Source organism: Rhinolophus ferrumequinum, chromosome 9 (assembly GCF_004115265.2).
Source record: "Rhinolophus ferrumequinum isolate MPI-CBG mRhiFer1 chromosome 9, mRhiFer1_v1.p, whole genome shotgun sequence".
NCBI classification, from domain to species: Eukaryota; Metazoa; Chordata; class Mammalia; order Chiroptera; family Rhinolophidae; genus Rhinolophus; species Rhinolophus ferrumequinum.
In genome coordinates, this window is record NC_046292.1 from 46,593,281 (window position 1) to 47,169,996 (window position 576,716).

At 41.5% G+C, this 576,716-nt stretch overlaps 2 protein-coding genes and 1 pseudogene across 4 annotated transcripts; 2 read left to right on the top strand and 1 right to left on the bottom strand.

The window, feature by feature from the left end:
• The first annotated feature begins 95,550 nt into the window (after positions 1–95,550).
• On the top strand, positions 95,551–466,625 carry ROR1 (receptor tyrosine kinase like orphan receptor 1). Its single transcript, XM_033115986.1, has 9 exons — positions 95,551–96,061; positions 307,421–307,492; positions 349,846–350,133; positions 350,778–350,808; positions 428,847–428,974; positions 431,133–431,450; positions 433,081–433,326; positions 447,440–447,651; positions 462,139–466,625. Exons 1-9 carry the CDS (start codon positions 95,971–95,973, stop codon positions 463,564–463,566), a joined length of 2,814 nt encoding a protein of 937 aa, XP_032971877.1. The 5' UTR covers positions 95,551–95,970; the 3' UTR covers positions 463,567–466,625.
• Positions 112,000–163,722, bottom strand: LOC117026704 (14-3-3 protein theta-like; annotated as a pseudogene).
• A 7,655-nt stretch (positions 466,626–474,280) lies between the features above and the next one.
• Positions 474,281–525,187, top strand: UBE2U (ubiquitin conjugating enzyme E2 U). 3 transcript variants are annotated; one of them, XM_033115013.1, is made up of 10 exons: positions 474,281–474,732; positions 476,282–476,363; positions 477,397–477,489; positions 480,052–480,149; positions 485,063–485,183; positions 492,208–492,259; positions 501,745–501,835; positions 508,521–508,602; positions 519,388–519,482; positions 524,075–525,187. In XM_033115013.1, the coding sequence occupies exons 1-10, from the start codon at positions 474,667–474,669 to the stop codon at positions 524,225–524,227; spliced, it is 933 nt and encodes a 310-aa protein (XP_032970904.1). In that variant the 5' UTR covers positions 474,281–474,666; the 3' UTR covers positions 524,228–525,187. The 3 variants fall into 3 exon arrangements, with proteins under 3 accessions (XP_032970904.1, XP_032970903.1, XP_032970905.1); XM_033115012.1 differs by having other exon boundaries at positions 501,745–501,830; XM_033115014.1 differs by lacking the exons at positions 476,282–476,363; positions 477,397–477,489; positions 480,052–480,149 and having other exon boundaries at positions 501,745–501,830.
• The last annotated feature ends 51,529 nt before the right edge of the window (positions 525,188–576,716 follow it).

A 576,716-nucleotide genomic window follows, 5' to 3' on the forward strand; every position in this document is an offset into this window, starting at 1 on the left:
AATGCCTGGCATTGTTCTAAGTGCTTTCCACACACTATTTGAATGTCCCAATAACTCTGTGAGGTAGGCTCTGAATATTCCCATACTGCAGATGAAGTCCAGTTACTTGCCCACGGTTATGCCACTAGAGAGTGGTGGCATGACGCCAGGCAGTGCAGCTCAGCTCTGCATGGTTTACCAGTACTTGGTATTGCCTCTTCTACTGACTGGCTACTTCTCGTAGGTGGAAGGAAGGTGTGCAAATGCCCCTGCATTTATTTTACTTATTAAAGGGTGATACTATATTCCTTGGGTACCAGAGACTCTGTTAGTTTTGGCATTGTTGTCTCTACAAACCCCCACCGGCCTGTCAAGATCTTGATATCTGGGCATATCAGTCAGCCAGGAAGCATGTATTGACCCACATTAAGTGTGAGATGCCACGGGAAGGAAAGAATGTGTAACACACAGTTGCTGCCCTCCAGCTGCCTGTAAGACTAGCTGGGGGAATGAAGTCCAGCAGAAATAGGAGACTGTATAGGATAAGTACCTTATGATGTATGGGCAATACCTGTAGTTAGAATCCACATTTCTCTGGCACCTATTCTGTTTTAGCTGTTGGGCCAGATGCTTTCCAGTATCCCTCTAAGTGAGGTATTATTATTCTCATTTTAGAGTTGAGGCAACTGAAGCACAACCGAATGAAGTGATTTGCCCCAGGTTCCCAGCTGTGGTGGAAGTAGAATTTTGACCTGAATCTCACTCACCTCCCACGACCCTTTTCTGCCTCCCCATCTGTTGAATCAGCTGCAGACACTCCCAGGTCTGTGGTCTCTGGAATGGCTTCACAAATTTCCTCCTCCTCCTTGATCATAATTCAGCTGCTTTTCCTGATCCCACTTGCTACAGGTTTGGGAGCTAAAAGCTTGGGGTAAGAAGAGGGAGGTGGCTGGGGCATGGAGTGGGGGGGGGTGGGCATGGGTAAGGGCCACCTTCCCCCCCTTTGTGGCTTCCAGAGAGACACTCCGATACATGTGCCCCCCAGGAGTGCTGGGAGATGGAATACTGAGAGGCTGGCCAACAGTGCACAGCAAGCTCCCCGCCTTGCAGGACTGATGTGGTCTGTGAGTCAGGCCTGTTTCCTTTGAGCTGTGGTGAGGATTACAGTGAGAAAATTGGGTTGCAATTGTTGGGGATCCAACTCTAAAATTTCACTTTTCTCCTCCCTCTTGACATTCAGCTCTCATTTCAGAGAAGCAGATTCCTGTACAGAGATGTTCCCCAGGCCCAGAAAATGGTGAGGCTTTCTGGGGCTGGGCCCTGAGTCAGAGAAGGAAAGCAAAGGCTGAACTTGCTGCAGTGTGGGGGAGGTCAGGCTTTGGGGCTTGGGTCGCTCTGCCTCCTCGGCCCCCGAGTTCATCCATGCTGCTTTCTGCTGCATTTCTGGTTGACTCACTAGACAGAAATTGGCCTTACTATAGAAGAATCCTCCAGGAAACATTACCATGTGTAAGAGACACACCCCTTATGTTTTCACGTTCCGAATCCCCAGCAGAAGGGGCTGGACCTGCGTGATAGAAGCCATTGTGCACAGAGCCACTTCGTCTTACCTGGCTTAGAGCAGAGGACTCCTCATGGCCTGTGGCCTTCAATCTTGCCCCCTCTCATCCATTCTCCACATCATCTGCTAAGTGCTCTTTCAAATGCTGAAGTCCAGATGGCTTTGAGTAGCCTACACGGCCATGCAGCCTGCCTGCCGCCTCCCGCAGCGACTCCCCTCCCTGTCTCTGCCTATAGTCAGTGCTTCGGCCATGTGGAACCATCTGCAGTTCTCTGTGAATCCTGTGCTCTCTCGTCTCCAGGGCTTCGTTCCTGCTCTTCTGTCTGCCTGCATCACCTTTCCCCTGCACCCTACCCTCCACCATATTTCTCAACTCTTACTTGTCCCTCGGGTCTCAACCTAAACATCGTTTTCTCTAAGCAGCTTTTCCTGAGCACCCTCTTCATGGCACTTGCACACTCTATGTCAATAGCCTGTTTACCCATTTCTCTTAGTGCCCTAGGAACTCAGAGAAAGCATTGAGGCCTTTTTCATCAGTGTTTACCCCGGATCTAGGTCCATGCCCGGCACATAGTAAAAGTTCAATAAACAAATTTTTTTTTTTTTAAGATTTTATTGGGGAAGGGGAGCAGGACTTTATTGGGGAAATTTATTGGTGTACTTCCAGGCCTTTTTTTTTTTTTTCAAGTCAAGTTGTTCTTTCAATTTTAGTTGTGGAGGGTGCCGTTCAGCTTTAAGTTGTTGTCCTTTCAGTTTTTTAGTTGTGGAGGGCGCAGCTCAGCTCCAGGTCCAGTTGCCGTTTTCTAGTTGCAGGGGGTGCAGCCCACCATCCCCTGTGGGAGTCGAACCGGCAACCTTGTGGTTGAGAGGATGTGTTCCAACCAACTGAGCCATCCGGGAGGCAGCTCAGCTCAAGGTGCCGTATTCAGTCTTAGTTGCAGGGGGCGGAGCCCACCATCCCTTGCGGGACTCGAGGAATTGAACCAGCAACCTTGTGTTTGAGAGCCCACTGGCCCATGTGGGAATCGAACCGGCAGCCTTCGGAGTTAGGAGCATGAAGCTCTAACTGCCTGAGCCACCGGGCCGGCCCCATCAATAAACAATTTTTGAAAAGAGTAAATGAAATCTACTAGTTCCGTGGCAGAATGTTTCCTTATACTCTGACCACCCCCCCTCCCCGTCCAACCTATGAGGTGTGATTATTTTCATGTTATAGGTGACAGGTGAGTTGACCAACTTTCACGGCTAGTGAATACCTAACCAAGAATTTTTTTTCATAAAGCTTTAGAGGTTGAAGATGAAAAAATACCCAGCAGAGAGGATTAGGGTGGATACGGGCAGCCGGCGGGGGCTAAGTATCATGGTCACTTTGAATAAAACTTGACCTGAAGATTAAAAAGTATTTAATCCCCATGCTGCAAAAGTTAATTGGAGAAGTTATTTTTCTTCTGGGAATAGAATCAGCAAAGCCAGGCCCAAACCCGAAGTGCCCACTCTGAACAGATTCACGGAAGAGAAGCCATGGTGGGCCAGGTTGGGACACCAGTTCTGGGCCTCATACAGGCGGGGCACACAGCACATACTTCTGGGAGGCTGAGAGCATTTAGGTTTCTATTATCAGCATGAAGCATTCCCCCAACTTGGTATATCATTACACCAAAGAGGTGAGGTCACTGCCAGCCAGAGCATGTCTCCCATCTGTCTGCTTGTCCTATGGGAACTTTTGGAGGCTTTGGTTTGGTTTGCACCAAATGTGAAAGCTCTACCTAGATCCATTAAGTCGGATTTGTGGGTGTGGGCTAATAACTGTTTTCCTAAAAGCATGTCTTCTGTGATTCAGAGTGCTGCTCTCCAGGGGACAGAAAGGTTAGTCAGGAGTAGCAGTCTAGTTGCTTTTCGTGACAGTGTTGTTTCATGAAAATTATGTCTCCATAGGTTTCTGACTTCATTTTTGGGCTGAAATAGGAGGGCTTGAGTTTCTCACAGCATGGTGCTAGCTTCTAAGAGCAAGTGTGCCAAGAGAGCCAGGCAGAAGCTATATTTTTCTTTCCAACCTGACTTCAGCTGTCATGTAGCATCACTTCTGCTATATCTAATTGGTTATGACCAATTAGACTCAGTCAGACCAACCCAGAGTCAATGGGAGGGGTATTAAACTCTAACTCCCCTTGGGTGGGGGTAGGAGTGCCAAGGTCACATTGCAGAAAAGCATGTGAGACGGGAGCTCCTGTAGCCATCTTTGGAAAATACAATCTGTCCTATTTCTCAAATTCGTGTTTTCCCCAGTAAAGGTACCATTCTGAGTTATGTGGACATGAGAAGGAATTTAATTAGGAAATTCTTTTCACCAAGAGCATCCATTTGCCAATTATATAGGTATCAATATTTGCTATCATCTCACATTCCCATGCCCATGACAGAAATAAATATTCAACTGCTGCACTATTGCTCTTAAGCTCAGAAACCACTGGACAGGAATATTAATGTAGTGGGGATGTAAATGAAATCTGATTTGCTACATCTGTGGGATATTCCTACTTTCTTACTTTCACAAATGTTTAACTAATATTTATGGGTGTGAAAGCCTATCTGAAAATAGACCAGTTTGTAAATTGATGAAAAAATATGTGCCCAATATGGGGAGAATTAGTAGTTACTGTTAAATGAATCACAATTGATTTCAGAAGTAGTACAAAGCATACAAATAACATCATTTTAATGGTATTTTTAAACTCAGGAGTGAATTCATTATTTTAAGGTCATGGTCCCAGCTTTTTTCTACACTTTGGCTCTTTCCGTCTGCTACTTTGTAGCCTCGGCTGTAACAATCCCCCTTATCTGACTTCCTAAAGCTTGTAAAGCACTTTTGAAAACACTTCAACTCTCATTCTTTTATTTAATCTTCGCACCTATACTGTGAAATAGATAGATTGGCAGTAAACACATGACATTTAGCAGTCAGATTATTTGCCCCAAATCACATAAGTCACTAATAATAATGTATACTGAGCACCTTTGGGGTACCAGATACCATTTAATCACTTTACATACACTGTCCTTTAATCCTTATCACAGCCCTAAGGGTGGTTATTATTAGTTCTATCTTACAGACGAAATGGACAGTGTAAGAGATTAAGTCATTTGCCTAAAGGTTGAAATTACCAAGTGGTGGAACTGAGATTGGAAACTGAGTCGATCAGACTATAAAGTGTAAGTAAAATCTAGAACTAGACCAAGGATTCAGTTACCTCCTTTGCAAAGGAAATATAATTTTATTCACATCTAATTTTTAAAAATGATTTTAGCTAGATGAACTAATAAAATATTTTTATGTAAAATTTAATAGTATAATATGTTTTCGACTGATGGGTGGTGGTGGCAGGAAGATTATTTACACAACTGATACTTGGGGAGAGGTCAAGTCTAATTTAAAACAGAAGCTCAAGTTCAGGAGTCCCAAGTCATCAGTAGATAACCCCTTGCAATGTGGCTGATTTATGGAAGGGAGGAGAGACTTGGGGGTCTGCCCCATTTGTGCAGTTTCCCTGAACCAGTCTGGTCCTGGTGGTTCTTCTGGGTAAGTGCTTGGCATCCTAAGAACAGTCGGATTTGTGGGTGTGGGCTAATAACTGTTTTCCTAAAAGCATGTCTTCTGTGATTCAGAGTGCTGCTCTCCAGGGGACAGAAAGGTTAGTCAGGAGTAGCAGTCTAGTTGCTTTTCGTGACAGTGTTGTTTCATGAAAATTATGTCTCCATTGGTTTCTGACTTCATTTTTGGGCTGACCCCTAAATTCATGTTTATGTTTCCGTTTTCTGCTATATAGTAATTTCCAGAGAATGAAAGATTACCTTCAAAATGTCTCTTTTGAGGTACAGGTGGGAAGGGGACCTCTGATAACAGTGACCAGGGATCCCCATTCCAGTTCCCAGTATGGTCCTAACTCAGACTGGGCCCACAGGGAGCATTTGTGGGGCAGTGACTCTTGCCATCATCACTCCTGCCCTAAAATGAAAGAATGTCCTGATTTCCAGAGCAAGGGGACAATGGCCACCCTAACTGGCTCCTCCCCAACCTCCTTTTCCAGCTTATCTCCAATCACAACCCAACTTCTCCACCCACTACCCCCACCGTTCCCCAATATCACGTACTTTTCTGCATTAGCCTGACTTTGCATATGCTGTTACATCTGTTGGAAATTTTTTCCCTTCTGTACTAATGTCATGTTGTCTGCTCCACCCAGTTCCCCTTCAGAGGGAAACTAGGTCCTGCCAGGGCATTGGGAGGGTATGGACATGCTTTGTACCACAAGCCACCATCACATTTCCTGGTCCAGCTGGTTGGACCAGGGGTGAGCACCTGACTCAAGAGCAGCCAATCCACTGGCCAGTCAACAACCTACTACTATGACCTGTGTCTTGGTTCAAAAAGATGAGCTAGATTAATCAGGCCCTCTCTTGATATGAGAGGTGGGAGGTAAGACAAGAACAAATTTGCTTGATCTACCTAGCCAAGAGTAAGACGGTCTCCTCTGGAAGACCACAACACTTCATACCTCCTTACAGTAGTCACTGGAGGAGAAAAATATCGACCAATATTAATTTTAGACTGTAATAAGGAATAAAAATATTTATTTGAGCAAAAGGAGCTGCAGCCTGGGAGACACTGACTCTTGTAGCAATCTAAATTGTGCTCTGCTGGGACACTTTTCTTTTATAGAGAAACTTCCCACCCACAGTTCCCATTTTGGTCCATTTCATGCAAATGAGGCTTCCAAATTGTGTGGTTCTGATTGGCTGGGGCAGGTCACAGTCTATTGGCTGGATGGTGGTACGGCAACCAAGCTAGCATGGCTACTGGCCAAGGAGGAACTTCCCTGCATTGGGCAACTCAGAGGTCCACTCAGTTGCCATTAAGAGGTAGGATTGTGCAGCAGGTTAGAAATTCAGTTTGTGGTTCTTGGGGTGCAAGGTTGGTGAAAGGCCCCTATCAGCAAATGGCAGCTAGGCTCTAGTTTAAATTTAGGCTCATTTAACCACAGGATGTCTTTTTTTTTTTTTAATTCAAGTTTATTGGGGTGACAATTGTTAGTAATGTTACATAGATTTCAGGTGAACGATTCTATATTACATCATATATAAATCCCATTGTGTGTTCACCGCCCAGAGTCAGTTCTCCTTCCATCACCATATATGTGATCCCCTTTACCATCATCTACCACCCCCTCCCCCCCTTATTTTTTTTAATTTTTTGACATCAATACTATATTAATTTCAGGTGTACAGCATAGTAGTTAGACATTTATATAATTTAAGAAGTGATCCCCCTGACTAGTCTAGTACTCACCTGGCAATATACATAGTTATTACCATGTCATTGACTATATTCCCTATGCTTTACTTTACATCCCAATGACTATTTTGTAACTACCAATTTGTACTTCTTAATCCCTTCACCTTTTTAACCCTGCCCTCCAGCTTCCCTCCTATCTATCACCGTGATAAATCTAGTACCCATCTGATACCATACATGGTTATTACAATATTATTGACTGTATTCCTTATACTATACCCTACATTTCCACGACTACTGTGTAACAACTAATTTGTACTTCTTAATCCCTTCCCGCTTTTCAGAGACCAACCCACCCAGCCCCCCTCCCATCTGGCAATCGTCAAAATGATTTCTGTATCTATGAGTTTGTTTCTGTTTTATTTGTTTATTTTGTTCTTTAGATTCCACACGTAAGCAAAATCACATTGCATCTGTCATTCTCTGTCTTACACTCCACTCAGCACAGTACCCTCCAGGTCCATCCATGCTGCCATAGATGGCAAGAACTCATTGCCTTCCATGGCTGAGCAATATTCCATTGTATATATGTACCACCTCCTCTTTATCTATTCATCTATCGATGGGCACCCCAACTGTCTCCACATCTTGGCCATTATAAACAGTGCTGCAATGAACATATGGATTATACATCCCCTCAAAGTAGCATTTTGGGTTTCTTTGAGTAAATGCCCAGAAGTGGGATTGCTGGGTCCTTCTTTTTCTCTTGTTATAGCCTTTGTTTTAAAGTCTCTTTTGTCTGGTATAAGTATTGCTACCCAGGTGTTTTTTTTTTTTTTCCCCATGAAATATCTTTTAACATCCCTTTACTGTGTTTCTTTTTCAATCTGAAGTGGTATGTGGGAGAGGACACTGTGAACTGAGGATGGCTGCCACCAGTACTGGGCCTGGGGTAGCTCTGGAAAAAGCTGAGGCCTGCTGCTCCCTGATGGCTCCCTTAAGATCCAGCCACTGATAAATCCTCATGTGGTACACGAGTTGAGTGAGGGGTGTCAGGGAGTCAGCCGAGTTGAGCAGCAGAGCTCACCAGGCCAATCAGATTCAGATTTGTCCGTAAGGGGGAGGGCTTAAGATAGAAAAGATGGCGCCTGCCTGCCAGCTGCAAGGGAGGACTCCTCCCAGGGAAAATGGTGACTGCCTCTCCAGTCCTCGCCCAGAAGGCACACAACTCAGTCTCTCCCCATATGTCTCCAACCGTCTCCAGGTCACTGTCCTACCACCAGAGCCCAGGGTAAGTGCCTGCAGGCAAGTGAGTCTGTGTGCGTGGACCCTTTAAGAGGATGCCTGGGTTTCCCACAGCCTTCTGTCCCACCATAGCGGTCAGAATCCCCACTGTTTTTCACAGCCAGATGCTGTTGGGCTCCTCTTTCTGGCACTGGTGCTCTGGGCTGGGAAGTCTGGTGTGGGGGTGAGGTTTCTTGCTTCTTGGCGGAACTTCCATGGCCAATGTATCCCTCTTGAGTCTCAACCACCACACACAGGTGTGGGACCAGCTCGTTCCGCTCTCCGCCCCTCCTACCAGTGGACATGGTTTCTTCTTTACATCCTTGGTTATAAAACTTCTGTTCAGCTAGCATTCAGGTGATTCTCCAGATTGATGGTTCTCCAGGTAATATGTTCATGGTAGCAGGCAAACACAGCGTTTATGTATTTTGCCATCTTGTATCTCTCCCCACAAAGAGCCTGTCTTGATGAATAAATTCATTCTCGGTATTCACAGATATTTTGCATTGTATTCCTAGGGTCTAATTCAATGGCTGGCCCATGGTAGAGGCTTGGTAAATGTGTCGTGAGTCCATAAACTCAGGCAAGAAAAATACACCTTTTTTTAAGGAAATTTAAATCTGGCCCTGACTCCCTTTCCACTAAGCTGTCAGGATTTTTTTTTTAATTGGATGCTTTACATTACTCATTTAATGCTTATAACAGTAGAGGCAGTATTGTTTTTATTCCTATTTTCTTGATGAAAAAGCAGAGGCTCAGAAAGTTTCAGTAACTTGCTTGAGGTCACAGTGGTAATAAATGACAGGTTTCAGAAAAAATGTAGAAAATCAAGTCCTTGCTTTTCATCAGTACCTCTCAGATTTCATCTCAGTCATTGAGATGCACTAATGAGTGAATGAGATGCTCTTCTGACCCACGACTCTTTTCTACCTTCGGTTGGTCCTTCTCTTTCTCATTCGTTAGCCCTTCTTTTATTCATATTTAATTTACCCACATCTTTGACAGTGAACTTCCTGGAGAGTGATAATTCAAGCTAACAATGCCAGGTACTGTTCCAGGGAATGTGGGAAAAAATTAACTAAATGTGGTTGAAAATTATATATTTTGAAATATTAATTCAAGTTGCTGTAGTTCAAGAAGGGATTCATTTTTAAAACCCAGCTGCTTCCCTCCTTTTGAAAAAATTTAACTTCGGAGTAAAATTTTCCAGATCATTGAGTCAAGCCCTTGCATGCTTTCCTTTGGAAGTTAGAGTTTAAGTCATGGGTTGGTATAGCTTCCAAATTATCTGGATATTTTCTGTAGATCCTGTGAAGTGTGATGTGATAAAACCTAAACAGTATGTTTATAAAAGGTTTTTTTTTTTTTAATGGATCTTACTCTTTAACAGGCCTGCCTGGCTATTTGGAATTATTTTGTGACACTGCAAATTAAAATCACACTAGTAAAGTCAGCATATTGAGTGAGCTGTTTTCCTCAGTGCTCCATGAGATGATGGTTATTATTTCCATTTTACTGATGAAACTGAGACCCAGAGAAAGTGTAAACTATCCAAAGTCACGTAGTTGTAAGTGGCAGTTAGACTCTAGAGTCTTGTTTTTTTAATTGAGATATAACTCACATATCAAGAAATATGTGAGTTATTCACCCTTTTAAAGTATACAATTCCTTGGTTTCTGGTGTATTCACAAGGTTGTACAACCGTCACCCCTATCCAATTCTAGAACATCTCCTTTGCCCCCCAAAAACCTGGTACCTGTTAGCGGTCACTCCCTGTTCCCCGCCTCTCCAGCCCCTGGTAGCCACAAATCTTTCTATCTCTATGGAATTGCTGATCTGGACATTTCATAAATGGAATTGTAGGATGTGTGGCCTTTTGTGTTGGTCGAGCTCTTACTTTAACACAAAGCCAATGCCCCTAGACTGTGAGCTCCTCTAGCGTGAAAACTCTTCTGTTCATCTTTGTCTTCACAGTGCTCTGAATCCACTGTGCTTATTAAATGAATGACTGAATACACAGGTGAATGATGAAGCAAATGTGTATAGTCAGCAAACTACGAGTCTGATGTTTGCTGAGCCCCCACTACGGGCCTGGCATGGTGCTAAGTGCTTTGCAAAGGTGACCTCACTCCACCATCATAATACCCTCATTAGATGAGCACTGTAATATATGCCCATTTTACAGATGAGAAACACAGGAAGTTTAAATAACTTGCTACACGTCCTAGACAGTGAGTGGTAGAACCAGACTTTGAACTCCGTTCCTGCTCTCTGAGTCTGCACTTCTAAATTGCATGCAAAGGAAAGTCCTTGAGCAATAAGGCCCAACCTCTTCTGTCTGCAGGAAGAAGGTGGAGGTCCCTAATGCCCATACTATTTATATTTATTGAGCCCATACCACGTGCCAGCCACTGCTCTATGTTGGAGGCCACGCTCTCGTCAAGAACAAAAGTAATTAAACCATCAATGGCAATTCCCTGAGACAGGCACTAGTGTGGAGGCATGTGTGCATCCAGAGCTGTGGGAATGGTGGTTCCAAGGCACTTGCCCAGGGCACACGGGCCAGAGCCTGAGCCAATCTTTCTATTCCTCTGCTGTTAGCAAAACACATCTCGATGTGTGAGCTCATAGAGCTCATTGTCACCCTCCTCAGCACCCTGAGGGGCTGCCTGGGAAAGATGCCTGGACTTGGTTGTTTTCCTGGCCTGTCAGGGCACAGGTACAGGACCCTGCCCAGGCTAAGGCTGTCGGGATCCTGCCTTTGTCTCTCAAGAAAGCAGGCGGGAAGGCTGGCCTTTCCTTCTCTGCTGCAGGGCAGGGCAGAGCTGCCAACCAACTCCCTTAGTGTTTCTTCTGGCCTGCTCGTGGCTTTTCTCTTCTCACAAAGACTACTGTGTTGGATCTGTTTTTCTAAGTCAGATAGTTATTTGATTTTCACCTCAGAACTCAGTGCCAGCATTCCGTGCTGCCAGCCTTACCACACAGGGCTTGGTGTGTGAAGGAATCGGGTTTCTAGAGCACAGTCGGAGACTGCACTCCTCCATGCAGGTGGGTGGAGTTAGGAGAGGCTTCCCACACCCACTGTCCAACGTGTGCCGGACTTGGGCCTGCTCAGCAAGAGGGCAGAGGGACTCTAGTGTGAGGAGGGTCCCAGGCTCCACTGAGCCACACGACCCCCACGAGGTGCCACAGATTGGGATGGTGACCAAACCAGAGCATGCTCCTGATTCCCTCCTCCTTTTCCCCGTTCCCTGTCTCTTGGTCCAGTGTGCAGGGTCAGGGCAAACTGAGAGGAAATCCTGTGTGTGCGGTTACACCAGGATGTAAGATCCCAAGGCCAGGCTGGGCATAAGAGATGGAGAGAAATTGTCACTGGGGGCAGCCAGAGGTCTCATAACTAAAGGAAATCCCAGACTAAGTTGAGAGTGACAGAAGTCCCAAGCCAGAGAAGTGATGCAAATATCAGAGCTCTAGATAGCTCAGTTCTAGCCACAGGCAGGAAGAAGAATCATGAGGGCAGAAAGCAGGAAGGTCAGAAACAGGTTTGGAAGGGGTCAGGGATGCCCCAGTGGCCAGTAGCCCCTTAAAGGTTCATGTGGTCATCACAGGGGAAGAGAGGTGGCTAGAAACTTCAGCACAGGATTGTGAACATATGCTCGGTGGATTTTTCTCAGAGTGTATCCTAGATTGAGGGTCTCCAGAAAAGTTTGGTGTTGGTACCCCCAGCATATAACTAGCTGAAACCCCTTTTAAAGTTGAAGATTTCAGGACCATGCAAGTGGAATGAATTTCAACCCCAAACCCATGAGAAGTCTCAAAGGAGAGGTTTTTTTTTCCACCAAGAGCTCACACCAAGTCATAAATGCTTCCTTATTATCTCTCCATGGTAATGGGTATCTTTTTTTTCTGGTCCATTATTTCTCCATTCACGGAAGTGCCCAGCTTTATGTGGGGTGTGGGTGGGGGAGAAAGGTCTTTTGATCTAATACCCATCTCATTTAGGCCTAATACCGCTCCATTTTTCACACAGCTATTAAAATGTAAGTCTCTTGGTTACCTAAGATCAGAAGAACTTTGCAAGGGAACTGAAGCTTCAGCTACTCATTTGACCTTCTGTTTTTCCATTTCCTACCTGTCTTTGCCCCATGAGGATTTCTCATACTTTTTTAGAAGTTCTACTGTACATTTAAAAAGATCTTTCCTATGTTTTATTGAGCATTTCTAAATGTTTTTTACGTAGTCGGGAGGTCTTTCAGTTTGCCTAGAATCTGAAGTCCTTTTTGCTTCCACTCTTGCCCCTTCTGTTCTAGTCTTACAAGAGCTAGCGTCATCTTTTTTAAAACACTAAACCTTGTTTTTCAGTTGCACACAACCATTCAGTATCTCGTAGCTCTGCTAATTATGATACTGTTTTGTCAATGTTTTTGTATAACCCCCAATCTTTTCCATTTCTCTTTTATAATCATCACCACTTTTCCTTGGGGGGAACTCCTCCCACATTCCATGTGGCCCTGGAGCTGTCAGTAATGTCAGCGCCTCTTTTTTCTTCACCCTCCATCCCCATTCTAGCTACAGCAGTAGGAACATGGCCCAGGTTAGGCTAATCATTGTACCACATCCTATGGACATAGTGATTGGTTTAATGAGTAGTCATGTGACTCAGGGTGGGCCAATCAGTATTTCCCTGATTTTGTTTCTAAATAGAGCTAGAGGGGTAACTTTCTCTTCCTTTCAGATCATAGGTTGTAAAGATGTAGGTCTGGTGAATATCAGTTACTGTTTTCCTACAGGATTGATAGAATCTGTCAGTGCAGGAGAAAATTGGGCTGACTAATAAGAGAAATGCAGAAATAAGTGGAGACAACTAATTAGTGGAAAAGAAAATCTGAATGATACTATTTGAGCTCCTGGATCCAGCCATACCTGAAGACTTCAAAATTATATGAACAAATAAATTGGTTTTTCACCGAAACTAATTTGCATTAGGTCTTTTTTGTCCTATGTAACAAAAAGAGACTTGACCAATATAGGGCCTTAACATGGCATTCTAAGGCCTCCTGGGATGTGGTTGCCACCTATTTCTCCACCTCACACCACTCTCTTTTAATAGCCCCCACATACAGAACTTAGTTCAGTTCTTCAAATGTGCCAGGCTCCTTCCTATCTCAGGGCCTTCATACGAGTTGTTCTCCTAAATCACTTTGCTTGGCTAATTCCTATACGTCCTTCGGGTATCTGCATATATGAGTATATCACATCCTTAGGGAAATCTTTCCTGATTGACTAATAATGCTGAGTCCTTCTGCATTATGTACTCCTGCAGCACCCTGTGCTTTTCCTTCTGAACAGTCCTCACAGCAATAATGAACAACTTCCTTGTTTACAATGAGACAATTCCTTGTTTATAGTCCATCTTCTCTGCTGACCTATAAACTTCACGAAATCAGGAGACATTTGTCTTTTTTTTCCTGTTTTTTATTAGTTTCAGGTGTACAAAACAACATAGTGAGTAGACATTTATATACGTCATAAAGTAATAACCCCAATAAGTCAATTATCGATCTGACACTGTACCTAGCTATTAGAATATTATTGACTATATTCCCTATGCTGTATTATATATCCCCAGGACTATTTTTTAAAATTATGATTGACATTCAATATTATTTTATATTAGTTTCAGGTGTACAGCATAGCGGTTAGACATTTATATAAATTATGAAGTGATCCGGGACCATTTGTTTTGCTCATCATCATGTATTCAGTGCCTAGCCTAGGGCTTGCCACAAAATAGGTGCTCAGTAAATATTTGCCAAATGAAAAAAAAAAAGGTTCAGTGTTTGATTTGGAAGCCCACGGTTTTGATCTCCATGGGCTTTGTTAACTAATAAACACCTCCAGTCCTGATTCATGTGACTACAGAAGGCTCCCTGGGGGAAGCAGAGAACCTAACATGTAATTCAGTCAGGTATTCTGAGCTAGATTTCTGCATGGTCAGGCCAGACGGGGCCTTGCTCCCAGGAGATGGCAGTGTTGTACAGTCTCTGACTCTCCAAGGCTCCCACACTCACTTCTCTGAGGCCCTGGAAGCTACCTGGCTGGACCTTGACCCCTCCCGTCCCGGAAGCCAAAGTCCATGGGCCTTTGAAAGGGCTGTGTGTTCAGAGCAGCTCAGAAGCAGAGCCTTTGTGTCAGAGACTGGCAGTCCCACAATCCCAGATAAACAAACCCCTGATTGATCGGTTGATCTGGTTTGTCCTCTGTTTCAGAACTCCATCTTCTCAGGGTGGCTCCAAGGCTGCCTGTCAGCCTTTCTGCTCTACAGTCTCCTAAGAGATAAGACTTATGGCCATTGCGTCGGTACCTCCTGGAGCTGTGAAAGATTCTCCCCACTCATAATTAGTTCTCTCAGATCCAGAGGCTGCTACTGAAAGTACAAAAGAGCACAACTCCCACCATGGGCCCACAGAGGGATAGTCCTCTCTTCAAATCCTGGCTTTACCACTTACCTGGGTGACCAAAGATAAATACCTTACTTTCCCTCAATCAAAGAATAGTAATACAGACTTTTCAGGATTGTTCTTTGTGACAGAGCCAACAGTATGGAGACCACCTGTTGTCCTGCCTGGAGCATAGTATGTGCTTAGTAAACATCAATTCCCTTCCCTCGCCCTCCCGTTCCCCCTCCCTTCCCCACCACTGTGGGGCCACATGCGCAGGGAGAAAACGTGAGAAAGCCTGCTCAGTAGGTTTTTACTGGCAGATGTCTAAAAACAACAACTTCCTTCCCTTCCCCCAAGCAGCTTCCTATCCCCAGTGTGACTGTAAAGCCAGATTTAAAAGGGCCCATAGTCATTGGCACACGCCCCAGTCAGATAATCCACATCACCAGTGCCATCAGGTGAGCCTTGCTCCTGCTGCTCTCCACGGTGGGGAACCAGGTGCTCCTGGGAATCCTGAGATCTACCCTGGCCCAGAGGCCTTGGCTGCTTTTCAGTTCATTTCTTTCTTTTGTGGTGGAGCATCTGGGCCATAGCGCTGAAAGTGTTTTGGCCCTGGTGCGGGGGCCCTTATCTCCGGGCTGTGTGAGCCCCGTTCCTGCCGTGTCAGAACCCATTAGAGGCCACTCTGCTGAGGCTTTTGAAGGAGTAATCGGTTTGTAGAGGGAAGGGGCCGTGCCAAGCCAGGCCAGATGGAGTAAGTAATGAAGGCCCCAGATTAATCTCACTTGTCTCTTTTTTCCAATATGAAGGCTCAACCCAAGGGCTTGGCAGTCTCAAGACAAATTATACTTGTCAGCTTCAAAGCACAAGTTCCCTTCCAAGTCAGCATGTTTGTGCTTTCTCTTTCTCTCTCCCTGTCTCCTTCTCCCTCTCTTGAAATTTAAAAAAAAAAAAAATCTGGAGTAAAAAATGGGGTGCATATGACATGTTGTGACAGTTTTGCATCATTGTAATAATAAGAGCTTCCATCAGGCATTTACTATGTACTGGGAAACATACTGAGTCCTCTACATGCGTTCAGCTCATTTATTTCTCACCATAACTCTGCGACAGGAATATGCTAGGGCACCCATTTTACAGATTAGGAAACGGAGGTAAAGAGAGGATGACTGACTCAAGGTCACACAGTCAGTCAATTGGGGAGCAAGGACTGAAACTAGATTTATGTTACTCCGACCACACATTTCACACATCCTTTAATGTTCAGAGCTGTTGATCTCTCTGACTTAAGTCTTGGCCTAAAGAAAGAAGCCCACGCTGAAGCCAAGAACAGTTTCCCTGCTCTTTCCCATTGTTAAAAACTCCCCCTGGAGTCTTGGATTGAAAGCAAGGAATAAGGATTGGGTTCCCAGAGAAACATTTCCTGAGGTATACTTTATAAAATCCTAGCCTTTGAGATACATGGGACCAAAGATCCTGCGGTTAAATAAATTTGGGAAGTACTATATGTAATTGATCCCTCTAGAGTCGCGAGGGACGTGAGCAGGCAAGAAGTCCCGGAAGTAAAGAAACCCAAGAAGCTTTGTTTTACCCCCTGTTTTCCCACATTACTTGACCCAGTTATGTTTTTCAAGGCACACCTAGCAAAAGGGAGCTCAGTCCTCAGAAATCAGTCTGCTCCAGAGCCTTGCCACTTAGAGTACTGTTCTCAGACCAGTAAAGCAGCATCGCCCAGGTGCAAACTGGAAATGCAGACCTTAGGCCATGCCCCACAGCCACTGAATTTCCAGGTGGTATGAAGGTTCTAACATCTGGGAAGCCCTGCTCTGGCTTAGAGTCGAGCCAAGCCAAGGTCACTGGACAGGCCTCATCCAGCCGCCCAATTTTTGAATGACATTGACATGAGTGTTGTACGTTTGGAAAACTAAATTAGAAAGAAGGCCTAGTTTCTCCAAACAGCCCCAGTCCCACAACGAAACAGAAACATGACGTAGAGAAAGAGTGCTATAAAGCACCGGCCCACCTTTAAGTTTTTGGTAATTCTTCCTTAAGAAGAGTTAACTCTATAAATATTTGTTTTCTCCGTCATGTCATACTTGTTGCCTCAGAACTGAGTTCCTATCATTTTGGTTAAAAATTTCCAGACGTTTGTGCTGAGCCAGATCTGGCAACCCCACCATCTGCCATGCTCAGAGCCCTGCCCAAGTGAAAGTGCTCTGCCCATAACCCCCCCAGGGAGAGACGGTCCCGTGGGCCACAGCAACCCGTTGTCCATTCCTCCTAAAGCTTAGTCGTGCCAAGGGCAACTGAACCACAGATGGGCACAGTCAAGCAAACTGATGTGCCCTGGGGCAAAATGGGAGTTCTGAAAGGCAGTGGGGAAAAGCAAAGGCTACCTAAGCTAACAGTTCCAATGCAGAGAGAAGCAACACAGGACATGGACAAGCAAAGTGTAAGCCAGCATTACGATGAAGCAGAAACAACAAGCCGGGGCTCTGAGGTAGAGAGAAGATAGAGCAAAAGATGGGAACAAGAGTGAGAGAACAGAGTAGATGTGTGCCTGCTTGAGGGAGAGCAGTGGGCAACGAGTCATGCCCTGTATTGGTTGCCTGTGGCTGCTGTAACAAATGACAACAACTTAGCTTAAAACAACAGAAATTTATTCTCTCACAGTCCTGGAGGGCAGAAGTCTGAAATCATGGTATCTTCAGGCCACACTCCCTCTAGAGCAGGGGTGTCCAAACTGCCGCCTGCGGGCTAATTGTGGCCCACGATCCATTGTTAATTGGCCCGCAGCAAATTCCAAAAATATATTTAGTTTACTTAAATAAACCAGGTGAGGGAATACGTACTTCACCTCGAGTGAGTGGCCCGGCTGTTTGTGTATTTTACCGCACATGGCCCTTGGTGAAAAACATTGAAAAAAGTTTGGACACCCCTGCTCTAGAGGCTCTAGGGAAGAATCCTTTCTAGCCTCTCCCATCTTCTGGTGGCTTCTGGCTTTCCTTAGCTTGTGGTTGCATCACTAATCTGTGCCTCTGTGGTCACGTTGCCTTCTCTGTGTCAAACATCCTTCTGTCTGTCTCGTAAAAGACACTTGTAATGGCATTTAGGTGCCAATTGGAGAGTCCAGGGTAATCTTCCCATCTGAACAGCCTTCATTTAGTGATATCTGCAAAGGCCTTGGACCAAATAAGGGAACAGCTACGAACTGACTTTGTGTCCCTCCCCATCCCATTTCCCCATTCCTATGCTGAAGCCCTAACATTCACTGTGACTATATTTGGAGATACAGCTTTTAGGAGGTTATTAAGGTTAAATGACGTCATATGGGTAGGGTCCTAATCCAATAGGATCGATGGCCTTAGAAGAAGAGCGATTACTCTCCGCATGCATGCTCTGAGAAAAGGCCATGAGAGGACACAGAGAGAAGGTGTCTGTCTGCAAGCAGGAAAAGGGCTCTCCAGGAACCACACTGACCAGCTCCTTGATCTTGGCCTCCTCAGCCTGCAGAACTATGAGAAATTTCTATTGTTCAAGCCACCCAGTGTGTGGTCTTTTGTTAAGGCAGCCTGAGCTGACTAATACAGTAATGCTTACAGGTTCCATTAGGACCTGATATTTTGGGGTCGGGGGGATCTTTAGCAGCCTACTACTTACGTCGAGCCCAGGATCCTTGCCCCAGGTCTTTCCAGTGTTTGTTCATGCTGGAGTCTGCGGTCAGCAATCCTTGTTTTCTTTTCGAGTTCTGACATGGGCATCATTTAGAGCACGTCTCTCTTCTTTGTGATGCAAAGTCCAGCTGACCCAAAAGACTTACACATACGTCCACGATGTGTTACAAGGGACCAGCCGTCCTAAATCTCACCTCGACTCTGAAGTAAAATTCCAATATTTCACTCCTCTGTGATACACGTTGCCCTCAGCCTACATTTTTCTTTTAAAATGATCATACCCCTGGGAAAGATAATAGATTAAGCCTATATTAGTCAGAGTCCAGTCAGGAAATAGAACTCAGAAGAGGGGATTTAATTCAGGGAATTTGTTACAGAGGTGTCTGAAGGGCTGAAAGTGCAACCAGAGGAAAGCGAGGTGACTCGGAAAGGAACGAATTTAGGAGGAGAAGGGATTACCAGAGCCGGGACCGGAGCTGCTGGGGGAGGGGGTGAATCTTGGAGGAGGGGCTGTGAGGGGCCGCAGGGCCTGGGTCATCAGGTAAGAGTCCACAGCAGGGCTGTCGGACAAATGCCAAGACCATTGAGAGAAGGGTGCTCAGTGGGAAGTAGAATCACAGAGGAGATGCAGCTCGGGCTGGAGATGCCGCCTGGAGCTGAGAGAAAGGGAGGGAAACCCCCTGGCTTCTCCCCAGTCTATGCCCTCCATGTCCCACGGTGCCTGCCTTTGGCTGGCCCTGGCCAGAATCCTGTGGACAAAGGGGTCCAAGAAACGTTAGCAAGGATGGCCATGAGATTCAGGATAGAGCAGGAGAAGGGTGGGAATGGATCAGAGAGCAGCAGGCAAATCCCTGGCGCAAAGCCCTAGACACGCATGTGAATGGAGGCACCAGATGTTTCTTTCCTTGAGAATGCAGGCTGCCACAGGGAACAAAGGGAACTCGGTGGGGAGAGGACTAGAGAGGAACCACAGGTGAAGTGGGCAGCACCTGCTCTCCAGCGCTGCCTGGAGTTCAGCCTGACTCTTTTTTCTCTGACCTTTACATGCTTCCAGCATATCCAACTACTGCACTGCCAGAAGCACAGGTAAGCCCTGCTGTGGGCAGTCCCCACTCTCACTCAGACCACCTCGCTGCACTCACGTTGACCCAGCCCAGCTCTTGACATCCACTGCAGGCCACTCTCGTCGGGGAGCTGAGAACACCCTCTTTGGTCCTGGCCCCCGGCCCTCTCCTGGACCTGGTTCCGTTCCTCATTTCCCCAAAACCTGATGCAGAGATTCTGCCGAAAGGAGCATCACAATGGTTGATTCCCTGCAGGAAGACCTGTAAATTCATCCTAACTGGCAGGATGAAGTAACTAGTAATTATCGAGCGGCTACTGTATACTCTGCTGCATTTGGGTTTGGGAATGCATGCTTGTCCCATTTTCTAATTTTTTCTCAAAGATCACTGAGAAATTACCTCACTCCTTTCCTCTCTCCCTCCCCTCCATCCCTTTCTTTGTTTTTTCTGTACATCATCAAATATTTATGTGCCAACCAGGAATGCAATGGTGAGCAAGGAAGGATATCATCTCTGTCCTTAAGGAATCTCCATTTGGTGAAGTAGAAGAAAGTACAATTATAGTTTCATGAAAGAAGCCTGGGGGAAGGAGAAAGGGACTGTCAAGAAAAGAAGGAATGGAGGAATGGATTCCTGGGAGAGTTTAGTGCAAAAGCAAGAATTGTCAAGGTTCTAATAAGGTTGCCAGATTTAGCAAATAAAAATAGAGGATGGCCAGTTAAACTTGAATTTTGAATTTTAGATAAGCAACACATTTTTCCCCCAGTATAATTATGTTCCAGATATCACATGGGACACACTTGTACTAAAAATGTATTCATTGTTTATCTGAAATTCAAATTCCACTGGGTGTCCTGCATGTAACATTCCCCCACTCCCAGAACTGTTTAGAGAAGCAGGCAAGGACTTCCAGGCAGAGGAGGAGGTTGTTAAATAACCAGGAGGTAAGAAAATTGTAGTGTGCCTTGGAACGCGTCAGTGTTGGGGAAGAGCTGCTTCTGCTCCTAACCTCGCACGAAGGGACCTAACAGCCTCAGCACAGAGCTCGAGCCTGGCTTTTTGTGAATGTCTTCTTACAGCATCTCAGTGGATACGCGAGGACATAGGGAATCCTGCCCAGGTCCGCTGCTCTCGTCTTCTTCAGGCCCTGCTCTGCCCCTATCTCCCAGCTCCTCACTGGGCACCCACTTCCTGTCACAGAGGCTGAAGCTTCCAGAGTCATCGTATCACTGAAAACTAGCATGGGATGGCCTTGTGTATCTTAAAGATGAGGCAAGAATGGTTCGAGAAAAGGAAGTAGATTGTGACCCTGTGAGTTAGTGACAGAGCTCACCCCTGTGACTCCATCCAGGGGTCTTTCTCCTGCACCCCCTCACCGCTATTCCTAATGTCTTGCTTTGCCAACTTCGTCTAAATCTTTGTTCTTTCTTCATTGTCTCAGGAGACATTAGACCATCCATCCAAACCTTATCCTATTAACTTTTTATTTTAGCTTCTTTTTTACTGAGGTATCATTTACAGACATTAAATTGCACAGATATCAAATATTTGGTTCAACTTGTTTTGAAAAATGTTATGCAATTGGCTAATAACTGCTCCAAAGAAAATATAAGATGTTATCATCAACCTGGAAAATTTCCGGATACCCCCTTTGAGTGAATACCCCGCACCTCAAATCAACCATTTTCTATCTTGTATCACCGTAGGTTAACTTTGCCTTTTCTTGTACTTTATAAACATGCAATCACACAGTATATCTGTGTCTGTGTGTGTGTGTGTGTGTGTGTGTGTGTGTGTGTGGTGGGGAGGTTCTTTTGCGCAACCTGTAGTGTCTGTAGTGTTGTCCATGTTGTTTATATCAGTCGTTTGTCCTTTTTTATTGCTAAATAGTACTTCACTGTATCCATTCATGTTACCTACTGATGATTGTGTTTTCTCACTGTGGGTAGATTGCTAACTCTGGTATGTTAGCAAATTTTGTATATTTGATGCTTGACTCTTTACCCTTCTCATGAAAGCTTGGGAAGACTGGATGAGCGGGTGTCAAGCCTTGGGCCCCAGAGTTCAGAGTTCGGCACAGGATCCTCACCACAATGGTCAAGAGGACAAGTCAGCAGCAGAAGGGCTGATCCAGAGTTCTGGGAGTTATCCAAGCCCCTAAATGCAGAAACCACCTCAAGTGTGCCCTGAATAGGAGCAGGTGGGGTTAGAATCTGGGCTGAAGTGGAACATAATGGGGCAAGACCAGAGCCAAGAGGTGAGGAAGCAGGGAGAGAATGGTATCATGGGTTGAACTGGGTCCCCCGACACCCTCCCCAAAAAGTTGAGGACCTAACCCCCAATGCCTCAGAATGCAACCTTATTCGGAAGTAGGATCTTGATGGAAATAACCACATAAGAGGAGATTGTGAGCCCTAATCCCGCATGACTAGTGTCCTTGTGAAAAGGACTATGTGGACACGACACACACCCAGGGACAATGCCGTGTGAACGTGAAGGCACCCATCAGGGCGCTGCATGTACCAGCCAGAGAATGCCAGCAATTTCCAACGAGCCACCAGCAGCGAGGAGAGAGGCGTGGGACAGATTCTCCTTCAGCTCTCAGGAGGAACCAACTCTTTTGACACTTTCATCTCAGACTTCTGGCCTCCAGACTGAGACAACACACTCTTGTTCTAAGCCACCGAGTCTTTGGTGCCTCGTTACAATAGCCCTAGGAAACTAACGTACGTACGTGGCATATGTTGCAGTGCCCCAGGGCTCTGTCATGGACCCCTGCTCTTCTCTAACTAGGTGGCATCACCCAGTGCCTCGGCTTCAAACTTTCTATAAGCCAATAAATTCCAAATGTCCGTCTTCTGGCCTCTCCCCAGAACTTTGAGCTTCTATTTCCCACTGTCGATTTGTCATTTATTTGGATGTCTTTCAGGCATCTCAAATTAATGTGGTTTAAACAGAAGTCTTGAACCTCTGCACCAGTGTGACCATCTCGTTTCTTCCCTTGTGTGAGGGTCAATTTTATGTGTCAACTTGACTGGTGCCCCGATATTTCATCAAACCTTAATTCTGGGTGTGTCTGTGAGAGTGTTTCTGGATGAGATGAACGTTTGAATCAGGAGGCTGAGTAAAGCCAATTGCACTTCCCAGTGTGGATATAGAAGGCCTGAATAGAATAAAAATCTGAGTAAAATAGAATTATTTTTCTTTTGCTTTGTTGCGTCCTTGAAGGCAAGATGGGTCACCCATGGCTCTACTGGTGTCACCTGAGAAACCTCAGCTAGTGTTCTTGTTCTTGTCGTTTCTGCCCAAACTGACATGGTCAGATCCAAACACCCTTGTAGTAAATCTCTTGATATATATATATATCTCTGTATATACATCCTATTGGTTCTGTTTCTCTGGAGAACCCCGACTACTACACTTGCTTTCCCTACCTCAATAAATAATCCCCAAGCATCCAGATGCTCAAGTCAAAAATCTAGGAGTTATCTTTCAATTCTCCCTATCCAGTGCATCAGAGTGGTAGCAACGTAACCTCAGAAAAATATCCTAACCTCTCCACTTTTCTCTTCTCCTGTTACCACCACAATCCAAGGCACCACCTTACCCAGACTGTAGCAGAGGCTTCCGTTTAATGGTGCTGCGACCTCTATTCCTGCCTGCCTCACCCCAATTCTCCACATAGCAGCCAAAGTGAACTCTTAAAAACAGAAGCACTATACGCTATTCCCCTGTTTAAGACCTTCAATGGCTTCACAACACACTTAGAATAAACTTCAGACATCTAGTCCGAGCTCATAAACCCCACGTGATCTCAACCTTGACTCTTCTTCAATTCCCCACCCTGGCCTCTTTCTGTGCCTTATACAGTCCAACCTCCTTTCTGATGGACTCTTTGCACTCGCTGTTTCCTCTTTCCAGAATGCCCTTCATCCCCAGCCCCCCTGCCAATATTCTCCTGAGGCTAATGCCTCCTCCTCAGAGAAGCTTTCCCTGACGGATCATTCTGAGGTAGCTACTTAGTCATTATCGCATCATCATATTGCAATCGTCAGCATTAATAGCATTTATTACTAGTAAAAGCGTTTCACTGTTTGTTTTTTTGTTCATTTGTTTCTTTCTTTGTTGTTTTCCCCTCACCAGAGATTGCTACTCTGTATCTAATTCCTAAAACAATACTGGGCCATCGTGGGCACGCAGCCGCATTTGTTGAATGGCTGATATGTGGCTTTGAGATGTTTGTTCATGCCTCTTCGGAGCATGTGGGTGGGTGGATGGATGGATGGATGGATGGATGGATGGATCAGGCCTGATTTCAAATATATTGGGTTAGACAGACATTGGTTCCTGATACATAGTTGATACTGTAACAAGCACTTTTCAGTACGTGGTGCCACATCCCCTTAGCCCACTTCTGATTTCAGCTGCAGCTGTGGTGGGCAGTTCTGTCATGCTGATCACTAAGCTTTTCTTAGGGCTTTTGCAAAGAACAGGAAAGGAAAGGGAAGGGAAGGGTAGAAAAGGAAAAGAAAGGGGAGGAGAGGAGAAGAGAGAAAAAGGAGAAAGGTTCAGGCAGAGCCCAGAAGAGCTAGACATTTTATGCCCCTGGTGCAAACTGCAACACATGGGAAACAGGAGCTGATGGATAAAAAGGCTCCCACGGCTGTTCTGAGGAATATTATCTACTCTTCCACAGGAAGTCCCCAGCAGAAGGGAACTATAGCTGCTCGCAGTAGCAACTAGCTCACACCCACTGTGGCTTTTCTTTCTCCTCTATCTTATTCCCCACCTTTCCCACTGCTTCCTGCTTCCTTTCTCGCCTCCAGATACTAATAAATGACCTGCATCTAAATCCTTGTGCTGGGCTCTGCTTTCAGGGACACCCAAACTAAGAGAGTGCTTCATAGTTCTTGAGTGCATGAATGTCTCAACTGTGATAGACAGTTTCAAGGCAACTAAGACCTACTCCTTACCAGGTTCTTAGACAACGTTATTACACGCTATTCTCAACTGCCTGCATAGGCTATAGATTTATATGTTTTTGTTATGCTTCCCATCCCTTTTTGAAAAATAGATTCTCATTTGTATGGAAAATATCCATTTATAAAAGGATAACTTAGATTTGCCTACTTCAGTTTCCACGATGCTTTCTCTCTCATGGAGCTAATTTGACTGTCAGATGACTCATTATTCCAGTCTGTGTGACCTTGACCAAAACACTTTAATTTTGGTCTCCCTGCATGTAAAATGAATAGGCTAGATAGACACTTTCTGATGTATCTTCTCTAAGTCTATATGCAAGACTAGATAGTATTTGCTGAGGATTAAAAAAAAAAAAAAAAGGAGTCAGGAAGCTGCCCAGAAGTCCCCTAAGACCCTGCTGTGGGCTGGGCCCCCACATGCCTGCTTGCTCCGAAGCCCCAGCAAGACTGTTCATGTCCTGGGCTTCTCTCCATCACTGTGGCTCTTGCCAGATTGTTCTGGCCGCAGTATAGCTCCCACCCAGGGCCTGGGGAAGGGGTCAGGGTAGGATGAAGAGGAAAGCAGCCGCAGAAGCCATGTCCTAAGTCTGAGGGACATGCAGGGCTCACCTTGGCATTGCCCTAGAGCCTCAAAGCTCTTGCGGATCAGGCTGTCTTCATGCCACAGGTAGGGACACTGAAGGGGAGACAGTGCAGACTGAGCACCAGGGGGCAGGTGGAAGTGAATTAAGGGGCAGGCCAGGCAGTGGCTTGCCAGGATGGTGATCTATACAAGGGACTAAGGTATCACTGGACTGAACGGGCAAAACATTAATTGCTCCTGCTCCTGCTGAGAGAGATGACACCTTTCACTGGGAATGAAAAATGCTCCTTGCTAGCCCTGGCCCATCTCTGTTGAGTGTTTATGAAACTCACAGTTGGTCACGATCAGATGAAGTACTGAAACCCATAGGACAATCGCAGGGTTAGTACCGCTACCTGGGAACTTAGGACTTATTTCATCACCTAAACTTTAAAATCCTTTTAAAGTGCCTTCTTCAGAAATCCACTTCAGGAAGTCAGCAAAGAAAACGGAAGAGAGAACGAGAAATTCTGAAAGGGGGGGATACTCTGTCAAATTTTTCAGAACGTTGATTCTGCTTTAGCAGGTAGACAAGACCTAGTAGTTGTTTCTGTAAATAGTATTTATTCATAGGAAATCATCACTTATTCATAATATTTATCCACAGCAAATCCCAACCCCCACTTCATAACTGTTGAATAAATAATCAGAGCATAGTGATTTGAAGGTACAGCAAATGACTGCTGCCTGAGTGTGCCCCCAAGGGCAGAGGTGCTTGTGCACAGCTTGCCATCATGGGGTTCCCCCAGAGGCCGACTCCAAGATGAGGAAAGTGAAGACAGTTTATTCGGGAGGTGATCCCAGTACCAGTAGGGGAGTTGGGGAGATGAGACCGGGAAGGGAAGGCAGCAAAGGAAGGATGTGTTTTCAATCACCTTATCACGGTGGGAAACAGGAGCTTGGCCTCACGGGGGCACTCTGGGAGCCAGCGTACAAGACCTGCCTTAGAGTTAGCCTACACGAGGAGCCCAGGAGCTGGAGAATTTTATACCAACTCCCACAAATCACAGGGAAACGACTGCCCCAGGGGGCATTGATTCTAGGACTTGTCTGTCCTGTCTTGTATGCAAGCAGAGCAGGTTCCCTCCTTTATACAAAGAAAGAAAAAATCCCCTGAGGCAAAGAGGTGCAGATGTTGAGTGTCTGTTGGGCCAAGCTCACCCTGAAATAGGAAGAAGGCATGAAGGAACATAGGTGGGGACCAGCAGTATCTGCTCCCCTGTGGTATTGCCAGCCCCTAGCACAGTGCCTGGCCACAGCGGCCACTCAGTATTTTTCCACTAAGTGAATTAATCCATGACTGGAAGCATTTTTGAAAGGCCACAGTAGAGGCTGAAGAGGTAAACATAGGTGCAACATGCAATGGCAGTGCACCCCAATGCAGTCATTATTCCATGTCCCAGGCTTTTGGATACAACTATAAGACAATTTTGACTAGGGGGTCTTAGAACTCCCTTCTGATGGAGATGAATAAAGGACTTGGAAATCGTAAAACCAGCTGAAGCTAGAGAGGCAAAAAGAGTCTCGCCAAGATTCACCCCGCTTTCCACAGATCTCCAGGAAATGCACCAGCCCGATGCTATGTTTGAGTCCAACACCTGGAATGGTAAGTCGTCCCTGATGTAGGTACCTAGGCATGTGGTGTGGGAGGCAATATTCCATCAAATGAGAATCGGATATCAGACGAGGGGAGGTGAGGGAGGGGCTAAGAGAGGCAAGGAGATTGAGAAAGAGGAGGACCTGAAAGCTCTTGTGGCCCTAAGGAAAGCTTGCAGTCCGCCGTGTTGACATAGCGTGGCAGTTGATCACTCTGGTTAACTCACCTTTTCTGAATTCTAAATCTAGTTTCATCATTGACTGGCTGTTGCCTTTGGATACTTAACTCGTAGCCTTAGTTCTCTCATTTAGACTTGGAGCTAAATTCCACCTCATGGTTTTGTGAGAATGAAACGAGAGGATGTGTGTAAGTGGCTTTCCACTGTGTCTGTATGTGACAGAGCTGAATATGTGGCTGACGTTATTCTCTCCCAGGGACCCTGTTTGTGAGGCTCTTCTCAGCGTCCCAGCATCCAGCACAGTGACTGGCACAGAGCAGGTCAACTTGAAATAATCGTTTGGATTCTCCCTATGTCAGTTAACTGATCACCCTATTCCCTAATGTCCAAGAATTATTGGAGTTTATATCCAATAATTGTGTGTGACACTGAAATTGAAAGAAGTCTGCTAGAACTTAGACTGGGGACAGATTTATTGATCGTACCTTGTGCCAAGTGGTAAACACTTCCTATGGATAATTTCATTTAATCCTAAAATCAAGTATTAGGCTGTACCGCATGGAATTGTTATTTCTAGAGGTCAAAATGGTTAAATAGCAAAAATTTCATATGCTTCTATCCTACGCATTAAGTTTGCTCTGATTATTGTTATTCTCATTATACAGATGAAAAAGCTGAGACTTGAGAAGGCAAGTATGTTAACGGGGGGATCATAGAGCCATGCTTCTCAAACTGCATTGCACAAAGGAATCACTGGGACCTTATGAAAGCGCAGGTTCTGATTCAGTAGGTCTGGAGAGGGGCTGAGTCTCTGCATTTCTACAAGTCTCCGGCTGATTCCTGCTGGTCTGTGGACTACACACTTGGAGTAGCAAGGAATAGTTAATAGCTGATTTGAGTGTACCTGACCCCTAGAGGACCCCTAGAGCTGAAATGCAGGTCGTGTAAGAAGACTACCAAGCAAGCTTGTACTGTATTAATTTTTCATAAAGGGACTTTCCTTTCATTCAACTTTATTGAGTGCCTACTATGCACTGAGCATATGCTAGGGACCCATTTGCCAACGAGAAGTGGACACTCCTCTCCCCTCCTTCCCCCTTCCCTTCTTCCTTCCTTCCTTCTTTCTTTCTTCCTTCCTTTTTTGCTTTTGCTTTCTCTCTCTCTCTCTCCTCCTCCTCCTTCTTCTCTTTTCTCTTCAGCTGCTAATTGTATTAGTTAATTTTTTTTTAATTTATCGGGGTGACAATTGTTAGTGAAATTACATAGATTTCAGGTGTACAATTCTGTATTACATCATCTATGTATCCCATTGTGGGTTCACCTTCCATCACTCAGATGCAAGTAACAGAAACTGACTCTGGGTTTGATGAGCCAAAGGGGAATTGCTTGTAAGACTCTGAGGGCTCACAGAATGTCAAGAAAGTATAGAGGACCATGCTCAGAACAGACGCTAGAACCAAGACAGTTCCAGAAGGCCAAGAAGCCAGAACCCCAACCCCTGTTGTCTACAGGGAGCTGTGGCTGAGACACTGCCTCCTGAGGCAAACATGGCCACTCCAGCCAAGATACCCCTCTTCCCTTCCCAAATAGCTGCTACTGTAAAATAATTTTTATCACTGTTCACTATTCTGCCATCCCATCAGGAGTCCAAGTCCAGGGTGAGGGTGTTCAATTGTCTGATTATGGGGACAGAGTCCCAGAGAGCAGTTTCCACGCTCTCGGCCTCACGTAGAAAGGTGCTGGCTTGGTTATTAGATGGCCATCAGCTTTAATCAGATGGCCAGGCGCTGTGTCTGGGTGGCCATCAGCTGTTACCGGTTAGCCATTGGCCACTAATATAACTGCCGTGGCTACGCTAGGGGGTGGGTTGATTGGTTGGCAGAGAAGTGTGGGTTGCAGCTAGCAAGTGGGGTTTGTTGGTTGGCAGAGAAGCAGATGGCGAATTGTACATCGTGTGGCTCCTGCTTCCTGTGTCTCCAACCCAGCCGCCAGCGAGAATATAGTGGCTCCATGGGTGTTCCTTTTTGGCCTCACCATACCCTGCTGGTTCTGGTGCGGGGAGCGGGACCAGAGACCCCGCATGACACTGACCTTGGGTTACGTGCCAGGACCGTGGCTGCCAGGGGACCAAGAGGTGGCAGGTCACTGCTGTTCTCAGGCTACCCATAGGGAGCATTCCCTAATAGAAAGGGGAATTGATGCTGGACAACCTGACCTACAGATGTTCACCACAGCTATGCTAGGCTCCTTTACTCAGCCTTCCAGAAAAGAGAAAATACCTCAGCTGCCCTATAATTACTGAGAACCTCAAGGGGGGGAAAAAAAAGAAAAGCACAGCCTGTGCAGCTGAGAGCTTAATGACCACAATTTAAACAGCACCAGGCTTTTATCTGCTCAGCTACAGGAGAAAGGGAGAAAGGAAAAAAAGTGTTGACCCTGATTTTAGAATCTGCTGATGAAAGTTCCGAAGTACTTGTTGACTAAACGGTTCTGTAAACCAAATGTGGCCCTCTGTAGTTTGCCATGGGCTGAGGGGCTCACACAGAAAATATCTGTCCTCCCTCCTTCTCTTCCTTCCTTCCTCCCTCCCTCCCTTCTTTTCATGTTTTCATTAATTTATGCATGTATGTATTTAACAAACTTTTATTGAGTACCTACTGTGTGTCAAGACCTGTGCTAGGTGCAGAGGAAACAAATATGAACAAAATATAATTCCTTAGGAGGAGCTCTGAGAGAATGAGACTGTAAGATGTTTTAAAATGAAACGGAGAGCTATTGTACAGTTAGTCCTAGACTCTTGAAATTGCGGAAAATTTTTTATTTAGGTGAGTAAAACACATCTACCTCTGGTTGGCAGTTTTGCTACTGAAAACAAAATGTCCTTAACTGCAAAAGCATCAGGATATTTTCAAGGCAAGAAGCTCTCAGCCTTAATTTTACAGAGCAAGTCACCCTCCATTTGTCACCAGTAGGGGACGACAACATGATGGATTAAAGCTGGTCCTTGGAGAAGAAAACATACAGGAAACATCTAACCCCCTCATGTGGGAACTGGGAAAATAAACTCTGGCTGTAAAAAATATATGTATCTTTTCTAAGAGAAAACTGTTACAAAACTTTACAGTCTCAGAGAGTAGATCCTTGTGTTAGTGAGGGAGGAAATTCACATAAAGAAATCAAGTCCAGGATAAAATCAGTGGGATTTAGACTATTATTACAAGAGTCTAGAGGACCAAAAACCTAACAAAAATATTCCTCAGCATTAAGATATAATGTGTCTTTATGGACCAATTGATCCACAGAGCAACTATGTTTATAGAGCAACTGTGTGGTGGTGTTCTAGGGACAGGGGTGGCATTCAGAGAAGGCAACTACCCTCAAGAGAAATATAAATTTAAAAAAAGTTTTGAACTGAACACATGACAATAAGATTAACATTTTTGTTCTGGGATCTACTTTATAAGGTACGAAAAACAAATGGAATCTTCAATGTAACTTTGGGTTGCTGGCTTCCACAAACCTCCCCATACTCAAGAAAGTGCAAGATCATTTTCATCATTGAGTTGTCTCATTAATCAATCAATTAGTCAATAGTGCATAAGCACCCATGTGTTTGTGGCACTTTATTGGGGTCCCCAGTGATACTGAGATCTCAAAAGCATGTTCTCTGTCCAGAAGGCACTTGCAATCCAGCTAGAGAAGTAAAACACGGGAAAAAACAAGCTATTTAATAACAATAGAAAGCCAAGTGGCTGGTTTGGATGAACAAGGTGATGGAAGACTATCTAGTACAGGGGACCAAGTGTGGACTTGCAGGTCAGCTGACACCCTGGCTCTCCCTGTGGTGGAGGTGACCCTGGGAAAGTCCTCACTCTTACTAGGAAGCTAGTGGGACTCTAGAGAAAGAATACTGGGTTTGATCTGGGAACCAGCCCCTCATCTCTGTGGGAACTTGGGCAAGTTCAACTCTCAGAGCCTCGGTTTTCTTGTCAGTCAAGTGAAAATTACAGTAAGAGCACCAATGTAATGGGGTTGTGGTACAGATAATATAGGTAACGCATGCAAAGTGTTTAGCCCACTGTCTGGTGCATTATCAGATTTTATTAGATTGATGGTGCCTCAGTTTCCTTTTCTGTACACAAGGGATAACAATGGCCTACATTTCATAGGGCTGTTGTAAGGATTAAGTGTAGTGAAGGTTATAATTTGCCCAACACAGTTCTTGGCACATAATATTCAAGAACTCCTGTGAGTGAAAGAGAAAATCACTTTATTCCAGGGGAGTCAGGGAAAGCTTCTGGAGGAAAAGAGCCTTGAAGGATGGATAGTCTTTGGAAAGAATATGGAAGGAGGCATTCTAAGCAAGTCATGGCTGTGGAAAGATGAAAGGCATGTTCCATAGGGGTAGGGATTCTGAGTGGAGCACTTGATCAAATCAGAAACTTAGAAAGGCCATTAGCTCCAAGGATTAGATTCTTTTTCGGCCGCCGCCAAAACTGTGGCTGGGTCTTGAGACAAATAACTTCAACAAGCCACTTCCCTCTCTGGGCCTCAGCTTCTAGGCTGGAATGGTCGGCCAGGAATGATTCCTCATCAGGGACTCCTCCAGTGCTAACATTCTCTACCTAAATCCAAGTTTGTTCCACAGTGGATTAAAATAAATATGTGAGCATACATGTTTACACCACTCCAGAGGACTTTGAAATTCACGTGTGAATGTCTCAGTATTTACACCAGGAGACAAAGTTTCCTTGAAGTTTTTCACTCATTCTCTCATTCCTCCGTCCATCTATTCATCCATCACACGTTTACTGAGCACCTACTATGTGCAAAACACTGCTGTAGGTGCCAGGGCTTTCTTTCTAAAACCAAGATCTGACCACGTCACAGCACTTCTTCAATGACTTCTCATTGCCAGGTGCAAACTCCAGCTCACACGCACCCTGTACTTGCCTGCATACTTTTGTTTATGCAATTTCCACTTTCTGGATGGTCCCTCCTAGTGATGAAATGCTTTTGAGATGTCCCTTCCTCTCTGAAGTTGTCAGTAAGCCTGCCTTGTTTCCCATCCCTACCCCACGCTGCCACAATGCTCTCTCCTCTGTTCTCACACTGCACTTTGTATCACTTCTGTTACAGCACCTGGCACTTTGATTTTAGTTCACTGTTTGTATGGCTCTCTCTCCCACTGGATTTTTAATTCCGTGAGCCAGGAACAGTGTTTTATGCAGCTTAGTAACCTCGGCACCTAGCATCTTGCTCAACACATGAGAGACAATTAAATAGCTGATGAATTCATTTGTTGAAACTTTGGAAGCGGATGAGAATGGTAATGTGAATAACAGTGGCAATAAGAGTACTTTATAGCACGTATTTCTTATATGCTGAACTCTGAGCCAAGAAGTTTGTATTTGTGATCCCTTTATTTTTAAACCTCATGACCCCCTGGGCCCAGAGGACTGGGGAGGGGCACAGCGTTTCTGGAGTCAGACAGCTAGGTTTGAATTCAGCTGCACAAGTAGGTTGTACGCACCTGCATTTTGTGCCCTTCATACGAGGCTTTAACGTAGAGGGCAAGGATGGTGAAATGCTCCCTCTGCTTGCCAAGCCAATAGTGCTAGACCTGCCTAAGGGAAGGGGCGCCTTTTCCAAATGTGGGGGAAAGGCACCCTATGGGCAAGCGCTGGCCTCATCTAGCTCCACCCCTTGCCAACTGTGGTCTGGCACTAGTTCCTTAACTACTTTTTGCCTTGACTTCTTCACCTGTAGAATGGGGTTATAACACCACCACCTTCCAAGGGTTCTTGTTAGTGTGATATGCTTGACCCTCTCTACCCTATGTACTCAGTAAATGTTAGCTCTCGTTAGTAGGAATAGTAATAGCCCTATTTGCCAAACAAGAGAATTTCAAGAGAAAAGACTTGGCAGAAAGCAGAACATCGGGGACGTTCCTCCATTTAGGGGCATCAGAAGGAATCAGGAGAAGAAAGGCTGAAAATGTGGAGCGAGAATGAGTTCGAGGAGAGGTTGGTCAGGTGTCCAGTGCTTCTGAGAGCTTAAGGTGGGAGAAGCTGAGAAAAATCCCCCGGGCTTGACAGTTAGAGGTCACTAATGACCTTCGCATGAAAAATATCAGGAAAGCAGTAGGAGAGGAAACCAGATTGGAATGGATTGAGGAATCAATGAGTGATAAGGTAGTAACAGTAACTCGTCCATTCATCAGAAATTAGGTGGTGAAGGGTCCGAGGCAAACATGTCAGTCGCTTTAGGGAGATGCAGGATGGGTGAACAGCCCACTCCACGTACTTTATTTAAGGAGATACGTATGCCATCCAAAGGGCCAGATCAATAGCTCTCTCAAGGGACGTGGACACCCCCTCGCCCTCCTGAACCCTAAATGTATTGGAGAATCAGACAATCTCTCCAGGATCCTGGGGTGACAAGGAGAACGACTTGCCTCAACGACTCAGCTTTTAGATGGGACTCTGTAATTTGAAAAGAGAGAAGAGTTGATTGTATTTTATTTATTTATTTATTTATTTGTTTCTAGGCAGAGGACAGTCAACAGAATGTAAGAACAAAACGGATAAAGGGATGGGATCAAGCACCCAGGTGGATGGATTAGTCCCGGGGTGGGTGGGGAGGGAGTAAAGAAAGCAAGTCAAGGAAGTAGCAGAAGGAAGTTGGAGGAGTCTGGATGGCCTTTCTTAGAACAGGAAGAGGCGAGTTCTGCTTAGAATGCGAGGAAAAGGGGAAGGGCCTTTGAATGACAATGTTGTCTTGCACACATCCTCATTAGTCAGGATAAGTGAAATGCTGCAACGAACCACCCCTGACTTTCAGTGGTTTAGCACAACTTATGTTTATTTCTCCTCACTTCAAGTCTGGTCAGCAGGTATCAGGGACTGAGGCTCCCTACATTTCACGGCTCCTGGAGGATCTCAGGGTCCTGTTCTGGACCTTCTGCATCTGCTAGCAAAGAGGAAAAGAGAAGGACTGGGGAGGATTGTGCAGGAGACTTTATAGGCCACTCTTGTGAGTGCTGCCCATTTTTGCCCATGTTCCATTGGCCAAACCTCAGTCACCTGGTCACTCCTAACTGTGAGAGCAGCTGGGAAATATCAGCAAGCGGTGTGTACAATACTGTCGTGTCTGCATCCTCAGTGCCTGGCACAGCGTCTGGAGCAGAGTGGCTGCTCAGGAAGCGTCACCGAATAAAGGCATAGATGCACACCATCTCGTTTGCTCCTCACCACTATGCCCTCTCCCTGCGCTCTACTTGAGGTTCAAAGATAATATAAGACCTAATGTCCTGGATATGAGCTGAAGGTTGGGCTTGCACTTGAGCTGTTCTTCCTGCGATGCTGATGTGCTGCAGGGATCCAGTCATTCTCTCTGCACCGGGGGTTGTCCTGACCTCTGTGGTGAGTGAAGCTGGTGGAGGGATACTGACTTGCTGTCAGGGAGATAAAGATCAGAGTCTTTCTTCCAAAGCCCAGTGTTATAACAAATCGAACTAATCAGCCAGAAAAATACATTAACCAACCCCTGAGTTGTAATTGCCAATCCACCTATAAGCTAACCAGCCCACTATTTTGCTAACCATATTTCACTTGAACTATCCAGCCCCTTGCTAAACTAGCCAGTCCCGAGATGGATAGACGAGTCACTGAGGAGCTAATCGTCCCTCAGTTAAGCTAACTAGTTCGAATCAAACTAATTGGCCACAAGTTACCACTGATCCAACTGTGTCCTACAGAGAATGATTAAAAGCCAGGACTGGGATTAATCTTCCCCATGACCTTTATAATGGCCCTTTTTATGGGTAACATGAACTCTAGAAAAGGAAAGAAAGCTGGTGATGTGAGTTATAACTTCCCTGCAGGGCTCCTTATCAGGCTGGCAAAGCTCGCCTGCAAGCAGAGCATGATGCGGAACCATGTCGGGCAGAGAATGCCAGGGATATTTTTATAAACAACTCCAGAGATACCAACAATGTGGGGCTGGTGCAGAGATTCCCATATTTGTAGATGCTATTTCATGAACAAGGGTGCCCATGAATGAGAGTGAGTGCCAACAAGCCCAAGAAGGAAGAAGGAAGCCGAGGCAGATGGTTATACAACAAGTCACTGTTTCAGACTGGGGGAGACACGGAGGCTGGGGCTGACATCTCTGTGTCAGCCAGCTTGGTGAGGGCAGCAGAGGCGGGTCTGGGTAGCTGGGTGCTGGGGGGATGTGAAGGGGGACAGAGTGGTCAGGGCCAGAAGCCCCACCCAGATCAAAGGGACCACAAAGATGAGGGCCCCGCTGGTGAGGAGATGGACAGACCCTTCAAAGGGTCAGATCAGACCCTTTCAAAGGGGAACACGGATCCCTCTCCCCAACCTGGATCCCAAATGCGTCTTGAGAATTTGGCTATCTCTCCAGACTCCTGAGCTGACCAGGAGGGTGACTTACCTCACGACCAACTGCACGCAGGACTGCGTCGAGCTGCTCGTGATACAGTAACTCATTTCAAAGCAGTAGTTGCGATGTCGTGGAAAGAGTCCAGGTTTGTTCACTGAAATCTAATCCCTCCAATTACTTCTTAAGAACTAGGTGGACTTGGGCAATTTGTCCAGCTTCTCTGGGCCTCAGTTTCTCTTCATTACAACAGTAATTATTTTGCAGGTTAGTGAGGCTTGAATGAGGTTGTGTATGAAAAAAGCCTGGCCTACTGCCTAGAAAGCGGGAGGTACTAACATAAATGTTCCCTTCTCTACACGCCCTCCTCAGTGTTCTCCTGGCCAGGCATCAACCTGTCCTCATCACAGTGGACTGGCCTCTCCCCCCATTCCCACAGTGCCCACTGGACTGGCCTGGCCTGGCCCACGTGGGCCTGTGATGACTCCAGCCTGCCTCGCAGAACTTCCGACTACTCCCAGGCTATGATCAAGACCCAGGTCCAACATACTCCTTCTTCTCTGATTCTTAACAAGTACAGGTAGGCAAGGTACTGACGTGTAAGGAATCAAGGGCTCAAGGCTAGGAAGCACTGCCAGATTTCCCATAAAGAACCACAACCCGCCTCATGAATAAAGGGGTAGTGTGGCTGGGCTGCCCGGTCCTTTATATCTATATCTAACAATGTCCAAGTCAATGTCCGGTTCTGTAGATAAAATATTCTGAAACACAGTAGCTTGACCTATAGAAGGGCTAAAATTCAGGCATATTTATACCATGTCATTTACAGGAGCTGAGCTGGTATGAATGAGAACCTGTTCGTGGGCAACCAGGGAGTGTTCTGCATTCTTGAGTCGGGTTGGGAGGGTGTTGCTGGCTAGAGAACCCGTTGTGCATGCAAGACTCCAAGCTGGTGCTTATTACAAGGGGGGAGGATCTCTGGATCACCTTTCCCGGCTCCTCCGGGGATGCGCGTTAAATTTTGGGAAGCCCATCCTTTCTCCTTGACCCCTTCACCTACCCTTCTCGGCTCTCTCATTCTGCTCCGGCCATCCCTGCGCTTCCTACTTGAACTCTCCGAGCATTACCACCTGGAACCTCGTTCCCATTCCTCCTCCTGCCTGGGGCTCTTCTCTCACCTCCTTCAGGACTCACCTTATCAGAGAGCCTCTGATTAACCACTCTTTATAAAATGGCAGCCCACTCGCATCATCCTCTTATTTCCTGATCATGATGGTTTTTCTTCTTAGAACATAGCATGAGACCTATTATTTATGTTGTGTTTATCATCTGTCTGCCCTTGACTGGAACGCAAGCTACAGGAGGACAGGATTTCCTTTTGTTCACTGCTGTCTTCTTGGTTCCTAGAACAGCCAGGTCCCTAGTAGGCCTTTCATAAATCCTTGGTGGGTAGATATTGGACTTGACCTTCAATTTGGCCTGTTGTCAATATAGTGAATTACGTAGAAAGTTATCATTAGTCACATTACACAGAGGAGGAAACTGAAGTTCAGAGAGGTTAAGTGACTTGCTCAAGGTCACCAACTATTTCGAGACAAGGTTAGAACCAGCAGCCAGATACCCTGAGTCTCCGCCTGAGGGACATGTTGAGAGCCACTTGTGTCTCCTTAATGTTTTAACCCATTTCCCAAAGGTGAGTAGATTGCATTGCCTTAAAGGCCACCCTTAAATGGAGCACTGATTCCATTTAAACTTGACTGATTTTTCTCACAGACTTCTCAGAAATTGGAATCTAAAGGTAATAGGCACACTAGGATTTTAAGTAAAAACCACTTTTCAGTTCACCCAGCCTTTACTCTGAACTCTGTTTATTCCAGGTCTCATGCAGAAAATATACGCACTAAAAAACAAATTTAAAATAAACGATAAGTGAGTTAGAAACTGCCCAGGGCTGTCACGAACTTATGCTCCATGCTTTGTGGCTTTTAAGTAAATATTTGCTTTGCAAGCCAAGAAGCAAAATGTATTTACCGAGGCAATCTCTGGCTGAAAGGCACATATGCTACTTCTGGGATTTGGCTCAGTTTCTCCAGGGAAGTATGCACACAGGCTGACGTGCCATGGAGTTCTGAAAAGAAGAGGCAACTTGGCGTTGGGAGACCTGGGTTCTGGTTTGAGTTCTGCCCCATCCGGTTGGGTCAATTGGGGCAACTTGTTGCCTTCTCTGGACCCTTAACAGCATCCTGTGACTTCAAGAGGGAATATCAATGGTTTTCTGATCAGCAAAGGACTCGGATGAGAGAGACATGTGTAATTTAGCTGTCTCTATTTCTGTCTTTTCTACTGAGTCAACTCTCAAGCATCTCTTTTTTCAAGACCCTGTAACCAATGCTAGAACCTTCTGAGAGCTTCTGCTCTGTTCTTCAACAAGAGCTAGTTCCCAGGACCGTGGAGTAAAATGGTTGACTATGTGGCTCCTCTGTCTAAAAACATCAATCATCAAATCCCACAATGGGAAAGACGTTCACTGAACACACTCAGCGACTATTTACTGACCTTCTGCCACAGGGACACACTGGGGGACAAAGCTCAGTCTCCACTCTCACATGAAGCTTGAGGTCTGGTGATGGAGAGATAGTCAAGGAATCAGGCACGTTTCAGACACAACCACAGGGCGCTGTAGCCCTAGGAAGCCTAACTAACTCGTTCCTGTTCCTCGGTCTCAAGGAGGAAGGAAGTTTCAGACAAACCTTCCCAAATTAAATGAGATCTAAACCAAGACGTGAAATTGGGAGAGCAGAAGTTATTCAGGCAATAGTGAGAAGAAAGAAAGTGTTTAAGGCGGATGGTGTAAAAGCATGTGAATGCAGAGTCTGGGGTGAATGCGGGTGTGTGTGTGTGTGTGTGTGTGTGTGGTGGGGGGAGTTGTATTCAAATAAGGCAGAAAGCCCAGTGGCTGGAGTATAGAGTGTGAGAGGAAGCGGCAGGAGATGAGGGCTGAGAGGAAGTGGGAGGAGGTAGGTCTTGCCTCACGCCTGTGAGTCCCTTGAAAGAGTTTGGATTTTGTGCCCAGAGCAGTGGGGAGTTTGTGGAGCTAAGCAATGTCCACTCAGATTTGTCTTTCAGCAAGACCGCTGTCACTGCAGTGTGGCGCCCTTCGGGAGGGAGGCAAAGCTGCAGGACCAGAGACTGCGTGACTGGGTCAGAGGAGTAATAGTACCGAAGACTCTTTCGACGCGAAGAGCAGGAACAGGCTTTGGAACGTCGAGAACAAGTTTTGACCGCTGTCCTTTCTCGTATCCCTATTGTTCTCTTTCTCCGTGCATCATACAATTCTCAGATTTTATTTCAATGAGTTCTGAGGCTTTTGTCACATTAGAACAAGGGGCTCCAAACCCTTTGAACACGAGGACCCTTTATTAATATAAAAGACTTCACCCCCATGGCACAGACCTTGTGCTTTCAGTATCTGTTAATTTAGAAAATACCTAAAGAACAAAGCCTCTCGTCGATGTAAGCACACTTGGAAATTATGCCTACGTATATGTGGGAGCCAGTATTTAGCCAGTCTATTGACATGGTTGTTGTAACATATGGCTCCCCAGAGCCATCTGAAAGAAGTCTGCATCCCCCAAGGGGTTGGGAACCACTGCCCTGGAACATGTGTGGTAAGAAGCCACAGAGACATCTGTCCCCAGAGTGTAGTACATAGCTGCCTTCTCCATAAACCAAGGGGTGCATAAACTCAGCTGGTTCTAATTGCACGGGGCATGCCATATTGTTGCCCGATGCAATGTCAATTTTTATTTATTTGTGTTTGTGAAAAGCAGGGCTGATTAGACCACTTAAAACTACACAGGCTAGTTAGAGCCAGGCTGGCGTTAGTGATTTCAGCTGCCCTCCCTACAGTCGTCAGTGCTCCCAGCTCTCGGCCTCCCTCTGAGAATGTAAACTTGGGGCCTTGTGCTATCATGATTTCTATTTCATCCTGACTCTTATAAACTACCATATAAAAAGCAGCCGCGGAAGGTTTTTTTCTTTTTTCAATTTCATTTTGAGGCTTGGAAAATCACAAAATAAAAATAGCCCTGAGAGTGGAAAGTTTGGGGGAGTTTGTTTAGCTTTCTTTGAAATGCGCTTTGTGAAGGAGTAAGTAAGTCATAAGATCCCTCTTTGTGGAGTGCTTTACAGGGTACGTAATTTTTTTCACATCCCTTTTCTCCTGTTTCATCCTCACAGAGACCCTGTGAGGTGTGGGTTATTACTATTCTCATTTTACAAATGAGACAGAAGTGCTGGGAGAGTAAGACTGGCCTGGGCCAAGATCACATGACCAGGTAATGGCCGAGTCAGTGCAGGTACAGCCTTAGCCCAAATCATGGCCTTCCCCTGCACTCCTCGGTCTCTCCTAGAGTCCCCTCACCCAGGCCAACTCTTGCCTTCCCTTTTCCTCAGGGTCATTCTCATGAAGGGAAGTGTCCAGGCCATGTCTGGCTCCATGCTGCTCACCCAGGGTCTCCCTCGCTATCAAGAAACTTACTTGGGCAGCCCGATGGCTCAGTTGGTTAGAGTGCAGGCTCTCAACAACAAGGTTGCTGGTTCAATTCCCACATGGGATGGTGGGCTGCACCCCCTGCAACTAAGATTGAAAACGGCAACTAGACTTGGAGCTCAGCTGCGCCCTCCACAACTAGATTGAAGGACAACGATTTGGAGCTGGTGGGTTGGAGAAACACACTGTTCCCTAATATTCCCCAATAAAATTTTTTAAAAATGCAGAAAAAAAAAGAAGAAACGTACTAATCAGTATAATATTGACTTACAGACCTGTCCGAGTCCCGGTACAAGCTGCAACTCCTGGAGAGGAAGGCCTTTTTGCTTTGTCATCTCTGTGTCCTTAGGGCCTAGAACAGCGGCTAGTACATACTAGACACTCTGTAATTGTTTTCCAAATTGAAACATCATTGAATAAGAAAGTTGATTTTTTTAAAAAATCATCCTTTGTTTCACTCCGTTTCTGTCCTGATTTATGAATTGGCCATTGGAAGACTGATGACAGTCTCGAGATTATTATCTGACTCATCATTTCCCAAAGTGTGTTTTGAGGAGTATTCTGAGACATCGCAATAGATATTCCAGAAAAACTTAAAGTTCCATGGTCATATAAGTTTGGGAAATACTGATTCAATAACTTCAACAGATTTTTTTTTTAAGATTAACACACTTTATTTATTTTTATTTTTTCATTTATTTTTAAGGAGAGTGCAGCTCACAGTGACCCATGTGGAGATCAAACAGGCAACCTTGGTGTTATTAGCACCACGCTCTAACCAACTGAGCTAACCAGCCACCCCCTTCAACAGATGGTTTTTAATCACAAATTTTCTCAAAGCATAGATTCTCTTCCAGGTCTGGTTCTCTTCTAGATCTCCCCATCTGTGGAGTTGCAGGCATACCTCTCCATTCTCACGATGCTTAATGAGTCACGTTTAAGCATATACATCTGCACTCTTACACGGAACTATTTTCCGGAATGGTCCAGAGTTTTCAGGGCTGCTTCTCTCATGGTGTCATCATTTTTTAGCAAAGGAAGAGGAGTACATGATCTTCTCCTTTTTAATCTTCTGTGCATTTTACCCATAGACTTCCTGATGGTTGAAAAACTCCCTTTCCTCCATATCCTTTCCTTTAGCCTAAAAAATGCTAATGTCTCTCACGTAAAGAAACCTTTCCTTGACCATAGCATATCCTCAAGCTGTGCTTCCATTTCTCTCCTTCTCCTTGACTTGAACCTTTGTGAACAGTTGCTCTCATCCAAGGTCATACCTCCTTCTCGAGGGCAGTCTGCATCCAGTGAGTAGGGAATGCATAGGAATCAAGTGAGCCTCCTTTTCTCAATTCAGCATTACTCTGCAGGTCCATCCAAGCTCTATAGCTATACCTGGAAATGGCTGAGAACTTTGTTGTTGGTGCTTCAATACCCTAACTTCCTCCTCTGTTCAATTCTGTTCTTTCAAGGTGTTTATTCTGAGAGTATTCCCCAATAAGTTTCCTATATGCTAATGTCTATCCCAGAATCTGCTCCCTGGGGAATCTGACCTGCAGCATTTGGAGTGTTCATGAAGTGTTCGAGGATGCATGTGTTAATATGAAATTTTTGAGTTGGGCACTCATGATAAGAATGCCATCCCTAGTGACAGATGAAACACAGATGGAGTCTGGCACAAGGTAACATTGCAGTTGTTGAGATTTTCACCATGGTGAACTAGAAAGATATACAAGTTCTATATTTCTATACAGTTGTGGGTCAGGTGTTTGGGTAAATTGGAGGAAATAAGCTATAAAGAGAATAGAATTGAATGGATGTGGGTGGGAGCAATTGATGTTTTGGAGAGAGATAATGAAAGTCTGAGTGTCAATATTTAGCAGTGTACACAGAGAGTCTCACCTCCTGAAGCCTAGAAGAGAAAGAACTGAGGATCAGGCCCAGGATTTAATTATAAGAGTAGCAGAGATTCCAAACCCTGGCAAGGTTACTTCACCAATGCTGAGCCCTGATTGGGAAGTAATGGGACCCTGAGATGTGGCAGGAGGACATCTGGGTTGATGCACTTGAAAATCTTGAGTCTCCAGATTTCCCTGAATCTTGTGAGTCTCCAGAAGTAGCCTCTATCACTTCCTGTTAAAGGCTAGTGCTTCCCCACTTGCAGACAATGCAGAGGACTTTGCCTTGAAAGATAAAACATGACACCCCTATTGGGCACCAGACCGAAAAAAAAAATGATTAAATCATAATATAACCTAGTTAGGGAAGTACCAGGCCTGGAAAAGAAAGAAAGAAACTATCTCCCAGAGGAGCAGCAGAAGAAAGCTAACATGTACCAACAGAAGCTGGGAGGGTGTTTGTGGAATTGGATTCTGAGAGTGCTCGATCAAGTGGGAGTTGGGGGAAAGTCTATAAAATTGGAGAAGGGAAAGTTTATAGGTATGATAGTACTTTCCCCTGATGAGGACCCCAGGAGACAGCGCTAACACCTTTCCAGGACAACTCTTAAAAAGTTGAAGAGGGCTATAACCCACAGTAAGTGATGTTGAAATATAGTTGCTACAGAAGATGTTGGAAGGAAAGATCAAATGGCTCAGAGAAGTGTGCAAACTAGAATGAATAAACTATGGAAGGCTGGGAAATCCACCAGAAGACTACAGTGTTTCCCTGAAAATAAGACCTAGCCGGACAATCAGCTGTAACGCATCTTTTGGAGCAAAAATTAATATAAGACCTGGTCTTATTTTACTATAATATAATATAATATAATATAATATAATATAATATAATATAATATAATATAATATAATATAATATAATATGATATAATATAATCAACAGAATAGAATAGAAAATATCGGGTCTTACATAAATTTTTGCTCCAAAAGACGCATTAGAGCTGATTGTCCGGCTAGGACTTACCGTCAGGGAAACACGGTATGTTGCACAGGTAAGCCCAGAAGACACTCCACTTGCCAAAGCAATAAGGAATACACTGACAAAAGGAAGACCAGCATCACCCAGAAGCTCAGTAACACTTTCCCTGTAGGCCAGAGCTGGGCTTCTATTATAATAATACTACTATTAAAGATGATATCCCAAAAATCGAGGCCAGATTTCAACATTTAACTGTCAGAATCCAGGTAGTTGCAATTAGCATAAGGAGTGGCAAGACAGATGAGCCCAATTTGCAGAAAGTTATGGAGATGGTGTGGTATCCCCAATAGGTTGGATGCATGGATCTGGAAACTAAAGTTTTATGTAGCAGTAGCCTCTTTACCATCATTCTCAATTACTTACTCAGGGAATTTGTGCTTTATCCCACCACTCTGGGCTCTATAGTTTTAAAGGTCTTAGCTTACAGAAGGGGAAATGATTCTACCAAGGGTACAGCAAGAATCCCATTAAAAGTTCAGCTACATCTTGCTCTCTCATCCCTTCAGGTTCCTGGCAGGGGTAATTGATCCTGATTATCAGGAAGAAGTAGAGCTGATGTTACACAAGAGGGGAGAGGAAGAATATGTTTGGCATCAAGGTGATTCATTTGAGTGTTTCTTGGTACCTGTTTACCTAGTTTTGATGGTGAATCGATAAGTGCAGCAACCATTGTCTGAGATGGGCAGGGTGACCAAGAGTTGAGATCTCTCAGAGATAAGAGTCTGGGTCACCCACCAGGTAAGCCACCTAAACCTGCAGAGGTGCTAGCTGAGGATGACAGGTCTGGATAGTAGAGGAAGATGATGAGTATCTGCTTTGTCCTTGAGACCAGACCAAGTGCAGCAGTCAGTGCAGTAGTTTATATGATTATCATTCTTATTTTTAAGTTTCTTCAAAAAAAAGAGGTCACTAGAATCCTGAAAGATCTGCTTCCAGGACATATACCAACAAGTTTATCTGGGCAACATGAGGATGGACGGTAGTGGACGCCATGGTATACCAGCCAAATTCTGTTCTCTATCACTGTCAGAATCAATCATTCCCTCAACCACAAAGAGCATTGGCAATTGCCAGGGTACAACTGTTGACCCCCAGAGATTGCCCTCAGCTGAAAAGAATTGCTTTGCTCACTGTCACACACTTTGCTTTAGGGCAGCCCTGTCCGATAAGTCATTGCTATGCGGTAATAAAGACTCTACCCCATTTTTCCAATTTGGGACAATGCTTCAGAGCCAACCAAGTGCCAGAGTTCCTGATGGGAAGGCTGAGGCCATTTTTGTGACTACATCACAACTCAGCTTCACCCTGTGCCCAATTCTATTCCTTCACTTTGTCCACAGGTCTTGATCCTGAAAGCCCTCCTCAAGGGGCTTTATGCATGCTATTCTTTTCCTCAGAGCCTATTTTCCAGAGAACAAGGCTTACAGCAGAAACCAATCCTCAGAACCAAAACAACAATAAACTTCAAGCTGGATATATACATCTTCTGTATCTCCAGCTTGAAGAAAAACTTCAGAAAATCAAAATTTCAGAAAATCAAAACTTCAGAAAATCAAAAATATATATGGAGGTAGGAAGAAAGAGTAGATAAGTCAAAAAATATATAAGACTTTTCACAAAGATCAGCAAAATGTCTCACGGCTGACTTCTCTAGAGAAAATATTGAAGCCAGAAAATAGTGAAAAGATATCTTCAATTGCTAAAATAAAATAACCTGTAATTCCTTATCCAGGAAAACTATCAGTGAAGAATAAGGATAAAATATGGAGTTTTTCAGAAAAACAAAAACTGAGAAAGTTTACTAACAGCTGACATTTATCAAGAAAAATTTTAAAGAATGTACTTGAGGCAGAATGGCTGGAATGTGCAAGGAGATATGGTAAGTAAAAATTTTGGTAAATTTATAGATAAAACTAAGAAGTTTAATTTCTAAAATAATGATAATATCTAATGCCTGTTTGGTACAAAGAGCCTAGAACTAAAATATGGACAAAAATAGCATGTAAGTTTAGAGGAGACGGTAATCAGATTTGAAGCACCCTAAGGTCATGGTGTTCTTTTGGAAAAAAGGTTAAGATACTATTTAGACTTTGTTAAAAAGAATAAACATGAAGCATCTAATTTTTAACAAGTAGATTTAATGAAGCATTTAATTTTAAACAAGTAGAGGGAGAAATGGGATGGGTAAGAGCAGTCAATCCAAAGGTAAGAAGGGAAGGTGTGAAACAGTGAAGATTGTATGAGCAGAAAAGACAAAAAGAAATAAATCCAAATCAATCAGTGAACAAAATAAATGTAAATGGATTAAACTCTCCTGTTAAAACACAAAGACTCTTAGGCTATGTAAAAACAAAATTTAACTAGGTGATTTCTGTAAGAGACTCAACTCTAACATATGAACATGGAAAATTTTAAAGTCAAGGGCTAGAAAAAAATGTACCAAGAAAATAGTAACCAAAAGGAAGCAGGTATAGTTAAATCAATGCAAAACAAAATAGATTTTAAGGGAAAAAAGCTTTAAAAAAAAGAGAATCACTGCATCATGCCAAGAGGTTCAGTTTATCAGGAAGATAACTATTGAAAATTTAAATTCACCTAATAGCATAGCTTCAAAATATATACACATTTTGTTAGATCTACAAAGACTTATTAAGCTCTTCATTACTTTAATACAGCTTTCTTGGTTATTGATACATCAAGTAGGAAACATTGGCAAGGGTAACTGAGATTTGAACAGCACAGTTTAAATGCTTGTGAGAAATTGCCTTGGTTTACCATCACCCTCCTTCTGCCCCACAGTTCTCTGCTTCAGCCCACATACACTCCATTGCTCTTATTCCTGACTTTTTCATTTGCACATCTCAGGGAAACTCTTGATTTGTGTTCTGTGCCTCAGTTTGAATATTTGCCTCTGGTTTGCGGCTCTTCTTCTACCCTCAGTTTTTCTTCCCAGTTTCTTCAGCAAGATTTCTCTCTTCCAGTTTCTCATTTGAGAGAAGCCCCCAGTAGGCGGGGCCGGACTTTAACCCCTTATCTTCACATTACAAAGTAAATGGGGGATAGGTTCAGACACCACATAAATATCAGTGGTTGGCACATGTTAGGTAAGTGCTCATAAATGTATGTATAATAAAAACTATAAATATTAACTTATTTGAAGGGCTTTCTCCCAGCATTCTTTACCTCTAGACCAGGGGTGTCCAAACTTTTTTCAACGTTTTTCACCAAGGGCCATATGCGGTAAAATACACAAACAGCCGGGCCACTCACTCGAGGTGAAGTACGTATTGCCTCACCTGGTTTATTTAAGTAAACTAAACATATTTTTGAAATTTGCTGTGGGCCAATTAACAATGGATTGTGGGCCGCAGGTGGCCTGCGGGCCGCAGTTTGGACACGCCTGCAATAGACCAAAGTGCTTAATCATATCATAACTTAATCCCTAAATGCAGAGAGCTTTATCAACCTTCACTGTCCCCGCGCTGTAGCCCTATCCTGTCCAGGTCTCTTTATTTCTTCTCTATTCAGTCCATATTTCCTACCACTTAGTGCCAATTGCAGGATGAGAGTCTGGGAATAGTTTCTCCAGTTGGGCTTGTGACGGGAACAGCAGTGGCAGACGGAAACCGCCCATAATATCTACCACATATGTCGGGCTCTCCCAGCTGACAGCCTTCTGAGAAAATGAGAATCCATCTGACAATAAATAACAAGGGCTACAAAGCTGTTCCTACTCTTTGGCTCAGTAATTCTTCTTCTGGGAATTTACTCCAAGGAAATGACTTGAGGGGGGAAAAAGTCATCTGTCTGAAGATGTTCATAGCAGTCCAATTCATAAGAAAGGAAAACTGGAAACAATCCAAATTCTCAACACTGGGGAAATGGCAGAGAAAATCACGATATTTTCACCATGGAACATTCTATAGCTATTACAAATGACAAATGTACACACTAGGCCGATTCTTAGCAATGTACTTGTGAAGCAACATTCAGTGAAAAGCAGCAAACCAGGAAACATTTGTTGAGTGTCTATTGCATGTAAGACCCTCCAAATTGTGAAAAATGACAGGATCTTCTGGTTCTAAGGATGAAGAAACTGAGGCTCAAGGGCTTTAGTGCCCTGCCTCAAGAAGAACTGGAATTCAAGCCTTGATAACTCCGATCTCAAGGTCCACATCCTCCTATGATGCAGCTCCCAGCTGTGTCTAATTTTCTAGAAAAGATGTAGAGATTAGAGTTTATTTTTAATTGTCTTGTTAATGAAAAATTGTTTAAATTTAAGTTAGGGAAAAAAAGAGACGAATAAAATGAGATCTGTCCCACGAAGACCAGGCCTGACCATAGCTTGACTGGCAGCCCCCATTAGGATCCTTGTAGTGTAGAAACCCACAGTAATTATCTTCCCATGATGGATCCAAATTATCCAAGGGGCTTGTTCAGGCTACGCATGCCCTCTTCCCTCTGCCCCCACCCTGCACTGAAATTCTATGTCTATCCCCTAGTGAGCTACTTCTCTTGGTGGAAGCATGAATATTTCTTTTTGGTTTGTTTGGAGCCAGAAACAAAGACAGTAAATCCCTGGTTGGAGCACTATCTTCAAAAGGTTTCTATAAAATCCCAGGAGCTTGTATCTCAGATGGGAAAACAAGCATTTTCTTATGTTAAACATATCACCCATGCAGCTGACATTTATAAAATGGAGGATGTGTGGTGTTTGTGTAGATCTTGGAATAAGAGTGATTTGGGTTCAAGTCTTGGCCCAACTGTCATTGTAGGTAAAACCTATTTTAAACTCTCTCTCTCTCTCTCTTTCTCTCTCTCTCTCTCTCTCTCTCTCTCTCTCTTTCTCTCCCCTGGCTTATGCTTAGGAACTCTTTGAATGGCATGTTTGTCTTGCCCTTTATTCTAACAAAGTTGAATTTTGTAACCAAGAAAATGTCCTGGTTCTTGGGCTACAGATGTCTGAGCAAAAGATGAGGATTAGAGATACTTTATTCCTAAAAATCTTCTGTTCCTTAGCTGCTATACACTGAATATTTGTGTCCCTTCAAAATTCTTATGCTGAAACCTAATCCCCAATGTGATGGTAGTTAGAGGTGGGGCCTTTGGGAAGTGATTAGGTCGTGAGGGCTCTGAATGGGATTAGTGCCCTTAGACAAGAGATTACAGAGAGCTCCTTTTCCCCCCTTCATCCATATGAGGACACAGTAAGAAGATGGCCATCTATGAGCCTGAAGTGAGCTCTCATCAGGCACTGAATCTGCCGGTACCTGTATCTTGGACTTCCCAGCCTCCAGAATTCTGAGAAATAAAACTTTGTTGTTATAAGCCACCCAGTCTCTGGTACTCAGTAACAGCACCCCAAATGGACTAAGATGTTGCCTGATGCTTGTGTTTTGACTCCTTAGCTTCCCTTGATGCACCCTCCAACCAAAGCTGCAGTGGCAGCAGTCCTTTTGACTTTTCCTGAGGCTACCTTGTATGTGCAGTCAAATGGGCTGACGTTACCACGTCCTCCTTAATTGCTCCTGACTGGCGGAGCAATTGGACCACATGCTTGAAGCAACTGGACCAACGCATACAGCGCAAGGGGACCTTTTTTTTTTTTTTTTTTTTTTTTTTTTTTTAAAATTTTTTTTGGGGAAGGGGAACAGGACTTTATTGGGGAACAGTGTGTACTTCCAGGACTTTTTTCCAAGTCAAGTTGTTGTCCTTCAATCTTAGTTGTGGAGGGTGCCGTTCAGCTTCAAGTTGTCCTTTCAGTCTTAGTTGTGGAGGGCGCAGCTCAGCTCTAGGCCCAGTTGCCGTTGCTAGTTGCAGGGGGCACAGCCCACCATCCCTTGCGGGAGTCGAACCGGCAACCTTGTGGTTGAGAGGATGCGCTACAACCAACTGAGCCGTCCAGGAGGCAGCTCAGCTCAAGGTGCCGTGTTCAATCTTAGTTGCAGGGGGCGAAGCCCACCATCCCTTGATTGACTCGAGGAATCGAACTGGCAACCTTGTGGTTGAGAGCCTACTGGCCCATGTGGGAATCGAACCTGCAGCCTTCGGAGTTAGGAGCATGGAGCTCTAACCGCCTGAGCCACCGGGCCGGCCCCAAGGGGACCTTTTGAAGTAGAAACCTCCTGGTCCTAAAGAAACTATAAAACCAATCCAAGTAATAGGCCCAGAGGACACCTTGCCCTCAGAGCATAGGCTTCTGAATTGTTTTTCTTGGATGCCCTGCAGAGCCAGAGACTATTCTCTTACTCACTTTGCAGAAGTAGCAAGACAAGATTGGTGGGAGAAGACAAGAGACATGGGTTGGTGAGACTCTTGCAATCAGCTGATTTACCTGCTCGGCTTGCTTCCTGCTGCCATGACCACATCCTTTTAGTTAAAAGTAACATTTTTCTTTTTATTAAGTGGCAGGTGGTTGGGATTTTTACTTTGCTATTACAAACACACAGGAAGGAAATAATAACTGTCAGGGTGAGGAGCAGGCAGAATATCTCAGACATTAAAACCAGGAACTTGGTCACAGGATAGGAATTAGAAGAGGAGGCCTGTGCTCTACAGACCTCTAAGAGCCATCGGCAGATACAATGACTTACTCGCAGTGTGACTTTGGGCCAGGTACTGTTGACACCGAGAAGGAATGTGTCTGCCATAAAGGACTCCTTGTCGGTAACTGGGCCCAAATTCATAATCAGAGTCTAGCAGCCATTGTATATGGAGGTCTCTCACACATACTACATATCAGGGAAAAGCCACAGACTGAGCTGCCAAGAACCCTGCACTGTGTTTGAACCTTGTAAAGGAGTTCCTGGAATCGTGTTTTTACCCATGGGCTGAGACCTGCACCATCCAATTGGAGTTGTGCACCTATATCCTCATTTACGTCTTTACGGACCAAATCAGAGTGACTCTATAAGGACCAACCAGAATTAGCAATTCTGACCAAACACGACAGTGCTATGCGGACCAATCAAACTGTGCAAATTTGGATTAACCATTTGCATACAAGTTAACCAATCAGGGACCAAATGGTCATTTTTCTCTATATAAGGACCTCCCATTTGTCTTGGTGAAGCACACATTCAGTTTCCACCAGAGGCTGCATTTCCCATGTTGCAAACTGTTTGTCTGAGTAAAGTTTCTGCTTTTCCCACATCCTGGACTGGGGACTCCTGTTGGCATTGGATTGGTGACAATGACCTTTTGTTGACATTGTTTAACATCTCTGATAGAGAGAAGTTTGATTTCACCCTACTGGAGAAACCATTCCCAGGCTCATCCCACAATTGGCACTAAGTAGTAGGAAATACGGACTAAATAGAGAAGAAAGATAAAGACCTGAAATACGTAGGGATGCAGGACTGGGAGAGGGTTGATAATGCCCTCTCTGATCTTGAGGCTCCTTAGCTGTAGACTGGGGCTAATTCTTCCCAGTTGCAGAATGTTTATAAAGAATAGAATGTGTTTAACATGCCTGGATATCCATAGTCAGTAAATGAATGAGATTTAATTTCATTGTTGTTGCGCATTTGTCTACTAGATTCTCTTTCTGTCTTTTTTGCTTCCAAAAGTGAACTGGCTGTGAATTAATGGGAAAACAGGCAGGACAAGTGTCACCAACTGTGATGGGTAATTTCATGTGTCAACTTGACTAAACCACATGGTGCCCAGACATTTAGTCAATTATTATTCTTGGTTTTTCTATGAAGGTGTTTCTAGATGAAGATTAACATTGAATAATTAGTAGACTGAGTAAAGCAGATTTTCCTCCCTCATGTGGGGGCGGGGGGAGCTTCATCCAATAGAACCAAAAGGCTGAGTAAGGGGAAACTTCTGCTTGGCTACCTTGAGCTGGGACATCAGTCTTTTCTTGACCTTGGACTTGAACTGAAACATTTGCTCTTCTTGGGTCTCAAGCCTGCGGACTTTCAGACTGGACTTTACACCATTGTCTCTTCTGATTCTTAGGCTTTTGGACTCAGACTAGAACGACACCATTGGTGATCTTGGGTCTCCAACTTCTTGATTGCAGGTGTTAGCCTTCTCAGCCTCCATAATCACGTGAGCCAATTCCAATGAACAAACAAACAAACAGACAGACAAGAGCACAGGCCTAGGGGTGGACCTGCAGAGCTAGGGGCAGCCTTCCACCCTGGGAAAGAGGAGTCAGCTTGCAGGAGTTAAGAGCAGGCGTGATAAGTAAAGAAGGGCAACTTTGTTCCCTTTCCTTGGTTGCCCGCTTTCACTGTCAGACAGTCTGACCTAGTTTGGCTCCTGTCAGTATTCTAGGAGCAACCCCTGTTTGGCTGAGCCTAGAGCGACCTTAATATGGAAAACAGGCAGAATAAAGTGTTCCACCCTCTGTGTGCCCTGAGCACTTTGTACCTATTAGAACTATGAACATGTACTATCCCAGTGTATTTTAATAACATGCCTGGCTCACTCACTGGTTTGTGAGCTCTGTGAGGTGAGAGACTGAGTCAGATTCATTCCTATTCCCTGAGGGCCTAGCTCAGGACCTGACACCACGCCTACTCAGAGTGGACACTTTTATACTTTGAAATTATAGATTAGTATTTGAGTGATAGAAACAGCTCGTTCTTTCCCTTCTTTCCTGCCCATTTGCATTTCTCAGATGTAAAAGGAATTTGAACTAAATAGGCTTTTTTTTTTGATCAGGTCGGGCTAGGCTGTGTTACAATAATAGCCCACTCCAAAATCTCAGTGACTTAATGCGAGTTTATTTCTGAGTCATGCAAAGTCCCCTGTGGTTATGGGCATCTCTCCAGGGCAGATGTTCTCCATACAGTGGCTCAGCAACCCCAGACTCCTTTGATTTGGTATCTCCATCATCTCAGCACAAGCAGGGCAAGAGCTTGTGGAGAAAACACACCCTCTCGGCTGTGCTTCAGCCCAGAAATGCCATTCATCACTGCCCTTCAGAGCCCGTTGGCCAGATCTACTATAGTGGCCACACCTCACTATAAGATGGTCGGGATGAATAGTTTTCCGTGTTCTCTGGAAAGAAGGGAGGACTGGATATTGGGGTATACTAATCATGCCTCCCACGAGGGTCCAAGCTGAAATGTAGAACAGCCCAAATTAAAAGTGGGAAAACTGCCAAAATGTGTTGTTCTTGTTATGATACGTACATTTATGTGCTCATTAAAAATATTTACTGAATACTTACTAAGTGGCGAGCAGTATTCTAGGGACTAGGACATAGTAGTGAATAAAACAAAGTCTCTGATATATGAGCTTACATACCATTGGGGAGAGACATATAATAAATAGGTGTATAAACTCTCAGAGGATTATTTGTGCTATGAAGGAAAATGAACGAGGGTAAAGGATGTACAGGGATAGAGGAAGTTGCTATTTTGGTGGTAGAAGAAGTCCTTGCTGATAAGATTTGGTGAAGGGAGGGAGATGTATCAATACGTAGGGGGAGGGGAGGCAATATTGCAGGCAAAAGGAAGACTCAGTGTAATGGTCAATTCGTTTAGTTCATTCATTCAGCAAACATTTATTGCACTCTTATCACTACGCCAGGCCACCTTTGTAAAGCTAGTCATACAAATATGGATGAAACCCAGACAGTGGCCTCCCACAGTCCACATTCCAGAGGAGAGACGGATGTGCAAACAAATATGTACAACGAGAAGCAAGGGGTCAGAGGGGAGAAAAGAGAACTGCGGTTTTGATTTGGGTGGAGAAGAGTCAAGGAAGATCTTCTACAAGAGGTGACTTGATGGCCTAAAGTGGAAATCAGGAAAATCAGCTATTAAAAAAAAGGTGTTACGTGCATTAGCCACTCCTATGTAACAAAATAACCCCACATTATGGCTTAAAATCACAATTTATTGTTTCTCATGATTCTGTGACTTGACTGGGCTCGGTTGGACAGTCCTTCTGATGCCTGTGGTGCTGACCAGGTCACGCACGTGGATGCACTCAGCTGGGAAGGCTGGCATGTGCCGTGGAGCCGTGATGGCTTCATTCTATGTCTGGTGCTTCCCTGAGGTGGCTGGAACGCCTGGGGCGGACTGAACCCCCTCTCCCCCGGGATCCCTCATTCAGTGTAACCTTAACTTTGTTATGTGGTGGCTGGATCCCAAGAGGGTAAACTGAGGCTGCAAGGCCTCTTAAGGCCTAGAAGCCACAGTGTCATTTCCACTGCAATCTATTGGTCAAAACCAGTCAACAAGTCAGCGCAGATTCAAGGGGAAGGGAAAGAGACTCAACCTGCATGCCTCTCCAGGGCTGGGAGGAGTTGGTAGGGGCCATGTTTTCAGATACACAAGCATTGACAATGTAGTAAAGCAAATATGTCTGTGTTCCTACACTGCCCTGTCTCCACAACACGAGTGTGGGGACAGAGCCAGGAGAGCAGTTTCCAGGCTCTCAGCCTCACATGGAAAGGTGCTGGCTTGGGGAGTAGATGGCCATCAGCTGTAACTAGTCGGCCATCAGCTGCGGCCAGTTAGCCATTGGCCACTGATATAACTGCCGTGGCTACACTACGGGGTTGGTTGGTGGGTTGGCAGAGAAGCGGAACGCAGATTGTGGCTCCTGCTTCCTGTGTCTCCAACCCAGTCGCCAGAGAGAATATAGTGGTATGAACCCCCTATCCAAGGTTCCATGGGTGTTCCTTTTGGCCTCATCATATCCTGTGTTCTTGTGTGGGGAACGGGACCAGAGTCCCTGCATGACAATGAGTCTGTGGCAAAAATCACCAGTTGCTCCCAGCACGCTTACCTGCTGAGCCTAGGATCTTCTCAAGTCAGCACCTAGGCAGGTTGGCCAGAGTCAGGGCAAGAGATGAGACCCATTTGCCATCCCAGCCATAAAGCAATATAGCAACTGCCAAAATTGTATCTATGATATGGTTATACTAACTCTATAGCTATTTTGTCTGCAAATGAACGAGGAACGGGGACAAGTGGTAGGACTGTGGGTGGTGCTTTTTGTCATATTTTTGTGATAAACAGACAGTTTTAAATGCCCAAGGGATGTAAAAATTAAAAAAGACTTATACTACAGACAAAAATTTAAAAAGAAGAAGTAAAGGATCTTGGGCTAAGAACACGCATGGCTGGCATGGAGAGTGGAATTCAGAGGGGCTCAGGAAAGGAGGCAGGTGACAGACATTTCAAGGGGTTCTGGAGAGAAAAATTTTGGTCTGAACCCGAAAGACCAACTTGGTTTCCAGCCAGAATGAACTTGGCACTCCCTAGCATGGGGGCTTGTGGAAATCGTCTAGCTGGGTTTAGAGGTATAACAGGTTGGAATGCAAAGGCAGCTTTATGTGTTCAACTCTGCTAGTTGAATTCTACAACAAAGCTTGGTACCTGTATTTGACCTGCTTCCATGGGGTTTGGATCAATTCCCAAATGCACCATAATGTGTTAAAATCAGTCTTGTGCTCTAAACTGCTGAGAATGTTATATTTCAGGCACCTCGTCATAAAAGGTTGCAGAACAACAGGTCTGCTTTCATAAGGATAGAGCAAGAGAGGAGAAATGTATGTTATTGCCTTTGGTGGTGATGGCAGCTGAATTAACTAGGCACCAAAGTGAGGGGCCAAGGGGTTTCCCAAGAGATTATGTATTTCTGGTGTCTCCTGACCCTTTAATTATAAATATTTTAGCCCTATCCCTTTAGTAAAGCCAGAGCCTGGTGGGGGGCTCTGTGTGTAATTGAAGGCGAGAGTATCTTTCCCCTTCCCCCAGGCAGTGGTGATATGGTGGGAAGCATGTCGAATCTGGAGTCAGGAAGGTTATTACCTGAGGGGTATCTGTAGTGCACAGTGGGTTTTCATCATCTGCACTTGGACTTGAAAACTGACCCTGCCATTTCCCAGCTGACTGGCTGGCATAGCTCAGTTGATGAGTTTCTAAGGTGGTAACTGTGATGTCTGCTTTTCAGATTTGTTGTGAAGATATAAATATCTTCAAAGTACCCAGGGTAAACGAGTACTGTCTGCAGAGTGCTTGTTATCTACAAGCTCTCATCATTTTATTAGTGTTTATCAGCCTGCAGGCCTTCGAATGAATGAATTTCATGCTTAGCCAAAGAATTTGAATTCTGCTGCAACTTAGTTGGATGGAGCTAGTCCAGTTGCTGAGTGGTCCCAGATGTAGTGGTCCAGGACCCCCTCCCTAAGCATAAGGAGATCCTTTTGTGTTGAGGTTTCAAATTGACTATCTATGAGGGCAGATTACTATAGGTTCTGGAATTCAAGGAAAGACTTTTCCCCAGATAAAATAGAAAATTGCCTTTCCTGACATCTCAGCCACTGTCTGAGTTTCCTTCAACATCCGGTGTCATATTTTGGCTACCGTATCCTGTTAAAACATTTACCATAAGCTCTCCCCCAGGGTATTTCAAGGCCCTCGCCATAAAACTTCCTAGGCAGAAATATCCTTTGGGAATACAAGGGATGGTCATGGATTAGGACAAGGATTGAAACACTTCAATTCATCACATAGAAAACCTTCAGAAGGGTATTTTATTGAGGGATTTCTTCTTTTGTTTTATTATAAGTGTGATGTCATTTAAGTCCAAAATATTTCCGTGTTACCATCTGCTGTATCGTCAGGTCTGTCTGGCTGAGAGAGGCTCAAGGCTGAGTTCAGATTCTCTCCTAGACATTTTAGAAATGCTCCCTTTTTTTCTGGTTTCAAGACATTCGCACTAATTTTCAGTCTTGTGTCCATTCACTGTGTTCTGGTGGCAAGGAGGACCTGGGAAGCTATCTGTTCATCAAACACATATTGAGTGTGTACTGTGAGCCAAGCACTCTGCTAGACATAGATGCAGAGAGCAGGGACATGGGTCTCAGCCTTCAAGGTGCTCACAATCTAGTGAAGGTGGTGTCTCTGACCAAGGGCCTTTCTTATCCTCAGAAAGGCTGATTAACCTATATGTACTTTATGGATTTATCGACTACCTGCAACGTAGGATGAATTATGTCCCACAACAACTCAGAGCCTGGCACTTTGGCCTCATATACCATATTTAGTTAAGGCAATGCTAGATGCTATAACAAATAATGCCGCTCCCCTCCAATGTGTAATGGACCAAATAGCGTAGAAATTTGTTTCTTGTTCACATCAAGCTCAAGTGTTTGTCTCTATTTACCAGGCTCTTGTCCTAGCAGGGATGCAGGGACACAGTGTCCTCAGATTACCCTGCTTTCCACTAGTCGATGGGAAAAGTGGGAGTAGAGAAGGCACGCCCACCCACTTCTTAAACACTCTGACCCAAAAGCAACATACATTACTTCTGTTCATATTCCATTGGTGGGAATGGATCATGTGACCATTTCAAGATGCGAGGGGAAAGAGAGACCCTGGCTCGGCAGTCACTTTTCAGCAATATTTCTACACTATGGAAGGTGACATGACACTTTGTGGGACAATTAGGTGTCAGTCACTTCTGCCTTCCGTTGATATGTTAAATAAAATTTTAATTACTGTCCCAGTGGCTTGCCTCTCTCACTTCTTTCTATATGTTTGCTTTGTTCTTCCCTGACTTCTACTCCAGGATTTTGTAATTCCCTTTCTAGTGTGATGGGATTAAAAGAACTCTGAACTGGAACTCAAAAGATCTGGGTTCTAGAATTTCGAATGCTATCTCACATCCTGATCTTGATAAATTTTTATCAGCCTTTTTTTTTTTATGTGCCACTAACTTAACAGGGCTGAGTGGCAGAGTGGAAAGAGCATGGGCTTTGCAGTTCAACAGCTCTGGCTTCAAATCTGGGCTTGGCAGGGAAGCTTTAGGCACCTTATTCAACCCTCCCCAGCCTCAATTACCTCATCTGCAAAATGGGAAGGATAATCTTTCTACACTCCTTCCCTGTCTCCTTCCCTCACAGGGTTGTTGAGAGGCAGATTACTATAAAGGTTGGGAGGTTAGACTCTAGAGGCAGACTCCCTGGGCTTGTGTGACTGTTTGCAAGTTTATCCAACCTTTGTGTGATTCAGTTTTCCCATGTGTAAAATGAAGACAACAATACTTCCTACCATATATGCTTATTGTGAGGATTAACTGAGTTAATTTATATAAAATGTGTAAAGCAGTGCCTGGCACAAAATAAGCCAACTGCAATAAGTAATAATTATTATTATCACTGTTATCAAGATAATTAAATTAATTTGGATTTGTTTGATAATTCTAAAGCCACAAATGTTAGGTTCCATTACTAAAACAATAGGCCTTCCCTTGTCCCCAGCTAGGTCTATTTTCTGGCCTCTGGAATCATGGGTAATTTCTCAGCCTAGAAGGGGGCACTTGCTTGACGTTCCTACTTCTGTTTCCTGTGGCCAAGGGCTGTTGGGCTTCTTCCAGGCAGAGCCGGTATCCCGGTGCTTTTGCCTGTTGTATTTGGAATACACATTCCCTTCAGGGCAAGCCCTAATTGTATTAACCAAAGCATTTCCCACCGTGTGTTTACACTGTCCCTGGAGTGGAGGGAACTGGCTCCCGTCCAGCACCCCAGACTACAGATGTGGTGCTGGGGTGCCAGGACGGACCTCTCTTAGTGTGAGCCGTCTTCTGATACTCCACCCTAAGGTGGGACATGGAGCGAGTGGAGAGAAAGACCATACACCCGGAGGCTGACAGTGTCGGACTTGTGGCCTGACCAACCTGTGTTTGAATCTTCGTAGTTTTCCATTTCCACAGCTGTGTTACCTTGGTTCATTGACTTCGCTTACTTGAGACTCAGTATGTTCATTTTAAACTGGAGACAACAATATCTACTCCATAGAGTTGTGGTGAGCCCTGGAGGTGATGGTTCAATGTCTGGCACACAGAAAGCATTCAAAAGATGTAAACTAAAGCCAGCAGGCTAGGGGTCAGCAAAACTGGGTCCTGATAAAGCATCTGCTACAAATGTTCTGCAAGGCATTTAATTTCTCTGGGTCTTAATTTTCTTCATCTGTAAAGTGGGTGTGGTGACTTTATACCTTGTCAACTTAGCTAAGCTGGAATCACATTTCCCAGAATTCACTCCCCTGCGTGGGTCCCATTTAGAGTTGGCTACAAGACAAATCTGTGCTAGATTTGGAATGTGGAAATAAAGCAGGAACCTTTTTACACCAGAGGGCCCACAGCTCCCTCAGATCTGCCTGTAGCTTTTTCAAGTCGTAAGCCAGAGTCTGGGCAGCTACATGTGTAGGGCATGGCTTTTCCTGTAGGTCATCCATGACACTGAGGTTGGAGTGGGTCGGAGACGGACCCAGGTGCCAGGTTATCTTCATGGGGTCCATATTTTCTATGCGGGTTCCAGTTGGTCTTTTTTGTCACTGCACATCTAGCTTTCCTTTCTGACTTCTAGTGCAGCTGGCCTGTGTCAACTTTAGACACAACACCCAACACAGACAGTTCTCCAACAGCTCACATATCGCAGAAGGCCTATTTTCTATAATAAACTCCTGATTCTGTATCAACTGTAGTGATTCCACTTCTCAAATCCTAACTGACACAGTAGGGATAGGAGCTGTGACCTCACAAGGCTTCTTGAAGGAGCAAATGAAATAACAGATGAGGCATTGCTTTGAGAAGTACAATGTATATCTTCTTTTTTTTTTTTTAAATCATTACGGAAAAATTTCTTTAAAAAACTGGCAAGTACAATTCTTTCAAAATTTTTTTAAAGCAGAGCTCCTGGTCTCCCCAAAACCTGTTCCCCTGCCTTCTTTCCAGTGATTCAGGCCCAAATCTTGGATGATCCTTGACGTCATTCTCTCCTACACGTCCTTTCTTATATCCAAAGCTCAGTCCTTCTCTCACCTCCACCAGTAACTCCCTGGTCGAAGCCACCATGCCTCTTGTCAGCTTATGGTCTCCTTGCTGACCTCCCTGCTTCCACTCTTGCCCTGAAATGATCCAGGTAGAATCTGAGTTAGATTATATTATTCTAGCCAGCCCTTCCACGGCTTTCCCTCTCAGGGCCTGAGAAGTCTGTCTCTTACTGCTCATTTCTTACCACTTTTGCCCTCCCTTGCTCACTCTGTTCTAGCCATACTGGCTTCCTTGCCACTCTTCAAACATACCGAGTGTGTGCCAGTTTTAAAACAGGACAAAGTTTTTCAGAGAGAAGGAATCAAATACAGGAAGATGGCTCTCCGGTGTTATTGTTACCTTAGTACAGCTGGGGACGTTTCTTGCCACCCGTGCACAGGTACTTGCTAGTCACTCTGTGACCACAGTCCGAAGCTGGAGGTCATTCTGGAAAGTGCTTTTCACCACGGAGTTAAACAAAAACTGAGGTTACTGTCAGTACGGTGGAGTAAAATGACAGCTTCGATTTTCGTTATTACAATCCACAGTATCTCATGTCTCAGTGGCTATCTGGGGTGTTCAGAGTGCTGTTATTTAGGCCTCACAGCAACAGCACTAGCCATTGGTTATTATACCCTTTTTACAGAAAGGAAAACAGGCTCAGAGGAATCAACTGACTCGCCCAGAATCAAAGAGCTTGCAGTTGACAAAGCGAAGTCTCAAAGGCAGTTCTGCCCATGCTAGGCCCGGTTCTCTTCTCTTTGTACTACCATTAGGAGCTGCTTGTAAGGCCAACCTGGTGTATCTGTAGGGTCAGGTGGGAGTGAAAAACACTGTTTTCCATTGCTACCATCTGTAATTCAAAATGTATATCCAAACTTTCCAAAAGTTTACACTTACTTTTTAATGCCAGTATCCCTGGCATTTGAGTAGAGAGTATTTCCACAGAGAGAAAGGCCTCTTTTTTTGGTTGTTTTGTAGACATTAGGAAGAGAGAACACGGAGTAGTGTTGGGAAGCATATTGTTTAGGTAAATTGAATAAGTATATTATGATCCTCAATTTAGGAAAGGGCAATATGACTCAACGTGCTCAAAGTAGCAAGTGGGCAAGGAGAAAACCATAGCGTATCGTGTCTCCCTTGTAAACGAGGGGTGTTGGGTTAAATATCGCTCAATTCTCTTCTAACACACCAGGGGCCCCACTTGCTGAACGTTTGCCGTCAAGTTGTGACAAGAGGGCTACAAAGAAGTGGGTTCTTCCTGAAAAATTAGGAAGGGTGCAAATTTCTCAGCACTGCAAGGATGCCCCGTAAAAGCAAACAAGTGTTTTAAAAAAAACGATTTTCTGTCACTGAAGCAAGAACCTTGATTACACTGCTGGAACACTTGTCATGGCTCTGGAAGTGCCACGTTCTTGGCACAATGGAAAAGGCTCTGGCATTTGGAGCCAAGAAGCCCTCAGAGCGTATCATCATTCTGATATTAATACTTATCATTTATTACTAATACATGTCGCCATTTACTGGACGCTGGCACCAGGTATTGTGTTTTACCTGCATTACCTCACTCTACTCTACAACCCCATTAGGCCGGTCTTAACACAAAGCTGCTATGTGGAAGAACTGAGATTAGAGCAGAGGTTTATCTCACTCTAAAATCTGTGTTATTTGCAATATGGCACGTTAAGGCGGAAAGGAAAGGGCACAAAACCAGAGGCGATGGTCTTCATTGAATTTAAAAGACTGTAGACAAAGTCTATCTGACTCTGGAAGGTTACTTACTACTACGAGATACAGCCTCTCTCATGGCGTTGTTTTGGGATTAAAGAAACCGGTATAAAGGCCCCAGTACAATGCCAGGCACATAGTAGGTCTGAGTAAATGGCATGAGATGTGGTGTAGAACAGTGGCTAGGAGCCTTGCTCTAGAGTGAGACTCCCTAAATCCTACCTCCTCCTCTTAGTAACTATGTGACCTTGGGCAAGTCACATAACCTCTGCAAGCCTAAATTTCTTCATGTATAAAGTAGAGATAATAACTAACTTATATTATTCCAAGTATTAAAGGAGGTGATCCACATAAAGGATCTAGTACAACACAAACGACCTGGCTTATTGTCATCATCAAGAAATTTTGACTGACGTTATTATTCATATGATTATTTTTTCAGTCCTCCCAAGTGCTGCTTTTGCTCCAAGCACGGGAACCATGATAGGAATTGAGGTAAGAAACGAATGGGGAAGGAGGTAAATCCCCTCATTTCCTCGGGTCCCGTGACGTTCAGTAAGCCCTTATGCAATATGAGGAGGCCTCCAAGAAGTCTGCTGGACCCACCATGTCCCCGTATTCTATCAGCTCACGTTTCCGCGTGTGGTTTTGGTGAGGTGAGCTGAGGGATGCGTGGGAAGAGCCCCGTAAGGCCCTGAAGTGAGGACAGGGCGATGATGAGGAGGGAGGCAGGAAGAGAGTGTTGGGTTCTTGTGAAGTCGGGTGGAGACAGAGGCACCCAACATGGGTGGCAAGAAGATCGGTGGCTTCTGCATTTACATTCCCTTGTGGGAGGCACCGGGAGCCCAGGTCTGGGAGGGAGTGCCGCTCCAGGTGTCTGTGATGGAGGGCCAGAGAGGCAAGCTGGGGACTGCCATCCTGTTTCACCCAGGGACCTGAGGGGCAGAACAGACTCTGAGAGGTTTTGTGCTTTTTCCTCGGGACAGAGCGTCCAAGGTGTCTGGGTTGCCCAAGCCCCAGGTTAGCAGAGGTGAGAAGGTGTGGGAGGTATGGAGTGGAAAGGTCTGCTCCTGTTAGGGAGGACATTTCTCCTTCCCTGTGAAGGATGCATGGGTGACAAGGGCAGAGGGGCCTGCCCAGAGATAAACGCTCGAAGAAGCTAAGGCAGCTCTCCCCTTCCACCTCCCAACCTTACCTCCCTCCCCCACCCCGGCACAAATAAGTCAGAAACAACCAGACTTCAGACCCCAAGTTACTTCTTACTCTGAGGGTATCCCCAGGACGCTCCTGGTATATCACCTCAGGCTTCAAGGATGGAGTTTAATTATGAAGGTTTTTATGTTGCCTTTTTCTTTTCTAAAGCTAGAAATATAAGCTGTTTAATACTGGTCAATGAAAATGAGGGAAAAGATAATGTTTACCACAACCACTACAACAACAGAAAAGAATATAGCGTCCAATGCATAGTATTAATAGTTGCTCAATAAATATTTCTTGAATGCATGAATGAAGCTCATACAGAGGGAAAAAAGACTTGCAGAAAAAAAAAACCCAAAAAAACCCAAACCTCTAAAATGTTGTTATTGGTTGGTAATAGGATTAGTGGTGATTTTTATATTTTCTCTATCCTCTGGAGTTTTGTATTGCGGTAATAAGATTATTATAATAACAGGTAATTATGACCAAAGGAAATTAGAGCCAAAATTAAGGGGTCATTTTCATATGAAGCAGAAGGCTGCTTGTAGATTCTGTAGTTCAGCAGTAGAACCAAGGCTTGTTGAGGAGGGATACATTTCTATGTCTAATTCAGCTCTGCTCTTTCTCTTCAAGAAGAACTAAACTTCTCCCTACTTCAGGTGAATATGTGCCAATCCCCTTCTCCCCCAAATTAGTTAGGACCCAATCTAAAATCCTGCCAAGATTCTAAAAGATTTTGTAGTAGTTGATTAAAACGTAAGGCTTTAGAATAGACGAATCATTTGAGTGTTTTACAATGTACTGTTAATTCTGAAAAGAAATGTCCTTGTGGTATATGTTTTTCTCAAAAAGTATATCTCTTGATTTTAACATTGGGTTGAGAACTAGATAAAGTTTACAGTAAACAGTTAAATTTTTACTGTGAACTGACATGGTCCTGAAGATTGACTGTTGTCCAACCAGAGATAGATTAGATTTGGGGAAAATCCTCTCCCAGGCCTCCCTGTTCTTTTATGAGGAGTTGGTTCTGAAATATTTACCCATTATCTTCTAACCCCATAACCCTCCAGGCTAAAATAAAGCCTGCCAAGGGAGCTGTGGCCATTTTAGGATTAGGCCAGAAGAGCCTGGCTCCTTTGCTATCTGGTGTCAAGACTCATAGACAAGATGGCTTCACCCTCTTTGTGTCCTAAGACCTGGTCCTCTATGGGAGGTACGGTTCCTATGGTGATAGGCTGACATCGGCACACCAGGAATAAAAGCGACATTTAAAAAAGAACTTCACCTTTCCTTAAAGAACTCAGAAACCCTCTTAGTCACAGGGTCATGTTGAATATTTGAATTTGGGGGCAAAGAACAGATCTGAGAATTCCTAATACAGGAGATTTCTGGAATGCATCTTCCATACCACAGAATTCCCATTTCATCTTTATTGGGCAAATTGCCATGGGATCTGGGTTTTACTCCTGGCTCTGCCAAGAACTGATTGGGTGACTCTCCTCAAGTCACTGTGCTTCTTAGGGCTTCAGTTTCCTCATCTGTACAATGGGAACAATCCTCAGCTCCTAGGGATGTTGTACAGATGAAATGAGATAAGGTAGGTGAAAAGACCTAACGGATCAGGGTACTCAGTCATTTTGATTCCCTTCCCTCCTCTTCACAACGAAGAATCAGGACAGTGCAGAGTGCACTCAAGGTTGTCAACTGCTGCACCAGCCTATGCTAAGTCCGTCCACGTAGCCCACCTGAGTCAGAGCTTTTAATCAATGCCAGGTGAATTCTCGCTCTCACAGTCCAGGAGCTCTGAGTCATGTTTCCTCCAGGATTTGCTGCAGAAGCACTTTGGGAAGGACTCGTGCAGCTCTGAGTGACCAGGGCCACACCCTGGTGCTTGGGAGTTGGTGGTGGTGGTTGCATTTTGTTGTTGGTTTGTTTGTTTTAAAATATCCACATCCTGTCCCACAGCTGGGACATAAAGTCAAGCTTTAGTTGTGGGATTTTTGTTTACTTTATTCACTAGATGGGCTGGTCAGGAGTTTAACCAAGGTCAATGCCTTTGCTTGGATTCTGCAAAGAGACTGGCAGTTTCTGGCTACTACATTTGCTGGTGTAACAGAAAGGGACTTAACAAAATGTTGAACCAAACAGTCTGGTTGCTTTTAGTATACATTCATTTTTGTTTTGCTTAAAAAATAACATAATAATAACCAACTTCTAAATATATGTTTTTATTTTGCACAGGCAGCTTTGGCAATGGGGATCTTTGTTAGAAAAAATAATTAAAGAAATAAAAGTGGCAGCTCTCACAGCTGCAAATCATTGATTCAGCTTTACTTACGGGGCCAGGGGTGGGGGGGGGGGAGAGAGAGAGAGGAAAAAGAGAGAGAGAGAAAGAGAAGAAAAAAGTTATTAGCCTTATTGCCAGAGGATGGCTCCCTGTCAGTTCCCATAAAGTCTTCCTCATGTCTGTTCTCTCAGAACATTTCAGAGGTCTGGAAAGTATTTGATTTGCAAAGGCTGAAAGTAGACAAAATAGAGTTTCTCAAAGATATTTTTCAAAATTTAATAATATTGTATGCTGTTTCCGTGATAAACATAATACATGTTCATTAAAGAAAAAGGAGAAAATATTGAAAAGAAGAAAGGGAAGGAATTCCTGGCCATCCCAACATAACTATTATTGATGTTTCATGTACTTCCTAGCGGTCTTTTTACTTTACATGTGTTTCCTCATTTGTTTCTCATAGATATAATGACGGGGTGTGTATGTTTTTGCACTCTACGTCTCTCACATAACAGATAATAGCATTTATGGAAACCTTGCTATGTGCCAGGTACTGTCTTTCATTACTCAGTATCTCTAAGCCAGCCTGACATTCTCACACGTCCATCATCATCATCAGCTGCATAAATGCGATTGAGTTCCTGTCTGTTTCTTTGGCATCACGTTGTGTAAGAACAGCTGGATGAAGTTTCACCCAGTGTGAAGGGTATGTGAGGATGGTCTTCAGCTTTGAGCTTACACGACATGAAATTTTTACTATAGGAATCCTCGGGTGGCGGGACCTCAGCTTTCTGACTTCCACCCCGAGGGAATGCTGTGACGCTTTATTCTGAAGATTTCACTGAGTTCAGACATTTGTACTTTTTAAAATTTTGCTATAATTTTATGGATGGATTCAACACATTTTAAAATAATCGTAATTTTTCCCAGTGGATACATATAAGAAATTATATCAGACCTAATGCCCTCTGACGGCATTAATTCAATGTCAGGAAGAATTTTTTAAAAAGAGAATTTTAAAAGAGTCTAACATGTCAGTCAGAATGGGATCGATGTTTGAAATCCAAAGAGGGCACTTCTTGGCAGTTGGTCAAGAGAGACACAATTTTCCAAGGACATCTGGAACAGATGCCCAACCTGTGAACGTTGAAATACCCACGTCGATAGGTTCATCCTTCAGAATGATGTAACTGAGGTACAAAGAGAGGCACCTATAATGGCAGTTGGGAGAGACAGGCCATCGGATTAAGCTGGCATGAACATATAAAACCGACAGTGGCTTTAAATATGAAACTTAACCCCAAATCCTGTGGACAGATACTCCAAGATATAACACTGAAGCACGGTATCATTTGTATATATATATGTGTATATATATATATATATATATATATATATGTGTGTGTGTGTATATATATATATATATATAAACTTGTATATAAACTTGTATATAAAAATGTATATAAACTTGATGATTTGGGGTGAGACATAAAGATGTATTTGCATATATCTCAATCTATAGGACAAGAAATGTTCGTATAAAAACATTTTTTAAACCAAGTTGAAAATTATTAGAGGTTTATTACAACTCTAAACATTAATTTTAAAATAGGTCCTATTAAACTTCATAATTCTCCTGAGCAATTTCATATAATACAGCTTGAAATGATAATAAGGACTACACTTAAGTTAAAACACTCACTAATACTCAATAAAAAATATTCTACATGGCATGCTTAGCATTGCATGCTTCATTTCAAATAATCCCTCCAGCAATCTCACGGGATAGATCTCATCATTATCCCTATTTTATAGATCTGGGTCAGGACTAGGGTGAGGCAAGTAAGTTTCCCAGGGTACAAAATTTAAGGAGGCACTCGCTCTCAGGTGCCTTACATTTTGCCCACCCTACGAGCAAGTGCCCCCTTAAATTGTGCACCTGAGTGCCTCACTTGCCTCCCCTTCCTCCTATAGATGAAGGAACGGAGGCTCTAAGAGGTTAAGTAATTGTCCAAAGTCCTCAGCTAATAAGTGGCAGAGTGAGAACTCCAGTCTGGCCTTGATCAGCACCAGGTGATTTCAGTTCTTCATATACTAAGTATTGACTGAAGATCTTTTACGTTGGGCAGTGTGGAAACACCACCTCTACCCTTAAGGAATTGATAGACACAGGGTGCGGGGGGCAGACACATGGGCAATAAGATGGCATGTGTAGTGTAGTATCTTAACAGTAGGTGTCAACTGGCATTCTTTTAGGGAATGAACGGTCTTTGTTTGCAAAAATGTCTTGATCAACCATGGAGACGAAGATGCAACTGTGTTGGCAGAAAAACAAAGAACAGGGAAAATGGTTAAGTTGTCCATGGGAAAATGAGAGAGGAGGAAAAAGGAAAAAGAGAGGAGGAAGAGGGGATAGGGGAGAACAGGAAGGGGAGGGGAGGGGAGGAAAGGGGAGGAAGGAGGAATAGAGCAGAGATGGGAAAGATGAGAGGATCTAGTGAATGGGTGTGAGGTTGGGGACTACATAGCAAGAAGTGGCACTAAATTTCCTTGGTGAAGAGGACACTAAACAATATTTTAAGAACAGAACTGCCACTGCCTCCATCTCCCCCAACACACATCCCGGGATTTGAGTATTCTTCTGTGTCACAAAAGCTTGCTGCAAGGAGGGGTTTGTATTGAAAACGTAGGAAGGGCACAGACCACTGCGACCCCATGTTGTAGATTTGTGCAAATTAGTAAAAGGAGCACCTTCTGGGTGGATGAAGAAGGTGAACAGGGCACAGGCTGGTTGTCAGAGCTCTTTGCCCCATTAGCTTGGTGCCCTTGAGCAGGGCACAATCTACACAGCCGTCCCTGATGGCCCTGGTCACACCTGAGTCAACATTGTGCAGATTACAGGCAGCAGGAGTGACAGACAGGGTACACGGAAAATACACAGCCCTGGAAAGTTACAGAAGCCATGGGAAAGGCTTTGGATTTCCACAGGTTTGGAATTCAGTGGACCTCATCCAGCTGCATGGGACTAAAATCTGGATTGCCTACACAGGCACACAACTAACTACACTTTAATGTGATGAGTGTGTTGGAGGAAGTAGATACTAAGTGCTGTAGAGTCCAACAATGAGCCCTACTTGGGAGAGCTGGGAAGCTTCCTGGAGGAGGTGATACTTAAGATGCTATTCAAAAACTGAGCTTGCTGGGAAGAGAGGTGGGGAGGAGACATTTCACAGAAAGAACATGGTGTATTAGGCGTATGAGGAGGGGTTCGATTTGGTTGCGGCATGGCTTGTATATGGGGAAGTAGCATGGCATGGGAATGGAGGATAGCCACAGGTGAAGTTCTAAGGGTCGAGAATATGAGATTTTGACTATCCTGAATGAAGCAGGGAGAGAATATTTGCCATGTTTCAGGAGACTCAGGATGAGTCCAGAACTAAGGTAACAGCAGTAGGGATCGGGGAGAGTGTACTACTTTGAGCAACTATCACTTACTTAGGGTTGCCAGGACTTGCGAGGGGGATCTAAAAGGAATGAGTCAGAGCAGAATTGAACATTCTACTTTGGGCAATGGGGCATGTTGTTAGTTTCCAGGCCTCAAACCAAAGTGCATTTTGCTGTGTTTTGAGGGCCTCACCCTCTTCCATGTTGCCTGTTCCTGAGGATAGCACAGTTGTTTCTCACTGTCCTCGGGCCCAGAGTCAAAGAAAGGGGGACATCGGGAGGGAAAGACTCCCAGGGCAGAAAAACCATGCACGGCTTGGCTTTTTCTTACATAATTAAGGGCAGAGTGGTGGCAGGTCAACTGGGGTAGATGTCCTGTCTTTTCCAATGGTGGCTTTTGGAGCAGGGAGTGGGCAAGGAATGAGGAGTCCCTCCATGCATGTCCACCAGCCTCCCTAAAACAGAGCAAATTAGCTGAGCTAGCACCTAGCATGAACACGGAAGAGCATGGCTAGCACGGAATCCATGAGATGGATAATGAAATAAACCAACATTAGTAGAAGAATGACTGAATCCTTCTCTTCTCTTCCAAGTACCGTATCTCAGATGCAGGAAAGCTCCTCTGAGGTCTGAGGTCGAAGGATACAGTAAGGGGAGAGCTGTAGGTTTGACAGGTAAGATTGCACCTGTTTTATAGATGATGCTAGTCAGGCTCAGAGAGGTTAAGTTACTTGCTCAAGGTCCTGTAGGCGACAACGGTTAAGAGACAGTAATGACAGGCAACTCTCTGGTGGTGGGTACTCTGTGCAGGCCCCACAGTTTTATTGAAATATAACTGACATATAACATTGTCAGTCCAAGGTGTACAACATAATGATTTGATATGTGCATATATTGAGAAATGATTATCACAATAAGCTTAGTTAATATCAATTACCTCACACAGTTACAATATTTTTTTCTTGTGATGAAAACTTTTAAGCTCTATTCTCTTGGTAACTTTCAAATACACGTATACAATACAGTATTATTATCTACAGTTACCTATTGTACATTAGAGCCCCAGGACTTATTTATCTTATAACTGGAAGTTTGTGCCTTTTGACGACCTTCACCCACCTTCTCCCGCCCTCCCGGCTTCTGGCAACCACCAATCTGTTCTTTGTATGTATGAGTTTGGTTTTTTCAGATTCCACATGTAAGTGGAACCATACTGTATTTGTCTTTCTCTGGCTGACTTATCTCACTTAGCACAATGCCCTCAAGGTCCATCCCTGTTGTCACAAACGGTAGAATTTCCTTCTTTTTTATGGCTGACGCATATTCCGTTGTATGTATATGTATCACATTTTCTTTATCCATTCATCCATTGATGGACACTTACGTGGTTTCCATGTCTTGGTGATTGTATATAATGCTGCAATGAACATAGGGGTGCATATGTCTTTTTATTATAAGTGATTTTGTTTTCTTGCTCCTAGCATCTTATTTGAATGATGCCATCCCTGTGAGCTTTGTACTTGTATTATCCCCATTTTATAGACAGGGGAACTGAAATGCAGGGAGCTTAAGTAACCTGCCCAAGGCTCTAAAGCAAGTAGGATGGAGCTAAAATTCACTTCCGGGCAATCTGACATGAGAAGGGCTGCCTGACCATGATGCTCATTTGACTTCAGCACCAGCCAGGTCTTCCGATTCCACGCCCACTGCTCTTTCCAATACATCGTAACAGGCAGTTCTTGGCATACAAATGTCTACTATGCAAATGCTTTCATATGTAAGGGATTTCAAAGGTCTACCTCTGGGGAGCCTATGATCTCAGCCACATTGTGAGAAATAAACTGCTGGAGTTTCGTGTCTGAAATTCAGCTCACATACACAGTATTAGCAGTGGGGTAGAAATATTAGTAAAACTTCATCTTAGTAAATGAACATCTGCTCTCTGGAATTTCACGGCATTCCCGTACACGTATGGCTAGGCTGGGATGGCTCCCTGAGAAAGTTTACGTATACTTTCTACTGCTACTTTCTTAATTATAAAAACAAGAGAGAGGAAGTCAGTGGGTAAGCAGGCTGAATTTTAGTACCCCTGAAAAAGAGAAGGCATTCTTTTATCAGCCCAGTTCTAGAATCATTGTATCTCTCTCCCCGGTCTAGTGCTAATAAGACAGAGAAAGATTGGGCAAGGAAATGGCATTTCGTGGGCATAAGGCAGGAAAGTGCGCATCGTCCAGAATATTGGAGAATGCCACTCCCTTCCATCTACTTTTGGAATTGGGATTGAATCCTGTGGCAGACAGCATAAAAAATAAAATAAAATAAAATGTATGCAATCTGCAAGCACTTTGCAATGTGACTTTCCCAGCTATCAGGAGATGGAGTCCATTTCCCTACCCCTTCAATCGGAGCTGTCTTGTGACTCATTTGCCAGTAGAATGTGGCAGGAAAGATGGTGAGTCTAAGGTCTAGAACACTTCTACTCTGTCTCTTGTTCCTCTGCCTTTACCGTGAGAACAATCCTGAACTAGCCTGCTGGGAAACGAGACACGGTGTGGAGCAAAGCTGTCATCCCAGCGGAGGCCATCCAAGATCAGCCAGCCCCAGCAGACCTTCTACCTGGTGGCAGACGCATGAGCAAGCCCAGCGCACATCATCTGAGCCCATGCCAGATTAGCACAGTTGCTCAGCCAGCCTCTAAATGCATGAGAAATAATCAATGGTTGTAGTTTTAAGCCACTACATATCAGGATGGTTTGCTGCACACATTATAACGGCAATAGATAACTGATAAAAGTACCCAATGCAAATCTCATCAGTGACAGGAAGTCCGTTCCCCTCCATCATGCCCTCTCTCCTATGTCCCTGCTTGCTTCTTTTGCATTTTCTTCCAATAGTGATTGCAGCTCCACCTTTACCCATCCCTGTAGAAAAGCTGAAGTCAGGCCATGGGTTACATACTTGGTAAAAGTAGCTAACTCTTACATTACAAATATGCAGAGGAAACCACACTCATGTTCCGCCAGCCTAGAAAAATAAGTCACCGACATGGAAGAAATCCAGACCTTCCTCCCTGGTTCCCATCGTGTTTGTACTTTAATCTGTTTCCATTTAATTCCTAACCATGCCACCACTTCCCATTTTGAGAAGGGTAGAGCAGAGAGCTCAGAATCAAGAAATCTGGAGTTGCACAAATCTGGATTCAAACTCCGGCTCTGACACTAGCTGTGTGCCTTGGAAAAGTCCCTTAACTCTTTGAGCCTCAGTTTCTTTGTACATAAAATGGGGATGCTCTCTCTCTGTAGGGTTATTGTGAGGAGTAAGTGAAGTGTGCACTTAGGACATCATAACTGATCGATAAATTGTAGTTATGACTTACTGGTTGATTATCTGACCGCATTCTCTCTGGTTCCAAACTCTGGGGCTCCCTTTCGGAACTCTGGTTCGGATGCAGACGGCCTGCTCCACCCCCAGCCGTGCTCCATGGAACCTGGTCTCTTAGGACCCGAGTCCAATCTCTAGGACCTGCGAGCACCCAGACAGGTGTACTAGAGTGCCCCATGCAGATTCACTTTGGAATGACACAGAACAGAAGTGGGTCAGTGGGCAAGCCCACCTCCCCAAACCCCCAAGCTCTGCTGACCGCTTGTGATTAATTTTCACATGATGCAATGCTCTCTCTCCCCTTTGGAGGAGTATTAAGTTTCCTTCTGTTCCCATACATTTCAGAGACTGCTGCCCCTCTCACATTTCAGACGCTGACCCGCTCCTTTGCACTTTTCCCCTCTGCTTGTCTGGAGCCCTGCATAATGAAATTCAGACGGTGGTGACTGCTGCGCTGTGTCTCACTTCCCCTCAGAATGGTGACGAGGACCCCGGGGCTCAGCCTTGCAGCGAGCGTGCTTCTCTCATGGCCTCCACGTAAAACTGGGCGAGACCAAGCCTGGTGACTTCATTGCTTTTTGTCAGATCAGAGGTTCCTCACTCTGAAGAGAAAGGCAAACACGTTTGATCTGAAGACGGAGGGGAGAGATGGTGGGGTGGAGACTACATGTGACATGTAAAATGAAACAAGCTTTCCAAAAACAACAAGGCTGAACCATAATAACTTACATTTGTGGAATGCTGTCCTTTCAAAAGCTTTTTTTTCACACATGTTGTCTCATTTGCTTCTCACAGCAGCCCCGGGCTGCAGACGGGACAAGAATGAACATCCCTGTTTGACCATGAGGTCACACAGTGAGTAGGTGACAGAGTCCTGGCCCGCACGCAGGTCGCTGGACCCCACAGCCAGCACTCTGTCCCCTGTATGCTGTCTTCTCTCTTGCATTTCACGCCATGACTTAGACCTCACATTTGTAAAACTTTCCCGTAGAAACATCCCTTACGGCAGTCGGGGGTGGGGGGCGGGGGGAGGGATGAACATCCTGGAAATGCAAAATTACTAACAGAGCTTGTGTTTTATCTAAAAAAAAAGTCATTCAGAATATGAGTTCTGATTCACTAATTGTGTCATATTTATATTAAATATATAGTTGATCCTTAAAACATGCGGGCATTATGGGGGCCTACCTGCACGGTAGAAAATCCTTTATAATTTTGACCCTAACATCGGCCCTTCACGTCTGCAGATTCAGCCAACCAGGATGGAAAACAATATTTTCGAATCCTGGTTGGGAATCTGCGATTGGGAATGTGAAAATACTGTTTTCTATCCGCAGTTTGTTGAATGTGCGGATGTGAAACCGATGGATGGGAAGGTCTGACCGTACTTATTGAAAAAATATCAGCATATAAGTAGACTTACATAGTTTAAACCCTTGTTGTTTAAGGGTCAACTTTATTTTATCTTCTTACTACAAAAGTAAGTTTTTTATTTGAGCTTCCTTCAGATAAAAATAGATGTTTCAGGAAGGTGGTTTTGCTTAACCCCTCCTAACTTCAGGGGTTTGTGGCACCAGGTTCTAGATGCTTCCAACCAGTGTACAAGATGAGTGTGCAACACACATGCATAGAACTACAGTAAGCACCTGAAGAAATGCTTTATTTAGCACCCTACTTTGGTAAGGATGTTATTTTCTAATTGATCTTGTTGACTGAGGCTTCCTTTAAACCACATGCTCCAAACTTTCCGTCCTGTGTTTTTTGACAATGGAAAGACACATGTTTGTAAGGTATGTTTTGTGTCTGAGAGGCTGAAGGAATGAGCTGTTGGGCGTTCCCAGATGCGCTGAGTGCATTTGCAGAGCAGAAAACATGCGCTCTAAGCAGGAACCAAAAACAGGGAGCAAGAGGAGGAGCCCAAGGACGAGCTGTGGGGGCTCAGTCAGAGGGGCTGAACGGGAGAGTCGGGTCCTCGGATTGTTGGAACTCTGCAGTACCTTATACCACCCTCTGCGCTGCTCTCTCCTGGCGGAGCCTAAAAGAGGAGCAGTATCACTGGAGCATTGTCCTCTCCACTCCCTGCAGCAGCACAAGGACCTCGAATTCGTAATTCGAGTCCAAAGGGCCCTGCTAGCTCAGGCTAGCCTTGCCAGCCTTTGCTGTCCATCCCAGAGCCCTTGCTGGTGGGCTGTTTGCTCCAGAGAGTCCAGCTGGTGCCAGCAACCTGCACAGGTGGTAGGGACAATTGCAGCAAGCTCATCAGAACAGATGGGATCTAAACTCAAGCCCTGGTGGGGAGATCATCCTGAGAGCTGGCTCCTTTGGTGTGGATTTCAAACAAATGGTAATATGTTCCAAAGTGGTCTGGCAATTGGTTGCAACCATGGAGTTGAGATTTGCTGAAAGAAAGGAAGAGGGATGATCTCAACAGTTAGCAAGTACAAGAGCTTCCTACATGCCAAGCACCGATTTAAGCATCTTAAATGCATTCGCTTGTTCCTACAAGGTAGGTGCTTTTAAGATCATCCCCTTTTACAAAGGCACAAAAGCACACAGAGGGTAAGCAACTTGCCCAAGGAAAACAGCGAATATGCATTAGAGCTGGAATTTGAACCCTGGGACTCCAAACTTTTAGCCATGATGTTATGCTGCTTCTCACTGCCTGCACAGCACATCTGAAAGTAACAATAACACAGTCTTCTTTAGCCTTATTTATGCCAGGCACTGTACTAAATGCTTGACCTGCACTGTTTCCCACAATCCTCACAACATTCCTGGAGAGAAAGTACTGTCATTACTTCCATTTTCTAAATGAGGAAACTGAGGCTCGGAGATATTAACTTGCCTGAGGTTACATAGCTAACAAATGACTGGAAAGCCTATGCTCTTAATCATTCTGTTTTGGGGCCGCCCATGTAAACCACATAAAGTACAAAAAGCACAAAACAAATGAAAAAGTTTTGCAGGGAGCCTCCGGCTATTCTGCACAGTAAATAGGTACAAATTCATTTCCAAGAAAATTTTACAAGATATGAGACCTGGGAGGTCGGCAGTGTGGTGACAAGCAAAGAACCCTGAGCTTGTGATCAGAAGAACGAGGTTCGAGTCCCGTCTTTGGCACTCACATTCCAGCCTTAGTTTCCTCATGTGTAAAATGGAGGAACAACAAAGCCCTCCTGCGGGACTCGAATGAAAAGACATACGTAGGGCTGATATTATTTAACATATGTAAGGTGGGGGGGGGTTGTTTGTTGTTTTGTTTCATTTTTTACATTAGAGTTCACTCTTGGTGTTGTACATTCTAAGGATTTTGACAAATATATAATGACATGTACCTACCATTGTAGTAGCACACAAAATGGTTTCACTGCCCTGAAAATCCCCTGTACTCTCCTATTCATCCCTCCCTCCTGCTTCCCCTCTGGCAACCACTGACTTTTTTTTTTTTTTTTTTACAGTCTCCATAGTTTTGCCTTTTCCAAAATGTCCTATCATTAGAATCATACAGCATGTAACCTTTTTAGACTGTCTTCTTTCACTTGGTATTATGTGTTTAAATTTCCTCTATGTCTTTTCATGGCTTGATAGCTCATTTCTTTTGGGCGCTAAGTAATATTCCATTATCTGGATGTACACCAGTTTATTTATCAAAGGATTATTATTATCATTAATTTTTAGCCCGCGTCTCTTCATTTTATAGATAAGAAAATTGAATCCTAGAGACATTTAAAAAAACTTGCTCAAGTCCCACAGCTAGTTTGTGACAGAGTCAGAAAGCAGCTTGTCCACCTCTAGTTAAGCACTTTTACTACTTTCCTGGGCTAATATTCTCGACAGCTTGTGTTTGAGGATTCTCCTTTCATTACGTGCATCCATTTGCTAAACTGCTACTTCTTTGGTATCTGTGGAATTAGGGATTGAAAAGAGTTAGGATGGAAACATTCTCTACAACCACCTACTGGGTGAACAGTTTCCATTTCTTTTCTCTTGTAGGAGTTTTAAAAGAGCAGCTATGGCAGACAGATTTGATTTCCATCTCCCCTACTTCCTGCTCCTCTTTGGAGGAACTGCCATCAAATAATGACGTGAACCAGGAGACAAGGAAGGCATAGCAGAGTGCTTTAGGCTACTCTTGTCAGTTGTCTGCTGTAAATGAAGATGTGGTGTCGTGGGAAGAAGGAATTGCTAAATAAGAGATAGAACAGGGACCAATAGAAAGTCTTACATTTAGGCTCAAAAAGTCAAATGTACCCAATGCAGGGTATGGTAGAATAGCCCGCACAAAAATGACCTTGGCGTTTAGCTGTAGAAGGTCAGTAAGAAACAATATTAAAAAAAATTAGTAAGAAACAAACATTGCTATGAGGTTGCCTAAAACGTGATTACATTCTTAGAGTGCTTTAATTGAGTTGCTCTCTAGTTCTGGCCCTGTCACAAATGGATTGAGAGACGCATGCAAAGGATTTAACCATCTCAGAGTGAGGAATCCCTCTGTATTCTGTTTTTAAGTACAGGTGTGTAGGGAGGCCCATTTATGGACGTCCTATCTAAACCTTATTATGTGTTTAAATTTCCTCCATGTCTTTTCATGGCTTGATAGCTCATTTCTTTTCAGTGCTAAATAATATTCCATTATCTGGATGTACCCCAGTTTATTTATTAAAGCATTATTATTATTTATTATTATTATTTATTATTGTTGTTGTTATTATTATTATTATTATTATTATTATTATTATTATTATTATTGTATTGATAAGCTGGGGCACAATCACAGGCTGCTAAGCAGGCACTGGAAAGGAACTTACCTTTGTGGGGATCTTCCAGTGTACCAGACACTGGGTTCAGACTTTACCTACAGTTACCTACAATCTCAGTTAATCATCATACCAATCCTGACATGTAGTTTTTATTAATATTCCTTAGAGGAAGAACCTTGCCCAAGTCCACTCACCTTGAAAGTGACGGGGCTGGCTCCTAACGCTATGTTTTTCCTATTACCAGGGTAGTGAAAGATCTAAAAGCCGTATCATAAGAGGACGGCTGTAGAAACCAGGCACGCACAGCTATCCAAAAATATCTGAAGGACTGTCAAATGGAACAGGGAATTCGATTTATTCCTCTTTGGTCCCAAGGAAAACTAGAGCTATAGGGTGAGTGTTACAGGGAAGCACACGGGAAGTTGATGTCAGGAAGAACTTTCTGTTGGAGGAAGGTTCAACAAATGACGTAGCTGCCTTAACTTACCCTGGGTGCCTCCTTACTGAAAGAGCATTCAAGGAGAAGCAGATTGGCCAAGGGTCAGCCATGGTATTCATGCATCGAACCCATATTTAACAAGTAGCTATGATGTGTCATCACTATTTTAGGTCTTAAGGATTCCGTATGAACAAAATAGACTAAAAAAAAATGTCTTGCCTTAATGGGGTTTCCATTGCAATGGAATATGCTGGTAGATGGAATTCCACCATTCTCTGGTACATTAGACTAGTGGACCACGACACCAGTCACAGATACTCTCTGTGCCTGCCAGTGTCTTTGTTTATACCACTGATGGCCATGCTAGCTCAATCTCCAGTTACCAAATCCTGTGCCTCTTTGCCTCAGGCCATTCTCTGGTCACTGGAGCCCATTCTACCTGAATGCTGGAAGTGATGGGGGAATTGACACTCGCCCCCAGCAGCTGTCACCCAATGATTAATGGGATAACCACCCCCGCCCCCCAGTGGAATAACTCATGATCTATGCTGTTTCCCAGAGCTCCCCGGCAGGATGACACTCTAGCTGTCCATGATAGAAACTTACTTGATCGATTCCTTCCCGTTCCTGACTTCCCACTGCCCAACCCGTGGTCTCTGGAATTACTTCCCAAATACACCACCTGCACTTGAATCTTTACCTCAGAGTCTGTTTCTGGAGGATCCCAAAGTAAGGCAATCCCTGTGATTCATGAACACTGGCTGAATGTCAAAGGGATTTGTGTTTTCATCATGTCTCTTGGCTGTGTGTTCTTAGGCAAGTCACTAACCCTCTCTGGCTCCTTATAGTCTTAAAATATAAGCATTGTAAAATAAGAACATTGGACTAGATAAAATATATCTATGCCATCTATATTCATATACATAAGGATACCTAGTACTTAACTTTGTAGGCTCCTTTACCTGCTTTTGAAAGACCACATTCATGTCTCTTTGATCCTCAAAAATACCTCTGTGTATTTGGCTGGGTATAGATAACTTTGCCCATTTAAGAGACTACACAATTGTGCACCCTAAAGACTTAGTTTCCTTTTTTTCTCTTCTAAACATTTTAATTAACATTGTCCTGGAGTTCGAGTGATTCGCATCCTTATTCTCCTCATCTTCATCTCTAATCCTGATGTATAGAACAAGTTTCCTGTTTCTTGATTCTCTGAATAGGTAGGTTATGACCAGGAAACAGCTAGAAGTGTAGCTAAAATAAGAAGGGGTGCAGCGCCTTTGGGATTCTAAAAGAGCCCCTTCGACAGCGCACCCTGGTTCGGTGCTGTGTGAGACAAGACAATGGTGGGGAGACACAGACCCAGATGGCTTTGTGAATTGTGTGCTCACACTCTGATAAAAGCAGCATGAGATACATTTTTATATTTCTCTACGGTTTAGAGAAGCACTTTCGTATCTTTGATCTCACTTGATTCCCACTAACCCTGTGAGATATGATTTTTATTATTCCCGTTTTGATGAGAAGAAAGAGGCTGAGAGAGGTTGAGTGGATGTGATAAGTGTGAAATATTCTTTAAAATGTTCAGACAGATGTAAATGGACGTTTCGTGATCAGGACTGTTCAATGGAAAGCCATCATTATGAGTTCTCTTGCAACTGTGTAGATTTAGTCAGAGGATGCCTTCCAGAAGAAACCAGGAAAACTCAGTCATAAAGAAGGGAAGAGTAGGGGGCAGCCTGGTAGCTCAGTTGGTTAGAGCGTGAGCTCTCAACAAGGTTGCCGGTTCAATTCCCGCATGGGATGGTGGGCTGCGTCCCCCTGCAACTAAAGATTGAAAACGGCAACTGGACTTGGAGCTGAGCTGCGCCCTCCATAACTAGGTTGAAGGACAACGACTTGGAGCTGATGGACCCTGGAGAAACACACTGTTCTCCAATATTCCCCAATAAAATTAAAAAAGAAAAAAAGAAGGGAAGAGTCAAGACAGTGACACTACAGATCCTTGAGTTATTAACAGAGAGATGACTCCATGTCAATATGCAGAGTGGGAAATCAGATTTTAGCCCTCCACTGAACCTTAGAGATCATTCTCGTCCAAGGGGAGATACTTTCTTTAAGGTTATACAACTTGTAGAGTGAGCTGCCATCCCAATTTGCAATGAAATTCCTGCCTCCCAGGAAACCCCTAAGTCTCAAGCAAACTAGGACAGTTGGTCACTCTGCAACTGGTAAATGTTTCTGAGACTCCCAAGTCTGTCTGATTCCAAAAGGTGACTTGTTTAATGACATTGGTACTGAATGTAATCATGAATGAGTTACTTTGCCCCTTGGAGCTTCATTTTTCTCATCTGCAAAATGGAAGCAATATTATCTAACTTAAAAGAATTGTTGTGTGGATAAATCAGAAAATGCATGTAAAGTGCTCACTAACTGATAGATAGTATGACTATTCTTATTACTGACCAAGACTAGAAATGGGATATCCTCGCTTTCTACCTACTTCTCTTTCTATTATTCTTGGTTTCCTCCAGCAGGATTAATAAATCACTATTAAGAGGTTTTTTCTTTTTACTGCACATGAAATAAAGTCTCCATATTACAGCTGGAAATTTTCATAAACTTACATGCCCAGGAAGCATACCTTGTTTAGCTTTTGCTTTCTGTATTAAAAGTCACATCTTCCAAGAGGAAGTTTGGTATATAGTTCAACTGTGCCCAAATGCTTTCTTTTTTTAGATTATGAGAACAAGCTACAATCAAATACAGAACAGAATAGAAGGATTTCAATGTATCTGGCACCAAGGTTTTAACTATTTGTGGCAGGAGAGAATGACTGTATTACTTAAATTACATCCAATTATGTAGAACAAGACTACATTGGATATTGCTATCATTTGATCACATTTTTCTTTTGTTGCTGCTTCTGTCCATGCAAATATGAGCTACTGCATTATATATAGAGAAAAACAAAATCCAGCGTTTCATGCTAGATTTAGAAGACTGTCTGTGCTCCTGTTATAGTGTTGTGAGTGGGCGTTTGAACTCTGAAACCCTGAAGCCTGAGCCCCTCAAACAGGCTCTTTCTGTGTCTCAGTGGGAAACTCTTTGCTTCTCTTCTTCAGTTTCTTCAGCTGTACAACAGAAATCCAAATAACTCCCTCTAGCCCAGGGATTCTCTGAACTAGTCTGTAAAATTACGCAGAGATTAAAAACCCTGTCTTGACAATACACGCCTAACATTGTTACGAGCCTAGAGCTCAGAGTTGAATGAGATTAGGAAAAAAAAAAAAAAAAAGGATCGAAGATCCAAGAGGAAAAACCCAGTGTGCTCTCTGCTCAAACTGGGGTACCTTGTGCATAGCTTTTGGGGATCTATATCTGTGCACCTTCCTGGGGTGACCTTGGCAATATTTTTCTACTCCTTTCTCTAAAGGAAGCTCACGCTATCGTAGTTTTATAAAACTCCCCATCCCCCTTCTTCTTCTTTTTTTTTTTAAACTGTACTAAAGAAAAAAAAATTGAGTGCAGCTTCCTTGCTGATTGTGGAGAACAAATCTGTATTTCTTTGGAAGCTTGTTGATCAAAAGATTCGTGTCATCTGTGTGTAGTCCGTTTCTCTGCGGGGAAAAGGCAGAGTAATCAAGAACGCTTCTCTTCTGAGAGCAAAACAGATGCACTGCGTGTGTAATGGGACTGTGCTGAAAAAAGACTGTTGCTCTCCCTGCAAATGTGTGGAGATAATGGTGGCTCGAAAAGAGACCCCACATTCCAGAGCTTTTGGTGTCTATGGCAAGAAGCAGATGAAATGTGTCAATAAAATCTGGCATTTATTAGAGAGATAAGGACGTCTGGAGTCGATGGTATACTCTCAGTAAGACAAGAGAAGGGAAACGGGAACATTTCTGTATCATGATACCAAGTTTTGTCTTGGGTCTGGTGGTACCTGGGTTTATTATGCAGAATTTTTAACCTATTCTCTTAAAATGATTGTTAGTTTTTGGAGTGCTCTCTTCTTGGCCTGATGGGGTTTACAATGCACACCAAACAATGGATTTTTAATTGTATTATTAAAAAATAAAAATAGAAGATGGGTTGTGTGCAGTGCATTTTTCTCTAGGGGAATAAAATCCACAAAAATATTAACCACAAGCATTTCACTGTTCGGAAAAGCAAAACAAAACAAACCATAGACATACAGAGAGTCAGCTGAGTCTCCTCCCACGGGTGGCTTTTCCATAGCTGTATCTAACTGTCTAAGGCAATTATCCTCATAGTGACCTATGTTTCACAGTGACAAAACCCTGTACAGTCAGAATACTTAAAACTTCCAGTTATTCTTTGTATTTTGGAGTTATGAGGAGAGACAAATTAGAAGATGTATCTGTTTCTAGACTTTGGTTTTCAAAAATGTTTTTACGTTGGCTAGTACTATATAGTTCATTACAGGCTTCTTGATTCAGTGTTTAGGTTGAAAGAGGAAAAATATTTTGTATTGACAGAAGATCAAGAGCAGATGTATGCCGAGGTCTTAAGCATACGTTTTAACTTAGGTTTGTGTGCTGTGAGGAACTATCTCAGAGCCAAAAAGTGATTTGTAGTCACTAATTGTAGGCAGTTTGGTAGTTTTTGCATATAAAAATAACTTTTTATCTGTTATCTGTTGGGTTTCCCCTCTCTCATCCTAAATATGTTTTGTGTTTTTACTTCATGGGCTGATTGAAGGTTTAATGAGGAGCTATCTCAATGTCCTAGGCAGTGCTGGGTTTTACACCCATCAGTTTCCTTAGGAAATTCAATGTGGTTATGAAATCACTTAAAGTTGTGGCTATTGGAGCACAGGTCTATGGAAACAGGGCAGGTAAATTTGATCAAGGTAGGATGTCAAGTTGGATCATTTGCGAATCAGGACCCCTAAAATATATTGACTTTGGTGTCCAAAATAATCCAGATTGAATATCTACATTGCTCAAATATGCTGGAAGATTGCCAGATCTCTGCTCCAACTGGTGTGTATGTGTGGAAACTGCTTACACATGCAGCCTAGAGGGAGTCAATTCTGTTGAACGGCTGTCCGAATGTCAACATAGTTCATCATCATTTCTAGACGACAAATCATAAACATGGTTGGACCTCCGGAAATGATGGTTAACTGTGTGAGGCAGATGGTGGAAAACATGAGTTGCACATATAAATGCCGAGTGAGGTAGGACTGGTGTCATGGTGTGAGAAAAGGTGGGAACCGTGAGGATCTGAAGGGACCCACCCCATCCAAGGGGCACCTGCTCCTCACCTCTTGCTCTCCATGGTGCTTCCTCAATGGAGGCCCAAGGTTGCCTGATCTGCTAATTTTTCATTTTTTCAAAACAAGCAGAAATTCATATTTTTATGTGAAATCTCTCAAACTTTAAATGTTGACTTAAATGTTAAAAAAACAGACTCAGAGTCGAAATACTTCAGAAGGTCAAAGATGGCCACCAGGCTGCCATTTTGAGACCTTGGAATTAAATGACTCTCTGGGAAGAGAACCTCCCTACTCTCTATGTAGAGACTGTTTTTCCAGTAACCTTGGTGGGTGTCGTTTTTTTTTTTTTTTTTTTTTACAAAAGAACACTGGACTGGGAGCTGAGAGACTAGCTAAGCCAACTGTCCCTTTCCTGACTGTAAGATCAGGGGCATACCCTTAACTGCACTGCACTCATCCTCAGCTTTCCACCATGTTTCCCTGAAAATAAGACCGGGTCTTATATTAATTTTTCCTCCAGAAGACATATTAGGGCTTATGTTCAGGGGATGTCATCCTGAAAAATCATGCTAGGGCTTATTTTCTGGTTAGGTCTTATGTTCAGGGAAACACGGTAGTATATCAATTCATAACACATGTCCTACCCATCTATCTCACACATTAAGTTCACCGAACTAATATTTATTCAAAACTTATTTGAGCATATCCTATTTTATTTAATCCTCAAGAAGGCCTTATGAGGTAGATATTCTTAACATGTGTAGAGATGAAGAAACTGAGATTCTGCAAATTTTCAGGAACCTGCTGAAGGCCATAGGGCTAATTAGTGATGGAGTGGAGGTTCAGACCAGGTCTTCTGATTTTAAGCTTTGCTTTTCATTGTGAAAGCAATTCTTAAAATAGATAAGGATCTGTAATTGATTTAAATCATAATTCTCATCAAAAACATCATTTTGGCCTTTTCTTTTCTAGCACCCAGATACAGAGTTCGTAAATAGACTATTACCTGGGCAAGTTACTACATTTCTCTGAGTCTCCGTTTTCTCAACTCTTAAATGGGAGGAGTAAGACTTGAGCAGGGAAGGCAAACTGGCATTTCAAGGGATGTAGTTAGCTAGGAGATGTCTTTGTCTGGGACTAAATAAGTTTTTTCTGTTTTTCAAAAAACAAGTTATTGAGGTGTAGCTGACACAAAATAAAATGCACATATTTTAAGTGTACGATTGGATAAGTTTTGACCTAAGAACATACCCACGTACACCATCCCCACAATCAAGATAACAAACTTAATCCATCGCTCTCAATGCCCTTTTGTAATCCATCCCTTATCTCTCCACGCCTTGTCACAGGTAAGAACTGATCTGCTTTCTTTTACTGTACATTTGTTTGCATTCCCTACAATTTTCTATAAATGGAATCAGATATGTACCTCGATGTACTTTTTTGGGGTCTGGCTTCTTTCACTCAGCTTAACTATTTTGACATCTATCCATGTTGTGGTGTGTATCCTTAGTGCATTCCTTTTGATAGCTGACCAGTTTCCATTATATGGACGTACCATAGTTTATTTATTGACTCACCTGTTGATGGACGTTTGAGTTGTTCCAGGTTGGGGCTATTGCAAATAGAGCTGCCATGACCATTGTATAAGTCTTTGTATGGACATATGCTTTCATTTCTCTGGGTTAAAAGCATAGGCGTGGTATGGCTGGGTCATATGGAAGGTACATGTTTAACTTTTTAAAGTTGTACCGTTGTGTATTCCCACCAGCAGAGTCTGAGTTTCCGTTTCTCCTCATCCTTGTCAACACTTCAGTGAGCAGTCATTTAATTTTCCATCCTAATATGTAGGTAGTGGTACCTTAATGTGGATTTAATTTGAAGTTCCTTAATGACTAATGATGTTGAGCCCCTTGTCATGTGCTTATGTACCATCTGTACATAAGCATCTTGGGTGATGTGTCTGTGTCTTTTGCTCATTTATATCATGTTTGTTTCCTTATTATTGAGTTTTGAGTGTCATTTTTAAGTTCTGCATACACGTCCTTTATCCAATATGTGACTTGTAAATATTCTCTCTCAGTCTGCGGCCTGTCTTTTCATTCTCTTAACAGTGTCCTTGGAAGAGCAGGAGCATTTTGAAAAAGTCACATTTATCAATTTATTTTCTGTATTGTGCTTTTAATTATTAATTAATAAATATTTGCCTACTCCAAGATCACAAAGCTTTTCTCCTAAATTTTCTACATGATTTTTACGCATAATTCTGTATAATTTAAAAATTACTTCCCAACATTTAAAAGTTGGAATTTTATATAAGAAATTTAAGTTTCCGTTTTCTCTTAGAAATGGGAGAGCCGAGTGTGCTGGCTTGCATTCCCACAGGATGGTGCTCCACTGGACCTAAATGGCGCTCCAGTCGGCCACGGTCTCACTGGATTGGCCTTACTCATTTCCATTCCCACACTTGCTGCTGTGTGTGCATAGATCTACAATCCCACAGCCTGATGCCCTTCATAACCTTTGAAGTTCTAAGCTTTGATGATGCTACAAAATTTCCATTTATTATTCTATATGAGCCTTCCTTAGTAGGCTAAGAGACTGAGATACCCTGCAGAGAACCTGGAATCAAGCTGGAGATTCTGGAAGGACCACCGTAGTAAGTATCTTCCCTTCTGCCATAAGGGTGGAATTGAACAATCTGGGGAAATTTTTGAAGTAGTTTAAATCTGAAAGTGATGATTTGATGTAGCTCTGAGCACCTGCCTGCTCCCTAAGTCTTTCTTATTTACTTTCTGCTGTAAATTAAAAAAAAAATTTTTTTGAAGTGTAAATATATACCATGAAATGCACATATTTGTACATATCAAACTGATATGTACAGTTTGATCAGTTTGATGAGGAATCAAAAATATAGTTATCACCTCAGTTATGATTTATAGTCTTCCCATCAGTAGAGAAATTTCCCTCCTGTCCGTCTCTACTATATCCATGGCGGTGGAGGGGAGAAGGTAGAGATAGAGAGAGATGCTAGCTGCCCCTCTAGAGTCAACCATTAATATATTATCCAACTATAACTGAGATTTATCTGTTCTTGAAATTCATAAAAACTGGATCATAGAGTAAGCACTGTTTATGTCTTGCTTCTTCCTCTGAGCATGATATTTTTGAGATTCATCCATGTTGCTACATCCACCAGTAGTTTGTTCGTTTTATTAATGAGTGACATTCCATAAGATGAATATACCACATTTTATTCATTCATTCTCCTGTTGACAGACATTTGGTTTGTTCCCAATGTTTTGCTATTATGAATAAAGCTGCAATGAACATTGGTGCACAAATATTTGTACACATAGTTTTATTTTCTTTTGGGTAAATATCTCAGAATGAAATAATTGGATCCATGAGGTAGGTGTATATTTCGCTTTATAAGAAACTTTTAAAAAGTTTGCCACAGTGGTTCCAATATTTTTCACTCTCTCCAGCAACGTATGACGAACCCAATGGCTCTCCATCCTCTCAACATTTTGTATTTTAGTTTCTTTAATTTTAGTCATTCTAGTGGATATGTAATGGTGGCTCATTGTGATTTTACTTAGGCTTTCCCTGATGACTAATTATGTTGAGTATTTTTCCATGAGTTTATTGACCATTCACTTAAAGGTGTCTTTTGATGAGCACATGCTTTTAATTTTGTTGAATTCTAATCTATCAATTTTCCCTTTTCAATTACTTCTTTCTGTGTCTTAAGAAATCTTTGCTTAGCCCCAGTTTACAAAGAATTCATATATATTTTGTTCTAGGAGCTTATAGTTTTAACATTTACATTTAAGCCCTAATTCATCTCAAATTAATTTTTCTTTATGGTATAAAGTATGGATCAAGTTTCACTTTTTTCCCAGTTGGCACAGCAACATTTTAGACTTTCTTTAGACTTTCTTTTTCTCATTGAATTACATTGCTGCCTTTATAAAAAGAAAAAATCAGTTAATATATATTTTCTGCCCTTATGACATAGTTACAGTATTGAGTTTTTCAATCCATGAGCATGATATAGGTCTCCATTTATTTAGGTCTTTAATTTCTCTCAATAGCATTTTGTAGTTTTTCAGTGCAGAGGTCTTTTTATTTCTTTCACTAAATTTATTCATAGGTTCTTTCTATATTTGGTGCTATTATAAGTGGAATTCATTTTAAAATTTCATTTCCAATTGTTTGTTGTTAATATATAGACATACATTGCATTTTTGTATATTGCTTATGTATACTGAGACCTTGCTAAACTTATCAAATTTAGTAGTAGAGTTTTTTAAAAATTATTGTTGATTCTTTTGGGTTTTCTGTCCATCATCATGTTATTTCCAAATAAAGACAATTTTATTTATTTCCCTCCCAATATTTATGCCTTTTATTTCTCTTTCTTGCCTCATGACATTGGCAAGTACCGTAAGATGAATAGAAATGGTAAAAGTGTATATTTTTGCCTTGTCCCCCACATAAAAAGAAATATGTTTAATATTTCATCATTGATAATGATGTGAGCTGTAGGTTTTCCTTAGATGTCGTTTATCAGATTGAGGAAGTTCTCTTTTATTCCTAAATTGGTAAGGTCTTTCTTTTAAAATCATAAATAGGTGTTGGATTTTTTCCAGTGCGTTTTCTTTAACTGTCAAGCTCATTAGATAATTTTATCTTTAACTCTGTTAATTACATTGATTAGATTTGTGAATTATTTTAGAATGTCAAAGCAACCTCGCATTACTAGAATAAGTCAAACTTGCTCACAATATATTATTCTTTTTATATTACTGAATTTAATTTGCGAATATTTTGTTAATGCATTTTGTATCTAGTTGATTTGAATATTTATTTTCTTGAGATGTTTTTTATTAGGTTTTGTTATTAAGGTCATGGTAGCTTATAAAATGAATTAGTGTTTTCTCCTCCTATGTTTTAAAAGAGTTTGTCTAATATTGGTATTATTTCTTCCTTAAATATTTAATAGAATTCACGTGTACAGTCATCTAGGCTAGGGGTTTTTTTTGTAGAGAGACTTTAAACTAAGAATTCAATTTTCTTTCATAGGTACATAGCTATTTAAGTCTTCTATCAGTTGGATAAGCTGTGAGTTTCAAGGAACTTGTCTATTTCATTTAAATCATTTAATGTCTTGGCATGAAGTTATTTATAATAGACCCTTATTAACCTTAACTATCTGTAGGACCTGTGGTTATAGTCTCACTTTCATTCTTGATGTTCGTAATTTGTAGGTTTTTTCTTCTCATTTATATCGATCAGTATTACTAGGGGTTTATCAATTGTGCTGATATTTTCAAAGAACTAACTTTTGGCTTTGTTGGTTTGTTTCTATTATTTGTCTTCTATTTAATTAAACTCTCTTCTTATCCTAGTTACTTTCTTCTGCTTACTTTGGGCCTATTTTGCTCTTCTTTTTCTAACTTCCTAATGTAGAATCTTAGATCATATTTAGGTTTGTCTTGTTTTCTAACATAAACATTTAAAGTTATGAATTTCTTTTTATACTACTTTACCTGTATTCCCCAAATTTTAATATGTTGTGTTTTCCTTATCATTTAGTTTAGCATATTTTCTAATTTTCCTTGGGAATTGTTCTTTGATACCAAGGTTATTAAAAATGTTAATTAATTCTCAAATTTCTATGGATTTTTTTTATTGTTGATTTTTAATTTACTCGACTTACGTTCAGAAAATATACTCTATATGATTTCAATCATTTGAAATTTACTTACGGTCAGAAAATAAACTGTATGATTTCAATCATTTGAAATTTAGTAAGACATTTTATTTGCTCAGCATATGGTCTTTCTTAATGAATGTTCTGTAAGTGCTTGAAAAGAATGTGTATTCTTTAGTTAGATACAGTGTTCCATAAACATTTCCTATTTCAAATTGGTTGATAGTGTTTAAATTTTTTATATCCTTATGGATTATTTATACTCCTTTTCTATCAATTTCTAAGAGAGAAGTTTTCAAATCTCCACATATGATTTTTCATTTTCTAGTCTCCCTTTAGTTTTTTTCAATTTTTGCTCTCCATATGCTTTTAAGCTCTATTATTAGGAACATACACATTTAGGAACACATACACATAAGCATACAAAAATTTAGGATTTTTATGTGTTCTTGATGAATTGATTCTTTTATCATTATGAAATATTCCTTATCTGTAGCAATACTCTTTGTTTTGAAGAACATTTTCTCTGATGATAGTAAAGCCACACCAGGTTTTTTATAATTACTATTTGTGTAACATATCTTTTTTTTATGCATTTGCTTTCAATCCGTGTTTTTATATTTCAACTGTATGTATCTCTTGAATACAAGCAAATAGGGAATTCGTGTTTCCCTTCCTCCTAACCTTGGACTTTGCCCCCATAGACAGAATTCTTACACTAGTCTCACAATAAGAGTCCCATTAAAATTTAAGCTGCTGTCTAGTTACTTTGGATTCCTCGTATCAAGAGACCAGTAGGCAGGTAAAATGGTTATCATCCTGGCAGAAGTACTGGCCCTGATGATCAGGAAGAGGATGCTGGTTTCTGAACAGTGTGTAATTCTTTACTACACATGGATGGTCACACAGAACTTCTGTACAGACATACAACATCTTTCCTCAACACAGACACCCTCCAATAAATAAGGCCTTCTGGGTCATGTGGGCCCAAGCAGGAGGGCCACTTGCACCCCACTTGGTTCTGCTGAAGAGCTCTGTCTTTTATATATTTGCTGCACTGTTTGTAGGGACTTTCTTCCTGAGGATTGAGTGTTCCTTTTAGTCAATTGAGTTCTGGTCAGAAAACTGGTCCTGGCTTGCAACCTCGGTAAGGTACCGTGATTTTTTACTGGGGGAGCTGTCTTCCACCTCCTCCTCATCCATCTTTGATTTCTTTTGAGCAATTGAAATTCCCTTGTTGGCTGCCCATATATCTTGCCCCTGCGGATACTGTGTTCTATTAAACATCATAACTCTGTGAACCAGGCTTCCCTGACTGCCCCTCTAACCTCACTGCTCATCACAGTAATTGTGTCCATGTTGCGTCCTCAGTTAAGCACTTCCACCTGGTCTTTATTTGGGGATATTATCATTCCTATTACTATCAACAATCCCAGTTTTATAACAGCATCTCTTACCATCAGCTCTGGCCTGCAGAGGAGTGCCACTACTGAGCTTCTCAGTGATGCTCGTGTCCTCCCATCATCTACCCAGCCCCCTTTCCACACCTACGTTTTGATTTCAATTCTTTCACTTCTTTCTTTAAGTATTTATCTTCATGATCTTAAATAACATATAGCTATATTTGATATTTCAGTTTTAGTCATTATCTATTGACTTTCCACTATGTCATATGAGCTTTCTTTCACAATCAGCACCACCATCACCACCGTACACTTCCCATCCTCTTGCTCTCCCATCATAATCAATTATAATTTTGGTTAGATTCAATGTTTGCAATATTATGTCTATGCAATCTCTAGCTATGGCTAAACCATGTAACATACTATCTTTCTGTCTTTCTTTCTCTTTTCTTTTTTGCACAACTTTTCGTATTCCATGGAGTTAATTTTTTTTTTTATGTTTGTTACTTTTCTATATGCTCACCACCAATTTATCCCAAAATTCTTCCTCAAAAGCAAAAGTTTCTTTCAGGCCTAAATCCAACTGAGAGTATATCAGGTGATGATTTTTCTCCCAGAGTCTTCAGACTTGTTCCAATCTTGGCTAATTCTCTCTAATCAGTTTTTCAGTTTTCTTCCTGGAACATGCTTTCATTATCATCCTGGAAATTCTTTCTCTTCTCTTTTTTTCTAGATACTACATGTTCTTTTTTTCTTGGTTTACTTTCTGAATAGCTTGTGTATATCCTCTGGTATCTTCCTTAGAGATGATGCATGGTGGACTGAGTAATGGCTGCCCACATTTCCACCTCCTAATCGCCAGAAGCTGTGGATGTGTCCGTTTACATAGCAAAAGGGACTTTACAGATGTGATTAGGTTAAGGATTTTGTGATGAGGAGATTATTTTAGATTATCCAAGTGGGTCCTATATAACCACAAGGGTCTTTATAAGGGAGAAAGAGATGTGAAGATGGAAGCAGAGAGATTTGAAGATGCTGCACTGACTGCGGCTTTGAAGATGGAAGAAGAGGCCATGAATGAAGGAATGCAAGGAATGTAGCTTTCTAGAAGCTGGAAAAAACATATTCTTCCCTAGAGCCTCCAGAAGGAAACAGTCCTGTGGACTCCTTGACTTTAGCCCAATAAAATTGAGTTTGGACTTTGGCTTACGAAACTAAGAGAATAAATTTGTATTATAAAACCACCAAGTTTGTGATAATTTGTTACAGAGGCCACCAGGTGTATACAGGAGATGCTTTGGAGACTTTGCATGTCAGCCGATTTTCTTCTTTCACTCTGAGTGATAGTTTAGCTGAGTATAGAATTCTAAGTAGAAAATAAATTTCCTTCAGAATTTTGGAAGCATTTACCCAAGGCTTTTTATTCTCATTTCAACCATAACAATTATTTTTAATTTCCAAGATTATTGCTATTCACTGCATTTTCCTCCCCCTCCCTACCCCCTGCATCTTGTTCTTATTTCATAAAAGCAATGTCTTGACTTATCTCTCTGAATGTATAAATGATAGAATGTGTGTATGTGTGTGAGTTTGTGAGTTTTTTTTTACCTAAACAATCTATTCCTTCCAAGTTGCTTTTTTGTTGTTTATTTTTATCTCTGTCTTTTGTGTTTAAAACCTTTCCTCAGATGCTTTACTTTGACTGTCAGGATGTACTGCTTTGAAGTTGATTGAGGTATAACTGACATACAGTAAACTGAATATATTTAAAGTGCATATTTTGATGAGCATGTCAATTATTAATTTATTGCTGTCATTTCTGAGTGCACCCTTCATTATATGCTCTATGGTAAATAGAATTTCTTTAAGCATTTCTCCTTTAAAGTGAGCTTTTTCAGTAGTAGGCTGTGAAGGGACATTGCAGGAAGAAGAGACTCCTTGCAGTTTCCAGCATGTGCCAAGTGGTATGCGTATGAGAACTTTGGTGGAGTCTACCATAGCACACGTCCAGAACCTGATCTCTCTGCCACTTTCTAGCCTGGTGATAATCTTTTTTGCAGCTTTCTCAACATGGAAACCAAAGACAGTGTAGCTTGCATACAATCACCTGTGGCTCAGAGAGTCACAGACTGAGTAGCAGCTCCTCTGTCTCCAGAGCTCACCTGTGGCTGTGGGGTTTGGAGAGGTACACACAGAGCTGCTGCTCCCTCTGTAAGCCTCACACTGCCCACATGTTCCATCCACACCAGTGCCGAGATTCCCACTGCATACCCATGCCATTAGTTGCTCTCTCCTGCCTGCACTCCAGGGGTGGGGTGGGGTGGGAGGCTATTGCTTTCTTTAGACTGGCCAAGCCAGCAAACTTCTCTGCTATCTGGTGGGCTGAACCACACCTTCTCCAATGAGGCCTGAACCCCTTCTTGGAGTACTCTCCCTCAGTCCTAGGGTACTATATTTTTCCTTATATCTTCTAGTTACTCTTTTATCATCATTAATAATTCTATTAAACTTTTTCTGTTTAGCCTGTTATATGGTTTCTATCTCTTGATTGGACCCAAATTGCTACAGTGAGTTTTGACATATGTATACACCTGTAAGACCATCACCACAATCAATATAATAAACATATCTATTACTCCCATAAGCGTTCTGATGTCTGTTTGTCATCCATTCTGACATTTCTCTATCTCCAGGTAAGCAATGATCTGCTTTTTGTAACTATAGATTAGTTTGAATTTTCTAGAATTTCATAGAAATAGAATCAATTGTGTATATTCTTCTTAAGAATTCTAGCTTCTTTCATGCAGCATAATTATTTTTATATTCATCCATGTTGTACGTATTAATAATGTATTCCTTTTTATTAATGAGTAGTATCTCATTGCATGGATAAACCAGAGTTTATCCATTCACCTGTTGGTAGACATTTAGGTTGTTTCTAATTTTTGGCCATTACAAATAAAGTTGCTATAAATTTTCATGTGAAAAAGTCTTTGTATGGACTTAATGTTTTTGTTTGTCTTGGGCAAATACCTAGAAGTGGAATGGCTAGATCATATGTTATATGTAGGTTTAACTTTTAACTGCAGAACTATTTTCTAAAGTGGTTGTATTATTTTACATTCCCTTCAGCAACATACTCGTATGAGAGTTCTAGTTGCCCCAAAGCCTTGCCAACATTTGATATGGTTTATCTTTTTAACTTTAGACACTCTAGTAGCTATGTAGTTATGTCTCATTATGGTTTTAGTTTGCATTTACATGATTGTTAATGATGTGGAACATCTTTTCATGTGTTTTTGTGCCATCTGTATATCTTCTTTGGTGGTGTTTATTCAAATATTTTGCCCATTAAAAAAATTAGGTATTTTGTCTTCTCATCATTGAGTTGTAAGAGTTCTTGGTATATTATAAATGCAGGTCCTTAGTCAGATGTATGTTTTGCAAATATACCCTAGTCTGTGGCTTACCTTTTTATTTTCATAACAATGTCTTTTGAAAATCAAAAGCTTTTAATTTTAAAGAAGTCTGATTTATCAACTTTTTCTTTTACAGTTTATGGCTTTTGTCTCTTTTTTAATAAATCCTTGTCAAACCTAAGATTTTTCTCCTATATTTTCTTTCAGAAGTTTTATAGACTATACTATCTTGATATTATTAATAGTTTTACTAACAATCCCTTACTGTTCTTGAATTTCTTGTTAGTGAACTTCTAATGATGATACGAGATTGAAGAGATGTTACACCACACACACGCGCACACACACACACACACACACACACACTACTAATACAGAGATATAGCATGGACAAGAACAGCTATTGGGAAGCAACAGGGAAGCCAATTTGTCTTTTTATCATCTTTTTTACCCACTATACAAATGGACTAGTGAATCTAATGGAACAAAATACATGAAATCGAGACTATGCTAGAAATCCAGGCTGTATAATCACCAAATTTATGTCCTCTCCTACCCCATAATGTAGAGGTTTGGAGAAAAAAGAATAATAATAAACAATTTATTGAATAGGTACCATGCCAAACACTGTGTTGAGACTTTTATATTTAAGGTATAAAGTATAATTATTTTATACTCAAATGACTTTATATGATTGGCTTCATTATTACATCTTTTTTTTCCCACATGAGAAGATTATATCACAAAGAAGTTAAACAACTTGTTCTTATCATCTGGCCAGGTCTGTCTATTGCTAGAGCCCATGTTCTTAATCACTAATAATAGTAGCTAATAAGCATTGCCTGCTTACTGTGTGACAGGCACTGTGCTAAACCCTTTACAAATATTAACTAGTTTGATCTTCAGAACAAAGCTAGATGGTAGGTATCACTATTATGCCTCTTTGAAAATGAGGAAAGTGAAGTACAGAAACCCAAGTTCTCAGCTATTAAGAGCAAGGCCAGGATTTGAATCCATGAAATCTGGCTCCCGAGCCCCCCTCACGTGTAACCATCATGCTACGTGGTTTCTCCAAGAATAACAAATGGCTGTATTTTTTGGGTAAATCAAGCAAATGACCCAGATGAGTCTTTCCCTCCAACAACTTTTTGAAATGTAAGGTAGCTTTGTTTTTTATATTCTCCTTGGCACCGGATTCTATTGACTTGTCACTATCCCGTTCCTTCTCAATCTTCCTACTATGACTTACCTGTGTCTGTGCCTTGTAAGTCCCTGGTGATAATAAAGCCATGTGTGTGCGCTAATAGGACAGGCCAGGGGAGGTGGCTGCCTCCCTAGGCAGCAAGGAGCCTCTGTGGGTACCTCATAGCTTGAGCCAGGAACCTCTGAAGGGAGTGTCTCCTCCTGGATTCTCTAATCCAGTTGTACCAATTATTGGCTTGGTTAAGGGAGATGGCAGGACCATAAGAGGCCTGCAAAAGGAACATTTCAATTACTTGTAGCTTTTCCCACATCCCACCACTTAGGTGTGAGACAGGAGTATACAGCGCAGAAAGAGATTTGACTTGGGCTCGAGTCCTACCTTTTGGCCTCATTGTTTTTACTTTGGGCTAGTTTCTTAACTTCATTTCACTTTAGTTTCTTCCTCTGTAAAAAATGGAGACATAACTGACCTCACAGGAATTTTGGTGGTCTAAGAAAGCTCACGTATGTAGATAATAATATAATGCTGTCTGACACTTATTAAGTGCCTACTCTGTACCAGATACTCACAAAAGCTCTTTATATGAGGAATTAACTCATTGAACATTTACAACAGTCCTGAATAGGTACTTTTACTATCATCATCACCATTTTACAGCTGAGAAACTGAAGCACAGAGGGACTAAGAAAATTGTCCACGGTCATTCAACAGAGACCAGAGAAGCTGGACTATGAGCCCAGGCAGCCAGATCCCAAGCGTGTGCTCCTAAGCGCTGGCATTTACTGAACTTGCATAAATGTTTCCTTTATCTTTTTTTTTTTTTTTTTTTTTAAACAGAGCCTTTTCTAACCTGTCCTTTGGGAATAGTATGTTATAGTTAAACTTCAAGGGATCTGGGACGACTGAGAGAGTGCTCTCCCAGGTCTAGACTGCTTGATGTAGGTTCCAGTGCTGGCTCTGGTCAGCTGTGTGAAACTCCTTGGACAAGGCGTTTTCACCTCCCTGAGTCCCATGTTTCTCTCTATAAAATGTTGAGGGGAATATTCTAGTTAATTTCCAAGGCCCTTTCCGGTTGTCACATTCCTCACATCTGTGATTAAGTTCCTGAAAGGTTTAAGTACTGATAAAAGTGCCATTAAGTTGTGTATACTCAGCCCTGGCAGCCTTCTGTTACCTAAGATACCTGGGGTGGAGGTTGAGGCCAGGGTGGGTGGAAGGGAAAGCCTCCTTGTCTGGCAACTGTGTGTTGTCCTGTAGATGACGGAAGACTGTTCAGCAATGTGCAGTGTCAGTGAGTTTCCTCTGATTTCTGGACCATGGTATATTGCAGCCGACCATCAAAGACAGTTTTCTAACAAGAGAACCTTGTGCAGTAAGTTCCTCAGGCTAGTGACTGGAGATAATTGAGACAGGATTGAATGGGTCACAGGCAGAGAAACTTGGAGGACAGACCTATTTGAGAGATGAACTGGTTGACCCAAGGCCTCTCTGTCTATCATTCCTTGACCTCAGGTCAGAGTGATAGAAAGGGGGGAAGCTATCAAGGCAGCTAGGGATTCTCCTGCCATGGAATTTTGGAGAAGCATAAATGACTGTTTGTCCCAGATGGGGTAGGCATTCACCTGCCTGTAGGCAGAAGGCTGTGAGTCTATGACCTGCTGGGACATACTTTTGGCTACAAAGTCTTGCCTTCAATGAGGTGACTGCTCTTTATAAAATCCTATAGCTGGGTTCTTAGAGGCTGTTGCTGCAGCAGTAATGGCCACCACCACTGACTGAGTGCTTCTTATATGCAAGGCTCTGGCCAGAACTTTCTCATGGATGGGAAAGAGACTGAGTTTTGACTTGGCTGCCCACTGGCTGCGTGACTGCGAGCAAGTCACTCTCTTTTTTGCATTTCAGTTTCTAAAACTGAACATGGGGATAATCTACATAACAATGCAAGGTGGTATACAATTCCAATGACTTTCTTTTAGTGTCAGTAGAAGATTTATGAACAAATGGATACAAAGCACTAGGCAAACAGAAGACATTCAATAAGTGATCCATAGATTGTGGATCCCCTAGGGCAAGACTGACTGGTGTCTCTGTTACTCTGGCATCCTCAGAGCCAAGAGCAGGGCCTGGAACACCACAGGTACTCACCACTTTATATGATCAAGGGCCCTCTCCACAGGGAAAGTCAAACTGTCATGAGTATTTATGCATCACAAAATTTGTAAACCTCAACCACAAGAAACAGACAAAAACATACTGTTAGTAGGAGACTTTAATGTCCCTTTTAGTCCATAGCAAGGAAACTGGACCCTTCCCCCCAAAAAATATGCAAAGATATTGAAGGCCTAAAAATATAATAAATATAAAGAAGATCAAATTGAGATCGTTCTCTATCTTCACATTCTGAACATAGAAAAACACCTTCTTTAAAGAGAATGTTGGGACATTGACAAAAACTGACCACAGAGAAATCCTCAATAAATCTCCGAAGGGAAGTAGTACAGATGACATTGATTTCAAGGCAATGGAACTAGAAATCAAAGACAAAATGGGAAAACATAAATCACTTGGGTCAAAGAGGAAATCAAAAGGGAAATTGTATGATATCAATAAATATTCTATTACCCAGGTCACACAGCTAACATTGGCAGAGCTGGGATTGCTGGAATCTGGGTCTCCTAACTCCTGAATCTCCTAAGCGATTCAGCCACGAACTGGTTTGCGAGCCGGGAAAAGTCTCCTTGAGCCTTTGTTTCTCCTTCTATCAAATGGCCTCGAGGGCTCGCAGGGCTCAGGTCCCCCCGCAGGTTTGAGGCGTGGTGGGGGAGGGGAGGTGGGCGTGCGGGAGACGCTGGAGCAACAACTTTCTGGGACGTCGGAGGGTGTGGGTGTGGAGAGGTGGCAGCAGAGGGCGCTGGGTCGCCGGCCTGGGCCGGTGTCTGCCATTGGTCGGGGCTCGGGCGCTGGGCTGGAGAGTTGGTGGAAAGTGACAAGTTGAGGGAGGCTGAGAGCAAGAGAGGGAGCGCGAGCAGCGGGAGGAGTCGCCGCAGCCGCCCGGGAAGGAGCCCGGGACGACAGCCCGCGGGCGCAGGGCGCGCTCTTCGGAATCCGAGCTGGGGAGACGCGCCCTCCGCTAGTGCGAAACGGACAGCTCAGGACTGACCGGCTCGGCTCGGCGAGGCTGCCGCCGGACGGCTCGGGAGGGACCGCCCTTACGGGGTCCTGAGGCGGCCGGGCGGAGGCGAGGGAGCAGGTTAGAGGGACAAAGAACTTTGCAGACGCCCCCGGCATCCTGCGGGGAGAGCGGCCGGGACGAGGTGGCCGGGACCCCGGGCAGAGCCCGTGGATGTTCTGCGCGCGGCCTGGGAGCCGCCGCCGCCGCCGCCGCCGCGAGAGGAGGAATGCACCGGCCGCGCCGCCGCGGGGCGCGCCCGCCGCTGCTGGCGTTGCTGGCCACGATGCTGCTGGCGGCGCGTGGGGCTGCTGCCCAAGGTAAGAGACGCATCCGCGGGTTCCCCAGCCCACCCAGCCCTCCGCCAGCCTCCTGTCGGCCAGCCCGGCACTGGGCAGACAGGAAGCGCCGCGCTCGCCTCGGGGGCGGCCGCGACCTGTCCCGGGTCTCGCAAACGCGACTCCTGGCGCAGGGGGAGGCAGGCGCGGATTTGCCCTGAAGCCCGTTGCGGGCCGGGGCTACGTCCGAACACCCCTTCTGTGCCCAGCATCAGTTGTCAGCGCTGACAGCGTGGCGGGGTTGGGGATCGTGGGGTGATTAGGGACACTTCCGTGCTATTCATCCCGGCATCTCTCGCTGGACCCTTATCGCGCCCCAACCGGCGTTCAGGCAAGTCCGTCCTGCCCCCAAGTAGCAACCGTCCCGTCCCGAAGGCGCGGTCCGAGAGGGAGTTTGTATTTTTAGTGATGCCTGCGAGAGCCCAGGCTGTCCGCAGACCCGCCCAAACAAAAGCCCTGTCCTCCTGGGGCTCGGGCGGCCTCGCCTCTTCACCGCCCCCGGCTCTGCAGCCTTCTGGAGGGTCACGATGGAGGCCACAACATGTGAGCTGCCTCCGCCGCCGCCACTTTGTGCAAAATACGCTGTCAGAGGCGGCCTGCTGCTCCAAAGTGCTCTGATTGTGCACGTGTGTGTGTGTGTGTGTGTGTGTGTGTGTGTGTGTTACAAACAAGGGCGGAAAAGCCATCTAATGCATACTTGATTTTGGTAATCTCCAAAGACAATTGCAACAGTTAGAGAAAGACTCCACCGAAAGCCCGAGCGTCTTAGTTCGCTGCGGGAAGCTTGGATCCTTGCTGCGTCTGAGCCCCTACACAATGAGAGGGAAGAGCCCGGCTGCGCCTGTGGAGACAACCGATTCATTCTGTGGAGGTTGGAGGGGGAAAGTTGATTAAAGTCCCCAGGGCCTTGGGCCTCACTTTTAACATGTATCCCTTGAGGGGGTACCGGAGCCCCTGGATTCTTTCCTCCCCTACTCCCAGCCCAAACCCGTGCAGATAAATCGGTCTCTGCTCTTTTATCATGCATCTTTCATTTTTAACTTAGCGCTGTGCTTAGGAAAAGAAAAGGCTGTGGGTTATTTAGCAGCTGAGGGGAAAAGATCTGTTCACTCCATAGACTAGGACAACAGAATTAGTTTTTATTAATATCTACCTATAATTTTCGTGGTAGAAAACACGTTCTGGAAGGAACTTGTGTGTGCATGTTGATTTCTTAGAGATGATTTTGGGGACGTGGAAACCACATTTTCTGAGGATGATTCTGAAATTGATCTTGTATTGAGGTTATACTAATCTGGAGGCTCCTGGGGTAAATACAACTCCTAATTGTAATTAAGATGTACATCAGCTAGGAGGGCACCTTCCTGGTGAAAATTCCTAATGAAATGTAAACAGCTTAGTCACATGGATGTTTGCTTCGGTGATGCCAAACATCTGGTCCCATGCCACAACACCTGGGTGAAAAGTAAAAAATGGGCCACGCTGCCTAAACAATGTAAACATCCTTCTGATTTCAGGTTGCCCAGCAGATTGAGGCGGAGACGACCAGGTGATTCTAGCTAACGTCCGGGTCCTAGCTTGGGACTTTGATTAATCCAGTTATATGCTCTGTTCTCTTTTACTTCTACATAATCTTTCAACAATGGTTGCTTTTAGATCATGGCGGGTGGGGTAGGGAACACACCTTTCTTTGGTCAGCTGCCTTTAAATAAATGTCCTATAATGATTTTGCTGAGGGTAAGACAATTCCGTTATCAGCAGTCACCCAAATTCTGTATTCCAGACTCTCAAATAATGAGCTAAAATCTGTTATCATTGTTTTATTTGTCGTCTTAAAAACCTCTTTCCATTTCTGTGCCTCGTTGATCTTTTCTCTGGGGACAAAACTTCTAGTGGAACTCAGATTTACTTTCTTGTCTGATCCAAGATCCTTAAGGTAACTCAGCCAGTGGCTCAGGAAAATCAGCTGAAAGGGGAGATATGTTTCATTTATTCATTAAAAAAAAAGCTCAGGATTTCTTCCATCACTTTGCTATTTTGTTAGCCAGGAGGAACAAACCTTTAAATTTGTTTTTTTCTGGTCTATTCATTGTTGATCTCCTCACCTACTTCCTACCTACCCAGAGCCAAACTTCTAGGAAGCTGAAGCCGTTATAATGTCTCCAAAGTTTAGGGCCTTCAGAACCTGCTGGTTCTTTCTCAGAATCCTGTAGTTTCTGTGGTTTGGCTACTTGAACTCAGAGGGAGGTGGCCTGCTACTGTGTTTGCTGTCACTTGTTCACCTTCCAACGCCATTTTAATAGGTGTCTGTCCTGTCTGCCTTCAGAATAGGAGTCTCTTGAGGACAGTAAGACTGTCAGCTTTCCCAGTGAAAACACTGAGGGCTAAGTCAGCCAGCTCCAACTTTATTGGAGACTCCTGAAAACCCTCCCTAGACAGAGCCACACAGAGAGAGGCCCAGTAGACAAAGGGTGTGGTCGAACCGTGTCTGGCGGTGTGTGGGAAATACTTAATAATTTCCAATATCACTTCAGCATACCTGGTAGGCTGTTACCCTGAGGCCTTGGATTATCTTTCTGGTACTTAATTACAAGTCCTTTTAAAAACTCAACCATAGTCTATATTTTCTTCTCTCCACCTCCTGCATGGTGAGCATAGGCCTCAAATTAGACTTGAAAGTTTCTAAATGGTGTGTCACTTGCATCCATTAGTGCCCAGTTGGGCTGTGGTTTGATGGTGACCACATACCCCATTTTAAATATTTTTGAAAATTTTACATAGCATCCTATGGAGAAGGGAATGCTTTGTAGACTATATGTATATTGATGTAAATGTATCTCTACATATAAATGGCATATGTGTATGCACATATATAGGAAATGGTCCATAGATTTTTGACGAATGAATGGAGAATAACTTTTTTTGTCTTATGTAAAATTGTGGTGTATTTGCTTTCTTAGTAAAAATGCAACATGGCATGTTTTCAAGGATTTTTTGTCTTTTCTTGCCCCATCTTCTAGTATGAAGGGAGTGCAGTAGAACTTAACAGTAGTAGAGCTTAATGGTTATGAGCACAGGATTTGGAGTTTAACAAGTCTTTTCTCTGCCACATACTGTGTGTGTCAATTAGTTTTTCTGAGCCTTACCAGAGTTTTATGAGTTTTATGTGAAACCATATATGTCAGTACTGGAGAAGAGGACTCAGCCTAGAGGGTCTTAACTTGGGGTACCTGAAATTGAGGATGTGCGGACCCCCAGAAATAGTATACAAAATTTCATGTGCATTTTTGTGGTTGTGTGTTTCTAGCTGTAATCTGATTTTCTGAGAAAATTGCAACCCCAAAAGATAGCAACCATTGATTTGGAGTATTTGATGCCTGGGGCAATGAGTTGCCTTCCTGGGTAGGTTGAGAGGGGTTTAGTGTTGGTGGTGGGTCCTGGGCCTTCGCCCAGATCTGTATAATCCGTGGAACCTCTACTCTCCTCACTTTCCAGTTTCCCTCCCACTAGGCCAGCTGTTATTGGGCCAGGAAGAAGCTGAAGAATGATGCCAAGTCCTTTGACCTCAATGTATTTCCCTGAACTCAAGCGTTCTGCGATACCTCTGTTAGTACAATTTATTTAACAAAAACTTGTGTAATCCTTACAGTGGGATTCTAAGCATTTTGCAAGTATTATCTCACCGAATTCTCACAACAACTCTACGAGGAGATGGCATAAATCACTCATGTTAATTTAGGCACAGAGAGGTTAAGTTACTTTCTTAAGGTCACACAGCCAGGAAATGGCATTGCTGGGCTTACAAACCCTGAGAATTCATCGCTCTTAACTGCTGCCTGGACAGTCTTTCCTGGGTTAAGTCTTAAAATGGGCCAAAGGTGCCATTTCCTCAGGTTTTCCAAGAGCAGCAAAGGGAGGTTTTCTTAGCCATTATCTAGGGGTAATAAGAAATGATTGGGGATAGCCAATTTCAAGTTTCCTTCCTGTGCTGGAGTTCCCTGAGCCAGTCTTGCTGTAACACAGATATAGACCAGAAGGGCCTCCAATGGTCTGCACCTCTGATCAGCAGGAATTACATTGTTGTAATGAACTGCAATTTTGATGAGGTTTGAGGAGTGTGTCTGGCGGTTCCTTCCAACCAGCGATGAGATATAGTTTGATGAAGTGCCTTTGTATTTGCATCTTGGTTGTGGACTGAGGAGGGGTGATTTATTAGTGTGCTCTCCAGTGGGAGAGCAGGCTTGCCAGCTCCGAAGTCCCGATGTGGACCAGACCCTGGCAAATTCAGCCCGCGCTGGGAAACTCTCAAGTCTCTGAGGCCTCTTTCTCCAACAGAAGGGCCTCAGCCTGGCCTTACCTATTCCCTGCGGGGTGACAGGAGAGACTGTTCTGCAGACACACGAAGAGAAAGGAATAGTCTTCTATGAGTCTGAGAAAGTTCTCTGGAGTTGAGGGGGAGGGGATGGCAGGAGTCGTGCAGGGAGGGGGAGCTCTTGGAAATCCTTAACTAAATGCAGCTGCTTGTTACACGGAGCCTGACTTGCATGCCAGGAATATCTAAAAAGCTAACGAATACAAAATAAAAATAAACAGCAGTAAAAAGGCTCTCTCTTTGTTGCAGTAAGCTCGGTTGGGGTTTTCAGTTTGTTTAGGAATGGGATAATTGTGGCATCCACTTTATTTTGGTAAGGCAGTGAAACGTGGATGGCTGTTACTGTCATTGGGATGCTACCACCACCTGAACTTTTTCCTTCACACCTCCCCCTTTGGAAAGCCCACGCATGGCCATCCACAGGGCCTGAGTCTCAGACTGTGGCCCCTGCATGAATTACATTGGAATAGGCCAGATAATTTAATGGGATAATCTTGGCAGGGCCAGCAAATTTCACACCCCATCTCTCACTAATAGAAAGACAGTAGAAGGCTACAACATCCTCAGATGAAAAGGTTATATAAAAAGGCTCTGCTTAACAGTAACTGTCTGTCCATAAATAAGGTTCTGTAGAGTTTTGATCCCAAAGCTGTTATTAAATACTGATAAGCCAAGCCTCGTAATGTTTGGCCTCCTTACATTTCCTTTATTTTTTTCTTCTCTCCCTAGAACCATAGCTTTTTTTTTTTTAAAAGAGGGGAAAGGGACCTAAAAGAACAACCAGTCCAAACTGTTTATTTTCTCAAGTATTTCTATACAGAAAGGACCTTCTTTTATAGCCATTTAAAGAGGCAGTGTGGAGTAACAGAAATGGAATGGGATTTGAACCTGATAGGCTAGGGTTTGAATTGGGGCTTTGCGGCTTACTGGCTGTGTGACCTTGGGCAAAGTCCTTTGACCTTCTGAGCCTCAGTTTCTTTCTCTGAAAAATGGGGATGACAGTGATATTTGACTTGCAGGGTTTTGTGATAAGTAAAGGGGATAATGGACACAGTACCATGAGCCTCTTAAACATGTAGTGTGTTAACCACTGTCATTATCAGGGACTTGCTGGAAAAATCAGCACACTTGGCTCCAATGCAGTGATCCTTATGCTGTGAGACATGAACCAAGACTCAGAGAGCAGCAATTTTTACAATATTTTCAGACTCTTAGATGTTTTGTTTCACAGGGAGCATATAGATACTTCAGATTTGAACCCAGGCCAGTGCTTGGGGACCGGGACGGGAAGAGATTCCACAGTACAGTTTTGCAAAGCCTTAAAACAAAGGCTTTTTTCAGAACAGCGAGCTTTTTGGGGAAGAGCAATCCCTCCCTGGTGCTTGGTGTAATTCCAGAATCCTGCAATGGGGAATGTTACATTTCAGGGACCTCCACTTGTAATCTGACCGTTTTTAGCTCCAATATCCAAATAATCTTGTTGAGCACAACTTGAAAGAAAAGGATAATGGCAGGAGGAAGGAATCCTGAGATGTTCTGTTAGCCATTTAAAATTTCTGAGTACAAAAAAAAAGTTCATGTTACCCAAAGAAAGAAGAGTAATGAAGTGTGTGAGAAGAGACAGGGGAGATAAAAAGAACTTCTAAAGTGCAAGGCAGGGTTTGTGTTGTCTATTTTTGTTTTTCAACAGTTAAAGCTTGTCATTCAATGCATTTCAACTAATATTTATTATACATTTATTATATGCAAGATTATGGTGTTAGTGCCGAGAAAGAAAACATCCCTGCCCTCAAGGAGAGACGGAGAAGGGAAATTTTTACTTTTAAAGAACCTACTATGTACCAGACATAATTCTTTACACTAGATGTTAAGCTTATATTTCCCAGCAGCCCTTTGAGGTTGGGCTTCTGATCCCATTTTACAGATAAGGAATTCGAGGCTCGGGGAGGTCAGTGTTTTGGCCAGCTTCACACAACAATTATGTTGGGATTTGGCATTTGGTATTCTGACTCTCAATTCAAAATTACACTGTCCTTGAAGTGTAGCTGGAGAGACAGGATGAACACACATGCACTTCCACATGCAAAGTAGCTTTCCCACAAGTGAATTATGGAAAGGGTTGTGAAAAAAGGGCTGTTGGGAACACAGGGGTGGAAGACATGAATTCTCACTGGGGGAATTGGAGAGTCAGAGGGAGAACATTAGTGTCCTTCATCGGCTTATTGTGAGGATGCATTGAGACAAGGTGGAAAATGCTCAGCACCGTCCACACACGTAGTGGGTGTGCAGCGAGTGTTCTGCTGTAGCGACGCAGCTAGAGAGGAGCCTGGTCAGGATTTAGCCGCCTTCAAAGTCCTGTGCGCTTACTTGTTCGGCTGTGCTCCTTTTTAACAGGCATGTGCTTGTTGGAAGAGTAAGTGGCTGTACCATCTCCTGATGGAAGGGGAGACACCAAGGCAGTTTCTCTGGTACCCTCCCCACCTGCTCTACTCCAGATTGTTGGATATAGCTCTGCTTTGGGTGGGGGAGGGGCGTTGCACAGGTGTGAATTTGGAGCGAATCACAGTGCCTGGTCAGAAACTATACCACTCCTGGAACTCTGGCCAGAATCTACCATGTTCCCTATTCACTGAGCATACGTTTTCTCTGCACTGAACTGTGAGCCAAATATTTTTCGAGTCGCTGGAGATGTGAAGGTGAATAAGGCTAGGTTCTTGCTTTGGAGGCCTTTTCACATGGCAGATCTGTGGAAGAGATGGCTAGTGGATCACCAGATCTGTTCCCCTCTCTGGCACATGGCTAGACTGCATTTCCCAGTTCCCTTGCAGTTAAGTGAGGCCATGTGACTAGCTATTAGCCGTTGGAATGAGATTGGAAGCAGTGAGTATCACATGTAGGCTTAACCCATGAAAAACTTCCCAAGCAGCAGGGCTGTGGTTCTGAACGCGGCAACCCTAGATGTTGCGTTGAAGACACTGCAGTTGGGGAACGGCCTGGAACTTCCCGTAATCACTGCATAGTGGAAACCACCTGCCAGTTCACACTTGTTTAGGTTTTGTGTGAGCTAGAAATACACGTCTCTTGTAGTGAAGGCTGAGATGGTGGGCTTTATCAGTTACAGCTGCTAATGTTACCTTAACTAACATTATTTATATAACTAACATTTTATATATATAGTTGTCAATCATCGTGCACCACGAGGTCGGTCAGCTTTGGGGGTCAGGATTAGCATGTTTAGATAGAATATACTAGGAAATACCAGAGTGCATTACATTAATAAGGTGAATATTGTTGGGGAAACTTTATCCTCAGTTCTGTATTGCTGATTTGGGTTATTACTGGGCTCTCATGATCGAAAGTGTGAAAGCCACTGGTCTTGTGGAGGCAGACAAGCTCTGTATGGGGGTGTGTGTGGTAGTTAGGCCGGTAGTAGCTAAGTCCCAGGGCAATGGAGACTCGGTTAAGGAAGTGCCTAGTAAGCAGAGATGGCAAGCAGTGTTCATTTTTCCAGTTAATTGGTATTGGCTGTCCTCAGTGCAGTGTTAAGAAGGATTCTGAGGTTCTTTCAGGATCTCCGGGAAGGAATATTGTGGTCTGATAGCATCTGCCATGGGCTTAGGTAGGAGAAGTGGAGGCTCAGACTCGTTTGCATCTGACCACTTCACATGGAGTCTGGGCTCCTTTTAGTGAATCAACCCACTTTCCAAATTTCTGGCACACATTCCGTATCTGTAGCGCCATGCTAAGCACTGTGGAGAATCTAGAAGAGCTGTCACTAGCCCTTGGGGAATTTACCTTTTAGGGGCAATAAAATAGGCACTTGTAAACTAATGATACAGCCAGTGAGTACAGAGTTGGCAATTATAGATGCAGAACGCTGAGAAGGGGGAGGTCTTTGGGGAGGAAATGGGACATGAGGCAAGCCTTGAACGGTGAGATGGGGAAAGGAGGAAGGGAGCTGGACATTCTTCGGCTGCCCTGGTGTCCGTGGACTTGCCTAAGCTGTCCTGGGTTCTTAAACTTGGCCTTCATTCTGGAATGAAGCTGGCCTTTAGAGGATGGGAGAGTAATGAAGAAGAAAGAGGGCTTTGTGGGTGCCTGTTACGTTTTTTGCATATGAAGGGGGTGGGGGAAGGGAGGAGGAAGCAGGATTTTACGTCCTGGGAGTATGATGACTTATCTCTCCCTCCAAGAGAGTGCCCCAGAGAGTTAGAAATGCTTCAGGGCTGCTTGTGAAAGGTATATTCTGCCTTATTCCCTCGGCGGGCAGCGGTTTTGTTTTGTGGTGTAGGTTACTGAATCCCAGTCCACCTCTTGCCTGTTTGATGCAAATCACAGGAGTATAGTAATGATTAACACATCAAGCGTTTTGTGTACCACGTGAAGTGTTTTTAACTCACAGTCTTCAGGACAACCCAATGAGGTCGCCACTAACAGTATCCCCATTTTCTAGCTAAGGAAACTGGGATACAGAGAAATAATCTGCTCAAGGCTACACATTGGGAGGACCAGGATTTGAACCTAGTCATATTGAGTCCATGGCTTTGTCCTTGATCGCTATGCCACTGCAGCTCATGGGTGTTTTTTTTGTTTTTTTTTTTTAACTCTATCTGATGATTCAGATTTTCTGTAAGATCCCAGCCAATAGCTGAGTCAAATAATTATAATTAAATCCTCCATTTGTATAGGGCTTTGCAGCTTACAAAACTATTTCATATGTAACATTACCATTAATTTTTCCAAACAATCCAATGAAAAAAATAGGATTTCTGTCTTTCTCTTTCTCCCTTTTAAAATTAGGTATGTGAGTGAGGTTGGCGGCTGATGTCAGGTCGCTGTAGCTGGTGAAGCCCGTCGGAAACCCAGTCTCTTTGACTCCAGACCCATAGTGCTTTCTGCTCTAAAAGATTACCTGTGTTTAGAAGTCATGACTCTAAGATACGGATATTTGTCTATTTTCACTGTCGTTTCATCAGCAAATGAATTTGCCTGATTCCCCTCAAATCAGCTCTTGTTTTCAGAAATATTTGTGAGGCATTTGTGGGTGGGGCCCGGGGCGAGGATTCTTGTAACCTAAGAAAGTTTACTTGCAAATAGACAGAGGAGAAGTTACTTAAAAAGAAGCAGCTTCCTAAGAGGTTGGTGATTGCGGCAGGTAAGAGGAGCCCTTGATAGAAAGCCTTTGGCCTCCGAAGGTCTTGGTGTGAGACTGGGCTCACTGTTTTCCTGCCAGGTCAGCAAATTACTTGACCTTTCTGAGACTCGCTTTCCTCACCTGTAAAACAGGAAGCGGAATGGTGCTTGCCCTGACAGGGTGGGGAGTGCTTGTACAGTGCTTGTACAGTGCCTGGATTGTATTCAGGGCGTGCTCTCAGCTATTCTGTGAATTAAACTGAGAGCAGCAGGAGTGTACTTCCTCCTCTGAGGTTTTCCCAGGATGTGACGGCAAAATTTCTCAACCTCAGCACCTTGTTACCCTTTATTTCACAATATAGTCATCGTCGGGGTAGACCTTCCTGGTCCCTGGAACTTTTAGGTTATAGTGACATTAATATTTCTCAAGGACAGGGGCTTTCTTATGCTCTATGAAGGTTAAACATCCTAAGGTAAAAACAGATCTTGCCTCCTGCAATCCTAGCTACCCTCACAAAGGTTCCCAGGAAATTGACACCATTTCCTGATGGGTTTCCGGCATATATCAAAGCAACTTGTTCTACTTTTCCTCCATAAGAGAGATTATATCCTCACCTCTTGGATTTCACTGTGAGTCAGGTATTTCGTAGTTTTTACATAATGTTCACATTCCCGGCAGGGTATTGGTTGTTTTTCTTTTCCCCACTTGAACTTTCAGCGTGATGAAAGTGAGCCCTTCATGTGGACTCCTGAGAGGTGTGCCTTAAGAAAGTGGTGACTAGCTTAGTGGTGGCTGTTTCCCTCCTCCCTTCAGAGAATCCTTGTAGTTGAATAGGAACGTCCAGTCCCAAGAGATGGCCTGTTTGAGATAAGCTGCGTAGACCGCTTACAATAAGCAGCAACGATTTGTGATGATGTTCTTACTTCTACTGGTGAGTTACCCACTTTTTCTCTATGCTGCTCCCAGCGCTCTGCTCTGCTCGCTCATTCGTATCCGCGGTTCCTAAACGAAGGAATCGAAATGCTTTGCCTGTGGCCAGATCATCTTCAGAGAGTCAGAACCTGCTGTGGGAGTCTCCGAGGGGACACCTGATAAAGGGCATTCCTTTTCCCCACGGAGCAAGGGAGGAGCTGAGCTGAGCTGAGCATGCTCAGTCTGTTCCACCCACATCACTGTCTAATGCTGTGTCCCAAGCCCCTGCGAGGAGTACTTAGAAAAGGGGCAGAGAGAGTCCAGCCACTTAACACTAATGTGTTTCCCTCCCCAAGATGAAAGCCCTGCGTGTAGGGACTAAAGCATTCCTCCCTTACACTGGTTGCCACATGATTTTTTTTTAAAAAGGAGCAATTGACGGATTTCATGGTTATGTTGGGGTTAAGATATATATATATATATCTGAGCCTCAGTGTTCTCTTGGGGATAAGTGACATCCTTTTATAAATACACATGTATGGAAAACATTACCAGAGGTTATGTCTGAGTGGTAGGATTGTGGGTGATTTTTGTTTTCATATTAGGTCTCCGATTTTGGTTTTAATGGGTGTATATTTTGTATCCTGTAGTGGAATCCTATTATTTTGTCTCCAGAATTATTGTCCCTAATTCAATCTCCCTCCCCTCACTTCCTCCTCCTACCTCTTCATCGGTTGGGAGAAGAAACTGCTTTGGCCCGCACTCCAAGCTTGTTATGGGGAGACTGCCAATCATAACCCCGGCCCCCAGCCTCACTATGAAGAGCTAATTAGAATCTTTCCCTGGGATTTAGGGGAAGCCCCTCTGGGGTGGGGACACAAGAGGTGCCCTTCGCCTTGTCTCTGCCCCCGAAAGAAGTTGGTGAGTAGGAGAGAATGACTGATATTCCCAGCAGGCTCTGTTGAGAGCCCTGAGGGTGGTCCAGTCTCTCCTCCGAGATTCTCTGCCCAGAGCCTGCAGACTGTGCTTTGCATGAGGTCATTGTGTCCTGACCATGTACATGCCTTACCTCACCAATCCTCAGCACAAAATAAAGTGGTGTTATTATTATTTAACCTAAAAGAAAGCAGTTTTAATGCTCTTTCTCACGAGAAAATATGCATCCATTAAAACCAAAATCAGAGACCTAATACGAAAACAAAAATCACCCACCATCCTACCACTCAGACAGAACCTCTGATAATGTTTTCTGTACATGTGTATTTATATAAAAGGATGTCACGTATCCCCAAGAGAACACTGAAGCTCAGAGATGTTCAGCAACTTCCTCAGTGTCATCTAACCAGCGCACTTCTTTATGAGCAGGGATCAGATCTTATGTTCGTTAACTGCTGTCTGGTCCAGCACATTTTGCTCGGTAGGAAATCACCAAGTGTGTGTTGAGTGAATGCTAACTTCGGAGTAATTAAGTGCCACAAGGAAGGTACATACAGTTAGTTTGTAGCTCAAGGAGGAGACAGGTGTGCATTGTTCAGAATTACTGGGATGGTTTTCTGAAGGAGGTGGAACTGGAGTTGGAGACAGATATTCATTTGTTTCCCTCCAGTATGCAGTGTCCTGAGTGGTCAGAGTCAGTGCATGGGGATACCTGAGCGTGTCCTGCTGTCAGGGCCGTGTACTGCCCAAGACTCAATGATTACGTTTTTCTGAAAATGCAAAAGATCCAAGTGAACATGTGTCCACGTGGACATGGCAGAGAGGGCCAGAGAAAGAGATAATATGTTATCCAGAAGGAAATTCACAGCTGTTGAGGCAATAGGAAATTAAGACCTAAAGAAATAAAGTGGTGGAGTGAAAGAATGGGGGCACAACCAAAATGTTATCAAGGCTCTACTGACAGGCCTTTCAGGCAGGCTTTCCCAGTCTGTCTGCTCTCACCTGGCACCTCTGCACACAGTGCTTTCCCCGGGGCTAGCCCCTCCCACAGGAACATCCTTCTAACCCGTCAGCTACCAGTGCTGCTTCGGTGTAAATGTCAGTTCCCCGACTGGCCCGACTAGATTGGGTTCCCACCTACTGGCTTTCCTTTGAGGTACCCTGTATTTTTAAGTATTCTTCATTGTAATTTGTAATTAAATATTGACTTGTGAGATTATTACTTTTGTGCTACCTTCTCTATCACTGGCCTGGACGCTCCTTAGAGAAGGGCCTGAGTCTGGGTTAGGACCAGGACCGTGTCAGGTGGCCAATTGAATCGACTCTCCTTCCTTTTACTAATCTCTGTTCTTGCTTCCTAGGGGCTGGGAATCCCAGTTTGCTTTGCTATGACTATCTAGCAGTTTTAAAATGCAGCTTTGAACACCTGAAAATCTCAAGCTTATCTCTTCCAAAAGGTGAGGACTCCATCCCTGTAAAAAGTCAATTTCGACTCAATTAAACCTCCTGTGGGGTTTATTTGGAGGGCAGCAGTGGGTAGCTCAAGAGCTAAGCTGTTTTCCCACGATGGAAAATCTTTGATAGCTCTGGGTTCTGCTCGTATAAATTAGGGTTACTTTGCCCTTAATTGGCAACAAATTAAAATTCTTCCTCACAGCCCTCCTCTTGCTCTTCTTCCAGGTTTGTGATGTTTGAGAGGAGGTGTGGAAAGTACTGACACCCTCCCTCAGGGGAGAGGGCCCCAGGCTTGAACTTACAGGCAGGTTTGGGTTGTGAGGGCCCCCTGAGAATAGGGGTGGTGAGTGATTCCACCCTGCTCTGAGCACCCTTCTCCTTCCCCGATCCTTCTGCTCTTTCCTCTCTTTCTTCTGGAATTTTGAAAGGTCTAATTATTAAGGAAATATCCTCTCTGGAGCTCTTCCTCTCTCTTCTTTCTCTTAATAAGTGGAAGGAAAAAAAAATCTCTAAGTTTTGAATTTGCAAGCAATCTGGATGCAGATATGGCCAGAAAGGCCTGTGAGAACCATCTGCTTTGGACGGGGCCACCTTTCCTTCATGCAGGAGAGAGACATGGGAGCTTAACAATCTTCAGTTGGGTTTCTTGGGGATGAGGCAGTCATGGGGGAGAAGAAAGGCCTGGGCTGTTGTATTTCTTGTCCTGCTGGTGTCCTTCAGGAGGGTAATTGGTCGGCATGCACCATGAGGCCTGTTGGGTGCCAGGTACTGGGCTATATATAGGCCTTGTGGTGAGCATGGAAAAGGTAATGGCTGTGTGGGAAGGGCATGGGCACAGGTGAGGTCCCGGAGCAGTTAAGCAAGGCCCTGGTTGGACTGGCATAGAAGGAATCAAGCAAGGTGTCTCAGGGAGGTGTCACAGGAAAGCATGTATCTGGGAGGCCCTAAAGCAATAACCCATAATGTTGTTTTCATCCTATGGATGATAATGGATAGGTTTATTTTTGCAAATGAGTTCTCAAAAATTTGCTGTCTGTAATGTTTGGTTGTTCGACTAAGTGGTTAAACCATTTTCCAGGCCTCTCTGTGTAAACCAGCCCTTCTTGGGGAACCTCAGCGGTTCCACCAGGGCACCAGGGCCAAAGCATCTCAGGATGGCCGAGACCCCTGCATCTTAGTGCCAGGTGAGGATAGGGTCCTCTGCCTCTCCAGAAAGCTGTTCTGAGGTCTGGGATCTCAGTTTCTTCACCTCTGCAGTGGGATTATAATTCCTTCCCTGAAGATTAAAGGAAGATTGAAGGATGTAAAAGTACCTTGTAAACTTGAAAGTTTTATCTGAGACTGAAGGGTCAGATAGCAAGCAGCAGTCTGCCTCCTCTTGCTGAAAGGACCCGTGAGGCTTCTTTTAGTCACTCAGCAAATATTTATGTGGCTGGCTTTGTTCTCCATTCAGGGGGTGAAGCAGCGAGCAAAACAGAGACCCTACACATGGAAGAGTCCGAAATTAAAGAAACAGATGCCCTATCAGGTGTTAGTAAGTGCTAAGAAAAATGAAGCAGAGTAAAAGAACTTGCGATGGGGGTGGGCTGAGCGCTATTGTGTAGGGTGGCAGGGAAGGCTCTACAACAAAGTGACTCTTGAGCAGAGACCTGCATGAAATGAAGGAGTGAGCACTGTGGCTGGGGGCTGTGTGTGGGGTTGGGGACTCTTCCAGGATGGGAGCCAGCAGGCACCAAAGCGTTGAAGTGGGAGTGTGTTCTCAGTTGGTACAACAGCAGTTGAATCCATTACGAGTAACATTTGCAGAGCACTTACTGTGTGCCAGGCGATATTCGAGCATCACTTAATACTCACCACAACCTCATTAGGTAGGCCCTATTATTATCATACCCATTTCATAGATAAGGAAACTAAGGCATCCTCAGCAACACGCCAAGCATTCAGATCACAGGCGAAGAGGAGATAGTTCTCATTTACAGAGGGTGCAGCCCTGCACAGAGGAAAGAATGCATGGTTTGGAGAGAAGAAATGTCTTGGTTTGGGCCTGGCCTGCCACTCATCTGCTGTGTAATCTTGGGCAAGATGCTTAACCTCACTGGACCCCAGTTGCCTGATTTGTAAGATGAGCTAATAAAATCTCAGAGATTTGTTCTGTATAGTAAGTGAGAAATCCAGGTGAAAGGATGTTGCAAATTGCAGAACATCATACAAATGTTACTTTATTATTTACTACTGCTACTACACCAATTCTCCATCCTAGCTTCTTGAAAAGAGAGTGAATGAGAGAAGTGGAAGTTTGCAATTTGTTAATTTCCTCTGTTCTTTCTCTGAAATTTTATTTTATGCTACTATCTCTGAGGGTGAATTACTACAGTATCCGGTTGAATTGGTAAGCATTTTTCTGAAAGATTAAAGAAGTATGAGATAAAGTTGGTGGTGAGGCTTCTGCCATTTCTAAAGAAATCACTCAAGGTCCTAGAATTCCCAATCCACTCTCATCCATAATACCAGGCTACCTGTATGTAATCCCCAAACCTAGAATTTTATGGCAGCTTTCTCTGATTTTGCAGAGAAAAATCAGAATAATTTTTCTGTAAGTGGCCCTAAGTAATTGTACCCTTTTAAATTGTTCTGTGCATTTATTCCAGCGCCCTGTGGGATGAATGGGTAAACCCCAGGGGATCTGGAGAGCTTGGGTATTATTATTTTGGGCTACAGAATGGGAAAACTGAAGTGAAGGGACTTATCCCAAACTGAATGATTGATGGCGAGCCTGGGTACCCATTCTCGTTTCTGGAGAGGAACACTTTGCTTCCACCACCACGGCAGTGGGTCAGGAAGTTCCTTTGTGAACCAACTGAACACCTACCTGCGCACAGTGCTTGGTGCTGGGAAGGCCACGGTGCTTGCTCTTGGGATTTCCCGTAGGAGATGCTCATGGATTTAGTCTTTCATTTGAATGCCTGCTGCTGCCCTTCCTGGCACCTCCAGAAAAATGCAGAGGTGGTGGTTGCTTCATTGTCACTTGCTGATGAGTGGCAGGCGTGTAGCCATCGAGCTGGCACTACCTCTGGTGCTTCTGGTGATCAGGCCCGAGTCATGCAGTCTGCGTCATGCAGTCTGCGTTTTGTTTTCCCCGGCGCAGCAGTGGCTTCCTGCGATAAGCTCCATCTTGGCTGTGATGCCATTCTTCCCTGGGGTTGGGATAATAGCCTCCTGGGGACTGTGGTTAATCTAGGGAGAAGCGGGAGCCCCCAGGGAAAGAATCCTGTCTCTCCGTGTGTGCACCTGGGATTAGGCAGAGCTGCCGCTAATGCGATTAGGTGAAGGCGAGGGCCGATTGCTGGGAACAGGAAACCTGGGGGAGAGTCTCCTGTTTGTCCCTACTGGGGCCTTCCTCCTGTCACTGCTTCTTAAAGCTGAAGGGGGCCCCCTGAGAAAGCGGAGTTAGACTGAAGTCCAACTATTGGCTCTGGGAGTCGGCGAAACCCATTCAGCTAACTGTGACCTTGGGCAAACCTCAAAGCCCCAGGCTCCCCAAGCTGTACAACTTGGGGTACTAATCCTGTGTACCGCATTACCTTTCGGTGAGGATGAGCTAAGATAATGGCACACACCGAGTGCCCACAGTTAAGCATCACTGACTGAGCTGAGACGACCATTTTACAGGGGAGGAACCTGAGGCCCACCTCCTGTGGTGTTGATCAGAATTAACCCCCCAGAATTCCTCAGTGCTGGAGCCTGGAGTAGAACCCGGCTCTTCCGGCCTCTAGCACTAGGCCGTGAGTTAACTCACTTCTTTCTCTCCAAGGTGGTGGCCCTGCTGCCCGACCTGGACACAGAAAATGAGGGGGACGGGGATAGCTCAGCAACAGATGTCAGGGTCCAGGGAGTTTCTTTCCCGCCAGACCACTCACTGAACCACCACATCGCTGGAAGGTCCTACTTAGTTTCCTCACCTATAGTGGGAAGTGGCTTGACTGCTCCTTCTGGCCCCATTTTTTTTTTTTCTTCTTAAGAAGCCTACTGGAGGACGCAGAGAGCCAGAAGGGAGAAGTAATTGGAGAGAACATATCAACATTACATAATAAAAATAGCTTGCATTTTGTAAATCCTGATTATATGCCAAGGCCTGTGCTGGGCGCCAGGATATACCTGGATCAGATCATCGTCTGGTTTCCTAGGGGCTCCTGGACTAGTAGACCAGGGTGTGTGTGTGTGTGTGTGTGTGTGTGTGTGTGTGTGTGTGTGTGTGTGTGTGGTGGGTAGTGAGGATGGGGAGAGACATAGAACAGAGGACTTAGAATTCGTTTTGATATGTGCCTTAAGAGCAATGTGAGCGGAGAGTTGTGGCCCCAGATGGGGCTGTCCGTTGGTGCCGCACGGCAGCCTGTGTGTGCAGAACCATCCGCACACGTGGAATGAGCGCGAATGGTGTACAGAAGGGAAGCCCGAGTCCTCAGTGCTGACGCAGGGGAGTTGGCGGTTGTAAGGGCAGGTTTCCGAGGGTTCCAGAGGGAGGGTTGGCAGCCAGGCTGCTCGCTGCTCCAGGGGGCTGATGGATTACATTCCTCCGGTTAGAAACCATCCGAAGCCCCACCGAGAGGGTGCCTGTGGCTTTGGAGCTTTGCTGGTTGTTTCCTCTTGTGAGGGGAAAAATTAGTTTTGCCTTTAAGTGTTACCTTTCTGTCCTCTTGGTTTCCTACGTGTGGCAAGACCCAAACCCAAAGTATTTGCACTCAACTTGTTAATGTGAATAAAGCAGTAGTAGTAGAATAAGAATGGGAAACAGCCACCATGCTGCCAGTGTTTCTTCCCTTTGAGGTTGTTTTCTGACCTTTTCAAGAAAGTTCTGTTGAAAACCTAGTAAGCTTGTGACTCTAGATGGTGAATGTGACACTTGGTCAGGGACGTATTGTGCACCTACTCTGTACTTGGGCCTGAGCTAACTGATGTCATGGCACAAGCTTTCTCGAACTCCTTTTTATTTTTATTTTTTTAATTGGGGAACGTTGGGGAACAGTGTGTTTCTCCAGGGCCCATCAGCTCCAAGTCATTGTCCTTCAATCTAGTTGTGGAGGGCGCAGCTCAGCTCCAAGTCCAGTCTCCGTTTTCAATCCCTTAGTTGCAGGGGGCGCAGCCCACCATCCCAGGCGGGAATTGAACCAGCAACCTTGTTGTGGAGAGCCTGCGCTCTAACCCGCTGAGCCATCCAGTGGCCCTCAAACTCTTCAGATTGTTAAAATACATTTCAAAGCCACAGAAGCTCTTGGGAGTGATCTGAAGGGTGTGTGGCTGAGGGAGGCTTTGAAGCCACGCTGTTTGAACACTTAGACTGCTAAGTGCCACTCTTCAAACACTTCGCAGGCTTTAAATGGTCTCGTGCAAAGGATTTTAAGGAACAAACTCTCTTGCTGATACTGGGATAAAAACCCCTTATCTGCTCCCTAAATATTGATTTAGAATAATAGCTTGTTTTGAACTCGCTCCCGATAAATTAATTTTTAATTAGAAAAATACCTCTGGGAAAAGTTTTGGAAACATGGGGTAGCCGATCAGGAGAGCATCTTTAATGAGAGGAAAAGGGGGAGAAAAAGGTCAAGGCATTACTTTTAACTGGAATACTCCCCTTCCCCCATCAGATTAATCCACTGACATATTATTTTGTATAATTTTTGTTTGCAAGACGGCTGAACACTGAGAAAGAGACTATGATTTAGCCCTGCGTTTGTGTGTTTGTTCATGTGTGTGTATGTATTATCTTTGATGGGAAAAGAAAATGAGGCTATTTTCAGAAACTGTTTTTTGTTTGTTTTCGGGAGAAAGGATGGCAGAGCAGAAAGAGCTCTGGACGAAAGGTCAACAAACTTGAATTTATCTCCTAGCCCTGTCTCTACCTAGCTGTGTGACCCCAGACGAGACATTTGCCTTCTCTGAGCCTCAGGTTCTCTTCTGCAAAGCAATGAGGCTGGACCCAGTAGCATGGACATCACCTGGGAGCTTGCTAGAAATGCAGAGACTAGGGCTCCTCTCCAGACCTATTGGGTCAGAATCTGCATTTTAACAAGATCCCCAGGTGATCTGTATGCAAATTAAAGGTGACTAAACATTGCTTTAAAGAATGATTCCTGCTATAATATTCTAGTATTTTGTTTTTTTTCCCCCCTAATATGTAATAAAATCCAGTTATGAAGAATTTATCCAGTAATAAGGCAGGCATTCTTACCCTCCCAAAGTTTGTACTATGTGAGAAAAAAGATTTAAAGGCAGAGACATGCACAAATAGTGACACATTTCGTTCCAAATGCTATAAGTACATTTCTACTTTTGAGTATGGCTAGGGCAGCTGTGAGAGAGGGGAGGAGGAGTTGGGAAGTCAAGGTGATTGAAGGTGGAGATGGCAGTGGACCTTCTGAGAGGGCAGGTGGCACAGTAGTGGGCCTTCGCCCGGGTCCTCAGAGGGCCTCAAGGGTGCTGAGGATCAAGTGTCAGCAGTGATTGCAAAGTTGTGTTTCATGTTTTTTCAAGTATATCTGAATGTTGATTTGAATTAACTGAATACAAATTCATAGTGTCTTTTGCATATTCTATAGTTTTCTAATTAATTGATACTAAATGTGATGCCTATTAGATGGGAGGGGAAGTCCATATCATTTTTTGCATTACATGGAGTCTTCTCACTTGAAACAATTGGGGACCAGTGGAATAGGGGATGATGATAGTGCTATTGATAATAACAAAGAACCTTGAGAACTTTCTAGATACCAGGCACTGTGCCTTACAAGGAAGGACCTTAGGTATCTGCTAATGAATGTGTGGGTAAGGAAATTGAAGGTCAGAGCAGTGAAATGACTCGTTCCAAGCCACACCTTGAGGGAGTGCCCTGTGGATACAAGACTAGACCCCAGGTATCCGGCCTGTTGGCCAGCTTCATACCTGCTGTGCAAGACTTTCTGGGTTGTCCACCTGGTGCTCTGGGGTAGCAACGTGGGAACGTTCAACGGAGAGGAGGCACTTTCCTGGGTTCCTGCTGTGGGAGTCACAGACTGTCGTCGTTGGGAGGACCTCAGGAGCGTCTGGGCCACTCACTGTATTTACGAGTGTGCATACCTGGCCCAGCAATGGAAAGGGACTTGTCCAAGGTCAAACAAACTGGCTTTGTTTGCATGTATTGGTCTTCCTCTACCTGAAATCCAGCTGTTTATAGATCGATATGCTTTTTCACAAGAGAAGCAGGTAAGTGAAGCAAGCCCTTCTATGAAAGCAAATGAGCATGGTTTCTAATATTGCATAGTCACTGGTAATTTTAAGAACTCACATTCTTGTAATAATAATTACTAGTTAGTTATTGTTGTTATTTGACCAAGCGTGACATATTAAATTTAGGAACAGTTTTGTTTTTTTAAAATGTGGGACTGATTTGCAGCCTTGACTCCCTGCCCCAATGTTCTCTATCTTAAAGATAACCTTTGAGGGGTCAGATCACCGACTTCCTTTTCACTGAATACAGTACCACATAATCATTGGAAATCATACAATGGAAGGGAGACAGTGAGTTAGTGTCGGTCATTGGGGCAGCTTCATCTATTTTATGAGCCCACAGCTTACCGACTCTAATTGAACTGAGAAGCTGTCTGCTAGACAGTAGACGTCCTGATACTCAGAAAATAAGAAGCAGCAACACTCTGCTGGAAGCAGTCAGGCTCCTTTCTCTGCCAGGTGAAGCTGTTACTAATTCAGAGAAGGAGGAGCCTGGGTAGAGTCAGGGCAGGCTTCATGGGTGTGCAACGTGTGCAACTGATCCCTTTTGGGCTCCGCAGTAGATTGAATGCTCTGCTGTTGCTGTTCTGAAATTCTTAATATTATTTTGGATCAGGGGATCTGCATTTTTATTTGGCAGTGGGCCCTGCAGATTATGTAGCTGGTCTTGGTTAGAATAATTCCGAATCAGGACCTGGAGCTCCTGAGAAGCCAGTCAGTGGGGACTGTATCCTTTTTGGGGGTGAGGAGGAGGAGGTGGGAGGAGGAGGTGGAAGGAGGAGGTGGGAGGAGGAGGTGACCACAGGCCTGACCCCTTGTGGTGGTTTCCAGTATTGCGTGTGGGCTTGAGACTGGCAGCAAGCGGTCAGCTGCCATAGACAGGAGGGAGCGCAGGGCGGATCTCTCACTGTCCCATCACTTTGCCTTGTGATTATAGACAAGTCACTAGCCTCTCTGCATGTCTTCTTTGCATCCCTAGCCCCAGTTGAACATAGTACCCACCACATAGTAGGTCCTTAACACATTGTGGTTGTTTACTTTTGTTGCTGCCCCGTAGTGTACCTGCTAGATAACTTTGAAAAAGTGGATGAAGCTCTTTGTGTGACTTGCATTATAAACTTTTCTGTTTTCAGTGTCATTGCCATACCTCATATCGGAACTATCCAGGGGCCTTACAGTAACTTTCCTGCCAGTAACTTCTTATATTAATCCTACTAGCCGTATTAACTTTCCCAGAACCATCACTTATTAGCCACATGACCTTAGGCACACTTACTGTTTCTGAGTCTCAGTTGCCTTATCTCTAGAAAGGAGATGATCTTGTCTATCTGGAAGAGCTGTTAGGAAACTTAGAGATAGTGCATGGAAAGCCCTGGGTATAATAGTGACTGGCACATAATAGGTGGTCAATAAAGAATAGTTTTTCTTCTTATAAAATTGTAAGATTATATATGTGTATATATATATATATATATATATATATATATATATATATATATATATATAAATGATATACAAACAGCTTTCATCATGTCATTTCCTCTCCTCGAAAATATCTTCAGTGGCTCCCCAGGATCCATGGCCAGGCAGGGTCAAGGATTTTCATGATCTACAATGTAGCTGTGGTCTACATTGCCTAACTTCTCCTGCTAGTATTTTAGAAATTTCTAGAATGCTAGTTGGGATTGTTGTTTTTACTTTTTCTGTCTCTTGACTACCAAGGGCATTGGGAATTCCTTGGCCCTGGCATTCTATGTCATCCCTTGTGTGCCCAGCAGAGTGCCTGGCATACAGTGTTGGTGTGGTTGTTGATTGCGAACCACATGTATGTCAGGAATATAGTGCAACTTTGCTTCTTTTGCATCTGTTTATACTGCTTAGCTCCTTCAAATTGGAAATGGATCATGATTTGGCATATGAATCAGGAGGAGGAGAAAAACACCCATCCTTCCTCTCTTCTCTCTCTCTCTCTCTCTCTCTCTCTCTCTCTCATTTTTTTTTTGTTGTTGTTGAGCACCTACTACATTCCAGGTATGTTCCAGGTGCTTTACAGACATTTTCTTTTTCTTTCTTTTTTCAATTTATTTTATTTTTTATTATTGGGGAATATTGGGGAACGGTGTGTTTCTCCAGGGCCCATCAGCTCCAAGTTGTTGTCCTTCAATCTACTTGTGGAGGGCGCAGCTCTGCTCCAAGTCCAGTTGCTGTTTTCAATCTTTAGTTATAGGACAGCCCACCATCCCATGCGGGAATTGAACTGGCAACCTTGTTGAGAGCTCATGCTCTAACCAACTGAGCCATCCGGCCACCCCTCCGGAAGCTCAGCGGCAGCTCATTGGTTTCAATCTAGTTGTGGAGGGTGCAGCTCACTGGCCCATGTGGGAATCGAACCGGCAACCCTGTTGTTCAGAGCACACGCTCTAACCAACTGAACCATTCGGCCGCCCCCTCTGTGTTTTAAACAGGCACTGTCACTCTCCTTTGGGGTTGTCGTCTACATGTTTGTCTCCCCTTCTGGACTGTGAACTCTGGGTGGGGAGGAATGGTGTTTAATTCTCCTTTATATCTTCAGCGTCCAACATATTGAACCTGGTACAAATGAAAAAGGCATTCATTCAGTGTTTGTCAAGTCAATGAATATTGGAAAGCTCAAATTTTTATGGCAGACAATGGAGACAGTGGGAGCTGCCTTTTTACTGGAAAAACATTGTTTATTAGATCTGTATGGATCATTTAGAAAATATGCAGTTGGATATCTTTTATGGTCAAAGAAGAAAATCAGTATAAAATGCTTAATTAAAAGCAGAAGCTCACATTTCCCCTCGTAATGAAGGCAGGATCATGAATATTTTCCTTTCCTCAGCCCAGGAGATGGGCAAGCAGCCAGGCTCAAAGCCAGGGATGCTGTGCCGACAGATAAGAAGCTTTAACATTGGGAGGACGGGGTCCTACAGTTACCCTGGCTCCATCTTTCTTTCAGTGTTTCTCCTCATGGATGTTGAAAATATGAACAGCGTTAACTCCTTTAAGATATTCTGACAACCTTGTCAGCTCCTTTAAGGTGTTTTGCTCTGTTACCTATGAAATTACCACTTGTTAGTGAACTTACTGGCATATTTTCAGGAGTAGGTTCAGAATTTGAGGTGAAAGGCCCCAAGCGGTGTGGGTCTTGTTCTCGGTGCTCCTGGGCCTGGCCCTTACGAAAGGGGGATGCCTGGAGCTCTGACCCACACAGCATCTGCAGGGTCGGCCCTGGCCTGGGTGTAGGAAGCTGGGGAGAAGCAGGAGTTAGGGAGGCAGAGAGGGCGATGAGGTTCTGAATGACTTCTGTCCCCAGGAGGAAATCGGGCCTTCTGAGAAGGGTAATGAGTGGATGTGTCTGGGACAGAACCTGGCTACTCAAAGTGTGGTCTGAGCATCAGCAGTCTCAGCATTACCTGGGAGCTTGATAGAAATCCAGAATCTCAGATGCACTCCAGACTCACTGACTCAGACTCTGCATTCATTGTACCAAGATTCCCAGGTGATGCACGTGCATATTCATGTTTGAGAAGCGCTGCTGAGAAAGTCTTTTTCATCCTCGCAACTTGATAGTCTGGATTTTTGTGATTCTAGGATGTAGCGTGATCCTTGATTCCAGAACTACCACCATAAATGTATTACTCAACGCTTTTAAATCTTAAGATTTTTCATCTATAAAATGTATATGTTGTAAGTTTTGCTCTGTGTATGGGTGTGTGTGAATGTATTAAATGAAATGTAATGTTCTCAGCATGTAGTAGGAACTTAATAAATAAATATTACTCGTTGCTATTATTATTGTTATTATTTTATGTGAGCCTTAGTGCTGGCAGTTCAGCTATTTCTTATGATGGGAGAATTGCTATGCTATCATTACTAAAATGCTGTAATTTTGCATGTACTTGATGTCTTTTGTATGAAGCAATGAGTGGCCTTAAAAAAGTCAGCTTCTGAACCCTCCTCTTTTTTTTTTTTAACCTGTTTTTTAAAATTTTCTAACTCTTAATGTGGACATAAGTGTTATGTGGCTCTGTTTATGGACATCGTCCATTTTTAAAACATGACTGAATCATTTCTGTTTTCTTCTTGAGGTTTCTTCCGCCCCCCTCCTTCCCGCCCCCTTCATTGATGATGATGATTAGGCAGAAACCTTCTTATCCAGCAGTAGTTAGTTCATGAACAAGGTCAGTTAAAGCAGGGAGTGAACAAATAGTGAAGAAGTCAAATCAAACATTTTATTTCACTTTAAATGCCTAGATGTCCATTATTTTTATCCCCATAGTTTAGGGCCCAGGCTTTTCCTTTGAGCCTGGGTCTATTGTTTGGAGGTCCTTATCTTTTTTTTACATCCACACCTTAGTAATAGTACATCTTCTGTGACATCCACTCTGGGTTTCTCTAAAGTGGATTAGAAATTTAAAGACAGGTACAAAGCAATGCAAATGGAGAGTTCTTTTAGATATTTACCATCTTTCCAACTTTTTATCCTTATCTTACAGTTAATACAGTGGCAAATTTTATTTTATTTTTTTTGGGGGGGGCGGTGGGCTGGAGTTATTTTTATTTCACCTTTACAAAGAATGTGACTTAGTTTTCCTAAAAGTCACAACTCTCTCTCCTCACTCTTGTTTCATCAATTTACATTCTGTACAGTTAAAGTCATAAAAAATATAACTGTGTAATGAGCTTTGAGACCAAACTCTATTGATTCTTATTAGAATAAAACTCAAGACATGGGAATAGAAGTGCGTGGCTTGTCCAGAAGCAGGCATAGGCAGGTGCTTTCTAGAGAGAATGGACCAATCGAGTGAGTCAGTGTGTGGAGGTTGGTTAAAAAACTTCTACATTTCTACTCAAGTTCATGCTACTTTATAGTTACTGAAGCAGTTTCATCTGGATTATCCCATTTAATTTTCACAACACTCCTGTGAAATAGGCAAGGCAAGAATTTAGGGATGAGAAGATGGAGGTTTGAATTGTGTGAACGTGAATAAATAGTATTAAGTCGGTGCCAAAGTAATTGCAGTTAAAAGGTTAAAAATAAGTGCAAAAACCACAATTACTTTTGTATCAACCTAATAATTTCATTGAGGATGAGTTGGAAATAGAATTCTGATTTTTTGGAGTTGTATTTCAGATCTTTATCTGTTCTTGTCTTGTTTTGTGCAGTTTTGAAAGCAGTGATGAGATTTTGGCTTCATTCAGATAATTACCATTTTCTTACAGCATTATGTTAATGCTATAAAGCATATCAGTAATAGTAGCATACCGTGTATCTCAATGTTAGACAATAATCACCTCTAGCAACCTAGATACAAGCATATAAACAGACAAACAAAACCCCTCTGGACCAGGGCTGTCCAATAGAATAAGAACCTTAGCCATACATATAATTTTAAATTTGTAGTAGCCACATTAAAAAAGTAAAAAGAAACAAATGAAATTACTTTTATAGTATATTTTCTTTAACCCAGTATGTCCAAAATATCATTTCAGCGTGCAATCAATATAAAAATTATTAAAGAGCTGTTTTGCATTCTTCTTTTTGTACCAAGTCTTCGAAATCAGGTGTGTATTTTACATTTTTTATGCCACAGCTCAGTTTGGACTAGCCACACTTCAGGGGCTCAATAGCTACATATATGAGCATTACATCTCTAAACTTTGAGGAAAATAATTGTAACAAATGCAAGAATGGGAGCACTTTGAGATCAAAACCTTTGACACTTTGAGGCCATTTAATTTAATGACAAATAGTTCTGTAGATTTCAATGGCTCATAATAGTGGCCCCAAATAATTAAAAATAAGATTAAATAATTTACATTGCACTGTAATTCAGAGGGCGGAGTAGTATGTGAAATACATATTTTTAGAAAACTCCATCAAAAATTTTTTGAAAAAAGGTTTGACATAGGAGCGCTGGCTCCTATTGTACTCCTGTACATTGTCTGCAGAGATAGGAAACTTATGTCCCCACAAACGCCTGACAGCTTTATTTGTAATAGCCCCAAATTGGAAACAATCCAAATGTCCTTTAATGGGTGAATGGTTAAACAAAGTGTAGTACATCTGTATCATGGACTACCACTCAGCAGGAAGAATAAATGAACGATTGTTATATGCAACAACTTGGAGGGATCTCAAGGGAATTATGCTGTATGAACAAAAACTAATCTCAAAAAATACATTTATATAACATTCTCAAAATTGTAGAGCTGGAGACCAGATTGATGGTTGCCAGGGTGAGAGGTACTGGGAGGGGGATGGCAGCATGCGGGACCTCGTAGTGATGGACCAGTTCTGTATCTTGATCATGATGGTGGTTCCCCAAATCTTCACGTGATCAAATGGCATGGACTGTATATGCACACACACAAATGAGCGCCTGTAAAAGTGGGAAAATCAGAGAAAGGTTTGTGGGTGTACCAAGTACATTTCCTGATGGTTCTGTTGCATTTTAGTTAGATAAGATGTCACCCCTGGGGAAACTGGGGGAAGCATCTGTGAGACCTCTGTACTATTTTGGCAACTTCTTTTGAATCTATGATTATTTAAAATAAAAAGTTTGGTCCTTGAACGGATGTTCTATTGTTTGGAAAGCCTCCTGCCTACAACTCCTAGTGAAGAACACTTGAGAAGCTGAATGATGAAGATGAAGTACACAGACCCTTGTTTAGGACTGCCTTTTCTGTGTGCTTGGGGCTGGACTCACCCCAGAGCAGGGGAGAATGGTCATGACCCAGCTGCACACTCATCCCACGTCAGGAGGCACCCCTATTGATCACTCCTAGGGGTATTCTTGTTCTGGCTGCCTCTTGACGTCACTGCAGTGGACAGTGAGTGCTTATCCTAAGTCATCTTAACTGGGCCCCTGAACATGAATGTCCCCTGAAGTACCATTCTGCTGTTCGACGCCACCTTGCGAATGCTGGAGAGACCATCTTTAGGCAGCCGGAGATCTTGGTCTCAGCTGAGCTCGCTCTTCGTGTTTTCATATGAACGTGTGACTGGCTTTCAGCAGTTGTCTCTCAGTAATGCGTTTAGTCCCTGGCGAGCATTCCACAGCCAGATGAACTTTAATCTCTGAATGCTCTGAAAGGGAGGGTTCCTTTTCCTCTTTTGAAGATTCTGCTCCCCTATAAGAAAAGTGCATGATTTAATTAATGGATGAAAGAAAAGGACCCAAACTGAGCCAGAGAGGAGTCAGCAGCATTGCCACCCACCTGCAGGCGCACAGTAAGATAAAAGCAGCACCTGATCAGGAAGGGGAAAGACTCAGGAAGGAGAGGGACTTGCTTTGCCACAGTTGTAGTCGAGTCGGGAAGCCTGTGCTCTAGGACCAGCTCTGCCATTGACTAACTTGACCTTGAAGCTCAGTTTCAGTGGGTTTCTTTTTTTCATCCTTTTAAAATGGCGATGAGAACATAGGTCCTTTCTACCTCCAGAAAGGTGCAGCTTACAGAAAGAGGAAGGGGGAAGTCCATTGCAAAGTCTAAAATGCTGTATAGTGTAATCTTTTATGATTGCTAATAATGCATTACCTAGAATGAAACAAGCAACCCAAATTAAGAAAGGAAAGCTGGGAAGATGCAGAACCTTGCTCTTGTTTCCTTAAAGAAAAGCAAAAAAGATGACCTTTTGGTAAAGAGTAGTAGTCTGATTTGTCTTCCAATGATGATAATAAAATTATAGTAGCGATTGTCCATTCACCTGTAGGGGCATTTCCCAAAATGTAAGACGCTCCATTAAACAAGTGCTCCTTGGATAACTATTATAAGTAAGACACATTGTACTGCCCTTTGGAGATTTATAATACGCATATCAAAGGTTCTGCAGTGCCCTGCAACAAAGAAATCTATTTGACTTTGTTTAGCCTGGTATTCCTTTGTTTATTATGCACCCGCCTGCCTCCTGCTCCTGACTTTCTCTTAACTTTTTAAATACCCATGTTAAGTTCCCTGGAACTAGTGTACACAGCTCAGAAAAACTTTGAATTGCATTCTCGGAGATTTTGTTGTTAGCTTGTTTGTGCCTTTCATATGGTATAAATTCCATAAATAGTTTTTCTTCTTTTGCTTTGGCTTCAAAGAAGCTCAGAGAAAATTTGTGACTCAGAGTTATCTTCCATTTTAGGATATTGTGAACTTCCTATCTTTGTGTTTTCCCAGTTTTCTTCCCTTAGTGATAGATTTACTGGCTCCGACTTAAAAATGTTTGTTATATTGTATCATTGTATCATCAGCCACTTTAAATTCTCCCTGGGTTTCGGTGGGCTATGAATATAAAAGAAGCAACAAAGTAATAATTACATAAGTAATCTAAAAATGACAATAGCAAGTCCTCACTGAGGGACTGTTTGTCAGGCACAGTACGGTGTCCTCTGCACAAATGATTTCTTTTTCATTTGATCAAGGCGTTCCTCACTTTTATCCTAGAAGGTTTCAGATCTCAGGATTCCAACTTAGATTCTCAGAATCCTACAACTGGGAGGGGTTTTTGAGAGCATCTGACCTTAAGAAATAAGCCTGAGGGGAGGTGAAAGTCTAAACCATTGCGGACAGATGGTCTGCTAAGGCTCTTCATGGCAACCTGTAGCTAATCTCTGCCCTTCTGCCACTTAGGGGAAAATTGCTTTAGGGAAATGCTGTTTTCACTGGAACCATGAAAGCATTAATGATGGGCAAGGTGGGGGTTTGGGTGGCTTGTGTTTGGAATATAGAGATTCAATTCCTGTTTCTCTGGGAGGAGCAGCAGCTGTGTGCTGGGATTGTCTAGGACGATTCCTGCCAGATGAAAGAAGAGGGCAGTCCTTTCTGCCACCCGACTGGGCTTAGTGGGCTCTCTTGCCTGCTGAGCTGGTGCCAACACTGATCATCTAGTTACCCCACCTTCACCTATCCCAACATGTCATCTAAGGTGTGTTCTGCTGGCATGAGTCAGCTGAGGCCATCCTTCCTCATCCAGAGCCATTTCTGGCTTCAGAGAGCTTTCCCTCATTTGACACTGGGCTTCGCAAAACCTTACTACATCATCTTTCTGTGCATATGTTCCCTGTCGTGTCCTAGACTAGACTGGGCCCTCCTGAGGGCAGATGATGCTGTGTCTACAGTTGTTTCCCAAGTCCCAGTTCAGTACTGGTCACATTATTGTATTAGTCCTGGCGGGTTGGAGGGGGTGGGGGGGTGGGTGGTATATACTGTTCCTACTGATTGGCATCAACAAATATTTGCTGAACATCGATAGAGTGCAGGGCTCTGATCTGGTCTTTGGTGATACAAAGGTGCATGGACACTTTTGAGTTTCTAGTAATAACTGAGCTCTTTGAGGGGAAGGACTAGGATTTATTCATTTCTGTCCTGAGTACCCAGCACTGAGCCTGGCATATAGAAGTGTGGCAGAGGCTGCTACTTGTCCCTCCTGTTGTTTGTTGCTGTTACTCTCCTCCTCCTTCTATAGCAATAGGAGCTTTCAATGGGCACATTTCTTAGCCTTTCTGTCAGCTGAATATGGTCATGTGACCAGGTTCTGGCCAAAGGGATGTGAACCAGGTAATATGTTCAACTTCCGAGTTGTGTTCTTACCGTGTTTCCCCAAAAATAAGACTTAGTCGGACAATCAGCACTAACGCATCTTTTGGAGCAAAAATTAATATAAGATCTGGTCTTACTGTTCTATAAGACCGGGTATAATATAATATAATATAATATAATATAATATAATATAATATAATATAATAATATAATATAATGTAATACCGGGTCTTATATATTAATTTTTGTTCCAAAAGATGCATTAGAGCTTATTGTCCGGCTAGGTCTTATTTTCGAGGAAACAGGGTAGAAAGAAAGGAGTGGGCCATCTCTTTCCTTTTTTTCACCTTCTTGGCTGCAATACATGTGGGGCACCTTCAACGATAGGAATAAAGGAAACATTTTCAGAATGGCAGAGCAATGAGATGGAAGGATCCTGGGTCCTCCCCGCACTAAGCTGTCATCCTAGCCCTGGACTGAATACCTGTACTTTATATCTGGAAATGCATGTGTACATGAGAGACAGATGAAGTTCTATCTTGTCTAAGCTTTTGTAACTTTGGGTTTGTTGTTGCAGCATCCTACTGTGTATTCTAGTTAAATCAGTAATTAATAGTTTGTATTCTAATTAATTCAGTAATTAGTGTTTAGTAAATGTCTGTTGAATGAATGAATACCTGCCTGCCTTACCTTATCTTATTACAGTTCTAACAGTAGTCAGTGCACACATTTATTTTGGGAAAGAAAGTCTCTCAAGTGACTATCACCTATAATTCATTGGCCAGGACTGTGTCAGATGCCTCTCTCCTGCTGCACAGGAGGCTGTGAATTTGAGTTTCATTTTCTAGTTTCTATAGTTGAAAAAGGCAGAAAAGGGCATAGGAAAGGGGAGGAATGAGTGAATCAATCTATATTGCTTGTCAGTCACAAAAGGCAAAATGAACTTTGACTTACATTGTTTAGAATTATAGGGCGTTACATTTTTTTTTTAAATTAAAAGAATATAAGACACCAAATTTGCGTATTGCCAAGAAGAGATATAGTTTTTATCCCCTATGAACCAGAATCTGGGAAGATAAGATGTCTTCAAAAGAACACAGGTAATTATCGGAAGGGACCCTGGGGCTGGATGTAGTCATCTTGTCATACAACTTGATCCATGACCACCTGGGACTCACTACAAAGGGGTATTGATGCTGAGGCCACCTGTTGTACTCAGTGTCCTGAATGCTTTCTTCGGGGCCATAGCCAGTCCCAGGTCAGGTATGGCCATCCCAGAGTCTGCAGGTGAGCTGGAAAAGGTAGTGTCAGGGTATTCAGAAACATTCAGTTGATATTTATTAAGCACTTCTCTGTACCAGCCTAGCTAGGTACTGGGGATCCAGAAATAGATTCTCTACAGTGTGACAAATACCACATAGAGTGTCTATGATAAATATTGGGCACAAAGGGGAAAATAAGATAGAAAAGCTTCCAGGAAGAGCAGCAGGAAGTGCCTGGAGCTGAAATCTCTCTATTTCAGTGCAAAAGAGACTCAAGAACAGTGGGTCTTAGATACCTGGTCTGTTTCCAAATTGTGTTTGAATTAGCATCCCGTGTGTCACATCTGCATTGTATTTGTTACTCTGTGGTGAATGGGACGTTTCAAAGAAGTTTAGAATTGAGCCACTGTTCTCCTCTGTGTCTAGACAGGCACCACAGAAAACCTGAGTTCACTTCCAGTACTGTAGAATGTCAGAGTAGGGGGACCACAGAAGGGCCAGGTTTCATCAAATGAGTTTTTCTCCTCTTGACTAGAGAAAGAAAGTTGCTCAAGAGTATACTTCACTTCAGGCCATGGGTATGGAATCCTGAAAATATCTGTGTAAGAAAATCTTGGTAAAACTAAAATTACCTGCTACACCTGTCCCAAGTCCAGAAGACATTGGACAGTCAACTTTTTAGATTTTGGGTTTTCTGAAAGCAAGACACAGAAGAAGATCAAAGAAGGTGCTCTGAGATGCTGATGAAGAAGATACCCAGAGTTCAATTCTGGTTAACTTACCAGGAGAAATTTCATATAACAAAGAAAACTCATCAGTGGTTGAACTTACCAGCCCTTGGATTCCAGTTCTACAAACAGGCTGGATGCAGGCAACTTGCCCGGGTTCAATTGATTTTAAAGGCCAGGTGTTTGTGTAGGGGGAGGAAAAACATTCAAAATGTATTCAGGAAAAATGTATTCAGTTAAGAAAAGAGAAATCCATTTTGTGAATTTAGTGCCTATGTTCATTTTATAGGCGTGTAGGGAAATTACCAGCAGGTGAATGGATTTGGTAACAAAGCCTGTGGGTTGATTTGGGGAAAGAATATTGCTTCTTGGGAAATGGCCAAAAGGAGTCAAGAGATATTCTGGGAACATTCGAAAGTATTCTCTTTTCTCCCTTTTGTCAATGCCTTCCCAGCTGTCTAGCCCAGAATCTTTTATGTGCAGTAAGAAATCAGGGAGAAGCAGAAGGCATGGTTCATTTCTCTACCTAACCATGTATCCTGACCCAGTGCTGAGTTCTGGAGAGGAAAAGACACAGTTCCAGCCTTTAAAGAACTCAGAGATGGAATGGGGACACACATATAATCTAAATAATGTAATGTAGTGTGATAAGTGGTACAAAGTGCTGCGGTTTTGGAGAAGAACCGATTAATTGTCTTGAGGACATTCGAGAAGGCTTCACAGGAAAGATGGAATTTGAGCTGGATGTTGAAGAGTCTTGAAAGTGAATGCCAGGAAAAAGAGGAGAAAAGGGTAGACCAGGTGGAAGGATATAGGTATGAAACACGTGGTACCCCTGGGAGAATGGGTTGGCAGTTCATTTAGCTGGAGCAAGGATTTTGGGAGGCCCATGGAGGGTATCTGGGGAAATAATGCCAGACTACAAATGGCTTGATAGCCTAGCCCAGGGAATCTAAACTTAATCCTTTAGGAAGTAAATAACTTCTGTGGAGAAATATAACTATAAATGATAGAGAAATCCATTGTGTTTGCCGCAAAAGCCAGAACTGTGGAGTGCGGACCTCAGGGCCTCACATGTACTGTCTGCTCTCTTTTTGGTTCCAGTAAGATGTCAGAAACCTGAGTTGTGTCTGAAAACTGACCTTAAGGAAGACAGGAAGTGCTCACAGGCTACAGAACCATCTGACGGTGCAAAACGATGGGATTGAGGTTAATCTGTAATGTGCTTTAACTTGGGTGAAGGTAGTTTAGGGAGATTGGCAAGAAGGTACGTTCATGCTTATATGACTGTCGTTGTGTTGCTCTGAGCATCTTTTCCTTTAAAGTGGGCTGGACATGGAAAGAAATGAACATCCCTTCATATAGGGCAGTGCCTGAAAAGCCCACATTAGGAGTGGCCAGGAGCTGGGCTGGGAGATCCCCTAAATGGACAGAAGTTAATGATCAGTGCTCCTAACTTGCCAGGTAGGCAATTAATTGTGAGAAATTGGTCCAGGTATTTAGGTCACTTAAAATTTTTTTTTTTTAATTGGGGAATGTTGGGGAGCAGTGTGTTTCCAGGACCCATCACCTCCAAGTTGTTGTCCTTCAATCTAGTTGTGGAGGGCACAGCTCAGCCCCAAGTCCAGTCGCCGTTTTCAATCTTTAGTTGCAGGGGGCGCAGCCCACCATCTCATGCGGGAATTGAACTGGCAACCTTGTTGTGGAGAGCTCGTACTCTAACCAACTGAGCCCCTAGGTTACTTTTTAAATCAAGATTTTTGTGTCTCCTCAGAGAGTCAGTTGTCATAAAACCCCATTTAGCCAAAGAGAGACTTGTGGCATGTCCTTTTTGCCAAAATCCCACAGGCTTCTGTGGGCAGCTGCTTTTGGTAGACTTTACAGGGGAACCCCTGCCTCCATCTTTCTTTTTTCCTTCTGGAAAGGGACACTGAGGTACCGCAGAAAGGATTCTGGCTCTTTGGACTGGAGGCTTGGTTCTAACTCTAGGTTCTGTTACTTACGTCATGATTACGGTCACGAAATGGCACTTCTTGTCTCTTCATCTATGCTGGGAGGGTGTTAGAGAGTCAAGGTTTTTTTTAATGACTCTGGCAAGCTAAAGTTCTGTCCACCTCCACTGCCTGCTTTGGGTTCTCGCTCTGTACTCACTGAGTGACATAGGATTTAGAAGGGTCTGGGTGGCTCCGGCAGTTGGTGTGGAATGGAGAACTGCCTTACCTTTGGCTCTGCCTCCTCAGGTCCCTTGGAATCAATTCCAATAAATAAAGAAGACTTTTCGGAAATAAAACCAGACTCTTTTAGATTAGGAGCTGGCAAACTAAGGCCTCCAGGCCAAATCTGGCCTGTGGCTTGTTTGTAAAAATAAAGTTTTGTTGGAACACACCCACACACATTCATGTACACAATGGTTATGAGGGCTTCTGTGCTACACTGCCAGAGTTCAGTAGCTGCATCAGAGACTGCATGGCTTGAAAAGGTTAAAATATTTACTATTTGGCCCTTTATTGAAACATTTTTCTTATTCCTATTCTAAAGCCTATGCTCTAGGAGGGCTGGGGGCATAGCGGGTGTTCAGTAAGTTTTGGTTAAATGAATGGATGAATGGGTGAATGGACAGAAAAATCTGAATTTCTTGAATAACTACACAACTTGACAATTAACTCTTTGTGACATACTTCAGGTCCCAATTTCCCTTTAAGTAAAATAAAGACAGTAGTACTTATAAAATATGCAGTACTTAGAGTTATTTCCCATAATGTAATTTCAAGTGTTTAAATACTATTAAAATATAACTACCAACTATTAAGCTTTATATGTGTCAAGCACTCCATTCAGGACTTCATTTTTATTACCTCATTTAATCCTCATGACCACTCACTGTGAGGGAGTAGTTACTGACCCCAATTTATAGATGAAAGAACTGAGCCCAGAGAGGCTAAGTCACTTGCCAAGGTCACACAGCTGATCAGGGATTGAACTGGGAGTCCAACTCCAGTGTGTCTGGGTCCAAAGCCTTTCCATCATGCCCCACTGCCTCTGAGTACTGTTAAGTGCTCCCACTCACCTTTTAAATAAGAGAAGCAGATATTGGTCTTGGAGGTCTCAAAATATGGAATAGTAAAATGAAAAAGAAAAAAGTTGGCTTTCAATTTTTTTTAACCGTTTAAATAATCTAGAAAGCCATGAGGTTACTCATCATTAAAAGCACACTTTAGAAAAAATCCTCAAAATTCAACTCAGTTATGTTTAATGGAAAAAGCTAAATCAGAGACCAGGTTTTTCCCTTGGAACGTCAAATTGTAGTTAGTTTTAGGAAATTGGACAATTTTCATTTGTTCAGCAATATTGTATGTAATGGTAATATGCATTTGAAAGCTCTGTAGAGAGGACCTCGCTCAGAACTGTGTGCCCAGCACATAGCAGACATTCAATAATGTTGGTTGAATGAATGATGGAATGAATGTCTTCTAGCACTTCATGATACTGTCTTCCAGTATAATTGGGTATGTGTACGAGAGTGCTCTTACCTACTATTTAGTAAGCTCCATTGCCCTCGCCACATCTTTGTATCCCCTACAGAGCCTACCTACCACCGTGCCTGGCACTGAGTAGATGCTTAATAAATATTTGTGCCATTAAAGTGATGGCTAGTCTGTGGCCCCCAAAACTGTTTGGACTGTGTGAATGCCATGTCAGAAACTAGGGTGAATAAAAGATGGACTTCTCCATGTATCAGGGGAAATGATTTAAAACCTACAATTATATTGAGGGTGAAAAGTCCAATAAAAACAAAGAAAAAAAAACCGTATGTGTTGCTTTAGATAGAAAGCGTATTTGTTTCTTTTATTCTGGAAAATATATTCACAAAAGGTCATTGAGCTTGTTTTTTCTTTTTCCTACTTAGTTGCCAGTTCGTGGTTTGTTTAATGCATGTACTTAATTTTTTGTTGAAACTTTCATAGTATATGCGGCCCTGAATGAGGATTTTCCCCCATCAGCCTCTTCTGTTGCCAATTAGTTGTTTATCTTTTTTTGTGTTTTACAGATGACCTATTATTTTGCATGCTGGTTTGTATCGCTGTGAACATTTTAGCTTTTGGGAGTCAGGCAGCTGCTCAGGGGCCTACTTGAGTCAGGCCAGGGTCAGAAATGCTCATCTGCTTTTGTTTCCATGGAAGAAGTTGGCCTGGAGCTCTGGACAGACACCTGCACCTTCCGTGCCCTTTGGCAAATAGGACAAGCAAGCAAAGTCAGACATTGAAATCTTCACCTGGGTGACTCCTTAAAAACACATTCCCCAGCTTTTTCAGTCTCTTCTCTCTCTTTTTTTTTGATTTGTTGCACTTGTATATATAATTTTAGGTAAGTCATTTAAAACGCAAATGCAGCTATTCAGGCTGCTTAAGGGATCAGAGTAGCGGCCAGTGTCTTTTTGCAGCCTCTTAGTACTTCTGTAGTTTATTGGAATGTTTCTATTCCACTCAGCTAGGAGTTTGGATCTACTCTGCCCAATTCCCCTCTCCACCAGTCTTTTCCTCTCACTTAATTTACTTCCGCTTACAACTTTGATCCCTTTGGGGGAAAAAAAAAAGCACCAGAGCACTGGAATATTATTATTGGCCTCTGTTTGTTTATTTTTGCAAATGCACTGTAATTGGTGGTTGGTCTTTGGGCCAGCCTGATACTACCTGACCCTCAGCAACCCGAGTTTCTCCGGGTCACGCTATGGGAGAAAAACAGTTTGGCTCATTTGTTTCATTGATGTTGGTGAGACTCCTAGTGACGAAGACTTTGTGGACATGGAGAAAAGCAGAGTCAGGAGGATACCAGTAATTATGCTAATCTGAACATTAAATCTTCAAATATTGTACATTTTTGGATAAGCAATTATGCCGTATTTGAAGTTTGGTTGTCTTTTTGTTTCTTGGGTGGTGGCCTGTAATTTTGTATGAAGGAAAAATGCCTAACCCTTCCATGTTGACTTGCTGTATTTGTTTTTTCTTTTTTTCTTTTTGAGTGTTCATGAAAGGAGACCAGGAGGATGTGTGGATCTAATAATATACTACTTTGCGTACGAAGATGAAATTAATAATAATACTAATAATGATACCGTCTTCTGTGGTGAAATGCTTTTAACTTTCAAAGCATAGTTCCTTTTTTTCAGGTTTGTTTACTTTATTATTTTTTTTAATTATTAGTTTTAGGTGTACAAAACAACATAATGATTAGACATTTATACACTTCATAAAGTGACAACCCCAACAAGTCTTCTACCCATTTGACACCATACATAGCTATTAGAATACCATTGACTATATTCCCTGTACTTTACATCCTGTGACTACATATATATATATGTGTGTGTATATATATATATATATATATATGTATATATATATATATAAATTATAGTTGACATTCAGTATTATATTTTATTAGTTTCAGGTGTACAGTATAGTGGTTAAGCATTATATAATTTATGAAGTGATCCGCCCAATAAGTCTAGTACCCATCTGACACTATACATAATTTTAACATTATTATTGACTCTATCCCCCACACTGTACTTCACATCCCCTTGACTATTTTGTAACTACCAATTTGTACTTCATAAAGCCTTCACCTTTCTCACTCAGCCCCCTAAATCCCCTCCCATCTAGCAACCATCCGGTTGTTCTCTGTATCTATGAGTCTATTTCTGTTTTATTTGTTCATTTAGGTTCTACATATAAGTGAGATCATATGGTATTTGTCTTTCTCAGTCAGTATTTGTCTTTCTTTTTTCACTTAGCATAATACCCTCTAGGTCCATCCATGTTGTTGCAGATGTAAGATTTCCTTTTTTATGGCAGAGTAATACTCCATTGTATAAATATACCACAATTTCTTTACCCAATTGTCTGTTGATGGGCATTTCGTTGTTTCCATATCTTGGCTATTGTGAATAGTGCTGCAATAAACATTGGGGTGAATATATCTTTTCAAATTAGTGTTTTGATTTCTTTGGATAAATTCCCAGGAGTGGAATTGCTGAGTCATAAGGTAGTTCTATTTTTAATTTTTTGAGGAACCACCACACTGTTTTCCATAGTGGCTGCACCACTTTGCAATCCCACCAGTAGTGCACAAGGGGTCCTGTTTTTCACATCTTCGCCAACACTTGTTTGTTGATTTATTGATGATGGTCATTCCGCCAGGTGTGAGGTGATATCTCATTGTGGTTTTAATTTGCATTTCTCTGATAAGTGGTGATGTTGAGCATATTTTCATATGTTTATTGGCCACCTATATGTCCTCTTTGGAAAAATGTCTATTCAGGTCCTCTGCCTATTTTTTAATTGGATTGTTTGTTTTTTTGGTGTTGAGTTGTAGGAAGTTTTTTTTTTTTTAAATAAATTTTGCATATTAACCTTTTATCAGATGTATCACTGGCAAATATTCTCTCTCATTCAGTAGTATGTCTTTCCATCTTGCTGATGGTTTCCTTTGCTGTATAAAAATTTATTGTTTGATGTAGCCCCATTTGTTTATTTTTTCTTTTGTTTCCCTTGCCTGAGGAGATATATCAGTGAAAATATTACTAAGGGTAATGTGTGAGACTTTACTTCCTATATTTTCTTTTAGGAGTTTCATTGTTTTGGGTCTTACGTTTAAGTCTTTAATCCCTTTAGAGTCTATTCTTGTATATGGAGTAAGAAGGTGGTCCATTTTCATTTTTTTGCATGTATCTGTCCAGTTTTCCCAGCACCACTTATTGAATAGACTGTCTGTACCCCAATGTATAGTCTTGCTTCCTTTGTCATAGATTAAATAACTATATAGGCATAGATTTTATTCTCTGCTCTCTATTCTGTTCCATTGATCTATGTGTCTGTTTTTATGTCGGTATCATGCTGTTTTGATTATTATGGCCTTGTAGTGTAGTTTGATTATCAGGTAGTGTGATTCCTCAAACTTTGTTCTTCTATCTCAGGATTGCTATGGCTATTCAGGGTTTTTTATCATTTCATGTAAATTTTAGGATTATTTGTTCTAGTTCTGTAAAAAATGCCATTGGTATTTTGATAGAGATTGCACTGAATCTATAGATTGCTTTGAGTAGTACGGACATTTTAACAATGTTAATTATTCCTATCTATGAGCATGGTATATATTTCCATTTATTTGTATCTCCTTTAATTTCTCTCTTCAATGTCTTGTAATTTTCTTAGTACAGGTCTTTTACTTCCTTGGTTAAACTTATTCCTAGGTTTATTATTATTACTATTATTATTTGATGTAATTGTAAATGGGATTGTTTTCTTAATTTCTCTTTCTGATAGTTTGTTATTGGTATATAAAAATGCAATGATTTCTGAATACTAATTTTGTATCCTGCTACTTTACTAAATTTATTTATGAATTCTAATAGTTTTTTAGTGGAATCTGTGGGGATTCTCTCTCTATATGTATCATGGCATCAGCAAATAATGACAGTTTTACTGCTTCCCATCCAATTTGGATGCCTTTTATTTCTTCTTCTTGTCTCATTGCTGTGGCTAGGACTTCCAGTACTATGTTGAATAGAAGTTGTGAAAGTGGACATCTTTGTCTTGTTCCTGATCTTAAGGAGAATGCTTTTATCTTTTTCCTATTGAATATGATATTAGCTGTGGGTCTGTCATATATGGCCTTTATTATGTTGAGATATGTTCCCTCTATTTCCACTTTGCTGAGAGTTTTTTTTTGTCATAAATGGATTCTGGATATTGTCAAATGCCTTTTCTGCATCTATTGATATTATCATATAATTTTTATTTTTCATTTTGTTTATGTGGTGTATCACAATAATTCATTTGTGGATATTGAACCAATCTTGTATACCAGGAATGAATCCCACTTGACGTGGTATATGATCCTTTTAATGTATTGCTGAATTCAGTTTGCTAATATTTTTTTGAGTATTTCTGCATCTATGATCATTAGATATGTCTGTTTATAGTTTTCTTTTTTGTAATTTCTTTTTCTGGTTTTGGAATCAGGGTAATGGTGGCTTCATAAAATGAGGTTGGGAGCCTTCCTACCTCTTGAATTTTTTGGAATAGTTTGAAAAGAATAGGCTTTAATTCTTTTTTGAATGTTTGATAAAATTTACCTGTGAAGCCATCTGGGCTAGAACTTTTGTTTCTTTGGAACACGTTGATTACTGATTTGATTTCAGTAATTGGTCAGTTCAGATTTTCTGTTTCTTCTTAGTTCAACCTTAGAAGATTGTATGCTTCTAGGAATTTATCCGTTTCTTCCAGATTGTCCAATTTGTTGGCATATACTTACTCACAGTATTTTCTTAATTTTTTTTTTTTTTGGTATTTCTATGATGTTCATTAGCATTTCTCTTTCATTTCTGATTTTATTTGGGTCCTCTCTTTTTCTTAATGAGTCTGGTTATTAAAGGTTTGTCAATTTTGTTTATCTTTTTAAAAAACCAGCTCTTGGTTTCCTTGATTTTCTTCCCCCCTCCATTTCATTTATTTCTGCTTTGATCTTAATTATTTCCTTCCTTGTACTCACTGTGGGCTTTGTTTGCTGTTCTTTTCCCAGTTCCCATAGGTGTAAAGTTAGACTATTCATTTAGATTTTTCTTGTTTCTTGAGTTAGGCCTTCCTCGCTATGAATTTCCCTCTTAGGACTGCTTTTGTTGTGTTCCCTTAGATTTTGGGTTATTGTATTTTCATTTTTATTTGTCTCAAGGTATCTTTTGATTTCTTCCTTGATCCCATTGTTGACCCATTCATTATTTAGTAGTATGTTATTTAGCCTCCGTGTTTGTGTATTTTTCAATTTTTTTCTTGTAATTGATGTCTAGTTTCATACCATTGTGGTCAGAGAAAACGCTTGATATGATTTCAATCTTCTTAAATTTATTCAGATTTGTTTTGTAGCTTAACATGTGGTCTATCTTGGAAAAAGTTCCATGTGCACTTGAGAAGAATGTATATTCTGTTGCTTGGGGGTGAAATGGTCTAAAAATATCAATTAAATCCATCTGGTCTAGTGTGTCATGTAAGGCTGCTGTTTCCTTGTTGATTTTTTTGTCTGGATGTCTGATAGATTTGTCCATTGGTGTTAATCGGGTGTTACGGTCCCCTGATATGATTGTGCTACTGTCGATCTCTCCATTTATGTCGGTCAATATTTGTTTTATATATTTAGGTGTTCCTGTGTTGGGTGCATAAATGTTTACTAGGGTTATGTCCCCTTTGATTGATCCCTTTATCTTTATGTAATGTCCTTCTTTGTCTGTTATAGTTTTTGTTTTACAGTATATTTTGTCTAATATAACTATTGCTACCCCAGCTTTTTTCTCATTTCCATTTGTGTGCAGTATCTTTTTCCATCCTTTTACTTTCAGTCTATGTGTATCTTTCTATCTGAGGTGGGTCTCTTGTAGTAGACAGCTTATGTATGGGTCTTGTTTTCTTATCCTTTCAGCTTCCCTAAGTCTTTTGATTGGAGCATTTAATCCATTTACATTTAAAGTGATTATTGTTAGGTACATAGTTATTGACATTTTATTATTCATATTTTTTATCATCTTTTGCTTGTTTGTTTTCCCTCCTCTTCTTAAAGAAGTCCCTTTAACATTTCTTGTAATTTTGACTTGGTGGTAATGAATTCCTGTAGCTTTGTCTAGTCTGAGAAACTCTTTATTGCTCCTTCAATTTTAAGCAATAGCCTTGCTGGGTAGAGTAGTCATAGTTGCAGGCCCTAGCTTTTCATCACTTTGAATATTTCCTGCCAGTCCCTTCTGGCCTGCAAAGTTTCTGTTGATAAATCAGTTGATAATCTTATGGGAGCTCCCATGTAGGTAACTCGTTGTCTTTCTCTTGCTGCTTTTAGGATTCTCTCTTTGTCTTTAACCTTTGCTATTGTAATTATAATGTGTCTTTGTGTGGGCCTCTCTGTTTGGGGCTCTCAGCATTTCCTGGGCTTGTATGTCTGTTTCCTTTGCCAGGTTAGGGAAGTTTTCAGTCATTATTTCTTTGAATAGGTCCTCAATCCCTTGCTCCCTCTCTTCTGGTCTTCCTATGATGTGAATGTTGTCACATTTGATGTTGTCCCAGAGGTGCTTTAAACTTTCTTTTTTTTTTTTTTTTTTTAAATTCTTTTTGTTGTTGCGTTTGGGTTGTGGGGACAGAGTCCCAGAGAGCAGTTTCCAGGTTTTTGGCCTTGTGTAGGGAGGTGCTGGCTTGGGTAGTGAATGACCATCAACTGTGATTGGTTTGCCATTAGCTGTAACTGGTTAGCCAATTGGCTACTGATGTAACTGCGGGGCTGCATTGATTGGTTGGTTGGCAGGCAGAGAAGTGAATGGTGGACTGCGGATCGTGTGGCTACTACTGCGTGTGTCTCATCTGGCCGCCAGAGAGAATATAGTGGTATGACTCCCCTATCTGTGGCTCCGTGGGTGTTCCTTTTTGGCCTAGCCATATCCTGCATTCTTATGTGGGGAGCGGGACTAGAGGTCCTGCAAGCCACCCCGCACCACAAATGGCACAGCGTGCAGGGTCTCCTGCACGACAGGGTGTTTTCTGCTACCTTGCCTTCTAAATTGCTGATTCGATCCTCTGTGTCATCTACTGTGCTTGTGATTCTTCTAGTGTATTGTTCATTTCAGTTTTTGTATTCTTTATTTCTGATGGTTCTTTTTTATGGTTTCTATGTCCTTTATGCTTACTATCTTTTTGTTGAAGTTTTCACTAAGTTCCTTAAACAATCTTATAACCCCAGTGTTTTAAACTGTCTCTGGTAGGTTGGTTGCTTCCATTTCATCTAGTTATTTTTCTGGCGTTTTCTCCTGTTCTTTTATTTGGGACGTATTTCTTTGTTTCCTCTTTCTGGTTGCGTTTATGCATTGGATAGATCTCCTGTGTCTCTCAGTCTTTGCTGGGTGGCCTTATGTAGTAGGTATTCTGTGTGGTCCAATGGCATAATCTCCCTGATCACCTGTGTGTTCTGGGAATGTCTCTTGTGTGTGTTTTATGTATTCTCCTGTTGTAGTTGAGCCTTGCTTGCTTTTGGCACATCAGTGGGTAGAAATTACGCTCAGGCTGACTGGCTGTGAGGATTGTCTACACCCATAGTGTAGGAGCTGCTGTGTGGGGGCTGACCCCTCATAGGGGGATTCATCTCAGCAGGCTCTTGTGCCTGTTGAAACCACCCTTTTTGTGTGTTGCATGTGGGCTAATTGGATAATGCTCTGAAGCCAGTCTTTGGGTGTGTGTTTTCTGGTGTCTTTTGGGAGGGACTCCCTAGCAGGCCAATTTCAGTCTTGCCACCTGTGATCAGCCTGGGGCTACCTGGTAGGAGCTACAAAGCTATATGTGGTTGGTTGCTGCCTGTGCTGGAACTGGAGGTGTGTGGGAATGGCCTTGCTGTGAATCGAAGCTGGCTGCCACCAGTATTAGGTTTGGAACAGCCCATGGCCCCCCCGGTCTGTTGCCACCTGCCAGCTGCCCATAAGGCTCAGCCATTGAAAGAGCCTCCTTAGTTGTGCTGGCCGGGTTTGTTGACCCATGTTGAGAGTGTACCCAGAGAGGCAGCACGAGGTGGGTGGGGTGGGGGTCCCAGAGAGTCACAAGGTGTGGCCAATGTTTTTTACAAAGTTAATGCAGATTCAGTCCTTGCACCAGTGCTAGGCCTGTGACCACTTTGCAAAACACCCTGAGAACACCACAGCCAGCCACTGCTTTCCTCAGGCCCGCAAATCCCTGAAAGCTACCCAAGAGAGGGTACAGCATAAGTTGTGGGTGACTCTGCCACTGAAAGTTCCCCAGGCTGCTGTGGGCCATCTGCTGCTGTAAAAGGCTTCCTCAGCTTGTGGGGTGGGGCTGGTCCCCCAGGAGCTGAGAGTGCCCCTAGTGATGCAGCACTGGCTGGATGGGGCAGGAGGGCCCCAGGGTGTCACCAAAGTGGTGTGCATGCGTAGATTTTACCAGACCAATGCGATCTCAGATTTGGCCCTTTGGGGGAGGGTTAAACATAGGAAAGATGGTGCCCCCTGTAGGCTACATGTGAACTGGGCTCTGCGCAGGAACAGTGGCAGCTGTCCCTCCAGCCCTTGCCTCGAAGCCACACAACTCAGTCTTTTTTCATATGTCTCTGGCATCTCTCGCGTTGCTGCCCCTCTGTGGGAGCCCAGGTAAGTATTTGCAAGTGAGTGAACCTGTGTGCGGGCCTTTTAAGAGGCTGTCTGTGTTTCCAGCTGCCTTCTGTCTCACCCAGACATATAGATAGTCTTCACTGCCAGATGCTGTGGGCACTTCTCTTGGCATAGAATCCCTGGGCTGGGGAGCCCGGTGTGGGGCTGGGACCCATCCCTCTTCAGGGGGGACCTCCACCACTGAGGTGTTCCTTCCGGTGTTCAACCACTGTCTGTGGGTTTGGGGTCAGCCTGTTTCATGTTTCTGCCCCTCCTACCAGTTTTGATGTGGCCTCTTCTTTATATCCTTAGTTAGAGAGGTTCTGCTCAGCTAGTCTTCAGATGATTCTTGAGGTTGATTGTTCTGTAATTTAGTTGTAATTTTAATGTGATCCTGGGAGACAGCACACATAGTATTTACCTAATCCACCATCTTGGCTTTCCGCATAGTTCCTTTTATGAACTTTACCGGTCAGAAAGGTGATTTCAGTTACTTTCCCCCAAAGTGATGATAGGTCTGTGGGAGCTTGTCTGACGGTATAGGTGAGTTTAAGAGACTTCATCCCAGTGGTTCTTTATCAGAGTCATTTAGGGAGCTCCTGTGAATTATACTTGCACAGATCCTGCCCAGGAACTACAGATAGTTTTACAGATAGATATACAGATAGTTGTATATCCTGCCCAGGAAATACAGATAGAATTATACTTGCACAGTTTTCCCCCAGGAAAAACAGAGGGAGGGGGACCTGCCCCTTTGGAAAAAGCTTCCTGGGTAATTCTATTGTATGCTGCTGATTAAGAACCAATGCATCAGTCTACTCCCTCTACTGCATGCCTCCAGGGCTGTCAGTCATCTGGCTGGGAGGGATGCTATGCTATCTGTGACTGGAACCCACGGTGAGTGATTACTGATCTGGGGACTGTGTAGAACCCACAGTGGCAGTCACTCTTGGAAGTTGGCCACAGGTAGAACTTTATTAACTATTTTAACATTCGAACATTGGCACTGTGCCCAGTGACTGTCCATAGAAGGTCCTTGCATATATTATCTCATGTAACCATTTAAACCAATTCCATCACCAAAGAAATGCGTTACCAGCCCCTTGAAAGAAAACAGGCCTTCAGCTGGATTTAGGAGGTGTGATCTGAGGAGAATTGATTTAATGGATTTTCACTAACATGGATTTCTTTAACCTCACTTTTGTTGTCTGTGGTATGGGGCTAATGATATGCACCTTACAGGACTTGGGGAGAGTTAGGAGAAATAAAAGCTCATGTGGTGCAGTGCCTCTGTTTCATTAAACCTCACTTAGACTCCCTCAGTATCCATACCTTCATTTGCAAGGCGAGGTTAAGAATAGCTACCTTATGGACTTATTATACAGACTGCATATGGTACAGTAAGAAGAACACCTTGCGTTCTGCTTGGTACATTGCTTTGTGTTATTATAGGACGGTGTAGAAGGTAGGGATGTGTTTTGTAGGAAGCTGTCATCCTGGAAGGGTCTTCCTAATGCCCTGCATTCCTGGTATTTGTGAAGGACATGATAGTTATAATGACAGTAGAAGGAGTTCCCTTTTATTGAGTACCAGGCACTGTACTAGGGACTGGGGATAAAATGAGGAGAAAGAGATGAACATGGGCTGATCTCATTGAGCTTAACAATGAGTAGCCCTAAAGAGAAAGTTTTTAAAGCATTATTCTTCTCTAGTATATAAGAGGAAAGCTTTCATATAATAGGGTGGCTTCTAAATGTGTATTTCATAATGTAGTGGGTAGAGTGTGGAACGTGGCTTCTGGGAGGAAACTGGAGTTTTGCATTTCCTGCCTGCTTGTGCTTTTGAATTTGTGGCTGTAATGCTGCCCTGCCTGAGGTTTCAGCAGTTAATATTTCCCAGGGCAGCCTGATGGAAACGCCCTGTGGTCTGGTCTCTGTGTACTAGAAGGATCTACCCAGGGTAGAGGGGGAAAAGGACCATTTTTAAAATCTCTCTTGAAGATTTTGTTGAGTTTTAACTTGAATTTCTCCCCATCTCCTTCCTCAAATGTTCCTATTGCTTGATACGCATGCAACTTGCCAACGTTTTGGAAGATTCAGGTTTGACCACCGTAAATTGGTTCATATTTCCAGCAGGGCAGTTATTTAATTTCCTGTTGGAAGTCTACAAATGTTGGCACTGTTTGCTCTTTGGCAAAGGACCAACACCCAGTACAGTATCATTAGCATGTTCTGGGAGATAGATTAAAGCATGATTGTCTTTAATAAGAGGCCATCCCTGTTTAGGATGGGGCTCGGGGGGCTACAAGGGGACAGGGAAGCACAACTGAGCTTTCTAATCAAAACCAAAGCGCAGTAACTGGGACTCACTCAAGAGAAGGGTTAGAAGGAGGGCAGAACTCGGTTTTCTCGTCTCAGTTTCATTTGTTTGGGTTCTTTTTTCTCTAGACCCTGGGAGCGTTGTTGAGTCTGAGGCTGGCCTGGTCTGTGGAATGTTCTCTTTGAGGCCTGTGCTTCTCCCCGCCTGCTCCCTTTCTCCCGGCAGTACAACTCACGGGAGCCACTTACCGCCAATAGGCTCCCGGGAAAAACACGGAGTGTCTCTACAGGGCCCATTGTTAATAACCGAAAGATGATAAAGCGGGCATTTATTGAGGCTCTGATGTGGGCGAGGCGCTTTACATAGGTTCTTTCCAATCTTCACAGTGGCCTTATGAGGTAGGAATTATTATTGCTGTATTGGGGATGAGATGACCGAGGTGCGAAGAGATGAAATTCTCTGCAGCCAGTGAGTACTGGAGCTGGGGTTTGAACCCAGTTCTGTCTCTTTGAAAGGTTCTTAACTCTTTCCATGTGCTGTGTCTATACCCTAGTAGGGTTCTGGGGAAAGAACGGGTTTGAGTTTTTGGAGGGAAGGGTGAGAAGTTTGAAAATGTGCCCAGGGACAAGACCTACCTCCCCTCAGGATCCTTGTTAGACTATCTCCAGGGCGGGGCAGAAGTTCTGCTCTCCTCAGAGTGTCACAGCAAGTTTCGGGAGTCTTCGGAGTTTCTTAGGAATGACTCAAATCTTCCTTTCATATGGGGGGAAAAAAATCCAAACCCTCATCTTTGGGTCATCAGTTAATTTTTTTATGGTGGGATCACTTATGGCTTCCTCAGATTTACACACAGGACCTCTTCCCATCCTGGGAAAGATGGCATTTGTAGGCACTGATTCATGCACACAGGTACAAGTGTGTGTGTCTTTTATAAGGGACCGTGCCTGAAAGATAACTGGTGCTTTTTGGCATATTTATGCTTGAATCTGCTTCACTGCTGATTGGATGTGACCTTGAGCAATTCGGGTAAGCTTCTTATACTCTGGGACTCCGTGCAACAGTAATGATTGTCAGGGGACTAGAGAAAAGGTACCAACAGAGTTCCTTCCATCAGAAAATTTAATTTTCTTAAGGAGCAAAGACATATACCAATAAAGAAGATGCTGCTGAAGACTGAGGAATTGCTGTAGAAAAGCAGCAGTGAGAAAAAATAACTGTTGGTTGGAATAGTTGAGGGGAGGAATAGAAATTACCTGGGGCTTAAAGTTAGGTTCAAATCCCAGTGCTGTCACGTAATAGCCGCATAATTTAGACTCTTTGATCCTCAAGTTTTCATCGTAAAATGGGGTTAATAATAATAATGCCTGCTTCGTAGTATCATTGTGAGGAAGAAGTTTACAGAACACATGCAAAGTTCCTCACATCATAGTTCATAGTAGTTGGCAATAAGAGCTATCCCTTACAAGTAGGAAATGGGAAAATTGGGGAGCTTCTTGAAGTCTGAATAGGATTCGGATATGTGAAATGACCCAGCTCTGAAAGGGTCTTACAAATATCACCACAGAATATTATGCAGGCATGGTTGAAACCCAAAAGTCTTCTTAATAAGGCAAAGGTAGTTAGTGTATTAAGCCAAAATTCCAACTCGTTTGGTAAAATGTCATTGGTAAGATGTCAAACTGTCAGGTGTCATTTTGGTTGAAGCTTAAGCAAGGTGGACCTGCTCAGCTGGGTGACATATTTGAAAGCTGTTTTAATGTTTGAGCAATCTCTACAAGGCACCTAATGAAGTTGGTGTTTCTCCCCGCTCCCCGCAATCCCTTTTAATCGGCTGTATTTTTCTACACACCTGTTTGGTTATTTAATGAAATCTATCCCCCTGTACTGCCACAGGCACAAAGAACCAGTGTTCAGTAAGATGGGCTTTGGAAATTGAGGCTGTCATGGCACTTTGGAAGATTTTATTTATTTAGTTTTTGTTTTTGTTTTCAGGTTTTTGGTTGGGAGGTCAAGAGAAGGGAAATTGACGCAGAAGAACTGAAATCCTAGGCTAGCACCTTGAGGGAGTGATTTTTTGCCTTCTCTTTGTTCCCTCCATGCAGTCATTTTTGCTGCGTGCAGATTAAGGTTCGATGTGAATTTTAATTTCAGCTGGAATTAGTTCTCTTAAGGTCTTGAGGAGTGTGTAGATTAAGAACTTAAAACATACTTGGGCTTGACAGTAAAATTCAAAGGTCAGATGATGTTTGGGATGTGTCACTTGCTTGGAGTGGTTCTATAGTGATAGTATTAAGACTTTCTAAGCATTTTTTCACATAATTCTTGTTAACAACCCTTGTTACCAGACAGGTCTTTTTCTCAGTGGATATGAAGTCATTTGTTTATTTCTCGATAGGTATTGTTTTTTATTGGTCTTATACAGATGGGGACAGAGATGAGGGAATGGGGAGTTCGATAACTTGTGTGAGGTGGTGCAGCTAGGACGTAGCTGGGACTGAACCCAGATGTCTGACACGTAGGCCTTCCTTGGAATTCGCTCTCTCCATTACAGGCTTCTCCCGTAGCACGCTGTGCCATCCGGTGCTTTGTAAGGAGCCCCTGGGAAGAAAGGAAGGAGAATGAGAACTTTGTGTTCGCTTTTCAACTAACAGGCCTTTTTATGCTCAAGATTATGATGAGGAGAGAAGCACTGGAACTACCATGTGTTAAGTACTCATGTTATATACCTGGGTCAGAGCAAGGTGCTTTGCATAATTCTCACCTTGAACCATGACATCATTATCCTTATTTTATTGATGAGCTTAAAAAAAACACACACACACACACAAAAAAACCCAGAGAGAATGTGCTGTTCTTAAGATTTGAATGCAGGCATTGAGTACATCATCTTGCTTCCCGATTCCGTTTTTAATGACCTCTAGCTGACAATCATATTATGATGTCTATGGCTTTAATTTCAAAGACCTTTAAAATTATTGCATGGTTGATATATTTGGTATCCATTGGAAACTGCTGAAACTTCTCACTGCTACATTTGAAAAAAAAATAGTGAGTTGACATGTTAGTGATTCAGGACTTCTGGGAAACTGAAAGCACCCGTGTGTACTTATTTTGAGTCAATACGTTACAAACGACTCTGGCCCAAAAGGAGAAATATCTGTCTTCTGAAATTGAGTGCAGGTCTCTTAGCGGCTTACCTCAGCAGGGAGCCAGTTATTACATAAGCTGAATACCAGGTCCGTGGGTTTCCCTAGCCTGAAAAAGAAGCAGTGTCTGCAGTTATGAGGAAAACAGAAAGACCCATTTCTCTGTGGAGTGATACTGAACAGGCAGCTTCAGCCTTGTAGATATTCTGGCCAGAGGAAAATGTAGCTTAAGAAAAGCCCCAGCTGGTTCAAGTAACTTAAGCCCAGCTATTCATGAAATATTATCTGACAGCTTCCCCCTCCACAAGTGGCTGGGGACTGAGTCAGAATTGCTCCAGGAACCTGTGTTCTCATTTTGGCATTATGGGTTTACCCCACTTTGCACACTAGACAGTTTCGTGAAAAGCTGTATTTAAATCAGACTTGTATGTGTGTGTGTGTGAATATAAAAGCATTTCATAAATGTACTGGGAAGCTTGCTGTGATGAAGCCTGTTGTTAAGAGATGAACCATTCAGACAGAAAAAGCAGAGAACCATATGATTTCACTGACATGTGGTACATAAACCAAAAACAACAAAAGAACAAGACAAACAAATGAGAAACAAAAACTCATAGACACAGATAATAGTTTAGTGGTTACCAGAGGGTAAGGGGGTTGGGGGGTGGGAGATGAGGGTAAGAGGGATCAAATATATGGTGATGGAAGAAGAACTGACTCTGGGTGATGAACACACAATGGGATTTATAGATGATGTAATACGGAATTGTACACCTGAAATCTATGTAATTTTACTAACAATTGTCACCCCAATAAATTAAAAAAAAAAAGATGAACCAACGCTGATTTCTAAATGAGGACTTTCATGTGTCCAGCCCTGTGTGTGCTGATACAGAGATACGAGACGTGTAAAACACTAGAATGGAAACTCCATGAGAGCAGGGATTGGTCCATTTTGTTTACTAATGAAACCATAGTATTTGTAACAGTGTCTGGCACTTAGCAGATGCTATATAGATATTCATGGAATGAGTGAGTCTAGGACTCTGCCCATAAGAGCGTCCAGCCTAGTTTGCTTGCATTATAATTAATATTAATTAATTAGGGATTTTATTCCTTTATTCCCCTTGTGTGAGTATCCAGGAGTCCTCAGTTTTACTAGGTCTTTAATCCCTTTTATTAATTTAATTTAATATTTAAAAATTAAACCAGTGATGTGTTTGTTATAGAAAATGAGAAAAAAGCAGATAAGCAGAAAGAAAAATAATTAACATATAGTAATTATTTTCATTTAAGCTTATATTCTTCAAAACTCTTTCTACGTAAATATACATTTTTAAAAAATGGGCTCATCCCCTTGCAAATGGATTTTGTGTCTTGCTTCCCCCCCCACACACTTATCAGTATGATTGTGAACAAGTTTCTGTATCAAAATAGATAACTCTCAAATAATAAGTTGCTAATCATTTGGGAAATTTAGTATTATGTGTGTTTGTATTACAATTTTCTTAATGCCCATTGTTCGATGTTAGGGTTTTTTCCCTCTCTCTCTCATAAACAATGCTGTGATTGTCTATAACTTTTCCACATATCCATGATTATTTTCTTGGTAATCATTCTTAGAAGTCGAATTACTGGGTCAAAGATCAAAGGCTTTTGATACATTGCCTACCATAAAGACTGGGAAAATGCATACCTTTCTCTGTATTCTATTGAAAGAAAGTGTTTTTTTCCTTTACCTATATGGACACTGTATTGTCATGTTTTAAAAATAGTTGATTGTCTTCTAAGTTAAAAAAAGTAAATATTATTATTGTTGATGCTTGTATACTTTTGATTTACTGGTGATGGGAAACATCCCTTTCATTGTTTTTGGTCATTTGTATTTCTTGTTTTGAGAGTTACCAATTCATATCCATTGTCTTGCTCAGAGATTCACGAGGACCTTTACTTGGTCTTTTCCAACCCACAACGGAACTTGCTATGGCATTTATCCCAGTTAGCCCTCAGTAACTGTTGATTCCATCCATCCATCTTTCCATCCATCCACCCACCCACCCACCCACCCATCCGTTAACCATCTATTCATTTATTTGTTGATTTGTTTAACAAGTATTAAGGACTTACTAGGTGCCTGGCAGAAAAAAACAGGCTTATAACTTACAATAGTGCTTTGAAAGTTTTTGATGTTGCTGCTGTCAACTACAAATCTTACATTTTTAGAAAAGATATATTAATATGAATTAATACAAAGAGTGGTTAACCCCAATTTTTCCCCCTAATGAATTTTCTTTAGGATAATAGCACTGAGCTTATTTTTTCTGAGCACCCAACAAACTTTTTTCTGTGAAGGGCCAGAGAGTAAATGTTTGAGGCTTTGCAGGCCATGCAGTCTCTGTAGCAGCTACTCAACTCAGCTCTCATAATGCAAAAGCAGCCACAGACAAATCAGCCTGGCTACGTTCCAATAAAAGTTTATTTATAGACACTGAAATTTGAATTTCATAGAACTGTCTCATATCATAAAATGTTATTCTTTTGATGTTTTTTCCCCCAATCATTTAAAAATGTAAAACCTTTCCTAGCTTCTTCTTGTTACATGCTGTTGAGTCAGCTGACTCCTGGTGACTATGAATGAGTGACGTCCACAATGCCCTGTCCTCAACAGCCCTGCTCAGCTCTTATAGACTCACGCCTATGGCTTCTTTTACGCAGTCAATCCATCTCATATTTTTCTTTCCCTTTTCCTGCTGCCTGCTATTTTTCCCAACATTATTGTCTTTTCCAAAGAATCCTGCCTTCTCATGATGTCCCCTAAGTAGGACAGCTTCAGTTTTTGTCATTTTTGCCTCCAGTGATATTTTAAGCTTAATTTGTTATAGGACCCACTTATTTTTCTTTCTGGTGGTCCTGGTATCCATAGAGCTCTCCTCCACCATATTTCAAATGAATCATTTTTTTTTCGTATCAGTCTTCTTCTCTGTCCAACTTTCACATCAGTACATGACCATGTACTGAGGATATGGCTGATCTTAGCTCAGAGGTTGTGCAAAAACAGGTTGTAAACTGGATTTGGCCTTGGGTTTGTAGTTTGCCAACCTCTGGAGCAGCATCTCAGAATCATAGTACTTTGAGGCAGAAGCCAACCTGGTTTTGCAGATTTGCTATAAACAATCCCCAGAATGGATAACTCATAAAGGGATAAAAGAGTTGAGTTTAGCCGAGGCTTGTGTATATTTTGACTCTTATAATTTGCAGTGCATAGTTCTTAGTGTTTTAGCAACATTTTTAGTTTCTAAAATATATTTTTATTATATATTTACTCATACAAAAATTTCACAGTTCAGTGTAACGAAAAAAAATGCTGTCCTGTCCTTTTTCAAAGATAGGAGAGGTATTTTTGATGTGTTTCTTTTTAGTCTTCATATATGTGTAGGGCTCACATATGTGTGAGGTCTTTCTAGATAAACAATTTTGAATCCTGCTTTGTTTCCCTTAATATTATATGGAAATATTTTTTTAGTGTGGTTAAATATTCGAATGTAAACTAAAACCACAATTAGATACCACTACATACCTACAGGATAGGTATAATTAAAAAAAAAAACAAAAACCCAAACTAGCATCCAAGAAAAATGAAAACATGTGTCTACACAAACACATACATGCAAATGTTCAAAGCAGTGTCATTTATAATAGCCCCAAAGTGGAAACAACACAAATGTTCATCAACTGGTGAATGGGTAAACAAAATGTGGTATAGCCATATAATAGAATACTATTCAGCAATAAAGAGTAAAATATTCCTACAAGATACAATGTGGATAAACCTGAAGAACATTATACTAAGTGAAAGAAGCCAGACATAAAAGACCATGTATGATTCTGTTTATACGATACTTCCAGAAAAGGCAAAAAACTAGGCTGAAAGCAGGTTAGTGTTTGCATGGGGCTGGGGTGGGTGTATGAATTGGCTGCTAATTGGAACATAAGAACTGTTTTGGGGTGATGGAAATGTTCTAAACGTGGAATGTGGTGATGACTGCATAATTAGACACAGTTATTAAAAACCACTGGACTGTACGCTTACAATGGGTGAATCTTATGGTACGTAAATTATACCTCAATAAAACTGTTCTGTGAAAACTGAATTTTTAATAGTATCATATTCTACTGTGTGAATGTTCCATTTCTTTATCCCGTGTGACTTAGGAGAAATGTCTCTGTTTTCCCTTTTTAGCCCAAATCTGTGTTCAGTAGGTTACGTTGGAGCCATTGGACTTAAAGAAGAATGATTTGGTGGAGTGAATGTTAATCCAGTGGTCAGGGAACCTAGGATGGTTTCAGCTCTGCCTCCAGCTGGGTGGACCTCAGTTTCTTCCCCTGCAAAATGTGGAAGAAAAATGGACACACTGAAGTACTGGACCTCAGGGGACAGAGGCACAGAATAGAAAACATAGTGGTGACAGTAAAAAAGACTGATTTGCCCAGAAATATGAGGCGAGTGACTGATTACTTATCCCACTGTCTCTACCTTCCCTTGTCCCCTGCTTTCTTGTGCTGGTTAGAAAACAGTGGGGACTGTGTGCAGGGTTGTGAGGCGATCATTTCCAAGGAGAAGATAAGACATTGAGTGGGATCTGCTCTATAAACGGCAAGCTTTCTGTTTGGCCGTGGCTCTTGTTATGGGGCTGCAACACCATTTGGGTGATTGTTTACCAGGAATCAGGTTTTGTGCTCCCAAGTAAAAGTGTAGAGCTCATTATAGGAAGACGGAGGTTGGCAATACTTTCAGAGTTAAGAGTTTAGAAATGTCGCCATGAAAATAATAGGTCATCAAGTTTGCCTTCCAAATGAGAGTTTAAACTGGGGGAGATTGAATTGGTCTCAGATTCCTTGTGTTCTGTTTCCAGCCGAGTCCCAGTCTTTCCTAGAGTACAGCCAGCAGCATCTGTACCCAGAAAACACAAAAGAAAAGCTGGGGAAACCTAACTTATAAACATTTTTTACATTAGCTCCAGGCTCCCAGCCACCAATAAACTCTATGCTTTTAAAAATCCTTTATTATTTTGTGAGTTACAGAAATGTGCTGCTTCCCCTTACTCATATGCTTGGGATTTTCTTAAAATGTTATTTTTCAAGCATTTATATATTTCGTCCCTCCAAAAGGTAACAGCATTCTAAGTTTTGCTTAAAAGATTTTTTTTTTTTTTTAAAAGCAACCCATTTAATAAACTCTCTGTAACTTGAGCCTGTTGGTGGTCTTGGAAGAAACCCAAATCCAGGTTTGGTTGATACTGTGTAATGTGAATGCAATTAGTAGTGGTTTTTCTAAAGTAGAAAGAAATGTTGAAAAATAATGCACAGCAAATTTAGGTCGGCGCTGGGAAGCTTATAAATCCTTATTTTTGTTTTCATTACCTGAAGTAATAGGGAAACTTTTGTCTTTGGTATGTAATTCCCCTAGCAATAATACATTTTAAAACATTTTTGTGTTAATTTCCTATGTTTGATCCGAAAGCCACAACTCACAAAGCCCTGTGATGTGGCTACTGGCACTGTTTAGGTACCGAAGATGTCTTGTTCTTCCCTAGGAAGCCAACACGAAAATTACTGATGGGGCCAACTTGCACCACCTCTTGCTTCATTCCGTGGAAGGTCTGACAAAGCAGTTTTCCAGGGCTCATCCTCCTTCTGCTAGGCTAAGGAGTGAATTGCTCTGTATGTTGATGTTGTATTTCAGAGGGTGTGATTTGATTTTAGCATTTGACAAGATTGTAAATTCTTTAAGGACAGGGGATCTGTTTTTCTTGTTCATTGTAAGTGCTCAGGAAATAAGAGCTGTTAGTATTCTCACCTTCCAGATTGGAGATGTAGTTCTCTCCACCTAGCTGCACCATCTTCCGTGCTTTTCCTTGAACTTGCCAGGCCTACTCCTACTTCAGTACCTTGGCAGTTTTTATTGCCTCTGCCTGGAGGCCAGCTATCAGCCTGGACCACTCTCTCACCTCTTCCAGGTCTTTGTTCCAAGGATAACGTATCATTTCAGGGAGGCCCTACCTGTCTCCTTTCCTTGCTTTATTTTTTTCATGGTATCATCACCAGCTGATAAACTGATAGACTGATGTACCGTATATCATATTTATTTATTTGGTTTATTGTTTGGCATTCCACCACTAGAATGTGAGCCCCAGAAAGATGGGGTTTCTGTCTGATTTGGTCATTGCTACGTATCCAGTGCCTAGAACATAATAGTTGCTACAACTTGGTTGAATGAATGGATGAATGAATGAATGTTTCACCTTTTACTAGTTATGTGGCAATGGCTAGTGCATTTGCTCTCTTTGATCCTAGGCTTGATTCCCCATTTAGTTCATAAAATGGCATGTGTGGGTCACATGAGATGATGCATATGAAAGCTCTTTCATGTTATGTTATGTAAATGCGTGCATTCATTTTTTTTTTCCCCATTTAACAAGCTAGATGCTATCCCTGCCTTTACAGAGCTTTATCTTATGGGGGAATTGGACAAATATATGAGTAATTCTAGTAAAGTGGGCTAGCAGTGGTGATAGGGAAGGTGCAGTGAGCTATGGCAGCACCTGTGAGAGACTCCTCCTAATCCAGATATGGGGGCAGTACCACGGAAGGCTTCCAGGAGGAAGGAGCATTGCAGCTGAAATTTGGAAATGGAATAGGCATTGAACAGATGGACTCAGGGTGGTTGATGGGTGATGTGAAGAGGATTCTAGGCAGGAAGACTAATGTGTACAGCCTGGAAGTGAGGAAACTGAAAGTAATTTGTTCTCTCCAGAGCATCCAGTGTGGGATGGGCAAGCAGTCAGAGGTGTGGCTTGAGATGTAATCTGGGGACAGATCAGGGAGAGCCTTAGCAGGACAGCCAGGGAGCTTGGATTTGATCCGAAGGGTAGTGAGGAACCACGGGAAGGACAGGAGTGACTTGGTCAGACTTTCATTTACAACAGTCATTTTATGGAGTAAGACAGTTTTTTTCTCCCTCAATGATGAACTTGAACACAAACTCCCCAGATGGGAGATTGTTAAAATGGTAAAAGGGGCTTCCAGAAAGTGAACCTATAGGCTCCATGAAATCTGCTAAAATCCCCTTGAATCTGACTGGTGAGTTTCACAGCGGTAAGTTTAGAGATTCACCCCCACCCCCACCCCCACCTCAATGCTTAAGAGGCTTAATTATCTTTGAGTGCATGGCTCGTTGCTTGAGTTAAGGGCCATGATGTTGCTATGGACATACATATTCCCATGGAACTTCACTTCTCTGTAGGGCACACAAATACAGCAGGAGTAGAGGAGGCAGAGAATTTGCTTTTAGACCTAGGAGGAGTAAAGATACCTCCTACAGGTTTTGCACTCCAAATTCACCCTTTTGCAAATCAGATTCACCCTTTTGCAAATTAAATTCACCCTTTTGCAGATCAAATTTTTCCACAAAAATGTTTTCTTAATCTTAATAAAATAAAATCCAATGTTAAGTTATTGTTAAAATTAAACATTTTATTGCATGTATTTAATAATAAACATAAAATACTTACATTTAACACCAGAAATACTTATTTGCTTATAGCTTCATTTATAACGGTTCTCCTGCCGCTGGTCATGGTAATTTCATATACATAGTCATAAAATAATTATGACAATCTGTAGGCGTAATAGTTGCAATGGAATGATTAATAACATCTACTACATGTTCATGGTTTGGATCAGCCAAAATATTTCTTGTGCAAAACTTAATTTTTGAAAAAACTTCTTCAATGGGGTTCATCATTGGAGAGTATGGTGGTAGAAATAATAAAGTGTGTCTTGTCTGACTAACAAGATCACATACTTCCTGGGTTTTGTGGAGGCTTACATTGTCCAAAACAAACCATACTTCCTCCAGATTATCTTCATCCTATTTCTGCAATAATCCCTGAAGAAATTCGCAAAAAATATTTGAAGTAAACGTAGAATGTGCAATTACTTCATGCCACACCATTCCCTGGATGTTTGTTGCTGCAATTAGAGAAACATTTCATCCTCTAACCATTGGCATGGGCACACGAGCTGGTGTATTAACTTTCGATCATGCCTTCATTTTTCAAAAATTAAGTTCTGCGCTAGAAATATTTTGGCTGATCCATCAAACCATGAACAGGTAGTAGATGTTATTAATCATTCCGTTGCAACTATTACTCCTCCAGAGTAATAGTTTTCTGGGAAGTAGAGTTAATGATATGTATCTTTCCGCGTTTTTAGGGTTCTATGAGATAAAGTACAGTCATTTCTGCTACAACACTTGTATTAAAAATACAAGTTTCTTTCAGCCTGATCGCTATATGAGGGAATAACGTGAGGAAGACACAAATTTTGCATTTGCTTATGATCGATGTTATCCATGAGAAATGCTAGGTGAACTCAGAAAACTGCACCAGCTGAAGTGAGCGACAGGGGAATATACAGAGCACACACGCCTCAGGCACCTACCCACTACCACAGTTTGCCATGTGTGTTACAGCGACACACATCCACATCAGGTGTTACAGTTTTCTGCCTGATTTCCCGTAGACCTCCTCCCACAACTCAGTAACACACACACTGCAACCCTCCGACACCCACTCTACACGCCAACTTCAGATTCTTTTCAAGGTAAAGCACCCCATTTATTATGTACGTGTGTTTTAACCATTTAACATACGAGTATGTAAAACCATGCTACCATTTTTATTCGATTCCTGTCTTTCATTTTGTGTCACTGATGAAGTTTTTTGTTTTTTCTTAGTTTCAGGTATACAAAACTATGTAGTGATTAGACATTTATGTACCTCACAAAATGATCCCCCCAATAAGTCTATTACCCATCTGACACTGTATGTAGTTATTACAGTATTATTGACTACATTCCCTATGCTTTACTTTACATCTGGTGACTATTTTTCAAATTATAATTGACATTCAATATTATTTTTTATTAGTTACTAAAGAAGTTTTTGATTGATATGCCTCAATCCCATTTGCTCATAAGCCCTATGGTTTTTTATTGCATGGTTTTGCACAGCATAGATTTTTTTTTGGGAACTTGTATTTTCTGTTATGGCAAAACAGACTGCATTTAAAGCACCGAATGCAGCTCTGGGCAGACAGGAGGCTCTTAATAAAAGATAGCTGTTCTATTATTAATCCACTTAAATATGATGTTGGGTGGAGGCAGGGATAATTAGTGAAAGCGTTTAATTGCTTCGATTCCAAGCATAAATGAAATGGAACACTGGAGTACAAGGCTTTTTGCTGCTGCTGTCTTTTCTGAGTGTGTGCTAGCCAGACCACTCTTGGGGTTTTATTGGTGACAAACCAGATATGTCCAGAAACAAGCAAGCCAAGAAGAGAGAAGGCAAGAGAATGGTCTTTAAACATTTTTTTGTCTAACACCCTGTATAGCTTTTGTCCTCACCACTCTGCTCAGGCTGTTAAGCGCTTGTCACCCTAACATACTGACGTATCAGATTGTGGGTTTTTATTGGATGTTACTATGAAGACTAGAAGATCTTTCAAACATCTTTGATTTCATTAAATTAGTTTTCCCTCTAATCGTAGATGGGTACTACTGTTCACATGCTGAATCTTAACAAGACTGAAAAACTTCAAATGATGTATTTTTTTTATGGCAACTCTCTTGCTCTTAGGCCTTAAAATGAATGTTATCTTTTTTTGTTTGTTTGTTTCTATGAAGAGCACAGTGATTTAGGCTTGCTCCTGAGTTGATTTTTCCAAAACCAAGGGACATTAAATTTCTTTCTCCAAGATCTGTTCTCCTCCCTTCCAGCTCTCTGGAAAATGTGGATAGTCTTTCCACGTGTGAGTTCTTGAGCTATGTGTATGGTCTCTAAGAGCACATGGGAGATGGACCGCTGGCTCTGGAATCCTAGGCCGAGGCCTTTTGATGGGCTGGGCTGAACTCGTACATACTGAAGAGAAGGAATCGGGCCGGCATTGCCATTTGCCACAGCCACTAGCCTAGGTAGATGTTCCTGTTTGGAACTCAACTCTGATCACGTTTCTTTCTTTCTGGACATTTTTCTGCTGGACATGGTGCAGACAGCAAGTACGTGGGTCAATCACTGAGGCAGGTGGCCCCAACTGGTTAGTCTCTCTCCATAAGCCTGACCCATCAGTTGATTTCACCTTCTTTCTTCGCTGAATCCATATAACTTCACATAAACCAGTCCCATGTATTTTGGTGCTTTTCCCTCCTAGCCTTGCATAATGGAAAGAGTCTCCAGGAGCCTGAGTTTGATTCACAACTCTGTTATTTATTGGCTTTGTAATTTTGGGCAAGTGACTTAATCTCTCTGAGCCGTTGCTTATTTATTTTAAAAATGATGTCGATCATCTCTCACTACCAGGGCTTTTGAGAAAACATAATCTCAAGTATCTACTACAGTGCCAGGCACAAAGAAGGCCTTGTGAAACTGGAATACACACGCAGCCACCAATTACTTTTTTTCGAATAGGCCAATTGTTTTAATCCCAGTTGACATGTCTCCAGAGCAAAAAGATTCGTTGATCCTGCTTTCTTGTCCGTGCCAGGCTCTCTCCTAGGCCCAGGGGCTTCAGAGATGAGTAAGAAGTCCTGCCTACGAAGGCACTCCTAGTTTTACTCAAATCCATTCATTCAACAAACATATTTTGATACCTACTATGTACAAAAGCCCTATGCCTGTGGGTGTTTACTAAGATGATTCAGTCACTAATTCATTCCACAGTTTTAGGTCACGTGTTATGTGCCAGACATTGTCATGAGCACCCTGGGTAGAAAGCACATAAGACAGCCCCCCCCTTTGAGGAACTCACAGTGTAGTAAAATGTACCTAAAGTGGGACAAGGAGATGGAAAGAGAATATGATTTGGTTGTGAAAAGGCACCTGCTTTGCTTAGTAAGATAGGCTGTGTATGGCAGTTAGGATTGCGCTTTTCTAAGGACGTATTCAGATCTTGAAACTGAGGGCTTCATGGAGGCCGTGCTCTCATTTTATCGCTGAGGAAATACACGCAGCCTAGGAGTGGCTAATCCATCACATACTTTAGGTAAAAGCAAAGCTGATACTAGCCCCATAGCAACTGTTGTTTGTGAGTGACTGAAGTAGAAAACACTTTTTGTGTCTTCTTTTGTCATCGTTAGCAGATCTGCGTTTTGCAAATTATCACATTCCATCCTCCCAACAACTCCATTGGGAGCAGGACCATCGTGGTGGGCTTAAGGAACTTACTCAAGGTCACACAGCTTGACGGACAATGTCAGGATGTGGACTCAGGTCTGAGTTCCAAGCCTTCAGACTGTACACCACACCCCATCCATGAGTGATCCTCGTTGTCGTATCTGAAGGCTGTTTTAAGCCTTTGAGACAGTTTGCAGAAAAGATACGTCCTGAATGGTTTTTAGGACCTTCTTATCTGAACCAGTGGGCAAGCCAAATTTATGAACGACAAAAAGAGTCGATTGATGTTGGAAAGCTATGTGATCAAGATACAAGGAGGGAAGAAAAGCTACGATCAAAACAATTTTCCTACACCCAGTTTCTTAGGATTTCGTAATCAGGGGTAACTTCGAGTAAATGAGTATAAAAAGACCTCTAAGACAATCCAAGGTATGCTACCCAAGTCCAGAGATCACAAAATAGGAAAGAACAGGCACTGTAGGTTCTCCTCAGCTCCATGATGTCTTACTGCAGAATTTCTGCAGTTGGAACAGATCACATCTGAAATTAATGTCTTAAAATCACCGATGCTTTGTTTAAAGAGTTTAAAATTCTGAAGGTGGCTGCTCCACAGCCAAACAAAAACACCCCCGTGTTCCTTAGTGATCACTGACACAATTGACTTTCCACCTTTTAAAATGCCTCCCTCCTATTTCTCCTGTTTGTCTCCCAATTCATTCGTGTTTATTTTATGAAAAGCTTGTGGGCCTGTTGAGTTGATATTGCTAAAGGCTGACAACTATGTAGAGGTACCTCTTACAGCGATGAAGTGTGTGAGCGTGTTTGAATTTTTTGTTATCCAGCATCAAGGCCCTGGAGCTCTATCCTGGGTGAGTGGCAGGCCAAACCAGGCTTCTCTTGGCCAAAGCAGCAGAGAACTAATAGAATGTTTCTGCTCCGCTCAAAGAAAGGGAGTCAAGCATTTGTACTTCCCACTGAACTCCAATTTCCATTCTGCTTTGAAATGCTCCTTGCTCTGTCAGTGAGAGCCATATGACAAATGTTCAGTATGTCAGATTTGTTTTCCTTTTAAACTGCACATGAATTTGACCGCCAGAGAGGGCTGCATTAATTTCCCAAAGTTCTTCCAATAATTGTGTTCTTTAAAAAAAAAAAAAAGGTGCATACTATTATTCTTTTTTGGGTTGTGTTATGACTGGTGTTTTGAAAGTGGTTAGAGGATTACATATGTGGTAATGTGTACGTGATGCCCTTTTCCAGGTGTAAACAGCCGCGAAAGTTCATTATGTAGTTTGTATAGCTATGCTACTCATGTCATCAGACTCCACTCAGTAATTTCCGGCCAGCAGGGTAAGTTTTTCTTTTCTTCCCCTCAACAAAGTTAAATTTGGATAAGCTTTTCTGAAAAGCAGCATTCGTTGTATCGTATTGATATTTATGTGGATAATTAATTGTTGTGGCTGCTAGAAGACAGTGCGCATGCACAGAAGGTGCTCTCCTGTCACGTTTGTATGGTGACTAGGTCATACGTTAATCAATTACCTGAACCATCCATTTGGAGTTTCAAAGGTCGAATCTGTATGTCTAGGGTGCTTGTGGTTGAGTTCCCCTTACTGGTTTAAAAACGGTTGATTAGAGGAGAGAGCCGATGTGGAAAGGGAAGCCAAGTCTTGACTCTGTTTCTAAGAGGAGCTATTCTGGAATGTTTTTGGGAAGAGACTGTCTGTCAATCTCTTTCTATCTTTCTATCTGTCTGTCTATCATCTATCTGTCCAACACATATTCCAAACATTTAAGAAATATAAGAAGTATAGGTTGGCAGTAGTTTCCAGCAGACTCTGCCCAGCCAACCCTCCTCTTACTTTCATAAATCTTCTCTATTTCTAAAAAACAAACCAAAAAAGAAGTATAGGTCTTGGAAGAGATTAATACTTTCAGCAAAGAGCTCTGAAAGGGTCGTGTAGAGACAGAGTATTAGGTGGCCTCCATGACCTCTTCTTCTGGTCTCCATCTCGCCATTACTCCCTCTTTTGTTTTTGTTGTCATTTTTAAGTTAGTTTACTGCACTAAAAAGTGTACAAATAATACATATCCATCAAAGAAAATAGAGGAATATTGAGAAAGTGAAAAACTATTTAATCTTCCTTAGGCTCATATTACAAACATAAAGAATCACTTTCAACATTTTGGTATATTACCTTTCAGCCTCTTTTGCCCTCTGCATACATTCTTTTAAATTCCATAAATGTATATACCATTTTGTATCAAACTTTTTTTGCTTAACAGGAAGATATTATTTTTTCCAAGTCTTTATAAATATTGTCTTTTATAACTGTGTGATGTTATACTGGGTAATATCCTACATAGTTTATTTAGCTATCATTCAGTGCTTGGATATCTAGGGTATTTCACCTCCACTGTCTTTGAAAAGGAAACAACAACACAAGAACAAAAAACTTGGTTGAAGTTCAAGATGACCCAACACAGTGGCTGTGCATCTTAGCAATCTGTTACCTTATTCGCATGGAAATGGGGTGGGGCGAATGCTGAGCATCTGTGAGGAGTGTATATTCAACTCTAAGGAAGTGTTTATGAACAGCCAACAGATCAGTAAGAAGGGAGGGCTAGTCAATGGAGTCATTTTATTTCATAAAGGTACCTCAGAGCTTAAAGCCCCACACCCCTCAATTTTGAGTCAGTTTGGATTTCATTGGTCAGTCCGTGATGCACTGTGATTTTTGCCTTACAGGGTGTGCAATATGAGACATTAAATCTTCCTTCTCAATTTGCAGAATCTATGAAATAGGATCCCAGCCAACCTAGAAACGTCTACTTGTCTGTTTAGATATTTATGAATAATGTTTCAGTACAGATAGAAGAGTAGTTGTAGGTTGAAGGTAAATTCTGCCAAAGATCCCATTTTTTTTTCCCTTTAAAAATATAAATCATAAAAAAATGCATTCTTTTTCTCCTTGAGGAAGCAGTTTGGCATCGATTCTGAAGCCAAACATCCCGGGTTTACTTCCTGCTCCATCACTTTCTGCTGGGGACCTTGGGCAAATTATTCACTTGTCTGGGTGTCAGTTTTCTCATCTGGAAAATGGAAATAATACTACTTAACTTATCTATAGGTTTGTTGGGATGGTTTAAATAAGTTAAAACACAGTAGGGGTTCAGTAGTGTAAACTATTAGTGTTTTCCCCAGGCTTCTAAAGTTCTGTATTTCTAGTGCTTTAGACCACTTCAGTGGCATTTATACTGTTCTTCAGTGTCCCTCAGTGAGTGACTTTCCCTTGAGTACTTCTTCCCCAACTGGCTCATGATAATGGTAATAATACTTTTGAAGGGAGTGCTTATATGCCTGGCGCTCTACAAGTATTACACAATGTAATTCTCATCACCACTTATGAGATACATGTTTTTATTATCCCTCTTCCATAGTTGAGGAAACTAAAGGTTATAAAGGTGAAGTAACTTGCTTAAGGTCATAAAATTGCTAAATGTTGATCTAGGAACTAAATTCTGGCCTCGCTTCTTTGTACCCACTCTGCTTTTGTAAATTCCTTTAAAGTGGGAATTTTATACTTTTTAGGTCCCTTACAGCTTTCAGTGCAGTTCTTTGAACATAGTAGGTCCTCAGTGAGTATTTTTTTCAAACGAATGAATGAAGACGTGATCCCTTGGGTAAAAGAAGGTGGAACTTTGCTCCAATAAGAAAAGCAACAGTACTGCTTTTAATGAACATGAAGTTACGAGTCGTAGAAATGTGTTCTGCTTCTGCACAGAACACTGCCCATGAGAGAATGATAGATTTGTAATTGTTTGCATATGAAACTGGTTGTATTTCACGTCAAACAAATTTAGACACTGTATTTGAGAACATCTAGATTAGCATTACATAGGTAATTGTTGAAGCAACTTTAAACAAAGGCTATAACTAATTCTAGGTCTGGTTTTAGCCTTTTGTTTTTTTGGTTTTGTTTTGGTTTATAAAATGTAATTGTATTTTATGTTACTCTGCTGGTACACAAGGCATAACATTTTCACAAGGCTTCTTTTTGGGGACTACAGCCAGTGATTAGCAACAGAGTAGTCGTCCAAATCTCCAAATAACGATCACTAGGCAAAGTGGACACCCTCTGCATGGGTGTGCACAAATCTGCATGGAAAAGTGCTTAAGTTTTAGACCTGGACTGGCATACTTTAACTTATTTGCCCTTTCTATTATAGTAGATTAAGAAGTGACGTGCACTTTAATTTGCCAAAAAGCAATGCTTGTATTCTGGCAGCAACATACCATTGCTATTACCTAGTAAAGTGAATAACAGAACTACAAAGGAAGGAGGTGTAAGTGAATTTGTATTGGGAAGAGAAGTTGTCAACTGAAACAGCAGCAAATGAAGAGTGAGTGAAGAGAATCCCTGTTGTCATGGACACACATGACGTCCATCCTATATGACACAGGAAGTGTTTCAATTTGTGACTCCCAGCCTAGAAATGTCAAATGCTTTTCCGTTCAATCAAATGCTCCCGGTTTCCTACCAAAACGGAATACATTAAGAATATGGAAAAGTTGCTTCCTGAAAGGAAACCCCCAAAGAAGAGTAAGGGAGGGAATGCAGAAATTAAGAAGTTACGTAGAACACTTTTTAAAATTGTGATGAACTGCATTTTCCTATCTTCACAGTAATACGAAACACAGTTACCTGCAGAACTGGTTCAGATTACTTAAATACCAGATACATTTTTAGTTCTCTACATAAGTATTTGGAAATTACTTATGTTTGTATGAAATGACGCTATTAATACGTTTCTACAGCAGTAACTGCACACCAGGAAGGCCAAGACAAACACAAATCAAGAAATGGAGTTTTCCCAAAGCTTCAGTGTGAAAAGACTATAAACAGTTGATTCCATACACATGAATGGATTTCTTTGCTATAGGCAATCCAAATGGAACAAGGAATGGAGATGTGTAAAACGGTTTCTTGAGGGGAAGAAAGATGACGTCCCGTGTGCCGTGAGTTTTCTGCCCCTTTTCCCGCATCACATTCTTCTGCACTGTCTCATGTCCATAATGTTAGGTTGTGTCTAAGGAAGGAACTGCCTAATGAGAGTGCTGTCTGTAAGTCTTCGTTCAGTGTATCAAGTTCTGCGATGGCCTCATCAAAAGCTGTTTTAGCCAGTGTGCAGACAAGCGCTGGGTCATTAAGGATCTCATGGTAAAACACAGACAAGTTAAGAGCCAGCCCCCGATGAAATGGGTGTGTGGATTGCATCTCTTTCTTGCTTCTATCAGCAGTCTCTTGGTCAGCTCCTTGGGAATTATCTCTGGTTTGTTTAAGATCATCACCACATGCAGCTTCAGCAAGTTACCGGAAGTAATGTCCCTTCATTTTCAGATAGCAGACTTGACTCTCTGGATTAGTGGCATTGGCTATTAAATCCTTATCCAACACTTCCAGGATGGTGCTGCAGATGGACCTCAGTTCCGACTGCACTCTCTCCCAATCTGCTGCAACTTCTTGTCTGCCGTGTCGGTGTTTGGCTCCATGCTCTATATGACCCCCCAGGAAGACCTGTGGTCCCCTACCACGTTCTTGCAGGCCACCGAGAGCAGGTGGGATAGCTCGGTGCCCTGCTCTGTCACGGACTTCATGCAGGTGACCATGGGGTTGTAGCTCTCGACCTGCTCAGCGGGCTTCACCTTCTGGATCAGCTCGGTCTTCTCCATGAGGATGGGAGGAGGGCGAGACCCAGCACCCACCTGGATAGGGAGGAGGCGTGTGGAGGGCCTTCATGTCTCAGCAGCCATGTGGCCTTGGCCATTCATTTAACAGACATTTATTTAGCGTGTCAAGCCCTTTGCTCGGCACTAAGTGTTTAAGGATAGTTCCTTTGAATGCTCTGCCCTTGGCTCACTGAGGGTCCAACAGTCTTTTTATATGTTTGACAGAGGATTTTACGCACTCTCATGGTTTCAGCTACCCCCTGATGCTACTGACCCCATGTCTATATCTTTAACCCTTTTGACTCCAGTATTTAGCTCTTTGCTGGATAGGTCCACATGGATGACTCTGAAGCCTCTCAAATGAATGTATCGTATAATCCCCAGGACCTCCTATGTCCCAACCTTGTACCTATTACATATTTTATCTTAGTTGGTGACTCTACTGTGCTCTCTCCTTCATCCAAGCTAAGACACCAGAAATAATCATTGATTCCTTTTTCTTTCTTTCCTTCTACATTTAGCCACTCACCACTGCTGCTGGTTTTCCCTCCTAAATAAATCCTTAGAACTGGGAGGGACTTGAGATTTTACTCTGCGTGCAAATAAATTAGTTAGCCTGCCACAGTTTCATGGATGCTGGCAAAAGACATGAGACTCCTAGGTTAGAGACAAAGGAATTCATTACTCACAGCAATCGCAGTAGCCAGAGTGCGCCAGTTCCCTTAGGGTGTCATGAAGAGAGCCAGATGGTACCTATGCATGCAGTGCATTGTGTTACAGGAGAGGAACCCTGAGCTTAGGAAACCCAAATCTTTTATATTGGTCTTAAGCATGGTTTCCCTTTGCTCTAGAGGAAAACAATATCTTCCAAGGCTGCTTTTCATATACATACCTTTGAAAAGATAAACTGGAACCAAGGGCAGCCAGTGGTTTGCTCACAATATGTATAGAAACTCAAGAGACCCACAGAGAATTGTCTCCCAACAAATATATCTTGCATCTGTTCTCTGTACTCCTTCCTTACACCATTAGATCAGGCACCTGCAGTACTCAGCGGAATATTGCAATAGCTTCCTAACTGGTCTCCCTAACAATGCAAATCAGTCCCCCACACCGGGCTGGAATAACTTCCTGAGATGATGCTGACTGTGTCACTCCCTTGCTTAAAATCTCCTCATTGTCTATGGGAAAAGCCCAAGCTCCTTAGCATGGCACTAATGAGGTTCTCAGAACAGCCCCTGCTCACCCTTCCAGCCTCAGGGAAAAGCAGCCTATCAGAGTGGTTACCTCCCTTCCTGCCCGAGTTACTTAGCCTCTGTGACCTCCGTCTCCTCACCTGTAACATTAGGATGATGGAAGCTACCTCAGCAGGTTACCGTGAACATGAAGTTGACCTCACACGTAGTAAGCCCTCGGTCCATGTTGCCTGTTCTGGTTGTGTCTTTCCACTCTGACTTGTACTGAAAGGTCTGGCCACACGGTTTTCTGTTCCCTCTGTGTTGCTTTTCACCTCAGGTCGTGCCTTTGTCCCTGTCACCGCCAACCCCCAAGGCCTGGGTTCAGGCTGGTCAGACACATCCTTGCTTTCTTGCTCTTGGATACGCTGTGCATGTCTCAGCCATTGAGCTGGAGGTATTTGTAAATGAGTGAGTGATTGCCACTAGACTATGATGTCTGGGAGGGTGGGGCTGCATGATTTATCTTTGTGTTGTGGGCACATGGCACGTGTTGAAAAATTTTGATGGCCTCATGAAAGAAGAAAAGGAATTCACGGTCTTCTGGGGTGCTTGGAGGCTGGGGACGAGAGATGGAAAGCAGTTAAGTTGCTTGATAACAGTGAAGGGAATCTGAGGAAGTGTGGGGCCGAGGTGAAAATTAGGCTCCTAGGAGTCCAGCACGAGGAGTGTGCTTGTTCAGTGTGGTTCGTGTGGTTTGAAGTCTGGTTAAAGTTATCTATTGAATGAAAGCAAGCAGCCCTTCTGTGTGATTCTAATTATTCCCTTTTCTAAAAGAAGCTATTGCAAATGAATGGTCATGCAATCTGCCTTCTGGTGAGATTTTCAATTCCTCCGAATACAATGAATTCTCTGTTACCTGGCGGAGTGGGTAGAATGGAACTTCTTTTTAATTAAATCGTCTCTGCAATAGAAAGTGACTTTATCCCTCTTTCTGAAGTTCCCCAGGTCTCCAAGGCCTGGCTCAAATCACCCTCCTTGCATTTACTGTCCTATTGGTGGCACCCAACATTCTGAGTTATAATTTCGCGTGAGCATGTCTAGTTCCCTAATGAGACTGAGGCTTTTGGGAACTTTTTTTCCCCTGAAATGTTCAATGTTGTGCTTTTGAATTAAGTAAGCCCTCTGCATACAGTTCTTGACCCACTGGGATTCTCCGTGTAGGTGATAACAACTTTTGAATAATTAGAACACAGCCCTAGTTTCAGAATGCCAACGAGCTTCCACAGGACTTCAGGTTTCCCAGTATAACAGCGTCTCGATGCATGTTATTAAATGTTTAATCTACATTTTTTATTACGTTTAAAATCAGAAAAACTGAAATTTCTCTATATATTAAAAACTATTTGGAAAATACACGTATTGATAAAACAACAGACAAAAAAAAAAACACAAAAAACCCTCAAATAACCTAGAATTGAGACCTAGTGATAATAACTACTTTTAGTATTTCGAATATGCCTCTCGTCTCTCTTTGTTTTATGTTATTTCTTCTCTCTCTGCTTCTTTCTCAACATAAATGGGGTCCTATTTTACCATTCAACTGGCAATCTGCTTTCCCCCCCTTAACATCAATAGATATTGATTAAAAGTGGTGGTGCTAAAGAATTTCTTGTAGCCTGCGATTTCAGCCCTTGACCCGCCATGTTTTCTTGTTTGTCATTGCCTGTCCTTTCTTGATTTCTGTGTGTCCCTCTGGAGTCACCCATCACTGTGTTCTGATCTCTGATGCCTGCACACATCTTGATAGGTTCCAGTTTTTTTGGAGTGTCTGCTGTAGCCCCCATACTTGTGTATGTTTTACACACTTTAAAAATGTGTTTCCTGATGATTTGAAATGCCCTGGTATTTGTCATATCCATTTTAAAGATGAGGAATTTGGTCTAGGGGCTTAATAACTGCACAAGGTCATGAAGGTGGAACTTGGTCTTACAGTCTTCATGCACAGACCCCCCTCCAGTGTGTAAAATTGCCACCCCCACCTTCACACTATTCCTCAGCTCCAAGCTCCATCTGGAATACTGGCTTTTAGGGGCTGTGTCTAGTCCGCTTTTGGCTGTACAGTGTCGCTCTAAGGGCACCACAGTCCACACCCCTGGGCCAACACAGTGAATTTCACATGCTTTCTGAGAGAGAGAGAGAGAGAGAGAGAGAGAGTTGTGGCTCTCGCTTTCGTTTCTCATGGTGCTGAGTGGACTGCCCCCACATCTGTTTTCAACCCCCTCCCTCAATGCCAGAGTTCTATTCTATTAACTCAATGCACCTTTTCTTTGTAATTCATGTCAGTTTTCCTTCCAGCCACCTGCACAGTCTCTGGCTCTCTTTCTGGCTTGCGCTCAAGCCTGTGAGTAAGTTCTTTGTGTGTTTGCTGTTTTTGATAACCTCAGCCCAAGATGTAATGTCAAGGTGGAGGCCCTATTAAAGATGCTGTTAATCATCCCGTCTTTGTTTGAAGATTTCCGCGTTGGCAAGCGGCTGGATAGAAGTAGCTGTGTGTTTCCCCACCAGATGTGCTGGTAGCTGGGATGGGGGCACTCAGCTGAAGCTCATTCCTATCGTTATTTGGCAAAGAAAAGGCCACTGAGATGAATAGAATAATCCTTGCTTGTGATCTGGATTCATCAGCTGAATCATAGAGCCTCAGTGTTGGAAAGGACCCTGAAAACCATCTACTCCCAACAGCATGATTTTATGCTTGAGGAAACTGAGGCAACAGATAAAGGAAGTCATTAAAAATGATAGAATGCCAAGGCTGCAAGAGACTCTTGACATGGCCTAGCCCTGCCCTCTTATTTTATGCGGAAGGTTAGTGAGGCCTCGAGAAGTTAAGTCAGACTCCTAATGTCACATACCTTGTTACTGTAGAGCAAGGCCCAGGAGGGGCGACCTGAAGATGAGACCTGCACCTAGCAGTCTCTAGGGTGCACCTGTGGGGTTTGGCTGGTATGGGAGTGGCCTATCTCTCGCTCCTTCTGCTGTGGTGCACGTTTAGTTCTGGTTGGAGAAAAGGAAGCTTCTTTTGGTAAGTCTATGGACTGGCTGAGTTCCCTGATGTCCCCTTCAACGGACTCTCAAGGTCTCTGGTTGAACCCTCCTCAGTCCATTGCTCTTGCCTCTGTCCTCTTAGCCCTGCAGAGGTCTTTTTCTACTTTGGTAGGTGGGACTGCCTTCTCCAGTGTGGCAGGAGGGAGGAAATCATAAGGGGAACCCCAGGAGAGAAGAAACAAGGCAGTAGGGCAAGAGGTGCTGCTGGGTGCCTGCTTGCTTTCGGGTTATGTGTCCTTAGAGAATTTCAACTTTGCAGTGAAGACGGTACTTGCAGAAACCCCTCTGTGGTGGGGAACAAGTGATTTCCACATCCTTTACAAAGGATTCGACCCCAGAACTGCTCAGCCTTCGTGACCTAGCGCAGTGTTTTCGCTGTTTTTCAGGCCTCAAACCGATGGACTGAGTTAGGAGAAAGATGAGGTTTGTAAGGAGATCTTTCTGGTCCTTCCAGTACTAAAGACCCTTGGACAAGAGCCAGGGAGATTTATCTCCCAGAGATTCCTGTGCTGTAGGTGGCGGTGGAGGCTTCTTGCCAGAAGGATCTGAGGCAGGGGACGCAGATACTGCCATGCTGGTGTCTCCATGCGTCTGGCGGCTCAACAAAGAACTTCTGTCTGCCCTTCAAGGTTGGGTCGGTAAAACCCACTTCAACTGAAAGCCACCATAATTTAGCAACTTGATAATTAAAATTCTAATGTATGAATTAAGGGAAACATGGGGGCTACAGTACTGAAATATTAAAATACAGCTGCATTGGTTCTATCATTGTTTCTTCCTGCAGATCTGTGGCTTCCCCACACCCTTTGTTTCAGGCCTTGATTCAGACATAATCACTGTAGGAAATAAGTCCCATGTGTCTCCTCATTGGTTAGATGGCGTGTATGATGATTCTTTTGTGATGGGGAAAAATAAAAAATAGTGTCTTCAAATTAAGTGAGATGGTGACTGGCATCTCATCAATAGCAGAGGGAAAGAAAACTCATGGGAAGGGGACTTTCGGAGTTCCCACTTTGTTTACCTCGCTGTCGAAACCATGAAGGCGACAGAGAAAACTTAAGAGGCGATCTTGCTGAGGGTGGACCATCAACTTGAACTTATGGATTGATTTATTTCCTTGCTTGCTCTGAGAAAATGCCACTTGTCGCTTTCTGTTATTAATAAAGAGGTCACTTTATCATTAGGCCTTTGAATCTGCATTTAATGGCTAAAGCAGATGGTTATAATTTCTGGCTTAGTGTGGCCACCTTATTAATAAAAAAGAACTGATGGAAAGGAAAAGGCTTCTTCATTTTTAACTCCAGAAGCATAACGCAAATGTTTTCCAGCTTTTCTTTGTGTGGAGAGCAGACCTAGTGACTGTAGTAAGATCCTGTTACACGTTCGCAAAAAGACTTTTGCAGAGGGAAGGTGCAGTTGAATTCTTCTTTTGTTAAACTTTAAAGGGACACTATAAATATATACCTCCTTCTCCCCCTCTTTGTGGAGAGGGTATTTTGAAGGAAGCTCCAGGATTATATTTAAAAATAAATTAATATTTTAAGAACATAAGAAAGTAAAAAACACTCAACCTCATTTCAGGTAGTGGAGGTTTGTGGTACTTTCTAAAATGATTCTCTTTGCTTACACTATTTTAAACTGCTTTTTTGAATTTTGATTACTTGGCTTGGATGAAGGTATCACGTATCTTATTTTTGGTTCTTTTTAAATTCACTTGAATTTTTGTGGAAAAAAGGCAAAAATATATGGTAGTGGATTTCTGCTCGATTTCATTGAGTCTGTTCACTCCTTATAATGGTCAGGAATTTGAAATCTTGAGGATCACACTATAATAATTTTTTGTTACATTCTAGAGTTTTGAAGAGAGTTTAGAAACAATTTCCATTCGACTTCCATTGGTGAAGACAGAATGATTTAGAATCCTAATGCACCTGGTAAACAAGGTGGAGAAACGCTGAGAATTCTTCAGATAATGCTCAGAAGAGCACTTTAGTTGACTTACCCTAAGACTTACTTGTATTTCAGACTATTGTCCATATCCTGGCCTTCGTGATGGCAATGAACTCCTGCTCCTTTAGAGGAATAGAATGTGATGAGTGTCCTGGGCCTGCCTGCCTCTGAAATAAGAAAAAAACACTGTATTTGAGGGATAGGAAAATCTTTAAAAGTTACTTTGTTTGCTTATTTTCAATTTCTTTTTGTCTACTAAGAGTTCCCCATGGACTGATACTTAGAAAGAGTTGGAATTTCAAATTATTAACAATATTTATTTGTTTTCTCCATTTTTATTAATCAAAGGCACGTGTAACCACCTATTCAGTTCATTTGGTCATTTATTTGTTTGTTTGTTAGTTTATTCATTTTTCCAACATTTAGCCTGTATTTACTTTTGCCGTGACACTGTATTGGGGAATGGGTGTGATGGACGTTGGGCTTGTTACAATGTCCAAAATGGTGGGTGGGTCATTTGTTATTGCTACCTTTTCAGACTTCTGGATATCCATACCAACCGCTAAGCCATCATACTTTTTTTTTTCCAATTTTCAAATATCTTAAGTATACGAAAAAAAAAAAAGAGGCAAATTTCTTTTCAGATACAGATACAAATATTTTGCCATATTTGTTTCAGAATTTTATTTATTTATTTATTTATTTATTTATTTATTTATTTATTTATTTAATTGAGGAATTTGGGGAACAGTGTGTTTCTCCAGGGCCCATCAGCTCCAAGTTGTTGTCCTTCAGTCTAGTTGTGGAGGGCGCAGCTCAGCTCCAAGTCCAGTCCCCGTTTTCAATCTTTAGTTGCAGGGTGCACAGCCCACCATCCCATCCGGGAATTGAACCGGCAACCTTGTTGTTGAGAGCTCGCGCTCTAACTAACTGAGCCATCCGGCTCCCCCTTGCTTCAGCTTTTTTAAAGAAATAAAACATTACAAATAAAATTGAAGCCTCCCCTGGCATGTATCTGTCCTAAATGCTATTTCTTTCTTCTCCAGAGACAATCTCTCAGCTACGTTTAATGTCTTTCATTCCCATGCATGCTTTTTTACTTTTGCTATGTATGTATAAATCCACTAATGATATGATAAAGCTTTGCTGATTTTTACACTTTATGTAAGTGGCAACAACTTACTATACTTGAGCTCCCACAGCTTGCTCTTTTTGCTCAACATTATGCTTTTGATATTTAACCTTGTAAATTTAGGAACTGCACGTTAACCTAGGAAGTTATTTTAGCTGCCACACAGTAACGATTTTATGATGTGACCATTTAACAGTTAATGTCTGTATTCTGCAGTTTTTTTTTTTTTCTGTATTATACTAAAAACAATGCTGCTGTGAAAACATCTGACCTGTCCTTTGTGAGCATGTGGGAAAATTGTTCTGGGGTCTGCACCGCGGGATATGACAGAGCATGCGTGTGGTCGGCTTAACCTAGATGGGGCTGACTCACACTCCTGATGCCTCGTGCCAGTGTGAACTCCTGCTTCCCATATCTGAGTTCCTGTTGCTCCTCACCCTTTGTGCTTCTCAGTATTAGGAATATTTTTAGTTTTTGCTGATTCAATGGGTATGAAATAAACTATCATAATTTGGATGTATAAAGATATGTCACAAGTTGAGTAAAGATGTCAAGCAAAGGCAGGAGATTTCTCCTGCTCCTGTCCTAGTGATACCATAGGGCAGGTTGAATAGGGTCACCCGCATCAAAGCCTCAAGTAGTTTGCTATGCGTCCGTTGGACACAGAACATGTTCTTAGGGACCTTTGTAGGGAAGGGGAAGGTACAAAAGCCAAACTCCCAGGACATGTGTTGGGGGTGAGTATCAGTGGAGAGAGACTACGGCTTGACTCATAGTGGCCTCTGTTCTAGCAGAGACCGCTGCGGGCTTGTCTCTTTGGGCTTTAGAGTCCTCGTCTATAAAACAAGGGGTTGTCTGACCCGTTCTTCCTTCAAGTGCCGATTTTTTTTTCTTTTGTTTAAAAATTTCATGTTTCTCAATAGTAATATCCCATGGGACTTTAAAATGTTTCCGAATCTCGGTTTTCAAACATAATCCGTTCCGGAAGACCGTTCGAGTTCTGAAAGGTTCGAAAACCTAGGCGTGGTTTCCCCATAGAAAGTAATGCAAAATGGATTAATCTGTTCCAGACCTTTAAAATCAACCCCTAACACTGCAAATTTAGCATGAATTTTATTATCTAATGATACCATAGATCCATAAAATTTACGGCATTCGTAAACTGAAATGTTCGTCAGTGGAAACGTTCGAAAACCGAGGTACCACTGTACTCAGTTTGTCTTGAGAACAGAGGAACTTAATGGAGGAGCCATCACGAAGCGAAAAGCAGTTAAAAATGCTAAAACGTCACCTTGGAAATTGCAGTCTAAATTAAAATTATGTAGAAAGAGATCACTGTCACTCAGGCACAAAGGCAACAGGGAAGAAACAATGATGTAAAGACTGAGAGTGATTACTCCCCCTCATTGCCCCATTTTCCTGTTTTCCAAACTTTCTTTAATGGTGATAGAGTAAAATTCTTGGAATACAATAATAAACATATGCAAACAATTATAAGCTCATTTGGTATGAAAAAAGAATGTGATTTACACAAAACATGTGTTGGGCAAAGGGGGGCAGCACACCTGTACATGAAATATGATTTGTGATAATTTTGTAGGTAATTCCTATAATCCTTTCCTGAGTTACAGTTGGTGGTGATAAGTGTCTCTCTTTATATGTTGTTGGAAAGATCCAGGGAAGGTAGAAAACAACTAGCCTGGCGTCTTACATCAAAGCACTGGCCGAGCTGAGTGTAGACCAACCTGACCTTCTCAGTAGGTTTGAAGACCAAAAGAGAAGCTAGAAAGCAGAACTAGAGAGATCTGAACCATTAGGTCATGCAGATGATCCTGTTCCAGAGGCATGTGATAAACCCCTACTGTTTGTCAGAGGTAAGAGTAAGGGTGGAAATAGTCATAATGCCTACCCCATATTGAGTGTCAAATATTTCTTTTTTCTTTCAGTGCTGCGATAATCATGGAATGGAGGAATAACTGTTCGGATTGATCATTGAGGGCTTAGCTGGGTGAAACTCTCCCCATGTGAGGAGCTCATCAAGGGGGAACTGTTTCACCCTTCTGAGGCATACATGTGCGTGCCCCTAGCCCTGGGAACTTTCCTTATATAGAGCTGAAAGCTCCCCTCCACCCCCAACCCCTGCAACTTTTCCACACGTGTGTCCTCATTCTGCCCTCCTGAGCATTCAGCATCAGCAGTCTGCTCCCTCTTTCACATGACAGCCCTTCAGACCATTGAAGAGGGTTATCGTGTTCATTTTCCTACCACCCCCTGCTCCCCCCACCATCCCCTACCTCAGTCTGTCATTTCTGAAAAGCTTGGAGAGGTGTTTTTTATTCACAGATGCCTTGGGAAATTTCACGGTTTTTAGACTCATGCTGAGTTTGTCCAGATGTGCCAATATTTGTCTTATATGATATAAATTAATTGTCCAGAAGAGGAAGAAACCTTTGTAGGCACTTACTCACTAATGCAAACCAGTTCCTTTGGGTATTGATGGAAGGGGAAAAATTCAAAAATGAACCAGATCATTTTCACTGGGAGAGAGTAGTTGTTGAATTCACATCCTACTTTTAGGACAAATCTGGAGCATGACAGTTCGGTATTAGCACATACTTTAACCAGGGGAAACTCAGGCTGACACTTGTAATAGAGCCCAGCTTTTATGTGAGGACATTGCAGAGATGGAGAACGTGTGATACTCTTACATTTTATTACCAAGCTCTCTATGGCCCAGTGTTTATAGCATAAGGTGGCAAAGAAGTTAGCACTTCTCAGACTTAAAAGAGTAACTATTATTATTATGAGATACATAATTGTGACAATGTCAAGTTAGGTTTAAATATATGGAAAAGCACAAACTTTCAAGGAGAGAAATTCTAAGAATGAAATGTTGTAATGTCGTCAGTGCCTGGCGTATATGCACCTGAGTTCTCACCAGAATGGAAAAAGATGTCCAGTGTGGATATTAACCTCAAGATATTAATAATAGTAACAACTGCTCTATCCCCACCATCCGTCACCAGCTGTGGCCAAAACTGCTCCTAGTGTTTTGTTTTGTTTTTTTCCCAACTCCTCTCATGTGCCTGGCAATGTGCTTTTGCAGTCAGTTATCTCACTGGATTCTCAAAACTTAGGAAGTAGGTCCTATTGTTGGCTTCATTGTACAGATGAGAAACCGAGAGGTTAAATATCCTGCCCAACATCATATATCTCGTGTGTGGCAGACTGAGAGTCCTAGCTCATACCTTACTCCTATACTTATTTTGTTTTCTCAGCAAAATAGACTATAAATTGAATATTGAACAACGCACTGGGGATACATTAAGGAATCTTTCATTGTCAATGGAACACGAAGGAAAATTGTGGGATTTTCTTAGTGAGCCACTCACTCTTAGTAAGTCTATTAAACCAAGGCTTATTATAAAGCATCCGTTTCCACATCCAATTGATTAGCATAGTTTTCTATATTAGCATAGTTCTCTATTAAAATCACAGGACAGATTAGTTCACTCTAAGAAATAGATAGAGGCAACATGATTTAATGTAAAGATCACCAACTTCCCAGAGGTGGGATGACACGATTTTCATTAGCACTGTCCCTGGTCCTCTCTGTGGCCTTGGTCCAGCCTCTTACTCTCGGGGGTCAGTTGTAAAATGTGACTGTTGGATTCCATTCTCATGAAATTTCCCTCTAGCTTCGCATAGGACTACTAGCTACAGGAAAAATACAATGTCCTTGTTCTTTCATGAAAATATCAGGTAACCAATCTCACGCCAGTCTCGTGCTTTGAATCTTGTCCTCACTGAGGCTTTATTCTAAGAATATATGGTGTACCACTGTCCTGCCGCCCATCTATTTAAGTCATTTTCCTACAAACTTGTCAGGGCTTATCTAAATCTTAGCATAATTTATGTGTGCCTGATTGTCTGGAGAAAGGAGGTTCCTGACTTCTTCCTCACATGATAAGTGAATTAAAAATCCAGCGAAAAGCTGCTTGCTTCCTGCTTCTTTCCTTGGTGGACTTTCCCACTTACATCCAGCCGCTCTTTGTGGCAGCCAAATCTGGAAGCTGAACAGGATGGAGATTTTAGGTAGGTGACAGTTGTCTATCCTGTGAATTTCTTCTGTTTCCTTTCCCTAGCAGAGTTAGCTGCCCCTTCTCACAACACTTGAACACACATTGAGTGTGTCTTGCAGGGCGGCCAATAAGTCATTTCTTACTTTTGCCTTCTCTGGATTATAAATCCATTGGGGTACAAACAGAACATGTCTGTACTTAGCTAGTATCTGACAGGTAAATGCTACTCAATAAATGGTGAATGAATGAATAAGGGAGAGAAAAAGTAACATTTCTAGATATATCCTAATGAATAATGCTTTGTTACATGAAAATATCCGTTTATAAAAAAGACAATTCAAATGTTTCCTCTTTGACCATTCTTAACTATATCTCCCCAGCCTGACATAATCTTTTCCTTTCCTTTAAACAGTTGTGTATATTTTTTTCGTAATTAATTAGGTAGTGCCTCATGACATTCTTTTCTGTTTTATATTTTCTGTTTTTCAAATATTTTATAACCTTATTTCTTTTTTATCACAATTTGTTTCCACTAAAGGTTGTAAATTACTTGAGGACAGAGATAAATATTAATATTTAATACAGTATTTTATTAATGACATAATTAAATATTAATATTTTATTTTTTAAAATTATATTTTCTCTGTTTCATTTTGGTTGGCTTTGATTTTTGTGTTTTCAAGTTCAGTAATCTTCTTCTTCTGCAATATCAAATCTGAGGTTAGTCTAATCCACTGTATTTTTTATATCATACATTGTAGATTTCACCTCTAGAAGTTTGATTTGGGCCTTTTTTTATATCTTTGTCACAATTTGTTGACAATTTGTGATTGTCTTATTTGAACATATGGAATATGGTTATAAGAACTGCCTGGATGTCCTTATATGTTGATTCTGACCTCTGTGTCAATTCTGATTGGTTGATTTTTCTCCTCATCAGGGGTCACATTTTCCTGCTTTTTGCGAACCTGGTAATTTTTGATCGGAAACCAGATGTTGTGAATTTTACCTTGTTGGATGCCGGATATTTTTGTATCTCTGTAAATATTCTTTGTTTTGGGATGTGATTAAGATACTTTGATTCTTTTGGGTCTGGCTTTTAAGATTTGTTACACAGGACAGGTCCCGTGCTCAATCTAGGGCTAATCGCTCCCCATGACAGAGACAAATGCCATCTATGCATTCTGGCCTGTGCTTGAGGAGGAACCGTGATTTTTTTCCCCACAGCTTTCGCTGTTGGCCTTGCACACATGCACTGATTAGTATTCCACCAAATGTTGAGGAGGACTCCCTGTGTGTTTCTGTGCAGCTCTCCCTTCTCTGATATTCTGATTTTATTTATTTTTTGACCAATTCACACTTTTATCTATGGGTAGAATATAAAAATCCAGGTCTCTCAAATCTATACAGTCTCTCCGAAGCTTTGACTCTGGTACTCTGTCTTGCAAACTCCACTTCCTTGGTCTCTCTGGACTTTGGCTCATTTACTGAACACAGGAAGTCCATTCCCCCGCTCCCACAGACCTCGACCTGGAAACTTGGAGGTAGTAAGATGGGGGACTCCTAGGACTCACTTCACGTGTTTCCCTTCCATTTCTGGAAATCATTGCCCATCTTTGCCTCTTATCCAGATCTTAACAACTGTCCCTGTTACTCCATCTTGGCCAGAAGTGGAAGTGGTCCATTTTATTCTATCTAGAATTATCCTCCACCCCCAACTCCCAAACTTGTCATCCCTGGTTCTGTCTGAGACTGGGTGAGGGGCACGCCCCCTGTTTCCCACCACACGTGCTCATCAGCCCAGCACCATCTCCATGCATTCTTATTGCAGATTTCTTTTTTTTACCTTGTCTTCACTCATGAGATTTTATTTTCTTGAGGGCAGGAGGTATTTTTTTATCTCTGTATTTTGAACATCTAAAGTAGTTCCAGGCATTTAACAGTTGCTCAGTAAGCATTTGTTGAATGAATGACTGCATGAAGAAATAGGATTCAGTTTTCCAAGTGTCAGTTTATGAACAACTTTCGGAAGCTTTTTTTTTGTTTTTGTTTTAACAGGAAAGAGTGTGTTTTTATATATGTAGTTGAAGTCCGTTTTAAATGTCTAGATAATCGATTGTTTTTGATGGCTTAGACCTAGTTTTTATGTTTGTTTTTCTGTAGCCTCTCATTTGCAGAATAATAAATAGAAGCAACCTAACTAATGCTTGAATAAAACGTGAAAGTAAAGGAACTAAGAATAGCATAATCATGCTATAGATAAAGACTAACTTTAGGTGACTCGTTTTATGATTGAGCCTCAGGTGTGGTGATTCCCAAGTCTGAAATTTGCTGAGGTGGTGTTCTTATCTCAAGTGTCTTTTCCATGTTGGATGTACTTGGATATCTGTTATCCTAGTAGACTGTGGCTGGTCTGCAAATAGCTGTGAGTCTGTTCATTCTTATCAACTGGAGACAATTGACAGTGGATATGTGCCATGGAGGCCACGATCAAGTGCAAAGACCATACTATATTTGGGTCTTTTAGAGTCTGTCGAGTGAGCCATATTTGGTAAGCCTCTTAAGGCTATCTTGTTCTGCTTCCTCAGCCGCTCTTGGTTACCAAAGGTGCCTCTGGAGTCTCTCTCCACCCCCACCCCATCCCCATTGCACAGTTGGCATCGATAGAAGTGGCTTGATGCTTATGTTCTTCTAGACTCTTTTATTCTTCTTCACTGTGTAGTAGGGACAATGAGATCTAAATTGGCAGGGTGCTGTGAGGATTAAATAAAGTAATAAATGTTGAGTTGCCTGTCATAGTTCTAGGCACACAGGACCTTCCTCGCGTTCCTCCTCAACCTAATTTAACAGTCTGCCACTGAAGTTGAACTTACTGACTGGCTACCAGGGTACAGACATGTGGAGACCTACTCTGTCTGTTAGCTCTCACATACCAGCTTTTCCTTTAAGGTTTAACGTGTCTTCCCGCGCTTTTAGGTCAAATGCTTATTTCTCTAAAACGGTGTTCTCTTGACTTAAAGTATGACTTAAAACCATGCTTTTCATGGTTTTTTACTGCTCTTGCCTGGTGATCTAGTTGTTTTAAGCCATCTCTGTCCTCTCTCTAATGCATGGCCAAGGCAGGGGGTGGCTTTAATTCACAGGAACACTCTGCGTTAGATACGTGTGATTTCTCATTCCACCTCTCCATCATTGATGAAAACGCTTCCTGTTGTATATACGAAGACTGGGTATATTTTGCATATTTTCCTAGAATGGTACAGCGATTCTGTGGCTAAACCAAGATTAGACCTTGCTAGTTCTAAAAATCTGACTTTTTGCTTTAAAGAGTAAACTGTGTTGCCTCCGAAACTACTAGTTGAGTTTAAACTTTCAAGTGTACTTTGTATTTAAATTTGATGATAGTGTTGTTTTTCCTTTTGTCTTATTTAGATGAGGGTATCGACTTTTTTTCCCTTCGCTGGACTGGTACAGCTGCCCTGACTGTGACCTGGCAACCTGTTTCTTGATGCTGTCAAGAATGCTCGTTAACATATTTACTCTCTGTGGCTGTGCTGTTTATGATACTTGTAATTATGTCTATTAAATGGGAAGCTCTGTTATCTCCCCCTGTAACGAGTGCAGCATCCTGTACTTAAGGAAATGTATGAATGTGGGAGTGTATGAGTGAATAAGTCAACGATGTACATTTATATATATATATGGTTCCTGGTGTAAAAGTCTCCAGGTTACTGGTCTAAATGCGTGCAGTCTGGGGATGTGAAATGAGGTAACTGGAGAAGAAGTTAGGCTGTGTTGGTTAGGCCAGCCCAAGGCCTGTGACGCCTTGGTGCAAATTAGAAAAGGTACGTGTTTGCCCTTCCATTGCACGGCTGCCATCCCAGGCCATGCTGCTCAGTGTGGCTGGTGGACTCCTGGATGGAATTGTGTCCTCACTCGCTCCCATCACGCTCCCTGGGCGTGATGCCCTTTGGCGGGGCGCAGCCAGCACAGTTGTAGGAGGACCCTCTGACTTTTGTTTTCTGACTGGCCAGGAGTTTTGGTATCAAGCAGTCTTAAGAAGGGCGGTTGCCTTTATCTGAGTCCATGTTTCCTTGAAGAGCAGGCCCCATCAAGATGAGGCTCCCCATACTCTGTCTTTGGGACTCTTTCGTGGTACTTCTGTCTGCCTCCCCAACTTCAAGTTTATTTTCTCTGTGACATTTGTCTGTTGTCTGGAAGACTGGATACCGAATGCTGTGTGCCTTCCTGCTATCAGCAGCTTCGTGAGCTTCTCCCATTTTGGTGGAATCCAGGCCAATCACCTCCTCATCCCGGTGTTTGGGGGCCCACTTGCCCTGGCCTTACTCTAGCTTTCTAATTGCGTTTGTTTATATTCCCCCCAATACATCCTCTGAGCTGGTCCAGCTCTTCTCCTCAGGCCTTTGATGACAACAGGCTGGCTCATCACTCACACCTCTTAGCCATTGCTCACGTGGGTCCCTTTGTCCAAAAGCCCCCCACCCCCCACACATATCCTGTAGAATCCTTTCTGTCTTTAAAGCCCACCTGAAGTAGCTGCTCTTCGCTGAGGATATGCCATTCCTTCCCCTTTGACCTCTTGAATCATTCTACAGAACCTATTTGATTTTTTAAATATTAAAATCGATGTTTGTACATGTCGATTCCTTTGAATGATGCCCAGCACATAGTTATAATCGGTGCTTAGAGTACTTAGCTATTATTAGTACTTTATTTGAGTCTCTTTAGTCATTCATTCATTCAACAAACGTCCACTCTGCACGCGCTGCTCCAGGTCTGGAGGTTCAGAAATGTGTAAGGTGTGAGGACTCTGGGGGCACAGAAGGGTTAAGAGAACAGCCTAGGAGGGCTCTGAACAGAACCCAGGCTGTGAGAGAGCAGAAGCCACATTTCTCCTCATCACGTAGTATCATGCTATGTCATGTGTCCAAACATGTTAAGATCCCTGGCATACAAGGTCAGAGTAAATAGCTATTAGTAGTATTGTTCAAAAATTCAGGCCTAACTGAGTAATACACAGCACAGCTGTTCAATGAAACTTTATTGGATTTAATTGGTCATGGATTTTGTGTGTGGCAAGGTGGGTAACTGCCATCTCTAAAGGGAAATCCTTCATAGAATAATATCTTAAAATGGGAGCAGTTACGATAACATAAAATAGCAGCCAGAGAGACAAATTAGTTAATGAGATTCTGTCTTGGAAAATTGGAAAGAAGTTAAAAAGAATTCAAAGGTTTGACCTGGTCGTTGTCAACATTTGAAAATATTCTGGTTAGCAGATAGTGTTTTTGAGCAAAGGAAATTGAGATGACAAATTACCCAGTTACGTGGGCTTCCCTTATAATAATGATGAACAGATAGGAGGGTGTGCAATCTTTAAAGTTTTAAAAAGAATTTGTCCTATTACCATCTCTTTCTTTACTTTGACACTAACTTGGTTATGACCAAAAGGTTCTCTTTTGCCTGATGAAGTTTTGAGAGACATAAGTTTAGGTTGTCTTGAAAACAGCTGCATAAGAAAATAACAGATTTTCTCTCTTTGGAAAAGAGCTTTACTTCGGGGAGGAGCACTGCTCCCTAGGAGGAATTTCCATCCTTTCACCAGCAGAATAAGGATGTTATTAAAATTTTGTGATGAAACAAAGCTGCACAGTGAGATGTGGCTGCCAGAACTTTTATCTCTACGGTCCTCTTGAGTTTGGGGCAGAAATAATTAACTGCTTCATATGCAAATTGAGAGTAACATTTTCCATTTTGCTAATCATCAGTCCTTTGGTGTGCTTTTGGATTTCCTGTCTTTCTGTCTGCTTTTGGATATTGCTCTGTTCCAGCCTGCGTGAGTATTGAATCTTCAGGAGGGCCAGAAAGGCCAGGTTTGAACGTTACATAGCCAAGAACGTTCTGCAACAATGCCAGTTACCACTAGGAGACAGCTCTAGAGAAAAGACCACTGCTCGCTGTCCAGTATACTGAACCGACTGTTCTCAGGACGAAGATACCAGAAACCCCACCTGAGCCCTCTTCACCATTAGACTTGCTGGAAGATTGTCTTCTAGAAGGTAGTAGTTTCTGCCTTACTTGACTACTTTTTCAGTGTCCATGTTTTGCACAGTGGCTTCTGATCCCCTTGCTGTAGGAAACCGGGGAAATATAGTTTGGAATTCTACTTTGAGATGATGGCCCCCATCAATAAAGCAGAAAACTATCAGGATGTCGAGAGGATGTCCAAACGATTCTGGGGACATCTTGAAAGACAGGTGTCTGTTTCAGGTAGCCAGGAGGTCAGTCTTGGGCTTTCTGTGATGAGATTGGGCTTTGGAGGTGGAGTGGCCCTTCCTGACAAGTGTGGTGTTGATTTTATGTACTTGCTGAGGTGTACTAAAATTAAATTTTTAAGTAGCATATTCTGTAAAGAACGTGGATATTAATGACATTTTAATTCAGCTTAAGCAATAAATAGTATCACCTAATTTTCATTCATTATCATGTTTCCCATTTCAACATCTTTCATCCTGTGAAGTGTCAATGAAGTGCTTAGAAATACATTTTGCTTTATACTACGCCCGATACATTTCAAGAGGCTTTCTTCTCCGTGTCTGATCCATCTGCCGTAAAGTGTCTTGACTTTATATCTCCCATAGCCCATCTGGTCTTCCTGTGGCGGTGGGAGAGGCATATCTTTGAAAGTGGAATTTTGAGTAAAGAAAGTTGGCAGTGAGGGAGCGACGGCCAGGCTCCTGGCTCCTTGTTAATTCCAGCTTGCAGCTACGTGCTGCCTCTTCTTGGGTCCTTGATCTGCCATAGAGCATATCTTTTTCTTTCTTAGTGTGAATTCTGCCCCTTGGTACAGGTGGTATTTGTCATTTAACTTGGATATAAAACATGTGGCCCCTCTGTGCCGGACTGGAGTCGTCTGTAAAACAGGGCTGTATTTCCTGATCTACTTCAAGGTTATCATGAGGATTCAGTGATAATGTACAAAGAAGCCTTTTAAGAATTATCTCGTGTAATATAAACATGAAGCAACACACAGTTAACTACAGCATTTATTCTTTTAATTCTGTTTTGTGACCTCATAAAATCTGACTCCTTTTTGCGCTATCAAGGATAGCATCTTATCTCTGTATCTTCTTCTTTTAGAAAAATTGAATGCTGTCCAGTGTCACAAAGCAAGTTAGGGTAGAAATAGGGCGAGAGCGCGGTCTCCTGATTCGCAGACCAACAGATGCTTGGGTTTCCTGTCTGCTTTTCTTTCTTATTTGCATCATCTTTTCAGTGAAGGAGATAACTATCTCCTTTTTAGAGTTAAAATAGGATCTTAGAAGAAACAAAGAACACTGCGTTGCTTTGGTTCTTTTTAACCCTCATTTATTGTTGTCTTCCGTGTCGATGTGCTGGGCTGGTGTGAAGGTAGGAAGACACACATGACGAATTCCTGGCCTCCCCGGGTTGACAGTCGAGTAGAGGGAGGCAGATGAGCAAACAAACACCCAAACCTCTGGCTTCTTGGCTCCGCTACTTTGTCACAGGTTCCATGTGGGCAAGTCATGCACAGCTTTGGGTTTAGCTTTCCCAGCTGCCCAGTGAGAGGACCGGACTAGATGTACAGGCTCATGGTCCCTGAGGCCTCTTCTAGTTTGTCACGACCTATGGGTGCTGGCCAAGCCTTCACAACCTTAAAAATAAGGAAGGCTATTAATCTAATGGCATAGTTTTCTTAATCATTATTTGTGATAAATTTCACAGGCTAACTATATTTTCTAATTCCCGACACTACCGTTGTATGGAAACATAGATGGTTGGTGGTATGGGTTCTGTTAACCAGTCAACTTTGCAAAGATAGCTGAAATGAACATCTGATGATGGTTTAATATGGAGCATAAAATTAATGCCAGGATGAGCTACTGTTCTCTGCAGACCTGTAGTGCTTTTCTGATATGAACCTTTATTTGGTCATCTTGCTCTTTTCCTAAGAAGGCCCATAGCGTAATAATAGCTGACATTTAGTTAGTGTTTGCTTATGTGCTACATAGGTGTTATTCTAAGTGCTTTCCATGTAAAGACTGATTTAATCTTTACAACATTTTTGAAGTAGTGTTATTATCAATCCCTACCTTTCCTAGCGATAAGGAAACTGAGGTACAGAGGAATAAGTAAAACTTATTCAAGATTACACAGCAATTAAGAGACAGAGGCAGGATTGGGACTCAGGCAGTCAGCCCCTGGCAGCCACACTTTGCATGGCTGGACCATCGACTACATGGAAACTGCTCATTCTCAGCTCCTGTCTGAGAAACTGAAGGGACTTGCCTGTTACGAAGCCACAAAATAAGAAAGCAGTTCAATCATTTTCCCTGCGGCTCTAAACTTGGCCAGATCCCCCAATGTAAGGGTTCTTACTATGTGCCAGGGCTCGCAGTCTGGATTCCATGTCTCCAGTGACTCATGAAATCTTGGAAATTGTGTGCCAGTTGTATTTACGTGTCCATGTGTGTTGTTTTGTTGTGAGTGTAGGCCGCTTGATGGTTTCCTGCATATGTTATCATACCCCCTTTCCCGTGCCCCCGTCATTAACAGAATTCTAGCTGTGCTGGTCCCTGTCAGCCATAAATCTGGATTACTATTACTATTACTATATCTGGATTACTATTACATAACTGCCCATTGAACAATTGAGTGTCTGTGGGAACCTAGAAGAACTAGACTTCCAAATGTCTCTCCACCCCTCAGAACTTTGCTGTCGAGGAGCAGTTGGACAATGCCTTTTTCTTTTCTTGAAGCTTTCCAAAACTGTCAATCATTGTTTTCTTCTCAAAATTTGGGAACCTCAAGGTTTTGAGATTTTTTTGGTTTTGTTTCATTTTACCTCTTCCTTATTGGTTTTGTTTGGAAATCAGATGTTCATAAGCTTTTTATTACCCAGTCAATCCATGAGTTCAGTTTCCCATTTAACTTTTATGAATGTTTTCTTTGTTAAAATGGGTCCTTTAAAAACCTTGTAAAGAATGTTTTACCATACACTAACATAAGAATGGAGTGTTAAAACTAGAAAATCCAACAGGAAATACATACATACATACATACATACATACATACAACCTTATAGACAATTTAGCTTCATTTAACAGAAATTGAATGTATTTGCTAAGGAAAAAATTTTAAGGATGCTATCATCTTGATAGCTGTGTTGTTTTGTATCACCCGTTCTGTCCTCATCTCTATTGAATACTCTAGGTCACTCTTTTTGGGAGTGAAAATGAGTCACACATATTATGCTGGTCCAGATATTAGAGAGATGACAAAATTCTATGATGAAGTAACTTTGTTATAATTTTGATTCGTATGAGTAATATAACTCAGCTGTCTCTTTGTTGTAATCTGGAAAACTATACCATCTACTTCATCCTTTTGCACTGTGACAAACTTGATGTTATTTCAGTGTGATCTCCTTTCATGATGTTAAGGCATTGCCTCTGGAAACAGGCTTGGGTTCAGATCCCAGCGGTGTTAGTTACAAGCTGTGTGACTTTGGGTAAGCTGATTTAATCTCTTGGAATCTTCTTTTGCTCCTCTATAAAAGGGGAAAGTAATAATTATATGTTGCTCAAAGGGTTGTAAAGAGTGATATCAGGCATGCTTATACATTTACCATAGACTTTTTCACACAGTAAGCACTTGCTAAATGATTGTTGTTGATTGTTGTTATTATTGTTGTTTTGTTTTCATTATAATAATATAAGATAATATTATCATCATTGGTTGTTATCACCATCATCATTAAATTAATATATGTTGTATACCTGGTAGAGTGGCACATAATAGGCATCAAACAAATATTTCATTGGATTTGACTATCCGTAGTTAGCTTTTGTGACTGAATCAGAGGTTGCCACTGGTAACTTTTTATTTATTAGATTAGCAAGGATGAAATTGTGAAATGGAACAAATGATGGGTCTACTTTTAAGTCAACAAGCTTTATAGCGAGGTGCTCTTGCAAGCAAACAATAAAATATGGTAAGTCTGGTGGAGTAAAAAAAAAAAAAGCCTTGAAGCAGTTTTAGGGAGCCGTGGTTGCTTCCGTGTAAGGAGCAGTTGCTGAAATTTTGCTTTTCTCCCTTAAATGAGGAGAGTAGAGAGGGGCAGAAAGGTTACTGGTCATGTTCATTAATTTTCTTTCAAGAACTGCCACATGTCACCTGATTGCCTCCCGGCACCAGTGCTGTTTGGCTGTCTTCTCTTTGCCCACGAGAAGCCAAAATGTTAAATTGGTGGAGCTTACTAGACCTGACAGAGAAATTCTTCACGTCTGGCCTGGATGTCTAAGTAAATTTGGTGTACTCCTTGTGGTCTGGGGCACATGCTGGAAGCTATTAGAATTCTGAACAAAACCCTCCATTCAAAGACTGCTCGTTTCCTGCTGGGGTAATCCAAGTATCAAACACGAAGAAATATGGGCCGGGAGAATGTGGCTGCTCCATGCGCAACCCACCAAGGTGTCTACGACATCTCCCCAAATGACTTAGAATGTTACTTCCACTTGATCATCTTGAATAAGTGGTTTCTTTTGAAAATAAGAGCACCACTCTTCTTACATTCAAGTACAGGTGAGAACTGGTTGAATTTCCTCTTGTCAGGCGAATTTAGGACAGGGAACTTGCTCCTTCCCTTAAAGTGCTAAAGACGTCAGTTTTTGTTTTTGATTTTTGTTTTCTAGTCATTTCCTTATAAGTTTCCTTCCAAAAACAGAAAGGGCCTTTTTATTAGCTATGGAGTCTACTGTTTTAGACTAGGCCTGTTTGTTCAGTGGCCGAAAACTATTTTATTAAGAAACCTTTATGGAGAAGCTATGGCTTATCTCATGAAATATCTGAGTTCGTCATAAACTGTTTCCTTTCTGTACCAGAATTTATTCTCTGTGAAATTCCAGGTGTTCTTTTACATAGAGTTGAAAGGAATAGGCTTGATAGTTCAGGTTTTTTCCTAAGAAGAATATTTTCTTGTGATGGATTAATTGAGGATGAAATCAGATAACATAGGTAAAATCACCGGGTATGCATAGTGAAAACCATTATTTTAATTAATTTTTGTTACACTGTGTTGTGCAGCCAGTTATACAGTTGAATGGTGCAACATTGTAGCTGGAATACTGTTCTGCCACTGCACTTATCGCACTGTATGGGATCTCTTGGACAACCCCACTTCTGCTCAACTGTAAACTTCTGGAGAACAGGGACAAAGCCTTATTCATCATAGTATCCCTCGTTCATAGCACCACATTAGACACACAATTAATGCTTTTTAAAAAATGAATGGATGAATAAGACATTTGACAAAACTTGAATGTTAGACCAGGTGGTTTCACAAAATAAAGCAACTGGAGTGGGTTTACTGGACTTCCTCTTATGTTTTAAACCTCTCCTTTGGCTTCCATCTGTGCTTTGCTTCCTTCTAGGAGATAGTTTATGCAGGGAGTCCAGTTTTCTTTCATCGTTACGGAATTCAGCTACAGTACTTAATCGTCCCGGTCATGTTCCTTTCGCGATGGAATCTGTCTGTATGAGATGTGAAATACGTGAAATGACAACGCTTGAATGGGAAAAATTAACCTATTTTGATGACTTTTGAGGAGTTGTAACTGCGGGCGATAACGAGTGGGTCGCTTGACAGTTGACAGCAGTCCTGTGTTATATCAGGGGTGAGGTGGTGGTTCCCTTTCAGAGACTTTTTTTGTCTTTTCCTCCAAGTTATGCTGACCTCTCAGACGAAAATATTCCCCATCTCATAAAAGTCAGAGCAAATTTATGGACCTGCTCTTCACCATTTGTCCTTTATGCTTTAAAAGAAAAAAGTAAATCTAGAGTAAGATGCGTAGGTTACTGCTGGACCATGGAAAAGGTGAGCGGGGGCCAAATACCTTTCTTGGTTTACTTATCTTTTCCTGATTCTAGCTGTTTGGGGGACCCTGAAGCTTGTGGAGTGAAGGTTGCTGCCGGGAATGGTCATGTAGTTAGTTCTCTTTAGAAATACAGGCTGTTGCTCTGCTTGCCTGGAGAGCCTCATGCTTTGGCACCGCACAGGAGGCCCCAGGCGGGGCTGAGGTGAGGCTGCTAATGAAAAAGTAGCCGTGGCTCGTCAGGATGAATCAACGTGGGCTGAGTGAAAAGGAAGGCTTTCTGTAATTAAAGGCCCAGAAAAATTGCAGTGCTATCTTTTATTGGCAACGCTATGACAATTGCCCTGTCTATCTGTTCCCATGGGTTTTCTGTCATTTTATCATTCATTCAACAAGTATTTATTAAAGATCTACTCTGTGCTCCATTCACCATGTACGTCAGGGATTACTTAAGACAGCTCATAAATGACTGTGTGATGACGCAGATGTGGATCTGGCCTTCAAGGATCTAGTCACCTCGTAAGAGAGAGAGCTATGAGGCCGAGAGTGGCCGGTCCGTGGGATACGGCAAGATGCAAAGCAAAGGGCTTTGGAATCTGATCGACTTGGGTTCAAATTCAGGGTCTTCACTTTTTAAGCTCTTTCGGCTTCAGGAAATGGACTCATTCTCCTTCAAGTTTGGTTTCTCAATCTTGACGTTGTCGATTCCGTTCCCGGAATGGTTGCTTTCCAGATTTGAAAAAAGCTGTGAAAAGGGCCTGGCGCAGCTAAATGGCCGATCTTATGATCTTATTATAATTGGCCAGCTGCAGGTAAACTCCTGTGCGAGTTCAGAGGAGGCAGTCACCACCCACAGGGTGGTGGGCACAGAAGCGACAGTGTCAGAGAGAGACCCTGGAGGGCCAGGAGAGACGCATATCTGAGCTGAGTGTGGGAAGATGAGTAGAATTCGGGAATGTGGTGATGGGAACAGAGAAGACATTGTATTCAAGACTTGTTATATACTTTTACGCCTTTTTGTTGTTAGCAAATAAGCACTCATTTTGCATCAGTTTTATTTGCAGTATATGAGTCAAATGACCGTGCTACTTAAACCTTAGTATGAATCCAAATGGCCAAGAATTGTGTGTTTCTTACGTTTTCTTTTGTCGTCCCCCACAACCCTCTCTAAAGCAGCATCACTTGCGTGATTGCAGAGGCACATGATCTGGCTGCGTTGAAGTCTACGCATTAATGGAAATGTCCCTCTGAATCCACTGTATGATCACAGGTGTTTTGGAAAAGCTGCCCACATCCTAGTTCTAGTTGTTTCTCAGAACAATGAAAACCTGGAGACATTAGAGCAGGATCACAACCTGTGGGTTTGTGCCTGGCAAGCCCTTGACTACGATAATGATGGTTGTGATTATTATGGATTATTTGGAACGTCCAATAACCCAGAATTTTAATTTGTCAAAGATACCTCACTCCTTGGGGAGCCTGGGAACACTGGCACGTGCCCAGTATTCTTGCAGCTCACTTTGCCTGGGCTAACTTTGGCCCTCGTGCCCAGCCTGTGTGCCTCTATGCCAGCCTGTCAGGTCCTTGAGATAGGGTACACCGTATTGTCTCTTGTCAGGCTTGCTAAGAAGCGGCTTGCGTGTTCCAGAACAAGTATAAAAAGGAAGCTCTCGCCACACATCTGACTCACACTGCTCTTTCCTCTTTCCACTGTCTGAGCTGAATCTTGCTCTTCCCCACATTTTGTTGTTGTTGTTGTTGTTGTTTGTTTTCCAGTACAGAAATTAGCTCTGTGGAGTTGGGTTGTTAGGAACCTAACTTGTATTCACTGTAGCTGTAATTTTGCTGGTCTCTCTCTGAATAAGAAAACAGCCCTTGTGGAAGACCTCATTGCATTATCCTAGAACATTTGTTAGATTCCTGAAGAGGTAGTGTGCTGTCCATAAGATTTGGACCATGATCAGAAGGAATGTTGCAACTGGACGTAGTTCCTTTTGAGGGAGAGAGGTAAGTGAGCAACCCCCGGTAGGCATCCTAACTCAGAATTTTCTAAATGGTTAATGCTTGGCTGACATGTTATAAAGCTAATTTGTTTATACTTGTATCACATAATTATACACTCTGCATATAATATGCTTTTGAAATTATTATTTATTGCACAAATATTATAACAGAAACTGAACTCAAAACACAAGGAAAAATGTGTGTGGGCTCACCAATCGTACAAATCAAACTTTTAATATATTTTTTTGGGATCATTAATAATCCCTATCCATTATCCTTAATGGGATGGTTGAAACTGGACTGCAGATATCATTTGGTATTCTGCTCTGCCCAGTTCTCCTCTCTACACACATCATTGTATTATTCACATATGCTTCCAAAACTAATTCTATCTGCATGTAGGCATTTGGCTATTCTTATAGAACTGTGGTTTAAACTCCGAGCATCGAGAGGAAGCTGCCACTCTCACCTAACCCAGGCACTTTCTTTTCTCTTCCTGGTGAGAGGAAGAATGAAGGCTGGTAGCGAGAGGGAACTGCCCAGAGTTCATTGTCCAAGGCTGTCTTGGTGCTTCCATCAGAAACCTAGAGGCATTTTCTATCAGAGTGAAGTCTCCTTGCCTTGCAAGTTCAAAGAAGAGAATGTAGAAGGAAATATTTGAGGGGCTCTGGGACATCCAGGAGTTAGATCCCTACATTATTACTTTGAGCGGAAGAAGTTAGGTACAAGTAAATGGTGACCGAAAGAGCCAGCACCTTTGTTCATTGGGGAATGCTTTTGCACTTGCGTTTGAATGCTTCTGATGTAGCTAGCTAGTGTGCTAGCTCCCTCTCCCTCTCTTCCCCTCTCCTATAATATAAGAATGAGCAGTATCGTGGTGTAGACTGAGGATAGGGGCTGTTGAGGGCGTAAGATGATAACATGGAGCTTTCCGAAAGTTTCCCAAGTAGGTACAAAGCATATGCCATTTTCCAAAGGGAAAGGGGAGGACGAAGAAATGGAGGTACCTAGAGCGAGAGGCAGGGGAAACAGTGGAGTGGAGAAGAGCAGTGGCTTTGAAGCCAGACGGTGGGGGGTTCAAATTTTTGCTCTGGTGCTAGTTTGGTGGCCCTGGGCAAATAACTTTTCTGAATCTTCCTGTGAGGAAGATAATTTCGGAGCCCACCTCTCAAGGTTGTGGTGGGGATCAAATTGGATACTGTAAATAATGCACTTAGCACAATGCCTGGCATCAATAGTAAGCACTCGATAAACGTGATGCATCATCACTATTATTATTGCTTCCTGTTTCACATAATCTAATTGTTTTCCAAACTGATGTCTCTGGACTAAAGTAGACCTGGGGTCTGTGCACTGTGTTTAGTATTTCAAACTCTAAGAGAAGTTGATAGTTCTGGGCATTGTAATAAGCCATGGGAGCCTTGAAACATGGCACCCATGGTAAAATAACAGACGGGGTTCTGGTAGAAAAAGTTGGGGCTTCAGACTTAGGAAGTTAATGAGGTCTTCAGTAAAAGCGTGTGGGTTTCTAGTACTGATGGGAATAAATAGAGGATCCTATGAGCAAAGGACTTCATTAATTGGTATAAATGATGATTTCCGGCGGACCACTGGGAGCTGATGTACTCCCAGGGTTCAGTCGGTCATGTTAACTGCCTTGTTGAGCATTCTGTCACTGCCAAGTGCCTTCTTGGAAACTGCGAGCAGTGTGAAAACTGCTAGGCAAATGGAAACCGGTTCCTCTACCCAACTTGGTAGAAAATTTGCTCTAGGCAACCAGACAGGCTCCATTTATCTTTATGGTGCCTTTTTTTTTCTTTTTTCTTTTAGCTGTAATTTAAACTGACATCACTCGAGTTTGACATTGCAACAAGGTCTCTGTGGACTTAATATTATGTTCATTTTCCCATGCACATCCTCACTGGAGATTGATGGATTTACACCAACATGGAAACTGGTTGGAATGGAAACCATCCAGAAAATGATTAGGGAGCTTGAAGCTTTCTGAAACTGGGCACAGCCTGTATTAAGTCATTGTTTCATTGTTTTAATGAAACTTGTCTTAGCTGGGGTCTCTTAACAGCTTGTTTTCTAGTTTTAATACTGAGTCACTAATTTACACTAATGAGACGCTGTCAAGATTAGACACCGGTCTTACACTGTGTTTGGCAAAGTGTAAGATCTAACCTGAAATGTGGCTTTGCAAAATCCTCTGTATTAAACTTGGGGGAGAAATAGAAACAAACTGCCTGGTTTCAACAGAAACTGTCAACGTACACATCTGGGAAGAAATTCACGGTAAATATGTTTTATATTATACCAAGGTGGTCTATATCCGGTCCCATCAGTACACAGCTAAATATCCCCCTTTTCTGGTAAATTTGCATACTTATGTGTCTAGTGTGAAATGCTGTACACATCGGCTTTTGATGCTCTTCTTTGTGGGTTATCCACTATGAGAATTGTCTCTTAAAAATGGGAAGCATCAAAGCATAGTGGAAAGAATATAGGTGCTGGAGCCATACACATCAGGCCCAAGTCTCAGCTCCCTGCTTTTCCAAATGTTTGGCCAGGTAAGTACTGTAACATCCTTTGTCTCAATTTTTCTTATCCGTAACACGGGAGTGGTAATATTTAAAGGGCAATGCTGTTGAAAGGTTTAGCAGGGCTAATGCAAGTGGATAATGTAGCGCCTCACGTATAGTTGATGCTCACTGGAGGGTATATTTATAGGCACACACATCACCCCATCGAATTCATCCCAGATTTGTCCAAGGCCACCCAGCCTTTCTTGGTCTTCTCTCCCATTACCAGTTAGTGTGTGTTCTTGAAGACAGTCTAATTGTCTCATTGGATTGTCCATTATTTATCTTTCTCTTCCCTTCATTAGTGGTGCGAATGGGGACATATTGTCTTCTTACTTTGCTAGTCATAATCCCTTGGCCTCTTCAAATCCTACAGTAGTAAAAATATGTTGTGTTCTTGTATCTCCTTTGGCTTCCCGAACCCAAAGAGAGCTAGTGAAAGGGTGGGAGAAGATGATCTGAGAAGTCACTTACATTCCCAAGGTTCTCAGGGTATATTTATGATTTTAGTTTTATGGAGACAGTATTCCTATAGAGAAGTATTCTCTCTCAGTCTCTCTCAATTGGAATTGGAGATAATGGTAAGTGATGGGAGAGGCACACGGAGCTGGCTTCACCAAATCCTGCTGCCATTTCTCTTTGCGCTTTGTTCTGAAGTCATCAGTGCTGCATGGCGACTTCTGCCCTTCACTGGTAGCTTTGCTCCTAGATTCACGGTGGAGTTTGGATGCCTCTGTTTGAGTGATTCCAGCTACTGCTAAATGGGGCTTCTCTTTCAAATAGTATTGTGAACAGTAGAGTAAGATACTTTTTGTTGGGAGATCTTGTTTCTCTTCTTACTCTATTCCCCACTCTCACTCCTCCAAACCATTCTTTTAACAAAACAAAAACACCTGTATTGAGAAACCATCAGAGGCAGTGAGCAGACCCAGGTCAGAGCCTTTTCCGGATATATGGTAGAATCCTGTTATCATCCTTTCTGTTGGCGAATTTCAGTTGTTTTAGACTGATTCATGCAAATCTCTCAGTCCTATTGATGGAGACAAAAAGTATTAAAAAGTCTCAGAATTGGTTCAGGAAAAATATTCTTTAATCTGTGGGGAAATTAATTATCCTATCTAGAAGAATGCCTTGAAATAGCATAAGATTTTTATTATGTCTTTTACCAAATAATACATTATTCAAATAAATAAATACACTTTTAAAAAAATCTCACTAATAGTAATACTAAAAATACGCATGCGTCTTCATTTTAACAAAGAATGTAGTTGTACATGGGAAGTATTGTCTTAAATTTAAAACCATTGCCGTGGTTTTGATTTTTTTTTTTCCCACTTGGAAGTGCTCATATTCTGGAATGTGTTTGTAAATCTTGACCTCAGAAACTTCTCCTTAGAAATTGGAAAACATTTTGCTGGAGGGACCAACGGTGAGTTCCTGCTGCTGCTGCAAACTGGGTCCAGGGCTGATGTGTTAGGAGCTGGTTCTGTGATTCAGGGGGTTCCAGGATGCTAACGCCAGTTTCTTGCTCAGTGTAAAAACCATAAAAAAACAGATGACACATACCCTAGGCACAAAATAATTGTTAATGAGATATGCTAATAAATTTATCAACAAAAGAAGAATTTGAGGAGAAGGAAGTAGAGGAGAGAAATTGCATTTTCCCTTCATAATTACTCTCTTGTTTTAGAACACAACTAGTCCTTTGGCTTATTTTCAAAGTGTGATATGTTTACTTTTGTTCACACTTGTCAGAGTCTCAATGTAAGCCCACTGAAAACATTCTTCTTCTTTTTGGGGGGGCTGCTTCATTTGGTCTCTTAAAGATGATTGAGATGTGTAATTTGTGAGGACTTTTATGGAATATTTTGATATTGGTAGTGCAAGACAGGATAAATGGATCAGAGCAGAGTCTCAGAGGGCATGTGTCCAGTGTCCCCCCTAGGGCAGAAATCATCTCTGCTCTCTGTTCTTCTTGCCTCTGCTGGATCTTACTGTGGAGTGAGCAGAGCAGATCTTCCACTTCCGAAATATAAGAGTTACTAGGCTAGGGAGCATTTCCTTCATTTGACGCATACTAGCTACTCAGTAAAATTGATGAACAAGTGAATGATGAACTGCTTCGATCCTAGGGCTGCTCCCACATCTTCTTAGGGTGGCTAGAATCCTCTTGACATTTTAGGGGGATGGTACATGTGTGCTCTCGAAATGTTCTTTCCATGCCAAATAGCCCCAAAGCCCCAATTACTCCATGCTCTTAGGACATCATTGTTCCCCTATTTTCTCCCCTTCTTGCTCTTTGCTGGACAAGTTCCAATTTGTCAGTGTTTTTCTTAAAATATTGTAAAAATACCTGAAGGAAATGCCCCAGGTATAGTCAGATGAGCACGAAGTAGAGTGGAACATTTCTCTTACGATTCTGAACTCTGTTATTATCCTATTAATGGAACCAGAATTTGTTGGCTATCTTCGGGTCACCATGCTTAGGTAGATGGACAGTAGAGTAGCCAAGAGAATAGTCTGGAGCTAACTGCCTGGGTTTGAGTTCAGACTCCGCTACTTATGAAGGGTGTGACCCTGGGCTAGAAGCTCAACCTCTCTGTGCCTCAGTTTCCTCACCTATAAAATTGGGGATAATCATAGTACTTACATTACAGGTTATTATAAACAGCAAATGAATGAATTTATTTGCCAGGGACTTACAACTGTGCCTAGAACAAATTAAGCTCTCTGTGTTGGCTTTTGTTGAACTTACCGTGGAAAGCCTACAGGTCTTACTATCTGAAGTGTGGTTAAGTTTCTCAGGGAGGCTTTGGAATTAGACAGGCTATGTGTCAGTCCTAGCTCTGCCACTCTCTGGCATTCTTGGGCAAGTTACTTCACCTTTCTAGCTTCGGTTTCCTCACTGTAAAAAGGCAAAAAAGAATACAAATAGTATCTTCCGTATGGGATTGTTGGGAAGATTAAATGAGATGATATGCACAGTGCTTGGCACGTTGTGAGTGCTCTGGAAATGTTTGCTAATATTATCGTGTGAATTTTTGAGCCCTAATTAAGATGCTGGAGGGCAGTGGCCATGGTTTATGTTGTTTCGACTTTTTTTTTTTTTTAAATGAAACTCTACCTGGTATGCCATGTATAAGTGCTGCTAAATTAAAAGAGTAAACATTTAAATTGAGTTTTCCTTTGGGGTCTTACCTTAGGTAAGTGGAAAAATGAAATTCTTCTAAGTTACTTAAAACTGTGTGCTCATACGTTTATCGTGGTATTTGGCCTGGTTGTTCGGAAGAATGTGTTCGGCTTGCCACCGGGCTCTAATTGACTCGGGCTTCAGGATAAATAGGCTGGCTTGATCACTTCTCTCCTCATTAATTGCTGTCGAGAATTTCTAGGGACTATTTAGGCTGGTGACTGCACTACCCACCAGCTGGAGACCTCTCTTCCCTTTCAAATGGCCCGTGTGGTGGGTAAGTAATCAGGTGAGTGACAAAGGTTATAGCCAGTTTTCTAGGGACTCTGGGATTCATTTTTCTTGTGTTATAGAAGCTTTAAGCAAGTGAGTTTTAGAGTCGTTGAGAAAGTGGGAGACCGTTTTTTAAAAAAAAATGGTTTATAGTTATTAATGTTTTCAAATCTTGGTTGGATTTTAAAGGTGGGTTAAACTGCTAAAGTGAATATAAATTAAAACCAGTTAAACAGAAGAGTCCCTCGTCCATTCTGTCTTTGGTGTGCTTAGAATTCCATAAATTTTATGGGTTTCAAAATACTTGCCTTGTTTTGAATGTTTCTAATAAGATGGAGTGAAGTGGCTCACACCTCATGAGATATGGGACTGTTACCCAGGAATGCTGTTTGGCGCACACATAAAGAAAGCACTGGTCTCTTGATTTATAAAAAATGTGTGGCTCATTTCCCTGGGACATGTGCATTATTTTCACAGAGGAATTTCATTTTTCACTCTCTCCCACCCTGTGTATCATTTGCACACGTTTGCAGTTCATCCACTGTGATTTCCAAAATTTCTTCCCCTCCTCTCTCAAGCCACCTCCATCCAACTGCCCAAAGAGAAAGAGATTCTGTGGGGAGGAGGGAAATTTTCTTAAATGCCTCATTTTCCTGTGTGGAAGGGGCTTGGTGAATTTGAGAAATGGTCTGAGTGTTAGCCCAGATGACTCAATGCAATGATGAAACAAATTGGAAACGGTTTCCACGAGAGAGAAGGGTGGCGGTTGAGGGGGGAAACGACATGTGTTTATTTCGGCTCTTTCTTTTGTTTCTCTCTCTTTTTCTTTCGTCCTCCCTTTCGCACTCTCAAGGCTTTATTTTAGGTTGGCTGTACAGAAATGAGGTCACGTTGCAACAGCCTCACCCATTAAACCAAAATACAGCAAGTGAAGGACTACGTAGCTCATCCAGTGAGAATCTTGTGTATTTCACTCTTACTTGTCAATGAGGCTGCCAGAAAAAAGTAAATAGCTAACTTTGGCGAAGAAAGCAATGCCTCTTTTCTGCAATGAAAATAGCATTGTTTTTTCTTCTGAAAAAATTTGCTTAGAAAATGAGTGCATGCAAGGATTCGTGCTGACTTCTCTAGTTCAGGCCTCCAGCTTTTGATTTTTTAGTGAAGCAGGATCATTTTCCTTTGGGTGCTGGATGTCGGGAAAAGAGCAATGACTTCTAGTCCTGTTCTTATTCCGCCACCAACACCTAAAGAGTAAGTAGGTTTGCCCAGAGTTAAAAAAATAAAAAATAAAAAAAATTTCCCCTGGGAGGAGAGTTACATTCCTCTGGGTGGAATTTAAATGGTTGAAAATTTGGCCTCTGGAACAAGATGAGCGTGGATTCAAATTCTGGCTCTGCCACTCAGTGTGTGAGTAGGGCAGATTGCTTCATCTAAATCTCAGTTTCCTCATCACTAGGATGGGGATAACAATACACACTACCTGATGTTATTGTTATGATTTAGTGGCAATGTGTATGAGGCAGGAGTGTACAGTCTGGCATGTGGAAAGAGTAAATGACGTGGTAACTTGTAATTTTTTTTTCCTTCCTTCTTTTGTGAAGTTAATGCCGAGAGAACTGGCCTTGGAGGGAGTTAGGGTGAGGAGCGACTACTCACCCTAAATGTGGGGTGGGAGTGTGTGGAAGACACCAGAATTCCTGATATGGCATGGCTGGAGACTCAGGAAATAGCATTTTCTCTTAGTGCAGGCCAGAGGAGACCGCTATATTTTTCTTTAGTATTTCTAGAGAAAACATAGAGTCTATTTATTTTTAGGGAAGATATAGACTTCCAAGTCAAAGAGGAAAATTTATCAGCTCTTATATTCAGGAGAATTTTATGAGAAACTTTGCAGGGGTGGGGGCAGGGAAACAGTAAAAGAATGAGAGTGGGACCCTTGGATGTGTGCTGTCAAAGTCTGTAAACTCTCGGATGAATTTAGTAAGAAGATGTCAGTCAAAGACTGTCCTTGTGGAGGTGCAGGAGGACTGTTCACGGGTGTGGCTTTCCAGGCTGCCTTTGGGCGAGTGCAAAGCCTTTCTTAACTTTGAGCCTGGATTTTCACCACAGAACCATCCCTCCTGAGTTGCAGAGTGCTTCCCTGCTGCTCGCCTCCAAGGACCTTTCTGGCCTCTCGCTAAAGTCCCTGCCACCCGTTTCCCCTTTGCCTCTGCTTCCTTACCCTGCTTTGGCCCAGAGAGCATAGGCTCAGGGACTCACAAATGCCCTCTCTGTCTTCCCCTGCTGACATGGACTACAGAGCAGAGACTACCTGTGGGGAACCAGGGAGAGGAAGGGATCGTCACAGGACTTTATAGGATGCATGTAGCAGGCTTGCAAGTGCTTGATTTCCAAACATACCTGCACATTCTCAAGCTGCTTGTGTGCCCGCATTTCCCTTTGACTTTGCAGACACCATCACAGTACCATTCCTTGGCAAAAGGAGCTGATTAGAAATGTTATTTATCTAACAGTTTCAAGCCATGCAGCTTGTAGCAGCCGTGTCACTGTCTCTGTACGTTTTCTCTGCCCTCTTCTAATCTGTTCTCTACATTGTAGCTGGAATGATACACACACACACACACACACACACACACACACACACACACACACATATATTTTTTCAAAAACAGAAATCTGATCATGAGCCTTCATTGTTTAAAATTCGTTAATGGCTGCCATTTGCTTATAGGCTGAGGACTGAAATCTTTCCTGTGGCTTGGCTGAGGGGACTCTGTGGCCCTGGCCGAGGGGCCTCTGTGGGCCTGGCCTCTGCCTGCTTTGTTTGTCAGCACTAGCCTTCTTCACCCTTCATCCTTCTGTCATGCCGTCTAAAGGTAGAGCCCTCCCACCCCCACTCGCCATTCTCATTGGCCCACTCTCTCTCTCATTCAGTATTTCTCACCATTTGTTACTATTCATAGTCATGGGTTTATTTCTCATCCGTCTCCCCCACCAGCTGCAGAAACTCCACGAGGGCGGACACTACCGTTTGCCTAATCCCCACTGGATGTGAAACCTGAAACATCTCAGGTCCCGACATTCATTTGGTAGATAACTTCATTTGTGATTTCATTCATTCCTTCTAAAGAGGTTGACAATCTAAAATATTAAAACTTACATTGAAAGGACAATTTAATTTAAAAGGAAATAAACCGTCAGAGGGAGAAATCAAAGCCACAAATTTAGAATGAGTCAGGCCTTACAGTTGAGCAGGAACATAAGCTTGCTTGCATTATTTATTTTATATATATCTATATCTATATCTATATCTATCTATATCTATATATGTATTTCATTCATTCATTCATTCATTCATTCATTCATTCATTCATTCATTCATTCAATTTCCTCTTGGTAATAAGGAAGGCAAGAAAGGAAACCCAAACAGATTACTGAGTTTTTATTATCTGGTGAAAGGAATCTCGTCTGGAGTGGTGACTATTTCTTGGAATTAAAATTGCCCAGAAAATTATAACATGAATACATAAAGGAAAAAAAAAAGAAAAAGAAAAAAAGGAACTCTTGCTCCCATCATGGGTGATGTGCTTTATTGTGGTGAGACTGAAGGGGTAAGGTTTGTGAGAGGGAGTGAGGCTCTGAGATAGAAATTGAAGCCTGTGTATAATTTAGAGAGAACTTGAGGCAACTAGGGAGATGACCTGTGGTCTGAGATGAGAGCTAAGACCACAGACATGGGGACCTCCTCCCTTTGTGTGTCTATTCTGTGGTACCTCCAGGTAGTCTGGGCGGGGAGAAAAGGTTCTCTAGTCAGATACGTTTACAGAACACTACATATGATATCTTGGCCTGAAGCTGTATGATGCACATCAATAAATAATGACCTTGAGAAGTCTCACAGCAAAGAAGTGTTGTTTAGTTGTTTAAGTCAACCTTTTTAAAACTTAATTCACCACAGAACCACCCTTGGAACAGACTTGGGGGAATGTTAACTGAGGAGCTGTGGGGAGAAAGAATACGAGATCAGCATAGGTAGTCAAGGTAGTGTTATCTACTTTGTTGACAGGAAAGTTGAAGTAGAATTTTTTTTTTTAATTGCAGTAGTGGGGTGGGGTAGGGATGCCCAACAGTTAGGGTTAGGGGAGTGAGGATTTCCTTTATGGAGCTAGTATGGACCATACTCCTTTCACAGAGGTCTCTGGTCATTGGGAAGACATGGTGCTGCGTGTGAATTCAGAATCTATCACGTCTCCTGGATGACCCAAAAAATTACCTAACCTCTTGATGCCTATTTTCTCATTGCTGAAATGTGGGTAATAATGGTAATGACAACAAAAGTTCTTCTAAGGGTTAATTGTGATGATGCTTGTGTAACACTGAGAACGGTCCCTAGTCCGAAGTAAGAGCTTCATAAAGTTTGGCTATTATTAGTATTGCTGATTAAATAATGCCAAGAAATTAGTAAGCAGGAAAATATTAGAGCTCTTTACTCAGAAGAAAATCTAGTAAGTTCTAATAGCCAAATTATGTTTCTCCTGGGTTCTTCTCTAGCTTCAGATGAGTGGTAATATTTTTAGAAGCTAATGGGATAACAGTTTCCCAGGTGGGAAAACCCTGGGCTCCCCACTGAGCAGAGAGGACTGCACTGTGTGGTCCTATGTACTTCTGTGGAAGTCCCGCTATGTGCAAGTATGTCCAAGTCAGTAACCGTAATGAGACCTGATGGCTAAATCCAAGTCTTCCTTGATAATCTTTTAAATTGTGTCTTTAGAAGATACCTTCCCTGTAAAGAATTTGAGCCCAGTAAATGTACTGATGATTTAATTTGAGCTTTGTTTGAGGTGTCTGTTCTCTTGTTGGTTATGCTAGGTTCTTTCTGGTTTCTAGGAAGTTGAATCAAGAAATAGTATGCCTGGTTTTCTAGCTACTCCGTAAACAAAGTTGCACACCACCTCTTCTCCCTCCCTCCTATCCAATAAACATTTATTGATCCCTCACCTTTAGCCAAGTACTACTAACCACTTCCAATTTACAAAGCACCTTCTACAAAATCCCAGAATGTGGTTTGAATATGGTCCTAGGATTTCTAAAGAGGTCTCTGAAAGGTATTCATGAAAAGCAAGGCAACTTTGATTGATCTGAACTTTCTTCCCCTCCTCGTTTACAAGTTTTGTTCTGTGCGCATTGTGACTCTGCAAGAGTAACATTGCAGATTAGATGAAATTTAAGATCTGAGATATCTATTCTGCAGGTAGAGATGCACAAAGAAGGGCTAATTACTAAATGATTAATAATCGCCGGTGATGATGCCGGCCCTAAGTTGACCTTTACCTAAGTATAGCTGCCCCAGACTTGTCCCAGGGGCTATCCTTAACAACACTGGAGTGTGATAATAAATGAGTCTCTGTAGGAATTTTTCCTTTTGGTTGAAGTGACTGTCTCTGAAGAGTGTTCCATGCGGAAGCAATCTTCGTAATACAGATTTCTTGTAGATAAAACTTTGGCAGACCCATTTTCAACCCTGGCATTCAGACCTCCTAAAATTACTATCAGCTAATGGATGTGTAGGATGCATAAGGCTGGGAAGGCAATCAAATTGGTTCCAGGCCTAGTATGTGTATCAAATAAGGGCTATGAATACCGAGACCAGTCAGGCCAGCCTTCTCAGGGACCTCTATTCAGAATAAGGTGGGGAAAGTTCTTAAGTAGTGATCAGTTACTATTATCCTCTAATGTTAGTCACAATTAATGCAAAGGACCAGCCCTTGCCCCTACCAGAATGATTTTGTGTATGGGGATCTTAGACATACATGGGAAAATTCATTTTCTCGGGGCTAGATCTCTGGTAAACAAGTCATTCATCCAACAGACATTATTGCATCTATTTTATGCCAGATACTTTGCTATAAACCTAGCAATACAAAGATAAATGAGGCATAGTTTCTTCCCTTAAGGAAATTATAAAATAGTACAAGGTTTTCACTTTAGTGTCAGATCTCATCAATTATTTGGTATCTTGAGGTTTAGGTGTTGGGAAGAATTTGGAGGCTTCATCTGGACTTGGACTGATTAGCACAGTGTTCCATGAGGGTAGGAGAGGGTAGCACACCACAGGCAACGTGCTTACTACCTGTTGGTGGCCCCTGGTCTTTTGGTGACAGGCAGTTGCAACTCAGTATGTTGGGTACTGTAGTTGAGGTTGCTCTGGGAACACATAATTCTGCCTATGGAGCAGAGAACGGCTTCGTGGGTAGGTGAAATTTGGAGCTGAGACTTGATAACTATCTCCAGCCAGTGTTCACCTATTATCTGCATTGTTACCTCTGGGAGAGGAAACTTACTGTTAATATTTGCCCTTTCCACTTTGGAGAAGAGCTTATCATTGGAGGCTCCACCCAGAAACTGAGCTGAAGTTTGCTTTTTAGAAATGTCTGCCCATTTTTCATTAGTCTTTATGACATAAACCAAATTGTTGTGTCACCAATAACCTTCCAAATTTTTGAGGACGGTTCTTATATTTTCTCTTTCCAGGTTGAGCAACCCCAAAATGATCAAACAACAGACCTCCTCATCCTGGTGGTTTTCCTCTGGACACATGCCCGCTGATGTTTATCTTTAAATTCTTTACAAAAATGAACATTGCTCTGTGGTGTGAACATGATAGAAGAGAACAAGACGATTACGCCTCTTGCTGAACATTCTATGCCCATCGTTACTCTTTTCTCAGTGTGGCCACCTCACACTGTGGACCAGTGATGTTTGCCACCCAAATCTGACCCTTTTTACATAGAGTATTGCCAGGCCAAGCATTCCTCCATCCTGTTCTTGTACAACTTACTTATTTCCCTATTGTGTTACCTCTTGTTAGAGTCATTCAAGCTGTTTGAGGCATCTGGCTTCAGATTAAGACATCCACACGTTGTGTCTTCTACTAATTTTATCACCATGTATGTCATCTTTGTCTAATCAAGTCAGTAATATGAAAGTTGAACAGAACAGGCTAAAGGCCAGAGCTCTAAAGGGTGCCACACTAGAGCCTTCTTTCCAGATTCATATTTATCAAGGAATCTTTATGCTTTGGAGCTGTCTCATTGTCCTCCGGTACTTGAACGTCCAAACTACTCCGTGTGATCTGGCCTTTGCAAAGCTGTTCATTCTTTCTGTTGCACGGAACAGTTTGCCCTTCCTCAGGCACACCCTACTACCCCTTGCCTCCACATTTTAACTTGGCCTCCTGTGTCTAGACTGTCCTTTTTCTGCTTGTTCACCTACTAGTGAGCTCCTGGTGAAAAACCAGCTGGCATGTGTCCAGAGGAACACAGCTAGGATGGGGAGGGCTTTTGTATGATAATTTCGGGATTGCTAAACCTGGAAAGGGAAAACACAAGAACCGTCCTCAGAAATTTTTTGAAGATTATCGGTGACCTAAGAAGTAGCAGGTTTATGTCATGTGGAATGATGAAAAATGGGTAGACGTTTCTGAAAAGCAAATTGCAGCCCAGTTTCTGGGTGGAGCCTCCAATGATAAGATCTTCTCCCGAGTGGAAAGGGCAGGTAATAAGTTTCCTTTCCCAGAAGGGATGGTGCAGATAATGGGTTAACACTTGGCTGGAGATATTGTAGAAGGGCGTTTGACATTAGATACGCATTTGGGCTCATATGCCCTTCCAACTCCGAGATTTTTTTTATTCTAGAGAAAAATTGTCCCAACACTGTATTGTCTCTTCTGACGCTGGAAAATGAACATCTGTAAATTCTAGCCCAACCTTTGAGTCTCTTGATTGAGTTGACTTCTTGGAGCAGGTGTCTTGATCTGCTGTGATGACAGGTAGAACCTATCTGCCCCTCATCTGGCCCTTCCCCGTTCCGTTCTTAGAATCCCCAGCCTCTTTTAAAACGAAATCTCCTCCTCCCCTTGCTTTCTGGGCCACTCACGTCAAAAACACCCCATAAAAATATTTGCCCAGAAAAAAGCCTCTTCCCATAAAAATACCTACAGTCTGGAGGACAAGACATAAAAAGCCCCATTTCCCAGCTCTGGTCTTTTTTGTTAAAACCTGTGTTATGACTGGGTGAAATGAGCTGTCCTCAGAGAAAAGGCCCGACGACACGAGGAAGTGCGATGCTGAAGGGGGTTCTCTGCCATTTGCACCTCTACGTGACCCATGTGGTCTCCGGCCGCCAGTGCCCCGTCAGATGTTTTGCCAGCTCCAGTTCTGAGTCTGATTTCTCATGCCAGGTTCATCTTGTTGTTGCTGAATAAACGAGGTTCCCACCATCATCATGATCCTCGGCCTCCTCCTCTAGGGGAAGTCTTTATCCGAGGGGATCACAGCGTTGTGGATGAGAGGCGAAAGTGGATGTGCTGTCCCTGTGACAGCGCTCGGGGGAGGGGAGGGGAGGAAGCTGCAGCTGGGCACAGTGTGCACCCATCCCGCTCCTGCTCCCAGGTTCTTCCAAAACCTGCTTGTTAATCACCTGTTTATGTTGCCAAGAATGTTTGACTGGCTAATGATAGCAGGGGGAAAGCAGTGAAAGGCACATCACAGGTTTTTGCTCAAGTGGAGTAATCCCTTCCTGAGTTTACAGGCGTTTCGGAGGCTTTGGTGCAGACAGAGTGGCTGGCCTCATTCATTACGCACGAACGGCCAGCAGCCCCCAGAAGGAGCGGGACTCCTTGTACCCCTTGGCTGTCCCCTCTCTGGTGTTCCCCACGCGGAGGGTGGTGATGCTACTGGGCTTGGTGCAGTCTTCTGCCTCACCCCTTCCCAGTTAGAATCCCGGCCTACGGTTCCTGGTGACTATTTGTGAAGTCAGGCTGGTGGAGTCACACTTCTGGGTGTGATGTGAGGGACACACGAAGATCAGCTTGTCTCCAGTCTCTTCTCTCACTGGCCTGCCCTGATGCTACAGTCCTAGGATGAAAGGGCACTCAGGGGTCATCAAGCCCAACCCCTTCACTTTGGCAGTGAGGAAAATGAAGACCAGAGAGGTCAAGGAAGCTGCTCAAGGTCCCACAGCTAGTTAGTGACAGGATCTGAAACCTTGGCCTTTTGACTCACATTCCAGGGGTCTTTTTTTCCCTTTAACATTTTTTTTGTTTGTTTTACTTTATATGTGTGTATATATATATATATATATATATACACACACACACATACATATATATATATATATATTTCCAGTTTTATTGAGATATAATTGACATACATCACTGTATAAGTTTAAGGTATACAGTATAATGGTTTGATTTATATACATTATGAAATAATTGCAATAAATTCAGTTAACATTCATCATCTCATATAAAGACAATAAAAGGAAAAAGCAAACAAAAGTATATTTTTTCTCCTTGTGAGGAGAACTCTTTGGATTTACTCCCCTAACAGCTTTCCCGTATATCATACAGCAGTGTCAGCTACAGCCATCGTGTTGTACATTACATCCCCAGTCCTTACCTCATACCTGAAGTTTGTACCTTTTCACCACCTTCCCTCAACTCCTCCCACCTCGGGTAAGCACACATCTGATCTCTTTTTTTTTTATGAGTTTAGAGCTTCCTTCCAGAGGTGGAGACAAATGTTCCCGCAGATGCTGTGACCTGGAGAGGAGCCGCCCAAGGCACAGGGGAAGAGACAGGGAAGCAGCACCTTAGGATGTTGGCATTTGCTTCCCGTTCCTGTTCGTCCCTCTCCTTAGCAGCTCCACCCTATTTGTTTGCTGCCTAAGAACATTTTCCTCCCAGGAGTAGATACACAAGATGCCTGTGGATATAGAATCAGTGCAACAGAGCAGACGTGATTCTTCTGGGTGTGAAGAATCCTGCTGTGTGTTAGAAAGCCTGTCTTTTTTGAGGGATGCATTCTCTTGGACAATGAGAGGTGGATGGGTTCTGAGGTTCCTTCTAGCTCTGACAGTTCTTGGGCCTTGGTGTTCTGGGTTTTACGTACACTGTTTTCACTACTCCTTGCCTGGAATCTGGGAAGGTCTAGGACACGTTGGAATTTGTGATTCTGCTGAGGCAGGTGTTTAACAAGAACGAGTCATGCAGCTCTTGAGGCAACCTAGCTGACCACCCAATCTCCACACTCCAGTTCATGGCACTCATGAACCTGGGGTGGGGAGTTTGAGGGGTGGGTGGGGTGTGTATGTGGATCTCTGGGTCTTCTCCTGCAGCATGTTGAAGGCCAACTCCATTTCCCCTTAGATTTAGAGAAGGAAACTGTTTTTCTTCTAGGGCCCATATTTCTCTCTTCTCCAAAAGAGAATTAAAATTAGGAAAAAAATGTCACATACTCAACCACTCACTTCCACATGGGCATAGATCTAGCTGAAATGTGGAATCTGGGCTACCCCTAACACCAGGCAAGTGGGATGGGAGCCTGAGTTGAAGTTTGAGCAAATTTGAATTATTACGGTTACCAGAGGGTAAGGGGGGAGAGGGGTGGAAGATGAGGGTAAGGGGGATCAAATATATGGTAATGGAAGGAGAACTGACTCTGGGTGGTGAACACGCAATGGGATTTATAGATGATGTAATATAGAATTGTACACCTGAAATCTATGTAATTTTACTAACAATTGTCACCCTAATAAATTTTTTTAAAAATTTGAATTATTACGGTTACCTGTATATATGATGTTTTCCTTCTCTGTATAAAGAAGGATGGAACGAACCTGACCCTTTCATACTCCCTCCTCCTCCCTCCAAATGAATTTCCTGTTTGTTCCAGGGGCTAGACTGACAGCGCAGGAGACTGAGGCCTTCTGTCTCCACCTGGGTAGGTTGGCAACTGCCCAGGTGAGTGGCTTGGAGCCTGTCTCTGGAGAGTGGGCACAGACCACCTCTGAAGGAGAGAGAAGAGGTTGTCTGAGGACCCCTTGAGGACTTCACCTTCCTTTGCCCTATTGTTTCCTGCTTGATTTGGGTTTTTCTTTTCGTTGGGGTGGGGGGAGCAGTGTGGATAGCAGGCTGTGCCTGTCTACTCTTGAGTTGCTGTCCTTTTTTTCCATGAAGACTATTTGGAAGGAGGAAGAGAAGAGTGTGGGACATGACAGGGGACCAAAGCTTTGTTTGAATACATAAGTTTTTGTTTTTTTTAAGTTTTTTAAATTTTATTAATCATTTTTATTGATGTATAATTAGCATAGATGAATTTAAGTGTTCAGTTCCATCTGTTTGAGCAGTTGTGTCCATTTGTGACACTATAACCCGAAGCAAGTGATAGAACATTTTCATCATCCCAGAAAGTTCCTTGGGCTTCTTTCCAGTCAGTCCTATCCCCCGTCCCTACTCTCATCCTCCCACCCAGCAGCAATCACTGTCTGACTTCTATTGCCATAGATTATACACCGGGCCATGAAAAACAAAACAAACCATGTATTCACTGAAACCTGTACAAATCCAACAAGGGTGACATTTTATTCAGGACTGTGCTTTCAAAATTCAGAAACCTGGAGATAGGAGCAGATTTCCCTCTTACCTTGAGCAAACCCTTTGACATGCTGCGCCTCGATGACCTCATCTCTAAAATGAGTGTAATAATGATAATTCCTACCACAAAGCAGAAAATGGAGAGAATAATAGCACCCCTTTATCGACCACTTACTATGTGCCAGGTCCTCTTCTAAACACTTTACTTCATTGTTTAATCCTCAGAACAATACCCTGAGATAAGTATTGTTTTCCCTCTTTTACACATGGCAAAACTGAAGCTCCAAGAGGTGAAGTAACTTGCTTAAGGCCACAGAGCCCGTCAGTCATGATTCCAAGTCAAAAGCCTCTGTGTGTCTAAGAGTTTAACCCCAAACATCTCTGAGTGAAGGACTCTTGTTGACTGATGTTAACAGCTAAGCAGAGGTCATGCTAAGATTAAGATGGTGCTCGTGACAGGAAATAAGAAAAGAAGTCTGGCATTAAGATCAGTGACCCTTCTACTAGCTTCTTTCCCATTGAAAAGCGTTGTATTAATCTACGATAATATATTTATTGCTATTACAGTATTTTATAACACACAAGAAACCAGACAACAATTACTAATAATGTAATTTGAATTTTCATAGCTACCATTTCAGTGCCTAACATGTACCAAGCATATGCTTAGCATTTGACACATATTGTTTATATGTAATAAAGGAATCCCAAAGTTTAGCGATTTTGAACAACAAACATTTATTATCTCACACATTTTCTAGTGATCAGGAATCCGTGAGAGGCTTAGCTTAGTGGTTTATGAGACTGTATTCAAGTCGTTGGCTGGGTCTGCAGCCATTGAAGGCTTGACTGGAGCTGGGAGTTCCGCTTCTGGGTTCTCTCAGCGACACACGAACGTGTCCGTGGGGCTGCTCACAGCCTGGCTTCCCCAAGCGTGAGAGAGGAGAGAGAGCGTGCACACGGTGTGAGCCACAGTGTCTAATCACCTCTCAGAAGTGACACCCATTGCTTCTGCCGCGGCCCATTGATCATAGAGATGGACCCTGGTAAGATGGTAAAACGTGGGAGGGGATTATACCCGGGCGTGAAAACCGGGACATGGCGCCATCCTTGGGCCCATCTTGGAGGCTGCCTGTTATAGGCATTATTCGCCCCGTTTTATTGACAAGAGATGGATGCTCAGGGAGTTACAGTAAATTACCAAAGTTATGTGTGTAAGAGATGAGTAAGCTAAGATTTGAACTCTGTTCTGGTTGACGGCATTGCTTGTGTGCTTTCCAGAATGGCCAGTGCAGGGCAGCCTGAAAGAAGAATGAGGCACATGCAGACCTGGTCTTGGGTATTCTAGCATGTTTCTGAGGGCACCTGTTTGCTTATAGACAGCTACTTTTAGATAGTTAGTATATTCCTGAAGAGCTTGGCATACACCAGATTTGCAAAATTCAATATTATTTAAAATGTATTATGGGAGTTCAATTTAAAAGGCTTGTGCGCACAGCTTTCTGTATTACTTTATTGGTAATTTGTAACCTATTTTAAAATAAATATTCAGATATTGGAGTAGACCAGCAGTATTCTTAGTTGCGTGTGAATGAAACTACCCCGAGAGAAAGATTTTGCTTTTCTCTTCTAGGGTAAGTGTGGTATTAAATCCCATTTAAAAATATTTTGAGATCCATGGACAACACTAATAAACCATGTGAAAGTCTAGTCATGTTTAAAATTCTAGGGGCTTGGTGTGTAGATGGTGTTTTCCCAGACCATCCCAAGCCACCCTGGCTTACCACATCCAGAAAAGGACATTTTTATAGTTGCCTCCAATGCAAGAGGACCTGACCACTGAGATAAATCTCCCTGTCATGACCTACTTAAGGGAATTTCATTTTATGGAAAGAATTCAGGGAGATTATATGGTCTCTACCTGGCCCATTAAAAATGTAAACATTTATCCACTCTTTAATGTCCATACCAAGCAAATAATAAAAGTTACACATACTTCTCAAGCTCCTTTTCCTTGGAGATTTTAGAATATTTTAGAGAAATAGGAAAATGTCACCTCCGTAGTCCTGTTCACGAATTCCTTCTTTTTGTTATTAATTTGCCAATTGGTCCTACTTACATCAAGGGAACGCTTTTCATTCCACTCAGTCTTTCACTTACCATTTATTTTATACTACTCGGTGCTAGAAGTAGTAGGTATAAAATTCTACCATAGATACTGAGGATAAAAAGATGAAAAGGATAAATTGCCTGCCCTCAGGAAGCTCACAGTCTGATGGGAAAGTCTGACAAAGAGAAAGATGATTAAACGCAAGGTAATTTTTGATTTACTGTAAATCGTAGGAGAAAGAGTAGTTTCTTTTGGATAGGAGGTGCTGGAAGATTTCCCAGAGGTGATGAGGAGGCGTTTGCTAAAAGAAGCACCAAGGAGGGGAAAACGGAGCCTTTAGGATGGTGGTGGAGGAATTCCAGGCAGAGGGAATCATTCACAAAGTTGCAAAAAGTGAGAGGCAGCGTGGCCCATTTGGGAACAAGTGGTGTGGGCCCTAATTGATGTCTGTCTCTCTACCTTCCATAGTGTCAGCAACCAGAATGCTGTATTTCTCTAGGACTATTTCAAATACAAATGTTACGTCATTTTCCCCGAAAGATACAGTATATACTAAAGAGCTCAGAAGATGACACCTTTTATTATTCTCATCACCGTGACTAATAATATTTTAAAACTACATGTTCTGCTTACTGCTCATCATGACTCTTGAGGACAGACACACACATGTAGGACACATCACATGGGTTCACCATGAGTCAGATCTGGGAGCATGTTTTATATCCCACTGCTTCCTTACTATTCATCAAACTCACCAAATGCTGGTTCTTCAGATTTTCAGCCGTCCCAAGTTCCAGCTTGGTAAGAAATTCTACTGTGCTCGATTTATAAAACACAGATTCTCATCTCTGAGCACCAGGAGGGCCCTGTTAAAAATAGCAAAATAAAGATCTTTGTCCTTTTTTTGGGGTGAGTTAGAAATACCTCAGAGACTGTCAAAGAGTGATATATGTGAAAATATTTTGGAAACATTATTTCAAGTGGTGGTGAAGAGTCCGTTGTCTGAGGCATTCAGAGCTGATGGAGGTGGTATTACCTGGAAACACTCCTCAGAGGAAGACTTGCAGGCCTGAGTGGTTGCCCAGGAATTTTATTTCATGATATACAAGTCAAAGGAAGAATGTTTGGTCACCTTTAGTTTTAGTCCTGACTTACCTTTCCCCTTAGTGATTTTGTTCTTTTTCTTATTTTTAAATAATAAATGAATTCACTTCTTATGAATTTTGCCTTATGAATTTGGTCCTTGAAAAGGACCCATTTAATTATGGGTCAAGAATTATGCTGTGTTAAAGACTCAAAGATTATTAAGACATAGTTTATTTTCTTAAGACTGTCACAGTCAAATGGGGAGAAAGGCACAAAGAATCATAATATAGGGACAGAGATAGAATCATGCAGGGGTGCTGTGCCCCTCATACACCTGAGAGGGCAGGGGAGGCTCTGGAGGAGATGATAGCGAGTTGAATCTGAAAAGATAAGTAAGAATCCATCTGACCCCGAGGCCTGATGGGTTTTTAAATAAATGAAAGAAACTTGCTGTGGTTTATGAAGAATCATTTGTAACAAGAGCCGTAACATTTTATATTCCAGTAAGCACTTCTAAATATATTATCAGAGTTGAACACTTACCTTACGGTCAATTAAGTTCGTGAACTTTCCACTGTATAAGTGCCCTGTGAAAAGTTCGCGAACTTAACTGTCTGACCTTCGTATTTATTATCTATTTTACAGACAAGAAAGCCTGAGAAGGCATAGGTAGGGAAACGTTATTTCTCCAAGGTCACCAACCAGTGAGCAGCAATTCTAGGACTGAAACCCAGCATTCTTTTTCTTACTGTAAATCCCATGCTTGTGCTCGTCTATATTGGACTAGGACCAGCAGTCCTGGGTTTGGCCCAGTTCTGCCACCACTAATGAGCCTTGTGAACTTGGACAAGTTGCCAAACTTCTCTAAACTTTCGTTTTTCTCATCCGCAGAATGGAGACAGTAGGGCATGAGGCCCTCCCGGCTATGCAGCCTGTGATTCCTAGAAACAGAACCAGGAAGGGCAGTGCAGGTGGGTGGGGGATGAGCGATGAGACCAGTGGCTGCAGTCACAGAGACCGCCTTTGTGGGAAGCCTGGTTTCCCAAAGGCACCGTTCCTCCACCCCAGGAGCTATGAAACTGGATGTGTTTGGGTTCATCAGGTACCTTTGCCAAGGCCCAACTGGCAGAAGAAAGCAAAAAGCAGCGTGGCGTATTTCGAGATGGATTTCATTTTTATGGTGCCAGCCATAGAAGATACAGTTATCCTCTCTTAACAGTTGCGGACACAGTGTGCAGCAGGAAGAGTGTGTTTTTGAGGGGTGATTGACTGCGTTTAGGCAGTAAATATCTTCTGGGCACAGTGTCGCTGGGAGGATTTTGTATTGAGAGGGCAGTGAGGCGTAAAACCTCACATTTCTGTGGTACTTGTTGCTACCAAGTGATGTCAGAGGCTTGCTGTTCAGAGTTCTCAGATCTGGTCCCTATTTCTCAAGCTCTGCTTCCATGGTATGGGAAGAGGAGCAGGAGGCATGTAAAACCTAATTCCTGGAAGGGCACGCAGAAAAGGTGGGGGTGGTGGGGGAAGGATGCATGAAATTTGCCTTGAAGATAATTATTCACTTGTTTGCCTGTTACTGCTACATGTCAGGCAAATGGAAAAGAGACTGATTTTTGCATTTATTTCAAATGTATCTCTCTGATGTCTAGAGGAGAGTTGGTTTTTGTAGATTTCTTTTTTCTTTTTCTTTTGCTTTTTTTTTTTTTTTTTTTTTTTACTGAGTACAGATTCCTTTTTTTGGAGTGGGGGGAGTCTTTGCTAGATTTATAGGATTCAATGTTTCTAGGCAATAAGGGAGACAACAGTCTTTTTATTTAATTAATGACATCAAAAGTATTGGTAATTGCTGGGTGGTACTATTCAAGTGAGTCAACAGATGTGGTCCAAAAGTTTATAATATAAGAGAAAGCAATTTGGTGGTAGTGGTGATGCCATTGTATTGTTCTCTGCAGTAACTTCATTCATTCATTCATTCATTCATTCATTCATGTACATATAACCCTTCCCACTCCCTTCACACATCACACGCATCTTGCATTGTACAATTGATTTTTGTGAACCTGATGTGTATTCCTATTATGTATAGGCTTGGGCTTCTGTAGCACAGGAGATATTTCTGGGCTTAGAGGGTAAAATGGGGAAAACAAGGAAGGAAGAGCGAAGAGGATCTGATTCTTCATTGTTTATACAAAGAAACCACTGCCCTGTATATAATCCCACCTTCAAGGCCATGGATTATGAGTTGGCAAAGTGAGAAAGATGGAAATAGTCGTTGCAAATTTTCTAAAAATTGTAGAATAAAAGCAGGTTTTCATAGGAGTTGGCCATTAGGTTGGATTCTGGGTGGCCAGAAAGTCAAAACCCTTTCCCTGGGAAGAATGATACATCTTGAATGTATTTTCTTTATTTTGCCAAGTAGACTAAGGTCCTTCAAATCTTTGACGGTAGTGTGGGAAATCCTACAGTACTTGCTTTCCCTTGGTCCAGGAAACACTTTAGTTACATTATTTAAGCCAGCTTCGAATACATTTTATAAAACATATTTGGAGGACACATAACACTGACAAAGTCTTGTGGCATGATTGTATTTTATATAAGCATGTGATTTGACTGGGGTTTGAGAAAAGTTATAAAGCATTTTAGATAAAATCTCATAATCTCTCAAGGTAGAGATGGCAAGCAACAACTTGGTAGTTGGCTGATGAAGATTCTTAGAATTACCATGTTTCCCCGAAAATAAGACTGGGTCTTATATTAAGTTGTGCTCCAAAAGACGCATTAAGGCTTATGTTCAGGGGGTGGCATTCTGAAAAATCATGCTAGGGCTTATTTTCTGGTTAGGTCTTATTTTTGGGGACACACAGTAACAGTGTTGCATTCTTGTAATATGTTCATGTTCTTCTTTGGACACAGGCCGATCACTCAGATTTCGAAATACAAATAAGAGTTATCCACATTTTTCTTCCTTGTTTCTAGGTAAGTAGCAGGATATAATCTTGTCTTTAAGTTGGCTGCATTTTGGGACTTGAAACTTTGGGTAAAGGGTAACTCTCACCATCCACTCAGGAAAATAAACCTGGTATCTCGATCTCATTCAAAGGATGGTTAGATCTTAGAAAGAGGACCACTTCGCTTTACCAAGTTGGAGTTTGAAGTTGAGGCAGGATGGGAGTCAAGCTGAGATTCTGGCATGTGGAGTCTCCCAGGTAGAAAAGGTGAAGACCAAGAATTGATAATCCACTCATCTCATTAGGCACCCAGTGCACCCTTAGTCTCTTCTTGAAGGTGTCGAATCAGACTGTTACAGCTGATAGAGAATTTTGAGGTGCTCTGTCAGTCTCTTCTCTCTTTCGTTTTACCGTAGGGATCCAAGGCTCAGGGAGTTGAAATTATTGGCCCTGAACTCTTAGTCAGCTGTCAAATAGACTTGATCTTTTGACCATTGTTGAAAAATTTCAGATGTTTTTCTTTTTATCTCAATTCTAGACACACTATGATTTTCTTTCTATTTTATCTTCCTTTAAAAATTTTGTTTGATACTGGGTATGTTTTCTGCTCAAAAAGTGATACCCAACGATTGCCTTGGAGATGGCATCCATGAGACAAGCAATGTGACTCCTCTGGGATCTGGATGGCCTCTGTTCGGTAAAGATGCTCACAAGGTCACTCAGTGGACTTAGAGGTCATCATACCCAACCCCCTATGAGGCTGTAATGCCTACTTCCATCCACCATGTCCCTAATAGGTTGAATCGTTCATGGTGCACTTCCTCTTTAACCAAGGCAGCCAATCGCATTATGAAACAGAATTCATATTACATCATGTTCAGTCAACAACTTCTACCATGTTCTTAAAAGAACCACACAAATAAATAACACATGCATACTTTCCAAAGTTGTTTTGATAGCAGGTGGAATTTTAAAATGACTTCTTTTGTGCCTGGATCGCCGGGGCTGTGCTCAGATTGTGGTGGCGTTTCTGAAGATATGAGTGTGAATCCTCCAGTGTTGTATAATTTTATGTTCAATAACTTGAACTCCATGCTCTCTGAAGCCTTCCAATATATACTGGGTCCCTCCTGTACTCTGAAAGATTTCCTTAACACTCGGTAGGTACTAAAGAATGCTTCCTCCCCTTTACCCTTCATTGTATATTGATTTGTTGAACTTAAGTGTTCCTTTCTCATCTAATCAAGGAGCTGGATTCCATTTCCTAATAATGTATCAGGGTAAGATGGTGATGTTGGTGAAGCCCAAGAAGTGACTGGCAGTTTGCTGGGAGAACACTGACTAGTCCCTCCGTGGTTCCTTTATGAGACAACCTGAAATTTCCGTTCGTCGGTAATGCTGAGTGTTAAACCCTCTGCTCCAGGGGTGCTGCTCTCTGCAAAGCCCCTCAAGTGTGCCTTGCACATTTGCACCTCACCTTGGAGCCTTATTCCATATGCAGAATAAAAGGACCAGAGTTCGAGTTCTGACTATTAATTATTAGCTGTTGAGCTTGGGTAAATCTCTTAATCTCCTTGAGGTTAATAATAACTACCCCAAAGTGCTATTAAATATGTCGAATGAAGTAACAGGTGTGGAAATATTTTGTAAACTCTACAAGGTCTTAAGAAGACGAGCTGTTATTATCAATGGAATGTTCTATAAAATTGTCCTGGCTACTTCAGCTCTCAGGAGTTCGCCTTTCTCTGCATTTTCTATCGGTATTGCCACTTGTCCCTTTCATGTGCCCGTCTGTGATGCTGGTTGACCCTTCCTCTGGGTAAATCTGCTCTCTAGCAAGTCTGTAGTTTTAATATTTTTAATTAATTTTGTACTGTTTTAGAAAATGTAAAATATCCTTTGATGAAATGAAATGGTATGCATAACATAAATTTGAAAGCAGAAGACTATGTCTTATCCGACAATTAGGTGCTTATGAAATGCTTGCTATTGTACTAGGTCCTGGGGATATCCCGATATATAAGACGGTACCTGTTATGAGATAACTGCCTATCTGGGGATGAAGGGCAGAGGGCAGTATTCACACCGAATGAACAGGGAAAGGGGCAAAGAGGCTTTTCTACTTGGTGAAATTGAGGCTGCATTCTAAAAATATTCTTATTCTAGATTTTTAAGTCACTCACTATTTTAAATTAATATTAGTTTTTATTTGTTTCTCTGTTTCCCCACTGTTTTTTCTGAAATGTAAGCTCAATGAGTTTTACCTTCAGTAAATATTTTTGAGTGCCTGCAATAGACAGACACTTAGCTCCAGAAGGGCAGAGATCTTTGTTTCTCTTGGTCACTGAGGTAGCCCTCGAATAGCATCTGGCATCTAAAATACTTAACAAATATTTGTCCAATGAACTGTCACATTTGTTAATTAAGATAATACTAGCTGCCATAACTGAGAATCCTCAAAAACTCAGGGGCTTAATACAATAAAAATGTATTTCTTGCTCATGTACTCATAGAGACCAATTTGCAATGGGTTGGGGGACCCTGTTCCACACAGTCATTCAAGGACCCAGGCTGATGGAGGTTCTGCTATCCTCAACCTGGGGCTTTAATGGTTACTTAAATGTACCATGTACCATCAATCCCCAGCAGACGAGAGAGAGGGAGAAAGTCGAGGGTTCCAAGGAGGGTACTTTGGGCCAGAGCTTACTCTATTACCTAACCACATTTAGACAAATGGCATGGGGTTGGGTAAGAAATGGAGATCCATGCTGGCTACTTTCCAGCCGTAACTCTGCATCTTGAAAGGGACACACAGCTGGCCATCTCTGCGTTATAGGCCAAATGCCATTGGTTTTTTTGTTCACATGTGGGTCTCCCATAACCTATGAGCTCCTTGGGGGCAAAAGCTGTACCTTATTCAATTTTGTATCTCTAGTTCCCAGCATACTAGAGCAGTTCAACAAATGTTTTTTGAATTAAAATAAAGAAATAGTTTTTTTTTTGTTGTTGTTGTTGTTGTTGAATTGAGTACCTGGCACCATAATAGATGCTTAAAATTTCTGTTGAAAGAATTAAGGAAGGAAGGAAGGAAGGAAGGAAAAGAAAAAGAATAAGGGGATAAGAAACCAACTGCTGCAATAGAGGTGTGCCAAGTATGGGACGTGGTGCTAATATGGTAGATATTCAATAGATAATTATTGAAAAAAAAGAAAAAGAGAGAAAAGAAAGACAAAAAGAGAGAAGACAGAAAAAGAGGGAAGGAGTAGAAGGAAGGAAGGAAGGAGAAAGGGAGAGTAGAAAGGAGAGAGAAGAAAGGAGGGGGTAAAAGAGGAGGGAAGGAGAGAGGAAAGAGAGTGAGAAAAGGAGGAAAAGAGAAGGAGCTGGAGTGAGTGGGAGAAGAAGGGAGACAGAAAAAGTGAGGGAGGGAGAAAGAGAAGAAGAGAAAGGGAGGAAGGAAGTAAAGAGAAAGAAAAGAAGAAAGAAGCGAAAAGCACACAGGAGGTTTCTGAGAGGTAAATTCTGTGGCCTCATCCTCACTTAGGAGGAGGGTTTCCCCTGCTAGGAGGCCAGGGGCGGCTTCTCAGAGCCATCTTGCTCTTTGGCTTCAGCCTCTCCTGATCCCTCTGCCTAACTGCTGTGACTTTATGATCTTCCCACCCTAATACAGGACAAAAATATCTCCCTGTCCTCTGCTGGGGAAATGAAGTTAATAAATCTCCTGGAAAGTTTGTGCTTCTCTATGGAAACGGTCCATAAATTACTCCTGCCACCCATGGAGAAGCGCCAGGAGGGGCACAGCACTCAGTCACACGCGACCTGCTCCTTCCAGCACACTTTTCCTCAGGTCAGGTTGTTAACACACAGATCTGGGGTGTGGACCCGGTGGCCTCCAAGGGCTGGAGACCACTGTGTTTATTTTGCCTCTCTAATCAGTCTCTCTCGCTTCTGGCTCATTGAGTTTCTCCAAAAGATCCACATTCAGAAGTTTTTCAGGGCTGTGATTAATGGCAGCTGCACATACAGGCGTGGGTATACCGCGCTCAGATGCCTCCTAGAATCCCCGACCACAAACCCAGCACTGATGGTTGCAGCGTTGCCGTCCACACTCACTGGAATTGTTAGCCTTTTGTTTCCTTTTGTGCCTTTAACTCATTTCTCCCTTTGTGCCTCTGAACTTTGCACATTTATGGAGTGCAATACATTTTACCAAGTGCTTTCACACCAGCGTTTGCAGCAGTTCTTCAAAGGTGATATCCATATGCCTGTTGTATGGATGAGGGAACTGAGGCTCAGATAACGGAAGGTTCAATGTCTTGTTCAGGGTGCCCGGCTGCCATCCACATTGTTAGGAGCCTTACACCCAAGCGTCTTTTCAACAATTCTATGACTTTGCTGTCAAAGACATAACCACGAGTTCTGAAGGGCACTCTTGCAGGTGGGTGACCTTGGTACCAGGAAACCTGGCTGCGTGTGGATGACCGGAGTCTAATAGTGAATTTAACACCAAGAGGAGGACAGGAAATGTTCTTTCTCTTTTGTACAGATGCTGTCTTCTGCTTGCTTGGGTTTCACAAAATTCCTCTAATTTCTATGTAAGATCGAACAAAGCAGTTTTGGTACTGCTGTAAAATTGCTAAAACCATAAAGTGTTCCTCTTGGTTTTGAATATTAAATGAGGTGAAGGGGTGGAGGAACCTCTCAGTGTTAGAGAAGGGAAAAAATCACTTAAATGGCAGAACAGACAGCATATGGCAGTTGTTGTTGCTTTTAATTTAAAGAGAGTGTGTTATTTCTTCCCTTTAGATTCCAGAAACTGTCCCACATAATCCAGGGCTGGGAGAAGTATTGAATTTAGGATGGTATGGCTGAAATTAACTTTGTAAAACATGTCTGTTTACTCTTTATATTAATACTAATTTTAATGCTTACCATTGATTGATTTGGTTTGAAGAAAGGTATTTCTAAGAGGCGATACTTACCATTGTGGAAAGGAAAAGTAACTGCATGTGACTTAATTTTCTTTGGTTGAGAATCTGATAACTATATCGGAGGGCAAAGTTGTGGACAGTGAGAGCCTTGGGGCATCTTAGAGAGGCAGGGATGTCCCCATCCCATGGATTAAGGAACTGTGGCCTGTGTTATTAATACTAATGAAATTGTTGTTTCTCTTATGGTAAAAATTATAGAGAAAACTCTAGAGAGAAAGCAATCTGTAATCCCACATCTAAGAGGAAACCACTGTATTATCTACCACCAGTCTATTTTTATTCATATACGTTATATATTAATTGACACCTTACTGTAGATATCCATTTTGAAATGTAATTTAAAAATTAAATATATCATGAATATTTGCTCATGTTATCATTTCTTCATTCATTTAACAAATAATGACAATAGCTAACATTGTCCATGAAATGGAAGTTAAGGGTGTGAATTCTAAATCTGACTCTGTCACTAGCCTCAACTGTCAGAATCTGCATTCATCTGTGTTACAGAGACCTGAAAAACTTGTCGTTACAAGGTGGCTGTTCACCTTCTGCCCCATGTGCAGGTTCTTGCCCTGTTATTTTCAAGTTCATCTCCTTGGCCAAACTATGTCACATGGTCACCCTGCAGCTGCAAAGGAGACTGGAAAAAGATTTTCAGCTGAGCACATTGCTGCCCTCAATCAAATCAGGATTCTGATGCAAAATGGGAAAAGGGAAAATGGATATTGGTAGAAATTTAACAATCTCCATCACATGAACTATGAAATAAGTGAATTAAATCAGTGGTTAGCTAACTTTTTTTTAATGCACTGTCCTCTGCTTTTCTTCATTAAGTCTCCACAGGTCCAGTTACCGGATCCAGGTAAAAGTGTATTTTCTTTGGTTGATGCCAGAGTTGGGACTCCAAGGTTATTTTCCCCTTTGTTTCTCCCTCTTGGTCATGTCATTCATTTGAATTTTGATTGCATTCACTTGTTTAGTTTGTATTTAATTTTAGCTTTATTTGTACTCGTCCTTCTTGATTTTACTAATTTGTTTACCTACTTATGTGTGTAGGGGTGAAACATTAATATGACTTTAAAAGTCTGAACTCTACAGAAAGGAATACGCAGAGACGTGTCCCTCCTCACTGTCCTGCTCCCCAAGTCCCACTCTCCCATCATTTCTACTTCATTCCCACTCACCCCACCCCATAGGCAATCCATCTCGATTAGTTTCGGGTTTAAACTTCCCGTATTCTTTTTTGCACCAAGGTACAGACTTGTGTGTTTTCTTGTTTCACCCCTATTTAGAAAAGGTAGTGTACTATCATTCTCTTTTGCACTTGAGGACCTGTGTAGATAGTTGTAAGAAATGAGCTAATGGTGAGGGTAGGGAGAATGACAAGTGAAGAGGAGGAGCGGGAAAGTGAAACAATGCAGGGAGAGACCACAGCTGCTTAGGACAGGTTTTATGGAGGAGGCTGCATGTGAGCAGGGTCTTAAGAGTGGGTAGCATTGCAGAGAAGGGAAGGGTTTTCCCGACACTGACAGGGGAGAGGAGGGGAATAGCCAGTAGACTAGTGGGATGGCAGTGAAGAGGGGCCAGTTCGGGGGCCTCAGTTCAGGGGAGCCCGCAGTGGCGGGCTTGAATGTCCAGCTAAAGAATGTGAATCTTTGGGGAGGAGCGTGATAGGTCTGTGATTATGCAGGAAGTAAAACCCGAGTGTCGTGTGCTTTTCCTGGTTTATGAGGTTCCTAGAGAATTTAGAGATCGTCTGGCAATTCATTTTAAATGGACCCTGTGCTCACATGTTCTAGAGGAGAAAACTGAGACCTAGAGAAACACAGGGATTTACCCAAAGGCTCAGAGTCAGGTGGTGGCAGAGTTGGAAGTAGCCATGCTCTTGATTCACTGTCCCATGCCCGGAGCTTCTCAGACCTGGCAGTGAGTGTCCTCTGCCATCTTGGGTTTGGACCTTTCAGTTCATTTAATCCCCAATCCCAAAATTCAGCCAGACCAACTTTATCCCAGAGTGTGATGGGCTGAATTGTGTCCCCTCTCAAAATTCATATATTGAATTCCTTACCCCCGGCACCTCAGAATATGACTGTATTTGGAGATAGGGCCTTTGAAGAGGAAAGTAAATTAAAATGAGGTCGTTAGGGAGATTATAATCCCATATGACCGGTGCCCTTGTAAGAGGAGAAGATTGGGATGGATATAGACATGCACAGGGAAAGGACTATGTGAAGACACAGTGGAGAGACAGCCACCTGCAAGCCAAGGAGAAAGGCCGCAAAGCAAGCAACCCTGTGGATACCTTGGTCTCGGACATCTAGCCTCCAGAATTGGGAGAAAATCAATTTCTGTTGTTTAAGCGCCCCCGTCGTTGGTACTTGACTATAGCAGCCTGAGACAAGTAAGACATGGCCTCATCCGCTCCTCTGTGTGGCTGGTGGGATCTCACACCCAGCCTGGCATCTTTTCTCCTGTTTGTTGCACATCTCAGCCTTCCTGTTGCCAAGAGCCCTTGCTGGGCCTGATGGTTACTTCAGAGGCAAATGAATGGTGGAGGAGCGGGGGTCTGTCACAGTGCAGAGAAGAGCAGAGGGCAGCTCAGGAACCTGATGGAAGCCATTCGCTGGCCACAAATGCTTAACCCTCAGGGCTCCAAGAGTGCAGTTCAACTAGGTTTCTTTAAAGCCATTTCCAAGTGTTAGATTCTAGAAGTAATATGGAAAGAAACTATTCCTAAATACCTTTAGGAATTTAAAGGTATTTTTTTAAATTACATGTTTTTTAATTTTTTTTTTCCCAAATGCTCTGCCTCACTAAAGACTTTAATGTACCATGGGATTAAGATTTTAAAATTAGGTGGTGAGATTTAGTTTTAATATTCCTCTTTTTAAATATTCTCCCTTCTATAGTTTCAAAGTTTTCTTTAATAAACGTACGTGACTTTTATGGGCAAGGTTGAGAAATACGGATCATAAAGGTGAAAAAAAATTCCAATCATGTGTTAGAGGCAAACAATGGTGAATAAAAAAAAACTTAATTTCAAGGAGTTCTAAAGCAGACTGCATTTTTAAATGAATGGGTAATAGGAATAGTTGTAGGACAGGGTGTATAAAGCTTTTGAAGTCATGCATGTTTAATATTTTTAAAGGTTCCTCTGGATGTAGACAAAACTAGTCTTTCTAATGCAAATGGTAATGAAACAGGGTGTACAATTTTGTAGTAATTGACATATAGTGTATAGAAGTGAATGTAGATCTAAAAATAATAAAATGCGAAAATCCTAGTTCAATTGAAGATGCAGAAAGCTGTCACAAGATGTCTGTTTATGGTTTGTTAGTTGGGCCTTGGCAAAGCATCCGTGATAATAGACTCCCACCGTCATGGAGAAGCTGTTGACGTTACGACTTGGCTTCAATTACACTCAGGAAGAAGAGGGTGGAGACGAGAGTGTAACTTAAAATTAGAAAAAAGGAACTGGATTCAGAATTTGTAGCAATAGCCAAAGAGTCTCATAAGAAAAATGAGAACATTTTACCATAATTTATAGCCCAATTCCCCAAGTAATGAAGCTATTGTTATTTCAGTCACTAATAATCAAAATAAGATAATGCACTTGAGAACACTGGGACTATGTAGATAAGAGAATATTATAATTATTACTGATTACTAGCCACATGTAATCAAACCTTCCCAGTTAGAATACCTTTCCATAATTTGGATTCTTGTTGTCATTTCCTATAGACCCTTTCCAAGCACAGGTAAAATACAATACCCTCGTAAGATGGGGGAAGAACAGATCTTGGCACATTGGCTTGCTTCCAGGCCTTTTTCTAGGTCCCTAACCAAAACAAACTGGTGATGAGAATCCATCCACCTCTGTGCGCGTTTCAGAATCAACTACCTGTCTGTCCCCGCGCTCAGCCTCGGAGATGCAGGTCCTGATAACCGGAGACCTACTCTTTAGTATTGATTAGAGGAGTGATCACTCTTCCTGCGTTGTGTCCTCTTTTATAGAAAGCCAGGATCATTCTGGAGACATATGGTTTCACCTCAGGAGCACATATGCTATCAAGATTTGTGTGTGTGTGTGTGTGTGTGTGTGTGTGTGAAAGACATTTTATGTATGCCTTGAGTGGCCTTTCCAAGAATCTCACACAGCTTGTGGATATTCAAGCCTGTTCCATGGATTTCTCTTAAATACAAACCCAGCTGTGTCAGTTCCCTTAACCCCTCCTGTGCCTGCCCAAGGCTAAGGTTGCAGTCAGTTCTTTCGTAAGTGCCCAGAGGGTAATTACCCAGATGCACCTGGGTGGGGTTTAACCCTTTGCACTCCCACCCTCTCTGCCAGAGTCACGGGGGAGATTCAGATGTTCAAGAAAGGCACAGTTAGTGAAATCACTTCCCTCTCCTGAGGTAACTTGATCTTGTCAAACAATGCTTTTTATAGAACATATGTGCTTTAGTTTTATTTTAAGGTTCTGAAATAACATTCTCCATTTTGCTCACCACGGAGGCATATGCACAAAGAAGAAAACCCTCTTTGGGTTACACATGAAACTTTATTATCATTATTATATGTCCAAAGAAAAGCCACAAAATTTCCTACATCAACATAAAAGCAAATACTGCAATGTCACTTGATGCAGAGCCAAAGGCAAAAGAGAAAATTTGCAAAAATTGAATTCAGGGAAGATCAGGAGGCAACCAAAATGACTCCCCCAGAAATGAGTATTTAGCTGTTGTTTCTTGGCTGGAATTTGGGAGGAGAAAAAATAAGAGTTATTTAAAACGAAAACGAAAACAAAATGAAACATCAAACTGCTGAGATTATGAACATCTCTCTCCATAACACTCACCCTCAGGTGCTCTAGGTCTCATTTATGCTGGAAATGAGGTAATGTCTCATCGGGGTGAGACTTTCTAGGTGGGGGGTGGTTGGTACCTCTCCCAGTACCTTGGTGTAGTAGCAGCACGTTGGACAGGGGCTTGGGGATGCCCCTGGAGGTAGAGTCCAGCAGGTGAAAGCATGGACTTCGATGACCAGCTGTTGGCTGTGTTGTACAACTTCAAACAAGTTGCTTAAGCTTCCTGAGTCTGCTTCCCTCTCTGAAAATGGGGCCATTGATTCTCACCTCAAAGAGTTGTTTTAAAAATGAATTGAAACCAGCTAATATGCCAGGCACGTTGCAAACATTCACGTGATAGCTGTTATTTTATGATTACAAAAGAGCTCTGCCACAAACAGATAGGTGACCTTACTTACTTGGGTAAGTCATGCTGTGTAGGTGGCTGAGCTTTTGTTTGTTTGTTTTTTTAATCTACAAAATGTGAATTTTTAAGCTGTAGCCCTTTCATGTTCTGAAGTTCAGTGAGTCTGTGAAGCCCCTCTTAAATCTTGGTAAACTCCAAGAGTATTTCTGTGCCTACCGAGCATTGGGCAGAGTTGCCAAAGTTCAAGTTAAGTTCTTGCCAGGAGATTACTAGCGCTTGTCTGAAGTCTCAGGCAGTTCTCTTCATGTTAGTACCAAAGCAAGAGAAAGAAATCTGTTTTTATGGCTCCTTAGTCTTATAATGAACCAAAAAATCCTCCCAAATCCGAAATCCATATTCTCCTGCATCTCATACTCGTCTGATCTTACTATTTTAAGACAATATCTGATGCATGGCAATGTGTTGTTGCTTTTAGACTGTTTTGATTTATAGTATGATACTGGCTTCTCAGAACAATGGGGCAGGTCTGTTATATCCCACAGTTTACAGATGAGGAAACCGAGGGCTGGACTTGCTGAGATCGCATAGCCAAGAATTGACAGATACGCGGTTCATACTCAGGTTTTTTGCTGCAAAAACATAGGTTTCTCCCACTGAAATAGGCTCCTTTATAAAGTGCTGGAGCCCTTTGTTTATAAGTGTGGAGGAGAGACAAAGAAAGGGATGAGGTCACAATTGGAAATAGGATACAGAAATGCTGATTTCTTCATGACTCACGAGCTTAGGCTTGTGATTCCCAGCGTCGTTTTCTATGAGGACCGATTTTCCTTTTGTAAGCAGACGTTTATTATTGTATTACATAGGTTAAATACAGATGAGCAACAAAGAGGATAATAAAAAGTAGTGATACTTCAGTGATCACCACTGTTAACATTTTGATGTAATAACTTTCTAGAATTATTTTCACATTTATATATTGATGGGTGTATGAATGTATATTCAACAAAACGTCCTTAATTTGCACATAGTATATAAGATCTCATCTTTAGAAACAAAAAAACCCGATATAACAATAGAGGTTTCCCATAGATAGGTGTATGGGAAAGACCCAGATTATGGACCTTCCCAGAATGGCTCACCTGCCTGCCTCTGTGCGGTGAGCTAGCTGTCATTGCTACCCCCTCATTCCCCAGGGCAAGCCCACAGCTCAGCTTCATAGCTCATGCTGCAGTGTCCTCACCCAGGCCTGATCCAGCCCGTACCACAGAATCCCTGGCTTCTCTCAGCATGCCAGGATTCAGAGGAAGCTGTGTGCCGGGGGTGGGCACTGCCTTCTCCGGGAGCTCTCCCCAGGAGCTGGCTAATACAGCCCAGAAAGGCAGGGGATTTAAGGCTCACAGATCAACCTCAGCCAAGGGGAGGCAGGAGAGGGGGAGGTCGTGCTGAACATCCTTCGGTTCAGCTACCTGTCGGTTCTCTACATCCTTGTCCTGGTGACACAGCTGCCCCCAGTTTCTCGTGAGGTTGGGACAGCTTGATAACTAACGTGTCACCTTGTATCTGCTTTATCTCCTTCCTACCTGACCTGCCTTTCTCCCTCCTGCTTTCCATTCTGGGATTGCACCCTCTTCCCAACACGCTCCCCCCCCCCCAAAAAAAAAAGCTCTAGCATATATATTTTTTTCCTCAGATTCTTTTTTTTTTCTACCTAGGAAATTGAGTTGAAATGATGGCCATTACATGTATAATAGCACTCTGTTCAGTAAGTGCATATGAAAAAAAATACCAAAATTCAGTCACATTTAGTGAATGTGGATTTTATTAATGACAACAGCATCTGTATGTACTTGAAGAAAAGTAGCACTATATTGAAGTTGTCTTCGGATACCATTTGGTGATAGGTGGATTAAAGGACCCCTTGAAGCCACTCCATGCCTCTCTCTACCCCATTATTCCCGCGAAGGTCTGAAAGCCACGGCTGGGTTATTCAGGTGCAATACAGGTTATCATAGCCCTTTTCACCTTAACTTGACCTTGCTGCAGTTAAACTCTCAGACGCAAACCTCCGCCCATCCAGCCTCTTTCTTCTGCTTCCTTTCAAGTGTGTGAAGTCTTGAAGTCTGTGCACATTTTCCCAGAGCGAGGCGCTGTACACATCTGGGTCAACTTTATTCCAGTTTTCTTTTCTTTCCTTTTTCTTGATTCAACCAGTGTGAGGAACTGCTGCATGAAACCGGGAAGAAAATGGAATAAATATGTTGGAAATGCTAGAAAGTGATCTGTAGTTGTTTATTCTCTAAAGTCTCACTTCCTGGGCTTATTTTTAAGCATTCAAAGAGTTTCAACAATCTTGAAGAGTGTTTGCCATGCTGCAAAAAAAAAAAAAAAAAAAGAGAGAGAGAGAGAGAGAGAGAGAAAAGAAAAAAAAAGAAAGAAAAAAAAGTCTGTTCTCTAATATGAAAGAACTTTCACACTGTGCTTCCTGGTTTGAAAGTGTGTGGGAGAGTGAGGGGGACACGGCCTCTTGTGTGCTGATTCAAGTTCTCTTAATAAGACACTTACTCTTTTACATAATTTAGTGCACTTAATCTGTTAAGCAGTGTTCACTCCTTTTTTTTTTCTCGAGGGCCGGGATTCTGTCTTGTATGTCTTTGTGTTCTCCAACAGTGCTGACATCTAATTGGTACTGCCCAAACTGCTTGAATGATGAGGTGGATGGTGAATTTTTCAGTTGTATGAGTAAATCATGGCGAATTGCACAAGATGTCCATATTTCAAAGGGCAAAATGCTAGCAACACAATTTATATATGAACAACTGGTGAACAAGACAGTGTGTTTGTTTACACAGTGTATTATTTTCAGACAGAGCTCATTGCCTGGATTCACAGAAAGGGCTCTTTGGCTCAGTTAGGCAGGAACGGAGGAGAGAGAGCAGTGAAGGCAGGAGTCAGGAAGGGAGGCTTGTGTCCCTGGGTCTCAGGGGCGTGGAAGGAGATGAGGCAGTGGACTGTGGACTCAGAATTCTGAGTTCCAGTCTTGCTTCTTGAAATCTGGTCCAGCCTTTGGGGCCTGTCCTCTCCATGAAGCTTTTCCTGATTCCTGAACAGATCACTAACCTCTTGTGGTCTCATAGCCTTGCATTGGGACTTTTCTCCTGGCTCTGCTCCTGGATGGCCATTTGTGTTCATGTCTGATACCTTCCATTAGATTCCTAATGAAGGTCTAGACTCTTTCTGACTCGTCCATATACCCCCCAGAGTGTTTAGTATAGTGCCTTCTACTCAGGCTACTGCACAAATGCTTGTAGAAGCAGACTTACCCAGAATTTCAGAACGATAAGGGCATTCATCCTGTGCAAGGCTTTTATAGTGTAGTGGCTTGAATAGTGGCCCCTAAAAAAGATGTGTTCACATCCTGGAATATGTGAATGGGACTTTACTTAGAAAAAGGATCTTGCAAGCGTGAGTTGCGTGGTTGTGCCTTTGGACTTTTCCCTATGGTAGTTATCCTTCATAATGCATAATCATAGGTTTAATAATACTTATTTTGAATAAAATAATTAATTACACTTAGTATCCATAGCGATTATGAATGATGGTGCTTAATGACAGCTGGATACCACAGTAGACAATGATTTTAATCTATTAGCTTACTAATAGATTAGTTATAATGGGTCGAATGGTGGCTTTCTTTGTCCTAACCTAGAACCTGTGAATGTGATCTTATTTGGAAAAAGGGTCTTTGCAGATATAATTAAGTTAAAGGTCACAAGATGAGATCATCTTGAATTACCTGGGTGGGCCCCAAAAAATCATTAACAAGTGTCCTTATGAGAGACAGAAGAGGAGAAGACAGAGGCAGAGATTGGAGTATTGCAGCCATAAGCCAAGGAATGACTGGGGCTACCCAGTGCTGGAACAGGCAAGGAAGGATTCTCCTTCTGAACCGTGGGAAGAAGTGTGGACCAGCTGACGCCTTGACTTTAGACTTATGGCATCCAGAATTGTGAGAGAATAAATTTCTGTTGTATTAAGCCACCAAGTTTATGATGATTTATTATGGCAGCCCTAGGAAACCAATGCACATAGGTTGGGTTGTAATTTCTCTTATACCCCTTACCTAGCTATGAACTGCCTAAGGCCAGGGACTATGTCTGTCTTGTTCCCAGTGCGTCCCCAAGTGTCTAGTAGAGTGACAGACACATGGTAGGCTTCTGTTAAATGTTAATTCACCTTCCCTTCTTTCCTCCCCTATTGTCCAAGGTCACACCTCTGCTGGTAAGAGGAGAGGTAGTTCCAGAACACACTTCTGCTCTTCCTTAATTTCCTATTTGTGGCAAAGGTTGTTAGTTCTCTCCCAATATTTGTTCTTTTCTTTCAGGGATGAGAGAGCACCTGATTTTGACTGGCCTCCCTTTGCAGCTGGGTATGGCTGTGCATCTATGTTCTAGCCAGTGGGTTGTAAGTGGAATTGTTATGAGGTAATTTCTGGGAGCTTTCTTGAAAGACAGTTAGTAGATTTTCTTTGCACCATCTTCTCTGTCTTTCTTTCTTCTGTCTGCCTTGGATGCAGGGGCTGCCTTTTTGGTCCAAGAGAGCAAGAGCCCCATCTAGGAATGGGGAGCAGTGAGTTGGGGATCCCTATGTGGAGCCGAGCCATCACACCAGCTCTGGCTGCATGCTTCTAGGTTTTCATGTCAGGGGAAAATAAAGCTCTTGTGTAAGCCATTCTTACTGTGTGTGTGTGTGTGTGTGTGTGTGTGTCTTATAACTTTGGGACTATAGGGGGATTATTTGCTCATTACATGCACTGGTGCCTTTAGATGTCTGAGGAGACAGAAATCAAATGAGAGATACTTTGAGCCTCTCTTTCACTATGATGTTTCAAAACCTGTGGCCTCCTTTTTTTTTTTTTTTTTTTTTTTTTTTTTAACTGAGGAAGCCTATGGTATGACCTCTAGAGTTACACAGACCTGGGTTTGAACTTTGACTTGATTGCTCTCTCCTGTGCTGTGGCCTACCTACCCTCCCTGACTTTTCTCATCTATACAATGGAGATAACAGTAACTACCTTGTAGGATTGTTCTTTTAGGTGTACAAATGATACGTCTTTAAGTAGCTATTGTTAATTGTAGTATTGTATCTTTATTTTGTTTGGAGTAGTGAAATCACTAGTCTGCTGCTATTCTTAGGGAAAGAAGAAAAAGGAAAAGTGAATGAATAAAAAGTTTAAGCCATAAAAATTAAAAGGAGCACTTTGAAACAAGAAAAATCTCAAACAACCTAACAGTACACCTTAAGGGACTAGAAAAAGAAGAACAAACAAAACCCAAAGTTAGTAGAAGAAAGGAAATAACAAAGAACAGAGTGGAAATAAATGGAATAGATACTAAGAAGACAGTAGAAAAGATCAATAAAACTAAGAGCTGGTTCTCTGAAAATACAAACAAAATTAGATAAAGTCCAACCTTTAGCTAGAATCACCAAGAAAAAAAGAAATCAGAAATGAAAGAGTAGATGGTACAACTGATGCCACACAAATACTAAGGATTGTAAGAGATTACTATGAACAATTATATGCCAACAAATATGAGACACTGTAAGAAATGAATAAATTCTCAGAAACATACAACCTACCAAGATTGCATCATGAAGAAATAGAAAATCTGAACAGACCAATTACTTGTAAGGTGATTGAATTAGTAATCAGAAACCTGCCAACAAACAAAAGTCTGAGCAGGCAGCCTCCCTGGTGAATTCTACCAAATATTCAAAGAATTAATACCACTCCTTTTCAAACTTTCAAAAAATAGAAGAGTGGAGAGCACTTCCAAATTCATTTTATGAGGCCAGCATTCCCTGATACCGAAACCAAATAAAGATACCACAAAAAAAATTTACAGGCCAATATCTCTGACGAACATAGATGGAAAGATTTTCAACAAATATTAGCAAACTGGATTCAACAGTCCATTAAAAGGTCATACACCATGATCAAGTGGGATTTGTTCCTGGGATGCAGATGGTTCAACATCTAAAAATCGTTCAATGTGATATATATCCCATTAATAAAATGAAGGATAAAAATCATACGATCATCTCAGTAGATGCAGAAAAAGCATTTGACAAAATTCAGCATCCATTTATGTTATCCAAACTCTCTCAACAAAGTGGGGATAGAGGGAACATAACGTCAAAATAGTAAAAGCATTTTGACCTGTAGAAGGGGTATGCTGAGGGGCCTGGGTGAGGAATTCCTGTTCAAGCTGAGGATGAGATGGAATATTTTTAAACTCATTCAGCAAACATTTGTTGAACTCCTGCTCTATATCCTGTACGTGGGGGTACTGTGGGAGTCTCCAGAGGTGAATTAAAACGTGGTCCTGATCGCTACCCCGAGGAATTCAGCATCTAGTCGAGAAGATAAAGATTATAATGTAAGGAGAAACTCCTCTACATACAGCACTCACAAAGTGCTATGGGAGCCCAGGGGTCTGTGTGGGAATTGGAGAAAGCCAGGCCTGTTGCCATTTAGGCTGGGTCTTGAAGCATGATGAGCAGGAGTTCGGCAAGAGACAAACCATCTAGGAAGGGCCGATCACATCTACAAAGGCAGAGAGACCAAGAGAACAATGACATGACGTTGTTTGGGGCTGGCATATTCCATTTCAAGGGGTGGGACAGGAGGGTGAGTGGGACATGAGGCTGGAGATGCATCCTTCACGCTACTGCTTATGGGGCTGGATTGCCTCTTTTTAGTTTGGGGAAGGCCATTGACCGTTACAAGGCAGGGAATGATGTGGGTAGTTCTCCTCTGATGCTCATACTTCTCTCTCTGTTCTTTTGGGTTGGAATGCCGCCACCACGGGCAGAGGAGGAGAAATCTCTGGCAGTCATGGGGATACACAGATATCCTTTATCTTAGTTCTGAGATTAACAAAACAAATTAACCTCAGGGGTGAGGAGAAGCCCTTCAGATAAGAAATGGGCAAACTCTGCTGAGGTTGCCAATAGTAACACCAAATCTTCCTTATTTTTACTTGGCTGGGCCATTTATTTTCATTTCTTTCCCCTCTCTTTTAAAACTGTTGTATTTCTAGTAAAAAAAGGAAAAAAAAAAAGTCTTCACCTTCAGGAATGCAGTGTGGTTTTACTTCTGGTAAGAAGTGAAGAAAATTTCGTTTCTGGATTTTTCTATGCTTGATAAAGGGCACAGTGTGTAAATGTAGGTTATAAGGCTGTATCTCCATCATGATCTCATTTATAAAAGAAAAACTGTGTATGTGCATACAATATACATTCCCCTTTGGGTTATAGGAGTTTTCTCCTGTATTGCAACTTTTTATTTTTTTTCAGAGAGCAAATCTTAAATATATTTTACAGATGTTCTCAGTGTAATCCCTGTACTCAATGTCAGAAGTAAAACACATTTCTTGGGAGGAGGAGGAATGGAATTAGGGGTACACTGTGTGTTTTGGAAAGTTTGGCTCCTGTCTTGTTGATACCTTTTACTGGGCTGTGGGTGAAGATTTCGATGGTTCTTTCATTATTCATTCGGTGTGTATTTATTGAGCAACTACTCAGCAAGCAGACAGATGCACCTTTCTGGGCAGGCTTGTTTTAGACTGAAAGCCAATTCCTGGCCTGTTTCACTGCCTCCCCCTGAGATTTTCTTAGCTGGCCTCAGTGTGGCCACAACACCCTGTGATTCTGTCATCGCCTTTCTTCCTGCGAGGGGCCGCTCCAGAGCCCTTCATAAACAAGCTGTCTGGGCTGTTTGGATAAGAGCGGGTAAAAGACAATAATAAACTCAGGAGGATGGCACGGCCAAGGTGGTTCATATGGACACGTTTTAATGGTGTTTCACACACGATGAGCACTTTATTGTCTGTACTTCAAAACGCTGTCCTCACAGGGCCACCCTGTAAATACCAGCCTCTCCCCGGGAGCCTTCTGTAACCGAGCAGCCTCAAGTTCAAGGGAAGGCTCTGGTTGTTTGTTCTGAGAATAAATAAGTATCAGAGGCCCCTCTGCTTAGTGTAAGTTAGGTGTGCAGAAGTAATGGCTAGGTTTTAAAAGCTATGGTAGGTGTTTCAGATATTTTGAAACAAGCTTTAAGATATATATATATAAAAAAATGATTAGACATCAGTAGCTCTCACTGTTTCCTTTTCAGTTGCGGATGAATAGCCAGAACCCTGAAATGGACCAGAGTATTCAGGAAGGTGAAGTATAGTGGGGATATGTTTTATTATTAGAAATAGGCTTTTCAGTTGTGACACATATGTGAAATTTCAGGTACAGATCCACAAGGCTGTGATGACTTCAAGCACTCAATGTCAAGTACAGCTGGAAGGAAAAACCTGCCCTGGTTTATTGTGTGGTTTTGCTTCCTGGAAGAGAGGGTGGGCAGGAGGAGAGAGAGGAAGCATGTTCCCGGGTACTGCTGAGTTCAGGCTGTGGCCATCCCCAATATCCCAGCTCATGGACCTTTCAGAGGAGGGAGGGGAGAGAAAAAGGAGGGAGAGGAAGAGGGAGAAGAGTGAGCACCCTAGTGTGAGGCAAAGCTGAGAACATGTAAGTTGAGGTAAGAAGACAGCCCAGAATCCCTTTGGTAACTCTCAAGGCTTTTTATAGTCTGATCCTTTCCACATTGTTCTATTCACCTGTCTAAGCACCAAATGTTTCTGTGCGCACTGACCCTCAGACCTCTCTTCTCTGCTTGGCAAACTCCAAATCCTCCTTCAAGAATGAGTTCAGAAGTGATTAGTAAAGCATGAGCCTTGTAAAAAAAAATTGGTTGAAATCTGCCCGGCTCCTTTTTCTTTATCCCTGCTCCATACTTTCTCAAGGCAGAATCCATCCCTCTTCTATGTTGCTTCCATGTGACTTGGCTCATGAGCACTCGCAGAATTGCCAGTCACAGCATGGGGGAGCAGATGGAGAGCCTCTGGAGGAAACTGGCACAGGATCACATGAGATAACATCTGCAGGGGTTATCTGTTGACTGTAAAGCCTGTGCTGGTGTCGTCATCGCTACCCTTTATTGCATGTGTCGTGTTTGGCATTTTCTCATTAAATCCTCACAACAGGATTAGGTAGGTGTTATGGTCATCTTCTTTTTAACAATGAGGAAACTGAGTCTCAGAGAGGAGAGGCCTACCCAAGGCCACTTAAATAGTAAGTGTCGAAGTTGGAATTGAAACCTAGTTCTGTCTCTGTGTGGTCTTGCTTGACCCATGGCTGCATATTTGCTGGGCCTGCGAGGGAACTCAGACATGAGGAGACGTGGTCTTTGCCACCAAAGCTTCCAGTTTGGGGGTTCTAGATAGGTGCATGTAAAGTGTTTGGATAGCTGACTTACTCTTCAGGGAGAAAAAGGGGCTTTGTGGAGAGGGTTCATCTTACCTGCACCTTGAGGAATGGGTAGAGTTTTTATAGCAGAGGTAAGAGAGTAGAGAATGGAAGAAACTACATCAATAAGGCTTGGGGGAGTGGAAAGTGTGTGTGTGTGGGGGCATAAGAATGAAATTCTTAGTCACTTCTTCTTATTATTGAGGACTTAGAGCTCATAACACCCCCTCCAAACCCCTACACCCCCCGGTCTTACATGATAGAAGATGGTTGCTAGCCAGCAAGTAGGGATAGCTACTCGTAACAGTGCTTCTCATCCAGTGGTACTGCTTCCCTGAGCTTAGAAACATGTTTGTCACAATGATTGGCAGGGGGTGGGGTGTGTTGGCTGTACGTGAAGGGATGTGCTACTATTGGCAATTAGTGCCACCTAAACCAAATATGCTAAATATTTTGCAATGTATGGGTCAGTCCTGCCCAAGGAAGAATCCTGCCTCCCCCCAAAGGCCCGTATGTCATGCTAAGTAACAGTGTGGGATTTCTCTCTAGGAGTCCACATGTAGACTAATCCCTGGGCCACTGGAGTGCCCTCTGGGAAGCGTTATTCTGTTCCTGGCATCCCTCCCTTATTAGACACTCTAGAATGGTCTAGTTGTTTTATCCCCAATGCATACCTAAACTCCAGAACTGGCTAGTTATGCTGCCTCCAAAGCTTACAACTGAAAGTTAAATTTCTAGCCTATTTTTCTTCCCCTGCAGTATTGTCTGCACCTGAGGCTATTTAAAGAAAAGACTGCCCTGGTAGGTTTTCATAATCTTCCTCTTAGCGTGAACAATAACTGCAAAATGATCCTTCTGATCTGGCTACCATTGTGGTAGGGAAGAGGAGAAAAAGAGCATTCCCTGGGCCAGGCACTTCTCAACAAGGGCTCATCACGGTGGAAAACCAAGGGGCACATACTTGTGGAGAAAATATGAAAGAAGTGGGGGTAGGGGCATGATAGGGATTGAGGAAAAGCCTAATAACATGGTAATAAGAGACAACAGACTACAAAACCCTAGCGAAGTCGGGAATAAAAGGCCCAGTGCCTCACAAATACAGGATTGAATGAGTTTCATGTTTAATGTAAATATACCTGCCATTTGTTCTCTGAAGCACTGGTTACAGGTTTTAAGATAAAATAGAGTTTTGAACATTGTGCCAGTGTAATTTGCCTTTACCCGTGTACTGACTGTACGCTTTGTTCCCAAACAGTCTCTAGAGACAAAATGATTGCTCTGGCCAGTGCAAAGATCGCCCCTCCTGCAGTTTCCCTCAGCCAGCTCTGCTTCTACCGTGTCTTCAGCTTAGACTCCTTGACTGCTGACAGAGGAAAGAGACGGGAGACAGTTGGCCAGGAGTGCCTTTGTCCCTTCAGTTCTTTCCATAGATCAGCATTTTGTAGCACTTCTTTAGGGATGCTTTCCCTGAGTCCACCCCCACACCGGAAGAGACCAGTTCCCCCATTACATTTGGTCTTGGTGCCCTATACTTTTCCTTCGTGGCTCTTGTCCCAGTTTATAATTATATATTTGTGTGATTACTTGATTAATGTCTCCCTTCACTGGACTGTGTGTTCCCTGAAGGTAAATCTGCTTTGTTCTTCACAGTAATTCTGGCAGCCAGCACCAGCCTGACATGTGGTAGGTACTCAATCAGTATTTGTTTAATGAACGAATTATTGAATGTATTATAGATATATTAGAAAATACAAATAAGCAAAAAGAAAGAAACATATAGAAGGCTGTTATAATCCTACAATCAAAGAAAAAACACTTTAAAATTTTTGGTGTATACCTTTCCTGATTTTTTTCTCTGTCCTGTAAAATAATATACTTTCACATAATGTTATAAACAGGATTGAATATTCATTAAATTTATTTAATTTACCATTTTATTTAAGTGTTGTTAGATCCATATTTGATTATATGGTCTATGCTTCATGGAAACTGATGGGAAATAATAAAAAATTGTATCATGTTTACTTATCCAATCAACATTTTACCTTATCCAAAGGAGTATATAATGTGAAATTGGGACTGGCTATCCAGAAAAATAGAGATGTGGCAGATGGAACTCCAGACCACATGGGGAGAGCCCTGGCCACGGGAAATGGCTGTGGTTGGTGTAGGGGAAAGTGGTGGGGCTGTTAAAGAGTTGCCACCTGCTCCTGGTGGCAGCAGCGTTGTTGTGTGGAAAGCCACAGGGCATAATGGCAGGATCTTTGGTGGCTCAGTGATGTGGGCAAGCAAAATGGCTGTTTGGGGATTATCTGGGAGTTTCTAGGCCTGATGGGGTGGTGACTCAGGGTGAGGAGAAAATCCCTTCGTGCTGCTTTCCCAGCCTACTGCTGGGCAAAGAGGATGAGAAAGCTGGCCCCAGGGAGAAGGCTATTGCTCCAAAGCCAGGAATCACCACCATTCTTGGCTCTCTGACTGTTGTTTGTGCCCCCTTGTGGCTGACCTGTTGTTAACCTTGACTCGGTTGCCTAGGCACCTGCGGTAAGCCAAGCCAGACTCAGGTTGAATTCGGGAAACTGAAGCAGGAAAGAGGTTTTAAAAATTTGTGTTACAGATTCACCATTTTGTACTTTCTGTCGAAGGGTCCCTCCATGAGTCAGGATAATGGAAGGCTGGCTACCTGTCAATAACCACCACTACACATAGAATGCTTATTATGAGAGATGCATTATATTATACTACATCACTCTGACAACAGTCTAATGAGGTAGTTTACCACTATTAACCCCAATTTGTGTGTAGACTAAGTGCCTCAGACTTGAGAGTATCAAAACCAGAATTTGAACACAAGTCTGTCCGACTCCAGACCTTGTGCTTTTTTAACCACTATTTTAAAGGAATCTCAGTCGCTTCTTAAGAACGAGGCAGGCTACTCTCTTGAACATTTGTGACCCAACAGTATGAATTGAAACAAGGCAAGCTCTGTGCTCCCATTTGGGGAAAGTTAATATTTCACATGCTCTCGAGAATTTAGGAGCTTGGTAAAAACTTACTATTAAACAGGGATTTTCTGTAATTCCTTTTGTTTAAAGATTTTCATGTGAAACACTCTATGTACTGTGCCTCCCTCTGAGACGTCAGTGGTGCCAGAGACCGTTAGGGAATTTGTGTAAATAGAGAGCGGGCCAAATGCTGCCCACACAAGTAGTGAGGCTCAAGGCTGAGTGTGTGGAACAGTTTCACAGTGAGCGCAGGGCTCCGTGGAGGATCCTGAGACCTCCTCCTGGTCTGCAGAGCTGTTAACAAACGGTGCCATCAAAGGCCAACTTGGCTTTGTTCCGTAGGTGCCCCAACCTCTATCCAGACAGGAGTCGACAGAGGCCAGCATGAAGAAGTATCTTTAACCATTCATGTTAAAACAGATAACTTTGCCAAGGAAATAAAACCAGTTGGTCCTGGAAGGTCAATATTAACTAATGTTAATGCATATGTTGATGATTTTTTTTGAAACTGACACTTCCTACAAAAGACAGAAATATCTAGAGAGTAAATAACAGGACAAAAATGCTTTGAAATATCTTGGAAATGATGGTTCAGTGCACAGGGTCAAAGGGTAGCACTGGTTCTCTTCAAGCGTTTTTTTCAATGCCTCATTTTAATTTAACATTGTTTTGGGAAGGACTGCATTCTATTGACACATTGAGAAAAAATTACTTTTTGTTTTTCTAAAACTAATAGGAGCTTAGGCATTATGATTAAGGACCAAAAAGAGCCAACACTGATGAATGCCCCCTTTCTTCAGCTGTAAAATTTAATAGCTGCCACAGAGAGTTTTTTCTTTTAATCAGCAAAAAATTTATTTTGTCCTTGACATTTTGTGCCAAAAATCAGCTTGGAGAGTGTGTTTTATAGCCTGAGCTGAACTGCACTATAGGTAGAATTTTCCTGTGAGCAGCGTTCATTGAATTGGCTTTTTTTTTTTGTACATTAGATAACAAACCAGTATCAATTTATTAAATAACCTTTTCAGTGTTTCTGAAAGATAAAGCAAACTTAAGCGGACAGAGAAGAGCATTATGGGTAAGTGCCTAAGTGCTTATGGAAGACAAGATATGGGTTCCATAGGCCCCGCTACTTCTTAGCTCTGTGACCTTGAGTAAATGACCCTCCCAGAGTTGGTTTCTTCTTTCAATTGAGGCTTATAATAGTGCCACATCATTGTGTTGTTGTGATGATTAATGCACCTAAAGCCATTTAGCATAGCCTTGGCACTTACTGAGTGTTCACCAAATATTAGCAATGCACAGCTATAGATAATTTAAAGCTTTGCCTTGGACAAGGCCGTCTTATGTTCTAAAGATAATAGGAATGAGCAGAAAAGAAGATAGTTCACCTATCTAGAAAACTACCCAATATAAGTGTAGCAGAGGCAAAATAAATGCAGCTTAAAAGATGGAAAGCTGATTTTATTAAATGTTATAGACATGCAATTATTTTATTACAATCGATGGGAAATCCATCTGAAGTCTCTTGTCTTTCTTTTATCTGTGTGTAAAAAGAGTTGGGTTGATCCATAAACAGTGAGCACCTGCTCAGTGCAAGGGACAATGGTAGGCATTGCGGGAGAGCTCAAAGAAGTGTAAGGAGCAGTCACTGTCCTGGTGGAAGTTTTAGTGTAACTGGGGAAGTTAAGAAGAAAAATTAAATGGAGGGATGGATTTGAGCAGATTTTTAAAGGATGAGAAGTAGAGAGAAGTGGGAAAGCCTCTTATAAGTAAGGGTTAATGACAAGAGCAAAGTCAGTATAGCGGGAAAGAACAAGGTGCAAGGGAGGAGACTTGGTTAGCCAGTGAAGGCTCATTAACATGTGAGGCTACCTTTGAACCAGAAGTGTCAGTCTGACTGGATCGAGTATTGCTGTCCATCAAGCCATTCTCCACCACTCTGACCCATTACCTCAGAGGCTCTTATCTTCATATCAAAAGTAAGACTAGAGGCAGATTCAGATATGAGGAAGTACTTTGCTTTTCACTACTATGCCAAACATAGTTTACATACCAACACTGATAATCTGTCAGCCCACCTCTCCTGGACACTTAATCATTTTCCTGGAATCCACTGGAATAATTTTTCTCTGTATTACAAAGTATGCTTCAGAGGGTCTGTTTCTTAAGATGCATTTGTAGTCCTTTAAGTGGCATTCCCAGCGAGCTCCAAGGTGGTCCGTGTTATGTATTTCTTCTCAAAGCCAAGGTAGCCAGTTATGAACGCCCCTACGTCATGGTCGGCTGATAACACTGTTTGACACTTGACCACTTTCTGTGTGACAGGCACTGTTCTAAGTCCTTCACATGTACTAATTTATTTAATTCTCCAGAATAGAGGAACAGTAGGGGAAAAGGAAGATGGGCAGACATTTTATGCACTAACTGATGAAAGAATTAATCATCAATTAGTTCTACAAATATTTACTTAGTGACTATTATGTTCTAGGCACCATGATTAAATAGTGGTGAAATTAATGAACAATTGAAGGTTGAAGGTTGAAGCAACTCAGTAATAACATCCTAACTGCCAGTATGGGAATCATATTAGCCTCCCACATTTTACATTAACTGTTTATTGAATACATTTTGTGTTTTTGAGAGCAGTGCTTATTTAAATTTTATTGTGCATCGAACCACCCAGGAATCGTGTTAAAATGCACATGTAGACTTGGAAGCTCTGTGGTAGGACCTGCGATTCTGCATTTCTAACAAGCTCCTAGGGGATAGTGATGCTACCCATCCAAGTGACCTCTTTAGAAAGATTTTAGAGACCGGAGTAAATGGCAGAGGAAATGCAAGAGATGTGAAGGCAGGAACGTATTTGTGACTTTCACACCAGAAGAGGCAGCAGGCCTGGGTTTGGCCCCAGACCCCAACAGAGCACTTAGCATGACTATACTGTCGTCGTCATTACCACATGCACCTGCAGGAATCTAAGAGATTGGACCCTTAAGGCTCAAGAGCTCAGTTCCTAACTTTTGAAACACATTAAAGTTAAAGGAGCAAAACAAGTTGTCCTTTTAGGGACATGATTTACAGGGTGTGGTGGAGAAGGTGGTGCACTGGAGGCCAGGAAGTCTGCGTTCTCCTCAGAGCTTCCTTACAGACTCACTGTGTGACCCTATTTAACATCACTTAGCCTTTCTGGTTCTTGCTTTTCTCACCTATAAAACAGACTGACAACATCTGCCCTGCCCATCCCGGGGCTGTGGACATTTGTAGATGAGGTAGGATGTGCAAAAGCTCCTGGAAAAACCAACGGAGCACTACAAACATGCAGTTTTACAATTAAAACTTACAGAGTCCTCAGAAGTAGTCAGCCAAGACAGTGTGGCTCATGAGCGCCTACTGTGGTTTATATCCCTTTGGGTTTTTGGTTTTGTTTCGTTTTTAATGACTCTCAGCCTATGCTGTATTGATGAGACGTGTAGACCTTCTGATTCGACAGCAGACCATCTCAGCCTCTACTTGACTATCACTCCCGACTCACTGCTTCTCCTTCCCTGCCGTGAGCTGGGCAGAGGGGGAAGCGGAGGGGAGGTAACATTTATTGAGCATTTTATGTGAGTTGTTTTACTTAATCTTCCCAACACTCCTAGGAGAAGGTACTATTTCAGTTTCCCAGATGAGCTCATTTGCCTGGGGTTTCGTTACGTTCCTTGTAGGGAAAGAGAAACCTTTTCAAGTTCGTAACTCTAAAGATGTGATTACTTCGCTTTCACAACTCTATCAAGTTAGCCAGCTCTGGTGTCTCGTTAGCAGTTAACCTTGTGCGTCTTATTCCAGAGGTAGATATCCTGAGTTTCGAATGAAGCCAAGCATTTTGTGCTTAAACATCTATCTCTTTGCCACAGAATCGGAGAACGGTTGCAGAATTCTCTGAATTTTAAATGCTCAGACTTTCATACATAGTTCTATCGCTCACCTCTCCTAGGAATACAGGAGGGCTGCAACTGAAGGCAATGGCTTGTTCTTTTTAGTATGTGAGGAGGAGGAGGATGATAGGGCTTTTGTTGAGAAGTTTTCATGTGCTCTGCAGTACAGATCATCCATATAATCCTTTCCACAGCCCTGTGAAGTTGGTGGTTTTGTTATCCATGTTGTAGAGAAGACGCTGGAGACTTACGAAAATCTTGCAAAGCCTAGCGCCCCCCAAGGGGGTCAGCCTAGACTTCAGTCCTGGTCTTTCAGGCTCCAACACTCAGGCCCTTTTTCCATATACCACCACATCCAATGGATTAACCACTGTCGTTGACCATCCGGGTTTTGAAATGGGCAATGGCTCTCCGTGGAAAAGAGCTACTTGAAACTAATGACGATGATGACAGCGATGATGAAAACAAGTGCCAGCTTGCTCTGCTGCTGGTAGGGTCTCTTCAGTTGGCCCCAACACACCCTGTCATATCACTGGGCATGTGAGATCACAGGGCTGAAATAACCCTGATTATTTCAACTGATGTAAAACAGATTGCACGTGACACTGCCCTTGGATTTCCCATCATGGGGCTTTCGTCCCGCTTAGTTCCCAGAGTGCTTAATTTACTCCCAGACTGTTTGGATCCCTGAAAGGGCTTCCTGCAGCTTCCACTGGAACAGGATCCCAGACCCTGGGGAGTCTTGAACAGCACGAATCATTAGCGGAGGCACAAAGTCTTGTTCGTTTGAGCTAGTTACTTAATCTCGCTGAACCTCAATTTTTTCATCTTTTAAGTGGGGATAATGATAAGTACCACCCCATCAACGTTGTAAGGGTCAACTGAGCCAGTGGTGCCAGATCCATGATTGATAACACAATCAAAGAGGACTGTTGTAGCTTACTTTCTTCTGGATTACGTCATCTTTGACTTTTTTCTTCTCTCACAATCCATCAACACATTCTGTCACTTTATCTTTAAATATGCCTTGAGTGTGATTTTCCTGCCCAACTATCACCTTAGGTCAAACCAGCCTTAGCTCTAGCCTAAGTTACTTCAATAGCCTCTTACCTGGTCTGCTTTATATGCCTCGTTGAGCATCCAGAGCGATTTTATTAAAATGCAAACAGGATCATTCATTCGCTTCCTTCAAACCCTCAGTGGTTACCCATTGCATGTAGAATCAATCTGTACCCCTTACGCTACACGTTGTTACCTGATCTGGTCCCTGCCCACTGCCCCACCTTCATCACACGCTCCTTGTCCCCTCGCAAACTGTACTTCCATCATGGTGACCTTTCTGTTCCATGGATGTGCCAAGCCCGGTGGCCTGTGGACCTTTGCACTTGCTATTTGCCCCTACTACCCGGAATGCTGTTCCCCAAGATCTTTGTATGGCTGGAAATGTCTTATCATTTGGAGAGGACTCCTCACTTCTCAATAGAAAGTCACAATGTCCCCTCCTCCAATTACTTCCTAACGCACTACTCTTTTAATTTCCTTCATGTACTCGTTGCTACCTGAAAACTTCTTGTTCATTTGTTTAATTGTTTGTAGTTTATCTCCCCCTGTGAGAAGGTAAAGTCCACGACTCTGCTCATGATTCCATATCTAGTTCCTAGAAAAAAATGCCTGGCACATATGAAGCACTCAGCAAACATTTATTGATGGAACGAATAAATGTTACCTGTATTATAAATTTAAAATAAATATAAACAAGTTAAAAAAAGAAGAGGAAATCTTTCAATACTTGTCTTTAACTTAAGGCTTGGGATCCAGTGGTCATACATAGGTCCAATGCGCGCCAACGAATGGAGGAGTCAGCCCCTCTTCAGAACATTCGGGGAATGGTAAGAGGCCACCTTCCTCAGCCCACTGCCTCCATAGGTTTCCATGTGTTTATGCAGTTGTTCAGCAAGAGTTTGCTGTGCGCTGGACTTTCGGCTGACAGCAGCTAACATGAGGCCTAGGCGCTACCTTCACCAAGCTTACACTTTAATAGGGAAAACTGGTATAGCGTGCAAACATTTTCAGATGAAACACGTATTTGAGAAGAACTGTACAGGGGAACAAAAGCATTTTCATAGGACGGCCTGTCCTGGAGGATCAGGGGGGCCTCCCCACGGGACTGATGCTTAAACCAAATGTGAAGGATGCCTAACTTTGCCCCCATTGTCTCGTGAATTTCTTATAAGCAGCCGATGAGGAGGGTGCAAATTTGTGCAGGCGGGGCCAGCAAAGGAATGCTTTATTTGGAACCCCTCCACCTAGAGGGCATGGTTTTCTCACTTCTATTTATAAAGTAGCCCCTATGTACTAGCAGTGGTCTTAGAGGGATGTTAACGTCTTCACTGTAGGTGACGAAGTGGCGGCTCAGTGAAGTAGGGTTATTTGTCCGGTTCATGTCTCTCATAAGGGGTAGACTAGGCCCACGTCGTCATGACTTCCAAGCCCCACACGCATTTAGACAATTTTAGTTGTACTTACTTCTTTGTGATCATGAGGAAATTCAGGTTCAGCACGTTCATCTTATTGATTTTGTTCCCTCAACCACTTGGCCCGTTCTGGGTTTTTAGGAGTTAAACAGTTGACTGATGGCACTTTCCGTCCTAACAAAATGTCTCAACATCCATAGTCCTTTGAGATCTCCTGGCAAGTGAGAAACGAAAATCCAAGTAGGTCTTTTTTTTTGCCAGCCAGCCCAGTGATTTGGCACGCTGGAGCAGAGTGGTTTTGAACCTTGAGGCTGCCTCCGAGTACCTGCATCCCCACCCTCGTGCAAGTCACCAAAACTCTCTGTAAAATGGCCAACACAATCTTATAGAGCCAGTCGAGGACATGCTCATGAAATTGATCTTGAAGTACTTGGCAATTGCAAACTTCGTAAGAATCGCTGGTAAGAATAATTAACTTACTTTGGAGGATGGATTTACTTAGGAAAGCTCCATCTGCAATGAGGGTGGGCCCCTCTTTTCCTGTTGCTCCTGGCACGTGCTCTTTTCCAAGTAACATTTGCAGCAGTCTGGGTGGTTTGTCTGCTTAGAGCCATCCAGAAAAGTCGATGGGAAAATCCAACAGGCCATTGGCACTTAGAGACTGGGGTTGGCACCAGTCACAGTGAGAGGCATTGCTTTTATTAGCAACTTAGCCGTTTTGCAGCAGGCAAGGCAGAAGTGTCTAATCTACAGATGCGAAAAGCTAATGTGGCTCTTCGAGGAAGAAGAGCAGATACACCCACAGAAATCCCAAATTATCCACATGGCACACCTTTCACTAACGTGGTGGTAAGACTTGACTTACATGCTCGCTCCTAGAAAGACTTGCTGCTCATCGCTCCCAGGTCACGTGGTGTGGTGGTTGAATACTAGTTGTACCACTTACTAGCTATGTGACTTTGTGATTGCATGACTCACCTCCCCATTCTCATCTGTAAAATAGCGGTTCGAATGGCTTTCACCTCATAGACTTGTTTTAAGGAATAAGCAGGTTAATGCAGGTAGAGCATTTGGAACAGTGTCTGGCACTTAGTAAGTGCACAGTGACGATTCAACTGCAGTTGGATCTCCATATTGTCCCTCTCGTTCTCTCCTCAGAGACCTTTGAGAGACGCCTTGGGACGACACTCAAAAAAGTGTCTGGAATCCGAGCTGTGCAGTCCACTGCGCTAACAATGAAAGGACACAGTGTGCCTGAGATTGGCCCCTGTTAGATGCTGAAGCTCATAAAAGTCAGAGGGAAGGGTTTGGAAATTTAACACAGCTGGGGCATCCCAGATGAAAAGGATACTTTTTAAAAGACCCATTACAGTTTGTACCCGCAAACACACAAATAGGCGGGATTGACACTTCCTGCCTCAGGGATGTAGGGTTTCCACCCTCTCCTGCCATCCCTCCCCCGCGCCCCCCACCCCCCCATGCCTCACCATGTGTTTTCTCTTTCTTTCTCTTTCTTGTTTAATATAATTTGTGCCTCCTAAGTCTGCCAGTAAGCACTCAATATTGGGCATCTATCCTGTGGAGGATTGGGATTGCTGGTGTGATACGAGAGAGTCATGGGTCCCAACCTGGAGAAATGTGTCCACATCAGAAGCAAGCTGAGAAATATACACCTATATGTGAGCGTCTTTACCCTGGCCGGATCCCATTCTTTCTTTAAAACCCATCTCAAATGTCACCTCCTCTAGAAAGCCTTCCCAGAATTCTCCTTGCAGAGTTAGTGGTTTTCTGTTCTTTTCGTTGGGTCCATGACACCTTATGGAGATTGTGATTGTCTGCTTGTCTCACTCACATATGAGACTGGGAGTTCCTTGACGGAAGAGACCATGGGAAGCAGTCTGTGGGGATATTGTGTTGTTCTTATTTAGAGCTCTAACCTGTAGAACTTGAGCACTCAGTATATGTTTGTTAAACGAAGTGAGAAATACATGTAAATGGTAAATAATAAAATGAGAGCTAACACTGCGTGCCTTGAAAAGCCATTCTCAGTCCGCCCCTCACCCCACCAATGATAGCTAATGTTCACTGAGGGTTTCCTTTAGTCCTGGGTGCCTTTTCTTCAGTAGCTCACGTGATCATCCTAACTGCCTTATGAGGAAGTGTAATGAGTGTTGCAATTTTACACGTGAGGAGACAAGATGCACAAAGAAGTTTGGGAACTCATCCTGGAATTCAAACCCAGCCACCTGATCCAAAACCTGGCCTCTTTAACAGCCACGCTCAACTTACTCTCCCCGTAAGACTTCAGAGAGAGCTTTCGAATTTTTCATGGGTCCTCCTCCTTTCTCTTGAAAGGCAGGGATTCTGGCATATTGGACACTGCTGCAGACTGACCTAACTCAGTATATCCATTCAACAAGGGTCAGGTTCTTTTGGTGGGTTTGGGACGTGTGTCTCCTTTCCAGAAACTTATGTGAGTTACAATGAAAACACGTCATGGGCTAATTTTTCACAAGGAACAGCATTTATTAGCCAGCAAGCATCAACATCGTCATAAATCTCTTTCCTTTAGGCTCTGGGAAATCCCTTCTCTCTGTCCCACAGGCTCACTGAGCATCCTTGCATAAACAGTTGAAGATGAGGCAAGCACAATAATATTCCGATGTCCGAGCTGGCCAGTTTTCTAGTTGCATTGGGTGATAGCCTCCCTGTGTCGGGGACACAAGACCTTATGGAATTCTGGATCTAGGTGCTACCTCCACGTCCTCTTCATGCTGGAATAGAGTAAGGCAATCCTATTTTTATTTTCAGTTGTTTTCAAACCTATTTCTTGAACGTTGCTTATTTTACCAATGAAGCATTCTTTCTCATGCCCCTTATTAATGAATTAGTGTTCCTTAGTGACGTCTGCTCAGATGTATACGACCATATTTGAATAGCATTTCTACTTTTCATACTTTAACCACCCCTCAGTGTGCATTCCTAATGAGGGTACTTGAGATATTAACTGTTCCCCCTAGAATATCGGTCCCTGGTCAGGCTGTGTAAATGTTATCATCCATCCCTCAGGGGCAGATTAAATTTAACTTAGAAACATATGTGTACATCTCACTATCAGTACTGCAGGGCTTTAAAGTAAATCACAAGCAATATGACAGCCGTGCTCAGAGGTTGTGGAGAAGAGTGGAGAGAGGTGGGTCTGGAGGTCAGGCAGGATTTGCCCCTGTGTCCCGCTGACTCTGTGGCTCTGGCAGTGGAGGAAGGGCCGTGCATGGGTGTGTTCCAGATGCTGCTGGGAAGTCTGTCCATCTGTTGGGTACTCGTTCCTTTGACTTCTACCTGAAGCTTGACCTGGATGACGGAAGGGCAGGTGTGGGGCCACAGAGAGCTGGTGGAGTAGGCGGTGACAGTTTTTTGAGCCTTCTTTGCCCACTTTGCCCTGAAGCCCTTTACCTCTGAATCTCTGTAGTGATTGCCAGCAGACCCGAAAGATGCCTTTTCCCTGCCCAGTGGCAAGACCAGCTGTTGAGTCCAGGGATTGTGCCAGACTTAATTGACTTGTGTTGAAAATTAGAAGAACTGATTCTCCCTTTAATGTTTTCCTGAATTAAACACTGTGGAAGGATGAGATGATGGGAAATCACCGAGAGTCCTGAGAAGGAGTCCTCATAGTGGAGACTCGTGCTGCCTCTCCCAGCTGTGGGCCTTTCAGAGTGAGTCTCACTTCCTTATGTGTAAAAGAGAGTTAATAACATTGGCCTCGGATGGTAGTGAGGGTGGATGAGATTTTCCATATAAGTGCCTGGGACCAGGCAGGAGCTTAATTAGTGTTCCTTTACTTTCCTAGAAATGAGCCTTGGTAACCCGGTGTGGGTTTCAAACCTCGTTCAGATGTCTGGCACATAATAGATGCTCAGTAAGTATTTGTTGAATGAATGAACCTGGTTCTTTGCTCTCTTTCAGAGATTTTTAGCTAGCTAGATCATGGAAGGGTTAAGAGGCCATTAAAAGATCCTGCCTTTTAATGGGCAAAGACGCTAACATTATTGAACACCAGTTACCACCAAGTACTTTATGTGTTGTTTAATTACAACAATCTTGAACAACTTTATTATGCCTGTTTTTAAATGAATAATTTAGGGCTCTGAGATGTTCAGCGAGAAAGCCAAGGTCACCAACCTAAGTGGTAGGGTTGGAATCTGTACCCGGAGCAGATTCCAAATCATGTCTTCCCACTTGCCATGCAGATAAGGGTGTTGAGCCTATCTATTTCAGGTGAGACATGCCATCTGCCTGAAGTGAACAGATATGATCCACATCTTAGTGTCTGGACATGGGGGATGTACGGCCCATGTACAGTGAGCGGCCATGAGTGAGGAAATGGAGAGAAGAGAGTGAGGGCTGATTAGAGAGCCCCAGTGCTTGGGAACTGGACTTTGTCTCAGTTCGGCCTCCATTCAGCTGCTGCTTTGCAGGTGCAGAATTCAGTTTGAGCTCAGAGAGAGCAAGAGGCAGTGATGGCAAACCTAAGGGATTTAATGATAAGAACAAGTTCAAGAGCCCATGGGTGACCTGCAGTGGTGTGGACCCAGGTGGCTGCTGTGAAGCAAGGGACCCCGGAGCTCTGCAGTGAGGGTCCTGGCTCTCAGCTATACCCTCATGGTTTGAAGTCAGCCCAGCCATTCCCTGTGTGACCTTGGCCCAGGCCCAGTTTGCTCATCTGTGTAATGGGCATGGTGCTGATGACACTAACCTCATGGCCTTGTTGTGTGACGTCGAAATGATACCAGACTTCCACAGTTTTCACCACAGTATCTAGTTCTAGTAAACTTATAAACAAATGTTAGGTGTTATTAACCAGAAGGCCACATTCTACCCTGAACTTTACTTATTTCCTGAATGGATCTTAGGGGACGATTCTGACAGATAATGTTGTTTACTGCATTCTTACCCTATGACTTAGATTTAGAAGAATGGCTGGGCAGCATCCAATTTAACACATATTTAAATTTCACAGAAAGAAAACATTTGGGTTGGCTTTGGCAGGGTTTCCTTTTTTAAAAAGTTTATTTAAAAATTTTTGCTTTTGGGATGTCAGGGTCTTGAGTGACAGACAGCCTGTGTCTAATGTCTGGGGCTGAGAAAATCTAGTTAGAGTCAGGCCCACAGGGTCAAATTGGCCTTTCAGACAGAGCCTGCCATAGATTTTCTGAGGATTTAGTCGATGTAAAGGGGAGTTAACCCATCCCACATTGTAAATTATTTTTTCAAAGGAAAAACAAGGGAGCCAAGAAACACTTTGTCATGATTCTTTTACATTTTGACTTGGCAAGAACTGAGCAATCTGCCATCCATCTCCAACTCTGTGCAATCTGGGAGAATTTTCTTAAACCAAATGTTTAAGAGTAACCTGTTTGTTTTTTGTTAAAATGTAAAATATGCTTCAGAAATCCACCACCCCCTTCCAACCACCAGCAAAGGAACCAAAACTATTGTCTGTGTTCCGTGACAGCAAGAGTTGATTTTCAGCCTTTGGTGAGGGAAACAGAATGGAGGGAACTTCATGCTTGGGACTGACTTAGTGTTACTCGTCCAGGAAATCATTTGCTAGCATCAGATGCGCTAAGGCAGTTCTGCAGCTTCCGAGCCCCAGGCCCCGCTGACTACTAGCACAACCTTATTTGTCTTAAACATTGAGCGCATAGAGTTGAGTACCCATAACCTCATAGATCTAGGAGATGAAAGTAGAATGGTGAATAGATGGCACGGGCCCTGATGGGACCCTAGAACTTCATACTGCTGCTGATAATGATGGAGGAAGAGGAGGAGAAGCCACAGCAACTGCCGTGCATGTGGCATTTGTGCCAGTCACATGCTGCCTCTTTTCTCATTTAATCATCTCAGAATAGCAAATGCCTGCTTGAAGTAGGTCTGTTTTTCACCTCTTTTATTAGATATGGGGAGGAACATTCCCTGAGAGTAAGCAACTTGTCCAAGTCATCAAAGGGAACAAGTAAATCAGATGGGATTTTGCTTTTTCAATGACGGTGCTTGAAACCAGGATGCTACACTGTGCAGAGATTAAAGCAGATATGTCAGTAAATCGTGAGAATATAGTGAGTTGTGTGTTCAGGCAGAGGTGTCCAAGGTGCTTTTGACAACACACCACTGAGGCTCACTTCTGACTCGGGTGTTGGGCATGGTTTTCCAGAGGAGGTTCCCCTTGAGCTGGGTCTGGGAGGTGAGTGAGCAGAAGTGCCCACTGGGGAGGAAGGCGAGTGAAAGCTTTGCCAGCAGAAGGCACAGCCAATGGGAAGTCGTAGCTCCCTGAGGGATACAGGGAAGGGGTCAGGTTCATTGTAGAGGATGGCACAGATTGGGCCGGTGTACAGAGCTAGAGAAAAATCAATTTTCTCTAACTAAAACCCCCCAAAGTGGTTAAAACTCTCTAATCGTTTACCACGTGTTGTTTTCATTCTATAGTTAGGTTACTGAGAAAGCCTCTTCTCAGGATTATATATAGTGTCCACATGATGACTGAGAAAGGAAGCCAAGACCATATTTAATCATAAACTGTACAGTGTCAGAAATGGTCTTGATACCCTGTCTTGTCACTGCCCTGAGTGGCAGTGATTTACAGCTTGAAACAGCAGCTGGAGCAGACGGGAGCCTTTAAAGCAATCAGATTTGTTGGTTAACTTTGGTTAACCCAGAGGTCAAAAGCAGTTTCTGTCTAGCACATTAGATAACTTTTGAGACGTTTGAGATGTTGCAGGTAGCATTACAGGAACATCCACACTTGTGATAAAAGGAGTTATTTATGAGGTAGCTGAGGTTTCAAAAGTTAAAAAAAAAAAAAATCCTGTAAATTATGAAGACTACGATTACAAACCCGTTGGATGTTGCTGACCTTTGTGAGAGGGTGCAAGGGAGATCAGCCAGGAATAAAATAGGAAAATCCATTTAAGTACTAACTGGAATTCCAGTGGCATTACCTGCTGATCGAAAGTGACAATCCAAAGAAACGTGAGTGACTGTCATGGAGAAAGGATTCATGCCTTTAGCCTTCCAATTGGATGTCTTTTGTGTCATGAGTTGCTATGGAAAACTTTCTACCAGTGTTTTTCAGCTGACCTAGTATTGTTTAGAAATAAGTGAAAAAAATCGATTGGTTCCAAAGACGTTATCACAAAGCATTTATAATCTATTAGCTTCCTGCCTTGACTTATTATCAAAGTTAAGAAAGAAAGAGGGTATTCTAAAGTGAAAAAGTAGACGCCTTAGATTCAGCTGCCTTCTGAAATTGTTTTCCCCCTTAAAAAGCAATCATTATTGTATTTAAGAACAGAGTACATGCTTTGAGGGGACAGTGATTATTTTTTAAAATACCCTTACTTCAAATGCTGGAAGGTTAGCATTCTCTAGGATACATGACTAAGCCAAGAATTGTTTTTCTACACATGTATGGCTTCTGGAAAAGTAGAAATTAATTAAGAAGAAATTGTACTTGGTACTACTTAGATTCTTGCGGCGTGTTTTTAATGTTCATATGACACAGATTACAAAGGAGGAATCTGTTAAGTCTGTGAATTTTGACGTTGCTTCCTCCGGTGGTTAGGTAGTAGTTCCGGTGACCCTGGAGCCCATTTAGACAGACATCGTGCTGTTCAGACCTCCAGAAGGCTTACATCTGGTCTGCCGCAATGCTCTTCTGCTTAAAGACTAACCACCAGCAGTTTCTACTAATGTCTCCTCCCAAACCTTAACTCCTTCTTCTCCTCCTGGGCTCAGCTGGGATTTCACCTCCTCAGGGAACCCTTCCATGTTACCCCCCAGGGCAAATACCTGGCTTGGTGCTCCCAGAGCCCCTGGCACTCCCCTTAGTGACTTTCCCCAGCACCCACCGACCATTGTTTATAGTACTTGAGGCCCCGAGTGTGTCAACTTGCTCTCCACTGGATGCTCAGTGCCTTCATGATGCCTAGCGCCGAGTTACTCCACGAATACTGATAGGAACGTGAAATCTCAATAGCCCATAATTTTAATCACATCTTTCACTAGGCTAGGTTTCAAGTTTTTGTTTGTTGTTAATTTTCATTTTAACATGTTTAAAGGAACAACTTTTGGGTTCAATTTCATTTCCTAAAATACCCGAGTCATTGTCTGAAGGAAGAAAGATCAGGTTGATTTCCAGCATGCCACATCATTCTTTGAAGAGGGAAGTGATTGTCTTTCCCATTTTATTTTCATTGTGTCTGGCAGTGGTTCTCTAAGTTTGCTGCATATTAGAATCATCTTTTAAAAATCCCGGTGCCCAGCTCAGCTTCAAAACAATTAAATTAGATATCTGAAGCATCAACATTTTAAAAGATCTTAGGTGATCTCAATGTGTAGTCAAGTTAGGGAATATTGGTGGATAGATTTTTTTGTTGTTATTTTTATGAAGGTTGTATACATCAGGTGGAGAACAAAGGAGGGAAAGTTGTTTCCCCATGAAATCCAGAGAAACAAAGTTCAAGCAAACAACTTGGAGGAACACATTCTGCATTCTATGTTAATGAAATAAAATCTCCAGACGTAAATTTTTCAGAATATCAGGAACATTATTATTCAGGAAAACAATATAGGTTAAAAGTAAAAGATACGAGTGGAAGGAAAAATCTACCAAGTGGGCTTCTATGATGGATTCCAAAGCACATGCTTTGGAATTAGCTGGTCCTGGTTTTGGATTATGATTCTGCAGCTCACCAGCTATGTGATCTTGAACAGGGAACATTACACCTCTCTGAGCTGCACGTATGAAAATAGAGGTGAGAATACCTAGAATGGAAGAGAGCTGTAAAGGTGAGAAATAGTGTCCTGGGAGGCTCTAGTACTAACTGTTGGCTCCATTTCCCATTCCCTTTCCTATATGTTGTGAGTTAGTGCATTCAGCTCCCTTTTCTACGCCTTGCACCAGTAACAGGTCTGCAGGGATGCCTGAGCTTCGAGAGATTCATGTCCCCCCAGTGTTTTCAGAATTGCCAAGGACGATCCAGTGGGTTTCTGCACTCATTGTATTGTGAAGGGTGAATGCATGAGTGGGAAGAGAAGAGGTTAGGAATTGGACTGAAGTATCCTGCAGACGGGAGTGGGTTAAAGGCTCCGTTCTGATAGGTCTACTTTTCAGGAAGTCATTTGACAATTTTCTGGCTCTGCAGTGATTCATGAGCCCCAGAGGGAAGGCAGGTATCCATTCATTCATTCATTCATTCATTCAATGACTATATGCCAGACTAAGAATAGAAGTGTCAGGATATACCATTCTCTACTATAAAGAAACAGGGATGGTTCAGAAAAAAGGCCGATTCCATTGTTGGGACAGGGAAGGTACAAATTAAGCCTGGAACATTTTTTTGTGCCAGAAAGTAAGGAAACGTGATTGATGATGTCAAAAAGTTACGAGAACCAGCTGGAAGGGGCTTGAGCTGGCCAAATCTAGGCTGATCTGAGTGATGAAATAAGTAAGGACACTAATGTATTATAACCCATTGAATAACAGGAATCTATGAGTCTGCTTGTGATGGATGAATGGATGGATGGATGGATGGATGGATGGATGGATAGATAACTAGTAGCTAGCTAGCTAGCTACTTAGCTATGTGGGGGAAACGGAAGGGCTCTTCCTTACGTTGTACTGCCAACTGATAAATGTGGAGGAAGTGATAGATTTGGAAAGGCACCATTTTGCAACCCTAGGATTGTTTGGCAAGAATCATCAAATGGTTGTTAAATCTGGTTGGGTGGGAAAGTTTTGAAAAGGAGCAGGATACTTGTGTGGTCTGAAAGTGTCTCCCCACATATTGCTTATCTGTTATTAGTGGGCAAATGGTAACTATACGTGGAGAAAATGGACAACACTTGGCCAGATGATCAGGCTGATAGCACCACTGAGAAGCAGACAGACATCATGAGGCATCCAGATGTCCAGGTCCAGGCGTGATTGCACTGAGAAGGGCACAGCAGCACACAGGATTGCAAAACCTGAATCTAATCACGAGGAAATAGCAGACAAACCCAAGCAAGGAACATTCTATAAAATAACTGGCCTGCTTTATTGACAGGCCAGGGTTATGAATGACAAAGGCTGAGGAAATGCCCAAGGTAAGGATGACTAAAAAGACATGACCACTAAATTAATAAGTGATCCTGGGCTGGGTTTTGTGCTACAGGGAAAATAATGAGGGACATTATTGAGACGATTGACAAACTGGAATACGGCCTCTGGAATAGACGAAAGTATATAGTAATATTAAAGTTACAGAATTTGATCATTTATTTTGGAATATTCTTATTTTTGAGATATAATTGACACATAACACTGTATAAGCTTAAGGTATACAGCGTGTTGATTAATTACTTTTATATATTGCAGTGTGGTTACCAATGTCAGCTAACACCTCTATCGTGTCGCGTAATTACCATTTCTTTTATGTGGTGAGAACATTTCAGATGTCTCTCCTAGCAACTGTGAAGTTTACACATAATACAGTTTGTTGACCACAATCACTATGCAGTACATTAGATCTCAAGAATTCATTCATCTTCTAGGGATATTTTTATTCTTAAAAAAATATACTGAAGTATTAAGAGGTTAAGGGACATGATATAGGCTAATACTCTTGAGTAGTTCAGAAAAAATAAGTACACACAGAATGATATAGCAGTTGGGGTGAAATGTTGAAAATTGACAAATTGCATTAAAAAAGGTATGCAGGAGTTCTCCAAATTATTCTTGAAACTAGTGTATAAATTTTAAGTAATTTCAAAATGCAAGTTCTAAAAAAATACTGTGATACAGCAAAGAGTGGAACATAGCCATCTGCTGCTGCTTAGCTATCTCAGTCATTTAGGATCTCTAATCCTCCGTTTCCTTGTGGAAGGTTCTTTTTGCTTTAGGGTTGTGTATATGAAAGTCTTTCCAACTGCAAAGAGCTGTAGACATATTTACTGATATTTTAATCTAAACACTTCCTCACTTCCAGGGCTTTGTAGTCATCTTGAGCCTTTGACCCCTTCTGCTTTATATACCAGTTACTTGTGTTTATAACATACCCCCTCCTTCACTAAACTGTGAGATAATGATACTACTACACTACCATTAATAATAATAATAAAAACAATAATAATAATTAATAATAATGTCACCTAACACTTGTATTCTCTAGCTTGTATAGCACTTTCTGTGTGCCTGACACCATTCCAATTACTTTACATGCATTGTTTCATTTAATCTTTGCCCATCCCTGTTGGTAGGTACTGTTATCTTCATTTTACAGAGGAGAAAACTGAGTCAAGAAGAGGAGACAAAGCTAGGATTCAAACCCAGAGCAGCACCTTGCCAAAGGGAGTGCCGTTTTCTAAATTTCATAGACATGTGTACAGGCTAGCCGTGATTCTAAGATTCAAACCCAGGCAGTCTACTCTCAGTTTATGCTCTCACCTAGAACTTTCTACTGCTTTTGAAATCTGCATGTCCTGTGCCCAGCAGCCTTCCTGGCACAGCCTGGCACAGGCCTAATAAACGTCTGTAGAATGTGTAGTGGGGAACTGAGTTTTAGAGTTTTAGCAAGTGGAAGGACTCTGGAAATAGATGGACCTGACTTAGAATCCTCACTCTGCCTTTACTAGTTACACTCCGGTTCTCTGAGCCTCAGCTTCTATGTCTGATAAGAACAATCTTAGTGCAGGGGAGGTATGCAATAAATGGTCACGGTTCTCTTCTGCCTTTTCTTCTTCTTTGTCTTTCTGAACATTTCACTGTAGACAGCACAAGTGTTGCTTTTCAACAGGCATTCTTTCTCTTTTGCTTCTATTATGATTTTTACATGCCGTTTTTTTCATGCCTTACTGCACTTACTGGCTTTGTGTCTCCACTTAGATTGATTTTCTTGAGGGCAAAGAGACACCATTTCCAATTTTGTATCTTTATTGCCTAGCACGATGCATGACCCCAGGAGCAGGGCCATTGCTAGGCACTGTCACACGTTTGTGAAATTTACAAGTCACTCCACTTCCTCTGGCCAGGTGCAGCTCTGCATGCACAAGACTTGGTCAGCTGACAAGATCTTCCTATGAAGAAAAGGCACCCTTTCTTTGGAGGGTCATAGTCCTATGCTTGAGGCATAGCTTCGCAAGTGGGGCTATAGTTCACCTCTTTCTCTTTCCTGCAGCAGTCCACAAAGTGCCTGTATGTAACTGCCATGCCTATGGGCTACTCAGAAAATATTTGTTGAGTGAATGGATGGTGAACAGGTGACATATCCATTCCTGGATTTCTTTTCCCTGTCAGCCATGACTCAGCCAGAGAAGGGATCTCATGGCTGCTTTATATGCAACTCCAGAGCTCAACCATTATCTTCTTGGTCAGATTTTTCACGCTTAATGAATGATGCGGCCACAGGATTTTTCCCTTCCTGAAAATTCTTCGAAGTCTGAGGGTGGTAGCTCCTCTGTAACAGCCTTGAGCAGAAGCCCAATGGAGATCAAACCTGGGTCAGGGCACCAGAACCTAATCCCAAATTGCCCCTCCCAGGTTGCGTAGATGGTCTTTGCATGGATGGGGCTTAAGACAGTCCCCTGGGCTCCATAGCCTTCGTCTTTAAGAGGTGCACATAGGCACTGGTCTCCCTCACCCCTCCGCAGTGTGGTCTCCAAGTCTGTCCTGGAAAGCCATTCTCCCTCAGGGAAGGAAAGGAAAGACTTTCATTTGGGTAATTGCTGGCACTGGCAATGCAGCCACCCAGGTGAGAGCTCTGACTCTTCAGGATGGAGTTGGAGCCCTGTGGTTAACTGGCTTTGAACTGATCGATCACATTTGCAGAGAACCTTGACCTTGTCATTTGATTCTAGGTAGTCATCTCTATTTTTTACTTGTGATTTATGATGATTATTTTTCAGTTAAAATAAAACTTTCTTTTAAAATTCCAAAGTGCTGAAGCATTTGTTACAGAAAAGCTGTGATAACACAAACAAAAAGAAAATAAAGAAAGCTTATAATCCCATTCAACCATAACCACTGTAAATGCCTGAGTTGACTATTCCAATCTCTCTCTCTTTCTCTCCCTTGATACACACACACACACACACACACACACACACACACACACACACAACATAGCCTCACTTTCATTTACTCATTGCCTTTTAGAACAGGTTGGAAATTTAGAAATTATTCTGATTTGTAAAAGCAATGAGTGATCTACAAATGTAAAGTATTATTAATATGTTAGGAATGGAGGTAAGAGTATACTTTAAGTTCCAGAGATATTATGTGCTTCCAGTCTATGATGCCTGAAATAAACTTGCTGGAATTTGAGTCTTTCTTTTATGCCAAGCATATAATACACAAAGAACCTACTTCCCAGGAGATTGGCTATCCCAAGCACATTATGTTCCATCTTAATGATGAAATACAGATTTCCCATTAAAAGGAAATCTCTTCCTTTCAGAAAGTTGAAGAAGATGATACTTAACAAAAAAGGGAGGGAGAAAAAAAAGACTCCCAGCTGGTTAAATTTAGGGCGCTGAAAGAGATCCAATTGGCAGATAATCCCTGGCCATGGGCCCACAACATTTTCATTTGATTGTGCATTGGATACATTTTCATTCATTTTAAGCCCTTGCCTTTCAGTATTTTGTTCCTTGGAGACAGGCAAACTAGTATCAATAGCTCTCTTGGCCTCCATCAAATGGCTTGATTTACTTAAGTGGTCTATTTCATTATTCCAGTAAGGAGGGGGCTTGTATTTGTTGACGCATTTCTGAGAATGATTGTGCAAAGAAATTCTGAAATTCTGTTTGTCTTCTCATCGGTAGACTTGTTTTAAACAGAAAGATGTTGGATGAAATGGTGAGTGGAGGACATTGGGAAGAGGACACTCTGGACCCAGAGTTGGGAGACTTGGCTTCTCACCCAGCTCTGACGCTGACATATGGATCCAGCCTTGGCTAAATCTCTTAATTGCCTTGGACCTGAATTTCTCTCATCTGTAAAGTAGGGATAATCATCTCTTCTCTGCTTTTCCCTCAGGGATGTTGTAAGGGTAAAATGACCTAATCCAGTGGCTCTCAACCTCAGTTGCACATTAGAACTACCTGGGGAGGTTGTGAAAAAATACCATTTGCTAGGCCCCCACCCAGACCGATTAGATCAGAATCCCTGGAACCTGAGCATTGGTAATTTTTATACCCCAGGAGATTCCTTGTGCAATCATGTTTGAAAAGTGTTGAAAATCAAGGAGATAGTATATTAGAAAGCCTGAGAATGCAAGTCGTAGGAAAAGAATAAAACCGCCCGCATTAGTATGGTGCCATGCAGTTTTCGAATGGTGTCACATAGAGACCTATTAAGGGCCTATGAGACAGTGGATTTTGAACTTTTTTGACTGTGACCCACTGCCTCCCAAAAAATCACATCCTAAAATACAAACTCAGTAACACATAAATACACTCAGTCCCATGAATAGTACTATGTTTCCCCAAAAATAAGACCTAGCCAGACAATCAGCTCTAATGCATCTTTTGGAGCAAAAATTTATGTAAGACCTGGTATTGTATTATATTATATTGTATTATATTAATTATATTATATTTATATTATACCCGGTCTTTATCATATCATATCATATCATATCATATCATATCATATCATATCATATCATATCATATCATAGACCTAGTCTTATATTATAGTAAAATAAGACCGAGTCTTATATTAATTTTTGCTCCAAAAGACGCATTAGAGCTGATTGTCCGGCTAGGTCTTATTTTCGGGGAAACACGGTAGTTGCCCTTATCTGCAGTTCCAAGTCCCCCAGTGGAGGTTCCTCGACCTTAAACTTCTATGTTTTTTCCTATACATACATACCTGTGGTAAAGTTTAATTTATAAACTAGGTACAGTAAGAGATTAATAACTAATAATAAAATAGAACAATTATAACAGTATATTGTAATAAAAAGTTGTGTGAATGTGGTCTCTCAAAAATATCTCTCACCTGTCTTCTCGTGATGATGCGTGACGGTACAGTGCCTAAGTGGAGCTGAAATGAGATTAACGATGTCAGCATTGTGACGTAGCTTTAGGCTATTATTGACTTTTTGACAACACATCACAAGGAGTATCATCTGCTTTGGGTGATCCTGGATCGTCAAGTTATGACAATGTAGAGAGCGGGTTGGATGTCAGGAGCAGAAGATGTCGATGGTTGGGGGAATATATTTTTGGACCGCGGTTGCCCCGGGTAACTGAAATCGTGGGAAATGAAACCACTGTTGGGGGTTGGGGGTGCTGTTGCTACTGTAAACATAACCTTCACGGAACAATGCTTTCCCTTTCTATGTGTGATTCAATCGAATGTTTTTTCTTCTTTTCTAATCCCCTGCAGTTTAGACTACTCTGTCTCATTTTTTCCTTTTTATGCTGGTGGAGGGCCATAGAATTGATTTAATGATCTGCTAATGAGTGCTGACTTGTAGTTTGAAAACCAGAGATAAAGAGATGGCATTATTTCAGGGAAGCAGGCTCACTGCTCACTCTTTGATGTTATTCCCTCTAGCTCCAGATTGAGTCTACTGGTGCTCAGGTCCCCCTCCCCAGTCTGCCTCTCACCTACACTGTTATTTTGCTGTGGCACACATGCTCACCAGTGCTGTCCTAGTTCTAAGCATATTTGGCCCTTCTTTAGGTGACTTAAAGCCTTGCTTTCTCGTCTCCATTCTAATCCTTGAAATGGTAAACCTTATATCTGATACGTTATGCTTCATACCTCATACAGAATTTATGAAACAAATACAACCCACATTGTCAATTGAATTACATACAGTTTACTAAAGGGGTTCCTTAGCATAAATATAAGAAATTATAGTTTCTTAGTAGATAGCTCTGGCTACAACACGGTGATGATAATTTCAGTTTTTCTGCTCTAGAAAACTGGGAGTCCCCTAGGTCAAATGTGGGGAGCAAAATCGTCTCCCTCTTGTTCTGCCCAAATTCTCTTCTTCCCATGCTTTCTACTGCTCTTCTCTGTGTTGTGCTGTTCTAAGTAGGTTTGCTTCAGCTACACAGAATTCTCAGCTTCTTTCTGCACCCATTGAGAGTTTGGCCATCACAGCCCAGAGTCATCTTCTGTTACATGTCTTTAGCCCTGGCTAGGTGTTGCTTCTGTTTGCTGGTGTGTGGCTGTGAGCAGGTGCTCGAGTCTCCTGGTTCTCTTCCAGGACTTGATCTCCTCTATGCAACCTAATCAGATACCTGATGGTTCCTTCTCTCTGCTTTGTTGCCATGGGAGCTAGAAGGTTTGGGCAGGAAGAGAACATCTTCCAGGTATAACTGTTTCTAAAGTTTTTTCCAAGTTCTTTCCCCCAATGTCCGTTTAAATCTATTTTTGTCTGTTTAATTTCTGCTGTATTGCCTCTAGCTTGGTTTGACAGTGGCACAAAATCAAATGTATATTCAAACTTCAACATGTAGTACTTGAGCATATTGACTTGTATTATTCTCACTTAATTTCTAAAGCAGTTTTTGAAGAGAGATATTATAATGTCCTCTGTATAGAGGGGATAACAGGCTCAGAGCAGTGAGGTGACTATTATGGATATTAAGTGTCACAGGTAGGATTTGATCCCAAATCTTTAGAATCTAAGTTATGTCACCCGTTCTTTCTTTTCCTTTCTTTCTTTCTATCTCATCAGGGCTCTGTATATCTGTGACAGGCAGACCTTGCTTCTTCAAGGCATATTTGATCCAAGACAGAGGGACTCCCTGCTTGAAAGAGTACCTTAATGCCAGGCGTGAGTGTGGCAAGGGTTGAGGTGGTGGGTACCACCATATGTCTGGTTCCCAAAGGCAGCAGTTAGGCTTCACGAGCTCTTTCACCCTTCTGAAGCCTTACTTTTGGGGATCAGGCTTGTTTGAGGCCACCATAACTTACCAACCTACCAAATCTTTCCTGGCAGTGGGGGCTGAGTTAGGCTGGGAAAGGAATCTTGTGAAAAAATAGATCCACCTTGCCCGACCCATGCCCTGCAGGGGATGCAGGCAGTGTTCTCTCAGACGGCTGTCTGGGTTCCACGATGATAGGCGTCCTGAGTAAATACTCTGATAGACTAAACACACGTTGTCCACGTTGGCCCGGGGGAGCAACAGTCCCGGGAGCGCTCCCAGTACAGTCCCCTGTGTGGCAGCCCAACTTGTTAATCATCGCACTGGCAGGCTGGCCAGGATGGAGATATTTAGCTTGGGGCTTGTGTGTTACCCGGTATGCTAATGTGAGCATTCTTAGAACTGTAATTTCCGTTCTGACTTTCACGGACAATCCTTATAGAGAACACAGACATAAAACAATTCCTGAAATGTCAGGAAGAAATTGCATCTAATGGGGGGTACCTCTGCCAAGGAAAACATACTTCAGTTTTAAAGCATTCCCATCCAAACAGGGGAATTTGAAAACTACTCTTGGACCTGCACTGGGGCCTGAGCACTTTTCCATGTCCTTTAATAAGCTGTAATGCATGTACCAGCGAGCTGCACTGCAGGCTCCCCACGGACCAAGGTGGATGCCTGTGAAGGAGATGGGATGGCAGGCGGGAGGTGACAGCTGAGACCTGTGTGAACTGGTATCAGCTAGAAAACCTTCTTGGGGCTCAAAACAAGAAGATTTACAATGGGAACAAAAATATTATATATCATAATGTCCTACCTTCACCTGTTTCAATGGAGAATATGATCCCCAGTTGGGTCTTGAACCCTTGACCCTCATGATACTCGACACCAACAGCTAAGAAGCGTATTCTCCACACTTTAGAGTTTTGTGTTAGGAGGCACACTATCTTTCTCCCAAAATGCTTGTGAACAGAAACCACTTAGAAATAATAATAATAATAATAATAATAATATAATAATAATAATAATACTATAGTGATAATACTTGTTATCCTTATGAATGTTTATAATATGCCAGGAATAAGTACTTTACCTAAATCATCTAATTTTAACCCTTTCAATAACACTGCAAGATAGGTATTGCTGTTACCTCCATTTGACGGAGAAAACTGAAGTGCAGAATGGTTAGAAAAGTTGCCAAGATCACACGGGTAGTAAATGGTTAAGCTGGAACTTGAAAATCATGTCTAGACCTGTGCCAGATGGGCCACTGGGACACCAAAAAGAAAAAAAGAAAAAAAAAAAAGAAAGAAAACAAAAGGAAGTATTGGAACTTATAGTTATTTTTATCTCACTCTTTACACATTTCTATTTTATGCATGTGTTTTATAAAATGTAGTGTAATAATACAGAACTACATTTATGTAAGTCCTGAATAAACAAATATGCATGTAATGGGGGATCATGATCAACTACTTTTTATGGGTCACACAGATTTGGAGATTCCTACATTTAACCACTAAGTTCAAATGAAGGAAGAGAGTTTCTTTTCCTGATGAGTAGCGGCTATTGGTAACATGGGAAATCTGATACTTCCAGAGGGTGTAAGCTCCTTGAAGGCAGATATTTTGGTCTGATTCGCTCACCCCCACATTCCTTCTAGACCTAATGCCTAGTGGCGCTCAGTGTGGAAGGTGGGATGACGTCGGGAGACGTGGGTGAACATATGTAATGTATAGGTTATTGCCATCACATGATATCACATGGTATGTTCAGTGTTACTGCTCAGTGTGAGTAATGAATTATCCTTCACTAACAGCAATGCAGAGCTCAATGTACTGCACAGATGGCAGGGTAAGTGGTGAGATCTCATCAATTCCCGGAGAAGCATGAACCTTTCCGTATACTGAGGGTAGGAGTGAGAGCTTCAGTCGAGAAAGGGACTAGGATAAGTCAGAAGCGTGGAGAAGAAGGGAAAAGGATGAGCCAAAGTAAGTGAACCCAGATTCAAATTCAGTTTCACGAAGCACTTTTCGCTGGTGACCTCTTGCTCTTTACCTATTACTGAGGCACTGCCTCCTTTTGCCCACTCCATCCCCGCAGAGAAAAGAAGGCTTTTGCCTGAGCTGAGGTAATGGGGGAAGGTTCCAGCAAAGAGGAAAGATTTGTTTTTTAAAGGGTCAGGTTTTTTGTTTGTTTTTTTTAATTGGGGAAGGGGAACAGGACTTTATTGGGGTACAGTGTGTACCTCCAGGAGTTTTTTTCCCAAGTCAAGTTGTTGTCCTTTCAATCTTAGCCATGGAGGGTGCTGTTCAGCTTCAAGTTGTTGTCCCCTCAGTCCTAGCTGTGGAGGGCGCAGCTCAGCTCCAGGTCCAGCCGCTGCTGCTAGTTGCAGGGGGCGCAGCCCACCTTCCCCTGCGGGAGTCGAACCGGCAACCTTGTGGTTGAGAGGACGCGCTCCAACCAACTGAGCCACCGGGCCGGCCAAAGAGGAAAGATTTGAGTCTGGCTTTGGATAGGTGAGGAGAAAAATAGACACAGTTGAATAGTGTCTAGTATACACACATGAACTTGTTTAATTCTGTGAACCAGCTTGGTTTTATGCCTATTTTATCAATTTTTATAAGTAGGCATAAGAAGAAACTGAGGCATGGAGTGGTGAAGCAGCTTGCCTAAGCTCACAGAGGAGGTTTTCTAATTATGGTTCTGTTTTTTATTATCTTTCTGCTGCACTCCACCGTGGGATAGACAGCGTTCTCAGGATGTGCCTGGAACCTTAGCTACTGCTAGAATTGTCTAGGTTCTCGGGGCTTAGTGATTTACTCCTTCAGGGGCCTGTCTGATTCTACCACAACTAGAAAGATTTCACGTTATTTCCAGAAGTTATATCTCAAAGGGGATATAACCTGGAAATTTGAGGACCTTAGTAATTTTCTCCTTTTGGAATGCTACAGTCTAGCTCATCCCCTAACTTGTACAGATCAAGGAAATTGGTCATGTGTATATTAGGGATTGGTGGTGGTGGATGTTTTCATTTTTCATTAGATGACATTTATAACCATACTTATTTTTCCTGAGTTGGTCCAGTTGTTTTGAGCTTTGTCTTGTAAATACCTTGAAGATGCCATCTTTATTATCTGAATCTCTTTATTATCTGAATCTCTCGGAATGCTTGTAGCAGTTTTCAAACTTGGCTGACCATCAGAATCGGCCGAGGTGCTTCTTAAAGACACAGAATGCCCTGCCAGCCTCTGGAGAGTCTGATTAAGACCTAGGGCAAGGCTCTCATGGGAGCGGCAAGCATGACAGATGAATTTGAGGACAGCCAGATTTGCAAACCAGTGGGCCATTCTACACTTTCAAAGAAAATAACGAGGGATGCCCTGACTGGTGAAACTAATCTAAAACCAGACTGAAGGAAGCAGAAAATGGCACTGAAACTTCATCAAAGCTATGAACTTACTTGGAGGAGATCACCACTCATCATGGGAAGGATGGTGAAGATACAGCCAAAAGCCTTTCATCAAACAAACAATAAACCACATTGGATTTACTCGAAAGTCCTAACATCTCCAAAGATAACATGCACAATAAAGCTCCAACCTTCGCATCCTCCTTTCTGAGTAAGAAGTTCTCTCTGAGTATTTTGCCGAATGTTTTGAGTTAGAAATAGAAGGAACCCAGTGAGAGCCAATGAGCAGTTTGCTGCCTTTGTCATTAGTAATTGTCATGTCCCACCTTCTCAGAGGTCACAAGAAGCCGTGGAAAAGAGGACAGTTAACTACCACGTTGTTTTGCCCTGATCTTATCTGTCATTTGGGTTCCCAGAGAATGTGGAAGATGGCCGTTGTGCTCGTTTTATTATGCAGCAAATCTCTTTAGAGCTTAGTTCTGTGGCAAACATACTAGTTCCAGGCACCATGCACTGTTGAACTAGACAGAGTCTCTCAGGGGCTGACATTCTTGTGGTAAAGACAGACAATAAACAAGTAGATGAAATATTAAGAAAGATCATATAAAAAAATAAAAATCATGTCAGTGAATGATAAGGGACGTGAAGAAAATATAATAGGGTAATAGAGGGGGTCTGGGGAGAGTTCTTCTCTGAGGGGAGGGCAACTTTGAATGGGGGACTGGTTGACAAGGCAGGTGCCTCTGAAGAACAGGGAGTGGCCCAGGCAAAGAGAATGTGTGGAGGACTTCTCAGGAAGCTACTGAAGGCAATATTCTTGGCTCTACCTTACACAGCCTCTCCAAGGTCCTGGGGGGGGGGGGCTTAGCTATTTTGCCCTTGCAATTTTTCTTAAAGACCCACCCTGCCCACCTACCCACCCCTGGTTATATAAGCTTCAGGGCCCACAAAAGCTAGATTTTCCCCTGGGAATGTGAAGTGTAAAGGTGCTGAAGTAGGGATGAACTTGGAAGAACCTAAAGAAAAAAAGAAAATTAGTATAGAGAGCTATGTTCAAGGTAGAGTGTGGTGCTAGATTCATTCATTCATTCACTTGTTCATACGTTGGTTCATTCATTCATTTATTCAACATTAATTCATTGAGTAATAGGCACAGACAACCAAAAAATCCCAATGTCCCTGTCACAATGGAGCTTCGATTCTAGTGGAGAGGAACAGAAAATAAAGAAATACATACATAATGTGTCAAGGGGTTATGGTATGGTGAAAAGTAGGCGAAGGGGAATTTAGAGTGTGTTTGGGAGGAAGGGAGGCAGCAGGGTTTGCTGTTTTATAGGGGGTGGGTAGGAAAATGCTCTCTCCACGTTCCCATTTGAACTGAGATTTAGAGAAGGTAAGAGAATGGGAAATATGGGGGAAGAATATTCTAGGCAGTGGAGCAAGTATAAAGGCCCCAAAACAGGAACATGCCGGATCTTTTTGAGGAAGGTCCTAGAAGAAAATGGAGCTAGGTAATGGAGGTCCCAGGTAAGGAATTTGGATTTCATTCTAAGAGTACTGGCCAGTGCTTTAGAAGCCTAGGGAAGGAGAGAACATTGGCTTTCCAGGGCTTCAGAGCTGACTTCGAGTTGGGCCAGGAAGGATCCAGTAGGGTAGGCAGAGCACAGCATAAGAAGAAGGTCAAGTAGGAACCACAGCAGGAGCCCAGGAGTTTGGAACTGTGAAAAGAAGACCTGTGTCTGGGTCAGGTGACAGGTGACTACTGACCAGAGCTGGATGTGTGATGGTGCTGGGGGTGAGGTTGCAAAAGCAAGATTTGCCTATATCACAGAGAGCCTGGAAGCTAGGGCAGGAAATTTGATATTTATAATGTGGATTCCTGGATGCCATCAGTAGAGTAGTGGTGACTCCCAAATTTCTAAGAATGTTTTGGGGGTAGCTCTCTGGTTGGAGATAGGGGTGATGGGAAGGGCAGAGGATTTATCTTAGAGCTAGCAAGCAAAAGTTTTTATACCTAGATTGTATGTTTACTTGAGGGTGGCTTTGGAGGAAGGGTGGTGGGAAAGATTTGAGGTCTTGCCTGAAAGCTACATTGCATAGCAACCACACAGTTTTTTCTTGAATGACTTCCTATTGGGGATAGTAAGGGGTTAGGGGGAGCAATAAAAATTATGTGGGTTAACCCTTGGCTCTGTCTTGGGAGACTGTAAATTACATATTGAAAGCGGTGATTTTAGAAAGTTGACAAGAATGAATGTGGGGAAGCATGTGTGCATTCATTCATTCATTCATTCAGTGACTGTTTATTGAATGCTCTGATGTGCTCTGAAGTGGCAAAATGGAACTTGGATGTTCTTGAGTTCAAATCCCGTTTCTATCACTTCCTAGCTGTGAGACCTTGGACGGGTGTCATTTAATCTCCTAGAACCTCAGTTTCCTTATCTATAAAATATCTACCTGAGTGGTGGTTGTGATTAGATAACGTGTACACATTGTCCAACCCAGGGCCTGGCACTTACTAAAGGCTTAATCACTGGTGGCTCCTGCTGAGCTGCAGTAGGTGGGAGACATTGGAGGCGGGAAGTGGTTGCATGGCCGCACAGATTCACCCCAATAAAGGTCTTCATTAGGGTGAGAGTGGGGACTATAGAGCAGGGAATCATTTTGAAAGGTTTTGAAGAGCACCTTAAATATAACTGGGGACCAGAAGAAGAGGATAGATTCAAAGATGAGATGAAGGTTTCTCAGCATAGAGAATACGGAACTATTTGGGGAAAAAAAGGTAACGGGGAAGAAAGTGGACTGGGGGCGAAGTCACAGTTAAGGTTGAATCTGAGGTAGTAGCTAAGTGGAGATAGTCTCTAGATTTGAGGAGATACAGTGGGTCTCAGGAGTGAGACCTGAGCTAAGCAAATGGGTTTAGTATAATCATCACTGTGACAGAGTGCTAGTGAATATAAACTTGATTGCTAAAACAAAGACCCCAAATAACAGTGGCTTATACAAAAGAGAAGTCAGAGCAAAAGCCATTCAGAGCTCTTATCTTGTAGCTCCACCTTTACTAATTTGTAGTCCTCATTCCCATGGGCCAAGATGGCTTTACCAGCATATATATAGAGGGAAGGGGAAATGGAAGTAAAGGGCAGGCATACCCACTTCTCACATTCCATTCATTGGCCAAATTTGGTCATATGATCACAGCTAGCTGCAACGAGGCTGGGAAATGTAGTCTTTCTCCTAGGAAGTCAGATTCCTAGCTACAATTCTATTATTTTGGAAGAAGTGTTCAGCGTAGCTAGCATCTCTGCCCCAGGCAGTATTAAAGACTTGAGGATGAGTGAGATCATGAAGAAAAAGAGTGAGACTGGGGTAATGATTTGTACTTTAGTAAGACATTATTAAAGCAATGGAGGGAACTAAGAAGTTAATGAGAAACATGGAGGATAGACCAGCAAGCAAAGCAGACTGGTGTACGTGGTGGGATGAAATAGGGGACAACTGTGTCAGATCCTGTGCAGAGTTCAAGGGAATTGGATTGGTGATTATGAACTCACTGGGGAATGTTCTCAGTGATGATGGTGGGGGATGAGGGTAGGCAAAGACTGGACTGCAAGAGGGGTAAGGTTTGGCCAAGTGGAAACAATGGGTGTGGATCACACTGGAGAGATTTGGCAGTCAGAAGGACCTCAGAAGAGGGTGGAACCCCAGAGGCCAGCCAGGTTAAGTGAAATTAAGTTCACATGTCTGCAGGGGTTTACAGATATTAATTTTACTTTTTTTTTTTTTTTTAATTGGGAGGAGGCTTTTAAAGAAAAAAACATCCTCTTAACTGAAAGGAACTAAACCTTTCAGGGAGTTTACTAATGTAGGCATAAATTTTTTTTCTTTCTTCTTTTCCCATCTCCGTCAGATAATCTTATCTCAATTTTGAATCAGAAATCTTATTTATAGCTTTTCTAAAAAGAATTATTTCAATGGGGGCGGATTCTTTGCCCTTTGGACTTATTTTCTTTTTAAAAACAGATAAGTTATCCCTCCTTTTGCTTGGGAGAGACAGTTAAAATATTAATTTGAAAACAGTGATTATGACCTGAAAGGGGGGAGTAAATCAAAGTAGTAGAAATAAATTCAGCTGGCTTCCTGTTTTTGTGTTTCTTTCTTTTTCTTCTTTTGGAGGGAATCTAAAAATGCCAAAATTCCATCTTTCCCTTAGGACTAGAAGAAAAGTTAGCATAACTTACATCCTTAACCGACCTGGAATAAAATGGGGAATTGTGTGGTCTTCTCACGCTCCTTCCTCCACCCTCTACGTCCCTTTCCGTCTGCCATATCTGATTTAGATGAACAGCTGGGCATTCGAGGCTCTGAGACAAGTCAGACATACATAGTTTAAATAGCTAATTGTACTTACTACTCTCTGCATGCCTACTATGTGTATGACATTGTGTTGTGGGCCTACACACTTCCTCTCAGCAGCTCCCCTTCTTGTTCCAATTTCAACAATAATGAAACAGCCTCAGGGGCTCTCTCAACTAGAAAGGTAACCGAGCCTAATTTTGGAGGTCATCTGGGCCCTAGGCCTGTGAGTGTACAAAGATTTGTTCACTTAATACTTACTTGGGAAGAGGAGGCAGAAGGGCAGCTCCAGCACTCCCAGTACCTCATGATGTGCTCTGTTGGCCTGGCCCATGGGCACCGCTACACTTGTAATCCCTCTACACTTGTAATCCTTTGATTGACAATTTTGACAACAGAAACATGGAATTGTGGTTTCAGGGAAAGGAGCGGCAGCAATGGCATATGAGTGTTCAAATGTGTTTCTTACATGCATTTTCTGAGTTCCAAGTAAGAGAAGCACATTGTTCAAAAAGGATCAGCATTTCTTCTTCTTTGCCCAGAGAAAAGGAAGGAGAGTAGAATTATATGGCTGATCAGTTAGGATAAACATGAATATAGTTGCTTTTATAATTTGAAGTTTTATTCTCTTATATGAAGGTAGTCTGGAAGTAGGTGGCGGTCCAAGGCTCGTACGCAACAGCTCCATGAAGTCATGAGGCTCCTATCTTTCTGCTGCTTCTTTCTAAATATGCTACATCTATAACACACATTTTCCATCCTCAGGATCATAATATGGCTGCTGGAGCTTCATCCATCACATCACATTCCGGGCAGGGAAAAGTAGAAGGGTAATGGACAAATGAAGCATGTGTCAGCTCTCTCCCTTTTAAGGAGCTTTCATGACATCTCACATAACACTGATCTTTATGTCTCATTGGCCAAAACTTGGTCACATGGCCACACCTTCCTGCTGTGGGGTTCTGTTAGGAAGGAATAAGAAGAGTTGATACAGGGTTGGCAGCTAGCAGTCTCTGTCTCATGTGGTTTGATCCATGGTTTCAATTTCTCGTTTCGCCAAGTGCTGACATAGACAGAATATAGTTGCCGCTCAGAGCCGAGATGTGAAGCAGCTGAAGTTTATCTCTTTGCCCTCTCCTATTACCTGGAGTTCTGCTTTCTTTCCTCCTCAGGATTTCATCATAAATGGTTGCTTCCTGACTGATCAGGGAACTTGGCCATAATGTGAAAGCATATCACAAGCTCAAAGTTTGCTTTCCCCAACCTCCTCTTCAAAACTTACATGTTCTGTGTGCCCTCTTTGCTGGGCAGTTAGGCAGTGCATTTGCTATCTGAATCAATATGCACCGAGGAGCTAGGAGTCAGTAGTTTACCATTCCAACTTCAGCTCCCGTTACCCTCTTTACGATTCGAAATTCTTACCCTCCAAATGCCCTGAATCCCCTTCCTTGGCTTCACTGTATCTGTTAGTAAGTCAGATACTTGCACAAGCATCTGCCTGAAGTGTCCTCTTCAGTCCCTCACCCCTCATCCAGCCCCACCCCTAGCATGCTCTGCTCATTTTAAACGACCTGGGTCACGCATCACTCCTGCGAGAAGCCTTTTCTAATTCCTTGGCGTTGATACCCTGCCCCCTGAGCTCACAGAGTCCCTCCGTGCTCTGCTGGCCGTCACAGTTCATCACCAGTGTTAATGTATGAGTCTGTCTTCTCCCACTAGACACTGAGATCCTTGAGAGCAGGACAGTGAATTTACCACTCGGCCTCTTCTGTCTAGAAGAATCCTTGTTACTGTTTGTCGAATGAATGAATGACAGTATTCAGTACTTAGACCCAGAGTCAGAGAGAGGAAGTAAGAAATTCCATGATGGAGACCTTCGCGTTGCCGTATCACGATGAAGGTCATCTTCCTACTCCATCAAAGCATCAAGCATGCCTGGAATGGCTGCTGTATTAAACTTCCTAACAGAGGCTGTGGGCAGGAAGGTCTCAGTTTGTGCAGCTGAAGGGATTCACGAGACCTCATCAGCCAGTTGCATAAAACACTGGGCTTTCTTTAACGGTTTATTTTTGAATAGGAAAGGTCTGTGGCACTAATCCTGTTTGAATCCTGGAGCTCTGTTTAGCAGAAAGATGAGCTGGAGACCTCAAGTTACATTTGTTGTTCAAGTTTGACCAGACACTTGGTGTAAGTGTGTGTTATGCATGACTTTGCTTAAGTAATTAACATTCCTGTCAAGGCTCCTTAAAAGGGTCCTGTGTGATACAGTCTCTCCAAACACTGGTTTAAACCTTTGAACTCCCAGCCTTTCCGTTTATTGCCGATTACTGATATGCTGAAGTTTCATTTTTCTAAAAAATCCAAAAGGGATTAGATCTTCTAGGAGAAATGTTTATTATTTGGAGAACCAAGCTTGGAAAGTAAGGCAGTTTCTAAATGAAGAGGTAAGCATAGGAGTGGTATTAGAGAATGTGTTGGGAAAAAAGTCTAAAAATACTTTTTAAATTAGGAAAAGGGAAAAATTAACGTGAATATGAGAGCAGCTTTCAAATATTTTAGGGACTGTCAGGAGACTAAGCAATTTGATGCACAGGAGGTCTGAATTAGCATTTGATTTCTTCCTCTTTCTTCTCTGTCTTCCTCCTTTCTCTCTCCATCCTTCCCTCCTTCGGTTCGTTCATTCTTTCCTTGTAACTTATATTACGCCCCTTTAAGATTACAAGGTCTGTGAGAGTAGGAGATTGATCTAACTTGTTAATAGAGGTCCGCTTGCATGAAGGAAGAGACGGATGCTTATACTACTCCAAGCACTGGGAATACCAAGATGAAAGACATCACCTAGAAAGGAAAAGTAACAAAAAGTTCAATGCAACGCGGAGACATAAGATGTATGCACGGGGGCTGCTAAGGGAGCAGAAGAGAGCAGCACTCACTCCTAGCTCCAGAAGAAGGAAGGAGATGGTGGGGAGCAAAAGAGACTCCTCAGAGTTGGTGATGGTTTAACTGTGTCACAAATAATGATCAAGTGTCAATCAGAGTACTGCATGGACGGTGGGACCAAGCGTGAGCAAAGGCCTGGAGGTGAGAGCATCATGACATAGGCTGTGATCCCAAACTAGCTCTGTGCTCCCTGTGGGAAAGTCCAGGGCCGGGGTGGTGGGAGGTGGTGCTCGGACAGGTCAGTGTGGCCACACGATATATGGCAAGTGAAAGAATGCAGGTTCTGTCTGGATATGATGGGACATGGGATGGATTTTAAGCAGGAAGCTTTAAGGGTGCCTTTGAGGAGAAAAAGAAAATTCATAAGCTGTTCATTAGACCATATACAATGGTTAACTAAATAAAACCAGGTGAAGGCCAAAACTCAGACATAGTATAGGATGTAGAGGCAATGAATTGGAGAAATATTGGGGCTTGGTGCTTGATCCCCTTGGTTGACTGAGTAGGAGATGTACCATGTATACTAGACAGTGAGTTTCTCAATAATAGATGCCATGTGTTATCTTTATACCTTTAATTCCTAGATCAGTATCTGGTACCTAGTAAAGTTTTAATAATGTTTGTTTAATGAGTGCTTTAATTAATTATCAAATTATACTAACCTACATATTGCATGTATCAGAGTGGTAGTTGCTTCCCAATGTTCATTTCTCTTTTAGAAAAAGAATTCAGATTTGTGACTGCGTCCATTGCCTGCTAGCTAAAAACCTACATTTCTCAGTCACCTTTACAGCTAGATGTGGTCACGTGGCTAAGTTTTAGCCAATGAAATCCAAGTACTAGTGCTACTGAACTTCAAGAAAATCTTGTAGAAGAGGAAGAAGCACCCTCAGCTCCTTCCCCTCCACTCTCCTTTTCCCCCCTTCCTGTTGTCTAGAATGCAGATTCATGCCTGAAGTGACAGCATCCATCTGCCTAAGGATGGTGAAGCAGTAAGATAGATGGAATCTGGGTCCCTTCTGTAAAAACTGACATAGCAATCTGAATTCAATTTATTCATTCCATTCGTTCTTCATGAAATAACTTATGAAAGTCTTATTGTATGTCTGGTGCCGTGCCAGGAGCCGAGGAATACAAAATAAATAAATCACATTCCTTGTCCCATAAGGAACTTACAGTAGATCTTGGAGAGTTCTGAAGGAAGAATTTCCTTCCCTTCTTAATTCTGAGATGATGTAGATCAACTTGGGAATTTCATCAGTTTGTACGGAATTAGTTGGGCTGTTCAGAGAAACCCCACACCGTCAGCAGTGGAGCACCCATTTTGATTGTTCACCCATGTGGTGTAATTAATACGGTGGACTTATTTCTGTTGTAATTCTCGGTTTCTGGATGTGTACTGGCACATTCCACCTACTGTGTCTGAGGCATGGGCTAGAGGTATGGCCTGAAGATCTGGCAACTTTTTAGAAACGGAGGATGAGTTTCTCGACTAGGCATGAAGACGCTCACAGTTGAAAACCTAGGGAAGGTATTCATTCAGGGTTCACCCAGGTCTTAACTTTGTGTTCAAATTTCCACATATCCTTAATGCCCCAAACGGTACAAGGAAATAGAAAGTTATCTAGTATTAATCGCTACTGTTTATTGAGCATTTTTCAATATGCCATGCACTTTACATACCATCAATTATTTCATTCTAACAACTCCATGAAGTATTATCATCCGTATTTGACAGATGAAGAAACTGAGGTGAGGAGAAGTTAAAAAATCCCAGGTCTGCATGACTCCAAAGCTCCCTACTGAGCGCTCCTGCCTCCTTCGGTGACTTTAAATGTATACACTTATACTCTGTCTCCAGTGAGGCGGGACAGGAAAGGTTAGACTTTCTCAGAACTTGCTCATGGCAAGAGTGGCCAGGGCTGGCTGCTTAGTATCATAAATAATGTTGTCATTGGAAACTTCAATAACAGTGTTCCTACATTTAACATTTTCCCAGACGTTACATTTGTTTAGGAAAACACCCAACTTGTTAAACCTATCTGAGCAAACTAACCACAATTTGTAATATTTTTGTTCAAAGAAGAAAAACCAAACTCGAACTCTGAGTTTTCAAAAGCCCGTAAAGGCCATGTGAGGCCTCGTTCCCCTCGGTGCTTCCGTAGTTGCATGTCACAGCCTCTGAGAATGAGAAGTGTTGAGAGAGATTATTTTATAGTACTGTACTGTCATTACCTCCTTCAGTATAGTCTCGGCATCTTCATCTGTTCAGTCGGCTATAACAAAATACCATAAACGAGGTGGCCTATAAACAACACAATTTTATTTCTCGCAGTTCTAGTGGCTGGAAGTCCAAGATTAAGGTGCTGGCAGGTTTGGTGTCTGGGGAGAGCCCGCTTCCTAACGACTCTCTTTTCGCTGTAACCTCACATTTTGGAAGGGACGAGCTAGCTCTCTTGGGTCTCCTTTATAAGGGCCCTAATCCCAGTCACCCCCAAGGCCCCACCTACTAATACCATCACACTGGGTATTAAGGTTTAACGTACGGATTTTGGGGGAACACAAATATTCAGTCCATAGCACCCAGAGTTATATTTCCTGTGTCTGGGTACTCAGTTTTGATGAGATCATTTGCATATTAAAGAGGATCGTCCCTTTTTATTGGGTTTGAAATTAGTTGACAAAATAACAAATTAAGCCTGAGCTCTAGAAGAACTAGATACGAGAATGCAAGGCAGTGGTGGTAGCCATGATTGTCGTAAGGGCTTGGAGTTAGACAAACCTGAATTCTCGTTCAATTTTTCCTACTTAACCATCTGTGTGAGCTGCGGTAAGTCACCCCACCTCTCAGCCTCAGTGTATTCCTCTTGAAAGTGGGGATATGACTATTACTGAGAGTAACCCCTCATAGGATTGCTATGGGGACTAAATCCTATATTGTAGGTAGAGCTTGAGTGCACTGCATGGCACAGTGTAAAGGCTGAATACCTGTTACCTACGAGCAGTAACCATTATGATCTTCATGCTCTATCATGTCAGGTCTCAGGTGTGGAACAAATCAGTTAGCTCCTTTGGAAGTTGTCAAACAAGGAGACAGACATGAAATGCCGAACGATTGGAGGCACCTGTCAGTTGGTTCAGTTACCCAGAACTGTGGAAGCGACAGCTAGAATCCCCTTCATTGAACATCAGCTGTGCGTGCCAAGATATGCCTGCTGGGCCTCATGCGTGTAGCTCTCCCATGGACTGCAGGGCACACCCTAGTTCAGCATGTTGACAGAGTCACTACCGTGGCTTTTCATCAGAACAACTTGTTCTACCCTGAAGTCTTGGAGTGTTGCAGAGGAATAAACAAATGCCTAGGTTTGTAAAATTTCCTGGTGGGTAATCTGGTATGCAAGCATGATCTATCTGAGGGCTTCAAAAACTTACCTAGTCTGAGGTGAGTTTTTAGATGGGAAGAAGCTAAGGGAAGGCTGAAAGTGTCTCTGTTAGTGTCATGGCCCAAATCCCATACCGTCAATCCCACTCTGGCCTCGAAGTGACACTTCTGGCCCATCTCAACCAAACACTCCTAACTTAGAGCCTCTTTTTTTTTCTTCTTTTGCAATTAGTTGTTTTTTTCTATTTGTTTGCCTCTGAAAACCTCCCAAATAAAATAGCATTGTTTTAAGCGGGTCAAATTTTAGTTGCCATTTCAACTGAAGTAATTGGCATTGCAGATTGTGAGATTAATCTCCTTAACTGCCGAATGATCAAGCATTGAACCGCTATTGTCAGAAAGGTTCTTAATTCAGATCCTTGTCTGGTGCCAGATAACACCATTACAGGAGGCCTTCACATGTTGCTTTTCAATGACCTTTGTCCCATTTACACGGTTACGTTCTACTGTGATTAGCTGCTGCTTCACCAGCCTGAATTCTCGAAACTCTGCGGAATTTATTTATTTGGCCCCATCAGGTTTGGAATTTCCTCAAATTAGTTCCTAAGAGGACTTGCTATGCTTTAGTAGAAGCTCAAGCTAAATGAATTACTGTAAGTGAAGGGCTTAGAATAGCGTTTGGCAAATAGTAACCACTCAGTAAATGTTAGCGATTGTTGTTGTCGTTGTTATCAGTTTATTATTTTATAAAACTTGATGGAGATAATTCTTTATATCCTATATCCAATCTTGGGAATTAGTATAAGAAGATTCCATGTCTTCTTGAGAAATAATATCATTAGAATCCAAGTTGAGAAAAAACAATTCCTGTGTAAGCTAGAAGGTGACAGAGTAAAGATACTGCCCTACAGTGGAAGATAAAAACCATTCCCTCTAACAACAACTCCTGTCAGTTCTCCTCTTTCCGTCTTCTACCACCGGCATCAATACTGTTGTATTCACCTCGGTGTTTCTAGCACTTCATACAGTACCTGGTGCATGCAAGATGTTCATTCAATAAGCCTGGAACTGGCCTGATGTGACTTTCCTTGTCCTAATTTCCTATTGGTGTGACTTTATCAGTAACATGAATGATAAGATCAGTTTTTCTCTCTGGGCCTCAGCTTCCTCATTCCAACAATGGGAGGGGGGGTTTGGACTAGAAGAGGTCCTGAGTCTTTCCTAGGTCCGACACTTCATGATCCCCTGTGGCGTTTGGGTTCTCATAGTTGGTTGGTATGCTATATAACAGGTTATGAGTAACCATGCACATGAAGGTGAGATGTAATTTTATACAAGGTTTTTTATTTATTTATTTTTAATCCTGAGAAATGAATGAGGGAGATGTCTGTTTAGAAAATTCCTCTTACAGCTGATGCATAAATTCCTTGTTACATTTTGTACCTTCTAGGCCTTTAGAAATTAGTAGGATATATGTATGTATGACTGTATATGTATATGTCTACGTATAATTCTGCATCTGTTTATAATTTACAGGTAGGTTTTTCTGTCAGATCAAAGCAGTTAGATGATAATGAAGTTATAATTGACCTAGTAATTCACTTTTAGGAATCTGTTCTAGAGAAGTGGCCTAGAACATAGATAATTTATGGACAGTTATTAATAACAATCTTATAGTACTGAAAAACCAGATACAAAATAAGTGCTCAGCAATAAGGGGATAGTTATATAAATTTTTTATATTCGTAAAATAGAAATTATAGTAAGAAGCAAGGTACAAAGATGTTTTGTTCAATCTCAGCTAAAACAGTATGTAAGAAAGGAGAGGAAATAACCTCAAATGATAATTTTTGGATAGTGGGCTTATACAGTATTTTTATTCTCTTATTAAAACATCGCTTTCTAAGTTTTTTAAACAATGAGTATTTTTCTTATGAGAAATCTAAAATATAGAAACCTCATCTCAATATGGAACCTTACCTACATATCGAAATATTTACAAATTTATTTATATATTTAAGTAGTTAGATATTTAGGTAAACCTTAATCTAAAATACAGATATTCCTGTAATGAACACTAAGAACATCAGTGACCATTCTCTGCTGCATGGGCAATGCCATGTCAGGAAAGAGTGAGAAGAACTGAACTGTCCTACCCCTTGAGTTTATTGTACACACCCACAAATTTCGTGCCTGGTAGCAGGACCTTCTCTGAAAGGTCCTAACTGTAGCATCCGGTGAACTGCCTGGCTGGGATTCATGTCCACTGCCCTGCGGGTACAGGTGAAAAGAGAAGGGTCACCCTGTAAATCGTTCTGCTGGTGACGAGGGCAGCATAGCCCGTGTAGTATATCCAAGTCTGCAGGAATTCACTCAACACAGATTTTACTGTTTACAGAAGGTGGTGCCGACCCGGAAGTAATAAAATCAATGAATACTTTCCCATTAAGTATTTTGTGACAAGGAGTGTTAAACAAGAGAATACTTGGAATCCTAGAATTACAGAGCCACAGAGAACCTTCCATATCACTTTACTCCAAATCTGGATTCTCTCAGCCACCAGGGGCAGAAATCCCGATTAGAGTCATACAGACTTACTGTGGCTGTGCCACTTTCTGGTTGTGTGACCTTAGACAATTTGCTCATTCATTCGAGAAATAGTTACTGAGTTGCTGCTTTGTGCCAGGCTCTGTGCCAGGGGCTGGGAATAAAATAATGAACAAGATGAAGGACCTGTGCTCACGAAGTTTGATGCCCTCAGGGGCAGAGGGAGATACAGACACGTTATTTCACTTCTTTGGCAACTCTTGTTTTCTTTCCCTTTCCATTAATTTCTGCTGTTCCTCGTGGTTTGATCCCAGGTTTGGTCTTCTTGCACATTCTACAATGTCACTTGAGAGTTTCATCCCCTGCTCTCACTCCAGGGACTACCTATTGATGACTTCCCATCTCTGTGCCCAGACTGGGCTGCTCTTCCGAGCTACTGAATCATAGAGCAAACTGTTAGCTCCTCTCGGGAGTCTAAGAACCATCTAAAACTCAGCTTATCCAAAAGCTTATCCAAAGCTTATCCAAAGCTGAGTTTGGTGTCATCTTCTCCCCTCACTCCACCCAAACTGGCCCCTCTCCTGTGTTTCCTGTCTCTGTCTGAATAGCCCTGTTCTCCATCCAGTATCCAAACCATAAATCTCTACTCCTCCATCTCCTTTCCTGCTGTCCACGTCTAATGAACTGTCCAGTTCTGTCCATTTCACCTCTGAGGGCGATATCGTTCAATTTGGTCCCCTTCTCTTTACCCTAACTCCTGCTGCTTTTCTTCAGACGTCCCTGCCCCCAGTCATTTATTCACATTCCAGGCAATTAATCTTTCTTGATGTAGCTCTGATTATATCGTTCCTCTGCATAGCACCCCTGCCTGGCTCCCCACTGCCCTCAGCAGAAGACCTCAGTCTGTTTAGCATGGCCCTGCTGACTTCTCCATCTCGCTGCCTGCCCGCTTTGTACTTAAATCTGAACGCTTCATCCACCCCTTCTCTCACTTCTCTGGACCGAAGAGTGGTGTTTGGTACTCCACTCCAAACTTTAGATCCTGGGTCAGCTGTTACTTCCTCCAGGAAATCTTCCCCCAATTCCCAAGTCTGTGTTGGGCACTCCTGTGTATTTTACTTAGTAAAGTGGGTTTCATAGGGCTCACAAGCTCAAATGCCAACAGGACAGGCAGGTGGCCGAGTTAAGAAGTTTAGATGTAATCCACTGAAGAGTGATATGGACTCTTGCTCTGTCTAAATGGACATCAATACTCTGTCTGATTGAAGTGACCACTACTGAACTCCAGCCAATGGTTGCCGCATTGGAACGTGGGCCAGGTTTTCAACTTCTTTTCAGAAAAATTGGAAATCTAGACGGACTTGTGCAGTTTTCTCATATTTAGTGTTGGCAACTAAATTCATTTTTTAAAAAGACTGAAGAGCTGAATGGCACACGGCTGGTGGTGACCACTTACTGCCTTGACATTCTGAGTATCGAGCTGACCATGCAGCCCACAGTGCCCACACTTCCGGGGCAGGGAGCCAGCGCTGAGGAAGGGCCAGGTCCCTCACCTTCTCCTTCCTCATTATCCTGATGCAGGTCTTGCTCACCTGCAGGCCCGCCTGGCTTTGCAGCAATCCCTCCAGCTCCTCGCCCCCTGCCCTTTTGGCCTGTTAAGTGGTGATAGCTGTCCTGTATTCTCCCCAGAGATCCCCAACACTGGATCTTGCTCTCTAATTTAGCTCCTTGTCTTTATTGTGATGTATGAGGCTGAGCAGATGACAAGCAGAGATCACTGGGCAGAAGATCAAACGCTCCCCCTGGGCTGCCCAGAGCATATTTATGACTTCGCCGCTTTGGGAAGTTCCACCCATGATAATATGGTCCCTGCAAAGGGTGAACTTCTACCCCCTGGTTACCTCTACTCAGTTCCAGGGGGAAAAGAGAGATTTGTGTAGGGGCTACCAAAGGATGACATCTGAAAACAGAATCGATGAGAACCAGTGTGGAATTTTCTGTGGCCGGAGCACTTTGTAGAAATCGGGTCCAAGCTAAAAGAACCCGTGGGGTCACTTCAGCTTTGTGATTTGATGACTGATCTCTAAAGTGATACTGATAGTTGTTTAAAGTGTTACTGGAGGTGGTTATGCTAAGAGACTCCTGCTTCGGTAGTCACGAATCCCCAATATGGCACGGGCTTTCTTGAAATACCATTTGAGGAGCATCAGCAATAAACATGCTGGATGTTTGTTAAAAATGTCAATTCCTGGACTTCCTCCCAGATCCAGGAATGAGGTCTGGAAATATGCATTTTACCGAGTATGTCAGGAGAGGGTCGCGCGTGTGAAGATTAGGAAGCTTTGACTATGATAATATGGTGATGCTGGGCACTGAGCCATACGTGTTCTCATTGCTATGGATTTACTCCTGACAGCGTGGCTATGTGGCACCTCTTTCTCAAAGTGTGAAATAGGTGGCACTGTTTGTGACTGAACTTTTGAATGCCACCTAGGTGAACATATTTTTAACTTTCAAAGTTTTATGTTTCACATATATACAAAACCCATGTGTTTAATTAACCCACTAATCTCACAATTTCATGGATATTGTATCTTAAGTAAAGACTAAATTTCTTTGAGTAAAAATAGTGAAACAATTTAACAGGAACTATTAAGTAAGTAATAGTTCTGGTAACCAAAACTGTGAAGGTAGACTATGAATAATTGAAGTTTGTGAAGCCTTGAGGTGAGTAAAAATAGCTCTTTACTGAGCCAGAGGTCTTGGATGTAAATCTAGAATTACATCTTTATTAGCTGTGTGCCTTTGAGCAAATCTCTTTTCTTCTCTGAACCTTAGCTTCATCCTAAGCAAAAGGGGAATATTAAAACCAACTGTACTGAGCGATGCTGAAGAGTATATGAAAAACTATAAATAAAAGAGCACAAAATAGGTAGTCAAGAAAAATAATTGAATATGAATATTACTTGAATTCTTCCTAAAATGTTAATTGAATATAAGTCTGTAATGTGGACATTACTTGAATCTTCCTAAAAATGAGTTGGAGATGTACGCTCTTATTTCCTCATGTCTTTTTCTGAGCTATGTCTTCACCACACTCACTAAATAGTTTAAGGGGAGAGCACTGAACTGGGAGACTAAAGATTTGTGTTCTTTTTTTTTTTTTTAATTTATTGGGGTGACAATTGTTAGTGAAATTACATAGATTTCAGGTGTACAATTCTGTATTACATCATCTATAAATCCCATCCCATTGTGTGTTCACCACGCAGCAGTTCTCCTTCCGTCACCGTATATTTGATCCAAGATTTGTGTTCTAGTGCCAGCTCTGCCTCTGGCTATCTATGAGAACTCCAACAAGACATTTTGTCGTACTGTGCCTCAGTTTTATAATCTGTAAGTGGGTTAGCACTAGCAGGCTTCCGTGATTTCTCCCAACCCCGACATTCTATTGGCATCAGAGCTATTTGTTTATGGTCTATAACAAATGGAGAACAGTCAGAGCATAGATTAAGTATCATTTTAGCCTAGGTGATTTGGCAGAACTGCTCTGTAGTGGCCCGACTTCTTGGTTTCATTTTCTCACATTCCTTTGGCGGTGCGAGTGAACAGTAAAATCAAATGGCTGGCAGAAGGAAGTGGAAAAAAGAAGACACTGGAGCAAGGAGTCTGGATTCCTCACAAGCTAGAAATGTTGAAAATGAAATCCCAAATGAAAAAAAGTTAATTACGTGTTTACGGGACGATAGTTTGACAATATTGTATATCTTGTTAATAGTATCATGCTAACATTGGAATAGTGATCCATAAATTCTCTCTCTATTTCTTCCTGCCTCAGAAATAGCAATGAAATCTGGATTTTTAAAGTAGATCTTCAGACTTTAAAAAGTGAATTAATAACTAAGATGGCATAATTAGCTGCCTGGGTAAGTGCTCTGAATTGAACTTTTTTTGGATCAGTTGTCTACCAGTTGAGTAGTTATGGAGAATTCTTTCTATTTCATGCCCGGAAGTATAAAATAGAAAAATCATGGGATGCTGAAATTGCTGAACACACACGAAGCGGTGCCACAGTGTCCCCACACTGTGCCAAAGCAAATTTCTGTGCGTTATGTAATTTCTCCCTGGCTTTGAGATCCCACGATCCTGTCTGGGGTTGATGCCATATAATCTGCTGGGGCAGTATTCCATCAGGCATTTCCTTGGTGGGTGAAGTCTTCTCAGTATTAGGGAACTGTGAATGGGATCAGGAAAGAGGCTGCATCATTTCAACCCACATCCAGCGTCTTGCCATCTTCCAAAATTCATGCTGAGAATTGCTGAAACAGATAATGTTTAATTGGCTGAAGCGTAAATCATAGCTTGCAAGGTACATTTATTCATTTGGAAACTTTTTAATCATCCACAAGGCTAATAGTGCTGTGGAATTTGAAAAAAAAAATGTGTTTGATACGGTTTCAAAAACAAAGTATGTAATAGAGCTTTTGCACTTAAGGAATTAACAGTCCTTTGGAGAGCCAAGATGTGCATTCATAAATTAGATAACAACACATAGGAAAACTAGGTAATCCTGTAATGCAGTAGTGGTAGAGTTGACAAAGGTAATGTCATGGAGTGTGACTGCTGGTTGCGTGACCTTGTCTAATCCTCTCATGTTCCCATGAGGAAACAGAAATGAAGAAAAGTTAGAAATGATGGGCCTGAGGGAACAGCCAGGAAAAGATTGAATTGGGGCTTGGATGCAGATTTTCTAATGCCCTTTGATTCTATTTTCTGCTGCTCTAACACTGTTTAAGCATGAAATTAGTGATTTCAGGAGGCTGTATATACTCAGAGAGGGAAAGTAGCCTGCTTTAAAAGTCAGAATTCCAATATTACTTCAGAGAAGTACCAGAGAGCCACAATTTGACTTACTAAACAGGACGCGCACTTCTCTCTAGTCCAATGGCAACATCGTGTCGTTAACCAGATACACACGATTGTCAAACTATGGCACTGTAACACCATCATTGACTTTTCACCACTTGGGAGAAATTTCTAGCATGAGGAGAATGTAGATCCGTGGTTTCTCAGTGTCTTCTTTTTTCCTCTCATTTTGTCAGCCATTTGGTTTTCATTTTCATTAGGACCTTCACTGCGGTGTAAGAAATTGAAACTAGTAAGTCAGCGGCCATTGTGCAGTTTTGGAAAACTGCCTCTTTCCTCACTTTTCTCTTCAGTGAAATGTAGATGGTAGTAGTAATGACCAAGTAGAATTGTCCTAAGAATCCAGTGAGTTCATAAGAGCTCAGAAAAGTGCCAAGCACGTGGCAAAGGCTATGGCATTCTTCATCACCTCCACCATTGTCGCCATGTGGTTCTACCTTGCTTGTCCCTCCCTCTAGGACACACTCTACCACAATTTTTACCTCTTTCATAGAAGGAAAATATTTACATCTCCTTTTCCATGTCTTAGATCTTCAGAAGAGTGCTCAAGTCCAGTCTCCTGAGACACTGCTAGTGTGGATGCTGTGATTGCCCTGAGCAGATTTTCACTCCATTTAGCATTGGGAGCACCTTAGGGATCAGCATCCGTTGTCCCTCAGGTACAGATGAGAAAACTGAGGCCTGGAGAAGTCATTTGTCCCTCTATAGTAGATCTACACCAGAGGTTATGAGGTTATGGTTAAAAGAGGTTATGGTTAGCCCAGCTAAGAGTAGAACTGAGGAGTGTTGACTTTAATCCCACACCACCTCTTTTATTTCTGCATTGAGGGAGGGGAAGAGGAAATATAAGACATGCTTCCCAGAGATAGTCAATGCTGGCTTCCCGAAATAATGACATACACACACACACACACACACACACACACACACACAGAATATATACACACACATTTAGTTTAAGGACTTGACTCATGTGATTAAGGAAGCTGACCAGTCCAAAACCTGCAGCGTGGGTTGGTAGGCTGGAGACCAAGGAAGAGGCAATGCTGCAGTTCAAGTTGGAAGGTTGTCAGCTGGCCGAATTCTCACTTTCTCAAGAGAGTCAGTCTTTTGTTCTGTTCAGGCCTCCAACTGATGGAATGAGGCCCGCCCATAGTATGGAAGGCAATCTTGACTCAAAGTGCACCAATTTAAATGTGAATCTCATCCCAAACACCCTTACAGAAACAGGTGTACACTGTGGGCCCCCTAAGTTGACATGTGAAATTAACCATCGCACCATTCCTGCGATATTAGATAGATACAATTGAATGGAGGCAGACCCTGGGGTACTGTCTCAGTAAATGCCCCAACAGGATAGACATGGTGTGCTCAAAAGAGTTCAACTGAAGAGAATTTAACGAAGGTACTACTTACAATGTTGGACAAAGTTAAGAGATCCACAGGGACAGTAAGTCACCCAGGGACTAGCAAGTATGGAAAACCTTATCGCCCCTAGGTGCCGAGGATGAGGGGAGAGAATGATGTAATTGGAGTCGTGAGACTGGAGCCATAGAAAGGAGGTGACCCAGCAGAAGCTGGCTGTGGCCTTAAACAATAGACCTACTGCCCAATTCTCAGTCAGACAGGGAGAGAGTGCATGATGGGAACAGGCACATACATCTGACCACTTTCCTCCTGCCCTCCGTCTTCTTGACCCATTGGTCAAACTCAACCAGCAGCTAGTGGGCCTGGGACTCTAGGTGATGTGTCTGTAGAGATCAGCCTGGGGGCCACAGAACTAGGCAAAGAATGGCTGAATGGCCCAGAATGACTGAATCGGCAAAGGACAAAAGGCTCGCATAAATAGTATGCAGCGGTTAAAAGTAATGAAGTAGGTATGTTCATAATGACTTGGACGAATCTGACTGTATAATGCTGGGTCAAAAAGGTACGAAACAGATCTAAAACACAATTCCAGTTACTAAAAAATACATACACAAAACAACAATGCACGTTTGCAAGAGTATTTGGGAACAAAACCATGTATTATGCATCAAACATTGTAGGATGGCTGTGTGTGATAAGAGAGAGGAATGTGGATGAAAGGGAATAAACAGAAAAATAAATAAGGGAGGGGTCTTTCACGGACCAGTGTTGATAATGTGCCATGAATGAAGAGAGAGATTAACTCAACCCCCTGCATCAAAGGTCCAACATTTTCACAAAAAGAAAAAAATATAGTTGGTATTAATTTCTGTGTTATAAGGATGAGGCAGCTAAGGTTGAAGGTCGTGGGAGATTGCTTAAGGAAATGAGAGGCTAGGGACGTCCTTGATGCAGACCCTTCCTTTCAGTTACACGGCCACGACCCCACCTCTGAGACATTTGATCCGTACAATGCAGCGATTTAAGACCTGTGAGAGCTCACATCACTGCTGTTCATTTCTGTGCTCTTGCCTGGTGACCAGGAAGGAACTTCTCCAAATACTAACGTCCCACTTCCGGAGTTGGAGGACTTTCTTTAGAAAAGTACTACCATTGGCCTTATACGTAACGTGTTTCCCCGAAAATAAGACCTAGCCCGACCATCAGCTCTACTGTGTCTTTTGGAGCAAGAATTAATATATGACCTGGTCTTATTTTACTATAAGACCGGGTTTTATATAATATAAGGCCGCGTATAATATAATATAATAATATAATATAATATAATACTGGGTCTTATATTAATTTTTGCTCCAAAAGACACATTAGAGCTGATGGTCCGGCTAGGTCTTATTTTCGGGGAAACACGGTATCGTTAGCCAAAGCTTCTGTAAATTGCATCATGTTGGGGGTGAGGTGATTGTCAGGTTGGGCCTGGGCAGACCCGACCTCTGCTCATATCTCCAAGGTCGCTTTCGGCCTCTTGCCCTTTTCCATCTGTCAACAGACATCTCACTTGGTTTATGTTAAGCTTAGAAAATGGGGTTTGGGTTTTGCCAGAGGGATGGATGGCTTCAGCTGCCTGACTGTGGAAGGGAAGGAGGCGGGGATAGCCGTAGCCACTCTGGGAATCTGTGTAAGCGGCCAAGGAGCACTCGCCCCTCAAAGGGCGCTTGTCTCTGGGGCCAGAGTGTTTGCCCACAAACAATTCCCTCCACTGGAGAGCTCCCTAGGCTGGGTTTTTAGGAGAGGCCAATTATAGGAATGACAGACAAGGCTTGTGATTCTTGGACTTATTAGAAGAAAAAATACACACTTGTCTAGATCACTCATGCTGCCAGATCAGAGAAACCGGAACCCGTTCAGTGTAATTAATAACAACAATAGGAGTGACAGTAATTATAAAATCTACCACCATCGTTAATTCATCTACTCTATAGGAGGCACGGTGCTAAAGACTGACCTCCATGGTCTCATTTCATCCTCATGACAATCTTTTTTTCTTACCGATGAGAAGACCATTCTAATGGAGAGACTGAAGTCAAACAGGTTAAGCTGCTGGCTGAGCCCAGAATGGAGCCAGAAGAGGACTCAGGTCCCATAGCCTCCCAGCCTCTACTTCTTCTTCACAGAGGTTCTGTCCCAGCTTCTGTCGTCTAGTCTGTCCTGTGACGTGGGGTGGGCCTGGATGCCCGGAGAAGGTTGAAGCGAAACCTCCCTGAAGCTGGGATTGACGCTTGTCTCAAAGGCAGAGTTTTCTTGTTGGGATTGTTCTCCGCCCTCCTTGCCTGGAGAGTGATCCTCTGTTGTCTTCTGAAAGAACCCCTCAGATAAGAAGGGAGTTCATCTAATTATACGATCAGGATGTAGATCCTGCCAGATGGGGCTGAGGCAGGGCTCCCTCATGATGGCTTGACAGCCTGGTGTCTGGCATCCCTTGGCTGGGCTGGAAGGCTCAGCCCAGTCTCTGCCTGCGGAAAGACGGGTGGAAGGCAGGGGAAGGTAGGCTTGGCCTAGGGCTTCAGGTTTGCTCCTGGAGAGCAGAAGTATCTGGCACAGAAGTGGGGGCTCTGGGACTGTCAAAGCAAGTCCATATTCATTTCCCTTACTCTGGTGCTCTTCCAACACGGTCTACCCAGTTGGAGCGGCACATTCCGTTCCTTGGCAACCAGTGCCTAAAAGAGAATGAAGCCCACTTTGCCCAATTTGTTTTCAGTACTTTGCTCTTGCTGCCTCACTTTTGGCTTTTCTCTTTTTAATGATGTTTGGTCCTGGGAGCAAATAATACTAAAAATAAACATAAATAATTAAATAACATATAATAATAATGAAATAATGGGTGGCTGGCCCTGTTCTAATAGCTTTGCATGGACGATCTCATTTGATCTTCCCCATAACGTTGTACATTATTATCCCCAGTTGGCAGAGGAAGAAACTGAAGCTTGGAAAGGTTAGGAAAACTAGTTCAAGGTTACACAGCTAGAATCTCGAGGAGCAGGGAACAGAACCCTATTCTGTTTTCCTTCAAAGCCCAGGATACTTTTTGCTTGACCACATTGCCTATAAAATGGGGATGGTAATAACAGTTACCCTGCTTGCTTTGCAAGCCTGCGGTGAGGATCAAATGAGACAGTAATTGGGAAAGCACTTTGAAAATTGCAAAGCACTATATAAATATATGATATTATTCTAATGTATCACTGGCCTACAAAAACACTATTCAAACATTTCATTTAGGAGAAGACACACCAGACCATTATTCAATAAGATAACACCACATGTGATCCTTTTATCATTTGAAGAATGTTTACGAAGCCCACAAAACCAAAGCCATTAGGAAGGTTTTGTTTTCTAAGTAGGCTCAGTAAACTTGGAGCAAGCTCAAGAAGTCTTTAAATAGCCAGGAAGTTAAATTGAAGAGACTGCATTAAGTGCCAGAGAATTGAATGTCCTTTTCACAGACTCTCGGAGTTTAAAATATATGATTTTGATAAATGAGAATATGCTGAAGAGCTGCTTTCAAGGATTTGAATCTGAATCTCATTGGTGCTAAAAGGAGCTATAATAATAATACAAAATAACAACCATAATTAACACCAGTGGAGCAGTGTGAAGCTCATTGGCTATCCAAACAGAGTCCCTGGTTAACTAGGTATATAACCTGGGCAACTTATTTAATGTGTCCTTTAGTGTTCTTTCCTTTTTTAAAAAAATATGTATATATGTGTGTATGTATTGAGTTTTTATTGTATTTATTGGGGTGATATTGGTTAATATCATTATATAAGTTTCAAGCGTATTCTACGCCATCTGTATATTGCATTGTGTTTTCACCATCCATAGTACAGTCTCCCTCCTACACCATATATTTGATCCCCTTTACCCTCTTCATCCTCCTCCAAACCTCCTACCTCTTTGGTAACCACGCTTCTGTTGTCTGAGACTCTGCGTTTACTTGTTCATTTGTTGCTTTCTTTTTTATATCCCACATATGAGTGAAATCATATGGTTCTTATCCTTTTCTATCTGACTTATTTCGCTTAGCATTGTATCATTCAATGCTATGTATCATATCATAGCATTGCATCATTCATCCATGTTTTCGCAAATGGCATTATTTCATCCTTTCTTATGGCAGAGTAGTATTCCATTGTGTATATGTGCCACATCTTCTTTATCCAATCATCTATCAAAGGACACTTAGGTTGTGCCTTAGTGTTCTTATTGGTAAAATGGGATAATAGTACCTACCTTGTAAGACCTTTGTGATGATTAAAAAAGTAATTGGAACAGTGACTGGCACATAGTAAACACTCAATAAAAGTCACCTCATTCTATTATGATTTATTAAGCACATAAAATATTCACGAATAACAGTAGAAGAGAATGTTAAAAATATCCAGCTGTAGTAATTAAGAGCCTCCCATATGTAAGGCATTATGCTCCATACTATGCATAAATTATCTCTTTAATCATCATAACAAAAGTCAGCAAGAGATTTTATTATCTCCCTCCCCCATTTTGCAGATACAGAAACTGAGGTCCAGAGGACACTGTGCAATAACCTGAATTTCTCTCTGAAAGTTCTTTATTCTTTACTAATTCCCCAAACTACCAAAGCCTGGCAGCTAGTAGCGAGTCCTCTGCCTCTAGATCTAATTGATTGATATTGAGGATGGGGACGACTGTCCAGTGCCCTGAGCTCTGCCACACTGCTGAGAAAGGGGCAACGAAGGGAAGGAAGACCCCTCTAGAAGTGATGGCTGAAAAAGTGGAGGTTGGTCTTTCCACACTTTTTCAGGGTTCTGAAGCTAACCTGTGATTACACTCCCCAGTTAGGGCTCTTTTTGAAGCTGCTTTGAACCAGATTTTACGGTTTTAGAAATATTCAGTAGGCTAGGCTTGTGGGCTGGTACTTAGCAATCCATCAAGATTTACAACTGGGTTGATTTAGGATGATATTACAACAGACCACCACTTGAAAACCTCTTTTAGCTCCCCATTGTCCAAAAAGAAAACATCCTGATTCTTTAATATTATAGTAGAGTGGACTAAAGTTTGGCCTTCAAGGGCCAACAGACTCACGTCTGCACCCTGGCTCTGTCATCAACTAGCTGCATGATTTTGAGCCAAGATTAATTTCTTAGAGCCACAATTTACGTCATCTACTATATAATGCTTCCTTGCCAAGTTATTGTAAAGATCAAATAAGATACAAAGAGGATGCAAAGCACCCCACCTGAGTAGCTCCCAGTAGGCGATTACCAAACATTAGTTCCCTCCTTTTCTCTTAGCAAGGCAGAGATAATATTTTCTAAACAGGCCTCTGTCTATTTATTAATAGGCTCTCTTTCTGTGTGCCAAGTTGAAACCTGCCATTCCCAAATTTGCCACAGGAAGACCAAGTTGAAACATGCTATTTTCAAATTTGCCCTAGAAATGAGATCATTTATGTAGAATATCCTAGTTTAGTGCCTGGGACAAAATGAGCTCCAAACAAAGTGGAATGAATGAAAGTGGCCGAATACTAGGAGAGAGGGGTATTGGGAATATTTTCTTCCAAGGTATCTCTGCAGATTGTCCTGGCAACCTCAAACTGTGAGGGGGGTGGGAATGGAAGGAAGGTATCTGGTCAGTGAGAGACAGCTCTGGGGCCTCTATACTGCTGCCCCCTCCCCCTCTAAATATTTCCCCCATACCAGTCACAACTAAAACTTGCTATTTGTCTATCGTTAAAAGGGTACCACATGGAATAGGACTAAATTAAGTGCATAGTGATTGCCTTGTAGCTCAGACAGAGAATTGTTCCTGGCTAATTCTATCTTGGATACTGGTCCTGTAATTGTCATTAGGGTGTTGGAGCTAGCTGCTTCTGTTGACTTCATGTTGACTTTCTTTGCATCAGAGTTCCTGTGCAGAAAGCCAGTGAGGGCTCCTGCAACCTTCAGGAGTTGGTTTGGGGATGCAGCCCCTCCTGGAATTGCATTTAGCCCCCAGACTTAAAGTGTATTTTCATGCTGATGTTTCTTTTGGTCCTTTTCCATGTGTTGGATAGCTGGAAATGGACAGATACACAGTAGGAAGTCTCTTTGGTTTCTATAGGAACACGCCTAATATCTGACATTGGCAGCTCATTAACTGTTTCACCTACGTGAATTTTCCAACTAAGTGAAGCATTCCCCATTAAATGCCAAATGGTTTGCTGTTTAATGGAAATCTTCCTAACCGGATTGCCCACATACCTCTGTCTTCCTTAAGACATACCTCTGTCTTCCTTAAGAGAGCTACCTTTCCACAATAATGCATGGTCATCATTGTGAGTTATTGAATGGTGCTGCCCTAGGGTATATACCCATAGTCTGTTGAACTCTGGACTACTTGCCCCAAGCTGTAAATTTTTTTTTTGAGTCCTTGGGTGTCCTCTCTTTTTCCTCAGAGTACTTTCTAGTTATCTACCTCCATCTCCTTTCCTGCTCTCAATTTGTTGTGTCTAGTCAACTCTGGACTGGGAAATCTGATAACTGAGCTTGTGAAAAGTGTGTATAAACAGCTTCTGAGTGAAGACCATTTTAGCTTTTCTAAGGAGTAAGAGCTTCAGTGCATAAATCTAGATTGGCTCACCAAAACAGAAAGAGTCTTTACTTGGACCATATTTTGTCAGATATTTGTTTATCTAGTCTATCGAACTTGAATCACAGGAACCCAATCCAAATGTTGACTCGGACCTCCAAGTGACTGCTACCTAAATGGTTCCTTACAGTGGGATTTATAAGACCTTCCAAAGATGTATTCACTATTTTCTTGTGTACTGCCAGGCACTGAGCTAAGCATTGGCTGTCTAGACAGACATGGCCCCTGCCCTTAGGATGCTGAGCATCTAGGTGGGAAAAAATATATTAATAAAAATAGGTAAACTTGAAAAACAGAATAAAGGGGTGTATAGAGGTTCTGTATAGCTCAGAGGAGGGGGTGATGTATGCTTGGAAGGATGTAAGACAAGAGAAGAGAATTTGCTTCCTCTCTCCCTCCTTTATTTCATTTATGTCTTCCTGTATTTCTCTCATTACTACATTCAGTCAACATTTATTCAGCACCAACTGTAGTCCTGGCACTGAGATCACAGTAGTAAATGAGACACTGGACAGATATGATCCCTATCCTAATCTGAGTATTGAAGAATGAGTGGAAATGGAGTGGAAATGGGTGCTCCAGTACAGAGTCAGGGGCTGAAAGGGAAGAGTGTGTTTGCACTGCTGAGCTGTAATTGAGCACGGCTGGAATAACGGGAAACAAGATGACAAAGGACTTTGCGTGCTCGGTTGAGGGCTTTAAACTGGCAATAGACGGCCAGTGAAGGTTCTAACCAGGGGGATCTTAGGCAAGTGTGGCCATTTGGTGGGTGGATTATGGCACGGAAGATGGACAGCAGCCGACAAGAACCAAACCCACACCATCTAATAAATTATATGCAATTTTCAACTTTACCTTTAGGCCTTAAATTCTGGGTTTTCTGCCTCAATAACCCAGAATCCCTCAGTGGCTTTTCTGTTGTTTCTGCCTTTGCTCTTTTATTCCCTTGCAGGCTGTTACACAGATCCAAGCAGTCATAAGCTGTAGGAGGTACAAGAGGCTGCCTGAGTGTGGGAAAGGGCAAATAGACAAGTCAGCCATGGTTTTGCCGTGGAATGATTTCAGTGGAATTTATTAGTGACTGAATTGCATCCCCTGTTGTACTGGTCCTTAACCCACATCGTGAGGATTAAATAAGATAATAAGTGTGAAATTCTTATGCCTGACCCATAAGCGCTAAATAAAGAACAGTTGTTCTTAACCATGTTTATTCCACTTTGTCATACTGCCTGCCAAAGTAGCATACTGCCTTTTTTTTAAAGGTATGTGGGCTCTCAGGTTCTCCCCACTATTCTTTTAGTTTCTCAACTGTAGGGACTGGTTGTGTGAGTTTGGACAAGTTATTTAATGTTACTCTTTGTATCATACCGACTTTTAATTTTGATTATTTAACGTGTCATGTCCTGACCAGTAATGCAGAGACACACACATGCTTTCAGATAGCAGCAGAAATTCGGTTTTAATTTATCATTGCTTTTAAACTGGAAGAAAACCTGAGGGTCATGTTCCTGGAGGTTTTAACCAGAACAACATTCTCTTTGCATTTTCAATGTTCCTCAGTCCCCACTTGGCTGGAGCGACTGCCTCTGGCTTCAGTTAGCTATTTACATTCCTCTATTTTTATATAAATTGTGCTATATTAGCATATATTTCACACTGTGACCTAGTGTTTCCCAGATCCTTTAAGCCAGGCTATTTGTACATTAGTCAACGTCAACGGAAGTGAAATCTCAAATTGAGTGCAGACTATAGCACTGCTACATTGCCCACTCTGTCATGCTGAAATGGATCCCTTGTTCTAAGAAGATTTGCTGTGAAATACAGTCTATTTACATTAAGGAGACCTCTGTATATTTAAGGCGTAATTGTTTCAGGGCCTTCATTAATTCTTGAACTGCAAGACCTACGTTTTCTTTTCTTGTATCTTTTCTATAACAATGGAAGTCAGGGGTTTCCAAAAAAATTACAAATTGGTCCTCATTAAAATGGAGCTGGAAATGGTTTTCTGGTAATATGCTTTACAAACAATGAGAGAATCTGATTGTAAATCAACTCCAGGACCCAGCTGTCTCAGGGTCCAGGCTTGGAAACTCCAGGATAAAAGGTAGTCTGTATTTTTATGGAAAAATAAAACATTTTTTTTCACTTCTGTAATTGATGAAGTGCTTATCTTGTCATAGAATTTTAGAGTTGGAAGGGATCTCAGAGTTCATTTAATCCAGTCCCTTCCAGGAATAATAATCCCTTTTTCAGTATGTCTGACATATGGACATCTAGTCTCTGCTTGAACACTTCTAGCCACGGACGGCTCACTCTTTTAAAATACATAGTGGTTAACTATACATAACATAAAATTAACCATTTTAATCATCTTTAAGTATACATTTCAGTGGCACTAAGTTCAGTCACACTATTTTTATCACCATCATCACCATCCATCTCCAGAACGTTTTTATCTTTCTAAACTAAAACTCTGTATACATTAAACAATAATGCCCCATTACTTTCTCCCATTCAGTCTCTGGCAACCACCATTCTACTTTCCGTCTCTATGAAATTGACTGCTTTAGGTAGCTCATATAATTGGAATCATATCGTGTTTGTCCTTTAGTGACTGGCTTATTTTACTTAACATAATGTCTTAACAGTTTATCCTTATTATAGCATGCGTCAGAATTTTCTTCTTTTGTAAAGTTTAATAAGATTCCATTGTATGTCTACACCACATTTTGTTTATCCATTCTTCTGAAAAGGAGCACTTGGGTTGCCTCCACCTTTTAGCTCTTGTGAATAATACTGCTATGAACATGGTATGTGTACAAATACGTGTTAGAGCCCCTGCTTTTATGTTTGGGATATATACCCAGAAGTAGAATTGCTGGATCATATGCTAATTCTATGTTTAATTTTTGTGAGAAACTGCCGTACCATTTTCCACAGTGCTGTACCTGTTTACATTCCCAGTAGCAATGCACAAGCATTCGAAATTTTCTACATCCTCACCTAGTCTTATTATTAGTTTTTAAACTCTTTTTTAAACAGTGCAATATAATTGTAAGAACATGGACTTTGTTTTTGAAACTTGGCTCAGCCACATACTCATTGTGTGAGTTTGGACTAATTATGTAATCTCTCTGTGCCTCAGTTTATTTTTTTGTCAAGTGTGAATAATAAAGGCGATGATGGTGATAATTATGATAAAATCATGAGGATGAAATGAGACAGTTTGTGTATACGCTATGTAGTTCAGTGTCTGAAAATAGGAAGCTACCACTGAATATTTGCTTTTAGATTTTTCGTGGGCTTTGATGAGTCCATTCTCTTTTGGGCCTGCTCTCAGTGTTAGATCTCTTTTTCATTTTCAATTAAAACCTGCCTTGGTGTAATTTCTGTACCTTGTGTTTAACAGTCGCCTTCAATTCATCAGTCTTGATTCTGCTGTTTAGAACCTCCCAGAATAAATCATATCTTCCTTCTACATATCACCTCTCTGATATTTGAAAACAGCCATTAGTCATTCACGAGTCTTCTCTTACTTTGACCAGACATTCTGGGTTCCTTCAACTGTTTCTTAATGATGTGGTTTCTCGGTCGCTCATCGAGTGTTTCAACTGATTCTGGACTGCAGTTTGTCTGGTAGGATAGAGTGACTGGAAATTTCATTATCTCTCCCATTCTTTTGGTTTTACTCCCTCATAGTGACATTTATATGGAAGAATGGATATGTGGATATTGGTGAATGAGTTAAATAGTAAGCTGCCCCTCGTTCTTCCCCAACATTTTTTCCTCATTGCTCAGAATGCCTGATGTCTACAGCACTTCTTTTATTCACTTTAGGATCAGTCTTGCATCATTTGAAATTTTCTCCACTTGGTTTTTCTCTTCTTAGCTATCAGCTCCTTAAGAGGGAGCAGGTAGTCCCAGCTTCCATACCTTCCTCATAGTCTCCCAGCAGCCAGAGGGCACAAGGGCTGTACTTGTGAAATAAAAAGAAGATGCACTCTTAGTTGTGGAGCTGTGTGTTCTGACATGGTCACACGCTTTGTTGAGATAGGCCTTTTCAATTGTTGAAGTGAACACCTGAAGACTGCCCAGGAAGAGAAGGCTGCGTATGTAGGTATTTTGGCTGAAACTCCAAGGAGCACTTTGTATTTGGGTCTTCAGACATGAAAGTCTAGGGAGGGCTTGCTTCAGCCCACCCCACCCTGTGTAATTCATCGGTTCTCCAATGCCAAGTTAAATTGCCAGTTTCCAAACTTGCCCTTAGGAAGGAGAATGGAGGACCTTGCAAATACTGGTGCTGTTTTTGAAAGTTCCAAAGTAGTTGAAAGTATTTTGCATATTTCTGGTTTACACGCCTAACTCATCTAAATGCCTTTTCTTTTTGAGCTCTTTGACATCCAAAAAGACTTTTTGGTTTTATTATGAACCTTTGTACCCTTCAAAACAAAATCCCACACGTCTTTTCCAGAGAAGGGAAGTTGTATTTTTGGTTGAGGATAAAATATTTGAATAGCACTGTCTCCCAGCAACTCAATTGTATGTTTGAAAACCTAGTTACTCATGTATCATCCTCCGAAGCACATGTCATATGTTTACATAAAATAAAAAGGTAAAAGCCAGATTCTTTTCCTTTCAAAAAAAAAAAAAAGCTGAAGGGGAAGGGGGAATAACTCATTTTCTTGGCATTTTAATAGAGTACCCAGAATCCTCCTAACAGGAGGCACTATTACAGTTGAAAGCAAGTTAAAACTATGCGTAAACTGAAAACGCTGTCTTTAGTAAAGAACTGGTAGGTTCACTTGCAATTGACATATGTGAGCTTGGGTTTTGTGACTTTCTCTTTAACCACTCACAACATTGAACAATATTTATCTATAGTTCGCAGCCATTTTTCAAATATTTAGGGTTGCCAGACTGCTGACGTGCAGCTAAATCAGGTCTTATTTTGCAGAGTCAAGGCAATGTGATCACTTCTTAGTTTGCGTGTTTGCCACATATGCGTTTGGAATGATGCCGTCCATGCCTGGTGAGGAGCATCCGAGCACAGGCATGTTACACCTCACAGTGTAGAAAATCAGCCAGTCACCAGTGAATGACAGGGAGAAGCAGCTCTTCTTCACCCTTGTGGTCACCATTGTCTTCCATGTCTAATTTGGGCTGTGGTTGGTTTATTCATACAGCAGATTTCATTGTTTGTGATTTAGTTGCTATACCCGTTGAGAGCTGCTACTTGAGGAAGTTTGCAGACATCAGGAGTGAATGCTTTGGGGTTTCTTTAAGGTCAAGAAAGGAAGGCCTCCGGGTGTCTTTGCACAAAGAAGGAATACCCTAAGGGGGATTATCAGTAGCCGTTAACCTCTAAGTGTGTTAGGGAAGCCAGTCTACCATCACCAACATGGTTGTCATGAAATGTGATGACCCTTCCCTCCTCTGTGTCACCTTTCTTGCTTGACTAACTCTGCCTCTCACATTTCACACTTCAGTGTGGAGAACATGATATGACAATAGAAAAGGAGAATGTAAATAGTGATGTGTGCCCAGTGTGACCAAAATTCCCTGAGCTTATGTTTTAAAATTGTAACTTTTGGGGATAATTTCTTTTCTTTTTTTTTGTTGTTTTCTCTTTCTTTCTTCCTTCCTTCCTTCCTTCCTTCCTTCCTTCCTTCCTTCCTTCCTTCCTTCCTTCCTTCCTTCCTTTCTTTCTTTTCTTCTTTCTTTGGTTTTCTGAACCTTTAAAAAAGCACAACCCTTGTAGGTGTCAAATAGAGTTGGTAATATAAGTACTAGATGATGACACATTAAATGCCAGAGAATGGAACAAGCATCCTTGTACTAGGTTAATTATGTCATGCCGACTTCTGCTCAGGGTATGTGTGTTTAAAGAGATGGAATATATGCACACATCATAGGAAAAAGATTTAATTAGTGATGGTTTAAGTAGAGACCACCGCAGATTAGGGGACAGAACCATGGGCTCAAGTCTTAACTGGCCCCTTTTGGGCAATGGCTTTTGGCGTATCACTCTCCAATCCTTGGTTTTGCCATAACTAAAATGTAGATAGTAATACTTCAGTAAATGTTTGTGGAAACATGTATGAAGGTGCTTTGTGAATGATCACTGATATTTGAAATGTTACTCGTGATTGTTCTGCTAGTTACTGTTGGATTTGCTGACTCGTGATTGTTCTGCTAGTTACTGTTGGATTTGCTGAAGTCCGTCTCCTCGTGCATTGCCTCTTCCCCCTGCTTACTGCCATCACAGCTACCCCTCGTTACTATGTGAGCCATTACGGCAGATACTGCATCTTTTAACCCATGTCCCTTTCTGCCTACCAATCAGTGAGATTCAGCAAATATTAGGTACCTAATAAGTGCCTGGCACTGGAGGATGTAAAGATCAGTACTCCAAAAAAGTAAACATGCACATGCAGCAATATGTAATGAACTGTTTGTAGTTCCCGAATTTGCTTGGCTGCCTGGACAGGAGAGCCTTTTGTCTGCCTAGCTAATGTCCACTTGTCCTTCAAGATTCAATCCAAGGGTCAGCATCCCTTGGTAACCTTTGACGATCACGTCTATTACTTTCCCACCACTCCGATGTGGTGCCCTTCCTCTGGGGTCCCATAACGTTCTGGGCATACCTTGAGAGAAAACTCATTGTATGAAAGAGAAATCATTGAGTACTCTTAGACAGACAGACAGACACTCACATTTTGCACATGGTATAAAAATTTTTAAGTACAAAAGGATATATAATAAAAAGTAAGTCTCCTTCTCACCCCTGACTTGAAGGTCCCCCCCACCCCAGTTCTCCTCCTCAGATGTAGACACTTCCCAATTTTTGTGTATCCTTTTTATAGCTATATATACATACACATACACATATGTGTGTGTGTTATATGTAAAAGAATGAATATTTATATAGTCATGCACCACATATGACCAACAAAGTTTGGTCACCGATGGACCACTTGGTCACCGATGGACCACATATATGATGGTGATCCCATAAGATTATAATGGGACAAAAAAAGATTATAATGGAGCTGAAAAATTCCTATCGCCTAGTGGCATTGTAAGGTCATAGCACAACACATTATTCACATGTGTGTGGTGACGCTGGTATAAATAAACCTACTGCATTGCCAGCTGAATAAAAGTATAGATCATACAATTATGTCCAGTATATAATACTTTCTAATGATAATCAATGACTGTTACTACTTTATATGTTTACTATCCTATGCGTCTTATCATTATTTTAGAGTGTATTCTTTCTACTTACTAAAACAAAAAAGTTTGCTGTAACACAGTATGCCGTGTGATGCCAGCAGCAGCCTCATACAGGCTTGTAGCCTAGGAGCAATAGGCTGTACCATTTGGCCGAGGTGTGTACATCTAGGTATGTGTAAGTGCCCTCTATGATGTTCACACAGTGACAAAATCGCCTAACAAGGCTTTTCTTAGAATGTATCACTGCGATTAAGCAGCGCGTAACTATACAGGTAAGAATATATATATATATATATATATATATATATATATATATATATATATATACACACACACACACACACACACACACACAGTATATATATGCACATATATATCATATATAACTATGTATTATATATGCTCACAAATATAAGAACATGCAAACATTTTTTTTTTGCTTTTTACACAAATACGCATAGTTTTCTATGTACATGTACAGTACTTTGCTTTTTTTTCTTATTTTAAGGATATATTTTGATAATTTTTTTTTCCAAATCAGTATATACAGAGCTGCTTTATTCTTTTTATAATGCATGTGTTCCATTATAAATTTTGGGTAGACCCTAATTTATTTAACCAGTCTCCTTGTTGTTAGACAAGTAGGTTGTTTCCAATCTTTTCCTGCTATAAACAATACTGCATTAAAAATCTTATATAAATATCACTTCGTACATGTTTAAGGACATCTGTGAGATAAATTCCGATAAGTGGAATTGCTGTTTACAGGGTATTTGCATTTAAAATCTTCATAAGTATTGCCAAATTTTACCCATTTATGCTCTTACCAATATAAAGGTCCCTGTTCCCTCATAGTCCCCTCAATATAGTGACTTATCAAGCTGTTTTTAAATTTCTAATCTGATTGGGGAAAATGACATCTCGTTGACATTTTTAATTTACATTTCCTGTATTATCAGTAAGCTTAGCATGTTTTCATGTATTTAAGAACCACATATATTTCCTTATGTGTAAATTGTCTATTTATTTCCTTTGCCCACTTATCTATTGTATTCTTGGGTTTGTTTGTTTTTTTTTCTTGTTTATTTGTAGGAGCATTAGCTTACTATATTATGGCAGCTAGCCCTTTACTTTTTGAGTTACAATAATTTTCCTGGTTTCTCATTTGTGTTTTGATATTATTTTTGATTATTCACTTGTAGAATTTTTAAATAATTTTTTAATTGGGGAATATTGGGGGACAGTGTATTTCTCCAGGGCCCATCAGCTCCAAGTCCAGTCGCCTTTTTCAATCTTTAGTTGCAGGGGGTGCAGCCCACCATTCCATGTGGGAATTGAACTGGCAACCTTGTTGTTAAGAGCTCGCACTCTAACCAGCTGAGCCATCTGGCCGCCCCTCTGGCAGCTCAGTGGCAGCTCGTTGTCTTCAATCTAGTTGTAGAGGGCGCAGCTCACTGGCCCATGTGGGAATTGAACCAGCAACCCTGTTGTTCAGAGCTCAAGCTCTAACCAACTGTGCCATTCCACCATCCCCCTTGTAGAATATTTTTAATGCAATCAAATTATCATATTTCTTTTTATGGCTTTTAGATTTTGTGTCAAACTTTGAAAAGGTTTTTCCACTCCAAGATTGCTAAATAAATTTCTCCCATGTGCTGAGGATACACTTGCTGGTTGGGGACCTTGAGGCAGCAGGTCAGGAAAAATGAGGGCAGCAGAGGATTATGGGGAAGGCCTGCAGACTTCTAGTGGATGAATCATAATATGGGACCTCGACTGTCAGTTCAAGGGAAAAGCAGCAAAACAGAACCAGTTTGGTTGCTGCTCTCTCCCAAGCGGTTCCACCAGTTGCAACAAATTTCCCCAAATACCTTGGTCACCTCTGACTGAAAATGGATGACCGCATTCCATGTGGGAAAGATATACACCTTTTCTAAGCAAAGCAGCTATTAAGAACATTCTCTTATCAGCCGGAGATCAAGTAGCCCGTCTTGGTAGGTGACATACATGAGTGAACAGGCTGCCCCATCCATCATGTGCACGGTAGCATTGGTCGTTCCTGTTCACTGCAGTTGACTAGGAAGACCTCCTGAAATGCTGCTGTTTGACAGTTCTGTGAGGAGGAAGAGCCCTCCCTTTTCGCATCAGAGGGGCTCGCTACCGAATCCAAAGCATGGTCTTGCATTGCTGTGAAAAGTTCCCATGCCTACAGCCACAAATACCAAAGCTGTTTAAAGGCTGCAGGTAGACCTTCATTTCAGATGCAGATATCAACACCTGACAACCAACTCAAAATGGTTTCCATCAGGTTTGAAAACCAAACTAGTCTTACAGATTGGTGGTGGAAGAGGAAGAGGATAGTCACAAAATTAACTACATGCAAGATTATTTGTCTCTCTGATGAGACAATGAATAAAAAGTATATTGCACAAGGGAATGACCAAATCACCAACTTTGAATAGCAATTGCTCTTAGTTGAGCTTTGTGTTTATGGATGCGGGAATATCATTTCTTCCAGATAATTGCTTGAATCTCTTAAATATGATCAATGAGCTACCAACACCCAACCTTAGGGTGGCTCACTCTAGGAGGCAGTTCTTCATTGTGCTTCACAGCAGTGAGAGGAAGCTCCTCCCCCATTTGTTTCTTCCTTTAATTTCTCAAACTTATGTCTGAATACATAAGAATGTTTGAAATTTGGGTAATATACTTAGGGGAAAGACTGTGGGCTCTGGAATCAGAAAGACTAGATTCAAATCCTGGCTTTTCCACTATGTGGTGTTAGGCTTGTTCTGGACCTCATTGAGCCTTAGTGTTCTCATCTGTTAAATGGGTATCTATTACCCACTAATAATGCTATATAATGAACGACCACAAAACTTCGTGACCAAAAACAACAAGCATTTATTTATCTCATGAGTCAGTGTGTTGGCAGGGTGGTTCCTCAGTCTGGTATAGGTCAAGCCAGTCTTGGCAAACTCTGTTAGCCAAAGCAAGTAACAAAGGCCAGCCCAGATTCAAGTTGAGGAGGTAGACTCCATCTCTTCTGGGAAGAACTACAAAAGGTTGTGGGTTCAGGGAGGAATGAATTATAGCCATTTTGCAATCTTACACGAATAAGCGTGATAATACATGGAGACTACAGTTACTATTATATCACCTATGCATTCAGAAAACACTTATTGAGTGCCTACTGTGTGTACATTGCAACAGTTGATGCTGTGAGTAATGAAAATATAAGACCTCATCGTTAGCCTCAAGAATCATACCATGTTTCCCCGAAAATAAGACCTAGCCGGACAATCAGCTCTAATTGCGTCTTTTGGAGCAAAAATTAATATAAGACCCGGTGTTACGTTATGTTATATTATATTAGACCTGGTTTTATAGTAAAATAAGACTGGGTCTTATATTAATTTTTGCTCCAAAAAACGCATTAGATAGAGCTGATTGTCCACCTCGGTCTTATTTTCGGGGAAACATGGTATAATCTTAGTAAAGAAGTACACTGCAGCAATTCTAGGTCATCTTACAAAGTATAGTGTCTTGAGAGAGAAATAGATAAAACACTTTGGGATCTCAGAAGAGGGAGAGATTAAACTAAGAGGCTCTGGGAAGGGATTCTGGTCCCAACTTATGCTCTGCTTAATGTTTCCCTCTATTAAATTTTAATTATTGATCTCCCCAGGCTATCAATAATGACATGGTACAGGAAACCCAGTCCAGACGGGCAACGCATTTTAAACTGGAGCAATTTGAGGTAAATTAAGTATTTGAAAATTGCCAGCCATCTTGATCCTACACGCCCAGGCTAATATGGCTGGAGCAAAACCATCTTACCATCTTGCAGGATAACAGTAATCCTCCTAAACGTACCTCTCTGATTAAAATAATTTCCACTAATCCAGGAGTCTCACAATCCCATTAACTTAAACATTTGGTTTCTAGGGACAGCCAGAAGGTACAAATTATACTTTCAATAGATTTTTTTTTCTGCAAACAGTTCTCTGTAAAAAATTTTACTCCTCACTCTTTGGAACTTTTAACTGATTGGATTAACAGTGTGCTAGAGGGGATTATAAGGAAAAAAAAAAAGAAACCTTAAAATTGGGGAAGAGGCTTCATCATCAGTGTAATAGAGAGCCCGCGTGGAGCCAGGTTTGGGTGAGAAAGATCGTGGTTACGTTCTCCTGGCAGCTGATGACATGCCAGGGGACCTTAGGCAAGTCTCAGGCCGAGTCTGGGTTTCCTCAATTCCAACCAGGCTATGATTATCTCGGGCCTTGATCCTTCACATGTGGAGTCATGAGCTAATGTCTGTTCTGTGTACAGACTTTCTTGAAAGGAAAAGTGCTACCTAAATACAAGGTACTTGTATTACTGTAAGGTGCTTGGAATCTTAATTGCTTTTTCAACTGCATCCAAAGTGGGCTTCTCTTTGTCAGTGCTGTACGTGGCTGAGAATCAAAGCTGAAAAGGGTTTTGTTTCTCTCTCCTTCTATGCCTAGAGTAGGATGACTGCACATTTTTAGAGTGTGCCCAATTTGCCCATTTGGTGGAGAGCTCCATAAACATAAAATTCCCAGCCATTGAGTTCCTACGTCCCGTACTAGATGCTGGTTGAGACAATACTGCCCTGCTCTTTACAGGTTGATAATTTTCCTCCTAAAAGTCTAATTGGCTACCTCGTTGGTCAACCAATTAAGGGAACCTTTAAGTTAAACATAAATATTTGGCTTTGAAAGACATTCAAGAGGTACCATTTTTTTTTTCTTGGTTAGGATTCTTTGGGCAGTCTCAATATTGAGGTTGCTGACCACTTTGGAATTTGATGATGAAAACAAGAGTTTAGTTTTAGTCTGCCAACTCTCTTTCCCCTTAATTCTTAAATGACATTAAACGTCTCAGTTCATTTAAACCTTTTTTTGCAGGCATGTCATTATTTGAGTTTCCCTGAACTGGTGGTTTATAGCGGGCCAGTGTTAGGCTGGTTACTCATCTAGGGAGATTTAATCGTTTAGGGATAGGGGTTGAAGAATCTGTATTTGTTTAGCTAGGTGACACTGTATTGAATACCCTTCGAGTATCTACGGTAAATAGAAAAATCTTTACCGGATGGTGACAGCTGTTACTTTGCTGAAGGTTACCACTGGCTGGGCACTGATCTCACATCTCCAAGTATTTCCCTAGTTAATCCTCCTCATAGTGCTGCAAGAGCTTTACTATTATGCCCATTTTATGAATGAGGAACTGAGGTTTCGAGGTGTGAAGTAATTTGCCCAGGTCTTAAGCTAGTGTGTGACAACGCTGGGATTTCAATATGAGTAACTCCGAAGTCCACACGTCACCTTGTATGCCTCTGCTATGCTGCCTCCCATCTAGTTTATTCCAGGATAATGTGGAAACCAGGGAAGGACACAAAGGAAGTGTGAGACATGATCCTTGCCCTCAGGAAGTTCACTGTCTAATCAGAATGAAAGGAAGAACACTTACGCACTGGTGGCCAAAGGATATGTGGACCATAGAATTAAGTGCAAACTGTAAAGTAGAAAATTAGAGTAATTCCAAGTGTTTTTTTTCCTTTTTTGTCTTTTCAATAGAAAACCGAGTATCACTGAGTTAGCAGATTTATTTTTTTTCCTGTTGAATTGCATGTTGTTTTGCTGTCACTTAAACATAGTTTGAAATAGAAGTATTCTATTTGAGGTTCAAACGAGCAAGATTTTATTGATGTCAACATTATACTATTTCAAAAAGATGAAATTTGTGCATCAAATAATTCTGTTTCCTCATAGATCTGACTGGGGCAGAAGTCATTTAACCTGTGCAGAGTACCATGTTGAACAGACAAATATTTTCTCTTTCTGGGGCCAAGTGTAAATTCGAAAGGTAAAAGAAAATGGAAACTTAGAACCTCTTAGACAGGTTAGACTAAACCTCTAGTCCTGGCAGATATTTACGTTGCTAAGAAGATAAAAGCACAAAAGACCCAGTCTTGGTTGATTAATTGATTTAGGAAGTGTGTAGGGCTACAGCTAACTCACTAAACCTAGGAGAGCCATTCTCTGTTTCTAATAGAACACTCTGTTTAGTAGCCAAATTCTGCAGGCAGTGTCAGTTATGTGATTATGGCAGGTGAAGAGATCCCCCTGTAGAGTCCTCAGCTTTTTGTTCACTTCTTGCCTGTTTTATTCAAGGAAGGAAATTAGAATATTCAGGCTTCTTGTGTTCATCTAAATATCTGGCTCTCCAGAAACCATGTAAGGTTCATTACCAAAATATTTGGTCAGGGCTTGATCCTCCAAGACTGCGCTAAGTGTCTTTATCCTCACCCCCAACTCCACACCGTACACAGCATTTTTTATACTATATTTTAATTCTGTGTTTCCTTATCTGTGTCCCTACCACAGAGGAAGCTCCATGAAGGAAGGAACAACCTTGATTTTGTTCACCATTACATCCTAGTACCTAGTTAGCACTTATCTAGTTTGGAGGAAAGTAGATGCTCAATAAATATTTGTTGGATGGATGAACAAACAAACAAATAATCACATTAAACTCCAGGTGAAAGTAAGGAGTTTTAAAAGGAATCCTTTCTGGCCATCTAGTTTACCAAAGTTCCTATGGCTTTAGGCAACACCCAGCACAACTTAACTTCATTCCCATTGTATATAGCCTTTAACCAAGACTTCATTTGTTTTGCAAGAATAAACTCCCAGGCTGTCATGGAATTGCAGCTAGGAAAGCATCTTTCTTGGTTCTCTTGTTTCTTTTGAGTGACTGGTGACTTTGAATTGGCAAGAGACAATTACAGGGTAATAGACTTTTACTACAAAATGGATTGTAGATTGTGAAATGAAAGTGTGCGTGGGCCACACAAAGGGGAAATTTAAATGGCAAACATCAGAAGACAAAGACAGATGACACAGCAGGATGAGTAAGAAGGAAAAATTGCCAGGAGGCACTTTTGAGGGGAAAAGCACATAAGGAAGAGCAGCCAAGTGGAAATCAGAAGAAAAGAGTGAAGTTTGTTGATGTCATTGGAAATCTAAGGTGTCTGCAGCACCTGAAAGGAAATGAAATAAAACCTCTGTCGGGAGATAAGACCAGTTTCTGAGCTAAGCATTTTTTCAACATGCTTCCTTTTTAGCTTTATTCTGTCTTTGACAACTTGTTCTGAAGCCAGAAATAAACTAATTCTTTTGTTGCCCTAAGCCTCCATTGAGTGGCACAGTGGGTGTATGAGGGAGTGCTAACTTTGGGTCCATTCATTTGGACTTCTTGGAGAATACCAAGGTTTGAGCAACTTTGAAATTTCTCTTAGGACTTTGCACTGGCCCTAAGGAGATCCTGTCTCCCGAATAACTAGAAGAGATGTTTCCTTTTTATCTTTAAGGAAAAAAAAAAAAAAAACCCTAGAAATCCCTGGATTTTGAAATTCCTCTTTGTTTACCTCTTGGAAAAAGTTACTACTATATAATTGAGTATGACCATTATTGGGTTATTTGCACTTTCCCTTATGTGCCATCGTATTTCTGATACACAGGCCTCTTCTAAGACTGGAACAATTTTTTCTATGCCCTGATCCTTGGGTTTCCCATTCCTCAATCTGGAAGATGTACTCTTTCTCAGTGCTGTCTTGGAACCCTCTCTTTACCTCTCTTGTACCACTTATCACATATTTGGTTTGGAGTCAAGGCTTATTTAACATTTCCAACATGTTTTACAATTTATTTGTTTATTATTCTTGCATGTAACTTCTAGATTCAACTTCCTTCTTACTGAAATAAAGAATTTAGCACAAAGGCTGTGAGTTCCTAACAGTTCTATTTTTAATACACAGAAAATAGGAACAACCAAATGTCTGAGGTGAATGGTTGAACAAAGTATGATACTTCCGTATTATGGAATACAATGCAGCACTAAAAAAGAACAGACCATTGATACACACAACAACTTGGGCGGATCTCAAGGGCATTGTCTGATTTGTTTATATAACATTCTTGAAATAACAAAAATCACAGAGATGGAGAACAGAGTAGTGGTTGTCAGGTGTTAGGTACAGTAGGGAGGAGAGAGATGGGTGTGGCAGGAGGGAGATCTTTGGTGATGACATAGTTCTTTGTCTTGATTGCAGAGATGTTTTCATCACATATGTACATGTGATGAAATGACATGGAACTGTACACACACTGTAACAATGTGAAATTCCTGGTTTTTATGTTGTATCATTATTATGTAAGTTGTAACCGTGGAGAGAAACTCCGTGAAGGGTACATTGGAACTCTCTGGTCTTTACACAGAGTTTCCCCTACACTAGAAGTTTCCCTTCCCCTACCCAAGTTATGGAGGGACTCCAAGTGTCCCAGCAGCTTGTCTGGGCCATTGGGGGAAGTGTGTCCAGCCCCTTCCCACAGACTTTCCCAGGTTCTAGTAAAGTCTTCAGGCAAGAACTCAGATATCCCTCTGGCCACATCTTTGATTTTCAAAATGAGCATTGAAATTGCCGTACCCAGCCCGGAAGTCCTATATTTAAATGCACCTTCTGTGTTAGTTTCCACTTACTATTCTCTTCCTTGTTGGCACCTGAGAATGTCCTTTTCTTTTAACTCAGCTGTGCATTATGTTTTTTCTTGTGATATTCGGTACTCTGGGTGTTTGTCGCCTGGTTGGGGTGAGGTGGGAGGACTGACTCGTGGGTTGGGGAGGCCGTTTCTGTCTGCTTCTATTGCTGCTCTGTCACACTGTTTATAATTGTATACCTGTACTCCTCTCCTGCTAGACTGTAAGTTCTTGAAAGTTGTTAGAGACCAAGTCAAGCTTTTTAATCCCAGTTTTTATTCACAGAAAGTGCTCATGCCCATGTGTGTTGAATGGATGTGTGAGTGAATCTCTAGAGTTCCATGGAAGAGAGCCCACGTATGATAGTTTTTAAGTAAGATAGTTTTCAAGACTATTTGTATTCACTTTAAAGGAGATATGTGTCATCATGATGCTTTGTGTAGCATAATTCCTTTAACTGCAAGAACTACATTGGATCTGAAGTATTAATTTAATGGATTAAAAAAGAAGAAGAAGAAGAATAGTATTTCCAAAGGGGAAAAAAAGGCATTTAAGTGTGACTCAAGAAGTATTCCCTCTCCTCCCTTTGTGTTGCCCACCCCCTTTTTAGGTTTTAGAATTAGGGAACCAAGCTCTGTGGAGAGAAGAGTGTGGCCTCTGCAACTGTTTCTCAAACTACTTTCTGCAGAGCTTAGAGCGCACAGGGGTCCTGTGGGCTGAAGGGGGCTTAAGCCACAAAGCAAGAGAGCACGCCTTTCAGTCCCCACCCCACGCCCCATTTGGGCACAATTTGAGACACTGGCTCTGCCTTCAGACTACCTGGGTTTGATCACAATCCCCATCCCCATCCCAACGAGCTAAGTAGGCAAGTGCCTTAGTACATATATCTTTGCCTCAGGTTCTTCAGTCTTAAAACGGAGAGTATAATGGTGCATACCTTATAAAATTGTTGGGAAGCTCTCTAAGCACAAGCAGAGCCTCTCAGACATTGAGAAAACCTGGACCCCTTTGTTGTTGTTGTTGTTGTTGTTGTTGTTGTTGTTTAGGCAATTTCTTCTATATAAGAAGATGCCTAACACCACAAATGTTGGGTTATTTTTAATTTTTCTTCAACAAATTAATGGCTTTGGCACATTTACAAGAAAGGCACTGGGGTAACCACTTTTCCCCTCACACTTTGTGACCAGTGGGTTGGACACAGATGGCATGAGTATGCGGGTCCGTGCCTGTGTAACCTCGCGTATCACTGGATTCGGGTACAGAATGTGTCCTGGCTGGGTGCTTCTCGGAAGAGTTGCTGCATCCTATGAACGCTGGGTCTCTACCTGCCAACTGCTGAGATGAACCAGTAATATTTTTGGAGAGCACAGGTTTTTATCAATGAGGAGGATTCAAAGCTTTCCGCCCCCCCCCCTTCCTTCCAAATAACACTCCCACTGTTCAGGCTGAAATACCAAAACCTTATGGTTTGCAGAGTCAGTGCCAAAAAGTCAATCGTCAGTGAAACTGCAAAGATAATAGCTCCTATTGATCAAATCAGGAGAAGAATGGTTTGCCCTCCTACAGAGGTCAGGAAAGATAAGAGCTGGAGTTTTCTAAGACTTGCCTGATTTGCCTAAATTGGATAAAATCACATCAAAACACTTATGTTCTTTGAGAACTGGTGACCAATTCAGGAAAACCTCACCAAATGAAAAGATTGGCTTGGATTAGGAAGGCATGTGAAATAGAGTCTTTCTAAAAGCCTGGCGTATGCATTATTTCAAACCTAGACAGCAACAGAACAGCTAACTGGAGTACTATGTCCATGAGAGGGTGGCTGCTGTCTGCCTTCACACTGGACAGCGGGGAAGGCACAAACGGTCTTGAGTGTCCCCTCTGTGCAGGGTGCCATGCACGGCTCTTTTGGTCTATTACCTAATTTAATCCTTTCTGCTGTCCTGTGACATGGCTTTCCTGTCCCCATTTTCCAGGATGTAACATGCTCATGGTCACAAAATTAGTAAGTGACAGAGCTTAGTATTTTAATCTAGGTGGGTATTTCCATTAAATATACTACTGTCTCCTAGTTGGCACATTACTGATTTGCTCTTGCCACAATAATTGTACACAAAGAGAGGCTGCCAGCCTGGTATGAAATATCTCCTGATCCTTTTGCCGTGGTGAGGAGAATGGAAGAGGAGCTGAATCCATCAGTGGGGATCGTGCAGGGTCAACACTGGCGATTATGTCTCTCTTTAACGCTGCTTCTGACCCTGGAATCAATGGACGTCATGTTGAGATGTGCTCAGCCTGCCTTCCTGGGAAGAAAAACTTATTCAACACCATAATTTTTAGGGGAGGGGGGTTACTAATATTGAACTTTCCCACATAAAGTAAGTGAAAAGTTTAATATTAGTAATTTTAATTTTTTAAAAAGTGGCCTCAGAAGGTGAGATTTTTCGGGGAGCGATTACTCATATTTTAAAATATTTGTCTGTTTTATTATCATTTTGTCTGAGAAGCTGAACATGTGGCTATCTGAAGGAATAGATCTTGAGGCCGAGCACAAAATTCCTTAGACTCATCACAATCCCTAATGAGCTTGTAAATTGGAATCGTCTTTGCTGCAACCCAAGAACCAAGTGGTAATCATTGTCCAGGGACACGTGAGGGACAGTTTCCCTGTTACCAGTGCCAAGAAGCATTTGTCGTCAGTCCCAAATTATATTCAATCAGCAATTCAAACTCAGGTTAGAAAAACCAAGTGACATACAACTAACTTTCTATAAAATTAGTACCATAAAATGAAACCTATATTGCAGGCATTTTAACTGTGAGCAGCAGTAAGATGAAGCTATGAAAACATTGAATGTAAATGCTGTCCAGATCTGTCTTAATCCTACCACTTCCCCACCTTTTGCTTCTGTGCCTGAAATGCTGCCGGAGCTGCCATGCTTCTATTCCCAAGCTCCCTGAAGTCTAGGTGTTGGAGTGCTTGATGAGCCTTTTTAGAAGGCAAACCACAGTAGCCCCTAATAGTGCAAACAAGGGACTATTATTCAAAGAGCCAAAGTGGGTGGCAGCAGGATGGGGATCAGTGTGGAGTTGCGGTTAGAGTCATATGCGGAGGGTCCCAAAATGTAGACAATTAGCTCTTCCCGGTGAAATCACCTGCATGAAATATCCATTCTAGGACAAGTGGTTGATAACAGGAGCACTGCCTTCCACCGTGGTTTTGTGTTAAGCATTTTTCTTTCTTGGGTAAACTTTTCTTTTTGGTTTCATATTTTGGAATTCAGTGTGCTTCAAGATCCCTGCCATCCTGCCCCATCTGACTTTGGGTCCCCTTAAAAGAATCTGTGCTTTTTTGGGGCTCAGGATGTTACAGTTGACTGGGGCCATTAGAGGTGGGGAGAGTATGTGTGGTTTGTCTACTTTCTTTCCAGCTTGCTTTCTTTTCCACCTGGACAGGGAAAGAGGCAAGCCACAGAGGTATGCACAAACCAAACAACCCTTTTGTCTCTGCTGTGTGTGGCAGGTTGATCGAAGACCCAGGAGACAAACAACAAGTGGGCCTCGGCAAGGTCTCCGTGGGTAAACATCCTGTCCTTTGGCAAAGCTCACTGATGATGGCGTGTGGCTTCTATGGCCATGCGGCAGGCCCCAGCAGTAAAGAAGGAAATGTAGAAAGTATGCTTATCTAGGTGAAAAGGTGAAGTGAGAGAGAGGGAAGGTGAAACCACTCGGGTTGCACAGACATTGAGCACTGGGTAGCATGGGCTGCTGGGAGATATGCGGGTGTGGAGTCCGACAGATCTGGATTTGAATCCCAATTCTTCCACTGACGAAAGCTCACCGTATATTCCAACTCAGATCCACTTTCCGTGGCTACTTAGAGTACTGTGTTGAAGGACTCTGAAGCAGATCCCAGGTTTAATAGACCAAATGGCCATGATTGATCAATGATGTCGGCACCAGATTGAAGGAAGGGTAGTGACAGTGTGGGTGCCATATATCTAATGACCTAGGCTCTGGGCTCTCTGAGATCCTGCATAGCACTGAAGTTTTGTAATACAGTCTGTGTGTGTGTGTGTGTGTGTGTGTGTGTGTGTGTAGACGTCCCCTAAGGGGAGATTAGTGCAATCCTATTAAAATGTGCTAGTCGGGTGGGATCATGGCTTACATTTTCAAAAACATTATTTGTATATTATAGTATATTAGTGAGGAGTTTTAACATCTTCATAGTATATGATGCCCTTTAGATTGTTGATTTGCATGTTTTCGTTAATTTATGGTAGTTTTAAACATTGTAAGTTTAGTTACCAAACATGACTCTCCCTCGTCAAAGCTTTCCTTTGCCTCGACTGAAAGTTTCAATATAGAAATTCAATATGGACATTCAATATAGAAAAATGAATTTCTCTGTTAATAGAAATGCTATCCATTCACAAACACGGTGAAATCAGCAGCAGGAGCAACATCATTCTTGGTTTTCATGGGAAGGCTATTGAATAGATCCATCCAAGACTAGTCTTCTTCCAACAGCAAATGGAAAAGTTTATGTTTGATAATGTTTGGTCATTTCTTGCATATTTGGTTTTGCATTAACGAAATATTTGTATTTTAATTTTCAAGCCGGTGTGTTAAAATATTCAGGTCTGGCCCACACATTGTTCATCTGGGCAGCCTCCACAGCGCAGGCGCCTCTGCCTGGCAGGCCGAGCAGCCATTCCCGTGTAATAAGCTGAGGAACGGCAGCGGTCTCTCTCCGAGGCAGGGTCTTGGGAAACCTCCTGTGATGCTTCTAACAGCCCACAAGTTACCGTGGTTAATATTGCCCTTGTCTTTCTCCCCTCCCTTCTTTTTTCTTTTCAGAAACAGAGTTGTCAGTCACTGCTGAGTTAGTGCCTACCTCATCATGGAACATTTCAAGCGAGCTCGACAAAGGTACACAGTGGGGACACGCTGGGGAGATGGAGGAGGGGAGGTGTGAAACTCCATTTTGAATCCTGGCATGGCCTGCTTTGAAATCCACTGCTTTTTAGATCACTAGCAGGAGGTGGGGGCCAAAATAAATTCCCAGCTCACTTTGTGATCATTTAACATTTAATGACTTGGAATTCTATTATTTCTGGAGTCTGTCTCTGTCTCTCTCTGTCTCTCTCTCTCTCTGTCTCTCTCTTTCTCCTTTCCCTTCCTTTCCCTTCTTCCTCTAAAATGTTCCACATGGTGAAAATGCTTCAAGATGTGAAATAGGGTTTCTCCTGACCTTCCTGACACTGCCTCTAGTGGATCTTATTTAGGGGATTTGATTCCGCCTGAGCCCAGATTGATCAGAGCTGTTTGCTGGGTGACCTTTTACAGAATATTTGATGTGCTTGCAGGGTTCAGGGCAGAGTCTCTGGAATGTTTGTAATTACCTGTGCATACAGATGGTGGCTTCCTCTGTGCACGTGGGGAGCAGGTTCCGGCTCTGAGGTTGCTGTATAGTATTAATTAAGCCCTGCCATATGCTAAGCACTGGCTACTCTAGAGATCCGATGTCTTGGAATGGTAAATCAGGACACAGTCAAATCCCCTGCAATTGGCTCATCCTACCTTTCCAGCCTTGTTTCACTTTAGTCCCTTTATGCCCCTTTATGCATTTCCAGCCAAATTTGTATTTCTTTTTATATATCCTGTGCTTTTCTGCCTCTCTGCTTTTGTCTAAGCTTTTCTTTCCACGTGCATTGTCCTTCCTTGCTTGCCAATACCCATTCTCTCCCTTATACAGGGCAGCAAATTACTTTTCCTTCAAGTCCAAACAGAAAGTCTGTATTAGCCACAGTCTTATCTGATCCCTCAGCGGAAGTGGCCTGTCCTTCTTTGGAAGTCCTATAGCCCTTTTCTATGTTATATCATGGTGATTTACATACTTGTCTATCTCGCCCTTAAACCTGGAAATTCCTTATAGGTAGGATGTCTATCTTGTTCTTTTTCTTTCTGCCTGTCTCCATCACAAAATCTAGCAGAGACTCCTGTTCGTAAGAAATCCTCAATAAACATATGTGGAATGATGAGTCATACCGTATCTAGGACCATATAGATGGATGGGCCACGTCCAGGTGTATGTGTGCAAATACTCACATTCAACAAACTCACTGAGTTTCTATTTTAGTACAGGCATGAGTCTAGGTTCTGGGATTGTAGTGATAAAAGGAGCCCCAAAGTCATTGTCAAAAATTGCATTTTATGATCAACTCTCTTTTATCTGTTCATCTATTCACTGGGAATGGTATTTCCTCGCTGAGGCGAGAGAACTTTATAAAACAGTAATAGGCAATGCTATTTTGCTGGTTATACTTTTTAGGTATTTTAGGGTGATAAGATGAGGGGGCATGTCTTTTCACCGTAAGTCAAAGACACTTAGGATCATTTATTGTCAAATTTGATCTGGACATTCTTTTTCTAATTATGGATTAAAACAGGGACTGCATGTGATTCTTCTACATCTCCAGCACCAAGCACAATGCCTAGGAGGCAGTAGGTTCTCAAGAATGTGAACTTAGTTGGCCAGCTCCTTATGGCACCAACAGAAAAAATGACATTATTGCGTACTAGATGTTATTGATCAGGTTCCAGTTATGGCCGTAGAAGGACATCAGTGTGTGATACAAAAGGTAGCGGAGGCATCAGTCAAGAACCTAGCCCGCCAGACTTCAAATTTCTACGAGACCAGCACTGTAACTAGTGGTGGTTGCCCTTAAAGAAAGAAGTGGTGTCAGTAGTCATGAACCTACTGGCCAAAAGGCTGGGTGGACTGAGGCCGGCCTCAAACTCTTGTGTTTGTTCAGCATGGCCTTCCAGAGCAGGATGGTTTTCCAGGGATTCTTGGTATCTCCTTTCTCTAGAAGATAATTAGTATATAGTCTTTAATTCCCTTTTAGAATAAAAGAGAAAGTTGATTAATTCATTTATTCATTCATTTATTCACTCATTGATCAAATCTTTATTGCTTCCTACTGTGGTCTGGGCTGTGTCTGAAGAATTAGGATAGAAACATGAATCAGACAAATGTGTCTATCCTCCATGAACGCAGAACCAAAAGGGAAAGACTGGTATCTAAAGGCGTAATCATAGCCTTCCAGTCGATTTGATAGATTGTGTTGTCAAGGGACATTCCCCCCAATCACAGAGAGAAATAGACAATGGAAAAAACATCCATTGCCAGGCTGGTATGCAAAAAGGAGAAATCCCCAGGTGCCAGAAATGAAGAGTAAGCTCAATAACGGAGCAATGATTAGTGAGACGGGATTAAACCAAAAGGTCTTAGGGTTTCCAGGTGGGAATTCCCGCCCGTTCTCAGGAATTTTCTCTTTCCCATTCCTGAATCCCGAGAAAAGTTGGTCGGAAAATCGGCTCCTTGAACCCAGGTTGGTAGTATCGGCCGTCACTTTGTGGAAACGATTCATCGTGGAGAACAGATAACAGTTTATATCTCGGGATTCAGGAACGGGAAAATGAAAAAAATTCCTGAGAAAGGGCGGCAATTCCCACCTGGAACCCCTAAAAGGTCCTGAAAATATGAAAATATGGGAAGTATATGTGGTTTTTAGGGGCTGGAGTTTCAGTACCCCATGAGGATGAAAGCTGGGGCCATAGCAAACAATTTCTCTGATAGCTGTCAGTAAGGAAGAACTGGCCCAAGCATGAAATAAAGAATATTCTGCTGAGGATCTGGTATAGAAGTCTATCAGCCACCTTGGACCATTGGGACCAAGCATGAGAAATCAAAACCTCAACCTGCACTGTGGGTGGCATGGAGTTGGGGTTCTTCTTGTATAGGGTACAAGCCACAAACCAAGAAGATAATGTAAAAAGTTGGTCTGGAATTAAACTATGAGACATTGTCAACGGACAACCTACAAACTAGGTCATAAAAATATCTCAACACCCCAGTGCACTTGGGTCTCCCACCAAAAACAAAAAGTCTAAATTCAAAACCACCAAACAACACCACCAAACTCCTGCTGATGTTAAGTTTATTTTTAATATTACAGTGTATGCAAGAGAGGGAAAAAAGCCACCCTTAGTGAGAATCAGCAGACAAAATACATGGAGACGTTCATATCTTAGAAACTAAAGACAATAGACCAGTTTCAGAGAGCGGATATGTTTAAAATGTTTCATGGTGAAAGAGGGAACAGAAACCATAGGGCACGTACAGGACAATATGATCAACAAAACTGTAGACATTTTAAAAGAACTAAATAGAAATTCTAGAATTGACAAGTAAGAGTTACAGAAATTAAAAATTCATCAAGTAGCAGCACAAAGCTGAAGAGAGAAATGGTGAACTGGAAGACAGATTTGAAATAATAAGGTGGTTAAGACAATGGATTCTAGAGCCAATGTGGCTAAGTTTGAATCCTGACTCTACTATCTACGTACGGTGTGACTTTAGCCAAACCACTCAACCTATCTGTGCTTTGGTCTTTTTCATTTGTAAGATGAGATGATAAAAGTAACTACTTCATATGGTTGTGAAAATTGATCTGGCTAGCAAATCTGATAAACTAATTGGAGAATAAGGAGTAACAGCTGTTTTGGGTTAATATGGTTATGACTTGGGGCTTGATAGTGAAAAGAAATCATAGGTACTTTGGTAAGCTTATAAGGAAAGCATATTTTAGGTTTGGAGCAGAAGTTTCAGACCCTGTTATATCAGCCCATGTCAGCAGCTGCCCACTCTGGCCTTCCGCACATGAGTGTTTACCCATACAAGTGTCTTACTTCTCAGCTTGGTAAACAAGGTTTTTCATGGCCTTACCCTTGCTGCCTCCTCTCACCTCACCTTTACACCCCATACAACTTTGCACTCCATTTTTTTCAACAACCTGCCTCTATTTCCCCAAATATATCTTTAGGGATATGCCTTTGTTCATGCAGTTTCTTCTGACTGGATTATCTTGAACCCCATTCTACACTTGGCTAATTCCTTCTTTACTTAAACATTACTTTAAACATTCCCTCACATCCTTTTCCCCACAGTTCTCCTCATGGGCATACTGCTAAATAAGATAGGCAGTATTTCTGCTTTGTTGGACCTTGCCTTCTAGAGGGAGAAACAGACAATTAGTGAATTTTTTCACCAACTCCATTGACCAGGCAATCAACAGTGCCCCAAAATATTTTATATGTGGGGTGACATATCACCCCATGCCTATCTTGATCAGAAGTCTTACCATGCTGTATTGAAATGATCTATTTTGTGGCTGCCTTTTTAAAGGGGTTCTCTTATCTATTGACGTGCTCCTATTACACAATGCCTGGTGTGTAGTAGAAAACATGATGTTAAATCATATGGGCTCAAATGCTATCTATGCCAGTTCATAGCTACTGTATGTGAATACCTACGAGGTGCAATGCCCTTGCTAAGCAGGTTGCCTGCATCATTTGAATTCACCCCACCTCGTGTGGTAGAACAGAGAGGCAGCTGAGGCTCACGAAGGTTAAAGAACTTGGCTGTGGAGCACAGCTGGTGAGTAGCCATGCCAGGATTCTTACTAAGGCCTCCAGGCCAAGTCCAGGAATCCACATCCAACATGGCAACTGAATAGACTGTGCCCCTTGCATGTATAGCCCCTCCTCCTATGGGGCAATTGCCCTCACATAAAGAGGCAGTAAAAATAAAATCCATCACGTGGTATTCGTTCATGCCTTTCTCTTCACACGGCTACTCTGTTCCACCCATCAATCCCACTCTGGCTCCCCAGCCTCACTAACGTCCTGGTTTTCTGTTACCTGAGTCCAGTCAGTGGCATTAAACCGTTACCTTTCCAACAGGAAATGAAATTTAAAAGAGACAAGACCACCCGGGAAGAGCCGTTGAAAGCTGCTATTGATGGGGCATGGAGGTAATTTCTGAAACAAATGCTTCAGAACCAAGTGCCTCCTAAAGTAAATCGATCTACAGGGGCCCAACCTCAGCTTCCCCATGGGGGTTTTTGGGGGGGTGTGATGAGGGCCTCTTTCCCCTTCTTCCATTTTCAGTCACATGAGGTCTCAGAGGTTCTCTATAGAAAGCCAAATGTTTCTTTTGGAGAAAGGACTGGAAATTGTACCCCAAGGTAGCCGAAAGGGAGGGAGTCTACTACTTAAAAAAATACTGAGGCCCGCTTCCAACTGCAAATAGTTCTCTGTGCTGACAGACTAGATTTGGGGGTATTTTTGTCCTGGCTTGCTTTTTTAAATGGAGAGTTACTTCCTCTACCAGCTTGGAGTTTTACGCGTAGTGTGGAAGTGTACAGCACGGTTCTCATAAGCATGAGCTCCGGAGTTACTATGACTCTGAGCTTTCTTTTGCTCACTTGTGGAGGCATTGGTATCTGTCACCTAAGATCGTTTTCCTGGCCAAGAAACACATCTGTGGGTCGCACTTGTGTTGTGCCATCAGACAGCTGCTTGCATGGTCACAATAGACAAATACATGCTGGCCTCAGCCCCTTAGCGCACCTCTTCCCTGAGAACTTCACTGTCAAGAGCTGTGACCAGGTCCTCCAGTTCAGGAGTGGTTGCCTCCTCTCTAATCCCCCTTCTCTGTTACTTGATTTGTCTGTAGCACATAAAGAGTCTATTTAAATGGTATTGACTGGCCTATAGCTTGGAGCTTGGTTCACAGCTCGTCCGAATATGGTCGCTGAGTACTGTCCTTGTGCTCCTCATTGAGTGTATTTAGAGCGGTGGCAGTGGGTAAAAGGGTAAGATAGGGACGGACTGGAACAGGAGCCTTGGTACTTGGCAAGCTAAAGAACAGTCCTCCTGGGATGGGGTCTCTGAGAGCTCATCCGCCTTTTGTTTCATTTTCCAAACTGGTGACCCGTTGTGGGACTTTTCTGGTGGAATTGCTGGGGTAGCCATGTGGTGCTTAAGACAGCCCCAATGCAGCAGGTTTGGGCCTTAAGCCGTATCTTTTGAATATTGATAGCATTGTTTCCTGACGTTATCCTGCCATATCAACAACAAAAGCACTTGGAGCCTTATACCCTCATGTGGAAAATGGGAGAAGTGATACCAACTCTGCAGGGTTGGATAAGGGCGGAACAAAATCTGAGGTGCCATCACAGTCTCTACATAGATAGGTGTTCATTCAGGTGGCTCTCTTGCGCCCCCCCCGCCCCACACTTGCTATTCCCAAAGGGAGTGTAGTATGATCCGGGGAAAGAGCACTTGACAAGGAACCTAGCTTCTCGTCCCAGGTCAGTTCCACCACCAGGTCAGTGACCTGTCAGTTAAACTCTGGGCCTCAGTGCTCTCATCTGTAAAAAGGGCAGTTTCAGGCCTTGTTCCGGCTGCCTCACCCATGACGAGGCTCCAGTGCTTTGTGGTCCAGTATGGCAGCCAGTGGCCACCTGAGGTTGTTGAGCACTTGAACTGTGGCCAGTCCAAAATGATGTCAGTGTAAGTGTAAAACACAAACTTGATTTCAAAAAGGACTTAAAATAGCTTTGTAATTTTATACTGATTGCATGTTGAAATAATTTTTCATATCCTGCATTAAGTGAAATACAGTATTAAAATTAATTTTACCTGATCCTTTTCAATGGGGCTACTAAACAATTTAAAATGGGACATGTCACTCGCATCCTATTTCCATTCAAAGGTGCTGCTCTAATGACCCTCAGGTACATCCCCTCACCTGTGTTTCCTACCGGCAGCATGAAGAAAAGTGATCATAAGTATCCCGGCTTTAAAATGCTAGGAACCACATTTTATGAAAAGAAACTTTTCTAAAACTGATTTGGTGTGTGCCTAATACTTAGAAACATATAAAGTACTTTATGTGGAAAGAATTATCATTACTGATTATAATCCGATCATGAATTCTCAGAGAAGGGCAGTATTTTGAGTAATCTTCCTTCTGTGGAGAAAAATTGTGTAGGTTAGAAGTCCAAAGAACAGAGGGATTATGATTTGGTAATGGTTACGTAAGACAGCAATAGAACCACAGGACAAGTCGGGAAATCCTAGGCCCTAATGACCCATGTCTATTGAACTTCGCCTTGCACTATTCTCCCCTGCTGGCTATGCAGCCACACCAGCTTCCTTTAGGTTCCTCCAGCAGACCAAGCTCTTTCCTGCCAGGGCATTTTGACATGCTGTTCTTTCTACCCAGAATCCTCTTTCTCTTGCTTTTACCCTCCTTGAGGTCTTGACACGATGATCATCTCCTCAGATAAGCTTTCCTTGACCATCCAAAGTTAGTTTCCTTTTCCGTTATAGCAATTAAAAAAATAAAAAATCTGGTCTAGGCCTGGAAGCTTCTGGCCAGCTCTGCTTTGTCTGCTGGGTTGCCTAGAACCCAGCATAAAAAGGCATGTGAGGCGCCGGCCCGGTGGCTCAGGTGGTTAGAGCTCCATGCTCCTAACTCCGAAGGCTGCCGGTTCAATTCCCACATGGGCCAGTGGTCTCTCACCACAAGGTTGCCGGTTCGGTTCCTCGAGGCCCGCAAGGGATGGTGGGCGGCGCTCCCTGCTACTAAGATTGAACACGGCACCTTGAGCTGAGCTGCCACTGAGCTCCCGGATGGCTCAGTTGGTTGGAGTGCGTCCTCTCAACCACAAGGTTGCCGGGTTCGACTCCCGCAAGGGATGGTGGGCTGTGCCCCCTGCAACTAGCAACGGCAACTGGACCTGGAGCTGAGCTGCGCCCTCCATAACTGGGACTGGGGGGACAGCAGCTTGAGGCTGAACAGCACCCTTCACGGCTGGTATTGAAAGGACAACTTGACTTGGAAAAGGGAAGAGGCCTGGAGGTACACACTGTTCCCCAATAAAGTCCTGTTCCCCTTCCCCAATAAAATCTTTAAAAAAAAAAAAAAAAAAAAAAAAAAAGCATGTGACCTGGAAATCAGTTTCCTTCAACCAAGCTGTTCTCTCCAGGACTCTTATTAATCCTCTTCACTTGACAAATCTATTCACTTTAGGAAAAGGAACCTCCAAAAGGAATTCTTTCAAGAAAGAGAAGGGAAATGATCCTTTCGAGTCGCTCTTGATTCTTCAAAGCCCGCTCAAAGAGAAGGAGTTTGCCACGGTGCACCAGCTTCGGAGCGGAGTCAGCCTCACCCTCAGTGGTCTTTCCAGGCAGTCCTTTCAGCTCAGTTCCAGCTCTTGGCATCAGTCCCTTACATCAGTCCTCCCACCCCCTCCCCAACGTGCTGCTGTCAGTGGGGCAATCGGCTTAGAGGCATGAGGCCCTAAAGTGTTCTGCAAATGGCCAACTTGGCTGTGTAAGGAACACAGAACTCCCTCCTCCCAACAATCACCGTCTGGTCTAGACAGAGGAGCAATCGAGCGAGTGAGCTTGGAAACATTTATGCTCCTGTTTTTACCATTTAGAATTGGGATAGAGATTTATCTACCTCCTATCATGGGTCTTAGATGCCTTACTCTCTTGGTACCATTTTCGGTAATTCCTGGCAAAAACAAGGCACAATCTTAGATTCGTAAGTAATCAGGAAGCAGCAAGGAAAAAAGTTACTTGATTGTTCCCAGGCCATCTTTTTCCTTGCCTGCATGTCTTTTAGTTTGGATTTAAACCTGCCTATTGAGGGAACCTCCCGGTGCGTCCATTTCAGAGATGGCTTTGAAGCTGGCCTCAAGGTACTTCTAGAAACTTGTGGCCTGGGGTCCTCCTCACAGGTATTATAGGAAGCCTTTATAGTCCTGGGCCTATGGCTTTAGTCAACTCTTGCACACAACTCCCAGGGACTTTTGTACGTAGAGGCTTCTTGGCTGAGGGAGGGAGAAGAGATCACACAACGTCCTGTGCCACCTGCCTCCTGCCTTGCCCTCACTGTCTCTCCCCTCCACTCATGCTCGCTGTGTTGTAGAACCAAACTGCTTCGTGTTCCCCATCATATTTCAGGCCTCTGTGAGAAGTACCTTCCCCAAACTTTTGTCATCCTTAAAGACCCGGTACAGAACTGACCACTTTGAAGAAGCCTTTCCTGACCCCACCTTCCCCCACAGGTAGCCATGCCTTACCCTGGAGGAAAGTGACTTAGTTAGTAGTTGTGCCTCACCACACTGCTGTGTGATGCTTCCGTGTGTGTTCTTCCTGTCCCTCTCCTTCTTCCCCGATGCACGAAATATTCGTTCAGGATCTTCTTCATTTCAGGCAAAGCCCTCGTGGAGATCCCACCCTAGTGAGAGTGTCAGCCGGGAAGAGCCGGGTGGAGCGTTCTTTGAGAGCCGCAAGATCAGCTGACCAGGCTGTGTACTTCCTGAGATCAGGAATTATGTCTTAGTTGCATGCATCCCTGTACTTCCAACTCTAGCACAGGTATTTGAATAAATAAATGAGTAGTGAATATCAAAACATCAGGGTTGAAAGGTACGTTAGAGTAGTTGTCCTCAACACTTTGGTGGGTATTGGAATCACCTGGAGAGATCCAGGCTTATTGAAGCAGAGTAGACCCTAGGCCTTTGTAGTTTTACCAGTTTCCCAGGTGATTCTGATTCCCACCAAAGTTTGAGAACCACTGATAGAGTAGTAGTTCTTAAGTTCAGCTGTGATTGGAATCACCTGGGAAGTTTTAAAAATTACTAATGCCTGGGTTTGTTCCCTACCCCCATTCTGATTTCATTGTTCTACACAGTTTGTGTAGAAGGTATTCAGGAGATTCTAATGTGCAACAAAGTTTGAGAACCACTGTTTTAGAGTTCTTCTAGGCTAATCTGCCATGTAGTCAACTCTTTCAATAATATTCTCAGAAGTGATTTATGCAGGTACCGATGCTTGGGATTTTTTCCATTTGTCCGTAATTTTCTGAGGTAATATAGGAAATAACTGGGCTTTGAGTGAGAAGTCGTTGGTTTATACTTAAGCTTTGTGGCTAACTCACGCTCTTAAAAATTGAGCTTTAGCTTTTTGTTGTTGTTTGTATTGTTTATCTGTAAAATGGGGGAGAACACCAGTCTTCTGAATATAATGACATAGGTATGACGGCTGAGCTCAGTCCTGATTAAATAAGACACAGATAGACTGATGTTGATACTGATATTGACATGCTTTTTAGAATGTCTGAATGAGGTGGCTTAACTCCTCCCCTTTTCTCTATGGCCATCGGGAGTAATACTTCCCTGCCTTATGAAATAATAACCGCTAATTAATAGCTGGCCTATATTGAGAGTTTCTTATGTGCCATGAACCATGTTAAGCGATTTACATGTATTGTCACACTTAGTCTTCATAATAATTATGAGAGATAATATGTCCATTTTACAGATAAAAAGAAAGAAAATGAGCCTTAGGGAAATGTACTGTGCTGAACGATAGCCCCCCAAAAGATATGTCCATATCCTCATCTCCAGAACCTGTGAACTTCGTGTGATTTAGAAAAGGAGTATTTGCAGATGTAATTGAATCTTGAGATAAGTTCATCCTGATTATCTAGGTGAGCCCTAAATGCCTCCAGGTATCCTTATAAGATAGTGGCATAGGGAGATTTCATACAGACCCACAGAGGAGAAAGTGATGTGAAGATGGAGGCAGAGATTGGAGTGATTGCAAGCACACCCCAGAAATTCTGGGGGAGCCCTCAGAAACTGGAAGAGGCAAGTAATGTTTTTTTCCCTTAGCTTCCCCACAGAGAGCATAGTCTTGCCTGATTTTTGACTTTTGCCCTCCAGAATTGTGAGAGAATAAATTTCTGTTGTTTTAAGGCACCAAGTTTGTAGTTATTTGTTATAGCACTATCAGGAAACTAATAAGAGCAATTTCAGCCATTTGCCCGCAGTCACAAAGCAATGGAGCCCGAATTCAAACGCATGTCCTTGACCAATATATTATAGTGCCTATAAACTGAATTGAAATTTGTAATAAAATACCTTAAATTCATTTACTCAATAAATATTTATTGAGTGCCTACCATGGACAAGGCCTATCCTGGGGTCTGAAGATGAAATAATGAACAAGACAGAAATGATCCTGCCTTCGGATCCTCTACAATTTAGTGGAAGTGAGAGACTTTAACACTTAATTTCACACACATATATTAAAAGTCGTTGAATTGCAGCAGTGATAGGTGCTTTAAAGAAGTGTGAAAACATACCTGTATGAAAACAAATGGAACAAAGGAGGCTCACTTCCTCCCTGACGAGGCTCAGCTAATAGCCGTCTGAGATACGGGTCAGCCCTTGACTTTCTCTGGCCCGTTTCCTGGGAGCTTACATGCCTACAACTCCATTGAGCCCTCCTGAGCTTATCTGGGATAAGAACCCACAATAGGAGGAAGGCAGTAAGGCTTTCGGCAGGCAGTGAGCTCTGCAACCCATTAGAGACATCATTATGAGGCAGTGGACTGTGGGGAAACTGCTTTTAGGAAAGGTTGGAAATTTTTGCATTCCTGTGCCAGGCAAGATTTCCTGTAGGGCCACGAGAAGCTCACTAATCATCTCTTTAGTTCCAAGTGATATTACTTCAGGGAAGTTCCTGTCAAGTCCCCATGCCTAAATATCTCTTTGCCTGGGTTTATTCCATCAAATGCTTCATTGGCTTTAAAAAAATGCTCTGAGCTTTAGCTGGTCCAGCAGCTTAGGAAGTTCAACTCACCACATGTCTCAGAGGGCTCCTAGGTCTGCCCCCATGTGTTGCAACTAAGACTAACTTATATTCTGACCATTTTCAGCAAATGATTCCGCTGTTTGGTGGGCCTTCGGTCAGACCTGACTAACTCCAGCCATTCAAATATGGTTGTATAGAATTCTCATTGGTTTGCAAGAATTTCCTATCCATGGCCGTTGCTTGTCTTTTGAACTCAGGAATCTCTGTTTTCCTAGAGATCTTTCCCAGGTCTCTAATTTCAATCTTTTCCCCAACACTTACATTCACTTATCCATTCAACAGGTATTTATTGAATGCCAACTGAGTGCCAGGCCCTGTACTAAAGCTACAGGGTGAAAACAAAATGGCCGTCTCATAAATCTCAGTTTCTGGTGGAGTTACCAAATGCCTGTGTGGGGAGTGCTAGTACAGCTAATACTACCTGAATGTTTGCTCTGTCCCAGGTGCTATTCTAGATACTATACTCACAATACCATCTCATCTAATGTGCCATGAAAACCCTGTGAGGTAAGTGCTTTCATGTCCATTTTATAGCCATGAAAACAAGCTTAGAGAAGTCAAGTGACTCAATTCCTAAATGGCAGCGCCAGTATTCAAATTTACGTTTTTCCTACAACACAGTCCATATTCTCAAGGACTACCTAGTTCTAAAATAATAATTCATGTTTATAGGGAGGAAAGAACGAATGGTTTATAAGCTTTTTAGCTTATATTAAGTTGGTGCAAAAGAAATTGCGGTTTTTGCAATTATTTTTACTTTTTAAACCGCAGTTACTTTTGTACCAACGTAGTAGAACATCCTCTCTAGAAGACGACATTCTTAATTACCCTTAGGTGTTTGTTTTATTTGTGTTTTTCCTCTAATTTCCACATTTTCTTCAATACATATCCTATACTCTTATAGTCAGATAAAATACATACGAAAACGGGTATTCAAACAAATTCATGTACATGCGTGTTCATTATACCACTACCCATAATAGCCAGAAGGTGGAAACAGCCCAAATGTCCATTACTGGCTGAATAGGCAGACAAATTGTCTTATAGACTTATAAAGGGATAATATTCAGCCATAAAAAGGAATAGAGTAGTGATACATGCTACAACGTGGATGAACCTCAAAAATGAAATGCTGAATGAAGGAAGCCAGGTACAAAAAGTCACATGTTCCATACATGTAAAAAAAAAAAAAAAAAAAAAAAAAGAATCCAGAATAGTTAAATGCAGAGAGACAGAAAGCAGATTGGTGGTTGCCAGGGGCTGGGGGGAGGACTACTTGGGAGTATGGGGGTTCTTTTTGGGGTAATGGACATGTTTTGGAACTAGATAAAAGTGGTGGTTGCATAACATTGTGAATGTACTTAATGCCACTGAATTATTTATTTACTTTGAAATGGCTTACTTCATGTTATGTGAATTTTGCCTAAATAAAAATATGAAAACTGCAAAATACAACCGGCACATTGGTAAGTGTTTATCATGCTATTCTTCTGTATGGCTAGTGCTGTGAGGTCCGCAAAGTGGGTTTGACGTCGCTACGCTGGAACTGTTTTTACTTAGTGCTGTCGCCCCTGACCCAAGTAAGAGCCCTGGCATGGCCACTAACGAATAAAGTCACCTTGGGCCAATCATGTAACCTCTCTGAACTTCAGTGCTCTCACTTGTCACCCAGGAGGGACAAAATCCACTGAGGTCATCATCAGAGTCTGATATGATAATGTTGTACTCTGTAAAGGGACTTGCATATGTTTTCCTAGTTTATTGTTACATCAGGAACCACTAGGTGATCAGAAATCATCTCTAACCGTTGACCACGCATGTGTGAAAAGAACTAGGTATGAAAGTAAGCGGTGAAATCTTGGTAATGTATGTGGGTGTGAAGACCATGCTTGGTGGTGTTGTTACTATTATTGTTTTTCATTTGTGGGTTTTGTCGTTTGTTTGTTTGTGTCTTTGCTTTATAATAAAGTTGCTTCAGGTGAATAGGAATGTTTGGGCTGGGGGGGGACAGGGAAAGGTGAGGAAATGGAGAACTTTTAATAGTGAAAGCACGTTGAAGATAAGAGCTCAGAGAAAGTCTTTTTGCTAGTGATGAGCATCTCTGCCAACACTCCCCAGTGGGAACCAGGCTGATCACGACAGTCTAATCACACTTTGGGCGCAGATAACAGGTAAATAAATCCCAGGCAGACCTTGAAGTTAGTGCCACTTTGGTGCTGAGCAACAGAAGCATCCTGAATTGAGTCAGTCGCCCACTGTAGCCCGCTCCTCCTAACAAACCCGTTCTCAGACGCCCTCATCCTGTCAAGAGAGAGATTTGGGGAAGGCCAGGGGAAATCTTAAAAGACCACTGCACAATCCAGCAAATTGGTTTGGGTCTTTTTCCTCAGGGCCAGTTGAAGCATCCTCATTTACTCTTGTTTCAGGAAAACTAAGGTCTCCAGGAGACTTCTGTTAGAAAGATGGGTCTCAGCAGCTCAGCTCTTTTGAAGGGAGGTAGGGGGTCTCCTGTATATTTATTGTCCTTTCCTTCCTTTAAAAACAACTAAATTCAAAAACACAGAAGCTAAACATATTTGTATAAAATATAGAAAATGAAACTAAGCCAAAATTATATAGTCACTGCTAACAAGTATTCTTTTAGTCTTTTTATGCGCATGTATTTACCACAATGGAACCATACCGGGGCACTCCCTTTTGTAATCAGCATTTGCTTTTTAACAACCTCACAAACCTCCTTCTGTGTCATTAACTATTTTTAATGACATCATTTTTATTGGCCATATTAAACATGCTGCATTGCAGAGGTGTTTTGTAATATATTTATCCTATCCCCTATTGTTAAAAATTTAGGATTATTCCAATTTCTTGTTATAAATAATACTGTGATAAAAAATGTGATTAAAAGACCTAGGATAATACCTGGCCCATGATGTTATCATACATCTATCTGCTTATTTACAGTCCCTACAACAGTGTAGGGGGATGCACCATTCTACTTCAGCAACACTAGGTATTGTCATTTTATTAGCCATTGTCAAATTTAAAAGCAAAAATGGCATGTCATTAATTCCTATGTCTTGATAACTAAGTAAGGTTGACTTTTATTTTTTAAGTTTAATGGCCATTTGTTTCTCTAATGAATATTCGTTTTTTTTTCATTCGACTATTACTGTATTTATCTTTTCTTAATGATTTTAAAAAACTAGTTTAATTTTGAATTTTGCTTATGATGCGTTTTTTTAACAGAGAACTTTTATTTTTATGAAATCATACCTATCAACCTTTTCCTTTATAATTTTTTACTTTAGTGTCATGCTTAGTAAAGCCTTCCCTTCCCCAATATATAGAAGCACCTGTATTGTTTTGAAGATGCTATAGGTAAACTCTTGCTTTTCAAAGTCTGGGTCAAATTGAACAATATTTCCAGCCCTAGATAGGGCAGCAAATTAATCTAGTGTCAGAGCCAACTGTTTCTCCACAACATAGACTCATAGTATCTCCAAGCTGAATGACCTCAGAGATCATACAATCCACCTTCCTAGCTGATACATGACGCCCTTCTTCGAAAAGCTTCATATATGGTTCTATATTAATGCTTTCCTTCTAATTAGAAAGCCTCTACATTAAAACTTTCTTTAGTGACATTACACAAGGCTTGTAGTGACATTACACAAGGCTAGCCTATTTTTGTCTCTGAGAAGTCCTAAGGTTAGGTTGGTCTTCCTCATGTTGAGCCAACTGGTCTTCATTCTCAATCTTTCTGTTATATCTTCTTTTGCTCAGAAAGTGGATCGAGACTGTTCTTGGACTTTGCAGACTCGTTGGCCTGGGCGTCTGCTCCAGTGCTCAGGAGCTGTTTGGCCGTGGGTCAATTATGTAACCTTTTAGAGCCCCACCTTTATCATTTATAAAATGGGAATTCCAAAATTCCTATTATTACACATCCTAACTCTTGAGACAAAGGTAAATGCTGGAGCACAAAGGCATTGATTCTACCTCACTTACAGTTGTGTGTGGTCATTTCAGCCTTGATTATGACTTGAGTTTTTCTTTAGTTCCAAGCTTCCCAGGTGTGTATGCACTCTTTGAAGCAGTGTCTTAGAGCCTTATTATGATTCATAAAGAAAGGGAAAATACAACTCGAGATAAATTTGTAAGCACACTGAAAAGAAGCAAGAGTCAAACTCAATGTCATATTAATTCAAGCAATCTGTTATGAAACTTATTGGTACCCAGATATGTCCTCATTAATTCTCGTGTTGCTTTGAACTTTGAAATAAAATGATTTCTGGGGGACTTTTCTGTTCTCAGGGAGAGGACCCGGTACACGAGAACCTGGACCTCATGAGGTGGTTTTGAGGATTGGGGGAGATCCCGCATAACTGTGGGAGTGCATTATCCTCATGATATTATTGCCCATAGAGTCTCCTCTTTCTCTGACTACACAGGTAACGTGCTTTTTATTATTTCTCCTAACTCCTTTTCCAGTTCCTTCCCCCATAAAAAGTGGCCGCCTAGAATAAACACACAATACTCCAGATGGACCCGGACCATATAAGATACAGCTACACCATTTCCTCCTTCATTTAGCGCTTTTATTTCTGCAACCCGAATTCTCAGGTTCTGGGTAACATCATCCTATTATTGACTTGTGACGAACTTGCAGTTAACTAAATCTCTTGTGAGTTTCTCACAATTTTTGCCATTACCTGTATCTCTCCTTTCTCATACTTTTGTAATCAGTATTTTGTGTATCAGTACTCACTATTCCTATCGTAGCTATTCTTATATTTCAACATGTTTGATTTACCATATTACTCGATGCTGTCGTTTAGCATATTCATGACCTCCTAACGTTGTATCTTATATTAATTTGGCCCTCATCTAAGGCATTGATGTGACTGTTGGCTGGAAAAGAATGTAGACGGAACCCACATCATGATTATATCTTGTCTTGTTGCCAGTGTGGAGAACTGCCTCTCTTACAAATATTGTTCAGATTATGTTTTTAAAGTCTGCAGACCTATTTTAGCATCTTTCTGTTTCTTTGAACTTTTTCAAGTCAGCATTCCTATTTTGTCCCATTAATTCATTCGACATTTGCTGAGCTATGTACTAGACATTGTGGTAGTTGCTGGGTATAGAAACAAATACTGTGCATCTGTCTTCAAGATGCTCACAGTCTAGTGGGAGAAGCAGACTAAAAAAAGTGAGTGCATAATTGAAGTTGTGGGGGAGTTGTGAATAAGGCTTTGCAGAAGTGGTGATATTTGAGTTGGATATTACAGGAGGCATAGGAGTTTTCAAAGCAAGTTGTACCTTAAGGACACATCTGGCCCTGGCCCAAACCCCCTCTCCTTACACTACAAACTTGCATGCCCATTTTCTCTCACAGTTCTTGCTGCTCTTCTGCAAACAATATTTTCTTGTTCACAATTAATTTATATTATTATCATTCTAGGAGATGTAATTGCCATCCCGGAATGTTAAGGATAGAGAATGTGCACTATCTTTTAGCTAGTGGACCCTTTTAAGAAGTATTTAGATCATTGAACATCCTATATCACTCATGTCTTATCTCACTATCAGGTTTGTGATCATTAATAATTAAAATAATATAATAATTGTTAACATGTATAGTTACCTTTGGTAACAAAAACTGTTGTGACCTAAAGGTACCAATAATTGTTACCTTTGTATGCCAGGCACTGTGAACGGTGCCTTACATATATTATTTCTTTCTACGATTAACAAAAAAGAGATTTGAGCTCAGAGAGGTTGAGTAACTAGTCTAAGGTCACACAACTAATAAAGCAGCAAGACTAAAATTTGAACATTGGTCTGTCTCCAAACCTGGCTATTTATATTTCCCCATGCTGGCCAGTTGGTCAGTATACCCACCCACTCTCCTCCTAGGTTTTTATTCATTTATTATCCTCTGTAATTGCCCTTTGTATTAGTCTGCTAGGGCTGCTGTAACAAATACCACTGACTATGTGGCTCAAACAACAGAAATTTATTTCTTCACAGTTCTGGAGGCTGGCAAATCCCAAATCAAAGTCTGACGGAGATCAGTTCTAGATCAAAGTCTAAAGGATATCTTCCTGGCTTGCAGATGTCTGCTTCTCACTGCATCCTCACATGGCAGAGTGGGGGGTGGGTGGGTGGAGAAGGAGGAGGGAGAGGAAAGGGAGGGGGAAAGGAAAGGAGGGAGGGAAGGAGAGAGAGATCTTCCTCTTCTTATAAGGCCACCAATCCTCTTGGATGAGGGCCTCACCTGTATGACCTCAATTAACCTTAATTACCTCCTAAAGCCCTATCTCCAAATATAGTCACACTGGGTGTTAGGGCTTCAACATATGAATTTGGGGAGGACACAATTCAGCCCATAGCAACCTCCTTAAAATATTTCATACATTTTCATTTTGTCATTCTTTTGTTTATGCTGTTCCATCAGCATAAGCTTTCAGTCTTTCAAAATCCTTTCAGTTTTTGAATACCCAATTCAAACATCACTTCCCATGAATATTTCTTCGGTTTTCCAATCAAATTTAGTTGGTCTTTCTTCTACACAATGATAATACTTCGTATTTTGATTTAGCCCCTATTTTACCCAGACTGCATTATACATTTAGGCTCCTTGAAAGCCTAGAACCTGCCTTAAGATTCTCCCCGTTGGTCTGCCCTCAATTCTATCGGTACTCCCTAAAGGTATACCTGAATTATTCATTAGTTCTAAGGAATAGTGGAGGCAATTGGGTAGGTTTAGGCTGGAGGATAAAAGGCCACCAAAAATTTCATGACTGTTTCCAAGTGTTGGAAGTGTTGCCTTACAGAAGAAAGAAAAAAGGATTCCATGTTCCCTGAGAGATTTGAATTGAGACCACCAGGTAAAAGTTTCGAAGAAGCAGATTCCACCTCAATACAGTGAAAACCTTTTTAATTAGAAAACCAAAAGGGAAAGAAAACTAACACTCACTGATAACGAAGAGCTAAACATGGCAGCTCTACACACATTATTTCTACTCCTATGTAATCTTATAAAGTAGTTCCCCTCTTTTATAGATGAGAAAACCAAAAGGCCAAGGACCTAGTGTAATTTCATATAGTTAGTCTATCGCCTTTACCCATTCCTTCATGAAGTAACGATCTCCCTCTCCCTCAAGATATTGAAGCAGACTGCCTGACCATTTTTCAGGAAGGCTGGATCGTTATCATATGCGCAGAGGGTGTTGGTGTAGCTAGTATGTCAGTTTCTCTCCATCTCTAAAATCCTATGTCTCAGAAATTCTCAGTCTCTGATATCAGTTTAAAGTCTTATTAAGATTACTGCAAATAATCATGCCAACATTTTACGTGTTGTTGATCTCGTTAGTTCACGCTTACAAAGCTGTTTGGAGGACACAGCTTTGGAAATATCTATACTAATAAAATTGACTTGATCCTGTCAAATAGGGTCTACATTTTTCAAACAAGAGCTACTCTGGGAAAAAAAGTGAGAATACGCCTAAGTTGTCACCTGACTCTACAAGTCAGATGGATGAAGTCCTTAGCTTTGCTATTGTGATTACAATTCATGCTGAAGGTGGGTCCCTGTAGACTGAGCACCCCCGCCCACCCCGATCGGCCCCTGGGGCAGGCATCCAGTGTTCTGAAGCAGCTGCCATTTTTCTTGGGTGATTCATGTGTGAAAGTGTCTCCTCTCTAAGAATTTGGGTCATCTTGTTCTTCTTCACAGAGCCAGGCTCTTATCAGACCAGAAGCGTCTCCTCATGTAAAATGCATCCAAGTTGGAAAGTTTATCAATGATAATGATAGTTGTTCATTCCAAGTACATAACTCTTTTGGGCTATGGCATCTTATCTTTGTCTACATTGCTTTTTATACTCAGTGGGGACTTAGAATCCTGGAGTTGATGTACATTTTGGTTTAACTTAGAGATGATTTTAAAGTGATCATGTATCTCTATCTTCTCACTTCAGATGGTTTGTTTAACACAATATCTCTCTTTCCTGTTGTGAAGTCATAGCCTTGAGTTTGAGCAAAGCCTTTGCTCCTTGGTATGTGTGTGTTTCAAACATTCTGGCATGGGCTATAAAACCCCTTTCTACTCTGTTACCTCCAGTCAGAGGAGAGAGGAAACACCAGTGAACTGCCAGGAATATCTCTAACCAGTTCAATTTTTTTGTTGTTGTTTTTTTACTGTATATTTGCTCCTGCTTTGTTTTCCCAGGAAAAAATATCTTCTTCCAAAGTAAAAATAAAGTAAAAATATCTTCTTCCATTTTTACTTTATAAAATATGTTGTTCCTGAGTGGAGATGGGGAGAGGGAAAGAATGTTATTTTTTAGTATCTTGCAAGGTATGCCATCAAAACATATGAATATAAAGTTGACACTACTATGGGATCATTTAACCCAGTTGGCCTCAAGTTGAACACACATAGCTCGGAGAGAAGAAGGATTTACTCAATATTAAACAGTACTTTTGTGGTAGAGGTGGGACCAGACCCTGTTCCCTGGTCCTCATTGCGTCAGCCTTAAAATATCGCAGCTTCTAAGAAGTCTTCCAAAATTGCAGTAGAGAACAGACTGAGTAATCAGTCCCATCGGGCTTGGAGGATGCTGTCAGGGCAATGGGTCTTTATTCATTAATCATAGTCCTGTCACAAACCGTAAGGATCTGGAACCCACAATGTGAAATCCTTAATTAACCGCCATTGTTTTCTGCACTCGACTTTTAAAGACAAAGATAGAAAAGGAAAGAAAATAAATAAGGGATTTATTGGCAAAGCAATATCCTGGATGATTCCACTTATCCGAGGTAACTTGAAGTCAAACTGATAGAGATGGAAAGTACAATGGTAATTGCCAGGCACTGGGAGGAAGGGAGAATGGGGAGTTCTTACTTAATGGGAGCAAGTTTTAGTTTGGGAATATGAAAGAAGTTCTGCGGATTAATGGTGGTGATGGTTGCACATTGTGAATGTATTGAATGCCACTGAACTATATACACTTAAAAATTGTTAAAATGGTAAGTTTTGTGTGATGCGTATTTTACCACAATAAAAAAAAAAGCATCTTTTGTCCAATCTGGAATTTCTGTACGCCTGTGTGTATGCAGCCCTAGAAACAGGCTATGATGTCCTAAAGAACAGTAATAACAAATTTATACTACCTTTTGTTTGCCTTGCATTTTTTGTTTTAAAATCATTTCACTTGCATCATTGTGTTTGATAGTTACTAAAACTATCAAGAGAAAGGCATGACAGGTATCCTTCCTTATCCTTATTTTACAGATGAGTGAACTGCGGCCCAGTGTTACACAGCTGACTGATAAAAGAGTTGGTACTAGAACCCAGGGCTTCTAATTTGTGTTCTTGGAGCCATGCGAGATCCACTGTAAAAAGTTTTAAATTGATACTTAGCATATGATACTTACTAACTCTGCAAAGTAGGCTAATATACTTTAGAAGCATTTTCAACACCTTTGAACACTGATGTGGTTTCGTGGAGGTTTTTAACATGAAAATAAATTAATTTAGTCACCCAGTGTCTAAATTCTGATTAACAGAGGTTTGACTGCATAGTAATAATATTGACAAACACTTATGTAGGACCTTACTATATATCAGGTACTATTCTACGTGCCTTAATTATACTAGTTCATTTAACAAAGTGTTTTATTTATAATTAATAACAAAATTTATTGAGACTAACGTGTGCTAAACACCCTCCAAAGTGCTTTATATACTTTATCTCGTTTAATCCACGTAACAGTCTGAGTCAGCAGGTATTACTAGAGCTTGGACATGTTAAATAATTTCCCCGAAGACACTTGATAGGAAGTGACACAGCCAGGACTCAAAACCAGATCTGCCTCCCTCTTTACTACCACTCAAACAGATGGTGTAGTGTGCGTCTTTCTAATCACTGTCATCTCTCTATATTAATTATGTCATTCAGGTGGCTGACTCATTGTCCAAGTGTGGATGCTGATTGGCTCATCGTTTGTTTCTTGAGGGACTTCTAAGTTTCACCCTGAAATTCTGGCTGGAAATTTGATTCAGTTGCTGAAAGCGGAAGAAATATAGCTTTCATGTTCATGCACAATTTGCTTTTTCATTTTCTTTTATTATCCTGAGACTTGCTGTAAATCATGCTTTCCCATCAGTCCTGGGGGTTCTGATTATGTTCATGGGGTCCAGCTAAGAGCAAGGGCAGTAAATTACTGCCACTTTGTTTGAAAATTTTTGTAGCCACAGTACATTAGCTGCTTTTGTTTGCTTTTCCACTGGTGGTGTGCACATTTTTATTTCAGAATTGGTGTTTCTTCAGTGTCTCATTTGTGAATAATGCAAAATGGAATAATTGGAGAAAAAGTATGTAAGAGGGTGTCCTGTTGGCATCTCTAAGATTTTAAAGCATTTATAGCTAAAATGAGTTATCAAGTTTTTTCTCTCTCTCTATCTCTATCTCCTGTTCTTTCTCTCTTTCTCCATTTTCCTGTTCTCTGTGTTTTACTCCATTTTCCAAAAAACAATTGCAACGTAATGACCAATACAGTAACTAATATTGGGTAACTACCACGAAATGCTTTCTTTTAGGCTTCTCCAAGTATTTTTGTTTATTTGAAAGACTGATAGATCAGAGAGGCAGGGGACATGTTTTATTGTAAGTTTCTGTTCCAAATTTCCTGACATTTTCAGTGAAAGGAAGAAAGAAAGAAAGGAGAGAGAGAAAAGAAAACCTTTTAAAATGCAAAAATGGGGCTAATAAGAACCAGACCCTAAAGTGATTGTCAAAATGTCAAAAATAACTGCATTTCCTTTATTCAATAGCATTAATCTTGAGGTACTTACCTTTCTGTAGAATCTCCCGAATGGCTTCACTTGATTCTCTTGCTGGGCCATCCACAAATAAAGTGGCTTCTAAAGTGACACCCAAATCCTCAATAGCGTTCAGTAGTTGGTATGGGAGTTTAGTGGAGACATTTGTTTATGTTCTTCAAATCACGCCTGTTGATGAAGTGGTTAGAAAGGAGACTCTCTCGCACGCCCTGGCATCCAGAGTTTGAGGTCTCCTCAAGAGGCGGCATTGTCATAAGGGTCACAGGACCATCCTGAAGGTGCTAGACAACAATGATAATTGTGCAGGACGTGATGAGAGTGAAAATTAACTGTTTTCCTGAAATTTGTTAGTTGCTAGAGTGGCTCTGGGGAGGATTTTAGTGCCCATGAAAACAGAGCTTAAGTTAGAGAATTTTCATCTTTATCGGTAATCTATACGATGGTGATTTCATTTTCTTGGATTTTGTTATAGACACCTTCCAAGGAGGCTTTACAATAACCCCCTGTTGTCTGATAACTGCTCCCATGACCAATAATGATGGACCTTTAGCAGTCCTTCTGGGGAGAGTTGATTGGGCCGAGGGTGGACACCTGACCCAGATTGGGTCAATCAGAGTCTCTTTCCTGGGAATGTGGAATTCAGACTCAGAGAAAGCCTGTCAATATCTGTGAGTTGCTGGTAATGCCATGAGATTTACTTGGGGGCTATGGTGAATGTAGAGAACCCAAGCTGGTTTGCAAAGAGAGGAGATTTAAGCAGATACATAGAGAACCATAGATTGGAGGTGGAGGGAGAGTCCTGACTTGTTTCCCAGCAGCTTTCCCATCTTGGTTCCTGAATCCTGGCTGGACTCCTTGCCAGACAGACTTCCAAGAGAAACCCTTTCATCCTATGTTAAATTCCCCATTTACCTTATCCGCCTCTCCTCGCCTTCTTAAACCAGCTTAAGTTAGCTTCTGTTACATGCAATCAGAGTCTTAACAAAGACAAGTTGACTCTCTCCAGTACGTATTTCTTTGATTACAGAGATGGCCAAGTAAACAAACTAGATGAATGTTCATACTTCCTCTGCAAGGTTTGAGTTGGGAATAAACTTCAGACATCTCTTAGTTCTATCCTCTCATTAGACAGAAGAGAAAACTGAAGATTATAGATGGAAAATGATATAGCCACAGTCATACAGCCAGGACTTGTTCCCTGGCCTTTCTGTCCTCAGGCCAGCCAGTGCTCTTTCCAGGCTGGCTTCCTAGTGCCCTCGATCCATCCATCCATCCATCCATCCATCCATCCATCCATCCATCCATCTGAACAAGTTCCTGCTTTATGACAGGTTCTGGAATATATGCTTTCTGTTTTTAACAAACTGTGTGGTAGGGTCAAAGATCTTTATGCTTATTTTCACTTCATTCCATGGCATTCCCTATCGGAAGGCCACTTTTTCTAGCCCATCATCAAAGCAAGTTCATCCAGGAATTCCCCAGAGTATACTCTCATATATTTTCTGTGTCTCTCCGGTGGCACTGTTGTCTGCTATTGCAATAATCCATGTTTGCATCCTACCTCCTGTGGGAGCCCCTTGAAAGCAGGGACTGTATGTGAATCATTTTTTTTTTTATTTCCTAGCACGAATTTGTCACAAGATATGTCTTCCATAAATGTCTACTGTTCTAGAGAATTTATTTCACTCCCTAGCATCTCAAATGGGAACTGTGTATCGAGTGTCTCTTGCTTGGTAACAAACCACTCCAAACATAATGGCTTCAACCAATCAGTTATTATTATCTCTTCTAGTTCTGGGAGTTAGCTGGGCTCCACCACATGGTTCTTCCTCAGGGTCTCTGGTGTAGTTACTGTCAGATGGCGGCTGGGGATGTGGTCACCTTGAAGCATTTGTCATTCACATGTCTGGTGTCTGGGCTGAGTGGACTCAAACAGCTGGTGGCTGGAACAGCTGGGGCTCCAAGGGCATCTCTTTCTCTTTCTCTACGGACTCTCCACATGGTGGCCTCAGAGGAACTAGACTTCTTACGTGGTGGCTTAAGGCTACTAGAGGGACTGGCCCAAGAGAAACTAGCAGAAACTATGTAGCCTTTTCTAATCCAACCTCAGAAGTCACTCAGTGTCACTTCTACAACATTCTGTTCATCAAAACAGTCACAGTGGCCCTGCCAGGTGCAAAGAAAGGGGACACAGACTTCACATTTTCATGAGATGAGTGTCGATGAATTTTCAGGCATGTTTCTGCATCTCTGCTTCACATATGAGAGACATGAAAGGAAATGAATACCTCATCCCTGGCCTTCAAGGAGCTTGAGTTTGAGTTGGGAGCCACGGTGTTCAGACAACTGCTAGTTTCTAGCCCTAAAAACAGCTACATCATATCCGACTACTTTGCCACTCCTACCCACAATCACTCATTGTGTTTAGTAACCATGGACTTGTGGCCTAGTAGTTCATGTGGGCAAGCAGGTACGGTCAGGGTGTCATTTCACTCTCATATTTTTGTGTCCTGGGTCCTGCGTTAAACTCTAGAGCAGGGGTGTCCAAACTTTTTTCAACGTTTTTCACCAAGGGCCGTATGCGGTAAAATACACAAACAGCCGGGCCACTCACTCGAGGTGAAGTACGTATTGCCTCACCTGGTTTATTTAAGTAAACTAAACATATTTTTGGAATTTGCTGCGGGCCAATTAACAATGGATTGCGGGCCGCAGTTGGCCCGCGGGGCCACAGTTTGGACACCCCTGCTGTAGAGGAATAGACTCACCTTTGGGCCCTGCCAAGAAAGAGTGAGAGACATTTTTAGAAGTGTTACTTAAGGAAATAATAGAAAAAGGAAAAAAAAAAGGTTTAGACATAAAGGTGTACTTTGAAGCATTATTTTTTAAGAGTTAAGAAAGAGGAAGAGAATTTTCAGCTTTTCAGAAAATCCTTTCATGGTGATCGCTGATGGAAAACCATCATCAGAATTTGTGTCTCCTTTTCCCTGAGTTTCTGAGGTCATACCTAGTTGGGGAGAAAGAAGTAAGGATACAAAATCAGAACCCCAGCCAACCCTCCTCCCCATCACCGCTCCTCACTGGCTTCATCCTCCTTGCCCTGCTGGGTCAGCTCGCACTTCCTGAAGCCTGGCCCCAACACAGGTTTCCTGGCTCAGTAGTGTGTGAAAATTGCCTGTTTGCTGGCCAGATAAGGTGCCTCATTACTGTTTGAGGTCTTTCCTCAGTCTTGGCCCAACATATCTTTCCAGGCTTCTCACCTACTACTGGTTCATCCATAACCCAAATGGGGATGATTTATTCCATGCTGCTCTCACCACCATAGACACGCATGCCTTTGAGCCTTTGCTCAAGTCTTTCCTTTCCCCATGGAATGCTGTCTCCTTCACCTCCACCTCCTGAAGCAGACCCCCCCCACACACACACACTTTAAGCTGAGTACAAGAGGAGGCGCTGGGAGCTTCCCATAAACACATTCTCCAAAAGTGGTCTCTTTGAAACAAATTTTAGAGGTATTATGTTAACACGGTGGTTATGAAAACCATGATGAAAAGAAGCCTCAGGGCTCCTCGATGTGGTTGGATATGCGCGGTGCTGTTTTTCATTGTCCTGCCTCAAATGTCAATAATGTCCCCGCTGAGAATCACGGTGAATTGAGGAAGCTGTGGCAACTGTACTAGTGTGGTCAGCACGTATATGGGACGTGTCGGGAGGGCCATCAAGGTGGCATCTTGCATGTCCCCACTCTCCCCAGCAACTGAGAGGTTCCTGTCCTCTGCCCATCCTCCCTCTCTCCCTCCCTCCCTCCCAGGCTCACTCTCTCTGTTGTTAGAACCTGACTCTCAGCCTCTGCTCTCCATCAAGGCCCAGCTCAAGCATGACTTCCCTCCTCTCTCAAGCCTTCCCTGATTTCTACAGCTGGACATGCTCAACCCCTCCTGAGCTTTTTTTTTGTCTCTTGTATCTTCCCTTGTTCTGATTATTTTATCAGTTTCCTTCTCATCAGTATTCTGTAAGGTCCAGGAGACATGGGACAGGTACCTTCATGGTCCTTGCACAGGTGTTTAATAAGTATTATCTTTTCTTCTGTTTCCCACTCCTCTGTACTCCTTCCCTCCCCCAAATGCTTGCACATTCCAGCAAGAGGACAGGAAGTCTGGGGTTTCTCTCCCCCTCCACTCTGCTGGGTCTTGCCTACTCTGCCTGATAAAAGGCAGAGAGGATCGCATGGCCCCTCTGCCACCCTGCATAGTAACCCTGGCCTGCCCATTTTGATCTCTCTCCAAAACTCCTTCAGCACTCAACATCTTGACCACACACTTAGCTTTTACTCTCACTCTGACTTGTACTTTCAAATTAGATTCCTGGAATATCTCTTCTTTTCTTCACGATCTTAAGGGGCTCCTGAAGGATAGAGACCATATCTCTTCCACCTTTTCAAAAATCCCACAGATTGCTAAGTTTCACCTCCTTTGAAAGTCCTTCTCTCACACCCCAGGCCCAGGAAGTGGGTTGTGTTTACCTCTTCTGGGGTCCTCTGTCACCCTAAGTACACTCAGCTCACACTCTATCATGACTGTTTCTTTACAGGTTTGATTTCATAGCCAGGATGAGAGATCTTTGAGTACAGGCATTTAAATCCATTTGTTCATTTATTCCTTAAACTTTTTATGCATCTATTGGCAGCAAATCTGTGCTAGGTTTAAGGTGCTACAACAATGCAAAAGGCATGGTCAGATCCCCAGTGTTCACAGTCTCATGTGTTTCTTGCCTCTTGCTACTTAAGAAAATAATATCCACTTCAGTTTTCATTTCCAGATTGCTTAGGACTTGTCTGTTTTCTTGAAAAAGCAGTAGAGCAGAAAATCCCTAATTTTTGAGGAATTTGGTTCAAAATTTGAGAGCAAAACCACCCATGCATAACAGAGAACATTCAAGTGTCAGGGACTTCTCCAGTGCACTGCCTGCCCTGCTAACAGGAGGTCTGAGGTGTGGCCAAGTCAGCAGATTCTTTCAAATTTTGAAATACAAATCTTGCACAATGAATGGAGACAAGAGGAAAGAATGGTTTGTGTGCTGTTTCTTGTTCCCTGAAGTTTATCTTCTGGGAAAACTTGAAACTGGAATGTCGGTCTCAGTGGAATTGAGCTGGAATGCTGACTGGCGCACAAAGGGATTCGGGTCCGGTTCAATCAAGAGGTGACTTTAGAAAACTGTGATGGTGTAACTGTGTGGTTGCTATAGAAAATTCCTTGGCCAGAATGGCGAACTTTTATTTTGAAAGCCACTGGGCTCCACTTAGCGCCATCAAACACTTGAGAATTTGTTATGTCTTAGAGAAGCTGCTGCCTCATCGGTCAGGTTGGGGTGGTGAAAATACACAGTGACTTCATCTTTGAAGGCCCTGAATGTGGCTGGATTCTTCCTCTCACAGGGCTTCCTAGCCGGGCTAAAAGCATAACTATTGCCTTGGCATGAGGCAGAAGCGTCCACAGGCTTCCATGGCGAGTATCACGCATCATGCTGACGCTGAGGCGTCTCTTATCCACAGTATTGAAATCACAGAGATGACTGATGATGTGTTCTGTTTGCGTTGGCCTGCAGCCCAAATCAGAAATGTATCTCAGGGTTGGCCTTCTAGATACTATCTCCAGTCATTTAAAAGTTCATTATGCAAACCCACTCATCCTGTCCTGCTGTAGTTAAGGTCCGTCAGCATTTTACAAAGGTTTATAACTTAACCCTAAAGGGGAGAATGCAGTTTTCAGGTTGCAGTGTGGCACGCAGGACCTAAGCCCGAGAGCCGAAAGCCTTGCTTTTTGTTGTTTTTAAGTTAGAATCTTACTAAGTTATAGTGAAGCAAAGTAACAGATGGTGCTTTCTCTGTTATCATTTGGTTTTCTAGGGCTAGGAAAAGCTGCTGGTCACTCCTTGGAATGTAGATGTACCCTATACCTGAAAAATTCTTAGGCCCATTAATTATCATCCTAGTATTCATCTGAAGATAGAGGTTTAGTTTAAAAAAAATTTTTTTTTAAAGTTAGGATGGATGAAGATCAAAAGACTCAGAAACAAGATTGGAAAGATTTCTCTAAGATGCAGGGACCAATATTCAAGCCAGAAACATTGTGTCCTTGTGAATTTCATTTGCAAGAATTTGATTATATCAAAATCAAGTCATTGTTCGGATGGGTGTGTTTCTGCTCATGATTCCTAGGTACAGTAATCCCCCTTATCCCTGGGGGATACATTCGAATATGTAGATGCCTTAAACCACAGATAGTACTGAACCCTGTATCTACTATGTTTTTTCCTGTACCTACATACCTTGTCGCTGAAAAGGAAGCACTTACGGCTTCTCTGTGGCATATCCGAATTGCCAGCATCACTATTCTTGTGCTTAGGGGACACTGTTAAGTAAAATAAAGGTGACTTGGGCAAAAGCACTGCGATACTGTGACAGTCAGTCTGTAAGCGAGAGGGCTACTAAGTAACTAACAGGCTGATACCATGTACAGGGTGGATACGGTGGACAAAGGGATGAGTCACGTCCTGGGTGGGACAGAGCGGGATGGCATGGGATTTCATCATGCTACTCAGATGGTGCACAATTTAAAATGTTTGAATTGTTTATTTCTGGAATTTTTCCATTTTATATTTTCAGACCACAGTTGACCATGAGTAACTGAAACCGGGGAAAGCAAAACCATGGATGGGGGCAACTGCTGTATTTTTAATAAATATTGGTAAATTTAAATGAAACATGCACACACGATAAACATGAAGTAACAAAATGATACCCCCAAGTAATAAAAATGGTTGGAAAAGTGTTAAATTGGGTAGTCAAATAAACCACAAAAGTCCCCAAAGGTTTATAACTAGATAAAAAGTCTCCAGAGTAACCTTTTTGGCCGTTGCCAGGGATCCCAGTAAATAACCTGCTCCTGGAGTAAAAGTAAGGGCTAGGAAAGGTCATAGCATCTTTTCATGAGAAGGAGATGTCATCAGGATAGATTCAGGTGAGTTGATAGGGGAAGGTATTCTTAATGACAGTAGGGTATAAAGTGGAAGGTTGACAGGGGACAAGTGGAGAGTGGGGGCAGGAGAAGGGTGTTGGCTAGAACTGGGTTCCAATCCCAGCCATGACGAGCCTAGCTATGCTCAAGCGTTTATAAATCTGGGTAACTTCTTTAAGATGGGGTCAGAAAAATCTCCATACATCACAGGGTCCCAGAAAGGATAAAATGCAGTAACATATGCAAAGTGACTGATAAAAATCAGTGTTCAACCCCTGTGTGTTCCCTTTTCCTACCTTTGTGAATTGTAGCTGGGTCTCAAAGCAATCTGCGTGGTGGAAGCCAGCCACTCATTCTGTGTCGATCTTAACTGCTTAAGAGGAAGAAGTAGTTTCCTTGAGCTTTTAAGAGTCCATTTACATACAATTGGCCTTACTTGTAAAAATGATCTATTCGTTATAACAAGGCTCTAACTTGCAAAGTTTTCTTAAACTCCTTGGAGTTGCTTTGTGTACTTCCTGTGCTTCCTAAGTAAGGAAAGGCCTATAAAGGCAGCTGTCTGTCCCCGTTAGTCCAGATTTATAGACGGTTTTTGCTCCAACTGCACATTTGCAGAACCATTTCTGATGTATGTGCGTTTCCTCCCCAAAAAGGAGTCACATCATTGACTATTGTCTTTGGTCCTGTAGACACTCTTTAAACCTTCTCTTGCTACTCAGCGATCATCAGCCTGAGCTCAGCTTGATGTATTAGTACTTGATTCTCAAGAAAATTTGAGTGTTGGGCTAGGACCCAACCCAGCGCATCACCTCTTTTCTTTTGACGTTTAACCATCATGCCCCTGGTTTACAGCTGCTTTATTCAGCCAGGAAATGTTTATCTTCATCGATCCTTCTCTGCACCTGACGGGGGACACAGGTCTGAATGCTGGGAGTTCAAGGCGAAATTTGGGAGATATGGTTTCACTGTTTACCAGCCATGTGACCTTAGGGACCATGCTTAATGTCTCCGCCTGGTTTCTTCTTCTGTACCATGGGGATTGTAGTGGAGAATCCTCCTAGAGATTTTTGAGCAATAAAAGCTAGGCTCAACAGGAAGCCAGGCAAGAATCAGTGGTCAGGAAATGTTAACTATAATGACTGTAGCCCAGTATTCTCCTGTTGTCTACGCAGGAGAATTATTTGAGGAGCGTCTGAAAAAAAAAGATGCTTATACCTGGACTCCACCCAGGACTGATTAAATTAGAATCTCTAGGGTTAAGACCCAGGTATCAGTGTTTTGTTTTGTCTTGTTTTTTATTCCCCACGTGATAGTGATGTTTAGAATCTCTGGCTGTAACTAATTATAGCTCCCTGGAGTGAATGCTTTTGATGTTCCAGAGACGGATTGTTTTATTTAACCTCCACACAACACTACTGAGTACTTCCAGTTATTAGTCCCATTTTGCAGTTGAAGAAACTGAGTCTTAGAGATGTTAAGTAATAAGTGAGAGATAATGTTTAGAGAGGAAGCCAAGCAGTCCAACTCCAGAGCCATACCCTTAATGACCATGCTGCAGTCCGTTATCATGAATAGTGCCTCCAGTGGGAACTAAGGTCCAGCAAGTGGGGGTCATCCAGTGGTCTCAGGCTCTCTCCGAACTTTCAGCTTACTGATCTGCTCCCCGTGTGTTCGGGACTTCCCAGCAGCCCCACGTCAGATAACAAACTGTGGTTATTCAGAAGTCCCCTGCTATTTCCACTGATTTTTATTAAATGCAGCTTGTGGCTCAGACTCAAGAATGCGCAAGCCGATTTAGATTACGTTTTGCATTGAGTTTATTAAGATAAAAAATATTTCCCGAGATAGTGAGTCAGAAGTATTTATGGTGAAGTGTGCTGAAAGTGAATGCAGGTTGATAGCGTGAACAGAATGTTCTCTCAGAGTCAAATGTGATGACCTAACTGTGTTTGGCAGTCTTCCTTTATGTTTAGCTAAGCATTTTATTTCATGTCGGGAACCTCCTCCCTCTTCTGAAAGAGATCGGTCCTGTAGGAGACTAGGATTTTGGCTTGTGCCTCTGGATACCAAGACCCAGGACCTGAGCCTAATTGTGACTGGCTCCCTGGTGGACTGGCTGGGTTGCCATGGCAAAGGACTGTTAAACTCTTTATATCTCAGTTTCTCTCACCTGTCAAAATGGGAATATAACTCTTGGCCCCGCCTCCTTCCCTGAGGAGAGTGGGAGGGAGCTTTGAAAATTAAGTAATAAATGTTGGGAGGGATTTGTGGATGTGACGTCTTGTCAAACGGGTAAATAATAAATGAGGTGTCACCAAAGCTCATTTGCCCAAAATACACTGGAGCCTTCCATTTACTTAATCAACCAGCATTTATTAAATACCTACGAAGTTCACAGTAACACATGGAGTACGGAGGGAAATGCAAAAAGGAAAAAAAGAGGAAATAAAGTCTCAATTCCCAGAGAGCTCATAAACTAACTTCTTTTTTCTCGCAGTTCACTTTTTAGGTTGATTAAGCGTCAGTATGAACACTGCCTGTGCTGTATTTATAAAGCTCATTCTCTGTGATGACCTCCAGTTACGTCATGTGTAACCAGTAGTGATTTCATTGTTCTCAGTACCAGCGGGTATTTATTGTCACGTGCTGGATGGACTCATAAAAAGGGCAAGAATATTCTGTAGTCCTGGTTATGGGACAAGGAAAGAATCCAGTGTGCGTTTATTGCGAAATGATGCATTGGCTAATAATATGGTCTTTTGTGTCCAAGGGTCTGGGTCTGGGTCCTGGCTCCACAACTTTCTAGCTGCATGACTTTGGGCAATTATTTAAGCTTTCTGTGTCTCATTTTCTTATCTCTAAAATGAGGGTAGTAAGAATGTCTAACTCATAGGATTGTTTTCCAGATTAAACAAATTTAATGTGCAATGTGCTTATAATGGTGCCTGGCACCTTATAAATGTTCAAAAAAACAAAAAATGTTAGCTGTGATCATCATCCTTTTCTATAGGTAGTGGAGAAAATGGTGGCACTAAAAGAAGACTGGCATTTCGTTTTCCTACATTGTAAAAAAATATCAAATTCTTTTTTACTCAAAGTCCTAATCTTTTGCCCCGATCTACCATAATCACGTCGGATTGCCCCCAAATCCCAAGCTGCTTATTCAGAACTGGAAAACAGTGCACACAAGCCTCTCTCTAACTTATGGTCCTCAAGGCCCGGACTCACCTATTTCTGAGAGCCTCACACTAGTCCGGGACCCAGAGGGGCGGTGAAGGTGTTTTGTTTTTGTTTTGTGGGAGGCAGCAAAACTTATGCTCAGAAACAGTTGTCTTTGCCAACAATTTATTTAGCGCAGGTTTGCTGTGGGAATTATAATCATTTTACAAGCCAATAGCATACAGGATAATGTCTCTAAGTAAAGTAGAGAAATAACAGTCCAAACGAATGACATTAATCACACTATTTGTTCCAGGCCAGTGAAGGTGAATGAATAAAGTCCAAATTTAATAGGAGGTGTACCTTTTTGTACGAGGAGGCACTGGGGAGAGTACAGGACCAACCAAAGAGCTGATTTCTGGCTACCAGTTCAAAAGTAAAAGTTCCCTGTTGCTACAGCACGTTGCTAGGGAACAAAGACACCCAGGTCGGTAGGCTGGCTTATCTCTTTCACCCAGCCTCTGCAAGGTTTATCAACACTGTCTGCGTAGAGTGCCTTGCCAAGACAGGAGGGAATGCCCCAAGGGTCTTCAGAGAGTTTTTAGGTTTCACCGAAACCAAAACTCTTGAGTAGGCCTCACAAACTCTCAGTATTTATGGTCTAAATGTCCCCTTGCCACAGTTGCTTCTCCACATGTTCTTATCAATAAGCCCCCAGTGGGCCCTTTTAAGCTGGGCTGCTGACTGCTTATCAAGGACAACAGATGTAGAATGATGACATCCTGGCACCACTTACTTCATTCTTATATCAAAGCAATGTGGAATGATGACATACTGATACAACTTGCTTCATAGTTATATCAAAGCAACTCTTTTCTTTGTCATAAACAAGTGGACTAAAACAATTTCACTTAAGTCATAAACAAGTAGGTTTGAAATTATATTAAACCTATTACACAACAGAAGGGCAGCTGTGGAGTGTGATGGAAAGAGCACCGAGCTGGGAGTCCAAATCCTAGCTTTGTCTTTTGTTAGCTGGGACAGGTCTGGAATAGGTCTTTAAGTCCTCTGAACCACAGTTTACACATCTGGATTGTGCAAAAAGCAATGATAGGTAAAACTGCGGGGCCTTAGCACGAATCGAGACGGTGGTAACAAGCTAACAGTCTGTGCTAGAAGTCGTATTCTCCACCACCGTGCGCTTACAGTTTTTTGATGTTTTTTTAAAGCCAAATTGCACTTTAGAATGTCTTTGATGAAATAGTAAAAATGATTATCTTGATTAAATCTTGACCCTGGAGTACATGTTTTTAATATTCCCTATGGTGAAATGGGAAGTATACATAAGCACTCCCACTGACTGCTCAAGTACTACGATTGTCACAAAGAAAAGCATTTGGATTGAAAGCTGAACTAGCCACTTTTTTACATGAAAGAATGAGAGTCAAACTATGGTTAGGTATTCTTGAATATTCCTGAAAATGAACAAAACAAGCCTGTCATGTCAAGTAAACATGAGATGGTATTGCCAATAATAAAATTTGAGCTTCCAAGCAAAAATTAAAATTTTGGAAAACTTTTAGTCACCACCATGACCTTGACAGCTTCCCAATCTTTATTGATGAACTTGGTGGTGGTATTAATGGCTATGATTTTTCTACACTATATTATTAAATGTGTCCACATTGGAAGATCTACATAACTCATTGAGCCAATGTTTTTTATAAATGGGCAATGCATGGTGTTACAAAATCAGACTTGGGTAAAAGATTTTTAAAGTGCAGATAAACCAATTAATTTTAATGTAACAGATTATGAAAAGTTTTTTTGATATGGTTTCAGATTCCATATTGCAACTACTGGGTTTCCCCGAAAATAAGACCTAACCAGACAATCAGCTCTAACACGTCTTTTGGAGCAAAAATTAATATAAGACCAGGTATTATATTATGTTATACCCAGTATAATATGATTCGATATTATAAAGACCTGGTCTTATATTATAGTAAAATAAGACCAGATCTTATATTAATTTTTGCTCCAAAAGACGTCAGAGCCGATTGTCTGGCTAGGTCTTATTTTGGGGGAAACATGGTAATGTTTAACAAACTACCATTTGTCAAGTTTTGGTGTAGTATCAGAGTATCCTAAATTATCTAAAAAGGCTGTTAAAATGCCCCTCTCTTTTCCAACCATGTAAAGCCAGGTTTTTTTTGTTTTGTTTTGGTTTTTTTCATACACTTTAACCAAAATGACTTTATCTCAACAGATTGAATGCAGAAAGAAAAGAATCCAGCTGTGTGCTCCTAAGTCAAATAATAGATTTACAACAATATAAAGCATTGCCACTTTTCTCATTATTTGTGTATGTGTAAAATAGTTGTTTTTCATTAACATATATGTTAACAAGTAATGAGATTATTTTTAATTTTTCAATATATTAGTAAACAAATATTTTTAAATTTTTCTTTGGGGTACCTAATATTTTAGAATGTATAGGGTTCCTGAAACTAAAAAGTTTGAATACATTCGTTCTAGACCACGGACTCTGGAGTCAAAATAATTTTCTGAAATATTTTTTAGAGCAGTTTTAGGTTCACAGCCAAAATTGAGAGGAAGATACAGAGATTTCCCATACACCCCTTATTCCCACACACGCATAGCCTCCTCCATTATCAACATACCTCACCAGGGTGGTACATCTGTTAAAATAGATGAACCTACATTGACTCATCATAATCACCCAGAGTCCATATCTTAGTGTTGTACATTCTGTGGGTTTAGACAAATATAAAATGATACGTGTCCAGCATTAGAGTATCATACAGAGTATTTTCACTGCCCTAAAAATACTCTCTGCTCTGCCTGGCAACCACTGATCTTTTTACTATCTCCATAGTTTTGCCTTTTTTTTCCCCAGAGTGTCACATAGTTGTAGTCTTTTCAGATTGGCTTCACTTAGTAATATGCATTTAAGATTCCTTCATGTCTTTTCATGGCTTGATAGCTTATCTCTTGTTAGTGCTGAATAATATTCTATTGTCTGGATGTACCATCATTTGCCCTTTCATCTATTGAAGGAGATCTTGGTTGCTTCCAGATTTGGCAGTTAAATGAATAAAGCTACAGACATCTGTGTGCAGGGTTTTGTGTGAAAATAGTTTTCAGCTCCTTTGGGTAAATACCAAGAAATGAGAGTGTTGCATCAAATGGCAAGAGTATGTTTAGTTTTGGAAGAAACTGCCAAACTGTCTTCCAAAGTGACTGTGCCATTTTGCATTCTCACCAGCAATGAGTGAGAGTTCCTGTTGCTCCATGTCTTTTGTCAGCATTTGGTGTTGTCAGTGTTCTGGGTTTTGGCCATTCTAATAGGTGTGTAGTGAAATCTCATTGTTGTAATTTGCATTTCCCAGATGACATACAGGCATGATGTGGAGTATCTTCTCATATGCTTATTTGCCATTTTTATATCTTCTTTAATGAGGTGTCTGTTAAGGTCTTGGCCTGTCTTTTTAATCAGGTTGTTTGTTTGCTTATTGTTGAGTTTTAAGTTCTTTGTATATCTTGGATAACACTCCTTTATCAGATATGTCTTTTGCAAATGTTTTCTCCCAGTCTGTGGCTTGTCTTATCAAACTTGACATTGCTTTTTGCAAAGCAGAAGTTTTTAATTTTAATGAAGTCCAACTTATCAATTATTTCTTTCATGGATCATGTCTTTAGTGCGGTATCTAAAAAGTCACCACCATACTCAAGGTCAGCTAGGTTTTCTCCTACATTCCAGGAGTTTTATAATTTTGCATTTTACATTTAGGTCTGTGATCCATTTGAAGTTTATTTTTGTGAAGGGTGTTTGTTTGTTTTGCATGTGGATGTCCATTTTTTTCAGGACCATTTGTTAAAGAGATTGCCTGTTTTTATTGCCGTTGCTCTTTTGTCAAAATTCAGTTGACTATATTTACCTTTGGACTCTGTTCTGTTTCTGGGCTCTGTTTATCTTTTTTTTGTTTTTTAACCAATACTACTGTGTCTGTAGTTTTATAACAAGTCTTGAAGTTGAGTAGTGTCGGTTCTCCAACGTTGTTCTTCTTCAATATTATGTTGGCTATTCTGGGTACCTCGTCTCTCCATATAAACTTTAGAATCAGTTTGTCAGTATTCACAAAATAACTTGCTAGGATTTAGATTGGAATTGCATTGAATCAATAATTTGTTGTTTCGCTTCTGCTTCCTTCCATGTGCTCTTGGACAGTTTTCTTACCCTCTCTGTGCCTCATGTGTCTGATGTGTAAATGAGAATAATAATAATAGTTTGTAACACCTGCCATAGTGATAAATACCCTTAAGGTGTCAGTTATTATCATCATCATTGTGTCATCCTCATCATCACCATCATCATCATCACTGGTACCACCACTGGGAGACATAGGTCATTCAGGGACACAGAGCTGTAGGTGGAGTCCACAGAATTGGAACTTTTTCTCCCAAAAGTCAGATTATACCCCACCTTCCACTCACCAGTCTGCCATCTCAATATTTGTGGTGTAGGGAAGAAGCATGAGACAGCTTGCACAGCTCAGGTACACGTTGCCAGACGTATAGAATCAAGCTACTGAAAAAATATGCATAGCCAGACTTAAATGTAGAGGCCAAATGGGTCGTCTGGTATGCAAGCTCTGTACCTGCGGTCAACCGAGCAGTGCTTCTGTGACTGCCTGTATGGAAACATAAACTGTTCCAGGAGGAGCATTCCCCAGAGGCCCGTGTAATAGATCATGAACCCAAAGCCTAGAGAGGTGAGGTGACTGCCTGACACATGCAGGTAGGCAGTGACAGAACTGGTATCAATTCCAGTTTACAGATTTCCTGTACACAGGGCTTCTTCCCTGGGATGCCTGGGTCTCCTTGAAAGGAATGACTAGTTCAGAACCTGCAGTGGCCACACCACGCTTTGGGTGTAGAGAAGAGAGTGGATACCCTAGTGTGGCCCATGAGGCTGCTATAGAAGGATCCAGCTGATTCTGGGAAGAGAATGGATCATGGCCAGAGGCTTGTTAACAAGACTGATAGCAGTGATACAGATAAACATTTTTATTTTATTTTATTCCCGTCACAAAATGCTTTCCTGTTGTTTATGCCAAATGTTGTTCTGATGCTTCCAGTCTTTGCCACGCTGAGGTCCAGAGCATTTGCTTGTTCTAACTCCTAAGTGAGAAGCTACAGATGGCAAAGAAATTTAAACATTATTCTTTATCAGTAAAAAGTTGAAACCAAATTCCTTGTTTCTGTGGCAAGATTCCTTTGTTCAGTAAATGCTAAGTTTTGTTTACATTTCCTTTGTTCTCTCTGGGAACATACTGTTTGGACCAGCTACTACACTAATTTCAAGATGCCCTGTAACCCTCAGTGTTGTTAGGTGGCGAGTACTTAGAGCTTCCTGGACAAATTAACCATTCTCGCCTGCAGTGTTAGTTATAGGATCTTGGACAAATAGCTTTATCCCTTAGGTCTCCTGAACTGTAAAGTCAGGGCTGGACTTGGCCAGGTAACCAATCAATTGAATGGAAAATCATACCCTACTTTAAGGAATAATATGTTTGGAAGAAAAATAAAGGAAAAAAGTAGTTCATACAATAATAGAAACTTTCACATGAAGGTTGCTCTGGGCCAGACCCTAATCAAAGCATTTTCCATGTATTAATTCATTTAATCTTCATAATAGCCCTATGAGGAAGGTACAGTTATAATGTGAATTTCATAGATAGCAAACCAGAGACACAGAGGGATTAATTCACTTGCCCGAGATCACATAGCTGATAAGTAGAACCAGGACATGAATTCAGGCATTCTGACTCCAGAGTCTTTGAGGGTTGATTTTATACAATGGATCAACCCATACTAATTTGTTTTCAACAAATTTGAGTGTACCTTCAAAGTATAGTTGAAATACTACCTACTCTGGCTTTTGGCTAATTTATGTTCCTAGAACAAAAAAAAACTTGAACCACTGTGTGCCTGTGGTAGGTTTGGAGGTAAGAGAAATAAAGTTCCGGCTCACCCTTTTATACTATATGTTATGTGAGCTTGGCCGCAAAGCTTGCTGGGACTTCATCAGCAGCCACCTGTGGGGAAGGTGGGATTAGGGAACCAAAGATAAAAAGTAGAAGTTACTTTTGTTTTTGACTAAAACTCAGCAGGCCATGTTGACCCCTGAGGCATGCACCCAGCTGTTGTCACCTTGGCCTCTGAGGAGTGTGCCTTGAGGTAGGTGGCTTTGATATTTAAATTAGGTAGAAATCTGAGAGGAGGGAAGCCCGGCTGTGCAAGTACCTAGATGATGGCACCTCTTGGCACTATGGAGACCCCCTCAAACTCAAAGCTGGACCCACCCTAGTAAAAGGGCAGGAAACAGGATGTAGCTTCAAGGAGGACCTGCCAGGGTTTCGGCAAGGGACCAGGGATCTCAGTATATCAGGTCAGGTGAGTTACCTGACCTCTGAGGGAAACTGGAACACCAGCCAGAATGCATGGGTAAAGCTTAGACCCAGTAACCAGACGATCCTGGCTGGAGTTAGGGGAAGATCACAGCCCTGTGGGTATGTGTGTGTGTCCCCAGCTTGTTCCTGTTTAGGGACAAATTCAAATTCTGTTCTCATCCCTCAGTGGGGCTCGAGCTGCCAAAGCAGTCTAATGGAGTGGGAAGAGCTAGGTTTTGGAGCCAGAGAGTTCTGAATTGGACCTCAGCTCAGCCATGTGGCCTTCCTTGGGCAAGTCACTTACCCTCTCCAATCCTGGGTTAGTCTCTTGTAAAACAGTGATAAAAATTTCTCCCTTGAGACACTATTCCACAAGTAAATACTAAGGTAAAGCCCCTGGAGTTTCGTAGGATTCTAAATAGTCTACCTGTTCTTCTGCCATATTGGCCAGCTGGCTCAGCTAGACTTTAAGTGCTTGGCTAAGCCTGAGGATCCAAGGCCGTTGGTGCTGGAAGCTTCCATCATAATATGCAGCTTACTGTGAGATCCTGGGGCAAGTCAGCTGATCTGAGACATGATTTCCTCCTCCCTCTGCAACTGGGGCTCATGATAATTAATGTACCTTTGCTAAGTCACCAGCCATTAGGGGATAACTGAATAACCTGAAAAGCATTATGCAGAAAGTGTTATTACTATAAAAATAATAGCCATAACGTTGATTAACATTTTTGAGTGCTTACTTTTTGCCAAACACTAGTCTAAGTGTTTCCCATGAGTCACCCAATTTAATTGTAATTCTCTAACAGTTTTGCCAGGTAGAATCTTATTTATTATTCCTATGTTTCAGTTGGTTAAACCGAGGTACCCAGAGATTAAGTAACTAGCCCAAGGTCACACAGATAGGTGGGGGCAGACCCAGGATTCAAACCCACTCAGTCAAATTCCAGAATCTGCCCATTAGAGTATTAACCACTATGCTTATATTGGCACCACTATGTAATGGCTGTTTCTACATTTCTTTTCTACAGAGGGTGCATAGTGAGCCGTTCTCTAGGTATTAGATGGGGCGGTAAAGCCACGAAAACAGCTCCATAAAGCCACCTGTCAATTAGTTTTTATTTTCTGGGTATACCTTAAACCTCTTAGGAACACATGTGCTTATATCTGTGAGCAAACATATTCACAGATTCAATCTATATATTTATATAGATTATAAAAACATGTCCAAAGGTAGAGATCACAATATAAATGAAAAGAAGCAAGGCCTTAGCAAAATCATTTATAAGCTCATGATTCTGTTGTGAAGAATAATTATTCATTGGCTTAAATGAGATGAAAAGTGTCATTATGGTAACACGTGAGTGACGGTCAGGCTTAATCTGTTTTCTGCCACACACACAATAAATGCATTCACACTTGTCACACACTCCTATAAAGCTGCCCAGGCTTTGACAACATCTCTTTCCCCTTTTGTGTGTGTGTGTGTGTGTATGTGTGTGTGTGTGTGTGTGTGTGTGTGTGTAAGTAAGTGTAACATTAAAGCAAATAATCACTTATCTGGGGCATTTATGAAAGCATTTTACAGGCGTTTAGGTGGTTAAATTAGCTCATTAGGTATCTCAAAATAAGGTTATTTTTTCAACAAACTTACTAGGTTCTGTCTGTGCTGTCCAATGCAGTAGCTACTAGCCATATGTGGCTACTGAAATTTGAAAATTCAGTTCTTTAGCCACTCTAGCCACATTTCATGTGCTCAATAGCTCAACCTGTGGCTGGTAGCGAGAATTAGACAATGCAAATTATAGAACATTTCCATCATTACAGGAAGTTCGATTGGACAATGCTGCTAGACAGTAGGACACACTGAAGATGCAGTGATAAGCAGAACATTCTAGATGCCGGCCTTTACTGCCTTATTATAGTCCTGCAGAGAAGATAGCTGCTTAACAAGCCATCCCAGGTTGGGGGTCAGGGAAGGACAGAGGGCAATGGGAGGGTATGACGGGGAGGATCTACCCAAGGATGGGTTGTCAGGAAAATGCAGTCAAAGAAAACTCCATATATATGAACAACAGACCAATTTTTAAAGAAATACTGAACTTAATTTTTTTAAAAATATATTCTTTTCTCAGCAACTGGATTCCACATTTACTATCAGTATGATGTATAAAATGTTATATTATTGAAGAATAAGCTTAACTAAAATTTATTTCATTATTAAAATGTTTAATGTAATACATTTCAAAAGAAGCCAAATGCAAAAGGTACACACAGTACGATTCCAGTTATGTAAAATTCTGGACCAGGCAAAATTAGTCTTTGATAATAGAAATCAGAGCTATAGTTGGCTAAAATGGGGGGGACGGGGAGAGTGAGTGGAAGCAGGGATTGACTACAAAGGATCTTGGGGGGATTTTCTGGAATGTTGATGATTTTCCATATGGGTATATACATTTATCCATACTCATGGAACTGTGTAATTAAGATTGGTACATTTCCTAGAATGCAAATTATATCTCAATTAAAAATTCAATGTCTAGGATTATATATTTTAATGTGCTATGGATGATACGAGTAACGTTATGTAAATATTAATTACCTCATCACTTCAGTTACCAGCAACCTGGCCTTCATAATCCCATATCCTCAGTGGCAGGAAAATTTCTGACATTCTTCCTAATCTTGTGCCATGCGGCTATAAATAGGTTGCTCCTACTTTTCCAGTTTTTCATGTTTTCTTTATTATTAAAATTAGACAAGCTGCAAGGATCTTTTCCAGAGTGTTAAGAGTGGTGTTATTTTGGGGTGGGGCGATATTAGGTGAACTTTACTTCTTTTTCTTCTTCATTGTGTTGTTTGGATGATGTATGTTTCGTACACACTCTGAAACACAACAGCTCATTTTGTCTTGTTTTTCAAAATACACTGATCCATGGGTACTCTATAGTCATTTGAAAACTTTGGGTTTTATGCTATGGTGAGTCACACATTTCCTTGCAAGCAGAAGGCTCGGTGGGTGATTGATAGTCGGTGGGGGGTCTTGGTAAATGGTGAACCTCATGCCTTCCCTGTGTCCACCGCTCGTGTTCAGTCTTTCTGCAGTCTGGGGCACACTGGCGTGGATTTGGGTTGCTTGGAGGCACTCTGCAGCTGTCTGCCCTCTCACCTGCCTTCCTCACCCTGTGCTCACAGATTCTTACCTGACCCTGGATGAACCCATGAATAACATCACCACGTCCCTGGGGCAGACGGCTGAACTGCACTGCAGAGTCTCTGGAAATCCGCCTCCCACCATCCGCTGGTTCAAAAATGATGCGCCTGTGGTCCAGGAACCCCGGAGGATCTCCTTCCGGGCAACCAATTATGGCTCTCGGCTGCGGATTAGAAACCTGGACACCACAGACACAGGTTACTTCCAGTGCGTGGCGACCAACGGCAAGAAGGTGGTTTCTACTACTGGAGTCTTGTTTGTCAAGTTTGGTAAGCAGTCTCCTACTGGGGATGGGCCTTCTGACTCCATGGGGGTGAAGAGGGAGGGAATGAGCATATACTGAGAATGTAGTGTGTGCCCAGCATCCCTCATGCTGGTTCAATTGTACCCATTTTACAAATAAGTAAACTAAGGCCCAGTAGTTAAACACCATGCTCAGGATTGCCTAGCTAGTAAACAGCAGAGCAGAAGTGGAGTCCAGGTCTGTCTGCACCCACAGCCCCCGCTCTAAAGCACAATGCCCGTGAGAGAGAAGTTGGAAAGCATGCATGTCCCTTTACTGTCCGGCTGCCATCAAAGACCCCTGCTATTAACAGTCAGTATCCGGGTGCAGTCACTCAACCTCCCATTGGAAACTCTCTGCATCCCATAAGGATACCTATTCTACTGACTCATTTTTTAGCACTTGTCTTAGCATTTTTCAGGCCCTGAACTGTGGGATATGGACAACTTCTCATTGGTATGCTTTTTTGTAGACATTGGGGAAAGTGGAGCAAAATAATAAATCCCAGAAAAATAAAGATCACCTCAGGGGGCCTTGAGAACTTTAATCTGTAACAGTTTGACAATACCCACGCTAACCGTCCGATAACCCAGACTGACTGTTTCTTTTGTTTTTCTTTCATTTCTTCAGGCCCCCCTCCCACGGCAAGTCCAGGATCCTCGTAAGTTCTTTTATTTCCTTTCTTGTCATTTCTAAGTGTTTCTCCAGAGGTTTCTAAGGCAAAGGCATTGGTCCTCTGCGTGGGCCAAAACATGGCGTTTCCACATTTCATTCCATTTTGCCCTGCCCTCATTTCATTTTGCTTTTTCTCTAATATGAAGATTCACAGGAGACCAGCACTGGCAGTAACCCCAAGTGTGAAGATGTTGATTTTGAATGATCGAAGCACAAATCTACTTACATTTACTATTTCAAAATTAATCTAACATTATTTACAACAATGGTTTTGGTAACATCAAACAAAAAAATGATACTTGCTGGCTTAGGAACCTGTACTCTAGCCGTTAGCTTAAAAGGGTTTATTCTACATTTGTGCAAGCCTGTCCGATGCTTTAGTCATTGAACAGGTTAACAATTAGGGGATCACTTTATTGTTATTGCTTTTAAAGAGCTCAGAGGCAGAAGTTTTGACTCACAGAGGGGCAGAAAGACCTGTGCCTGGATTGGGAATTAAATGAAGTTTGGATTCTTTTTGAGTCCCTGGTTCATGGAATCTAAAGATCCAGTTTCTTTCACTGACACTACTGGAATGTGTTTATCCTTTATTCTAGCTAAGGGATTCTCTTCTTTCGCTCTAGGAGCATCCACTTGGGGTATTTGTTTCTTGGGGTTTTTTTAATGTGTATTTTTATTTGGGGGTGGAAGAGGCCCATTTATTAAAACTCTTGCTCTGCAAAAAAATATATTTCATATTTTGTAGACAACTGAAATAAAATTCACTGGTCTCTGCCATGAGAGCATCAAAATGTCTGATCAAGACCATACCCATGGCAAACATAACAGCCACTTAATTTGCTCTAATCCCCTCTGTGCCACTAATTACAGTGTGGGATATTATAATATATTTGTGTGTGCCTGGAGGCCCAGTGGCCCACAATCCCATTAATAAAATAGGTAATGGCTAAAAATAAACATTGGTCTTCAGCCACACTGTTCTGCTATTTCATCAGCCACTTAAAGGCAACTGTAAAAGAGTCTTTAAAATCACCCAAGTGCTAATTGCTACTTACCCAGGTAGAAAATGTCGATTGATCTTAAAATAGGTCGGGAACTTCCTCACTCTGCCTTGCATTTCTTGAAGTTAACCTTTTTTATTTTTTTATTATTATTATTTTTTAATGATTTCACTGTTGGTTGAGATGTGGAATCCTTTTGAAGTCTTATTTAAACAAAGATTACAACATTTGTTACTTGCTGTAAAAATGCTTCGCACCCTGGTACCTTATTTGTTCCTGTTAATCTGCGTTTCAAACGTGGCTGATAATCTGTATCCCAGGATGATTAATGTGGTTCACTAATCTGCCTTTACTGTTAAGCACTGGGTTGTTGACTTTCTTCCTCTTGCATCAGAAAGTTCCTTTTTTTCTTATCGAAATTATTTTTGAACACTTGTGTGTCTTTTGTTCTTGAAGTTTTGATTCTTTCTTTGCTGCCATCTTTCTGATGAGCCCAGTCTGTCTCACGTGGTTTTTAATTTTATAAAAAGATAATACCCCCTGTATCCCCCTTTATCCATGGGATGCCTGAAACCATGGAACCCATACATACATATATATATATATATGCATATGTTTTTTCCTATGCATACATATACTTTACAGCTTCTTTTTGGCATATCCAAATTTTATGCTTTGGGGCCATTATTAAGTAAAATAAGGGGTTACTTGAACATACAAGCACTGCAATATGGTGACAGTCGAGCTGATAACTGAGACAGCTATTAAGCGACCAGTGAGTGGGGAACAGATACAAGTAGATACACTGGACAAAGGGATGATTCAATCCTGAGCAGGACAGAGAGGCATAACGTGAGATTTCATCACACTACTCAGAATGGCGTGCAATTTAAACCTCATGAATGGTTCATTTCTGGGATTTAATATTTTTGGATTCCGATTGATTGAAGGTAACTGAAATTGTGGAAAGTGAAACTGCGGATAAAGGGGGACTGAATATTGTATACCACTTTCGTGAATTGATATCTGTGGAAAGAGTATTGAAGTTCCTTAAAGATGCTCAACCACAGCTAAAAGTATCCTTTGTTGTCAGGCCCCTCTGTTTCATCTTAGCTGTCTGATTATCCATCATGTTAGTCAGCAAGAGCGTGAGATGTATAGTTACCATGTTTGTTTGGAGAAAGGTACAATAAGATGCAATTGAAATTGGAAATCCCAAGGAGCTTTGGCAGTAAAGCTTCATCCTTATTATGGCATTGCCACTTGACATTTTGATACCCTTTTTTTCCCATTCCCTTAGAAACTAACGATGTATCCTACATTTTTCCTTTCTCAGCTGCCCTTTCACTTAACCCTGTCTCAAGAGTTCCCCTTGTCTTAAGAATAACTCCCAAATATTAATAGAATGTTATAGTTCCTTTCCCTAGCCTCATAGCCCCCAACAAGCACCAAGAACTACATGGGGACAGGTAGAATGTAACAAAATGATAGCCACAGGAAATATCACAGCATTGAGGATTGCTCTGAAAATCTTTCGTCAAGCTGCACAGTACTTTTTCCAAGGTAGGAGTAAAGTGCAGTTATAAAATTGCTTAAAGGTGCATAACAGAGTTATTGCAGGGAGATACATGCAAGTTCATGACCCAACCCTAATATTTGAACAGTGCAATGTAGTAGGTGTGTGGAACTTGGTAAGAGCTGAGTGACATTTGAGGCCACAGGGCTACACCACCGTCAATTGGATAGGGCTTGTCCCTTGGGACTATGGCCCAGGAAGGCAAAGCATTTGAGGCACTTGTCATTCCCTTGGGGACTGCATTGGTTTTCATATGCAGCTTATAGCATGGTGATTTAGTTTAAAGTAGGAGCCAGTTTGAGACATCAGTAGTTTGGCTTCTATTGATAGCTTCAGGCTTTATTTTCTTCTGTCATTGCTGGGTCCTGGCGCACCTCGAACAATTATAGGGCCTGGGGCATGAGTACAAGTGGGGGCCCACATACCACATGTCTAAATATTTAAAAGTTATAAATCAAGCTAGCAAACTGTTAGATGAAATATGTTCTATCCTCCCACGTTGATAAATATACCTTCATAATGACAAAATAAAAAAAAAAATACATGCAAAGTTATGGTTTTTATATGACTGGAAGCCAGGAACTATCAAAAATGACTACTTTAATCGTTATTATACATGGGTGTTTTGTTCATGGGCCAGAAATATTATATGTAATTCATAGAAAGTTATGTATTAGTTCCATTAACAATTTTTATTGCCTTCGTTGCAACAAAATGACTCTCTATGTTGTTTTACACAAGATTTTTACATAGTGTGTATTCTTTTGACCACAGTGCCATTTGTTGAGTCCTCGTAATGCTTACCTTTTAAAACTAATTTTAATTTGGAGAAACTACACTTCCCTGAGCTATTTGCAGCTGCTATGATCAGTGAAATTCCTAAAGTCATCCTTAAATTTGCTAAGAATTTTAGCAACTGAACTACATAAGAACTTTATATATCATGTCCACATATAGTAATGGGATTACATGATAATCATTGTTGCAGAATATATTACAAAATATACTTTCACCATAAAAATCAGGATCACGCTTCATACATGATCCTCTGTATGTGCAAATTTAAGAGTAATACACATTGTTTAATATATTAGCTTTCTAGGGCTGCCCTAAGATTACCACAAACTGAGTGGCTAACAGAGAAATTTATTGCCTCGCAGTTCTGAAGGCCAGAGGGCCAAGATCAAGGTGTCGGCAGGGTCGGTGCCTCCTAAGGGTTGTGAGGAAGATTTGCTTCTTCTGGTGATTTGCCAGCATTCTTTGGCTTGCAGATGTATACATATATAAAGACATGTATTGAAAGGAATTGGCTTATGTGATTGTGTAGGCTGGCTAGCCAAGCCTGAAGCCCATAGGGCAGTGTCAGGAGGGGCAGGCCAGGCATTCCCGGCCAGGGGCTCCTGCTGCACTCGATAGGTAGAAGTTCATCCTCCTCAGGGAAGCCTCACTTCTGCACTCAAGGCTTTTCTACTAACTGGATCAGGCTCGCTCTTTTATCCAGGATGGCCTCTGACTATTAGCTGAGTGTAGATGTTCGTCACATCTGCAAGGTTATCTTCACACAATACCTAGTGTTGACTGAAGAACTGGACTGTACCTTGCCAACTTGACACATAAACTGACCATCGTGTTCTCCAACATGGTTCTTCCTTTCCAAGATTTTTTTTTGGCTATTTTGGGTCCCCTTCTGGTTCCATATGGATTTTTCCATATGGCTTGTTTATTTCTGCCAAGAGGCCAACTGAGGTTTTGATAGGGATTGCACTGGATTTGTAGTTCAATTTGGGAAGGATTGCCATACAGACAATATTAAATCTTCCAATCCATGAACATGGGCTGTCTTTCCATTTACTTAATGTTTTTAATGATGTTCTATAAATTTCGGTGTGCCTGTATTGTCCTTTTTATGTTAAATTTATTCCTAAGTATTTTATTATTTTTCATGCTATTGTAAATGGAGTTATTTTCTTAATTGTATTTTCAGATTTTCATTGCTAGTCTGTAGAGGTGAAACTAATTTTCGTAGATCCTGCAACTTTGCTGAACTTATTTATTAACATTAATAGTTGTGTGTGTGTGTGTGTGTGTGTGTGTATTCCTTAGGGATTTTTTTTTATCTATACGATCATGTACTCTTCAATAGAGATTGTTTTGTTTCTGTTTTCAATCTTGATTCCTTTTATTTCTTTTTCTTGCCTAATACTGTGGCTAGAACCTCCAGTACAATATTAAATAGAAGTGGTGAGAACTGGCCTCCTGTCTTTTTCCTAATCTTAAGGGGAAAGCTTTCATGGTGCCAGCTATGGGTTTTTCTTAGATACCCTTTATCAGGTTGAAAAATTTCTCTTCTATTCCTATTTTTGAGTGTTTTTAAATTACGAAAGGGTGATGGATTTCCTCAAATGCTGTTTCTGTGTCTGTTGAGATGATCATGATTTTTTTGTCCTTTGTTATATTAATGGTATGTATTACAGTGATTTTTTTATGTTAAACCAAGCTCATGTTCCTGGAATAATTTCGACTTTGTCATGGTGTGTAATTCTTTTTTATATGTTGCTGGGTTCAGTTTGCTAGTATTTTGTTGAGGATTTTTGCATCTGTTTATAAAAGATATTGGTCTGTAATTTTCTTCTCTTGTGATATCTTTGTCTATTTTTGATACTGGAATAATACTGGCTTCATACTATGAGTTGGGAAGTATTCTCTTGTCTCCTATTTTTGGGGAGAGTTTGTGAAGGCTTTGTATTAATTATTTTTTAAATGTTTGGTAAAATTCACCAGTAAAGCCATTTGGGCCTGAACTTTTCTTTGTGGAAAGTTTCAAAATTACTAATTCAACTTCTTTATCTGTTATGGGTGTCTATTCAGATTTTCTACTTTCTGAGTCAGTTTTTGTAGTTTGTATCTTTCTAGGAATTTTTCCATTTCATCTAGATAACCTAAGTTGTTCATAGTTTTTCTTATCATTCTTTTAATTTCTTTTAATATCAGTAATGATGTCCCTTCCTTTATTCCTAGTTTTAGTAACCGATATTTTCTTTTTTTCCTGGTCAGACTAGCTAGTCTAGCTAAAGTCTTGTCAATTTTATTGATCTTTTCAAAGAACTACTGTTTATTGAAAACTGACATTTAAATAATGTTTTGTGGCAACTCTGGAAATCAGATTGCCTCCCCTCTGATATTGCTGTGTATTGCTGTTGTTGTTGCTGTTTGTTTAGTGACTTTCCTGAACGAATTCACTAAAGTTTGTGTTCCCTGTCATATATGGCTGCTGAAAGCTCTGCTCAGTGAGCTTTGTGATCAGCTAATGATGGAACAAAGATTTCCTTAAATCAGTAAGTCTTTCAGCCTTTGTCTTGGGGCATTCCTTCAGCTCTCCTTTTTGCTCTCCTTCAGCTCTCAACTCTACTTTTGCTTTCATTTCCTGCTTGAGCAGGCCCTCAAAGTTAGCCAGCGGTAATAGGATAGGGCTTTTTCAGGCATGCCTCTTTTTTGGGGATGCCCCTCATCTGAACATGTTTTTCTATATCCCCAGTAATATGTTGGAGTTTTACAAAGCACTCTGTGAACATCTCATTCCTTAGATCCTTTGAGATCTTGAGATTTTTGGCCAGGCTCTCATTTTCCCCAACTGGTAGTGCCACCCCAGGCAACTATGAGTGTTTTCCAGCAAATGTCCTGAGGCTAGGGCTTTTCGCACTGAGAAGCTGAGTCCAGTCAAATAAAGACAAGCCATGTGAATGGGACTTTTCCAGATTGCTGCTACCCAGGTCATATTGTGCCAATATTTGGAGAGAGGCTTTTGAGGTGCTCCAGCCCCTCTGCCTCTTCTAGCGACTGCTAGGCTGCTAGTTTTCACAGCTGCTGTGGAGGGAAGGCTGCAATCTTTAAGGTTACTGCAGAATTCAGGAGAAGGAGATGGGACTAGGGCTAGTTAAAATTCCACAGAACTCGGCTATTACCAAATTTCAGCCTTTGTTGTTGTTATTGGTGAATAAATGTTCCTTGGAGTGTTGCAAACCTTTGGCTAATTTCTAGTTTTGAAAATGTTGATTTTTCATGACTTTTTGCCAGTATTCTCATTGCTTCTAGAGAAACAGATTTTTGGAGGTCCTTACTCTGGCATTGCACATTTCCCACCTCCAAGGAGGCTCTCTTGTTCACGTCTAACTAAGCACAGCACTGAGGAGGTGCCGTCTTGGAAGGCCTGTGAAGCCCAAGGACATTGTTCTTTATGACAGCCTCCCTCTGTTCAACCTTTTCCCCCAAACAAGGACATGGGTTGGGATTCTTTACATACATCACCTCTCTTCAAAACAGCTCTTCAGGGAAGACGGTTTTGACCTCCATATTCTCAGAGAGGCTCATAAAGGTTAAATGGCTTTCAATTGGACCTAGTTCATGTTGGACTTCTTCAGTTTGAATCTTCTGGGATCATTAAATTGATTAATTTGATCATAGTGAGGCCTGGAGAGTACCAATATTATATTACTCATGTTTATTTCAGGCCGCCTCCTCGTATATATCTTGAGCTTTTCTGATAGGCAAACAGATCCAATCCAACAAACACTAAACATCGATTCAGTTCAACAGAGTTTTATCAATCACCTTCAGTAACAGCAGGCTCTCGGCCAAGCTCTGTGGAAACTACAAAGACGGAGCTTTGCCCTCAAACTGCTTACTCTGTATGCTAGAGGCTGTAAAAAAGAAAAAAACAAAAGCAGTTCCTCCAAAGTGTCAGCAAGTACTTTCGACCAGCCACCCACTCTTCTCCTTCTCCCCTACCACCCACCTCTAAGCCACTATTCGTATCTTTGAAATTCTATATCAGCTTTAGTACTGATATACCTTCTTCCACCCTTTTCTCCTATAGGATACTTCTCACCACAGAAATCAGAGTGGGCCGTTAAAAATACTTCTGTTCTAATAGACCCTCCAGGACTTCTCATTTGGAATGAGTTCTCCATTCCTTCCCCGGCCTCTCCTGTAAGGCTCGCTGCCTAGCTCTGTGGCCTCCCCCTGTCCTCCTCTCCGCTTGACCGTTCAACTCCAGCCACACTGGCTGTGCTTCTGTTCCTCGGATACCCGAGGCTTCTTCTGCAGGCTTTAGGATTTCTGTGCTAGCAGTTCTCTCTGTCTGGAGGGCTTTGTCTGAGATCTTTGCATGATTCACTCCTTCAGTTCTCAACCTAAAATGCCACCTCCTCAGAAATGAGCCCTGAATCTAAAGCAGCTCCCGGTCATTTTCTATCATGTCACCTGCTTCATGTGTATCAGGATACTTATCACTACCTAACGTTTTCTTTTTTATTCATTTGTTTACTTGTCTGCAACGTAAGCTTCATGGGGTCCGGGTACAGTCAGCTTCATGTACCACTCTCTCTCCAGTCCTAGAATATAGACAGCATTCATTACATGGTCACGGAAAACGAAAAGAAAAGGGAAAGAAAGCAACATCTAACTGACCTCTTCTATGAGATGGTGGTAACAGTGCCTGGCTCGTAGGATTGTCAGTCACAGGAAGGAAACAATGAATATAAAGTACCTAACACCTGGAAGAACTCAATCAAGATTCCTCAAATGAATGAGATAACATTTGTTGGCTGACTGACTCTACTATCTCCCCTATCTTGTGACATATGAAAAATTCTAGCATAGGGACTGTTGTATAATTAAGTTCAATGAATTTCAGCTGCATTTCTTTCTTTTTTCTTCATCGTCTGAGGTTTCCTACAGGCTCAGTCTGTAAAAAGGGCATGGGGAAAAATGTATTGCTCTCATAGGGTTGTTGTGAAGATTAAATGAAATAATAATATGAAGTGCTTACAGTAGCTAGCGTTGTGCCTGGCACATATTAGGAGCTTAATAATGTGGACTGATATCGTGTCGTCGTCGTCATCCTAAGTCGACTGTCGTCATTGCTATTTGAGCAAAGAGTCTATACCTCCTTTCCAGCCAGCGTCCTTCTAGACAACATTCCCTGCTGTAAACCCCAACAAGAGACTTTGAAGCCTTTATTTCCTTTTCTCTCCTTGGCCTTTGGCTAAAGTCCCTTCCTGCAGAAAGGCAAAGTGACCAGCTTTTGATGAATTCTTTCCTTCTCTTATCTGCTTCCAAGCCTCAGCCACAGTGAGGACGTGTAGCTGGGTGCTGGCCCAGCCCAGGAAGTGATAATGTAATTTTCAACTCAAGATAAACTCAAGGATAACTTTCAACACAGATACTCCGGCCGTTCAAGGGCAGAGGTGCCTTGCCTAGGGGAGACCAAGAAGTCACTCAGCAGCTGGGCCGGGACACAGGAGGCCATTGCTTCAGTATAGCAGCTAACCTCTGTGTCTTCATCAAACCTCCTGAGACTCAGCACTCAGCAGAGAAGGGGCAGATGGAGGGAATGTGGAGAGATTAGATAAGAAGGATTTCCCGATCCCAGTAGGGGATAGATCCAAAAGTACAGAAGGTTGAGAAGCCAAGCTCTTGTATTCCAATCCTCCCCTGTCACTCAACAATTCCCGCTGAATGAATAGAGTGTGGAAAGCTTCCAATTAAAACGATACTTGTGAATATTGGCAAAGCGTATCTTTGTGTGCAGGACACATTTAAAGAGAGAAGAGGGAAGATAAGTCCTTGCTTTCTAGGAACACACATGCTGAAAGCTTGTCCTCCAGGCCAAGAGCTTCTCAGCCTATGTGTTAGTCATGAATGTATCTCCTCACCTAGCGCATTGTGGATGCTCAACAAATGTGTGTTAGAGTGAACCTCGAGAGTCTCTGTCCTAAAGTCTTTTCTCCACATATGACAAGGTTTTATTCATTTGCTCAACACATTTTGATCAAGCTCCTTCTATGTTCCAGGCCTCTGATTCTTAGAAGCTGTTTTAAAGTCATACATGTGGGTACCAGGCAAGAAAACCAATCTAAAAGTCCTCATTCTACATCATTTACACTTTCCCTTTCTGTGTATGTGAGTTTTAATATCAGCTTCTGCTGTAAGTTACTGAGCAAGTGCTTTTCAAGAAATGGAGACAACCTCCACCCCAACTCTGGCTGTGGGTGAACAGAAAGCCCCAGAGGAGTCAGAGTGTGGTTTGCAGCGCGGCTTCTCACATGGCAATGTGGGTATAAATCACTGGATATGTTGTTAAAATGCAAATTAGGAAAGAGTAGGTCTGCAGTGGGGCCCGAGACTCTGCATTTCTCACATACGCCCAGTAGGTGCTGGTGCTGCTGGTCCATATACTTTGGGAAGCAAGGGTTTAGAGACAAGATACCTGTCTGGGCTCTAGTCTTTCTCTGTCATTCACTAGCCAGAGATGCTGGACATATTGCTTACCTTCTTTAGATCCCAGTTTCTTTATTGCAAATTGAGGAACTTAAATTCATTGTCATCTAAGACTTCTAACTCTAAATTTTATGCCGCATTGACACTCAGTTTGCTATTTCCTTTATTATAGTGAGACCTCCTCAAGTTCTGAATTTTGTGCAGTTTGCCCTTGGGTTCTCTTTCTCTGTCATGTGCTTCCATCCTGCACATTCCGAGCACGAGGTTGTATAGTGAGATCCATCAGTGAGAATGATCTTACAGAGAACGGCCACGTGGGAAACTCCCACCATCGTGACCGCCAGATTCTGATGGGCATGGTATTGTGTCCTATGGTGAAGGGGAAGAGCTATCCATTTTGCTGGTCAGTAGCAGGCTCTGCTTTCCTCCTATTAAATAGAGCAGCATTTTCCTCCCGTATTTCTTCACTAGGCTCTTGCTTTGTGGGCTGATTGCCTGTGTTTGACGTTGAGCAAGGTGACCACAGCAGGAGGCAGTAAGAGGTGGTGTCAGATACAGTGCTCTGATGTCTTCCCATGAGAGTTTTAAAGCACTGATCAGATGATCCTGCTACCTGACTCAGGCCCTGAAGGCTTATGGGAAGATAAGGACACTGGTTTGCATGTGTGACTTGTAAATACAGGTTCATGACTGATTCATATACTCGTAGGGCTTTCTAAGGGAAACAACCAAATCTTGCAGCAAACACAGTTAATGAAATGTTATGAATAATCTTGACTATGCTAAAGGGTAGATGAGCATAATGATCAGCTACCCTTTGCATAAATAATTAGCGTTTGATTTTTTTTCAGCCTAATGTTCAGGTGTCTTCTCTCTTTGGCATCAGTGTCAGTGTTGCCAATTTCTCTTTGCTTCTCCCTCTCTCTCAAACTCACAAGCACACACCCACACACACACACACATTCATATTCATATATGCCCCGAAAGCAGCAGCCCGGGTCCCATTAACTCCCGGGCTGTGCTTCTCAACTCAAGCTATACATTAGAATCACACTGGGAGTTTTAAAAATTGCCCATAACCAGGTTCCTCCCCAGACAAATTAAATCTAAATCTTTTAGGGTGATGCCCAAACATGGTATAGTATCAAATCACCCCAAGTAATTTCATGTGCAGGCACCAAGATTTGAGAAGCACCCTCTCCCATCCCCCTTCGTACCTGAGGAGGACTTGCCGTAGACTGCCCAGGTCTAAAATACTGTAGATACCAGAGGACTTGAAGCAGCAGAAACTCTGAGCCTGGATAATCACCTGCCCACTGTACCATCAGAATCCAAGCAGGAAAGCAGAACCAACTCTGAGTATTTAACCCAGGGAAACTAATGTAGGAAATTGGTTACACAGGTCAAGCCAGGGACGGTGATGCTGCTTAAAGGTCAGTAACAGATAGAAACCGCAACCATTCCTGGACTGGAGAGACAAACAGAAGGGGTGGTTTTTACCCAAGCCTAAGAGTGGGGTCATTGGGGAGGCAGGAATGATGGCAAGCCGATTTTGTGGGCACTGGAGCCATAAGAAGGTGTTGTCACTTATCACCCAAGACTGAAAGAAGTGGGAGAAACAAGTGGGCTTCCCCCTTCCTCCCACTTTCAAAGGCCAGCGAGTGCCTCCTATCTGGGAAATGTGTAAGAAGCTGCCTGACACAGGAGGCCTGAGAATAGTAACCTGGAAAGGTCATCTCCCTGGTGGGTGCTGAGCAGAGCAGGGGAAGGGCAGGGAACGAAGCTGAGGAGCACACAGGCCCAGCACCAGCCCCCGTACCCCAGACTGACTTCCACGCAGCTAGAAAGCTGGGGTGGAAGCAGGCTAGGAGAAAATTAAGTCAGATATTGTATTCAGAGTTGCTGTCCCTGCCTTCAGATGAAACTGTCCAGTGGGTATTTTGGGTTGTGGCACTGGGCATGGGACAGCGGTCAGGAGTGAAGGGGCACATGTGGTGGTCATTTTGCCCAGGTTGATGACCAAAGCTTTGAAGGGGATGAAATTCCCAAGAGAGATTGTGAAAAGAGACAAGGATAAGACCTCTTATATTTGTATGACTGCTTATCATTTTTAGAACACTTTTTCTGGTGTCTTTTGATCTTACAGCCATCCGATAGCTTTGACAGGATAGCCTGGTGTTTTACTTTCCTGTCTAGAAAGATGGAAACATTGATAAATGATCATGCCTGTGTTATTTTTTATCCTAAGTTCTCCTTAATTGTGTAGAAGAGTGTTCTGAGACTAGACCTCCATGTTTACGAACACTTGGAGGCTAAAACCAAGGACAGAAGACGTCTAGAAAACTTGCTTCTTGGGACACGGAGGACAGAATTTGCTAATTGTGGGAACACTTACTAAGCGCTCTTCTGTGCCAGGCCTCACAGTGCTGTCTTCTAAATCTCCATCAATTCTGCATCAGTAATACGCCTTCATTTTAAATTTAAAAATGCATCGATACTTATTTTTTTAAACTAGAAAAATGAATTAGATATACTAGAAGGAAAATCATAGTATTTCAATTTAATTACCAATGATGATTTACATAGGTTTCGCCATAACTCATACTGTCTGCATAAATTATTTCAAATAAGCACGTTACAGTGTTCCATGGTATATAGAAAAAAAAATCATTGGAACTGAATCAGTATGTTTTACACCTTCTAAATGGGTGATGTGTTAATATGTCATACTGGAAACAATGCACTCACTTGACACATGCAGTATAATAAAAGACTAAATTCTTAGGTGATGCAGCAGTTAAAGTAAAATGCAGTCCTACCAGAACAATAAAGTTGTGTTTAACAGAAAAAAATATTTTACACTGCTTCCATTTTTAGTTTAAATGAATTAAATTAAATTTAAAATTCATTTTCTCAATTGCAGCAGCCCACCCGTGTTTCATGGTTACCATAGCGCACAGCACAGCTCTAGAATCTCGATAGATCATAAGCGCAGTGACAGCAGCTGTCTTGTCCATCTCGTTCATTCTTTATTCTCAGGGCATAGCAGCCCCTGGTGCATAGTGGGAGTTGAGTAACAGTTTGATCCATTAAAATGAAGTAATGTGTTTAACAAAGTGACTGGCACTTAGTAGGCATTTGTTGACGTACTAATTGAATGGATTTGCTCATAGGCCATTTGCTCATTGATTTACCAGTGTTCTGGGCTGTGAGCAGCCATGGCCCCTCAGGGAGCCTACTCTGCACCTGTGACTGAGCCAGCGGACATCCACCTTGTGGCTTCATTCCAGACAATCCTGAACACTCCTCCGATCTGTGGTATCCGGTGTTCAGCCTATTTCAGTGAATTCCTGGGGCGGGGAGGGAATCAAGAAGTCAGGATTTCTATTCCTGAAAGAGCACTCTGATGGTTACAGCACAGGGAGATTTGATGTTTGGGGGCAAAATGAGAAGCATTCTGTTAAGTTTGGGACCTGGATGAGGTCCTGGCTCTGGGGTCGGGAAGCTGTGTGAGGCATCTTCCAGCACGGAGCTCCACCCCAACCCCACACCAAACACCCAGCCTCCCCCGCCCCCCGATTCTGTTTCAGAAAGACTTTCCTTGGTTAAAACACTACAGAACTCACAAATTCTCCAGAATAGTATTGGTTTGAATCAGTTTAGGGCTAAAAATAGAAATTCAAAAAATGGGAGGTACTGTCAGTATGTCAAAGCAGCATTCAGCCGGCTACGTTTCCTCTTGGATAATATAGACTATATATTTGTAATTGTGTGATCATCCTGATTAAAGAGAAGGGGTAAATTGCAAAGTGAAACAAACACCACAGAGTTGCAAAGTAAAATGTTATCCTTTTAGATAATGGTGGATTTAGAAGCCGTCCACCAGCTAGCAGGCAGATCCAGCAGGGGGTCGGGACAGTGGGAAGAAGCAGCACAGCTCCCGTGTCTGACGCCAGCATAGCAGGGGAACCGGCAGACCACAGCTGCTGGTGGGTCCGTGGCTCAGCCTCCCAACGGCTGTGGATACCTGATTCCCCTAGGAAACTTTCCTTGCTTTTGCTTCCCCCCCTCGCCCCGCCCCATGGTAAACTATACAGAACACAAAAATGACCATTTTAACAATTTTAAGTGTCCAGTTCAGTGGCATTTAGTACATTCACAATGTTGTGCGATTGTCACCACTGTCTAATTGCAGAACATTGCATCATCCCGAAAGGAAACCGTGTCCTCCTTAGGCAGTCCCTCCCCATTGCCTCCTGACCCGCGGCCCCCAGACAACCACTAATCTGCTTTCCGTCTCTATGGATTTGCCTCTTCTGGACATTTTATATAAATGAAATCATGGAATATGTGACCTTTGTGTCTGGCTTCTTTCACTTAGCAGAATGTTTTCAAGGTTCATCCGTGTGATGGCCTGTATCTTCCTTGTGTTTTGATGACCGTAAGAGACTTCCTGGCATAGTAACAAGAGGCTTGGCATAGGAGCCATGCAGACCTGGGTTTGAATTCCAGGCCTCTGTAAGCTTCAGTTTCTTGAGTTCATTCAAATGAGAATGTTCTGAGATGTCCACCTTAGGAGTCCTTGGGAGGTTTCATTTGCGAATATTGAACTAGTCATTTGCTAATTCAACAAATACTAATTGAGCAACTACTATGTGCTCGGCCAAGGCTTTGGGAATACATTAGTGAACAGCACCATGTAAGTTCTTTATCCTTGTGGAACTTGGCTCTAGTGGGAGAAATAGACAGTATAAAGAGAGAAACAGGTAAATATAAGAGGAAGAAGAACGGGTGATATGTAGTAGTCTGGGGGTAGGAAAGGGGTGCTTTTAACAGCTTGATGAGCAAAAGTTTCCTTGCAAGGAGTTTACATCAGAGGAATGGAATGAGCCAGGCTTGTGAATTGCTGGGGGAAGACAGGCTATTCTAGTCAAAAGAACAGTATGAGGCCCTGAAGTGAATACGGGTTTGGCACAATCATGGAAGGAAAAGAAGGCCAATGTGGCTGAAACTGGGTGAGTAAGGGGTGGAAGGAATGACATGAGGTTGGAAAGGGGAGCAAGAGCCAAATCTCCTGGTGCATCAAAATCCAAAAGTGATGAATGCTGTGGGAGGGTTTTAGCTAAAGAAGTGCCATGTTCTAATTTGCAATCAGAAGGGCACTCTGGCAGCCGTGTGGAAGCTGAGTGTCGGGGGCGGGTATGAGCAGAAGCTGGAAGACTAGGAAGGATGCTGTCGTACTTGTCCATATGGGAAAAATAGGTGACTTGGGCTAGGATGGGAGTAAATAAGGTGTAAAGAAGAGAGAAGAACTGAGATGGCCTGGAGAAGAGGCAAGTGTGAAAGACTAAATCACTAAAAGTAAGCAGAATAAATGAAATCATATGGGGGAAAAAATATACGAAATGCCAAACAGAGCTGGTATTTAACTCATGGCCTGTTCCCCACCCCAGCTACACACACTCATAAACCGTGGTAGCTCTTTGACGAAGCCTACTAGGAGTCTCCTCCTCATCTCGGTGTTTCCATCATTAGGGATGAGTGGGAACTGCAAGGAGCGTGACATGGATAGATCTGTGATTGTTATCGGATAGAGTTTTAAGTCTACCATTGTCTATTCAGCTAGAACACTTGGCCTTCAGCAGGTGGTGGAGAAGTGGAGTCCTGTAGGATGAAGCAGTTGGCCCTGTGCTAGGAGAGGGGGTGCCAGAGCCCAGCCTGGGCGGAATTCCCTTCCTCCACTCTCCTGACACGTTTGTGCTTCCCCGTTTTACACTATGTTGTGATCTATGGTTTAATTCTCTGAGCAGGACCATTCATCTTTGTGTCCACTATCTCTGGCACAAAGAGGGCGCTTGATTAATACCTAAACAATCAATGAGTGAGTAAAGGAACACACCAGTGCTTGCCTAGCTTAGAGCATAGGATCTTCTGGGGTTGACAGAATAACCTGTGGGGTTTTGGGGTTTTTCTCTTCTGTGGTCAGAATAGCATCTACTCCAAGGACTGTGAGGATTAAGTGTGATAATGTGTGTAATTCACTTAGCACAGTGCCTGGCACATAACAAGCCCTCGAGGGAAGTTTGCTGTTAGTGCTATTATTGGGGGCCCGCTTTCTGCGGCTTCTTACAGAGTTGTCTTATATAAAGGGTCCACCGGACTCCTTTTGTGGCCTTGGTTAGGAGAGGAATATGGGCCAATCTCCAGAAAAGAAGGGCCGTGGTACCCGAATAGGCCCTCCCAGTTCTCCCTGTCACTAGGGACCCGAAAAGTGGAATTAATAAAGTGCCGTAAGTTTACTGCCAGGTCCTTTACAACCTGATTTTCTGCATATTGTGTACCAGATGAGACATAAGGGATTGCAAATGGAAAGTGGGATATTGTTAGCCAGGGCCAATATAAATATGTTTGTGGGGGAGGGCAGAACAAAGGCCTGAAGGCCTGATGTTGACAGAAACCATGTTATTGTTTAATATATGACTTCACCGTAGTAAAAATGATAGTTCCCCCAGGCCTGCCAGGGAATGGGAGAGCTGGGTTATCTGTACCTACACATGGTGGGCACTTCAGGGGGGCTGGCAGCCTCCAAGTGACCTTGACCCAGCTGTCTACCACCAACAACCTCATGGAGTGTCTGAGGGAGGGGCTTGGTAAAAGATGCCCACCTTGGAGCCAGCAATTTGGATCCCAGCTTTGCCAGGCACCAGATGTAGCAGAGACCTCCACGCGGAGCCTGGGTTCTTCCTCATGTAAATTCAGAAAACAATTGAACCCCCTTAGACTAGTTGTAATGAATAAGCAAGGTAAGTAAAAGAGGATTTAAAAGATGTGTTAAATTAAAGAGAGCCTTTGGTATGTGCACTAACCTCACCTGCACGTGTACTCTTACCACCACCCCCCACCCCCCAACACAGGAAGCGTTGCAATTCCTGGCTCCATCTCCAGCCTCCCCCTTCCTCCCTCTGCTCCCACTTGGCTTGCTTACCTCCTTTATGTAAATCTGTTTTATTTCATTAGGCCCTTTGCGTGGTATATAAAGGTTGCTGAGCTAAGAAAGAGGAAGGCCAGGGAAACCTCTAAGAAAATATTGGCCACTTGGGGTCCTTATTCTTGCCCAGCCAGCCAGAAGATCACAGCTACTCCTCTGCCTGCCCCTTTCCTTTCCATGTGCCCCTTTGTTTTACCCATTTCCTCCATCGCAAATAGAAGGAAGGAAGTGTGAGGCTTTCATGGCATAAGGGGAACCCTCTGTGAACACCAACATGCTTAAGCAGTAAGCTGAAGCATTTATTCAACGTTATGAACACTGGGATCCAAGAACTGAGCTTTATGAAGCTTTCCAGTTTGCCACTTTGCTTCCATTTTCTGCCCCTGCAAGTTTCCACTGGAAATTCCCCAGCTTTGGTTTGAGTGCTTGCCTCTGTAATCTTGGAGACATTCGGCATACACCCCGCAATTAAGACTTTGCAACTCCGTGCAGTGTTTCTTAAGAGAAAGTTAGATGCAATTAGATCATTTGAAGATGGATTAGCCTGCCGTCTGCACAATATTAAGAAAAATCACGTTGGCAAATGATGGGGCCTCTTTGAAGAGCTCTGAAGGGAAGCCACTAATGAGCTCTACACTGGGTTTCCCCCTGCTCCCGAAGGGTTAATACAATTTGTGGGAAAGGGAAAAAATCCCCTGTGGTATTAAAATGCTGTGTCAGAGATTTGTAGGCTCTCCTTTGTAGCTCTGCCCCCAGGCCTGGCTCACTTCAGTGGAGATCAGGTTAATAAGAGCTTGTGGATGCCTGGCAGCTCCTACTGGGGTTACAATCTGGTGCCTGACCAGGGAAGAACAGTTATTGTCGTTATTATTATCATTATTAAAGTGCTGAGGAATTTGATTCAATAAGGTAAGGGACGTCTGCTGTTCTTGCTGGCCCAGTGTCCATTCATCCATTTGACAAGTGTAGCTTGCTTCTCCTTTGGGGAAAACTGCCTCATGTCCACTCTCAGGCTGGGTGGCGCTGGCCCCGTACCCACATTGGGGTGACCACGTGACCAAGCCAGCTCAGTTGCTGTCTTTAAGACTTCAGTCATTCCCCAGGCTACTGGACTTGTCAGTTGCATAAGCCTTTAAACACCTCTTTCCTCTACCCCGCCCACAGTTTTTGGTCTGTGTGTTTGTTTTCAGCCTCTGCCCGGTGGAGTTAGGTTTTCTGTCGCTGGCAACTAGAGTCCCGATTAATACAAAATTAAAGGAACTTACATAGGATTAGGTACTCCGAAGGGATAAAAAAGAAACAGAAAAGAAAAGTTGTCTTACTCCTAGGAACCACCAACCACAGAGAGTCCAGTCTGAGGTATATTAACGATTTAAAGGATTAAGCAATGTGGACTCTAATTAAATGAGTTAGAAAATATGTTCTGCGGGAAGTCAAGAGAGGGAGAAATGGATGTGCGTGGGTGGGCTCTGTGGCAGAGGCTGAACTTGAACTGAGTGCTAAAGGCTGGGGAGGGTTAGTGGAGGCTGGGCTCTGCACAGGGCACTGGGAGACTCGGTTAAGAGGAAGATCAACGCTGAACAAGAAGTGGAAAGTGGTGTGTGTGAGGATAAGCTGCGACAGCCTATGTAGGAGCATTTAGAACATTACAAGGCACGTGTTAATCGTAGTAGGTAATAGCCGTGGATTGCTTACTCATGTCCCCCAGGCACAGTGCTAAGCACCCGACATGCCTTACCGCTTATAATCCTCCCAATCACCGGGGCTTAAAAAATGTTTGCTGAATCTGATTTGGGGTGACATCTCCATTCCTGTGCTTCATCAAACAATAGGCCTTATCAGAGCTCAAATTCCGATCTAGAGATCGGAGTCTATTATCTGAACATTCTTGGGAAGTGGAGGTTATGAGTTCTGGTTTCTAGTGCACATCTTAAAATTGTTTAAATTTAATATAGTCACACCACAGAATTTGGAGAATAGATTAAAATGGGGGGGGGGGGAAATGTACACATAACTCCACAACCTGCAACACAGCCGCGATTTTCTAATACAGAGGTTACGAGTATCTGCTTCCAGTTCCGTCCGTTATCCACAAATGTCATCTTGGGCAAGTTCCTGTAACTTCTGTCTGCCTCAGTTTTCTCATCCATCCGTGTGAGACGTGGATAGAAGCTTCCTCACAGTGTTTTTTGGTAAGGATTGAATGGGATAATTCATGCTTTATAGAGTACCTGGCACATATACACATTGCTAAATGTTATTAATGCCTTTCAGTCATTTTCCCCATACATCTTCCATATGATTGCAATAACTATGTATGTACAATTGCTTCCATCTTTTTTTCACTTGCTATAGAACCTTAGATATTTTCCATAGAGTAACATAATCTCCCTACTTCTCATTACTGATGTATGTATTCTCCAGACTAAAATCACTGGAATTCATCAACGTGTCCCCCCTTTTTCTTAACACTTACAAATAATGTTGCACCTCCTACCTTTATACATAGGGTTCTAAGAGTTCTAGTCTTGGTGCACTGCTTCTTGGAGCTCAGATTATGATTTGGCCTGCGCCATTTTAGAAAGTAGAGAGAATGAGTGACACAAAGACCTCTGCCAAATTGTGGGTTATGCTGGTCTGATGGATTGCCCTAGGAAGATATGATTATCATTATTTTTCCATCAGTGAATTCCCCCTGGTGTGATCATCCATGCCTCATCTTTCAAGTGCTTTTATTGTGAAAATGAGTGTCAGCTCAGTCTCCCTGTCCTCTTGCTGACAGAGCCAGGGGAATCCCACTACCATTTAGCTGGAACTTACTCCCCTGGTCTCCTGAATCTTGTTTCTTAGAGTAGGATGGACTCTGCAAAACAATTTGAGGCTGTCTTCCTGTTGCACATCAAAGCCTCAACCTCTTATTTGGGTCCTTCGAGTAAGGGTCCATGAATACTTTGAAATCGGACCCTCCTGTGGACACCTGGAATTACCGGTAAGCCTGGCCTGCAGATCCCCTGGCTGTCGTACACACAAAGCTAAGGGCAAAGGTGAGCTTTTCATTTCTTCCCCAGGCCCTAAAATTCCTTTGACATCTTTATGATCTGCACCTTCAGAGATCGTGCAAACAGCTTGAGGAAATCCTAAAATGGACTCGGCTCCAGATACGCATTCCGGTCAAAGGAAAGCTCTTTACATGCCTTCCCAATTGACAGAATCTTGTCTAAGTTTAGCAAAAGGCACCAAGAACAAAAAATGACATTCAGCATTGATACAGTACATGGAGAAATAGTTTTTGAACGGTAAACAGGGAAGAAAAATACCCTAGAAAAGTGGCACCATTCTGGAAATCTCACACCCCAGGGACACTTGGAGTGAGTAACGAAGTCTGTGAACTACCGTGTTTCCCCGAAAATAAGACCTAACCGGAAGATAAGCCCTAGCATGATTTTTCAGGATGACCTGAAAATAAGGTCTAACCTGAACATAAACCCTAATGCGTCTTTTGGAGCAAAAATTAATATAAAACCCGGTCTTATTTTCGGGGAAACATGGTATCTATGATTTTTCAAAAGTCCTACTAGTAACTGTATATTATTAATTTTTTAAAACATCACAAAGACAACTAGAGCCACAAATTTATTTGGTTGCCACAATTAGATCAACGAAGTGAAAAACATTCTCATTCTCATGCTAATTAGAAGCTTTGACAGTAGTATTTTGATTTCTTTATATGTTACAGTTTAATAAATTTTGGTTAACTACTTTTATATTTTACAAAAATATTAATTATTTTAATAACAATAAGGGAACGGTTACTTTTTACTTAATTATCTATTAGTTCGCTGAGATCATTTGAAAAACTGTGTGACCTCAGAAAGCTGACTCAGTACCAATAAGGGCATTTATGAGGTGTGTGGTCCTGAACAAGTTCCTTAAGCCATCTGAGCCTCAGTTTCTTCATTTATAAATTAAAAATAATATACACTCCTCACAGGCTTCTTATAAGGGCTAAAGGACACACTCTGCAAAACAAATAGGATAGAGTCAAAGGAGCTGGCACACAGGAAGAGTTCAGTATGTAAATATTTTTTTCATAAAAACTGCAAATTTATATATTAGACAAAAACATTTCAAACATAGGTCCTTGGGGCAGGGAGATGTCAAAATTAAAAAGGATCCTTGGTGAAAAGTTTGGAGGTCAACTCTTTGGCTTTGACTAGTGTTGCTTTACTTAAATAAAACAATTATCAACACTGTCATCAGAATGAAATATCCACTAAAATTCATTTCCATTTCACAGCTGCCAAGCAACATTCTTTTGAGCGCTTTCACACCTGGCATAACATACCTTTTCTCCCTGTACCTCGGTGGCTACATTATCCCAGTTCCTGGAGGCAGAGGTGGAGCTGAGTGCTGTCTGGGAAAAGAGAAGCTGACAGGCAGGGCCTCTGATCCTTGCCCAAGGGCTTGCTTTGTGAGTGGTGGCATCAATGCGGCTTTTGTTCCGTTTTCTGCGGCTGGCCCACAGCTGAACCCGTAGAGGCTGGCTGCTCCAGGCAACCCTGGCCCACCAAGAACAGATAGTGCCAACCCAAGCCAAGAGATCACTGTGCCCCCGTGACCCGGCATGGTGGTTCTCCCCACTGGGGAACCAGTGGCAGGGAACATTGACTCCCCCTTTGGCATTCTAATCCGTTCCATATTTCACGGAGGTAAATTGGAGGTTTGAAATGTGATATCATTGCTGGAAAAAAAAAGGCCAGAACCATCTGCATAGAACCAGTATATTCTGGTTAATTATAAAAACTAATAATTGCCTTGTACTCAGGCAACTGAATTGTCATTCACTCATTCGTCATGTATTAATTGAGTTTTCCTACTAGGTGCCAGCCATTATGCTCAATGTTAGAGATATATAGATGGAAACATGGCATTCCTGCCCTTAGAATCTGGTGGATCGGGGGAGAAATTGTCACCTGCTTAAACAGGTACAACATAATATCCTGGAAACAACGATGGACATTAGGGAAAGAGAAACAGAGCCTGCCAAAGGGGCTAATAATAATAATAATAGCAGCTACAATTTATCAAGCATTTATTCAGCCCCTCACTGTGTAAGTACTTGACATATGTTATCTCATTTGATTCTTATAACACACTTATAAAACTGATAATCTGATGGTCTGATCATCTTCCTATCTCTTTAGGGAAGGCTATGTATGCAAAGGATATGGCATCTGAGGGTCTTTTAAAAAGAATAGGAATTTGCCAACTGGACAGGGGATGGAGTGGAGAATCATTCCAGGCACAGGAAGTGAAATAGTCTGTTTGGAGACTTGCAGATCTCTTGGTAGGTTGGAGTGAAGAGAGTATATGAAGAGTGTCCTGGTATGAAGATGCTGATTACAGTGAAGTAAGAAATAAATGGGATAAGCCTTTGAATACAGATGATTCTTAGCATTGCTAAGACGTGGAGAAAGGAGACTTAGTACTACAGTGCTCTAGTTAGAATGAAGGATGGCTATGTTTGTTAGTTGGTTTTTGAGAGGGAAAACCTACACATATGGGTGGGCTCTGAGAAGGGAACAATGAGAAGGAGAAACTAAAACACAGGACGGAAAGAATAATTGGTGGTGACAGGTCTGCACCCTCCTCAGATTGGAGGAAGACAAGAAGAGACCGAAAGACATAGGTGAGGTTGTAAGAACAGATGTTGGGAAGGGGTCCCAGGTAGGAGGAGGCAAAAGGAAAGGATGTGATCTTGAGCGTTGCACCTGCCCGATGCCTGTTCTGTCTGTGAGGTTAAAAATAATTCTTATGAGGAGAGTGAGAGGTCAATGAGTATTTTAGGGTCCTTGATGAAAGGGGTGAAGTTTTGGCATCATTGCTGAGTGTAATTGTGAGATGCTGATGATACCCTTTGGATCCTGAGGATGGAAAGAGTATTCGAAGGATGCAGAAGAGAGTGACTGGTGGGGAGAAAGGCGATTGCATGTGAAAAACAGTTAAATGTAGTAGGAATGGTGGATTGCAGTGGACAAGAGATGATGAAGGAAAGACTTAATAGGTGACTTCAGGGTCTACCTTCAGACATCTGAATGAGGAAGTGGATTCATTCCAGGTTGTTTCAGAATCTAGAACCAGGTCCAACGAATGGTCATTGCTATGAGGCAGAGTCTACCCCCCAAAATACAATCTTATAAGGAAGTAGTGCTTTCCAACAATGGAATAATCTACCTTGTGAAGGGTTTCAGTCATCTGTCAACGATGCTGTGTGGGAAATTTGGTAAACTTAATTAGATGGCTCCTTAGATGCCTTTTAATACTAAGATTTTATGGATGCGGAACATGTGGAGTATCAAGATAGAGGGAAGCCAGTCTCAGTATTCTTGAGGTTGTCCTGCTTTCCGAGCATGAGAATCTTTTTTTTTTTTTCCTCTGTCGTCTTTCTTTTTTCTTTTTTTTTTTTTTAAATTTATTTTTAATTTATTGGGGTGACAATTGTTAGTAAAATTACATAGATTTCAGGTGTGTAATTCTGTATCACATCATCCATAAATCACATTGTGTGTTCACCACCCAGAGTCAGCTCCCCTTCCATCACCATACATTTGATCCCCCTCACCCTCATCCCCCACCCCCCAACCCCTTTACCTTCTGGTAACCACCAAATTACGTTCCCCAGATTAATTTTCAAGCCCGTGGCCATCCTATGGTCACCGATTGCCCTCCAATCCCCTCACCCTCCCCCCCACACCCCACCCCTCCCGCCCATCTAGCAACCCTCAGTTTTTCCTCATTGTCTCCCAAACTGTTTCTGATTAGTTCATTCACTTATTCTTTTCTTTAGAATCCGCAAATAAGTGAGATCATATGGTACTTATCTTTCTCTGTCTGACTTATTTCACTTAACATAATGTTCTCTAGATCCATCCATGTTGTTGCAAATGGTAAGATTTCTTTCTTCTTTATGGCTGCATAATACTCCATTGTATAAATGTACCACAGTTTCTTAATCCAGTCATCTACCGATGGGCATTTTGGTTGTTTCCATGTCTTAGCTATTGTGTATAGTGCTGCAATAAACATAGGAGTGCATAAAGATTTTTGAATTGAAGTTTTGGATTTCTCCGGATAGATACCTAGGAGTGGAATTACTGGATCATAAGGTAGTTCCATTTTCAGATTTTTGAGATACCTCCATCCTGTTTTCCATAGCGGCTGCACCAATCTGCAATCCCACCAACAGTGCACAAGCGTTCCCTTTTCTCCACATCCGCGCCAGCACTTGTTGTTTGTTGATTTATTGATGATAGCCATTTTGACTGGGGTGAGGTGGTATCGAGCATGAGAATCTTGATTACAATGTTCAATAGGGTTTATGCCGTTCAATAACTGTAGAAACAGTCTTGGACTTTTTGTTAATTCCAGGAGGATTTTTTTTAAGATTGACAAAAACCATGCTCTAGTTTGAGGGCTATATACAGATACTATCTAGTTAGCAAGCATGATATGTATATAATACCTACGCTCACTATAAAGAGGGTTTCTTTCTATTTCAGGCCCATTCCATTTCATTACCGATATGCACAAGACCCTTAGCTGGGGTGACTAAAGGAGGACCTTCTGTTATCCGATTTGGAGTCCTCTTCTCACAAGGTGTTTTGTATACATCTTCCATGTTGATAACTTTCTTTTCATTTGCCCCCTGCATTGGGATTAACTGCTTTCTTTTCGGGGAACTATTAGCCTTTTCCAGTGGTTGTCAACTGTGGGTGATTTTGACCCTCAGAGGGCACTTGACAATGTCCGGAGACAGTTTTGATTGTCATGACTGGAAAGGGGTGCTGCTGGCATCTGGTGGGTAGAGGACAGAGAAGCCCCTAAACCACTACAGCAAAGACTTATCCAACTCAAAATGTCAATAGTGCTGAGATTGAGAAACTCTGGTCCATTTTTAAGTCTTTCTCTAAATCAGCTGCTATCAATACATTCTATAAAACCCTAGATGCCCACTTTTACTTTCTGATGTAAGAGTGCATGGCTGAATGCTCTGCCTCTGTGAAATGCACACCCCCTGCCTCCCTTTCGTCATGTCATAGCAATAAGAGGGACATCTTTAACTTTCCCTTTGGCCCGAGAAGTCACTTCTTGGTTGGAATCCAAACAAGAAACAGATCTCTCCCTGGATAAAGTCGGCCATTCCCTGACTTTCAGAGTAACAGCATCAAATATCTTCTAACTGCAGCAGCTCTGGGCCAAGGGTACAAGTGGAGAACAAGCTGCACTGCCCCTGACTTTGTGTAAGAGCTTGGATCATCCTTAAAAGACTGGGTATTGAAGCTCAGTCATGAAGGACCCCGACAGCCTTTCCGAGCCAGGAAAAGATCAGGACAGTGGTGCTAATGCAAATGTGACTTCAGCCCAAATAAACACTGAGAAAATCGTAGCTGACTGGATTACTCCTAATCTTCTGACACTTTGAGAGGTCTCATACAACTCATGCTACATGTACCCGTACCTCTGAATGTCAAGTCAGGCTGAAGTTTTCGGGGAATTAGATCGTAAATTAGTCCTTTGTAGCTTCCAGATCTTCTTCTCCCTAAAGAATCCTAGGATAGCATCCCTTAATGACCCAGCACGGGTAGCCCCACCCAATGGAAATAACCTAGGGCCGAGACTTCCCTTCTCATCTTTTACCTTTTACAGGCCGGGTGGCCTCAGGGAAATTGTTCAAACTTCTAGAACCTAGGTTTTCTCTTCTCTGAAATGAAGATATCCACCTTCCCATTTCTAGAAATTTATTCTGAGAAGAATACTGTTAAATTCTGACAAAATTTTATTTACAGTTGTTTATTGCTTTATTAATTAACATTAGACATCATTATAAAATAGATTAATTTTGGCCCATCTACAGAATAAAATATTATGGACCCATGAAAAGACGTTCCTGAAGAGTTTTATTAACTAAGAAAAATGCTTGTTCTCTAATGTCAAAAATGAGAAGCACGATATAGCACATGTAGGTATAATATGATTTCAACTATATAAAATCTGTAGAAAAAAGTCTGTACAGAAACCAAACTATTACCAAAAGTTTATACTTAGTTTTTGGCACTTAGCACATATGTGACATTTTTAATAAAATAATTTAATTCTAGGGTATACATTCGTTTTTTTTCCCTTTAAGAGCAGAGCATATAATATTTAAGTTTGAGAAACTTTGATTTAGAGTTCTGAACAACACTGGGGCTGGAGATAAACATTTTGAAGTTGTGGGTATTTCAATAGAGGTCAATTCATTGATAGGATCATAGAGGACAAGCCTGTAGTGTGAGACGAGACAAGAGTCACGGACTGAATCCTGGGAAACCACAACATTTCGAGAGTGAGGAAGATGGGCTAGGGAAGAGAGTAAGCGAATGGCAGTGATCGATACGAGATAGCTGTCTATATGGATTAGCATGGTGGCACTGAGAAGAGAGATGGCATGATAAAGCTGAGAAGCATTTTTAAAGAATTCCAAGAGATACAAACTGGATGTGAGAGATAAGAGTATTGGAAAAGTCAAAGATGACATGAAACTATCTAACGTGAAAGATGGAAGAATGCCATTACCAAAGGTAGAGGTGGAACGATGGAAAAGGGAAGCACATTTTGGGGCCGGGGGGATGGATGGAAGAAAAGTTAACTTTAGTTTTGCACGGATTGAGTTTGAGATGTCCCCTCAAGAGACAGCCTGCTCTAAGAAATGCAGTTAGCGGATCGCCTGTAGCTGCAGTATGCTGGAGATCTGCCATAGCAAGTAAGCCAATGTCATGCTTTCCCGGGGCAGCTCCCAATCAACCGGTGACTACGCCCCCAAGGAGGTAATAGGGCTGAGGCTTTCTGTCCCATTGGTCTCCTGATGGCAGTCACTGCCCTGGGGCCTCTCCCCTGGCTGGCCCAGACTCACAGAGCTGCACTGCAGTTTGGTGCCCCTCCTTCCCAATCCTTCTTCCTTCCCCGTCTCTTCCCAGATGTCTGAAGCCTCTCCCTGCCTGCTTTTGGCCCCTTTCATCCACAAACATTATCCCCGATACGTTTCTTATACTTTTAACTCCGTCTTAGCATCTGCCTCCAGAGGACTGGAACTGATACAGGTGATGGCTGCACATCCAAATAGAGTTATGCTGGAAAGAAAATAGTATGCTCTTAAAGATCGTCAGGATTGAGGGATAATTGGATGCCAAGGGCCTCCCAATGGTATCATCAGAGGAGGAATGGAGGACCAAAGTTTGAGCATTAATCAACTGTTATAATTGGGAGGGGTACAGGAGAAAGGGATGTCAGTATAGGAGGGGAAAATTATTGGAGAAATAGGAGGAAAACCAGGAAAGCACAAGGTCATAGAAACCATGGAGGAGAGAGAGCTTTTTAGGAGGAGGTGATAAACAGATCAAGTGTCTGAGAGAAAAACCTAGGTGGGGCCCAAGATCTTGCATTTAGAGACTGAAATTGTGTTTGGCCGTTGAGAGATCATTTCGGAGAAAGGATGGGAATAGGTGCCAAATTGACAGTAATCAGGAAGAAACGTAGTGGAAAATGAGTGGAGGTAGTGACAGTAGACTTCATGTTTAAAATGTTTGTAACTGGCAGGAGGGAAATTGGGCTAAAAGAAGTTAAGAATTGTGTGTGTGTGTGTGTGTGTGTGTGTGTGTGTGTGTGTGTGTGTGTGTGTGTGTGTAGAAGAGGGCTTTGAAGATAATAAAGAGGAAAACAACCATTGTGAAATTAAAATTCAGAAGGCAGTGGGAAGAGAAAAGCTACTGAACCCAGGTAGGGCATTAGATTTCAATAGGAAGAAAGAAACCTCTTCTCTAAAACTTGGAGGGAAGAAAGAGAACGTGGTTGGAATGACAGAGAGATAGATGAGAAGAATGGGTGACAATGAGAAACTTCATACTCAGCATGTCTTCCAATTAGGAGAATGACAAGGACAGCCTCTGAAATTCATGGAATGAGTTGGGGAATATGTTTACCGAGAAAGGAGAAGGTCAGCAGTAGCTGGTGTGCACACTATGTTGTCCCTTAAGAAATGTGATGAGACGGAAATTCTTGCCTTATATACATGAATTTGGGTCTCTGTAAAAGTATGGGTCCAAAGGATTGTGACTCTAATTGGCCAGAAAGGACAAGTAAGTATTGACATTCATCTTACGGTTTGAGTTTTCCCAGGTCTAATGCACACCGTGCGTTCAGAGAAAGGGGCTGGTATTGTGAAGTCTACAATTGTTATTATGCCGACACGCATAGAAAACGAGCTAGTGCCTAGATGCCCATTTGCTTTGTTTGGGTGGTATTGTACTTTGTGTATCGTAACAGTGGATGATAAAGATGAGAAGAATAACTGAGGATCCCCATGTTCTACGTCAGAGATTGTATGACCAGAGATGAAATGTTGGTACTCTCGATCAAAAGCCCTATGTAATCAAAGTCTGGATTTGCAGTACAGAGCTGTATCCTGGACCCTCAACTCTTACAGCTATAAAGGAACCCTTTATTATTGACATCCCTACAGGATAAAATTCACTAAGTATGAAAGTGCCTCGCTCCCAAGTGTCATTCATATTGAAATAATTGTTTCAGCAGCATCATCTCTGCAAACTTGTGATTTCTTCGGAGTGTGACTGTACCTTTAGAGTCGAGTCCAGCACAGCAGCCTGGAGTCACCTGAATGACAGGATCCGTAGCGGCTCTCACTAGCATGAGCTAGATGTGACTTCAGAGCCAGTTCATGGAGAGACCCTGATACTGTGCTGAGGAAAAGCATTGAAAAGCAAAGAAATGCGCCAGGCATGTCAGTTTCTCCGAAGCTGCAAAACGATATGTCTGCAAGGATGACTTATGTTTGCTCGTTACCCCCAAAGTCCTGAAGCAAGACAAAGCTCTTTATCCCTTTTACTTTGAAGCATAACATGGAGACACCGCGAAAAGGACAGATGATAAGCCAGCTTCTGCCTTGTAGTGGGCTGTGCAGGTGCTGCCTGCCGGCGTCCAAGTCTGTTTTATTCCAAAGCTGGCAAAGTTTGCAGGAATGTCATGGGAAGAGATTTATAACACTTTCTGATTCTGCCCAGCTCCAAATCACTATATGAATAATCTTTCTCATAGCATAGTAGTAATTCTACGAGCAGCCTTAGCCAAAATCAACGGAATGAGCAAGTTTAAGGAAATAATTTTTTTTCCTTTTTAAGAAATCATTTTGCTGAAGTTTTACAAACCTCATAAAAAGTAAGGGTTCGTTTGAATTTGGGAGAAAGACTTGCTTTATCTAAACTCATTTACCAAAAATATTTAAATGAGCACAGGCTGGATGTAAAAGCGCCCCCAAAATAGTATCAGTTATGCATTCTTAACCTTCCAGACTCTCCAGAGCACTTAAAAACGCAGCATTTTCCTACAGGTGTTAATGGGATCTCACAAAGAGGAAGGCGATTTCAGGTAGCGTTGTGACAGCGAGGCTTGTGGGGTGGGTGCTGTGGAACCCACTGAGGCTTCTGACCACGGTCCCATTCGGAGCCAACAATGGCACTCGTTGTTATAAGCAAGTGTCAGTCACTAAAGAGCTGCCATTACTGAGTGGAGCCCAGCTTTCCATATTCCCAACATGGCCAGAGGTTTCATTCCTCGAGAATGTGTTTATTCAGCCTAGTAAAAACATTAAAAAGAGGAATAAATCTCTGCCGACCCCAAAATGCTTTTCACCACAGCTGTAAACCATAAAACATTTAGAAAGGTAAGCAGGACTAAAGATAATATAGTTTCCCCAAGCAACGTGGACCTGGAGGTGGCCCTTGCAAAGACAGCTGCAGTGCACAGAGCTTTCCTGCAAAATCATTAAGAGAGGGACAGGTTCTATAAGGTGTTAAATTATTAGTAGTAGGGTGTTTTTTTTTAAAGGGGGGGCAGGGAGGGAATAATAAAAACCATGTGCTCAGCAGCCTGTTCGGCTGTATAAAATAGAGAGGCCTGTGACTTTAAGTGTTGTAAAAGGGGTTAATTGTCGATTTCTGAATGTGGCAAGTTTATTGATCTTGTTAACAGCAATGGAGCATGTGCCGTTGGTTACCATGGTGGGAAAGAAAAATAGCCTTCCATCCTGTTAGTCCGTGGACACCCTTACTGGTTTTGGAGCCCAATTTTAATGCGGCATTAAAATTACTTCTTTCCACTTGTCTAAATGTGTACCCATCCTTAAGGTTCCAGTTCTCTATACTTTCAGTGCCATTTTTCAAGTTCCTGTTGTGGATCGGTACTTTTCACAGAAAATGTATTATTCGTACAAAAACCCCATGCGGTGGGCAGGGATTATATAGCTGTTTTACAGATAAGGAAACTGAGGTTCAGAGAAGTTAAGACAGTTATCCAGTGTTATAGAGCTGTTAAGCAGGGATCCAAACCGAGGTCTTCACAGTCCAAGCCCAGAGCTTTTCCACTAGTTTTCAAACAATTTGTTTACCTATTCAATCAGTAGATACTATTCACCACCCACTAAAAGCCAGGCACTGGTTTAGATGTTGGAGACAGAACAATAGACAAAGCTGACAGCATCTCTGCCATTTCAGGGTCTATATTGTAGCGGGTATTACCGTGGCTTTCAATACCCACTCTCTCTTCTAAACTACTTTCACATGTACAGTTGTCATCTCTAGTTTGGTTTTTTATTTTGCTGTTGAGTATTGTTCTGTTGTCATTTCATGCATGTGTGTTCCTTTTGTTCCCCCATCTAGAAAATCAGCCCTGTGAGGGCAGGGCCATTATCTAATGCCTCTCTTTGTCACATTCCATCCAGCACAGCCCATTGAAGTGCATCTGGCTCTTTCTCTGCCACAGAAATTCTTATTACTCGGATCTTAAGATCATTTAGGCTTTATTTAGGGCTTAACAATTGCAGTGTCAATTATTGAGCATGTGCTAAATGTTATTTGCTAAATGTTATTTGCTAAATGTTACATTTGCTAAATGTTATTTTGCTAAATGTTATTTGCTAAATGTTACATTTGCTAAATGTCTCCTTACCGCTGAAAGATCCCAACTATTAGTCCCTTTTTATAGTTGATGAAATTGTGGCTTATGGAGACTGAGAAACTTGCTCAAGTTCTCACAGTCAGTAAGAAGCAGAGCTGGAATTCTGACATTGGTCCGATTCATCAGTGTCATTTCTTTTCACCACGTGCTTGTGCTTGAGTCTGAGCAGTGAGGAAATCTTTGCCCACCTGAAACACATAGAGAATGTCAAAAGACCCTATTATATAATATGCAGGGTACATAGAGTGACTTCAACAACCTGGGTCACTTTTTAAGTCCACCAGCCATTGATTCACCCAATCGTTCAGACCTTATTCCAAAGATCATTTTGTATTTTGGCTTCCTGCTGCACCCTCTATTTTGTGAGCCTCTTAAAATGGCATCAGCCTGAGTTCAGGTGGGTGACTTACACAACCAGACATTTGTTTTTAACAGTCTGGAGACAGGAAGTTAAAGATCAAGATGCCAGCATGGTTGGGTTCTTGGTGAGGGCCCTCTTTCTGGTTATGTCCTCATGTGGTCCTTTTGGTACATGCACACAAAGAGGGGTGGATATCCCTTGTCTCCTTCTCTTTTTATGCATTGTCAGTCCCATTATGAAGGCTCCATGCTCATGACCTAATCTAACCCTAATTACCTCCCTAAAGTGCTACCTCCTAATACCATCCCACTGGGGGTTAGGGTTTCAACGTATTGAATTTTGGGTAGACACAAACGTGCAATCCATAGCAGCATCTTTTTTCAATAGCGCAATTTGCAAAGGAATCCCTGTGTTCTTAGAAAGGTGACAAATCAGAGGCTGGCTAAAGTCAGGAGGGAAATGATAGGTTCACACCTGCTTGTGATAACTGCTTATGAAAAGCATGAGTATTAGCACAATGGATTGGGATCTGGACTACCACAGTACTTTAGCAGTTGTCTTCCAATCTGAGAAAAGATGGTGGGCCAAAGACAGAGCATGGGCCAAATGCTGCAAAACAGAACCCAGCTGGAGCCACCGGAGGTCCAGGAAACTAGGAAGAGGTTGACCCGTACTTTTCAGTTTTGATGGCATAGTTTCCACTTTAAGTAATGTGGGCTTAATCTTCATTTACATTCTTCGATCTCCACAGAAATGTATTTATTATTGTCTTGTGATAAGCGGTAATGTTGATGTAAAGCAGTGTTCCCTGAAACTGCCTGCAGTTTCCAGGGTCTGGACCTAAAGACACAAAAATGTAGTGAGGAGAGCCCTGCAGCATGACAGAGTTTGTTAAAATGAAAACCAAAACAGAAAAAGAAAGAAATGAATCCTAATCCTTTTGGAATCTTTATCAATCAGTCTGTCAACAAGTAACTAGTATTAATTTGTAAATGTGAAAATTTGGATAACAAATGAGTTACATGTGTAACTAGGTTTTGTTTGGTTTCTGCATGTGGATAATGACTCAAAGTACCATCAGAGAGTGGTAGGCCAATAGACTGAGTCTCCTGTGAGTCTTGTGTTTATTTAATGGAAGGCTACTGCTTTCACTGAGGCTTGCTGAGAGAGTGATACCTTGCCAAGCTGCATTTTTGCCAGCTGTGGTTTTGAGATAACATGATTGAAAATTTGTATGCCAAACTTAAAATCCACAGTCTTTTTCATATAGGGCAATTCGATTCAGTCTCCGTAATCGTGAGGATATGACAGCAGTTATTGCTTCCTAATATTATTGAACATGAGGCAATGTAAGGAATGATCCAGTAAGGAGTACTCTCTATTAGTGTTACACCTTCTTATAAAGGGATTATGGGTACAAAAGTTTTGTGCATCCAGAACAGCTCCTCCAACTTTGGAGGAGATTCTTCTCTTCTCACCAACTGTATGAGTCTTATGGGAGTGCCAACCAGAGTGCTTCACATTCGGACCCCAGAGAATGGGTCAAAGATGGGCAGATGACACAAACCAAGCCAATCCTAATCCTTCCATAAATTTTTCTAAGATGGAGCTGACAAAAGAGCTCTCTTAGGTTTCTAGATGTGTAATTGCAATATAAATCTGGACCTACCAGTGGCCATAAAACTAAGAAGCTGAGACGAGAGAAAGATAGGATTATATGATTCTTGGATCCAGTCATCCCTGAGCCAGCTCCACCCCTACTCTTCTCAGGCACTGGTTAATGAGCCAATAAATATTCCTCTACTGCCTAAGCTAGATCAAGTTGGGATTCTGTCATTTGTAAGCAACAGTCCTGAGTGATACAAATTATTGCAAGATCAGGCCTAGAGAAATGTGATCCTTAGTGACCTGATAATTATAAAAATCACTCAGGCAAGCCTTAAATTAAATGAAATAAGGGGAACACATATGCAAAAGACAGTACACTTTAAAACACTAAGGGCTAGTTTGAAATCTTTGAAAAGAAACGCAGACTGCAGAATATAAATCTTGTGGGAGAACCAATCTGTACAATGTTTTCTGCAGAACAGAAAGAGTAGGGCTTAAAAATAATGACAAATCTAGTTTTTTCTGGACACAGGTTTTCTAGAACATTTTTTACTATGTTTTAAAATATATTTTCATTGTGACTAAAAATGATTATTGGTATTTTTCAGGAGTATTACTCGGAAAGTGGTAAGAAATGATCGTACTCAAAATTATGGCACATTTCACCTTTGGTACACTATTTTATTTTCTAAGCGCGTGGTTACTATTTTAGCTGGCCTTGTTAATAACAGCTAAATAATCAAACCAGTGGCTTAAGAAGCGTTGGTATGGACAGGCTCTGTTGAGGGACATTAACCAGAGTATAAACAGGCTGGAATGTACACATTTAACTCATCTTTCATCCTTAAAAATGTTAACAAGAATTGGGGTACATTTCTATGTCTGCATCTACAGTTTTCATAAATGAGGAAAGAATATGTGAAAATCTGGTTACAAATTATAGTTTTTGGACCAGGAAAATATTTGATATTTACAGTGGAATGAGGGAAATGTAACAAGTCTTCTGCACATTGAAGAGTAAGCGCTTGTTATGCTCTCAGCGTCCACATCAAGGGCATTTATCCCAAGTTCAGGGTGTCTCGTGGCGCATTCAGGGAACACCCACAGTGGGTCATGTGGCAGGACTTTGGGGAGAAACATAGTCATGTTCATAGATATCTGTTAAAAAGAGCACAGGACCTCAAAAGTCACATTTGGATGAACTTTAGCTGATTCACTGAGACATTAATTATGTCAAATATCTCATGAACCCTAAGCTGCCTTAGTAAAAACTCTTTGATGCTCTGTTTGGTCAGCGCATAAGTACCTTCAATTGTTGTTGAATGTTCAGAGAGCAACAATTAAAGATGAACAAATAAGCAAGTGAGAGTATGATGTCATTAGAGTACAAGGAAATGACCCAAAAGCTCGTTGTTCTAGAAGTGTTTTCCAAGAGGAAATCAGTTTCTACCCCATGTGGCCACTGTTACAGACTAGAATCTGGATTTTGTTTGCACTTGATTACACAGAGGAAGAAAGAAAAAAATATGTTGTCCTGTTGAGAAGCAAATGGCTGGGATGGTTTTCCTCAGTGAAAAATCAATGTGAAGTCTTACTCCCAGGCCTAGGAAAAGGTGAAGGGGTGGGGGAAGAGAAGCTATTTAGCTCACCCATTTCATTAAAGTTCCCGTTTTTCTGATTTCACAGCTTACAGAGCTCAATTCTATCCAAGGATTCTAACATTAATTTCATACACTTATATGGGCCTATTGTAATAATGGCCATTCTTATGTATTACTTCAAGTAATCTGCAAAGCAGCCCTAATAATTTGATACATTTGTTATCATTCCCGTTTAAGACTCAGAAAAGTTAAATACTTTTCCAAAGGGCCTATAGATGGTTAGAGGCAGCTAGGATTTGAATGACAGTCTGTCTAGGTCTGAAGCCCACGTCTTAACAACTAAACTCATTGCAACATGCAGTCCACTCCCACACATGTATAGTTGCTGCTTCTGACCCATGAATGCTTTAAAATAAAAAAGTTATTAAGATGAGCTGGTGGTGCTTCCTTCATACCCAGCCAGTCACACCTTAGCAAGGTGGTATAAGTTTGTGAAAGGTCTGACTAGAACATAAATATAGATTGGGCGCAGCCACAAAACAAAACCAGAAATGTGTTTCTTTCACTTATTGCATTAACACACCTAAACAGCTGACCAGAGACCGTAATGCTAGGATTATAGACTATGAGAAGCTCAATAAACTCTTTTTAACTTATTAAAATTCAGCGTATTTGCAATCACGTTTTACAGATGAGGTCACTGCTGTGGAGGAAAAGGAAATGACAAACTTTGATCCCTTGGTGTCCTGGGATTCCCCAAATCATCCTCTCAGCCTGCTGGTTGTCATCTCGTCTTTGATAATTCTAGGGCGCATGTCCCATTCTGGACCACTGGGAACATGGAAATACTCTTTTTCATGGACTGCCCTCCCAAACATAGTGCCTACCTGGTGTTCTGCCTTCTGACCCCTAGCCACTTGTCTTCTCTGCTCCCTTCCCCTGCCCTTCTCTTCCTTCTTCTCTGTCTCTCTCCTCCCCATTCTCTTAGCATCCCCATAAGATTTAGCATCAAACCCGCCTTTCCTCCTCAAAACTGAGTTTCTTGAAGTCTGGGGTCATTCTTTCCTATATCCCAGCAGCAAGTGATGTCTTTGAACAGAATCTACTAGTTGGACGGATCAGTCAATGGATGGATGGGGCCTTGGACCATTTAGTTCCTTCAAGACTCATTGAAGTCATTGAATTTAGTAAATGAATGACCATTTTGATATCACGTTGTCTCCCTTTTCAGATTACTTATTCATACAGTTTTGAGCGTGAGTCTGTAGAGGGTGGGGTAGTTGCCCATTCTTTTAACATTGAAATTTAATTTTCTCTTTCCTCCATCCTCCCTCCTTCTCCCTTTCCCTCCCTCCCTTTCTTCCAAATATCCTTTAGAAAAGCAAAGAAAATAAAACTTCACTGAGACTCTAAACGGTTTGTATTTGGTTGTCTGACTCCCAAGAGGTGAATTGCAGGTGGTTTCAATGTCTTTTCAGAATGACTCCGTGTAATACAATGGCAAGAACTCTGGGCTGGTCATCAGGAAGCCTGACTTTAGCCCTGGTCTTCTCTTTTGTTGTGCCCTGAGTTCTGGGCAAATCACTTGGCCTCTCTGTGCCAGTTTTATCACCTATAAATAAAGAAGTTTGGGCTAGTGAGTGATTTTCAAATGGTTCCTGGGAACCCTCAAATATTCATGGAGGTACCTCAGGGTCTGTCCCAAGAGGGATGCTGTGATAGAGAAAGTGTAAGTTACGTGGAACAGACAGGACTAATTCCCCTCACTCCTACTTCAATGGGAATAAATGTTCTTGTTAAACTGTTTTTAACTCTATCACATTTTTGAGCTTCTGCTAGAAAATCTATTCCAACAGAGTTTGAAAACTACTGGACTAGATTATCTTTAAGGTGCCTTTTGACATACCTGATTTCAATATATAAATCCTCTGTAATCTTCATTTACAGAAAGAATGGAGACTTTCTTTTCCTCAGGTGGTTGTTACTCTAAGAGCAAATTTCTTGTGAGCATAATCTCCTTTTCATCCTGCTTCCTACCTGGCTCAATATTGCACAAAACACACAGGCCAGATCAGTTATCCCCCTGTGACTGTCTTCTGTTTGGACATGGCTATCAATGGCGGGCTTATGAAAGACGTAGATGTTTTCACAGTTGCCATGCAGGGCCCATTGTTTTGGCAAGGGTGACCGCGTAGGACAGCTTTGTGCTCCTGAGCTGTGTCCTCTGTTCCCTGGGGAGTCATACGCCGTAATCAAAGCAAAGCACAGGTTGTTCATCCACTTTGGAAGAGACGTCTTTATGGTCCTGCTGACATTTCCTATATTTTATTAATAATGCGTTTTGAGAGGGTGTGTTTGGTTTGTTTTCTGGACAAGTTGGATGAGTCTCTCTGTTTTAGCCACGGCCCTTTGTAGAGTTTGTTTTTCCTGCTGTCCCAAGACAGACGATTTAATGGGTTGCTGAAAATGTCCAGGCTGCTTCTGGCTCTGGAGGTAGCTCGGCTCCAACAATGGAAGGCATTTAGCAGAGGCTCATGTTTTAGAGCAGGAAAGACTTGAGAGGGCATGTCATCTGGTGTTTTTCAAGATGCTTTTTAATTTTTTAAGCAGCATACTTTTTCCCCAAAGAAACAAATCTGATGCAAAACTTCAATTTATAAAACAGATAAAAGAAGAGGGGGAAGGTAGGAGATTTCTACCAAATTGCATTCCCTTCCTATTCATTCTCCCCCACACTCAGCAACACCTAAGCCCTTATGGGGAACCCTCCATCTCCTAGAAGCAGTTTATAGCCCTGCTGATACAGCCTTGTCCTGAACTCGGCTTTTTTGTTTGTCAAAAAACTGAGCCACAGTGAGTTTTAGTGACTTGCCTAAGTCCCCCACAGTTAGAGATGTCAGTACCAGATTGCAAGGCCATGTTTGATCCTTACACGTCTTAATTCTCAGGGCAACTTTATGAGGTGGGCATTATTATTATTCCCATTTTACAGGTTGGGGGAAGTGGACAAAGAGAGGTTAAGTAACTTGTCCAATGAAACTCAGGCAGAAGTGGTGGAACTTGGGTTAGAATATAAGCCTATCTGATTTCAAAAGCTACTCCTTCCATTATGCCACGGGATAAAGAATGCAAACTAATGCTTGTCATGAATAAAGCCCTCTCGTTACATGACAAGCGTGGGTCATAAAGCGTGACTCATATTTCATGAGATACTTTGTAGTTCTTAAGTAATTAACATAGATGACCCCTCTCCAAACTTCTCTTTGTCTATTGTGAGCATCTCTGGGAGTGTTTTCCCAAAACTTAACTAACAGCACCCCTTTCTCTAAGAACCATTGCCTACCTACCATTCCTCCACCCCACCACCTCCAGAAATCGGGGCTTCTAGAAGCCATGATTTTAATGTATGATTTGAGTGAGGTCTTGAGTGGGCCACGCTGGGAATGAAGACCAAGAGAGAGTCGAGGTATAAAATCAAGAGGTTTATTCACCATATGGATTGAGCAGTGGAAAGAGAGTCAGAGAAAGAAATGTAGAGACATCCTATGATGGCTTACGTCTTGGCTCTATTCCTGTCCTTCAGTTCAGTGAGACCCCCTTCTTGCCATATAAGATAGTCTGCCATAAAAAAGACTTCTGGGTGTTGTAACGTTCTATATGTTTAGATGGTAGTTAACACGGGTGTGTTCACTTGGTAAAAATTCACCAACCTCTGTATTTATCGTTTGTGCACATTTCTGTATATATATACTATACTTTAATTTTAAAAGCTTATCTGAAAAAAAAAAGTCTGAATTACTAGAAATTAGGTACAAAACTTACTTCTTTTAGGTCTTGGTCTTCTATTATATAAAATAAGAAATTAAACTCAACATTCTTGAAACTGGAAGAGACCTAAGAACGAGTATCTAGTTCAATCACCAAATATTTTACAGAGAGACCAAGGCCAAAGAAATGAAGTGATGTACTATAAATTATACAGCTTATAATTGGTTGAGCCAAGATCAGTGCTTAGATCTTTCAGCTGGATTATCAAAGATATTCTAAACAAACCTCTAAAAAGAATAATATGTTAAAATCAATTCACTCTGAAGTGTACTTTTGTGTTAGGAACAAAGGCTTGTAAAGTAAATAAATAACATGAACAATCCTATCAGTGTTTACATAGAAACAATACGATAACATTCCTCAGATAAAATCCCTCTGCGACCCACTCCATGAGACAGCCATCTGGTTTGATTTCTGAGAATGTGGGCAAAATGATAAATTACTGGAAATCTTATTCCGAGGCTAATATTTGAAATACAGCCTCGATGATGATAATGATGACGAATGAAGTCAAGGATGACAGTGTCCCTGACGACAGGTCAGCAATGGTGAGAGTGATACAGTCTTATGGATGCTTAGGTAGTATATTAGTTTCCTAATTTGCTAAATTAGTTTCCTAAGGTCTAATTTAACACCACACACTTGATACTTACAACGATACAAATTTATGATCTTATAGTCCTGGACGTCAGAAGTCTGAAATGGGTCTCACTGGGCTAAAATCGAGGTTCCTTTTAAAGGCTCTAGGGGACAATCCATTTCCTTGCCTTTTCCAGCTTTCTGAGGCTGCTCACCTTCCTTGATTCATGGTTCCTTCCATCTTCCAAGCCAGCAATCGCCAGTAGAATTTTTCTTACACGGCCTCATACTAACAATGACTTTTCTGCCTGCTTATGATTACATTGGACCCACCAAGATAAACAGGATAAACTCCTGATTTTAAGATCAGTTGATTACTGATCTTAATTCCACCTGCAACCTTAATTCCCGCTGGCCAGGTAACTTGACGTATTCAAAGGTTCGGGGGATTAGGACATGAGCATCTTTGGGGAGCGTTATTCTGCCTTCCACAAGTAAGACTGTATTTATGCATTTTTCAAAATACTCTTACAATTATTTTCTTGTTTTAAGCATCAAAACAATGCTTTACCTAGAACCACATTATTTTGTTCTGGGTATGATTATTCTCATTTTACCGGGATTGAGGGGTGGGGACTAGAGAAGTGAAGTAAATTCACTACATATTTGCAGCTGATTAAGGCAGAGTCAGGACCGGAAGAAGCCAAATTTCCAAACCCATTGTCTGTGTCCTGATTCAGTGCAAAGTGGGACTCCAAACCCAACTCTTGGCTCCTTCAAGCTTCAGAGCCTCTTGAGGCTGAGCTGTGCTGAACAGTCTGAAGTATTTGAGATGTGAAGGAATGGCAGATGCTGCATAGTAATTGCTCCTTGACGGACAAGTTTTTGCAAAGAGGAGCATTCTCAGTCAGTCTATACACAATTGCTGCACATCTGTAAGGCTTAAAACATCTGCCTCACTCCTATTATTTAATCCTCAGCCTTGTCACAAAGCAATATTTCTCTGGCTCTAGGAGAACTTCAGCCCTTTCAAATTTGTTCCAGGTAATTTGGGGAGGCCCCAGGGCAGTGGTGAAACTAAGTGAAAGCTGCCAATTAACTGGACCTGGAGGCATGCACTGGGGGTGAGAAGTCCACAGAGCTGTGATCCGCAAAAAAGACCCTTATCACAGGCATTTGGGCTTTTAGAGGCGCTATGCCCCTGCCCTGAGGCAGCCCCGCTACCGGGCTAACTGCCCTTAGTCCTGGCATCTTCCCCAACCCTCTCTAAAATAGTGGAAGAAGGGGGTCAGCTTATGCAATTCAAACTGCACAAGTTCTTTGCTCTCTCGGGAATATATAGAAAAGGCGTGTTCCTGACCCTTCTCTTAGCCTAAGGTCCGGTCATGGAGGCTCCTCGGTCTCTCTTATAGAGACAGCTGTCCCATCTATACTGTTCCTCCATATGCCAGAATTCTCAGGTGAACTGAGCCTCCGTGCAAACTGGGACTCCAAGCTAAATAAAAACAGCACAGCAGGGAAGTGGAGACGCTGTGTTAGGTGCAAGCCGGGCTTTGTCCATCACTCTCTTGTGTGACTTGTTCAAGTTACTTTACAGTGATCACCGCTCTGTGCTTATGGGGATGACAGATTGAAGGCTTTGGGATTCTTCAGACCAGTCCTGCAAAGTCTAGCCAAAGGGATTTGCTTTTTTTGAATGTGCTATGTGCCTTGTACCTTTATCCCAGCTCTGTGTGGGGCAGAATATGCTTTGTAATGTTGGTACAGAGCTAAAGCAAGCCCTGTTTTACTTCAGGACTTCGTCAGCCTGAAGTAATTTTCTCTTACTAATAAATAAATCATTTCCCCAACAACTATGAGAAATAAATATTAGGGCTATGGGTGAAATAAGTGGCAGAAAAGAATTAATGTTACACATAATAATAATAGAATCTTATGTTTTATCATACAGAAAGCACTTCACATATATTACCCACTTAATCAAGAAATGTTTACTGGTGGGCCCCAGTGCTGTAGATACAGCAGAAAGTGAGGCATAGCTGTTGCTCTCACAAGCCTTCCACACGTCTGGAATTATATGCTGAGGTTGCTGAGGAATGAACCTGTAATCTTGCATGTCAGAGTACCGTCACTACTAAGCAATATTCCTTCATGGTGTGTGCAATCACAAACAACTCCAGAAGGCAGGCTGAGGTTTCTACTTCCATCTCAGGGAGGAAAGTGAAGCTCAGAGTGGTTAAGAATTTTGTCAGAGCCCCACAGATTGACATGTTAGATCTGCATTAAATCCCAGTAATCATTCCTGTGCACTGGTTTGTTGTAAAGCACAGTGCTTGGCCCACAGGAAACCCTCTGTAAACATTAATAGCTGCTAAGTGCTCAGTCAACGCCAGTTGCTGTTCTAATTGTTATCGTAGCGTGAAAAGGATGGTGAAACTCATTTGAGCATGGGAACTCATCAGAGGCCACTCACTGAAGGAACAGTCTGCTCCAGAGCATTCTAACTGAAAACTGTAAAAGCAGAAATAGTGTTTATATTTCCTAGGTGGTTATAAATAGAGAAATAATGATAAAAACAAATTGGTTGCCTGACCCACTGTTTCAAAGTTTGCAGATTGACTAATATTTTTTTCCTGAAATAAGTTGAGTTCTATACAGTATTCTCCCTTTATCTACAGGGGGATACGTTTTAAAATCCCCAGTGGATGCCTGAAACTGCGGATAGTTCTGAACTCTGTATCTACTATGTTTTTTCCTATACATACATTCTTATGGTAAAGTGTAATTATAAATTAGGGGCACAGTAAGAGATTAACAACAGTAACTAATAATAAAATAGAACAGTTATCACAATAATAAAAGTTACGTGAATGTGGTCTCTCTCTGCCTCAAAATATCTTATTGTACTGTACTCACCCTTCTTCTTGTGATGATGTGAGGCGACACAATGCCTACGTGATGAGGTGAAGTGAGGTGAGTGACGCAGGCCTTGTAGCGTTAGGCTACTATTGACCTGATGAAGTGTCAGAAAGAGGACCATCTGCTTCTAGCGATCCTGGATCATCAAGCCATGATGATATCAGTGGTTGGGTTTCAGGAGCAGACGATGTCGATGGCTGGGGAAATTTAATATATTCGGACTGCAGTCAACTGCAGGTACCTGAAATCATAGAAAGTGAAACTGCGGATAAGGCAGGTCTCCTGGACTTATTTGTAAAATAATCAAAATTTCAAGCAACACATGCTCATTTTGCTTGAGTAAGTTTGTGGGTGTATTGTTGCAATAAATTAGGTGTTTAGTTAACTGAATATTTTAAACATTTTTGAAAAAAGTTTTAGAATGTTACCACAGTAGATATGTAATCATTGCACATTGGACTAAATTGAATTCAATGGAATCTTTTGATGTGATTCTTAAAAGTATTTATTTATAAAATCCCCAAATATTAATATTGATAAGTTGACCTCCAGTGATTTCATATCAGCATCACTTAATTTTAATAAACAAATACTCCTAACAGTCATTCTGTTTTTTTAAGTAAAGTTATAACATTATGCTGAGAAAATATCAAAACTTCTGCTAGTGCATGCTCTCAGGTGATCAAGCCTACACCTATGTGAGTTACAATTGATTTGTTTTAAGAGTATAGTGAACACTAGCAGATTAGCCCTCCACAAAAAAAAAAAAAAAAAAAATGACATCTAATTCTATGGAGTCCAAAGTTATTCCTGATTCTAAATCCAAACACTCTGGGACCTGAAGTTCAACCTACGTTGGTGCCCTTTCTGTGCCTGGGCCATGGAATAGATTGCTCCGTAAGATTGCCATATCTCTGGAGACGAATCTTTACAGGAGCACTCGGTGATTAGGCCAAGTTATTTGGGAAAACCCGTCGCTGTATTTATTTTTACAAGCCAGATGCCGGTGCAAAGTGCATTCTTTTACAAAAATAAAAGGGGTTTGGAAAAAACAAAAAGTTCAGGGTCACAAATGAAACCAAGAGAGTATTTTACAGTTTTATGGGTAGAAAATTTCCTTTATTTTTACCTTCTGTCATGGTTCTGGGGGGAGAAAAAACAGTTCATCTGCTCTAAATATAAAAAATAAACTGGGAAAGAGTTTGAAGTTATGCCCGGAGTCCAATAAAGACCTAAAAGCCAGGACGTTAAGAGACTGTGCCGTGTCTGTGGGTGTGGAGAGGGTGACAGTGCCATTGGGATGGGGAACTGGACTCTCTCTGCTCTCCGTGATCGGGTCGGTCTCGTACCTAAGGAGTCTTTAGGAGCTCTTAGTCAGGCTATTTTGATAAACATTAAGTAGCAACCAGATGTGAATATGTGGAATTGATTAAGAGAGGAGGGCTTACCTAATGCACTAAATGCCCCATCACACACTGGTGGGGTGGGGGAAAGATGGAGGCAGTCATGGTACAAGCTCCGGGCCAAGGTTGGCCACGAAGCTTGCATGCAATCCACAGAGATGTACTGAACACCTACTAAGATCCAGCTCCTGTTCTAGGGACTAAGGCTATAACAGTGAAAGAATAGGCAAAGATTCTGCTCTGTCTCTTATGGAGGTTACACTTGTGAGGAGGAACTGAATGTGCCAGAAACGAATGATTGCTTAAGAAGAGATAGAAAGCAGAATAAGAGGGAATAGTGTGGTATAGTAAGAAGGCTGCTAACTGACTTAGGTTGGCTAAGGAAGGACTTTCTGATAAGGTGCCATTTAGGCAAAGGCTCGAAGGAAGTGAAGGAGTGAGCCATGAGTCTACTGTCTGAGAGACATGTATTCCAAAGCGGACAGCCAGCGTGAAGGCTTCTTCATAGAAGCACGCGTGGCATAATCAAGGCATAGCGAAGAACCTTGGAACTTGATCAAGTACAGCTTTAAGATTAGTTGTCATCTCCTTATCAACTTGTCGGAAGGCTGTGTGTGCTCTGTCGTTATCGGTCACACATTGAGAGCTGGTGCCCATTCATAACCATGGCATTTCCTATATTCAAGCAATGAGGAAAAGAAGGCCCTGACCTCAAGAAGCACAGAGTCGGGCTGGGGAGAGGTTTGGAGAGAATGGGAGACTGAGGCATAACCAGCGAACCAGACTGCAAGGAGCAGAACCCTGCCCTCCTCATTGCTCCTGTTTGTTTTAACAGCGCTAGTTAGCAGCCCCACAAGAAGGAGTGTGGAAAGTGTGGAATCAGATATGTTTGTTCAGTTTTTACATTTTAGACGATTAAGCGAAATGTTAAATGAAACCAAATCTATATTCCTGTCAATGTGAGGCAGTGAAGGAAAATAAACTCCAACTCCTTGTGCAGACAAGGGAAGAGGGAGACATGGGAACCCAGCTCCTTCACATTCATTCCCTCTTCTTGTCACCAAGAGCAGTCCCTCATTGGACCTCAGAGCGTACATTGGACATGTCATTGGACATGGCCAGAGAGGGGTCAGGGGAACCCCAAAAGCCCAAGGGGCTCAAGGACCCATTGTGGGATCCCATAGCTGTGCATGTAGTCAGCTGTCTTATTACACACCACACTTGTGTTGGAGTCATAAGTGCTGTGTTGGAGGCATGCACAAAGGCCTGTGGTGTCCGGAGAGGGGCTTCCCCGTGTCAGGTTAGAAGAGGCTTCCTGAAGAAGGCAACATGTGTCTCAAAGCCAGACAAGCAGGATTTGATTGACTTTTTTTTTAAAAAAAAAAACGGTTTATTCATTGTTCATTTGCTCGAGTCATCTCAGAGTTATGGTCTAGAACAAGATTTCTCGACCTTGACACTACGGACATTGGGAGTTGGGTAATTCTTTGTTGTGGGGTGGCTGCCTTGTGCGTTGTAGGATGTTTAGTGGGATATCTGTCCTCTGTCCACTAGATGCCAGTAGCCTCTCTATACCCAGTTGCAACGAAAACCAGAATGTCTCCAGATATTGCCAGATGTCCCCTGGGATGCAAAGTTGCCCCGTTTTGAGAATCACTGGTCCAGGAGGAAGTCCCAGGACAGGCCCGATGTTTCTTACAATCTCCAGGTATACAAGATTGAAGCTCTACGAATGAACATTTGTCTCATTTTTCACTGAAGCTTGGACAATGGAAAGCAGGCTTAAACAGCAGCAGGGAAATGTTAGGTTAGCTACCCAAAAGAATTTCCTGCTTAAAAAGTTAACAAGAACTTAGAAAACCTCAATACAATAATTATAAAATATCTTCCACTGTAGATATATGAGTGAAACAAACCCTTATTAACCTGCTTATTAACAGGGGAGGTTAATCTGCATTAAAGGACAAAGTCAGAAATAGTTGTGTGTGTGTGTGTGTGTGTGTGTGTGTGTGTGTGTGTGTGTGTATTGCATGTATATAGTTGCCATTTCAATACTTTTAAGTGCAGTTATCAGTTTAAATTTGCTTGAAAGTGGTTGGCAGTAGATGTGTTTTGAGGCTTTGATAAATGTAGAAAAATTATTTATATTTAGTATAGTAGTTGAATGTAAATGACTTTCACATGAGTGCTAATAAATAGCATGTTTTTATAAATGAATCCAGGGTCTGCTGGATTATTGTGGACACTGCCAATTTTTTGCATCTCACTGAAAAGATGGACTTCAGTTCTGCCATTATTTGAATTAACACAGATGCTAAATTAGTTGGGTCTTACCTCACCCAAAAAATGAGGATTTATCTAAAAGGAGGGAAAGAATTAACACTTACCTGAGCACCTGTTATGTGCCAGGCATTGGACTAGGCCCGTGGTTCTCAACCAGAAGTGATATGTCCTTCCAGGGAACATTTAATAATGTCTAGAGACATTTGTGGTTGTCACAACTGGAGGAGCACTATGATCATCTAGTGGATAGAGGCCAGGGTGCTGCCTAACTCCTGCTTTACAATGCACAGGACACCCCATAACCAAGAATTATCCAGCCTAAAATGTCAATAGCACTGAGCTTCAGGGACCCTGGGCTAGGCTATTTATCTATCTTAGCGCATATAAGTCTTGTCACGTTCCTTACAAAATCCTTAGAATTATTAATCCCATATTATAGATGAAAACACAAAGGCTCCGAGGGGTGATGCAATTGGTTCCAGATCCTAAAACTATTGTAGTAAATGCAGGAGCCAGGATTCAGATCCACCTGGGCCCAGTGGTGGGTCACCTTGACCATGGCCAGCTGCCCTCCCGTAGGTTGTTTTTCATTTGTCACTGTTCTTATTTTTACTTAAAGCTCTGTGTGGTGGGACTTTGCAAGAAGGATGCTGATGAGTCAAAAAAGACAAATCACGAATTTTGTGCCAGTCCTGTGTTAAGTAAGCGACACAGCATGAAGCGCTACATGCCTTATCCCCTCATAGGTCATAAATTCTTGGCGAACGGTTACCGTCATTTGTTTTCTTCTCTTGCGTTTTCTTCTATTTTCTAACTGTGCCTTTTTTGTTTGCTGCCCCCTACCTTTGTGCATGTGCCAGAATTCTGGAAGGCTTTGCCCGCTGTCCGTCCATCCTCCCAGAGTCCCTGCTCTGCCACAGAGGAGGAGTCTGCCGTTGACAAATTATGTTGCCTAATGAACTTCAATTTTCTCATCTGAAACGGGGATAATCACCCATGGTTGTTGGAATGATCGTGCAAGAATAATAATAGAGGTGCCAATTATAGCATGCATGTTATGTTCTAGGTATTATGTTACGTACTTCCCATGTATTATCTCATTTAATTTTAGAATATCCTTTACAAGTAGATGTCCCCATTTTACCAATGAGGAAAATGAGACACAAAGGTATGGCTCGAGTGCACATGGTCAGTAAGGAACAGAGCCAGCGTTTGAACTTAGGATGTCTGGTTGTGAGGCGTAGGCTCTCTTAACCACAAAGCCGTCTGTCAAGTGCTGTGCCAATGGGAGAATTATTAGGAGCAATGATAGCCGGTTGAGGTGACTAGAAAGCCTTTGTTTGCACCAGAGGGCCTTCACAGGGTAATCATAATCACTTTCTTTTCCAATTTTATCACTGAGATCATCTTTGTAAGGTACCTTTTGTATTCCACTTTTGTGTTTTCCCAACTTTAAATAGGGGCCCTTTTTTTTCTCTTTTTTTGTTTTAAGTCTGGCTTTGTTAATGAATTTTCAGAACACATTGTAAAGTGCCTGCAAATTAAATGCTTTTCTTGATTTTTACAGATTTCTTTTCATCAGTTCACTTTCTAAACTTCTATCTTCAGCCCTCCACTGAGAGCTGATTACAGTAACCCATACTTATAAATATAATTGTACTGGGCCTTACCTCTAAGGTGTTTTCAAATTTGGTCTCACACACTATATTACTAAGTAAAATAATCATTCCTCACGTGGAGGTAGGGTAGAGAAAGAACATATTTCTGTAGCCACCTCTGTGTACTGAGGGAGCCAGCCGTAAATATTCAGCCTCGGGGGTCAAAGTTTGGTCCTGTGCTAAATCATAATCATTTTCATGGCAAGTAAACGACATGCTTAATGATATTAACAGTTGCATAAATTTTGGTTTGCTTAGAGCATCACATTTTTGCCATCTGTTTTTTTGTATTTGTTTTTTTATTTTTTTAGTCACTTTTTACCCATAAGTGTCAGGTCACTGTGGTCTAGCAAAATCTCAAAATCTCAAGAACTTTCAAATAACCATATGTCAGCACCCCACTTGGATAAAGAGGAAAGTGACATGGGCAGAAGCTGGCAATGGAAATTACTATGGGGGGGGTCCCAATTCCTGGACAGGTGAGCCTCTGCTCTACCCCCCAAACACACATGCCGACGCAATATTGTAAAATAAAACAAGTGAGTGGGATGTGGGTCACTAATGACAGTCCTGAAGAGAAAAATCAGGGAGAAGAGGTCTCCAAGGGACACTGTGTGTCCTGGAGTTTGTATTTAGGGAGGGACAAAAGGAAGTTGTCAACTAGTTTCTACAAGCTTCTGTGTATACGGGTTACCCTTACAGCATCAGAAGCATCTCTTGGGGGAATTATTAAAAACAGTGTTTAGGACCCCAGCCCTAGTCCGACTGAATCTAAATCTCCAGAAAAACTGGGGGAAATGCATTTTTTTCCACGGCCAAGGGATCTGGGACCCACCTTCAACCTGCTGAATCAGAATCTCTTGGGCTCTGACCCAGGTACAGGGCTGCGGAAGAATCACCGCAGGTAATTCTGATATAAATCCCTACTCTACGGTAACTCTCTTCCCTTACTCTGTGTGGGAGGTTGGCACCTTCCTCCAGCCCTAAGTCTGGTGGGCAGCCCACATGCGGCTTGTTAAAGATGTATTAACACATTCCTGGATCCCATCTTGGACTTTTGGGACTTTTGAATCAGATCTCTCAGGGTGGTTCCTGGCAATCTACATCTTTAGCCAGCCTCTTAGATGTGGATGTCCTAATTTGAGAACCACGGCCCCCAGGGTTATTCTGAGTTTTCTCAGAACAGAAGCAGCTCAATCTCTTAGACCTCGTGGATCACCTCTAATGTACAACATTCACCTGAAAAGAGCTTCTGTTAACAGTTTACCTAGCCCTTGCAACATGTCCTGTTTCTTTTGTCCTCACAGTGCTATAAAGGCACTGTACCTGGAATTATATGTGGACAAAATGAGATTCAGAGAGAATAAGGGACTTCTGTAGGCTCAACACATTCTCTGAGCAGTGTTTAGACTCAGGTCCCATCTTTTTGACTCAAGTCCTGAACTCCACTCCCTACCCTAATGATTTTGTACGCAGTGTTTATGGAGCACTCACAGCTCCTCCTTTGAGCTGTAGAAGACCCCTGTAAAATACACAAAGGCGGCGTTATCCCCACCTAAAATGATACAACACTGTCACTAAGAGATTAAGTTCTTCACTCAGGGTTGCATGGTGCCCCGTGATCGATTTGGTATTGGCGCTCATGTCTTCTGGTTCTTATTGCTAATGCACAAACTCAGCCCGAGGTTCTGTAAGACCCACAGCCAGCAAAAGATGATTCTGTCGTGTTTGTTGAGCCACTTACCAAGGCAAGAAGCAATGTCCCTGAATAGAGTGACAAAATTTTACCCTTCGCTTTGTTCCATACATTATACTAAGCACAGTGGGAGGAAGGGGTTCAGGAAAGTTCCCAATATTGACGATAAGACACTATTTCCTGCCTTTCAAAGATGTCACAGTCAAATAGAAAACAGACCTAAACATTTTAGACAATTTTCAACCTAAAGAGTTCTACATAACTTTCACTTCCTGCTAGAAAATGCAATAAACTAGATTATTCCATTCAGTTGACAATATTTTGCAATATCTGCTGTGTGCCAAGTACTGTAGTAGACACCAGACATGCACAGATTGCTTGGACTATCACTATATTCAAGGAACGGACAAACTGTAAGCTTTGGGGATGCGTGGTGTCAAAAGAGTAATTTCTAAAGAGGGAGACTTCTTCCCATGCAGAATCTCTGCAGCTGGTCCCAGATTTCCCAATAGGCAAAGTAAGCGCTTCCTTAGGGAAACTGCAATACAGAAGCATTAAATACAATCATTAGAGGAAAATGTGATATTTTTAAAACGTTGCAGTGGTCATCATGGAAGAAAGTAGAGCTTTGTTGAACCTTCTTTCCTTCTTTCCTTCTTTTCTTCCTTCCTTCCTTCCTTCCTTCCTTCCTTCCTTCCTTTCTTCTTTCCTTCCTTCCTTTTATTCATTATGTGGGGGTAGGGGGGTGAGATGGGCTGGGCATATGTTGTCTTTTAGGGGCTCTTGACCTCCAGGGGTCTTACTCTGGCCCTGCTGACAGATAAAACTCAGATTAGGTATAACCCTATAGATCCCTTGTGTGCATACTTGAAACCTGTTTTCATCTGCTCCCATCAAATAACATCTCTGAATGGCATTTAAAATATAGGCTGCAATTAGCAAATCATTAGTCTCTTTGATCTGGGCAGGCCTAAAGACTCAGCAGAGTCCCTGTGCTATTTGCAAATGTGCTTTTTTGGGGTGGACATTCAGAGTGATTCACTGTAAAGTTTCACGGCGAGGAGGGCAGGGCTTCATTAACTTCAGTTTCAGGAGGTTATTAAAGCATGCTCTCAGTTTGGGGGAAAAAAAAGACTTAAAGGAATTCGTTAAATTTTAAGCATTGAAAGTAATTATTTAAAGCACTTGTAGGTCTGAGGCATACTGTGGGTTCACTGGCTACATACATATTCCTTCACTCTCCTTGTGAGGGAGAAGCTTTGGCGTCCCTCATTTTGCCAGATGAGAAATGAAGTTTTAATACTCTCACAAGCCCATGTATCTTGGAAGCAGAATAAAGAGCAGATCTGGAGGGGCCAAGAATAGATAAGGATTAAGGGAATACCTTAGGAGGAAAGGGATAAAGATCTTTCACGTTAAACCATGAAAAAATATTTTTTCACACCATATTTTTGTGAGCTCAAGTAATTTCTGAGTTTCTAACCCAAATTCATTCCTCCATAATGCCTGCTATGAAACTCAGAAAAAAAAAAATAGGAAGGAAGGAAGGAAGGAAGGAAGGAAGGAAGGAAGGAAGGAAGGAAGGAAGGAAGGAAGGGAGAAGAGAGAGAAGGAGAAGAGAGGTGAGGAGACGAGAGGAGACGAGAGGAAAGAAAGGGCAATGATGCTTTTCAGAAACTTGTTCCAAATCCTTGTCTCTTTCTTTTGTCAGAAATCCTCTGTTGTCAGTCCCTGGCATCCCCTGGAGATTTCCTTAGCAGCAGCATTCTTGTATTTTTACTAAACTCCTCCTATAAGAGAATGTTTTCCTTTTAGGAACCAGATTTAAGAGAACAAATCAGTGTAAAAATACATTTGGTTGTAATTTTTGTCAGTGCTGCCATCTGACAGGATTTGAGGATGCTTCCATTTCTGCCCAGATAATAGCTTTGTTATCGGCTGAGATCTGCAAGAGCTGGACAACACAGGAAATCTGTGTCTCAGCTCCCTGCTTCAAATCTAGCTCATGCATTACCCGAAAATTGGATTTACACAAGGAAAATTACTTTAGTGCTACTCTGGCTGACTTGTAAGTAAATTTAGCTTCCCTGGGTTCCTGTTCCCCGCCATCTAAACTGATTTCAAAGGCAGCTTTAGTAGTCTTCCCACACTTCTCAAGAACACTCAGGAGCACGGGGTGCCCCACAAGTGTCCACTGTCTCCACTTTGAAGCCTTGGGGAGCTGTTCTTCACGCTGGTGACGCTCAATGCTGTGGCACCCATCCATGGCCCTACACTTACCTACTGCAGGGTGGGTCTGGGAGCGAGCTGAGAGAAGATACTTTGGGGCTAGTCATTTTCCATTTCTGCGCTTCCATCTGTCAAACCCTGGTGACAAATGAGGTGCCACATAGAGAGGAGGGAAAAGCAGATTAAATTCTTTGAAACCATTCACAGAAAGGTTGTGGAATCAAAAAACCTATGATTGAAAGTCACAACATCTTCCTAAGTGACATTTTCCCTTGTTGTTGTGTGTTAGATCTGGGGTCACGTTCCACAACTTAGAAACCAGTCAAATGTGATGGTTTTTAAGACTTGATACAGCGGTTTACCCAAAGCGCATCAATTAAAGAAAAAAAGTCCTTATATTTCCCAAACCTGGTCAGCTTTGCAGCAATAGCCCCAGAAAACGGTGGGATTCGCATGACGTACCCTCCCAAGAATGCCAGCCCAGAGCCTTGGGTCCCGTTACGAAGCTTGTGGATGTGCTGTGTGAGTGGGAACTTGACAGGCGTACGGAGAGATTCATCTGATCTGTGGCCTCTCGATTCGGAGGCCGTGATTGTTGGAAAAACGGGCCTTTCTAGGTGGATTAGCCCAAATGTAATAGCTAACACTTATTGATTGCTTATCATGCGTCAAGAATTGTTCTAAGTGCTGTTGTGGGTAAGTGCTTTTGTGTTTATTGAATTCTCATGATGATCACAGAAAGCAGGTAAAGGTATTGTCCCCAACTGAGGCACAGAGAGAAAGGTGAAGAAGTCACAAAGCTCGTAAGTGACAGAGGTAGGATTTAAACCCAGGCGTTCTGTCATGGTTACTAGTGGCCAGGCATCTGATGATGACAGTGACTTGCCCTGGATTTGGGAGAGCCATGTGCTGACTAAAAGTACCAAAATACTCCTAACCTATAAGTCCAATAGTTTCTTCTCAGTTGTCAATGCTGTTTATTTATCTTTGTATAATGGGACACTGCTGATTACACTGTCTTCATTATTTTTTCACCCTTCTCTCTACCTCTCTAAGGCTATCTTTTTAGTCTGTTCTGCTAATTCCTCTTTTTCTTTCAACCTCTTATTTGTGGACTCCCCTACACATTTCTCTCCCTGCCTTCCTCCTTACTTACTGCACCGTTTAATCTCACCTATATACCTGGCTGAACTCATCAGTTCGTATAGCTTCAACTGCCAGCTCTATAAGGATGACTGAAATTTGCCAACCAACGCTGACACTTCCTGAACTCGAGACCTGCTCTACCAACTTGCCCTTGATCATTGCCCCCTAGACAGCCGGCCAGCTTTTCCCTCCAACCTGTCCACATTGGCCCAGTAACTGGCACAGTAGCCAGCACACTATAAGCATGTGATGAATGTTTAAGGGATGAATAAATGCATAATTTAAGAAGACAGTTGCCAAGTGACATAGATTTTTATTTTCAAGATTGCCCTTAACTGGGCTGGCTTCTTCCATTTTCCTGATACCCCTCACTTACCCTGCTGTAAGGTCCCATAGTGTCTTACGTTTCTCTTTGTTCTGGTGCTTTTTTTCCCCTGTACATTCTGTTATAGTTATTCATACAAATATCTTTTCAAGAATGTATATACTTTAAGGGCAAAGGTTGTGTTTTATTCATTTCTATCCATCAGATAGCCTTATACTGTGCTTTTCACAAAGAGGCACTTAGTAACTATTGAAAGAATGAATCAGTTAGTAAAAGTGGACCTAGCACTTTGCAGTTTACAAAAGGCTTTCCCAGATATCTTTTCTTTTAATTCCACAGGATGCTGAGGAGATAGGTGATTGAGTCATTCGCCTCCTTTTACAGAGAAGGAAGCTAAAGGTTAGTGTGTCGTAGTTACTGGTCCAGGATCTCATTCCTCAAAAGTCACCAAGCCAGTCTTATGCTTCTAAACTGGAAGACAGATTAACCCTTCATCGTGACTTTCTTCTCCATGTAACCAAGAAAAACGAGGGACAAAGAGAAAGAGAAGTTTGGGTGGGTGACAGCTTACAGTTGTGTCTAATTTGGTACCCTGGATGTCACAACCACCCACCCTAGTTCCCTGTGTCTTTCCAGAAGCTCCTAAGAATAGGTCACTCCATAGAAGACCCAGGTACCCAATGTGTTGAGTTCCATGTTTTTGTCTCTAATAAGAAAAGCATGACATTACAAATACTCAAGCATTTTTCTTTCGGAATCAGATAAATCTGCGTCAGAGGCCTAACTTCAACATTTAACAACTTCCTCCCCGCCCCTCATCTATAAAATGAAGATAATAACACTGACTCGGGGATACATACAGATTTAAAAGGGAGAAATTTTAAAGTGCTTGGCGTGGTTCCTGGCATAGGAACTCAACCCATTCTCTTTCTCTTCCCCTGAATTATGCCTCTGTGCCTTTAACTCTTTCTACATGTGCAGTCATGACCAATGAACTTGGGCCCAAGACGAGACTCTCTTACTGAGAGAAGAGAGAAGACCAAGGTAATGATGGAAGCCCAAGGTGCTGAGACATGTCGGCTGCTGCTGGCACATTTGCCACTGTGTTTTAGCATCTCAGGCCATCTCCAGCTTGCAACATGACTGACATACAGCTGGCCCATTCAAGTCAAACCAGCAGGATTCCTCAGCCTCGTAAAGCCCCTTGTCAGACAGTTAACACCCATTTGATACTATCTTATGAAATGTTGAGAACAGTTTCCAAGAAGTGACTGCTGGGGAGGGGCTCAGGTGATGAGAGTGCAAAGGTGCCCTGGGCAGGTGTGAAGTAGGACGTTTTCTTAGAAGGTTAGTACTGAAAGAATGCTTGGCTCCATAGTCCTGCAGCATCTTTAAAAAAAGGGTGGGAGAGGCACACTTAGGTAGTCTGTCAATACAGGGGCCCAGGATGTTGAGCGTGCTGACAGGTCAACTGAGAAGTTGTTGAAGATGGCATTAGGAAAACTGACATGTTGCCTTTCCTGATCGACACAATTCAAATGGGCATCACCTGCCTTTCTGTACCAGTGAGAGGTGGTGAACAATGAGGGGATCATAGAGCCATCCAAGTGAATTCCTGAACCATGAACCATCTTCATCTCAAGCTTAGGACATTATTGGATATGTGATACGTGCTCCTTTAGCTGGAGTCACCAATTAACCAAAATGATTTGCCTTTTATATTGTTATAGTCCAATTTGTGCTAAGGGTAAGTTAGGCAGGAATAAGATGACTGGGTTTGTTGTTGTTGTTGTTTTGTAAAGAGAAGGAACTTTAAGTAATATGTACAGTTTCATATCTGGTACCTTAATCCACTACTCACCAACTAGGTGACCTCGGACAGGTTTCTTAAATTCTTGTGACGTCTCATTTTACTCATCTGTGTAGGGGGATAAACGGAACTTCCCTCTTAGGGTTATAAGGATAATTCAATGAGATAGAACATGTATTTCACTTTTAAAAGTATACGTGATACGTGATAAATATTAGCTTTTTGTTATCTGCTTTTGCGCTCTCTATTCCTGCCTGATGCACATCAAAGTTGAGCGGCTTTGTAGACAGAGACTGACACCGTGGGCTTAGGCATTTCGTGGACCTGGGTGTGAACTTGGGCCAATGGCTTCGTTTCTCTAAGCCTCAGTTTCCTCGTCTTAAATGGGAGTAGTAATATCTGCCTCTTGTGATTGTTGTATGGTGAAAATAGGATCATATTTCTAAAGTTCCTAGTGTACATGTGCCAACAAATGGTTGACATTATTATGTTTATAATCAGCACTTTCTAAAGCACTATAAAGGACAGAATCATCAAAGACAGCAGCTCTTCATCCACTCAACATTTGTGTCTTAAGTACTTACTCTATGCCAGACACAGAGTTTGGCACTGGGGACACAGATTTACAATGTGTTGAAACAAATAAGGAGTTTCTTGTGAACTCCCGGTCACTAAGGAAACGGGGCCATCCCATTCTCCTGCACTTGCAAGTTAATCCACGCCCTTTTGTAGAATCCTTACGTTCCAGCTGTGGAATGGCTGTGTTTCACATCTCCTCAGATCAAAACGTGTTTCTATGAACAGTGATGTCAAATATTAGACTGGCTACATCAAAATGGCAAAGATGGCGCAGAGATTCTGTGTCACATTTTTTTAAATGTTATGCCTGGTGAATTTGCACATGGTAGATATAAAGGTTTCAAAGAGGGCAGCTTTACTACTTTGGGCTTTTAGATTGCCAGGCTGCATTTTTTGGAAACCCACATAAAAGAAGGTATTATTAGTAGTATTATTATCATTTATTTATTTAATGTGAGTATTACCTCAGAAAGTATAGCTCTTTGACAGAAGCAGTATGTCATTCTGAGCACTGTCCTCAATGATTTTACTGATATTGTGGTGGTCATTTTGACTAACACATGAACCAACCTCTTAGATAAAAACATTCGCAGATACCTATCTGCTTTCTGCTTGCCAGGGCTTTTGTCCAGCAGCAAAGTAACACATGCGCGCTCTCATGTGTGTGTTTAAAAAGTCACCTTAAATGTCTAATCCACTCTTCCCTTTGGCACCAATCTATGCAGTAGGAAGAATGCTTGGCTGGGATTCAGGGTCCGGCCTCTGGCCTCCATTCTGCCATGCCTTTGAGAGGAAGCATAAGTTTCACCTCCTCCAAGAAGTTTGCCCTGACTACCCTCCCCCAGCCTCCAGTAGTGTTTTCCTATGCCACATTTATTATACTTAGATTCCACGTTCTATGACTCAACTGCCTCTCTAGTTGTTTCGACATTGTATATATCTTGTCTGTCTAGAGAGCTTACATGCTCCCCGAAGGTAGAGGCCAAATCTAACCTATGTTCCCAAACCTTTGAGATGTAGGGCAGTGCTGGAAAGTAAATATGCTCCTCAACCAACACCTGATTAACGAAGAAAACCAGCAGTTGATCAAAGATGTGAAATGATATTCTGCTAAACATTTTTTTTTTGGCAGGGACTAGAGGGAAAATGAGAGAGGCTCAGCTCAGAGGAAACTGAAGGAAGAAAGAACGTTAGATTTGACATCAACAGACCTCTTGGTATGTTGAGTCCCCACCTTGCCAATTAGTAGCCAGATGATCAAATAGAAACTAGTCAGTCTCTTCGACTTTATTTTCCACATCTTTAAAATATCTGCCTCATCATGTGATTTTTTAAGGATCAAATGAGCTAATGTATGGAAATGCTTTGTAAGCAGGAACCCACTTTGCACATGCTATTTTTTACTTTAACTTCAATTTGGTTAGGGTTAAAAATAGGGTAATTTTCTTTCCTCCAACTATGGAGGGAGGGAAGCAATGATAAAAATCACATTTTCCAAAATTGCATGGTCTTATAGAAGAAATCGGATCTCCCCAATGTTTGTCCTTTTCTCACACCATACCACTCACTGCATCCGCTGATTGGTCTAATACATTCCTGGAAGGCTTTGTACCTCACAAAAGCATTTTCACAGACATTCTTGTGCAAAAATCCTGGGAAAACAGGCAGTGCAGGCAGTAAGTCTTCCCGTTTCATCGATAAGCAAGGTGAGACTCAGAGAGGTTTACAAAATGCCCCATTGTCACCCCAGCAGGCTTAAAGGGCCTTCCTACCTCCCCGTCTTGTACTCTTTCCATGACACCGCCTTGACTCTGCTTTGCACATATCCTTCCCAAGGTATTGTCAATGACTCATTCCGAGTCATGGAAATCAGTTCACTAGCACAAACATAATGAAAACGTTCAAGGTAAAATTCAGTCCAGTTTGTAACTCTTTCATATTTCAGAATAAATAGAAACGTTGTACACCTGACTTTTCTGTATTTTTAGCAGCATGGCAGACTAGTTAAGAAGTAGATGGAGCCGATTCTGATGCTTACTGGGTCAGAGGAAAATAGAGAAGCCAGTTTGGAGCCTTGATAAATTCAGGTTCCCAATACCTAGCTCCAGTGTTGGAGTGAGAGTGAAATGGAATAAGGTACATAAAGAAAGCACTTAGACTGCTATGTGACTTGTGGATGAAAGCTGTTGGTATTTCAGCTGTTCCCAGCTGTGTGAAGTCAGGTAAGATTTATGTCTGGGTGACATGTAAAGGTGCAGCATTTGGACCCGTAAATGTTGTCGTGGTTTGACAGTGTTAATGAAACACTTCATCGTGCGTCAGCCAGCATCACCTTGACAGGCCATCTTTGGCTGGCGTAACCCAACGGCCTCTGCGAAAAGGACATTTCACTGAGGACACAACCAGGCTGCCTCGTTTTTCCTCCTCCTTGAAGAACCGTTTCAATGATTTGATTTGATTTTTTCACATTGAGTCCTGACCCTTTAGCCTCCAGGTAGAATGCTATGCATATATGACAGGAAGTTTGACAGTTGCTGTGTAGACTCCATGGGAATGTGGTTCCCCTTTTACTGCCTTTTCCAGCCTACTCCCCATTGACAGAATTTCCCACAAGGCAGTGGAAGCGAAGGTGATTCATACCCTTGTAGTCCTATATTTTTTTATCCTTCTTCCTGACTCTGAACAGCTTCTCGAGTGCCTGAGGTCTATAGCCTGAGAGTTGGCCTGTGTCCATGGCACATGTGTTAAAGGTGGAACCACGGTGTGAGGTGTGGATAATGGTATCCTGGCTTTGGAGATGAAGAATGCGATGCCTTAGATAGCTGAGTAGTTATTCAAGGCCACATGGCCAGGGAAGGGCAGAGCTTTGTCTGACTCCAACGCCCTCAATCTTGGACACTATGGCTTAGTTCCACTTTCTTTAACGAGGGCCCGCTAGAAAAAATAAATAAATAACCTAAAGGCAAACCTTTCCTGATGGAAGTTCGCATATTGTGGTGGTCCAGTTGGGGAAGTGTGTTCCTTTGAGAGGCAAAGCCGTTTGGTGCTTCTTGACTGCTCTCCAAAGAGGTAGCTGTGCACTCTGCCCACATGTAGGGACGGCCCTTTCCTGTGTCCTCAGGAGGCTACTTGATGACCATGATTATTCTTGATAAACCCTAACACTCAGAGAGCAGGACTCTCCCCCATGCACAAGACCATGATCAAACTAGAACTGGTGGTGGTGGTGGCTGGGGAGTCAGTGACAGGGGAGGGCCAGCAGACTCAAGGGAGAACTGGGGTGGGGGGGGACACAAGGAGTTGCTAGTGGGAGGTCAAATGTCATGTGAGCCGCAAATGGGAACCACATGTGTCACTTAAACTCCTCTGAGCCACATTTTAAAATGCAAAAACAGGTGAAATAACTTTAAGAATAAATTTTATTTAACAGAATAGATCTAAAATATTGTCATTTCAACATATAATCAATATAAAAATATTAATGAGCTATTTTACATTCATTTTTTTTTCCTTTTTTTTGGGAGGGTGGGGCTAATAAGTCTTTGCAATCCAGAGTGTATTTTATACTCACCATAAATCTCAGTTTGGGCTAAAACAGGCACATGTGCCTGGTGACCACTGTATTAGATGCAGGTCTAACAGCAACAGGGACATGGCAGCCTCCCCACCCACCAGCACTCACTCTCCCCACCCCTGCTTTCTTTTCTGCATACAGTTATCACTGAACCATATAGTATTCCTTTTACTTGTCTATATCATTAATTGTGATACAGTCTAAGTTGGTATAAGAATGAATGGATGGAGATAGATAGGTGGACGAGAGAAAGAGAGAGAGAGAGAGAGAGAGAGAGAGAGAGAGAGAGAGAGAGAGAGAGAGAGAGAGAGAGAGAGAGAAAATAGCTTAAACAAAATAGAAACCGATCTCTCTCCAGTCCAGAGGAGGGCGCCCTGTGCTGGAAGAGTAGCTCTATTCCCCATGCTCACCCAGAAACCCAGGTTCAGTCTATATTATTCCTCTGCCAGCCTCAACCTGTGGCATTTCTCTCATCCTGGATGGCTTCTTCAACATCTTCATGTCCACACTTCAGTCAGGAGCACACCCTTTTAAACAAAGAACACAGCCGTTCTCCCCTTCCTTCCTTCCTTCCTTCCTTCCTTGCCTCCCTCCCTCCCTCCCTCCCTCCTTCCCTCTTTCCTTCCTTCTTTTCTTCCTTCTTTCCTTCCTTCCTACAAAGGCCTGTCCCAGAGATGGTACCCTTCCCGTCTGCTCACATCTCTTTGGCCAGAACACAGTCATATGTTACATCTAGCTGAGGTCTCCTGCAGGATGAATCAGTGGCCAGCAAATATGGGCAGTTCTGCTATTAAAGTTGGAACAGAAGAGCCAACACCCCCCCCCACACACACACACACCCAACTGGAGTGTTTTCTTCTCTGTTGTAGCCCCAGCAGGGGTGTACCAAGGGTAGGGCGGTGGGAGCATCACTCTGGCAGGAGGAGTACCTTACATGACATTGTTACAATTACAGGCACCCAATAGTAATAAAAACAGACTAACTTACAGTCAGTTTCATTGTTGTTTTTAAATTCCCCACAGAACCTGCACCCCACATCCATTGTATCCTAGCAGACTGCTCCCCTGCCCTGCCCTTGGTTCACCACTGAGCCCTGGCAGCTAGAGTAGTGGCTGGCATAAAGTAAACACTCCAGACCTGTAGAATGAACAAATAGAATTACCTTCGTATCCTCCTCTGCCCTTTCCTCCTCACCAGACAGTAGCCCTTATGACGTTTCACCACAGTTAGCTGCTACTCCCTTTCTTAACTGTGAGCTCCTTGAGCACCAGAATCTGCACCAGCCACAGCTTGAGACCCAGCACTCAATTAATGCTGGTGGAATGAAGGAACCAATAAAGTGTCTTGAAGGCCGCCGCCCTTGGCCACCCCTAGCCGACTCCAGGCAGGGGTTTTCTATCCAATTCTTTTCCCTTTGTCAGAAGAGCAGAGGCTAACACTGTAAAGAACAGCCATGGTCTGGATGCTTTTAGAACGAATGGTCCTTTAAGGCAGGGCTCTGCCTTATTCACTGCTGCATCCCCACGGCTGCTTGGCTCCTGAAAGGCTGTCCATAAATGTTTTCTGACCTTCTACCATGTTCTGGGATGCTGGAGATAAGGAGATAAAGGCATCTTGAAGAGCACACCTGTCTAGTAGAGAACAGTGTCCTTCAAGCATTTGGAGACTGTTCTCGTGTTCCCTCAAGTCTTCTCTCCAGCATCACCTGTCTGGCTCCTTCAGCCATTCTTCCATTCCTCTGCAGACATGGTTTTAGTTTTCTCTCTGCCAACCGCATCTCTGCTTTCCATGAATGATGGTGTGTGTATAGCTTTGTTGAACTCTGGTGCCTAGGGTGACGCCTGATGCTCCAGGTGATTTGAACAGTATAGAGGAAGGCAGGATGGCTCCTCCCTCATTGCAGAGTCCATTCCTACTCAAGAGTGCCCCTCGGGTCCGTCAACCTTTTCGGTAGCTCCCTTCCCTCCTTGAGCAGCGGAACATGCCATCAGCCAATACACCATCCCCATGGGAAAGCCGTAGGAAGCCTCCCCTTCCTTGACGGCTCTCTTCACGTCATCTCTCTCTACAGATTTACGTTCAGTCTGCCAATCAGGAAGGAAAGCCAGAGATCATTGAAATAAAACACACCAGAAAAGTGGTTATGAGGTCACTGCCATATCTCTGCAAATCCGCGAAGCACAGAGCTTAGCGACTGTGGTCAAGAACTAACAGTGTATTTGATATTTCTCATTACGGGCCATCATGCCTGGTTGTGCTATTGCAAATTTTCTTGACTTTATTTATTTTGATATTTACTGGGTTTGGTTTGGCTGCACTGGACGTGGGACATTATCATCCTTGGAATTTCCAAAAGACCGATCGTGCGCCTGGCATGACACGAAGCTGACTTAGAAAACCCAAGTTTGCCACGTAAGTAGGTGACCTTAGACAAGCTGGTCAGTCTCTCAAAAGCTCAGTCTCTTCATCTTATAAGAATAAGAACATCAACAGGAGAACAGACAGAGAAGATGTACAAACATGTGAACGTGTGAAAAAGGTGTTTTAACTTTGCTATGGATGAAAATGAGAAATGGTTTGAAAAAGTGATAATTAGCAGGTACTTGGTAGCAGTGAGTGCAGAGAAGCAGACACTGCATCCTACGCTGATGGTAGAAATATGAGTTTTCTTAGAAGACTGTTTGGAAATATATGTAAAAAGTCTTAAAGATATTCATACCTTTGAACTAGAAAGCAATTCCACTCATTGTTTTTAGCCTGGAAAAGTAACATAGGTGTATATAAAAGTTCATATACAAGGGTATTTATCTCAACATTGTTATAAATAATGAAAAGTTGAATATAATCTAAATGTTTAATTGCAACCGTTAAAAACCATGTTTTAGAAAAATATTTACTGATATAGAAAATACGTATTACAGTAAAAACAGGAAATTATGCCTAATATAATTCCAACTTGTAAAAAGAGTTGACATATGTTTTTATATGTAGGCATTAAACTATGTGATACATGTTAGTGATTATCTGTGGCTTCAGGATTATGGTGATTTTAATTCTCTGTGTACTTCTCTCTGTTTTTCAAAATTTCCACAACATTGTCTTTTAAAGGGTGCATTAAGAATACCTTTGCATATCTTGCAAGAATGGTAAGAATCTAAGTTTAAATTATAACGTCTACGTGGAATGTCATACAAATTGATTTCATTATTGTTAGATATGCATTATTTTCTCATATTTTGCTTTTCTTGAACACTTCCTTCTTGTTTTCCCTCCCTCCCTTCCCACTGCCCTCTCTCTCTCCACCAAGCACTTTACTTTTCAGGTTCTGCTCTCTCCCTTTTCTCTGGGCTCTGCCTTATTCCTGGCTCTGTCACTGGGGCCTTCGCTCAGCTGCCGCTAGGAGTAAGAGTCAAACAGTTTGCTGACCTTGATCTGAAGCTCAGTTGATGCAAACTGAGCAAGAAGTGAACAAGTTTCTTGCATTTCCTTCCAGACCTCTAGTAGCCCTGACACACATCCTGGACTAATCAAGACTGTGTGAAATGTACGTCCATCAGTTCCGAGTTGAGCTCTTGTCATATAGGACCGAATTACCAACTTCTCAAAACTGCTGGGAGTGCGAGGGTGTTGTTTTTTTTTTCTTCTACATCCCTAATGTTTGATGCCTCTGCCTTCCAACACTACTCGAAAATAGCTTTGTCAAACAAAGCATGAACACTAGGAGTTTCCTGACATTTTCATAACTATGAGCATATGATTTGCAGTTCATATTGAATAACGATGTAAGAAATGTGCCAAGAAAGCTCCAAATACTATTTCCAGCACTGGTTCATAACCAGTCACAGCTGCAGCACCACAGAATACGAGCACAATAGACTACCAGGTTCCATGGGTCTCCCACTTGCAAAGTTTGTATTGAGTTACGGGGAGCCATTCTAAGGGGGGGAAGTCACTCTCCTGGAAAGCATTTAAGATGAATAAAGCTAAGGGTTTAATGTTCTAATGAAAAAATTTGTCAATATTTAAATCAAACGTGTGAACACTAAGTGTTTTTACATATGTTGGCTGCAGAGGTTTTGAGGCGGTCTTTGGCTTTCCAGACACGAATAAAGTAGATAGATGCACTGTTAAACTTTCGAACAATGACAAAGAAAAACATGGAGTAATTGCTTCACTCAAAGCCTGCCAGGAGATTAATTGCCTAAGAGATGTATTTTATGCAGTGTCCAAAAACTGCAGAATCTACGGGAGTGCCTTGCTTTCACTAGGAGAAAACATATGTCAACTCTCACCAAAGATGTTTATGTCTTTTCACAAACCTGTCTTCTTTCAGCCTAAAGACATTCCAACTGGAAATGACTACAAAGCCAGGAGTTGATAGGTTAGGGGTGTTTAGTAATGCTTAAAATAATACCCTCATGGAGTCAGATACGATTCTGTCCTGTGAGCCCAGTGTAATAGCAACCTGGACCCAGGGAACTGTGAAGGCTTTTTTGTTCCTGGCTAGAGAAATCGGGGGGAGGGGGTGGGAAGTGGTGAGCTTGTCTTTGACCTGCCAAGTCTGAAAGGAACAGATTTGGGACTGCAGTGCTCTTGGGGAGCTAGCTAAGTGGAGTTAAGAAATAGGGATGGAACCTGTTTTGGTCCAGCTTTGGGAATGTATTCCAATAAGGGCTTGCTAAAGGCTGATGGTATTGGAGTCTGCACAGCCATCGCTGAGAAGCATAGAGTACGATTCGATAAACACTTATTGGGAACCTTCTAGGAACCAGGTTAAATGTACTGGTCTCTTCTGGGAGTGAGACTGGATATGAGTTAAGACGACAAAGGAAAATAAGAACAGCTGTTGCACTTCAGGAACATTCTGCCTGCTAGAGGAACAAACATCTCTAACAAACAGTCATAGTATAATGAAGTCAGTGCAGGAGGCTAGAGAGAGCATAGCTTCTCATGGACTAATCTGGGGGTTTCAGGAAAGCATCTTAAAGGAGATAAGACTGAACTGGTACTAGAAGGATGAAGGACAGTGATCCAGGTAAAGAAAGGTGAGAATGGATTTCTTGGAAGGAACATCCCATACACAAATGTCTGTCACAGTGTGGTATGTTCAGAGACTACGAGCTATTTTTTATTAGTAGGGCCTGGGGTCCAAGGTGTTCAGTGGCAGGAGATGGAGCTGAAGAGGTGGATGAGGCTGGTCACACAGGAGCCTTGAGATCTCTGTGAATGTGCTAGGACTGTCCCCAGGGGATTTAGGCAGTAGAAAGTCACCAAAGTGGCAAGCAAGAGATGAGCTGACCCGCCTGTTCTCATTCTTCAGCAGCACGAACGATTAATTGACAGGTTCCAGCATGGAGCGAGAGAGACCCGTTAGGAGGATACTGCAAACGTCGTGCAGGGATATGCTGAGCTCTTAAACTAAAGTAACCATAAAAGGTTAGGATTGGAAAGAACATGAGAAGTGCAATGAATACCTAGTTCAATGCCTGTATGATACAAATAGAATAACTGAGGACAAAAGAGTGTGAGTGACCTACCGAAGGTTATATGGAAACAAAGCTTGTTGGGAGCCAGATCAGGACCCAGGACGTCGGCCTTCTGATTTCCAGCCCAGTGACTTTTCCACTCAGCAATGCCAAGATCAGTCCCAGCGTCCTGCTTGTTAAGCAATGCCCGCGAGAAACTTGAAACTGACTTGGCCAGCGTTTTTCCTGTTAATATCTTGGAGGTGGCAACAGTTCTTGCTGATCAATCCAGACTGCCTGGGAGAGATCTTTTCTGGTCGTCTTCTTTCTCTCTGGCTTTAGAGATCTTCCTTACTCTTGCTACCCTCTTCTCTTCCTCCAGGAAACCTTCTCCACCTACCACTTATGAAATTCTCTCCCTTCTGCTGCGTCTAAGCAATGTGCTACACGGTCTAGCACCTTTTCTTGAGCTTGTTTTCTCAAAATGGGAATCTAACCACTGTATCCCTGTCAAGCACTGGGGCAATTTGAATGACCCGTGGTCCTATAAAATCAAGATCAACTATTTCTACCTAAACTCCTTCCTTGTCTACGTTTGTACGTACAACTATTTTATATTGCAGCGTTATCTGTGCAAATATTATGTTGTCTCTTTTTCAGTAAATCACATGTGTACATATTTTTATATGTTTTGTATTAGCTGTATAGTATTCCTTATAATAGAAACGGCGGGAAATGTGGAGTGACGCCCTAAGGCTTTGGGCAAGAGACTTACTTTCTGAACCTCAGTTTTATCAACTAGAAAATATGAATGGTACTGCTGCTGTGAAGGTTCCTGGCACATGGGAGGCATATAGAAAATGTCCATCTTCCCCTCGTTGTCTTTTTCTGATTTGGGGCAATATAGTATTTTTGTAAACAATACATCTGGGTATGATTACAAATGATACCGCAGATAAAAGTCAAGGGTCATTTTTCTTTTTTTAATCTACCTCAAAGCTGAGAATATTGTTGGGCACCGGGTAAAATCTTGATAACTTGTGACGGTAGGTGGAAGAAATGAAGAAGAGAAGAGGAAACCATTTTAACTTTAAAACTAAGCTAAGAAGTTTGTGGCCTTCGAATTGTATACACATTGAAATAACCAGTATTTATTGAGTACCTGAGGATGGCAATGTGGGTTGTGGAGAATGTCACCTCAGGGATGTGTCAATCTCAGAGATGGCAGAGATTTCCATTTCAGATGGCATTTTGGGAGCCCCCTGGAGGGTGAATTGAAAGATCCTAAGAGGCAGGCCTCCCAGTTAGGGGACTACTGTGGTGAGTCCCCTGCGGGGTGGTGGGCCCCCGAGCCAGCAGGGAGGACAGGAGCCAAATTCAAAAGTACTTCAGAAGCTAATTTAGTTTTTAAGTCAAATTGTTGCTACTCTGAAAGGGTGCCCCTTTACCTCTTCCTCTGATCTTCATTTCTTCCATACAGCAGAACTAAATGCACAGGGAGATTGGGTGGCTGGCGAAGGGGAGTGGAGAAATTAATGATAGATTTCAGCTTGCTAGATGAACTCGGGTTCCCTTTTTGCTGAAGTTAAAGTAAAAAGTGGGAGAAATTTAATTCAGTCGTTAAACATATATTTATTGTCAACAGCTTGACACTTGCTAGGTGCTGTTCTAGGCGATGGAGACATAGCAGTGACCAAACCAAAGTTCTTGTCTCCCTGAAGTTTTTAATAACTGACAAACAATTAAATGTATCAGTACAGAGGATATCTGATTATACTAAGTGCAATGGGTAATAATCAGTCGGGCAAAGGGGAAAGTGGTAGGCATGAGGTCAGAGAGGTGGTGGGAGCAGAAGACCATGTAAGAACTCCAGTTTTTACTTAGCATGAGAAAAGAAATCTTTGGACACGTTTGAGCAGAGGGGGGGTCACATGAACTGGTTTCTGTCCTAAAAGGATTCCCTAAAAGGATGCAAACGTTTTGGTTATGAACAATTATAAGGAAGGAATTGTTGTTTACTAGGATGGAGGAAGAACTCAAGAATGATCTTGAAGGGAAATAAAGAATTCAACTTTAGATCTGTTGAGTTTGAATTCCTTTCAGATACCCAAGTGGTGGTATGGACGCTGAAGTTCAGAGAATGGTCTGAGGGGGAGATAGGAATTTGGGAGGAGATGGGGAGATCAGGTAGGGAGTGAGAATAGAAGGAAGAGGTCTGAGGACTAAGCCTAGGGATCTCAATAACTGAAATCTTGAACTAGCAAAGGAGACGAAGAAGGCACGGCCAAAGAAGTAAGGCAAACCAAGAGAGAACAGTGTCCTGGAAGCCAAGTGAAAGAAAGTGTTCCCAGAAGGAGTGATGAGCTGTGTCGAATGCTATGAAGATAAAGACTGGAAATTCACTATTGGATTTAGTAACGTGGAAATCATTGACCTTGACAAGACTCTGACTGGAATGGCAAGGCAAAGGCTTGATTGGGGTGGGTCCAAGCGCAAATGCGTGAGTTAGGGAAAGCAAATGTAGACATCTCCTTTGAGGGAGTATTGTTATAAAAGGGAGCAGACAAATGTAAAAGTAGCTCAAAAGGGACACAGTCTGAAGAGAATTTTTTTTATGATGGGTGGTACTCTAGCTCATTGCTGTACTGATGAAATGAGCCAGCAGAGCTAGGGGCAATCAGGAAATGGCGATACAGCAGAGAAAAGGGACAATTACCAGAGCAGTGGCCATAAGTAAGTGAAGGGCTCAAGTTACTGGTTAGGGCATAGAGTGGAACACAGAGGATCCATCCACCATAACGGGATGGGAAGCAGAGTTTATGGAACCAACCAATTGGGGTAGAAGCAACAGTTTAGTCAAATTTCACTTTTTGAAGGCTAATCCCAAAGCGTTGGCCTTTCTGACCTACCCGCTTCAGTTCCCAACATGTCCACAGTGTTCACACACATGTGTCATTTTGCATATGACTAATATGTGGTACAATGAGAAGGCACTGCAAGATACAAATTATTAAAAAGAAGTGGGAGAAAGAACTTGCAGCTAGAAATTGAAACCAATGTAAACACTACAAGGGTGGGGATTTGTATCTGTTTTCTTCTCTCCCGTGCCTAGAATATAGTGCCTGGTACGTAATAGGCAAAGCAGTACATATTTCTGGAATAAATAAAACAGAAGGGGAATTTATGCTTCATAAGAAACACTCACAAGCAAATGCTTTGCATGTGCATTCTTGTGTTTAATACGCCAGTTTTACAGACGAGAGGGAGGCTCAGAGAAAGGTCACACCTAGCAAAAGCCACACAGAGCTAGAAGGCAGCTATCAGGATCGCATGCAGTTCTATGGTCCTCAACATCCCGCTCTTCCCACTACGCTTCCCTCTGCCCATCTTATTACGTAGTGAACTTGGGCGAGCCACATAGCTACTCACTCTTGGTTCTTTCACCTTTAGAGAAGGTTTGACAAGAGGCTGCCAAGTCCCATCCCAACTAATTGACTCCATAAGACGGTAGGACCAGGGAACAGCTACAAGGCACGGTGCCTGCCCTGAATGTACAATCCTCCTCCACACGAACGCTCACCATTTTCTGCCACCTCTGACATAGGCTCAGCTCTCTCCACTGACATAGCGGTATGTTCTGGACTCTGTCTTGGGTTTATCACAGGCCCTTGTGGGAGGTTGTGGCCTCAATTCTTCCAAGTCGAACCTGCCATCTTGGGCCCTAATCTTCAGCCTTAGATCTCCAGCCCCTCCGTGTGCCACGCTGTCACTAATCACATCACTGTCTGGTGTCTCCTTGTCTTCAGTATAAAATCCACCCCTTTTTTCTTACCATTTTTAGGTAGCAAGTTTAGAACAAGACTATGTTTAAAAAAAAAAAAAAAGCCTTTAGGGGAATATGAAAGCAAGCTGTGAGTGCACAGAGAAGGTAATGTTATGCTGCACGTCTTTACTCCCCAGGCACTGCAGGTTAAGACCCTCCCCTTGGGCCTGTCCTGTCTCCTTCCACCCCATCCCCCACCCCCGTTATTCCCATCAAGCCTCACTCTGCCTCTGACTCCGCTGACCTTGGCTAGCATACTAGTTATTCCATGATTTGTTCACTATTCCTCCTTTAGCTCTTACCTCTTCCAGAAGCCCTCCCAGCCTCAACTGGACACCCTTTCTTTTATTCTCAGCACAAGACTTCAACAGACTTTTTGGTGGAAAAGAATGGGAGAAGGGGAGAGAGGGAGAGAGGAAAGGAGGGAGGAAGGGGAACAGAGATTATATTTATCACACTTGTATTTCTCTCCTACTTAGACTCTGAAGTCCTGGTGAACAGGGATTATATCCTTAGTATCTGAATGCCAAGGACATAAGCTCTCCCCTTTTCTCTGCTCTGCACTTTCCCACTCTAGTTAAAGCCCCCCAGATCCACGCCTATTCCTAATTTCTCCTTAAAGAACCCATTGGATTTCACACTTCTGTCTCAGAGACCCCTTGTCTAACAGATACCAATCGCTTGTCCAGTTGCAATATTCCCATTTGGTGCATCATAAATCAACCCCTATTTTAATGTGAATTTCTGCCTCCCCTACAATTGTTTAAATGTATAAGGTTCTGTGTTTGACATAAGCACCTCTGTGTTACATTATGTGGGGTTGGGGGTTGGGGGAGGCATTAAACTCGCCACTGCTTTTTATGGAGGCTAGCACAGTAGTCCCCACTTACCCACGCGGGTACATTACAAGACCCCCAGTGGATGCCTGAAACCGCAGGTAGTACCAAACCCTATATATCCTATGCTTTTTCCTATATACACATACCTTTTCACTTAAAGGAAGCACTTACGGCGTGTCTTTGGCGTGTCTGAATTGCCAGCATCACTTATCTTGTGCTTTGGGGACATTGTTAAGGAAAATAAAGGTGACTTGGGCACAAGCACTGTGATACTATGACAGTCGATCTGATAACTCAGTGACTAACAGGCGGGTAAGGTATACAGTGTGGATACACTGGACAAAGGGATGATTCACATCCCAGGCTGAGAAGGGGGGCTCCTGTAGTCTTTCATAACTGCCATCAGCAGAAGGAATAAGAAACAAAGCTGAGATGAAACAGAAAGGCAAGAATTGGAGATTGGGTTTCACCCCACTTCTTAGTAGCAAGATGAAATTAAAACCCTCCTAAGAAGTTCCTAAATTCCCTTTACCACTCTTTCCACAAACTTTCTGTTTTTTCAATCCATGGCCCAAGGCATAAAAGGAAAGTGAAAAAAAAAATCAAAGCAATCCTAGTAACATTTGTGGTAGAAAATCTGACCAGATTGGTATGTGTGAATTTCATATTATTCTAAACTCCCATTATTCTCAATGGGCAAATTTAGGGGGTAGTTTGAATGCCTGATGTTTTGGAGACCTGCCAAATAACATCTAAAGGGTTTCTAATGAGAACCGGGGAGCGGAGGGGGGCAGAACTTGGGGGCTCCACGTCCATTGTCACCTATGCATTCCCAGCTCCAGCCTAAGCTGAGGGGTAAAGTAAGCCCTCCAAAGGAGGAAAAGTAAAAACACCTCAGGGCTTCTTGGAAGGTACAAGGCTACCCTACCACGAAAACCTCAGTAAATGGGGGGTTGGGGGTGGGGGAGAATCTCTCATTCTTTTTTTTAGTGATCTTCCGTATTCTTACAAATACCATACTAGTGCAGTCTTATAATTTCCTATATGTGTTTAAATAGGAGTAAAATGTATTACATGCATAATTTTCCCTCAAATTACTTTTTTTTTTTTTTTTTTTTTTGAGATACAAGCCTGGGTAATGCTGCTCCTTTCCAAAGTGAAATGCAACCCTTGTGTTTCCAAACATTGCTGTGAAGCAAAGCCAATACCTTCCCATTTCTAAGTTGGACACAAGTAACTATTATGTGCTATTCTGGAAACTATGACAGAACGTTATTCATCTGTTTGTTTTAATGGTTCATAGCCAAGAAAAAAAAAACCCTTTTAAAATTTAATTTAATTTTTTAAAGCAAAAGAAAGTGGTGTGAGAAAGAGTAAGGGACTCTTTTGCTAAGGAAATACATGTCAACAATTGTCGGTGCCCAGGTGTGGGAAACAGCACGTGCTACGCGTCACAATCAGCTCAGAATGGCTCACAAAGGCATTCCACGAAGAGAAGACGGGGCATTAGGGTGAGCTGAATTCTCAGCCCGATAGATTGAAGTCTTCTCTGTGAGTCATCACCCCTCTGGGTAACTGTGCCTTGCTTCGCTCACTTTGAAAGCTCATGACCTTAAAGGTCAAGTATGTTACCTCATTACCCTCTTTGATGCCCACGTTCAGGTTGGTTTTTAGAAAACAGTCTGTGAGAGAACTCTGGCATCACATATTTAACCTGTAATTAATTCCTTGACCGCAGCCAGCCTAAGGCAAAGTATGCTCTTGGTACTCCTGACAGCTCCCTTTCCAGAATGCTCGCCTTCTCTCCCTTCACTCCGGCCGGCTCTTTCTGCATCTCCACACGTATTTGTCCTGATGCCCCTTTTCTGGAGAGCCTTTAATTCCAAGGTGTGCACAGTTAATTCTGATAAGATTTAAATTATTTCCCCTCCTCCTGGTTGGCATTTAAGCAAGGATGATCCAAGGCTCCAAGTCTTCTCAGGAGAAGGAAGGAGGTATTTTTGGAGAAGTGGTAACATTTTTGACCAAACTGTGCTTAGAGTTTCTGGGTCTCTGATCTTTTATCCACATTGGGATAATTCTGCCACCTTTACTTGGATCCTTTATTTTATCATGGATCTCCCTTTTTAATGAAAAGACAGAGCTGATTTTCAGCTTACGGAGACTTGGCTGCCCCTCTCAAGGGAGAAACCTGCCTCTGAGGGGGGGAGCTGTGCGCCCAGCCCTGAGGTTGCTAGAGCCGGCCTGGGAAGCACCGTGTGTGTGTGGATCTGCCTGTGGCTATGCTTTAACCAGATCAGCTAATATGTGGCCTGATTTACACATTTTTAAAGGGATACTTTCCATCCACTATGGCCACGATGGTCTTTTGGGAAGGCACTGCGAAGTTATTTTTGCTTGAGTAAAGAGAGATTCCTTACCACATGAGAGAAAATAACCTGCACTTTGCTAAATTGCTCACTGGAGCATGCCTAGGGAGACTTCAGCTGTCCGAGCTGTGTGATGGCTTTCCTTCAAAGCAAGATTCAGAGCTTTGGGGGCAAGCATCTTGATGTGATTTCATCTCCGTGGCTCAAAGCGAGGCCCTTAAGAGGGGCTGAGTGGGGTAAACTCAAAAGTGTTAGATTATTTCATTCACTGCAATCTGTCCCCATGAAGCTGTCGTGCTGTGAGCTTGTCACACCACCCTCCCTGGCATTCCAGTTGAAGAGCTATGAGCATCAGAACAAAGAAACCTGCTGGTACTGTGTAAATTACCATTAGCCTGCTTGCCACGTGACCCCCAAAGCTACCCCTGCACAAACATCTCCCCAGCTCTGAGGCTTGAAACTCCAACCAGTGGCCCTCTCCCAAGGTCCCTCTACCTTGTCCCTTGTATATCAATGAGATTTCTTTTTAATTGAGGTGAAATTCATACAACATAAAATTAACCATTTTAAAGGGAGCGATTTAGTAGCAGTTAGTGCATTCACAATGTTGTGTGACCACCACTTCCATCTAGTTCTAACATATTTTCATCAAAACAAAATAAAATTCCACACCCATTGAATATTTAGTTACTTCCTGTTCCTCCCAAACCCTCCCTCCCCGCCAGCCCCTGGCAACCACCAATCTGCTTTCTACCTCCATGGATTTACTTATTCTGGCTTATTTCATTTAGCATAATGTTTTCGAGATCCTTCCACGTTGTAGCGTGGTTCAGTACTTTGTTCCTCTTTTATAGTTGAATAATATGCCCTTGTATGTATCTACCACATTTTGCCTAGCCATTCATCTGTTGAACATTTGGGGTTGTTTCCATTCTTTTAGGCTACTGTGAATATTGCTGCTGTAAACAAGTATTTGTTTGAGTACCTGTTTTCAATCTTTTGCTTAAGTGAGATTTTATAGTTACCAAAGTATCTGTACATCCATTTTCTTCCTACTAAGGAGAGGCATGCATTTTAACTGGTCTTATTTTTTTCCCAAAGGGGAATTTTCAAGGCCTAACTCATCAGCAAGAATCAGTTCAGCTGGTTAATTCTATAGGCCTTCCCAGGCTCCAGTGTACAATCGGCTGAGGAAGAAAGTGGTTTCCGGTTTGGAAGGCGCCTGTTATATGTCAGTGGACTAGGCTAGAATCTCCACATCTATTGCAGTTCTGTTGGTCAGTTTGGCAAGAGGCCTTCTTTTCTGCCTCTGAAGATCCATCTGGAGGGGAGCATCTCTCGACAACATCCTCTCTCTCATTCAGCCCTTGTTCACTGAGTTGTGCATTGTACCAGTCCCCAAAGTTACGAAGTTGGATTAGATATGGTCCTCGCTAGCGAGGTGGGCACTAAACAGATAAACATACTATGAAGTCAGAAATGGGTGGGAGTGGTATAATGCAGGCTCCGGGCGTTCCGGGACTAACATTCCTGCGGGAGTTAGGAGTATTTGGATCTTAAAGCTGAGAAGGCGTTCCCAAGGTGAAAAAGAGAATGCAGGGCATCGCAGGCCTCCAGAGGAGCGTGGGCCCAGCCCTGCGAGCCTCAGAATGCATTTCCTGTTTGGAGACCAGCTAGATCATCAGTGTGGCTGGTATCGTCAGGTTCACAGGCTTGACTGGCAGGGACAGAGGTTGGAAAAATGGGCAGGAACTAGATTATGAAGGGTCCTGTATAGTGCAGTCAGGACATTGAAGTGTATGGGAACGTACAATGAATTTCAGGCAGGAAATGAGCTGATCCCTTGTTTTGTGACAGAGTGAAGGATGAGTCAGACAAAAGGTAGATCCGCTCTACGAATGACTCCCACCCGTTCCCTGCCCCTCTGCCTTTTCCGTCACCTCCCCTGGCATGAGGCTGGTCCTGGACCCAAGTGCAACGTCACAGAAGATTGCTTTCCTCTCCCACACACGGACCTCGCATCAGTTGCCCCAGCCTTCCTTGCTCTACTACTTTCAATACAGAGGAAAGTGACGACCGCTAATAACAATCATGTCCTCTGAGGCCTTCCTGAACAAATAGGTCATCTCTCCCGGAAACATTTGAATTTAGAAGTAGGCCAAGCCTCAGACAAATAAGCGAATTGTTAATGATGGGAATTCAGCCACCCAGCAACAGGCCTGGGGAGATGTTCGTAAGATTGTAGTCAAGATTAAATGAGGTCTTCCGAGGGCCTTTCCCACACTCTCACACCAGAGCATCTCCCGTTCTGTCTACACACAGTAAAGAATGAGGTCCCCATCCTATAAGACTTCCTGTAGTTTTCTTTGTTTACTTTTTTTTTGCAATATTTTTATATTTAAGAAAAGTTGCAAAAAAAGTACAGTCTCCACATACAGTTGACCGTTGAACAGTGCAGGTTTGAACTGCGCGGGTTCACTTATGTGTGGATCTTTTTCCATAAATACAGTCAGCCTTTCATAATCTATTGGTTTTGCACTCGCGAAGTGAACCAACTGCAGATCAAAAATACTGTTGAATCTGCATTTGCAAAGGGCTGAGTGTAGAGTCAAAAGTTATACGTGGATTTTAGACAGCATGGGGGCCAGCGCCCCTAATGCCTTGTGTCTTCGAGAGTCAGCTATATCCATCCCATTTACCCTAATGTTAACATTTGGCATAAACATGGTGCAGTTACCGAAAATGAGAAATTAACATTTGTACAATACTATTAACTAACCTACAGACTTCATTTGGGTTTCACCAGTTTTTCCAATATTATTAAGGCCTTTGTTTTTAAATCATGTGTCTAAAGCAGCAGTCAAGTTTTCTCTCTTCTCCCTTAAACTGAGGCAACCTCTAGAAACCCTGCCCTCCCTGGAAGTACTAAAGAGAGCGCTAGTGGGCCGTTCGTGGTCCAAACCTGGCATCTGTTTGGGGGTATTCCACATCTTTTCACTTCCCTTACCTCACTAACTCCCCCATCCTTCTCCTCTTTTCCTTCTCCCTCGCTCTAAAATACTACGACTTGAGCTCCACGTACCCCACCGTATGCAAAGCACTTTTTCATTCTTAGAGAATTCTCTTCTTTGCTCACTGACCTGAGAAGCTTGCCCAGGAATCTGTAGCTATTGACTTCCACTGTCACTGTGTAAAACTCCCTTGGGCTGTGACTTACAGTGGCAGCATTCCCTTTTCCTTGGTCTATGATGGTTCCTGGATGGATGCTTCTACTGCTGCCACTTTGGTCATGATCACTCTTAGCCTGTCTGACCATCCCTTATAAGCTCCTTGTCCTGGGGAAAGGGAGACTCTAGAGATACAGGGAAAATTATGTTTGCTTTTCCCTATCACATGGCAGCAAATTTGGAAGGTTGGAGAGGCTGGCGGTGTGGTAACTAAATTACCTTTATGAGAAACATGAGTTCCCATCACAAAGCAGCCCTGCATCTTAACATCACGGTGAGGTAGCTGGTGCATGTCGGTGCCAGCCTCTGTGATGGATGGCCAAAATTCCATTTGCCCTTTCACAACACACTTTTCTCCTCTATAGAACGCCCCAGGCACACTCATTGCAAGTGCCCTTGCACTTTTGCTGCCTTGCCGCTTCATGTTTTTAATTTGCTGAGCATGGAGGATATCAACGATGAAAGAAGTGTACGCTGGAGAAAAGCATCAAACTGATTAATGCTGGAGGCGCATTTGTTCCCCTCCAGCTAAAGCCAGCAGGAAAAGTGGAAAGGATGAAAGGCAATTGTGACTTTATGTTTAAAAGAAACCTTTTTGCCACGCAGCAAACACCAAAGCAACTTCACAGCAGAAAGCCCCTGTAAGCAGTGCCAAAACTTCCATAACCAAACCATTTGGAAGGAAGTTGTATATCATGGTGACAAGCACTAGTTTTGGGCAAATCTCACTGTAACTTTGGACAAGTTCTTCACTCTTTCTGATCCTCGATCTTCTCATCCGTAAAATGGGAATAATTATACCTTCACCTATTTTATAGTTGTTAGGATAGTTGTCAGGATTAAATGACTTAATATCAATTTTATACATAAGTAAAACTTAGTGCCCAATACAGAGTAAAGGCACATTATGAAGTGTCTTATTTATAATTAGCCTGGTTTAATTAAAAGTAGTATTGAAAAGCAGAGTAGCATTACAGATCTAACAACATGACGTAATGGCTTGACCTTAAATTTTAAGTTTAAATCCTAGCTCCACCACTTACGAGCTTTGTGAATTTGAGCCACCTATTTAACTTCTCTGAACTTGAGGGTCTCCCTCTGTAAAATACAGATGACAACACTACATAAGGGTCAGCTTTGAAGAAAGCACTTAGCCCAGTACCCAGCACAGAGAGAGGCAGACACTTAATACATGTTTGTTTTTCTAGTGCTGTGGTTCTCAACCACATTCAAATCACCAAGAGCTCTTTTAAAAAGCTTGAATGCCTAAGCTGTGTCCCCAGAGAAGAGGATTTAATAGGTCCGAGGTGGGGCTTGGGCCTTGGTATTTTCGAAAGCTTCCTGAGGAGATTCTTATAAGCAGCCAGAGCCAAGAAGTACTCCCTAGCAGATGACATAACATACTGTGTGTATATGTGTATATATATATATATATATATATATATATACACACACACACACACACACACATATATATATATATATGTTTTGTTTTGTTTTTTTATATCTGTTCCCAAGAGACTGGCCGGAATATCAGGAATTTGGGGCGCAGTCAAAAAGTCAATACACCTGCAGCTCTGAGCCTTTCATTGACAAGAAATGTGCGGCCAATGAATTGCATGCCATTTTATTCTGGAAAAAAAAGTATTCAAAGAGTCTTTTTAGAGTCTTGAACTGGAAAGGTGGTAAGAAGTTTAGCCTAAGCCTCACACATAAAATATGGGAACTCCCAGTAGGTCGGGGATTTATATCTGGGGGTAATTCCAGGGTTTCGTCCTCCCAAGAGATATAAATTGAGGCCTTAAGAGTTTCATGTGGGGGAGGAAGAGGTGTTCTCATAATGACACCTTAGAAATCCAGGGTTCTGCTAATGCCTGGGGATAGAAAAGCATCGTCTGTAACAGCAAGGGACTGGTGTGGAGGTCTCAGTACTTCAAGTTTCCAAGATCCAAGTCTAGGTCATCGAGAACCTTCTTTCTCCCTATAGGTTTATGGTATTAGTTACCCAATAAAAGTGGGGTTAATTTTACAACCTAAGTAAAATTTAAGCCAAAAAGACTTCAACATTACTCTAGGATTTATGAAAGTAAACATGTGGAATGCTTGCAGGATTTTGCAACATTAAAATTTCAGTGTCTTTATGTCAGGTATATGATATATTCATTTGTATTGTACTTAAAGGTTACATTTTTAAGAGTTTTGCAATGCAAACTATTTTTAGAACTAAACCAAAGATACTTCCCCCATCTCCACCTTCAAAATGACTGTTTTAGTGAATAGGGAGTAGAAAGTAGTGAAAATCAGTGTCTTTTAAGGATCAGCCCTATCAGATTTTTTTCAACTGGTTTTCTGTTGTGCTGGGCTTTCTAGGTTCTCACACTGAACCCCCAAGTGAGGAAGTCCAAAGCCATAGCACTGACCACGGTCCATTTTACAAAGTAGGAGCTTAGTAAATAATTGTCCTCTAAATAAATGTCTTTTTTGGTAATTATAAATACTTTAATAATAATCATGTTACCTCTGTGTAGCACTTTTTAAAAGCTTTTCCCTTATTTTGATAGGATCCTCACGACTTTCACTTATAGGGTACAGAGGTCAATTATTATCTTTATCTTACAGATCAGGAAACCGTGCCTCAGAGAGGTTGCCTAAGGATAGGTGACAAACTCAGGAAGAGAATTTTGTTCTGACTTTTGCTCTAAAGTACTTTAAACTTTAGAAACCAAAAACCAAAAAAGAAACCAAAGAAGAAAAATGATACTTTGTTGAAACAATGTATCGATTCCAGCCAGCTTAACAGAGGAGTAATATCCAGGGGGGAAGTCAGCCCATAAATGTGGCAGGTGGCCTTTTGTTTGGTTGTGGTCCGTCTTTGAGAAACAGTCGGCTATTCTGTACTCTGGTACGTTGTGCTTATCATAGGCCCTTATGGGAGGTTATGGTTTCTGTCCTTTGGAGCTAAACCTGACATCTTGCGTCCTAATGTCTAATCTTAGATTTCTAGCCATTTACCAAATCGTCACTAAGCACATCACTTTTTAGTGTCTGTTTGTGTTCAGAATAAAATCTATAGCCCCGCCATCTTTTTTTCAATGAAAATTATTATAATTTTGAAGCAGCAAAATTTTCAAAAGACTATATTTGTAAATTTTAGGGGATCATGAACGCAGGACTTCCACTGATATTTTCTCTTGATTTGCTTGGGTGTAATGACTCATTTGAAATTCTCCAGTCCATGGTTAGCCCTGGTTCTTTCTCAGGTAATAGGTCCTAAGCAGTGAGGAGCCACATAACTGGACTGTCCTCTTACTTTTTTCTAGCTGTACCCAGCTTCTCACCCCATAGAGACACCTAATTGACACATCAGTTGGAGTGGAACTTGTGGAAAATGTGTCCACGCCTTCGTAGCAAATGAGGCAGAAATAATCTGTGCCTAAAAAACAAAAAACTGTAGAACATATGCCCAGATTTCCAACTCATTTCCTCTTTACTCCTTATAACTACATCATCTTCCAGCCCACCACCAGCTGCGAAAATAAGAGTGTTTTCTCCCATATTTAAGGATGATTTTGTGTTTCAGAATTATTTTCTTGGGGTGAAGGAAACTTGACCAACGTGACCAACAGATGTTTTAAGTGATGGATGGAACTGAGGAAAAGCCTGCGTTCTTAGTCTTTAGGATACTGTGCCCGACTGCGGCCCCTAGTGACTGTTTAGGGCATTGCACAATCAGGTCCAACTGGATACGCGTATATATACTGCATCTGCTAATGTCTGTGCTCTGTTTTTAGAGATGAGTACGAAGAAGATGGATTCTGTCAGCCATACAGAGGGATTGCATGTGCAAGATTTATCGGCAACCGCACTGTCTACATGGAGTCTTTGCACATGCAAGGGGAAATAGAAAATCAGATCACAGGTAGGTAACACCAAAGAAATTATGTTTACACTTTGAATAACTATTTTGCTCACCAAACATTTCCTTGAGCTCCTCTGTTGACAAATTAGGCTAGGCATAGGGGTTAGGAGCAGGACCATAAAGAAGCTTGAGATAGGATCTCTGTGGTCTGGAATTTACATAACAGTAATTTATTAAAGGTTGCTCTTAGAGGAAAAGGAAGCTTTGAAAAGCCTCACATTCATTCAAACACTCAATAAATATTACTGCGTGCTTTTGGCGTACCAGAAACTGGACTGGGCACTGGGGGACCTGATGGTATCGGTAAGTAAGCCAGGTACGTCTCTGCCCTCGTAGAGCTTACTGTTAGGAAGTTACATCATTTAGATGGAAAGGGAATGAATTTAGAGTATAACACTCTGGATGCTAATCCCAGGATTGCCATGCCTATGACTTGCGCGAAATCTCTTACTCTCCGTGAAAATCTCATTCTTTCTCTGTGAAATGAGTGATGCGTCAAAATGATCGTTCTTCTCTTCCTGCTCTAGCTTTCTGTATTTTACCCTTCATTTTTCTGAATTTGAAGCATCTTTAATGGACGTCTAATAGTGAAGCACTTTTTAGCACATGCGAGTCAGGTCGTGTAGGCGGCCTTGTATGATTTTCCAGACCGAGATCCCGGGGTTACAGCCTCCTTGTACTTCTTCCATTAGTGTAGTTATTAGGCTGCTAATTGTGCCACAGACTCTTGCAAGCCATTACAGTTGCCTTTATTAGAGTCTAATAAGGTTGCCAGCTTTAACAAATAAAAATACAGGACACCCAGTTACGTTTGAATTTTAGATAAACAACAGATAAATTTTTAGTAGAAGTATGTCCCAAATGTTTATATGAAATTCAAATGTAACTGGGCGCCTTTATAGTTTATCTGGCAACCCTAGGATTTAATAGAAACAAGAACAAACCCAAGGTAGGGCACACAGGGCATCAAAAAGTCCAGAAACTCTGTCCTGCCAGGAGTTTGAAGGCACTAAGAGGCTTCTGCCAGTGCTATGTAACATGGTGAAGCAACTATAGGAAAATGTAGCTGCCACTTGCTGAAGCCCTCAGGCTTTCAAGAGAAAGGACTCTGCGTGAAATCCCAGAGAACAGAAGTAGGAACCGTGGCGAGGAGCTCTTGAAGGTACGTTGCTGCCTAATATGAGAATGTTTCAACATATTTTGGGCTAAGATATTCACAAAAATAAATGGGAGCTGCGAAATAAATAGTTGCTGACCCATTTATAATAATCCTTTCTTGGACAATTTCAATGGACATCAACTTACTGGAAAGTATTACAGTTATTTTTTAAAAATCCATTTTACTTTGTTTAAGCCTGCATTTCCCAAACTTGCTTGGCTATGGAAACCTAGTTTCTCATATACTATTAGTATTGTACAGAATTAATGTTCTGAGGCACACACTTTGGGAAACAGTGTACCAACAAGCATATCGGCTGCCTTGTGGGTAAGCTCTGTATCAATGGAGGTATGTGGAGGGAGGCTGCTACTCTTTTTGTACATGGAGGCCATCCTGGATATGAAGTTAGGCTAAGCGACCACTAACATTCTGTGATACACACTCGAGCCACTGAGCTGTGCTCTTTGAGAACTTCCAAGTGAGTTGACTCATTTTCAGAGGATGGAATAGAAAGTAGTCAAAGCCACAAAGAAATTAAACAAGTTACCCAAACTCATCCAGCAACTCAGAGGCAAAACATAATACTCAATCCTGCGACGAGGCCCAGCCACTGCATAAAGCAGGTTCTGCCCTGCAGCTGTCAGATGTTTGAGAAGCCTCACAAAACTAATAAAAAGGACCGGATGAAACACAAAGTTCTGTTGCTTTGTAGTAAAAATGAAAAAATATATTGTACTTTAACCTAATTAATTCTTTTTATTAGGAAATGGTACACATGTAACTTAATCTTGCTTTTTCAACTTTGTAGTCAAAATTACTTTTTTTCCAAGCTAGTGAAAGTAAGCTGCTTAGACATCTGAAATGAATCTCTTTCTCCTGGTCTTGTCTGTTTGAGCACAGCAGATTCCTTCCAGGGTGTGTTTATATCGGATATTTGTTGACTAGATACCAAAGATAAACCCTGGCCCCTGGGAGTTAATCATTGTGTTTGTTTTCCAGCTGCCTTCACCATGATTGGCACCTCCAGTCACTTATCTGACAAGTGTTCTCAGTTCGCCATTCCTTCCCTGTGCCACTACGCCTTCCCGTACTGTGACGAAACCTCATCCGTCCCGAAGCCCCGTGACTTGTGTCGCGATGAATGTGAAATCCTGGAAAATGTCCTGTGTCAAACAGAGTACATTTTTGCAAGATCAAATCCCATGATTCTGATGAGGCTGAAACTGCCAAACTGTGAAGACCTCCCCCAGCCAGAGAGCCCTGAAGCTGCAAACTGTATCCGGATTGGAATTCCCATGGCGGATCCTATCAATAAAAGTAGGTGGTAGCCCCTGGCCCCCTGTGCTGCGTTGGGGGCCAGCAACCCCACGGCACAGTGAAAACTGGGCCTCGATCCACAGTAATGATGCTTCCTGGTAGTCAGATTACCTTTCCACGGGCTAAAGACACAGCATGTGGGGGTGAGCACTCGGCAGTGGCTTAGATGCACTGCCTACCTGCAGGAAGCTCCATCCAGACAACAACCTTAAAAATATGGTTGCTGGTGCCTCGGTGATTTAAAAAGAGAATTACCATATGACCCAGCCGTGTCAGTCCTGGTATCTACTCAAAAGAATTAAAAAGAGGTGTTCAAGCAAAAAACATGTACGCAAGGGTTCATCACAGATCTATTCACAGTAGCTAGAAGGTGGAAGCCTCCCAAGAGCCCATCAGTAGATGTGTGGATAAACAAATTGAGGTGGATTTACATAATGAAATATTACTCATTTATAAAAAGGAATAAAATCCTGTTACATGCTACAACATGACTGAACCTTGAAGACATGTAGGTAGTAGAAGAAGCCAGACACCATTGTATGATTCCATTTATATGAAATATCCAGAATAGATAAATCCACAGAGACAGAAAGTAGTTTAGTGGTTGCCAGGGGCAGGGCGTAGTGGGTAGTAGAAAGTTACTACTTACTGAGATTATAGGGTTTCCTTTTGGGAGGATAGAGTATTCTGGAACGAGATAGTGTTGAAGGTTGCCTGATATTCTGAATGTTCTAAATGCACTAATGGTAAATTTTATGGTATGTGTATTGTACCACAATTTAAAAGGTGTGTGTGTGTGTGTGTGTGTGTGTGTGTGTGTAGCTTTACCTCCATCCTCTATCCTCTTACCACCATCAAGCAAAAGACTGTTCCTCTGTACATTTCTCATTCATCTAGAATTAAACTCACTGGTAATTTTTCAGCTTCCTTTTGGTAGTTGATACTATCTTATTAGTTAAATAACTTAATGAATGTAAAAGACGTAGAATTGTGCTTAGCAAATAATAATAGCAGTGCCATCATTTATTACTTTTATTATGATCATCTTACCATTATCCCTCCAAGTTTCAATTTATTTAAAGTCAATTAGATTTTTGCAGTGCTTTCAAGTGACAGTCCTGTGGTTACCTGGGAGGAGGACTTACTAGGACCTGTTTCTATTAAGGGTTGTCTGGTCCATTCAGCACAGAGATGGTCTTGGCTCCTGTTAGAGACCCATAGTGTAGTGCCCCTAGTAGACGGTCTCTGTGAATTAGAGTCTTTATCACGGGATTCATATCTAAGGCCATCAGGCAGAAGTGGAAAGGACAGTTTAGCTTGAACCTTTCCTAGGAAATTACTTCTGTGCCCCAATTCTGATTGTTTGTATGTTTAATATTAAAACTACTTGTGGAGTACTGGTTATATTCCTAAAGCACAAGCGTTAAATCCTCCCAGGAATGGACCTGCAAGGCAGGCCCTATGTCCTAGCCCAGCAAGCAGGGAGACTGCCCACAGGGCCCCTGACCGGCGTGGAGGCCGGGGCTGTGAGGTTAATTGCCCATCTTCCATCCAGAAATCGCTGACGGGGTGCTCCAGCATCTCCTCTGTTTCTTTCTCACAGGTGGGGCTTTCCTTTTGTGTTTTTCAGATCACAAGTGCTATAACAGTACAGGTGTGGACTACCGGGGGACTGTCAGTGTGACCAAATCTGGGCGCCAGTGCCAGCCGTGGAATTCCCAGTACCCACATATGCACACCTTCACTGCCCTTCGTTTCCCAGAGCTGAATGGAGGCCATTCCTACTGCCGCAACCCAGGGAATCAGAAGGAAGCTCCCTGGTGCTTCACTTTGGATGAAAACTTTAAGTCGGACGTGTGTGACATCCCAGCATGTGGTAAATAGCAATTCATTGCGTTTATTGTACTCAGTCACCTTTAGAAGCGACCCATTCTGTCCCGTGTCCCTTAGGAGAGTCCTGTAAGGCGCACGGGAGTTGGTAGTGTTTGTTTGATCTCAAACTATGTTTCTAGGATAGATAAACCTTTCTGGTTCTCCTTAAACACCTTTTTGGGTACCAAAACACAGTTTCAAGGAGTAAACTGCTTTTATTCCTACAGCCATTGTGTTATTGGGTAGAACAGGCACTAGTTTCTCCAGAGGCACAGGTGAAATATCTTACCACAATCGTGTGAAAAAAAGAAATTACCCACAATGGTCCATGTCCTAGTGTACCTTTCTAGCACGACAGGTGTGCTGGAAGCAGAAAGGTAACTTCTCCCTGTGTCCTTGAGAACACCCACAAGGTAGGATAACCATACCCAGTTATCCAGGGCAATCTGTGGATAAACTGTCTTTTGTCTCATCCTTTGACTGCAGAAGTATAGGAAGCAAATGAAATTCCTGAATCAGTGTGGAGTGGAGGAAAAAGAGAATGAAAATGTGGGTGAAACCTGGAGTTTGGTCCTCTTTTAGAACTGATTCATCTTCCTGATCCTAGTTCTCATAGATAAATAATGTCCACTGGATTTCCCAGGCATAGTGGGACAGTCAGGGTGTCACTGCTGGGAAAGCCACAATAGTCAAATGGAGTTCATAATGATAGACACCTAGGGTTTATTGTGAGAATAAATGAGTTGTGAACTGAAAAAAACCTGTGATGTCTGGAAGATGGTAAATGTGTAATAAATATTGTCTCCTGTAATTATTATATAGTCAGTATGTAAAAAGGAATCTATTATAACAAGTGTATAATCTATGTACATAGAGGGATGCTTCCTCTCAGCTTGCCAAGTATTATATGAGAGCAGCCCACTATGGAGCAGGGGAGTTGAAAGAAGAATAAAATCTAATTCACATTGCAATCACAATGTAGTGTATATGATGCAATAGAAGTTAGCACAAATATTCTGAAACAAAGAAGAGGAAGCTAAAACTTACTGAAGAGGTCCATAAGAAAAAGTGGTAAAAATATTAAAAAGAACCTTTTGTGATGAAAATTTGGGCAAGTATTATTCAACGATTTCATTCTTATATGTTACGGGTTACCATGTTGTCTTCTCCTGCGAACTGGTTTTACAGATGGTTGAGCATGGCAAGTTGAGTTTGAGGAAGGGGTGACCCGACCCCTATTATCCTGTTGGGCTTTAAAATGCCTCCATATGCAACACCAAGAACACATTATGACATTAACTCTTCCAGAACCACCATTGGAAACCTCAAAACAATTAGCTTATGTTTTTTAAATAGTTTGCACTTAGTAACTTAGGACTTTTCCCACATACTATATCTAACATCAATAGGAAAGGACTAACAGTACAATGTAGGCATATGATCATTTCCTTAGTTGTCCCATCCCTTCTCCTAAACCAGGCATGATATGATGATCTGCAAGAGAGCCAAGGAGAAAAAGCATCACTAGCAGAGCACCTTCCATGTGCCAGGCATGATGCTTGGGGTTTTCATAGGTGTTATTTATATGAACCGTCACACTGGGGCAGGTATTATTATTAATCCTGTGTTGCTGATGAAGAAACCAAGGCTCAGAGAGCAGCTAGTAAGTGGCAGGTCTATCTGACCCCAAGCTCATGTTCTCGCTCTCTGCTGTGCTGTCTGCGGGTACAGATGTGTGTCCTTAAGGAGACCACATGAATTAGTCTAAGGAAGAAACACATTGTTCACTCCACTCTGGGTGAATGCCATTATTCTGCGGATCACTACTGACCCTTAATTTCCAACGAATGCCCACGTGAAGTAAGAAGATAATTTGCTCATAAACTAAAAGATTTATTGATAATCTGATTCAAGCTTTATGACAATTCGTTAACGTTGAAACTCTAAATTATACCAAAAACGTACTGGTTTGCCTTTCCATGGCCTTCCTGAAGTAATCAGACCAAACACAGTCTCCGAGGGGTGAAAGAAACTCTCGAACAGTCTTTCAGACTGTACGCAGAGAAAGATCACTTACATCTACAAAACACCTGCCATGTGACGGCATCATTCTTGCTCCGTGCTTTATGTTCTCATCTCCTTTTAAACCTCATAACCACACTGTGGGTAGGTGTTATCATGCTCCACTGAGGGTCAGAAGGACAAAAGGGCTGGTCTAAATTGCACAACAGATGGGAGTGGACCTTGAACACTCATCTGTCTACATCAGCTCTGACCAAACTCGAAGCTTGTGCTCTTTTCCCAGACACTCTGCTATTTCCCCTTCAAAGATATTTTTTTTGGAAATAAATAAAAGAAAGACAATAGTTTCAACCTCTGGATTCCAGTATACTGATTCCCATACTATGATATGACATCAAAAAATGTTCCCTTGCTGATGAAGAAATTCATCACAGTCTTACTCAGTATGTTATTATAGTATTAATCAGTGCCGTGATGTTAGAAACCCTCAAAATACTTCTTTCTGAATATCAATCTGCAGAGGACATAGTTAAAATTCTGAGGACCGGTTAATTTTACTCATGTGAGAGATAAATTTAGATGAAACTTAAATCTAGAAATGACAAGGCAGTTGTCACCACTTACAAAAATAATTTGTTTTACAGTACATTTTCACTTCATTTTGAAAGAAAACAGTTCCTCTTGAATTCTTCAGGCCAAGCCACAAACATATCCATTAAAGGAACAGGGAATCCTTGACATGTGATCAATAAGAAGCTGCTGAGAGGCCAGTGGCTTCCCAGTGTGAGAATTAGAGAGCAGGTCGGCATCAGCGGTTGTCCCAAAACAAGCCTTCTCATCCCTGCCCCTCGAGAGCCAACCTCTAACCAAATAATCATAATAGAATCCTGCTTTATGACACTTCTTTCGAGCATTTGATTTTTTTTTCTCATTTCATCCTTATAAAAATCATGAAAGACAAAGTAAGAATCTCCTGCCATGTTTTACCATGTGAGAAACCAAGGCCTAGGGGAGTGGTAGGACTTACCCAAGATCACAAATTAGTTCATAGAAACCAGACCTCTTATCTCTCAGGCCACTCACTGCTCTTTCTTCTCTACCAGTGATTCTCAAAAGGGACATTCTGCCTTCCAGGGAACATTTCGCAATGTCTGGAGATACTTCACTCATCACAACTAGGTAGGGTTGGCATCTATTGGGTAAAGGCCAGGGATGCTACTGAACATCCGAGAATACACAGAACAATCCTCACAAGGAATTGTCCAGCCCAAAATGTCAATAGTGCTAGCGCTGAGGAACCTGAGGGTGGGTAGGTATTACACAACTTACATTATAGAATACAGTGTATTGTATATATTGTATACATCATACAATTTAGACTATAGGGTAATAATGTTAAACAGCAGTTACCATTTATGGAGTGCTTACAATGAGCTAAAGACTCTGCTGAGTTTTTTACGTATTATCTCATTTGTGATAGTGCTATATAACCCTATGAGTGGGTTTTATTCCATCCAAGAAAAGAAACCTGAGACAGAGAGGTTAAGTAATTTGTCCAAGGCCACATAGCTAATAAGAAGTGGATTTAGAACTCAAACCTATAACCAGTCTTTTAAACTCTGTGATTTGTGTGTGTGAGTGTGTATGTGTTTGTGTAAATAGATGGATAGGTAAGTAGGTGATAGATAGATAGATAGATAGATAGATAGATAGATAGATAGATAGATAGATAGATAGATAGATAGATAGATATTGAGAATAACTTCATCTTACAATGAGTTGTAAGCTTGTGGGGCTGATTTGAAACGAGCCCTTTTTTACCTCCTACCAAGTGGGATAGAGTCTCATGGGAATATTCTTTAGTTTAGTCCAAGTTAAGGAAATTTCAAAATCTTCGTGGGGTTTCTCATTTTCCTAGTGATAACTTTTGTTTTTCTTTCAACTTAGTAAGGCTAAAAGAAGTATAGGCCTTATTAAATGCAGAATGTGAGCATTTGTTGTGCTTTCTAGAAGAAAGGCACGTAAGAACAGTCTGCCACAGATCATTTTATCTGTGACCTTTCACTCTAAGTCAGGATATAAAAATTAAACCCAGCCAAATATGTCTCCTGTGAATTCTGGGAATTGGCTTGGCTATGATTACATGCATGTGCCCAGGCAGTGCTTGGAGAAAGTGAAAGGATAGAAGATAGTTTGCATAAGACCTGACCTCTCAGCCTCCCTGTCTTTTCTTTCCTACCCCAGGCATCTCTTAGAAGGATTATTTATTCACTCAGTCATTCACTGAAACCAATACGTATTGAGCTTCTGTTGTGCTTCAGACTTTGCGAACAAGCTAGATCAGACCATGCCCTGGTGTAGCTTGCAATCTAGTGGAAGAATCAGATGAAAAAAACATGATTCGCATTAAGCATTTGTCAGATCATTCCCAAAAGTTCTGTGTGTTCTGTGCTTTGCATTTTAATGATGACTGCTGTTTGTTGAATACTGTGCTAAGTTTTTTGTTTTTTTTTTAGTTAAAGTTTATTGGGGTGACAATTGTTAGTAAAGTTACATAGGTTTCAAGTGTACAATTCTGTAATACATCATCTATGTATCACATTGTGTGTTCACCACCCAGAGTCAGTTCTCCTTCCATCACCATATATTTGATCCTTGTGCTAAGTTTTTTACATTGGCATCTGGCCTCTGACTTAGTTGATGCCCAATAAGATGTGTTGAAATAATTAATCCTCATAACAACCATAGAATAAAGGTTTCATCTCCATTTTACTGATGGAGAAGCTGAGGCAACATTGCTGTTACTAAAGCCAAGATTCCAATCAGGTCCACAGGACTCGAGATCCAGTCTTCTGTCCGCCATTCCACAATGCCTTAAAGAAAAAAGGTCTAGATTATTCAGAGGACTAAACAGTTCTCCATTACTTTCCTCTTCTCTTTGATTATGAACTGTCTAGGTCTTCGGGGCACTCTCCATTGATATTCGTATTCTCAGTTCCTCAGGTGCAGGAAGGGAGCCCCCAGACACAAAGACAGTCCCCTGAGAGAATCCAGGGTACTTGACTTAGTCCCAGCCATGATGGGGACCAGCTCTCCCAGCAACTCCAAGCAGGCATCACAATGTTTGCTGCGTTCCCATCAGTCCCAGCTCTCCTCCCTTCCTGGCGGCCCAAGTCCCAGTCCTCAGAATTGGCCATCTTCCCTGAGATTCTGCCTGCAAACCTTCATTCACCACACTTTCACCTCTAGTCACTGTGGCCACCTTCCAAGCCAAATACTGTGGGTTGGGTGGAAACTAAGTCAAAAAAGAAACATTTGCCTCTGTTCTTTCCAACTGGCACCTCGGCACACCTCCCAGGTTCACAGTTTCACTGTAGCCCTTATCATTGCTTTTCTACAAAGCTCTGGGGGTGGGGGACAGAACTGTGGAAAATGTCTACTTCCCTGAGTGAGATCTCCTTTTGCAATGATCTAGCGCTTTTCTTTTGGCTGCATTCTACCACATGACTTATGTTCTGCCTCCCCCACTAATTGAAATCCCTTTTTACTTTCTTTCTTCAATTGTATGGGGAGGCAGAACTTGGATTGCATTGGTGTTCTTATCGCCAAACTTTGGCTCTTTATTTTATTCTAGATCAAGTCCTGGGGCCACATTTCTTCCGCTCACCCGGCTAGCATGTCTGATTCACCTCTAAGTAAAGGTTTCTCCTGCTCCCAAACAAACAGAACTTCCAAGCAGCAATATCTTTTTAACTTCTAAACCAGCTTCACTGAAGAGTCCCCATTGATAAGAAAAGTAGGAAACGTTTGGGCGCCACATGGAGTTTTCATACCTGGCCTGTTGTTTTTGTACTTCCTTTTAAGTCCTTGCCTTATAGCAGTTTGCCAAAGGGCACGATGCCCAGGCCTGTGCCTGAATAGCCCTGACTTGTCCCATAACCTTACAAACACCCACCCTGGGTTCTGCTTTGTCACAAACCATTTTCTACAATGTGGTGGTTTACAGTTCAGGGCAAGGCAGATGTTTTCCAGATTGCGAACACTGCAGTTTTTAACTCACTCTGTCAGCAGCCTTCTCCCATATTTCATAGAAGACCTGTTGTAAGGCAATTTGTCTTTCAGCCATTTCTTCAAACCAAAATTGAACATTACAGTGAATTGGATGGTGGGGAGGGGGATAGGAGGAAGGCATGGAGCACTGCTTTGTATTGGTTGGAGCTTTCCGGAAGAGTTATTTTTATACTACAGAGATTTTCAAGATGTACTTTGGTCTCCAGTCTTTATACATTTTCAACAAAGTAAAGAACAATAGTTACCCAAAACTTCTAACTAAGTCATATTCTCGAAACGTTTTTAACCATAAAATAATTTTCTCTCAAAGGCTTTTTTATTGTGTCCAGTATATATTGAGTCTTTACCCAGTGTGTCAGCTACTCTAGCAATAAGCTTTTAGAAGCTCTCAACTCCTGAGCTAACCACCACATCAATAGGAAGTGCTTCTTGTCATCTTAACCCTTTGGTGACAGAATTCTGATGTAACACCACAACGATTGTTGTTATTGGCTTTGTATCAGCCAGATTTCTGGCAGGAAGCAAAAGGCACACGCAAACAGACTAAGGGGAATTTTATAAAGAGACTGTTTCTAATGGTGTTGGCAGAATTAGAGGAAGCCAATAAGGTGCATGACCTGGGGCGAGCAGGAGTGGGAGACATTACCATCCCACGCCTGGAGAGTCAAGGGAAGAATCAGTTACCTCACCCCGTCAAGTGTAGGTGAGGCTGAAGAGAGAGCTGTCCGGTGCATGCCACGGCCCTTGCTAGAGGGATGTAGGCAACCCAGCAAGGAGGAAGCCAGAGGAACAAACTCATCACCATACTCTCTTCTTACCCCAGGCAGTTCCTTTTATCCTGCCAAGGACTCCCATTGGCTGAACCCAACTGAAAGCCAGCGGACAAGGGTGCCCCTTCTTAAGACTGTTAGACATGTAGAGTTCAGCCACAGCCTAGTGCTGAGTACGCAGGGACTGAGACTGAATCTGGTGGGCTGACAACACTCAGCTTTAAAGCAATTGCTTTATAAGTGAGTCACAAGTTCTGCAGGGCCTAAAGAAGGTATGTCAACTCAGTTTACAAAGTGAGAGAATCTTGGGAGAAACCATACAAGTCATCCAGCCTCTGCTTGAACATTGCCAGAGACCTCCAGAGCTAGGAACATCTCTCTACCCCAAAGTGGTTATGGGATGGCTCCGATGGCTCAACATCTGCCTTTGCACACCAGAAACCAAAACGTGTATGTGAAATCTCCCAATTAAAAAAAAAAAAAAAAAAAAAGATGGCCATTAATTAAAAAAAAAAAAAAATGCCTAATAAGGAACAAGTCTATGTACGGGATCTAGTTTGTAACCTCTGGCGTCATTTCTCACCCAAATTTGAAGACATCTTTCATTTGATTTTCTCTTTGATCCCTTTGGCTGAACCCAGGAGGCCGAATCCTCCTCCTCTGGGTGTTTCTTATTTCTTCAAAGACCTTCTTAAGAACCTAACTCGTACAGTAGAAGACACCTTTTGGTGTCTGTTAACCAGAACAGGTACAAGAGGACCATGAGTCCTTGATCAGGACTCAGTGTTGTCACTGAAGGATATTTTGTTGCTGTAAGTGCCATATATGAAAAAAATTTAAACAGTTTTATTATGCTGTTGCTGGGTCCAGCTGAGCCTCCAAGTCTTCACTAAAACTTATTAGTCTTTTGTTTGTTTGGTTACATCAAAAATTATTTAGTAGATTTGTTTCATCGTGGATTTTTCTAGGCAAAGTCTTTAACCTAATGCAAGGTATAACATTTATTTGTAAAATGTCAACTGTTGGTTTTGGGTCATTATTTAGCGTGTCATGTATGACCATCTAAAATTTTGTTTCTATCGTCAGTTAGGTATCCTTCCTAGATCCAGGCCATTTTCAAGTTTGAAACATGTGATCATCAAGTAGTTAATGATAATGTTGAACAGACAGGTTTCTTCACACAAAGCCCTCTATAATTTGATGTGATTTGCTGATTAACACTATTAGGGTACAGACATATGGTAAATTATGATATTGTCATTTAGCCCTCCATTTTTTTTGTCCATAAGGATATCATGTATCATTTTATCAAATGTTTTACCAAAGTTTAAAAGTGATTGGTCTACCATTCTAAAATAATCCTACAAAAAATGTAAAAGATTTAATTTTATAAAACCTATTGGGGTGGCCAGTTAGCTCAGTTGGTTAGAGCATAATGCTCGTAACATCAGGGTTGCCGTTTCGATCCCTGCATGGGCCACTGTGAGCTGCACCCTCCACAACTAGATTGAAACAACTACTTGACTTGGAGCTGATGGGTCCTGGAAAAACACATTTAAAAATAAAAAATAAATAAAAAAAAAAGTTAAAAGAAAGAAAAAACCTATTGAATTTTGGCACTTAAAGATTAGCCCTGTTAAAATCTGGGCAAAGGACTTAAATAGACATGTCTCCAAAGAAGATATACAAATGGCAGTGAGCGTATGAAAAGATATTCAGTATCACTAGTCATTAAAAAAGTTCAAGTCAAAACCACAATGAGTTATCACCTCACACCCATTTGGATGGTCAGTATCAAAAAAAAAAAAAAAAGAAAGAAAGAAAGAAAAGAAAAGAAAGAAAATAGCAAATGTTAGCGAAGATGTGGAAGAATTAGAACTGTTTTGCCCTGTTGGTGGAAGGCAAAATGGGGTAGCTGCTTTAGAAAGCAGTATGGATGTTCCTTGAAAAATTACAAATAGAATTACCATATGGTCTAGCAATCTCACTTCTGGGTAGCTAGCCAAAAGAACTGGAAGCAGAATCTCCAGGAGATAGGTATACGTACAACCATGTTCACTGTAGCATTATTCACAATAGCTAAGAGGTAGAGGCAAACCAAATACCCACATGGATGAATGGATAAAGAAAATATGCTACGTACATACATACAATGGAACATTATTCAGGCTTAAAGAAGGAAATCCTGTCACATGCAATAATGTGGATAAATATAGAGGACATTATACTGAGTGAAATAAGCCAGTCAGAAACAGGCAAATACTGTATGATTCCACTTTTATAAGGTATCTGAAGTAATCACATTTATAGAAACAAAGTAGAATAATGGTTGCCAGGGGCTGGAGGGAGGGTGAAACAAGGAGTTGTTCAATGAGTGTAGAGATTCAGTTTCACAAGATAAAAAAGTTCTGGAGATCTGTTATACAATAATGTGAATATGCTTAACACTACTGCATGCTCTAAAAAATTAAGATGGTAAATTTTGTTATGTGTTTTTACCGTAACTAAAAGTTTTTAAATTAAAAAAGAGAAGATTAGCCCAACTCTTTCCTTTTATAGAGAAAACTGAGGCCCTGAGTATTTACAGAAACTTGTAGTGAATTCATGTGGATTCTAGTTACTCAGAGTTTTCTCAAGTGTTCACAAGAGTTACTGTCCCCTAACTATTGTGTTTAAAACATTTTCTGAAGAGAAAAATTTTAATCACTGTACATGGCCTAGCAGAGTCTTATTTTAAGAATTCATTTGAGAATACATAAGGCAATAGATCTTCTGCTTAGTATTTCCATCATTAAGTCAAGAGAATGGATGGCTGGGCCCAGCATGACAACTGAAGGCCTACTTACCACCATTTCTCCTTTGGCTTCTAGGCATATGCTTAAATATCACTGGTGCAGGCCCCTATCTGCTACAGACTTACTTATTTTATAGTTTCCAAATAATAAACGGTAGCAATTCCTGTTCATTTTCTATGGTTTTTAAATTTTTTTCAGACAAGATCATAATTTAACTTGTTTAATTTCCTTTGAATTCTAAAGTCCTCTAAGATTTTTTTCCCACCTTTGCAATATTTCAGATCTCAGCATTTTCTTGTTTTAAATCAAAGTAATATCTCAGATGATGTTTCATTATATAAAAGTACCTCTTAAAAGAGAAATCATATATACCTTGCTTTAAGCCCAGGATAAGAAAGGAGTATTTTCTCTGTTATATTTAATTACTAATCAAAGTATGGAATATCACTGTAAAAATGAAACAGGAATGTCAGATGTGAACTGCGATACCAAATTGTTGATTTTTTTAAAGGAAATTAATCATGTGATCCAGACTAAATTGTTGGTTTCAAAAATCCCAAGCATTTAACTTGATGTAACTAATATATGCGTTTAACTTTTAAACAGTTATTCCAAAGTATTAAAAATCTTCACCATCCTAATATCCAGCCAATTTTCTTTGTAATGAATTGGAAGTGTCCGTTACCCTTTCCAGTGCATCGTAAGAATAATGTCTATTGTTCTAATGCGATTCTTTTTAATAGTATGATCTTCACTCAATATTAGCCCTCCTTGAGAGGGAATCCTGGACTCTTAAGGAGAATGATGAAAAACAATTCCATGTAGCATTTTAATTTTTATTAGGAATATAATTTTGAAAGCATGAAAGTAGTGAAGGCAAACAGGCTTTCATTTCAACCCAGTTGACCACTCTCTAGCTTTGTCGTATTATTTATTCTTTCTCAGCCTCAATTTTTCTATGTGTAAAATCAAGCTATCACCGAATATCAGGTTAAAATGATGAATAAAAATGCTAAGCCATTTTTTAAAAGGTTGGGCAAATGCTAGTTTTCTAATTTTTGATGAGTAACATTAGTTAGTCTCAGGAATGTTTTATATAAAGTGTTTTGAGCCAGACACTGACTCCCTTTCTGGCCAAACGGCAGAGCTGTGTGGGAAAGGAAGCCTGTGATATCGTACACTTACAATAGGCCTGAATTTGCTCTCTGTCACTTCCAACATGACCACGTATTGTTCTGCTTGATTATTTCACTTGGCAAGAAGACACCGTGCTCGTTTGCATATCCTCAGTATAATCAGAAGGAGCCAAGTTTGACTGTGTTTAAAGGATTTAGCTTCTTGAAGTTTGTTCTCCTGCAGACCTACAGGGGAATTTGTCTCAGGCCTCCCGTTTACAATCAAAGGCATTCCATGAATAATCTGATACAGAATGAGTACAGAATAGACTCCTTTGTTTGCCAGACAGGTGAGAGTCCTACTTTCTCTTGTTGCTAAAAATCTGGGCCAGAAAAATGACTAGCGTTACATTAGTACGAAATTAGCCTCATTCTTTTTGTAATCGTTACCCTCATAATGATTTCACTGAAAATCCAAGAATAACAAGAGGGATTTCCCCACTTAGGGTACCGAGAAATTCGAAAGTGTTTTATAATGTTAATAATAATCATAGCACCCAACAACTAACTATATGGCAGTTTTCAATTTTCCGAGGTTCTTTCATAAACATTATCTCCCCCATGAACCAAATAAGACTGGTAGAGCAAGTGTTCTTATTCCCCTTGAATAAATCAGGAGATGGAGGTCACAGAGGTTGTTTCTCGCTTAAGGTTATTTAGACTTCTCCGCCCAAAGCTTTTATCCTGAATCCTTTCGTCCTCTAAAGGTAAGGGGTAAACATTGTGAGTGAGATGTAACAGGTACCAGAACAAATACTTTCCATGTTACTTAATTTATTGTTTACAGCAATTCTATGAAATAGGTATTACCATTCATTCCCATTTTACAGATGTGTAGTGCAGGGGATCCTGCCGACTACGCCAAGTGTCATGCGGGGCGTCTGGCGGGGTCTCCGGTCCCGCCCCCCACACAAGAACGCAGGACATGGTGAGGCCAAAAAGGAACACCCACGGAGCCATAGGCAGGGGAGTCATACCACTGTATTCTCACTGGCGGCTGGGTTGGAGACACAGGAACCAGGAACAACACAATTCTCAACCCTCACTGCGCCGCTTGCAGGCTCAGCCACCATCTTCTTGCTAGCTCCCCCTTCTTCCTCCTTTTTTCTCTGCTAGCCTCTCTCCTAGCCTAGCCACGGCAGTTATATTCATGGCTAATGGCTCACTGGTTACAGCTGACGGCCAACTAGCCACAGCTGCTGGCCATTTGATCACAGTCGATGGCCATTTACTACCTGAGCCAGCACCCTTCTATGTGAGGCCGAGAGCCTGGAAACTGCTTTTTGGGGCTCTGTCCCCACAAGATGAGTTTGCTTAGAGAAGCTAAGTATCTACTGAAGGTTACATAGATAATGACAAAAGCAATCTTCAGAGGTTTCTGACTCTAAATTTGCACTTCCTTTATTGTGCTACATTGCCACTACCATATCTAGCAAAGCTTCAGGGTTATTCCCCATATTTCAGACCTCCCTCATCCTTCCTACTTCCGTGAAACAAAAGAAATCCTACCATGAGAAAATAGGTGCAAAACAACAGCCATTCTCAAATTATTGGCAGTGTCGTGTAGTAGCTAGAGCAGGAGGTGTGAAGCAAGACCAACAGGGGTGGAGTCCCAGCTTTTGAATTCCTAGCTACGTGTCCTTGGGCAAGTTACTTAACACTGTCCTTCAGCTTCCTCACCTATGAAAATGGAGAAAAAGGATGGCACCTACCTCAGGGGGCTCGTCATGAGGATAAAATGAATGAGTTAATGAAAAGTGCTTAAAACAGTGCCTGGCCTATATCAGTAATAATAGCTAGCATGATTTTGTGGCAGTAGAAAATACTCACTAAATATTAAAACTTATTTTTATTATACTCAATCAGCAGATTTTACCACTCCCCAAGTCCCTCTGAGGTTAACCCATATAACACTGTCCCCACATCCAGGTTTGGGTACCCCTTCCTAACTTCTTGTGTTGAGGGGGAAAGGTAGTGTGATTAATTACTGCTCTGTCTCATTGAACAATAGGTTCCCAAAGTGTGTACAAGTCAAAACTGTGTAGTATATTCCCATTTGCATGTACTAGGGAAACTCACTATTTGAAGGGACACTTTGGGTCTCTTCACCATTCATACATATAGCATTTCCAACAACATATTGTAATTATCTTTTCTGTGTTTTCCTAACCAGACCATGGGCGAAGGACATGTCGTATTTAATTTTATGTTCCCAGTACCTAGAATAGTGCATGGCAGTAGTAGGTTTTGTTTATTGGATTTTCTTAAAGCAAGATAGCTGATGAGGTTATTGGTGATCAGGGCATGATTATATAATCTCTCTAATTACTGTCCCATAATTCTTGTTTGTTTTACCCATCAGATAATTCATTAGTGATAATATATGCCCAAAGTATTTAGCTTTAAAGGTCAGACTCAAACTGATAAAAAGAAAAGTATGCCTCATGTCCTTCTGTATGTATTATATTTCTTGCCTAGCAATGGTAGGTACAGTGGATGTATACGATTTCAAAAAATACACTTCAAAGTGTTAGCACTCATAATTATTGGGTTCATATGAAACCATTTAAGAAGAATTCTTGGGTTTCAAACAAGTCTCAAGTTATACAGCGATGCGGTACTGGAGGGAATTATAGACACCATCCAAAACAGACACTTGACTTTTGTGAATGAGAAAAAGAGAGGCCCCTGTTTTGTTCCAGGTCACACACGTCATCAGAGACTGAGCTGGCCCAGACTTCAGGCCCCCCATAGTCTCAGGCCAGTGGGCTGGTGGACACTGAGGCCAAGATTCTTTAGTGATGTGGATTCTGGAAGATGCAGGACTGGCCCTGTACGTCCAAACAAGCCAAGACAATGGCATGATTTCTGGAATACCGTATCGTGGTGACTGATCTGGGCTGGCAGCCAATGGGAGAAGAGCCCTGTGGTCTACATTAATGCTCTCGGATGTATACAGTCCATTCACTTGGTGTTAAATGTTGAAGGTGTTAGAGAAATGCAGGTCTGCCGCTAGAGAGAGGCAACATCAGAGCAGGACCCACACGGAGGCGAAGTCATTATAATTTCCCTCTGCAATTTTTAAACGTTTGAACTTTCAACTTTTAAACTTCAATAAATTATGTTGAAGGTTTGATAGAAACAAATTGTAATAAGCAACGGTTCTTTTCTTTTTTCTCACAGTGGATTTGTGTGTATAAAAGAATAGGAGGTCATTTAAAACTATGCAATGTAATATTATACATGTTATTTGAACTTTCGTTCTTTTTTATGTCTGCACCCAGATTCGAAGGACTCCAAGGAGAAGAATAAAATGGAAATCCTGTACATACTGGTGCCAAGTGTTGCTATTCCTCTGGCCATTGCTTTGCTCTTCTTCTTCATTTGTGTCTGCCGTAATAATCAGAAGTCATCGTCACCGCCTGTCCAGAGGCAGCCGAAACATGTCAGAGGTCAAAATGTGGAGATGTCAATGCTGAATGCATATAAACCCAAGGTAAAATTAGCAGTACAGAGCTGCATTGATTCTACAGCCCTTAGGTTAAAGCAGACATATAACCCTCCCCAGCTTAGAAATCAAATGAAATGAAGTTGACAAGTGCTAAAGTTTGTTTTCAGATAACCATGTCTCTCTAACTTTGTCCAAGACAGCTCAAACATGTATTTTTTTTTCCTTTCAAATTTCTTTTTTAATTTATTGGGGTGACAATTGTTAGTAAAATTACATAGATTTCAGGTGTACAATTCTGTATCACATCATCTATAAATCCCATTGTGTGTTCACCACCCAGAGTCAGTTCTCCTTCCATCACCATATATTTGATCCCCCTTACCCTCAGCTCCCACCCCTCACCCCCTTACCCTCTGGTCTGTGTCTATGACAAACATGTACTTTCATGAGTGTCCTCTTATGTGTTGGGCCAGCCATATCGCTGCCTTACGATAGAGTTTGGCCTGGCAGGAATCCTTAAGCCATCGTCGCTTCCAGCCCCTCACGACTCAGAATAGGAGCTGTTTTACAAAATTTCCAAGAAGGAAATTCCATACTCTTCTAGTCAAACTGAGAGATGAACAGAGAGAAAGAGAGACCCAACATTATTTATGAACTTCATCGTCAAAAAAACCCCATTTTTACTACAGAATGTGCATGTACTTATCACTACTGTACTGTACACTTAACAATGGAAAATGTTATGTGATGTGCTTTTTACCGCAACAAACAATATCCTTTCTTATACCTAACCTACATCCCTTTCTCTTTGGTTTAAGGGCATTTTAAGAGAAATGTTGCCCTTCCTAAAATCTTTGAACACTGTTTTATGATAGCCCGCCTTAGCCTTCTCCTCTCTGTGCTAAATTAACCCACTTCCTTTCAGTTTTTCCTCCACATCTTTCAACATTTGGGTTGCTCAAGGTCCTGGCAAGGAACCCAGGGTCACTGGCCCTTACCTTAAATGGAGCACACCACCACATCCTGGAGCTGAAAGACAACAGAGTCTTTCTCTCTGGACATCCAGCGCCTTAATCCCAGGCCTCTGCAGCAAAGAAGTTTCATTTAAATAACTGAGGATTCTGCATCCAAAAGCCTGCCTTTTCTTATTCCAACTCCAAAGGAACATTCATTCATTCATTCAACCAATATTTGTCTTCTTGGTGGGTTAGCGACCATGTTATCCTTTTGACCCTCATAAAGAGGAGATGTACCACTTTTAACAAAATTTTGGGGAAAAAATGTCATCACACTCACATTAACTAATCCTTTTACCAATAAACAGAGTAGCATACTTGGGACTGATACATAGCCCTTATTTGATTTGATTTTGCTTTGCAATTTGATTTTTTAAAATTGAAAAAGTCTTAAAATAGTTTTCTATGGTAAAGTCATATTTGTCGGTAAGGTTTTGGGTTTCCTAAATGCTAAAAATTCATTTTAAGTATTCTGTTCCAAGCAAAACCACTGTTTTCTTAAGTGTGAATTTTTACCATAAAATAACCCACAGACCCTGGAAGTCAGAGTTCACCAGTGGCTTGGGGGGGACAAGTGGAGGTGGAGGTTCAACTCTTTTTGACATCCTAGCTGCCAGCTAGCTGACTTACATATGTATATATACATGTTATGTAATATTACACTTAATCCTTACAAAGGTAGAAGAAGAAAATAGAGCACTTAATATTATTGCCCACTCATGAAGTAACACCTAGTTGACTTTTTACATAGTCCATGACTTTAAACTTCAAGTGAAATAGTCTTTGTTCTATGAGAATCTTTTCCTGTCATCTCTGTTAGTAAACGTTAAGAAGCTTTAGAAACACCAGGACTCTGAGTGGGAGAGAGATCCAGATCAGCTTGGTGACAGTAGTCCCTGCAGCAGCCGTTGTCCTGGAAAGGTGGGCTTTCCACTGCTGTGGCAGGAGTCAGGGGATGAGTCATTTCTATTTGGGAAATCCGTCAATTAATTGTGTGGGTCAGCCTCCACCTGCAGCTCAATTTCATTGGTAGTGGAGGTTTGCAGTACAGTACATGATTACCAACAGGCACGATGTTTTGGATTTATGCAGTCTTTCAAATAAAGACCTCAGAGAGTTTTGTGGCCTAAACGGAGAAAGCTAATCTATGTTGATTGATAGAAATTGTCAAGAACTACACCAGGAGCCTTTATATTCATTATCTCACTTAATCCTCACACCTATTGTATAAGGTAGGTATTATAATTACTCTTGTACAACCAGGGTAACTAAGACACCAACTGATGAAGTAACTTGCCCAAGGTCCAAGAGCTAGTAGTTGGAAGAGATAAACTGTGAATATAGGACTTTTAACTCTAGATTAAAGCCCTTGCACTTCAGCCTGGCCCCATGATAACTTTTTCACAGAACAAATCCTACTGAGAAGGGGGAGTAGGAAGCCAGGCACACAACTAAAAATGATTCCATTTGGTCAGTTTGGGGTGGACACTAACCACTGGCATCACCCTCGCTTGTGACAAATCCCCAAGAGGACTTTAGGACAGTTGCAAGCCTCAATGGTGGTGCCTCAGTCCTCCTGGGGAGATATGAAATTTGGCCAGAGCCTTCATGGTCACAGAGATGAAGGCAAAATATATTGGGATACGTTTTCTCAAAGACTTGGTGAAGTATATATTATTTTTATCATTTCTGATGTGTGCCTTGCTAAATCTCCCAGTGTCACAATTTTCCCAACACACGGTTTAGAATTTAGCCTTAATCAGCTCACGAGCAATTCCAAACCAGACTGGAAGTAGGAATGGCTTAAGCAGATTTGACTGGGTTGAGGGGAGGAAGGAAACAGCAAAAACAAATGCGAACTTTTTTTTCTTTCTTTCTTACTCTCCTAAGAGATTTGGCTCCAAAATTGAGTTATTCAGTTGTTTGTTTTGGTTCTTACCAAGTGCCTTTCCTGGAAAAAGCACAAAGGACTTTGTAGACCTTAAAGAAAATTCTTAAATATAAACAGTCAATCTCTAAAATTGCTTTGGAAGGTCACTGACACATAAATACTACATGTACCTATAAAATCTAAAAGGAAGGGACACACATAAGAATGAAAGAGAAAAACACTCCTGAAAACAAACACCCTACCAGAGTAAAATCAAAAGGATATTTGAAGGCTGGGATAAAAGAGGAGTGAAGGATAGAAGCTGGTCTGCCCTGGTCTGATTCTTATTTTTCCTCAGCCAATTCAAAAGTCACAGACTCCAGGATTCTTATTTATCCAAACGCATATACCCTTCAGGGTTTAAACTCTTTCCATCTCTCTCCACTTGCTGAGCTGCTAAAATCTCCCTGAGTGTTTGGATTAAGAAGCGGCTCCTCAGGGAGATTAGAAATCCATACCCTTCAGAGGGGACAATAGGCTGCCACAGACAGACTGGCTAAGGGACCTGGCGTGAGTCCCCAGAGAGGGGAATGGTACAGTTGGAAGTTAAAACTTTTCATGAGACATGCATTTCCTTCTGATCTGCTGGGAAAGGAAGGCTATGGACCACAGAGGCATCTTTATTCTGAGCCTTGATCAGCCAAGAAATGGAGGTATTCCTTCTGACTCCACGTCTAACTGCCCGGTGGTCCTGAGAAACCCGAATCTCAAACTCTGAGTCTCAGTTGTCCCAGTTGTTCAGAGAAATAGGCTGTGTTCATGTAAAGTACTGTTTATTTTCCTTTTATGTTGTTCAGCAAGAGATTTCAAGCCATTCGGTTGGATTAGATAATCTGTCTTTTCCATTTTTAAAATCCCCTAATGAGTACTCTAGAGATGCATGAACTAAGTAGGATTTTTCTGTATTGCATTACGAGTTTTACAATCTGAGTAGGTGCTTTTTAAAAGTAGTGTAGAGAATGAACCTTCTCTGAGAAGCCTGGAAACCCTAACTTTCCTTCTCCTGGATTCTTTTCTCTCCCTGCACTCTCACAACTGTCCCATGTCTGAAAACCCAAGCAATCTTTAATGATGTTTCAGGATGGAAGAAAAACTGTGTAATGTGGTCCTCCAGGAGTGACAAGGAGACAGAGCTTCTTCCAGCACAGGGTGGGCCCTGTTTTGTCCTTCCCTTTGTGACTCACCTACATGGGATTTAGGCACACAGAGAGGTTACGGGGTGCAGGGGTTTGAGAACGAGGGACTAGGAAGGGGGAGGGCTGAGGGAGGGCTACAGCAAAGCCTGGACAGGTCCGTGGGTCACACTCCTGCAGCTCCTGGCTCATTCATATAAGGAATATTTGGGGGAAAGCAGGAATTTTCCTAGCTTTCTGAAGCTGGTGGCTATATTTTATCTCTCAACGTATCTTTGTCTCTTGCGGGCTTCTCTGTTTCTTTACATCCAGACAATGTATCTCTCCTTTTCCTTTCCAGCCAGTGTAACTGCTGACTTACTGACATTTGATTATATTCTCTGGGCCTGTCCCTTTTGCTAGCAACATGTTTACATGCAAAAAGCCTATCCCTTTGAAACCTCTGTCCTTACTCAGTTTTACCACACTTGGTACTAAAATGTCCTCAGTAACTTTTCCACTTGCTCCTTGAAGCCTTGTCTCCCCCAGGTTTCTGAGCTCATCATTCTATTGACATGGACCTCCCTGGACTCACCAGTGATGTAATTTAATCCAGTAACATTTTCCAAGTCTTCATCCTTTTTAATTTCTCTGGAGCTCTTGATATTCCTAACCACCATCTTGAAATACTTTTTCTCTGGCTGTCCTCCTATCTCCTCCTGTTTCCTTCCCTAGCTCTTCTTCCCTTAATTCCCTAAATTGGAGCATCCTCTAATGTTTGCCAGTCCTCTTTTCCTCTTTCTCTCTCATGCTGATTTCATCCTCTGGCATCACTTGAGCTCCCATTTAATATAATGGGAAAAATTCTTTTTCCCAGCACTCAAGAGCCCGTACTCTCTGGGTCGTACTAACCTTTCCAGCCACATTTTTTCTTCCTCTCTCTGTGGGAGGTAGTGTGATATACTGCAAAGAGCAAAGATGTAAAGGCAGAGAGATATGATTACAGATATTGGCTCCATTGTGTACTGGCCATGAGATCTTAAGCAAGGTCTTGAACCTTTGTTTTCTCACCTATAAAACAAGGATAAAAATAGTACTTAAAAGAGATATTTTTAGTTCTTTATTGAGGTATACTTGACATACAATACTATATTAGTCTCAGGTGTACAAAACAACATAATGATTCAGTATTTGTTTATACTGTGAAATGTTCACCACAGTAAGTCTAGTTAATATCCATCCCCATACATAGTTACAGAATTTTATTTTCTTGTGATGACAACTATTAAGATTTATTCTGTTCGCAACTATCCACTCTACAATACGGTATTGTTAATTATAGTCACCGTGCTGTACGTTAGACCCCTCTAGACTTATTTGTTTTATAATTGGAAGTTTGTACTTTTTGACTCCCATCACCCATTTCACCCACTTCCCACCTCCCTACCACTACCTCTGGCAACCACCAGTCGGTTCTAAAAGAGATATTTTCAGCACTTTGATGTAGTGTAGCGGGAACCTCACAGGTACTCAACAGCTAAAAGTTACAATTATTTTTGTTATGGTGATGATATGAATAACCACAAACCTTTTAATCAACTACCAAATGCTGTGCACAGGATACTAGGTTGAGGGAGAAGCTGTACAAGCTGGCAGCCCACAGCATTGACTGGGTGAGGACAGAGGCAAGGGAATCACAGCCAAGATTATAATAAGGGTATCTTTTTGGGCAGCTCTGGTATTCCTGTGCCCATCCCGTTAACATAAAGTCACTGCTCTACACCCTGGACAAATCTGTGAGGATGGAGACAGTCTACTCGTGAGGGCTGAGAGGCTGGCTGTCCACTACAGAGCTTCAGCTTAGCTTAAACCTATGTCTGTAGAAATTTTACTTCTAGGGAGAATGAATATTATAAATGGATGTATCGTAAATGGGTATTATGAATGAGCTAAAGTACTTCACATGCATTATCTCAACCGAATTTTTATAATACCCCCTATGAAGTAGGTACTAATTTGAGCCTCATTTTGGGGGTGGCAGAATTGAGTCTTGCGATTAAGAGTTTCCCCAAAGTCACACAGCTAGTACATTGCAGAGCTAAAACTCGGACCCGGGTGTGCCCAGGTCCAGAGCTCCAGCGCTTCCCCATTTCACTCTACTGCCTTTATTTTCAGGCTAAAACACACAGACTCAAGTTATGAGCGCTTGGTGGCTCAAGCTGACATTAAAATTACTGGCATCTGTTCTGCCTATTTCCAGGCAGAGGAGAACCTCTCCCATTGACATTAGAAAGTAATTCCACTACAGAATCAACCCTGATCACCACCAAACATTCAAATTAACTATCAGAAAGTTACGCTACAGAGAAAAGAAGTGTTTCTGATGTTAAATCACTTCCAGAGAAGTGCTGCTGAGGTCTGAGCAAATGTGGCAAAATATTGGTTGAAACTCCCTCTAGAATTTGATTGCATAAGCCAAAAGGCAGTTAGTGCGGCTGCAGTCTTTGAAAATATCCATAACCTCCTAAAATAAAATGGTTGTGGCCTTTAAGCTTTTAAAATGTAATCATTTCCATTTATGAGTAGAGTCAATTGTTTCACAATTCTAACACTGTTTACCTAAGAGCCAGTAAAATGTGCAAGAAGGGAAAATAGGCTTTGGAGTCAAACAGATTCCTGTCAACAGCCAAGTCCAGATATTAAAAAAAAAAAAAATCTCAATTTCATGTACTAGTATCTAGGACTCTTGTGCCCAGCTCAGCAAAGTCTGCTGTGGAAAAGTTTGGTTCACTTAGCCCAGTCAACTAATGGGACAACAGAGGATCAACCAGAATAAGGTCTAGAAGAGATCATCAGGGACCAGAGAGCAATTACACCTTGACATTCCACTTCGACACCAGTGGGCCTCACGCTTTTAAAATTGTGGAACCCTTTCAGGATTGAATGAAAACTGCCACTGTTTCCCAGAAAAATGTTCCTCCCTGGAGTCAGACATAGTTGGATTTGAATCTTGGCATCACCGTTTAATAGCTGTCCTTCTTTAGGCAAGCGACTTAACTATCGAATGCCTTGATCTCTTGATCCATAAAATGGGGAAATCATAGTAGGACTCTCACAGGATTGTGACGAGGATTAAAGGAATTGATGCATTAAGCACTGAGAAAGCAGACAAGGGAACATAGTGTAGTCTTTCAGAAGAGACTGGAGTCTGAATTTAAAATCCATTAACTGTGGGATCACTGAACTGCTCTGATCCTCAGGTTCTCTGTCTGTAAAATGGGATACTAGTCATTAATGACCAATTTCACAGGGTTATTGCGAGAACGAAAGGAGTTAATGTGTATTAAGAACTTACAGCCTAACATATAAACACTCAAAAAAAATGTGTAGCCATTATGATGATCTCAGTCTCTGGCACATGGCACGTATTCAGTACATGCTATCTATTATTAAGCTCAGATGACAATTGTTTAGGATACGAACTATGTCCTCTCTTTTCATGGTTCTTGCATGGCTCCTCATATGCTATTCTGTATGTATGTAGCATATACGGTATCAGTTGATGGTTGCAACCAGCTGTTAAACTATATCCCACACAAGTGGCTGCACATGAAAATAGAATAACCCGACAACATGGCCCAAGCCCTATAGAGTGGCTTATATTTCAAAACCTTGAATCTTGCTAAGACAGTAGCCATGCAGAATACAAACCCAATAAATAGCAATCAGTGGATCTTACATTTTTCTCTAGCTGGCCTTTCCTAAGCATCTTCTGAAGCAGAGTGTGATTTCTCTGTGTTGTGTAAGTCAAAATTGCTCCACCAGGTTCTTCAGGCACACTGTGATCATTCATTATGCAAGAGGCAGGGACCCAGATCACGAAGCAATTGTCTGATCCACAAAGCCATATTCATGTATTCCAGTGGTTCTCAAAGTGAAGCCTCCATTCTAGGATCACCCTCATCACCTGGGAACTGGTCAGAAATGCAGACTCTCGGGCCTACAGAAGCAGAAACTCGGGGAGTTTCTAGCACTGTGTGTTTCAACTAGCACAGTTCCAATACCTGCCGTGATGTGGAATATGCTAGTCAATACTTGAGATTCAGAGAGCAAGTCAGTGCCCAAGGAATGTCAGTCTCAGGGAAAACTGTGCTTCCAAAGAGAACAAGGACCTTGTAATGTCTTTCTATTACCAAAGTACCCCCTCTAAGTTCAGTAGGGCCAGGATCTGCTCCATTATTCCTCTGATATGGTTGAGGACAGATGCCGCTGTCTGGAACCTGCTCTTCTCCTACAGATGCTTATGTCCAGCTAGAGTCGGCAAGTGTGTAGCACAAGAGATTTGTAAAAGGGCAGCATTCTTAGGGTATTCAGGAAAGGAACAGTTCAGTTACAGGGGCTGCAAGAACTCCAGAGGAAGGTTTGGGTCAATTGTGTGAATATGAGCGTCAGTTCTTTTTCACCACCTGCTGTTGGAGCCCGGCCCTGGCTCTGGTTCCGTCCACTCATGTAGCTCTGCGTCTTAATTGTGTGTCTACTTCAAACTGGACTCAAACGTAGAGCCTCCCTACCCTGCTCAGGTTACAGGCCAGAAGTCACAGAGGGGATCCATGCGGCACACAAATGTTGATGGCCATCACAAAACCCTCACGTCATTTCCTATGGTAATCACTTATGTAAAGTAAACAGGAAATGGAAGGTTAGTTGTAAGTTGTGTCACGTAGAGATGTCATTTCAAATTATTTTCACCTAAGGAGTAACTTCCCAAAGGTGGAAAGAGATAAGTCACTGAGTCTGTCCTCCTTATCCATCTGCCACCTACATAATTAGAATTTAAAAAAAAAAATCCTACCCATGATTCATTGCTTTCCCATCTAACGTTAATATATCTAAAAGGGTCACATGTCCTCACTTAGTATTCATCACTTGGGTGAAAGAAGCTGCCAACATCAGCCTGGCCTCTCTATCAGCAGTTTAGACAGTACTCTAATATTCACATTTGACTCACATCTAAATCACTGACGTCTAAAATGTTCTCCTTACAGTTGCTCTTCAAAACTTTCTAAGGGAAGAAGCACATCGGATTTTAGAATAATGTACATCAACTTTGATTTTTTTTTCTCCCCCACCCACATTATATAATTTTTAAAACTGCACTGAGGCAGATGTGTGTTTACTTTGAGAAGTAAAAATGTTAACATTTAAACTGAAAGCCTGTTTCAGTTTTAAGGTACTTAATTGCCTTACAGCATATAATAAACCGAGCCCATCTTGTCATTCAACTAATGGAGGGAGTGATAAAGAGATAGGAGCCCAGGGTCCTATTCATTCCAGTTTTCCTTTGTACTGGGTTTACTTTGGCACCATGCCTCATGTGTATTTTACACTTCTTTACATTTTGTACATCCCTGTATGACAAATACTTGTCAAACAAAAACTAAACAGATTTATAACCCCTTAACTTGAAATGAGCCAAAATTGAACTGCCAAAACTTTATGACTTCATTTTCTTTCATAGTTTTCCACTACATTGGTTCAAACAGACAAACCCCACTTGAGGTCAAGCAGAGGTCATTTCACTTTCATTACTAAAATATAATTTACAATATGCCAGACCTAAACAAGTTTAGCCTAAAGGGTTTGTATAATGTAAACCATCTGTCCCTCAACAATACAGCTAACTTCCTGCCGTCACCGTACAGTCTACTGACTGCTGTTTTAAGGGTTTTTATGATTTTTTTAACTAGTTCAGGATTTATGTAAAATTTGAAAATGAGTCTGTAGTTAAGACTTATTTGTATCAAGTAACTTGAGCATTTTAAAAATGCAAATCACTGTGTAAATTGTTCCCTGGAAACCAAGCTCGGAGCATATTTTTTTTCTGGGTATTTCTATGCCGGCTGCTGCACAGGTGTTCGAAGGAAAGATTTTGTGAAATCTGCCATTGTAGTGGCTTTCCGTGCTTCTTTCCAAAGCACATCCCCCAATTTGGTTATGACTAGCTCTGGTAGACGCCTCCTTCTTCCTCCTGTAGCCTGGAGAAGAGGTGAGACTCTGTGCCATGTGGCCCACCAGGTATGGGTGAGCTATGACAAGATGCACTTTGGGTGGAAATGTACTCTTTCATGCGTCTGAACAGGGAAAAAGAACAATTATAACTCCACCGAGGGACCACATGCTGAAGGCTGACTTCACAGCCCTGCAAGGTGTGAGGCCCCGGGCTGAGCCTTCAGAAACATTCCACGTCAAACTGGGATCACCAGCCAGCAGGCTTCTCTGGTTTCAAACAGAATGGTGTGGCCCAAAGCAGTAGGCCTTGCACTTTTGGCTCTCCTGAAAATTCTTGATGTTTTTTTAAGCCTCTTCCTCCATCTGTAAAATGGCAAGAGTAAGAGTTCTTCTTCTCAAGACAAATACAAGAGAATTCATGTGCTTACCTCAATGTAGGGGAATGCTGCTAGCCTTCTGGTCCCCGAAGCCCCAGGGGCCCTATGTCAGGCTGGTGCCAACATGCTGTCCACTCCCTCTTCTCTTCCAGTCCTCAGAACTTTGGCCTGCTTCCTTCCTTTTCCCCTGTGCTGCCATCCACTCTTCCACGTGGGTTCTTGTCTCTCCGCCTCCCTCCACATCTCCCAGAATCCTTGAGTGGCCATGGACCACTCAAATTCTCATCCACCCTCAGCCTCCAAAACAAGGTGTCTGTCTTTTCTTTTTTCTTTTGAAAGAATTGCACAAAACAAAACAAAAACTACTACAAGAAAATGGAGAAAGATTACCAGGAGGAAATGTAGCCTATTAAAAAAAAAAAAAAAAAAACACATACCGGGTACAGGGAATTATAAAACACTATCTAGAACTATGTCAGGCTATAAATGGATCTAAATCATTGGCATTTACTTCACTTCCTAGATTACTTCCCTAATAAAGAAAATAAAATTGATGTAAAGAGCACTTAATAGGTGGAACTTGCTTTCATACATTGTTGCATCTAATCTTTACTGTAACTATGGAAGCTAGATATTATTATTTCATAGATACAAAAATAGAGGTTAGGAAAGTTCTGAAATTCACCCAAGGTCAGCCAGCTAATAATATATAGGACCTACCCTACAGGGTTGTTGTATTAAATGCGTTAATATTTGTTAAGTGCTTAGAACAATGTCTGGCATGTAGTACCGTGCTATATAAATATTAACTATTAATAGAAAGCAACAAGGTCCAAGATTCAAATTCAAATTTGTATGAGTCCAAAGTTATAATACATAGTTTGAATTATACCACACTGCCTATGAATTACTATCAGCAGGGGCGGAAGAACGGAAGAGGAGTTCTAATTCCTCATTATATCAGTCTAATATTCTGTGGGTTTAGTTCCTAATTCCCATTTTTCCCTCAAAAGAAGTTTATTACTCAGTCCCTTGCCCTTCTCTATCAACAAAAGCCGGGGATCTTGTTTCGATCAAAAAGTAACTAATACTTTCTATGCCATTCACAGGACCTTCACACAAATTGGGTTCATTTCCATCATTAGGAAAAGTTCTTATGGAAATTGCAATATTAATGTCAAGCAGGAAAAAATTCACATTGGCTTACTCTTACCACAAAAGCAAAATCATCTGAGTGGGGCAAGGAAACAAGTAGGGATGGTTCAATGGGTTGCTTTTCCTGCCACCCACATGCTGTTCTCCCAAAGGGATGCCATAGCACCCACAAGAATCCAGACCCTATAAGCAAAAGGAAATATAGTAGACGGACCTGTGATTGCAGAAGAAATTTCCTGATTCAATCAAATGGAAAGATTGGGCTCATGCTTTTAAATTATTTACTTTTTTTCAGTTGGTAATATATTGGCCTGGTTCAAAATTTTAAAAGGATAAAAAAGCATGAGGTGAAAAATCTTCCACCTCTGTCCCCTTCCTCCTAGTTCTCACCCCAATAGCCACTGCCATTTCCTGAGCTTTCTCTCAGAGCTTTTTTATGCATATGCCAAGAAATATGAATATTCATTCTTTGTCTCTTCCCCTTTCACAGAAAGCAGCATACAGCATTAACTATTCTCTTGCTTTATTTATTTATTTATCTATGCATGTATGTATTTATTTATTTTAGGAAGGGATACAGATCTTACCTGCTAAGGTGATAGATAGTGTGTAGGTATTTTTTTTATTTAATTTTATTGGGGAACAGTGTGTTTCTCCAGGGCCCATCAGCTCCAAGTCGTTGTCCTTCCATCCAGTTGTGGAGGGGGCAGCTCAGCTCCAAGTCCAGTCCCCGTTTTCAATCTTTAGTCGCAGGGGGCACAGCCCACCATCCCATGCGGGAATTGAGCCAGCAACCTTGTTGTTGAGAGCTCATGCTCTAACCAATTGAGCCATAAGGCCGCCCCTCTTGCTTTATATTTTTGACTTAGCACTAGGATTTTGGAGATCTTTCCATATTGGTACATACAAGGAATCCTCATTTCTTCTTACAACTATGCATATAATATTTTATTTACTACCTACATCATAATTAATTTAATGTTTCCTCTAGGTAAACATTTAGGTTGTTTCTAATCTTTTGCCATTACAAACAATACTACAATAAATCGTAGTATTTAGCTTTATCCATAAGCTTTAATCTACTGAATGTTTAAACTAATGCATTACCACTACTTTTAACAGAAGTAACTTTCCTATAAGACATTTCCAAATGCAAACCCCATAAACTCTGCTTTAATGAATAAATGAGACCTATCGATAAGAAATGTTATTTGTATAGAAGAATTAATGTTTCAAAATCCTCAATTCCATTTTGCCCTTTTAAGTGGGTATTTTGCTGTAAGTTTATTTACACTTATAATTAGGTTAGTGGGTATTTTGCCCTGGGAAATATCAGCCTGGAACGGAGCTAATCATCTTGAATTCTAAATTAGTAAGAGTTTGGATTAGAGAAGTCTTTCAGTTAATTTTCTAAACTGTTGTTTTAAACTCTGTTCAGAGAGCTCTGCATTCCATATGGAATCACAACTTTGTCAGCTTCGATTGGGATCTTCAGAGCAGTATTTTTTTTTTTTTCTAAAAAGTAAGGATTTAAAGTGCAGGGATTATTTTAAAAACCAGTTTATGTACAAATGCATTGCTTTTATGACTTTTTGCCTAACAAATTAGACTAAACGTCAGGCTAGATTTGAGGTGAATTTCAAAAATAGACATTTCCTGCCAAGATTAAATGTCATAATTTAATACTTAGCTTCATTGTGAGGTAGACGCTTTCCCTTGTCTGTTTTAAGGTTAATCAGTAAATAACTCACTTACAAAGCTGTGGGAATAGCAATTACTATGAAGGGCAATGTAAGAAATTGAAATCTGACTGAGAGGACAAACTACTACTATATTTATATAAAGAACAGCAATAGCAAAGTAATAATAGTTAAAAGTTAAGTAGCACTCACCATATACCAGACGTCATGCTAAGTACTTTACAAATGTTAACTTACTAGAAGTTCACAAAAATCCTACAAGATAAGTGCAATTATATCAAGTATTATCATCCCATTTTATAGGAGGAATTGAGGCACAAGGTGGTTACATATTATACCTAGGATTACACCGCTGGTAAGGGGAGAAGGCAGGATTCAAAATCGGATTGTCTGGCTGTAGAGGTCACGCGTGTAACCAGCCACTTCGCTGCCTCTCACATGTAGTGGCATTCAGACTATAAAGCCAAAAGGACTCCCAAGGAGGCAGAGACCATAGTGGCCAGGGAGAGTTTCAGAAGAAGCAAGTACATATTTGATAAGTAGAGAGGAGCACATTCCAAACCTCCCACCTCTTCTGTGAGCCCTGCAGTAAGGATAGTCTTTCATTTTGTTTTCTCTGGCTTTTCACATAATCAAAATCCTAAGAATAGGAAAGCATTGCAGGAGCAAAGGTATTAGGCAAGAACGTGCTTGGTGGTAAAGGGTGGACGGTGAGGAGACCTGCTTAACTACCCGGATGCTATCACATAGAGGAGTAGCAAGCGTAGGCAGGCTAGGGACCAGTCTATGTACCATGCTGAGAATTAAAGCTGTGTCACCTGCAGCCGCGTTTCCACACTCTATTGTTCACTCAGATCACCTGGGGTCTGTCAAAGGCACATTTTGATTCAGTAGGCCTGGTGGGCCCAAGAGTCCTCATTTGTAGTTCGATTTAAGTGATGCTAATGATGCTGGTCCCCAGACCACCCTTTGCGTAGCAAAACTCTAGGCAACAGCAGGAAACCGTGGTTGGAGCAGGGGGTGTAGATGGGGGCATAGGGGAGTGGTGGACAGAAAGTTGCCTATGGCACCTCCTCCAGTTTTAGCCAACAATTTTAACGATTTACAGACATACAGTATTTTGTTTAATCTGATTTATAGACCCTTTTTCTAGATGCCTCACTCCTCCTCCCAGATTCCCAGAAGGTGCCTTAAGAAATGTTTTACACCACACTTTTCCTTTCTTTCATACAGAGCAAGGCTAAGGAGCTGCCACTCTCTGCTGTGCGTTTTATGGAAGAATTGGGTGAATGTGCCTTTGGAAAGATCTATAAGGGCCATCTCTATCTCCCAGGCATGGACCATGCTCAGTTGGTTGCTATAAAGACTTTGAAAGACTATAACAACCCCCAGCAATGGACGGAATTTCAACAGGAAGCTTCCCTCATGGCCGAACTCCACCACCCCAACATTGTCTGCCTGCTAGGCGCTGTCACTCAGGAACAACCGGTGTGTATGCTTTTTGAGTATATGAATCAGGGGGATCTCCACGAGTTCCTCATCATGCGATCTCCACATTCTGATGTTGGCTGTAGCAGTGATGAAGATGGGACGGTGAAATCCAGCCTGGACCATGGAGATTTTCTGCACATTGCAATTCAGATTGCAGCTGGCATGGAATACCTGTCTAGTCATTTCTTTGTCCACAAGGACCTTGCAGCTCGCAACATTTTAATCGGCGAGCAACTTCACGTGAAGATTTCAGACCTTGGGCTTTCCAGAGAAATCTACTCCGCTGATTATTACAGGGTACAAAGTAAGTCTTTGCTGCCCATTCGCTGGATGCCCCCTGAAGCCATCATGTATGGCAAATTCTCTTCTGATTCAGATATCTGGTCCTTTGGGGTTGTCTTGTGGGAGATTTTCAGTTTCGGACTCCAGCCATATTATGGATTTAGTAACCAGGAAGTGATCGAAATGGTGAGAAAACGGCAGCTGTTACCATGCTCTGAAGACTGCCCCCCCAGAATGTACAGCCTCATGACAGAGTGCTGGAATGAGATTCCTTCTAGGAGACCAAGATTTAAAGATATCCACGTCCGGCTTCGGTCCTGGGAGGGACTCTCCAGTCATACCAGCTCTACTACTCCTTCGGGAGGAAATGCCACCACGCAGACAACCTCCCTTAGTGCCAGCCCAGTGAGTAATCTCAGTAACCCCAGGTATCCCAATTATATGTTTCCGAGCCAGGGTATTACACCACAGGGCCAGATTGCTGGTTTCATTGGCCCACCAATACCTCAGAACCAGAGATTCATTCCCATCAATGGATACCCAATACCTCCTGGATATGCAGCGTTTCCAGCTGCCCACTATCAGCCAACAGGTCCTCCCAGAGTGATTCAGCACTGCCCGCCTCCCAAGAGTCGGTCCCCAAGCAGTGCCAGTGGGTCGACTAGCACTGGTCATGTGACCAGCTTGCCCTCATCGGGATCCAATCAGGAAGCAAATATTCCTTTACTACCACACATGTCAATTCCAAATCATCCTGGTGGAATGGGTATCACTGTTTTTGGCAACAAATCTCAAAAACCCTACAAAATAGACTCAAAGCAACCATCTCTGCTAGGAGACTCCAATATTCATGGACACACCGAATCTATGATTTCTGCAGAACTGTAAAATGCACAACTTTTGTAAATGTGGTACACGAGAAAACCTAGAAAGCCGTAGAAAAGATTTATATTCAAATGTTTTTATTAAAGTAAGGTTCTCATTTAGCAGACATTGCAACAAGTATCTTCTGTGAAGTTTAACTGTGTCTTACCAAGCACGGCAGACACCAGCCAGAAAAAAATCATTGTGGGATTAACTCTTCATCAGGGTGTTTGCCATGGCATTGGAATTGGTACATCTGGTTTCAAGTACTGAAAATTGCAAACCAGCGAAGAGGAAAAGATCTTTGTGATTAAGCATCAAACCAAAAAGGAAAGTCAAATGGTGCTTTGTGTATTTCACCTTCGGTCACCTTCGGCTCCCCAAAGTGTATATACCGTAGCATTTGTCTACCTGCTGTCTTTTCTTCAGGACAGATGTTTAGAAATTATGTTGATTCAATTTAGACTCTGTGCATCTTTGTATGGAAGTGGTGCTCAGAATCAATGAGGAAACCTTAGGTCAAATTGAAATCCCAGATGGAAACGAGCCATAAGACAAGGGTAAGTTCCCCTGGAGCTTTCTGCACAGGGGGGCTTCTTTGGGAAGGTGCAGAGTGTAGCTCTTTGTGAATCTCCTCTGCTGATCATGAATGCCTTTTCTACATTTTCTTTTTCCACAGTGTGTTTACACAAGCCCTTGCAATAACAAAGGGCATCAGACCATACGAAGGCTAGATGTGGCTGCTGGAATTGATTGTTGGTTGATAGTGATAGTTCACTTTGTTCCATTAGAAATGAGGTACCACAGGAAACACAGTCAGGAAAATAGCTCCCAGCCTAGATCACCATCCATGGGAGAGGAACAAGGGTTCCCATGGGGATGGCTTCACAGGAGCTTCCCTGGACCAATAACACTGAAGAATAGAGGTGTGGCTGCAGACCAGCTCATCAAGGTATAGGGGTGCTCACCATCAGTGGACTTTGGGGAAGTAGGAAACTAACACCAATATCTAGTTACGGTTTCTCTCACTTTTTTTTTCTGATCTGACAATGTTCACAGATTTTATTCCAGCACCAAGAGTTATGCCAATTTATTCATAGAGTTAGTTGGAATCCAAAGACTATGAATTCTATTTTGTACAATATTACAGTATTTTTTTAAAAAAAAAACAAGTGCTCAGTTCTCACTTCAAAGATTACCATGAACTGAATTTTTTTAAGCTGGTAAATAGAAGCAACATGATCATTTCTACCTTAGAGGGAAGGAGGTATCAAATGTACATCTCATTCCATTTACCTGCTAGCCCTCTTTTGCCAAGTTTAGAATTCTTATTGGTTGCAAGTTCTATATAGAAAAGAATGTTATGTTTGATTTTTCTCTTGTTAAAAAAATAGCTCCTTTATTCTAAGAACAGTGTCTCAAAGTCTCATTTTTAATTTTTTTTTTTTTTTTGGTATGGCTAAAGAGACTTAGAAAGAGACTTATAGGAGATAAAGTAATTCCTGCAAATGGTATTTGATGAGGAGAATGTAGGAGAATTAGAAGCACACTGATGTTTCAGTTAAAAAAAAAAAAATACAATTAGGATGAGAAATCAAGGAAATACATTTACCAAAATATGTTGCAATTTTCCCAAACACTGAATCTTCAGACAACAAACATGGACTTATGGGTACTGTGAACCTAAAGAATTGGCTATATCCAGATTTATTCAGAGATAAATTAAAACATATTTTTGTGGCATAAATAAGCTGATCCAGAAGTTACATTTCTTAACTTTAGGTAGAGAAGAATATTTGTATCCTTTTGTTGCTATGCAACTGTTTAATGATGAAGATTCAAACCACAATTTTGTATATCATACGACAATCAATTGTTTTCCAAGAATATTTATTATTTTAAATAAACACAATTTCAGTGAATCTGAGTTTTTCTAGGAGTCCCTTAAAGGGAAATTAGCATTCCATGAGCCAGTAAAATACCTACTCTGGAAAAACATAGCTATGGTTTAAAAAATAAACTCAAGTTAGTTTTTTATAAAGAACTATAACATTTATTTTAAACATTTTATAATTACTGAAGTCATTAAGGTGAGCAAACAAAATTTCAAAACCACTTGTAATAATGTATTTTATAATAGCACTGTGATACTACATAGCACAGTCCCATTTGTATTAAAAATAGTATTATTTTCACAAACTGAAAAATATCTTTTGCTTTGTTGACAACGTTTTTTGTAAGATGACTTTATTTTCAGATCTTTTCTTTTTTGCACAAAACTATGTTTATGGTTTGTATCACAGAAGTGAAAATATATCTCTGCATTTTTATATCTGGTCTGTTTCCTTGTTTCCTTTGTTTATTTGTTTTTAACTCGATATAGATTTTCTTCAAATATATAATGGCAGTACTCAGATATCTTGCCCTACCATATCTTTTCTTATTTTCACTGCATGCATTTAATCACTGTATTACTTAATGTTTGATTTGTTATTATGGGCATTTAAAATAGACAAGCATGGAATTGTAATGACAAAAAGGCTATTTTATATTAAGGATATATGCATTTGTATTTCACACACCAGAGATGATATTAAACACTGATTATTTTATGCTGCTGTTTATTAAAAATGTTTACCATAAAATATTATTTCCTGAATATTGCTATCATAGAGGTATTTGGGGATTTTAATAGTGTTTTTCCTAATAATTGACATTTCATAGAAAGGAATCATAATTCCTATTTAGTGCTATTTCATTGAAATGACTTTTTTAAGTAGGCTTTTAAAATAGACTGGGGCAGCCTTTTGCTAGTGACCATAGGTGGAAGGGAGAATCCTAAGGACTTCATGAGCAGTTACCTATATATGGCAAGATTTTAATTTTTAAAATCAAAATAATATATTAAGTAACTACTTTATAATCAAATGGAATGTAAAAATTGGGTTTAAAAATGGCATCCTTTTCTGCCTTGATGTTTCCATGTGAACTTAGACATCAAAAATCATGTCTTAGAACTCTGAAGAAGAAAAAGCTGTGTACATCTTATGTTCAACTTAGATTCCAACCATATCGATAAAATAAAAGAAATGTGGCCATTTGATTGTCACAGCTTATCTTTATGACCTTATTTGCCCAAAAGAAAGAGTTCCCCATCTGGCGATTAATACACACTGTCAAGGAAAATGAGTATCATTATGAAAGTTCAAAGAACTTGTCCATTTCTGCTATTTAATACAGAAGGGACTACAATAAAACCTTCAGGGTCTTATCCATCTGTTTTAGGTACAGCTCTTGTCACCACCTCAGCGATCAAACTCAATAAAGCAATCACTTCACATGGCAGTGAGATCCGTGTCAGGTTGGGTTTCTCCCTCTCACTTGAATCCCTCAATCTGCCTTTCACTCCCATTTCCTTCCTGTGTCTCTCTAGGCTCTTCCCCTCCCACCATCGCCAGCCCTTCCACTCTATGATTTCGGCCTTACCTTTACTGCCCTAAACACCAGCATCTGCAAACTCACTGTACCCGCTCAGATCACGCCTCCTACAGTGCAATCCACTAAATACTGATGAAAGAGGAGTTCTGTTATCTGCACACCTGCAGAGATGATCACGTATCCCAGTGGTTCTCAAAGTGTGGTCCTCAGACAAGCAGACCTTGGAACTTGTTCGACATGCAGATTCTCAGGCCCCACTTCAAAGTACTGAAGCAGAAATTGGGGTGGGGAACCCAGCAATCTGTGCTTTAGCAAACTCTCTGATACGATAAAGATTGAGATTCACAGAACCACCCTAAGGTAAAGGCACGGGGTTGGAGAGTGGGGGGTGGGCAATAGATCCTTAGTATATACAAGCATATATACATTATGAGGTATATATAAGCATTTAATAACATTTGAGCCACTTGAGTCCCCTTAAAGGAAATCAAATTTTGCTTTTCACAAATTCGGCACTAAAAACTTCTTGTGTTAACCATTTGACAATCGGTTATAATTTTTGCAGTTGTTCACTTCGGTAGAGAAGTGCACCTAACTTTTGTCAAGAATACATTCCTTGTCTAGTTCGCTCAAGACCCACACACATTCTTGGATAGTCACCAAAACCTTTTCCCTTCATATGGACAAGCTCAAAAGTGTTGGTCAATTAGTGTGCTTTTTTTTTTTTTTTTGACTCCTTGCACTGATTAACAACTAAAGAACTCTTCCTCTGTGCTGTAACTTGACAAAGTTAAGGTCAAGGAAAGGCTGGTCTTTCTTGGGAGGAGGAAAGACCCAGTTCCCAGCGAGCATCAAGCAGAAGCAGCTGCAGAGGCTCCCCCCAGCCCCACCCCCCAGCTTCCTGTGACAACCTGACCCAGTTGGCTGCATGCAGACACCTGCGGCTTGTTCCACTGTGTTCCTTTGCCAGCTGCAGTCCGTCAGTCCTCACTGGCTGGCCGTGAGCTCCCCTCAGCTCAGACTATGCACCCCACTGCCTTTAGAGGGCTGAAAGCTCTCCGGAAGGACAGCAAGAAGGATCCAAGGGAGGCCCGAGGGGTGAGGCTCAGACTCGTCTTAATTTGTAAAGCATTGTTTTTCAACCAATAGAGGGAAATGCTAAGAAGGAAATGATACATTGGAGGAGCACATACTTACGAAAACGTTTACCGCCAAAATATGACCACACCTGAAGTTTATTACCATAAATGCCAAGAGTATTAGGACACTGGAAATCTTTCCTTCCTCTGAATTAACAAACCATCAAAGCACTCAAGGTCAAAGCAATTCTCTGGGAAATTAGACTGTGAAGGCTTAAAAACATAGAGACATACAGGGAAAAGGTCTGCTGACATATTTAGGACTAGTTGAATTCTAAGCACCTAAGAATTCCTTATTCACAAACGAGTACTGTAACATTTGCTGACCAGGCCTGACACAACGCTTATCCCTTGGGAAGTAACCAGATTAGTACGGTAAATATTCAGGAATGGTTACATGAGGAGAAAGACCCCACTTTAAAATTATATGGAACATTACTTATAAAAAGCTCAATATCTTGCCATGCTGAAATAAAGATAATTCAGGGAATAGTGTTCGAAGCAAAGTGGTTCTATTAAATGTCGATCTTCGTGGACCTGTTTTCTTGATTGTAAATTCAAATACACACAAAACAACAGAACTGGCCACACAAAGCCACAGACTAATGCCAAAGCTTTCCCTGGACTTACAGGCCCTTGGAACTTGCTTCCGAAATAGGTCAAGATGAGGCTCCGTCCTATAGCAGGTGTTCCTTAGCCATTTTGGTCCTTGGGCCTTGGAATGACAGCTCCAGTTATCCTGCAGGCCCAGTCTAATACAATTCCCTAAAAGGTTTCCTTTGAGTCTACACACACTGAAATCACGAGAAATGAGCTGAAACTCCCCGATGGTATGATCTAGGTAGTTTGCTAAGAGTCAACCTAATGAGACTAAAGCTAATATTCAGGAAAAATGACAGCTGAGGACTCAATTGTACTTCCAGAGTGCACTCTGGAAATAGGGTGCCTTGGTTGTCTTGGTCAGCTTGCCTGCAGTAATAACTCCAAAATCTCAGTGGCTTACGTTGCATGAGCAAACATTTATTTCTCACTCATGTCAGTCAGCAGAGCTGGGTCTGCTGCCACTGCTGCTGCTCCCAGGTCTCTGAAGACAAGTCGTTCTCACAGCATAGGGAAGAGCAAGAGGCAGACACAAAACACAATCACTTGTAAAACTTCTGCTCAGACATGCTATATAGCTCATCCTCCTCCTACATCTCTTGGTGAACACAAATTCTGAGGCCAAACCTCACTATAGGACATAGATGCACTGGAAGTCACACTGTCACAGTCACAGGCAGGGATGTAGAATCTTCTTGCAGGGAAGGAGATGAATAGTTGGGAACAATAGTACAATCCCCAACCTGGAAAAAGCCCTGAGTGGTTAGAATTGGTGTAGCAAACCCACAGCACCAGCACTCTTCTCTTCCTCTGGCATTTGTGGCAGACATCACTAATTGGCACTCTTCACAGCTGAGCTCAATTTCAGCCTTACAGTTTTCAACATGCTGCCCTGGATCACTTGCTAATCAGTCAGAAATAGCACCATAGATGAAATTTATTAGCCATCCCTACACAAGAGCAATAGTTGTCAAACCAGGTAATCATCAGTCTCTCGTCTGGGGGAGATTTCTAACGATTATAACGTCTCAGGACCACCCCAGAATGTATCAGAAAAGTTACCTGTAAAAAATCTCCTATAAATTCCTTAGCAAATAATCCTGTGTGTCTAGGCCCCCCTCCTTCGTGGCACCTGGATGAAGAGAATGGGGGCCTCCAGCACATACTTTTCAAGCACACTCCATCCAGCACAGGAGCCGGAGGGCCATGCGTAAGTAAAGCAATGTCTATTTCTTTATCCATAAAGTGGTGTAAATGTGGCATAGAAGTTAAGAGTAAAGATCCTGATATCAGATTTCCTGGGTTTAAATCTCCCCTTCACCCTTTAGTAACCATGTGAATTTAGACAGGTTACTGAACTGCTATTTCTTCATCTGAAAAAGTATATACTTTAGAATTGAAGCTAATTAACATAAATGAGCTAATTCATGCATGCTGCAGCGAAGAGGGCCTGACACAGAAAGTTCTCAAAGACAGTCTCTGCAACTTTATATTTATTTCTATATAATTGTATTTCAGAATTGAGATGAGCTTTTAATGAGAACACACCTAAATATATGAGAAGTATCTGGCACATAGTAGGTGCTCAAAAAGTGGTAACACTGCTATTATTCAGTGTGTTAAACGATTTTTTCTAAAGGGACACATTATTTTCTAAATATTCAGAGCACAAAATCGTCTGCCTAATTACTCGTGTGTGTACCCTAATGTAGAACAACACTCAGGACTGGTGCCAACAAGATGGGGTGGGCTTAGCCCCTCAATAATTTCCATCACCTCCCTTGAAACCACCCCTAATAGACGTACACTGAGTAAAAACAGCTTCCAGACACATCCCTAAGCCATCCCTAAACCACATCATCCCTTATGTCCTCTCCACGCCAACTGCCACCTTAAAGCTTCTCCCATGTTGAATTCTGGGACTAGCCCTAGGGCATGAGTGGGAAAAGGTCGTGTTAAACCGACCCATGTGAAGGAAGCCTGGAATAATGGCATCTGTTAACCAGTTCCCTCTCTTCACCCCTCACCCCCTTAACAGTCACAGTCATGCTTAGATATTATGAATGCAGTATCTTTCAGGGATGGGTGTGAGGAATGACATGAAAAGAGACCTGATTCTCCAAAAAACACTTCAGTGCATGTACAGTACCCAGGCAGGCACTGCAGTCCTTTATAATATACCTCTCTAACATTCTCTCCTAAAGGAATTCTGAGCATTACTTTCTAGAACTTTGATTCCAGGGTTTGGGTACCAACCTGCAATAGAAGACAAAGTGGGTAACTTTCACACCAAGCTCCCAAAGTGGGTAACTTTACACACCAAGCTCCCAAAACAAATGAACAGCTTTTACCAAGTTTTCTGCACAATTCTCACCCTGAAAATGTCCTTGAGGCCCCAGCTAAGGTGACTAACTCTGCCAGTTTGCCAGTGACTATCCCAATTTTAGCACTGAAGTCTTTTGTCCCAGGAAAGCCCCAGTCCCGGGCAACCCTGGACTCTTGGTCAGCCGAGCTAAAGCAAAGAAGGTGAAATAAAAGCCAGCATGTGTTGATTCCGAGTTCCTCTCTATTAGGCAGACACAAATATAGATATAAACAGTGATCATTGGACCCTGAGTCTCAGGTGCCTTACAGGGACAGATCCAATTATTTTGTAATTAACACAATTCTGAAATTTTGGGGAATCTATCACTTCAACTTTACAAAGGGGAACCAAGCATTTCTTGAAGTCGAGACTTTTGTAAGCTAAAATAAAAATTTTAAATGAGAAATTTTAGGAATTCAAGTCACTGAACTAGGCTGCCCACCTCTTTCTTCCTTTTTGATCTTTGAAGATTAGCATTCAGTATTTTTCATGACATTTATATTGAGGAAGGAACATAAGATTATTAAAAGCAGAGACACTCAATATGGGAATGCACATCAAAAGTTCTTCAAGACAAAGGAGGGATCATATGATTTGAAACCAGAGTTACTAGAAGCATGTGTGCTGCACTTCATTTTCTAGTTAACAGGGTAACATACGTCAAAATATGATTTAAACCACTTCTCACAGCTGAGCTGACATTTGGCGATCCTCAGCCTTCTTTTGCTCTTGAGGATGGGGGTTCAAATCCAAACGAGGTTAACACTTTGTACTGGTACATATTCCTGGTGAATGAGGAAAACAGTCTTATAGTTTAAGTAAAATGAAAACATATGTTCAAGTCCTAAGGGAAAGAATTATTTTTTAAAAAGAGGGAGAGAGAGATGCTTCGTTGTTAAAACTAGGGATCTCAGTCACTTTGCCAATGTTAGATAATTACACTTTCAGTTGCCTTGGTCACCTAGGATGATGAAAATTTGTACAGTCTTTATTTTTTAGGACACCATAGCTGTCTCATCCCGTACTCCTGTCTAAAGCCATATGGTAATGTCTAACTGGTTTCAAGTGTTTTTCACACTAAATCAGGGTAAACCTAGCCTATTAAGTGATTGACCTTTTGCAACATAATTTGTCTTGGTCAGTAGATGTGCACTCTGGGTAAGAAGTTATATTAGTTAGTTATTGCTGTGTAACAAAATACCCATTTATTAAAACAATGCCCATTTATTAGCTCAGTTTTTTTGGTCAGATCTGGGCACGGCATGACTGAATGTTCTGCGCAGGGTCTCACAGGGTGTTGTGTTCTGATGTGGAGTTCAGGTCCTCTTCCAAGCTCTTGTGGTTGTGGAAGAATTCAGTTTCTTGTTATAGGGACTGGGACCCTCATTCTCTTGCTGGATGTTGGCCAGTGGCCACTCTCACCTCCAAAAGACCGCCCACTTCCTTGCCACATGGCCCCTTTCATTTCTAAAGGTAGCAACAGAGAATCTCCCTCAAATGGAATCCTTTTCATATTTTGAATCACTGACTTCAGGAACAGCTGACCCGATTACGTCAGGCTTACCCAAGACAATCTTTCTTGAAGTTAACTGTGCCACATAACAAGTTAATCACAGGAGTGAAATCAATCATATTCACAGTCATGAAGATTATGCAAAGGGTGAAAATCTTGAAGGTCAGCTTAGAATTCTGCCTACCATAAGAAATACAATGCAGCATTTCTCTGGGCCTCCTTTTAGAGAAGACTGTGAGAAAAGGCCCCAAAAAGCATGTGGTAGGACTTAATCAAATCTACTCTCCACTTGATAGTACAAAAGTAACAAAAATTAATATCAAAATAATTATTAAGAAGTTGGTATTTTTTAAGCTACAGAGTACTATAAATATATTCATAAGTTACAGAAGTCAGACTGATTGTTAAATGAATTTATAATCAAAAAGAGAAAACAGGATACATATTTAGTTAACAGATACATATTGTGCCTTTATTATGTTCCAGGCACTAGTTATATAGCAGTGGTCCAGATTTCTTGGGTTTTACATTTTAGTTGAAGGGGACTCAGAAAGTTAACCGGTAGAAATGCAGCAAATAATACTCATAAATGCACCAAAGATAACAAAATCAAAAACAACAGATGAACAAAGTAAACTATTGAGAGTAGCAATCCTTCATTAAGGGAGACTAGATAGGTAACTTGGGAGAACTTGAGAACTTTGTGAGGCAGGATTGCATGTGGTTAAAAGCATGGCCTCTGGAGCTAGATCTCCTACATCCCAGCTATGTGACCTGAGGAAAATTATCTAGCATCTCTGTGCCTCAGTTTCCCCTTACTGTAAAAATTAGGATCATACAAGAACCTACTTCAGAGAGTTGTTTTTGAGAATGAAATGAATTCCTATAAAACATTTAGAACCGTGTGCCCAGCCCATGGTAAGTGCGGATATTGACTATCGCTTACTCTAGGCAGTGACTGAGTACTCGGCAGGCGTTCTTTTCTTTTAATCCTCGCAATAATCCTGAGAGGAGGTATAATTATTGTTGACTGCATAGTTTAAATGAGAAAATGTAGATACAGGGAGGCTAAGTAACTTCTTCAAGGCTGTGTAGGCTATTGAAACACAGGTATGCTGGGATACAACCCACAACTCTGCAGCAAGAGATGGGACTCTGAGAAATTTTAAGTAGGTCTCTCTGTTCCTGGACTATTCTCCCAGAGTAACTGTAGAAGTTGATGGCATAATAATGCATGCGAATGTACTTTGAATGACTTGCCATGTTAAGCTATTGTTATTAATAAAGGTAGATCTGTCACTTCTCGTCACTTATTTATTACCTGATAGATTCTGATATTCAAAGAAAGAGAAAGGATCATTTTGGAGAGGGACTTCTAGTGAGGGCTTCTGTGACTGACACGCTGGACCCTGAGACTTCACCCCGACCCTCTACACTAGAGGTAGAGTCCCTGTTGGAGGACTGAGAGAGTCAGGGCTGTCGCCTTGACAACGGATCTCATTGGCATTTCAAAGTGAAACGGTTAGATGATTGGCTGCGGAGGTTTCCAGAGGTCTACCCCCGCTCACTGGTTGGATGAGGGGAGGGTCTTGCTACTTTCCTTTGGGCCTGTTGCTTGGCAACCGATTTGCGTCCTCCCGCTAAGCGGACACCCAGTTACACCTGTGAAGCAGAGCCGTCAATCCGTTACCACCGCCAAAGACTTACACCTCTTAGGCCCACTTCACTTAAAAACAGCACGGGGGTGTCCCAGGTGCTCGTCCAAGTTTGCCTTGAGACTGAGCTGTGGGCTGACATTGCGGGGACGCACAGCCGTCGAGAACGTACTTGCCGGTGTTTTCTTTCTGGAAGTTTTCGTTTAGAGGCGTCAGAGGAGAAAAGAAAGTCTCTGTTACATGCCCAATTGAGAAGCCACTTATCTGGGGAGCACACCGCGTTCTGCGGCCCTAGAAAGCAAGTAACTTAGGTCAGTTAACCAGGTGTGGCAGGGTGACCCGTAACTTCACACCCCTGCCTCCCAGTAAACCCTAGGAGTGTGGGACAGGTGCCAGGCCCTTTGCTGCCTTACCATGCACTGCAGAGCTTACTTCGTGCTTCAAAGAGACTTCCAAGAGTTGAAGAAAAACAACTATGAGGTGAGTTCTGAGAACCCGGAGGGATGTGTTTCACTGGGGTACAAATGTTTAAAAAACAGTTTAATCTGTGTGTATCCTATAAGACATAATTTAGTTAAACCTAATTTGCCACGACAGTGTTGTTGTTTAACAAATCTATTTTACTATAACAACGTATTTCATACTAATAATTACTTCATAATGATAATAATAGTAATAGTTAACAATATTGAGCACATCTTACTGAGTCATTTATGTGGATTTAAGCCCTGAATATCAGGGTCTATCAGGTAGTAAGTGACTAGTCCACGCAGGGTTGCTCTCATTCATATAAGGAAGTGTTTTGTTTTACCCACCAGAAACCTAAGTCTCCGAGAAGTTCAGTAAATATTTAGCCCCAGGATTCTATCACAGGGGTTTCTGACTCTAAAACCCCTTGCCCTTAAGTCTTGTGTTCTACCACTTTTTATCTAGTGCACTTTTTGCCAACTGCTGTCACATATAACACATAGATGCCTTTCCCTTCTAATTTTAACACAGAGGAAGGCTTTGCACCAAACGCTACCAATGAGGTTATCTATGTTGGGTGCCACGAGCTGATTTATCACATATAGTATGGAGAATACTAAAACATGGAAGAGATGGGGTAAAAGGGAACACTTAAGAGAAAGAATAGGAAAAAAGCTGTCCATGGGAGGGTGTCGAGGGCCAGCTACCAACAGTTGCTTCATGAGTAGTTCAATGGCGTTGTTCTGTTTCCACCCCTGCTATAAAAGCATCGCCCTCACTGGAGATGTAAGGAACAATTACTGAGTCCAACAACAAACATCCCAGAGGCATGTACCTAATGTTTGATATTATTCTGCTCTCCCTGAACTTTGTGGTTCTCTGTGGAAAGACAATTTCATGGAGGGAGAAATGATTTGTAAATATAGATAATGTAGATAACACAAGTATAATACATTATACTGTTTATCCAGGCTAGCACCTAACCTACTTAATAACTATGTGGTTGCTCAGAAATATTTATTGAGTATGTTTAGGTGTATTCCTCAGCATAATTGATAAGGCATAATTGAAATACATTCTTGTCCCTTCATTGGGGGTGTGGGAAGTGTAGGGACAATTTATTTTTATATACAAGCATAATTTTGGAGTTGAGTTTTTCTTAATGAAAATTTCTTTCATGCCTTCCATACAGCATCCGTATAGGTTTTAAAATCGCTGAAGAAATGCATGCTTTCCAATTATTTTCTTCTTTTCCAATTTGAATCTTAAATTGGCTATTGACTTACATAAGCCACACATCTCAATCTTGCCCTTCTAGTCCCACTTGTGATTTCCACACTTGCAACTTATTGTAAATGTACTGTTGCGTGTGTTTCCTGGAATCTATCTTAATGTCTGTGTAATAACATAATATATATCACCTCCCCAAATCAACAGATAAATCAATTTATCGGGAAAAGAAAATGTAGAGTTTTTGGAATTCATTGTGACCTGATATCTGATTTTTAAAGTTGCCATAAATGTTTAATCTTTTTATCTGCTTTTTTTTTTTTAATTAAAGGGCATTACTGCCTTTCCTGTAAGTGAAGATATGATGGAATGGGAAGCTAATATTGAAGGTCTACAGAATACATTTTGGCATAGTATGTATTTTCAAAACCAAACTACTTTTTAGAAACCTTTATACCGTTATTAGTCTATCTTCTTTATAATGAGGTTGCAGTATATAAATTTTCTAGAATTCTGAAAATATTCACGTTATTTTTTTCATTCTATGGCTTAGTTTTCTGCCATTTGTCAACATAGATGGAAATTTTAGGTTTGGAATTTTCTTTATGCCAAATATTAATGTTATTACATTTTAAAGAAATAGGCACAATAAAGCCAATTTCTAACAATTAAGAATACATTCTAACACTCTTCCATGAAATCAGAGACTAGCTACCAAAATTCCTATTGGCATCACAATCCCACAATCACCTCTTTTTTTTTTTTCTCTATGATTTTCACCCAAATTTCCTATAAATCAAATTCTCAAGAAGACTGGGCCACTACAAACTTTAGTGATCGTGCACTCTTTCAATCATCGATTAATAAGATAGAGTTTTTTGAGTGAACGAGGGGAGAACAACATGTAAAGTGGATAATTACAAAAATATAATATGTGCTATTACGGGTTTTGAACAGAATACCGAGGAAGCAGTGACTAGTTAAATTTGTCTTGGAGAGTCAGGAATGGCTTTGTAAGGAAGTGACATTTGAGTTGAGTCCTGAGGAATGCATAAGAGTTTGCCAGGTTTAGAAGGAGAAGTAGGAAGTTCAGGCAGAGTAAACAGCTTGGCAAAGCCTTATAAACAAGAGAGGTGCAGCAGGTTCTGGAACAGTGAGTTCAGTCAAGAGGAGATACACAGTGAAGGTGGCAGGTGTTGGGGGATGGAGTTAGTGAATGGAAAGGACTGGTGGGAAACGGGCTGATAAAATTGTGGGATTAGTTTGTGAGGAGGAGTCTATTATACCAACTAGAGGGGTCTCTGCACCTATGATCCAATTTACTTAAAAATAAAACTTGAGGGACCATGGGAGGCTAAACTGTAGAAGAAAGTTCAGTGTTAATCAGGTTACAGTTAACCAGTACTACATGACACTTTAGTAAAAATGTTTATTTCTATATCACAGGAATAGTCTTTCAACTGGCAATAAATTTCACATCGGAGTACAATTTTGTCCCTCCAGTTGTGACGTTTAGAACCATTCCTTTTCATCCAAATGGTAAGGACCAAATGAGATTTTTATCATGAGGGACTCTGTCCCTATTACCCTTGTTTCTTATTAGTGTTTAATAATGTTTCTGTTTAACAACTTTGTGTGATTATAAAAGTAAGTATGCTTACCAGGGAAAATATAAAAGAAAAATGATCACCTTGAATTCAAAGAGATACTACTCTCAACTTTTAAACAAATTTATTTCTTTATCTCTGTCTATGTATTTTTTCTACATAGTTGAACATAGCATTGGAAGTCCTAGCCAGAGCAATTGGGTAAGAAAAAGAAGTAAAAGGCATCCAAATTGTAAAGGAAAAGTAAAACTGTCACTGTTTGCATGATATCATAGATAGAAAATATTAAAGACTCACACACACACAAAAAAACTATTGGAACTGAAAAATAAATTCTGTGAAGTTTCAGGATACAAAATCAGTACACAAAAATCTGTTGTGTTTTCATACATTAATAAAGAGGAGGGGGAAATGTGGGAGAACTTGTGATCGCTCTTCTTTCTCTCCCTCACTCCTTCCTCCAAGGATAGAGGAGATGTGAAAAAGAATTGAGCATGTGTGGCACAGCACTTTCTCAACACTTTCTTTCCAACCAGCCTGGCCATAGAGTGGGTGTGGTCTCTCTTTCTCCGGGCAGGAAACCTAAGCAGGCTCTCAGTTGAGGGATTAAATTCAAATCGGGGACATTCGTGGAACTCGATTAAATGTTGATCAAATGCATTCTCCATTTCAATCTTCCATACAGTAAAGTTGATATTTGCACTTGCATCTTTTAATACTCTGGTCTACTTCACTATACACAAACCTTGGAAGAGAGGAGTGCTATTATCCCCCAAACTCCAAAAGATGGCTATGTACAGTTCTGACTCTTTAGATACATAAAGCCAAATTGCCTTTCAGTGATCTTATTTACATTCCCACCAGGAAGTTTATATACAGTTCACCTTCACCATGCTTCAATTCTGGGCATTGAAACTTTGGAGAAATTTTTTTGCCAATTTGATAAGAATCTTTCTGTTATTCTAATAAGCACTTCTTTGAGTACTTGTAAGTTAAACATTTCTTACATCTTTTGATTGTGGTTCTTAGTTTGTGAATTATCAGACTTATTAACAATGCATCACATTGTCCTAGCTGTTGCAAATATTTCCCTTTGTTTGTCATTAATTGTTAAATTTTTTTTTCATTCTGTTTTTTCATTTACATCTGGGATTTTAAAATTTTTGTGTAGTCACATTTGTCCTGTCCTTTGAGATTTTTACAATTATCTGTAAGCTTAGATGATCTTTCCCCAAAAAACAGTGAAATCATTTTAACTTTCTTCTAGTTATTCTATGGTTTTATTTTTCATGTTTCACTCTATTCTCTCTCTCTCTTTTTTTTTTTTTTTGCAAATACAGATTTAGTTAATTAACTGTGTTAGGGCACAGGCCAAGCTTCTGTATATCTTTCCAATCTCTATATAATAGAACAAAGCTGGCAGGGAGGTTTTGCCATCCTCAACATATGGCTTCCATTTCTAGATCTAAGGCCTTTACTGTTTGTCACCATTTCCAGCTAGTGGGAAGGGAAAAGAGAAAGAGAAAAGGGCAAAAATACTTCCTTAAGACAATATGATCCAGAAATTGCGTACTTTACTTCTACTGATATCCCATGATTAAAACTTAGTCACATGGCTACTTCTTGCTAGAGGGGAGGCTGGGAGAAATAGTCTGAGCAGCGATGTATTCATCTAAACAGCATGGGTTAGTAAGGATTGGGATAGGCATAGTGATCTGATTACAGAGAGAAGAAATGGAAGAAAGGAAGAGTAGATACTGGAGGATGATGAGTAGTTTGCAACAACACTTTTTATCCTGTTTTTTGATAATCTTTTCTTTCACCACTGAATCATAATTTCACTTTTAACATACAACAGCTTTAAAACATACTAGGATTTGTTTCTACATTCTCTTATTACATTGTTCTTTCTGTCTAATCTTGGGTCCCACTGCATTGTTATATTATTGTGGTTTTACAATACAAAATGATACATTAAATCAAAGATCCCTCTTTGCCCTTTTCAAAATTTTCTTCTTAGTTTTTACTTTTTCATTGCAAGGTTCTTCTATTGGAGTACAGATGTTTTTCATTTATAAAACTTATTTGCACATTACTAAAAGTATCACTAATAACGATAGCTATTATTTTTGAGGATTCACTATGTGCTGGGTAGGTCTATTAAGTATTTTCTTCATTTTTTACAGGGAAGGTGCATACTTGAGTCACATTCCCTTTTCACATATTAGGAATGTGAGACCTAGAGAAGTAAAGTTAGTTGCTCAACATCACATGGAGTCAGTGTTCTCTACGGTGTGTCTGATACCAAAGTCCATGTGTTTAACAGCTACACTGCATTCAGTGTCTGTCATATGCACCACAAGTAATTTTTCTGCTTTGTCATTTACTTTCTAATGTTGCCTATGATATTTTGGTGTTACTGAGTTCTAAATAATTTTATTATATATATATATATATATCTCACTATTAATATTAATGTATTACTTTAATACAGTAGACCGGCATACTGGTCGACCCTGTATAGACTTTTTGGACAACCCTAATGAGTGGAACACAAGCTATACATTGAGTAGCATCTTACTTACCTTGCAGGTAAGAACAGATTAATAGAAATTGCCCTCTTTCATACTTTTGATTATCCCAGTTATTCAAAATATAAGGACTAAACTGTATCATCGTATCATGCATATTTAAATATTTAAAGATTTCAGTAAGTTTATTTAAATCAATATTTCTGCATCAAGACTATACAATGGGACTTGAATTATAAAAACTATTATTTTTAAAGTGAAATTGTTAGTTAAGGCCCTTTGTAAAAGAAAACAAGAACTGTTGGGATGGTTTCGATTCTAGATATATAGTCTTAAGTTTTCTTTTGGCTTCTAACTTTATTTCATACCGTAATTTTATATCTTTCCTCATTCACAAAACTTGCCTTTTTCAGAGAATTGAGTCAAATGACTACTACTTAAAATGAGCAGCTTTATCCTTTGTTTCTGACACAGCTAGCTACTTGCTTTCTTATCAAACCCAGTGAACAATTAAACCAGAGAGTTGCTCCTCCCCTCAGGTAGATGCCTGTTTCTAGAACGCCCCCTTTACTTCCTGGTCTTTAGAAGCCTGCCTCAGTGTAGGGGTGGTCTTGACTTTCAACAAGCCTCCTTTCTTATCCAGTGCCAAAGTAAATGATTTCAGTGGCGCTGGCTTTAAACACTTACAGATATTGGACCTTGAGCCACTCGGTGAGAGTCTACATGAACTTGCTCATCCTGAATAACATATGAAGATAAACTGTTAAATTTTGATTATCTGGAATACTTGGAAATAAAGTATTCTGGCTTAATTGAATTTTTCCAGTAACAGAATTATCATACAAGTTCCACTTCTCCAATTTATTGTTTAAATAAAATAATAGTTTTTTTTGTTTAGTCATCTTAGTATACTGAGTAAAATTTATTCTTTTTTTTTTAAGAGTCAACGTTTTATTTATTCATTCACTCAGTCGTTCTACAAATATGTAGTGAGCATCTATCTACGGGTGCCAGGCCATGTTCTGGGAGAGACATTTGAGCAAAAACTTGAAGGAAATGAGTGAGAATGATCTACAGATAACTGGGGTTGATCTTTTGGATTCCTTTAAACTACCTTTTCCACCTGCCTTAAGAATAGAAACTGAATGTTCCCAAAATGTAATGAGCGAGGGCAAACCAGAAGGAAATGGTGAAAATTTTGCATAGCAGGATGATTTAATGCAAGGTGAATTCCGTGCTCTCAGATTACATTGCCTGGCTCCACATTCTGGTTCTGCTACGTAACACTTCTGTATCTTTGGAAAAGTTTCTTCACTTCTCAATGCCTCAATTCCTTCATCAGTAAAATGGAGCTGCTTGTGGCTACCTCATATGACGTATAAGGATTAAATGAATTAATACATAGTAAAGTACTTAGAACCTTGTGTGGTCCAAGAAAATAGCTCAGTAAAAGCTAGTTAACGTTATGATTGTCCTTACTTTTAAACAGTAATGCAAAGTGACAACAAAGTGTTGTCATGGAAACATATCATGGAAAGCCAGTAGACGACAAAGTTGTCTTTTTATTTTTCAAACAGATTTATTAAACAAATATGCCCACATTACAGAAGATTTTTAAAGCAGTGGAAAGGAAAAGAAAAGCACTAGTATTTATAAATAAAAACCCTAAATCTACCGTTATTAGCATTTCTTTCTGATCTTTGCTCTGATTTTTTATGTTTAAAATCCTTCAGGTCCACATTCACTGCAGGGTGAAGCCCAGTTCTGTTGCCTGACAGATGATTTACTTCTCACAGGTGTAGGAGAAGTAAATCCCACTCCTATGATACCTTCATGCTTTTCTTCAGTAACGGTGCTCGGTTTAATTCAGGTTTAAAAGCATTTATAGAGTTCTTAACTGTAAAGTTACAACCCCAAGCAAATCTTGGACCTTAAAAAGTGCTCAGTCCAGTTCTCTAACTGGCAACCCATTTTCTCCTTCCCTGCCCCTCAGTCTGTCTGGCCAACAACTGCTCACATGGTAAGAGTCCGGTCAAATGAGTCTTCTTCTGGAATGCCTTTCTTGATTTCCTTTCCCAGGGGGCTTTGGTTTTCGAGGGGGTTCTTACGTCCCTCACCCAGAGAACACTCTCCTAACTAAGCACATTTCTATCAGAGCTCTGTAGTGCTGTAATGCACATACTGTTTCTTTATTGGTCTTCCTCTATTGGACGACAAGCTTTGCAAGGCCAGGAAACAGGTCTGATGCCTCTTTGATTTCCCAGTACCTGCCCAGGACAGTGGTGACCTTTAGTAGGTACTAAGTAACATGAATGAAGGAAGGCATGAACCTGTATATTTACATGGTTGCAATTATGGTATATATGTATAAACTATATAACCTGTTTCTTTTTTACTTTACATTTTGTCTCAAGTAATTTCCATACCACTACAGTTAATATTTTAATGGCTATTTAATAGTCCTTTCCAGGTTAGTGCCACTGAATAGAACTTTCTGCAGTGATGAAAATGTCCACCATCTGCACTGTCCAGTATGGTAGCCAGCAGTCACATGTGGTTACTGAGCACTTGAAATGTGGCTAGTGTCACTGAGGAACTCAGTTTTTCCTTTCATTTAATTTTGAGTAATTTAAATTGAAATCGTCACCTGTGGCTAGAGCCTACTATAACGGGCATTACAAGTGTAGACCATAATTTCTGACTACCTCCCTTTGAGTAACAGATGAGACACATTTATAATTATCACATTGTTATTCAAGGGCGTGAACTTGAAGTAGTGTTTAAAATATTTTAATGTCTAAGACTACTAATCATCTCCAAAATTTTTAATAATCTTATTTTTTTTGAACACCTTCATATATAATGCAAAGGTAGCTATCAACAACCATCCATAGAATGAATTCGAAATTCATTGGCTTTAACTAATTGGATATTAGAAAATATGCCTAAGTGCCGTTTTGTTTACTGATGCTTCAGGTTTTGTACTTATCCTCTGTAGAGCTTCCTATGTTATTTCATACTATCACGTGGCTAATTGAAAAGTTGGACTTTTGTTTTCTACTATTTTAGCAGTGTCTGATTTATACATTTTAATATATTCATTATACTCCAGTTCTTAAAAATCATTAAGTAGACGGAGTAGCTTGTGTACACATGATAGGAAAAGGTCTTGGGCACGGTGTCAGTGGGAAGACTGTTGAATAAACTTTTCCAGGTGTGCCTCTCTCAGTGAGATTACCTTTCCAGCCAAAGACTAAAAGCTTGCTCTTGAAGATAAGTTTCATCTGCTTCCCACCCACTTTGGAAGGTATAGTGCAATCCGCACCGAATCCTTATTTAAGCGATTATAATATCCTGGGAAATGTAGCTCAGATGTGTTTTCCTAATAGGAAAACTCAAAGAGCAGAAAACTCTTGTTGATTTTGAAATAACAGGTACCAGATTGTTGTTTTCATTATTGCAAGATCACCACCATTTCCAGGAGTCTTACGTCACAATTATCCACCTTGACCTGCATCTCCACTTAGGTACCCTGTGCGTTAGTTATTCTTTTGGCTAAATTTTATTCTATAGCTTGCATGTCATAATGTAATATTCAAAATGCTAATTATTGAATCAATATTTGCAATTTGGGCTAATACTAATTTTGAGGTGCCAGATAAACAAGATCGTGGTCTAGGAGAACTGTTACATTTTGGTTACTGTTGGTTCCCTTTTTTGTCCAGATGTACATACAAAGGGTGCCAAAAAAAAAATGTATACACATTTCAAGAAAGGAAAAATCTGTGTTCAAATTGTAATATTCGATTAATACCTATAACAAAATATGAAAAAAAGTCCTGTGTATACATTTTTTTGGCACCCCTGGTGTGTTGTGAGAGGAGTAATTTTAAAGCCATCCTGCACCACTCCCATCCTCTTGTTATTCAATCAAACACTAATCTAGGTACTGGTGTGAAAGGACTTTGCCGATGGAATTATGGTTACTAATCAGCTGACGTTAAAATCAGATGGTTATTCTGAATTATGCAGCGGGGAGGGAGGGCAAAGTAATCACATGAGTCCTTCACAATAGAAGAGGAAGGCAGACGAGTCACTCAGAGAAATACAGTGGAAGAAGGAGAAGGGATGTGGCAGGAGGGGACATCAGAGAGATTCCAATCATGAGAAGGATTTTTCACATGTTTACTCACTCTGAGATATAGGGGTTCACGTGTAAGGACCTGCAAGAGACCTCTTGGAGCAGAGGGCAGTCCCCCAGCTAACAGCCAGCAAAGAAACAGGGTCCTACAAATACAAGGGACTGAATTCAGGTAACAAACAACCTGAACGAGCTTGGAAGCAGATTCTTCCAGAACCTAAGAGCCCAGGCAGCCAACACCTTGATTTCAGTCTTGTGATATATCTGGGTAAGGGAAACCAGCCCCACCACCCCATATTTCCCACCTGCAGAAATGTGAGATAATAAATTTGTATTGTTTTAAGCTGCTACATTAGTGGTAATTTGTTACAGCAGTACTAGAAAACGCTACAGGTACCAAATTAATCATTTGATGATCTAGAAGGATATTGAAGTGTACACAAGCCTTTATACATTATGTGTTTGTTTTACGTGTGATCTAAATATGATCTCATGTCAGGTTTTGTTTTTTAATGGAAATGTTTCAGTGTTTCCTAATATTAAGTTCCCTTTACACAAACATCCAATTTAAATTCATGTGATAAGTTACAGGACAGAACTTGTAACTCTCTTTGATTCTAATGTTTGGCTCATGAACGAGCAGTATAAAACCAAGATAGACGAAGAGTTTCTTGAGAGTCGGGACCATGTCTGATTTGTGTTTGTATCTATCTCCAGGTAGTCCCACTGTAGGCATTTAATAAATGCTTCTCAAATGTTGTATGTATTGGGTTGTCTTTTTTGCACTAAGAAACAAATTTACTTTAAAAAACCATATTTATTTTTTTACCTAGGTGATGCTTTCTAATCCAGTGCTAAACAATCCAGTGAATTTGGAAGCAGCCCGAATGCTGACTGAAGATGAAACTAAGTACAAACTAATCGTGCAAAGACTTTTCCACAAGTCATTACAATGTAAGAAGTACCTACTTATTATTATTTTCCCAGTATTAATTACACATTTATAGAAAATAAGGGATCTAGCAAATAATTTGTATAAGGGAATATTTTCTGTATCCATGTTTAGTAATGAAATTGTACTAAGATCTGTCCTGTTGGACCTCTGTCAAACCAATCAGGTCCTTTTAAAAATATTGTCAAAGATGGTGAGCTTAGTATCTTTAAATGTGATGGTCATATAGCTGGATGGTGCCCATTGAAACTAGTCTACCCATCATAAAGATATGGCACCTCATTTTAACTCTTTGATCTATAATGGGTACTTCCTAGATTTCATTTGCAGTACCCCAGATCTTACTGATCTGGGACTCTCTTCCTGTTTTTTTAATTCCAATATAATTTTAAAATTATTATTATTCTTAGTTTCAGGTGTATGGACTCCTTTCCTCTTGATTAGCAAAATGTTCAGCATTTTTTTTTCTGGAGAGTCCCTTCCCCTACCCCGCCAGGTATTGCTTCTAAGTCCACGTGGAAATGGCACCTGAGGCTCTTCAGTCTCTTTACTCTATTGACCAGTGTTTTTCTGATACCCTTGGTTTGCTCACTTTCATCCTGCCAGCGACCCCTCATGACTCTTAACTCCATCTCCTCCACTGATCCTGTGCTCTTTCTATAGTTAGCAGAGAAATGCTGTGGGCTCCTTTTGCACAGCAGGTTTGCCACAAGTGACAGATGGGCCCCTAGTGACATAGTTCTTTCCTTTTTGTCCTGTCCCTCCTCTCCCAGCAGTGCACAGCAACCTGGCAGAGTAGCTGGTATCATTACCTCTTCAATCAGCAGGACTTGCTGTTCAGACTCACTCTACCAAACTGATCCATCACGTGCTTTATCTGTCAGATGTCCACTGTCTCTTTTTCCAGTCCTCTTCTAGAAGCTGCCAGTCCATTAGCTAGGTCTGTACAATGGTGACCAAGTTCAAGTGCTCCTTCACAGGGCTTCAGGGTCTGATGCAATGAAACAGTATTGATCAGGCATCTTTTTCAGTATCCTTAAACATGGCATGATTTCGATGGAGTCCCTTAAATATTCCCTGACAGGTTTGAGGCTGATTTGTACACAGAGGAATCACATTGCTTCACTCTGACCACATTTCTGACCTAGCAGGATACTGTACCATCCGGTGATATATCCTTTGCACTCAGTGGTTATTTGTGGAATGAATGACTGACTGACTGAATGAATGAATGAACGATACATATCACTTAGTTTTTTTGAGCCCTCCAGTGCTGTCATTAGAGAAAGACTCTATACCAAAACTCTGTGCATATTCCGATAAATGGAAATTTAAAAACTGGTTTTAAGGAATTTTTTCCAATAAATCATTCTGTGCAATAGATGTTGTTTTTGCCCTGCATAGATAAAGGATGAGAAGAAAACTGAAGAAAAATTGGCCCTTTCTTGTGTCCTCCTGTCACTAGACATCATCCATCACTCCTTTCACTTCTCCTTCTCTGCCATCAAACCACCTAGAAAGGCTGCCCAAATTGCCAGTCACCCAGCAAATGAGCAAAACAGCAAATAATACTTCGGCAGGTTTTTGCTACATTCTCTAGTTAGGTTGATGAAATATGTGTAAACCCAAGAACAGTAAATAGTTACCAACTTGTTTGCCCTCTCAGCTGGCCTGGGAGTGCTAGCCTACGGTACTATGAAGAGAATGGTTTTCTGCAGTTTCGTAGGGAAAGAATGCTGTGATGCAGCAGAGGCAGCTGCTGTGGGTGAGAAATGAAGTTCACAAAACTCGTTCACTCTAAATTCCATGGTAGGATAGCACTATGTGGATTTCTGTGAAAAACTGCATTCAATCAGAATGAATTACCTGTGACAACTTGAAAAAGGGTCTCTACTAGAACGCTGCAAGAATCATCTCTCATATATATTTAATATGTTAATAAAGAGATCTAGAAAATGCATAGAAAAAAAATTCTCATCACATTTTTAGATAACACAAAACTGGAACAGATAGTTAATTGTACAAATGAGAAACTCAAGGGGGCAGCCGGATGGCTCAGTTGGTTAGAGCGCGAGCTCTGAACAACAGGGTTGCCAGTTCAATTCCCCCATGGCATATGGGCTGCACCCCTCTGCAACTAAAGGTGGGAAATGGCAACTGAATTTGGAGCTGAGCTGCTCCCTCAACAACTAGATTGAAGGACAATGACTTGACTTGGAGCTGATGGGCCCTGGAGAAACACACTGTTCCCCAATATTCCCCAATAAAAAGAAAAAGAAACTCAAGAGGCAGCTAATTGTATCATCTCTGTAGGCATTAATTATAGGCCCAGTACCCACTGCGATGTCTGGTTGTACGTATTAAATAAAGATTTGTAGAATGAATGAATGAAATAATACACGTACACTGAGATCCTGATGTCACTTCATAGTTTACAAAGTGCTTTCACATACATTTACTCATCTGATTCACCCTCTTCCTCAGTAAGGAAGCTGAGCATCCATAAGGAAGCTCAAGGCCACAGAGGACAAGCAGCAGAGCCACACTCCAACCTGGGCATCCCCACTTCCCCTGTGCTTCCAGATTTAATGAGAAGAGCATGAAGTCATTCGTTTAGGATTAAAGAATTACAATTGCCAAGTACAGAATGGAAGAGACCTGACTTAATAGCAGAACTAACTTCTACGAAAAAATTCTCGGGGAGCTGTTTGACCACATGCTTAATGGGAACCAAAGCTAGAAGGTGCCCTTCTCTTAAGCATGTGTTAGATTAGATGATAATTTTACCCCACTCTGGTGCGATGGGCCCTCATCTGGAATATCAGCATGTTCAATCTGGAGCATGACATTTCCCACGGCTGCAGAAACCGTGTATATTCAGCTAACGGAAGAAAAGATAAAAGGCAGTTGTAAAAGCTGGTTTCAAATCTTTGAAGGGATTTCTTATAGAAAAGGGAAACTTCCTTCTCCATTGCTCCAGAAAAACTAAAGTAAGACTATTATTGAAGCAATGCATCAGTGATACCTTCCCCAGGCCTGCTAGGGTGTAGCAACTGAAGACCAGAATATGCAGGCTGGGCCCTGCCTTGTGCCAGAACATACCTTGAATAAACGGGGGACGTTTTCCTCATAATCAGTGGTCTGGAATTAATTTGTTGTCCTGAGCTTAAGCCTGGTATTTGGTATGCAGATATGCAAATGCCTCTCATTCCCTAACCTTTCTCTGACATGTTATTTGCCTCGCATGAACAGCCTTGGCGTATGGACAAGACCGCACCAAGCTCTGAGCTCATACCCAATTGGTGGAGGTCCTGATGACTTTCCAATATCCTGACAGCCTCTCTCGCGATTGGACCTTGTAATTAGGGCGCTCACATGCACCAGACTACCTGGGACAATCCTGACGCAATTATTTCTAGTATCCCCTTCACTCCATGTTCCAGTTTGGACAATAAATTATATAGTCAGTTGGGTGCCTCATTGATCTTTCCTAGAAGCAAATGCCAGCCACTAGAGCTGCAGCATCCCCAGTGATAAAGTCCATCCAGGTCCCAGCTGGCCAAACATGAGGAAAAATTTTCTAACCACTTAAGTTAGAAAAGTTGCTTAAGTGTGGGCAAGGCCACAATGGCAGGCAGTAAAGGTATGCTTTTATAACTAGTGTTCATTTAGCAGAGTTTCATGACTTTTTTTCAGAGATGTTGTCAGAGAGCCTCTTGTTCAGTGTCCCGAGTTGGACAATGAGATTTTTCAAGTACCTTCCAAGTTCTACTTTAGTTCATTCATGAAACTTGGGGGAGGTCTGGAAGGAGACCGTGTATAACAACTGTTTTGACTCCTAGATTTTGGGTACTGTTACTTTTCTAATTTGTTACAAAGTGGTTTCACATACACTCATAAATTCCTCTTTTTTTCCCCTCCCAGTGTATCTTAGCAAATTCTTACTTCTCTGTGTTTATATGGTCAAATAATATTTATATTTTGCTTACCATGTTTATTTTGATATTTTAAAACGTAGGGTTCATGTAATTTAAAAAATCTTTGGTTGACAGAAAATATTTTATACTCTTGTATAAAAATAGTAAAACTGGTAATGGTAGCCAAGTTTGAGGTAATAATTTTTCTCTTATCCAGGTATATTCCTGTAGTTTTGTTAAATAAAGGAGGGTCATGCTAATAAGTTTCAGATGCTTGTCTAAATAAACGATAATTACTGACAGATATTATGACAGAGTCATGATATAAGAGTAGAGAAGAATTATAGAAACATTAGGGAGATTATAATACTAACATACATTATACACTTTTTAAAAATCTGGTAATTGTGCAAATCCATCTCATTCTCATGGTTAGGAGGATGTGATAAGCATTTGATTCTTCTTCACTTCAAGCTCCCAATGTGTTCATTGTTTTGTTTTGTTTTTTTAATCCTCATAACAATAGAACAATTTTAAAGAAAATTATTTCTACAATTAAAGCAGATGGCATCTCATAGGATTTCAAGTTTTGGTTTCTTTTCTTTTTAGAAGGAGTATTTTGTTGTTGTTGTTGTTGTTGTTAGGTGTAGGAATATCCCTTTCCCTGAAAAAAACACTTTCTGGATATCAGAGGAAAGAGAAGTTTAGTCCAGTAGCATAGCTTACTCATGGAACACGAGCTTTCGTGCCATCCTTCAGATGCTGTTTTGCTGGTGGTGATTAGAGCACTGGTACAGTTATCCTGTTATTTACAGAGGTCGGGAGATATGGAAAACCTGAGTGCCACAAGATGGTGTGTGTGAATTCTTTGCTGGAGCTACAAACCTCTTTTTTCCTGTTTGTATTTCATTGCACCAGTAACATAGTCCAGTAACATTTTAGCAAAGTCTCTAAGTTGCTTGTTTTAACTAAAAATGTTAAGCATTTCTTTTCCATCATAGAAATATATGTCCATAGCTTTAAATGACAAATAACAAATCAGTGTTTAATGAAATATAGCAGACCTCGGAAGCCTACACCTGTCATCACGTAGTGCTACCCCCACCCCCACAACATACCAACAGCTTTCAACACATAGCTGTTTCTTCGGGAATTTGCCACTATGTTTCTAAGTTTAGTCTGTACTAATATTCCTGGGGTTTTCAGTTTGGAATATTACTTATAGGCTTCTTCTGAAATATAAAGATGTAGCTCTTACACTGCCGTTTCCTTCCCTGTTTTCTCTCCCCTTTTCTCCTAATATACTTGGTTACATTAGTATTACTTAATACGTATTTGTCACAGATGAGCCATGCATGATTGCTTTCCTTTTTCTTGTGTAAATGGCCCAATTTTTCATTCTCTTGTTTGTTTCTATATATCTAGCCTCTATTCTTCCCCTAAACTTTCTGACAAAGCTGTAAAACAACTCCTAGGCATTCAGTGCCCCCCCCCCCAATTCTCTTCCCCCCGCCCCCTACTGTAGAGACTTCTTTCCTGTGGTCTCTATCCTCCTCCAGTTCTAACTGGCAGTTCTCTCACTGGTATCCTGAGATGACCCCTTTGCCTGCCTCTTGGATTGGAGCTCCGGCTTGATCCCTTCTTTTCGTCTTGCTGGGTTTGCTCCTTAATTTTTTTGGAGCATATCTTCTAAGAGCTTCCTAGTCAATGGGTGCTAAATATTTTCTGACTTTGCAAGCCTAAAAATGTATTTATTCCCCTCTCATATGATCACAGTTTGGTTAAATTTTAGTTTGGAAATAATTTTCTTTCAGAATTTTGAAGACGCTGTGGCCTTCTTGTTTCTAGTGTTGCTCTTGAAAAGCTAGATTTCATTTAGATGTCCAGTTCTCACATGTGATATATTTTATTTCTGGAAGCTTTAAAAATCTTCTCTTTATTCCCAGTGATTTGAAATTTCTTGATAAAGTTTCTTGTTGTTGTTGTTTTTTCCCCCATTCATCATGTAGGACATTTGATAGACTGTTTAAATCTCATTTAAAAAGCTCTAATGCTTTAGTTCTGGAAATTATTTTTTTAATGTGATTTCTTTCATATTTCCCCCTTCATTTTATCTGTTCTCTCTTTTGAATATTTAAATATTTAGATGTGGGATCTAGTCATCCGATCCTTTCATTTTTAAAAATCTATTTTCTCCTATTATCCACCTCTTTTTTTTTTCCTATATTCTGGAAGATTTCCAGAAAAGTATTTTTCTTTTTCCTTTTTTCTCCCTATTTGTTCTGATGGTAAACTTTCGTGATATTGACTTTACTCAAATGTCTAGTGATCACTGACTATTCATATGACGAATATGTGATGAATGGCCGTCAATCACTAAAACAATTGGAAGTATTTGACTTCAGGCTGGGATTGTTGATGGCTTTATTTCATTACAGTGTACTTAGTGAAGACCTGGGCCTACCACTAATTAGGCTTGCCTATTTCCCCTGAGATGAATTCTCTAGTTCTGTGCCTGGAGAGAGATGCTAGACACTGTGAGAGCTCGACAAGGGCAGAGAGTAGGAATCTTACCTGTGCAGTATGATTTATTGGACTTATTCCCTGCCTTCAGTCCCTTACCGTACTCTTGTGCTGCTTTCTGCCTGGTCTCCTCAGGTCTTGAGTCCCTCTAACCCAGTTTCTTCAGAGACGAAACATCCTTCCTTCTGCCTGGGCAGTGGCGATCATCTGCTTGCACAGGATGAGGGTATAAGTCTTGAGTGAATGTGCTGTATCTCTCACCTTTCAGAGGTATCTGGTACCTCCAATTCCCGAATTGTTTCTCAAGTTCTGAAGTATGAATCTGCTTGCTTTGTACAGACCTACTCTCATCATATAGTTAGGTTTCAAATATCCATGGCCTGCTAAGACAGTTACCACTTGACATCTGCTTTCCATCTTGGAATTTTTTCCTGTCATCTTTCTTTTGCTCTCCTCAAGGTTTTATACCTTACTTCTCCTCCTTTATTACCATTTTATTGAGGCTTTGGAAAGAGTGTACATAAATCCATGTATTCAATCTTCCAAGTAAACGAATCCTTTCTTTTTTTCTTTTTTTTTTTTTTAGTAGTGAAAGATGACAGCTCTAAGTCACCTGAAGACTCACATAAATTTGTCAGGTAAGTTTTTCTTTATAAAATTCTATGTCAATTTGTTTATTAAAGGGACTATTGATTTAAACTTTACATTTTTTCTCATTATTGAATTTTTATTATTTTAACTCAGAAAAGGAAGTAGATATCTTTTCCTCTTAGACTACCTTTTAAAAATGTTTCTAGAGAGAATGTAGAAAATTATTTAATTCTTTCTAGACTATTGAATTAATATTGAATGTAATTATATGAACTTGCCTATTCTTTTAATTTTTATTTTTTATTGTTGAAAAGGAACATTGTGTTGTCAACATAATGAGCACAGATCATTTTAGACTGCAAAAATCCAAGCAACTTAGGAAACGATAAGATTCTAGAGGAAAATGGTGAGAGTTAGGGCTGAAGCCATTGTACTTCTGGGGAGACAACCTGACAATATGGCATCAATTCAGCCTTGAACACACAAACAAAGGATAGATCTCATATGTGGAATCCACAGCATTAGTTTCTCAAGTATTTCCATCAGCCTTAATTTGACAGTCAATCAGATATAGAAAACAGTCAATTAACTAGTGTTGAAATAATGCTTGCCTCAGCTCAGGTTCCCTTGACTGGCCCTGAAGATGAGTAAAATTAGTTAACTTAAGAGGTTTCTGTTTGTAAAAGTGTTAGAAAATTGCAGGCAGGTAAGCATGATCGAGTGCATAGTACACTAGGCTGGGGTTCAGTAGAGGACATTGCTGCCCTTTAAACTTGTTAATGTGGAGAGAAGACATAGCAAAACTTAGGCAACGTCCAGGCAACTGGGTAGAAAGGATATAGTCAAGGGAATCCCAGCTGATGTTCAGTAATTGAAAGTGATTTTGGCCTGTCCTTGTCATCTGGGAGGTTTGCCCATGGGCTGCAAGATACCACTTGAGGATATGGGGCAGCCTCCTGGAGAGCACCTACTTATTCATTTATTGAAAATGCACTCACTGAGCTTAGGCTCTGTGCCAGGCACTGTGTGCCAGTGTTGGGAATACACACCTGAGTCATACGTGATCTCACGAGATGTATACTCTAAAATTGGAAACTCTCCTTTGAATAGGCGACAGTGCACAGCATGTGCCTGACTATTGGTCCCACAGGACAATATAGGGAGCATCTGCTCCCAAAGGATGTAGTTGGAAAGCCACAGGGCAAATATCAGGATGATGGCTAAGGGGGAAATGCTAAGGTCACATGGAATCATATTTAGAATGAGTCCGGTATTAAGCAGAAACGTCTTCCCCTGTAGCTTTTCTTTTTTCTAGGCCTCCTTTGGAGTCCTTCACTTTTTCACCAAGTTATCTATCACTGGCACCACCTCTGTTAAGTGCAGTCCAATGTTTCCCTGGACCACGTCTGTGGATTGTTGTATTACTTTAATACCTATACTATAAGAAGTGCTCTTACAGAGAGAAGACCAAGATGCCGGGGAGAATAGAGGAAGAAATATGTTAGTAAAGCTTGGAGGTGGGGTGAGGCACATAAAGGCCAGCTTCCAGGAGGAGGTAGCATCTCAGGTGATTTCTAAAGGTAGAATAGGAATTCACCTGTAGACAAGAGGAAAAGGACATGCCAGGCAGAGGGAATAGCTCATCAAAAGCATGGAGATATGAGAAGACATATTTCCCGCAGCCTGACCCAAAGGAAGGTATTTTGACGTCTAGAATAAAAAGTGAAAATGAATCACAAATGCCAGAGGCAACCAAAATGTATCAGGAGCTGAGATGCAAAACCAAACAGGGTAAGGAAGAGAGTATTGGTTGCTAGAGAAGAGAGGAGAATGAGACACAGAAAGTCAGAATGCTAAATATGCATGTATGTTCATGGGATGGGAGGTGGCTAAATCATTTAAAGGGTCAGGCATAAGACAAAACTTGAGGTAGACAAAAAAGAGCATAACATTTGCATCAATATTAAAAGTTCTAAAACAAGTGCATGGCTTTGACATAGTCATTCCACTACCAGAAATTTATCTTTAAGGATATAATTGAACAAGTGCATAAAGATAGGTAAGAATGTTAGGAATAAGACAAAGATAAGAATGTTAATCATATAATTGTTTAAAATAAAAAATTGAAAACAGTATAACAAAATGAACTGATTAAATACATTTTGGTTTAGCCATATAATGACCAAAATGTATGTAAATGTATATTGTGCACATGATTCTGCAGACCGATACTGAACTAACATTAAAAGTAGGTGAATAGAGTGGGTTATAAAATATTACATATGGTATTATTTCTTACACACACACACACACACACACACACACACACACACAGGCAGTCTAGCATGGCAAGTGAAAGAATCCCATTTCCTTCATTTACTAACTGGGAGACTAAGGCAAGTTAGTTAAGTTCTTTGTCTCCGTTTCTTTATATGTAAAGTGGTGATAGTAATAGTATTAATCTTATAGGATTGCTATGAAGATTAGATGATTTACTACATACTCGTATAAAGCACGTATACCAGCACCTGATTAAGTGTTAGCAATCGTTAGCTATTATTGGGCTTCTCGTTTCACATGTAATCTCAGCGTATACAGTTGTTTGCCTTCCTGCACCAAATCCTAGAAATTCTCTTTTCGATATTGAAAAAGAACAATAATGAATACATAGCTATACTCCAAAACAAGGATCCCCTCGGTGTATTAATGGCAGTAAAAGATTCCCAAGAGACTGAAATCGTTTAAAAGAGCACATTGAAGAAGGAATCCTCATATCGGGGCCCTGTCCCAGAACTTGAGAAAATGTTCCATCTAGTGCGCTGTGCCTACAAGTGTGAGAAGCTCAGAATTAGGAGGCCTGGACCACATGACAGAGTGATTAAGTGGGATCTGGCAGCAAGAGCACTGACCTGTCCATCCTCCCAACCGTCAGATGAGAGCCAGCCAGTAGCAGCGGGAGGATCTGTCTCAGGCAGGAGGAGTGAGGATGGAAGCTTGGCCTAGAAGGAAGATACCAGAATATAGACACCAAAGTGTTGACAGTGGCCATTGCTCAGTCAGGTTGTCAGAACTAGGCACGATGTTTGCTACTGAGTCAGCGCAGAAGAAGGGGAACCCCTGTTCTGAGAAGGAACCTTTGGCCCTTGGATGCTTTGTCTGGCACCTGATAGGCAGCAAGTCAACCAGGTGACAACAGGAGGATCCAGCACTGATGACAGCACTGCAGAATTTGGGGTCTGGGAGGATGGTTAAACTATAACTTTAGTCAGAAGGGACTCGAGAACCATGGTGAGATAAACTTCTAAACTTATAGATGATGTTATCTTGAAAACACAAGGTTTGTGAAATTGAAAGGGAAAAAAAGGGAGTGAAAAATTGGGAGAGTGATCACTTACAGGTACGCTGAGATTCCAGGCAGAGGGACTAACTAGTGAGTGCACAGAACCTGAATTGTGTACAAGCACGGTATGTTAGAGGATCAGAAAGAAAACCACCAGATAGCTGGAACACAGCAGGGGAAAGAGCAGAGGGGTAGGCAGGCCATGAGGTAAGCGAAGCAGGCAGGGTCAGATAACCTAGGGCTTTAGGAACCAGGTAAGGAATTTCCATGTTATTAGCCTTACAGTGGGAATTGGGACACAGTTGAACAGCTTTTAAGAAGGGGAGGAAAGACACAATCAGATTTACTTCTTAAAACGACTGTTTTAACTGCTGTGTGTTTGTGTGTGGGGGGGGTGCCACGGGGTGGGGGGGGTGGATTGTGAAGAACCTAAGGGGGAAACAAGAAGAGATATTAGGTTATTTTAATAGACCAGGGGAGAAATGATGGTGGTTGGGCTTAGATCCATGGAGAGGGAGAAAAGTAGATGGATTTAAGGCTTGTTTTGATAGGATGTAGGGTATGAGAGAAAGTGGACTCAAGGATTATTACTAGATTTGGGTACTGCTGCCATTTACTGAAATGGAGGAGATTGGGAGAGCACCCCACTTTGTAGCACTGACAGCCCCACTGGTTGGAGAGGATGCAGGTCACTAGAGCTCTCCTACATCACTGTACACATTGTTGCACCATCTGACCTGCCCACAGCCAGCTTCAAACACAGTTTAGCAGTTTCTGCTAACGTCAAACATTCACCTGCCCCGTGATCCAGTAATTCCACTCCTAAGTATTTAGAAATGAGAAAATGTGTTACAAAAAAGGTTTGTACCCAAATGTTCACATGAGCTTTGTTCATATATCCCAAACTGGAAACAACTAGAATGCCCATCAACAGTTAAATGTATAAATAAATTGTTATATTCATAAGTTGAACGCTCTCTGCAATAAATATGAGTGAACTATTGATACATGCAGCAGCATGGAATAGTAATGCAGGCATTATGTTGAGTGAAAAAAGCAACAGAATAATCAAAGCAGTGCGCACTATGTGATTGAGTGTATATGAAGTTCTAAGACAGGCAAAACAAATCTGTAGTGAGAAATCAGGTCAGTGATTGCCCACAGTGTCACGGGTGATTGGCTGGGAAGGGATAGTAGGGAACTTTCTAGAGTAATGAAAATATGTATATCTTGTTTGGGCTTATGGTTACATAGTTGTCATTTTTTTTCAAAACTCATCAATCTGTACACTTAAAATGTGTTCATTTTATTGAACGCAAATTATACTTTAAGTTAATTTTTAAAAGGTAGTCAGCTATCTTTACAACTCTTTTATAAATCTGAAGTTATTTCAAAATTTAAAAAATGTTTTTGAAAGATGGTATTAAAACGTTTTTCAGTGAATAGAGAAAATGGATATACTTCCAAACTTCCAAACTCTGAAATCTAAGATTATTTCAAGAAAGAAAAATTATAGGCCTATACTGCACATAAACACAGATGCATAAATCTAATCAAAACAATAGTAAATTGAATCCACTGATACATAAAAAGGAATAATACATCATGATTAAGTGGGTTTGATTTCAGGAAAGTCAGGTTGGTTTAAAATTTGAAAATCAATCAGTGTAACTCACCAAGTTAATCAAATAAAGTGTGTGTGGGGGAACCCATAAAATTATCTCAAAGAATCCAGAAAAGTTATTTGCTAACATTTAACACCCATTCATGATAACAATTCCCAGCAAACTAGGAATGGAAGAGAATTTCTTTATTCCAATGAGACAGGAATCTACAACAACCCATCAGCCAACCTTATACATAAATGTGAGATGTTAAATGCTTTTCTCTTGAGTTTAGGAACAAAACAAGTATATCTGTTATAACTACTTCTATTTATCATTGTACTGGAGGTCCTAGCCAGTGCAATGAGGCAAGGAAAAAAAATAAAAGTTATAAAGTTTGGAAAGAATGAAGTAAATCTTCGTTATTCACACGTAGCAGGATTATTTACATAGTAAAATCTGAATGAATATAGAAAGCTTGAAAATAGGTGAACTTAGCAATGACCTTGGATACAAAATGGACATTAGAAAATCAACTATGTATTTTATATACTAGCAATCAGCACATAGAAAGTGAAATTTAAAATATACCTTTACAACAGCACTAAAATTTGACAAAAATGAATAAGATATCTATACTGAAAACCACAAAATGTATCTGGGACAAATTTTTAAAAACCTTAGGAAATAGAGATATATTCGTACAATGTTTGTGACCGGGAAAGATATTATTATAATACCAATTCTTCCCGAATTTATCTATAGATTCAATTCAATCTCAATCAAAATCTCAATAGTTTTTTTTTTCTGAAAATTAACAAGATGGTTTTAAAATGTATCTAGAAATGCAAAGGATTTAAAATAACAAGGCAATGTTGAACAAACAGGATTGACCCTCCCAGATATCAAGATATACTAGAAAGCTAGAAAAAATTTCACTCTGGATCTTTTTAGGTCAAGTTCCTATCCCTAAACTAGTTACCATTATCAGACAGCCCTAAACCCATCAGGCCCTGACTTAGAGCCAGAGGTGGGGGTCTGTCCCATCAGATGGACTGGCATATACACAGTGGGGGAAGAACGGACTAGTGACTCGTATTGGGGAGGTTGTCTACTGTAACAACCTCCATATACACAATCTTTTAATGGACAGGGACCTTGATAAGTAAGAGTTTGACGGACACCGAAGGCAGAAATTTCTAGATGGAACTGCTTGCACAGGTACAGAAATATAATAATATGGTATACTCAGGATCATCAGGAAGTTTCATGTGATGGAGCCTCTGGATATGTGAATGAAAAGGTTGGAAATAGAAGAAAATGTTGGAAATGGCCGGGTGATGAGAAACCTCGAGTTCCATTTAAAAGTGTTTAGACTTCATCCTATAGAATTAGATAAACAAATGGGGTTTTCCAAAGGAGGCAATGATAACCTGGAATAGGGGAAGACTGAGATGGAAAAACAACAGGAAGCTGTTCAGGGTTTGCATACGAGAAACATACTTGTCTAAGTCCTTGGAGGAAAGCAGCTGACACTGCTAAACCCCCTACTTGGCTCTTTCCACGCACAATTTCACTGAATGCTCACAAGAATCACTGGAGAAAGTTGTGTTTCTTAATTGTATAGATGAGGAAACAGGAGTGGAGGGATTAGGGAATTTACCCAGAGTCACACAGCTACTAAGTCACAGAGTGTTCTCACCAAGGCCAGTTGATTCCGGAGCCTGTACTCCTTAATCATGATGCGACGTGATTAAATATCCAGAGACATACAGGGGTTTAGTCATTGGGCTTTGGTTATGGCTGGGATGTTGCCTCCGTGAAATATCACTACTACAATTCTCTTCTTCCTTTAATTATCCTTTTGTTTTCTTCAGTGACTCCTCTTAATTATGAAACTGGTTTCTACGCTGTCTTTTCTAAACACTTAATTACTCTTTTGGAGTTTCTTTTCCCTAATGGCATCATCTATCAACCTTTATGTTGATTTGGCCCAAATATCTTATTTCCAGTTTCAATGTCTCAATCCACTCCTAAAGGTCATTACCTAAAACCCATGTTTAAAATTAAACTCATATTTTACTTTCTCTAGGCGCCTTCTATTAATAGCAAAACTAAGTGGTCTTCCGGACTTTTAGGAGAACATTTGACCCTCAAATTCCTTTACCTTTCACACCCTATCAGGCAACCAGTCCCGTCATTTCTTTACCATTGATTCATCTCCTCCCCTTCCTAATTTTTGCTCCCACCCTTGTATTAGCTCTCTGTGTCTTTTGCCTAAATGATTGCGTTTGTTTCCAAACTTGTCCCCCTGCATTTAATCTCTCATATAATCTACCCTGCATTCTAAGACTAGGAAAAACTCTTACACGCACACTGATTTCATCATTTGCTTGCCTTATTCAAGAACTCCTGATTGTTCTCTATCACCTAATAAATCAAGATTACTGAATCAACTCTAACCCGTTCTCTGCCTAAATCTAAAGGTCCTGCATTGCCCATTTTCTCTTATTCTATCAAATTATAGCTCCTCTGAAATTGGAACTCTTCACTCCAGTCAATTATCTTGTTGCTATCATCTCTTTCCCTAATACGCTCTGTATGTACACATGCACACACCGTTCTCCTTCCCATCTGAACTATTGCTAACACTGCTCCCCTGGCCTAAAATGCCTCCTGCCTTTGTTCCAAGTCCGTATCTCAAGTGACTCTCCCTAATGGCTCCCAAACAAAGATATCTCCCTGTTCCAACTTTTTCTGTTTACTGCCATTGCCAAAGAAGTATCTGTCATTATAACCTCCAAATGTCTGTGTTAAATGATGTAACACTTTATGAGGTTAATATATAAAGCTATTCTGTGTACTCATTCAGATATACATCTTATTTTCCCAACAGGATAATGAGCTCTCATGTTCAGTTTAAAATTATGTCTTCTACTTTTTCATATTCATAATGCCAATGATAATACTCGATATATTTCTGTTACTGGTTGAATCTATAAACACGTGCATTTTTTATAGTGTATATATATCCCCGTAAACTTGGTAGTTGATCTGAATCGTAGCAAAATAGTTATTCTCTTATTTTAAGGAGCTGTTTCCTTTACAGAATTGAAAATGCAAATATTCCCCAATGTTTTAAGACATTCTGCTTTGTATATTCAAACTATTCTGAAGTTATACCTTTTAGGGTAATATTTTTAATTATTCTGGGGGAAGAAAAGAAAGCCCCTGAAGGCTAACAGTTTGAAATTGAACAGGACACCGTTGGGAAGGGAGAGGGTCATGGGTCATCGTCAAACAGACAAAAAACAATGGAGACGATTGTGCCTGAAGATGGTATATTTTTTTCACGAGACAGTGTGTTGACAGTTTCCTTCCTCTTGGGTCATTGTTGTCTGCTAAATGATCTGTGACAGCAAATTGATCACAAGCTTTTTCATGCAGGAGATATAATGCAGCCTTTCATTTTGTTACCTCCGTTGCCAACTGCCGAAACATTTCTTTGGGAAATTAATGTTAGTTTAGTATATCATTTAGTAGTGTAAGGCACTGCACGTAGCTCTGGAAGCAATAATAGTAGTGATTCATTTATCTTCGCCAAGTTTCAGATTTCTACTTAAATGTGATTGCAAAAGCAATAACACATTTGAAAAATGTTAGTCTTAAAATTAGGTGTCTGTAATAATCATTTAAATAAATGAATGCATTAACACATTTAGATACTGCCCCATTTATTTCAAAATTTAGTCAAATATTTACTTGGTATATATAAAAATTAGTGCTAGTATACTTGTTCTAACTATAAAGTTGCTTCTTCCTCGAAAGAACTGCCATGGCAACTTAGAATGGAAAACAGACATAAGGTTTTGTACATTTGATGTTTAAATACCTAAGCCAGTCAACTGGTGATTTCACTTGTCTGAAAAATATCCCAAAGTAATGTTTTGTTTGTAGAATGTTGAGAATCTCTACATGCAAAAAGTTTGTAGAAAAAAAAAAGGAAACACAATTATTTAAGAGACAGTTTCACAGTTCCTGTTTAATACTTTAAAACAATCTTTGCTTTCCCATTAGGACATAGTAATATTAGCACAGGGAAGGAAAAATGCAGGCAGGAATAGTAGAAAAGAGTTGTTTCCTCTTTTCTGTGTAAGAATTAAACTAATCTCAATTCTGACCTTTTACTTCTCATAATAAAAAGTAAATAAAGGTAATTTTATTATAATTTGTCATAGAAAATAAGAAAATTATATATTGTAGAAAGAAAATATACAGGTATGAACTTTTCCTTGAAATGCTTTTATAATGTTAGACGTGAAAGGCAGGTATCTTAAACTTATGTTTTTCTTTGTATAATATACACATGGGTGCACATTTACATTTATTATGGAAAATGGGACAGATATTCTTTTTTTTAATTTGTATGTATTAGTGGAGAAATTAATATATTAGATTTGTTAAAAACTGAAAATCAGTTTCCTGTCTTATAAAAAGATATTGTTATCTGAAACAGCCCACTCTGATAAAATAATTTTAAAAAGCAAACTTGCAGACTACTCATTGTCTGATTTTAATTTGTTTTCAGATCAATTAAAGTTTCATTTGATGATTATTACAAGACGTGGTGTGAAATAGCTACATCAAAAGCTGCAGAATGTTACAGAACTCCATGTAAGGTGATCTAACCTTATCCTGTGTCCTTTTGGTATTAATTATTAGAATTAATATATAACTAATCTCTTAATTATTCTCAGCTTGTCTTGCTTTCAAAAACTAATTGACATATATTTGCAACTTAAGACTGATAACCTTCTTTGTTGGCTTGATGTACTAATCATTCAACAACTATTAATTTTGTTCCTCTTGTATAGAGCCCTGAACCGAAGTCTGATTAAAAGCCAGAAGGAAAGATAGGCAATTGAAGGAATAAAAGATGAAGTCCTCAATCTTATGAGGTTAATTTACTCCCTTCACCCCAGAAAGAAGCCTTCATAGCAGGAGGAGCCTTTTTGATTCTAAAAACAATTATCCTCAAAACCAGAGAAAGTATTAAGTAGAAAGACAGCAAAAAAAATGTATAAACTTAGGGCTTACAATTATATCAGCCTAAGGAAAAATTATGTGTTATCATACATTAGGAATTAAAAAGACAGGAGGGGAAAGTTGGTCCCATTTAATCAAATATTTAGAGTACTATTTGGATCAAAGCAGGTTATCCGATCTATACACACTTTCTGAAATATGACTTGCCCTCAGCTATCCGGCTGAAATGGTGCATTCTGAAGTTACCAGTGACTTACTAATTCCCAGAATCAATGATTGTTTGTCCTTATCTTCACTTGCACTCTCCTCAGCTATGCTCTCCTTGAATTAGATGACATCATACATCCATGGTTTTCCTCCTCCTTTCCTTAGTGCTCCTCTGCCTCTTTCTTTAGCAAAAACTCTCCACTCTCTCCGAGAGACGTCTTCCACCACCATGGTTTTCATCAGCCTACCTTCCAGTAATTCCTAAAGTTTCATCTCTAGCCAAGCTCTCTCCTGAGTTCTGCAGCATATTTACATCTGTGCATTAGACATCTCACATGTGTTACAAGGATCTCACACTTAAGATGTCCCAATGTGAATTCATTATCTTGCCTTCGAACCTATCATCCCTCCTTTATTACCTCTCTTGGCCAGTGGTAAATCACCATTGCATTTACTTGCCTAAACCAGAATCCCAGAAATTTCCTAGACCTGTTTGTCTCCCTCATTAAGCCTTGTTGATTTTATCTCCTACAACACCATGACTATTTTCCCTCCACTCCACCCCGTGATCACTGCCTTAATTTGTGATCTCATCAAGTTTCATCTCATCATTGTAATGGTCTCGTGATTGGTTTCAAAAGAACAACATATCACATGCAAAAAAGTTTCCCATTTTAAGGCACAAATTACAGCAAAAAGTAGTACTAAGCTTAACAAATATAAAAAAGTAAGTTAAACCAATAACTTCTAAGAAATTACATGTTTTTTCTGGATGTCGGTTATTAATTTTGTGATTACGCCTTACCTTCCTCACTCACTCTTGGATTAGTGGTTAAGACAAATAACTTAAGGTGCTTTAAGAAACATAGTCTTTAGTAACACTATTAGTATAAAGAATTTTATTATTTTTGATACCAGAGTACATGAACGTTGACTTCATTTCAAAGATTTGTGGTTGGGTGCTGCTTAATCAATTCAGCAAACACATCTTGAGCACCTATTATGTGTGAGGAACTGAGCAACTCAGATAGGTTCCAGGAAGCAATAATCCTTAACAAACACAGTGTTGAGAAGCAACTGGCACATTCTAGGGAACCACTCAAGCGTCCAACTCCTTCAACCAAAAGCCAAACCGAATGGTATAGGATGGTGCTTCATGAAATAACATGTAAATATATGAGGCCTTTAGAGACTTCAAACTGCTAGGAAAAAAAAAATAGAAGCACATGCCAAAACTTAATGAAATTTGGAAGTGATTGTCTTGCAATAAAGAACAATTAAAAATGGAAGGAAACAATGAAGCACCACTAACTAGTTTCTTCTTCAAAAGAGTTTGATACCAAAATGTTTAATTTGTTCCTCGTTTCTACATCTGTCACTAACCTACTGTGTAATTCATTCCTCTTTGTGAAAGCAATAGCTGGTAATGGTTACCTCTAGCCCAGAAAAATTTCTGAGACTTTGATTCTAGCCCTTGGTGCACTATTTCACAATTACCCTGCTTCTTCTTCCCCCAGGGATTTGTTATAAGAATGTTTCAAGAGCTTTCCTTCAATAATAACCAGCACTTAATTTAAAAAAATAAATGTAAGCCTTACATTTGCTGCTGGCCATTTTGTCTTTGGATAATTCAGCTGGATGAGATCCAATACTATCTTTTTTAATGGCTTAATTTCCTGGCAATAATAAAGATGAAGCGTTTAGATTATAGAATGCTTCTTCAACTACTCAGAAATAAAAGGGAAACTTTTAATAACTTCATTTTCTGCAGTTACATTCTTATCATTGGAAAGATTATTAAGCTCATGTGCATATTTTTAAAAGCTTTTAATTTTATGAATGGTGATGAGTGGTTATATTTTGATGTGGGGTAATTACTCTTTTCCATGTCTTTGTGCCACAAGTCATGTGTGCCATAATAGAAACTATATTCTTGTACAATACAGTTTACAGAGTATTCTCTGTGTTCATTTTTTTTAGTCATCCCAATCTTATTATTTTATTCATTTATCAACCAATATTCATTAAACACCAAATATGTGTCATGCACAGTGGTTTAGCAACCCTATGAGCTAGGCATTATTATTATTATTACTCTGTGTTACAAGTGAGAAAACCTAGATCAAGGGAGGCTCAATAATTTATCTAAAGTCATGTAAGAGGGAATATCATATATCGGCAAAGAGTATAAATTTTGGAACCAGATTGCCTAGGTTTAATCTTGGCTCTGCCCTTTACTAGCTGTGTGATCTTGGGTAAGTTTCTTAACCTCTCTGCATCCAGTTCCCTCATCTGTAAGATGAGAATAATTACAGCACATACCTAATCGGTTGAAGTGCTTAACAACAGTGCTTAGCACATAGGGACTGCTCAGTAAGTGCGGCTATTATTAATTACTACAAATAGACTGTGGTCCAAGGATTTGACCCAGGCCCTCTGACTCCACATTTGTTGCTTTTTATCGTACTACGCTGCCTTTATAATGTGACATAAAATTGTTATTTCCTTCTAACCTGAGATTTAAATTCAAACTCTGAAGTACGGGCAGTACATTTTTCAATAATTGTAATTATTAGTTCACAATCATAGGCAATCATGTGGGAAAATGTACTGATGATCCACTGTTCTCTGTCCATCACTACTGAATGGCACATAAAAAGTTTGGCAGAGAACAAACCACTACATCTGGTTGTGGGCAACAGTACCTTAACGACAGAATATGATCCCCATAAGGAAATGCTTATGTTAGAGGAAAAGAATCCCTTCAGACCAGTGTACCCTGTAATAGTGAGTGGAGGCTTCCTGATGTTTGCTGTCATCAAGACAGACCAAACAGCCTGAAGCGTCCTGGGGATGCTTGCTTTCACCCTAGGAGACTTTCATTCTTTGAGTCTTTGAGCCAGCAATAAGGGCAAGTGTTTCCAAACTGCATTTAGATGCAAGAGGCTGTCATGTCTACCTCTGCTGCATGGTTCTCAGTTGTGACTGCTCATTAGAACCACCAGAGGAGCTTGTAAAAATTCCCATGTAAAGGGCACACCCTCAGACCAATTACATCAGGATCTCTGGGAGCAGGACCAGGCAGCAGTAGTTTTTAAAGCTCCCCAGGTGATTACAATATGCAGCCAAGGTTGGAAAGGCTCTAGTGGGAAGAGCATGATGTCAGAACTTAGAGACTCCTTAGCCCTGTACTAGTTTGCCACATGCAGTTCAGTGAATGTAGGTTAGCCATTTAACTCTTTGTACCTATTTTTTTCATTTCTGTTCATTGATTAAAAACAAAAAAGACATTCCATTGTATTTTAAGTTGCGCTAGGGTTAGTATGAGATAATATGTGTGAAAATAAAACGTGCTGCAGCAAGTTGGCACTATTATATTTCTTTGGACTTAACAGTCCCAGCAGTGGGGAAAAAAATTTTAACATCAACCTATACAGATGTTGGGCAAGAGATGTGTCAATGGTGAAAACAGAGTAAAAGCAATGGCTGGTAATCCGAAGAAGGAAGGGAAGGAAGAAGAAATATATTATGGAGGCAATAGAGGATGCTTTTTCTGCCACAGACTACAAAACTGCCACAGAGGCAAGATATAATAGTGATGGAAGAATTTTAACTTCAAGAACTTCTGACGGAATTTCACTGGTCCTTTCTTGCTCGCTCTCTCGTGCTTGCACTCTCTGTCATTCTCACTCTTTCTTCTGTCCGCATTCCTTCATTATTTCCCTCCAGTCGACATTATTTATTGAGCATCTTCTTGTGTAGACAGTAGGTGGTGTGTTGAAAACAAGAAGATAGGTAGTATGATAAGCTTTTTGAGGAGTTTGCAGTCAGGTGGTAGAAGACAGCTAAGTGAAAAAATTATAGGGGTAAAATAGGAAGCATTAAAATGAAAGTTTGTACAAATGCTGTGATGATTTTTTCTTTTTATCTCTCAGATAGTAGAGAAAGCAACGAAGAAAATAAGTCGATGTAAAGTTAACGGGAATATTCAGGAAAGATGACAATGCCAGTTGGGGTTTCATGATATATAAGAGACTGTCATAAATATTCAAATAGAAAATGTTGGAAAAACAATTTCAAAAAAATTAAGGAAAGATATAAGCTGCCCTTGAATAGAAACCTCAAATTTTAAATTTTGTCTAAGTAATAATGAATATAGCCCCAGAAGATATTACGCAACCTTTCTGTTCATCCATAAAGTGGATATTATAATGGTAACCACTGTATACATACTTTACAAGTGCCCAGTATATAGTAATAACTCTATTAATGCTATTATAATCTAAAGAAAATAATGAGACCTCACTAAGAACTCTGGGGAGCTCAGATTTCCTTCCTTAATGAAAGAGAGGAGTATATATCCAAATACTAATAAAAAGAATGTTATTAAAGCCTATAAGAATATGTATGTATATGTGCTTATATATGGACGAAATAAGAAAAGAAACTAAAGAATAGATAGGAGCATTGCTGTTGAAAGTCATGTAATATTAATAAAAGAAAACTATTCAGTTTAAATGTGTTTTTTTCTCTCAATGACAAATTTCATCAAGCAAGAAAGGATTAATTAATCATTGTGAAGGAAGTTCCAGATAAGGGCAAGACTCGTAGAGAGCATCTAGTTGGTTAAATAATTCAAGACAATAAACCCAACATAATTATAAGGAACTGGGAGATGATAGATGATAGATAGATAGATGATAGATAGATAGATAGATAGATAGATAGATAGATAGATAAAGATAGATGAACCGTGTTTCCTCGAAAATAAGACCAGGTCTTATATAATTTTTGCTCCAAAAGATGCATTAGGGCTTATGTTCAGGGGATGTCATCCTGAAAAATCATGCTAGGGCTTATTTTCCGGCCAGGTCTTATTTTCGGGGAAACACGGTAGATAGAGGATATGTGTGTATGATCTGGTATTTCATGTAAAAACTACCAGTGCCTTAAGCATAATAGATTTTCAGTAATTTTATGTGAATTTGATAGAAGGCATAAGGCTTATAATTAACCACAAATCTATGAGCCAGTGGTGTAACGTGATTTCCAGAAAATACTAATGCAGGTCGGAGCTGAATTGATAGCAGTTTAGCACACAGATTGAGAGAGGTAGTAACTCACTTGCATCTTTGCTATTCAAGCCAAACCAAGATTCTGAGCCAGTTCTGGATGCAAACTTTAATAGGAACATCAACAAATGTCATTGCCGGAATGGTGAAGTTGATTGGGTCTCTAGAAAATCATGTCTTAAGAAACAGTTGAAGGAACTGAGGCCACCTGAGAGCTATCTTCAAATATGTGAAGGGCTCTCTCTCTCATGCAGGGGGGATGAACTTTACCCATTATTGCTCCAGAGATCAGAAACTCAGATTAAGGAAGGACATTGTGACCTTACTGTCTGTCAACGGGACAGGCAATCTCCCAACAACAAGAAGGAGAGGAGAGTTTTTTTTGTCGTTGGTAAGGGGTTTATTTAGAGATTGGATGATTACCTGTTGTTGCAGATTCTTTGTTTTGTTTTGTTTTTTTAATTGGGGAATATTGGGGAACAGCGTGTTTTTCCAGGACCCATCAGCTCCAAGTCAAGCTGTTATTTTCAGTCTAGTTGTGGAGGGCACAGCTCATAGTGGCCCATGTGGGTGGGGACTGAACCGGCGACCTCGGTGTTATGAGCACTGTGCTCTAGCCAACTGAGCCAGCTGGCCGCCCCTGTTGCAGATTCTTGCTTTGTGAAAGATCAAGATCCATAATGTCACTTCTAGACTCCAATATTTTTTTTCCATTTGAAGTGCTGAATTAGAATTTTGTTAAACTATGGCGTCTGTAGTTTGTATGAGTTATTTTGATACCTTCTTCATTACTATATATGCCATACAAACAAATGTCATTATAATGAAAAGTTTCAAAGTCACAGTCTACTTATTTCAAACAATAGCCAATATTAACAAGTTCAAATAAAAGGAAGAAATTTGGAAAGTGAGTACTATAATAGACTTGAAATATATAGTGTATGTCATTGCCACATATCAACTTCAGGCAAAGTGAATTATTTTAAACTTTGAACTATTAGACTGTATGCATAGCTCCTTTTTTATACTCTAATTTCAGTCCTCGAAGATCCAAATTTCATTGAAGAGTATTATAAATGGAAGAAAAGGGAGCTACAACATCCTAAAGAATGGAATTTCAAGTAAGTAAGTTTAAGTGTCTAGACTATATTATCCTATTAACTTGAAATATCTACTATTCCACTTTCTACTATCTGAGTGAACTATCAGGAGAAACCCTTTGAAAGTAACTTATGCCCTTTTCTAAACATACCGACAAAAATAAGAAGTATCATTTTTTTTCCTTTCATATGAATCCAGGTAGGAAATACCTTTACTACCTCTTAGCTGCCAAAAGTGGAGCTAGGCCATGAGCGACCTCACAATACCTTCCCCATTAGGTCTCACTTCCATTCCCATTATCCTTATCAATAGATGACGTAGAAATAGGAAAACAAAACAAAACAACCTGTTTCTATATCACCAACTAACCTTTCATCCTTCATATAGTTCCATATACCTTTTCCTCTTTCACAGACTTCTCTTTCAGGAACTACATTACATCAAATGAGGTAGTATGTAGTGAAATACAAAACGAAATTATTACAGTATCTTCAGAAAGACTCTTAAACCCCATTAAGGAAGGGATCCTAATCGCCTCTTGGGCTCTTGACTCCTAACGGCAGTTTTGCTGCTTCATCATGCCAGAGTGATTTCATCTCAGTTCTGTGGTATGGGCTAGCTTGTAGGAGTCATTTATTCTGATGTGCTCATTTCACAGTACTCAGTGGCTATGCTGCCACAGAGCTAGGGGAATTAATGATCCTATTGTTTGCATTTACCTCATTTTTTAGCTCTTTGACTTGTGAGCGTTGTGACCTCTTTTCTGGATGGAAATACAGGCTTTGTAAAAATACTGTGCGGCATTTTGAATTTGTGGAGAAATTGAGGTTCTTAAAATATACTTTCCTACCCTTTGCCATCACAATTCAGATTGGGTTTTTCAGTTGGATATTCTTTTTTCAGCTGACTCCTGCCATAACTTTCCTTCAAGCCAAACTGGGGAAAAGCATTTGCAGTAGGTTCTTTTCTGCTTTCAGAATAAATTACAGGCAGTAGAAAGGTTTTTATTAAGCAGAATTTGAAGGAGTATAAGCATGGTTTTTTATTTTTCTTGAAGGAACGTTTTAAGTTTCATTTAGAGTTAAAGAAACCTACTTAGAATATATGGTTAATTTTGCTTTGACATGACTTTCTTTTTTATTTCCTTTAATAGAACTGCTTTGTTTTATTTGTTTGATCATTGATTCATTATGTAATACCAGCATCCCACAGAACCCCAAAATTTAGAAAAAGTAGGACCATGTCATTTTCAACTTCTCTGTCTACTTCTGCATATGGCTGAAATAATTGTGAACTGTGTGAGTGCTAGAACATTTTCCAAATACATTATTTTGAAGTTATAGGTCAAATTATCATGGGCGTGGTGACTGTCAGAATAAAACTTTCACACCTTATGCCATCTGGTGGTTGATGAGAACATATTTAGATCAGATAATATTAGCTTCTTTCAAATTTCGGAGTTGATTAGCAAAAAAACACTAAAGTTTTTCAAAGATATTTCATTTATCTGTATAATTGTATTGTGGCATAAATATTTGAGTATGCAAAAATCTAAAGTATGGTGGAATCAACTTCTTTTCAGATAATTTTTGAAAGTCTCTTATTCAAAATACACGAAGTATAATAAAGTGGTCAATTCATAGAGCTTAAGTAGAAAATGTTTGGGGATCTATGCAAGTGAATAATTAGTATGTTCTTGCAATATAATACCATTATGCTCTGTTTTTATGTTTGAAAATGCTTTTCTTGCACTGAAATTTCCTTTAAAAAAACAAACAAAACAGAAAATGCAAAATGAGAATCTTCCATCTGCATAGTGTTAAGGAGAAAGAGAGACCTATCTTTCCTATTTCACATTCCTCCTCCTTCTGTCCTCCCATTTCCTCATCAATCAAGACATGATTCTTAAGCCACACTCAATTCTCTTTTCTGTTATTTGGGGACATCAGATCTTTTCACCACTTTGTGCCTTCTGCGTGGGCAATCTTTCCTGGTAGGGTCTTTGCTGGTGGTCTAGAATTAGGATTTGGTCTGAGTTCAAAGGCAGAACGTGGAGTGTTTAAGCTCAGGGGCTCTGGAGCCCGACTGCCTGCGTTTGAACCCTGGCTCCGCCGATTACCCACTCTGTGACCTTGGGCAAGTTATCTAACTTCTTTGTGCCCCAGTTTCCTTCTCTGTTACATGGTATTAATAACTCCAAAGGAGGTTTTGAGGATTAAATAAATTAACACATGTAAAATGCTTCAAACTATATCTGGAACGTAGTAAGTACTCATAAGGTTTGCTATTATTCATGTTTTTCTTACTGTGGCCCTAGTTCAAGTTTCAGATGGAAAATCTTTGGAGGCAGCATGGGGAAAGAGTGTGGGCTTTAGAATCAGACAGCTCTTGGAGATATTCTTACCCACACTGAGCTTGTTTCCTTATCTGTTGAATGGCGATAGCCCTGCCTACCTTGCAAAGTTGTTTTGCATTTGATCTCTTGGATGAGATCATATATATACAATTATATAGTGTTGACATATGGACATTCCATAAATGTTACTTCCTGAGGAGGGGGGAGATAAAAGCCCATGCCCGCCAACTTTTCAGAGAATAAAAATAGTCTCTATCAGAAACATGTAACAATTCCCTCAGGTTAGAAAACAGAAAACGACGCCTAGCAGGACCACATTTATTTCAGTCTCATTACGCGCATGGTTCTTTTCCCTTCTCTGCTCCACCTCTACCATCTCTTCTGCTGGGCAAAGTGCTTCACCAGGACAGTGTGAAGACCCAACGCCAGTGTCTCTATGTGAAAGGATCCCTGACTTGTTCAGGCTTCCACGTTTCCCCATCCTCTCCTTTCATATCACTCTGTCCCTAGCTCTTTTAGGCCCTGTGGTGGAAAACGTCACCTGTTCATGATGAGTGACTAGGGCAGGCCCCTTCCTGTAGCTTTATGTTCTCCAAACGTAGCATGGTACCTGGCAACTAGTAGTAGGCACTCAATTAGTGTTTGCTAAGTGATGCACACTTACCCTGTTTCCCTACTTAATAGGGTTACATGTGAAGACAGTCAATTTTAGGAAAAAAAAATGTAGGTGCTGACTTCTGTTAAGGCCCATTCTAGTGTAGAGATTATGGTTCTATTTTAAGGATTCTAGGGGTATAGTCATAGAATAGTGATTAAAAACTGGAAATACAAAAAAAAAAGACAACTGGGAATACAAATGACTGTCATGAACGTTTTATGCAAATTCTTAAGTTCTACATGTTTTTAGTTGGTATTAATAGGATCCCATTGTCATTATAAGCAGCTCATAAATATTCATGATTTATCATTTGGTTTGGTGTTCATTTCTAAGGCTCTTTTTTTTTTTTTTTTGACCTTTCCTATTGCCTTTCCTGTCTGTTGACTGGCTATTCGTGTAAACACTTTATATCAACCAAGACATGGGAAAGAATATGAATCGAGAACCTAATTAGTAGTTCATATTTATTTTCTCTAGAGAAAGATATAAAATCAGAAGGCAGTGCAAGCTGTTCTTTTGAATATTCTTACTTATGCACATATAAAACTATTTTTACATCATACTCTGTAGCTGATTATTGCTTATGTGGTAAGGAAAAGATCTATGCCAGTAGTTTTAGCTATGTCAGCCAGGAGGTTATCTAAATAAAAGTTGTCAATTCTGGAGAAGTTTTACATCCTATGTAGTTTTAGAAAAAGTATTCCTCTTTGTTTATACATACGAGGTTGGACAATTAAGTCCACGAACTCATCCTAGAAAAAGTGCTACAAAACTCATAGCTGAATATCACTATGGTCACCTTCAAAGTACTTCCCTTGGGAAGCTATGCACTGATGCCAGTACCTAGTCCACTCTTCAAAGCAATTTTGGAACTCTTTTTCTGGAATGGCCATCAGAGCTGTCATCATACTACCCTTGATGTCCTGAATGTCATCAAAATGTCTTCCTTTCAATATTTCCTTTATCTTTGGGTAAAGAAGGAAGTCACTGGGGGCCGGATCAGGTGAGTAGGCAGGGTGTTCCAATATAGTTATTTGTTGACTGGCTAAAAACTCCCTCACAGGGGTGGCTGGTTAGCTCAGTTGGCTAAAGCATGGTGCTAATAACATCAAGGTTTCCAGATTGATCCTTGCATGGGCCACTGTGACCTGCACCCTCCCTAAAAAAACAAACAAAAAAAACTCCCTCACAGACAGTGCCATGTGAGCTGATGCATTGCTGTGATGATGCAAGAGCCATGGATTATTGGTGAAAAATTCAGGTCATCTAACTTTTTCATGTAGCCGTGTCAGCACTTCCAAATAGTAAACTTGGTTAACTGTTTGTCCAGTTGGTACAAATTCATAATGAATAATCCCTTTGATATCAAAAAAGGTTAGCAACATCATTGCAACAAATTCGCGAACTTAATGGTCAGGCCTCGTAGGAAGTACAGAGGGCAGAAGAGCTAACATGGCAAAGCACCTGCTGTGTGCTGGGCATTCTCATTTCCTAGTGGACTACTGGCCACGCTGTGGAGTTGACACTTATACCTGTAAGTGTATTCACACATTTCTAAGTGTAACACCCAGGAATATCCATCAGCCTTCATAGCCACAACAAATCAACCCACACTACAGGTCAGAGCATTTTTCTTGTTATACAGATACAGTTTCAAGCCAAAGTTCCTAGTCTCCCTTTTCGACTAAATTATCACCCATAAGTTTCTCCACAGAAACAGAGATAGGTATTATATGCAGTTTAATAATCAGGAAAGCATGAGGCACAAAGAGGTGAACCAACTTGCCTGAAGTTACTGATAAACATATATTGTATTCGAACATCAAAACTAAATTATTTACTATATTCCTATTAGTAGGTACTCATGTAAAAGCTTAAAATGTCAGGCAAGTGTAAAAATATTGCCTACCCATTTATAAGCACCAATCAAGTCTACCTTCTGTGAAAAAGATTTGTGGTTTTTCCTGTAGTGTCTGATTCTGTAAGTATTTTAACTCACAAAAATATGTGATCCTCCTGTAGCATAACTATCTTTGATTCCCTTTTCTCCAGTTATATAGAAAACATTTCTGCTGCATACTTTAATTTAATGTATGTTTGTGCTATCCTTTCAGAGTTATTGAACTTGAATGTTGTTTTTATAGGTTTATATAATTGTATATTTAATGCATTTTTAAGGAGGAATGCTAGTTTTTTTAATTCCCCAAAGATTAAACCTTGAATGCCATCTTGTGGTTAAAGAGAGAATTAGCATTAGAATAAACATTGGAAATGTCCCTTTTAAGAATATAGACACGAAAAAAAATACTGACAAAGGGAAAAATCTCCTTTAAAAAATAATTTCTGCCAAGCAACTACTTAGTCTCTACTTGGATGTTTTTAGAGACAGGGAGCTCAGGCCTTCTAGGAGCATTTTAAAAAAATCTCTGTTTTTCCTTATTTTTAGCTTAACGCTAACATCTTATGATATTCAACAATTCCAGATTTCTTTCATTCATTTTACAGATTTTTATTGAATACCTACTATGTGCTTTTACATGTGTCCAAAAAATAAGAAATCATCTTCATTTTGAAAAGGTGTACAGAGAAAGTTTCGTTTGTTTCCCTAAAGTTACACACTCAGTAAGTGACAGAGCTGAAATTCAGATCCAGGCCTTCGAGATGCTACAACCCATGCATTTTTCTATTAGAACAAGCAGCAGCTCAGACACTGAAGAGTCAGGGATGGCTTTGAACATGGGTAGAAGGCGTGATTCAAGGGATACTGTTATGGCAGAAAAGAAAGTACCACAACACAAATGAGGATCTTCTGTTCTGTGGAATGCCCTTTAAGTCTCAGAAAATAGCTATCAGATCTTTCTCCCCGTTCTCCTTAAGTTTTCTCTTTTTCAGAATATACAAACTGAAAAGGAGTTACCTTACCCGGTTCCAACATGCGTATGGTTTCACCACACAAGCAATTCTCGGATGCCAGCAGGGTGTCCGAAAAGTCAACTCAAGCATTATCTACCCAGTTATAGAATCAAATTCCACAGTCCCCACAAGACTGCCCTCCACTTTGGACACCAGGCACAAGCCCAGGTTGATGTTACCTGTACTTCTGACTGACTGGCTATAAAGTGGAGGTTCCCAGGACCCCCTCCTCAGGTTCAATTAATTTGCTAGAATGGCTCACAGAACTTAAGAAAACCCATTTCTTCACTAGATTATGGAGGTATTCCAAAGGATATGAAAGGGTGTGAATCAACAGCCAAATGAAGAGGTATATAAGATGAGGTCCCGAATGAAGGAGCTTCTGTTCTCGTGGAGCTTGAGGCTCGGCACAGTGTGACGGCACGTGGACGCATTATGGTTCCCTAACATGGAAACTCTCTGAAAATAAGAACCGATAAGCTGTCTTTATTTGGGTTTTTTGTAGAGACTTCCTTACGGAGCCATGACTAAGTCATTGGACCTTGGTGATTTATTCAACCTCAAGCCTCTCCCGCCTCCCCTTCCCAGAAGTCAGGGGTGAGACTGAAAGTTCCAGTTCTCTAACCACATGATTGGTTCCTACTGGTAACCAGCCCCCTCCCTTGGGTGGGGTCCAAAAGTCACCTCATTAACCTCATAACAAGTTGCTCTCATCACTTAGGAAACTTCAAGGGGTTTGGGAGTTCTGTGCCAGAAACAGGGACAGAGACCAGATATATATTATTGTAAATCATAGAAACACACACACACACAGTTCTTTTTTATGAATTCCATATTCTTTATTGTTCCCCTCTTGTGAATAGAATTCATTTCATCATTTTCTCTCTCAGAATGTAGCCCCGAAACTTTACCATGAATTTCTGGTTGTAGCACAGAATCTGAGGGAGCCTTCTATATTATAAACACCATGATTTAAGACTGCTTCTCTCTTCATCTCTCTTCAAAGAGAGGAGTTTTGCTACAGGTCAAAAACACATAGTGGGCTTTTTTTTTTTCCTAAGAAAATTACTCCTTTGAAAAATAAGAAATCATCTTCATTTTATAAACACTCTTTTGAGGGGTCTCTCTGTCTTTTTCTCTCCTTCTCTCCCCCTTGCCCTCCCCTTCAAGAGACTACCCCATTCCCTGTCCCCCAACCCTGGCCAGAGGTCTAGGACTGAGCAGGGTGAGAGTGAGGATGGTCATGGTTCCCCAGAGGCATGTTAGATTGTGTTCTACCTGAAAGGAGAAACCAGAAGGAAGCCAAGAAATTCCCTTAGAATATGTTACAAAATGTCAGGTTACTAGATGTAGGGATACAATAAGTTTTATCATCCTTATTATGTACATAAAGCTACTTTTCAAGAACATGTAGCAATTTACAGTGCTATCAGAATTACTGAGAATTTAAAATGAACAATTATTAGGGATTTTGTTTTTAGCTTAATTATGGCATCTTCGTTTGTAGTCATTTAATTTGCATGTCTTTGTGACACTAAACATTTTTGTTTTTACAATTTATGCTTCCAGTTATAAAGGCAAATGATTGAATGAAAAAGGAAATATCAATCTTATATAGTTTTCTTTAAAAAAAAAAAAAAAACCGGGGCTTTATCAGTGGAAGAGAAAAGATATAAACCAAGCTATGTTCTTTTCCTGAAGTCATATTTCTCCGGAGGAAAATAAGATTCTAATGATTTTTTTTTTGACTCATACAAGGCTTGTGGAGGGCTAGAAACAGTTGGGATCCTGCCAGTTATGCTGGCTAGACTTCATAATTCAAGTGACATTGAATAGAGACTTCAGAAGGGTCAAGCGTTAGTCATGGGGCCTCAAATAAAAGCTGCTCTAGACCCGTAAGAAAGGTCAAACACAAGCATTGATGATGCCAAACTGATTTGCAACATACTGATCTGCATCTTGTTCAGTAGACAAGAATGGGAAGAATGGACAGTCGTGTTTAAAGGAATATAATAAAATTCAGCATCCAGCAAAATAAAATTTTCAATGTCCAGCATCCCATCCAAAATGACAAGTCATGCAGATAGGCAGGAAAATATAATCTATAACCAAAAAGAAAAATATATCAGTATAGATTAATAAATGATAGAGATGAAGGAACTAGTAGATCTTGAAGTAGTTCTTATACATCTTATAAATGTATTCAAGGATCGGAATATGATGAAGAGAAATGGAAGATACACAAAAGACCAATAGAATATCTGGAGACAAAATAAATTGTTAAAATGTTTTAAATATACACTATATGGAAAAAACAGCAAATTAGCCACTGTAGAGGAAATGACCCAAGAACTTGAAAATGTAGCAATATAAACTCTTGAAAATAAACATACAGAGAGAAAAGACTGGGGAAAAAAGCCTCAGTGAGCTATGTGACAATATCAATTGGTGTAAGTTACATGTAATTGTTGTCCCAGAAAAGAATGACAGAAAAAAAAAAGTGAAGAAATAATTATGGCTGAATATTTTCCAAATTTGAAAAAAGTTATAAACTCAGAGACCAAGAAGTTCAATGAATCCCAAGAAACAGAAATATAGAGAAACTATACCATGGCACATTGTGATGTGTCATAATAAAATTGCTGAAAGTCAGTGATAATGAGAAAAATCTTCAAAGCAACGAAGGATAAAAAGAAAACACACACACACACACACACACACACACACACACACATTGCATGTAGAGGAACAAAGATAAGAATAACCAATAACTTCATGTCAGAAATCTTGTAAGCCAAAAGATAATGGATGATAGTTTTAAAGTGCTTGAAAGAAAGAAATTGTTAACCTAGATTTTTATACCCAGTGAAAATCTCTCTCTAAGATGAAAGTAAAATAAAGATATTTTCAGACCAATAAATTCAATCACATAGATAAAATGAACAAATTTCTTGGAAGACAATATCTACCAAGGCTCATTTAAAAAGAAATGGTAACGTGAATAATCCTATATCTTACAAGAAATTGAATTGATAGCTAAAAAGCCTTCACACAAAGACAACTCCAAGCCCAGATGGTTTCACTGGAGAATTTTTCCAGACCTTCAAGAAAAACATAATACCAATATACACAAACTCTTTTAGAAAACAGAAGAGAAGGAAACACTTCCCAATACATGGTATGAAGTCAGCATTACCTCAATAACAAAATCAAAGGCAGTATAAAGGGGAAAGAAAAAACAATTACAGATCAATACATTTCATATGTATAGAAACACAAATTTTAGCAAATTGAATCCAAATATATATATGACATTGTTTAAACATTGATTTTTTTAAATATTAAATCAAGGTTACATTCCTAGTATATACCCACTTAATCACAATTAATTATAATAAATAATTATAATTATACATGACCAAGTGGGGTTTATACCAAAAGTGTAACCTTGGTTTAACCTTTGAAAAGTTCAAACATGTAAAATAAAATAAGAAAGAAGAACCACATGATCATCTCAATAGGTGAAGAAAACTTCACCCCAATTCCTGATTTAAAAAAAAAAAAAAAGTAAATTCAGAATAGGAAAGAATTTTTTCAACCTGATAAAGCACATCTATGAAAAAAATACAGCCAACATACATAATAGTACAAGACCGAATGTTTTGCCCCTAATATCAGGAACAAGGCAAGGTCATCTGCTCTCAGCATTTCCATGCAACATTTTATTGGAGGTTTTAATCTTCATCATAGCACACATCACTGCTGATTTGTGTTTATCTTGACTTTCATTTTTGTCAGGAGCCTTGTCTTTCTGTTCTTCTTGTAGCATTAGCTCCTAGAATAGTGCCTGGAACAAGGTAAGTGCTCAATGGCTATTTTTCAAATGAATGAACTTTCCAGTAGTAGTGTGTATGAGAAGTACATTTGTGAGACAAAAGCATTTTTATGCACTTGATTTTCCTCAAGAAACTTTTTTTCACCAAAAGTTCTCTTGTCATACTCCAAAATTTAGTCACCCCCAAAGAAATTTTTATATACATTTTCATTTCCATATAATTAACTCCTTCTGTAAGGACATTTTGTGATAGATGGACTTGGGTACATACATGTCTCTTACCAGGTGGTTTTTCCCCCAGGAAAGGTCATGAATTTTTTTTTGATAGAATTGTTCCTCTAGTGTAGTGGAACACATAAATAGTGTTCCTCCAAAATTTATGTCCACTCAGACCTCAGAACATGACCTTATTTTGAAATATGATGTTTGCAGATATAATTAGTTAGGGTGAACCTAATATCTTTGAGTAAAGTAGGCTCTAAATTCAATGACTGGTGTCCTTATAAAAAAAGGAAAGCACACAGATTACACACAGGCACGATGGCCATAGAGCAAGGGAGGCAGAGATTGGAGTGATAGAGCTACAAACAAAAAAATGCCAAGGATTGCTGGAAGCCAGCAGTAATTAGGAAGAGGCAAGAAAGGATTCTTCCCAAGAGCCTGCAGAGGGAGCATAGCCCCAGTAGGCACCTGATTCCAGACTTCAGCCTCCAGAACTGTGAGAGAATAAATTTCTGTTATTTTAAGTCACCAAGTTTGTAGTAATTTGTTATGGAGGCCCTAGGAAACTAATACACCTTGCTATATAACAAATGATTTTTTTATTATTTTTACAATGTTATTTCTTTGCTTTTCTAACTACTCTTTGGAAAACAAATTAGAATAATTTCAGTTTACCATTGCATTAGTCAACACTCAGAATGGCACCTTGTTCAAAGCCTGTTGCTTTGCTTATTGGTTTCATTTTATTTGTTTGCCTTATTTTACTCAAAAGTAATTATTTGGGAAATTAATAAGAAAATTTCTTCTTTTTCTTATTCTAGATATGCTGCCATCAAAGCTCGGCATGCTAGAGAAAATAACAGGCCTTACAAAGCCCGTTATCAAACCAGAAGACTTCGTCTCTGCCCAACCCCAAGTAAGTTGAATTTAGCCTATTTTGCTTTGTTTCTAGAACTAAAATGCTAGTCATGATCAAAAATTTAAATTTTTGTTTAGATGAGTTTAAATAAATGAGGCTTAATCTTATGTTCTCCTTTTAGGTTGCTTTAACTCTTCTGACTAACAAAATAACAAACAAAAGTAAATTGTGCAAGTACTGGAGCTTTGAAAAAAAATTGAATCACATATACTTTCAAGCTTACTACCCTTTAATAGGTTAATATACAATTTAAAAATGTGAAGCTAAGTCTCAAAAAGTATAAAAGCATTTAAAACAGGCAAAACACTAAATAAACTCAGGTATTACCCTCTCTAGGAAGCTTTCCCTGTGGGCTGTCATAGCGCTTTTATCATACCATATCATGCTCTATTAGTTTTCTATTGCTATGTAACAAGTTACCACATACTTAATGGCTTAAAGCAACACATATTTATTATTTCACAGTTTGTATATGCTCAGAGTCTAGGCATGACGTAGCTGGATCCTCTGCTTGGGATCCAATAAGGATGCAATCAGGCTATCAGCTGGGTTGCATTCTTATCTGGAGACTTGAATGAAGACGGAGCTGCTTCCAAGCTCACTACAGTTGTTGACAGAGTTCACTTCCTTCTGTCCTTAGAACTGAGGCCCTGGCTTCTTGCTGGCTGTATGTTGGAGACCTCCCTCAGCTCCTAGAGGTTGCCTTCAGTTCATTGCCATGTAGGCTTTCCCAACATAGCCTCCTACTTCAGCCAACCGGCAATGAGAGTCTTTAGGGCAAGTCTGATAACAAGATGGAATTACACATAACGTAACATAGTCACAGGAGTGAGATTCCATCACCTTCGTTATAGTTTGTCGATTAGAAGTTAAGTCACGGGTCCCACCCACACTTAAAAGGGAGCGGATTACATAAAGATGTGAAGACTAGAATGTGGAGATCACGATGGGCCACCTCAGAGTTTGTCCTCCATGTGAGCTCTGTTATATCAATCTCTTTACTGCCAGTCTCCTTCAATAGAAAGTGACCTCCTGAGGGAAGGGGATGCTTTCCTCTCAGTCTGCCACAGCACAGATCTTGGCATATAGTAGCCATAAAATGCTCACAAATGGATGAGTGACTGACGGATAGAATGAAGTACAGTTGCCATGCTTTTATTTTGGAAAAAGCGGAATAAACCCATGATAAGTGAGAAATATTTAAGAAAGTTGAGCTGGAAGAGAGAATATTTTAAGGAATGTCCAGAAACTGTGATCAGCTCTCCAGTGCTGAACCTTGTCCTCTTTGCAAATTGGATAGATAATCTTTGCTGCTAAGAGAAGAAGACTGTAGCTAGGACGTTGTGGTAAATTAGATTATTGTTCAGAAATATTAACTCCCTGTCCTGTTCCACCTTGATGGGCAAAATGTACTTCCTTAACCCTTGACTTTGAGCTTTGCTATGTATCTTGTTTTGGTCAATGGATTAATGGGTGTTATATGGTCAGGGCTTAGGAAGGGTTTGTGCAGTTTGGCTTGCTCTTTTTCACTCCTGCCATCATCCCAAGGACCTGCGTGGACTAGTCCTCTGGTCATAGAGAAAGATGAGAGACACAGAGCCCAACTTCCCCAGCCAAGCTTCGCAGCCATGCCCGGCTTTAAGAAGCCAACCCCCAGCTGACCTGCAGATGTGTGTCCTACACAAACGCTTATTGTTATATGTCACTGAGATTTTGTGGTTGTATGTTATGGAGCAACAGTGGACTTATACTGGACAGCAAAGGGAAGTATGACTCAGTTAGAAAAGGAATGAACTTTGTGCTCCTCTTTTGCAAACAGGGTTAGTGTGTCATAGTTTGCCAATGAGAAGAATTCACCTGAGATTTAGGAAGTGGGAAGGAAGATGAGGCCATTATTTTTGAGAAGTCAAGTGTATCATACATGGCAGCTTCCTCAGACACAGCAATTTCTCTTCACAAACACAAACTCTCTTCACAAACTCTCACTTTACAGATATGATGACTTCACAAATATCTCCATGAACTCATAATTTTTGTCCCACTTTGGGCGGCTCTTTGAACTTCCCCATGAACTCTTGGTTCTCCCACTCATTTCAGTATATCAGGCTCAAGTAGGAAATGACTGTTTCTCCATTTGTCCAGCTGTAGCCTTCAAGACCATCACTCCCCCAGGTCTTCCCACACCTGTACAAGCTCTATTTCCTATATTAACCACCCCCATTTATGTATTATTTATAGTGGCTCTATTTTCCTAACTCAATGCAGACTGATACAGAAGTGAATGGAGATACAGCATTTGACAACAATCAGAGCCCAACCATCAGAACAAATTTTAATATCTTTATGAATTATTTTAAGATCAAAAAATTATAAGACTCAGAGTTTCCAGGATCCATCCCAAGAAAGACATACACACTACGAGGCAATTAGAATTTGTGTTTTCCTACCTTATTTTAACATAGTAACAAAGTTATTGTTATTGATTCCAACCAGTAAATCCAAGATTTCTCAGACAGATTTAAAGTACTTACGATTTTCTGGAGGAAAGAAGTTCAAAATAATATATATATGTATAATGTCATAAGGAAACATTTCTATATTTGTTTTGCTTTATGCCCTGCTAATCAAGCCAGGATTTCTTTTTATGCATCCTGGGATGTTTTGTTTTGTTTTGTTTTGTTTTGTTTTGTTTTGTTTTGTTTTGTTTTGTTTTGTTTAAACAGAGCAGAAACTCGAGGGCAAATGATCCAAGGGATTGATTCCCAGCCCTCGTTCCACTCCAACACTTTGATTACCCATCATGAAATCCCATTTTCCTTGCCAGCGGCTGGGAACAGGGTGTGACACAATCTTGCCTTAAAGGAAATATATTGGGGGCCTCAGAGGATGTTGTTTTCCTCCTCTTAAAAATGTGACCCTGGAGAGAAAACCTGTATTTTTCTCTGGATGTTGCCATGTCAGGTGTGAGTAGTACTAGAACAGCCACGAATCTCTTGCTCTGTTTACTCTCAAGATGAAGACAACAGCAGAGAAGGCTTAGCAGAGCAGTGGGAAGAACTTGTTCTTAATGGCATTGTTGGGTCACTGTATCATCTGATCCTGTCCTACCTCTGAGTTCTGTCTCCTGTGTGACAGACATTTCCCTGTTGTTTAAATTGGGTTCAACTGGACTCCGTATTTCTTGTACTCAAAAGCAGGTGAATTCAGAAAGGCCCAAATATGGTTAGAAAGAACGAGAGATAGCCCATCAAGGATATGGGTACAGAAAATAAAGTCGAAGGTTTTCTCAAGGAAAAGGCAGAATTAATTTTTAAGTTAATGAAAGCTAAAGGTTAATATTAAAATATAAAAACAAAGACTCAATCATTGGGGACCTCAGGGTTCTCATTGGATAATGGCAGCTGTCGAAATTCAAATCTCTCTACAAATCTTTCTGTAAACCAAAGACAGCAAGAGAGCAATTCACTCATATTCTGTCTACAGCAGAACTAGAAGACAATGAATATTACAAGGCTCATTTGATAAGCAATTGGGGAAATAAACATTTGAGGCCAACAGCATTTGTCCTGGAACCCACACTAGGCAATGTATCAGGTGACAACTATGCAGACGTGAGAAGAATGCCATGGTGTTGTAGAGGTAGCAGAACATAAATAACCCCAACTAGGGTTCATCCCTAGAAAGCAACTTCCCCATGCTAAGTGGAAACATTGAGAAATATAGATACTATATCTGTATTCTTCTTTAAAAAAGATAATCAATTTATTTCCCTGTTTACAAGACCTGTACAAGAAAGATGAAATTCCTTTACATGACATGTGAGGCTTTCCTAAGCTGGCCTCAGCCAGCTCACTGAATGAATTCTCTATGCACAATAGCATAGTGATTTTGGATCCCAAGGGCCTGGGATCAATTCTTATTAGCTGGATATCCTTGGATAAGTTACTGCAGGTCCCTCAGTCTTGATTTCCTCATCTGTAAAATAAGGGTAACAATACCTGCCTGACACAAGGGTTGTGTCTAAGTCTGATATTGTAAATGTATATTACTTAGCACAGCACCTGGCACTGTGTAAATAAATACTGAAGTGTCAACTCTGATTTCCTCCAAGCTTGTCAGGTCCTCTAAGACCTGTGTGCCTCAGTACGTGCTGTGTCCTCTCTCTAAAGTGCCCCTCCCTCCCAGCTTTACCCTTCTCTGTTTAGAAAATTGCTCCTCCTCTTTCAAAGTCCACATCTATTTTCATAGACACAGTGGTTCTGTCCTTGTACCACTGAAGCATTCCCAGACACCTTTTCCCATACACATCTACTGGCCCTTAGCAGGGATTCAGTAAATATGTGTTAAATGAATGGACTAACAGAGCATGAAATGATTGACCACCGTGGAAAGAATAATACGTAACAAATAAAGTTGATTGCAACATGTAAAATTTAGAAAGTTTGAAAAGGTTGCTTGCATTCGCTGACAGGATCTTAGGCGTTATGCTACGAACGCAGGAACACTTCTCTTTCCGTTGTATTTCCTGGCATGTCTGTTAAATTTCTGTTTTTCGTGTTTACCACTGTCGCTCAATTTTTTTTTTCCAGATTCACAAGTTGAAACGGATATTGTCACAAAGATTAATGAAACAGAGGAGGTCGGGAAGAGTGATGGTGATGATGACGACACACGTGAGTCATGGGAAGAAGAAGTGGAAGGTCTGGTCGCCTGGACCAACACTCTTGATACAGATACTTTAGACGATTAAGCCTAATGCTTCCGGACTTGGAAAATAAACAGCCTGAGCCACAGCTCAGCTTCACAGAGCAACATTGGAAGGCTCTCAGAACTTGGATTCCATTTTTTTCAAGTTGGTCTCAGTCTCTCACTGCAAGTACACATTAGACATATAAGTACGAATCAATGAATATGTTGCTTTGAATTTTTTGAGCTCCACTTCCTTGTTTGAACCTGTTAGCCCTGATAGGGGTGTTCATTGTGGTGTTGCAATCAATAGTATTGCACCCACAGTTGTCAGACTACGGGATGCAAGTCTTTGTGGGGAGGACATGGGTCAGGAGAAGCTGGAATAGGAGGGGAGCACTCAGGAGCTTCAGCATCGGGGCATTAACCCAAATAGAGAGATTTATATGTTTATCTACATCCGTCTTGTTTGGTGTCTTGTTTCTTCCATGTTCAAGGGATGAAATGTTGCCTGTCCACCAGTGTTCCTCTTCTGTTTTCTCCCAGAATATATGCTCTGTTTTCTTTTGACTTAACCGACCATCTCCTCATGTTCTCATATCTTTATTTTCTCCCCCTCTTTTTGCTGTGTTGCCTCAACATGCAAATATGCTCGGGTCGCTCATATTCTAAAATACGTGATGACCCAGCACTTCTATTTCCTTCAACACTACATCATTTATATTTTCTCAGTCAGATTTATGAATAGTAGTCTATCATTTGCTCTCTTCATTTCTTTAATTCCCTTTACATTTGCACCTACTGCACGATAAAAATCTATCTTCTGCTTATACTACTCAATTAAAATTCACTAGGGCCACCAAAGTCTTCCATATTGCCAAAATTCAACAGATGCCTTATCTTACTGGGCCTCTAAGCTATACTTGATATTATTGGTCACTTCTCTCTTTTTAAAAAAATGGTTATTGCCTTGCCTTCAGAGAGACTTGTTTTGAAACTTACCTACACACAAAACTCTCCCCCACAAACACCATAAATATCTATAGATATGAATATATATACATATATATATATACACACACACATATATATGACTATGTACAAGGTGTGATAAAAAATATGGTGAATGTTTAAATAAAATAATTTATTACAATAAAAGACATATTGCCATTACTCCCCTTCAAAATACTCCCCCTCCCTTCAAACACACTTATCCCATGTTCTCGCCAACTTTCTGAAGCAGTTCTGGAAGTCCTCTTTCATGACTGTCTTTAGTCACACTATCATGGCTGACTCAATGTCCTGAATTGATTCAGAACATTACCTTTCATGGTCATTTTGACTTTGGGGAAGAGTCAGAAATCACACAGTGCCAGATCTGGTGAATAAGGTGGATGAAGACACACTGTAATGTTTTTGTTTGACAGAAATTGCTGTATACCAGAAGTGATGTGTGACACGGAGCATTGTCATGATGGAGGATGAAATCGTTTGACCATTTCTAAGGTCATTTTCTATGCACATCATTTCTTAAATGCTCTCATAAGCCCTTATAATATTCAGAGTTTATCATAGTATTCCTGGATACAAACTCAGCTCGCATAATTCTATCAAGGTAAAAAAATACAGTTACTGTGTTTCCCCGAAAATAAGACCTAGCTGGACAATCAGCTCTAATGCGTCTTTTGGAGCAAAAATTAATATAAGACCCAGTATTATATGTACTATTTATTATATCATATCATATCATATCATATCATATCATATCATATCATATCATATCATAGACCGGGTCTTATAGTAAAATGTGACTGGGTCCTATATTAATTTTTGCTCCAAAAGGCACATTAGAGCTGATTGTCTGGCTAGGTCTTATTTTCAGGGCAACACGATAACATCTCCTTTCCATTGGCACTTGACAGCAGCATTCACTATTTTTTTAATCATACCTCATATATCTATAGAGATAGATAGATAGATAGATAGATAGATAGATAGATAGATAGATAGATATGCCTGACCTTGGACCTACTTATTAAATCTCTCCCTTATTTCTAGGGAAACTGATTTTAGTTCCTATGAAGGTGTCATAATTACAATTTCAATTTTTTAAATGGCTTTATGTCTATTTAGGTTATGCATTTCTTCTTGAGTGAACTTTTGGTAGTTTGCATCATTCATGTAATTTATCCATTTCATCAAAGTGGACTAATATCTGGCATAAAGTAATTCATATTATTTCCTTATTGTCCTTTAATATCTGTAAAATCTGTAATTATGCCGCTATATCTTCTCTCTTTTTTCCTGATCAGTCTAACAGTTTATCAATTTTATTAATCTTCTCTAATAACTAGCTTTTGGTTTAATCTATGTTCTCTATTGTTTTCTCTTTTTTATTTTACTGATTTCCACTATAATATTTATTATTTCCTGTCTTCTGCTTACTTTGGGTTTAATTTACTCTTTTTTCCCATTAATTTAAGGCAGAAGCTGAGGTCATTGATTTGAGACCTTTGTTCTTTTCTAATATAGAAATTTTAGTACTATATGTTTCCCTCTAAGTACTGCTTTTCATCTTCCCACTAATTTTTACATGTTATAGTTTCACTTTCATTCATTTCAAAATAATTCTAATTACTTTTTTTATTCTTCTAAAACCCATGTATTATTATTATTATTATTATTATTATTATTATTATTATTATTATTATTATTATTTTAATTGGGGAAGGGGAACAGGCCTTTATTTACAGTGTGTTTTTCCCAGGACCCATCATATCCAAGTCAAGTTGTTGTCCTTTCAATCTTAGTTGTGGAGGGCGCAGCTCAGCTCCAAGTCTAGTTGTCATTGTTCAATATTAGTTGCAGGGGTACTGCCCACCATGCCTTGCTTTGGAGTTGAACCGGCAACCTTGTGGTTGAGAGCACTCGCTCCAACCAGCTGAGTCATCCAGGCGCCCAGGAGCTCAGTGGCAGTTCAGCCGCAGCTCGTTGTCTTCATTCTTGTTGCGGAGGGCGCAGCTCACTGGCCCATGTCGGAATCAAACCGGCAACCCTGTTGCCCAGAGCTCACACTCTAACCAACTGAGCCACCCATCCACCCTGACCCATGTATTATTAAAAGTGTTTTATTTACTTTACAAATATCGGGAGATTTTCCAGAGATCTTTGTCTTATTAATTTCTACTGTAGTTCCATGTGGAAAGAGAACATGCTATGTATGATTTAAATCCTTTTCAGTTTATTGACACTTGTTTAATGGCTTATAATATGACCTATCTTGTCAAATGTTCCACGAACACTTGAAAAGCATGTATATTCTGCTACTGTTGAGTGATAATTCTTTAACTGTCAATTAGGTGAAGCTAGTTGATTGTGTTGTTCAAGTTTTTATATCTTCACTGATTTTCTGTCTGCCAGTTTCATCAATTATTGAGAGAGGTGTGTCGAACAACGTGACTGTTGTTGTGGATTAATCTATTTTTCCCATCAGTTTTATCAGTTTTTGCTTCACATACTTTGATGCTTTGTTATTAGTTTTGTATACATTTAGGATTATTGTATCCTCTTTTTTTTATTGTTGATAATTCATTTAATGATTCATATGTTTTAATATTTTCTTTTCTTATTTTTCAGTGACAGTTGACATGCAATATTATATTAATTTCAGAGGCACAGCATAGCGATCAGACATTTATATAACTTGCAAAGTGATCACCCTATTTTCGTTGACATTTGTATTGTCACTATTGTGTCCTCTTGATGAATGGGCCCGTTTATCATTTTGAAATGACCTCTGCTTTAAAATCTCCTTTGTCTGATAATCTTATAGGCACTCCACTTTTCTTTTGATTACTGTTAATATGGTATATCTTTTTCTATTCTATTACTTTTAACCTATTTGTCATAATAGTACCTATCTCTAGACTTGTCAAAAAAGTTAAATGAGATAATAAGATAAGATAAATATAGATGGAAATAAGTAAGATAAAAGAGCATAGAACATAGCAAATTTTCACTGTATGTTACTTACTATGACTATTTGCTATTTCTCCTCACTGTAGTCAAGGCAGGGAGAATATTACCTAACATATCAGAATGTTTGCATTACCTGACTATAGTTATTTTTTCTATTTTTAGAATGGAAACAAAAAAAATACTAAATATACATGAAGGCCAAAACAGAAGTGCTTTTTAAAAAAAATTCCTATTGAGAACATTTCCTACTGTTTAACCTAAGTGAGGTGGCATGGTAGTTAGGAGCTCAAATTCTAGAGCCAGAATGCCTGGATGGATCTGCCATATGCTTTTTTGCCATGTGACCTTGGGCCAGTTATTATACTTAACCTTCTTGCATCTTAGTTGCTTCATCAGTCAAGGATGAGTTATAATGGCACTTAGGTTCCTATGGCTGTTGAGAAGACCTAGTGCATCGATACATTAATATTTGTAAAAGTGCTCAGAATGGTGCCTGACCGATGATAAGCATTTGTGTGTGTGTGTGTGTGTGTGTGTGTATGTGTGTGTATTTGACAAAATAACAAACTTCACTTTCTTCTAGTAATTGTTCTAATGAAGTATGAAAGAAATTCATATTCAGAAGGCCTACACTGAAGCCCATAAATCTGCAGTTTTATTAAATACCCCAGTTGATTCCGATGGAAATCATCAGTGGATGACATTTTAAGAGGCAGTATAATTCCAAGATTTAGTTCAAATATGATTAACACGGCATGACAAATGGTGTCATTTGGTAATGGGAGTGTCATTGTGTAGTAAGCCCTATGACCGAGTGCATAGCTTAATTTGGGGAGAGACGTCAAGTCTAAAGTTGAGGTCCTTTGTGACCTCAACTATGTGAGCATGAGTCCAGCCCGCTTGTGCTAGGCCCATGTGCATTCAGAGAAGAATGGGGGATAAAAGAAACAGGAAATCCTATTTAAAAAATTTTCCCATAATATTTGGATTTATGTCATTAAAATTTTAGTCAGGTTTTTGAAAATTGTTGTCTTGTTTAGACTCCTCTTTCCCTCCAGATGGCGCTAGTTCGTTATTTTACGCACTCCAGTCAAGGGACACTGACATTTTCCCTCCAAGCCAGCTACCAAGTCTTGTTATGCTTTTAAAGGCTTGCATGGCACATGAACATTTTATAAAAGCAGGAGTAGTTTGCTTTCCCTCCCCAGGCAGATGTTTACTCAGTATTGGAAAGGCTTACTAAGAGGAAAATAACCCAGAGCTTACAAATTATGCACGGTGATAAAATCATAGAACCAACCTGGACAAGTCAGTCAGTCCTCACCACTGCCTTCGGGCAGGACCACACAGATACTACCCTCACAGAGATGAGAATGAGAATTAGTACACACATCAGTGCATTCACTGAGAGCTCTTCACCTCCTACCTGAAGGAGGGAGGGCGTTCTCTAGGGGCTGGCAGAGAGCAAGGAGGCCCCAGTGCCCATCCTCCACCCAGACAGCCTTTGCCTCCTTGTTTCTCACTTCTAGGCCATGGATATTCCTAAACAGTAAATGTGTCCAGCATCGTCGCGTGAGGTAGGTGATCACGGGAGGTCCTATTCCGTGCATCTCTCTTTGTTGATTACCAAAAGGGTATAAAGAGACCCAGAATGTAATTTTTTAATTTTTATTTTGTTAGACCCAGAATTAAATTTAACCCACTATCTCCAGAGAGTGAGATCCAAATCTTATTTAAATATTCAATTCCAGAAGGAATATTCAATATTTATCTTCCAGTTCTTTTTGGTTACTCTGATTCCCAGATGCAAAAGTAGAAGCCCACTTGCTCTGGGGTTTTCATCGTAAAAAATGTAGAACAGCTGGCTCTCATTTTCTGAACAATATCCCTTACTCGCTCTGAAGGCTAATTTTAAGTGTCCCATACTTTTCTACTACCTGTAATAACAACCCCAGACTTTTTTTTTTTTTCTTTTCCAACTCAGATCTGCCTGTTGCCAGCGTCTGTACTTCGATCCACTTGGCTTTGCTTATGTTTGTTTATTTATTTATTTTAGTGACAGTTGACATTCTACATTATTTTATATTAGGTTCAGGTGTACCGCATAGTGGTTAAACATTTATAGGATTTAGGCGGTGATTCCCCCCGATTAGTCCAGTCCCCACCTGGCACTATGCATAGTTGTTGCAACATTATTGACTGCATTCTCTGCTGTACTTTACAACCCCACCAACCCCAGTCTTCCACTCTTTGTCATGGCCTAGATGTCCAAATCCTCTTTCTGACTCTTCATCTTATTTTTAAGTTCTAGAGACCAGACTAGAATCCAAATGAAAAGTGATCACTCTAAGGACCAAGGATAATTATATTTACAAGTTGAATTGTTTCAACAAGTAGAATTACAACATCCAATCTGAACTCCTGGGGCTTTTCTGCATGTCTCAACAACTAGCTCATGTTAATGATGCTTTACTGATAAGAGAAAAATGTTTTCTGTGGAGGAGAAAATCATATCTAATAGTGGTATTCACAAACTGCTATATATTTTGAAGTCAAACTACATAATTAAGATACTGTTCTGGTGAAGTGTATGTGTAATAATTGATTCATAATATGTCTAAAATAAAGTTAAGTCTGTGTCAACAGTGAAGCTAATTAATAAGATAACATTATTTTAAAGTTAAAAAAATGTTGAAATTATAACTCTGATTCCTTATATTGTGTGACCACTAGAAGTAAAAATCTCCCCATATTCAGCTGCAAGTAACAGAAGACTTAATAGGTGATTAGCAAAGTAGAGATTCGTTTTTCTCACAAAACAAAGAACCCTGAGGTGGGAAGTTGGTGGTCTTGGTCCAGCTAATTGTGCAATGATGCTGCCAAAGACAAAGCTTTTTCTATATTTCCACTCTGCCATTTCAGTGTTGGCCTTTGACTTCATACCTTTTGTCTTATGATTGCAAGATGGCTGCTAAAGCTCTAGACATCACCTCTGTGTTTAAGATACAAAGAAGGGGAGAAAAGGAAAGGGGAGCAATGCTGGCTACTACCTCTGTTCCAGGGCAAAAGGTTATCTCAAGATGACTCAATGTCTTCAATGCTAGAAAATAAAACTGCTAGCAAATTTAAAGCCAATTCTTATTAATATGATTTATCCATATATTTTTCATTCATTGTTGATTTGTTAGGTAGTTTACAGTATCCTTTGCCACAGTTTAAAATGCATTAATTAATAAGGAAGAAAGGGTAACTATATATGTGTGTGTGTGTGTGTGTGTGTGTGTATATATTTATGTGTGTATATATATATATATATATATATACACACATATATATGTATATATGTATCAATTTATATTTTAAGATTATATATTTTTGCATTTGCAAAAATGTCTGGCTCACTTTGAAGCAGATGAGAGACAGGCAATGAAGACTATAGAAATTCTAGGCATTTTTAGCTTGGTTATGTGACCAAATATCCTGGGTGACCTAGGACAGAGGCATTTAACATCTTACATGAAACCAGCAGATATAAAAAGGGTCCCACTACAGGGTCCTCCTTGAAGTAATTTCTTCTCAGTCATAAAATAGCTTAGAATGAAGGGATTGCGGAATGATGAGGCCCATTTTGTATTTCAGAATTTGTAGGTTTCAATGATGTAGACAGTCCATTGACATCTCATACTAGGCCATAGCAAATTAGGAGACACGTAGCAGCAGTCAGGGATGGTCAGGCACAGGGCAACCCCAGAAAGAAGATGGCTTAATGTTAGCATCCAGTATAACATGCAGGCCTAGAACCCAAGACGCCTAGACAGGGCCTGGGGAGAACAAGGTACTTGTCATCAAGAGCAATTCAGATTATTATGCAAGAGCAGTAAACTACAGTGTCTTAGATCAGGGGACTTAGTGATTCAGCATTCAGGGGAGTAGCATTCAACATTCAATACTTTGACACATCAGCAAAGCTCTGAGCTGTAGAACTGATTTCACTCTATAAATAAGAGAAATCAGGGACTTAGATATCCAGTCCCTCTAGTCTTGAGGCCTCAGTTGATTGACTTAGTGATAAAATAAGTCCAGTGCCATTGTCCCATATTAAAATAGCTGATTTGTACAAAGAGAGAACAAGAAAAACGGAAGACTTCTTTTTTATCTTTAACTTTGGCCATAATATTAATATGGCCAAAAATTAGAAGAGAACCTTAACAAAGAAAATCTAAGAAATGTTCAGGCTCTCAAGGTAGCTAAAGGGAAGTGAACTTTAACTTAACTTACAAAGAAGTAAACCCAAGGAACATGCTATCTTGTTTTGGACAGAGCATTTAAAAGATACCAGGCTCTGGCCAAAAATGAAAAATAAAGATACAATCTATCAAAGTAAAAAATTTGGAAATGTGAATTTAAGGAAAAATATGAATTTCTGCACTCTAGACACCAGCTCATGATTTTGTCAAAATCTGTTAGTTCAGTTTTCTCTAAAGTCATCATAAGTATAATCAATACTTCTATGGACTAGGGTTATCTAATTCTGCACACACATGATATCTGCATTGTGTCTATCCTAACATCTGCAAGTATATGGTCATTGATTTGTTACTCACAAAAGGAAGGGATCAAATGGTGTATCAGTTAGCTTTTGCTGAGTAACAAGCTACCTTTAAACTCTGTGGCTCAAACCAACAGCCATTTATGTAGCTCACAATTCTTCATATCAGCAATTTGGGGTGGGCTTCTCTTCTCAGTTCTTCTGGTAGCAGTGGGGCTCAAGCATCTGTATCTGCAGTCAGCATCCATGTTTCTGCAGTCAGCATCCAGCTTAGTTGAGGTCTGTCTGATCTAAAGGGCTCCAACTGGGATAGCTTGTCTTTGTTCTTTTTGGCCTTTCATCCTTTAAGCTGACTAGCACAGACTTGTTTACATGGCAGCTGGACAGGCTTCCAGAGAGAGTGGAAGTGTTCAAGGTCTCTTGAGGCCTGAGTTCACAACTGGCACACCATTACTTCCGCTAAATTCTGTTAGCCAACACAGGTCACAAGTTCAGCCCAGATTTGAGGGAAGAGCAAATTGACTCCATCTCTTAATGGGAAGGGCTGTGAATCACTGTTACAGAGGATACGGACACAGGGAGGAGTGAAGAATTGTGGTCACTTTTACATCTACTACAGAAAAGGCACATGAATCACTCACTACAAACCTCTCTCTACTACTACTACCAGAAAAGTCTTTATTTGTTCCTTCACGTGCCTGGCATTGTACTAGGTAATAGGGCAGGAGATACTGTAATAAGTATACTACTATACTCACTGTGCCATGTGAAGTATGAAAGGAAAGGCCTGCGCTAAATAAGTGGAAGCAACTTGCCCCAAGTTTTTATGTGAAGTGTAGTTTCTTTGTTTATTTGGTAAAATGTAAGCCCTTCCACGTTATAGTATGAATAAATTGATGTTTTTTAAAACTCAGAATAACCAGATCTGGAGATTTGATTTCCCTTTCTATTGCAGAAAGACTTGGATTTTTGTCTGTTTTCTTTATTGCTTTATGGCTTGTGCCTTGAACAGTGCCTGACAGATAGTGGACACTCAATAAATATTTGAATGTTGATTTAAAGATCCTTGGTAATGTAACTATGGGGACAGAAGGCCATAAGAAGTCAGGTAACGGTGTTTTCATGGTGGGGACAAAATCATTCTACGTGTTCTCATGGGTGTGCACAGGTCTCTCCATCCTTTTTTGTTACTCATTTAGCCTTTTCTGTTCTTACTTAATAAGAGGGAGTGTAGCAGAATGGATGTTGCCCACCCGGTGCTGTGATCACCATTCCCAGATACGGTTGGAAATAGCATGGCATTGAGGTGGGAGTGGAGTGTTGGCCTAGCCTTTTTGGAGTTGGAATCAATGTGTTTGCAAATGAAAGAGAATGTGGCAGTTATGGCAGAGAACAACCAGAAGAACAAACATTCCATTTTTATTCTTCAGGGACAAAGAGTCTAGATCTTACTTTTCCCACTGCTGACCAACGGCAGTGACTTTGGAGGGGGGGAGAGCATTGTGTAGTCAGTCAGCTGGGGGCCAGTGAAGAACATTGGGACCCTTTGCTCATTCTTTTGTTTACTTATTCATTCATTCACTCAGTCATATATTGTGAGGTTTAATTCTATGTGTCAACTTGGCTAGGTCACAGGGAGCCCAGATAGTTGGGTCAAACATTCTGGGTGTTTCTGTGAGGGTGTTTTTAGATGAGCTGAATATTTGAATCGATTGACTTGAAGCAAATTGCCCTCCCTCATGTGGGTGGGCCCTTACCCAATCAATTGAAGGCCTGAGTAGCACAAAAATACTGACCTTCCTTGAGGACGAAAATTCTTCCTGCCTTTGGACTTGAATTGAAACATCAGCTCTTCCTGGGTCGTAAGCCTGCTGGCCTTCAAACTGGAAGTACACTATCAGCTCTCTGGGGACTCCAGCTTGCTGACACTCCCTGCAGATCTTGGGACATGCCAGTCTTCATTATCAGGTAAACCAATTTCTTATAATAAATCTCTGTCTATGCATCCTGTATACGCATATTGGTTCTGTTCCTCCACAGAACCCTAATACATGCACATATTCAATCATTCAAATATTTATTGCATTAAATTCTGGGGATAGTGATAAACCCCATACTCACTGAGCTTCTAATTTAAAGGAGACTATAAATGTATCAATGGAAGTGATATGATGGGGGAAGTTCAAGCTATGTTGGGTGTTGCAGGGACCCTTAACTGAGACTTGGGGGCTCAGGAAAAGCTTCCCAGGGGGAAGTAACCTCTAAGCTGAGCCCTGAATAATTAGTCAAGTTAGCTAGGCAATGAAGAGAATTGTGTAAAAGTGTATGGGCAAAGGGAACAGTTTGTCCCGAGACCTGCACGAGACAGGTGACGGGACACAATACTTGAGAAGACCTCGAAGTAGTTCAATATAACTGTTTTGTAGAGTTTATGGGCAAGAGGTGAGAAAAATGAGGCAGGAAAAAGAGGCATGGCCAGATTCTACATGAGGCAGCAATCCAGGTGAGACATGATGGTGACCTGACGAGGGTGGAACAGAGAGAAGACAAAGAAGTGGATGGATGCAAAGGTTACACAGGTTCTGAATTGACAAGATCTGGTGATGAATTAGACTTGAAGAGAGAGGGGTCAGGGTTTCCAACTGGTCTGAAGGATAGTGGGACCATTTACTGAAATGGGGGATTATGAAATATGGGATAGGATGGGATGGCTTATTGCTAACAGTCCCCACAGGCTGCCTGACATTTTTTTTTCCTGCCATTTTTGTCAGATCTCAAATGGATAAACTGGGTTCTGAAGTGAGCCAGATTCAGTTCAAACTTCACCATCTGTGGGCTACGAGATGCAACCTTGGGCAAATTACTTAACCTCTCTGAGACTCACCTCCCTCATCATAAAGTGGAGAAATAATAGTGCATATTTCACAGAGTTGTTGGAGTTAAATAATAAAATGTATATAAAGTGCTTCACACAGTGTCAAGTGCAATCAATGTTAAGTACAGTTATTGTGTCTGAAAATGGTAGAAAGAGAAAGCAAGAGAATTAGACCCAAAGACTGTTCAGAAAATGTTTGGAAGTCATAACTAGGCTGGGAGCTTGGGGAAGAGGGGAAAACACAAGGTGTGAGGAAATGTGAACTCAGACCCCGAGGCTTTTGTCTTAATCTCTGCTGAGACAGTTCATCCCAGTGCGAGGCAAACCGTAAGATGCGCTTAACTGCCCACCCCAAGAAAACATTCTGAGCTGCTTTCCCTGTCCCTTATTTCTCCTCAGTATCTGTCTTTTATCTGTTTCCCAAATTCCCATGACCACATTAGATGATAATGTTCTGGAATGTATATATTAAAAACTAACTTCCTTTAACGAGAAAGAGCAACGGTTCCATAGCTCTGCACTTAGCTGGCCCGCTCTGAAACCAAACCTCCTGGACTCACATCTGGCCACCACCAAACCTCTCTGTGCCCTCGTTTCCTAATCTGTGAGGTAAAGATAAGAGCAGTAACCATGTCAGAGGGCTATGTGAGGATTAAATGAGTCAATATTTTTAAACAGGGTAGAATAATTGCTGGTCCAAGTAAACCTCCAGTAAGTGTTCACCATGTTACAGGGTCACGGGAAAAGCTAGGAAGCCAGGGCACAGCCTCCTTGGGTCCTGAGGCCCTAAACTGAAGCAATGTCCAAATCAGTGGGTAATTTAAGGGCCAGTTTTCCTGGGTACCCCATGCTGGTATGGGAAGAGATAACAATAGCAATACTTGTCAGTGTGGGTCATTATTTCATTTAAGTTCACAGTTCATGATATGTATTTTTCCCATTGTAGAGATGAAGTAACTGAGGCTCAGAAGTTGAGGAACACTGTTGAGTTTAGAACCCAAGACTCACAAAGTTCTTAACATTTTATTCTGCTGGGTAAAAGCTACAAGTGGATCAGAAATACATTGAAATATAATTCGGGAGCCCACGAATGGCCAGACCCACAAATAGCACTCCTTAAAAAACCTGGGAATTCAAGAGAATGAGAAACCATAATTCTGGTGTCCTAGGCGGAGTTGCATGGATTCTTTTATATGGACGACAGCTGCCTCTCCAGGCCCCCTCAGTGCCCCCGAGCCGGCCCTGAGTCAGGGCTGGAAGTTCACATCTGCTGGTCTCCTTTTCCTCTAGCCCAGTTGAGCTGGCAAGCCGCCAGCCTAACAGCCAGGGCATTTGAGGAGGCCTGATTTTAATAAATTTCTATTTCCTGTAGAAAACCGGTTTTTTCAGTGGCTTTGTAACTCAACCATTCTTGATCACATCAGGACTAAACCTGGCAGCCAGCTTGGCAGCTTGTGTGCAAATTGTATACAATGGCAGATTGTTTAGCCTTTATTGCAATCCAAAGCAACTTTAGGAAAAGGGAGGGAGGAAGAGAAAAGAAAGAAAAAGTGAAAGAAAATAAATAAATCCAAACCTCATATATAATTACATAACAGTGAAGTCCCAATTCTCTTTAAGGAAAATACAGACTCAATTTCTCTCTCTCTCTCTCTCTCTCTCTCTCTCTCTCTCTCTCTCTCTCTCTGTCTGTCTCACATACACACATAGACACACAGTCAACTATGAAACAGACAAATGATAAATTTTAAGTTGAAGTCTTTTCTCCCTGTCTTTTTCTTCTTTACCAACTCATCTCACATTCAAGGAGAGTTGGAGGAGTGAAAATTAAGGCCTAATAGGAAATCACAGGTTTGAAAGATCTCAGAGACAAGGAAGAGAAAGAAGAGCAGGCCCGTAAGGGTGAAGGAGAGGATGAAAAACCAACTGAGTAACAAGCACCAGCATATTAAAATTATTGAGGGAGGATATGAAGTTAGAAATCACATGAACTGAATGATCAGAAAGTGTCCTATTTCATTCCTATGTTCTCAGAAAAAGTGGTATTTGAGGAGTTACGTTTTGGGCCTCCCTTTCCCAGCTTCAACAAATAACTCTGCCCCTACACTCTTGTTGGGTCACAAATACATATATCTGGGGATATCTTCTTAGAGTCCCTGTCTTCACATGGTTGATGGAGCAGCCCTTCTCTTCTCCCGTGCATCATAGCTGTCTAGACCCATGTGCTACTCTCTTGGCCTTCTGAGCTAACTGGATAAACCAGTGAGTGTTTATGAATGTTATGATGTCCCCATGTTATGTTTGAATTATCGTGAAGGTAAGAAAATGCAGTTTTCACGTAAGAAATTCCAGACACCTGGGCAGGTCTGTTGCAGAGAGGTTTTCTGGTGGATCAGTCCTTATGTGTCCAATCAGTCATACCACAGGGAGATCCATGATTCATTTGCAGTGGAACTGACTTTGTTGGGTATAAATCAAATCCAAGGGCAAGGGTGTAGGGTTATTGGCAGCCAGGGCATGCTTCAAATGTGATGCAGGACTTACCTCAGTTGTTTGAATAAATCAGGATGTAATGACTGGAATGCTGTAGGATTCCAAAGAGGATAGGTTTTGAAGGCACTTATCATGGATTCCAGAGAAGAGAGACAGCTAAGCAGGCAAATGAAAAGACACGAGTAAATTAAACCAAGAGTAGGTTTGGATATATGGTACGATAGATAGTTAGGTGGGAAATGGGGTATGGATAAAGGAATGGAGTAGAACTTTTATTTCAACTAAACACTTTCCTGTTGAACAGCACTATGTCCTTGGCATTGTGTTGGGTTCAAAATTATAGGCCATGATGCTCGCCGTCAATGATTTAGTCCCTTTTGTGGTGGTTGGGGTGGAGGTGAGGGTTTGCAGTCATGGTGCATACACATGAAGCAATTAGAATTGGGTTGAGGCGGGAGTGGGAAAGGAAACATAAGAAACACCTAGGAAGCTTTTTCAAAACATCTCCTAAATTTCATGAGTCAGAATCTCTGAGATGAGTGGAAATGAACATGAGCTTGCCTGGTGTGAAAAGCTTCCCAACCAGGTATATATCCCTAGTTACTAGCCATTAAGTAAACCCAGCACTTCCCAGCCTTACCTGATCATAAGAATCACCTGAGTTGCATATTAATTAAACGATGGATACCGTGGCTCCACCCACCTCCTCCTGCATTGCTGGTTCAGCAGGCCGGGCACTGGCACAGAAATGTGTGTTTATAACAATTGCTCCAAGTAATTCATAGAAATGGGTAAATTTGAAGAATGCCAAATTAGATAACAATTTATTCAAGAAGTATTCATTGAGCACCTTCTATCCTGCTGAATGCTGGGAAAACAGAGGAATTCGATCCTTCTGGTCTGGGGGAGCGCACAGAGAATACAAATACAAGGTAAGTGCAACCAAGGGCTGGGTGAGGGTTGCTGATGGGATGAACGGAGGTTTTGATGGGCACTGCAGTCAAGGGAGATTTGCTGAAAGGGGTGGGGGTTGAAGTGGGCTGTGAAGGATTTGGCTCTGTGGAAAGGAAGGAGAGGTCATATCGACAGGAGATAGAGGTGAGTGTGGTGTGTTCTGAAGCTGAGGAGGGTGAACGGGCATGGCAAACTGAATGGACATCGTTTTGTTAGGAACAGGCAGTCATGTCTGGTGGTAGAGCTGCCGAGTGGTCCAAGCATGGGCGTTAGGGCCACACTGCCTGTGTTGGACCTGGCTGTGTAACTAGAAGGCTTTCTTTAATCCATGTTTGCCTGGTTATCTCCTTGGTACAATGGAAATAGTAATAGGCTTCCTAGGTTGCTATGAGATTTACGGAGTAAGTACACGACCTAGCATTTCATACAAGTACTCAATAAATGTTAGTGCCACTGTTATATGTGACAGTGTTTACTGCTCACCATGCTTTCACAAGCACTAATTCATTTGGTCCTCACGCTAATATTGGGGCATTGGTATGATTATGAGTCCCATTTTACAAATGAGAAAGTTAAAGCTAAAAGAGGCCAAGAAATCCAAACAAGCTAATCGGCTTTAACTTGAACCCATGTCTCTTAACACCACATAAGCTACTCTTTTTCTTTTTAATGGCAAAATGAGTTATTCATGTTATACAGGAGTCCTTAAGTACCAATTTAAGAAAGTTAGACTCAGTTCTGCATCTAATTCTGCAACTAGGAAGCATTTAAGCAGAGAGCAGACATGTTGAAATTAGTGTTATAGAAAGTTGAATATTCTGGATTAGATGGAAAATGGACACCTGAAGAGAGAGAGAGCTGAGTTAACCACCATACTTTGGCAAAAAACAGAGCCTTTGCACAATGAGGTTGGTGAGTGAAGGAGGAATTAGGCGACAGAAACTGAAAAGAACTGAAAAGAAAAGGAAATGTATCCTAACAAGCATTGACAATCGATATACAAAATGCTTGGAAGAGGGCAGTCCGACACTCAAAATTATAGCTGCTGTTTTCACTTCTAATTGCTAGGATCAAAAACTGGAAACATTACATTCTGTTCCTCTTGTTCATTTTGCATGCTTGAGCATTCTTTCTACAACTTTGTGCAAAGCTTTATATTTACCAAGCACTGTAGTCATTATTATTTATTGTTTCTCACATCAAGGGTCTAAGGTCTCAGCACTTAACTCTTGAAAGTGGTATTAGAATGCCCTAGGGACCTGACTGTGGAGGGAAAGCTTTTCAGCATCCTAAACATAAATATCTTCCAAGTAAAAGCATTGATTGGGAAGCCTGGATGGATAAAATTAACTGCTGCAATCTTAAAGCTGTCTGGTTCACATCCTGGGTAAAAAGGGGAAGAAGCCTTATGGAGCCTATTAACGTCAATATATAATGACACGAAGCAGCATTATGCTAACCTCCTCCCCAGTGCCATCTGTTTTGTTATCTACTGCTCCTTAGTGTGGTTCAGTGTGTGGGAAGGTCCCCCATTGTACAGCCAGGTGGGAGTCAGATGCTGCCTGCCTGCTTCCTCGTCAAGTGATGGATTTGATTTCTGGAGAGGTTAAATTGATTGCTGAAGGTCACATAGCTAGTAAGTTGCAAGAGCCAATATTCAAACACGTCTTCATATCTCTCTTCGTTGCTCTTTTAGGCTTTCTGAGACATGTGGCATTTAAAAATAATTTTTTCAAACAAAGTATGATTTGTGATGGAAAAACTCAAATCACACAGAAGTGCTTAAATCAGGAAGCAAAGTCAGAGCTAATCACTACTTCCGTTTGAGGACATTCTACCAGGTACCGTCTCGTGCATGTAAGCATCTGCACGTGTAAATCTATATCATCTTCTCTGCAAAAGTGAGCAGGCTCAGTCTGTTTATACAATGCTGTAACGTGCGTTTCCCCTCACACTCACTTCCAGCAGCTTTCACATACGGCTCTGCCCTGCTTCCTTTCAAAGCTGTTTTCCAAAATAGGTTCCCCAAAACCTATTTAACCATCTCTATTAATGGGCATCAAGGGCGTTTTGATATATTTTATTCTTTAGAAAATACTTCTGTACTTTGGGCCGTGTATCTTTGTACACTTGTACTGTCATAGGGGACATTTCTAGAAATTTTCAGTGGCTGGAGCAAAAGGAGTGCTTGTCTTTTATTTTGATGGCTCTTTCCAAGTGTCAAATATCCCTCTAACATGGAACAAAAGGAATGTTTATCTTTTATTTTGATGGATATATCCAGCTACTAAAATGTTTGTCTTTATTTATCCTCCCACCGACGGAATATGCGTCTATTGCTGCGTATCCTCACCACCACTAAGTGTTATTAATCTTTTCAGTTTTTCCAGAGCGATAATGTGAGACTTTTCTTCATTCATTCATCTATCCATTCATTCGTTCATTTAGTCAACATATATGTACTGAGTGCCTACCATGTGCCAGGCGTCATTCCAGTTCCTGGAGATACTTCAGTGTAAAACAAAGTCTCTGTCCACACAAAGATGAACTCTGTTTTAGAGGTGAAAGAGGCAATAAATGTAATAAATACATATTGTGTATGTAGTAGGTAAGGTGGTAATGAGTGTTCTGGAGAAAAGTACAGCTGGGTAAAGGTGGTGGGTAGCAAGGGAGAGAGGAGTAGAACTTCGTAGAATGTGCACAGGGAAGACTTCTCTTACCAGAGACACTTGAGCAGAAACCTTGAATGAAACAAGGGAGTGAGCCAACCATCTGTCTTAGATGAGGACGCTCTTGGCTCGGAGCAGACCAAAGCTTCTGGGGTGGGACCCTATTCATGTGTTTGAGGACAGTGGCCAGGCCTATGGCTGGAGCAGAGTGAGCAAGGTGGGGGTGTGCCAGAGGGAGTGGGGGGCCAGCTCGTGTGAAAGCCCTGGAAAGTCTTTGGTTTTAGCTCTGAATGAAATGAAAGCCTTGGGATGGTTTAAAGTATCACTTCAGCTTCGGGGAGGTGCCTAGACTTCAAGGCAAAAGGGGGAAGCAGTGAGCTGAGTGAGGAGACCACGGAAGTGGTGTTGGTTATACCAGGGCAGTCATGGGGAAGATGAGGAGCATGGTCAGATAATTTTGAATGGAGAGGTTACATGATTTGCTGATGGTTTGAATGTGGGATGTGAGAAAACTAGAGAAGTCAAGAATGTCCCCAAGGTTTTTGGCCTGAACAACTGAAAAAACAGTTTCCATTTACTGAGATAAGGGCAACGATGGGAGGAGCAGGTTTGGGTTTGGGAGAGAAATCAAGAGTTTACTTTGGTCATGGTAAGTTTGTGAAGAGACAAAGAAGATGGTCAGCCAGCTGACCCCAGAGCTTCTCTTTGGGCTGCCTGGAGATGGGCTAGCAGGGAGGGTGACTCCTCATGGCCCTGCCAGAGGAGGCCAGGGTGCCAGCTGCTATCAATACAACACCCTTTTCTGAATGAAGCAGGAAACAATAAATGTGAAAGAAGGTTCTAATTGGCCATTTAGGAGAGTGGGCAGAACTGGGCTAGAGCCATGTAGCGGTAGGATTGCTCTTTTACTGGTAGTTCCATTAGTAGTGAAATTCAGCTTTGTGTGTGTGTGTGTGTGTGTGTGTGTGTGTGTGTGTGTGTGTGTGTGTGTGAGATGACCACAAGTTAGCACTGGCCTCAACAATCTTTTAGGTTCCATCTACCTCTAATTATCTACCTCTAAAAATAAAACAGCTTTAAGTTAAATTTTTTATAATATTACTCTTTTCTTTTTTATGTATTTTTAATATTTTTGTTTTTCAATTACAGTTGACATACAATACTATATTAGTTTCAGATGTACAACCCAGTGATTAGACATTTATATAACTTATGAAGTGATCACCCCAATAAATCCAGTAGCCATCTGACACCATACATAGTTATTACAATACTACTCTCTGTAGTCCCCGTGCTATCCTCTATATCCCCATGACTATTTTGTAACTACCAACTTGTACCTCTTAATCCCCTCCCCCTTCACCTATCCCCCACTTCTCCCCATCTGCCAACCATCTAAATGCTCTCTGTATCTATGAGCTTGTTGCTGTTTTGTTTGTCCGTTTATCCTGTGCTCTAGATTCCACATATAAGTCAGATAATATGACATTTATCTATCTCTGTCTGACTTTTAGGGACCATTTCTATAGTTTGGTACTTTTTTCTTTTAATAACAATATAATTCACCTATTTCAACATTTAGTCTCTACTTAGTTGTCTCCTCTTCTTTACTCGGAAAATTTAACTGAATTCTCCTTTTAGTGCAGCCTCTAGTCTAGGCTAAAAAGCACACTAGACAGGCTGAAGCTGACCAGGGACCAGCTTCTCAACTCACCCACCAAATGTGTCCTATAGAATAAGAGCAGGTGCTTAAAGTGGTTTGTTATGTATTGTCCCAAGCCTCATGTTAGGGGCAGTTGTATTTTAAACGAATCCAGTCATTCATACAGCTTTCACTTATTCAGCACTTTCTATGTGTCAGGCACCAGAGACGAATGAAGACCTCGTCCCTGCCCTCCTTGGGCTCACAGTTCAATAAAGAAGACAGACTCATACACATAACGATAACAAAACGAGGCAAATTCAATTAGGAATATTATCGGAACACAGCCAGTGAAAACCTCACTGATCCTGATAGAGTACGGAATGCTTCTGATGGCAAGTGGAGCAGCCAAGTCTTAAAGGTGATAGGAAGTGTCAGGTTAAAGGGGAGAACGTGCATCCCAAGTAGAGGAAATAACTCGGGCAAGGGTGAGAAACTGCACAAAGTGCCTGAGGAAATGTAAGTGCCACTGTATTGCTGAAGTTCAAGGCCAAGAATGGCCAGCAATGCGGCTAAAGACTCTTAACAGGAATCCTCAGTGATGAAGATTCTCCTATCCCAGGTCCAGGAGCTTGGACCTCGTCCAAGGCTTGGGAAGCCAGTGAACTATTAGGCTGTGACATGGGCAGGTCACCCTTCCCTGACAGGACAAAGAATGTTATTTAAAGAGAACTCACTAATGCCCGTTCATATTATATATGAAAGCAGAATTAACACTGCCTGTCAAGTGAAGGACATGGAGCCTGACTCCTCTTCCTATTTTACCACATGGACTTTGGCTACTCAGCAACTCTGAGCCACAATGTCCCCATCTGTAAAACTGGGATAATACTCTTTATGTGCTTTAGGAAATTTCTGTGGGATCTAAACAAACAATAATGCACACCAAAGCTTTTTGTAAACTGTAAGAGTACGATTCCAATGAAAGTTGTATTTCGTTAACACAGTGCTCTCCGATAGCAGCTTTCATATAGTCCCATATTGTGTTATGCATTTGTCGTCCCTGTTCTCCTAAGAGAGCCGAGAAGCATTGATTCATTTTTATGTCCTTATAATGTGTTACATCTCGTTTCCTATTGACTGTAGGTATTTAAATAATGGTTATTGAATTGAAGCCATGTTGGTGGTCTCTTATCTTCCTTGTTGCTAAATTTTAAGAGCATATTGGAAAAACACGTACCTCACAGTAGCATAATTCTAAGTAGTATATACAACAATTCTCAGATGTTTTCAGAGAAAACAAGTCTTAAGCATTTGTTTGGCTTTCTGTGTAGAAATAATTCTCTCTCCTTTCAAAAAAGCATATGGGGCATCTTGCCTGATTAAATTGTTAAAGGACAGTGAACATCAAAACAAAATTAATACCATTAAAATGAACAAAAGAATTCAAAGAGCAGAGGAATATTATCAAGCACCTGGAATGGGTTAGTTACTGCATTTAAGGCATTTAGCACTGAAAGCATCAATGTTTCTCTTTACTTTGTTTTATCTCTTTTTTTAGTGGATGGTAGTTTTCAGTGAGGGGAAGCCATTCTTTCATCTCACATGCCAGCATCTCAGATTTGTTTTGTTCTAAACCTTCATCAATTTAAGCTTCATAGTCCACAACTGGGTAGAAAGGGTTTTGGGGACCTTCCCATCACGGGCCCTGAACGTGTCATCTCCTTTGGTATTGAGCTGCATGCATTCTTGAGGTAATTGTGCCTTAAAATCATGGTACATTAATTGTTAGAGCACTGTAGAACTCCCTTGGAAAAGCGTGTTACAGCTTCCTTAAAACCACACCAGTTTATCATGATTTACAGCAAGAGGACTAGAAAATGAATTATTGAGTAACTTTTTATTAACACAAAAGTCTGTCAGGCTAAATTATATACTGTAGTTTAAGGCATCAATTACAGGCTTTAGAAGCAAAGTATACAACAATGCTCTTCTATCCAAATGCCCCACTAACAAAGAATGGTCGTAGACTTCCTGAATATTAGTGTCTGCAGAAAGATGTGCTTCCAAGTCAGGCTTTTCACGAATGTTTTGTGCATAAAAGGGACTGAAGTACATAATGTTGTTATGAGACATAGATAATGTGTGCAGGGCCTAGTACATTTCTGTGGAAGGGAACCACTGAGGCTCCAGTCTGCTTAACATTTCCACGTATCAAGTTCCTATTGACACAACTGGAAAACCCATGAAAAGGTAAAGAAGCCAACAGCTGTGGAACACCTACTAGCGGTCATCACAGCAGACTCATCTAACTTATTCTTTACAACTATTTGCTTAGCAACGTGTTTTTAGAGATGAAGAAACTGAGGCTCAGAGGGTTAAAGAAGTTGGCCAAGTTGGTTAGGGGAAGAGTTGAGATTCAATCCAATCTCTTTCTGACTCCAAAGAGCATTCTTTTCCCACCTCACCATCCAGCTTTTAGACTACAATACCTCCTTTAGCCACCGCGCTTGGGAGAAGTACAGAAGATAGCTAAAAATGTCTCTTTAAGCACAGAGAATTTAAAATGGAAATATTTCTAAAAATATGTTGCTTTGCTGCCTTAAAAAACAGGATATTCTGAACATAGCTTCACCTTTTATGAAAAAGAGGACTGTTATAGAATCATTTGCTTATTATGCTGTAGGTGTAGACTGACTGAGACCGACATGAGCCCTTCCCAGTGGCTGTAAGGCAGAACTCATCGTGAGCCATGTTGTTCTGTGTGGATGGGATCCACATCTTAGGGAATGTCACGTGACAAGATAGAAAAACCCTGAGCTCCTGAAGACTGCACAGAGCAGAGCAGCCGTAACTGTGTATGTTTACACAAAAGTAAAATGACTATCCCAGGGGTGGGGTTGGAAAGTTTTTCCCATGAAAGATAAAGTGGTAAATATTTTAGGCTTTACAGGCCCTGTGATCAGTGTTGCAATGACGAACTCCACTGTTGCAGCACACAAGCAGCTATAGGCAATTCATAAATGAATGGGTGTGGCTATGTTTCAGTAAAACTTTATTTACAAAAACAGGTGGTGGGCCAGGTTTGGCCCCAAGGCCATAGTTTGTTGACTCCGCATCTAATTGAAAGCACATTATTTCAGGTCTGTCAGAACAACTGAACTTATATTCTAAGTTAATTAAACTTAGCTAACGGGAAACTTGTTAAACCTGTTTTTCTTACCACCTGGTGGCTATCTTGCTGTTGTTTTTTTTCTCATGAATGTATAGAGAAAAAAAATTTCAGTTGTGTCACCTCCTGAGTAGAATACTATGGCCATCTTCTTTCTATAAAATTATTCATTGCATGGAAGATCAAAGTAGCTTGTCTCTTCCTTCACTCAAAAGAATCATCATCTTCGCAGTCTTTAACAATTCATTTTTTTTCTTTTGGCAGAACTCAAGCATTATGTTTTTTCAGTATCAAAATCCCCTTTACAACCTTAACCCATTTTCTTTTATTTATTTTATAAATATTTTTAGGCACACATGTGTCGGGCGCTGGGCTAATTCTCTTTATTTCACTTATTGCTCTGTAAAGTGAGAAGGTTAATTTACTTGGGTGAAAATTTACTTCTTATGGATTTGAAAAGCTTTCTACTAAAACCATTAGCACCACTTTTGGAACTATTGCATCAATAGGCTTTCCATCTCGGTTCCTGTTTATAGTGCCTAGTTCTTTGAGCCTCTTTGGTTATAGCCAAGTTCACTGTAGTAACCTTAGAATCTAAGATTTTTATATGTATAACTAAGGCTTTCATTGTAAAACAGAAAGAAGTAAAACTAATATATAACTTTATGAGAAAATGTGTGAGTCCTGTGTATGGGGTATTTCTACATTTAAAATTAAATTAACTGTGGCTATGATGGAATAACTTGCAACAGAACTGCCAAATAAGTAGGAAAGCTAGATTTGAGGGAAAAAACAAACAAAACAAATCTGCAAGAAGCCATAGAGATATGGAGGAAAGGAGGTTGTGAAGGATCAAGATCCCAGATAAAGGAAATATTATGGATTTGAGCCTGACAATTAGATCAGGATTTTCTCCTCTGGAGCATTTCCCAAATATTGAAGAGTGAGATGAGAGACTGAAAATATGGGTGGAAGAACTGATATTATAGAGAAAAGACAACAGAGCTTTCAGCAAGCTCATGAAACTGGGGAAACAATAGTTGAGTTTGGGTGTCCTATGGCTGCCATGACTCGAGGGGCCAAATCCCAGAGAAAAGAGATGCAAAGTACTGAGACCAATGCTCTGGTCCAGTTTCACCTCAAGGAATTTGTTGTTTCTTAAGCTGGATAAAGTGAGAGACTAAGAAAATGCAGAGAATATGGCTGGATATCCCAAAACAGCTTTTTATAGTTTTGTGATCCTAAGGAGATAAAATTGAATTTTAGGATCTACCAAGGGAAAGTGCCCTGGTAAATACTCCGGTCTCTCAGTTGAGGCTTCACTTTAGAGATGACGTCACATCAGAGGTAGACCAAGCCATTTCTGCAACTTAGCCTTACAAAGGATGTATCCCCAACTTCAAGTCAGCTCAATCCCTTATTAAATTGGAACAATCTGCCTCAATCCTAGCTGCCGACAAGAGGGTAAGGTAAATCCCCAGAGGAAGAGAACATCATCCACAGCCTCAGTTTTTCTTAGACAGTTTGCTACCATTCAAAATTAACAAGCATACCAAGAAATAGAACAAAAAGATAAAGTATTTAATATAAACAGACCCATAGATAACTCAGGTATTATAGTTATCAGGCATAGACTTTTAACTTGCTAATTATTATGGTCCAATAAATTGATGACAAGATGGAGAATTTTATTCAAAAATTGATTCTATTTTTAAAAATCAAATGGATTTTCTAGTGCAGGTAAATATAATAACTAAAATTAAAATGTAATGAATGAGGTTAACAAGTAAATTAGAGCTCAAAATATTTAAGTGAGTTGAAATATAAGTCAATAGAAAATATTCGGACTGACGTATGGAGAGCAAAAAGGATGGCAAATGCAGAAATGATATTAGGAGACATTTAGCACATGGAAAAATATTTAACAGATATGAAATTAGAGTATGGAGAAGGAGAAGAAACTGAGAACCTGTGAATAGATATTGGCTGAGAGTTTTTTTAAAATTGACAAGATGTAAAGCCACAAATTCAAAAAAGTCTATAAACTACATACATGGAGAATACATTAAAAGAAAACAACACCTAGGCACTTGGATGTAAAGCTTCTGAAAAGCAAAGAAAATGAGAAAAATCTAAAAATGAGCCAATGACAAAAGATGCATTGTTGTCAGAGGAGCAAGAGTAAACTGATTTCTCCACAGGAACAATGGAAATCAGAAGACAATAAAATGGTGTTTTAGAGTGTGTGGTGGGCAGCATGTGAAGAGATAACTATCAACCAAGAATTTTATATCTAGTGACAAAATATTTAGAAAGTGAAAAAGGGTCTATATTTTGATCTTGGTGGTGGTTATAGGGGTTTATTTGTGCATACAATTGCATTAAGCTATATAATTAATTGAGATGTATATAATTTATTATATTTATATTATACCTCAATAAAAAGGTAAAATAAAAACAGCAAAATAAAGAAGTTTTCATACAAACAAATACAAAGAAAATTCATCAAGAGCAGATACACTTTAGAAAAAAAATACTGAAGGAAGTTCTTTAGGCAGAAATAAATACTTTATGGAAATGCAGATAGGAATAAAGAGTACTTTAAAAGGTAAATATGCACATAAGACTAAATATTGACTGTATTATTATTAATAATGTTTTGTGAAGCTTAAAGTGTACGTATTTATATTTAAAATACCTGACAAAAATTGCAAAAAAAAAGTTCTAGCATTACCTGGGAAATGGTAAAAGTACTAATTAATATTGAAGATAGTAGCTATAAATCCAAATATATTAGTAATTTCATTAAATACTCAGTTAAATAATTAAATATTTAAACTAAAAGAAAATATTGACAAATGGGGGGCAGGAAACTCAACCATATGCTGCTTTCAAGATACAGAAAGAAAGTAAAGGATGAAAAATATATGCAAAAGAAAATGAAAATTAAAGAAAGAAAGAAAATGAAAATGAAAGGAAGAAATAAAAAGAGAGGAAGAAAGGGAAGAGGGAAAGGATGGTAGAAAGGAAGGAAGAAAGAAACAACAAAAGCAAAATGAAAAAACATTCTTCCCACTTTCTGGATTTCAAAAACCACACTCTGGGACAATAGCAGCTATTGAAGGGAAGTAGACTTCGTATGAATTCAAAATTGAAAATTTAATGTTGTTTGAATATGTACATTAATCTATTTTTAGAAAATTAGTACCACTAGCTATTAATTATGGTTTGACCATATGAGTTAGGTGTACTGTATTGTACTTAAGAGCAGTACTCCATGAACATGAGTGGTAATAAGAGTTCTATCCCAGGATGCTGACTGGTGCAATGAAATCACTGATTGTGTGCTATTAAGAAGGCATCTAATAGTATATTATGTAAGATGGCAACTGTATTAAAGAAAAATGGGGGGGGGCAGATATACATAGCTCTATATATAGATATATTGACATGTAGATACAAACTGAAAGAAAGCTGCCTTAGTCATACTAATATCAGAAAAAATAAACTTTTAGTCAAGAAGACTTACCACAGAAAAGGAGGATATTTCCTAAGGATAAGGTCAGTCTTCTAGAATGATATAACAATTCTAAATGTACATGCATTAGTAGCATAGTTTCAAAACTTATGAAGCAAAACTTGACAGATGTACAAGGGCAAATAGGTAAATCCATAATCGTAGCATGGGGGGGCGGGGTGTGCTTTAAAATAATACCACTCTCAGGAACTGACAGAACAGGCATATAAAAACAGAAATCAATAAGGAAATAGAAAATCTGAACAACACGGTAAACCAATTTGACCTAATTGACATTAAGTAAAACACTTCAACAACAAGGACAATATATACATCATTTTCAAATGCACGTGAAACATTTACCAAAGTTGACCATATGCAGGGCCCTAAAACAAACCTCAATGAGTTCCAAAGAATTTGAATTATTCATTGTAATGTCTTTTGACCACAGCAGAGTTAAGCTAGAAAACATTTTTTAATAAAACTTATTCAAATGTTTGGAATTAAACAGTACATTTCTCTGTAAGTCATGAGTTAAAACATAAACTCAGTTAAAATTAGAATACATTTTGAATTGAATAATAATAAAAATATGACATCAAAACTTGTTGGATACAGCTATAGAAACTTAAATGCATATAATAGAATTAAAGCCTGAAAAAACAATCATTGATCTAAGTTTCAGTTTCAAGAATATCAAAAGACAACAAAATAAACCTAAAGAAAATAGAGCACAATAATAATCACAAGAGAATAAACAAATGAAATAGAAAACAAATGCAAAATAGGAAAAATTATTTTCAATGTTGGCTCTTTGAAAAGCTTTAGCAATATAATCAAGAAAAAACAAATTACCAAAATCTGAAATGAAAGGGGACCATTACAGATCCAATAGATATTAAAAAGATAAGAATGTTATAAGTAACTTGATGCCAATAAATTTGAAATTTTAAGTAAAATGGCCAAGTCTTTAAAAAATACAATTTAGCGAAATGACAAAAGAGGAAATAAAAAATCTGAATAGTCCCATTTCTAATAAAGAAATTAATTATTTTCTAATTAGAAACCTTCCCACAAGGAAACCTCCAGGCCCAGCTGGCTTCACTGGTGAATTCTCTGATCACTTAAGGAAAAAAATTACGACAATCTTGCACAAACTCTCCCATATATTAAAAAAATATATGTGCCACCATAGACTTGAGATGAAAAACTGACAGATCACATTGTAAGATAGGAAAATTCAATCTCTCTCATGAACGTAAATGCAAAAATATCTTAAAGTATTAGCAAACCAAATGCAGCAATATATTAAAAGAATAATATATTGTTACCAAATCAGATTTATTCTAGCATCAAAAAGGTAGTTAAATATTGAAAACCAATCAATGTAATTCACTAATTTAACAGAAAGAAGAAGAAAAATTTTATCATACCCATAAATAAAGAAAAAAATGTAACAAAATTTCACATCAATTCAAGAATAAATATATATTGAGGAATAGAAGGAAATTTCTTTAATCTGATATAGTATTTACAAAACAAAACAAAAACAAAAAATAAACACCATTTACAATATTTAAAGCTATTACCCTGAGATTAGGAATGAGACACAGATGTCTGCTATTGCTATTTCTAGTCAATATGACCATGTCAGAAGTAGAGGGCTAAAAGAAAGAGTTGGTAGCAAAATCTCTAGAATCACAAGTGACATTATCATTCCCCAGCCCTACTTTATGCCTCCCAACATTATTCTATACATACTTCTATCACAGCACCTAAAACAGTTGATTACACTTATATTTATTTTCATGTCAGCTTCCGTTAAGTGATCTATAAATTCCTTGAGAATAGGGATCTTATTGGCTCTGCTATAATTCCCCAGAACCTGTTTAGTGCATCACACTTAGAAGACACTAAGTTAGATGAATGTTTTGTTAAATTATAATAGTCCCCAAAGCTCCTTGTCTAAGTTACTGTTGCTATGAAAGAAACTATTTCAAAATTTAGAGGATTAAACATTAGCCATTTTATTATATCTCATGGATTCCGTGGGTGAAGATTTTCAGTAGGGCTTGGTCACGTGACTTTTCTGCTCCCTGACTGCTTCAGCTGGTAGATGGGCTAGTCTGGAGAGTCTGAGACTGTTTCACTAACACGTCTGGGTCTTAGTGGGGATTGCTGGAAGACTAGGCTCATCTGCGACTGTCAACTAAAGTATCTAAATGTGGCCTCCCTGGCAGAGAGATCTCATGGTGGTCAGACACTTGTCAAGGTGGCTGGCTTCCCCTAGAAAGACAGACCAGAGAAAGCCAGGTCGAAGATGCAGGGCTTTTGTTTGACTTAGCCTCAGAAATCACACCTCATCTCTTCTGCTGCATTCCATTGGTTATCTATCAGTGATTCATAAGGCCAGCTCAGATTCAGTGAGAGAAATTAGTCTCTACCTCTAGCTGGGGGAAGGGGCAAGGACATGACTAGGTCACTTTGTAAAACAGCATGTGGGATGGGAGATATTGTAATAGCCATCTCCAGAAATCTGCTATTCCCGTGTTGTCTCAAGTGATTTCCCCAACAACTGGCCAGGGTTTATGACATTCCATCATTAAAAATATATTTAAATAAAATATTGATAATATGTGTTTAGAAAAGAAAAATGTTATAAGAAATCTTGGAATTAACTAAGCCATATCTTAAAAAAAAAAAAAAAAACAGTAGATAATATTACCCCCTAAGAATTAGACTATAAAATCAGCACATCTTCATCACTGCCCCTTCTGTATTAGGAATTTGACCCAGCAAATTCCTAATGGAAACTGTGAAATGGAAGCTGTGAACGCCTGGTTCTTTTTTTTTCTCTTCAAAATCAGTCTCATGTCGTTGTACCTGATGTCTAGCTGCAAGGGAACCAGAAATTTGAGTTTTGACTTCAGCATTGAGGAGGCTGGACTCATAACACAAAAATTGCCCCAATTGTAGAAAAGTTATTTGAAATCTGATGGGTAACCCATGACTATGAGTTCAAATGTTCATTGTATAGAATCAATTTTTCTGCTACATATTTTGCAACTGCTTTGCCTAGTTCGTCTTTTCCTTTTGTTCTTATTCGTTTTTTAGTTTTGGTGTTTTACATAGAGAAATATATATCTTTTTCTAGTCACATTTATTTATTATTTATTTGTGAAGTACGTGGTTTCTTACTTTAGATTATGTTTGAATTCCGAAATGATCTATCCGCAGAGAAAAAGTACCTCATCATGCCCATGGAAACATTCTGATCCATATTTTCCCACTGTTTTAATTCCAGTCTTTAGCACTGTACTGATATGCTGCTTTTGTTATTGTTCAGTATATGGAAACAGAAACTATAAACTTAAATATTTGCTTCAGCCTTCATTAAAATTAAATGAAAATATAGACCTTAAGGCACAATGGTATTTAATCAGAAGGCTTGAGAGGAAATAATCTTGTTGACATAAGTACTTTGACAATTCAGAGCACTGAGCTAGTCATTATCTTACTCGTGAGATACAGAAAATATTTACACTTCTGAGCCCTCAGAAGCACAAGGACCAAAGAGTCTAGACAGGTGAGAAAAAAGGCAGTTTAACTGTAATATGGAGATATTTGCTTAAGTGTACATAAAATACCTCTGAAAAAAGGATAAAAAACGAATAATAGTGGTTTTCCCTAAGGAGGGGAAGTGGGTGACCATGGGGCATGGGTGGAAAGACTCTTCACTCTTATATCATTATACTTTTTGATTTTTTAAAATCACGTGCTGCCTGTATAACAAATGATGGATAAAAATTTAACTTAAATAAATATATATTTTTAAAAACATTATGTCATCGAGAAGCATCTAGAAGTTTCTTCTGCTATTCAAGGTTTTAAAAAAATTCTTCCAGGACTGTTCAATTCAGACTTCATGTTTCATCTCACAGGAACGTAACCTCCAATTATAAAACAGGGGATGACCACAAAATCTTACAAATATTTTATTGTTCTTTTAACGACTAGCATGTTTGTTAGGGGTTAAGAGAATTTGTTCTCTTAAATAGCTAAGCAACCGTCCAGCCTTGTGTTCAACCAACTTATCATTATATAAATCAGGTAAGCCCTTCTCTTCATTAGAAAAGACCTGAGACCCTTAGTGTACATTTTCTCCTTAAAAAAATAAATTTGGAACGGTTATATTTCTCTCACTAAATAAACAATTTGACATTTTAGTTTATATTTCAGCCTGCTATGAGTTTGATTAATTTAAATAATTCCTTAGAGATTGGTAATGCCACTCTAGTACTTGGCAGCCATTCTACCTCCTGGTATGAAAAATTCAATAAAAAATTCTATATGTAAGTAAGTAAACTATTCCTTCAACTATATAAAAATTTGGATGTCTGTAAACAAGGGCTAAATTATAATAAGGAAATATAATAATAAATATATATAATAAATAATATTAATAACTACGTTATGCAAATGTATCCTGCACCAAGCATCACACAAAGACCTTTACACATATCATTTTCTCGTTTTCAAAACAACATTAAGCAGGAATCATTACCTTCTAGGTGAGAACAATGAGGTTTAGAGAGATTGTGTAACTGGCCCATGGTCATATAACTAGCAAGTGGCAGAGCTGGGATTCAAACCGGTGCCTGTCCAGAGAGTGAGATCTCAACCAGTAACTGCTTCTGACAGGAAAAATAGCAGGTTAAAATGAAGCAATTGTGGGAAACATTTCGCTTTTTACAAAACAATTTTTTAAACATTAACATATTTTCGAGTTTAATATTCAAAAGGAAAGAAATATATTCTTCTGGGTTTTTGGTAAAACTATAAATACATATGAGAAGGCAGTAATAGGTCGTCCTGCAGGCACTGTAATAGACTGCTACAACCTGGCTATGCTGGTAACTCACTGTCAGCATCAGCAGCTGGGGGGAGGCTTCTGAAGGCCTGGAGCTCAGTGAGGCCACAGCTGACACAGGAAGAGAAGAAGAGGCCCAGAGCAGGAGACCACATGTAGGCTGGCTGCTGCTTCTGCACTTCTGAGAGACAGACCAGGGAAAGAAGAAATGAGATGGCACAGAAATCAAATCGCAGCCTTTCGGAGCATGACTCAGTGAGTCCTGCCTGTGTCCTCCCTTCCACTTCTCTCCAGGCCACCCGCATGCCCCAGGATCACTGCTCTTGAAGTGGGGGTGGCCACAACCCAGTAGCACCTGTCTGGCTGAGGCTGCTTCAGATGGGTTAGAGTGAGATGAGGAGGCCCTGAAGTCTGTACCTACAGCAAGGGTCTCTGGCGTTTAGATATTTTCTCTTGTTTGTTTTACCTTTCATTCTTCCAGAGAGTAACTATTTTTTATTGGAAAAATGTCAAACATACAGCAAAGTGAAATAATTTTACATGGAACACACACCCACCCACCACCTAGATTCTATCATTAACATTTCGTTCTGCTTGCTGATCACTCAGCTATTCATTCTTCCATTCACCCATGATTGAGTCTTGATTCTGGAAGTTTAGGATGGAGCAGAAGAGAAGGCCATCCTCAGAGATGAGGCAACCTCCAGTTGGACCATCTTATGATGCAATTTATCCTGCTTACTTGTTTGTCTTGGGGTCTTATCCCCTTCCCAGCTTCTCAGCTCTAGCTACTCTCAGCCGTTCTTCCTTCTCCACTCACCATTAACACTAGTTCTCAGCATCTTCATAAGATGTTGGCTCCATAAAATCTTATACAAGGAAAGGGATGTTAATGGTCAATAAAGTCCAACTCCTACAGATTAAATAAGCCTCTTCCTTGGGCATTTACATCCTCACAGGGATAAGTTCTGAATCATAATAATAATAACAGCTTTCATTTACATGATAGCTTGGAGTTATGTAAGGGCTTTCACATACAATTTGGCTCTCAGAAAACGATGACATCCATGAAGCACATTGGGGTAAACCAAGATAACGAGTTTATGGGTTTTGGCATCCCAGGTTCTGTCACTGCCCCGGGTGTGAGAAAACTGGTGACTCAGCATATCAGTAACCTATTCCAGACATGGTTGGGAAGCATCTTTGCCCCAGGAATTAATAGCACAGGCCACTTACTCATCAAGGATGGTGCTCAACATCCCTAAATCTCAATTTTCTCTTCTGAGTAGAATGGGGATGTTGATTTTAAGTACCTCAATGAATTACTATGAAAAATAAAATTGGATAATTTTCTGAGCCTTTTGCTAACCAGTTTATTTCCTTTGTATTATTTAATCCTCTCACTAAGCCCTGCTGGTAGATACTGTTATTTTCCCCATTGTAAAGATGAGAAAACTGAGGACGAAGAAGGTTAAAAATAACTTTCCTAAGGTGACATAGTTAAGTAAGAGTCAGTGCCAAGGCTTGAATCCAGTTTTGTCTGGCTCCAGTGTGCACCGTTTAACCTCTATCCCAGTGGTTTTCAGAGGAGGGCGATTTTGCCCCCAGGAATATCTTGCTATATCTGGAGACATTTATGGTTGTCATAAAGGAGTGGGTCTAGCATCTAGTGGGTAGAGACCAGGGATGCTTCCAAATATCCTACAATGCATGTGGTAGCCCTTCACAACACAGAATTATCCAGCCCAAATGCCAGTAGTGCCAAGGCTGAGACACTGTGTGCTATATGTATTCTTGCCAGCTGGAGGAAAAACAAACATCTAAAGGTGAAGCATAGGTTTGGAAGCATTGATTGTTATTTTAGGATAAGCCACTGGGGAGGGGATCAGGCCCCCATCAGGACAAACATTCCAGCAGGGACACTGATGATGGGTCCACCCATCAGGCGTCATTCCTGTGACTCAGGCACCATCCCCGTTGCCTGAGAAGCCTCAACTCTCATTTGGCAAGAGTCAATGGATCCAAAGCCACATTCAGCTTCTTTTTCTACAGTATCTTTTGTGCTAAATCCTCAACACCCGTGGCAAATTGTTTGAAGCATGGCATTCTCTCAGCGGCAGCCTTGTTTGACGCTCTGGGTGCTAGATAATTAGAGACAAACCAAGAATTCAGTGAGAAAGGAACGAGACAAGCCAGCCAGGGAGCCAAAAGAAATTTCTGTTGTCACTTTCTTTCAGTGAGATTTCCCCCACAGCTGCTTCTTCCAAAGCCTCAGGAGGAAGTTTGTGGCTTAGGAAAGCAGAGCAGCCGCTGAGCCTTGGGTAGCCGCTGTGGTGCCCAGGTCCTCGTCTGCAGAGGCTTTTGTTCAATTATTGATTTCTGGGGAAGGAAGCTGGCCTGGCTAGTTGGGCTAGGATGGCTGCCACCATCCAAATGAAGCAAGAAAACCATAAGGAAGGGAGAAGAGGGGCCTAGTAAAGTCCACCTCTGTTTATCAATGTGAAAACATGTCCAGGAGAGGTGATTATGTGAAAAAGCAGTTTATAGAACAGCTCAAAGGAAGAAAGAGATTATTGTGTGTGTTTGTGTGAGAGAGAGAGACAGAGAGAAAGAGAGAGAGAGAGAGAGACAGAAAGGGGAGATTTGATGGATGTTCATTAAAAAATTAAGTAGTGGTTATTTCTGGGTGACAGGATTTTGAACAATTTCTCTTTTCCTCAGGCTTTGTGGATTTCTTCACTAATAAGGAAGTATTGTTTTTAGAACCCTAATGACCAGTGATATGTGTGGCAGAAGTGGGGAAAGGAAGAATGTGTAGAAAAGGGTGAGTGGAGTAGCAGAAGCCAACCATCAGGCTTTCAGACACTACCTGAGTCTTAACTGCCCTTCAGGGGCTACGAGCCTGGGGTCTTCACCAGAGAGAAGCTAGTTAACATGCCCAGAGAACCTGCTGGCCAGTTCTAAACATTGTTTATCAACACAAGAGGGGCCCTGGCTAGAGGTGCAGAGGCTAGGAAGCCAGCTGTCTCCCCAGAGGGGCTCTCGGGCTGAGGCGCATGTTCCCTTAGGCGGCCGGTACAGCAGTGCTTTCTAAACCAGGAATGCCTTCCTCACCAGGAACAAAGTTCTGATGGAAAAGTGTCCAGGCCCTAATCCAGAGTCACAGGACCACACAACTGCAGGGTAGAAGCCACCCCAGAAGTCATTCCCGAGTCTAACTCCTGCCCCTCCTGATGCTTGAATTCCCTCTGTCATGTGGTTAATTATTCAGGATTTGTGCCACCCAAGTGCCAGGAAACCCCTAATTTAGGCTTTAGAGTATTAATGTCAAGAGGTTCTTCATTCTTCTGAGCTCAAATTGGACTCCCTGTAACCTCCACGTTTTGGTCCAGACAAAACGATGTTACCCCTTTAAAAAAAATTGTTCTAAGGACTTCCATCATCTTCAAAGAAAATTTAAACTTTTTCCCTGGGAGTACAAAATCCCTAAGACTTTGGGATATAAGTACCACAGGTCAGTGGGCTCTAACATAACAAGAAATGGGGAAAGGGGGGAACCTCATAGATCCAAAGAGCAGTAGTACAGGGAGGTGCTGGGACTAAGAACCGAAGTCTGTTTTCCCTTACATCTATACGTCCTTTTTCTCAGGCTCTCATGGCCACAGGGTAGGCAGGACTTGGCCCCCCACAGCTCCTGAGTGTCCTTCTTCCAGTTACAACAGTCCAGTCCCAGATCTGAAATCTCTTAATCCCAATTCCAACCTCCTGAAATAGTATTACTATTGGCTCAGGTTGGACCCAGTGCAACCACCTGGGGTCAAGAAAAAGGGGTAAAATGTATACACACATCTCTCCTGAGAGCATCTGCTTAGAAGAAGCACTTAAAGAGGTTATGTCTGTGCAGACACCCCACCAAAGTGCCCACTTCAGCACACAAGATTTGTTATGATCCCCACCCAGCAAATCTCTCTTCCATCATCCCTTAGCTCCTTCCCTCCGTCATTTCTCCTCCCTCTCTTGCTTCTTCCTCTACCACTTGCTTTTCTTCCTAGATACAGTGTACTGGTTAGACCACAAGTTCTACAGCCAGACTGCCTGGATGCAAACGCAGCCCTGTCATTGGTGGCTGTGTGTCCTTGGACAAGTTACTTACCTTCTGTGTATCTCCAATTCATCTCTTATAAATGAGTACAATAAAAATGTCTGCCTCATAGGGTTATTATGAAAATTAAATGAGTTACTAGAAAAGTAAAGCACTTAGAACTGTATGTGGGGCATAAGAACCACTTGTTCAGTGTTAGGTATAGTGATGATTCCCCATGTATTTAGTCAGGATTCACCAGAGGAATAGAACCAATAGGAGATAGATTTTTTTAAATGTATATTTATAAAGAAATGTATTTATAAATAAATTTATATTTATAAAGGGGCTTATAAGAAATTGGCTCACATAATTATGAAGGCTGAGGAATCCCAAAATCTGCAGGTGGCATGCTTCAGAACCAGGAGAGCGGATGGTATAAGTTCCAGTCTGAGGGTAAAAGAAGACTTATGTCCCAGCTGAAGCAATCAGGTAGAATCTCACTGATGCAGCTTTTTTTTTTCCTATTCAGCTCTTCAGTTGATTGGATGGGCACCCCGCTCCCCCGACCATCCCACCTTAGTGAAGGCAATCAGCTTTACTCAGTCTGCTGATTCAAATATTAATCTCATCCAGACATACTGTACAGACACACCCAGAATAATGTTTGACCAAATATCTGGGCATTCCATGACCCGGTCAAGTTGATACACAAAATTATCCATCACACTGAACAACCAGCAGTCCCCCAAACATGCATGAAATAATTCCGCAAAGCAATGCTTACACTGTATTACACATTTTTAGAATAGCCATGTATTTTATAGATCCTATCATCAAGTCCATTTCTCCACTGCTTGAATCTGAGTTTGGCCACATGACTTGCCCAGTTGGGAATTAACAAATGAAATGCAAACAGATACCAGAAAAGAGCTTGCTCTTTGTAGCTGCTTGTGGAAGCCAACCTCCATGTGGAGAAGCCTGGGTGAGGATGCTGGATGCTGGAGATACATGGCCCAGGTGCCCTGTTGTTCCCCGTCATCACCAGGTGTGTGCCTGGGCCATCAGTAATCCTCCAGCCCTAGTCCAGCCAGACCAGACCAGGAAAACCACTCAGCTGAGTCAGACGCTTAAGAAATAAATTTTTAAAAGGATTTTTTTTTTTTAAGCCAGTAAGTTTTCTGGCTGGTTTGTTTTACGACAATAGATAACTGACGCATAAATTGGTACCAGACGTGGGGTGTGGCTATAACAGAAACTCAGAACAAAGTTAGGCGTGGGCAATGAGACTGGCTGGCAAGAAGCCGGAACAGTGGTAAGGAAACTGTCAACAAAAACTAGGAAAATGAGGATATTATGAGTAGAGACTGGAAAACCTTTGAGGAACTACTATGGCAGGCTTGAAAAATGATGACCCATGTTATCTAGTAGCAAAACAGTTGACAAGTGTTGCCTACAGACACCTGAAGGAAAATAATTAGCAAACCTGTGGATCCGAGGAGAGATCTCCAAACAGATGTTGAAAGTGTAAGTTGGGTGCTTTCAACTGTAACAGAGATGAACTAAAGAAGGAACTTTCCTGTCTGCAAGCAGAACTTAATGGAAATTTAGAGGGGCCAGGACTTGCTAGATTGGAAAATAAAACAATTTCACATTTTCAGTCTCCCCAGGGGGCCAAAGAGAAAGTAAGAAATGGCTCAAGCCAAAGAACAAATCAAGGATGAGTCTGTGAGACTCTTAGTTAAGACTTCTGAAATATTTAATTTCAAGTAATACCTAGGGTGAAATAATAGAAAAGAAAAAATATTGATCTCTGCCCCGGGTTCCTAGCACAAAACTCCTAAAAGCCTTGTAGTTTCCTAAATGATAAGAATACTATTGTAGGAGCATCTTTTGTTCTATATTTGACCCAGTTCCCGGCACAGAGTTCCTAAATCCCTTGGGATTTCCTGTGTGATAGCGGTGTCTTTTGTTCTAATGAGGTGACTCTGGGTGGGCCCTGCCTGGGGGCTGGTCACTGGAAAGACCAAGCCATGATTCGAAGCTTGGAATTCTCAGCCCTACGCCATCCTCTGGAGAAGGGAGAGGGACTGGAATGGAGTTAATGACTGATCATGCCTACAGGAGGAAACCCCCATAAAAATACAATTGTACATGATTCAGAGAGCTTCCAGGGTGTGGAACACATCCAGACCTGGAGGGTAACACATCCCAACTCCATGGGGACAGGAGCTCCTGTGTTTAGGACCGCCCCAGACCTTGCCCTCTGTATTTCTTCATCTGTATCCTTTATCACGTCCTTTAATAAGCTGATACATGTTTAAGTGTTACCCTGAGTTCTGTGAGCAACTCTAGCAAATAACCAAGGAGGAGGTCATGGGAACCTCTGATTTGTAGCTAAGATGGACAGGAGTTGTGGGTGACCTGGGGACCTACCACCTGTGATTGGCATCTGATGTGTTAAGGGGGGCAGTCTTGTGGGACTGAGCCCTTATCCCATGGGATCTGACACTATCTCCTGGTACACGGAGTGTCAGAATTGAGTTGTAAGTGTACCTTACTTTATTGAACTCCACTTTATTGTGCTTCACAGATATTGTGTTTGTTTGTTTTTTTTTTTTTTTACAAATTAAAGGTAATACCCTCCACCAGCAAAAAGGTTACAACCCTGAAGGCTCAGATGATGGTTAGCCTTTTTTAGCAATACTTTGAATTAAGTCTTTTTTAATTAAGGCATGTACACTGTTTTTTAGATAATGCTATTGCACGCATAGCAGACTACAGGATGGGGGAAACATAGCGTTTACCTGCACTGGGAAACCAAACAATTCATATGACTCGCTTTATTGTGCGATGTGCTTTATTGCAGGGGTCTGGAACCAAACCCGTAATATCTCTGAGGTAGAGCTGCTCCTCGCATAATGTTATTTTGTTCAACTTCTTTCTCTTATAACACTGATGAGCTGCCTTAGGAACTTAACTCTTGTTTATATCAACTAGCCGATGGTAAAATTTGTTTTGTTATACACCGTTTCACTTAAAGTTGCAGAACTTCACGACACCCAGTTGATGTTGCAGAAGTGCTTGGTGTGGGAAAACCCCCCATAGGACTTGTGTCAGAAGTGTTGTGAGTGTCGTAGTGTGTAAGAGTAAAGGAGAAACACAAGGGGAAGACTGAGGTTTTCTTTAAACTAGTAAACCCTCTCAGCTAGACAAGAGCTTTTAAGAATCTTCCGCTTGCAGTCCCCTAGATGCCTAATTTATGAGTAAGCCAGGAAAGAGAGGCCCATCTTGGGGGTAGCTTTTGTCCACAAAAGTGAACTATAACCCAGTACAAAGACTTTAAGGGATTAAGACAGACAGACGATTCAAATGAAGTCTCTTTGTGCTTGAGTTTCTAGGACTGGGAAGCAGGCTGAGAAAGCTCTGCAGCTGAAATGTGGCTGTTTCTTATAGAGAAGAAAGAAAGAACATCTCAGAGGGCTCTGATAAACGCAGTGTCAGTCAGCCCCTGAGAGCGAATGCCTCAGTAAATATGCGCCCCAGGTTCCTGGCTCACTTGTCCCTCCTCCTGGCGCTGAATTCTAGCCCCACGTTTGTCACTAACTATATATAGTGTGTCCCTAGGTAGGTGACTGAATTCCTGCATCTCTGCTTTGTCATCAGTAAAATGAGGGACTTGGACTAGAGAATCTTAAAGTTCTTTGAGAAATTCTTTAAATAATGGTATCCCTCTGCCTGTAGTATAGTCTGGTTCTGGTATAGTCTCGCTCAAGAACTCTGATGGTGGAAAATTAGACAAAAGAGAATAAAGCATGTGGGAAATGGTTAAATGGTCTCTTCGAAACAAGTGTGGAGAAAGGCCCTTGTAGTCAGTTATCCATGTTGGTTGTAAGTAGAAAACAAATCATTTGTCTGATAGTGGAGTTGGGATCATGGCAGCAGTGAAAAGGTCCTGAGTCATGACGTACAGATACATGAGGTGATGGACCAAACATCAGAATATTATGGTGTGAGCCTCCTTGGGAAGCAAAGCCTGGGTTAGGTGGAGCCTTTTATTTATACCCGTAAGTTCCAGCAGGAGAGGGTATATTGTGTAATAACTAAAGGATTTCAGGGACTTAACAAAATAGAAGTTTCTTTCTGGCTCAAACAAAGCCTTATTGGTGGAGGGCATGGGGATGGTTGCTCTGCTTCACAGTCTTTCAGGGACCCTGAGAGATGGAGGTTCTGCCATGTTCAACATGAGGCTTCCCCCTGGGAAGCCGATGTCCAGCTAGCACTGGATACAGTGTATTTCACTTCTGCCCACCTCTTGTCCAGAATTCAGTCACATGGCCACACATAATTGCAAAAGGAGGGCTGTGAAGGTGGTCTAGCTGAATGCCTAGGAGGAAGGGGAAATGGGTGGGTGTGGTAGTGAGAGATAATTGGAGGAAACGATGAATGACAATGGAGTTGAGTGTATTTCAAAGTTACTACGATTATTATTGGTTTTAGTATTGGAGATTTAAAAAATATATACAGAGGGTGCCAAAAAAAATATATATATATACACACTCTAAGAAAGGAAAACGGTATTACAATTGTAATACTCAAAGCACGCCTATATATCGATAACAAAAGATGAATGCAAGTCATATGAATACATTTTTTTGACACCCCCGGTAGGTATACTTAGAACCCAATATACAAAGCATATAAATGCAGAGTGCTCTTTTGAAGCACAGGCTTTGGAACCAGTCAAAATTGGTCCATATCTAGCTTCTGCCACTCAGTGTCCAGCCCAGGCTTAGGAGACCCTGAAACCACTTGTTAACAGCATGCACTTTGTGGCCAATCAGATCGGAAGTAAAAGCCAGCTCTGCCCTTTATAAGCTATGGGATATTGCTTTATTTTTCTGAGCCTCAGTGGCCCTATCTACGAATCTCACAGGATTGTTGGGAGAATTAAATGACTATTATTATGTATTTTTTTTTTTTACTACCTGCCTGACACATTGTAGGGTAATCAATAAACAATAGTATGTTTATTATTGTTCTTAGATGGAGAGCACCTCTAAAGAGGTCAGTTCTCCAGGGAATGAATTTACACAAACACTAGCAAGTGCACCAAAAGTATGGCATATGCCAGTAAAAGAAATAAAAGGCATTCCTGACATTTCAACAACAGAGGCCACTCATGCAGGTGCCCGAAGGCAGCCTTTGACTAGAGTTATACTGGAAACCTCAGCCAGATTCTCAGGCCCCATCCCAGATGGCCTCAAGAGCAGAGTCTAATGCTTCTCATTAAAGACACAGCCAGACGGCACTTTACAAGCCTTCCTCTTTTTATTGTGAAATTCCTAATTCCTCTCCACTCTTCCTGCTTTCCAATGAAACGTATTTTTGACAAAATGAGAGCCTATGTGTTGCAGTTTTTAAAAATGCAACATCTTATTAGCCATACAATGATACAAAGAGAAAATTGGGAAGGAGATAGAAATAATTACCTAGAAGCATGGGGATGTGGGAGTTTTTGAAAACACAGTAATATTAGTATCTTTAGACTGGTTAATTGTACGACCAGAAGGATCCTGAGCAATCATCTAGTTGGATGCTGGCATTTCAAGCCAGAGTATTTAAAAGCGAATCCTGATTCCACCACTTAGTAGCAATGTGACCTTGGGCTAACCTCATTTTCCTCAAATATAAAATGGAGGTAATGATAATACTGCTCCCAGTTATTGTGAGGGTCCAATGAGATCACATACAGAAAAGATACTAGGTAAACTGTAAAGATCTACATGGACATTAGATGTGGTTTTTATTATGTGTCATCTCAGTTCCACAAATATTGTGAATCCCTAAGACCCTCAGTTGGGCACAGGAGATGTACTGATGGACAAGAAGCTCTCAGTGTGGTGTGGGAGCGATGTAACTAATTTGACATGATGCCAGGAAAGGATGAGTACCAGAGTGGCTTTCCCATCCTGCCCTTACCACGCCTCTGCCTAAGAGGCACTGGCGTCCACTGTAGGACAACTACTCCCAGCAGGTAAGACCAAGGAGCATCGCCTGACATAGCTGGGCCAATCAGAGTTCCTTCCAAAGGTTTTGGAATTGGGCACAACGTGGGTTACTGGGCTATCCAGAAGCTGTGCCTGTGACGTCCTGTAAACTCAGGGGTCAAGGCAGGCATTGCGGTGGGGGCTGCACATTTTGGGGCTTTGTATGCTGAAGAGCAAGCAGAGAACTTGTTTGCAAAGAGAAAAGAAAGAAAGGAGTAAATGTGGAGCAAAAGAAAAGAGGAAAAGAGCAGGTCAGAGACAGAGAGAGACAGAGGGATGGAGATAATTTTCCTTGTCTCTTTACAATTATGAGGCCTGAATGCATTCCTACTCTTGGGTAAAAGTGAGGTATTCCTAGAGTCTTGTATTACAGACTTCCCTTCACCTTCGCTTCTCCCCTCTAACTTGATTTTGATTGGGTTTCTCTTACCTAAAATCAACAAATCCAAAGTAAAATAAGACAACTGTACAGAATGTCCTGGGCACATGAGAACAGAGTGCTGCGTTCCCCTAGGACAAGTTGGAGTTGAGAGGAGCTTTACAGAGTACCTCCCTCATTTCATACAACTGGAGACCAAGACCCAGGTTGAGGTGAACTGATGTCCCCGAGTTCATACCCCTGATACGTGTAGAGCCAGGACTTCAACCTAAGTCTGAAGGAGTCTGAGAGAAAGATCTGCCTCTAGGCTGTCAGTCAACTAAGAGGATAAAGGCCAACAAGGAGCCCCCTTCTCCCTCCCGTCTGCTTATCAAATCTCACTTTCAACCTAACTTGAGCCTCGCGTCATCTCTGTGCTGCGCTAGTACTTCCTTTCTTTTTCTCTTATTTGGCCACTTATCATACACTTTCTTTCATTGCTTGTTTATGTTCGTTTTTCTCCCTGACTTACCTGTTAGGAAATAACCACATCTTGAATCTTTTACTCAATTGGGAGGCAGAGTTCTATAGTGGAAGAGCAGAGAGCTTTTTAGTCTTATTTGGGGTCAACTGATTGTGTGACCTTGGGACTGTTGAATGACGTTGGGATGAATGCTGGTTAACAATGATGATGATTTGCTGAGCGTTCGCTATGTACCCAATACTGGCTGTGTGATCTATTTAACATTCATAACAACACAGGTAATAGGGGTGGTTATTCCATGTTTACGGGAGAAGAAACTGAGGTTGACAGAGATGACAAAGATAGGTACGGAGTCAACAAAAGGCGCTGTGATTAATAGCACAACTCTACAATTTCGATTTGGGATTAAGGGTTGCAGCCCGGTTATGATGGGATGCTAGAGAATTTAATTTAAATCAAAGTGTGCATAGCAAACCCTTTCGGTTAGAATGTGTTATGTATTACTAGTAGAAATAGCAAAAAAAACTTTCTACAAATGCTTTGATTCATTTTTATAGAAGATTAAGGAAAGATCAAGTGCCCATACCAGAAACTAAATACCCCCAAAATGGTGGCTCTGGGAGTGCTGAAGGCCAGAATAGAGCCTCTTGAGAGTGTAACCATGAATTTCTCATCTCCTCAGAGCAGCACAGTGCTTCTCCAAGACTACTTGAAATGTGTGTGACGGAGCTGCTGTCCCCAAAGAAAAGGACAGGAACAGAGAAGTCCGTGAAGGTCTGAGTGTGCTTCCTGTGGAATCAGTAAAGGGACACGTTTTCACATAAGCTGAAATACTTCATCTGTGATTAATCTCTGGAGACAAAAACAAAAACAAATTCCCAAAATAATTAGACTAAGTTAATTGGCCTAGCAAAGTCTCTGCTCTTCATCTGTTAGTTATAAATGGAACCTCAATACCCTCCACAACTGGAGCTGGGGCTGAAGAAAAGCCTTAGTGTTTACATTTTCTGTTTTAATATTTGGCAAAAAAGAACGGTATCTAAATCCATAGTCGTCATTCAGATCTTAGCATTCAGAGCCTTTACAGACTCTTAGCACTTGTTTGTATTTCCTATCCTCCAGTTTAAACAGAGCCATTGGAAGGAGATGGCTGACAAGATGGGTATGCCAACCCCAAGCCTTCTAGCTCCCTGGAGCCGGCCAGCCACCTCCCAGTCTAGTCCCTGACCCTGGTCTCCTGCATCTGGGGCTTTCCCATGGCCTTCTAAATCCTCTCCTGAATTCATGTCTCCCATTCCTCCTCCCTTTCCTTCCTCATCCTGTGTCCCTTCCTAATGGGGGATGTCACGTGAAGTCACGTGTGTTGTAGTAGTTTGTAAATGGTAATGTACTATAACGAATACAAGTAGCTCCCCGTTCTTAAGTATCTGCTGGTTCCTAGCCTTGTGCTGAGTATCTTCTATGTTTAACTTCATTTAATCTTCACAATAAGGTTATGAGGGAAATTCTATTATCCCCACCCCACAGATGAGAAATTGAGAAGTAGGGAGGTTAAATAAGTTCCTCAAGGTCACAGAGCAGATATACACACCTAGGTTTTAAAATTCGGACACCATAACCATAATGACTATGCTGTTATTGTCATTATGAATAATAATTACTGCTACGAGGTAATGTTACCCAAATAAGTTTTTTTTTCAGACTTTAGCTATCTATTTCTTGAGTTCTTAGCCTTCCAGAGAATATTGTATGACAACATGCAATGCAAGTTCCCCTGACGCCAGCCATGATCATCTGAAAGCATTGTCTGCCTGTATCAGACGATGTCTTGTGAGGCCCACTGTACTCCCCACTTTGTAAACTCTCCTCTGAGCCACAGACATTGAACACCTAGACGTTATATTTTTCAGAGCCTCTTGCCATCAGGGCTTTGGCTTGACTCTGCCAATGAGAGATAATCTCATGAGATTTGGAAGATGGATGAGAAGGAGAAGACACTGTGTTCTGGAGGCAGCTGAGAGGTTCTCAGGGTAACTCCTGCGCGTTACCCACTGGATGCTGCTGACAGCTGAGATCCTGGTGCCAGCTTCACAGGGATTCCTACACTTACAGATTCCGTGACAATGACCAGCAACCTTCCCCGTCCTTGTCCCCAGCCCTTCCCATGGTAGTGTAGGCCTCTATCTCCTTAGGTAAATTCACTTCCAACCTGAAATACCTAGGGTGGCTTTTGTGTTCCCGACAGAATCCTGACCGAAACTCCTCCCCAGGTAATGTACCATCAGTAATAAAATTAAAGGAATTAGTAAACTAATATATATTGATCACCTACTATGTCCAAGACACTATTTTTTGGTGTTGGAATGGCAACACAAATAAGAAATAATCCTTTCCCTTGAAGAATTTATGCTAGTATGTTTTGTCACTATTTGTTAAATAAATGAATACAAACAATATGAAAAAGAAATTTAGAAACAATAGTGTAGCTAGAACAATAGAATGAGTTCAGACTTGAGGGTAAGGTATACCTGGGTTCTACAATGCACTTACCGATTAACACTGAGTTGTCTTTGAAAGCCTCTTAACACGTTTTCCTAACTTTAGTTTTACCCTGTGGAAGCAATATAAATTTGGGTGTATTAAGACCAGCTTGTCCTTGCTCACTGTTGACCTGGGGTAATATTTTCCATCTGTAAATGGGTTTTTAATGGACCAAAACTTGTATATAAAGCCAGGACTCAAAATTGTTCAATTCCTGCCTAAGCAGCAAAGCATTTAATGAATGTGGTTCAGAGTGGAATTTTTTGTCTTGCTTCAAGCCTTCCTCAAACATTTAAAAACATCTGTGGTAGCTGGCCTCCCAAATGGCCGCCAGTGATTCTCACTCCCTGGTATTCATGCCCTTGTATAGGCCCTTTCCCACACTAAATAGAACTGACCTATTAATAGTTAGTGTGACTAACTATTGGATACCGCTAAAATGCCTGTGTGTGACTTCTGACGTTGCAGTGTCCATCTTGCTCTCTCTTGGATCACTCACTCTGGGTGAAGCCGGTTATCACGTCCCGAGGCCACTCAGTGGAGAGGTCCGCGTGGTAAGGAACTGAGAACCTCCTGCCCACAGCCATGTGAGTGGGCCATCACGTAAGCTCTTCTAGACTTAGTCATGCTTTCAGGTGATTACAGCCCCTCCTGCCCACAGCCATGTGAGTGAACCATCACGTAAGGAGCTCTTCTAGACTTAGTCATGCTTTCAGGTGATTACAGCCCAGCCAATACCTGAGCCACCATTAAGACATTTGCAAATTCCTGACCCACAGAAATTACATGAGATAAATGTTTAGGCCATTAAGTTTTGAGTTAGTTTATTGAGTTACATGGCAAATAGATAAATGATTCAGGGCCCAAAAATTCTACTTAGAGAAATGAATGGAATCTCTTGTCCTCTCCGCTCCCCCAGTACCCTAATCCCCAAGAGTCTCTCATCCTTCTGCTTTAACAGAACCTCTCCCCGGCTCACCATGTCCCTTTTCCATCAGGTTATACCCACATTCCTTTCTCCTCACCACAGACACCCCCCCATAACGTATTCCCTATCTTCTCACAGAGAACAGCCCTTCCAGGATTATACCTTTTGTCTTCGTTGATTTTTGCCTGAAAGTCTGTCTTGGTCATTTTTATCTTTTCTAGCTTCAGAGATGAGAAGAAGAGGGAATGGAAAAATAGACGCTAAGTGGGCGAAAGAGAAGGGATGGCTGTAAATAAGTTTATTCCATCACATAACATTCAGTTATTGTAAGAATTAAATAAGGTGATATATGTACAATGTCCAGTTTGGTGGATGACAAATACACACCCAGTCTGTCTTAGTTCCCTTCTTTTTCTTTCATGTCCCACCTCACCTCTCTTCCAGCCATAGAGAACCACTTGGAATTCACCTCAGTCCTTCACATCTATTTGCATTAGCATTCTTTTTTGTTTCTTCTGATAGGAATACCATGTCTTTTCTTGACTACTTGGGGACCTCTTACTCAATCTATAAAATCCGTTCAAGTTTTAACAGTTCTGGAAAGCCTTCTGTGTTCTCCCGAGGCCAACAAACTGTCCACTTTCTTGCTCTGTGTTCCCATCTCTCTACTATTAGCATTCATCCATTGCTATAAGTACGACTCTCACTTGTCACTCCCTGACCAGCCCTAAGGGGCCTCCAGAGCAGAGAATATGTTTTCATGTTTATAGCCTCTACTGCAGGCACAGAATTTGCCATAGAGGAGAGAAGGAAAGAAGGAGAGAAAGAAAGAGAAGCAGGGAAAGAAAGGAAGGAGGTAATAGACATTGATTGGTTGCTTCTCAGCATCCATTTCCCACTTCTCTGACTTCTTGTGAGGGAATTTTCCTTCCCCGTTTTCAATCCTGGTTTGGTGTGTGATTGAGTCCACTTCCAGCAGTGAGCCTGATAGGCCCAAAGAAATCACAGTATCTCAATACCCTTACCACAGATTGGTTCAGAGATGGGTGTGTAGCCCAATCAGAAATATTTTCTGAGTCTTCAGGGAAAGCTAAGACTTCTTCTTTTATAAGAGGTATCAGAGATACTTTTTTCCTTCCTGACTGATATGAATAAGGAAGAGTGTAGCCGTGCGAGCTGCTGGCACAGCAGCTTGTACTTCAAAGGGAAAATCTGTCTGAGAATGAAGCAAGTACAGTAATTAGGAGAGACAGGCCAGAAATAGAAAGGAAAAAAAAAAATTTTAAACTACATCCTGATCACATTGGCTGAGGCCTGGATCAAGCCACACCTAAAAGTGTGAACCCCTGGCTTTCAGATAAGAAAATTCTCTTTATTGTTAAATCCAGTTTCGATTGCGTTTTCGGCTATTGGCAATGTAAAGAACCCTAACTGATACAAGATGTAAAGAAAGGATAAACTTGCATTTTCTCATGTAAACTGTCTAAGATACATAAAATTTGATATTGAAAGGAATGTTCCATTTATCTGGAAAATTCATTTACCTAAAATTTTTTATGCCCCAGTGATGGCAAATGAGGAACACACCGCTGTACCTATCTGCTCAACTATGAGTAGATGACAAGCTCATTAAAAGTAGGATCTATTTCTTCATTTATTTGACAACTATTGAACATCTTCCAAAAGTTAGGCACTAGGTGAACAGAAGTTTCTTATCAAGTGGAGGAGACAGACACCTCTGTCCAGCCTCTATGCTATCTAGCACGTAGTCCTGTACATCAATGGTGGGCAATCAAAATCGATGAATTCTTTCATGACTGCTTGCATGCAGCTGCATAGCAGCTGAGAGTTGGTTACCAGGGATAAGATGAGAATAGGAAATGCGAGAATGGAAAGAATGCTAATGTGGTCCAGGTCGAAGGAACTGGTACAGGGAGTTGTAAAAGAATGCCATCGGAGAGACCCAGTCCATTAGAAAAGAGTTGAGTTCAGGGACCAGCTGAAAGAAAAGCTGACCAGTTCCAGACTTGCTGGGAGATTAGAAGGCACCTAGAGAGAAAGTACAGTGGGTTCTCCAGGCCCTGAGTGAAGTAAATGTGAGCAGACCAGGCTAGGGAGGAGAGAGCCGGGAACTATAAACCCCTGACCATTCCGATAAACCAAGTTAAGTGGAGTCAAAAAAGATTCTATCTGCACTCCCTCCTCCCGTCCCCTTGAAACTCCTCCCCCTGGCGCCCTGCTGCCAGTGTGCTTTCTGCAGAGCCCACCCCTGCCTGCAGAATCAGCTCCTCAACCCGGCACTAATACTTGCCCATATCAGTCTCTGACCCATCTCTACACTCATTTCTCACCTTTACTCCATGCAGAACTTGGACGATCATATTATCATACTTTGTGTACATGTTTCTCTCTCCCACTGTCTCCTGGGCAGGGACCTTTTTGTAGTCATCGCTGTGGCCCCAGCACCTAGCTCAGTCCTTGGTGTTTAAGCTCCTGCTGAGACGGTGGTCAAATGGCCAAGTGGGTAAGTAAGGGGTCCTGGTTTGATTCCTGGTTCCTGCACTTACTGTGGAATTTGGAGCAAGTGATCTGTCTTCTCTGCACTCAACCCTCCCCATTCCCTACATAGTGATCTTAGTTGCGGGTACCTCTGGTTGTTAGGAGAGTTATGTGAAATTCACACGTGTAAAGCAGAGAGAGACCAGTGCCAGGCACGAGGGGCTTAATTTAAAGCTAGGTATTATCACTGCCTGCACTTGGGAAATTCAAGGTTAAGCTCTGACAACTTCTAAAATCCCAGCCCAACTTCAAAAGTCAGATTCTATAAAATCAATCATCATCATAGCTAATGGTACACATGTGTGTGTGGAGCACTTTGCGGTTAACAAGGCGTGTTTTATCCTTTGTCAGTTTCCCTAGCCTGGTCCCGGCAAGTGGGCAGTAATCTTTTAATAAATATCTGCACAACAGGATGCAGGGAGCTGCCGGCCTTTGCTTGGTGTGGGTGGACACCAGGTATTCGTTTCCTAGGGCTGCTGTAACAAATTACTGCAAACTGGGTGGCTTCAAACAACAGAAAGTATTCTCTCACAGTTCTGGAGTCCAGAAGTCCAAAATCAAGCTGTCAGCAGGGCCACGATCTCGCTGGAGGCTCTAGAGGAGAATCCTCCTGGCCTCTTCCACCTTTTGGTGTCTCTTGGCTTGCAAAACTGCAATCTCTGCCTCTGTCTTCACATGGCCGTCTCCTCTGTGCATCTGTATCATCTCTTCTGGCTGCTATAAAACATTTGTCATTCAATTGAGGGTCCACTCTGATAATCCAAGATGATTTCATCTCAAGTTCCTTACATCAATTACAGCTACAAAGACCCTTTTCGCAGGTGGACATATATGTTGGGGGAGCAGGAGGGGCACAATTCCACCGGGAACACCAGGCATGACCTCTGCTGTGCTAAGAGCCACTGGGTCCTCTAGGATATTCTGGGATATGCATATCCCATGCAGCAGGCCCTCCTTGCCTGGGGAAATGTAGAGCAAGGCCATTCCTCCCTGACAGACCTTGATTGCTGGGTTGAGGGGAAAGAAGCTGCTGTGAACACAAACTTGTATCGCTGAGGGTCAAAGTTAGGGGTTAGAGACCTGACCAAGGTTACCAGGCAGGAGAACAAAGCAGGGGTGCTCACCAGGTGAGGGGAAAGGGTGTCTGTGCTCAGCACGAGATCTCTGGCTTCGTGGGGCCTGGGCTGGCCCTTGCACAGCCTGGGCTTGAGTCTGGAAGCGTTTGGACTCAGCCTCCCAGCACAAGGTGCCGATTTTGAGAAGCTTTGTGGGTGTGAACTAAGAGAGTGGAGCATTGGAGCCCAGCTGTTGGGTGTTACCCACTGTGGGGTATTAGTGAGGGTCCCCGTGACAAGGGTATCACTGGAGTGGGTGAGCATCTAAGGGACAGCGTAAGACCAGGAACCATCAGGTGAGCGTGAGAAGCAAGCGCAACTGAGTCCTGATCAGAATCTCTTGTTCACTCTTTCTGCTGGGCAGTTGGAAGCAGACTAGTGTGAGGAAATTCTGAGCTCACTGGGCACTTTGACTGACAGCATGAGACAGGAAGGACCCATGAGGGAAATAACAGACTCCTGCAAATAGGGCATGTGAGAAGCAGCTGACACTATTTCCTAAGCATTGTTCTAAACGTATCATATGAATGAATTCTTGAAGTCTCAAGTTATAATCTCATGAGGTAAATAATATGATCCCCATTTTACAGATGAGGAAAGTGAGGCAAGTGAGACTTAAGTAATGCCCAAGATCACACAGCTAGTAGGTAAAGTGTTAGAGCTAGATCTGAACCCAGGCTATCTGGCTTCAGAATCTAGGCTTATTTCCACCACACACTGGCTGCCAATCCTGCTGGTTTATTTTGGAGGGAATGAGAGAAACTCATTTAATCCTGACAGCTTCCCTGTAGAGTAGGCAAGGTGGGGATTATTGTCCATTTTGCAGATTAGAAAACTGACGCTCAGAGAAAGTTACTTGGTTAATTTCAACCAGCTAGACTATAGCGGAGCAACGGTTTGGGCCTAGATCCTCTGGGTCCAGACCAATGCCATTTCTACATCACCGTGCCCCCTTTAGCTGGAGTGCTTTTGCATTTTGAGTGACTGCCTGAGTATATGTTCTTGGGACATGGGGCATGCCCAAGAAAAAGAAAACGGGAAGGCTGGCTTTGAAGCATTGATGTGTTTAGTGCTAAAACCCTTCCATCTTCGTAGGGGCATCCAGGATTTCTGATTCAATTGAACCAACATTTACTGAGCCCCTGTTCTATGCCAGGAATGAAGACGCCTAGGGAGTTCCATCTTTGAGGTTGTCCTGGTCCCTAGGCCCTGCACCACAGAACCAGCACCGTCTCAAAAGCCTGCCAATGCTCAGGCTTACCACTGACGGAGAATGACCCATGGGAGCTGGGTTCCAGCTTCCGCCCTGACCTGGTAAGCTGTATGATCTTTCTGGGCCTCAATTTCCTTCTCTGTAAAATGAGAAAATCGGACTGAGCCATTTCTAAGATGCCGCCATATACCGTGATTCCCCGAAAATAAAACCTAGCCGGACAATCAGCTGTACTGCGTCTTTTGGAGCAAAACTTAATATAAGACCCAGTATTATATTATATTATATTATATTATATTATATTATATTATGTTATGTTATGTTATGTTATATTATATTATATTATATTATTTTATTTTACTATAAGACTGGGTCTTATATAATATAACATAAGACCGGGTCTTATATTAATTTTTGCTCCAAAGGACAAATTGGAGCTGATTGTCCAGCTAGGTCTTATTTTTGGGGAAACACGGTACTAACTTTGTAGGAATCTGGGATTTCCTAAATTAGTGTCCATGCCTTAATCTGTGTTGGAAAGTGATCTGTTGTTATGATGTGAGTATTAATTCATGTATTCCCACAATCACTGTGTGAGATCAGCATGATTCTCCCCCCTTTGCAGAACAGGAACTGAGACTTGGGTTTAGTTCTGGTCCTGTAACCCCACAGCCAGCAAGATTTGAACTCAGGTTTGACGGAGGCCGTAGCCTTTGTCCTGGCTCTAAGCAACCCCATTTTGTCCACCTACCCCCACATGGCACCATAGGGCCTGGGGTCCATGCTCAGCAGCCTGGCCCCATTGGGGCTTTGCTAGTCTTGTTGGGCTCAGCCTGCCTTCTTGCTAAGGCTAGGAAAACAAGACAGGTGTGCGGTTACTTGTCAGGACTCTGGCACCTCAGGTTGCTGAGAGAGAACTCACTATGTTATGGAGGTGAGAACTTCCATGCTTGACTTCTGCTGGGCTAGAGCCCCGTGCCAGACCCAGCCTAATGGCTTCCTGGCTGCCAGGTGTTTGGCAGCTGCCAATTCTGGGGGGTTACCAGCCACTGGGTTTTTGAGGTTTGCTCAGCTTTCAAGTCTGGCCACATTCAAACCCTTGCTAGGCCTTGGGCCAGCCCCAGGAAATGCCTCTGGCAGTTGCAGCTACATCCAGATAAAAACAACTCCTTGATGACTAGCAAGGGCCTACTCCATGTGGCTGGGCTCCAGGGGTGGAAGGAGATCCAGACCTTTCAGAAACACTGTAGCCCAAGGTCACGCTCACCAGTGAGGGATGCTGGCAGCTGGCTCACATAGGAACTGCCAATCAGGAACACTCAGCCCCAGCTGGAATCTTACACGCACACAGAACTGGAGCCACACACTGCCCCAAGGCCGCCTTCTTCACAGTTCAACATCCGGGCCAGGTATGGACTCCAACCAGTTTCCTTGTCCCTCATCACCAGCCCTATAATCTCCTGACTGTGTTCTTCTGGAAAAGGAAGCTACATAGTAGAGTAATTAGCTTCCTGTGTCACTACCACTTGATTGCCTACCAGACACTCTACTTATTCATCCCTGTCTGGCCACGTACTGGCTATATGGCCTTCAGGAACTTTTTTGACCTTCCCTGTGCCTTAGCTATAAGCTGTTTCCTTAGTTATAAAATGAGGATTATCGTTATACCTCACCAGGGTGTTGTAGGATTCAGGAAGAGAAATGTATATTCATTGTGCTTAATATAATGCCTGGCACATAAGCTTACAGCATATGGTATCGGCTATGAGTAATCTACAGATAACAACTAAATCATTTAAGAACTAAACATGAACATTCTGTATATGAACACTTTTCAAGACTACTATGTGCCAGACTCTGTGATAGATGGTAGGAGTACAGCTATGAATGTCACTTTTGTAGCATTTGCCAATTTCCATGGTGTAAATACTCCCACCATGGCAAATTCCCAATTACAATGTCATGTCACTGACTACAGTGTTGTGAAGCGATGCCCATAACAGCTCTCATGACCCAGTGCAAGCCAGCGCCAGCATACCCGTGCTTCTGATGGACGTCCACGCTGGGCCTCCTGGGGACTGGAACCGGAAGAGGAGAAATCAGGAATTGAGGTTTCTCCTTCTACCTCTGGAAAGTTGCTATTCCTCTCCCTTCTACTTTTCTCTACATCTTTGTCTAGAGAGATTTCTTCTGCTTACTTATGCCACACTTGGCCAAATCTGTAGGCTTCAGATCTTACGGCCACCAAAGTTTTCATAGCTTACTGACTCAGGTTCCCCGTGCACAATTTCAGAATCTAATCACCCATCTTTTCTTCCAGGGTCAGGTACATGAGTCACTCTCTAGTCTCTTACCTTGCTTTACATTCTTCATGACACTTAACATCTATTTATTTATTATCTCTCTTCCCCTCTGAATGTAAGGTCCACAAAAACAGGGACACTACATGCCTGGAGCCTAGAACCATGCCTGTCACTTGATAAGTATTTGTTGATAG

Coding starts and splice junctions, on each gene's coding strand:
- ROR1 (XM_033115986.1), top strand. CDS start 95,971: ATGCACCGGCCGCGCCGCCGCGGGGCGCGCCCGCCGCTGCTGGCGTTG. Junction 96,062..307,420: donor GCGTGGGGCTGCTGCCCAAG/GTAAGAGACGCA, acceptor TTTTCTTTTCAG/AAACAGAGTTGTCAGTCACT. Junction 350,134..350,777: donor AGTCTTGTTTGTCAAGTTTG/GTAAGCAGTCTC, acceptor TCATTTCTTCAG/GCCCCCCTCCCACGGCAAGT.
- UBE2U (XM_033115012.1), top strand. CDS start 474,667: ATGCACTGCAGAGCTTACTTCGTGCTTCAAAGAGACTTCCAAGAGTTG. Junction 476,364..477,396: donor ACAGAATACATTTTGGCATA/GTATGTATTTTC, acceptor TCTATATCACAG/GAATAGTCTTTCAACTGGCA. Junction 501,831..508,520: donor AGAATGTTACAGAACTCCAT/GTAAGGTGATCT, acceptor CTCTAATTTCAG/TCCTCGAAGATCCAAATTTC.